Below are 540,090 nucleotides of genomic sequence, written 5' to 3' on the forward strand. Positions count from 1 at the left end.
ATGACCTGTCTCCTCTGCCAACTAAATGACCACCACCACCCAGCACTGCAGATCCCTTGAGGTCTGCTGCCACTCCCATTTGACCCTAGGTTTGAGTGGTCTCCCATGCAGCCCTCCAACATGGGCTCACTTTGGTGACCCTTCTGGCAAACTCACCAAATATCTTCTGAATTCACCACAGAGGAGGAAAGAACTTCAGATTCCTTCCATGTCAGAAACAGATTAAGGAAGGATCAAAAGTACAATCTCGGGCCTACTGTCTACTTACATAGGTCAACCCACCATTTCTACTCAGTAGCCTTAGGCCCATGTCACTCTAGGAGGCTATATTTTCTCAGAGTTCCAAACAGGAGGTATAGGTGGGGATATGATAGGGGTGGAGCAGTCTCCTCACCCTAATCTCAACCCCCTCTATAATCAGCAATGTTCTACGTCCCCTTCCTGTTTGTCATAACCTCCATCATCTTCACCATGGCATAAAATAAAATTATATAATCCGAATCTACCAAGCTTGTCTGTTGATATGAAAAAAGGGTATTTTCAGAATTTAACAAAGTCTTCTTCAGCAAAGCCTGGCTTTCAGAACTGTTGTCTCATTGTGGGGTCTCAAAAATATTCAGAAATCAGGAGCTACATATAAACTCTTTATTTTGGAATTTCATCATAAAATCTTAATCCTTTTTTAGCTGAATAGAAGGAAGTTCATACATAAAGAAGTGTAATACGAAAAATAAAACACTTTAATATATTGCAGGAACACCACTCCTTTTATAGTGGATATTGTGGTGTTCCATTTAGACATCCTCTTCAGGGCCGATAGCCCATCCCCCAACTGGTAGGGATTTGAGGATTTAAGTGGGCCTGCATGGCTCTGCCTCTCACTGCACATTGCTCTGGGCCACAGGGACCTGCCCTACTCAAAGTTGTTGCCTCTCAAGGGATAGCCCTTGGCCAATGACTGCATTATGCAGAGATACAAAGGCCTGTTCCCTTGTCTCAGTGTGGGATGACTCTGAAGGGCTCTTCCAGCTCCACAGTTTCCCAAAGCTCAGGGGAGCCTTGGATGAAACTGTGCTGTAGGTCAGCTTGTCCCCTTGCCCAACTCTGCCTTCCACACTTGCCCAATAAACCTTCTGCCAACAACTGTCCCAACCCTCCCTCTCAGAATCTGCTTCCAGGAAACCCAACCTATGACTCCTTTGAATTTGTAAATCTAGCACAGAGCAGGCTTTGCACAGAACCCCGCAGCTAGCTATGAAGCCCCATAACACGTTTCTTGTTCCTTCTCTCTTTCTTTTTAATTTTTAATTTTTATTGTTTTTTTTAGACAGAGTCTCACTCTATCACCCAGGCTGGAGTGCAGTGGAGTGATCTTGGCTCACTGCAACCTCTGTCTCCCAGGTTCAAGCGATTCTCCTGCCTCAGCCTCCTGAGTAGCTGGGACTACAGGCATGTGCAACCACGCCCAGCTAATCTTTGTATTTTAGTAGAAACAGGGTTTCACCATGTTGGCCAGGCTTGTCTTGAACTCTTGACCTCACATGATCCACCTGCCTTGGCCTCCCAAAGTGCTGGGATTACATGTGTGAGCCACCGTGCCCGGCCCCATACCACATTTCTTAAGCCTCCCATATGAAGCTTATCTTTCCTTATGTTATAGTTATTTATATATTTATTTTATCCCTCCAACTAGAATATAAACTTCTTGAGGAGAGATGCTGTGTTTTATGCATCTCTGTGAACCTTGAGACTTCAAACAGCAAGTCCTATTGTATTCACACGGTCACTCCTTTTTAGAGAAAGAGATGTGGGGTTGCTGTTTGCCTGGGATGGAGGTGGGAGTGAGGGATGTCACCAGAGACCAGTGAAAAAAATGTACCATATTGTTTGGCTTCTAAGCTGAAAGACTACTTATTTTTTAAGGCAAGTTTGCATAGCTGTACAACCAAGACCTGGAAGTAGAATTAGCTGAATCAGCATCCTCTGACCTCAGACTAAAGAGTTAATAGGAGACAGTGTCTCTGTTCTACCCTTAGTTCCAGCTCTTCACACTGGGGGGAAGCTTGTCAGAGAAATGTGGGGTCCTGCTGATGAATGGAGTATGGATGGGAAGTCTGACAATCTCTCAGGAGTATGACTAACCTGAGGGACTTAGATACAACAGAGTCCTGACTAGAGCCCCTGTCCAGGTGACAGCCTTCAAGGACATCAGCAACTGGTCCCAGAACAGGCTTGACCAGATAAATTGATGATCACTGGTCCCTTCCATTGCCACCACCAGTGACCAATCATACATGAAAAAGATCAGCCACTCCCACCCATTCCCCCAAGGACTGACCAATCACATAAGATACACACACACACAGACACAGACACACACACACACACACACACACCCCCAACTGTAACTAATCCAACAATCCTGAACTGACCTGGGAAGTCACTAGATTGGAATGAATTTACCTGATTATATGTAAACTAAATCCACCAGGATCCAGCTCACAGCTATGTAGTAAAGCCAGTTCTAGAAATAAAATTTCATTTTTTTGAGTACTAAAAATCTGGGCACCGTTATAATAGGAATTAAGTTATATGCCCATTACAACTCTATAGGAAAAAAATTCATTAAGGTCATCGTTCAAGTCAGAAACTAGCCCCTGTGCCCAATGACTATTGAAAAACATTCAGAGCTCCCTAGAAGTGTTGACTGCAACATCAAAAAGGCCAAATTAATCTTTGTCAAGGTGGAAATCAATTATACTTTTTTTTCTAATTTTGTACCTCATCAAAGCGAAATCCTGAGGTCTGGATTTTTAAAAATATCTTTTAATGCGTTTCATAATGTTTATTTTTCTGATTATCATAAATGCAAGCAATCTCACAAATTGTAGCTTTCAGTCTACCTTAAAAGATTATTAATTTTAAATATTCTTTAAACATTTTATACATAGTGGAGCTTATTAACAGATTAGGAACAATTTTCTATTAATCTTAAAAATACACACGTCAAGGGTAAGTGATTTTATAAAAGGAAAGTACAAGATTTTCTTGTCCATAATTCACACCCCTCAGGACCTTTGGATTCTTTCTAATTTTTCATCTCTATGAATACAACTACAATGAAAATACATTGAATAAATCATCATCCAGATTTTTAAAATAATTTAACAGCTTCATTGGTATACAGAAATCTGCACGTATTTAGCATATATAATTTGATGAGCACATTATCCACTCCACATTTTAAATCACATTCTTAGAAGTGGAATACAAACATTTATAAGATTCTTACAGTTATTTAGTCATTCAACAAATATATATAAAAATTTTATTCCAGAATCTAAGAATGTTGTAGAGATCAAGAGAGCTGATCCCTTCCCCCAGGGATTACATTTCACTGCGGAAACAAACATTAAATCATTAACTATACAAGTAAGTATTCTATAATACTTGCAGGGAGTGCTAAAAGGAGAACTATACAGTGAGAAAGAGTGTGGGAGAGCGGTGCCTCCCCTGGTGGAGGCGGACAGCAGGGACAAGAAGCAGGGAGGCTTTCCCTAAGCAAGGATCGTTTGTCCTGTAATCTGAAGCCACGGGGGGCCAGGATGAAGGGCAGCCAGAGGATAGCCTTGGAAGGACCTGAAGAAACAAGTATCTGAGGAACTTTGTCACACGTGTTTGGAATGAAGACAGCAAGCAGAAGAGGGTCCTTTGAGCCAGCTGATGAGGGGGGCAGGGCCAGTGTTCCACAAGGTCTTTATCACAGTCTCACAGGGCTGAATGCATGGTTTTTAGGAACCACTGATTTTACCACTTTTCCTTTTATTTTCAAAAATTTCTAGTGAGTTTGAAACTTAAAAATGTTTTAGCCACTCATATTTCTTCTTTTATGAACTTGTCGTATCCTTCATAATTTTTTTTTAACGCTCCCTCAACCCAGCTTTTCCCAACTCCAGGAAGGACCGGGAAGAGAAGGCCAATCTAGTTACTTTATCTTGGTTTTAAATGATAAAACAATACATGAATACTGAAAAAACCTCAAACAGTAAAAAAGTATATTAAAAATGTTTTAATTTTTAATTTTTGTGGGTACAGAGTAGGTGTGTGTATTTATGGGGTACATGAGACATTTGATACGGGGCATGCAATGCATAATAATGACATCATGCTAAATCGGGTATCTATGCCCTCAAGCATTTATCCTTTGTGTTACAGACAATCCAGTTAGACTCTCTTAGTTATTTTTAATTGTACAATTAAATTATCAACTATAGTCACCCTGTTGTGCCATCAAATACTAGGTTTTACTCATTCTATTTTTTGTACCTGTTAACCATCCTCCACTTTCCCCCCTTATCCCCCTACTACCCTTCCCAGCCTCTGGTAACCATCCCTCTACTCTCTACCTCCATGAGTTCAATTGTTTTAATTTTTACATCCCACAAATAAGTGAAAACATGTGAAATTTGTCTTTCTGTGCCTGGCTTATTTCATTTAACATAATGACCTCCAGTTCTTTCCATATTGTTGCAAATGACAGGATCTCATGCTTTTTTATGGCTGAATAGTATTCCATTGTGTATATGTACCACATTTTCTTTACCCATTCATCTGTTAATGGACACTTAGGTCGCTTCCAAATCTTGGTTATTGTGAATAGTGCTGCAATAAACATGGGAGTGCAGATACTTCTTTGATATACTGATTTCCTTTATTTGGAGTATATATGCAGCAGTGTGATTGCTGAATGATATAACTCTGTGTTTACTTTTTTGAGGAACCTCCAAAATATTCTTTGTAGTGGTTGTACTAATCTACATTCCCACCAACAGTGTATGTGAGTTCCCTTTTCTCCACATCCTTACCATCATTTGTTATTGCCTGTCTTTTGGATAAAAGCCATTTTAACTGGGATCAGATGATATCTTACTGTAGTTTTGAGCTGCATTTCCCTGATGATCAATGACGTTGGGCACATTTTCATATACCTGTTTGCCATCTGTACGTCTTCTTTAGAGAAGTGTCTACTCAGATCTTTTGCCCATTTTTTAATCAGATTGTTAGATGTTTTCCTATGACTTGTTTGAGCTCCTTATATATTCTGGTTATGAAACTCTCACCAGATGGGTAGTTTTCTTTTCCTTTTCTTTTTTTTTTTTTTTTTTGAGATGGAGCCTTGCTCTGTCACCCAGGCTGGAGTGCAGTGGCGCGATCTCGGCTCACTGCAAGCTCTGCCTCCCGGGTTCATGCCATTCTCCTGCCTCAGCCTCCCGAATAGCTGGAACTACAGGCGCCTGCCACCACGCCTGGCTAATTTTTTATATTTTTAGTAGAGACAGGGTTTTACCCTGTTAGCCAGGATGGTCTCGATCTCCTGACCTCATGATCTGCCCGCCTCGGCCTCCCAAAGTGCTGGGATTACAGGCGTGAGCCACCGTGCCTGGCCGGGTAGTTTTCTTTTTTCTTTTTTTCTTTTTCTTTTTTTTTTTTTTTTTGAGACAAAGTCTCACTCTGTCGCCCAGGCTGGAGTGCAGTGGTGCAAACTCAGCTCACTGCAACCTCTGCCTCCCGGGTTCAAGCGATTCTCCTGCCTCAGCCTCCCAAGTAGCTGGGATTACAGGCATGCACCACTGTACAGATGGGTGGTTTCCTCCCATTCTGTGGGTTGTCTCTTCAATTTGTTGATTGTTTCCTTTACTATACAGAAGCTTTTTAACTTTATGTTATCTAATTTGTCCATTTTTTCTTTGATTGCCTGCACTTGTGGATTATTACTCAAGAAATCTATGCCCAGACCAGTGTCCTAGAGGGTTTCCCCAATGTTTTCTTGCAGTAGTTTCATAGGTTGAGGTCTTAGATTTACATATTTAATCCATTTTGATTTGATTTTTGCATGTGGTGAGAGTTAGGTGCCTAGTTTCATTCTTTCACTTATGGATATCCAGTTTTCCCAGCACCATTTATTGAAGAGACTGTTCTTTCTCCAATATACGTTCTTGTCACCTTTGTCAAAAAAGAGTTCACTGTAGACATATGGATTTATTTCTGGGTTCTCTTTTCTGTTCCATTGGTCTATGTGTCTGTTTTTATGCCATTCCCATGCTGTGTTCATTACTATAGCTCTGCAGTATAATTTGAAGTTAAGTAATGTGATTCCTCCACTTTTGTTTTTTTTGCTCAGATTACCTTTGGTTATTCTGGGTCTTTTGTGTTGCCACATAAATTTTAGAATTATTTTTCTTATTTCTGTGAAGAACGTAATTGGTATTTTGATAGAGGTTGCATTGAATCTCTAGATCATTTTAGATAGTATGGACATTTTAACAATATTGATCCTTCCAATTCATGAACGTGGAATGTCTTTTTTTTATCATGAAGGCATGTTTTTATTATGAAGGCATGCTGAATTTTATCAAATGCTTTTTCATCATCAATTGAAATGATTACATGGTTTTTGTCCTTCATTCTGTTGATATGATGTATCACATAGATTGATTTGCATATGTTGAACCATCCCTGCATCCCTGGGATAAGTCCCAGGGATGATCATGATGAATGATCTTTTTAATGCATTGTTGAATTATGTTTGCTTACATTTTGTTGAGGATTTTTACATCAATATTCATGAGAGATATTGACCTGAAGTTTTCTTTTTTTGATGTGTCTTTGTCTGGTGTTGGTATCAGGGTAATACTGACTTCTTAGAACAAGTTTGGAAGTATTTCCTCCTCCTCTATTTTTCAGAATAATTTGAGTATAATGGGTATTATTCTTCTTTAAATGTTTGGTAGAATTCAGCATGGTAGAAGCCATCAGGTCAGGGCTTATCTTTGCTGGGGGACTTTTTATTACAGTTTTGATCTCATTACTTGTTATTGGTCTGTTCAGGTTTTGGATCTCTTCATGATTTAGGTAGGGTAGGTGGTATGTGTCTAGGAATTTGTCCATTTCTTCTAGGTTTTCCAATTTATTGGCATATAGTTGCTTATGGTAACCAGTAATGATCCTTTGAATTTCTGTGGTATCAATCATAATGTCTCACTTTTCATCTCTGATTCTATTTATTTGGATTTTCTCTCTTTTTCTCTTAGTCTAGGTAAAGGTTTGTCATTTTTGTTTATCTTTTCAAAAAACCAACTTTTTGTTTCATTTATATTTCCTATTTTTTTCATTTCAATTTCATTTATTTGTGCTCTAATATGTATTATTTCTTTTCATCTACCAATTTTGAGTTTGGTTTGCTCTTCCTTTTCTAGTTCTTTAAGATGTATCATTAGGCTATTTGCTTGGAGTTTTTTTTTTTTCTTTTTTGATGTAGGCACATGTAACTATAAATTTCCCTCTTAGTACTGCTTTTGCTGCATCCCATAAGTTTTGGTATGTTGTGTTTCTATTATCATATGTTTCAAGAAATTTTTCAGTTTCCTTCTTAATTTCTTCATTGATGCACTTTCATTCAGGAGCATTTTGTTTAATTTACCTGTGTTGTATAGTTTGCAAAATTCTTCTTGTTATTGATTTCTTGTTTTATTCTGGAAAATGCTTGATATTATTTCAGCTTTTTTGAACCTTTTAAGACTTGTTTTATGATCTAACATATGGTCTGTCCTTCAGAATGATCCATGTGCTGAGGAGAAAAATGTGTATTCTGCAGCTCTTGGACAAAATGTTCTGTAAATATCTATAAGGTCTATTTGTTCCATGGTGCAAATTAAGTCCAATGTTTCTTTGTTAATATTTTTGTCTGGAAGATCTGTCCAATGGCAAAAGTGGGGTGTTGAAGTCTGTTATTATTGCATTGAGGTTTCTCTCTCTTTGGCACTAATAATATTTGTTTTATCTGGGTGCTCCAGTGTTGAGTGCATATACATTTAAAACTGTCATACCATCTTGCTGAATTGACTCCTTTATCATTATATAATGACCTTCTTTGTCTCTTCTTACAGTTTTTGTCTTGAAATGTATTTTGTCTGAAGTATAGCTACTCTTGCTCTTTTTTGGTTTCCACTGGCATGGAATGTCTTTTTCCATCCCTTTATTGTCAGTCTATATGTATCTTTATAGGTGAAGTGTTTTTCTTGGAGACAACAGATCATTGGGTCTTGTTTTTTATTATTAATTCATCCACTCTGTCTTTTGATTGGAGAGTTTAGTCCATTTACATTCAATGTTATTATTGATAAGTAAGGACTTACTGCTACTATTTTGTTATTTGCTTTCTGGTTGTTTTGTGGTCTTCTCTTTCTTCTTTCCTTCCTTCCAGCCCTTTCAATGAAGGTGATTTTCACTGGCAGTATGATTTAATTTCTTGCTTTTAATTCTTTGTGTATCTGTTGTATTTTTTAATTTAAGGTTACCATGAAGCTGGTAAATACTATCTTATAACCCATCATTTAAAATTGATGACACTTAACACTAATTGCATAAACGAAGAAATAAGCAAAAAGAAGACTGATAAAAAACGATACACTTTGACTTTACCCCCCTGCTATTTAACTTTTTGTTGTTTCTTTATATCTTATTGTATGTACTGTCTATGTCTTGAAAAGTTGTTGAAGTAATTACAACTACAACAAATGTAGTTTGTCATTTTGCATTTCTACTTAGGAGTAGTTTACACACCACAATTACAGCGTTTTTTAAATATTTTATTTTAGGTTTGGGAGTACACGTGAAGGTTTGTTACATAGGTAAACACGTGTCACAGGGGTTTGTTGTACCTATTATTTCATCATGAAGGTATTAAGCCCAGTACCTAATAGTTACTTTTTCTGCTCCTCTCCCTCCTCCCATCCTCCCACCTCAAGTAGATCTCAGTGTCTGTTGTTTCCTTCTTTGTATTCGTAAGTTCTTATCATTTAGCCTCCACTTGTAAGTTATAACATGTAGTGTTTGGTTTTCTGTTCCTGTGTTAGTTTGCTAAGGATAATAACCTCCAACTCTATCCATGTTCCACAAAAGACATGATCTCAGTCTTTTTTATGGCTGCATAGTATTTCATGGTGTATATGTATTACATTTTCTTTATCCAATCTGGCATTGATGAGCATTTAGGTTGATTCCATGCCTTTGCTATTGTGAATAGTGCTGCAATGAACATTCACGTTCATGTGTCTTTATAGTAAAATGATTTATATTCCTCTGGGTATATACCCAATAATGAGATTGCTGGGCCAAATGGCAGTTCCTCTTTTAGCTCTTTGAGGAATTGCCAGACAGTGTTATAATTGTCCATGATTTTCCATGTACCCACTATTACCAGTAAGTCTGTGTCCTGAAAATTTGTTGAAATTATCATGTTTGATAGGTTCATCTTTTAGTCTTTCTATTCAAAATGTGAGTAGTTTACCCACCACAATTACAGTGTCATAGTATTCTATGTTTTTGTGTGTACCTACTATTACCAGTGAGTTTTATATCTTCTGATGATTTCTTATTGCTCATTAACATCCTTTTCTTTCAGATTGAAAAACTCCCTTTAGCATTTCTTCTAGGAAAGGTCTGATGTTGATGAAATCCCTCAGCTTTTGTTTGTCTGGGAAAGTCTTCATTTCTCCTTCATGTTTGAAGGATATTTTCACAGATATACTATTCTTGGGTAAAAGTTATTTTCCTTCAGCACTTTAAATATGTCATGCCACTCTCTCCTAGTCTGTAAGGTTTCCACCGAAAAGTCTGCTGCCAGACTTTTGCCTTTTGTCTCCTCTGACTGCATATTTTCAAATAGCCTGTCTTCAGGCTCACTAATTCTTTCTTCTGCTTGATCAATTCTGCTATTAAGAGACTCTAATGCATTCCTCAGTATGTCACTTGCATTTTTTATTCTAGAATTTCTGCTTGATTGGTGCTTCATTGTAAGTGGCTTCTTTTCTGCTTTTAGGGTCCTTTCTTTATCCGTGATCTTTGGCAGTTTGATTATTAAATGCCTTGAGGTAGCCTTCTTTGGGTTAAATCTGCTCAGCGTTCTACAACCTTCTTGTACTTGAATATTGATATCTTTCCCTTGGTTTGGGAAGTTCTCTGATATTACCATTTTGAATAAACTTTCTACCCCTATTTCTTTCTCTACTGCCTCTTTAAGGCCAATAACACTTAGACTTGCCCTTCTGAGGTTATTTCCTAGTAGGTGTGCCGCATTCTTTTTTATTCTTTTTTCTTTTGCGTCTTCTGACTGTGTATTCTTGAATAGTCTGTCTTCAAGCTGACTAATTCTTTCTTCTCAAGCAATTCAGGAGAATCGCTTGAGCCCAGGAGTTCAAGACCAGCCTGGGCAACACAGCAAGACCCTGTCCCAAAAAGAAATAAAAAATAAAAAGTAGTATGAAAAGCCTTAGAAATCTGCCTGGTGTTCTATTCTATTGTGATTACGCTGGTATTCAAACCATAAGACAAAGTTCTTCCCACTCTTTCCTCCTTTTTCCACAGGCAGGAAAGCCTCTCCCTATGGCCACCACTACCACCAGTCCCAAGGGAGTTCTGCCACACCACCACCCATGTTCACTTAAGGCCCAAGGGCTCTTCAAGCCAGCTTTTAATGAATGCTGCCAGGCCTGGGACTCACCCTTCAGGGCAGAGGTCTCCCCTCTGGCCCAGGGCAAGTTCAAGAATGCCTAGGCCTGGACTTGGGACCCCAAAAGCCTACTTGGTGTCTACCCCACTGTGGCCAAGCTGGTACCTGAAGCCAGCACATCTGAGTCTCACCCAAGGCCCACAGCATACCACCTGTGTATTGCTGTTATTTACTCAAGGCCCAAGAGCTCTTTAGTCAGCAGGTGATGAATCCTGCCAGGACTGGGTCCTTCCCTTCAAGACAGCAGTTTCTCTTCTGACCCAGGGTGTGTCTAGAAATGTTGTCCAGGAACTAGAGCCTGAACTGGGGGCCTCAAAACTCTGCCCAGTGCCCTATTCTGCTGTGGTTGAGCTGGTATCCAAGATGCAGGACAAAGTTCTCTTCACTCTCCTCTCCTCAAGCAGAAGGAAGAAGTCACTTTCATTGTTCTGAGCTGCGCTGCTTGAGGCTGTGGGAGGGGTGGCACAAATACTCCCCAAGCCACCCTGTCTGCTGTCTCACTAGGTCACGCACTGCCCCGGTCCACTGGCTCTGAGACCAGCACAGCATCAGGACTTGCCTAAGAATTGCAGTCCTTATATCCTAGGCTGCCTTCCAAGTTCACTTAGTATCCCACAGCTTGCTGAGAAACTCAAGTTTCTACCACGGGAATGGGTGCTTCCCCTCTGGCTAGGGCTGGTCTAAATGTTCCCTCTGTGGGCAGGTGCTGGCTGAGTTCAGCACAGTTTTGCTTTCCACTGTCACAGGGCAGCACTAAGTTCAGTGCAAATTCCCCCAGTTGCTGTGGTCTCCCTTCCCCAAGTGCACAGATTCTCTCTCTGCACCACACAGCTGCTTTGTGGTGGGGAGGACTGGGGAGGGGTGGTGTCAGCAATCCATGACTGTTTTTCCTACCCTCTTTAGTGCCTCTTTCTGCAATATGAATTTTAAAGTAGGTACTGTGATCACTCACTTGATTTTTGGTTCTTATGAAGGTGCTTTTTTGTGTGCAGATAGCTGTTAAAATGTGGTGTTCCTGCAGGGGGGTGAGAGGGATGATCAGTGGAGCCTTCTATTCATCAGCCATCTTGCTCCATCCTCAGTAAACATTTTAAAAGCTAAAATGCCCTGACTTTATTCCCCTTCACAAATCCCATTCCCCAGAGGAAAGTAACCACTCTTACGGGGCTGATGTACATCCTTCCAGGTGTTTTCTTAACTCACAAAGGTATTCATACGTGGGTTCTTTCTCTTACTTTTTTTCATACTTACCTATCTATCCTCATCTCCTGCTCTCCCCTCTCTCTGTTTCAGTGATCAAGGCCTCCCTGCTGTTTATTGCACATACCAGGCTGGCCCTTCCCTTAGGGCATGTACAATTATGAGTCTTTCCCCCCATCTGCCTGGCTCCCTCACCTCTTTCATATCTTTATTCAAATGTCACTTTCTCATTGAGGCCTACCTTGCCCACTGGGTTGAATTGCAGCTTGCCATCTAGTGCTGGCACATCCAACTTCCTCACCATGCTTTATTTATTTTCATAGTCTTTATTATTTTCTAATATATTATATTCTTCATTTAACATGATTTTGGTTTTTTTTCTGAAAACCCCAATTACATTGTAAACTCCATGATGGCAGAAATTTTCATGTTTTCAGAGTATTTTGTCCACTGAGGTGTCCTAAGTGCCTGGAACAATGCCTGACATTTAGTAGGTGCTTGATAAATATCTGCTGAAAGAATTAACAAATACAGTGGTGGTTTGTTTTCATGTTTTAATTTTATTAATAATGTTTTGTTTTAAAACCTACTGATAATTTCTTTGGGGAATCCTTTCATTATTCTGAAGCTTCAAAAGTTGTGTCTTATCCTGAGAAAATAAGGATAGCCACAATCATGGCAAAAACTCACTTCACTGAGCATTTACTATGTGCCAGGCATGGTGCTAAATTCTTGTACTTGCATTACCTCATTGAATCCTCACAGCAACCCTCTGAGATGATCTATTATTATGCCCAGTCTACAGATAAGTAATTGAAACTTAGATTAAGTAATGACCCAAAGTCACATAGTTACATAGTCACAAAGCTAACAAGTGTGGGAGATGGAATTTGGATCCAGAAATAAACATAAACACCTAAATTATACTAGGGAGCAATGACTAACTTAAAAACTGTTTTTTAAGAGTCCAGACAGAGAGGCAGAGAAAAGATGATAAGATGGCTACTGATTTCACAGCTGCATGGGAACAGCAGGTAGGCACCAATTTAGGCCCCACTCTGATGAGGTGGGGGATAGGGGTAGCACTCAGGGCTGTGTACACAGCCTTCTGTGTGAGAGTGACTATCTGAGTTGCATGCAGTGCCTTGCGTTAGCAGACTCAAGTTTCCATGGGAACATACTATAAGACAAGCTACCCTGGCCACCATCCTGAGTGAAAATGACAGTGTTTTTGGAGACATTGCCATAAATTCTTATGGAAGACACAACTACCATCAGTGGGCAATGCCATTCTAGAATAAGGATGCTCATGGAGTCAGGTTTAAATACCAAATTTGCTCTTATGAGTTGAGTGACTCTAGGCAGGTTTTTACATTCTCTGGGCTTCGTCTGTGAAGTGATGCAATAACACATACATCACAAAGTGATATTCACATCAATGGCATACAGTACATGGTAACTGCATTATCACAGCTATTGGTACATAGCATGATAGTGGCTTTCTCATAGCTATTGACGATAATAAATTATGGTGAAATTCAACAAAAATGTTAAGAGCAATTAATCTGGTCCAGTGATGCTCAACTTTAACATGCATACAAACTACCTGAAGAGCATGTTAAAACTATTTCCTGGATCTCATATTTAGAGATTTGATTCAGTAGGTTGAGATGGGCTCATGAATATGCATTTCTGTCTAGCTTATGGGTGACGCCGATCCCTCTCATTTTATGGATAAAATCTTGAAAAATAAACACTTACCCCAAGTTGCACAGCAAGCTATTGTCAAGGCCTTGATAACAATGCCGGTTTCCTGGCTCCATGTCCAGAGCCCTTTTTGCTGTATGCCACTGCTTCCTAATTCTAATTCTGGCCTTGAGAATCTCAGTTTAGTAAACAAACTTTAAAATATTATTCTTACCTTACCAAATTCACTGTTGTAAATAAAATGAATATGAAAGGTATAGTGTGAAATTCATAGTGGCTGAGTTCTCCACATCCAATCACAATGCCAAAGAAAGCATATATTAAATGTTCATATACAGATGAAAAAATTCTTAAGAACCTAGGATGAATGAAATAGAAATGACATTTTAAGCAATCATCTTAAAAATATATTTTCCTTTTCATATAAAATCATATATCTTATATCTACCATGCTGTCTTAGCAGAGGCCCTTGCCTTCATCTCTGTTATAGTCAACATTTAAAAGAATTTTGTTGGATCTAAAAGCACCCAGTTCCATATTTTTCATTACCTTCATCACACCAATACCCATGGGCTGCTTCTCACAGTAGAATAATAAGAGCAAAGCAGAAAAATGAGGACCTCCCCCAGCTGATGATTTATCAATTTCTCTGGGATTCAGTGGGAGCATGTCAACTCTTGGGCCTGCTACTGCTAAACCCGGAGTTGTAGTTGCTACTAGTAGGTACCTCGGTAACTTTGACTTTGCAATAGCTAATACGATCATCTCAATGCTCTCTGCACAACCTCTCCCTCTGTGACTCACATGTACTCTTCTATTTACTTTGAAAGTCTCTCCTGTCTGCTTTCCTGTCTACTGAATTCCTAAAAGTCTTGTAAGGCTAACTCTAATCCCATGTTGTCCATGAAAGCATCTTAAGCACCCTAGGTGGAGGTGGTCCTGCTCTGAATTCCTACGGTGCTGACTGTCTGCACTAATGTAGTTTTTAAGCAGAAGAAAGCATTAGAATCACCCAGACTGAATTCTAAAAATGGACAGAACCACCCCCAGAGATTCTTGCTGAGTAGACCAGAGCATGTGGGTTAGGGCAGGGGGCTGAGGCCTCAGTAGAGTACATGTTCTGTTCTGTATGGTTCCATGTGGTAGCACGCCTGGGTCAGACCCAAGTGTGACTTCCACAAGCAGATCTCAAGGCCTGCCTCCTCTAGACTCTCTCTCTTGAGACTTTCCCTTTCAGCTGACTGGGTAAGTGCATCTGCCCCACAAACCATTCTCCTTACAGGTGGATCTCAAAATTTATGCTCGGAAAGAAGCATAAGGAAGCCTCGTTTTAGCTGCAGACATAAATCATGTTCTTCGATACACACAGCATTACCCCAATCAAGGAGACAGTTTGGTTCTCCAAGTGATTTCTATCTCTTAATTCAATTGGTTCTGAACCCCTACTGGGGAAGAGTTTGAGTGAGGGGACCTCAAACCCCAGTGCATAGTTTTCAAAAAATTCAGAAGTCATGGAATAACTGACTGAGTTAAGTACTTTTTTTTTTTTTTTTTTTTTTGAGACAGAGTCTTGCTCTGTCACCCAGGCTGGAGTGCAAGTGGTGCGATCTCGGCTCACTGCAAGCTCCACCTCCCAGGTTCACGCCATTCTCCTGCCTCAGACTCCTGAGTAGCTGGGACTACAGGCACCCGCCACCACGCCCGGCTAATTTTTTGTATTTTTAGTAGAGACAGGGTTTCACCATGTTAGCCAGGATGGTCTTGATCTCCTGACCTCGTGATTCGCCCGTCTTGGCCTCCCAAAGTGCTGGGATTACAGGCATGAGCCACCGCACCCGGCCTGAGTTAAATACTTTTAAAAAAATGTCATGTGGGCACAATGGCTCATGCATGTAATCACAACATTTTGGGAGGCTGAGGAGGATAGATTGCTTGAGCCCAGGAGTTTGAGACCAGACTGGGAAACACGGTGAAACCCCATCTCTACAAAAAATACGAAAAATTAGCCAGGTATCCTGGTGCATGCCTGTAGTCCCAGCTACTTGAGAGGCTGAGGTGGGAGGATCGCTTGAGCCCTGGAGGTGGAGGCCATAGTGAGCTTTGATAGTGCCATTGCCCCTCAGCCTGGAAGGCAAAGCAAGATCCTGTCTCAAAAGAAATTTTTTTTCAATTCTCTCTACAGGACCTAAAAAATGCATTATGTATACAGTAGAACCTGAATAAATATGTAATTATTCACACATATTGTTACTTTCTTATATAAACATGTCTGCCACTTAACAAGGAGCACTTCTGAGAAGGGACTTATTTTCGTGGCCCCAGACCTAAGATGCAACATCCAGACCACACCAGACATTAAGAAAGGATTGGTCGAATGGGTGAAAAAATAAACAATTGAGTGAATAGAAAGTAATTTATAATTATGTCAACAGACAGCACCACTGAGCTCAGGAAACGGTCTAAATTGAGCATTACACCAAGTAGATGTTCTATGAACTGGTTATTCCCAAGCTTCTGGATTTAAAAACACAGTAATGTTTCATTCACATACGCACAAAACTGGAATAGTTTTAGGTGCCCATGTTTTTTGTTGTTGTTGTTGTTTGTTTGTTTGTTTTTGTTTTTTGAGACAGAGTCTCGCTCTGTCACTCAGGCTGGAGTGCAGTGGTGCGAACTCGGCTCACTGCAAGCTCCGCCTCCCGGGTTCACGCCATTCTCCTGCCTCAGCCTCCCAAGTAGCTGGGACTACAGGAGCCTGCCACCACGCCCGGCTAATTTTTTCTGTATTTTTAGTAGAGATGTGGCTTCACCATGCTAGCCAGGATGGTCTCGATCTCCTGACCTCGTGATCCGCCTGCCTCGGCCTCCCAAAGTGCTGGGATTACAGGCGTGAGCCACCGTGCCCGGCCGCCCATGTTTTTTCATTTTGCCGAGTAGAAAAGAAAATACCATCTTCTATCATTGGAATGTCATAAAAGAAAGGACATTATAAACAACAAAAAAGTAGAACGGACATAATTTCATAGTAATGCATAGTCCTTATATTAAATAAATTAATTTTCATGGGAAAACTCAGGATTACGGCTTATTTTTCTCAGTTCGACATTTGTTTTCATCTGATGTGGGAATTTCTACATTAGACGATGATTTGGTATTCGATAATTCTGAACCAATTCTCTAATTTATCATAGTCTTTCAGAGAAAGGCTAACTTATTTCTCTGCACAGACAGGCAAATGATTTTCCCCCTATCCAGAGATATTCATATGGCATTTATTACCAGGAGTAAAGGGTAGGTAAGAGTTTTATTGATGTTACATGTTACATCTTTCTGCTACTCGTCTTTTCCAGCTCTTCCCACATTAATATACTGTTATTTAGGTATATTATGAAGGAAACAAAGAAAAAATGTATCTTTAAATCTCCATGGTTCAAAGTAAATTTTTGTCAGGTTACATATAAAAAACACCATGGTTTCTGAGCCACTGATACTTTATTCATAACAGGAGTATCAATTAATGCTGATAATTGTTGGCACCTTAAATTCTTTTCAAATATAACTGATAGCAAAAATAAAATTTTCAAGATAAAGAAAGGTTATGGAAAAAGAGTTTTACTAGTGTCCATGAAGGCGAGACGCCTTATGCACTAAACTGCTATGAGATCCATCGAAGGGCACGATAGGAAACTTACTTAGTAATTACAAGTTCGATCTTCGGTTTAAAAGTTAAAGAATCTAAATTCAGTCCTACAGCGGCTAAGGCAAGAGTGCCTGACATTCCTAAAAATTCCACTGGGGAGAAAAAAAAAACAAATGAATCAAATGCAATGTATTCATATCTGCACACTGAGACACTTTATCTTGAATAAAGAATTGGTGGGAATCTTAAGAGAAGTAGTAGTTCTTAGAAGGTTGCTTCAAGGGATTGACCTAATCCAGTAAACCTGGGGCTGGCAAACTTTTTCTATAAAGGGCCACATAGTAAATATTTAGTGTTTGTGATGCATACAGCCTCTGTTACAATGGTTCAACTCAGCTGTTGTAGTATAAAAGCAGCCATAGATAATATGTAAATGGATGTGTCCAGTAAAACTTGGTTTATAGACACTGAAGTCTGAATTTCACATAATTTTCATATGCCACAAAATATTCTTCTTTTGTGCCATTTTAAAATGTAAAAACCATTTTTAGCTAACAGGCAGATTTGGCCCAAGAGTCGCAGTTTGCCAAGTCCTGCTGGAGACCATCACTGAGGATAGGGCTAATGGAAAATAAGTTCAACAGCCCTCAAGGTGTCCTTTAAGCATCTCAGAAATACTGCACTGCATGTGCTGAGAGTTGTGAGCCAAGCTCAGTGCTTCTGATGACTCCAGTTCCTTACACCTGCTTTTCTTTTGCAGCTATAGACCTCCCTAATTAAACTTGTAATTTGTTGGGCTCTAAACAAATGTGTAAATGTATTAATAGTCTGAGGCAGGAAAACCAACCTGAAGGATATTTGAATACCATAAATACTCTGCAGTCTTAGGCTGCAGAGTCTTCAAATAGCACATTAAAACCGTCAGACAGAAAGGAAGACAAAGAACATGAAAGATAGGATTGGAAGAGCTTTGGGGGAAAGCAGAGCTGGTTGCTTTTGGAATGTGACCTCACCTTCCTCCATTAGTGGCCCCGTAACTATAAAATAGGTGTAAAATAGTTATGACTCATACAGTTGTGAAAATTAAATTAGAAAACATGAAAATGCTTGCCACACTTTTAAAGCAATGAATAAGTGATAATACTATCATGCTGTTAATTGTTTTTATCTACTTTGTTGCTTAGTAAATTAATAGTTTATTAATTTAAAGAGGAGTTTACTATTCTTTTGGTTTATCTAATCCCTTAAGTTCACTTTAGACTTCTTTTTATCTACTTATTTAACTGAATTTACTTTAAATAACCAATGACAATAAAACCAGGAGTGCCGCAAACTGTGATGACAGGGAAACTATCTTTCAATTTCCAATTCTCTATAATTGGTATTTTATAAAGAAGGGACAGTGGAAGTGATAAGCCCCAGTTACAGGCAACAAGGGGATGCATTGTTTGTAGACTTTTAAAACAATTATAAAGATGACAAAAACTCCTTCTACTTTTTATTATCTCCATTCCCCCAAAATTCTAAACACTGTCACTTGATAAAATATCCCTCCTTGCTAGGATGGAGGAGTCCCTCTTGGAATGCCTGTAGCCTACACTTTTCTAGAACCCATGTTCTTTCATGAATTATACATCAACACTCAAAGAGGTGACTCTCCAACCTCAATCAGATGCTTTTTGGACTTAAGCCAATTGATGGTATGTTCATTAGTCAGGGAAAAGAACAAAATTAAACAACATGAAAGAAATGTAATATTAAAGAATGTATAAGTGAGAATTTTATCTGCATTTTCGCTTTCCGGCTATGGAACATCTCCTTATAACACTGCCTTTTTCTGAGTTTGCTTTCAGGAACTTACTAAGTATGAGTAAAGGACTGCCTGAGGTTGTTTTTTAATTCCTGAAGCAGAGGAAAGTGTAACAAAGGAGGGAGGTGTATTGGTTTCCTGGGACTGCCATAATTGAATAGCACAAACTGGGGGGCTTAAACCACAGAAATGTATTGTCTCACAGTTCTGGAGCTAGAAGTCTAAGATCAGCAGGGTTAGTTCCTTCTGAGGGCTGTGATGGAGATTCTGTCCCAGGCCTCTCTCCTAGCTTCTGGTAGTTTCAGGCATTCCTTGGCTTATAGCTGGTATTCTCTCTGTGTCTTCACATAATCTTCCCTCTATGTGTATCTGTCGCTGTGTCCAAATTTCCCCTTTTTATAAGGATACAGTCATACTGGATTAGGACCCACCCTAATGACTGCATCTTAACTTGGTCATCTACAAAGGTCCTCTTTCTAAATAAAGTCACCTTTACAGGTACTGGAATGTAGGACTTCAACGTCTTTTGGGGGGACACAATTCAACCTAAAACAGGAGGCTACCTAGCAAGCTTTCATTCTGAGCAGCGGCACAGCGCTGCCTTGAAGCTACAAAGAATTGTTGGTTGAAATCAGTATATATAGCACACACAAGTGCTGACTCTGGGATGTATTTAAGCCTGAGGGGTTAATGCTAAATTCCTACCTTCTATCATTCATCCACACTCTGCAGTAAGTCTTACCTGAACAAATGCAACCAAAATACAGATATTTCCTCTCTGCTGGTGACAGCTACAATCTCAAAGGCATAATTTCTAGAGAAAATCATCATTCTGTTTAAGGCTGGTTCTTAGAGACCTGGTACCTGCTCAGGAAAGTTGTTAATTTTTTAGTAACTTTGTGAGCAGGTTGCTAACGAAAGCCATCCTTGAAATCAGCCACAGTAGATGTATTTATCCCATGAAAATTGACAAGCACTGCAAATCGGGGCTTTTTCTCTTCCCAGAGAGCCAATTTACCATCCCATCACTGCCTAACTCAGTCTCCCCATTTTACAGGTGAAGGAACTGAGGGTAAAGCTTAAACTAGAACCAAGGTCCTGGCTCAGTTCTCTGCGATCTCCACCTCCTAAAATCTAAATCACAAGTGTCTCAATTGTTTAAGGACCTTTTACTCCACAGCTATGCGACTTATACTCCTTCACAGAAATCAGCTTCAAAGTCTTATGATGCCGTTTAGTTAGCACAAAATAATCAGACTTCATAATGCTCAAATATATTTTTGGTAAACATTTGATTTGAATTGAATTGGGATTGAGCTGAATTGATCAGCTTTTTGGCTATATACCTGAATGAGCATAAGGAATTCATACTGCTTAACCAAACAACCCTATTCCAACTTGAAAAGTTGTATGTCAGAAATGGGAGACTTCTAATGTGGCAATAATGCTAAAAGACTCTAGGGAACCCCATCCTACCTGCCTGCCCTCAATTCATACACATCTGGTTAAGATGATGCCACACATTGACTGGAAGCATCTCCATTTTTTAGAAGGAAAAGGGAATAGGAACTCATATTTATTGACTGCCCTACCTTGAGCCCAGTGATGTGCTGGTAAATGTTTAAAGCCGGCTCTTTTCTGCAATTATACAGGCAGTAAGGGAAAAAAGCTTTTTAAAACCCAGTTCAAGGTTGGGGCGGTAGAGGGAACCCTGAGTTGCAGTGTTGCAGTGTCTTCCAATTTCTATGGTGTAAAGACTCACTGTGGCCAATTTCGAGCTCTCAACATAATGTCACTTGAACAGAGTTTGAAAGACAGGAGGATAATCAGCTCTGGCAAGCCAGCAAGAGCTATCAGCACACCAGCAGGAGTGAGTCACATGACAGATTATCTCATTAATGCCTGCAATACCCTTAATACATTAGGTGATATAACACTTTTTTTTTTTTTTGAGGCAGAGTCTCACTCTGTTGCCCAGGCTGAAGTGCAATGGCATGATCTTGGCTCACTGCAACCTCTGCCTCCCGGGTACAAGGGATTCTTGTGACTTAGCCTCCCCAGTGGCTGGAATTACAGGCGTGCGCCAGCACACCTGGCTAATTTTTTGAACTTTTAGTAGAGACAGGGTTTCACTATATTGGCCAGGCTGGTCTCAAACTCCTGGCCTCAAGTGATCCGCCTGCCTCAGCCTCCCAAAGTGCTGGGATTACAGGCGTGAGCCACTGCACCCAGCCTATCATACCACTTTTAAAGATAAGGAAAGTGAACCGTAGAGAGGTTAAGTAATTTTCCAGGGTCACCAAGCTAATAAATTGCAGAGCTGAGATTTGAACTCAAGTCTGCCTAACTCCAAAGCTCTTCGAGGACTAGTAGCAGTTTATTCAACCAACATGTGTTAAATTACTATCAGGCATATGGCAAGCTCCAAACATAGAAAAGAGAACAAATAAAAAGATGACTAAGAGCCTCCACCTCAAGGAACTCACAGTCTAGTAGAAAAATAGACTAAATTAAATTTTTTTCTTCAAACATTTAAGGCATCTATAAAAAGCAGCACAGGAGAGGGGAAAAATGAAGAAATTTGAAGGAAATGAGCGTTCAATGAATGCTTTCTATAATTTTACTGATTCAGGGCAGTGAGAAACCCTCAGGTGGCAATTAATCTGCAGAAGAAGCAGCGCTTTTAGGTAACTGGAGGTGAAAGAGAAGTAATTAACCTCTTGATACCTGAGGTCTTTGAAGAACCGAAGTTGCTTCACTGTCTGAGATGAGAGCAAAAGTGGAATTTGACAGTTTGGCCACAGTTACTACGTCTCTTAGGGACCGGGCACCTCAGTCAGGCCAGTAAACACTTAAATCTCCATTTCATTGGACTAAACTAGCTGAAGGTCAGCCAGTGCTGAGCACTCTTACTCCTGTGATTATTTCACTCTCCTGCTTCTCTTTCAACAATAAATATACCTCTCCCTTCCTGACTCTTAGCCTAAGTAAGAGCTGCCATTTCTACAGTCTTCTCAATTTGGCATCCATTGAATTAAAGGCTGTTGATCTAGAAAAGCCTCAGGAGCATCTCTCCTAGCCTTCTCAGTTTGCAGATGGTTTGTTCTGAGGGTTAGAGCAGAAATGAGCTCAATGTTGATTCCTCTGCCTGGGGAATGCCAGTGACTATATACAAAGTCAAATGAAGAGTCCAAAAAGAACAAGAGAGTAACCACAGAGAACAGTGCAAGGAAATTGGACATGGAGTTGAAATAAAAAGGATATTAAGAAAGACCAGGAAAGAGCTAGAGGTAAGTAAAATAATATGACAGGACACACAGTGGGGCCACAAAAAGGAGGAGAAGCAACTGGATTCAAGATCAGGAAAAAATAAACATGTATAAAACTTACTTTAAGGACAGTAATTTTTGTATTTATTTCAGCCTTACCAATATAGAAAGTCATGTACACCATTGAAAAGCAGAGAATGATATTAGTCAGCATATTGCTAAAAACGTCAGCCAATATACACTGAATGATTTTTGCACACCAATATCCAAATATTATGCTTCCCAAAATGTCATAGCTGAGTTCAATGCCTACATGTAAATCTAAAAAAAAGAAAGAAAAAATAAGAAATAAAAACTTGAGCTATAACTTTTGTCTCTTTCACTGATGGCATTTGGGTCTTTGCACTTTGGTTTGCTTGTGAGATTTTGAGTGGACACCTTATTTGTCAGCAAATAGGAGTGTCTTGTGAAAGTCTGGTAAAAAAACCTCTCTCAGAATAACCTTCCCTTACAGTCCGCAGCTTAAGGTTTGCTTATCTAGGGATAGAAGATTCAAATGTCCTCAGGAGAAAGGCAAGGAGAATAAATGGGAAAAACTTGTGACAAATGGGTTTAGAGTGAATGTCTAAACAAAAAAAATCTAAATTAAAAATTTTTAGATAAACTATGTCAAGACCAAGCTAACTAGGCCCAGGGTCACTGCTAACCTGCAGTTAGTTTATGACCCCTGCCCCCAGCCCAGGAGACATTGGAAAATGAAGATAAGAAATTTTCATTAGTCACAATAACTGGGGGCACTAGTGGCAGTCAGTGGGTAGCTATCAGGGTAGTCCTAAATGACAAAAATTGTCCCACCCCAATGCCCGGTAGCTCCCTCATTGAGAAGCACTGCAAACCCCTCTTTATTCATTAATATTTATTTCTCCTTTTAGTATCTTCCTCCTCTTGTGACTATCACAAAAGTATATCAGAAAAACACATTTTCTCCATTCATACTGTGATTTTTTCCCCTTTTCATTTCTACTAGTAACACATCTGGAAACCTAGCAAGGCAACAGCTTCATATCCCAGTGGGCTTTAGCTGCAGGAATCTGGCTCTTGTCACTTCTAGGACTGGATTCTCCAGTCCTGCATACAATGTTCTGCTTTCACTCTGAGACCCAAATCCAGAACCAAGCCAATTCTTAGCACTCAGTCACTGAGATCCAGATTGATCCAGTAAAGAAGTAATTCTGAGCGAGCTGACACTATATGTGTCTATTGTGACACTATATGTGTGCACACATGCATTTATGCATATTGAGAAAAACTAAAGCACTTTTTAAATGTTCTTTCCCCCTTAATGTCCAAGAACACACATGCAGTCCTCCTTCGGGTATCCATGGGGCATTGGTTCCAGGAACCCCTTTGGATACCAAAATCTGCAGATTCTCAAAACCTTGGATATAAAATAGCATATTATTTGCATATAACCTACAGCACATACTTCTGTGTACTTTAAATCATCTCTAGATTACTTCTAATACTTAATACAATGCAAATACTCTATGTAAATAGCTATACTGTATTGCATTTTAATTTGCATTTTTATTGTTGTATTGTTATTTTTATTGAGTTTTTCTGAATATTTTTGATCTGCAGTTGGTTGAATCCGTGGATGCAGATGGTCAACTATGATTTTTTTCTTGTTACTTCATATATCATTGTAATCAGCCCAAAAGTAAAGTATAGAGAAGGCAGCAAAGTTAAAACATTTGAATGTATTTTAATTTTAATGAGAATGATTTTAGAAAATATACAGACAAAAAATGCTCCTACCTCTAAAAATAGAAAAGTGGATTCTGTTGCCCCGAAAATTTCCAAAAAAAATTGATGCGATGCTACAAATGATCAATGATTCTCCTCTAATGAGATCAATGTATATTTTAGAAATGCCTGAAAAAGGAAATACAAAATGTAACTCAATATGCTACATGAAAATAATGTTCTTGCACAGGAAGCAGAAACAGAAGAGAAAGAACAGAAAAAGAAAAAAGAGAAAGAACAAGGCAACTATGACTGGGATGGGTCTGTAAGACAATCACAATCACCATTTTTAAATTTCTATATTGTGCCTCCTGCATTTGCAATGGCAAAGAAACATGGCGATAGCACTGCTTGTATTGTTCATTGTCTCAACCATACTTGAGTTTCAGAATGAGACAAATACTTCTCAAGATACCACATTTAGTTTGAATAAACCTGAATCAGATTCCAAAATAACCTCATTTTAGAAATAAGTACAAAATAGGACCCAGCAATTCTACTCCTAGGTATATACCCAAGGTAATTGAAAATGTATGTCCACACAAAGATTTGTACGTAAACATTCATAATAGTATTATTCATAGGAGCTAAAAGGTGGAAACAACTCAATGTCTATCAGCTGATAAATGAATAAATATATGTGATATATCCCTAAAATGAAGTATTATTCCTCCACAAAAATGAATGAAGTACTTACTGATACTATTAAAACCTGAACCTTGAAAACATTATACTAAGTGAAAGAAGCCAGACACAAAAGCCACATATTGTATGATTTGATTTACATGAAATGTCCGTGATAGACAGATACATAGAAACCAAAAATAGATTGGTTGTGATTTCCAGAGGCTTGAGTAGATAAAATTCCACAGCCAAATTTCCATCTAACATCATTTTCTTTCTGCCTAGAAGACTTTTAACAATTTTGTAGTGCAGGCCTGCTGATGATAAATTCTTTCAGTTTTTGTATGTTTAAGAAAGTCTTCATTTTACCTTCTCTTTCAAAAGATATTTTCACTGAGTGTAGAATTCTAAGTCTGTTGTCATTATTTTTGTTCCTCTAAATACAATGTGACTTTTGTCTCTGGCTGCTTTTAAAATTTTCTCTTTATAATTGGTTTTAAGGAATTTGCTTTTTATGTGCTTTTGTGTAGTCTTCTTTATATTTCTTGGGTTGCAGTTTATTGAACTTGTTGAATCTGTAGCTTTCATTATTATCAAATTTAGAAACTTTTTCTCAGGATTTCTTCAAATTTTTTGTTCCTCCCTCTCTTTTCTTTCGGGGACTCATACATTAGGTCATTTGAAGTTGTCCACAGCTCACACTGATGCTCAGTTCATGTTTTCTCGTCCTCTTCTCTCTGTGTTTCATTTTAGACAGTTTCTATTGCTACATCTTCAAGCTCTCTCCACCTTCTCTTTTGGCTTAATGTGGACCTAATTTATATTAGTCCACAATGAATTATATTCATTGTAAAATTTGGAAAAGAAAAGAATAAAACAAATCTTCTATAATTCTATGATGACCCAGATATAACCATTTTAAAGTTGAAGTCCTTTTCTAAGCATATGGTTCTTTTTACTCAATTGAGATCATACTAACACTCTATATTTTATTTCTTTACAAGATCCTCTTCCAGATTTGCTTTAAAATAAAAGTTATTTAAGCGCTTACACTCTTTTAAAACAGGTAATGGATAGACAATTTCCTTTTAACTTACATATGAACGTCTACTACACTTTTGACTGGGCCAGTCCACTTTAGATTTAGGTTGTACAGGTTTACAATGCAGATGGGCACCTCATCAAAAGAAACACTATTAACATTATAGAAATTGTAGTTCTGTATATTATAATTTTAGGCATTTGGCAAAAAATAGTTTTTGCTTAAAAAAATAATGTATTATGACTATTTTATTTAATAGTTTCTTTTATTTAAGAAAACTGTTTTGAAGAAAGAACCATTTATCTAATTCACACAAAGGGACAATATGATGGCCCAGCCAACACCCAAAACAAGTGAGAGTGACTTTCCCCATAAAAATAAGTCAAATTTGTCTTATCAGGAGACAATGCTACTGGATCCAGAATCTATCTAACCTCCTGAGTGTTATTGACATAAAAAAATATAAAAATTAAGAGCCAACCCAATACCTTCACTAGTTTCGTCTTAAAGCAATAGAAGACTTTCAGCCGGGTGCAGTGGCTCATGCCTGTAATCCCAGCACTTTGGGAGGCCAAGGTGGGTGGATCATCTGAGGTCAGGAGTTCGAGATCAGCCTGGCCAACATGGCAAAACCCCCTCTCTACTAAAAAATACAAAAATTATCCAGGCGTAGCAGCACATGGCTGTAATCCCAGCTACTCGGGAGGCTGAGGCAGGAGAATCGCTTAAACCCAGGGGGTGGAGGTTGCCATGAGCCAAGATCATGCCATTGCACTCCAGCCTGGGGTATAGAGCGAAACTCCGTCTCAAAAAATAAAAAAATAAAAAAAAAGAAGACTTTCTACTGTACTCCTTTTTTTGAAAAAAAATTGAATGTTGAAACTGCAATAAATAACATTTATAGTTTATTATAACCATTTACAGTCAAGAGAGTGCAGAAAGGAGAGCAGGAAGCAAAATGAGGTAATGAAACAAGAGGTAAATACAAATGGTTGAAAGAATAAGACAGGTAAGGAAAGACAGAAAAAAATTGTACTTAAGGGAGCAAAGAGAAAAAAGAGAACAGGATCAGAGTCTTTGAGAAATGTATCTACCTTGTAACAATTTAGAACAGAACCTCCAAAAGTGCCTAAAACTCTATGTTTTCCCAGCTAGGAGTATGAAAATAAGAATATCACAAGCTGGAAAGGTTGGAGGTTTTTCACTCCACTCATAAGGTAGTATATTTCCACTAAATACAATTGATACTTTAAAATTGGTTAGGAAAATATTTCCGAGTCAAAAACAGAAACCATAGCATCTAGCCATTCATGTTGATACTGCTGTGTTAATAAAACCTGACCGTTTGACCCAGCAATCCCATTACTGGGTATATACCCAAAGGAATATAAATCATTCTACTATAAAGACACATACACATGTATGTTTATTACAGCACTATTTACAATAGCAAAGACATGGAACCAACCCAAATGCCCATCCATGATAGACTGGATAAAGAAAATGTGGTACATAAACACCATGGAACACTATGCAGCCATAAAAAGGAATGAGATCATGTCCTTTGCAGGGACATGGCTGAAGCTTGAAGCCATCATTCTCAGCAAACTAACACAGGAACAGAAAACCAAACACCACATGTTCTCACTCATAAGTGGGAGTTGAACAATGAGAACATATGGACACAGGGAGGGAAGCAACACACACCGGGGCCTGTTGGGGGGTGGAGGTGAGGGGAGTGAGCTTAGAGTACAGGTCAATAGGTGCAGCAAACTACCATGGCACACATATACCTATGTAACAAATCTGCACATTCTGCACGTGTATCCCATTTTTGTTGTTGTTGTTGTTGTTGTTTTTAGAAGGAACAAAGAAAAAAAAAACCTGACAATAGGGGGATATTTCAGAGTGAAATCATCTTCCACCTTACCAAATAATATGGGAAATAGTGCAGGACTCCAAATCCTCTTGGGAATAAGCTTTTATTGAGTAATACATTTGAGTGCCAAACTATATCCTTACCCCTTTTCTTGAAGATAAACTATAAACCCCTCCACCACCTGCCAAACCTTAGCTATTCCAAATGGAGGCAGTTCTAACAAGAGGTAGCAAGGCCTTGGAATAGTCTCTTTAGGGATCTTTAATGTTTCCCCTTATTGGTAAACAAACTCACCAACTTAGAATATCTACCTTGTGGCTAAGAATTCACTGGAACAGAATAATAATGCCAATTTTTATCACCTTCTAGAAGGTTACTTTTTCTTTGAAAAAAAATGAAAAACTTCCTTGGAGATTATAATTGGCACTACTTATCTCATCTCCTTGGTGGCTGTCTTATTTGCACTGTCTCCTTAAAGTCAATCAGTGCTCTACCTCTCAAGGTGAAAAAAAAAGCACAGAGTCTTATTCTTCTGGGTGCACAATTCATGCAAGAAAAATATAATCAAAAGAAAATAATGTACCCTTATATTTTCAAGATAAGAGAGAGAAATAAATGTGACATACCAATAGTTTTTAGTGAATTCACAGAACGAAGAGGATCTATAATGCCAAGGGTGATGCTAAAGAGTAGGCAAGATTGCAAATCCCATGAATCTTTATTGAATTTTATAACGACATATCCAATTATGATGCTTGCTGTAGAAAAGCTAATTAATCCAGTTAACAAGACCTGTGAACCAATTCATAACACAGTATTAGACTTAACATCTAAAGATGGCATGATGGCATTTACTTATATCCTAAGAGTCAGATCTTGGTTGTAAATGTTATACAATTACCCTGGAAGATAACTTTAAAAGGTATTCTAGTTTAACCACCTGCCACAAAGAAACCGCCCCTTTCAAATAAGCAAGATTCTACCTTATTATTAAAAAGACTGACTCAACTATCTTTCTTGTTGTTATTCTAGTTCAATGGTTCTCAATATGAAAGGTTCTTAAACAGAATGCAAATTTCTCCTGCTTCTATATAAAACATATCCTGATTAGTTTGGAAAGTAAATTGTTAGTGACGTATTGTGTCTGGTACATGACACAAATTTATATACCAAGACTCTAAAATAGTCACAGAAAATGCCCCCCTTTACCTTTTATTAGTTGTAAAATAAGTAGTTCTGCAATAGAGAAAGGGAAGGCCATGAAATGCTTGAGATTAAGTGATTTACAGAGTTTTGTAATTTCTATGCACACATTGTTTATGCCCAAGTATAAGAAAGTATTTATTTTTCAAAGTCATCCTCAGGAAAAAAAATAGTTGTGTTATTCAATCCTTTTCTTATTTTCCATCTCTGTCTTTTGTTTTACTTTCTGTGAGGTTTTCACAATTTGACCATTAGGTCCTTTTATTTCTTTATCTATTGTAACGTCATATGGTTTTTCTTCTTAAATCTCATAAGAGCATGAATTACATTAAGCAATTTTTTAAATGTTAAATTAACCTTGTTCTGAAATAAACACAACTTGATCATGTTTTTATTATTTATATGTTACTAGATATATTTGTGCCAAAATTTGTGTGGAATTGTTCTATGTTTGTGGGTGACATTGACTTATGATTTTTCTTTCTCTTAATATTCCTGTATAGTTTTGGTGTTAAGATTAAACAAGGCTTATAAAATAAGTAAGGGAGGAGGCCAGGTGCAGTGGCTCATGCCCATAATCCCAGCACTTTAGGAGGCAAGGCAGGAGGATATCTTGAGTTCAGTAGTGTAAGACCAGCCTGGGAAACATAGTGAGACTCCCACCTCTACAAAAAAAAAAATTAAAAATTAGCTGAGCATGGTGGTGCACACCTGTAGTACCAGCTACTCAGGAAACTGAGGTGGGAGGATTGCTTAAGCACAGGAGTTTGAGGTTGCAATGAACCATGATATTACCACTGCACTCCAACCTGGCCAACAGAGAAAGACCCTGTCTCTAAAAATAAAATAAGTGCGGGAGGATTTCCTCTTTTACTCTTGTCTGTAAGACATAAGATTGGAGTTATCTTTCATACTGGTTCACATAACTTACATTTAAAATAGTTTGGGTCTCATTTTTTTTGGAACATTTTTATTTGCCAATTCAATTTTTAATGATTATGGGACTATTTGGGTCTTTTTAAATTCTAGAGTAGGCCAGCCACGGTGGCTCATGCCTGTAATCCCAACACTTTGGAAGATTGAGGCAGGAGGATCGCTTGAGGCCAGAAGCCTAGAAAGCAGCCTGGACAAGAGAGCGAGACCTTGCCTTTACTAAAAATAAGAAAAAATTAGCCAGGCATGGTGGCATGTGCCTGTAGCCCCAGCTATTCCAGAAGCTGAGATGGGAGGATCACTTGAGCCCAGGAGGTCGAGGCTGGAGTAAGGGGTAATCATGCCACTGTACTCTATCCTGGGTGACAGAGCTAGACTCTGTCTCAAAAAAAAATAGATATATAAATAAATAAAAAGAATTTCTAGTGTAAGTTTTGGCAAATTACATATTTTTAGGAATTTCCCATTTTGTCCGAATTTTTAAATATTTTTGCTGAATCACAAAGAAAATAAGGCATCAAAAGTAGAGGGATGCAATCAAAGCAGTGTTTAAAGGGAAACTTATAACATTAAATGCATATATTGGAAAAGAATAAAGGTTAAAAATGTTTATGATTCAATTAAGCCTAGCAGTAGGTTACATATTGTTAAAGTAGTAAATGGGAAGCTAAATTTGAGGAAATTACATACAATACAGCACTGAAAGATAAAAGACAGAGAATTTAAAATCATGGAGAATATGATGGAAAATCTACAACTAATGGGAATTTAAGAATGAAATAACAAGGCCTGGCACCGTGGCTCACTCCTACAATCCCAGCACTCTGGGGGGCCCAGGCGAGCAGATCTTCTGAGGTTAGGAGTTCCAGACCAGCCTGGCCAACATGGTGAAACCCCGTCTCTACTAAAAATGCAAAAATTAGCCAGGTGTGGTGGCGGATGCCTGTAATCCTAGCTGCTCAGGAGGCTGAGGCAGGAGAATTGCTTGAACCCAGGAAGCGGAGGTCACAGTGAGCTGAGATTGTGCCATGGCACTCCAGCCTGGGCAACAGAGTGAGACTCCATCTCAAAAAAAAAAAAAAAAGAAATAACAGAGTATAGAAAATATTTAAAAGATAATAGCCGAAATTGTGGCTAGAACTGATGAACTATATTAATTCTCAGATTTAGTAACCATAAGAAGTCTTAATATGTATAAATAAAAAGATACTAACACCCAGAAACATCACAGTGAAACTAAAATAGTCCTCCTTTATCTGCAAGGGATATGCTCCAAGACCCCAGTGGATGCCTAAAACCACGGATAGTACCCAACCCTATATATACTATGGTTTTTTAAAATACATATATATCTATGATAATGTTTAATTTATAAATTAGGCACAGTAAAAGATTAACAACAATAACTAATAATAAAATAGAACAAGTGTAACCATATGACAGCATCACTACTCTTGCACTTTGGAGCTATTATAAAGTAAAATAAGGGTTATATGAACACAAGCACTGTGATACTGTATGTTCTATCTGATAACAGAGATGGCCACTAAGTGACTAACGGGCAGGAGATAATGTATACACAGTGGGTATGCTGGCCAAAGGGATGATTCACTTCCTGGGCAAGACAGAGTAAAATGGCACAAGATTTTATCACACTACTCAGAAAGGCACACAATTTAAAACTCATGAATTTTTCTGGAATTTTTCATTTAATATTTTCTTTTAAAAAAATACTTTTATTTTAGGTTCTGGGGTACATGTGTAGGGTTGTTATACAGGTAAACTTGTGTCATGGGGGTTTGTTGTGCAGATTTTTTCATCACCCAGGTACTAAGCCTAGTATACAATAGTTATTTTTTCTGAACCCTCAAGTAGGCCCCAGTGTCTGTTGTTCCCCTCTTTGTGTCCATGAGTTCTCACCATTTAGCTTCCACTTGTAAGTGAGAGCATGCAGTATTTGGTTTTCTGTTACTGCCTTAGTTTGGTAAGGATAATAGCCTCCAGCTCCATCCATGTTCCCGCAAAAGACATGATCTCATTCTTTTTTATGGCTGCACAGTATTCCATGGCAAATATGTACATTTTCTTTATACAATCTGGCATTGATGGGCGTTAAGTTGATTCCATATCTTTGCTATTGTGACTAGTGCTGCAATGAATATTCATGTGCATGTATCTTCACGGCAGAATGATTTATAGTCCTTTGGGTATATATCCCGTAATGGGATTGCTGGGTTGAATGGTAGTTCTATTTTTAGCTCTTTGAGGAATTGCCACACTGCTTTCCACAGTGGTTGAACTAATTTACACTCCCACCAAGATTGTATAAGTATTCCCTTTTCTCTGGAACCTCGACAGTATCTATTATTTTTTGACTTTTTAATAACAGCCATTCTGACTGGTGTGAGATAGTATCTCATTGTGGTTTTGATTTGCATATCTCTATTATCAGTGATGTTGAGCTTTTTTTCATATGCTCGTTGGCTGCAAGTATGTCTTCTTTTGAAGGGTGTCTGTTTTTATCCTTTGCCCACTTTTTAATGGAGTTGTTTTCTTGTAAATTTGTCTAAATTCCTTATAGATGCTAGATATTAGACCTTTGTCACATGCATAGTTTGCAAATATTTTATCCTATTCTATAGGCTGTTTCCTCTGTTGATAATTTCTTTTGCTGTGCATAAGCCCTTAAGTTTAATTAAATCCTATTTGTTAATTTTTGCTTTTGTTGCAGTTGCCTTTGGCATCTTTCATTATGAAATATTTGCTTGTTCCTATGTCCAGAATGGTATTTCCTAGCTTATCTTCCATGGTTTTTATAGTTTTAGGTTTTATGTTTAAATCTTTAATCCATCTTGAGTTGATTTTTGTATATGATGTAAGAAAGGGGTCCAATTTCAACCTTCTGCATATAGCTAGCCAGCTATCCAAGCACAATTCATTGACTAGGGAGTCCTTTACCCATTGTTTGTTTTTATCAGCTTTGTTGAAGATCAGACGGTTTTAGGTGTGCAGCCTTATTTTTGGGCTCTGTATTCTGTTCCATTGGTCTATGTGTCTGTTTTTGTACCATGCTGTTTTGATTACTGTAGTCCTGTAGTACAGTTTGAAGTTGGATAATGTGATGCCTCCAGCTTTGTTCTTTTTGCTTAGGATTGCTTTAGCTATTTGGGGTCTTTTTTGGTTCCACATGAATTTTAAAATAATTTTTTTCTAGTTCTGTGAAGAACATCTTCGGCAGTTTGATAGAAATAGCACTGAATTGGTAAATTGCTTTGGGTAGCCATTTTAATGATACTGATTCTTTCTATCCATGAGCATGGAATGTTTTTCCATTTGTTTGTGTCTTCTCTGATTACTTTTAGCAGTGTTTTGTAGTTCTCATTGTAGAGATCTTTCACCTCCCTGGTAAGCTGTATTCTAGATATTTTAGTCTTTTATGTCAATCGTGAATGAGATTGCATTCCTAATTTGGCTCTCAGCTTGGCTGTTTTTGGTGTATTGCAATGCTAATGATTTCATACATTGATTTCCTATCCTGCAACTTTGCTGAAGTTATTTATCAGCTGAAGGAGATTTGGGGCTGAGATTATGGGGTTTTCTAGATATAGAATAATGTTGTCTGCAAAGAGGGATAGTTTGACTTCCTCTCTTCCTATTTGGATGCCTCATCTACAAAGGAAACGCCATCAGGCTAACAGTGGACCTCTCAGCACAAACCCTACAAGACAGTGGAGATCAGGAGCCTGTGTTCAACATTCTTAAAGAAAAAAATCTTCAACCAAGAATTTCCTACCCAGCCAAACTAAACTTCCTAAGCAAAGGAAAAATAAGATCCTTTTCAGATAAGCAAATGCTGAGGGAGTTCATTACCACCAGACCCACCTTACAAGAGATCTTGAATGAAGCACTAAATATGGAAAGGAAAGACTGTCACCAGCATATACAAAAACACACTGAAGTACACAGATCAGTGATACTATAAAGCAACCTCACAAACAAGTCAGCATAATAAACAGCTAACAACACAATGACAGGATCAAATCCACACATATCAATAATAACCTTGGCCTGGCGCGGTGGCTTATGCCTGTAATCCCAGCACTTAGGGAGGCCGAGGCAAGTGGATCATGAGGTCAGGAGTTTGAGACCAGCCTGGCCAACATGGTAAAACCCCATCTCTACTAAAAATACAAAAATTAGCCAGGTGTGGTGGTGTGCTCCTGTAATCCCAGCTACTAAGGAGGCTGAGGCAGGAGAATCACTTGAACCTGGGAAGTGGAGATTTCAGTGAGACGAGATTGTGCCACTGCACTCTAGCCTGGGCAGTAGAGTGAGACTCTGTCTCAAAATAATAATAACATTCAATGTAAATGGACTAAATGCCCTATTTAAAAGGCACAGAGTGACAAGCTAGATTAAAAAGCAAGACCCAATGGTATGATGTCTTCAAGAAACCTATCTCACATGGAATGACACCCATAGACTCAAAATAAAGGAGTGGAGGAAAATCTACCAAGCAAATGGAAATCAGAAAAATGCAGGGGCTGTTACCCTAATTTTAGACAAAACAGACTTTAAGCCAACAAAGATCAAAAAAGACAAAGAAGGGCATTACATAATGGTAAAGGGTTCAATTCAACAAGAAGACCTAACTATCCTAAATATATATGTACCCAACACAGGAGCACCTAGATTCATAAAGCAAGTTCTTAGAGACCTACATTTAATATTTTCAAACCATAGTTGACCACAAGTAACTGAAACCTTGGATAACTGAAACTGTGGAAAGTGAAATGGTGGATAAAAGGTAACTACTGTACAGAACACCAAAGAAAAAGAGACAATCTGAAAAGAGAGAAAAGACAGGTACTTACAGAAGAATGACAATTAGATTGATAGCAGTTGTCTCAAAAGCAACAATTAGGCTCAGGTATTATTCAAATTGAGACAAAACAGATACATTTTCAGAGAAACAAAGACCACTAAATGAAAAAAGATGACTACTCATAGACCTTTAATGAAAAGGACACAAAATCACAGCTAGATAGGAGTAAGTTCTAGTGTTCTATAACACTGCAGGATGACTATAGTTAACAGCAATATACTATATAGTTTCACATAGCTAGAAGGAAGACATTGAATGTTCCCTACATGAAGAAATAATGTTTCAGAAGATAAATATGCTAATTACCCTGATCTGATCATTATACATTATATATATTGAAAGATCACTATGTATTCCATAACTATGTACAATTATTAGTCAATTTAAAATTACAATTTTTAAAAAGCTGCTAGAGCAAAAATTCAGGAGAAAGGAAGCTGAATCCAGAAAGATGGAGTTGGATGCAAGAAGGAGCAGTGAGCAAAGAAATGGAAATTGATAAGCATGTAGATGAGTGTAGAGAAGCACTGGTACCTAAAACATTACAATCACAATAATAATGATAATGACTAATTTCAGGGATGGTAGTATTATGTCAATAATGTAATAAAATATAAGATGAGAAAGGATAATTAAAGCATTCTGAAGTTCCTGCCTTATTTGGAGGAAAGTAGAGATATTTAGCTTTAGACTTGTTAAATCAAATATAATTATTAAAATTTAAGATTTTTAAAACGTATGAAACCAGTAAGAATTGTATTTAGGAATATAGAAATTTTGACTGCATTTAACAGAAAAGAGCACTTACAGTGTCAATAAATGGAGATTTTGGTTGTTTTGTTTTTTGTTTTTGTTTTTGAGACAGAGTCTCGCTCTGTTGCCCAGGCTGGAGTGCAATGGCACAATCTTTGCTCACTGCAACCTCTGTCTCCCAGGTTCAAGTGATGCTGCTGCCTCAGCCTCCTGAGTAGCTGGGATTACAGGTGCATGCCACCATGCCTGGCTAATTTTTTGTATTTTTAGTAGAAATGGGGTTTCTACTAAACCTGACCTCGTAATCTGCCTGCCTTGGCCTCCCAAAGTGCTGAGATTACAGGCATGAGCCACTGTACCTCAAGTAATCCTAAATCCAGAATAAACTGCCTTATGTTAGTATGTCGGCTCTCAATGCTCTTAAGGACCCAGGCTCTTTTTTTCTCTTTATGTTCAATCATATGTAGTGCCTGTTCTCATGTTCACCACTTCACAATCTCAAGATGGATATTCATTCTAGCCCACTGGAGGGCTCCAGGCAGAAAGAGAGGTAAAGCAAAGAGCAAAAAGCACATGCCAGCTGATTTGACCCCCTTATTAAGGGCTTTCTAGAAGCCTATTCAGCAAACTTTTGTACACTTTTTATTGGCCAAACTATCTTCTTAGGGTACCAAAGTTGTTAGGGATGCTTGGAAATATGATATTTTACATAAGCCTATTGCCATACCAAACGAAAAATTTTAACTTTCTGTAAGTGAGAAAGAGAGGGAGACTGCATATTGGATAAGCAACCAGAAATGCCTGCCACCAAAAAATAGAACATAAAATTTTTAAATTAGTAGAAGGAACAAAGGGGATAAAGAAAACTGAATTCAATTAATTCAGAAAAGGAAGAATGAGAAAAAGCATGTAAATAAAATGATGAAATAATATGTGAGAAAAAGTCAAAATATATTTCTTTTAAAAACTTTATTTTCAATTTATAAACAGTAAAATCTACTCTTTTGGTGTACAGTTATATGAGTTTTGATAAATGCATACAGTTATGTAATCACACCACAACTAAGAAACAAAACAGATACATCACTCCCAAAAATTTCCTCATGCTATATCTTTGTGGTCAATTCTTTTCCCCAACACCATTCCCTAGCAACCAATGATGTTCTCCAGACCTACAGTTTTGCCATTTTTAGAAGGTCTATGAATGTAATTTTATAATTTGTATGTACCCCTTGGAGGCTGGCTTATTTCTCTTAGCACAATGCATTTTAAATTCTTCCTTGTTGTGCCTATCGATACTCCATTCCTTTTTTATTGCTGAGTAATATTTCATTGAAAGATGTTCCACGATTTGTTTATTCATTCACCAATGGAAGAATGTTTGTTTCCAGACATTTGAGATTATAAATAAAGCTGCTATACAGATTCATATAAAGGTTTTGTAAACATAAGTTTTCATGTCTCTTGGGTAAATACACAGGAGTGAGATTGGTGAGTCATGTGGCAAGTATATATTTAACTTTATAAGAAACTCCCAAACTGTTTCCCAAAGTGGTTGTACCATTTTGCATTCTCACCAACAATGTATGCAAGTTTCATTGTCTTCATATCTTCACCAGCACTTGGCATTAACAGGTTTGTTGTTGCTATTCCAATAGGTACACAGTGGTATCTCATTGTGGTTTTAGTGTGTATTTCTCTAATGACTTAGGATGTTGAGCGTCTTTCCAAGTGCTTTTATTCCATCCATATATCTTCCTTGGTGTCCCAAATCTGTTCAAATCTTTTCTCTTCTAAATCTATTTTTAATTACAATAAATACTAATGGACTAAACTAGTTTTTAAAAAGAAGCAGAAATTATCAACCTGTATAAAATAAAAAAAATCCAACTGTATACTATTAAAAAGATACCAAAATGTTGAAAACAAAAGGATGGAAAAATTATAGCAGGCAAATACCAAAATAAAGCTGATGTAACTATAGTCAATTTTACACATAAAATTGATTTAAGGCAAAAAGCATTATTTGGGATAAAAGGTAACTAAATAATAAGAAAAAAATTAACTGAGAAAAATAGCAATACTTGTAGACACTTAATAACAACCTCTATTTGTATAAAGTAAAAACTGACATAATTGCAAGGAGAAATTCATAAATCCACAGTGATAGTGGAAACTTGTTAAACTGAACTGAAAAATAATATTGGGAAAAACATAGAAGATTGAACTTCATAATAAAACAATCTACTGAACAAATTTAGACCCCTACACTCAATAATTAGAGAACATATATTTTTATAGCACAACATTTAAAAAAAAACATGTACAAGCCTACAAAGCAAATCTTCACAAATCAAAGAATTGACATATAAAACATGTTCTCTGATCACAGTGTGATAAGAGAAATAATAATAAAACATCATATTTGGAAAATTCAAAACAATTTGTAAATAACTAATGGGTCAAAAAGTATAAGAAAATGTAGAACTGGATGGTGATGAGTACACTAAAAACCAAAACATGTGGGATACCACTAAAAAGAAAATTTAAAACCTTAAATGCACACAGAAAACTAAAAAAAGCTAAAAATGAATCAAATATTAATTCAAGATGTTAGAAAGAACAGAATAAAACCAAAATAAAATGTTCTCTGAAAAAAGAAATAAAACAGTACAACAGGCATGATTAAGAAAAAAACATAGAAGGCACAAGTAACAATCTTTGCAGGGAAAATGGGCAAATCTACAGAAACAGTTGAGATTAAGTCAGATGTGGGACTAGAATCCAGATTCTGACATTTATTATCCTTGTTTGTGACCTCTAAGCTTCAGTTTGCTCATATGCAAAATGGAAATGTTATTTACTCTGATATTTGCACTGAGAATGCCTAGTCACAATGGTCACTCAGCAAATACTAATTCCTTTCCTCTCCCTTCAATTCTTTTTAGTTAGTAGTTCTATAGAATGAAGAGGGCAAAACAAATAAAATATGACATTTTGTGAATTATTAATCATCTATATAGGCAGCCATATTCTCTATCAACGTGCATAAGCAAGAATTGATCGTACTTTGTTTTAAATGTGTTCTTACCTGCCAAAACATTTTCTTGAGTGTATAAAATTCTACATCCAAAGCAACCATAAATATAATTAAAGGTGAAAAGTAAGAATAAAGTGAAAAACTTGATGTTCTTAGAAGAGGGTAGACAATTTGGTGCACCTAAAGTAACAAAGGCAAACAAGAAATTAGTTTGCTACCATTTCCAAGTATTAGAAACTAGGTTGATGCTGTCAATCAATATAAATTTTAGAATCTTTCAGTTTACAGCTAACGAGAGAGTATCTACAAGGGCAGTCCTAAGGGTCCTGTGGTAGATTTCTTGATCTAGCCATCCAGATAGGTTACCTATATAGACCTCTATTCACCAGATAATTGAGTGGTTTTGGGCTACACAAACACTGCTTGTGGTGTGCAATCAGTATTTTCAAAAGTGATATCCCTACTATTGGTGATATCAGAAAATATTTTTGGTGATTCACAGGTAAGTATTTTTTAATTTGACTGTTAGATGTTTATTTCAATTTGCTTTAGATGAGGGAAAGAATCTTAAACAGGTACTTGTTTCACAAACATTGGCTTAGGATTTTTAAATCTTTAAGTGAGTCAGTAGAGAAAAATAATTCATAGAAAATAGTAGATTGTATACATAAGACATAAATCATGAAGGTTGTACACAGATTAATGGAAAATACAACAATAATGATTGAAGTGCTATAAATATTCCCTCCTAAAAAGTTTATTTTGTCCCAATCAATAGTTTAACTTTCATTACTTCACCTCCCTATACCTCAGTTTGCTCATCTGTAAAATGGAAATAGAGTATCTGCTTTCAATGGGTTGCTGTGAGAGTGAATAAATTAACTCAAGGGTTAATAAGCTAATAAATTAATAAATACAAAGCACTTAAAAGAGAGCCTGGCACTTAGTAAACACTCTAAAGATGTCAGCTAGTAGTAGTGATGGTATTTCAGAAGATTAGGAAGAAGCGTTTACAATCCTAGATGGGTACAAGCATTATCTCCATTTTTCAAAAATAAAGGAATGAGTGGAGGCAAATTGTTATTGATCACACTGCTATGCAGTTGAAATCAGAAGTTAATACTAGGTTAATGAATGAATGAATGTTTTCTTGTATCTATGGTATATATTATATGAAGCTATGAAGTGTGTTTTACATTGAATCTGGCAGTGACCATGCCTCATGATGAACACAACTGCTGCCTTTTATAAGCAGGTCTTTTATAAGCAGGCCCTTTTTTTTTTGAGACGGAGTCTCGCTCTGTCACCCAGGCTGGAGTGCAGTGGCGAGATCTCAGCTCACTGCAAGCTCCGCTTCCCGGGTTCACGCCATTCTCCTGCCTCAGCCTATAAGCAGGCCTTTTATAAGGCAACAGCAAGGAGGAAGCCAGTGTATGTGCAGGGGAAGGAAGCCAGAGCAAGGCTCCAGAAGCAGATGATGAACCCAAGAGCGCAAACACATTTTCCTTGATTTTTTTTTTTTTTTTTTTTTTTTTTTTTTGAGACGGAGTCTTGCTCTGTCGCCCAGGCCGGAGTGCAGTGGCGCAATCTCGGCTCACTGCAAGCTCCGTCTCCTGGGTTCACGCCATTCTCCCGCCTCAGCCTCCTGAGTAGCTGGGACTACAGGCGCCCGCCACAACACCTGGCTAATTTTTTGTATTTTTTAGTAGAGAAAGAGTTTCACCGTGTTAGCCAGGATGGTCTTTCCTTGCTTTCTTTCCTTCTTTTTTTTTTGACAGTCTTGCTCTGATGCCCAGGCTGGAGTGTGGCGGTGTGATGTCGGCTCACTGCAACCTCCATCTCCTCCGTTCAAGAGATTCTCATGCCTCAGCCTCCTAAGTCACTAGGATTACAGGCATGGGCCACCCCTCCTAGCTAATTTTTGTATTTTTAGTAGAGATGGGATTTTGCCATGTTGGCCAGGCTGGTCTCAAACTCCTGGCCTCAAGTGATCCACCCACCTCAGCCTCGCAAAGTGCTGGGATAACAACCGTCAGCCACCGCACCTGGCCACATTTTCCTCTTATTACTGCTTTTTTGAAGTTTCCCTAATTGATGTGTCCTTTACTGTGTGGTTATTTTCCAAATTTTTTAATACCAGATAAAATTTTTTGAGTAGCTGTTCCCATAAGAAAAAACATTCCATGCATTCAGGGATGAGATGGGAGTGGACTTTATTTTTGGCATTTTTTCCTTTATTCTCTAATTTATTGTACATACAGTACCTCAACAGAATTGTAGGCCATGTGTCCTATCACGAATCCTGATAGAGAAAGAATCGTCAAAACAATGACTTCACAATTCTTTAAACACATCTTCAAAAGCCCTAAATGTGAAAAACAGAATAGTTGCATGAGTACTCGAAGTACAGTTTCTACCAAATGTGTATCACTTTTGCACCATCCCAAAGTAAGTCAAGACCTTCTGTATTCAATTAATATTTAATGATGTGGCTTAACTTTGGGATGGTGCAAAAGTGATACACATTTGGTAGAAACTGTACTTTGAGTACTCGTACAACTATTCTGTTTTTCACGTTTAGTACAATATTTACAAAATTACATGAGATAGTCAACACTTTATTATAAAATAGACTTTGTGTTAGATGATTTTCCCTGACTGTAGGCAAATGTGTTATGAAAGCTTTTAAGGTAGGCTAGGCTCAGTTATGATGTTCAGTAGGTTAGTTGTATTAAATGCATTTCAACTTACAATATTTTAAATTTATGATGGGTTTATTAGGACACAACCTGATAGTCAAGGAGCATCTGTACTTCTTACAGGTAAGACCAGATAAAGATATGTTTTTTACACTCTTTCTGCAATGCTCTTTACTACTGGAGCGTTTGTCTCTATAAAGGATATAGAGCTAGTCCATGGTCATCAGCAACTTGTGATATCAAAAGTGACCAAGGTCATTAGTGAGTATATTAAAGATTCCCAAAGAAAGCAATTTCACTCTTTGATACAATGGGTAAAATTGAAGGAGTTTATACATATTTGCTTCTGTATAGTATTCCTAGTTCCAGAAAGGATTTTAAAGCAGCTATTTTTCCTTTTTCCTAATCCCTAGTGTTGAATTGTGGACTAAAGCATCTGTGTGTTGAATATGTTACTTGATCTGCATGAATATCATTCTCTATACCTGTTGAATTCTTAATCATTGTTTAAGAGGTCCTTATTTGTGAAGCCTTTCCTAATTTCCTTCTTGGGGTTGGGGTGGGTTATTTATCTTCCCTGAAGAGAGATTACACCAAAAGCCATAATAAAATGGACAAAATGAATGACATCAATTATGTAAATCATGAATTGTATGCCTGGGCTCTATTTGTGTGTTTGCTCGCATTGTCCTCCCCTCATCTCAGATATTTTGGTCAGGTTAGGTCTGGCCAGGCAGGCAGTGTACAGCTCTTCCTCCTCCTTGTGAGCAGAGAATCTTGACGACAACTTTATAGTTATACTTAACACACTGCATAGTAATTATGTGTTTGCCAATCTCTCCCATGAGAGGGCTTCTTGAAGTTAAGTTATTCTTCTTACATGTCTACCACACTACCATGCTCAGCAAATGTCACTGAATACAGGAATATAGAATAGACACTACTTATAATTAAATGAAGCGAGATTGACAGTATTCACTCATGTCTTATCGTTTCAATGGGCCCCTTCTTTTGATGTTATGTAGTTGTGATGGCTTTCTGCATTGACAAAAGGTTCACAGGGCAGAGGAAAGATGAGTTTCAAAAACAACCACCTACCTCCCAAAACAACAATGAAGCATACAAGCGTTGTGAAATGTTTCTCTTCAACAAGGTAGTCAGCTGGCTGCCCGCAGAGTAAATCAGGTCTGTTACTTTCATTTTGTGCCCAGAAGTAAGAACTCATTTTTGCTGCTGCTTTTCCCCAGACCTAACTTGATGGAGTGGTTTGGTTATTATTGACACTTTCACTTCTGCATGCTAACCTGTATAGCATGCAAAAAGAACATGAGACCTACCAAGATCCAATTCATCCATACCATTTCTACCTAAGATTGTGCCACACTCAGATCTGAACATGTCTCTTCTTGTCACAGGGCACACATTAATACCTCTTGTCCTACCCCTTGCTCCAAGAACATTTTATAGGAACACTAACAGCAGTGTTAGTGTTTACTCCCTGTACTGTTACATGTATATGGGAGAGGGGGTGCATTGATAGGTGCACTTACCATTGTAATGATATAGTAATGTGCTTGCTTTCCCCATTGGACAGTGAGTTTCTCAAAGGCCAGGGCCCGAACTTTCCTTAAGGCTGTGCACATAGCATGTGGCACGAGATAGGCTGTCCAAAAATATTTGATGGGCTGAACTATTTGAGGGGGAAGGAGCATGGATAAATGTTATGCTCCCCCTTCTCTGTTGGTATAAATCATTCTGGAATTCCATTTTACCACTCCAGCCCTAATATATCTTTTTCTTCTCTCAGCACCCTTCCAATAAAAGATGGCAAATGGGAAACAAAGTCAAAGTTGAGTCACACCAGTTAAGGTTGGGGGTGAGGATAAGGGTGAATAACCTGAAAATAAAGGAAAAGACCAAGGTTTGATCATATGATGCCTTTGAGTGAATTAGAAAAAGGCCCCCTTCCTCAGAGCAATGAAGCCTGTCAACAAGGCACATGGCTTGGCATGTGACTACCAGGCTGGATTTCAGCCCCAGTATCTCACCTCAGCTGGTGCTCTGTGTAGGATGTAACCTGTGCAAATCTATGCAGTGGTCCTGAGAAAGATTTGTTCTGTTTTATTTTTCCTTGCAGCTAGCCTTAATCTAAAAATCCTAGAGGTTCCTCAAGTATCTCCAATAATATTTAAGGCTTACCTTTGGTCCTTTGTTTTGCAGGTCTACAGGTCACAATGATTCTGGTGTGAAGCAGAGGATGGGCCAGAAAGAGATTCAAAATGCTACATCTTCAAATCACTTCACCTGTCCCTCCAGTAGCCCTTCAGGTCCTTGGCATCTTCAACTCCTGCTATCCTCACATGTAATGACCCTCAAATTAAGTTCTACAAATTACCCAGATCAGAGATATGTTCCTTAAAGATTAAGCTGCTTTAAAGTTGAAATTGAGATGAAGGCTCTCAAAATCCCAAAGAACAATGCACAGTTATGCGTCTGTTTGCCAGGGACAGTACTACCAACTGATATCACACCAAAATCCATTTCCATGCCTACTTCTCATTGGTTTCTTGCCAGCCTGCTTTCGTTCTGATTGGCTGCCTACATTATCCCCACCCCCAATCCAGAAGAAGCCAAGTGATCTAGTTCTTGGGAAGCTTTCATTTTTTAACACTCAAGTTACGTAAGTACCCACAACTGTTTTAACTGATTTTTTTTTTTTTTGCTGACATTGTAGAATGAATTCATGAATTTTACAAGTATAATCAAAGACAACCAAAAATTTTTACTTTTCCCTTCAAAAGCTAAGTGTAGTGTAGCTCCCCTGTAGTCTAAGTTAGAGAAGAATACTAACAGCGTGTTTTTCCTTCTGTGCTCAGCAAGCCTTATCTGTACTTGCTAGTTTCACATTCCTTGAGGCTCAGGGAGTTCCTGTTTCACCTCCCTAGCGCAGCTGCAAAGTTACAAGGTTAATACAGAAACATGGTTTCCCAGGGATGTGGAACACGTAGCATAGATAAATGTAAAAGACTGATCAACTGCCTTTGTTCTCGCTCTTGTAAGTACGCTTCCTGCATCACGTAGCTCCTGGCCACTGACTGCTTAAAAGGTGGCTGCTTTCTTTGTCCAGGGCTCAGACTTTCCTGGACGCTAGTCCTACTGAGCCAGGTGATCACCTTTTAATAAAGACCTTTCCTGAACTCACTCTGTTCGGTCTCTCCCATCTTTGATTGTCCCAAAACAACATAATAGCTGAAATAGTCAAAGATATTAATGTAGACAGAATCTCCTTCTATATTTTTGATATATACTCTATATTTCTTATGCCAACACCATCTGGCTCAGCCCTAACCCTCTTCAACACAGTCTTGTCTCCTCTCTAATTCTTTTTCAGTCATACTGTTTCATTTTATTTTTCTACCTCTCCTTCCTTTTCAATGTTTCTCACTCCCATTTTCCTAACTCCTATCCATCATTGGTTTCCAGTCCTCAATTTGAAGAAACAATGTTACCCATTCTTCATGGGAGGACAAATGCATCCCAAATTCCATGATGCCTAACTTATATACTTCTTGCCTCAAATATAATTACTAAAAACAAATACAGTATAAATATTAAACAAATGAACAATAATCATCAATTGGTGGGTTACTTTCAAGGAAGAGTTGTTTTGTGACAAATTCTACTCTCTCATTCCTATACCACATTCACCAAGGTTGCTGCACATCATCTTCTTGAGGGCACCAAGGAGAACATCACAGCAGTAAGATTACACCTTCACTATGTATCAAGAAACCTCTGGCAAGTGAGTCTCAATTCCTACTTCAGACTAAACACAATTCTAATCAACAGCTCTATGACTGTGACAAGCAACATTGGTGCCCACATACTAGCTCCTAAAATATTCTTTATGACTTCCTTTTTTGTACAAACTGATGTGGTTCTTTTAAGCCACTGAGCTCATCCCTACTATAATGCCAAGGACTATGTTAAAAAGTAATTGGCTTATTCACAGGCCCTCTCCTAAGAGACCCATTCCTTACTCTTCCCTCTTCTGCCTTTACTTAACTCACCTCATTACCAAGTTCACTACCCTCCCGTTCGGATCTTCACCTTATCTATACTGGCTGTCACCTTGATTCCTCTCAAAATTAAGTTTGACTCTCTCCTTAGTCAAACTGATCTCAGCACTACTCAGTTTGAGTAATGCCCTTCCAGGTTCTGCCTAGTTCCCATCCTACTGCTGTCCCCTCAGGCTCACTCGGTTCACCTAAGCCCTGCAGCTAAGACTCCTGTAGGTTGAATTTAAGTTTCGAAGTTCAGATTCCCCATGGCCTTTAGAAAAATCCTCATACTTCAGGAAAAGTTGGAGAAAATCCATAAAGTCAGTTAGCTTACACATAGTTCTGAAAGCTAAAGAAAGCAATAACTAAAATATAGAGGTGATCAAATTTTTTATCCTTTCCCATGGAGCTTTTTTTTTAAAAAAAAGCAATAATAAAGTTATATTTCACCATTTTTTATAAATCCAGCTGAAGGAGATTCTGGTCAGTTTGGGGAGTTGAGCGCTGAGAGGCTGCCCAGTGTTTTCTCCCAACTCCATCTTCTGAAAAGAGACAATACTATTTAATTGAGATAGACACAAAACACAGGGGGGTTAGTCAGTTTCCCATCCTCCTAACATTATAATTGGTTCAGGAGTGGGCATGGACTCAGACAACACCAATTAGATGGCTCCCTAGGTTGGTATATTCCATTATTGGGAGACAGCTGTTCTCTCTCCACTTAGGTTTAGTTGTGATGAAGACCCCTCAGAGCAGCTGGAGGCCACCTTCCCAGCTGCATGGAGAAAGCCCACCTAAAGTCTGAAAGGTTCTATGAGGCACCACCTTAGATATTTCTGAATTCTTAACAAATGACTTTATAATTCCACCATGGATTTTATCTTTTTCCCAGAAACCATTCCTTAGGTGGAGAACTTTTTGCCATCTAGAAAGGATAGGATTGAAAAGCAATTTTATTTTCAAAGCCAGTGAGCACTGGCTCTTTTCATATCTTCTAAATCCTAAAATTTATTTGAAAGCTGAAATGCTCCTTCTCAGTTTCTCTCTCTCCTCTCATTTAGTAGAAGCCATACTCAGTCTGGAAATATCCTTAGCAGGGTCATCGAATTCATTCCTTAGACAAAATGTGGCCAAACTTACCCACCAACTCCTAACAAGGGTTTCTCCAGCTTCCAATAACATCTTCCTCTCTTTACTATAAACTCACCAATAGCCTCCTAGAAGGCCCTAGCGCTTCTGCTAATATTGTACTTGAAAGCCTGTAGCTTTCACCCACACCCTCCTCCAGGCCTTTCTGTCCTCTACCATCTAGTCCCAAAGACAATGCCATGTATTTTAGGTTTTGTTATGTCAATTTCTCACTTCCAAGTTATACAATTTGTGAATTATATATTGTTAAGTAACAAATACATAACTGAGTAGCTTAAAACAATAACAATCATTTATTTCGTTCACAAATCTGCAATTTTTTGCATGGCTCAGCACAGAAGGCTTGTCTCCACTCCACACAGCATCAGCTGGGCTGGCTTGACTGGAGGATCTGCTTCTAAGATGGCCCACTCATATGGCTGGCAAGTTGGGGATGACTGCAGGCTGGAGCTCAACCAAGGCTGTGGGCTGGGGCCTCAGTTCCTCCCTGTGGATCTCTCTATAGGCTGGTCAAGAGTGAGCATCTCAAGAGAAAGCATTTCCCCTAGTTAGGCAGAGGCCTCATCACCTTTTATGATCTAGCCTCAGAAATCACATGGAATCACTTCCACTGTAGTGACGAGCCTGCCCAGATTCAAGAGGAAAGAACAGAGACACATCTCTCTACGTGAGGAATGTCATGACCATATTGTAAGAAGAGCATGTGGGAAGGGAGATGTGGCCATCCTGGAAAATACAATCTACCACATATTAGATTGAACATGGGGGCAAGTGTCAGTCCTTTACAATCTGGGGGCATCATGTTAATCTAAATAGCAATCTACTTAGTCCAGAGCAGTAGTTCTCAAAGGCTGGACCACAGGCCAGTTCTGATTCATGACAAAAGTTCCATCATATATGACAAAATAAGAAAAATAAATACAACATAAAGGTCTATAATAAAACTTAATTTATTTAACTTAAAGGGTAGAGCCCTACACTGAGATCTCTTCCCTTTTCTGGTGTTAAAATGTCTTTTGTTAAATGATAGTGATAGTAGATAGTAGTTGTTTTATTAATGATGTCCTATCAATCTCCTCCCCTTTTTTTACATTTTTTCTGTTCAATTAAATACAGAAGTCTAAAGAACTACTGCCTAAAAGTTATCATAACATTGAATTTAGCCTTTGATTGACTACTTCCCAAATAATGTGGAGGCTTCATTGATTTATTAGTATGCACTTTGAATAGTAATTACTTTGTGGATGTTCAGAAAAAGCCATGCAGCTACCTATGTAACAGCTCAAACTCAAAGCCTACGGGCATTTAAAGTTGCCTATGAATAGATCTATAATTCAATGTAACAATATGTAACAAGAGATACTATAACTCTCAAAATGGACTAAAATTGTAAATCTATAGATATAAATAAATGTTCAGATTCTCACATCAAAGGAATCTTTGACATGAGATCCAGGAATCTGTTGTAATCACTTGGTTCACATGCCAGAAAGTAAAATGACATTCAATGTGAAGGCTTAGAAAATAGAAGGTCAGAGGAGAAATTAGGCGTAGAGATGTTGGATGTATGTGTGGCTTATCTGCTAGAGGAGTAGGAGTTAAAATGGGGCAAGATATGGAGATAAGTGTTGGGAGTCATTTTTATAAAGGTGCACAAGCTCTATAAATTAATGAAGAGGTAATGAGTTCTATGTATAAGGTATTACTAAAAGATAATTCATTCAGTTATTTACTAACTTACTGTTTTATGGACTTTTTAGGTATAAAAAAAGAACAAAACAAAATCCCTACCCTCAAAAAGCTTACAATTCACACAGAAGGACAAACCTGTGAACAATTAAGTAGAATACAGTATGAGGCTATTAGCACTATGGGTGCCCTAAAGAGGGAAAGACTCATTCTTCATAATACTGGTGACAGGGAAGGTCATGGAATAGAGAATTACAGATTGCTTTACCAAAGGTTAGGATTGAATTTTGAGAAATTCTCACAACTGGGGGCAAGAGGAAGAAGAGGAACTGGTGAAGGAGTTAGAAAAGCAGTTTTAAGAGAGTAGAGGAATCATAATTGACATAAAAGTACCAACACAAGGAGTTTAAAAATAGCATCAGCAAATATATCAAAAGCTATAAAAAGTTTGAGGATAAGGATTGAAAGATTAATAAAGAGGGAAAATAGGTTTATTTTATACTAAGGGGTCTCCAGAAATGCCTTGGTCTAATTTAGAAATCTTTGAAGTAAGAATCCAGGAATCCCTCCCTAATCTGGAACACACTCCTGGAAAATAATGTTGTATTCAAAATCCAAGCTCAGAAAATGTAGCGTTAGAGTAGAAAGGACAAAAATGGCACCTGGACTTTTCCTAAATTATTGCAGTCCTTAAGGACACCGGTCTTCGCACAATATACTGTATTAAGAAAATGGGCTAGGCATAGTGGTTCACAGCTGTAATCCCAGGACTTTGGGAGGCCAAGTCAGGAGGAATGCTAGAGGCCAGGAACTCAAAGACCAGCCTGGGAAACGTAGCAAGACTCTATCTCTGCAAATTTTTATTTGTTTTTATTATTATTTTTTGAGATGGAGTCTCACTCTGTCACCCAGGCTGGAATGCAGTGGTGCGATCTCGGCTCACTGCAACCTCCACCTCCCGGGCTCAGGTGATTCTCCTGCCTCAGCCTCCCAAGTCACTGGGATTACAGGCACGTGCCACCACATACAGCTAAATTTTTGTATTTTTAGTAGAGACAGGGTTTCACCATGTTGGCCAGGCTTGTCTCAAACCGCTGACCTCAGGTGATCCGCCTGCCTTGGCCTCCCAAAGTTCTTGGATTACAGGTGTGAGCCAGCACCCAGCCTGCAAATGTTTATTTTTTCAATTACCCAAGCATGGTGGGAGGATCACTTGAGTGCAGGAGTTACAGGTTACAGTGAGCTATGATCATGATAACTCCACTGCATTCCAGCCTGGGCAGGAGAGGCAGACCCTGTCAAGAAGGTTGCGGGGGTGGAGAGAGAGAGAGAGATAAGAGAGGAAGAAGAAGGAGTTGGAGAGGGAAGAGGAGGAGGAGAGAGAAGAGGAGGGGGAGGGGAGGGGAGAGGAAGGGAGGGGAGGGGAGAGGAAGGGAGGGGAGGGGAGAGGAAGGGAGAGGAAGGGAGGGGAAGGGAGGGGAAGGGAGGGGAAGGGAGAGGAAGGGAGAGGAAGGAGAAGGGGAAGGGAAGGGAAAAGGGAGAAGGGAGAAGGAGGGTAAAAAAAAAAAAGGAGCAAACACAGGTCTTCTTTGTACTGCTCCATAAACACCCACTGGGTCGGCCAAAAAGGTGGCTGAAAGTTATTGCAGTGTTCTTTTGCTTTAAAAAATTGAAACTGAATTGCTCATACATTAAAAGGATAAAAAACTAAAAACTTTGGGAGACATTTAAAACAGGGTTATCTCAAAACCATGGTTAAATAAATGTCAACTGACAAAGTATTACTGAATTACCCATTCCTTTTCCTTCTCCCCATAAGGGAAAACTAGCTTTCAGAACAGGACAAAGAAGAGAAAGCCATAAGAACGAACAATAAGTGCTTTTTAAAAACCATCTTCTTTTCTATAAAACTTTTCCATAAAGTCACAACGTAAGAGAAGGTTGAGGCGCCTGATTAAATAAATTAGAAAAAAGGCTTTCCAAACCACCAATATGAAACCAACTATCGTACTTAAAACCTAGGAAATATAAAACAGAATGGGAGGGGAAATGGTCTTCAGTCCAGTTACAATATCTGTATTGCCAGCCTTACAGAATAGGAGAACTCTTCTAAGTATAAAACTATACAGATTTGTGTTTATTAATTTACAGATAGAAGGAGGTCAAAGATAAAGAGGGGTTTTACTCAGAGGTATACCCCACCTCACAGGTGAAATTTAATTTTGGACATAAAAAGTGATAGTTGTACCCAGAGGCTCCTAATCCAAGCTGGTCTTAATATTTCCTTGCTCCAAGTGTCATTCCATAAGATTTCCTTTTTAGGCAGGGAGAACAAATTTTTTCTCTGGAAATAGCCAAATATGTCCTTTTATATGGAATGCCTCAATTACACAGAAAATTATTAGATTCTCTGAGTAGTTCTTAAAGCCTCCACATGGTCTTCACGAATGATTTATACCCAAGTGCTTTCCTGAAGGAGCACGTGAAACTCACATGGGGCTGTGCTTGGAGGAGCAGAGGCGAGGCCAGAGTCCGGACATAAGCATGCTGAACAGGTCAAACAAAACAAGGGCGATGTAATGTTGTACTTAAATACTTAAAGAAACCCACATCTGTTTTCTCGATTTCAAATGGCATGAATAGGTTTGCCTTTCAGATACTAAAAGAAAATGTGGCCTTTTACAGAACGTATGTTCAGTTGGAGGTATCATCTTGACTTCTCTTCTGGTCATGGCTTGTTACAGATTTGGCACTTTTCACTTGACCTGAAAGGAAACAGATTTTAAAATTACATTTAATTAGTTTGCAATATGAAACAAAATGAAGCCAGTTTTTAAGACAATAAGAATGGAATAAATTAGATTGTCCCAGGCTGAACCAGCTACTAATTCAACCCTAGTGTTGTTGGTATGTCATTCAAATAGTCTCTCCTGTTCACTATATTTAAAGCTGTGAGGTCACATTTCCCATATAATCAGTATTATTGTCCCTAGTTCTGCCATTGATGAGAGTAACTTTGAATAAACCGCTAAACCTCTGTTGTCTTCACTTTCTTCACTGCAAAGTCAGGGTTCATTTCAGAGGTTCCATCAAGATCTAACATTCTGTGATATGAAGGTGCTTAGAGAACATGTGATATAGGGGGTCGGGGGAGAGAGGCAAATCTTCACAGGTGAGAAGGGAAGGAGGGGGGATTGTTGGGCCAGGTTAATGGTACTGGTGGAGAGGTGGGAATAACCGTATATCCAATAGTCCCAGCTACTTAGGAGGCTGAGGCAGGAGGACTGTTTGAACCCAGGAATTCAAGTTCAGCCTGGGTAACATAGCAAGACCCTGTCTCTAAAAAAAAAATTGTAATTGAAAAACAAATTAAGATATCACAAAATCTTAAAAAATAAAAAATAATTCAGGTCTTAATTATCTCACTCTTAAACTATACTCACTTTCTCTAGTCTCCTCTCCCTCCAATCCATTTTGCAAACAAGCCCAGATTATCCTCCGTACTTAATCTCTCTTCTCTCCCACCCCAAAGCCTTTAAATGACATCCCACTGCCCAAAAAATAAAGCCGAAACTTCTAAGTTTAAAATTTAGTAGTTTTAATAAAATGATCACATGTTAACTTTGCAAAAACTCTATTTTCTACATTTCTACTGTACCTTGACACAGACTCAGCTACAATCAGCCACATGGGTACTGGCCACTTCCTTATTCCCCACATTTCCACTTTTGATCATAATACTGTGCTTTCATTCTGGAATCTCCTTCATACTCCACACTGGCTATCCATCCTCTCAGGAAACTCTTCTTTCTTCATGATGCTTTATCTTTATACTTAGGCTTCTCTGATCATATAGAGCACTTAGATTATCTTTTCAGGTATGTTCTACTCACAAACTAAGTGGTAGGCTCCTAGGAGAGTGCTATGTGTGTGCTCAACAGATCATATGATTCATGTTAGTTCTAGATGGCAAGAAACATTATGTCATACTGTAATATCTGGACTAGGTTAAGTGTCTTAACCTTTAAAAATCCACAACTCCTTTTTGATAAACATAAAAATCTTAGGTACTGATTATCCACATGCAAAAGAATTAAATTGGACCCCTATGGCCTAATACATACATACACACACACACACACACACACACACACACACACACACACACACAATAAAAATATATATCTCAAAATACATCACAGAACTAAACATTAGTGCTAAAACTACAAAACTCTCAGAAGAAAACATAGAATTAAATCTTGGTGACCTTGGATTGGCAATGGTTTCTTAGGTATGACACAGAAAGCAGAAGCAACAAAGGAAAAACAGATAAATTGAACTCAATCCAAATAAAGTTTTTTGTGTTCCAAAACATAATTAAGAAAATGACAAGACAATCCAGAGAATGGGAGGAAATAGAATCATATTTCTGACGAGAGACTTGTATCAAGAATACATAAAGAGCTCATATAACTAAAAAATAAAAAGACAATCCAATCTACAGGTGGCAAGGACAGGTGTGGTGGCTCACACCTGTAATTCCAGCACTTTGGGAGGCCGAGGCAAGTAGATCACTTGAGCCCAGGAGTTTGAGACCAGCCTGGGCAATATGGCAAAACCCTGTCTCTACAAAATGTAGAAAAATTAGCCAGGTGTGGTGGCATACCGCTGTACTCCCAGCTACTTCAGAGGCTGAGGTGGGAGGATTGCTTGGGCCCAGGGAGGTTGAGGCTGCAGTGAGCTGTAACTGTGCCACTGCACTGCAGCCTGGGCAACAGAGTGAGAGCCTGTCTTAAAATGAAAGAAAGAAAAGAAAGAGAGAGAGGGAGGAAGGAAAGAAGGAAAGAAGGAAAGAAGGAAGGAAGGAAAGAAGGAAGGAAGGAAGGAAGGAAGGAAGGAAGGAAGGAAGGAAAAGTTTCTTCCCTTTAATGACCAGGAAAAGAAAAAAATAAAAATGGGCAAGCAATTCAAATAGATATTTCTCCAGAGAAAATACAGAAATGGCCAGTAAGCATGAAAAGATGCTCAGAATTGTTCGTAATTTGGGAAATGCAAATCAGAATACATTAAGATACCACTTCATACCCACTAGGATGGCTAATTTTTTTAAAAAAGACAATGACCCTCTCCCTCTCCCTCTCCCCACGGTCTCCCTCTCCCTCTCCTTCCACAGTCTCCCTCTGATGCTGAGCTGAAGCTGGACTGTACTGCTGCCATCTCGGCTCACTGCAGCCTCCCTGCCTGATTCTTCTGCCTCAGCCTGCCGAGTGCCTGCAATTGCAGGCGCGCGCCGCCACGCCTGACTGGTTTTCGTATTTTTTTGGTGGAGACGGGGTTTCGCTGTGTTGGCCGGGCTGGTCTCCAGCTCCTAACCGCGAGTGATCCGCCAGCCTCGGCCTCCTGAGGTGCCGGGATTGCAGACGGAGTCTCCTTCACTCAGTGCTCAATGTTGCCCAGGCTGGAGTGCAGTGGCATGATCTCGGCTAGCTACAACCTCCACCTCCCAGCCGCCTGCCTTGGCCTCCCAAAATGCCGAGATTGCAGCCTCTGCCCGGCCGCCACCCCGTCTGGGAAGTGAGGAGCGTCTCTGCCTGGCCGCCCATCATCTGGGATGTGAGGAGCCCCTCTGCTCGGCTGCCCAGTCTGGGAAGTGAAGAGCGCCTCTTCCCGGCCGCCATCCTGTCTAGGAAGTGAGGAGCGTCTCTGCCCAGCCGCCCATCGTCTGAGATGCGGGGAGCACCTCTTCCCCGCCACCCCGTCTGGGATGTGAGGAGCACCTCTGCCCGGCCGCGACCCCGTCTGGGAGGTGAGGAGCGTCTCTGCCCGGCCGCCCCGTCTGAGAAGCGAGGAGCCCCTCCGACCAGCAGCCGCCCCGTCTGAGAAGCGAGGAGCCCCTCCGCCCAGCAGCCGCCCCGTCTGAGAAGTGAGGAGCCCCTCCGCCTGGCAGCTGCCCCGTCTGGGAAGTGAGGAGCATCTCCGCCCGGCAGCCGCCCCCTCTGGGAGGGAGGTGGGGGGCAGCCCCCGCCCGGCCAGCCGCCCCGTCCGGGAGGGAGGTGGGGGCTCAGCCCCCGCCCGGCCAGCCGCCCCGTCCGGGAGGGAGGTGGGGGGTCAGCCCCCCCCCCGGCCAGCCGCCCCGTCCGGGAGGGAGGTGGGGGGTCAGCCCACGCCCGGCCAGCTGCCCCGTCCGGGAGGGAGGAGGGGGGTCAGCCCCCGCCTGGCCGCCGCCCCGTCCGGGAGGTTGGGGGGCGCCTCTGCCCGGCCGCCCCTTCTGGGAAGTGAGGATCCCCTCTACCCGGCCACCACCCCGTCTGGGAGGTGTACCCAACAGCTCATTGAGAATGGGCCATGATGACGATGGCGGTTTTGTGGAATAGAAAAGGGGGAAAGGTGGGGAAAAGATAGAGAAATCAGATTGTTGCTGTGTCTGTGTAGAAAGAAGTAGACATGGGAGACTTTTCATTTTGTTCTGTACTAAGAAAAATTCTTCTGCCTTGGGATGCTTTGACCTATGACCTTACCCCCAACCCTGTGCTCTCTGAAACATGTGCTGTGTCCACTCAGGGTTATATGGATTAAGGGCGGTGCAAGATGTGCTTTGTTAAACAGATGCTTGAAGGCAGCAGACTCGCTAAGAGTCATCACCACTCCCTAATCTCAAGTACCCAGGGACACAAACACTGTGGAAGGCTGCAGGGTCCTCTGCCTAGGAAAACCAGAGACCTTTGTTCACTTGTTTATCTGCTGACCTTCCCTGCACTATTGTCCTATGACCCTGCCAAATCCCCCTCTGTGAGAAACACCCAAGAATGATCAATAAAAAAAAAAAAATAAATAAAATAAAATAAAATAAAGAAAGAGCTGAACCTGTTTGTCCCTGGGAAACAGAAACTGTGGAAAAGGGGCTCTACGGCCACTATTTTCCTAAATTTTGTATAACTATCTCTGAAAACATCTATCTGCAGAACTTTGATAAAAACTACAAATTGAAACCAGTTTTAAATTTCAATTTCCAAATAGTTATAGCTTCAGTAAAGTGGAATTCTTACCATCATAAATATGATGGAATTATGCAATATATTCCAACATTTCCATTTAACATATTGGACAGCCACTTTCATAGATTTCGTATGCAAATCTGCCTGCTTGCTAAAATCAATACTCCTGGTACTTTTGCAGTCATTTACAGATATGCACAAAGCAGAGAAAAATCTGAGGTTCCCAACACACATGTTCCCAGCAAAGGCTGAACAAGATGACACTATCTTCTTAAATAAGACAGCTATTATACCATAAACAAGGGTCCTTTTTGAGGTGTAGTGTCCTGTTTTTGGCTTTTTTTTCTTTTTGTTGGGATTTTGTTGTTTTATTTTATTTTATTTTATTTTTGAGACAGAGTGTAGCTGTTGCCCAGGCTGGACTGCAGGGGCATGATATCAGCTCACTGCATCCTCCACCTCCCGGATTCGGGTGATCATCCTGTCTCAGCCTCCTGAGCAGCTGCAATGACAGGTGCACGCCACCGCATCTGGCTAATTTTTTTGTATTTTTAGTAGAGACAAGGTTTCACCAGGTTGGCCAGGCTGGTCATGAACTTCCAACCTCCAGTAATCCACCCGCCTCAGCCTCCCAAAGTGCTGGAATTACAGGCGTAAGCCACCGCACCCGGCCTAGATGTTGTTGTTTAAAAATGCCCCCCCAGACCGGGCGCGGTGGCTCACAAGGTCAGGAGATTGAGACCATTCTGGCCAACATGGCGAAACCCCATCTCTACTAAAAATGCAAAAATTAGCTGGGCGCGGTGGCACGTGCCTGTAATCCCAGCTACTCGGGAGGCTGAGGCAGGAGAATCGCTTGAACCAGGGAGTCAGAAGTTGCAATGAGCTGAGATTGCGCCACTGCACTCCAGCCTGGCGACAGAGTAAGACTCCGTCTCAAAAAAAAAAAAAAAAAAAAATGCCCCCCAAGTGTAGTGCTGAAGTGCGGTCTAGTGCTCCTAAGTGCAAGAACGATTTAATGTGTCTTACAGAGAAAATACTGTGTTAGGTAAGTTTCATTCAGACATGAATTATAATGCTGTTGGTTGTGAGTTCAATGTTAACAAAATTAACAATAAAATTAAATAAGGTGACTTTAAATAGAAAAAAAAGACAATGACAAATACTGACAAAGATGTGGAGAAATTTGAATCTTCATGTACTGCTGGTTGGAATATAAAATGGAAATCAGTTTATAACTCAGCAATATACCAAAGAAAAAGGAAAACATGTGACCACACAAAAATTTTCATACAACAGTTCATTGCAGCATTATCTATAATAGCCAAAAGAGTGGAAACCCAAATGTCCATCAATTGATAAATAGATTAAATTTGGGCCGGGCACGGTGGCTCACACCTGTAATCCCAGCACTTTGGGAGGCAGAGGCAGGCGGATCACAAGGTCAAGAGATCAAGACCATCCTGGCTAACATGGTGAAACCCCGTCTCTACTAAAAATACAAAAAATTAGCCAAGCATGGTGGCGGGCGCCTGTAGTCCCAGCTACTCAGGAGGCTGAGCCAGGAGAATGGCATGAACCCAGGAGGCGGAGCTTGCAGTAAGCCGAGATCATGCCACCGCACTCCAGCCTGGGCAACAGAGTGAGACTCCATCTCAAAAAAAAAAAAATAGATTAAATTTGTACCCACAAAATGGAATATTATTTAGCCATAAAGCAGAATGAAGTACTGATACATGTTACCACATGGATGGACATTAAAAATATTATGCCAAGTGAGAGAGGCCACCACGAAAGGCAACACATACTATATTATTTCATTTATAAATGTTCAGGGGCAGGTCCAGAGGGCAGCCATCCTAACCCAACCTGCCCTGCCCCCAGAAAAAAAAGTTAAAAAAAAAATGTTCAGAGAAGGCAAATCCAGAGACAGAAAGTAGATTAGTGGTTGCCAGGGCTTGAGGGAGGGAAGAATAGGAAGTGACTGCTAATAGCTATAGGGTTTCTTTTCAGAGAGGTAAAACTCGAAAGTTAGATAAGGGTGATAATTACACAACTTTGTGAATATACTGAAAACCACTGAATTGTACTCTTTAAAATGATTAATTTTAAGGTGTGAGAATTATATCTCAATAAAGCTATTATTTTAAAAAAATGTTAGGGGTGTGCCTGCCACCAATATTCTGATACGTTCACCTTTCTGATTCTTAGGATAGTATTCCCACAGTAGGTTTTTCCCGAAATATAGAATTATAATACTGAAACTGCTTTTTAAAATGCTGCCAAGAGGAACTGAGATGGCCGATTAGAAAAAGCTGCAGTCCACAGCTCTCATGGAAAATAAAAACAGTGAGTGAATTCAGCACCTTCAAATGAAATATCCAGGTTCTTCCATTGGGACTGACTAGGCAAATGGCTTGACCCAGAAAGAATGAAGAAAAGTAGAGTGGGGCAATGGCCCACCCAAGAGCAGCACAGAGCCAAAGGAACCCCCACCCCCAGCCAAGGGAAGCAGTGAGTGATTGTGCGACCACTCACAATGTACGTGTGGCTTATCTGCTTGAGGAGTAAGTAAAGTGAGAAACCACACTTCTCACACAGATCTTTGCAACCCACCGATCACGAGATCCCCTCATGAGCCCATGCCACCAGAGCCTTGGGTCTGATACACAGACCTATGTGGAGTCTTGGCAAAGCAGATGCTCAGGCTCACACAGAGACCCAGGAGTTTTACATACTCTGGCCCCAGGAATCCCAGCAAGGCAGGAGATCCATTTATATGCTCCCCTAGGAATAGGGCTGAATCCAGAGAGCCAAGCAGTGTCATTTTGTGGGCCCCACTTCCACGGCACTTCACAAGTTAAGACCCACCACCTTGGAATTCCTGCCAGACAGCGCAACAGGCTGGAGACTGCCTGAGATGGATGAGTTCCCAGAGGGTAGAGGCAGGTGCCATCCATTTCTGCAGTTTGTTCAACTCAGCCCTTCTAGCCTTCCAGCTCTGGGGAGTTCAAGAAGTCCTGATGAGGAGGAGTCCTGCACAATGCAGCACAGCTGCTGTGCCAGATTGTGGCCAGATTGCTTCTTTAAATGGGACCCCAATGCATCCCCCTTCACTGGGTGGGGCCTCCCTGCAGGAATTACAGCAACTCCAGCCAGGGTTATACAGACATAACTCTGATCTCTTTTAAGATGGAGCCACTGTGGGGAGGGATGACCGATGTCTCTGCGGTTCAGTCAACAGCCTTTCGGCCTGCTGGCTCCGGAGAGTCCAGGCAGTCTGGATGAGCAAGGGCTATCCCCAACACAGCACACCTGCTCTACCAAAAAGCAGCCAGACTGCTTCTTTAAGCAGGTCCCTTATCCCATCCCTCCTGACTGAGTGAGACCTCCCAACACGGGTCTTCAGATACCTCCTACAGGAGTGTCCAGGCTGGCAACAGGTCAATACCCCACTGGGACAAAGCTCCCAAAGAAAAGAGCAGGTTGTTGTCCTTGCTGTTTCACAGGCTTTACTTGCTGAAACCTCCAGGTAGAGGAAAAGCCAAGGCAACTTCCAGCTTTCTGGAGCCATCCCCCAGCAAACTGCAGCAGCCCTACAGAAAAGTGGCCTGACTTTTAAAAGAAAAACACACAAACAGAAAGCAACAGCAGCAGCAGCATCAACAAAAAAGGCCTCAAAAAAACTCCATTCAAAGGTCAGCAACCTCAAAACTCAAAGGTAGATAAGCCCACAAAGATGAGAAAGAATCAATGCAAAAATGCTGAAAACTCAAAAAGCCCAAGTGCCTCTTCTTCTACAAGTGACTGCAACACCTCTCCAGCAAGGGCACAGAACTGAGGCCAAGATGGCTGAAATGACAGTAGGCTTTAGAAGGTGGGTAATAATGAACTTCACTGAGCTAAAGGAACACATTGTAACCCAATGCAAAGAAGCTAAGAATCATGATAAAACAATACAGGAGCTGAAAACCAGAATAGCCAGTTTAGAGGGGAGCATAACTGACCTGATGGAGCTGAAAACCATGATGCAAGAAGTTCACAATGCAAACACAAGTATCAATAGAAGAACAGACGAAGAGGAGGAAAAAATGTCAGAGCTTGAAGACTATCTTTTGAAATAGGAAGACAAGAATACAGAAAAAAAGAATGAAAAGGAATGAACAAAACCTCTGAGAAATATGGGACTACGTAAAAAGACCAAACCTATGACTGATTGGGGTACCTGAAAAAGACGGGGAGAATAAAACCAAGTTGGAAAACATACTTCAGGATATTATCCAGGAGAATTTCCCCAACCTAGCAAGACAGGCCAACATTCAAATTCAGGAAATCCAGAGAACCTCAGTAAGATATTCCATGAGAAGATCAACCCCAAGACACATAATCATCAGATTCTCCAAGGTCAAAATGAAAGAAAAAATGTTAAAAGTGGCCAGACTGAGAGGCCACATCACCTACAACGGGTAACCCATCAGACTAACAGTGGACCTCTGCGTGGAAACCCTAAAACCAGAAGAGATTGGGGGCCAATATTCCACATTCTTAAAGAAAAGAATTTCCAACCCAGAATTTCATATCCAGCCAAACTAAGCTTCATAAGCAAAGGAGAAATAAGATCCTTTTCAGACAAGCAAACACTGAGGGAATTTGTCACCACCAGCCCTGCCTTGCAGGAGCTCCTGAAGGGAGCACTAAATATGGGAAGGAAAACCCATTACCAGCCACTACAAAAATAAACTGAAGTACACAGACCAGTGACACTTTGAAGCAACCACATAAACAAGTCTGCAAAAATAACCAGCTAGCATCATGATGACAGGATCAAATTCACACATAACAATATTAAGCTTAAATGTAAATGGGCTAAATGCCCCAATTAAGAGACACAGAATGGCAAGCTGGATAAAGATCCAAGACCCATCAGTATGCTGTCTTCAAGAGACCCATCTCATGTGCAAAGACACACATAGGCTCAAAAAAAAGAGATGAAGGAAAACTTACCAAGCAAATGGAAAACAGGAAAAAAGCAGGGATCACAGTCCTAGTTTCTGACAAAACAGACTTTAAACCAACAAAGGTCAAAAAGGACAAAGAAGGGGCTGGGCATGGTGGCTCATGCCTGTAATCCCAGTACTTTGAGAGGCCAACATGGGTGGATCACCTGAGGTCAGGAGTTCGAGACCAGCCTAGCCAACATAGTGAAACCCAGTCTCTACTAAAAATACAAAAATTAGCCAGGTGTGGAAGTGGGCACCTGTAATCCCAGCCACTCGGGAGGGGGAGGCAGAAGAATCGCTTGAACCCAGGAGACGAAGTTTGCAGTAAGCCGAGATTGCACAATTGTACTCCAGCCTGGGTGACAAAGCAAGACTCCATCTCAAAAAAAAAAAAAAGACAAAGAAGCAAAGAAGGGCATTACATAACAATAAAGGGTTCAATTCAACAAGAAGAGCTAACTATCCTAAATATATATGCACACAATACAGGAGCACCCAGATTCATAAAACAAGTTCTTAGAAACCTACAAAGAGACTTAGACTCATACACAATAATAATGGGAGACTTTAACACCCCACTGACAATATTAAAAAGACCATCCAGACAGAAAATTAACAAAGATATTCAGGACCTGAACTCAGCTTTGGATCAAGCACACTTGATAGATATCTACAAAACTCTTCACCCAAAAACAACAGAATATACGTTCTTCTCATCACCACGTGGCACTTACTCAAAAATTGATCACATATGCAGAAGTAAAACAGTCAGCAAATGCAAAAGAACTGAAATCATAACAAACTGTCTCTCAGACCACAGTGCAATCAAATTAGAATTCGATGCTAAGAAATTCACTCAAAACCACACAACTGCATGGAAATTGAACAACCTGCTCCTGAATGACTCCTGGGTAAATACTGAAATTAAGGCAGAAATCAAGAAGTTCTTTGAAACTAATGAGAACAAAGAGACAATGTACCAGAATCTCTGGGATACAGCTAAAGCAGAGTTAAGAGGGAGATTCACGGCACTAAATGCCCACATCAAAAAGCTGGAAAGACCTCAAATTAACAACCTAACACCACAACTGAAAGAACTAGAGAACCAAGAGCATGGACACAGGAAGGGGAACATCACACTCTGGGGACTGTTGTGGGTTGGGGGGAGGGATAGCATTGGGAGATATACCTAATGCTAGATGACGAGTTAGTGGGTGCAGCGCACCAGCATGGCACATGTATACATATGTAACTAACCTGCACATTGTGCACATGTACCCTAAAACTTAAAGTATAAAAAAAAAAAGAACCAAGAGCAAACAAACCCCAAAGTTAGCAGAAGACAAGAAATAATCAAAATCGGAGCAGAATTGAAGGAGACAGAGACACAAAAAAACCCTTCAAAAAAATCAATGAATCCAGGAGCTGGTTTTTTGGAAAAAAATTAATAAAATAGATAGACCACTAGCCAAATTAATAAATAAGAAAAGCAGAAGAATCAAATAGACACAATCAGAAATGATAAAGTTGATATCACCACTGATTCCACATCAAAACAACCATCAGACAAACTATAAACAATTCTATGAACATAAAGTAGAAAAGCTAGAAGAAATGAATAAATTCCTGGACACATACACCCTCCAAAGACTGAACCAGGAAGAAATTGAATCCCTGAATAGACCAATAATGAGTTCTGAAATTGAGGCAATAATAAATAGCCTACCAACCAAAAAGAAGCCCAGGACCAGATGGATTTACAGCTGAATTCCACCAGAGGTATAAAGAAGAGCTGGTACCATCTCTACTGAAACTATTCCAAAAAATTGAAAAGGAAGGACTCCTTTCTAACTCATTGTATGAGGCCAGCATCATCCTGATACCCAAACCTGGCAGAGATACAACAGAAAAAGAAAACTTTAGGCCAATATCCCTGATGAACATTGATACAAAAATCCTCAATAAAATACTGGCAAATCAAATCCAGCAGCACATCAAAAAGTTTATTCATCATGATCAAGTTGGCTTCATCTCCAGGATGCAAGGTTGGTTCAGCATACACAAATCAATAAATGTAATTCATCACATAAGCAGAACTAAAGACAAAAACCACATGATTATCTCGATAGAGAAAGAAAAGGCCTTTGATAAAATTCAATATCTCTTCATGTTAAAAATTCTCAATAAACTAAGTATTGAAGGAACATACCTCAAAATAATCAGAGCCCTATATGAAAAACCCACAGCCAATATCATAATGAAAGGACAAAAAGTGGAAGCATTCCCCTTGAAAACCAGCACAAGACAAGGATGCCCTCTCCCACCATGCCTATTCGACATAGTATTGGAAATTCTGGCTAGGGAAATCAGGCAAGATAAACAAATAAACAGTATTCAAATAGGGACAGAGGAAGTTAAATTATCTTTGTTTGCAGATGACATGATCCTATATCTAGGAAATCCTATTATCTCAGCCCAAAAGCTTCTTAAACTGATAAGCAACTTCAGCAAACTATCAGGATACAAACTCAATGTGCAAAAATTGCTAGCATTTTTATACACCAACAACAGGCAAGCAGAGAGCCAAATCATGAATGAAATCCACTTCACAATTGCTACAAAAAGAATAAAATACATAAAAATACAGCAGTCAAGGGAAGTGAACAACCTCTTGAAGGAGAACTACAAACCACTGCTCAAGGAAATCAGAAAGGACACAAACAAATGGAAAAACATTCCATGCTCATGGACAGGAAGAACTAATATTATGAAATGACCATACTGCCCAAAGTAATTTAAAAATTCAATGCTATTCCCATTAAACTGTCATTGACATTCTTCACAGAATTAGAATAAACTATTTTAAAATTCATATGGAATAAAAAAAGAGCCTGAATAGCCAAGACAATCCTAAGCAAAAAGAACAAAGCTGGAGGCATCATGCTACCCAACTTTGAACTATACCACAAGGCTACAGTAACAAAAACAGCATGGTATTGGTACAAAAACAGACACATAGACCAATGGAAAAGAATAGAGAACTCAGAAATCAGACCACACACCTACAACCATCTGATCTTCAACAAACCTCACAAAAACAAGTAATGGAGAAAGGATTCCCTATTTAATAAATGGTGTTGGGAAAACTGGTTAGCCATATGCAGAAAATTGAAACTGGACCCCTTCCTTACACCTTATACAAAAATTAACTCAAGATAGATTAAAGACTTAAATGTAAAACCCAAAACTATAAAAACCCTAGAAGAAAATCAAGGCAATACCATTCAGGACATAGGTGCAGGCAACGATTTCATGAGTAAAACACCAAAAGCAATTGCAACAAAAGGAAAAATTGACAAATAGGATCTAATTAAACTAAAGAGCTTCTGCACAGCAAAAGAGACTATCATCAGAGTGAACAGACAACCTACAGAAAATTTTTGCAATCTATTCATCTGACAAAGGTCTAATATCCAGAGTCTACAAGGAACTTATACAAACATACAAGCAAAAAACAAACAACCCCATTAAAAAGTTGGCAAAAGACACGAACAGACACTTCTCAAAAGAAGACATTCAAAAAAAAAAGGCTGGGCATGGTGGCTCATGCCTGTAATCTCAGCAATTTGGGAGACTGAGGTGGGCGGACCACCTGAGGTCAGGAGTTCAAGACCAGCCTGGCCAACATGGTGAAACCGTCTCTACAAAAAAATATAAAAATTAGCTGGGCATGGTGGCACACATGTAATCCCAGCTACTCAGGAGGCTGAGGCAAGAGAATCGCTTGAACCCAGGAGGTGGGGGTTACAGTGGAGGCGGGGGTTGCAGAACCCAGTCTGAGTGACAAGAGTGAGACTCCGCCTCGAAAAAAAAAAAAACACATTCATGTAGTCAGTAAACAAACATGAAAAAAAGCTCAACATCACTGATCATTAGAGAAATGCGAATCAAAAATACAATGACACACCATCTCATGCCAGTCAGAATGGCAATTATTAAAAAGCCCAGAAACAACAGATGCTGGCAAGGTTGTGGATAAAAAGGAATTCTTATACACTGTTGGTAGGAATGTAAATTAATTTAACCATTGTGGAAGACAGTATGGCAATTCCTCAAAGATCTAGAGACAGAAATACCATTTGACCCAGCAATCCCGTTACTGGGTATATACCCAAGGGAATATAAATCATTCTATTATAAAGATATATGCATGTGTATGTTCATTGCAGCACTATCCACAATAGCAAAAACATGGAATCAACCCAAATGCCTATCAATGATAGACTGGGTAAAGAAAATGTGGAACATATATACCATGGAATACTATACAGCCATAAAAAGGAACGAGACCATGTCCATTTAAAAGACATGGATGGAGCTGGAAGCCATTATCCTCAGCAAACTAATGCAGGAACAGAAAACCAAACACTGTATGTTCTCACTTGTAAGTGGGAGCTGAATGATGAGAACACATGGACACATGGAGGGGAACAACATACACTGTGGGGGTGGGGGGAGGGACAGCATCAGGAAGAATAGCTAATGGATGCTGGGCTTAATACCAAGGTGATAGGTTGATCTGAGCAGCAAACCACCATGGCACACGTTTACCTATGTAACAAACCAGCACATCCTGCACATGTACCCTGCAACTTAAAATAAATGTTGAAGGAAAAAAATAAATATAAATATAAATAAAATAAAATGTTGCCACCCTATCTCCCAGGAGGAGATGCCTCCTAGATGAGAATCAAAATCACCGACAGGCCCAGTGTGGTGGCTCACACCTGTAAAGCCAACACTTCAGGAGGCTGAGGCAGGAGGATTACATGAAGCTAGGAGTTCAAGACCAGCCTGAGAAACATAGCAAGACCCTATCTCCATAAAAAATTTAAAAATTGGCCAAGCATGGTAATGCCTGCCTGTGGTCCCAGCTACTCAGGAAGCAGGAGTATCACTTGAGCTCAGGAGGTGGAGGCTGTGGTAAGCTACAATCACACCACTGCACCCCAGCCTGGGTAACAGAGGAAGACTCTGCCTCCGGGGGAAAAAAAAAAAAAAATCAAAACAAAGCTACAGTAATCCCATAAAATTTAATGACTGATGATGGTAATATTAAGATTAGTATTAGACATTTCCTATAGGAAGAATTCAGTTATTATTAGTTATTACTAATATTGCAAATAATGAAACTAGGGAACTATATCATAGATTAGTGCTTGTAACAATGTTAATAACTACTTAATGAAGATTGTTAAAATCAGAATATCTCAAAAATAACAACATTGAACTTAATTTTCATCCCTTCTGACATTCAAACCACCTTTTATCCAAAACTTACATGGTGTAGTCATTTTTGTGAAGATAGGAGTCACAATATCTTCCAGTTGTTGTCTCTGCTCAAAAAGCTCATTAATGGAAGCTTCTGTATGGGTTTCCAACCACTCATTTTTTGCACGGCATGCACTGAGGATGGTATTCTAGGGACAGAAATACAGAGTTTGCTCTCCACTTATTTATTGAAAAATAAAACTCAACAGTATCTCTAAACCAGCACGTCCAACTGAACTTTCTGTGATGATAGAAATATTCTGTACCTGCATTGTCCAATACAGTAGCCATTAGATATAAATAGCTATTGAGCACTAGAAATGTGGCTAGGGTGACTAAGGAACTACATTTTAAATTTTATTTAATTTTAAATAATTCAAATTTGAATAGTCACATGTGGCTAGTATCTATTATATTGGACAGTGCAGCTCTAACATTAGTGGAATATGAGCACAATAAAACTCACCATCGAGAGTCATGAAGCCTGGTACCATTCTACACTTTCTCCCTAATTCTTTATTTTTGTTAAGCCCTGTGACTAAAAGAAGTACTTGCAAAGACCAGAAAAGAATGGGTGGATGGTATGAGTTGCATGCAACTCAAAAGACAATGCTGATATTTTATTCCCTCTCAAATGGTTCACAGAAGGAGGAAGTTCAAGAAATACAAGAAAAGCTCCATCTTACTGAAAATCTCTCAATTTGCACTGTAAAATTATCTCATCGCACATATGCAGCAAATTTCTGATGTCTGATTTAAGATGTTTATTATACTATGGTCTGTAAAAATAAAGATAAATAAATACATTTGTGGTATGTCCTGTCCATACTGTTAAATAATAAGCAGTAGCATATGCAGAAGTATGTAGAAGCAGGTAGACTTAGAGAGGTGTCCATAATATCTTATTGAGAAGGAAAAAAAGTAAAATTAAAGAATAATATATATAAGTGTGATCTCATTTTTATAAAAACAAAATCTTTCATAAAATTCCTATTATGTGTATGGATACATATGATTATATAAGTGAAAGGGAAAACATAACACAAAATTATTTTTGAAACCACATAGTAGGTATTAAGAATAGAAATAGAAAAGGGAAAACTATTATGTTTGCTTTAGACATTCTGATTTTTTCTAATTATTACTATGTATACATAATAATTTCTAGTTCAAATAATCAAATTTTTAAAAATTAAATTAAGAATGTTCTAGTAACTAGTTTGACAAAGCACTATTTCTTTGTGTCAGGAAAATTTTGCTTTGCAGATCTGATAGCTCCAAATGCTATTCTAATAAATTTTGCCTACATTTTGTTTGTTTCACAAGAGATTTTGCAGAGTACTCTACAAGACACAAGTGCAATGTATAACTTATCAAGTGCTAGACTTGGTGATATCTTATACTTTTAGCAATACCTAATTCTTTTTCATCTGAATAATAAGTCACAGGAAATTCACAGAGCATCCTGCACAAAAATAAATGAAATAATTTAAAACCAAAACACATTTCTGATACCTTCAGTATATTTTTTAAATGTACATTCAGAGCACTAAACTATTCCACAGGGAATGCTTAGATCTAGTACTTAGATATGTGGCAAGTGGGCTTTAAAATTACTGTGTTTACAGCTGTGTATCTCTTTTCCCATTCTGGAAAATTTGACACATTAAATAATATGCAATGTATTTGTACATGTACATATATACTAAAATATACAATGTATATCTCAGTTTTGAAGCAAAATAATGAAATGAATATTTCCATTGTATTATTTTGGACCCTACCAGTCCAGAACCAGAACACTACCAGTACTATTAATACAGCTTCTGTCCCTCCCCATCCCACCCCCCGACTGCCTTCAAGAGATAACTATGATCTGTGCTTATCCCTTTGCTTGGCTTTTTAAATAGTTTTACTCCCATATGTAGGCATCCCTAAATTATATAGTTTGATATTGCTTGTTTTTGAGCTTTATAAAAGTCTATGTAGTCTTTGATAATTTTTTTTACTCAATATTACATTTCTAAGATTCAGCCATGTTGCTGGGTTTGATACTTAGTACATCTCTATGTCACTCTTTAATACTATTTATTTTAGTTTTGATCAGACTATCCTCTATTAGAAGTTTATAAAGAAAGGAAGGGAAGGTAGGAGGGAAGAAGGAAAGAAAGAGGGAGGAGGGAGGAAGTAAGGACCACTACCTGCCTTTAGAACATCAGTGCAAAAATTAAAATGTAAGACAAAATTCTCAAAACACTACAGAACAAGCAATAATCACAATACAGTACCTTGTCTTCCTTAAGGAGTTTCCCTGATCCCTTTTCTGTGTCAGTAACAGCTAAAGAGACTTTTGCAATATATTTTTTCAGAGTCAGCCTTGCATCTGAAAGAATGGACAGAAACACACACATGACAAGACAAACACAAGAGGCAAAGCAAGATAGTCAAATGGAAGCCTCCACTGTCCACCCCACCCCACAGAAACACCAAATTGAAAAACTATCCATACAAAAAAGCACCAACATGAGAACCAAAAATCAGGTAAGCAATCACAGTAGCTCCTTTTAACATCATATTAAGGAAAGAGGCACTGAAGAGGGTAGGAAAGACAGTTTTGAACTGCCTACACCACACTTCCCCCATACCCCTGGTAATAGCCACACAGTGCAGACAGAGAATCTATATGCTTGAGGGAGAGCACAGTGACTGTGGGACTTTGCACTACAGCTCAATGCTTCCCTATCATAGAAGAAAGCAACATGGGGCAGAATTCAGCTGACAACCATGGATGCAGCATTTAGACCAGCCCTAGCCAGAGGGGAAGCACACAGCCCAGCAGTTGGAATCTGAGTTCCAGCAGGCCCCACCACTACAGGCTAAAGTGCTATGGGGTCCTAAATAAATTTGAAAGGCCATCTAGGCCACGAGGGCTGCAATTCCTGGGCAAGTCCTAGTGCTGTGCAGGGATCAGAGCCAGTGGACTTGGGGTGCACATCACCTAGTGAGACACCAGCCTGAATGACCATGAGAGTGCTTGCCACCGCTCTGCCAATCCCAGGCAACACAGCTTACAGCTCTGGGAGAGACTCCTTTCTTCTGCTTGAGGAGAAGAGAGGCAAAAGTGAATAAGACTTTGTCTTGCAACTTGGATACCAGCTCAGCCACAGTAGAACACGGCACCAAGCAGAGTCCTGAGGCCCCCATTCCAGGCCCTAACTCCAAAGTGGTATTTCTAGACACATCCTGGGCCAGAAGGGAACCAGCTGCCTTGAAGGGAAGGACCCAGGCCTGGCAGGATTCATCACCTGCTGACTAAAGAGCCCTTGGGTCCTGAATAAGCAGCAATGATACCTAGGCAGTACTCACCACGGACCTTGGGTGAGACTCAGAGCCATGCTGGCTTCAGGGGTGACCCAGAACATTCCCCAGCTGTAGGGACTAAGGGGAGAGACACCTTCTGCTTGACGAAAGGAGAGGGAAGAGTAAATGGGACTTTGTCTTGCAACTTGGGTACCAGCTCAGCCACAGTGGTGTAGCACACCAAGCAGGATCCTAAGGTCCCTGATTCCAAGCCTTGGCTCCTGGAGAGCATTTCTGGGCCTGGCCTGGACCAGAGGAGAGCCCACTGCCCTGAAGGGAGAAACCCATGCTGGGCAGTATTCACCACAGGCTGATTGTAGAGCCCTTGGGCCTCAAGTGAATACCAGCAGTAGCCAGGTGGACTTGCTGTGGGCCTGGGCAGTGGTGGCCACAGGGAGAGACTACTCTGTTAGAAGAAAGGGGAGAGGAAAAGTGGGAAGGACTTTGTCTTATGGCTCGGGTGCCAGCTCAGCTGCAGTAGAATAGAGCACCAGCTAGATTCCTAAGGTTCTTGACTCCAGGACTTGACTCCCAGATGGCATCTCCAGACCCACCCAGAGCCTGGGGGAACTTGTTGCCTTTACGGAAGGACGCATGCCTGGCTGTATTTGCCAACTGCTGATTGTAGACCATTGGGCCTTGAGTGAATATAAGCAATAACTAGGCAGTGGCCACCACAGGCCTTGGGCAAGACCCAGTGCCATGCTGGCTTCAGGTCTGACCCAGGGCAGTCCTAGTGGTGGTGGCCACAGGGGTGCTTGTCTTACCCCTCCCCCAGTTCTAGGCAGCTCAGCACAGAGAGAGAGACTCTGTTTATTGAGGGGAAAGTAAGAAAAGAAAAAAAGAGTTTCTGCCTGATAATCCAGGGCATTTTCCCACATCTTACCCAAGACCATTAAGACAGCATCTCTACAAGTCTGCAAGAGCCACAGCGTTACTGAGCTTGGGGTGCCCCCTAATGCAGATACGGCTAGAGTAACCAAAAACTTAGATCACAACATCCAAGTCCCTTCAAATACGTAGAAAGCCTTCCCAAGAAGGACAGGTACAAACAAGCCCAGACTGCAATACCTACAATAAATACCTAACTCTTCAATGCCCAGATGCCAGTGGACATCCACAAGCAAGAAGGTCAGTCAGAAAAATAGGACCTCATCAAACAAACTAAGTAAGGCCCCAGTGATCAATCCCAGAGTGAAAGAGATATGTGACCTTTCAGAGAGAGAATTCAAAATAGGTATTTTGAGGAAACTCAAAGAAATTCAAGATAACACAGAGAAAGAATTCAGAATCCTATCAGATAAAATTAACAAAGAGTTTGGAACAACTTAAAAGAATCAAGCAGTAATTATGGAGCTGAAAAATGCAATTGACATACCAAACAATGCATGAGAGTCTCTTAACAGTAGAATTGATCAAGCAGAAGAAAGAACTAGTAAGCCTAAAGACAGGTTATTTGAAAATACAGTCAGAGGAGACAAAAGAAAAAAGAATAAAAAACAATGAAGCACTCCTATAAGATCTAGAAAATAGCCTCAAAAGGGCAAATCTAAAAGTTTCTGGCCTTAAAGAGGAGGTAGAGAGAGAGCAGGGTAAAAAATTTATTCAAAGGAATAATATTAATTAAAAAAAGAACTTCCCAAACCTAGAGAAATATATCAATATTCAAGTACTAGAAGATTATAGAACACCAAGCAGTTTTAGCCCAAAGAAGACTACCTCAAGGTATTTAGTAATCAAACTCCCAAAAATCAGGGATAAAGATCCTAAAAGCAGCAAGAGAAAAGAAACCAATAACATATAACGGAACTCCAATACATCTAGCAACAGACTTTTCAGTAGAAACCATATAGGCCAGGAGAGAGTGGCATGACATATTTAAAGTGCTAAAGGAAAATAACTTTTACCCTAGAACAGTGTATCCATGAAAATATCCTTCAAACACATCAGAGAAATATTTTCGCAGGCAAACAAAAGCTGAGGGATTTCATCAACACTAGACTTGTCCTAGAAGAAATGCTAAAGGGAGTTTTTTAATCTGAAAGAAAAGGATGTTAATGAGCCATAAGAAATCATCAGAAGATATAAAACTCACTGGTAATAGTAAGTACACAGAAAACCACAAAATACTATGTATGACACTGTAATTATGGTGGGTAAACTACTCGTATTTTGAATAGAAAGACTAAAAGATTAATCTATCAAACATAATAATTTTCAAGACATAGGCGGTACAATAGGATATAAATAAAAACAACAAAAAGGTAAAAAGTTGGAGGGGAATGAAGTTAAAGTGTAGCTTTTATTTGTTTTTCTCTTTGCTTGTTTGTTTATACAATCTATGTTAAGTTGTCATCAGTCTAAAATAATGAACTATAAGATACTATTTGAAAGTCTCATGGTAATCTCAAATCAAAAAACATACAACAAAGCTGGGCTTGGTGGCTCACATCTATAATCCCAGCACTTTGGGAGGCCAAAGCGGGCGATCACTTGAGGTCAGGAGTTTGAGACCAGCTACTAAAAATACAAAAATTAGCTGGCGTCGTGGTGCATGCCTATAATCCCAACTACTAGGGAGGCTGAGGCAGGAGAATCGCTTGAAGCCAGGAGGCAGAGGTTGCAGTGAGCCAAGATTGTGCCACTGCACTCTAACCTGGGTGACAGAGTAAGACTCTGTCTAAAAAAAAAAAAAAAAAAAAAAAAAAAGAGAGAGAGACACAAAAAATAAAAAGCAAGAAACTAAAAGGAAGACAGGAAGGAAGGAAAGAAGGAAGATAAGACCACAAAACAACCAGAAAACCAATAGCAAAATGGCAGGAATAAGTCCTTACTTATCAATAATAACACTGAATGTAAATGGACTAAACTCTCCAATCAAAAGACATAGAGTGGTTGAAGAGATAAAAATCAAAGATCCAATTATCTGTTACATATAAGAAACACACTTCACCTGTAAAGACACACATAAATGGAAAATAAAAGAATAAAAAAAGATATTCCATGCCAATGGAAACCAATAAAGAGCAGGAGTAGTACACTTACATCAGGCAAAATAGATTTCAAGAAAAAAACTATGAAAGAGACAAAGAAGGTCATATATAATAATAGAGGGGTCACTTCAGCAAGAGGATATAACAGCTGGGAATATACATGCACCCAACGCTGGAGCACCCAGATATTTAAAGCAAATATTACTAGAGCTTAAGAGGGAGCTAGACCCCAATACAATAATAGGTGGAGACTTCAACACCCCACTTTCAGCATTGGACAGATCATCCGGACAGATCATCCAGACAGAACATCAAAAAAGAAACATCGGACTTAATCTACACTACAGACCAAATGGACCTACTAGATATTTACAGAACATTTCATTCAGTGACTGCACAATGCACATTTTTCTACTCAGCACATGGATCATTCTCAAGGACAGACCTTACGTTAGGCCACAAAACAAGTCTTAAAAGTTTCAAAAAAATTAAAATTATATCAAGTATTTTCTCTGACCACAATGGAATAAAGCTAGAAATCAATAACAAGAGGAATTTTGGAAACTATACAGCACATAGAAATTAAACAGTATGCTTCTGAATGAACAGTGTGTCAATGAAGAAATTACTAATAAGAAGGAAATTTTTTAAATTCTTGCAACAAATGAAAATAGAAACACAATATACCAAAAGTATGGAATGCAGTGAAAGCAGTACTAAGAGGAAACTTTATAGTAATAAACACCTACATTAAAAAAATACAAAAACTTCAAATAAACACCTTAACAATACATCTTAAAGAACTAGAAAAGCAAGAGCAAACCAAACCCAAAATTAGTAGAAGAAAATAAATAAAAAAGATCAGAACAAAAATTAATGAAATTGAAATTTTAAAAAAATTCAAAAGATCAATGAAATGAAAAGTTGGTTTTTTGAAAAGATAAACAAAATTGGCAAACCATTAGCCAGACTAAGAAAAAAAGAAAGGCCCAAATTTTAAAAATCAGAAAAAAATGAAAAAGAAGACATTACAACCAATTCCACAGAAATTCAAAAGATCATTAGAGGCTACTATGAGCAAATATATGTCAATAAATTGGAAAACTTAAGATAAATGGATAAAGTTCTAGACACATACAACCTGCAAGTTTAAACCATGAAGAAATCCAAAACCTGAATAAACCAATAACAAGTAATGAGATCAAAGCTGTAATAAAAAGTCTCCAAGCAAAGAAAAGCCCAGGACCCAATAGCTTCATGCCAAGTTTTACCAAACACTTAAAGAACTAGTACCATTCCTACTCAAACTATTCTGAAAAATAGAGAAGGAGGAAATACTTCCAAATACATTTTACAGAGCCATTATTACCCTGATATGAAAACCGGACAAAGACACATCAAAAAAAAAAAAAACAAAACAAAACCCCAAAACTACAAGCCAATCTCCCTGATGAACACTGATGCAAAAATCCTCAACAAAATGCTATCAAACTGAATTCAACCACACATTTAAAAGACCATTCATCATGACTATCATCATGACCAAGTGACATTTATCCCAAGGATGCAAGGATGTTTCAACAAATGCAAATCAATTAATGTGATACATCATATCAACAGAATGAAGGACACAAACCATATGATCATTTTAATTGAGGCTAAAATTTAATATTCCTTCATGTAAAAATCCTCAAAAAACTGGGTATAGTAGGAACATACATCAACACAATCAAAGCCACATATGACAGACCCACAGCTGGTGTCATATAGAACAGGAAAAACTAAAAGCCTTTCCTTTAAGATCTGGAATAAGACAAGAATGCCCACTTTCACCACTGTTATTCAATATAGTGTTGGAAGTCTTACCTAGAGCAATCAGAGAAGAAAATAAAGGGCATCCAAATTGGAAAGGAGGAAGTAAAATTATCCTTGATTCCGGCTGATATAATTTTATATTTGGAAAAGTGTAAAGACTCCACCAAACAATTATTAGAACTGATAAACAAATTCAGTAAAATTACAGGATACAAAATCAACATGCAAAAATCAGTAGTATTTCTACAGGCCAACAGTGAACAATCTGAAAAAAAAATCAAGAAAGTAACTCCATTTACAATACATACAAAGAAAATAAAATACTTTGGGATAAACTTAACCCAAAAAGTGAAAAATCTCTATAATGAAAACTATAAAAGACTGATGCAAGAAACTGAAGAGGACATAAAAAATGGAAAGACATTCCATGTTCATAGATTGGAAGAATCAATATTGTTAAAATGCTCATACTACCCAAAGCAATGTACAGATTCAATGCATTGGTATCAAAATACCAACGACATGCTTCACAGAAATAGAAAAAACAATACTAAAATTTTTATGGAACCACAAAAGCCCCAGAATAGCCAAAGACATCCTGAGCAAAACAAAAACATAAAAACTGAAGGAATCACATTACTTGACTTCAAATTATACTACAGAGCTATAGTAACCAAAACAGCATGGGACTGGCCTAAAAATAGACACATAGACCAATGGAACAGAATGGAGAACCCAGAAATAAATCTATAAATCTCACTTTTGACGAAGGTGCCAAGAACATACATTGGGGAAAGGACAGTCTCTTCAATAAATGGTGCTGGGAAAACTGGATATCCATAAGCAGAAGAATGAAACTCGACCCCATCTCTCACCATATACAAAAATTAAATCAAACTGAATTAAAGACTTAAATATAAGACCTCAAACTATGAAACTACTGTAAGAAAACATTTGGGAAAGTCTCCAGGATATTGGTCTGGGCAAAGATTTTTTCAGTAATACCCTACGAGCAGAGGCAACCAAAGAAAAAATCGACAAATGGGATTATTACGTTAAAAAGCTTCTGCACAGCAAAGGAAACAATCAACGAAGTGAAGAGGCAACCCACAGAATGGAATAAAACTACTCATATGACAAGGGATTAATAACCAGAATATATAAGCAGCTCTAACAACTCAATAGGAAAAAAATCTAATAATCCTATTTTTTTAAATGGGCAAAAGATGTGAATGGACATTTCTCAAAAGACATACAAAATGGCAAACCAGTATATGAAAAGGTGATCAACATCACTGATCATCCAGAGAAATGCAAATCAAAACTACAATGACATATCATATCACCATAGCACTCCACAGATACAGACATATAGATTTAGATAGATACAATTATTTTCTGTATCTCCCTACTAGAAAGTAAACTCCATGAAGGTAATGATTCTGTTTTGGGCTACGTTGTGTATATATTCTCAGCTCCTAGAACAATGTTTAGCACACAGTCAGCACTCAGCAAATATTTGTTATATGAATGCTTACACAAAATGTCTTTGCTTATTATGCTTCCCCAATCTTAGATACCCTCTCTACACTGCCACCTATAAAAATTCTACTCATTCTTCAAAGCCTACTCACATATCTTTTTCTGCAAAATTTCCTAATTCCCCCAAGTGGGACTCATTGCCCTCTCAACAGTTATGTGATTATAATTTTATTTAGTTCTCATTTAGTAAAATCTAAAATTTTTTAGATTTAGTAAAATGAGAACTATTTATTTTTTATAATAAAATCAGAATCATTTTAATTATTATATTACTTTTTGCTTTTACCTCTAGATTGTACACTCCTTAAAGGCAAGGTCTATGTCCCATCTTTTTATCATATACCATGCCACCTTCCTCACCCCTCACCCACTACCTGATAGTACCACATCACCACCACAGGAATATATTATAAGGGACAGGCACTCAATATTTGTTGAACTATTTGAAGGGAAGGACATTCCCAAACAAAAAAATAAAAGCAGATGCTGGGTTATGTGAAGTGGTATACTATTTTTTAAGTAAATGTAAAACTGCAGTGCTTCAGAAGAAATGTTAGAGGTGACATGAGTAAATTGTTTCCATAAGATTCTATTAATATGACTATAGTTGAATTTATTAGCTAGCAAAATATTAGTAAAGTGTTCACTTTTAAGAAAATTGAAGAAGCTCAAACCATTCTGGCAAAACAACAACACAACAACAACAAAAAAGTATCTTTAAGAAACTCAATGTGATTGGTCAGGTGACACCTTTTAGTTCCAATGTGGTTATTTATGATGTCACTGAACTTATCCCTGAGTCACTATGACTGATGATGTTACAATGATCATCACTGTATCCTTTGCTGGGCATATTTTGCTGACTGGCAAGGTTATATGAAGTGCTTTTATTGAAGCACCATTTTAACTAATAGCTCCTGGTATTTTCTGCTTCCCTTCGTAGGGAATTTAGTTATTTTATTTTATTATTTAGCTAATTTAGCTATTTTAAAATAGCTAAATTTTAGCTACTTTTTTTTCAATTGACAAAGAAGGATGTCTAATCAAAGACTACCGCTGATTTTTTCTCTGTTGTTTATCTGCTTCTTCGGGGAGAGTTTCTGCATTTGTGATGGAACTGTCTGGACAAAGGTTGGATGGGAGATTCTTCCAGAAGAAGTACATTATTGGAAAGTTAAGGGTTCTCCATCTCACTGCCTGCCTTATCTTCTGGATAAACTATGCTGCGACTTTGCTAACATGGATATATTTCAGGGTTGTTTATATCTCATTTATAATTTATTACAAGCTGTCTTCTTCGTCTTATTTGTTTTGTCTGTGCATTACCTGTGGAAGAAATGGAAGAAACACCAAAAAAAGGTGAATTCGTGATACAAGTAGTAATAGTTACAAAATCTCTAAGGGTTTAGAACATAATATTACTAGTTTCTTTGAGAGAGGGTACCGTGTTTTATTCCTCATTGTAACCTTCCCCCAACTTCCCATTCATTCCCAGCATCTAGCACAGTATCTTGCTCATACTAGGTGTTCAACAAATGTGTATTGAATTAGAAGGTCCTTAGAATCATCTAGCCCCCTCTACTTCAAGTTACAAAACACACCAAAAAAAGTAGTGTGCTACCATGAGGAGAATGTATGGAAAATCAAGTTATCTGTCTGGGTCCTTAGGTAAGTCATTTGCTCTATCTCAGTTGCCTCATCCACAAAAGGATCTGTAACAAGAGATCTCTTAGAACCCTTTCAGATGTATCTAAGAAATCTAAGTACAAAAGGTGTCATGTAATTTTTATATGGGCTATAAACTAATTGCTAATATTAGAACAACTTTCTGAGAAATGGAGCTTTTAAACTATTACATAATTTCCCACTTTGCCAATAGATGACACCATAGTTTGAGAGGCAACCTTAAAAGCTCTTTGATCAAAAAACAAACAAAACCTCATTGACCTTCAGAAGAATTAGATATTTATAAATGTTTTCTTATTTTTAAAATGACTATTACTTTATGGTGTTATACCTTGAGGTTCTTTCATAAACGAATACATTTTGCTAATCAAATAATTTCTCCCAAGAGAGTACCCTAAACATAGGACACACTAATTGTTTGCTGATGGTGATAAGGATCATACATGTGGCATATAGATAACATTTCCTCTGCACTTATACCTTACTTCTATAGTAACCTTCCTTTAGTATAAATAATTGATGTGTGCTGTTTTAATAAGGTTTGTTTACATATTTAGAACATAAATTTAATTTGAACTATATTATTAACTATACTATAGTATTGAACTCTACTGTTTTATGTAGATAAAATCTGTATTGTTTTTCTCCTTTTAGCTGAAAAAGCAAGCCTCCTTAGAAAAACCTGGTAATGATCTAGAAAGCCCATTGATCAACAACATTGACCAAACACTCCACAGAGTGGCAACCACAGCATCAGTGATATACAAGATCTGGGAGCACAGGTCTCACCATCCTTCCTCTAAGAAAATTAAGCACTGCAAATTAAAGAAGAAGAGTAAAGAAGAAGGAGCCAGAAGATACTAAATAAATGCATATGCAAATGTAGCTTAGTCAATTATAGATATCACAAAAGAAATCTATCATCTAAGGATTAAAAATTGTTCTTTGGAAACCTTTATAAACTTTTTGCCACAATCTTTACTAAAATTTTCCAAAGAAGCCTGGGTTGAAATGTTACTTCCCATTCAATTAAAAAAGAACCCGGACTTACTAAAGTACTAGAGAAGAAATTGTATACTGTAGAAAATGAAATAGAGGTTCCTCTTCAAAGGGACATTCCTCCCAGTCTAATTCAGAATAGATAGTAACCTCTCTTAGAAGCAAAATTTACTCAAAGACCTGTGCTAATATTCTTAAATTCTGCTAGCTGTAATAAAGAAATCAATATACTCTGTTCTTAGCTCCCACATTTTAGCATAGGTATTTGCCCTGGCATGCCTGAATAGGTCCAAGCAAGCATGAGGTCATAGCCTGTTTCTCTTTCCTTATTTGTAAGTGTTTTTGCCTCTCTCAGCATTCCACAGGTTAATTCCTCTCTTCCTTTGTTCTCCTCTGCCTTTGCCTCTTTTGGGAAGTTCTAAGTTGCTAGCCAATCAGGTTGAGTACAGAATGTGAGGTCCCATTCCAGCCAATGGAAACCGGACACAGCAGTAGGGTGGATGCATCAGGTTATAAATTACCCTGTCTCTTTTGTTGGTGTGTGGCAAGACTGCTAGCAAGCAGCACCCTTTCTGCAGAAAGTAAACTAGCCTTGCTGAGAGATCCTTTGTCTCAGTGTTGATTTTTGCAACACTAAGCACCCGTTCCCAACAATTTGGTGGCCCGTAGGGGATTAACATTCCCCTCTGGGACAGTCTTTGGTCCTCTCTCATGGGGAGGTGCCCCACTGCCCATTGTAGCAGCCCCTGGAGGACAGCCAGGACCTACCCGGAGCAAGGAATATAGTTGGATTCTCAGCAACGCAGGGAAAGAGAGAGGCTTGCAGGACCACAGTGACCAGGTGACTCCATGCACGGGCCAAGGTAGGAAAAGCTGCAAGAGGGTGGCAAAGTATTTCCTTGGTGGTCAGCTTTTGGAGGCTGAGTGTGTGTGTGTGTGTGTGTGAACGACTACCAGTCTGTTGCTGGACAGAGTGCATGAACACAAACAGGAAGGGTGTAAGGAACCACCGAAAGGGAAAAGGAGGAAGGTTAACCTCCCAGGGAAAGAGAATCGGCGAGACATCTCTGGTGTGAGAGATTGAGCCTTTCACAAGCCTTTAAGGATGGGACAGCCAAGACATCCCCAGTCTGAAGAATCTGGGGGATTGAGCCTTGCCGGGAAAAGAATAGGCGAGACATCCCTAGCACAAGGGATTGGGCCTATCTAGGATCCAACATGGGAAAAGGCCCTTGGCAAGCCTCCAAAGGAAGGAAGGGCAAGAAGCCTCTAGTAGGAGAGGTTGAGCCACCCCCAGCCCCCTGCCGCTGCCATATCCAGGAGTGCTAGAAACCTCCAGCAAGGAGCAAGGGGGGTTGAAAGCTCCAGGGAAAGGGCCTATCCCAGGCACCACCCCAAAACTTCAAGATAGGAAATGTTTCGAGTAAGACAGGGAAGATAAACACCTGTGGCTACAGCAATATTAGTTGAAGAAAGTAGAAAATTAACCTTTGGGGGGAGATTAACTGTAAGCACGCCCCACCAAGTTAGAGCTATTTTAAATCAAAAAGCAGGAAGGTGGCTTACTGACTCCAGAATCTTGAAATATAAGGCTATTTTGCTAGAAAAAGATGATTTACCCTTGACTACTGATAATTCACTCAACCCAGCGGGTTTCTTGGCAGGAGACCCAAATTTAAAAAACACTCGTGTCTAGATTTGACTGACTACCAAACAAAAGTCAGGCCAGATCTAGGAGAGGCCCCTTTTAAAACAGGACGGCACTGGTTTATAGATGGTTCCCCCAAAATAGTCAAAGGAGAAAAACATAATAGGTATTCAGTAATTGATGGAGAAACTCTTGAAGAAGTAGAGTCAGGAAGACTGCCCAATAATTAGTCTGCCCAAACCTGTGTCCTGTTTGCACTCAACCAAGCTTTGAAACATTTGCAGAACAAAGAAGGAACTGTTTATACTGATTCTAAGTATGCCTTTGGCGTGGCACATACAGTTAGAAAAATTTGGGCTGAGCAAGGTCTTATTAACAGTAAAGGCCAAGATCTAGTCCACAAAGAACTAATTTTTCGTGTCCTAGACAATCTCCAGTTGCCAGAAGAGATAGCTATTGTACATGTCCCAGGGCATAAAGGACTTTTCTTTCACAAGTCAGGGAAATAACCAAATGACCTTGCAGATCAGATAACCAAACAAGCTGCTGTTTCTTCTAAAATGCCTTTCACTTAACTCCTTGCCTTCCTTCCCCTACTGCAGTCCCCATCTTCTCTTCCACTAAAAAAGGAAAAGTTAATAAAAATAGAAGCTAAAGAGAACACAGAAGGAAAATGGATACTACCAGATCAAAGGGAGATGTTATCCAAACCTCTCATAAGGGAGTTCTTAACCATGGTTCTCAGCCTTCATGGGTGTATAGGAATTTATACCCTAGCCAAGCAAGTTACAAATAGTTGTCTAAAATGTTAAGAAAACCAACAAACAAGTCATAAAGAAATCACCTCCAAGGGGGAGGGATCCAGGACTAAGGCCATTCCAAAGTGTTCAAATGAACTGCACTGAAATGACTCCAATCGTTTGCCTCAAGTATTTGTTGGTAATAGTAGATCAGCTCAACTCACTAGATTGAAGCTACCTCCTTTTCAAATGCAACAGCTAATAATGTAGTTAAAGCATTAATTGAGAATATAGTGCCCAAATTTGGGCTAATAGAGAATATTGACTCAGACAATGGAACCTATCTCACAGCCCATGTCATTAAGAAGCTATCCCAGGTTTTAAACATTAGATGGGAGTATCATACCCCTTGGCATCCACCTTCATCAGGGAGGGTAGAAAGGATGAATCAGACTTTAAAGAACCATTTAACCAAATTAGTTCTAGAAACTCATTTACTGTGGACCAAATGTCTTCCCATTGCCTTATTGAGGATCAGGACAGCTCCCTGAAAGGATATAGGCCTGTCTCCATATGAAATGTTATATGGATTGCCTTATTTACATTCCTAAGCTGATGTTCCTGTGTTTAAAACTAAGGATCAGTTCCTGAGCAATTATATACTTGGTCTCTCCTCTACCTTTTCTTCTCTTAAGGTCAAAGGTCTCTTAGCACAGGCCACCACTAGAATTTCCAGCACACCAGCACCAACCCAGGGACCACCTTCTCATCAAAGGGTGGAAGGAAGGGAAACTCGAGCCCACCTGGGAAGGCCCCTATCTGGTGCTGTTAACCACCGAGACTGCCGTCCGCACAGCTGAGAAAGGATGGACCCACCATACTCTAGTTAAGAAAGCAGCTTCCTCGTCAGAATCATGGGTTGCTGTACCAGGATTGAGTCCTACCAAGTTGAAGTTAAAGAAAGCTTAATTTTTATATACCTTCTATATTGCTTCCTTTCCTTTCCTTATTCTGTTACTAGCTCCTTTGTTATTAATGTAACTAAGTCTGACTCACCTCAGACCATTGCCTTTAATGCTTGCTCTGTCACACCTTGTGGAGATGTGAAAGATCAATGACAGCTAGCCTTTTCACACAAATATTTATGCCCCAGCCCTCTAACTGACACAGTTATTCCTAGCTCTCATAGTTGTGATCGCCTGCAGCTGAGACACCAATTGTCTGCTCCTACAGCCTGGCAACCTTGCAGTAGCTGGAACTATGTCCTTTGAACTACTCAGGAGCAAGGTTAGACTTCCACGGAAGAGGTTTGTGCAAATCTAAAATCCCTCACCTATTTCTGTCAGCCTTATCAGTGTAACCCTGTCCTTCTCTCTCTCACCACCTCCACCTTAACTGATTCTAAACTTGCCCTTGTTCACTTCTATGGTATGGGGATTGATGTAAATGGGAAAGACCCCCTAGGCATTTTTGAGATATGCATTATTCCCCAGTCTTCCCCTTCTTCGGTAGCCTCAGTTTTAAATCCCACACCAGTTGCTCCTACACCTAATGATAAAACTAGGGTGTCTATTGTGAAAGTGAAATATCTTAAGACAGACCTTAGCCATTGAGATAGGATATCAAGATGCAAATGCCTGGCTGAAATCGATTAAATATTCCATTCGCACTTTAAATAAAAGCGATTGTTACGCTTGTGCACACGGTAGGCCAGAGGCCCAGACTGTCCCCTTTCCACTTGGATGGGCTCCTCGTTGACCAAGCATGGACTGTATGGTGGCTCTCTTCCAGAATCCCACTGCTTGGGATAATCCATCATGCCAAGCTCTCTCTGCTGTTTCCTGAAGTTCAACACACTGAGGGTCAGGCCCAGAGGGCAATCCAGCTTCCACCTCTAAATGCCAAGTTTACTTCCTGCCTCTCATGGCAAGGGGAGAATTTAGTGTTCCTTGGAAGCATAAAAAGATGCAAGGAGCTCAGGCCTTTCCAGAAGCTTGTTCATCAGTCCCCGAGCTGTATGATGGTACTGTGGAGGACCTTTACTGGACACTCTGCCTTATAATTGGAGTGGTACTTGTGCTCTAATCCAATTGACTATCCCCTTCACCCTGGCATTTCGTCAGTCTGCGAAAGTAAAAACAAGACACTGCAGGCCAAGGGAAACTCCATTTGAGTCCTTTGATCCTCAGGTTTACATAGATGCTATTGGGGTCCCATGAGGAGTGCCAGATAAGTTTAAAGCATGGAATCAAATAGCTACAGGATTTGAATCTACATTGTTCTGGTGGTTAACTACATATCTATAAATAAAAATATAGACTGGATAAACTATATTACAATCAGCAATGATTCATAAATTATACTAGGGACTCCATCGAAGGGATAGCTGAGCAAATAAGACCTACCAGCCAGATGGCCTGGAAAAATAGAATAGCCTTAGATATGATATTAGCAGAAAAAGGAGGTGTTTGCATAATGATTGAAACTCAATGTTGTACCTTTATTCCTAATAATACTACCCCTGATGGAACTATAACAAGAGTGCTACAAGGATTAACAGCCCTATCCAATGAACTTGCCAAAAATTCTGGATTAGATGATCCTTTTTCTAAAAGACAGAACATTGGTTCAGGGGATGGAAAGGGATTTTCACTTCAATTCTCACCTCGTTAGCTCTTGTTATTGGTGTACTTATTCTCATAGGCTGTTGTATTATTACCTGCCTTCAAAGTTTTATACAAAAACTTGTCTCTGCCACTCTTACAAAGTTAATTCCTAACTTTTCTTCACCCTATTCAGAAAGATTACTTCTCTTAAAAGGACAAACAGAGCAACTGAGTCAAGACATGTTAAACAAGTTTAAAGAGGAATTATAAAATAAAAGAGGGGGGAATTGTAGAAAATGAAATAGAGGTTCCTCTTCAAAGGGACATTCCTCCCAGTCTACTTCAGAATAGATAGTAACCTCTCTTAGAAGCAAAATTTACTCAAAGACCTGTGCTAATATTCTTAAATTCTGCTAGCTGTAATAAAGAAATCAATATACTCTGTTCTTAGCTCCACATTTTAGCCTAGATATTTGCCTGGGCATGCCTGAAGAGGTCCAAGCAAGCATGAGGTCATAGCCTGTTTCTCTTTCCTTATTTGTAAGTGTTTTTGCCTCTCTCAGCATTCCACAGGTTAATTCCTCTCTTCCTTTGTTCTCCTCTGCCTTTGCCTCTTTTGGGAAGTTCTAAGTTGCTAGCCAATCAGGTTGAGTACAGAATGTGAGGTCCTATTCCAGCCAATGGAAACCGGACACAGCAGCAGGGTGGATGCATCAGGTTATAAATGACCCTGTCTCTTTTCTTCGTGTGCGCTCTTGTGGCAAGACTGCTAGCGAGCAGCAACCCTTTCTGCAGAAAGTAAACTAGCCTTGCTGAGAGATCCTTTGTCTCAGTGTTGATTTTTGTGACACCAACCACCTGTTCCCAACATATACTATCACTGCTACATGTTTAAGTGTTTTGTTATTTTTAATGTGTTAGATTATATATAGAATAGAAGCTTAATTTAGTGTTTCAATACATCTCTGATAAATAATATCTGTGACTTGTCTTATTTGCCTGAGAATTTTTTTTTTTTTTTTTTTTGAGACAGAGTCTCACTCTGTCACCCAGGCTGGAGTGTAGTGGCTCCATCTTGGCTCACTGCAACCTCTGCCACCCTGGTTCAAGCGATTCTCCTGCCTCAGCCTCCCGAGTAGTTAGGATTACAGGCTCCTGCCACTGTGCCCAGCTAATTTTTGTATTTTTAGTGGAGATGGGGTTTCACCATCTTGGCCAGGCTGTCTTGAACTTCTGACCTCATGATCCACCTGCCTTGGTCTCCCAAAGTCCCGGGATTACAGGTGTGAGCCACTGCACCCAGGCTTCCTGAGAAAATTTTATAACCACAGGAAGACTTTTAATTTCCTACTTCAGATTGCTAAAATAGCATGGAAATATTAAAGAATATATTAATTTTTAAGTATAAATGTTTTCATTTTCAGTATAATAAATGATTATAGATTAATGTTTTTTTAATTTCAGACTTTTGTTGACAAGACAATTCAATTTTTTAAACTATGGTTACCGTATTTTTCAAAGAACAGCTAGGAGATAGGCCTGAGACTGGGACAGAAGATTTGACTTAAAGTATCTTGAAAAATCCCAGAAAAAATATATCTATAACATATCTGCCATCATTATAAGGAGGAAAAAAACTTTTCAAAAATAATACTTGAAACAGTAATAAACTTTACAGTTTTATAAGTAACGGAAAAGAATAGTACCTGGCTTGGGCTATTATGGATTACGAAAGGTTTATTTTGTTCCACTTTCCAGACTCCCTTTACCTCCGTTCCTCCTTAGCACAACCCCACCTTCACATTTCTAGAAATGTTTGTTTCATACTTTCAGAGTTCTGAAATGTTAGCTAATTCCCTCTAAGAGAATATTAATATACATTTATTCTAATGGTGAACTGTTGAAGACTTTAAAAATCCCCAAACCTCTAAAACCCAGAGAAATTTATCTCTAATAATGGAATTTTCAGTAGAATGCAGAAGACTATTTGGGGTAGGGATTTCTGAATCCTTTAAGTCTCCCCAGGTAACTCCTACTGTAATCACTAGAAGAAACAGAAGTGACATACATTCTTGATAAGACTGAATTAAATAGATGTTAAATTTTATGTTATTTATGTTTCTGACATTCCACAGCTACATTACTATGAAACTCCATTCTGAATAAGACTGAATTAAACAAATAGTAAGGCTGAATTAAATAAATGTTAAATTTTATGTTGAGTTATTTATGTTTCTGACATTCCACAGCTACATTACTATGAAACTCCAATATTAATTTAATCATTGATCTGGAAACACAATACTAGTTTGCTTTTTATAGTTTTCATTTCTTTTCACCACTAAGACATATTCGGTATAATTGCTCCAAGAACCTAAGGACTCAAATTAAACAGATGGATATTATGAAGAAGGAAGCCAATAATACCTCACATCCATAAGCCCCAAAAAATTTTTCAGAAAAGTTACAGCAAAATTTGTCCTTGAATTGTGATTTTTAAGTACTATGGGTCATTTTTCAAAAATGGATTTTAAATTATGGAATGTGGGCTGGGCATGGTGGCTCATGCCTGTAATCCCAGCACTTTGGGAGGTTAAGGAGGGCAGATCACGAGATCAGGAGTTCGAGACCAGCCTGACCAACATGGTGAAACCCTGTCTCTACTTAAAATATAAAAATTAGCCAGCCATAGTGGCACATGCCTGTAATACCAGCTACTTGGGAGGCTGAGGCAGGAGAATCACTTGAACCCGGGAGGCATAGGTTGCAGTGAGTCAAGATCACGTCATTGTACTCCAGCTGGGGCAACAAGAGCGAAACTCCATCTCAAAAAAAAAAAAAAAAATTATGGAATGTGAATTTCACCTAAAATTACTATTCATGGGGGGAATCAATTGAATTATTTGCTATTTGTGTTTTCCTTTTACTTACAGATCTAATCATAAAAATAGAAGATATTGACATAAGATTGCTTATAGAAAATATTTAGTTCAAGTGGACAGTTAATTATAAAAATAATCTACAAAGCACAACTCATCTCTTTCTTCCCAAATGTGTTTCCTTCAAGTTCCTTGTTTCTATCAATTATTCTAGTCCCTTTCTCATTTTATTGATGAACATGCATCTTACCACTACCAGCTGAAACTTCCTCAAGTTCACTTTCATCCTCTTCCTCTTCTACATAACAATTTTCAGTGGCTCCCAGAATAAAATAAAAACACCTTAGCCTGGCATTTAAGGGTATGGTGTAATAAAAGCAGCAGCATTTTTCAAGTGCTGACCACATGCCAGGTATTGTGGTAACTGCTTTATATCATCTCATTTAATTTTCACAGCAATCCACAAAAGGTGGGAACTATATTATTTGCCCCTTTTTCAGAGAAGGAAACTGAGGTATAGAGAATTTAAGCACCTTGTCCAAGGTCACATAGGTTTCAAGTAGGGACACCAGTATTTAAACTCAATCTCAAGAAGACATGTATTAACCCTTTTATTATTCTACCTATGTTATAGCCTACCTGTGGAAACTATGACCTACTACTCAATAAGGCAATCTTGTCACCATCCTCCAACATGCCACTTTCACTCACAGCTCTAAGATTTTGCTCATGCCCTTTCCCTCTCTATTGCATATTCAAATCCCATCCATTCTTCAAGGCCCAGCTCAAGCCCAACATGCTCTGACTTCCTATTCTTCCACCACTCTATAGCACAGAATACTTGCTCTGCCAATTTTAACCTTTAATCACAGTCTTTCTGATATTTTTATATAATTGTTGAATGTGTCCATAACTTATAATCTCCCACCTAACAAATATCCAGAGGGTAGGAACAACCAATTGTATCTACAGCAATACTATGCTCACAATGGGAATTCAATAAATGCTTGCTAAAAACAGGAATGCAGATAACCATGCAAAATAAATGCTGTAAACTTCATAAATACTAGCTTAGTTACAAAGGTACATCTTCCTGAAATCTCTTTAAGCTATACTTTACAGGGTTGTGGAAGTATATATGCAAAATATTAGCAAATTCAAAATAGTACTATTTTTTGAACTTCGTATTGAAGTATAACTTACAAACAGAAAAGTACAAAAACCATGCATACAGCTCAATGAATTTTCAAAGAAACATACCCATGTACCAGCAACCAGGTTAAGAAAAAGAACATTACATCCCAGAAGTTCCCCATGCCGTAAGGGTAGCTACTATTCTGACTATTAGCACTATAAATTAATTTAGCCTAAATAAACCTTTCTAAAATTATTGTTACAACCTTTTATATTTGAGGAATCAAATGTATTACTCAAATATGCTATTTTTTAAACATTTAAGAAATGACCCACTTTGCCTGAGTCTCTCAAAAAATGGCCTTGAACATACATATTGAACATACAATAATCTTCTTATAGAAATTATTTTCTCATAGACAATTATTGGTGAGACAGAAGTTGGTAAATCAACTAGCTTCCAATATGTTCAGTTCCTAATAAATACAATGTTTATGGCCAATAGCAAAACAAAGAAAGAGGGGGAAATTTCATGTATTATCACCAACTGTGACTGTGGTTGTATCTACAAACAAAACACTGTGAAAAAAGGTGACATATCCTGTAACTCATAGGAGAAAAACTCATCACATCAGTCAGTTTGCTAACCCCTTGTGAGCTTCCTTACCTGCCCAGTCCAGGAATTCAACACACTCAGTCTGAGAATATCTAGCAGCAACATCTCGAGCCCTTTCTTCCCGGAAGTTCAAAGCTTCTATATCAACATCCAGTTCTACCAGTGCTTTCAAAGTTTCCAAACGACCCCAGGCTGCAGCACAATGTAAGAGTGTGTACCCTAACAAATGGAATGAAGATGGTGAGATCAAACAGACTACATTGTTTTAGGCTAATTTATGTAGTGGAAGATCATAATGGTGATCAAGTATTGAACAATTACTGTGGGCCAGGCACTATTCTAACTGTCTTACATATAGAAAACTCATTTAGTTTTATAAAACCACTATGATGTCAGAACTACTACAGTTCTCATTTTATAGACAAGGAAACTAAAGTCCAGGTGGATTAAGAAACTTGCCCAAGGAAACATCCCTGGCAAACAGTAAATGATGGATGCCAGCATAGACTGTCTGAAGGCTGAGCTCTTCAACATCATGGGAGGAAGATGGCAATCTCCCTAGCAGTCACCTATTCTGAACGCAACTGGACCTGTGATTTTAAAGAATTTTTATCAAACTCTAATTAGCATTATTGTTAGCACAATCATACAAATTACTACAACTGTGTATACCTTAGGTTTGGAAATTCTATTAATTAAAACTAAAATTATGGCCTATCAAATTAGAAAGTCATTTCTTAGACTTTCTCAAGTGACTATCATGAGGTATAATTGTAAACAAGAAGAATATGGAAGGCATCTTTAAATATTTTTCAGATTGATTTTTTAAAAATTAAAGATCACTGTTTGAACTTGCTCACAAGGATATACATACTTCTTTTTACTACAATTCACTTTATTGCACAGAGGGACAATACTCTTAAGCTTTCTAGAGGCTTCCTGGTGTGATAAAGGGACAACCACAGTCAATCCCATAATCTTTTGTGTCTAAATACTCTAAACTGTTTTTTCAGACAGGTCTCACTCTGTTGCCCAGTTTAGAGTGCAGTGGCATGAATAGCTCACTGCAGCCTCGAACTCCTAGGCTCAAGCAATCTTCCCACCTCAGCTTCCTGAGTAGCTGGGACTATAGGCTCATGCCAGCATGCCCAGATATTTTTTTTTTTTTAGATGGAGTCTTTCGCTGTTGCCAGGCTGGAGTGCGGTGGCACGATCTCGGCTCACTGCAACCTCCGTGTCCCGGGTTCAAGCTATTCTGCCTCAGCCTCTGGAGTAGCTGGGACTACAGGCATGCAGCACCACGCCCAGCTTATTTTTGTATTTTTAGTAGAGACAGGGTTTCATCATGTTGGCCAGGATGGTCTTGATCTCTTGACCTCGTGATCCACTTGCCTCAGCCTCCCAAAGTGCTGGTATTATAGGCATAAGCCACCATGCCCAGCCAATAATTTTTTAAATATTTTGCAGAGACAGAGTCTCAGTATATTGCCCAGGCTCGTCTGGAACTCCTGGGCTTAAGCAGTCCTTTCCTGGCCTCCCAAAGTGCTAGGATTACAGGCATGAACCACCACACCCAGCCACTCTGAACTTTTTGATCCAACATGTCAACAGAAGGTTATAGAGTCATATACTCAGTTTTTTCTCGGAAGCATGCTTTTCTGACAGTGAATCTTAATTTTCATGTCTTTGTCATATGGACAGGCTTGGAATTTCCCAAATTATCCTTTTCTCAATTTATTTTTCCCCTGGTATTTTCCTATAAGCAGTGAGAAGAAACCAGGAGCACCTGCAACACTTAGCTTAGGAATCCCCTCTCTAAATAAGGTTTCATGATGACATAGAATCAGAATGAAGAAATAGAATATTTTAGAGTGTATCATCAAGTCCTAAAAGACTATACACCTATTCCCACACATTGGAAAATACCTACAAAAAAGATGGCAATATTCATGTCAACCAGTCACAATACTACCTTCCTTGAATAGTGTTAGGGACACAATGCCAAATATTGATTTGGGTCTCTCCTTTTCCTTTATATAGTATGGTTTTCAGGTATTACTATTATCCTCATTTTTATAGATGAAGAAACCATAGCACAGAAAGGTTATATAATTTGCCCAAGTCACATAGTCAAGTTAGTGGAAAGCTGGGGTTTTAACTCAGGTAGTCTGGCTGTAAAATCCATGCTCTTAACCAATCTATTACAGAATCCTTTTGTAACTTGATTTTTGTCTCAATATTTTTAAGTGTTATCCATTTTAATACCCAAAGAGCTAATTCATTCCTTTTAATTATTGTGTAATATTCCATTGTATGAAAACAATTTATCTACCCTTCTATTGTTTATTTCCAATGATTAACTGTTATAAGCAATATTTGAATAATCATCTTATACTTATGTCTTCTTGTAAGCATGTGTGAGAGTTTCCCAAAGACATATATCTAGAAATGGAAATTAGGATCATCAGGTATGTCCATGAACAACTTGATATAAGTGTTCTCAAAAGGGATTATACCAATTTATACTCCCTCCTCAGAGTGAAGGAATTCCCATTTCCTACATCTTTACCAATGTTTAATCCTGTCAAATATTTAAATTTTTCTGAATCTGATGAGTCATGGTAGCCCATTGTTTACATTTGCTTTTAATAGTGAAGTTAAACATATTTTCATTTATTTACTGGCCATGAGAGTTTCTCTTCCATAAATTGCATGTTCCTATCCTCTGCCTATTTTTCTATTGGGTTGAATTCTAAGCCTGTTGATTAGTAGGCTGTCTTTACATAGATATATCCTTTGTCTGTGGCTTATTTTGTCATTTTGTTTATGATATCTTTTATGCAGAGTTTAAAATTTAGGTAGATAGACAGATCTTTTCCCTTAGTGGTTGGGTTCTTTATATCTCAAGATATTCTGTGATGTCTCAAGAATATAGCAATACTCTATTTTTCAGAAAGTTTAAAATATTTTGCTTTACACATTCATGTCTTACAATCATCTGTAATTGATTTTTATGTATGGTACAAAGTAGGTATATAATTTTATTTTTTTCCAGATGAATAATAAATATTCTCTGGCATCATATATTAAATAGTTCATTTTCCCCACTGAAATTTAGGGTCAGCTTCTCAGTTTGCTTTTAAAAAGATTCTTCTGAGATATTAACTACACTGACAAATTAATTGGGAAGAAATTAAGAGAAACAGCGTTATGATATTTAGTCTCACTATTGAGACATATATACATTTCGTGTGGTCTTTCATATAAATCAATAAAGTTTCATACTTTTTGCCATAAATGTCTTACAATTCTTATTTTATTATTATTACACTTTAAGTTCTAGGGTACATATGCACAACATGCAGGTTTGTTACATAGGTATACATGTGCCATGTTGGTTTGCTGCACCCATTAACTCGTCATTTACATTAGGTATTTCTCCTAATGCTATCTCTCCACCAACCCCCTGCCCTATAATAGACCCCGGTGTGTGATGTTCCCCACCCTGTGTCCAAGCGTTCTCATTGTTCAATTCCCACATATGAGTGAGAACACGGTTTGGTTATCTGTCCTTATGATAGTTTGCTGAGAATGATGGTTTCCAGCTTCATCCATGTCCCTGCACAGGATATGAACTCATCCTTTTTTATGGCTGCAGAGCATTCCGTGGTATATATGTGCCACATTTTCATAATCCAGTCTATCATTGATGGGCACTTGGGTTGGTTCCAAGTCTTTGCTATTGTGAATAGTGCCGCAATAAACATACGTGTGCGTGTGTCTTTATAGTAGCATGATTTATAAACCCTTGGGTATATACCCAGTAATGGGATGGCTGGGTCAAATGGTATTTCTAGTTCTAGATCCTTGAGGAAAATTGTGTTCCACAATGGTTGAACTACTTTACACTCCCACCAACAGTGTAAAAGCATTCCTATTTCTCCACATCCTCTCCAGTACCTGTTGTTTCCTAACTTTTTAATCATCACCATTCTAACTGGTGTGAGATGGTATCTCATTGTGGGTTTGATTTGCATTTCTCTGATGACCAACAATGATGAGTATTTTTTCATGTGTCTTTTGGCTGCAGAAATGTCTTCTTTTCAGAAGTGTCTGTTCATATCCTTTGCCCACTTTTTGATGGGGTTGTTTTTTTCTTTTAAATTTGTTTAAGTTCTTTGCAGATTCTGGATATTAGCCCTTTATCAGATGGGCAGATTGCAAAAATTTTCTCCCATCCTGTAGGTTGTCTGTTCACTCTGATGGTAGTTTCTTTTGCTGAGCAGAAGCTCTTTAGTTTAATTAGATACTGTTTGTCGATTTGGGCTTTTGTTGCCATTGCTTTTGGTGTTTTAGTCATGAAGTCCTTGCCCATGCCTATGTCCTGAATGGTAATGCCTAGGTTTTCTTCTAGGGTTTTTATGGTTTTAGGTCTAACATTTAAATCTTTAATCCATCTTGAATTGACTTTAGCATAAGGTGTAAGGAAGGGATGCAGTTTCAGGTTTCTACATATGGCTAGCCAGTTTTCCCAGCACCATTTATTAAATAGGGAATTCTTTCCCCATTTCTTGTTTTTGTCGGGTTTGTCAAAGATCAGATGATTGTAGATGTGTGGTGTTATTTCTGAGGCCTCTGTTCTGTTCCATTGGTCTATATCTCTGTTTTGGTACCAGTACCATGCTGTTTTGCTTACTGTAGCCTTGTAGTATAGTTTGAAGTTAGGTAGCATGATGCCTTCAGCTTTGTTGGCTTTTTGCTTAGGATTGTCTTGGCAATGCAGGGTCTTTTTTGGTTCCATATGAACTTTAAAGTAGTTTTTTCCAATTGTGTGAAGAAAGTCATTGGTAGCTTGATGGGGATGGCATTGAATCTATAAATCACCTTGAGCAGTATGGCCATTTTCACGATATTGATTCTTCCTATCCATGAGCATGGAATGTTCTTCCATTTCTTTGTGTCCTCCTTTATTTCGTTGAGCAGTGGTTTGTAGTTCTCCTTGAAGAGGTCCTTCACATCCCTTGTAAGTTGGATTCCTACGTATTTTATTCTCTTTGTAGCAATTGTGAATGGGAGTTCATTCATGATTTGGCTCTCTGTTTCTCTGTTATTGGCGTATAGGAATGCTTGTGATTTTTGCACATTGCTTTTGTATCCTGAGACTTTGCTGAAGTTGCTTATCAGCTTAAGGAGATTTGGGGCTGAAACGATGGGGTTTTCTAAATACACAATCATGTCATCTGCAAACAGGGACAATTTGACTTCCTCTTTTCCTAATTGAATACCCTTTATTTCCTTCTCCTGCCTGATTGCCCTGGCCAGAACTTCCAACACTATGTGGAATAGGAGTGGTGAGAGAGGGCATCCCTGTCTTGTGCCAGTTTTCAAAGGGAATGCTTCCAGTTTTTGCCCATTCAGTATGATATTGGCTGTGGGTTTGTCATAAATAGCTCTTATTATTTTGAGATACATTCCATCAATAACTAGTTTATTGAGAGTTTTCAGCATGAAGGTCTGTTGAATTTTGTCAAAGGCCTTTTCTGTATCTGTTGAGATAATCATGTGTTTTTTTGTCATTGGGTCTGTTTATGTGATGGATTATGTTTATTGATTTGTGTATGTTGAACCAGCCTTGCATCCCAGGGATGAAGGCAACTTGATCATGGTGGATAAGCTTTTGATGTGCTGCTGGATTCTATTTGCCAGTATTATATTGAGGATTTTCACATCGATGTTCATCAGGGATATTGGTCTAAAATTCTCTTTTTTGGTTGTGTCTCTGCCAAGCTTTGGTATCAGGATGACGCTGACATCATAAAATGAGTTAGGGAGGATTCCCTCTTTTTCTATTGATTGGAATAGTTTCAGAAGGAATAGTACCAGCTCCTCCTTGTAACTCTGGTAGAATTCGGCTGTCAATCCATCTGCTCCTAGACTTTTTTTGGTTGGTAGGCTATTGATTACTGCCTCAATTTCAGATCCTGTTATTGGTCTATTCAGCAGTTCAACTTCTTCCTGGTTTAGTCTTGGGAGGATGTATGTGTCCAGGAATTTATCCATTTATTCTAGATTTTCTAGTTTATTTGTGTAGAGGTGTTTATAGTATTGACTGATGGTAGTTTGTATTTCTGTGGGATCGGTGGTGACATCCCCTTTATCATTTTTTATTGTGTCTATTTGATTCTTCTCTCTTTTCTTCTTTATTAGTCTTGTTAGCAGTCTATCAATTTTGTGGATCTTTGCAAAAAAACAAGTCCTGTATTCATTGATTTTTTTGAAGGGTTTTTTGTGTCTCTATCTCCTTCAGTTCTGCTCTGACCTTAGTTATTTCTTGCCTTCTGCTAGCTTTTGAATATGTTTGCTCTTGCTTCTCTAGTTCTTTTAATTGTGATGTTAGGGTGTTAATTTTAGATCTTTCCTGCTTTCTCTTGTGGGCATTTAGTGCTATAAATTTTCCTCTACACACTGCTTTAAATGTGTCCCAGAGATTCTGGTATGTTGTGTCTTTGTTCTCACTGGTTTCAAAAAACATCTTTATTTCTGCCTTCATTTCATTACTTATCCAGTAGTCATTCAGGAGCAGATTGTTCAGTTTCCATGTAGTTGTGTGGTTTTGAGTGACTTTCTTAATCCTGAGTTCTAATTTGATTGCACTGTGGTCTGGGAGATAGTTTGCTGTGATTTTAGTTCTTTTACATTTGCTCAGGAGTGCTTTACTTCCAACTATGTGGTCAATTTTAGAATAAGTGTGATATGGTACTGAGAAGAATGTATATTCTGTTGATTCGGGGTGCAGCATTCTGCAGATGTCTATTAGGTCTGCTTGGTGCAGAGCTGAGTTCAAGTCCTGGATATCCTTGTTAACCTTATGTCTCGTTGATCTGTCTAATGTTGACAGTGGGGTGTTAAAGTCTCCCATTATTATTGTTTGGGAGTCTAAATCTCTTTGTAGGTCTCTAAGGACCTGCTTTATGAATCTGGGTGCTCCTGTATTGGGTGTCTATATATTTATGATAGTTAGCTCTTCTTGTTGAATTGATCCCTTTACCATTATGTAATAGCCTTATCTCTTTTGATCTTTGTTGGTTTTAAGTCTGTTTTATAAGAGACTAGGATTGCAACCCTTGCTTTTTTTTTTTTTTTTTTTGCTTTCCATTTGCTTGGTAGATCTTCCTCCATCCCTTTATTTTGAGCATATGTGTGTCTCTGCACATGAGATGGGTCTCCTGAGTACAGCACACTGATGGGTCTTGACTCTTTATCCAATTTGCCAGTCAGTGTCTTTTAATTGCGGCATTTACATTTATGGTTAATATTGTTATGTGTGACTCTGATCCTGACATTATGATGTTAGCTGATTATTTTGCCTGTTAGTTGATGCAGTTTCTTCCTAGTATCAATGATCTTTATAACATGGCATGTTTTTTCAGTGGCTGGTACCAGTTGTTCCTTTCCATGTTTAGTGCTTCCTTCAGGAGCTCTTGTAAGGCAGGCCTGGTGGTGACAAAATCTCTCAGCATTTGCTTGTCTGTAAAGGATTTTATTTCTCCTTTACTTACGAAGCTTAGTTTGGCTGGATATGTAATTCTGGGTTGAAAATTCTTTTCTTTAAGAATGTTGAATATTGGCCCCCACTCTCTACTGGCTTATAGAGTTTCTGCCGAGAGATCAGCTGTTAGTCTGATGGGCTTCCCTTTGTGGGTAACCCAACCTTTCTCTCTGGCTGCACTTAACATTTTTTCCTTCATTTCAACCTTGGTGAATCTGACAATTATGTGTCTTGGGGTTGCCCTTCTTGAGGATTATCTTTGTGGTGTTCTCTGAATTTCCTAAATTTGAATGTTGGCCTGCCTTGCTAGGTTGGGGAAGTTCTCCTGGATAATATCCTGAAGAGTGTTTTCCAACTTGTTTCCATTCTCCCCATCACTTTCGGGTACACCAATCAAATGTAGATTTGGTCTCTCCACATAATCCCATATTTCTTAGAGGCTTTGTTCATTTCTTTTTACTCTTTTTCTCTAATTTTGTCCTCTCACTTTATTTCATTAATTTGATCTTCAATCGCTGATAACCTTTCTTCCACTTGATCGAATTGGCTACTGAAGCTTGTGCATGCATCACATAGTTCTCCTGCCATGATTTTCAGCTCCATCAGGTCATTTAATGTCTTCTCTACACTGTTTATTCTAGTTAGCCATTCGTCTAATCTTCTTTCAAGGTTTTTAGCTTCCTTGCGATGGGTTCAAACATCCTTCTTTAGCTCAGAGAAGTTTGTTTTTACTGACCTTCTGAAGCCAACTTCTGTCAACTCATCAAAGTCATTCTCCGTCCAGCTTTGTTCCGTTGCTGGTGAAGAGCTGTGATCCTTTGGAGAAGAGGTGCTCTTGTTTTTAGAATTTTCAGCTTTTCTGCTCGGTTTCTCCCCATATTTGTGGTTTTATCTACCTTTGGTGTTTGACGTTGGTGACCTACAGATGGGGTTTTGCTGTGGATGTCCTTTTTGTTGATGTTGATACTATTCCTTTCTGTTTGTTAGTTTTCCTTCTAACAGTCAGGTCCCTCAGCTGCAGGTCTGTTGGAGTTTGCTGGAGGTCCACTCCAGACCTGTTTGCTTGGGTATCACCAGCAGAGGCTGCAGAACAGCAAATATTGCAGAACAGCAAATATTGCTGCCTGATCCTTCCTCTGGAAGCTTCGTCCCAGAGGGGCACCCACCTGTATGAGGTGTCAGTCGGCCCCTACTGGGAGGTGTCTCCCAGTTAGGCTACATGGGGATCAGGAGGCAGTGTGTCCGTTCTCAGAGCTCAGACGCCATGCTGGGAGAACCACTGCTCTCTTCAGACCTGTCAGACGGGACATTTAATTCTGCAGAAGTTTCTGCTGCCTTTTGTTCAGCTATGCCCTGACCCCAGAGGTGGAGTCAACAGAGGCAGCAGGCCTTGCTGAGCTGTGGTGGGCTCCACCCAGTTCGAGCTTCCCTGGCTGCTTTGTTTACCTACTCAAGCCTCAGCAATGGCAGATGCCCCTCCCCCTGCCACGCTGCTGCCTCACAGGTCAATCTCAGACTGATGTGCTAGCAGTGAGCAAGGTTCTGTGGGCATGGGACCCGCCAAGCCAGGCACGGGATATAATCTCCTGGTGTGCCATTTGCTAAGACTGTTGTAAAAGCACAGTATTTAGGCAGGAATGTCCCGTTTTTCCAGGTACAGTGTATCATGGCTTCCCTTGGCTAGGAAAGGGAAATCCCCTGACCCCTTGTGCTTCCCATGTGAGGCGATGCCCTGCCCTGCTTTGGCTCACCCTCCACGGGCTGCACCCAATGTCCAACCAGTCCCAATGAGATGAACCAGGTACCTCAGTCGGAAATGCAGAAATCACCCGTCTTCTGCGTCGATCATGCTGGGATCTGCAGACTGGAGCTGTTCCTATTTGGCCATCTTGTAATGGACCCATGTCTTAAACCATTCTTTTGTCAGACTTATTCCTAGTTTCTTTATCATTTTGTTATGAATAAGATCTTTATTTGTATCACATTTTCTTGTTGTTCATGGTATATAGAAAGTTGCTGATTGGGATATTGGTCTTATGTTCATATTCTTCCTAAACTCTCTTAGCACTAATAGTAGATTCCCTTGAATTTAAGTCTATGTACCTATGAATAATCAGAGTTTTGTTTCTTATACTCTAATCTTTATATCCAGTAGTGTGCTGGTAAATGTATAACTAGTTATCTGGAGAAAAAAGCCCTGATTTGTATCATTAGCCAATTACTGTGATGTATGGCCCGACATGGCCAGTTTCAACAGCTATCAACATGACGTCAACCAATTCACAGAAACTCTGAAAATTTAACAATCAGTTCTTCAGAGCTCATAAAAGCTGGCTCTAGCACAATACTGTGTTATTTCTCTTACCCTTCTTACTGCTCTTGCTGGAACCTCTATTATAATGATAAATGGAAGCCATAATAACAAATATCTTAGTCTTATTTCTGATTATAAAGAATGCTTCTGAAAAATCCAATGTTGGGTAAGTTCGCTTTGGGTTTTTGATAGACAGCCTTAAGGAAAGTTTCTTCTATTCCTATTTCCCTAAGAGCTTTCATCACGAGCCAGATGCAGTGGCTCATGCCTGTAATCCCAGCACTTTGGGAGGCCGAAGGAAGAGCATTGCTTGAGCCCAGGAGGTAGGGAGGCTTGTCTCAAACTCCTGGGCTCAAGCTATGCTCCCACCTTGGCCTCCCATAGTGCTGGGATTACAGGTGTGAGCCACCACACCTGGCTCTAATGATTTTTTTTACATCTTAGGTTTTTTTCTGTGTTAATATTCTATGTTTTCAATTCCAAATATTATTTGTGCTGTCTCTCTCTGATTAATAGTATTAAAGCTCGGCTGGGCGCGGTGACTCACACCTATAATCCCAGCACTTTGGAAGGCCAAGGCAGGTGGATCACCTGGGGTCAGGATTTTGAGACCAGCCTGGCCAACGTGGCAAAACCCCCTCTCCACTAAAAAATACGAAAATTAGCCAGGCATGTTGGTGCATGCCTGTAATCCCAGCTACTCGGGAGGCTGAGGCAGGAGAATTGCTTGAACCCAGGAGGTGGAGGCTGTAGTGAGCCAACATTGTGCCACTGCACTCCAGCCTGGGTGACAGAACAAGACTCTGTCTCAAGAAAAAAAAAAAAGAGAACAACAAATATGTGTGTGTCTGTGTATGTGTATGTGTATAATCAAATGTTTTTCAACTCATTTTCAGTGAACCCAATTTTGGTATTATCAATCCTTTCCTTTCCATCTATTCTGTTTTCTATTTTCTTTCTTCTTCTTCTTTTTTTTTTTTTTTTTTTCAGCAACAGGGTCTTATCATGTCACCCAGGCTGTTCTTGAACTCCTGACCTCAAGCAATCCTCTTGCCTCGGCCTCCCAAAGTGCTGAGATTTTAAGTGTGAGCCTCTGCACCTGGCCTCTGGCCTATTTCTTTATTTTCAATGTCATTAATTTATTCAATTATTTTTCTTTTATTTTCTTTGGTTACTCAGTTGTTCTTTTTCTAATTTCTTCAGTCAAATGCTTTGTTTACTAAATTTTTTATGTTTCTTATATTCTAATATATGTATTATACTAGAATTTTAATTTTAGTTGTATCCCATGGGTTCAGACATAGAGTGATGCTGTTGTCACTTAAACATTTCATAATTTTCATTATATCTTCTGTGACCAATAGATGATTTAAAGTGTGTTCTTGGCTGGATGCATAGCTCACACCTGTAATCCCAGCACTTTGGGAGGCCAAGACAGGTGGGTCACTGGAGGTCAGGAGATCGAGACCAGCCTGGCCAACATGGTGAAACCCCGTCTCTACCAAAAAATACAAAAATTAGCCAGGCGTGGTGACCCATGCCTGTAGTCCCAGCTACTCAGGAAGCTAAGGTGTGAGAATCACTTGAACCTGGGAGGCGGAGGTTGCAGTGAGCTGAGATCATGCCATTACACTCCAGCCTGGGCGACAGAGTGAGACCCTGTCTCAAAAAATAAAAATGAAAATAAAAAATAAATGAAGTGTGTTCTTGTTTTCAGTTTTCAGTTACCTTTTTGTTACTACTTTTTAATTTTATTTTGTTGTAGTCACTGATCAAAGACTATATGCTATAGATACTTTGATAGTTGTTAAGACTTCCTTTATGGCTCAACATATGATCAATATTTTTTAAATGTTCCATGTGAGCATGAAGAGAATGTATATCCTTTCTTTGCTGAAGATCATGCTGATGATCTTTTTTTTATTTTCTACCATGACCACGTATTATATTTGCAATCTGAAAAAATAATTACTGAATTTAAAAAGCGACTTAGATAATGATTGCTAAAAAATTAATAAATCTTCAAAGGAAAGAGATAACAGTAAATTATTACACATTTACTATATATCAATTTACGATATGCCAAGCACTAAAATATTTATTTTATCCTATTTAATCCTCATTATACCCTATAAGGAAAATATAATTATTATCCCCATTTTGCAGATGGAAAAACAGATACACAAAAAGATCAGGTAACTTGCCAAGTCACACAGCTAATAAATAGTAAAGTCTATGTTCTAAAATACTATACTATGTAATATCAACATTGATACATTTACATGTATACACATACATACACCCATATAGATGTATATACACATATATGTAAAGTATAAAACAGGCACATCAAATATATCTAACCTTAAAGATATTACATTGCATCTTTAGGTAGTCATAAGTAATACTGATGAGAGAAAAAAGACAAAATACCTCTGGTGGTTTTTTCATTCAGATTCACACCATATTTTGCCAAAGCTCTAATCACGTCACTTTGCCCAGCCATGCAAGCTGCATACAACAAATTTCTCCCAACGATGTCTTCTTCTAAGAGAAGCTGCATGGCCTGTTCATGATGAGGATTCTCAGGATCCTCAAATATCTTCTGCAAACCCTCTACATCCCCTGTGAGAGCAGGTTGTAAAAGGGGGTTCTTAGGGCCTGTTTCCTCTGGTTCTTGGGCTTCTTCTTCTTCATTTTCCTCTTCTTGCTGTGAGAAAAATTCTGAACTCTCTGACTCTGGAGGTCCTTCTGACTCCATTAACTCCAAAAATACCTATGACCAAAAAAATAAAAAAGTGATAAAAATCTACTCAAACACATCAGTATTTGTTTATTTATTTGCTCAGTCAACTGACAATATAGATGGTATAAAAATACTTAACTATTTGAAAATAACTATAAAGTAAGATACTTCAGCAATTCCATCAATAAAGTTTATTGTGTACCTATTATGAGTAGGTACATATAACATAGCTCAAGTATATACTAAAATGTTAAATGTGTGAAATAAATAATAAATTCAATAGAAACAGGAGAAGAAAGAGATCATATGATCTAAATTCATTAGGAAGAGATTGAAAAAGAATGTCTAAGAGACCCACTTGCCTAAATAAGGGTCCTTGTATGAGAGAAGTGAGAAATATAATTGGGTTACTGGAGCCAGATTATGATTAAAAATTAGGCAACGACATTTAAACAGAATTCATTCAGTCAGTAACACATACTGAAAGCACTGTGTAAATTGTGAAAACCAGAATCAAATTTATTTCCTACCTTCAACAAGTTACTATTTCAAAGGAAAAAATATGAAGTGCACAAAATAAGTGTAATAAAAGGTGACAAGTAGTAATAATGCTATGGGAGAAATGCTATGGGAGTTTAGAAGCAATAAGATTAATTCCAGATAAAATTATTCAAGATGTTTCTTTTTTTTTCACAACAGACAGGAAATGTGCCCGTGTTGTAACAAGGTTTGAAGGAGGTACCTCTCACACATGAGCATGAAAACCCAATAATCACACCTATGAATTACAAAAGGATCTAACTAAGGATGTCTTAATGGTGCTTCAGTCTGTCAGAACACAGTATTAAACTGGGAAAGATTCAGAGAAGAGTACCAGAGTCCCTTCATTACGTACAAGAATGTTTGTGGCATCACTGTTCACAACAGCAAAAAACCCAGAAGGGAAAACCAATGTCCAAGAAGATGAGCATAAACTGGTATATTCACACAAAATGGTATATAACTGTTAAAAGAAATAAATTACAATGATATGCCATATGGTAGGCAAGTTCTGACAAGGCTCCCAATGTCCCACCCCTGCCTCCTGGTATTCATACCTTCGTGTAATTTCCTTACCTTGAATGTGGGCTGGACCTAGTGACTGGCTTCTAATGAAGAGAGTACAGCAATAATGAGGGGATGTAAATTCTGTAATTCAGTTACAACAGACTGTGATTTTGTCTTGCTGATATTCTCTCCCTGGCTCTTCTCATGCGCTGTGATGGAGAAGGCCACCTTTCAAGGAACTGAGGGTGATCTCTGTTCAACAGCCAGTAAGAATCAAAGCTCTTAATCCAATTCCATAAGGAACTTAATTCTGCCAGCAACCACTGAGTGAGCTTGGAAGTAGATCTGGCCCAGTTAACCTTGAGGTGACTATGGCCTCAGGCAACACCTTGATTATAGCCTCATGAGAAATCCTGAAGTAGAGGATCCAGCTAACCTGTGCCTAGATTCCTGACCCACAGAAACTGAGATAATGAATGAGTGTTGTTTTTAACCTAACAAGCTTAGGGCTCATTTGTCACACAGCAGTAAGTAAGACACAGAACAATATAAATGAATCTTACCAATATATCACATGAAAAATGTAAATCCAAAAGATTATATATATATATCTCAAGATGTATTTTTGTCAAGTGAAAAGCAATTAAACAGACTTTTTAGGAATACAAGTAGATGCAGTAACACTACACAGAAAAAAAAGACAAAAAGCAACATTGAACACAGATTCAAGATCATGTTTACCAGGGGTGAAGGGTAGTGGGAGAAGACAAGATGTGGGAAATGTGATAAAGGGAATTATATGTTTAGTAAAGAATATTAACATTTAAGCTGAGCCATCAAGAATGGGCAAGACTGTCATTCAGAAGTCAGAAAGAAGGAAATTCCAGATGGAATAACTAAGTTAAAGCACCAAAGCAAAGATCACAGGTATTTTTGGGAATGAGCATGTTGGCCAATTTGGTTAAGTATAGGCCATTCAAAATAAGCAAGAAGTCTGCTCTTAAAAAGAGGCTGGGATTGCATCAGCAAGTCTGAACTTGATTCTGTAGACAACTGGTAGAGCAAGGAGCAATTAAGGACAGTTAGCTGAAGGTTTTAGTGCTAGGAACTAAGTAGGTTTCAAGGAGATTGATCCGACAAGCCTGAGTGACATAGATTAGAGGAGTAAGAGACTAGAGGCAAAAAAGAAAAATCAATTAGACAGTTATTACAGAAATCTAAATTAGTGTGAATTGGGGCTTTAATTATTCACTCATATAATTCAGTGTTTACTGGATTCCTTCCTCTATGCCAGGCACTATGCTAGATCCTGAGGATTCAACAAGGTAGGAAAGATCCCTCCTATCATGAAGCATATATTCTGATTGGAAACAGGCAATAAAAAATAAAAAAAGTGATAATTTTAGATTGTTATAAGTGTTTCCAAGGAAATAAACATGGTGAAACACTAGGAAATAACAGGGAAGTGAAGAGAAAAAACTTGAAAAAGAACATTCAAGGTGATACTGAAGTAGGACTGCAGAGAATGACAAAGACTATGAAGGCCACAGGAAAATGGAACAGCATTCCAAAGCAGGGGTAAAAGGCCAGGGAGCAGATATTTTAGGCTTGTGGACCCTCTGTCTCTATTCTAACGACTCAACTCTGCAGTTGTTGCTTGAAAGTAGTTACAGACAATACACAAATGAATGGGTGTGGCTGTGTTTGAAGAAAACCTTATTTACAAAACAGGTGGTGGTCCACAGGCCATAGTTTTCTGACCCTGTTCTTAAGAAATAACAGTCCTAAAGAGTGCTGAAAGAAAAGAAAATTGTCATTTACTGCTATGGTGAAGTAAAGAAAATAAATAGGATAATAGTCGAAAGATCATTGTGATATGCATTTTAAATTGGTAGAATATTAGAAACTTCTCTATTACTACCCTACATTAATCCCTTCCTTCTGTAAATGTGTATAATGCTTGTAAGCTGTTAGGAATTCTTTGGCTGTAAATAATACAAAAGCCAAGTAAGACTGACTATTTAAAAGTAGGAGATTCTTTTCACACATAATGAGAAATTTAAAGATGGAGATGGTTCAGCAGCTCAAAAATATAGATCCAACCTCTTTCTATCACTCCATCATACTTAGTGTGTAAGACTTTCATCTTCACAACTCTTGCCTCATGTTATAACTCCTGAAATCTCATCTTAATTGATGGCAGGAAGAATGGGGAAATCACCTAGAGGATACCAGTGATATCAATCCTTCCAATCCCTCTTAAGGGGAAAGCAAAACAAAAATCTTTTCTAACAAGTCCCAACAAACTTCCAGTTATATCTCAAAGGCCAGACTGTACAATGCGGTGTGGCTACCCCATCTTTAAGAGGAGAGGGAGGAAAAAAAGCAAGTTTCTTGATTTTCCAGCCTCTGTGATAGAGGCAAGCAAGGTAGACAGGGATTGGAAATGGGAGTTGAGTTACCCAATCAACAATGACTCAACCATAAGATTTGGTGCATGTCTTGTATTTGAGATGGTTTAGTTCAACTCTTTCATTTTACAGAAGAATTACAGTGGAAACTTATAATTCTTCAGTGTCTGACATCCAACTCCCCACCCTTCCAACACACACACACACACACACACACACACACACACACACCTTCTTTAAAGCACTCCTATCTCAGTTTCAGAGAATTCTAATAAAAGATATAGCTAACTTCCCACACCGGAAGACTAAGAAGCAGGATTCTTCTTTTCTCTCTCTCAGCACAAGCCTGGGGGCAGGCACATTATTTAAGCTCAGCCCATCAGGGGATCTATCCTGCGATCTTGAATCTTGAACAAGGGACACAAGGAAATGAGGCTAGTTGAAGGGCACTCATCGCAAGTGACAGAAATAGTATGCTGATCAAACTGCCTGCTATGAGAACATACTGTGGTTCTTGTGGTCTGATCCTCCACAGTTCCCTTGGTTTCCTCATTTTCAGCCTCCCAGTAATTACTAGTTGTCTTCCCCAAAATCTCATCTCCTTTTCTTTTGGAATAGAACCCCACCCTCTCTTCTTTTGGAATAGAACCCCACCCTCTTTTCTTTTAACAAGGCTTTTTTCTAAACTGATCTTTATGGTGGAATAAGACTATTTTCCAATCTCTCTTGTAATATTGGTGTGGCCACATGTCCAAATAGTAAGCGATAAGATGTAATCAGATATATAGACTGCAAATTCCAGGAATGCTTAATTCCTTCCCACTGGATTTCAAGCATAATAGCTGGAGCCTGAAAGGATAATTTAGACCATGAGGTGGTTGTTCTCTTCAAATACGTATATATTATTTTATATCTTGTATAAATTATTTCTGTTATACGTAAATTAGTTTATGACATTTTAATTTTATATGTAAATATATGTAACTACTATCAATAGAGTATCCACATAATTTATTGTTCAGTAACAATGGACAATTTTATCCTGGATACATGGCATATATGGCTATATTTGTACATATATATTTCTTTTTAAAACAAAGCAATGTTTCTCTTTACTACAGGTAACATATCACTGTTTTTTGTCGCATTCTATTTTTTTAAAGCTGGGTGCCACCTACTAAACTGACTGTATGACCCACTAAATGGGATACAACCCACAGTGTGTAAAAACATGAGTCTTGAATAAGCACTATGGAGACTATACCAGGAAATCAACAAGAAGGACTCTAACAGAAGTTAAACAGCTTGTGTTTATGGTTAATAGCTTGGGTGACATATGTCCCAATGTATGCAGGACATTTCCCGTTATAGCTGTTTTCCTGGTATAATTTTTAATAGCATCTACTTTCACTCTCAAAAGTGTCTGTTATTATTAGACAATAATTTTGTCACTCTATTAATAGTAGTTGTAATCTTTTGAAACATTTCTGCTAAAGATATCCATATTCAAACCTTAGAGAATAGAGGCAGGATGTGTTTGGAATGCCTTTCACTGGAACACCAGGGTCCCAGCCATGAGACCTTGAAGATACTGAGAAATTCCTATTTTTGTTTCACAGGTATTCCTGCTATAAGACCTAGAATAGCTTTACATCTCCTACATTCCAACTACCCAAATCCTATTTAGGCCAAGCTATAAGCCCACTTTCTTCCTAAGCCTTTCCCTAATTCCTCTCTTGAGTGTACACTGGCCTTTCAATATTCTGAACTCCAAAGGTCATTATGTATAGTCTATACAATACAACTTACCAAATATGATATTATATTATTTCCTAATTGTTTCAAGTACGTAATCTATCCAATTAGGTTGTAAACTTGCTGGGTGCAGGAATCAAGCCTTACATTTCTTTGTGTTACTTTCAGACTTACCACAATTCTTAACAAGTCATATATATTCAATAACTCTTAAAGTCAAGCTTGCAATTCCCAGTGCTTTTTTTCATAGCCAAGAGCAATGGGTTTTGGAGTCAGAGAGACTTGGGTTCACAATCCAATCCCTCAATTTATTAGCTGCATAATACTGGGCAATTTACATACTCTTTTGTAGGAATAACACTAGAGCCTAGTCTATGATTGTTCTAAGAATTAAAATAAATTAGGTGATGTACATGCCAAGCACATGGGGAACATTTAGTAAATAGAAGCTACCATCATCATTATTAGGTCATCATCAAACCTCCAGCAAAATCATCCATGAAGCAAAAGAAAAGATGGTAATGCTACTTATTTTCTTTTTTAAAAAAATAAACAACAACAACAACAACAAAAAACTAGGTCTTGCTACATTGCACAGGCTGGTCTTGAACTCCTGGGCTCAAGCTATCCTCCTGCCCTGGATCCTAAGTAGCTGGGCTCACAATCCTCCTGCCTCCACCTCCCAAGTAGCTAGGACTATAGGCCCATGCCACCACACCCAGCTCTTCTTCTTTTTTAATATGCCATAGTTTATTCCTATGCAAGGTATGAATAAATAATTTTCTACCCTACCACCACCAGACACTTGATTACCAACATATTATTCCACATTTAGAGATCAGTCTGATCCCAGGTTAATTCAAAGATATGAAGACAAACTAGATCAAATCTTGAACTATGATTTGGTCCAGAATATTCAAAGCTACTCTTGTTATACCCTTGAATGGAGCTTAATTTCTATATCAGCCCAGAACCAACATAATTAGGGCAGTGGTTCTCAAATTCTTTGATCTCAGGGCTCTTTACAGTCTTAAAAATTGAGAACCCCAGGGAATTTTTGTTTATATGAGTTATATCTAAATTAATATTTATATTGGAAATTAAAACTGAGGCCAGGTACAGTGGCTCACACCTGTAATCCCAGCAGTTTGGGGGACTGAGGTGAGTGGATCACTTGAGTTCAGGAGTTCGAGACCAGCTTGGGCAACACAGCGAAACCCCATCTCTACAAAAAATACAGAAAAAAAAATAGCTGAGCATGGGGGCACATGCCTGTGGTCCCAGCTACTTGGGAGGTGGAGGTGAGAGAATCGCTTGAGCTCAGGAGGCAGAGGTTGCAGTGAGCTATGATCACGCCACTGCACTCCAGCCTGGATGACTGAGCAAGACCCTGTCTCCAAAAAACAACAACAAAAAAACCACAAATAAAGTACGTATTAATTCATCTTAAACACATTACTTGTTAACGAAAAAATAGTTTATGAAAAATAACTAGGCCTGAATACAACAAAAGATTAAGTAAGGGAGAATTCACTCTGCCTAATTTCAAGCTGGGCATCTACCTTCAGGCTCAGGCTGGGACTAGAACTTATACTATCAGCTTTCCTGTTTCTCAGGCCCTCAGACCTGGATTGGAACTACACAAATGGCTCTCCTGGATCTCCAGCTTGCTGAATGCAGATCTTGACATTTCTCAGCCTCCATAATCACATGAACCAATTCCTTATAATAAATTATTCTATATTTATTCATATATACAGTTGTCCCTCAGTATTCATGGGGGGATTGATTCAGGAACCCTCCACCCCTGTAGATACCAAAATCCATGGATGTTCAAGTGCCTTATATAAAATGGTGTAGTATTTGCATATAACCTACACACATCTTCCCATATATGTTAAATCTAGATTACTTATAATACCTAATACGATGTAAATGCTATGTAAATAGTTGTTATACTGTATTGCTTAGGGAATAATGACAAGAGAAAAAGTCTGTATACGTTTAGTACAAACACAACCATCCATGTTTTTTCAAAAAATTTTAGATCCAAGGCTGGTTTAATCCGCAGATACAGAGGACTATATATATTGTATTGATTCTGTTTCTCTGAAGAACTCTAACACAAATAGCATTTAAAAAAAATTTTTTTTTTAGACAAGATCTCACTCTGTCACCCAAGCTGAAGTGCAGTGATGCCATCACGACTCACTACAGCCTGAACTCCTGGGCTCAAGCAATCCTCCCAACTCAGCCTTCTGAGTAGCTGTGACTATAGATGTGTGCCATCACACCAGGCTAATTTTTTAATTTTTCTGTAGAGACAGGGGGTCTGGCTATGTTGCCCATGCTGGTCTCAACCTCAAGTGATCCTCCCACCTCAGCCTCCCAAAATGCTGAGATTACAAGTGTGAGCCACCGTGCCCAGCTGCAATTTGCATTTTAGAAAACTCATACTGGCCATGTGTTGGCCAACGACTTCCCAATACTTTTATGATGAGATCAGAGATGATATTAATGAAAGTGGGCTTTTAAAAATATTACAGCATGAAACATGTTAACATTTGGAAAACTGGTATAACTAAATGAAGCAACATTTTGCTTGATTTGAATGACTGCTTTTCTTCTTTACAAAATCAGCTTCACTCCCCCTGCCATTTTCCATTATGTTACAATATCAAGCATGGGTAAAAGATCCAAAGTATAAGACAGATCAATAGATTTTAATGTAACACAGTATGAAACGTTCATTGACATGGCTTCAGATTCCACACTGCAACCAGCCTTTAAGAAACTACCACTTGTGGCCAGGAGCAGTGGCTCACACCTGTAATCACAGCATACTGGGAGGCTGAGGTGGGCGGATCACAAGGTCAGGAGTTCAAGACCAGCCTGGCCAATATGGTGAAACCCCGTCTCTACTAAAAACACACAAAAAAATTAGTCGGGCATAGTGGCAGGCGCCTGTAGTCCCAGCCACTCAGGAGGCTGAGGCAGGAGAATCACTGGAACCCAGGAGGCAGAGGTTGCAGTGAGCTAAGATCACCCCACTGCACTCCAGCCTGGCACAACAGAATGAGACCCCATCTTAAAAAAAAAAAGAAAGAAAAAGAAACTACCACTTGCAGAGTTTTGGTGCAGTCACAAAAATGTGCACAATTATCTGAAAAAGCTATTAAAATACTCTTCCCTTTTCCAACTATATATCTATGTAAGGAGGAATTTTCTTTACATATTTCAAAACAACATATTGCAACGGATAGACTGCAGAAGCAGACATAAGAATCTGTCTCCCATTAAGCCAGAAATTAAAGACATTTGCAGAAATGTAAAATAATGCCACTTTCTAACTAATTCTTTTGTTCTGGAAAATATTTTTATGAGAAATATATAATTATGTTACATGTGAATTTATTTTTTAAGGAATTAATAAACATTTTTTAAATCCTCAGTTTAATTTCTAATTCTTACAACATATGTAATACTATATTAAAAGACATAACTCACATAAAGGAAAGCTCTTCGGGATCATTTCTTAAGAGTAAAATGGAGTCCTGAGACAACAAAGTTTGAGAGCACTGCCTTAGGATATACATGAGACCTAGAAATAGGAAAGTCTTGCAGGATGCTTGCCCTACTCAATTGCTATAGCAGGGCAAGGAGGCTTTGCAGGGAGGGAGGGCTGTGGTGCAAACCACTCCAGTCAGGGCTGAAGGGAAGTCACAGCAGGAACTCAGCGCAATTGAGTGAGCCAGGGAGCTCAACCGAGTCCTGACAAAACCAGGAGATACCTGTTCACAAGGTATATAAGCCAAAGGTTAAAACCAAGAAAGCCATAGGGCAGGGAGCACTCGGTATACCAGGAACATCACCCCCCAGAGCCAAGGGAAGGCAAAGGGACCCTGACCCGTCCCCATAACTGATTCCGTGAGCCATCCACATAGCCAGGGCACCATCTCAAGGAAAGAATCCAAGAAGATACCTGATAACCTAAATATTTGTATATAAGAGAAATTAAACACTAGCCAAAGAAATCAATTCTAGATTGAGCTAAACTTTAAAACCAATCGGACATTTAGATTCTTTCCTAATAATCAATAAGTAAATGCTCATGAAAGGAACCAGATCAGTCATATACAAAAATAAATTACATTTTCTTTGCCCACAAAAGTAATAACATACATCAAAATTGTAACCTTGCTACATATAACTGAAGTTTCACAGAGAATATGAGCATTGGAGGGAAGAGGGAAGGCTGGAACTATGAAGGCAGAATGGCATTGCTTTAGTCTTGATTCTGTTACTAATTATGTGACTTTTCTGAAATGAGGATAGCACCTGGTCTGCCTTACTAAATAAGTGTAGAAAAATCTATAAACTTTTCTTTTTAACTATAGAATGTGATTGCTTTCGAGCCACCCACAATAGAAAATCACATAGGTCATAGCACCTACCCCATAGGCTCTCACATTTTGGTAGGGAAGACACAAGTAAATCAGCAATGACAGAGTGAGATCAGGGATTCAATGGAGGTAGGTAGAGTGCTTTGAAAGTAAAACCGTGGACATCTACATTCAATTCTGGGTGGCGGTCTCAGAAAGTTTTCCCAGAAGAGGTGAAACCTCGATAGTGAAGAGTAGGAGTCTTAAAAGGAGGAAAAAAGGACAATCCAGGTAACGGGAAGAGCATAAACAAAGGGCAAGGAGGCAGGCGACGCAGCCTGAAGTTGTGATAGAGGAGTAGATCCTAATGTGCCTTTTAAGCCAACTGATTTTTTTCTTCAAAAAAAAAAAAAAAGTAGTCGCTTAATCAAGTCCCAGCTCAAGGAGAAGGACCCCAAGGGCAACCCTGGGCACACAGAGTTAAACAAAGAGAAGGCCTGAGGAACAGGATACAGAAAGTGGCAGCGCCGCCAGGTGATCCAGGAGGTCCCGCGAGGGGGCAACGGACACTTCAGGGCACCAGAGTTTGCTCTTCGGCCTGAATTCCCTAGGGACCTTCTGCGATCCCTTGCGGCTGCCGGCGGGGTAGGAGACCGGTGCGCAAAGCTCTGGACAGAAGCAGTGTGAGGACGCTGAGATTGAAGCCCACTCCCCTCCAGCCCTGCCCGAGCAGCCTGGAGGGAAGATGTCCGTCTACCCCATCGCACTCCTCCCCAAGTGCCCACCCCGGCCCACAGCGCCAGGACCCCTAGACTCACCACACCCGGGCCCCGGCCTCCTCGGTTACCATAGCAACGGCGCAACACGCGAGGCAGCGCCTCCTCCTGCGCCGCGGTTCCGGCAGCGCGGGAAGGTTATTCTTGGTTGCAAAGGCGCAGGAAGCCAGAGTGGAAAACAGCCAGGAATTATCTATAATTTCAGTCTCTGGGTGGCGTGTCGGTTTTTTCTTTGTTTTGTAAATTTTCTGTAATAAGGTATTTGTTTTACAGTTTAAAAATAAGTTGTGCATATTGGTTGTTGGCCTGTCTTTGGCTTTTAAACGAAAGAATTTTCTGGAAATATGAGGTTGCATTCTAAAAACTACAAAAGATTGTATGAATAACCCCTTGCTTAATTTTCTAGTTATTGGATATCTTTCTCCCATGGTTTATGGTCATTGTCACCAGCAAGGAGTGTTTCAGGCGACCTCACAAGTGCCAACTACCTTAGGAGCAGAAGAAACTTGGAGACTATATCCCTCTTGATTCAGAAATTCAAGATGCAAAACACAACTTTAAAAGGGGGGAAGCGATGGAGGTGGAGGGACAAGGGGTTCGAAAGAAACCAGCAGGGAAGGGCCAGGCATACCTAGCAATTATATCAATGTTCACATGAATCACACAGTGAAAACAGGGAAGTTTTTGTGCTGAAGGCAGGTGTGAAGGAAAATATTCATTTCTTTACTGTTTCTACCAAGAGTCCACTAAGGAGTAAGTGAATGTTTTAGAGGGGCTCTGAACATCTGTGCTGAAGTTCGAATAGCCTAGTTCTGAAATGAATATTTGACCTAAGGCCCAAGCAAAATTTCACCATTGTTACAGTAGGTAGTCAGGCATGAGCAGAGCAGGCTCCCCTATCCCCCACCAGGAATGTCAGGCGACCATCAGGTGATAGGCAGTTGTTAACTGTCTCTCTAAAATAATAATTGGTTGCAGCCAATGCCAGGAAAAGGCACTCTCCGAATAGATAGAAAACATCTGAAACTGGTTATCAGCAGCTTCCCCATAAGAGCTCAGGAGTTAGGTGATGTGAGAAACACACTCACCTGTCCAAACCCAAAGAATGGACTTAGAGGCATGAAGAACAGCAAAAGAGACACTTTTTAATAACGGTCTTGCAAGATCGGGTGTCTGGTGAGCAGGAACACCCAGTGCAGTTTCAACAAGGAATTTATCACCTAGTGTGCAAGTCCCTACCCTGGTTCCTCATAGGCTGAGTACTATGGGGTTACAGTCTTCCCCAACGTTGCCTAAGTTTCATTATCCCCTTATAAGGTTACATCTTGTCTCCTTCCCCACTTTAAGTTTTGATTTCCCAATGACAAAACTTTCTTTCCTTTTATGGATTAGCCACCCCACCCCCTATTTTTTTTTCTCCCTCCCCTCTGACTTCTGTGAGTCTTATCACTCTTCCCAGATGTCTGTAGCATGCGGCTTGTCACATCTGCAAGGGAGCTGCCTGGATTTGCCGGGGCCTGTTTTCTGAAAAATGGACCACTTAAAAAGTACTTCTTACAGGTGAGTGGGCTCAAGGATACACATTAAGAGTCAAAATGGTGGAGTTTAACTGGTATATGACCTTCTTGGGTACATTCAATTGGTAAGAGAAGAATGCCTCAAGTGTCATGCATAGAACTGCAGTAAACACACTGCACGTGCTCCTCTCCCAAGTGCTAGCAGGCCACTGCACATGTGGATAGCCCATCCCAAGAGAAGAATCAGGGGAGAAGGGACGCAAGACCCTAGAAGTATGCCACCATATAAAACCCTAAGGCCGGGCACGGTGGCTCATGCCTGTAATCCCAGCATTTTGGGAGGCCAAGGCGGGCGGATCATGAAGTCAGGAGACCAAGACCATCCTGGCTAACACAGTGAAACCCCGTCTCTACTAAAAAATACCAAAAAAAAAAAAAAAATTAGCCAGGCGTGGTGGTATGCGCCTGTAGTCCCAGCTCCTTGGGAGGATGAGGCAGGAGAATCACGTAAACCCGGGAGGCGGAGGTTACAGTGAGCCGAGATCGCACCACTGCCCTCCAGCATGGGTGACAGAGCAAGACTCCGTCTCAAAAAAAAAAAAAAAAGAAACCCTAAGTCAAAAGTCAAACTGGACTTGATCTCTCAAAGTCACCCACTTGGCCCTTTCCAAGTGTACATTACTTCCTTTCATTCCTGCCCAAAAGCTTTTTAATAAACTTACACTCCTGCTCTAAAACTTGCCTCGGTCTCTTCTTCTGCCTAATGCCCCTCAGATTCTTTCTTCTGAGGCAAGAATTAAGGCGGCTGCAGACCCATACAGATTCACCACCAGTAACACCATCATAAATCTGAACTTTTGAAATACAAGAATAAATTTGAATTTTTTCAAATGTAATTATTAATTTTTCATGTTCAAATAAGTTGTGGTAATCAAAATTTTAGAGTTTTACATTATAGAGAGGAACAATAATCTGTCAGTTGGAAGCTTGCTCCTGCAGTCACTATACAACACATTTGCTCTACTCAACAATCATTTCTTACTGAAGGTGATGAAGAGCAAGGCTAATTTTAGGCATTTCAGTTTTAACATGCTATTTTTCATAGTCTTTGTTTTTTAATATCTGGATGGAAGATGACTTATGATGCATAACTGTACAAAACTGTACATGATTCTGTTTTTCATTAATCTTCAGGGGATATGAAGAATTCCCAAATAGAACTGTTTCTTGAATGTCTGAAGTGGAATTAAACAACTAAAAATTAAATAGAACTTTTAAAGATTATTTTTTAGTGCTCTGAATGCTAATATTAGAAAGGTAGTAAGACACAATAGGTTTGAGACCTAAAAGCAAAGATGCCGTGAGCTCCACTTGAACTCCAGGTCAGAAACAGCTGCGTGATGCACCTAGGCAGACCAGGTTAGAAACAGACAGGAGATTCATGGCAAGAGTGTGGCCTAGATGCAGCAGAAAGACTCCCATGACACCCTCTCTTAGCCACACCCCCTGCAAGCTTGACCTGAGAGTATTGGAAAGAGCCACTGGATTTGAAGGGGCCGAGTGCCCATGTGTAAGACACATCTCAGCAATAACCTGTGGGTATTAATGATGGAGGTCCAGATAAGACAGTGAAGGCCTGGTGAACAGACAGCTTAAGCAGCAAATGATTAAGCACTATTCAAACCCCCCAGAAATTAGATCCCCTCCAGAAAATTATGGTAGGTGAGAGGTTTCCAAAACTATTGAAACTAGTTTTTTCCAACATAAGAGAATAGGCCCTCAGAATAGAAATTATTGTATAAAAAACTACATTTCTATACTTTTTTTTTTTTTTTTTGAGATGGAGTCTTCTTCTGTCACCCAGGCTGGAGTGCAGTGGTGTCATCTCGGCTCACTGCAACCTCCGCCTCTTGGGTTCAAGTGATTCTCCGGCCTCAGCCTCCCAAGTAGCTGGGATTACAGGCACACATCACCACGCCTTGCTAATTTTTGTAATTTTTTAGTAGAGATGGGGTTACACCATGTTGGGCAGGCTGGTCTCGAACTCATGATATCAGGTGATCCACCCGCCTTGGCTTCCCAAAGTGCTAGGATTACAGGCATGAACCACCACACCCTGCCATATTTCTATACTTCATAGACTGAGTCATGTCCGTTGTACAATGTCAATTTCTGATGAAAAACCTGGATCAACTAGTTGAAAAATTTACTCCAAGGTAACTTAATGTGCTACATCTTGTTGTTTGAAAGCCTATTATATGCTGAGTACTGTGTTAAGTGATTCATATAAATTATCTCTAATCCTTATAGCAACTCTATAAGTTGCTATAAGAAAGTGATATTATTCTTGAAACCGACACTTCAGAAGGTTGAGTCACCTACCTAAGACCACACAGCTAATAGGGCCAAACCAGGATTTGTACCTAGGTCAGTCTGGTTTAAAACACCAGAGGACTGCTACTTGTTAGCTATATGCTAATTAAATATTAGAGAAAATCTGCCAAAAATAACAACTTTATTTCAAAATAATTTGCCTTGAGTCTTTCTGGCAATAATTAGATAATATTAAAGCCACTCCCCTGGTGTGTAACTAAAGAATTATTTCTCCATGTAGCTAATCTCTACAGTTGAGGAGAATGAAATAGTGAACACCCATGGTTTTCACCTGCTGGTCCCTCCTTTTCTGGTTAGTGAACTCCCATTTTCTGTGAGGGAACCTTTCTTTTCTTTTTCTAGATATAGCATCTTACTCTGTCACCCAGGCTGGAGTGCAGTGGTGTGATCACGGCCCACTGTAGCCTCATTCTCCCCAGGCTTAGGTGATCCTGCCACCTCAGCCTCCCAAATAGCTGGGACTACAGGCACCCACCACCATGCCCAGCTAATTTTTTTTTGTATTTTTTGTAGAGACAGGGTTTTGCCATGTTGCCCAGGCTGGTTTCCAACTCTTAGCCTTAAGTGATCCTCCTGCCTCAGCCTCCCAAAGGGCTGGGATTACAGGCACGAGCCACTGCACTCGGCCCACCTTCATGGTTCTTTTGGGATGGGGATATTTTTGGCTTTTTTTTTTTCCACATTCACCATGCTTTTGTGAACCTCAAAAATCTGAGACAGGTATCAGTTGATTTGGAAAGTTTATTTTGCCAAAGTTGAGGATGCACGCCCATGACACAGCCTCAGGAGGTCCTGATAACATGTGCCCAAGGTGGTTAGAGCAGTCCCCAAGGTGGTTAGAGCAGTTTGGTTTTATACGTTTTAAGAAGACATGAGACATTAATCAGCATATGTGAGATGAACATTGGTTCAGTCTGGAAAGGTGGGACAACTCGAAGCAGGGGGGTTAGAAGTAGGGGGTGCTTCCAGGTCACAGATACATAAGAGACAAATGGTTGCATTCTGATTAGTCTCTCCAAAGGAGGCAATCAGATATGCATTTATCTCAGTGAGCAGAGGGGTGACTTTGAATAGAATGGGAGGCAGATTTGCCCTAAGCAGTTCCCAGCTTGACTTTTCCCTTTAGCTTAGTGATTTTAGGGACCCAAGACATTTTCTTTTCACATTTCCCCACTTTTTAAAAATTTTTTGGAGAAAGCATATTAAAAGAAATGAGTCTCTGGTCTCAGGTTTTGTCTGATCTCTTATGGCTAGGATGGTTTATTCCTAGACTGGTAGGTCCCAAGTTATTAGGAAAGCTCATTTTTAGAAGGTTGTAAAGTCTTATGTCCTATGAAGAGAAAATAAGGGAAGGAAGGAGGAAAAACAACAACAAACAAAAGAACGATCCTGGAAAATCAATATAGGCCATATTGCTCTGAAGTCCATATATTAGTAGGCAGGTATGAAAGTGGCTTATGTACGTAAATAGGTTGCTATTATTTTCCTCTAAAGTTTAAGTTATTTAGCTTCAGTTCGCAGGGCTTTAAAAAAAAGTATAGCTTAGTTTTCAGTGACTCCAAATTAGGAAAAATGGAGAAAAAAGAAGGAAAAAAAATTGAAAACATTATTTTGCAGGCATGTAGCCAAGAAAAATTAGAATTCAGGCCAGTCACGGTGGCTCATGTCTGTAATCCCAGCACTTTGGGAGGCCGAGGCAGGTGGATCACCTGAGGTCAGGAGTCTGAGACCAGCTTGGCCAACATGGCAAAACCCCGTATCTACTAAACATACAAAAAACTAGCTAGGCATGCTGGCAGGTGCCTGTAATCCCAGCTACTTAGGAGGCTGAGGCAGGAGAATTGCTTGAACCCAGGGGGTAGAGGTTGCTGTGAGCCAAGATCATGTGACTACACTCCAGCCTGGGGAACAGAGGGAGACTCTGTCTCAAAAAGAAAAAAGAAAAAATAGAATTAGAATTCAGTCCAAACTGTAGAAAATAATAAAAATTGAAAAACAATAGGCAAGACTAGAATCTAACAACGGGTGTACTATAGTTTTTTAAACATAATTTTTCTTTATCCAGTTTCCCATTTTTATTAAAGACAAATCATGGTAAGACTGATTTGCTTTATTACACTTCACCTGATTATTTGTATACAATGTATCAAGAATAATTTTATTTTACATAGGCATTTAAATTGGCTTTGATGGAACTTTAGTCCATAGAAGGAATCTCAGATATGACTTTTTTAAAGCCAAGCCCAGCCATGGATTTGTACCATCAAATACCTATGAGTTGTGAATTCCTCTCCTCTCAATGTTCCAAGATAAACTTGGGGCTCTTGGGTCTGTCAGAAAGTGACATTCTTTACCTACCACAGGTCAGGAACCCTGTAAAGGGACTGTGTAGAAAAAGGTACGAGGCCAATTTTTCCAAGGGGCTTTTATTGGCTCCATAAGTCAAGTTTGATTCCTTAAATGAAAGCACACCATTTTAGTCAAAGCCTTGGTAAAATAACCAGTTTCTCCAATTGTGTCCTGTTAAAAATGAAGAAAGATTCTTATTGCACTTATGCAAATAATTGTATTGTCATAAGAATACTCACAAATAGTTTCCAAATTCTGTAGAAATCAGGTAGACAGAAACACATATGCTCCAACTTTTGTTCATAGGAGTACACTTAACTGTTAAAAGCTGTAAATAGCTTAAAAGTTTTCTTGACTCTGAAAAACAAAGGATCAGCAACGTTTTAAACAAAAAGTTAAAAAGATTACTTTAAACTTCTATTAGTTTAGTCCCTGCGGTTAATTCCTGTTCTGCTTGATAGTCATAAACATTTCAGCTCTTCATGAGTCCTGAAAGTTTTTCCTCTGTTCAAATGTTACAATCTCCAAAGTAATCAGAAACCTGCATTCAAGGGCACCTGTTAGAGTTTATAGCTGATTATAAAACCACCTTTTAAAGAGGACCAAAATAAGACAACAATCATTCATGGATGACAAAAAGTTTTAGGGCAGCCATAAAGATACAATTGACAAGGAAATTTGTTACCTTATGGCACACAATAATTTACCATAAAAATTATAATTATTACTGATAACATACACTAATTCATATTAGAATTATAGGAGTTTTCCACCTGGGTGACAGGGTGAGACTCCATCTCAAAAAAAAAAAAAAAAAAAGAATTATAGGAGTTTCCCATAATTTTTGAACACATGCCAATAACATCTTTATACAAATACAGCCCAAAGAAAACCAAACACCATTTCATGTTTGACAATGCTTCCTATATAATTTTTATACCAAATAAGCCAAATATGTCATTTTTGGACTTTAAGGAACCGGGAATATCTTAAAGGATTAATTAGGTCAGAAAAAGACATAATTTATAATTTGATTTTGGAAAGTTTGTCAAATATCAAAACTTTAAAACACTTGATATTACAAAATAGGATCACAGGTCATTGTAAAATAAGTCATTCATTTAACCAAAGTGATAACTGAAGGATTTTAAAAAAAAAAAGGTGCAAAACTTTTATTTTGAGAGAGGAAACAATTTTCCAAACAATAAACCCTAATAAAAACAACATGAAGTCAATTAAATTTGTTTTTCAAATTTTTATAAATATATAAAATTTTAATCTTGATCATAAGCTATAACTTCCATAAGCCTTTTATAATCTTTATTAATGTTTTGGTTAATGCTTAAAAAACAAACCATATTAATCTGACACAGGGGCTCATATGCTGGTCTTGCATCAGTGTGCCATTGATATTAATGGTTAATTTATAGAGAAACTGTACTTATTTTATGTCTTAAAATGGGCCCTTACAATCTCACACACCCACCTCTTCCTCAATAGTCCCTGGACCTTGAGGAGTTGAATGGTGTTAATTTCTGGCCCTCTGTCTCAGGAATGCAGTTTATTTTGATTGGCATCCTCTATGGGGCCTGAAGATGAGGATTTAACTGCTGTCAGTGTTTAAGACTTAGCAGGGCTTTGTGTCCATTTTAGACCCAGGAGTCAAATCCCTGTAACTTAGTGTTACAAGTACTTTAAAAGCACATACAGAAAGATACACGGATGTAATAACCTTAATTTTAAAAAAAAACAATTATCAGGTTTTTTTCCTAAGCAAAGTAAAACTTAATAATAATGGCATAGGAATTATTTCAATAAGACGTAAAATCTGTGAGGCCAGTTACCAAAAGGCAAAAGAAAAGACCTTCTGCAGTGTACAGGATATTATGTTGGAAGAAAACATTTCCTTTAGACCTTTAAGAAAATATTGTTAGCACCAGGCCACAACAAACAGAACTGTGGGGAAAAATAACTTAACTGAGCTGAACATGAGTTGAAAGAGAGCTTTATTATTTCATACCTTTTAAAGGGGGAGAAAAAAACAAAAATGGTGAAACCAAAAAAAGTCCAGGACAACACAGATTCACAGTCAAATACTACCAGACGTACAAAGAGGAACTGGTACCATTCCTTCTGAAACTATTCCAAACAATAGAAAATAGAATCCTCCCTAACTCATTTTATGAGCATCATCCTGATACAAAAACCTGGCAGAGACAAAACAAAAAAAGAAAATTTTAGGCCAATATCCCTGATGAACATCGATGCAAAAATCCTCAATAAAGTACTGGCAAAGCGAATGAAGCAGCACATCAGAAAGCTTATCTACCATGATCAAGTCAGCTTTATCCCTGGGATGCAAGCCTGGTTCAACATACGCAAATCATTAAACAGAATCCATCACATAAACAGAACCAATGACAAAACCCACATGATTATCTCAATAGAGATAAAAATGGCATGCAACAAAATTCAACAGCACTTTATGCTAAAAACTCTCAATAAACTAGGTGTTGATGGAAGGTATCTCAAAATAATAAGAGCTATTTATGACAAACCTACAGCCAATATCATACTGAATGGTCAAAAACTGGAAGCATTCCCTTTGAAAACTGGTGCAAGACAAAACTGGCACACACCATTTCAACATAGTATTGGAAGTTCTGGCCAGGGCAATCAGGCAAGAGAAAGAAATAAAGTGTATTCAATTAGAAAAAGAGGGAGTCAAATTGTCTCTGTTTGCAGATGACATGATTGTATATTTAGAAAACCCAACTATATCAGCCCCAAATCTCCTTAACCTGATAAGCAACTTCAGCAAAGTCTCAGGATACAAAGTCAATGTGCAAAAATCACAAGCATTTCTATACATCAATAACAGAGAGCCAAATCATGAGTGAACTTGCATTCACTATTGCTACAAAGAAAATAAAATACGTAGGAATCAAAATTACAACAGGTGTGAAGGACCTCTTCAAGGAGAACTACAAACCACTGCTCAACAAAATAAGAGGACACAAACAAATGGAAAAACATTCCATGCTCATAGATAGAAAGAATCAATATCGTGAAAATGGCCATACTGCCCAAAGTAATTTATAGATTCAATGCTATCCCCATCAAGCTACCATTGACTTTCTTCACAGAATTGGAAAAAACTACTTTAAAGTTCATATGGAACCAAAAAACAGCCCACATAGCCAAGACAGTCCTAAGCAAAAAGAACAAAGCTGGAAGCATCATGCTACCTGACTTCAAACTATACTACAAGGCTACAGTAAGCAAAACAGCATGGTACTGGTACCAGAACAGATATATAGACCAATGGAACAGAACAGAGGCCTCAGAAATAACACCACACATCTACAACCATCTGATCTTTGACAAACCTGACAAAAACAAGAAATGGGGAAAGGATCCCTTATTTAATAAACGGTGTTGGGAAAACTGGCTAGCCATATGCAGAAAGCTGAAACTGGATCCCTTCCTTACACCTTATGCAAAAATTAACTCAAGATGGATTAAGACTTAAATGTAAGACTAAAACCATAAAAACCCTAGAAGAAAACCTAGGCAATACCATTCAGGACATGGGCATGGACAAAGACTTCATGACTAAAACACCAAAAGCAATGGCAACGAAAGCCAAAATAGACAAATGGGATCTAATTAAACTAAAGAGCTTCTGCACAGCAAAAGAAACTATCATCAGAGTGAACAGGCAACTTACAGAATGGGAGAAAATTTTTGCAATCTGTCCATCTGACAAAGGGCTGATATCCAGAACCTACAAAGAACTTAAATTTACAAGAAAAAAGCAAAACAACCCCATCAGTGGGTGAAGGATATGAACAGACACTTTTCAAAAGAAGACATTTATGCAGCCAGCAAACATATGAAAAAATGCTCATCATCACTGGTCATTAGGGAACTGCAAATCAAAACCAAAAGGAGATACTGTCTCGCACCAGTTAGAATGGCGATCATTAAAAAGTCAGGAAGCAACAGATGCTGGAGAGGATGTGGAGAAATAAGAATGCTTTTACACTGTTGGTGGGAGTGCAAATTAGTTCAACCATTGCGGAAGACAGTGTGGCAATTCCTCAAGGATCTAGAACTAGAAATGTCATTTGACCCAGCAATCCCATTACTGGGTATACAACCAAAGGATTATAAATCATTCTACTATAAAGACACATGCACACGTGTGTTTATTGTGGCACTATTCACAATAGCAAAGACTTGGAACCAACTCCAACGTCCATCACTGATAGACTGGATAAAGAAAATGTGGCTCACATACACCATGGAATACTATGCAGTCATAAAAAAGGATGAGTCCACGTCCTTGGCAGGGACATGGATGAAGCTGGAAACCATCATTCTCAGCAAACTAACACAAGAACAGAAAACCAAACACCGCGTGCTCTCACTCATAAGTGGGAGTTGAACAATGAGAACACATGGACACAGAGAGGGGAACATCATACACTGGGGCTTGTTTGGGGGTGACAGGTTGATGGGTGCAGCAAACCACTATGGCATGTGTATAACTATGTAATGAAACTGCACATTCTGCACATGTACCCCAGAACTTGAAATATAATAAATAAAAAATAAAGGCACATGCATATGTATGTTTACTACAGCACTGTTCACAATAACAAAGGCTTGAAACCAACCCAAATGCCCACCACTAATAGACTGGAAAAGAAAATACGGCACATATACACCATGGAATACTATGCAGCCATAAAAAAAGGATGAATTCACGTTCTTTGCAGGGACATGCATGAAGCTGGAAACCATCATTCTCAGCTAACACAAAAACAGAAAACCAAACACCTCATGTTCTCATTCATAAGTGAGAGTTGAACAATGAGAACACATGGACACAGGGAGGGCAACATCACACACCAGGGCCTGATGGTGGGTGGGGGGGAGGCGGGGTGGGGGAGATAGGGAAGGGATAGCATTAGGAGAAATACCTAATGTAGATGACGGGTTGATGGGTACAGCAAACCACCATGGCACATATATACCTATGTAACAAACCTCCACATTCTGCACGTGTACCCCAGAAGTTAAAGTATAATTTTTTTAAAAAAAAGGTGAGATGTGATAAAAGTTGAACTTTGGGTTTTAAAAAAATTAGAATATCATATAATTTATTAAATCAATCCCTTAAGAAAATTTTACTGTTCTATTCAGTTATTTAGTGTATGTGTGTTTTTTATATCAAACTCAATCTCTAGAAAAACCATTATAATTTCCCTTAGACAACATGATAGACATTTCTAATATTACTTTATGAATAATTTTAAAGCTAGCTTATTTAAGATTTTACTGAAGTTATGTAACTTAAAGCATTTGACTAGTCTTTTCTTTTTTCTTGATAAAGTATTTTATTTAACTGCTTTTATTTTCTTAAGCCGATTAGAGCTCTTTTGTATATTTTCAGTAGTGAAACATTGTGTACACGACACATAAATACATAGACGTATTAGGCATGCCGATAGAAGTACATCTTATAGATTCATAAAAACCTTTTGTTTTTCCTGTCTTTCTCAGATTCTTGATAACCTGTTTCACAATCCTAGGCAGTTGTCAGCTACATAGCCTTAAATTTGCATACTAAAGGAAATAAAGGTGAAAATCAAATAGAAAAATTTACATCAGAAGGTAAGGAGAGGAAAAGTCTGGTATGCTAATGGAAGATTAAAGATGGATGTCAAGGCCAGGCATGGTGGCTCATACCTGTAATCCTAGCACTTTGGGAGGCTGAGGTGGGAGGATCACGAGGTCAAGAGATCAAGACCATCCTGGCCAACATGGTGAAACCCCGTCTCTACTAAAAATACAAAAATTAGCTGGGCATGGTGGCACGCACCTATAGTCCCAGCTACTTGGGAGGCTGAGGCAGGAGAATCACTTGAACCCAGGAAGCAGAGATAGTAGTGAGCCAAGATCGTACCACTGCACTCCAGCCTGGCAACAGAGTGAGACTCTGTCTCAAAAAAAAAAAAAAAATGGCTATGTCAAATCAAACATAAAATTATAAAAACCTATCATAGATTGTATAAGGAGACCAATTTTATTTAAATAGGGACTACTTATCTTTTAACTGCATCTCTGAGCTCTGGGCTGAGCCTACACTGAATCCTGGGTTTCCAAAAAGGGAGAATTATTATGAGGCTAGACCACATGATCTTTTTACAGTGTACTTAAAAAAATTTTTTTTAAACAAAGACATTTCTAAATGTCTAAACTACATTCTTCTTTAAAAACCCAAGAGTAAACTCTGTTGCAATAACTACTTAAGTCAGCAAATCAGGTAACATAATACAAAAGCAAGCAGTTTAAGGGTTGAGACAAACTTGTCTGTTTACACTCTTGGAGTTCCATAAGGAAAAACAGGTTTCTCCCCCAAAAGGAGTCTGGCACCTTCATTTTCTTTAAGGAACTCCAGGCTATCATAAACTATTTTAGGTCTCTTATGCAGCAGAGGGTGCAAGAGAAAGGAGAGGCAGCAGAAGTAAATGAAGAAAAAAGAATTTAGCCAACTGAGAAGAAAAAAAAGCTTTTGCTCAAATAAAAAGAAAAAGGACGAGGTTCTAGGAGAGGGAAAAAACCACGAAGGCCTTTTAAATACACACACACACACACACACACACACACACACACACACATCTTGGATGTTAGCTTCTAATTAAGCTGACTTTAACTATTGAGCTCCTTTTAAAAAAAGTCTTTTTAAATCTCGTTACCATATTTCAACTAGGACAAATTGCTGCTATTTCAGAAGTACAGCCATTGCTCTTTCAGTTTGGCCTGGCTAGCAAAAAGGTAGGCTTGTTATGTAAATAAGGCCCTTTTAGTAGTCAAAATAAAAAATCTTGCCTCTCTCTTTTTTTTTCTTTTTCGGGCCATTTTTCTCCCCTCACCACACCAGCTTTTTTTGTGTGGGAATTTAGCCACTACAGAGGCCTTGTTCCCCATAATTTGGAACTTCCCTTCGGATTTGATCAAGTTCAGATGGAGTTGATCAAACCCAATGAGAAAAAGACCAAAACAACAAAAACAGAAACAAACAACAAAAAACAGTTAGGCAAAACAAATGATCACACAACTTATATGATTACTGAGCACTCTAATGGTAAGGTGAAATTAAGACCAGCTGGTTGTTAATCTTAACTTTAGCCAAGTTACTTACAGTTACTTACCTAAAGATGGGTCTCAGGCTGAAGGCTGCTCTCTACCATCCTAACAGCAGGAAAAAAAAATTCATCTTCCCTGTTGGAAGTGAGCTCAAACTCCATAAAGGAGTTACCTATCTCCATCATCATGGAAGCAGAAAAAAACTTGCCTTCCTTGTGCTGAAAGCAAGTAAAACTCCAAAACAACAACAACAACAACAACAAAAAGAGTTGTATAGCAAAATAAACTTTAGATCTCGAACAAATTTGGGGAGATCAGAGATTCTCTGGAGGGGGTGTTTCCAGGCCTCAGCAAATTGTCCTATCCATTTGAACCATTAAGATAGCTCATGCTGGTACCAAGCATTGATTTGTCAAAGGTCAGCAGCACCTCCAGTCAGAATCCCTTTGTGGTTACCAAGATGTGAACCCCAAAAATCTGAGACAGGTCTCAGTTAATTTAGAAAGTTTATTTTGAAAAGGTTGAGGATGCACCTGTGACACAGCCTCAGGAGGTCCTGATGACACGTGCCCAGGGCGGTGTTATATATAAAGTTTCAGTGCTGCAGAAGAAACAGCACTCAAATATAAAATTTTCTTTTGAATTCTCAGCAAGACCAGGTACTTCTATAGAAGGGTGTGCCCTTACAGATGGAGCAATGGTGAGCGCACACTTGAACAAGGGAGGGGAAGGGTTCTTATCCCTGACACATGTGGCCCTTCCTGCTGTGTCATTCCCCTATTGGCTAGGGTTAGACCGCATGGGCTAAACTAATTCCAATTGGCTAATTTAAAGAGAATGATGGGGTGAGTGCTTTGGCAGAAGTCAGGGCAGAGCAGGTAGCAGGTAATCAGAATGAGTTAGGGTGGAGCAGCTGATCGGAATGAGTTAGGGTGGAGCAGCTGATCCGAATGAGTTAGGGTGGAGTAGGTAATCAGAATGAGACAGGGTGGAGTAGGTAATCAAAAAAGGTTGCTTTATGAGGAAGTTAAATTTAAAAGTAGAAGGCAAAGGATTGAACATACTGACATATTAATTATTTGAAAAGAAATTTAGAACTCATACCTAACAACCCCTCCCCTTGTATTTCCTTACAGCTGTCTTTTCAAACTTTTTTTTAACATGTCTTGCCTTAGTTGCTTTGCTTGATTTTCCAAAAGAAGAAGCTTCTCTGGGTAAGGTAGAGGATAGTTAAGGGATATTTTAATTAAGTGCTGTTTCAATGAGCCTCTGCACCAACCCACAGATGCATGGTGTGACATAGCACCTGACAAGAATAAGTACACCCATTACAGCTGTGAGGGAAGTAAGAATTGAGGCTATTATTCTTTTCCATTTACCAAACCACTTTTCTAGCCATTCTGTAAAAGTGATCATTTACCCCTGAGTTGTTGGCTAACTCATTGGACAGAGAAGTTAGACCTTGCAATGCCTTTGTTATACTTCCATTAAGGGTGATGTTGTTTGGGATGAAGGTGCAACATTGAGTTTTAATCATGAGGCAAACTCCTCCGCTTTCTGCTAATATCATGTTTAAGGCTATCCTATTTTCCCAAGCCATCTGGCTAGTAGCCCCTAATTGTTCAGGTATTCCTTTAACAGCATCTCTAGTGTAGTTAATAGATCACCGTTGGTTGTAGATGTAGTTTATCCAATCTACATTTTTATTAATTGTCACCTACCAAAATATTGACTTGAATCCTGCAGCTATTTGATTTTGGGCTTTAAATTGATCTGGTATTCCCTGTGGGACTTTAATTGTGTCTAAATAGATGTGAGAGTCAAAAGACCTATAAGAGGCTTCTCTTGCTTTACGATGTTTTATTTTTCCTTCCTCTGGTTGATAAAATGCCAGAGTGAAAGGGATAGCCAATTGGACTAAAGCACAAGTGCCACTCCAGTTATTTGGGAGAGTGTCCAGTAAAGATCCACCACAATACCACCACACATCCACTCGGGGATGAACAAGGGCTGACTGATTGATAAGCTCTTGAAAATTCTTAAGCTCACTGCATCCCTTCAGGTCTCCAAGGAATACTAAGTTTCCTCCCTGTCATGAGAGACACAAAGTGAACTTTGTATTGGGAGATGGAAGCTGGATGCCCTCGGGGGCTGACCCACAGGGTGCCGGACTTCAGGATATAGCAGAGAGAGAGCTTGGCATGACTTATTACTCCAGGCTGTAGAATCCTGGAAAAGAGCTACCATAAAGCCCATGCCTGGTCAACTGGAGGACCACCCTAGTGGTAAGGGGACAATCTGGGCCTCTGGCCTACCATGCACACAAGCATAACAATTGCTTTTGTTTAATGTGTGGAGGGAATATTTGATCCATTCCAACCAGGCATTTGCATCTTGGTATCCTAATTGCCAAAGTTTGTTTTAAGTCTAACTCCTATGATAGCTATAGCTATCTTGGTCTTGTTGTTAGATGGAGGAGGAGCAATTTTTCCATTGTGAGAGGTTTTGGAAGAAGGCTTAGAGGAAGTTGCAGGGGGTGGGGGATCAAATAAATGCATTTCAAAGAATCTAATAGGGTTTGTCCCTGAAACCTCAGCCCCCATACCATAAAACCAGCTTAAAGAAGGGAACCGGCTTAGAAAAGGGGAAGAACTTTGAGGATTTCAGATAATGACCTGTATAGAATTACACTGGTTTAGCTGACAGTTAGCGGGGGAGGGCTGTTCCTTTAATAAAATGAATGTATGGTTTTAGGAAATTACAAAAACCGGTTGGGGCAGTCCATTCTTGCTCTTTAGTGGTCCACAGAATGTTGGACCAACTACAGCATAAAAGCTCTACATCAGGGAGCAAGACTCCTGATTGACACTGGGGTCTTTATTGAAATCTCCCCGGATTAAATGGTCCCAATTCACTAATGTCCAGCCTGAGGAGAGTCAGGAGGGACAGAGGTACTTTTCTGAAGTAGGGAGCCATCTTTGACTTGGCAAATCCCTACAGGGCATAACAAGGCAAACATTAAATGCAATAGTTCGAGGCAAAATTGACTTGGTTATGTTAATAACTAGATGGTCAGCAATAGAATGAGATAAGAAGAAAGAGTAATAGGATAGATGAAAATTTAAAGTTAAATTTTTCTTAGCTTTAGTTTGGTAGGGTTTTCCCCTGGGACTATGGCCCACGACTCTAGAGGGGATGGTGCTTTCTTGACTTGGGTGTGATGAGTCCATCCCCTTCCTGCTGTACGAACAGCAGTCTTGGTGGTTAGCAGCACAAGTTAGAGTCATTCCTATGCTGGTTTGAGTTTTCCTTCTTTCCACCCTTTGATGAGAACATGATCCTCAGGCTGGTGCTGGTTTACCAAAAAATCTTGGGGTGGTACCTGTGCTAAAAGACTTAGTTTTGAGGGAAAGGAAAGTGAAGGATAAACCAAGTATATAATTTCTAAGAAATTGACCTTTTGTTTTAAATGTGGAGACATCAGCAGTGGACTTTATAGTCCTTGGTGCCTTCTTACTGAGAAATTTCCTTTAGCACCTATTTTTATTAGTTTTTAGACCAAAGAAAGCCAAATGCCATTTTATATTTGACAATGCTTCCTGTATGATTTTTATACCAGATAAGCTAAATTTCACCTTTATATTAGTGTGTTATTAATGTTAAACTTAATTTTAATACAACCTTGTAGACATATTTATCCAATTTTTAATGTCTGACCAGAAGGTAAGATTTTTATAGACTTTTTTTAACCTTTTATAATTTTTGTTACAGAGCAGGTTAGTGCTTTAAGAAAAACCTGTTGTGCTTTTAATGTCCAGTTCACAGAAAAACTGGATGACACCCCCTTAACTTTAGCCAATATGTTTACACACAGAATTTCCTTTACAATTAATGTTTTAAAACTTGCTTAAACCTTTAAAACAAAATATATACTTTTTAACCTTTTAATGTAGGTAAAAATCCACATTCTTATGCATCCTTATAATCCTTTTACCAAAAGTATATTTTACTTTCCTTACACACCTTGCACATAAACTGTTTCTTCAATAGTTTTACATTCAGGAGGCCTAATTACTTTTAAATTATACAACATTTCTTGCATAAATTCCCTTTTATAATTTTTTTTCCTGACTTTCACAGACAATTCTTTGACACGCCTCAACTTTCTGACTTGTCACAAACATCCCTTTTATTTAAACAACCAGTTAATTTATTTTAGGACAAGAATTTACCATATAACATCCCTTTTTATATAAATTCTACCCCCCCCCCACCCCTTTTTTCTTCTCTGAAGATAACTATTCTTTTCCAAAGCAAACTTCCTTCATGTCTGTGGACTAGACTGTCTAAGGCCACAAGATTAGAAGTTAGGATAATACATGTTAACTTTTAGCAAACTTTACTTTTGCTGAAAACCTTGTAAGTTTGGGATTTCAATTATTCTTTATTATTAATACGACCTTGTTTTTAGTCCAAATTAACTTAGAATTTGTACAGATGGTTCCTTCCTGGTTCTGTATTTTGAGGCTTGGCTGAGTGCAAACAGCTCGCACATTTGAGCAGACCAATTATTAGGTAATTTTCCTAACTCTGCTTCTACAAGAGTTTCCTTATCACTTACTGAATACCGATTGTGTCTTCTTCCCTCAATCACCTGGGAGGAAACATCTATCATCCTGTCCTGAAGGGAGTTCCTCCTAGGTCTGGTCGGACCTTTGTGTAGTAATTAAGATTTAGATCCCCTGCTAGGAAACCTGCTGGGTTAAGGGAATTTTTAGTGGTTAATGTTGAATCTTTTTTTTTTTTTTTTTTTAACAGAATTGCCTCATACTTTCTTCTGTTAGCAAAGCAGTTGTCGCTACAGATTGAATGTATTTGGGCCATCTACGGGTTATTGGGTTAAGGATTTTTGATAGGAAGGGTACGGGTTGTCAGTGTCCTCAGTGCTTTCGGGCTATGCCCTTGTTTACACTGACAACAAGGTGGTATTGGAGTGTTACAGGGTCACAGAGAAGACCTTCAATTACCAATTATGGGTTTTTAATTTACCCTGGTTTTTAAAGGAATAGGGTACACTGTTTTTTCTTTACTACATCTTTCTTTCTCTCTGACTTTCTGTCTCTCTTTCTCTCTCTGACTCCCTCTTTCTCTCTCTGACTCCCTCTCTCTCTCTCTGCCTCTTCCTCTCTCTCTCTGCCTCTTCCTCTCTCTGCCTCTTCCTCTCTCTCTGCCTCTTCCTCTCTCTCTCTGCCTCTTCCTCTACCTCTTCCTCTCTCTACCTCTTCCTCTCTCTCTCTGCCTCTTCCTCTCTCTGCCTCTTCCTCTTTGCCTCTTCCTCTCTCTCCCTCTCTCTCCCTCTCTGCCTCTTCCTCTCTCTCTCTCTGCCGCTTCCTCTCTCTCTCTCTGCCTCTTCCTCTCTCTCTCTCTCCGCCTCTTCCTCTTTCTGCCTCTTTCCTCTCTCTCTTTCTGCCTCTTTCCTCTCTCTCTTTCTGCCTCTTTCCTCTCTCTCTTTCTGCCTCTTTCCTCTCTCTCTTTCTGCCTCTTTCCTCTCTCTCTTTCTGCCTCTTTCCTCTCTCTCTTTCTGCCTCTTTCCTCTCTGTCTCTCTCTCTCTTTCTGCCTCTTTCCTCTCTGTCTCTCTCTCTCTCCCCTTTCTGCTGGTCTTTCCCTGCCTGTGCCAGCTGCTTATGCTGTTCTCCCCTCTCCTTCCCCTTTTACCTCGGAAACTAAAAGTTCCTCTGAGGAGGAGACAACATTAGACGGGGGGTTGGGGGGAACAAACAGAGGAGCAAGCAGCGCCTGAATCGACTAAAAAGGTGATAAGCTCATGTTTAGGGCCCACCTCCAAATTTATCAAGGGCTCCTGCTGGGACTCAATATAAAAAAGACAGAGCCCCTGACCCCCCTACTCTTCCTCTAAAGTCATGAGTGGAAGGGCTTCTTTCTCCTTTCTTAGTTCAGGACATCCTCTCTTGAAGTGGCCTGTTTTTCCACATCTATAGCACCTATCTTGTCCTTCCTCCCTCTTAGTTCTGGGATTCTTTAACCCTGCTCCCCCATACTCTTTAGGGGGCCTGGTAGATGAGGACCTTGGTCCTCCAGATAGAGGCTGGGGTCATTTAAAAGAGGGTTCGGACCCTTTATAGTTTCTGGCTCCCTGGAAGCTCTGTCTAGACGTACCTGGGTTTGGAGCCATCTGTTGGAAGGTGGAAAACATAAGTTTTGTCTTTTTTTTTCTCTTTTTCTTCATCCCTTTTCATGTATACTTTCTGAGCTTCCCTGAGAAGCTCACTTAGAGGACGGTCTTCCCAATTGTCTATTTTTGTAACTTTTTTGAAATATCTGGCCAACTTTTAGTGACAAATTGGAGTTTCAACATTCCTTGCCCAAGGGGATCATCCAAATTGAGGCCTGCACATTGCCTCATTTGCTCCCTCAGTCTGTCTAGGAATCTCATAGGCCCTTCGTCCTTTTCCTGTTGTATATCAAGTGCTTTAGAAAGATTTCGAGTTCAGGGTACTTATTCCCAAATTCCTTTTATTATTATCTCCCTTACATTCTGCATATTTTCCCGGTGATCTGCGTTGTTATTGTCCCACTGGGGGTCTCGGGTGGAGAATTTCTGGCCTGTGGTAGGAATGTTTTCATCAGGAGGGTGCTCACATTCCTGAACTACCATAGCAGCCCTACAAATCATACTCCTTTCTTCCTCTGAAAAGAGGATGCCCAAGATGGACAGTAACTCGACCCAAGTGTATAACTGAGGTCCTAAGAATTGGTCAATTTGGTCTGCCACTCCATAAGGGTCATCTAGTGGCAGTTTAAGCTCCTTTTTAAAATTTCAGACTTACAAAGCCAATGCCTGCCCCCCGCCCCCCCCCCCCCCGACCTCCCTTGTGGTACCTCTTTCAAAGGGAAGAGGGTCGGGGCTGACCTCTTAGGTACAGAAGGAACTGGGAAATTCTAAATATCTTTTTTACATTGTTCTACCTCATGCTGGAGTCCTTTTAGAGAGGGGTCTTTAGGTTGGGAGGGAACAGGCTGGTGGCACAGTAATTCCCAAGAGTCAGGGTTATAAGGAGGAGGGATAATGTGAGTAGAGGGGGAATTTGGAATGGGATCTGAGGCAGCAGTGGCTGTTTGAGGGGAAAGATCGGGGACACTGAGTGGGGGAAGATACTCTAGGGGATCCCACGTGCTGGAATCTTTAGGCATGAGAGCTGGCTCCTCTGACTTTTCATTTTGAGGTGCCAGATTTGGTTCTTCCCTATTTGTTTTTAAGGGAAAAAGGAGGGCAGGTCCTTGCCTCCAACAAAGGGCATAGCCTAGTTCTTCTTGAGATACTGGACTTTTATCATTAACATATCAGATTAGAAACTGACACATTACATACTCATTCTACCCAAACTTTGGCCAGAAGATTGAGGTATTGAGGATGGGTCCCTGAGTCCAAATAAAACAGCAATATTTTAACATTTGTTGCTTTTTCCTATGTTTAGTCCTCTCATTATCTTTCCAGTGTTTTCGCATGAGACCTAGGGGGCTATACAGTGGAATATCTTCGTTACCATCTTTATCCCCCTTACTCCCTGTCTTGCTTGGGGTATTTCCCATCTTGATGGTTTTGGGGTAAGGTTCAAGGTTCAATTTCCCCTACTGGAAATTTCTCACCTTTTGGGGTAAGCCTCAATTTCCCCACTGGGATTTTTGCCTTTTGGGGTGGGGCTCAATTTCCCCACTGGAAATTTCTTGCCTTTTGGGGTGAGGCTCAATTTCCTCCATGGGAAATTTCTCACCTTTTCTACTATGGAGGTTTGTGTGAGGTTCAATCCCCCCCAGTGGGGATGTCTCACCTCTTTTTAACCTCTAAGCCACCCCAACCAAGGAGTACTTCACTGCCCCACCCCCCACGGCTTTCTTACCTTGGTCCTGACCACCAGGGAAATACTTTACTGGCTCCCACGGCTTCTCCTTCCTTGGTCCATGCCCAGAGTCATTGCTGCAGTATGTGAGGATCCTTTAAGCTAGGTTGCTGGCCAGTTTTTTGTTTTGGTTTGGTTTTTTCTGTGTTGCTGAGAGCTCAGGTTATTCCTCGCACTGGGTGGGTCTTGATTTCTCACCCCTGAGGCCGCCAGAAGGGGGCGGGGCACACCTCCTCACGAGAGTGAACCAGAGACCGTCCCCAGAGGGAAATGTAATCACAGGCGAGCCCCCAAATTGTTACATATAAAGTTTCAGTGCTGCAAAAGAAATAGCACTCAAATATAAAATTTTATTTTTAACTCTCAGCAAGGCCAGGTACTTCTGTAGAAAGATGTGCCCTGGTGGCTCACGCCTGTAATCCCAGCACTTTGGGAGGCCAAGATGGGTGGATCACGAGGTCAGGAGATCGAGACCATCCTGGCTAACACGGTGAAACCCCGTCTCTACTAAAAATACAAAAAAATTAGCCAGGCTTGGTGGTGGGTGCCTTGTAGTCCCAGCTACTTGGGAGGCTGAGGCAGGAGAATGGCAAGAACCCGGAAGACAGAGCTTGCAGTGAGCTGAGATCACGCCACTGCACTCCAGCCTGGGCGACAGAGAGAGACTCCGTCTCAAAAAACAAAACAAAACAAAAATGAAGTGTGCACCCTTACAGATGGAGCAATGGTGAGCGCACACTTGGACAAGGGAGGGGAAGGAGTTCTTATCCTTGACGCACATGGCCCCTGCTGCTGTGTTATTCCCCTATTGGCGAGGATTAGACTGCATGGGCTAAACTAATACTGATTGGCTAATTTAAAGAGAATGATGGGGTGAGTGCTTTGGCAGAAGTCAGGGTCGAGCAGGTAGCAGGTAATCAGAATGAGTTAGTGTGGAGCAGCTGATTGGAATGAGTTAGGGTGGAGCAGATGATCAGAATGAGTTAGGGTGGAGTAGGTAGTCGAAAAAAGTTGCTTTACAAGGAAGTGAAGTTTAAAAGTAGAAAGTTTAAAAGGAAGTTTAAAAGTAGAAGGCAAAGAATTGAACATACTGACATATTAATTCTTTGAAAATAAATTTAGAATTCATATCTAACAGTGGTCAGAGCACAGTTTGGTTTTATACATTTTAGGGAGACATGAGACATTAATCAACATATGTAAGATGAACATTGGTTCCGTCTGGAAAGGTGGGACAACTCAAAGTGGGGAGGGAGCTTCCAGGTCATAGGTAGGTAAGAGACAAATTGTTGCATTCTTTTGAGTTTCTGATTAATCTCTCCAAAGGAGGCAATGAGATATGCATTTATCTCAGTGAGCAGAGGGGTGACTTTGAATAGAATGGGAGGCAGATTTGCCCTAAGCAGTTCCCAGCTTGACTTTTCCCTTTAGCTTAGTGATTTTGGGGGCCCAAGATATTTTCCTTTCACACTTTGACACAGGGAAGATGATGCTGACAATCAGAAGGCTGTGTTTCTGAGAACTGATGCTGCTTCATTTCAAAAACATAAACAGTGAGAAGCAATGCTTTTACTAAAACATGAATAAAAAATCATTACCACTATATCTGAGTGTTTAACATGTGCTTCTAGTGAAAGTTAAGAAGTGGCAAATGAGTCAGGGCCTGGAACATGAGGGTTAAACAGGGCATTACCCACCTGAGCTCTTTCTCTCAGGTTTTCTGGGGAATCAGTGATTATTTCACCAGGCAGCATCACTCTTCTCCTTGTTCATCTGTGTGAAACCACGTTCACCCTAATCCAACCCAGGCAAGACAATACAACATGATAGTGACAGCCCTGGCTTTGTGGTTCTGTTCTTATATTTTAACGTTAAAAATATGAATTTCTTGGCCGGTCATGGTGGCTCACACCTGTAATCCCAGTACTTTGGGAGGCCAAGGGATGGGGGGCCGGGGGGGTGGATCAACAGAGGTCAGGAGCTTGACACCAGCCTGGCCAACAATGGTGAAACTCCATCTCTACTAAAAATACAAAAATTAGCCAGGCATGGTGGCAAGTGCCTGTAATCTCAGCTACTTGGGAGGCTGAGGCAGGAGAATAGCTGGAACCTGAGAGGTTGCAGTGAGCTGAGATCATGCCATTGCACTTCAGCCCAGGTGACAACAGCAAGACTCCACCTCAAAAAAAAAAAGAATTTCTTGTTAATTTCCCCATTTGTAGCACTATTCTATTTTGTTATGTTATTCTTTGTTATTCTTTCTATCTCTCTATCCATCTATCTCCCTATTCATCCAGATGGAAAACAAGCACTGGTTATAGACATGGATAAATATGCATGCATATTCATGCTGGCAAATGCATAACCACTTGCATTTAATCCAGAACACAGCTTTAAAGCCAGATTAAATCATGGCTTCAATGCTCATTAGTTGTGAGACCATCAACCATCAACATCTCATTTTCACCTATGTAATGATATACTTTCTTCTATCTAAAGGATGTGGACAACATAGAATAAAAACATATCCAAGAAAATAGAACTACCAAATGCAGTTCAAATAAAGAGAGAGTGAAGTAGGACCAATTATATGGATATAAAGAGATGTCACAGAATTCCAAAATAAGAGGTTAAGTGCACCCAGTCCTCAGAAGGACTCTGTTCTCTAGCTTTTTCTTTGCTCATTGATTTCTTCTGATTACTGGTCTGCTAGGCATAAATTTCCTTAGCCCCCACATCTATAAAACCTCACAGTCCACTGCCCATCAGTAACTTTTATTTTTAATACCAAATTACTGGAAGAGCAATCTGGCTGGTTTAACTTATCTGCTTTGAGTGAAGGCATCTATGCCATAGGTTGCTGGCTAGAAAAGGGCTGCCACTGGGTTAGATTTCTGCCCATTGGCAAATAAGTTATGGTTGGAGCGGGAAAGGAGGAGTATCCCAGGGAAATAGCACTGTCTAAGGCACTATTTCTCAGAGGTAGCTATGTATAGCAGACAATAATTTCAAGGGCCAAGTGTAGACTAGGTGCTCAATACGTAGGATTTCAATTTTTTTTTTCTTTTTGAGACAGAGTCTCACTCTGTCACCCAGGCTGGAGTGCAGTGGCATGATCTTGGCTCACTGCAACCTCCGCCTCCCGGGTTCAAGCAATTCTCCTGCCTCAGCCTCCCAAGTAGCTGGGACTACAGGTGCATGCCACGGACACCAAGCTAACTTTTGTAGTTTTAGTAGAGACAGGGTTTCACCATATTGGTCAGTTGGTCTCAAATTCCTGACCTCAGATGATCCACCCGCCTCAGTCTCCCAAAGTGCTGGGATTACAAGCGTGAATCACTGTGCCTGGCCAGAATTTCAATTTTTATAAACCAGATGGAAGGTAGTGTTTTCTTGACTTTTAACCATGAAACTTAAGAAGTTTATTATTATTATTATTATTATTATTATTATTATTATTATTTCAATAGCTTTAGAGGTATGTGTGGTTTTTGGTTACATGGATGAATTGTATAGTGGTGAATCTGGAATTTTAGGATACTTGTCACTTGAATAGTGTACATTGTACCCAATACACAGTTTTGCATCCCTCACCTCCTACCCACTCTTCCCCCTTCAGGGTCTCCAATGTCCATTATACCATTTTGTATGCCTTTGTGTACCCACAGCTTAGCTCCCACTTACAAGTGCGAACCTGCAGTATTTGGTTTTCCATAACCATGGAATTTAAGGAGGGAGTTCTAGATGTCCAATGAATTGTCTACTTCTCTTGTATTATTTTTATTAGGAAATTTTTCAATTACACAGAAAACAACAGATTCTAATATAACTGAACATCTGAATTTAAAAGACATTTATTAGTTGTAATATTTTTCAAATCATTTTAATAATATGAATGAAATATTACTGGTAAAATTGAGAAATTTTATTGTCATTTTCAGTTCTCTGGCCCTTCCTACCTATGTTAACAAAATCACTATCATCCTTATATCATGTGTATATTCTTCAATCATGCTATTATAATTTTGTCACGTTAATGTGTATTCCTAAGCAATGTATGGTATTTTAAATGCTTTCTTTTTTAAGTATATTTTAATTTTTATTTTAGATTCAGGAGTACATGTGCAGGTTTGTTAGGTGGGTATATAACATGATGCTGAGGCTTGGTGTATGAGTGATCCTGTCACCCAGGTAGTGAACACAGTACCCAATAGGTAGTTTTTCAGCCCTTGCTCCCATCCCTCCTTCCCTCCTCTAGTATTCCCCAGTGTTTATTGTTGCCATCTTTATGTCCATGTGTATTCAATGTTCAGCTCCCCCTTATAAGTGAGAACATGCAGTATTTGGTTTTCTGTTCCTGTGTTAATTCACTTAGGATATTGGCTTGGACCGCATCCACGTTGCTGCAAAGGACATGATATCACTCTTTCTTATGGTGCCATAGTATTCCGTGGTGTATATGTACTATATTTTCTTCATCCAATCCATCAATGATGGGCACCTATGTTGATTCCATGTCTCTGCTATTGTGACTAGTGCTGCGATAAGCATATGAGTGTGTGTGTCTTTTTGGCAGAATGTTTTATGATCCTTTGGGTATATACCCAGTAGTAGGATTGCTGGGTTGAATGGCAGTTCTGTTTTAGGTCCTTTGAGAAGTCTCCAACTTCTTTCCACACTGGCTGAACTAGTTGACATTCCCACCAACAGCGTATAAGCCCCAGTCTTCCATAGCACTCCCAGGCCTATTAGGACAAGGAAATTCCCACCCAGTAAATTTTAGCCAGACCGGTTATCTGCTCTTAAACCCTGTCTCCTGATAAGATGTTATCCATGACAATGCATGCCCAAAACTTCATTACCAATTTTAATTTCACCCTGGTACTCTGCCCCCATTTGCCTTGTGATATTTTATTGCCTTGTGAAGCATGTGATCTCTGTGACCCACACCCTATTCGTACACTCCCTCCCCTTTGAAAATCAGTAATAAAAACTTGCTGGTTTTATGGCTCAGGGGGCATGAAGGAAACTGCCAACATGTGATGTCTCCCCCGGACACCCAGCTTTAAAATTTCTCTCTTTTGTACTCTTTCCCTGTATTTCTCAGACTGGCTGATACTTAGGGAAACAGAAAAGAACCGACGTGAAATATTGGGGGTGGTTCCCCTGATAGGTCCCACATGTCAATTTTTGTTCTTGTTACAATTGCTTTTGAGGACTTAGTCATAAATTATTTGCCAAGGCCAGTGTCCAGAATGACATTTCCTTTCTTCTAGGATTTTTATAGTTTTAGGTCTCACATTTAAGCCTTTAATCCATCTTGAGTAAATTTTTGTCTATGGTGAAACATAGGATTCCAGATTCAATCATCTGCTTAGGGCTAGCCAGTTATCCCAGTACCATTTACTGAATAGGGAGCCCTTTTCTCATTGTTTGTTTTTGCTGATTTTGTCAAAGATCAGGTGGTTGTAGGTGTGTGGCTTTATTTCTGGGTTCTCTATTCTGTTCCATTGGTCTATGGGTCTGTTTTTGACCAATACCATGCTGTTTCGGTTACTGTAGCCTTGTAGTATAGTTTGAAGTTGAGTAATGTGATGCATCCAGCTTTGTTCTTTTTGCTTAGGATTGCTTTTGCTATTAGGGCTCTTTTTTGGTTTCATATGAATTTAAGAATAGTTTTTTCTATTCAAATAGAGGATGACTTTGATGAGTTGACAGAACTAGGCTTCAGAAGGTCGGTAATAATAAACTTCTCTAAGCTAAAGGAGCATGTTCAAACCCACAACAAGGAAGCTAAAAACCTTGAAAAAAGATTAGATGAATGGCTAACTAGAATAAACAGTGTAGAGAAGATCTTAAATGACCTGATAGAGCTGAAAACCATGGCAGGAGAACTATGTGATGCATGCATAAGCTTCAGTAGCCAATTCGATCAAGTGGAAGAAAGGGTTTCAGCAATTGAAGATCAAATTAATGAAATGAAGCAAGAAGAGAAGTTTAGAGAAAAAAGAGTAAAAACAATGAACAAAGCCTCCAAGAAATATGGGACTATGTGAAAAGACCAAATCTACATTTGATTGGTGTACCTGAAAGTGACAGGAGAATGGAACCAAGCTAGAAAACATTCTTCAGGATATTATCCAGGAGAACTTCACCAACCTAGCAAGGCAGGCCAACATTCAAATTCAGGAAATTCAGAGAACACCACAAAGGTACTCCTCGAGAAGGGCAACCCCAAGACACATAATTGTCAGATTCACCAAGGTTGAAATGAAGGAAAAAATGTTAAGGGCAGCCAGAGAGAAAGGTTGGGTTACCCACAAAGGGAAGCCCATCAGGCTAACAGCGGCTCTCTCAGCAGAAACTCTATAAGCCAGAAGAGAGTGGGGGCCAATATTCAACATTCTTAAAGAAAAGAATGTTCAACCCAGAATTTCACATCCAGCCAAACTAAGCTTCATAAGTGAAGGAGAAATAAAATCCTTTACAGACAAGCAAATGCTGAGAGATTTTGTCACCACCAGGCCTGCCTTACAAGAGCTCCTGAAGGAAGCACTAAACATGGAAAGGAACAACCGGTATCAGCTACTGCAAAAATACGCAAAATGGTAAAGACCATCGATGCTAGGAAGACACTGCATCAACTAACGGGCAAAATAACCAGCTAACGTCATAATGACAGGATCAAATTCACACATAACAATATTAACCTTAAATGTAAATGGGCTAAATGCCCCAATTAAAAGACACAGACTAGCAAATTGGATAAAGAGTCAAGACCCATCAGTGTGCTGTACTCAGGAGACCCATCTCAAGTACAGACACACATATAGGCTCAAAATAAAGGGATGGAGGAAAATTTACCAAGAAAATGGAAAGAAAAAAAAAAAGCAGGAGTTGCAATCCTAGTCTCCGATAAAATAGACTTAAAACCAATAAAGATCAAAAGAGACAAGGCCATTACATAATGGTAAAGGGATCAATTCAACAAGAAGAGCTAACTATTCTATACATATATATCTGCACCCAATACAGGAGCACCCAGATTCATAAAGCAAGTCTTTAGAGACCTACAAAGAGACTTAGATTCCCACACAATAATAATGGGAGACATTAACACCCCACTGTCAATATTAGACAGATCAACATGACAGGAGGTTAGACACAAGGATATCCAGGACTTGAACTCAGCTCTGCACCAATCAGACCTAATAGACATCTACAGAACTCTCCACCCCAAATCAACAGAATATACATTCTTCTCAGCACCACATTGTACTTATTCCAAAATTGACCACATAGTTGGAAGTAAAGCACTCCTCAGCAAATGTAAAAGAACACAAATCACAACAAACTGTCTCTCAGACCACAGCGCAATTAAATTAGAATGCAGGATTAAGAGTCACTCAAAACCACACAACTACATGGAAACTGAACAATCTGCTCCTGAATGACTACTGGGTAAATAACGAAATGAAGGCAGAAATAAAGATGTTCTTTGAAACCAATGAGAACAAAGACACAATGTACCAGAATCTCCAGGACACATTTAAAGCAGTGTGTAAAGGGAAATTTATAGCAATAAATGCCCACAAGAGAAAGCAGGAATGATCTGAAATCAACACCCTAACATCAAAATTAAAAGAACTAGAGAAGCAAGAGCAAACAGATTCCAAAGCTAGCAGAAGGCAAGAAATAACTAAGGTCAGAGCAGAACTGAAGAAGATAGAGACACAAAAAACCCTTCAAAAAAATCAATGAATCCAGGAGCTGTTTTTTTTTTAAAGATCAACAAAATTGATAGAGTGATAGCAAGACTAATAAAGAAGAAAAGAAAGAACAATCAAATAGATGCAATAAAAAATGATAAAAAGGATATCACCACCGATCCCACAGAAATACAAACTACCATCAGAGAATACTATAAACACCTCTACACAAATAAACTAGAAAATCTAGAAGAAATGGATAAATTCCTGGACACATACACCCTCCCTACACTAAACCAGGAGGAAGTTGAATCACTGAATAGAACAATAACAGGATCTGAAATTGTGGCAATAATTAATAGCCTACCAACCAAAAAAAGTCCAGGACCACATGGATTCACAGCTGAATTCTACCAGAGGTACAAAGAGGAACTGGTACAATTCCTTCTGAAACTATTCCAATCAATAGAAAAAGAGAGAATCCTCCCTAACTCATTTTATGAGGCCAGCATCATCTTGATACCAAAGTCTGGCAGAGATACAACAAAAAAAGAGAATTTTAGACCAATATCCCTGATGAACATCAAAGCAAAAATCCTCAATAAAATACTGGCAAACTGAATCCAGCAGCACATCAAAAACCTTATCCACCAAGATCAAGTTGGCTTCAACCCTGGGATGCAAGGCTGGTTCCACATACACAAATCAATAAATGTAATCCATCACATAAACAGAACCAAAGACAAAAACCACATGATTATCTCAATAGATGCAGAAAAGGCCTGACAAAATTCAACAACCCTTCATGCTAAAAACTCTCAATAAATTAGGTATTGATGGGATGTATCTCAAAATAATAAGAGCTATTTATGACAAACGCACAGCCAATATCATACTGAATGGGCAAAAACTGGAAGCATTCCCTTTGAAAACTGGCATAAGACAGGGACGCCCTCTCTCACCCCTCCTATTCCACATAGTGTTGGAAGTTCTGACCAGGGCAATCAGGCAAGAGAAAGAAATAAAGGGTATTCAATTAGGAAAAGAGGAAGTCAAATTGTCCCTGTTTGCAGATGACATGATTGTATATTTAGAAAACCGCATCATCTCAGCCCAAAATCTCCTTAAGCTGATAAGCAACTTCAGCAAAGTCTCAGGATACAAAATCAATGTGTAAAAATCACAAGCATTCCTATACACCAATAACAGAGAAACAGAGAGCCAAATCACGTGTGACTTCCCATTCACAATTGCTACAAAGAGAATAAAATGCCTAGGAATCTAACTTACAAGGAATGTGAAGGACCTCTTCAAGGAGAACTACAAACCACTGCTCAACAAAATAAAAGAGGACACAAACAAATGGAAGAACATTCCATGCTCATGGGTAGGAAGAATCAATATTGTGAAAATGGCCATACTGCCCAAGGTAATTTATAGACTCAATGCCATCCCCATCAAGTTACCAATGACTTTCTTCACAGAATTGGAAAAAACTACTTTAAAGTTCATATGGAATCAAAAAAGAGCTTGCATTGCCAAGACAGTCCTAAGCCAAAAGAACAAAGCTGGAGGCATCATGCTACCTGACTTCAAACTATTCTACAAGGCTACAGTAACCAAAACAGCATGGGACTGGTACCAAAACAGAGATATAGACCAATGGAACAGAACAGAGGCATCAGAAATAATGCCACATATCTACAACCATCTGATCTTTGGACAACCTGACAAAAACAAGAAATGGGGAAAGGAGTCCCTATTTAATAAATGGTGCTGGGAAAACTGGCTAGCCATATGTAGAAACCTGAAACTGGATCCCTTCCTTACACCTTATACAAAAATTAATTCAAGATGGATTTAAGACTTAAATGTTAGACCTAAAACCACAAAAACCCAAGAAGAAAACCTAGGCAATACCATTCAGGACATAGGCATGGGTAAGGACTTCATGACTAAAACACCAAAAGCAATGGCAACAAAAGCCAAAATAGACAAATAGGATCTAATTAAACTAAAGAGCTTCTGCACAGCAAAAGAAACTACCATCAGAGTGAACAGGCAACCTACAGGATGGGAGAAAATTTTTGCAATCTACCCATCTGACAAAGGGCTAATATCCAGAATCTACAAAGAACTTATACAAATTTACAAGAAAAAAGCAACCCCATCAAAAAGTGGGCAAAGGATATGAGCAGACACTTTTCAAAAGAAGACATTTCTGCAGCCAGCAGACACATGAAAAAATGCTCATCATCACTGGCCATCAGAGAAATGCAAATCAAACCCACAATGAGATACCATCTCACACCAGTTAGAATGGCAATCATTAAAAAGTCAGGAAACAACAGATGCTGGAGAGGGTGTGGAGAAATTGGAACACTTTTACACTGTTGGTGGGAGTATAAACTAGTTCAACCATTGTGGAAGACAGTGTGGCAATTCCTCAAGGATCTAGAACTAGAAATACCATTTGACCCAGGGATCCCATTACTGGGTATACACCCAAAGGAGTATAAATCATGCTACTATAAAGACACATGTATACGTATGTTTACTGCGGCACTATTCACAATAGTAAAGACTTGGAACCAACCCAAATGTCCACCAATGATAGACTGGATTAAGAAAATGTGGCACATATATACCATGGAATACTATGCAGCCATAAAAAAGGATGAGTTCATATCCTTTATAGGGACACGGATGAAGCTGGAAACCATCATTCTCAGCAAACTATCACAAGGACAGAAAACCAAACATGACATGTTCTCACTCATAGTTAGGAATTGAACAATAAGAACACCTGGACACAGGGCAGGGTACACCACACACCGGGGCCTGTCGTGAGGTCGGGAGATGGGGGAGGGATAGCATTAGGAGAAATACCTAATGTAAATGACAAGTTAATGGGTGCAGCAAACCAACATGGCACATGCCTATGTAACAAACCTGCACATTGTGCACATGTACCCTAGAACTTAGAGTATAATAAATAAATAAATAAAAATTTAAAAATTAGAATTAAATTAAAAATTTTAATTTTTGTTAGTGACTTAAAAATCATCATTTTATGATTCGAAGCTCACAATAATAATATAAGATAGAGTGAAAATTAAAAATCAAAGATAACTAGAAATTCAACAGGCAAAGGAGTGGTAATGGCATTCAAAAGAAACATAAAAGGGCATGAAGGCACAAAATAAGTTACAAAGTACACTGGTGAACACGTAAGTGTTTGAAATAGCAGAAAAGTGTATGGTTGGGGCAGAGGCAAGAGATGTGGTTACCTGGATTGGAAAAGATCAGACAGCAACATGATCTTGGAGGGGGATGAGACAGCAGGCACAGAGAGAAGCCAAGAGTGGCTCTCTGGCTTCTATCTTGGGTGACTAGGTAGCCTATGATTTTCTAATTAGAAGATTTTGAAGATCAGGGTTAAAATCAGGATGATGAATGCAGGCTTAGACAACTAGAGGTAGAAGTATCAATGTACCTCCAGCCAACATATATTTGAATTCAAAGTTCAGCAGATATGACTGAGATATAAAAATAGATTTCAGAGTATCATCATATAGGGGGTAGCTAAAACCTTCAAAGAGGATGGGCTCCAAAGCCACCCAAGGTGAGTGTTTATAAGGAGAAGAAAAGAGGGCTAAAGGCAGAGCCTTGGGGAACAACTACATTTAGGGAGAAGGCAAAGGAAGATAGGGAAAAATCATTAGAGAATAAACAGCTTTAGGTGAATGTGGCAACATAGAAGCCAAGGAAGAAGGAGAAGGAGGAAGGAGGAAGGTAGGGGGTAAGTGCCATGATGTCAGGGGCTCTGCACTGATCTTTATTGCTGGCAGTCTGCTGGCTTGCTGGCAGTCTGCTGGCTGTCATTCTGTGTCCTCTTTTTTTTTTTTTTTTTTTTTTGAGATAGGGTCTCACTTTCTTGCCGAGGCTGAAATGCAGTGGTGCAATCACAGCTCACTATAACCTTGAACTTCTGGGCTCATGTGATCTTCCCACTTCAGCCTCCTGAAGTCATTAGGACAATAGACATGCACCACCACCATGCCTGGCTAATTTTTTTATTTCTTTTACAGACAGGATCTTGCTATGCTGCCCAGGCTTGTCTGGAATTCCTGGCCTCAAGTGATCCTCCCAACCTGGACTCCCAAAGCACTGGGATTACAAGCATGAACCACCATGCCCCTCTGTGTCCATTCTTCTTATTTCATTTTTTTGAGATGAAGTCTCATTCTGTTGTCCAGGCTAGAGTACAGTAGCATGATCTTGGCTACCTGCAACCTCCACCTCCTGGGTTCAAGCGATTCTCATGCCTCAGCCTCCCAAGTAGCTGGGGTTACAGGCGCATACCACTCCACTATACCCAGCTAATTTTTTTTTTTTTTGAGACGGAGTCTTGCTCTGTCGCCCAGGCTGGAGTGCAGTGACACGATCTCGGGTCACTGCAAGCTCCACCTCCCGGGTTCACACCATTCTCCTGCCTCAGCCTCCCGAGTAGCTGGGACTACAGGCGCCTGCCACCACACCTGGCTAATTTTTTTGTATTTTTAGAAGAGACAGGGTTTCACCGTGTTGGCCAGGCTGGTCTCGAACTCCTGACCTCAGGTGATCCACCCACCTCAGCCTCCCAAAGTGCTGGGCTTACAGGTGTCAATCACCGCGCCCGATATCTGTGTCCATTCTTATACATCCATTCACATGCCTCTACCTCAGGTCTCCTTTTCCCCTGTCCCCAAATATTTCACCTTCCAGCCAAGCCATTCATTGCAGTTTGTGTGTCTATGTAAATTCTAACCTTGAACCATTTTTCTTTCCACACAAACGTAGGTTTCCCAATGTTCTTGCCCATTTGGAGAATTTCCTCTCACCTCTGCAGTGCAGCTACTGTCCATTTTATGGCTTGCACCAGTGTCCTGATCCAACCCAGTCATGAACCAAGCTCAAGCTTTTTCCCACTCTTTCAGTTGGTCATAAGGCAAGCCCACGCAACCACAGGTGTGAGAGAAGGGAAAGTACTTATGTAACAGTGATGGTCTGATGATGCTGACACTTTGATCTCAGACTTCTAGCCTCCAGAACTGCAAGAAAATAGATTTCAGTTGTTAAAGCCACTTAGCACAGCTGCCCTACAAACTAATGCAGTCCTTTTCCTCCATTATGGGTCAAGCATGTCCCTAGCAGGGTTATGTTGTAACTTAATCTGGTTATTGCCTTAGTGGCAAGGCAGGAAAGTGGGGCTGATCTTGAAAGGGCTCATGTCCCGCGGTGGGGAGGCCTTTTCAACTTCAAGCAAGGAAGGAGCACTAGCCCTAGGGAGGAGAGGGCCACTTCTCTAGGCTCAGAGGGTTCAGGGAAATTTGGGAATTAAAGATTTGGGGGTGCATGAACATAGATGTCCCCATCCCATGTGTCAAGATCCCACTCTTTCCCAACTAGCACCCTGTTCTAGGCAGAGCCAACTTGCCAGTAGTAAGAATTTAATCTTCCTTGAGGTCCTGCAACTCTTACAATTAAGTCCTGGACCTAGCCCTCAGCTTTTCCTGCTTTCCAGTTGCAGATAAGAGCCTCTTTATTTCTTAATGAGGAGGCCCTTTGGCTTTCATGCTTAGTTTTTAATTGTCAAATTAATCACTTTCAACCTTTCATTACATTTCTTCAAAATATCAAATAAGCTTAACATCAGCCCACTCATATTTCCCCCATACATCTCAAACATCTGATCCACTGAACCTACTAGGGTGTTTCCATCCACCAGAAGATACAGTTCAGCAGCAGTGAAGTTTGAACAATTGCACTTCAGTTGTGCCAAGGACTGTCTGTGCTTCTTTCTACCACAAGTGTTGATATTCTCATTGCTAGCCTGGAAGCAGGTGGTCCAATACCAAAATCCCATTATAGTGACTGCTTTCTTGAACCACTCCTGACACTAACTGTTGCAGTTGGACTCCTCTGGAAGCATATTCTGAGATGGAGTTTAGTATGTAATTTATTAGAGAGTGCTTTTGGGACCAATACTTGTGAAAAGAAAGGGACAGAAGCAGGGCAGAGGGAGAAGCTGGGCTGTACTGTAGTTTCAACAAAGGCCTCTGCAGCCCCTCTGGGAAGCTCTGACGCTGGGATGATCCTTCAGAGTTATCCCAAGTAGGGGCAACAGAGCTGTGCCTTTACATCCCAGCATTGACCAGTGATTGAATGCAGGCTGTCCCAGAGAGGGAGTGAGACCTTGGTCAGGCCACTCTTTTTCAGTCAAAGTGCCTCCCAAAAAGGACTGACAGCAGAGCTCTCTCTGTCAACAGCACTTCTAGCATCCGGTGGATTGTGTCCCTCATTCCTGAAGGATGTCTGGGTGGTACATTACAGCATTAACTATGTGCCACCAACTTGACATAGTTAGGTCCATTTATTCTTCAATATTTAGGGATGGCTTTTTTCTCTTTTGATTAAATTTTCTTTAAAAATTTTAAAGATATTAAAATAAATGCCTTTTAGTAAAATAAAAATAAATATTAAGTAAATAATAAAATTTTATTTAAATAAAAATAGACGGCCGAGCATGGTGGCTCATACCTGCAATCCCAGCACTTTGGGAGCCTAGGCAGGTGGATTGCTTGAGCTCAGGAGATCGAGACCAGCCTGGGTACCACGGTGAAACTCTGTCTCTATAGAAAAAAAAAAAAAAAATTAGCCAGGTGTGGTGGCATGCGCCCGTAGTCCCAACTATTTGTGGGGCTGAGGCAGGAGAACTCCTTGAGCCCAGGAGGCTGAGGCAGCAGTGCGCTGTGTTTGCACCACTGCACTGTAGCCTGGGTGATAAAGTGAGACTCTGTGTTAAAAAAAATTAAATAAATAAAAATAGATTTTGCTTAAGTGAATTTTTTAATTATTAAGAACATTTAATAAATAAAAATATAAAGCCTAATACTTTCAAAATCTGGCTGCCATCCCTAACCTTTCCTACCCTGGTCTCTCCTTTCCCCTGTAGGTAACCATTTTTATTAATTATCCATTTATCTTTCAATTTATATATATATGTAAAATTTTAAACTATAAATACATATACACTTATATACACTCACACTATATTTCTACCCATTTCTTAATCAAAGTTAGCATGCTATAAACACTGTTCACTTGGTTTTCATTACTTAACAACATGCCTGAAGAGTATGCCATTAAGAGATCTTCCGGCTGGGCGCAGTGGCTCACGCCTGTAATCCCAGCACTTTGGGAGGCCGAGGCGGGTGGATCACAAGGTCAGGAGTTCGAGACCAGCCTGACCAATATGGTGAAACCCTATCTCTACTAAAAATACAAAAATTAGCTGGCATGGTGGCGTGCGCCTGTAATCCCAGCTACTCAGGAGGCTGAGGTAGGAGAATTGCTTGAACCTGGGTGGTGGAGGTTGCGATGAGCTGAGATTGTGCTACTGTACTCCAGCCTGGACAACAGAGCAAGATTCCGTCTCAAAAAAAAAAAAAAAAAAGATCCTCCTTGTTTTGTTTTGCTTTTAATTTTTTTTTGAGACCAAGTCTCACTCTGTCACCCAGGCTGGAGAGCAGTGGCACGATCTCAGCTCACTGCAACCTCCGCCTCCCAGGTTCAAGCAATTCTCCTGCCTCAGCCTCCCAAGTAGCTGGGATTACAGGTGCCCACGACCATGCATGGCTAATTTTTGTATTTTTAGTAGAGACGGGGTTTCACCATATTGGCCAGGCTGGTCTCGAACTCCTGACCTCAGGTGATCTGCCCACCTCGGCCTCCCAAAGTGCTGGGATTATAGGCATGAGCCACCCCACCCAGCCCTTTGTCATTTCTTTTTATAACTGCATAGTCCTCATTATGTAGATATCCCATTGTTTATTTAATCAGCCCCCTAATAAGAGTCTTTTAGATTCTTTCTAATTTTTGTTATTACAAAGTATCCTGCAGTGAATAACCTTGTGCATAACTTATTTTATTTTTGCAAGTGTTTCCTCAGGATAATGGAAAAAGGTCAATGCAAATGTCATTTTGCTAGATCTTGCCAAATCCCCCTCCATAGAAGTTTTATCATTTTGCACACACTGGTCACAAATGAGTGCATTCTTCCCCACAGTTGTGTCAGAAAAACAGGTTGTGCCATTTCAGATTTTTGCCTACTTTATAGGTGGTAAATGGGTCTCAAAATAGACACAATTTGCATTTATCTTATTATGAGCAAGATTGCTCATGATATATTCATAATATATTTAAATGATTAAGGGCATTTTCTTTTTCTGTAAACTGGCTGTTCATATATTTTGCCCATTTATGTTATTTGTTTTTTTCTCTATTTTTAGGAGTCATTTATATATTACATTATGAACGCTTTATGATATATTAATATATTGCAAATGTGTTTTTCCTAATTGTCATTTTTTTTTACTACATTTATCTTTGTCCCATGGAAATTTTTTTTATGCAGTCAAATTAATCAATCTTTTTGCTTCTAGATTTTGAGTCATATTCAGGGAAGTGTTTCTCCTTTTTTTTTTTTAGACAAAGCCTTGCTCTATCACCCAGGCTGAAGTGCAGTGGTGCGATCTCAGCTCACCATAACATCCACCTTCCAGGTTCAAGTGATTCTCCTGCCTCAGCCTTCCAAGTAGCTGGGATTACAGGTGCCCGCCACCATGCCCAGCTAATTTTTGCATTTTTAGTAGAGACAGGGTTTCACCATGCTGGCCAGCCTGGTCTTGAACTGCTGACCTCAAGTGATCAGCCCACCTTGGCCTTCCAAAGTGCTGGGATTACAGGCATGAGCCACCACGCCCAGGCTCTCCACTCTTAATAAGGAAATTCACCCATATTTTCTTATATTATTTTTACGCTTTCATTATTACCTTAAGCTTTCAAATACATTTGATTGATGTGGGGTATAAAGAACCAGCCTTCTAACTCCAACTCGTGACAAATATAAAGGACCATCCCAGGCTCAGATCTTCCCATAGGGTCTTCAGAGGACTTTGTTGAGACTGCAGTGAAGTCTAACTCATTATATAAGGAAATAAATCCAATTTCTTACGTTTCCATAGTTGTACCAGCATCATTTATTAAACAGTGCCTATTGCCCCACTGATTTGAGATCACATACTAAATTTCCTTATGTTCTAAGGTCTATTTCTGGATTTCTTACCCTGCTGCATTTATCTGTTTATATGCCCAAACCACAGTTTTAATTATAGAGGTTTTAGAACATGTTTTAATAATATCTCTTAGGGTTAACCCTTCTCTCAGCTATTTCTATTTTTAGAGTAAGAGTATTTCTGGTTATTCTCATTTGTCTTTTCTTCCATATTAACTTTATAATCAACTTATCTAGTTCTGTAAAAACTCTGATGTTGATTTTATTTGGTGCTATGGTTTGACTTATGGATGGTGTACTCTCCAAATTTCATGTTGAAATGTAATCCTAAATGTGACATTATTAAGACATATGGCTTTTGGGAGGTGATTAAGCCATGAGGGCTCCACACTCACGAATGGGATTAGCTCCCTTATGGCTCAGGTTTGAAGGAACATTCTCTTGCCTTTCTGCCATGTGTGGAAACAGCATTCATCCCCTCCAGAGGAGGTAGCAGCAGGACAACATCTTGGAAGCAGACAGCAGCCCTTGTCAGACATTGACAATGCTGGTGCCTTGATCTGGGGCCTCCCAGCCTCCAGAACTATGGGAAAATAAATTCTGTTCTTTGTAAATTACCCAGTCTAAGGTATTTTGCTACAGAAGCACAAACAAACAAAGACACTGGATTGCATTAAATTTATAAATTACTTTATGGGGCACTGTTATCTTTATGAAATTGAGTCAACTTATCCAATAATGTGGAATGACTTTCTATCTGCTCAAATCTACTTTTGCTTATTTCAGGAATGTTTTATAGTTTTCCCCATATAGGTTTCACATAACTAATAACTCTAGACTGAGAAATTGTAAAGGATTTAGATTCCATCTTATAGATGAGAAAACTGAGAACAAGAATGACCAAGTGATGGCTTCAGATTACAGGATTAGCACTGGGACCCCGGTCTTCTAGCTCCCATCGTAGTGCTCTCTGCTGTACCACCCTGTAAGCACCCTAGAATTCTATAGCAGCATCAAGAAAACTAGGAAAATGCTTTGTCATTGTCTTACTTGTGCATATTCTTCCTGCTCTGTTCCTGAACTTTCCAAAATACTTTCTAATTTCACCAGCTTTGTGTCATGCCACTCTCCCAAGTGCACCCTGGCCAACCTGTCCTTGCCTCTCTGGCTTTAGTGTCTTTCCCTGGAACATTCCTCCTTCCCTTTCAACTCATGGGGTTTTAGTCAAGTTGTCAGCAAAGTCTGCAGTTTTATCTAGAGGTTCAACTGGGAAAAGATTCACTTCCAAGCTCACTCATGTTGCTAATGGCAGGATTCAGCTTTTCATGGGCTATCGGACTGAGACCTTCAGTTCCTCTCTGATGGCCAGAAGCCTCTCTCAGTTCCTTGCCATACAAGGCTTCTCACAGGGCAGCTCACAATATGGTAGCTTACTTCCCTCAGAAAAAGCTAGGGAGAGATGACATCTGAGACAGAAGCCACAGTCCTTTAATAACCTAATATTAGAAGTACAATTCCATGACTTTTGATATATTCCATTTGTTAGTCACTAGGTTCAGCCCACACTCAAAGGAGGGGATTACATGAGGGCATGAACACCAAGAGGCATAGAAGACTTAGGGCCATCTTAAAGGCTGCACACCACACTTTCTGTTACCCTCTAGACCATATCTGGGCACCCTACTAGATGTTTTCTTTTTTTTTTTCTTTTAGACAGGGCCTTACTCTGTTGCCCAGGCTGAAGTGTAATGGCACAATCACAGCTCACTGCAGCTTCAACCTCCTGAGCTCAAGTGATCCTCCCACCTCAGCCTCCCCAGTAGCTGGGACTAGAGGCATGTGACACCATGCCCAGCTAATTTTTAATTTGTTTGTAGAGACAAAGTCTGCCTATGTTGCCCAAGCTGGTTTCAAACTTCTGGGCTCAAGCAATACTTCTGCCTGGGTCTCCCAAAGAGCTGGGATTATAGGCATAAGCCACCCTACTAGGTGTTTTCTTAGCACCCAGTAGATCACTTTCAATTACCGCAATCGTAATTAAACAACTAATTATGTAATTCATGGTTCAATTTTATACTGTCTGTCTCCTCAAGAATAAAAATTCGCTGGGTGTGGTGGCTTATGTCTCTAATCCCAGCACTTTGGGAGGCCAAGGTGAGAGGATCACTTGAGCCCAAGAGTTCAAGACCAGCCTGGGCTACATAGTGAGAACTCGTCTCTACAAAACAAACAAACAAACAAAATAGCTGGGCATTGTGGAACACTCCTGTGGTCCCAGCTACTGAAGAGGCTGAGGTTGTTACCGGTGGTGAATCCATATGGGTCTGCAGCAGCCTCAATTCTTGCCTCCTCAGAAGAAAGAATTTGACTGAGGGGCATGAAGCAGAAGAGATGGAGGCAAGTTTTAGAGCAGGAGTCAAAGGAAGGAAAGTACATGTGGAACAGGTCCAAGCAGGCAACTTGAAAACAAGTGTGAAGTTTGACCTTCTGACTTAGCATTTTATATGCTGGCATGCTTCTGGGGTCTTGCATCCCTTCTGCCCTGATTCTTCCCTTGGGGTGGGTTGTCCGCATGTGCAATGGCCTGCTAGTGCCTGGGAGGGGAGCATGCAGAGTGTGTTTACTGGAGTTGTACACATGCTCACTTGAGGCGTTCTTCCCATTCTGGTGGAATGCCCCTGGAAGGTCATATACCAGCTAAACTCTGCCATTTTGCCCTTTAATGCACATGCTGGAGCCCACTCACCCAATTCCTGAGATCTTATTGAGACGCTGCCACCAGTTTCAGGTGTTTTTATCTACTGGGAAACTGCCTTTCCCTGGTGCTGTTTGCAACCAATTATTATATTAGAGAGGCAGCGTGACAACTGCCTGACCATCACCCGATGGTCACCTGACATTCCTGGTGAGGTGCGGGAGAAGCCCTCTCCTGCCTTGCACATGCCTGGCTAGCCACCTACTGTAACAAGGGGAGAGGATCACTTGAGCCCAGGAAGCAGAGGCAACAGTGAGCTGTGATTGCACTACTGCACTCCAGCCTGGGTAACAGATTGAGACCCTACTTAAAAAGAAAAAAAAAGAAGAAGAATGAAAATTCCACAAACAATGGGCCCTGTGGGTCTCACCTACAACTAAACCTTAGGTCCAACCACTGTATTTTATACATTGGAAACAAGATATAATTTTTGATTGAAAAACTATAAGGTAAGCTCAGCAACCCCTGAAAAGAATTATTTGGCTGTTGTCACTACCTCATACCTGTGAACCCCGAAAATCTGAGACAGGTCTCAGTTAATTTAGAAAGTTTATTTTGCCAAGGTTGAGGATGCACCTGTGACACAGCCTCAGGAGATCCTGATGACATGTGCCCAAGGTGATCAGACCACAGTTTGGTTTTACACATTTTAGGGAGACATGAAACATCAATCAACATATGTAAGATGAACTTTGGTTCCGTTTGGAAAGGTGGGACAACTCAAAGCAGGGAGAAGGCTTCCAGGTCATAGGTAGATAAGAGACAAATTGTTGCATTCTTTTAAGTTTCTGTTAGTCTTTCCAAAGGAGGCAATCAGATATGCATTTATCTCAGTGAGCAGAGGGGTGACTTTGAATAGAATGGGAGGCAAGTTTGCCCTAAGCAGTTCCCAGCTTGACTTTTCCCTTTAGCTTAGTGATTTTGGGGGCCCAAGATATTTTCCTTTCACACACCCAATCTAAATAAAATCTATTTCATGTGTATTTTCCACTAGAAATTCAGGCTCCCGAAGGGCATAGTCTTACTCAGGTGGCAGAAAAACTGTAATTACTGCAAATGCCAGGTTTACCATAAACACATCTCTAAATGGAGTTCTCTAGGTCTTGACATAAATAAAAAGGGTTGATTCACACTGAACTTCTCCACTTCAAAAAGAAACAGAGTAGCAGAAGCACAAACCAGATTGCAGTGGGTTGGGGAGTGAATCACAGATATACAAAAATAGGAGGGACTGCTCTTATCCTGGACAGGAGTTTTAAAATCAGTCTTTGGTTAGCAGCATTTTTAGTAACATTTTTATACCATATAGTAACATTTTCATACCTATACTATGAATTATAAAAATAGTTTAATTCATATTACGGAAAAAATAGGAGTCACTTTGAAGGTATCTTTTACAATAAGCAATTCACAGAAGGGAAATCTGAATGCCACTTTCACATATGAAAAATGTTTGAACAGTAATGAGAGAAATAAACATTTAAACCACAGTGAATTACCATTTTATACCCAACCAATTGGCAAAAACAAATTTAAAGTTGGAAAACACCAACTGTGATGATAATATAGACCAACAAAAACCCTCAAACACTTGTAATGGAGAGACAACACAGCACTGTAGCTGAAAGCACAGACTCTAGAGCCATTGTGTATGGTTTCAAGTTATTGCTCTACTTCATAACTAGCTGTGTGACTTTGGGCAACTTACATAACATCTTGGTGCCATCTGTGAAACTGGAATGATGATAATAGATCCTACCTCGAGAGGACTAGTGTGAGTATTGATGAGTTACTATAACATGCTACATAAGTATTTGCTAGTATTATTATTACTGAAATAGAATAATGACTTTAGAGAGCAATTTGACTAGTGCTAATACAGTTGAAGCTGTGCATAGCATACAACCCAGCAATTTTGCTTCTGCGTGCACACCCCAAAGAAACACCTACAGGTGTACACAAGGAGGTATATGCAAGAATTTACATTGTAGCACTGTTTGTAATGGAGAAAACTGGAAATAGTCAAAATATCCATCTGCAGAAAAAAATGTTTTAAAAAATCTATGGTATATTCATATAATAGAATACTATAAAGCAGTGAAAATAAATAAATTAGTGCAGTAGTTCTCAAATTTTACCATGCACTATAATCACCTGGAGAACTTGTTAGAACACAGATTACTGGGGCCCACCTTCAGTTTTTGATTCAATAGGTCTGTAATGGGGCTCAAGGGTTAGCATTTTCCAAGTGATGTTGATGCTGCTGGTCCAGGACAACACTTTGAGAATCACTGAATTGGACCTTCATTGATCAACATGGACAAATCTTACAAACAGAATGTTGAGTGGAAAATGGAAGTTGCAAAAGAATACATATGCTTTGATACCATTTATGAAAAGTTTTAAAATATGGAAAAGAAATCATTTTACTGCATATGTATATATATCACATATACACATGCAGTAAAAATTTTCAATAAGATCACAAAGCTAGTCAGTTACAGGTCTAGGATTTGTACCTATGTGTATCCGTGAAATCGCCTTTGCAAACTGAAACCCCCTTTGCAAAAATTCTATCAGTGAGAAAATTATAGCAGTGGAGGAGATCTGATCTAGCCAAACCCCATCTTGCCTTTAGCTTTCAGTCTGTCCTTAATTATTCCTGGGCTTAAGCCAAGATAACTTTGGGAGACATTTAGTTTAATAGTTTAAATAATTACAGTCCTTCCCCAAAACTCAATTGCCTTTGTAAAGCTAATGAGAGACCACCAGACAACGGGGATAGATGAGCCTGAATTCTGTTAAGTGTAGACATAAGTGATTGCCAGCCATTATTCCAGAGGTCACAAGATATGCAACTTCCCCAATTACTCCTACAGATAACATCACTATTGTAGAATCTAGGATTGGCCTTTTTGGGTATATTTTTAAGTTTTTTGCATGTTTGACTACTGATGGCTCCACCTGGACCCACCAACTGTTCCTGTGGCTCCACCCAGAAACAACTCAGTAGGCAGGAGGACCATCTCCCATACCCCTATGACTGCACCAGTCAGCAGCAAGCACCCATTGCCTAGCCACCCCTACCCCTTTCCCCAGACTACCTTTGAAAAGAAACCTAGCCCCCAAATGCTCCAGGAGGCCGATTTGAGTAATAATATAACTGATTTGAGTAATAATAAAACTTCTTCCATTTTTCCACTCGATGTTGTGTAAAACTCTTTCTCCATTGCAATCCCTATACCTTGATAAATCATCTGTATCTGGGCAGCAGGCAAGAAGAATCCACTGGGCCACTATATCTGGATCTAAAGGCCATGTATTTTCCACTACAAGCTAATTAACAAGAGGTATCCTTTCCCCTCAGAAACAACTGGACACACCTGTGTAGATTCTACATAAAGAACAGCTAAAGAAAATCTGGTTAATACTTAGCCTAGTATACTTACCAGGAAATCAGCAACAGTCTTTCTCTGATATTCCTGAAATTGTAATCCCCACCTTACACTTGTATCACTTGTTTTCTAAATATTAATATACGGTAAAAATCAGGTGGCTGTGTGCTATGGGAAAATCTGGAGGAAAAGATAATTTTAAAAATATACTTTTTTGGCTCTGCTTGCTACTGAAAAAAAATTTTTTTAAGAAAATATACTCTTCCCTCCTTAACATTAAAGTGAATCCACAGAAGATGTGTTTGGTGAAGTGTCTGGTGGTGAATACTAAGTAGAAAGGGCAGACTAACACAGCCTTAGAGCCTGGATAAAATCCTGGTGTCCTGAAAGTTTGACCGTGGGAAATCTGGAGGATAAGGTCTATCTCTGGTCTGTCTATCTAACTTCTGCACCTTGCACATAGTAGAGGCCTGACAGATACATGCCAACCCATGTGTGCATGCAATAATTCAATCCACAATTAGGAACATTGTGCCAAAAGGAGACCCACCAACTAAAAAGAAATACAAATTCTTAGCTTTCTGTGACTACCCTTTACTGCCTTTGCTGGCGAAAACAAAGAAGAAAAGAGGAGGCTTCAGTATTCAAATACTGCCAGTTCCGCAGTGAATTCTAAAAATGGTTACTCTTGGGATACAAGGAACCCCCACGAGGATAAACAACCTCTGAGGTTACCTGAATGCCCCAGCAAAGGGCACGACTACTTCCGGAGCCGCACCGGAACCCCTTGGCGGATTATGTGGGTTCCTGCGGGAACGATTTAAGAATAGGACTACTTCCTGCTTCTGGATATGGGCCGGTGAAGGGAAAGGAAATAGCTCTACGAGCGGCATCCTGCCTGCGTTAGCGGCGGTGGAGGAGGAGGCAGAGAGGAGTGGAGGGCGGAGTAGACGGAGGAGGCTGCTGCAGAGAAGAAAGTGTCAGAGCCGGTAAGTGAGCCAGTCACCTTAGAGCAGGGGACAGCGGACAGCGCCCCAGGGCTCGCTTCGCAGATATGTGGTCCCAAGTTGCTGAGCTGCCCCATGGGGTCAGGTCGGTCGCCTGTCAGTCGGCGCCGAGAAGAGACTGTTGGGGCGCTGGGGCCGGGCCTCGCGGAGCGCCAGAGTGCGCTCTCGCTGGCTGACAGCCTATCTCGGGAGCCAGAGGAGGCCCCGGGCTTTGTCCTGCCTGGTGGTGCTGGGGTTTCGCATCCTGGACAGCTTCCCCAGACAGTGTTTGGAATTCAGGGAAGGAAGAAAGTACGTGCGCCCCCATTTAACCCTCGGGACCTGGCGAAATCCTGCTACGTGGGTAGTGAACATTGTATCGGGGACTGAAGGAAATGCTTGTAAAGAGTGTTAGTCTGGAGCCATACTTTCCCTGCCCTGTTCAAGCTCCCTGGACTGTCGGAAGCGGAGTTGTTTGTAAAGGCAAATGCAGACGCCTCCTCCTCCTGTCACTTCGGGACAAGTTAACAATCTTCAGATTCGTTATTAAAGCCTCGTGTACCCTATGTGATCTATCAGGTTAGTACTGCTGTGGGTATCTGGTGCTTGTTCTGTAAATATACTTGATGTCGAGATCACAGTTAAATATCTCCAAGCACTTTTTGAAGAGAAACAAGACTGACCTAACAGTCGGGACTATTTAGCATACTTTCCCTCACCTTTACTTTAATCGTTTTAGCATGCAGAGTAAGGATGGTAATCTTAAATGTACTAGATTAAGTTATTGTGCATCTGCAGAAGGCCTGTGGTATAATAGGATATGAAACTCTTGATAACTGACGAAATGAGTGAAATGATTATATAAAGATTGTTACTGTAAAGATCAGAAATAGCTTTTATTAAGTTCCTGCTTTTCTGTTGTCTTAGGTTCGGCTTTAGAGTGTGGTGAAGGGTACTTTTCATGGTGCATGGAAGGAAAGCCAATGCGCAGGTAGGCATTTAGGAAGAAAACCTTTGGTTTCACTGATTAAAATTCAGCATGTAATAATTTAAATTTTTAAAAAAGAGTTTCAATCTTACTAAATTCTGCTTGGAACTAATGAGTCTTGTTCTACAATAAATCAAAAGTAATATTAAGAATTAATAGCTTTTTAATAGAATAAAATACAGAAGTTGTTTCTGAAAAGTGCTGTGGATTGTATGTAGTGCTAAACACTTAAATTTTCCTTTTTTCATGTTTTTTACAGTAAATAATCATTAAGTTCATTATGATACTATATGGATTTATTATAATCTTCAGTTCCCTATAAAATGTAGAGGATTCTGTTCCCATGTAAGAATCATAATTATTTATAATATACTGTACTGCATGCCTAATTATGGTTTTGGTTATTTCCTTGATGTTCAATCATACATTTGTTCTGTTAATTAAAATAGCTGCATTGTAGGGAAGATTGTATAAGGACTAAAATAGGTATTAGACATAATAACTTAGTCCATAGAAAAATAGAACAATGTCTGGGAAAATATAGACAATAAATAGGCCCTCCCAACCCTAGAATTTAATAATGTTTTTTCTCATTTTGTTCTAACAAATGAGACTAGAATCTTTATGATACAAAATCATCCCAGTTCTATTTCTTTGGTTTTTACATTTGTTTTCTATTTATTGAACTCTATTTAATCATTTGTTATTTAACATCAAAGATAAACAACTTCTGCAGTTCTTTTAAGAGAAGAAACATTTTATAATGGGAATATGACTTATAACTCAGAACTTGGAGCAAGAACCAGAATGTATATCTTTATCCAAATCTGTTATTGGTTTATCAATTGACCTTGAGCTGTTCACCTTCTCTGTACCCCAGTTTACTTCTTTAGTGTATCTGATCAGGATATTGGGGATTAATGAACATTTGCAAATGCTTTAAGATCTCCAGATGAAAAGATGTTATCAAGATGAAAAATACCATTATCTTATTTATATTTTACTCTGTAGTAGGAATAATATTTTACCACAATGTACATGAAAAAATTAACAACATAATATTAAATACTTCATCCCTTTACTTCTAACATTATTGCAAAACCCACTGATTGTGTCTCATCTCCAGCTACCATAAAATGTCATATCTTATATAATTGCTAAAATAAGAGCTTATTATTTTTTAAAAGAATAGCAGAGTGTGGGAATGTTTTTGGTTTATCAGTAGTCTATATAAAATATTTGCTTAATCACTCATACCTGCTCCTTTTTTCTTGCTTTATTACATAATACTGTCAGCTATTCAGAATCATGCTGGATAATTCTAGTGCTGTTAATCGTTAAGCTACGGCTCTTTCTTCATCACTGTCACTTGGCCAGAGCCTAGCCTACTCACATTGGTCTCTGGTCTTACTTTCACCTGCTTCCTACATTCAATCATGGTCACACTTCCCTATCCTTTTCTTATTGGGCTGTCATTTTTGCTGATTTAACCCAGAAGGCAGTCTCTGTAATGCTGGGTTTATACTCAGTTGCTATTAAAGAAGCTTTGAGAAGTAACTTTTTATATTGAGACTATTTGAATACATGTTCATTCTGTCTACTAGATTGTGAGCTCTTTTAGTCTCATGTCTTCCTATATTTGCATCACTAGCACCTAACGATTACTGAATAATTGTTTGAATAGGACTGAACAGTTTCTGCAGACTTTCCCCCTCCAAAAAACAAAAAAAATCTATGAACAAGACTGAAAATTATTGTTAAAGGTATTCTAATTTTTGATTATAAAGTTTTATGAAATCAATTGGCATTTTATTAGTAAAGTTTCATTACCTCATTTATTTATGTACTATCATTTGCATAGCACAATGCAAAATTTAAAAGATACAATAGGATATTCAGTGAAAAGTTAACTCTCCCATTGCTGACCCCAGTTCCCAAAGGCAACCACTGTAAGCAGTTTCTTATGCATTCTTTTAGAGGCATTGTAGTTCATACACAAATGTATATAAGATGTCTTCTCTTTTCACTTTTTTAATTTCTATTTTGTAGATACAGGGTTTTGCCATGTTGCCCAGGTTGGTCTCAAACTCCTGGGCTCAAGCAGTCCCCCTGCCTAGGCCTCCCAAAGTGTTGGGATTACAGGCGTGAGCCACCACACCTGGCTAACATTAGTAGCTTTTAAAAAGAAAAGATGGCTAGGCACAGTGGCTCACACCTGTAATCCCAGCACTTTGGGAGGCTGAGGTGGGCTGATCCCTTGAGCCCAAGAGTTCAAGACCAGCCTGGGCAACATGACAAAACCCCATCTCTACAAAAAGGAAACAAGAAAAATTTAGCCAAGTGTTGTGGCAGATGCCTGAAGTTCTAGCTACTCAGGAGGCTGAGGTGAGAGGATCACTTGAGTCTGGGAGGCAGAGATTGCAGTTAAGCCGTGATCATACCATTGAACCCCAACCTGGGCAACAGAGCAAGACAGTGTCTCAAAAAAAAAAAAAAAAGACACAAATGTTGTAGGGCATAGTGGTTCACACTTGTATTCCCAGCTACCCAGCTACTTAGGAGGCTGAAGCAGGAGGATTGCTTGAGCCCAGGAGTTCGAGGCTGTGGTGATCATGCCACTGCACTCCTGCCCGTGTAACAGAGAGAGACCCCATCTCTTTAAATAAATAAATAAAAATAAGAAAATGCATTTGAAAGGACACTGTCAGTATATCATGCACATTCTTCTGTATCTTTATTCACTTGAAAAATTATTTTGTGGCTGGGTGCGGTGGCTCACGCCTGTAATCCCAGCACTTTGGGAGGCCGAGGCAGGCGGATCACAAGGTCAGGAGATCGAGACCATCTTGGCTAACACGGTGAAACCCCGTCTCTACTAAAAAATACAAAAAATTAGCCGGGTGCGGTGGCGGGCACCTGTAGTCCCAGCTACTCGGGAGGCTGAGGCAGGAGAATGGCGTGAACCTGGGAGGCGGAGCTTGCAGTGAGCCGAGATTGCGCCACTGCAATCCGGCCTGGGCTAAACAGCGGGACTCCGTCTCAAAAAAAAAAAGAAAAATTATTTTGTAAATTGTAACAAATGCATATAGACTTACCTTATTCCTTTTAATAGTTATGTAGTATTCCATTGTCTATATGCACCTTAGTTAACCAGTCCCATTTGAGAGAGATTTATTTCAACTGTTTTGCTGTTACAACCAGTTCTGTCTGCAATGAATATCCTTGTAGGTGGTTTTTGCCCAGATGTGTAAGTATAGAATAAGTTCTGGCTGGGCGCAGTGGCTCACACCTGTAATCCCAGCACTTTGGGAGGCTGAGGCGGGCAGATCACAAGGTCAAGAGATCGAGACCATCCTGGCCAAGATGGTGAAACCCCTTCTCTACTAAAAATACAAAAATTAGCTGGGCATGGTGGTGCGTGCCTGTAGTCCCAGCTACAGTGCCAGTCAGGAGGCTGAGGCAGGAGAATCACTTGAACCCAGCAGGTGGAGGTTGCAGTGAGCCAAAATCGTGCCACTGCACTCCAGCCTGATGAAAGCATAAGAATCCGTCTCAAAAAAAAAAAAGAATAAATTCTTAGATTTAGAATTGCCTAAAGATTATGTACATTTTTTTAATTTTGGTGGACATTGACAAATTTTTGCCCTTAGAGTTACACAAATGCATAGTCTTTACCAACAATATGTTTGTTTCCCAAGATATTAATTTTCAATCATTCATTTTATTAAGAGATACCAAATATTTTGTAATTAATTCTTCCAACTTTCCTTAAATATATAAATAGAAAACTGAGCTTGATTGTAGAAATTGGTTTATTCATATATCAAACCTTTATATAGTACCACTCTATTCCTGTATATTGTGTGATACAGATCAAGTGATGAGAACAGATATAATGATACAGTATTGGCGTGGTACAGTGACTCATACCTGTAATCCCAGCACTTTGGGAGATGGAGGAGGAAGGAAGATCACTTGAGCCTAGGTGTTCAAGGCTGCAGTGAGCTGTGACTGTGCCACTGCACTCCAGCCCGGATGACAGGGCGAGACTTCATCTCTAAAATATAATTAATTAATTAATTAACAAACAATGTTAACAGAATTTTAATAGAGATGTAAACTTAAGAGGAGGGAACTGCTCTGTGGAGATGAGGAAGCATCACAGAGATGGTAACATTTGAGCTAGATCTTCTAGGAAGAATAAGAATTTACTTCTAAAGAAGGGAGTTAATTAAGGACACCATAAAAGGAAGGAACAGCTTGTGCAAAAAAAAAAAAGATAAGAGAGAGTACCAAGACCCAGAATTGTCTGACATGCATGGAACAGTGAGTATATGTGGAGTATAGGGTATTTTGAGGAAGAAGGGGAAGTAGAAAACATGGAAATTGAGGCTACAACAGTGGGAAAGAATTCAAACTTTATCCTTTAGGTATTTAAGAGCCAATGGACATTATTATATACATCGTTTGTTCTTTGAACTGATTTCTAGGCACATAGGGGATGGATTGGAAAGAGGGAAGAAATTATGGCAAGGAAATGAATTTAAAGTAGTTGTGGTAGTTTAGATGAAAGATGATGAGAACCTGAAGTATATCTATGGCAGTGAGGGTTGAGAGAAGTAGATGGAATTGAGAGCTTGTATAATAGTAAAATCAAAAGGATTTGGTGAACATGGAGTGAGGAAGAGATAGTGTTATAAATGACTCCAAACTTAGGAAACCAGATGCCGCCATGATAAGATTAAAAAGAAAAATACAGGAAGAGGAACAGGTTTCAGTAAGCCAAGAATAGATTCTGTTTCATATACTTTAAGATTATTGTGTTTAGGAAACAGCCAGGTGGAGATATCCAGCATGTGATTGGAATATGACTCTGGGGCAGAAGAGAGATTTGGGCTAGAAATTTAAAAAAAAAAATGTGAGTCATCAATACTAAGAAGGTTCTTCAAGCTGTAGGCATAAGTGATGGTAGAACAGAAAAGGAGAATGCTGAGGACAGAACTGTAGTGAGTACCAGGGGTGTTTACGATGGGGCCTAGCAGGAAGGCCCCATAAAGTCTCTAAAATGAGTAAGAAGCTTTACATGCTTTGGGTCTTATTTTATTTAACAGTATCTAGAGTTTTTATTGATAGTTTTTTACTCACATTGAAGGATAGCTGAGCTACTCCTTCAGTTCAATTTCAGAAGACAAAATTTCCAATCTCGTATCTTTGAAATTTTCAATTTGTTCTACTCAGTCTAAAGTGTATGCTTAAAAATAGTGTAAAACATACTTGCTTGATTTGACTATTCCCTAGTGTGGCATGCACTGTAGGTTAGCTTGCACATCTCTTCTTTTCTTCCGTCTACTATAGACACTAGAAAATTAAATACTCTGAGTTCTTAGTTGTCTCTGCATATGGGAAGGGCTGTGTGACACAGTGCTACCAATGAGATGTCAGCAGTAGTTGTTGAGGGGTATTCTAGGAAGGCTTTTGCTATCCTGATATAAAGGGAAACTAGCATGCTTGCATGAGGATTTACCCTTCCTGCTCCATCTTGGTCTCGATCACTGGACCAAGGCACCCAAGGCTTATGCTCATTTTATCCAATAAGCCGTGATGAGATGTCTTGGGACTAAAACATTCACAACCAAGTTTCAAATAAAGAGGTTAATAGCTTGGCCTTCTGGTGTGGAATCAGGTGTGGAATATAGTGCCTATTGGGACCCCTTCTACTAAGTAGAAGTGACACTTTGAGATGTTATTTCTGTTTTGAGGGTTTATACACTCAAATCTCCAGCTGTCTCTATTCAAGTATATTTAGGACTATAAATGAGGGTCAGTGCAACTGAATCTTTTTTAAGGTCAAGTTGTTAATTTTCAAAGTAAAACAAAATTTTTGAAGTAGGAAAGGTGAAATGTTCATTTAGATAGCGTATTAGTCCATTTTGCATTGCAATAAAGAAGTACCTGAGACTTGGTAATTTATAAAGAAAAGAAGTTTATCTTGGCTTGTGGTTCTGCAAGCTTTTCAAGAAGCACTTGTCACACATGTCACCACACCTGGATAATTTTTAAATTTTTTCGTAGAGATGGAATCTCATTTTGTTGCCCAAGCTGGTCTCAAACTCCTGAGCTCAAACGATCCTCCTGCCTCAACCTGCCAAAGTGCTGGGATTACAGCTGTGAGCCACCATGCCCAGCTAGCTTTTACATTCTTAAATGGTTGAGGAAAAAAGGCAAAAGATGAATGATATTTCCTGAAGTGAAAATTATATGGATGGACACCAATGGCTGGGGGCACAGTGGCCTACACTTGTGATCCCAGCACTTTGGGAGGCTGAGGCAGGAGGATCACTTGAGGCCAGGAGTTCTAGACCAGCCTGGGAAACAGAGAGAGTCTTTGTCTCTACCAAAAAATTAAAATTAAGCCAGGCGTGGTAGCATGCACCTGAGAGCCTCCTCAGGAGGCTGAGGTGAGAGGATCGCTTCAACCAGGAGTTTGAGGCTGCAGTGAGCTGTGATCATACCACTGCACTTCATCCTCAGTGACAGAGCAATACCTTATTTCTAAAAAAAAGAAAAAAAGATTCTACTATACTGATGCAGTAATAAGAGCATTATTTTTTTTTGCTATGGTAATTTTTTTTTTTTTTTTGACATAGAGTTTCGCTTTTGTTTCCCAGGCTGGAGTAGTGCAGTGGCACAATCTTGGTTCACCGCAACCTCTGCCTCCCAGGTTCAAGCAATTCTCCTGCCTCAGCCTCCCAAGTAGCTGGGATTACAGGCATGCGCCACCACATCCAGCTAATTTTTGTATTTTTAGTAGAGATGGAGCCTCACCATGTTGGCCAGGCTGGTCTCAAACTTCTGACCTCAGGTGATCCAGCCACCTCTGCCTCCCAAAGTGCTGGGATTACAGGTGTGAGCCACCGCGCCTGGCACTATGGTATGTTTAAAAGAAAAACGGAGACATTAGCTTAGTTTACCCACATTGTACTTAGGTGAAATAAAAAATTGTTTATATCTCAGTTCAACAGTAGCATCTTTATGTATGTAACTAAGGTTGTGACAATAACACTTTACTTTCAGCATGCAGTGTCAGTATTCCAGGAATTTTTGGTCTTCTGTCTTTAATTGTTACTTTTTTAAAAAAGAAGCTTGATTGTACCACTGTTAATCATGTGATTTATTCTTTCAGCATCTACTGTGTACAAGGCACCATTTTAGCTCTGTGGTTAAAAGCATTCTTGATTGTTTATATGGATGGTAAAAATTATTCTTTAACTGCTCAGCTTTATGTTTTAGTCTTTAAAATTGCCAAGCGTAAACAGTGATGTTTTTACCAGATGTATAAGTGTTTTGGAAAAATTGGTTGTTGTTGGAGAAAAGAAGAACCATGTTTTTTATTTTTGTGCTATATCTTTGCAATGCACATGCAATTTCTTCTCCCTAGAATGTCCTTATAGATTTTTCTGTCCTTCTCAGGAGACTCCTTTTACACTTTAGTGTTTTATTATACTGTAGTTCCCGTCAGTGCTACAGCTTTGGAAGTAGCAGACTGATAGGGATGCTGTCCTTTGCAGGCTAGATATTAGACTCTCTCAGTAGTTGTAGATAATTAGCATCTGAGAGAGACTCACATGAGGCTGACCTAAAACTCAGTGATCAGAATGCTTGAGTCATCCCCCTTTTAAGTAGCATGGTACTTTTGGAAGAATTTTCCATCAGAGGACTGCTTAATGAGTTTAGAATCAGAAACAGAAATATAACGATCTGGAGCATGGATGTGAGATATTTCACTTAAGCTCTGGGAAAACCCAGTGTAATATTCCTACTTTACAACAACAACCTTTGTAGTAACCTGATAGGCTATACCTGTGAGATCCAGAATCTTTCTGAATGATGTTAAACATATACTTCATAGATTTTGCCTTTCTGAATGACTTTTAAGCTTTATTGAGGTATAATTGAGGTACATATTTTATGTATACATTTTGATGAGTTTGGGCATATGTATATACCCATGATATCACCGCAATCAAGGTTCTAAACATATGTATCACCTCCAAAAATTCTTTTATATATATATACACATACACATACATGATATATATGTTTTGGGGATTTTTTTTTTTTTTTTTAGAGATGGGGCCTCACTATGTTGCCTAGGCATGGCAAACTCCTGGGCTTAAGGGATCCCCCCGCCTCAACCTCCCAAAGTACTGGGATTACAGGCATGAGCCACTAGGCTCAGCCTCCTCCGAAAATTCTTATGTTTGAACCACATCTTTTGTCCTGGTTGCCCTCTTACTAGTTATTCATGTATCTCCTCCTCTAGAGATTGCTTCTTTATATTACTTAGAATTTTCCACAGTCTATAGCAAAATGCTTTGTGTACATTAAAAGCAATTAGTAAATATTTGTTAAAAGAATAATTATTTTAATTAAGAGGCATAGATTGTCTTTTCTCTGCATGTTTATATAATGTGATCATACAAAAATCCAAATATCTTATTTCTAATTATTTGTCAGTAATTTGTGACTTTTACCTAGTAATTTAGCACCTGAATTTCTACATATGAAATATGAATATAAGATACAAATTTTCAAGCCAGGCATGGTGACTCACACCTGTAGTCCCAGCTACTTAGGGGGCTGAGGTGGGAGGATCAGTTGAGCCTAGGAGGTCGAGGCTGTAGTAAGCCGTGATCAAACCGCTGTATTCCAGCCTGGGTGACAGAGCAAGACCCTGTCGCAAAGAAAAGATACAAATTTGTATCTTATATATTATCTGGAATGACTTTTTAAACATAATAAAAGTATTTTAGGTATTTTATAAGTACTTAAAGGTAATTCTGAAAATTTCTTAGACCATCCCCGTTAATTTCAGCTAGAAAAGTGATGATATAAGTTCACTTTGTTATGCTCATTCCCTTAAATATGAAATGCATTTTATAGGCTTCTTTTACCAAGTTATTTGACTCTTCTTCTTGATATTTCACTGGTGAAGTTTTTCATGATGACTGAATCTAAAAAAAAAAAAATCTGTATTTGGTGAGTTTCTTGGGCTTTTAAAAATAGTTGTACAGAAATTTGGATAATACATAAGAAAAAACAAAACAAAACCTCATTTTGAATTGCTAAATCATCCTAGAAACTCTTCCCTCTCCTTGCCTCCCAGCATTCACATGAATTACAGTTATTAAATATTCACAGTACCTCAGGAGATGCGTGGTTTACCCTAAAGCATCCAGAGGCCTGCTCTGCTACTGAAAGCTTCTTGATTTTGAGTAAGTCACGTAACCAAACTAGTTTCTTCATCTGTAAAAGGAGGGCATTATGCTAGATGATCCAGTGATCCATTCTATTCCATATCTAGATCTCCACACAAGCAAGAATGGGCTGTTTTCATATTTAAGGACTTGTGAAGAACACCAACTTGTAAAACTTATAGACACATACATATATACTGTGATCCTGTAAGGCAGTGTTCATCAAATTTGAGCAATTTACAGATACCCCACCACCTTTTTGTCCAGAACCCATTTTAGAGGAAAATAATTATTGCAGCTTCTAAAGAATATGTCCTTTAACACAAGTTTAGACAACACCTACTTAAATGTACAGGAAATGCCCAACTTACAGACTTCTACAGTTTATGTATACTAGCTCCAGCCATCATGCTTCTCTAAAGCCTCTGTTTAAAAACCAAAAACGAGGAGCCAAGATGGCCGAATAGGAACAGCTCCAGTCTACAGCTTCCAGCATGAGCGATGCAGAAGACGAATGATTTCTGCATTTCCAACTGAGGTACTGGGTTCATCTCACTGGGGATTGTCAGACAGTAGGTGCAGGACAGTGGGTGCAGCACACCGAGCGTGAGCCAAAGCAGGGCGAGGCATCACCTCACCCAGGAAGTGCAAGGGGTCAGGGAATTCCCTTTCCTAGCCAAGGAAAGAGGTGACAGATGGCACCTGGAAAATCGGGTCACTCCTACCTTAATACTGCGCTTTTCCAACAGTCTTAGCAAACGGCACGCCAGGAGATTATATCCCGCGCCTGGCTCAGAGGGTCCTACGCCCACAGAGCCTCACTCATTGCTAGCACAGCAGTCTGAGATCACACTGTAAAGCAGCAGCGAGGCTGGGGGAGGGGCACCCACCATTGTCCAGGCTTGAGTAGGTAAATAAAGCGGCTGGGAAGCTCGAACGTGGTGGAGCCCACTGCAGTTCAAGGAGGCCTGCCTGCCTCAGTAGACTCCACCTCTGGGGGCAGGGCATAGCCAAAAAAAAAAAGGCAGCAGAAACCTCTGCACACTTAAATGTCCCTGTCTGACAGCTTTGAAGAGAGTAGTGGTTCTCCCAGCACGCAGCTTGAGATCTGAAAACGGACAGACTGCCTCCTCAAGTGGGTCCCTGACCCCCAAGTAGCTTAACTGGGAGGCACCCCCCAGTAGGGGCAGACTGACACCTCCAACGGACGGGTACTCCTCTGAGGCAAAACTTCCAGAGGAACGATCAGGCAGCAACATTTGTTGTTCACCAATATCCGCTGTTCTGCAGCCTCCGCAGCTGATACCCTGGCAAACAGCCTCTGGAGTGGACCTCCAGCAAACTCCAACAGACCTGCAGCTGAGGGTCCTGAGTGTTAGAAGGAAAACTAACAAACAGAAAATACATCCACACCAAAACCCCATCTGTACGTCACCATCATCAAAGACCAAAGGTAGATAAAACCACAAAGATGGGGAAAAAACAGAGCAGAAAACTGAAAATTCTAAAAATCAGAGCACCTCTCCTCCTCCAAAGGAACACAGCTCCTCACCAGCAACGGAACAAAGCTGGACGGAGAATGACTTTGACGAGTTGAGAGAAGAAGGCTTCAGACTATCAAACTTCTCTGAGCTAAAGGAGGAAGTTCGAACCCATGGCAAAGAAGTTAAAAACCTTGAAAAAAGATTAGACGGATGGCTAACTACAATAACCACGCAGAGAAGTCCTTAAAGGACCTGATGGAGCTGAAAACCACCGCACGAGAACTACGTGACAAATGCAGAAGCCTCAGTAGCTGATTCAATCAACTAGAAGAAAGGGTATCAGTGATGGAAGATCAAATGAATGAAATGAAGCAAGAAGAGAAGTTTAGAGAAAAAAGAATGAAAAAAAAAAACGAGCAAAGCCTCCAAGAAATATCGGAGTATGTGAAAAGACCAAATCTACGTCTGATTGGTGTACCTGAAAGTGACGGGGAGAATGGAACCAAGTTGGAAAACACTCTGCAGGATATTATCCACGAGAACTTCCCCAATCGAGCAAGGCAGACCAACATTCAAATTCAGGAAATACAGAGAACGCCACAAAGATACTCCTTGAGAAGAGCAACTCCAAGACACATAATTGTCAGATTCACCAAGGTTGAAATGAAGGAAAAAATGTTAAGGGCAGCCAGAGAGAAAGGTCAGGTAACCCACAAAGGGAAGCCCATCAGACTAACAGCTGATCTCTCGGCAGAAACTCTACAAGCCAGAAGACAGTGGGGGCCAATATTCAACATTCTTAAAGAAAAGAATTTTCAACCCAGAATTTCATATCCAGCCAAACTAAGCTTCATAAGTGAAGGAGAAATAAGATCCTTTACAGACAAGCAAATGCTGAGAGATTTTGTCACCACCAGACCTGCCCGAAAAGAGCTCCTGAAGGAGGCACTAAACAGGGAAAGGAACAACCGGTACCAGCCACTGCAAAAACATGCCAAATTGTAAATACCATCAAGGCTAGGAAGAAACTGCATCAACTAACGAGCAAAATAACCAGCTAACATCATAATGACAGGATCAAATCCACACATAACAATATTAACCTTAAATATAAATGGACTACATGCTTCAATTAAAAGACACAGACTGGCAAATTGGATAAAGAGTCAAGACCTATCAGTGTGCTGTATTCAGGAAACCCATCTCACGTGCAGAGACACACATAGGTTCAAAATAAAGGGATGGAGGAAGATCTACCAAGCAAATGGAAAACAAAGGCAGGGGTTGCAATCCTAGTCTCTGATAAAACAGACTTTAAACCAACAAAGATCAAAAGAGACAAGGCCATTGCATAATGGTAAAGGGATCAATTCAACAAGAAGAGCTAACTATCCTAAATATATATGCACCCAATACAGGAGCATCCAGATTCATAAAGCAAGTCCTTAGAGACCTAGAAAGAGACTTAGACTCCCACACAATAATAATGGGAGACTTTAACACCCCACTGTCAACATTAGACAGATCAACGAGACAGAAAGTTAACAAGGATATCCAGGATTTGAACTCAGCTCTGCACCAAGTGGACCTAATAGACATCTACATAACTCTCCACCCCAAATCAACAGAATGTACATTCTTTTCAGCACCACACCACACCCATTCCAAAACTGACCACATAGTTGGAAGTAAAGCTCTCCTCAGCAAATGTAAAAGAACAGAAATTATAACAAACTGTCTCTCAGACCACAGTGCAATCAAACTAGAACTCAGGATTAAGAAACTCAACTCAAAACTGCTCAACTACATGGAAACTGAATAACCTGCTCCTGAATGACTACTGAGCATAACGAAATGTAGGCAGAAATAAAGATGTTCTTTGAAACCAACGAGAACAAAGACACAACATACCAGAATCTCTGGGACACATTCAAAGCAGTGTGTAGAGGGAAATTTATAGCACTAAATGCCCAGAAGAGAAAGCAGGAAAGACTAACATCACAATTAAAAGAACTAGAGAAGCAAGAGCAAACACATTCAAAAGCTAGCAGAAGGCAAGAAATAACTAAGATCAGAGCAGAACTGAAGGAAATAGAGATGCAAAAACCCCTTCAAAAAATCAATGAATCCAGGAGCTGGTTTTTTGAAAAGATCAACAAAATTGATAGACCGCTAGCAAGACTAATAAAGAAGAAAAGAGAAGAATCAAATAGACGCAATAAAAAATGATAAAGGGGATATCACCACCGATCCCACAGAAATACAAACTACCATCAGAGAATACTATAAACACCTCTGTGCAAATAAACTAGAAAATCTAGAAATGGATAAATTCCTGGACACATACACCCTCCCTAGACTAAACCAGGAAGAAGTTGAATCTCTGAATAGACCAATAACAGGCTCTGAAATTGAGGCAATAATTAATAGCTTACCAACCAAAAAAAGTCCAGGACCAGATGGATTCACAGCCGAATTCTACCAGAGGTACAAGGAGGAGCTGGTTCCGTTCCTTCTGAAACTATTCCAATCAATAGAAAAAGAAGGAATCCTCCCTAACTCATTTCACGAGGCCAGCATCATCCTGATACCAAAGCTTGGCAGAGACACAACCAAAAAAGAGAATTTTAGACCAATATCCCTGATGAACATCAAAGCAAAACTTCTCAATAAAATACTGGCAAACCGAATCCAGCAGCACATCAAGAAGCTTATCCACCATGATCAAGTGGGCTTCATGCCTGGGATGCAAGGCTGGTTCAACATACACAAATCAATAAACATAATCAGTTACATAAACAGAACCAACGACAAAAACCACATGATTATCTCAATAGATGCAGAAAAGGCCTGTGACAAAATTCAACAACCTTCATGCTAAAAACTCTCAATAAATTAGGTATTGATGGGACGTATCTCAAAATAATAAGATCTATGACAAACCCACAGCCAATATCATACTGAATGGGCAAAAACTGGAAGCACTCCCTTTGAAAACTGGCACAAGACAGGGATGCCCTCTCTCACCACTCCTATTCAACATAGTGTTGGAAGTTCTGGCCAAGACAATCAGGCAGGAGAAGGAAATAAAGAATATTCAGTTAGGAAAAGAGGAAGTCAAATTGTCCCTGTTTGCACATGACATGATTGTATGTCTAGAAAACCCCATCATCTCAGCCCCAAATCTCCTTAAGCTGATAAGCAACTTCAGCAAAGTCTCAGGATACAAAATCAGTGTGCAAAAATCACAAGGATTCTTATACACCAATAACAGACAAACAGAGAGCCAAATCATGAGTGAACTCCCATTCACAATTGCTACAAAGAGAATAAAATACCTAGGAATCCAACTTACAAGGGATGTGAAGGATCTCTTCAAGGAGAACTACAAACCACTGCTCAATGAAATAAAAGAGGACACAAACAAATGGAAGAACATTCCATGCTCATGGGTAGGAAGAATCAATATCATGAAAATGGCCATACTGCCCAAGGTAATTTATAGATTCAGTGCCATCCCCATCAAGCTACCAATGACTTTCTTCACAGAATTGGAAAAAACTACTTTAAAGTTCATATGGAACCAAAAAAGAGCCCGCATTGCCAAGTCAATCCTAAGCCAAAAGAACAAAGCTGGAGGCATCATGCTACCTGACTTCAAACTATACTACAAGGCTACAGTAACCAAAACAGCATGGTACTGGTACCAAAACAGAGATGTAGACCAATGGAACAGAACAGAGCCCTCAGAAATAATGCCACATATCTACAACTATCTGATCTTTGACAAACCTGAGAAAAACAAGCAATGGGGAAAGGATTCCCTATTTAATAAATGGTGCTGGGAAAACTGGCTAGCTGTATGTAGAAACCTGAAACTGGATCCCTTCATTACACCTTATACAAAAATTAATTCAAGATGGATTAAAGACTTAAATATTTGACCTAAAACCATAAAAACCCTAGAAGAAAACCTAGGCAATACCATTCAGGACATAGGCATGGGCAAGGACTTCATGTCTAAAACACCAACAGCAATGGCAGCAAAAGCCAAAATTGACAAATGGGATCTAATTAAACTAAAGAGCTTCTGCACAGCAAAAGAAACTACCATCAGAGTAAACAGGCAACCTACAGAATGGGAGAAAATTTTTGCAATCTACTCATCTGACAAAGGGCTAATATCCAGAATCTACAATGAACTCGAACAAATTTACAAGAAAAAAACAACCCCATCAAAAAGTGGGCAGAGGATATGAACAGACACTTCTCAAAAGAAGACATTTATGCAGCCAAAAGACACATGAAAAAATGCTCATCATCACTGGCCATCAGAGAAATGCAAATCAAAACCACAGTGAGATATCATCTCACACCAGTTAGAATGGCAATCATTAAAAAGTCAGGAAACAACAGGTGCTGGAGAGGATGTGGAGAAATAGAAACACTTTTACACTGTTGGTAGGACTGTAAACTAGTTCAACCATTGTGGAAGTCAGTGTGGCAATTCCTCAGGGATCTAGAACTAGAAATACCATTTGACCCAGCCATCCCAATACTGGGTATATACCCAAAGGATTATAAATCATGCTGCTATAAAGACACATGCACACGTATGTTCATTGTGGCACTATTCACAATAGCAAAGACTTGGAACCAACCCAAATGTCCAACAGTGATAGCCTGAATTAAGGAAATGTGGCACATATACACCATGGAATACTATGCAGCCATAAAAAATGATGATTTCATGTCCTTTGTATGGACATGGATGAAGCTGGAAACCATCATTCTCAGTAAACTATCACAAGGACAAAAAACCAAACACCACATGTTCTCACTTATAGGTGGGAATTGAACAATGAGAATACATGAATACAGGAAGGGGAACATCACACACCAGGGCCTGTTGTGTTGGGGGAGGGGGGAGGGATAGCATTAGGAGATATACCTAATGTTAAATGATGAGTTAATGGGTGCAGCACACCAACATGGCACATGTATACATATGTAACAAACCTGCACGTTGTGCACATGTACCCTAAAACTTAAAGTATAATTAAAAAAACATTTAAAAAATTAAAAATATAATAAAAATAAAAACCAATAACGGCTGGGCACAGTGGCTCATACCTGTAATCCCAGCACTTTGGGAGGCTGAGGCAGGCGGATCACGAGGTCAGGAGATCAAGACCATCCTGGCTAACTCGGTGAAACCCCGTCTCTACTAAAAATACGAAAAATTAGCCAGACATGGTGGCACATGCCTGTAGTCCCAGCTACTTGGGAGGCTGAGGCAGGAGAATCACTTGAACCCAGGAGGCGGAAGTTGCAGTGAGCCGAGATTGCGCCACTGCAGCCCAGCCTCCGTGACAGAGCCAGACTCTGTCTCAAAAAAAAAAAAAACCAGTGTGATGGCATGTGCCTTTAATCCCAGCTACTCAGGAGGACTGCTTGAGCCTAGGAGTTCAAGACCAGCGTGGGCAACTTAGTGAGACCCTCATCTCAAAAATTAAAAAAAATCAATAAGTAAAAAAACCCAGCAACAACAAATGGTAGAATAATCTGAAAAAGAGAGAGATTCTTTTCCTTCTCCCTTCTTGTACCTATTGTTCCTTTTGTCTTGGGATTTCAAAACTCAGGCCAGTGGCATTTAAGCTTTTTTGATATAACCTGCAGTTTACGAGGGGAAGCAGTGATGCGTATCTATACAAATTTGTGTGTGTACATACACACAATTGAACATGCTTAACTAAATGAAATGTATGCTGTTACTTTCTATTTCATTTTTTAATGCTTCTTATGAGGCACTGAATTTTACAACTAAACCTAGTCCCCATTTACAGCACTCTTACCATAGAAAAATGCAAACCTCCAAATAAACTTTTAGATTCAACTTTTAAATACTACTTATTTATAAATTGAAGAATGTCTGTTTATGAACTTATTCACTTATTTTATAATCATACCGAAACCTCAGTGATTCAGACCAATTTGACAGGAGCAATTCAACATATGTAGTACTTTTAAATGAAGCTTATCATATTTAATATCTCTAGATATGAAATTAGACCCAAATTAATCTAACAAAATCTTGACCTGGAGGCTCTTTGGAGTCCTGCTAAATCATCATTTAGCTTGCCATTTTCTTTACTATTTTAATTTTAATAAACTTTGAAGAAAAGATTTCTATATAAAGATAAACTTCAATCCAGACTTTTTTTTTTTTTTTTTTTTGAGACAGAGTCTCTGTCACCCAGACTGGAGTGCAGTGATGCAATCTCGGCTTACTGCAGCCTCTGCCTCCAGGGTTCAAGTGATTCTCATGCTTCAGCCACCCAAGCAGCTGGGATTACAGGCATGTGCCACCACACACGGCTAATTTTTCTGTAATTTTAGTAGAGACAGGGTTTTGCCACATTCACCAGGCTGGTTTCGAACTCCTGGCCTCAAGTGATAAGCTTACCTCAGTCTCCCAGGGATTACAGACATGAGCCACCACACCAGGCCGTCAGTCCAAACTTTTTATATTGTCTTTAATTTGAAATTTAACTATTAATTGAAGCGTGTTAACTTGGGCTTAATTTTTAAAATGGATAAGCATAACCACCTGATCTAAAAGTTTTATTGCTATAGTAGCTCAATTTAAATGGTTTATGTAGACCAGGCATGTTGGCTTATGCCTACAATCCCAGCACTTTGGGAGGTGGAGGCAACAGGATCACTTGAGCCCAAGAGTTTGAGACCAATCTGGGCAACACAGTGAGACATCATCTCTACAAAAAATTTAAAAAAAAAATCACCAAGCTAATTACATTTCCTTATCGCTTGAATTACAAACATTTAAGGGGAGAAAAGAGCTTATAATAATACTGCCATCTTCTCTCTCTCCCCCATCATTCCTATAGGTGTACCAACATTCGACCAGGAGAGACTGGAATGGATGTAACAAGCCGCTGCACCCTTGGAGACCCCAACAAACTGCCAGAAGGGGTTCCCCAACCTGCCCGCATGCCCTATATCTCAGACAAGCACCCTCGACAAACCTTGGAAGTGATTAACCTTCTGAGAAAGCACCGGGAGCTATGTGATGTGGTGCTAGTTGTGGGCGCCAAGAAGATATATGCCCATCGAGTCATTTTGTCAGCCTGTAGTCCCTACTTCCGAGCTATGTTTACAGGAGAATTGGCAGAGAGCCGTCAGACAGAAGTAGTGATCCGAGACATTGACGAGAGGGCTATGGAATTACTGATTGACTTTGCGTATACCTCCCAGATAACAGTAGAAGAGGGCAATGTTCAGACTCTTCTGCCAGCTGCTTGCCTCCTCCAGCTGGCAGAAATACAGGAAGCCTGCTGTGAATTCTTAAAGAGACAATTAGATCCTTCTAACTGCCTGGGCATTCGGGCTTTTGCTGACACACATTCATGTCGTGAGTTGCTAAGGATAGCAGACAAGTTCACCCAACATAACTTTCAAGAGGTGAGTTGCACTTGGTGTTCCAATGCACCCATTTGTTGGAGAGCAATATGGGTTCACATTCTGCTAAATAACACTTGCCTGGGTATTTCCTGCTGATTCTAACTCATAATAGCAAATAAATAAGTTATTATAAATCCTAAACCTGGCTTTTATTTTAGAGGGCAATTTTGTGTTCTACCAGCAAGTTAAGATTTAGGGATTTATTCTCCCTAACTGTATTCATAAAAGTATTTAAAAAAAAATTTTTAAAAAGGTTTATTTATAAGCCAAAATAGAGTAATTCACAAGAGGATCTATGCCTGATAGGATACCTGGTATCATGATTTATATAAGATATTTCCTTCCTGATTATGTGGATTATTCAGAATAAATTATAGATTATAGGTTGTTTGGTAAACTAATAATCTGAAAAGATGAGTTTAGATGTTATCAAAATAATTTTCATTAAACCTATCTTTCCCTTATTTATTTAACAAATATTTGTAAAGCTACTATGTTTCAGCCACTGTGCTTGGGAGCATAGGGTACAATAGTGAACAAGAAATCTAGAGTCTCTGTATTCATGGAGTTTATAATCTAGCAGGGAAGATAATCATTAAATGCTTAATTATACAAATAATTAACTACAGTTAATGGGTGTTACAAAGAAGCAGTCCTGGATGATTTAAGAGTGTATTACAGAGAAATTTAACTTTGGTGCTGGAACAACTTGTGCAAAATCCCAAGACATTAAAAAGCATCACTAGTTTGAAGACCTGAAAAAAACCCAGTGAGACCCAGAGACCAAGGGGGGTAGAGGATGTTACATAGTGATTACACAGAAAGAAGAGGGCTAAATCACACTGAGGTTGATAGACTATGTTAAGAATTTGAGATTGGCCTGGTGCAGTGGCACATGCCTGTGATCCCAGCACTTTGGGAGGCTGAGGCGGGCAGATTGCATGAGCTCAGGAGTTCAACACTAGCCTGGGCAACATGGCGAAACCCTGTCTCTACAAAAAATACAAAAATTAGTCGGGCATGGTGGCGTGCACCCTTAGTCCCAGCTACTTAGGAGGCTGAGGTGGGAGGATGGCTTGAGCCCAGGAGGTAGAGGTTGCAGTGAGCCAAGATCGTGCCACTGCACTCCAGCCTGGGTGAGAGAGCCAGACCAGACCCTATCTCAAAAAAAAAAAAAAAGAATTTGAGATTGATCCTAAGAGTGCTAGAAAACCATTAAAGGGTTTTAAGCAAAGACAAAACATGGTCTGTTTTACAACTTTTTAAAAAATCATATTTTTATTTATTTTGCAGTAAAGTGGTCAGCTCAGGACCATAGTTTTTTTCCCCCTAATAGTTTTTGGAGAACAGGTGGTGTTTGATTATATGAATAAGTTCTTCATTGATGATTTCTGAGATTTTGGTGCATCCACCACCCGAGCAGTGTACACCGTACCCAATGTGTAGTCTTTTATCTCTCACCCACCTCCCACACTTCCCCCTGAATCCCCAAAGTCCATTGTGTCATTCTTACGACTTTGCATCCTCATAGCTTAGCTCCCACTTATAAGTGAGAACATATCATTTTTGGTTTTCCATTCCTGAGTTACATCACTTAGAATAATGGTCTCCAACCAACTCCATCCAGATTGCTGCAAATGCCATTCTATCTTTTTTTTTTTTTTTTTTTTTTGAGATGGAGTCTCACTTGCTCTGTTGCCCACGCTGGAGTGCAACGGGGCTCAATCTCAGCTCACTGCAACTTCTGCCTCCTGGGTTCAAGTGATTCTCCTGCCTCAGCCTCCCAAGTAGCTGGGACTATAGGTACATGCCACCATGTCCAGCTAATTTTTGTATTTTTATTAGAGATGGGGTTTCACCATGTTGGCCAGGCTGGTCTCAAATTCCTGACCTCAAGTGATCTGTGATCTGCTTGCCTCAGCCTACCAAAGTGCTGGGATTACAGGCGTGAGTCACTGTTCCTGGCCAATATATTGTTCCTTTTTATGGCTGAGTAGTATTCTGTGGTATATATACATACCACATTTTCTTTATCCACTTGTTGATTGATGGGCATTTGGGCTGGTTCCGTATTTTTGCAGTTGTGAATTGTGCTGCTATAAACATGCACATGCAAGTGTCTTTTTCATATAATGACTTCTTTTCCTCTGGGCAGTAACCAGTAGTGGGATTGCTGGAACAAATGGTAGATATACTTTTGGTTCTTTAAGAAATCTCCATATACTGTTTTCCATAGTGGTTGCACTAGTCCACATTCCCACCAGCAATGTAAAAGTGTTCCCTTTTCACCACATCCATGCCAACATCTTTTTTTTTTTTTTAATTTTGAAACAGAGTCTCACTGTGTTGCCCAGGCTGGAGTGCAGTGGCATGATCTCGGCTCACTGCAACCTCCGCCTCCCGGGTTCAAGCGATTCTCCCACCTCAGCCTCCCGAGTAGCTGGGATTACAGGGATTTGCCACCACACCAAGCTAATTTTTGTATTTTTAGTAGAGATGGGGTTTCACCATGTTGGCCAGGCTGGTCTCAAACTCCTGACCTCAGGTGATCTGCCCGCCTTGGCCTCCCAAAGTGCTGGGATTACAGGCATGAGCCACCGCACCCGGCCTATGTTTTTATTTTTTAAATTATGGCCATTCTTGCAGGAGTAAAGTGGTATCACATTGTGGTTTTGATTTGCTGATCATTAGTGATGTTGAGCATTTTTTCATATGTTTGTTGGCCATTTGTATATCTTCTTTTGAGAATTGTCTATTGGTCTTTAGCCCACTTTTTGATGGAATTATTTGTTTTTTTCCTTGGTGATTTGTTTGAATTCCTTGTAGATTCTGGATATTAGTCTGTGGTTGGATCTGTAGTTTGCAAACATTCTCTCCCACTCCGTGGGTTGTCTATTTACTCTGCTGATTATTTCTTTTGCTGTGCAGAAGCTTTTTAGTTTAAGTTCCATCTATTTATCTTTGTTTTTGTTGCATTTGCTTTTGGTTCTTGATCATGAACTCTTTGCCTGAGCCAATGTCTAGAAGGGTTTCTCCAATGTTATCTTCTAGAATTTTTATGGTTTCATGTCTTAGATTTAAGTCTTTGATCCATCTTGAGTTGGTTTTTGTATAAGGTGAGAGATGAAGATTCAGTTTCATTCTTCTACATGTGGCTTGCCAATTATCCCAGCACTGTTTGCTGAATAGGGTGTCCTTTCCCCACATTATGTTTTTGTTTGCTTTGTCAAAGATCAGTTGGCTTTAACTATTTGGCTTTATTTCTGGGTTCTCTATTCTTTCCATTGGTCTATGTACCTATTTTTATGCCAGTATCATGCTGTTTTGGTGACTATAGCCTTGTAAAATAGTTTGAAATTAGGTAATGTGATGCCTCCAGATTTGCTTAGCCTTCCTTTGGGTATGTGGGCTCATTTTTGGTTCCATATGAATTTTAGGATTGTTTTTTCTAGTTCTGTGAAGAATGATGGTGGTATTTTTATGGGAATTGCATTGAATTTATAGATTCTCTTGGCTGTATAGACATTTTCACAATATTGATTCTACCCATTCATGAGCATGAGATGTGTTTCCATTTGTTTGTGTCATCTATGATTTCTTTCAGCAGTGTTTTGGTAGAGACCTTTCACTTCTGTAGTGAGATATATTCCTAAGTATTTTATCTTTTTTTTTTTTTTTGCAGCTATTATAAAAGGGGTTGGGTTCTTGATTTGATTCTCAGCTTGGTTGCTCTTCGTGTATAGCAGTACTACTGGTTTGTGTACATTAATTTTGTACCCTGAAACTTTACTGAATTCATTTACCAGTTCTTGGAGCTTTTTGGATGAGTCTTTAGGGTTTTCTAGGTATACAATCATATTGTCGGCAAACAGCGACAGTTTGACTTTCTCTTTAACAATTTGGATGCTCTTTATTTCATTTGTTTGTTTGTTATAAGAGATGAGGTCTTGCTTTGTCCCCCAGCTTTGACCTCCAGGGCACAAGCGATCCTCCCGCCTCAGCCCCCCACGTAGCTGGGACTACAGATGCGCACCATCATGCCCGGCTAATTTTTGTATTTTTCTGTAGAGACACGGTTTTGCCATGTTGCCCAGGCTGGTCTCAAACTCCTGAGCTCAGGCAATCCACCTGCCTCGGTGTCCCAAAGTGTTGGGAGTACAGGCATGAGCCACTGCACCTGGTCCTGGATGCCCTTTATTTCTTTCTCTTGTGTGATTGCTTTGCCTAGGACTTAAAGTACTATGTTGAATAGAAGTGGTGAAAGTGGGCATCTTTGTCTTGTTCCAGTTCTCAGGGGGAATGCTTTCAACTTTTCCTGTTCAGTATAATATTGGCTGCAGGTTTGTCATAGATGGTTTTTATTACCTTAAGGTATGTCCCTTCTATGCCGATTTTCCTGAGCATTTCAATCATAAATTGATGCTAGATTTTGTCAAATGCTTTTTATGTATCTAATGAAATGATCATATGATTTTTATTTTTAATTCTGTTTATGTGGTATATCACAATTATTGACTTGCATATGTTAAACTATCCCTTCATCCCTGGTATGAAACCCACTTGATCATGGTGGATTATCTTTTTGATATGCTGTTGGATTCAGTTAGCTATTATTTTGTGGAGGATTTTTGCATCTATGTTCATCAGGGATACTGGTCTGTAGTTTTGTTTCTTTGTTATGTTCTTTCCTGGTTTTGGTATTAGGGTGATACTGGCTTCATAGAATGATTTAGGGAGGATTCCCTCTTTCTCTGTCTTTTGGAATAGTGTCCATAGGATTGGTACCAAGTCTTGTTTTTTTTTGGAGATGGAGTCTTGCTCTGTCGACCAGGCTGGAGTACAGTGGCACGATCTCAGCTCACTGCAACCTCCACCTCCCACATTCAAGCGATTCTCCTGCCTTAGCCTCCCGAGTATCTGGAACTACAGGCACCCACCACCACGCCCAGCTAATTTTTTGTATGTTAGTGGAGATGGGGCTTCACCGTTTTGCCCAGACTGGTCTTGAACTCCTGAGCTCAGGCAATCTGCCACCTCAGCCTCCCAAAGTGCTGGGATTACAGGCACGAGCCATCACGCCTGGCCCAATTCTTCTTTAAATGTCTGATAGACTTCAGCTGTGAATCCATCTGGTCCTGGACTTTTTTTTTGTTAGCAATTTTTTTTATTGTCATTTCAATCTCACTGTTGTTATTGGTCTGTTCAGAGTTTCTGTTTCTTCCTGGTTTAATTTAGGAGGGTTGTATATTTTCAGGAACTTATCCATCTCCTCCAGGTTTTCTAGTTTGTGCACATAAGGATGTTCATAGTAGCCTTGAGTTATCTTTTGTATTTCTGTGGTATCGGTTGTAATATCTCCCTTTTTTTTTTTTTTTTTTTTTTGAGATGGAGTTTCACACTTGTCGCCCAGGCTGGAGTGCAGTGGTGCAATCTCAGCTCACTGCAACCTCTGCCTCCCGGGTTCAAGCAATTGTTCTGCCTCAGCTGGGATTACAGGCACCTGCCACCACGCCCAGCTAATTTTTTGTATTTTTAGTAGAGACAGGGTTTCACCATGTTGGGCAGGCTAGTCTCGAACTCCTGACCTCAGGTGATCTGCCCACCTTGGCGTCCCAAAGTGTTGGGATTACAGGCGTGAGCCACCACGCCCAGCCCCATTTTGTTTCTAATTGAGCTTATTTGGATCTTCTCTCTTCTTTTCTTGGTTAATCTTGATAATGGTCTATCCATTTTGTATATCTTTTCAAAGAACCAGCTTTTCTTTCATTTCTCTTTTGTACTATTTTTTCTGTTTTATTTCATTTAGTTCTGCTCTGATCTTTATCATTTCTTTTTTCTTTTTTTTTTTTTTTAATGATGGAGTCTCGCTCTGTTGCCCAGGCTGGAGTGCAGTGGCGCGATTTCGGCTCACTGCAAGCTCCGCCTTCTGGGTTCACGCCATTCTCCTGCCTCAGCCTCTCCAAGTAGCTGGGACTACAGGCACCTGCCACCACGCCCGGCCAATTTTTTGTATTTTTAGTAAAGATGGGGTTTCACCGTGGTCTTGATCTCCTGACCTCGTGATCCACCCGCCTCGGCCTCCCAAAGTGCTGGGATTACAAGTGTGAGCCACCATGCCCGGCCTATCATTTCTTTTCTTCTGCTGGGTTTGGGTTTGGTTTGTTCTTGTTTATCTAGTTCCTTGAGGTTTTACCTTAGATTGTCTATTTGTACTCTTTCAGAATTTTGATGTAGGCATTTAATGCTATGAACTTTCCTCTTAGCACCGCTTTTGCTGTATCCCACAGGTTTTGATAGGTTGTATCACTATTATTGTCAGTTTAAAGAATTTTTTAATTTTCATCTTGATTTCATTGTTGACCCAAAGATCATTTCAGGAGCAGGTTATTTAATTTCCATGTATTTGCGTGGTTTTGAGATTCCTTCTGGAGTTGATTTCTCCCCGCCGAGAAAGCAGGCAGGACTTTCAGGCCTTGCCCCTCCCTGTCTGCCGTGGCTTTGGCTTCCGTGTCGTATCTGCACTTCTCATTTGCCCCCCCGGATTCTGCCCAGGAAAATTTGCACTCAGTCAAATTATTACACAGTTTACCTGGAAATCTCCTTCTTTCTATGGCCCTTCCCCAGTTCCACTGGCTGTTCTCCCCAAGGACCCCTGTGAGATAAAGTCAGAAATGGCTTCCCTAGGGACCAGGACTGCCTACAGGGCTTTTCCTACTGTTGCTTCTACTTTTATATGTCAGTAAATTCACTTCAGCTGTAGGTAAGATTATATCCTTCTCCCATAATCTGGATTTTCAGGTTCACCAGTGAGGATGTGTGTTCAGAGGTGGGCTTTGCCCTTCTCATACTTTTGGGCACTCACAGTTTTTTGGCTTTCAGATTTTGCAGCTGCAAGCCACTTCTATCAAAGGATCTGTGAATTATTTTCAGTTTTCCTGGTATGTTCCTGTGGTGGTTCTTGGAGTAAAAGTTCACAGTGTGAATCTCCACACACTGTTCTGTCTGTCCAATTGGGGGCTGCAAGTTAGTCCTGCCTCCTATCTGCCATTTTTTACATATTTTCTATTTTATACTTTAATACCACCCTTCTGTCCACCAGGATGACCTCCAATGGATCAAACGTTTAAACATACAAAATAAAACCATGAAAATATTACACAATGATATGGAGCAATTTCTTTATAATCTTGAAGTGAAAAAGGTCTTTCTAATTGACTAACCCAGAAAAGACAGAAGATAAAATTGATAGATTTGACTACATACAATTCAAAATTTTCTGCATGGTAAAACAAAGCAAAATAAAAATTACAAGACAAAAGTCAAAGCCAAGCTGGGGAAAAATATCTGTAAATCGTCCTTTCTGGTGGTGATGACCTTCCCACAAGAACATGCCTCTTGCAAAGGATCTCCTTCATCCCTCTCCAGAAGAGGAGAAGAGGAAACACAAGAAGAAATGCCTGGTTCAGAGCCCCAATTCCTACTTCATGGATGTGGAATGCCCAGGATGCTATAAAATCACCATGGTCTTTAGCCATGCACAAACTGTAGTTTTGTGTGTTGGCTGCTCCACTGTCCTCTGCCAGCCTACAGGAGGAAAAGCAAGGCTTACAAGAAGGATGTTCCTTCAGATGAAAGCAGCACTAAAAGCACTCTGAATCAAGATAAGTGGGAAACCATCTCGATAAACACATTTTGGATAAAAAAAATTGTAACTTGTATCATAGACGACATTAATCTCCTTATGTCAAGAGCTTCTGTTGGTCAATAACACAAACCGATGACCTAACAGAAAAATGGGCCATAAACAGAAAAGAAATTCAGATTCCCCTTAAACATATGAAATATGCTTGTTTAAAATAACTAAAACACAAAACTACATCAAAGTAACATTTTTTATCTATCAGATTACAAATATCCAGAAGTTTTGTACACCCTGTTGGCAAGGCTGTGGGAAATAAGATCATTGCTAGTGTGAGTATAAATTAGTACAACCCTTTTGAAAGGAACTACGGCGGTATCTATCAAAGTTACATACTTTTTACACACACTATTTTGACTCAGCTTCCTACTTCTGGAAATTTGTACTACAGGTGTACTGGAGAATGGAACAGTTTGGCACCATAAACAAGGTCAACAAATCAATACCAATGAGATCATCTGAGAAAGGGAGAGAGAAGAAAAAAGCCCTAAAATTTTTCCAATATTGAGGGATAAGTGACTGGCAATGGTAACAGGGAATATTTAGAGAGGATAGAAGAAAAGAGCAAGCATGGGTTGTGAGATGCAAAGGAAGAGATTATTTTAAGAAGGATATATACGTATATATACGTGCAGATATATACACATACGTGTATATACGTGTATGTATATACACGTATGTGTATATATATGCATATATCGTATGTATATGTGTACATATACATATGTACACATGTATGTATATACATGTGTGTATATATGTAAATATGTATATATACACGTATATTTCAGCATATATATATGCTGAAGTAAAAGTTATTAATAGTATTAGGCCCATTGGCCTTAAGAAACATTAAAACATTATAAACATTTTGGTACTACAGAAGAATCTACGCAGGATGCAATCCAGACACCATAAAAAGATTGGTTTGATTGCATAAAAGTTAAAATTTTTTGTTCTTTCCAACATAAAAAGCATCATGAACTAAAAAATCAATGTCAAACTCAGAAAATCTATTTGGAACATACATGACAGAAAAATGGTAATTCCCATGAGCTCATCCAAATTTAATCAGAAAAAAAAACATGAAAAATACAATGGAAAAATAAGCATAGGGTATAATAAGGAATGTGTAAAAAAAAAAAAAAAGGTGGTCAAATGGAAAATAAACATGAAAGGATGCTCAACCTCACCTATAATTAAAGAAACATATTTCAAAACAAAATACCACTTTTTTAGCCTTATATTGGAAAAATACTATTTAAACTTTATTTGAAAAATATTCAAATTTATAGGAAATCACAGGAATAAGACAAAACTTTTATGTACGCTTTGTCCAGATTCACCAGTTGTTAACATTTTGCCTCATTTACCTTGTCATTCTTTCCTTGCTCTATGAATATTTTTATCTGGGTAATTGGAGAGTATATTGCCAATATCATATTCCTTTACTCCTGAATTCTCCTATACTCCTTTTATATTCCTTTACTCCTTTACTTTCATATTCCTTTATTCCTGAACACTTACTATGATGGTTGCAAAGTGGTGATTTTAAAAAAAAAAAAACTCCATTTTCTGTCTACATTCTGCTATAAGAAAGAATTTTTCTTAACCCGTATTCATTGATTAGCACTGTGGACTCATGGCTTATTCTATTCAGTAGATTAGTGTCCTTTGTTGCTATTTATTATTTTGATGCATGGTAGGTTCTGGTTTATCCGTCTTGTGTTTCCTTTTGGAAAATTAAATACATGTATGTTTTCCTATTTCTATGTCTTTCTTGCATGCTATATATTTTGTTGCACCTTGCCTTTTAATATTTTCTGGAATTCATTCCATATTAGTTGTTTTAGATGGTCCTTGTTTTTCATAGCTGCATTGTACTCCTTGTGTGGATGTACCACTGTTGGTTCAATCAGTCTCCAATGTTTGAGCATTTAGGTAGCTTTAAATATTTTGCCATCACAAATAATGCTGCAATGAATAACATCTTATATGAACATGTCAATATTGTTGGAAGTTTATCTTTAGAATAAATTCCTAGAAATAGGATTGCAAGGCCTAAGTTTAACTTCATTTAAGTATCACCAATTTCTCTTCCATGGGGATTGAATCATTCTAACCAGTAATATATGAGGATAAATGTTTGTCCACAGCCTCACCAACAGATTGTATTGCCAGCCTTTGGAATTTTTGCTAATTTAACAGATAAGAAGGGAATTTCAGTATCATTTTAATGTATACTTCTCTGAAAATAACTAAAGTTGAACATCTTTACTATTTTTAAGGGCCATATGTATAATTTTTGTGAATTGTGTTTTAATGTATTTTGCCCATTTTGCTATTAAGATTTTTGGTTTTTTCTTCAATTTTTTAAAGTTCTCTATATATTAACAGTGTTAGCCTTTTATCCATGATACATGTCACAAATATTTTTTTCCAGTTTGCATTTGTCTTTCAAGTTTGCTTATTGTATTTTTGATAATACAAAAGTTTTTGGTTTTTTTAAAGTCAAATGTATCAGTCTTTTCTTTTATGGTATCTGGATTTTGAGGCAGAGTTTGAAAGGTGTCCCCAAACCCAGGTTACAGAGAAATTTACACATATTTTTTCTAGCATGTAAATGGTCTTAGTTTATCTTTGTGTATGGTGTGAAATATGGACCTAATTTTATCTTTTTCCAAATGGCCATCTAGTCTAAATACCGTTTATTTAAAAGCCTTTCTTTGCCCCACTGATTTCAGATAGCATCTTTATTATACACTAAATTTCTGTATGTACTTGGTTTTGGACCTTCTGTTCTAGGCCATATACCAGTATGATACTGTTTTCTATTTATTATGGCTTAATTACTAAAGTTTTATAATGAATTTTAGTATGTATGCGGTAGGACTAGTAAACCCCTCCCCATCATGTAACTCTTTTGTTTTTCATTGTTTTCCAAGCTTTCTTGCTATTTATTTTTCCAGATGAACTTTAATGTCACCTTATCTAGTTCCAATAAAATAACTTGTTGGCATATTTATTGGGATCATATTAATTTATAAGTAAACTTAAGAACAGTCATTTTATGATGTTGAGTTGTCCTATCCAATAACAAGATTTTATTTCTTCAATTGTATTTTTGTATCTCTTGGGAACGTTTTATGGTTTTATTCATCTAACTTTTATACATTTCTTTTTTCTTTTTTTTTTTTTTTTTTTGAGACGGAGTCTGGCTGTGTCACCCAGGGTGGAGTGCAATGACGTGACCTCCACTCACTGCAACCTCCGTTCAAGCAATTCTCCTGCCTCAGCTTCCCGGGAAGCTGAGATTACAGGCGTGCACCACCAGGCCTGGCTAATTTTTGTATTTTTAGTAGAGACAAGGTTTCACCATGTTGGCCAGGCTGGTCTCGAATGCCTGACCTCAAATGATCCGCCCTCCTTGGCCTCCCAAAGTGCTAAGATTACAGGTGTGAGCCACCCCACCCAGCCTACATTTCCTTTTAAATTCACTTCTTAGTATTTTTTGTTGCTATCAAAAATAGGTTTTTCTCCTCCATTATATCTTCTAACTGGTAATCATTAATGTATATGAAAGCTGCCTCACTGAATTTTTTAATTATTTGTGTTACATTTACCATTGATTCTTTAGAGTTTTTTTGGAATCCTATTATATCACCTGCATATCAGTAGTTTTATTTCTTCCTTTCCAATTGTTCATGCTTCTAATTGTTTTCTTTTGTCTAGTTGCTTGATAACTCTAGTAAAATGTTAAATGGTAATGGAAATATTGTACATACTTATTTGTTTCTGACATTAGTAGGAATGCCTCTGGTGTTTTCCCATTAAGTAATATACTGGCTTTAGGATTGAGGTATAGATATTTTATCATGTTTAGAAAGTATTTGCTTGAACCCAGGAGGCGGAGGTTGCAGTGAGCTGAGACTGCGCCACTGCACTCCAGCCTGGGCAACAGAGTGAGACTTTGTCTCCAAAAAAAAAAAGTATTCATGTCCAACAATTCCTATTCTCTTGAATACTTTTTATTAGGAGCAGTGTTGAATTTTGTCAAAGACTTTTTCAGTTTTTATGGAGATAATCATATGAACTTTCTCCTTAAACCCATTAATGTAACTTACATTAATGGAATCCTACAAGTGAAAACATCTTTGAATTATTGGCATACACCTTTTGATTATGGTGGTGTTAGAATCTATTCGCTAATATTCAGTATTTTTACATCAATATTCATAAATGATATTAGTCTTTAATTTCCTTGTACTGTCTTTGTCAAGTTAAGTATGAATATTATACTTCATGAAAATGAGTTGGAAGTTTTCTTCATGTTCTGTGCTCTGAAACAAATGTACTATGCAGACTATGGTCTGTAAAAGTTTGATAGAATTTCCCTCTGAAATCATCTAGGCTTCGTGCTTTTTTGTAAAGTAATTTATTGTTAAGTTTTTCTGTTTCTTCTATGAAATTTTCTTTCTTTTCAGGCATCAATTTGGGTAAACTGTATTTCCCTAGAAAATTACCAATTTCATCTAGGTTTTCAAATTTATCTGTATAGAGGTATACAAAGTAATCTCTTTAATTTTTAAATTTCTGTAGCAGTGGTTATTTACCCTTAATACTTTGATTTTGTATGTGTGTTTTTAATGTTTCTTTCCTGAATAAGTTAACTAATAATCCATTTTAACTTTTTTCAAACAAAGAGGATTTTTTACTTATTAATTAGATCTACCTTTTTGCTTGATTGTATTTCATTCTGGTTTTACCTTTATTATCTTCTTGCTTGTACTTTCTTTTGGCTTATTCTTTTTCTAGCTGTTTGAGTTGAGACTTAATTTATTTTCATTCTTTTGTATTAACTACTATAAGTATTTAAAGCTATTCTTCTCGGATCACTAGTTTTAATATATTTAATTGATTCTAGTCTTTAGTGCTTCATTATCATTGTTTTATAGAAATTCTGTTTATATTTCTGTAACTCAAAAGCTATTAATAGTTTTTTTTAATTTCTAGATGGAAGGGTTTTTTGTGTTTTTTAATTTCATTTTTAATTGCTAGTTTTAGTGCACTTTGATCAGTGTTTGCAGTAATTCTACTCTATGAAATTTGCTTTCTTGGTAACCTAATATATGATCAATTTTTCTATTTTATGTGTGCTTGAGAAAAATGTGTATTTTCTAGTTTCTGTTCTCATAATATAGTATTTGATATGTATGCATAAGATATACCTTATTGATTATGTCGCTTGGCTCTTCTATATTCCTTTTTTGTCCTTGGACCTGTGTGTTAAAGTCTCTTATTATCAGTGTGTCTATTTCTCTTTATATCATCTATAGGTAGTTACTGTGTTGCCTTATGCATAATCATAACTTTATGTCTTGATGATAAATTGTGACTTTGAGCTTTGTAAAGTGTTCTCCCTTGTCAGATTTAATTCATTTGTTGTCTAAGTTCTAGTTTGTCTGATATCTGGATTTCAACTCGTTTTCTTATTGTTTCCATTTGACTGTATATATTTGTTCTTCCCATTACTTTTAGCCTGTTCAAAATATGATGTTTTAAGTAATTTTCTTGAATTAGTGTGGAACTGAGTTTTGCTTTATGAGCAGATTTGAAATCCTTTCCTTTAAATAGGCAATTTAAGCCCATTTGCATTTATTGCTCTGACTGATATGTTTGTTTTCAACTCTATCATATTTTTATAAATAGTACCTGATTCAGTTATATTTACTGTATTTCTTTTTCTATGTGGAATCTTCTTTGCTTTTTATTTTAATTTCTTTTGGTATATAGGAAAGTTTATATTTTTGTTCCACTGGTTACTTTTACAAACTAGAAAAGAGCAAATTAAACCCACAGTAGAAGGAAGAAAATAATAAAGATTAGAATAAAAACCAAGAGCTCTTTAAAAAAAAAAAAATGATGAAACTCCATCTCCATACTGATCAAGAAAAAAAAGGAAAGAAGACACAAGTTACCAGTAACAGAAATGAAAGAGAAGATATCACTACAAATTCTTTATACATAAGAAGGATGATGAGGAAATATTATGAACAACATTTTACCTATAAATTCAGAGATGAAATAGGCAAATTCTCTGAAGAAAACACAAATTACAAAAACTAAGAAGAAACAGAAAAACAGAATAACCCTATATCTATGAAATAAATTGAATTAATAATTTAAAAACCTTCTCACAAAGAAAATGCCAGTCCCAGATGGTGAATTTATCAAAAATGTAAAGAAGAAATAACACTAATCCTATGCAAAGTCTTTCAGAAAAGGAGAATGAAGTTACCAACTCATTTTATAAGGCCAGAATTGCCCTGATTGAAACCACAGACACTAAAAGAAAACTACAGATCAGTATCTCTCATGATCTTAGATACAAAAATTCTTAACTATTAGTAAATTAATTCCAACAAAGTATAAAAGGGGAAATACTATGACTTAAGTGTGGTTTATATTATTAATTAATGTTGATAGAATCATTATCTTATACTCACATTTAATTTCTCATTGAAAATAATCTAACTTCTTTAGATGCCTTGATAACAGACTTGTCTCTTCATTTCTTCCCACTGTTTTCAAATACCAAATCCACTTTCCAAAAATAAAGATTTGCCATCACTGAGGAGCTCCAAAACAATATGCTAAATTAGGCTTTGGACCCCACTGGGTGCAGCACACCAACATGGCATGTGTATACATATGTAACTAACCTGCACATTGTGCACATGTACCCTAAAACTTAAAGTATAATTTAAAAAATCAGAAAAAAAAAAGAATTCTCTGCTTCAGAACGTTCTTGGATTATGGTAATATTCTGTATCTTGATTGTGGTCATGTTTACATGAGTATATAATTTATCAGAACTCATTGAGCTATACACTTAAAATTTTTTTTAATGTCTTGCTCTAACTATAAGTTGCGTTTCAGATCTAAGATATTCACAAATATCTGAAGAATATTCTTGATAGTAGAGAAAGTTCTGAAATCCCTTCTAGTTCTAATCCTTCCTCCAAAGTGAACCTGATACATACCATATTGAAATCCCAGTAAGGAAATCTTACCCTTGTTTATCGGACTAGCATGGCTCCATGTAGGTGCAAAAAAAGTCATTTGGAGCTTAACATTTGTGACTCATTTAAATTATTTTTGAACTTAATCAAATCTGTATTTAATTTTCTCCTACTTCATTAGACCTAGCTTAATTCATACAGTGTTGCTCTGCTCATAAACATACATTTTTAAATTGTCTAAACTCAACAATTAAGTTCACCATATACTTGTTAGAACAATTCCAGATGACTTTGCTTAGTCATTCGTGTTTGTTTTCAGCTTTATTCATTCTTCAAATAGCATCTACATTCATCTGAAGAAACTAAAAGTAAACTGATTACCATAATCGTGTGGGGCTTAGAGTTCAGATCGCCTCTAAACTCTTATTTAAGAGTAGATATTGTGAAGCATTATTTTCTTAACTTGGTTATTTGATTCAAGGATAGACTTTAGTGCTAGATCTGCCCAAATGGCATATCATTAATATCGTTTTACTGGTGGGGGAAAAGGAGAGGTAGCATTTTAGCCAGGCATGTCTATCAAAAGTATTATTTTTACTCTCTGCTCTTAGTGCCAAATATTTTCTCACCCAAATTTTCATATCTTCATGTCATCTTGCGTTTCCATTAAATGAGTTAACACCTTAGTAGATTATTCATAAACTTCAAACTTGGTGATCATTGATATTTATATAACATTTGGTTTATACTCTGATGAAATTTAAAAAAATGTTTAGGCACTTCACAAAGATACACAATACCATACTTAAGTGAAGAAATCACAGAGAAAAATAAGAGGAAAGCAAGATGCAGTCATGACTAAACTTTTGCATGCTGTGAAGACCAATGCACTTACTAGAGCTAAGCCCCAAATTTAGCGCTGGACTTTATAGTCCCTCAACACAAGGTTAACAGATAAAATACAGGGCACCCAATTAAATTTAAATTCCAGATAAACAAGTAATTTATAGTATAAGTATGTCTTGTATTTTTGCTTGCCAAACTAAGCCGCCCTACCACAGAGAAAAAAATGCAACCATTCTAATTACTAAATTACCTAAGCAACCTCAGCTAAAATTTAAAGGGTAACTATTTAATTTCCTGAACCTCAGAAAGTCTCTCACTCAGATGGTTTGCAGATTTATGCCATAAAAATTGAAGCATTCATTATTATTTCTGCTATAAATATAACTGGCCTTATGGCCCTTTACTGTTTTGAGATTTGTATTTTTTCCTAATGCACTCGAGAATATTTATTTATTTATTTATTTTCTTGGTGATATGGCCTCACCTGTCTCTCAGGCCAGAGTGCTGTGATGGTGGTACACCTACGGCGTACTGCAGCCTTGACCTCCTGGGCTCAAGTGATCCATTCACCTCAGCCACTGGAGTAGAAGGGACTACAGGCACGCACCACCATGTCCGGCTAATTTTTCTTTTTCTTTTTTTTTTTTTTTGAGATGGAGCCTCACTCTGTTGCCCAGGCTGAAGTGAAATGGCGCAATCTTGGCTTACTGCAACCTCTGTCTCCCGCGTTCAAGTGATTCTCCTGCCTCAGGGTTTCACCATGTTGGCCAGGCTAGTCTCAAACTCCTGACCTCAAGTGATCTGCCTGCCTCAGCCTCCTAAAGTGCTGGGGTTACAGGCATGAGCCACCACACCAAGCCTTAGCTAATTTTTTTATTTTTTATTTTTGTAGAAATAAGTTCTCACTATGTTGCCCAGGCTGGTCTCGAATTCCTGAGCTCAAATAGTTCTCCTGCCTCAGCCTCCCAAATTGCTAGGATTACAGGCATGAGCCACCACACTTGGCTAAGGAAAACATTCTTAATAAAATATTTAAATTATTTTTATGACCTATTGCATATTCTGCTAAATATTCTGACTTTTTGATGAGCATGATTATAACCCTGTCCCAAGAGAATCCATCAACTTCATTAGAGGTACTGCCTGCACTAATAGACATCACATGTAGTACAGTCTCGTGAGTAATAATATAACAAACCACGTGAAGGGTAGGAGTGACTGTTTCTTTCCTCTGCGTTGCACCCTGTCCCTTTTACTCTACATTCTGATGAATGGAATTACAAGGCCTTGGAATAGGTGGCTGGCCTGTACAACAAGGTAATATCCTTGTTGCCGTTTCATCTCCATTCTGACAGTTGCCTAGCCTTGGGTAAAGATAAATTATTGGTGTTTGTAGATTCTCACTAGCATATATATTAGAGAGTTTGATCGTCAGAGTTTTTTCACTGGTCTAATACTCTCCTCATTATATTCATTCTTGTTTACAGAATTGCTGACACTCTTATTCTTTTTTGAAACTGACCCCTTGGTTTTTCTGCCCTAGACACTGCCTATTCAGCAACTAATCTTCTGCAAGCTTTTTCTGACTTTTTATATGCCTTATATATCTGGAGTTATAGTTTGATATAGTTAATTTGTCTTATTTTGAATATAAATTTTTATTTTGATCTTTTATTTTTTAAGTCATTTTTCTTAAATTGCTTGACTCACAAATGATTATTTTTACTAAATTTTAATGGTGTCTTCTGTACCTTCCTTTGTTCTCTTTTCAAATTTTTCCTTTCCTCTGGTATCGTTTGAAACTTCAGCGCATTGTAGAATACAGCTTTGTCCCATAACCCTGAAGAAAAACACTGAGACAATAAATGTGATCACAGGATTTTTTTTTCTTCTTACCTAACTTTGAACAGGTAATGGAGAGTGAAGAGTTCATGTTGCTTCCAGCCAATCAACTCATTGATATAATATCCAGTGATGAGCTAAACGTTCGCAGTGAAGAACAAGTGTTCAATGCAGTGATGGCCTGGGTCAAATACAGTATTCAGGAAAGACGTCCTCAATTACCCCAGGTAATGATAGAAATTCTTCTCTAAGAAACTGCTGACCGGGCATGGTGGCTCATGACTGTAATCCCAGCACTTTGGGAGGCCAAGGCAGGTGGATCACAAGGTCAAGAGATCGAGACCATCCTGGCCAACATGGTGAAACCCTGTCTCTACTAAAAATACAAAAATTAGCTAGGCATTGTGGCGGGCGCCTGTAGTCCCAGCTACTTGGGAGCGTGAGGCAGGAGAATCACTTGAAACCAGGAGGCGAAGATTGCAGTGAGCCGAGATCGTGCCACTGTATTCCAGCCTGGCGACAGAGCGAGACTCCATCTCAAAAAAAAAAAAAACTGCTTAGTACTAGATGAGATAATACGTATTTGTCTTGCAAACATAAAACAGTTATCACTCCACATTCGTCTGTAAGAAAGTCCATCTGTTTCCAAATAATCAAGGAAATAAGTATTTAGAAGCATTTTGGTTGCTTATTAATGTGGGCTTTTTGCTCCTTTGCTTTCCCCGTATTTTGGATCAATTCTACTTTTGAATGATAGCACAATTCAAAACTTAAATTGTATAAAATGAACAAAAGAAAGCAAGGATGCTTCTTTTCCTATAGCTTGGAAATCCTACCAGTTTTCCTTCAATATGACTTGGAAATACTACCACACTTTCAAGAGTAAAGACATGATGCATCAGTCATCACTGAGTGATCAGTAGTTCACTTAAGACCCATTCTTGTTATTGTGATTATAGTCTTTAGCAATTCAACAAGATATTCTTCTGGATTGTGAATTAATTTGAGTCCAGCTATAGAAGAGCTTATAATGTCTTGCTGAACGTTTTTAGTAGTTATGCCTTCCTTCCTTCCTTATTTATGGTATTCGGTGAGATCCCAAAACAATTGGAAGCACAGTAGGGTACCATGGGTCATGTATTCTCTTAAATAGCTTATAGATGAGAGCTCATGCCTTTAATAGTGTTTATTGGCTGGGTGCAGTGGTACAAGCCCATAATCCCAGCACTTGGGAGGATAAGGCAGGCAGATCACTTGAGCTCAGGTGTTTGAGACCAGCCTGGGCAGCGTGGTGATTCCCCGTTTCTACAAAAAAAAAAATACAAAAATTTGTTGGGCATGGTGGCATGCACTTGTAGTTGCAGCTACTCTGGAGGCTGAGGTAGGCACATCACTTGAGCCCAGGAGATTGAGGCTGCAGTGACCTACGATCATGCCACTGTACTCCAGCCTAGGCAACAGAGTAAGACCTATCTCAAAATTAATTAATTAAAATAATGGTGTTTATTTTCTCATAGGTGCTGCAGCATGTTCGTTTGCCTTTGCTTAGTCCCAAGTTCCTGGTCGGCACAGTAGGCTCTGATCCCCTCATCAAAAGTGATGAAGAATGCAGGTATGAGTGACCCTGGATGGGAAAAATCAACAACTAAGCATTCCTATTTTTTCCTAATTTCCTTATTTGTATTGCTTCCTAAATATTGTATTTTGCAGAGCTGAAACCAGGGCTTTAATTTAACAAGGTTTTCTTCTGGGCTAGAGTCAAGAGGAGGAAAAGAAGAAGAGAGAACTGAACTTCCAGTGTTTCATTCCATTAGGTTTTTATGTGTGGTGCTTACTGGTGTAGAAGTGGCAATAAAAAGGTAGATTTCCAAGATTTTAATGCAGGCTTGAATTTAAAGAGTCAATTCTCTGCTAATATTTTTTTTTTCCTTGAGATAATTAAATAATGCTGTTGACTCTGTCAATGAACATTTTTTCCTTCCATCACATATGTCTGGTTGGGGAATAGAATCAGCCTTGCTTTCTAAATTGTGGACAGAGTTGAAGATCTGCCACTTTCTAAAACAGCTGTAGAAAGATTTTCACTAAAACTAGGTGAAGCAGTTTCCAGAGGTTTTTTGACGAAAGAAACTCTTAACTACTTTTTCAAAGGGGGGGAAAAAAGCAACCTATTTTACTAGGCTGTCTTTAAAGTATATACAAAATGTAATAAATTACATTCCCAATTTGACAGATTGTAAGATTTAGGTTCAAATCTGAAATCATCTGGGATTGTTAACCATTTTTCCCCAGCATGTCCCAAATATAAAAGTGAAAGAGAAAATCCATACTCAGAACTTTGTAAACTACACTGACCTTTGAACCTCCCTTGGTGATTAAAGACATTTAGAATGATCCCTGATTCTAGAATGGTGGTAGGACATGTAGATTCACTTGCATTTCTTCTATAAACTAAAGCCTGTTCTTTTAACAGGAGAGGCTGGAGGGGATTTTAGATGTTTCTATTTTATTTTATTGTATCTTTTTTATATTAATCATTCTTCATTTTTCAGTTTACCATAGACTAGAGTTAAACTAGATTTTTGTATTCTATATTTAAAACACAGACAGGCCGGGCGCAGTGGCTCACGCCTGTAATCCCAGCACTTTGGGAGGCCGAGGTGGGTGTATCACCTGAGGTCAGGAGTTCGAGACCAGCCTCAACATGGAGAAACTGCATCTGTACTAAAAATACAAAAATTAGCTGGACATGGTGGTGCATGCCTGTAATCCCAGCTATTCAGGAGGCTGAGGCAGGAGAATTGCTTGAACCTGGGAGGTGGAGGTTGCGGTGAGCCAAGATCACACCATTGCTCTCCAGCCTGGGCAACAAAAGTGAAACTCAGTCTCAAAAAAAAAAAAAAAAAACACACAGACAAATGGCAATTAATTCTCCTAAATATTTGCAGTAGCAAAAAGGAAAACCATGTACATTATACATGCTGAAATCTGAAGAAATAATACATAGATGCCCTCCTCCATTAAAAGTAAATCAGATTGTATTGTACTGATTCTGATGCAGAAAGTAAAAGTACTTATGAAGTCATATTTAAAAGAAGACCCTTCCTGATATCCTAACTTCTTTTTGCTGCAGTTTCTTCCTCTATAAAGTGAGGATGATAATAGTGCCTATTCCATAAGGCTGTTGTGAAGATTAAATGAGTTTATATCTATTAAGCACTTAAAACCAGGACTAGCACATAGCTGTAAGTGTTGTTACTACCATTAATTTTGTGTTGGTTTGCTCAATATTATAGCTCTATAGTATTATTTGTAGGAACCCTCAAATGACCTAACAAGCTATTAGGAGATCAAAGTCTTTGTCTTTTTTTTTTTTTTTTTTGAGACGGAGTCTCGCTCTGTTGCCAGGCTGGAGTGCAGTGGTGCAATCTCGACTCACTGCAACCTCTGCCTCCCAAGTTCAACCGATTCTCCTGCTTCAGCCTCCTGAGTAGCTGGGACTACAGGCGCGTACCACCACACCCAGCTACTTTTTGTATTTTTAGTAGAGACGGGGTTTCACCATATTGGCCAGGATGGTCTCAATCTCTTGACCTCATGATCCACCGCCCCTCAGCCTCCCAAAGTGCTGGGATTACAGGCGTGAGCCACTGCAAAGTCATTACATGTGTAATTACTAGACTCTTCTCTTAAAGTGTCTTAACAAGACAGGAAATATGTCTCGGTAGACTTGTTGAGAGTAAACCATTCATATGTTACCAGATAGCAAATTTGTGGCAGTACAGTGTTTCTTTTCAGCAATCCGATTTTTGACCCAGTTTTATTACTTTAATCTAGCAAATAACTATTGCCCTGGCTGATGTGCTACCTTGCTAATATCTTGCAGAATCTAATAAAATTTATTAAAAAGTAGTAACTCTGCAGTGTGGTAATCAAATTGTAATTTTTACTTTTCTATAAGTTATTGTTGGCTGTAAGCATGTTGAGCTTTAGGCTAAATTTGCAGTGAGACATGAGTCATGATGGAAATACCAATCAATTCACAACTCAGTTTGACTGGCATTATTGGTTTCATGTTTGTGCCAATTTTAATATTGGCTGGCATTCATGATTTGGTTTGATTTATGCTTGCTTCCCTTTGCCAACCTATATATTCCTAAACTACATTGGGACTTAACTAACAATGTAATTTAGATATTTGGAATAAAGGCAGAATTTTTTCTACAGAGACTTGGTAGATGAGGCTAAAAACTACCTCCTATTGCCGCAAGAACGACCACTAATGCAAGGACCAAGGACGAGACCACGGAAACCTATCCGATGTGGGGAAGTACTCTTTGCAGGTTTGGATCTTAATATACTGTTAGTAAATTGAGTATTTTCCCAGGTGAGAAACTGTCATTTGAAAAATCCTTTGGACAATTATGATATTTACTGTCATAAGACACAAATAATAAGTCAGCATATAGCTTGACTCATAACCCATGATTCCACACTGATATACTCCAAAAGAGTGCTCTATTCTTTTTTCTCATTCAACACCTTTAATATCTATTTTTATATAAATCCAAAAATGTTGGCTGGTCACAGTGGCTCATGCCTATACAGCTTTCTGGAGGCCAGGCGTTTGAGACCAGCCTGGGCAATATAGGGAGGCCCCATCTTTACAAAAAATAAGAAAAACAATTGGCTGAGTGTGGTAGTGCATGTCTGTAGTCCCAGCTACTTGGGAGGCTGAGACAGGAGGATGGCTTGAGCCTAGGAGGTCAAGGCTGCAGTGAGCTGTGATTGCACCACTGTACTCCAGCCTGGGGAACAGAACAAGATCCTGTCTCAAAAAATAAAAAATAAAAATGTCGTGCAGTAGATGTTTTGTTGAAATGAGTCACATGCATTAATTTATATATCAATGTGCAGCTCATCCCATAATCACATGGAATTGTGAAAAAACATTAAACAATTATAATTTATTTCTCCATTCTATGCATATCCATCTATAATTTCTCCATTCTATCCATATATACATATTATCTCATAATCCTATGTGAATTGGTATCATTGCCTTCCTTTGTAAAATAGACGTAATACTAACTTATTTACAGAATTGATTAAAGATTATAGCAATCCCAGTGGAATGAGTTGAAGTCATAACTTGCATTTTGACCTACTACTAGAGACATTTGGTGAGTCTAAGCATTAGGTCACAGTGAAGTTAGTAGTGAGTGTTACATTTTATGCTTCAGGATAGGATTCTCTTGACCATTTCTGTTACTTCCCCAGTTGGTGGTTGGTGCAGTGGAGATGCCATTTCCAGTGTTGAACGATATGATCCACAGACCAATGAATGGAGAATGGTGGCTTCAATGAGCAAAAGGAGATGCGGAGTTGGGGTCAGTGTTCTTGATGATCTGTTATATGCAGTAGGAGGCCATGATGGATCCTCTTATCTCAATAGTGTTGAAAGGTGAGTAAGGTCAATCTGTAATTTTCTCTCTACTATTCATATAGTTTTATTTGAGATGTTAATTAGGAAACAAATTGATTTAATGCTTTAGTATTGCATCTGTGGCACTAGTTGGCAACCTAAACAAGTTAGTATGATACACAAATTCTTTATGATCTGGTCTCCGCCTATTTTTCTAGTCTGTCTCCCATGACACACTACCACTCCCTAAGCATGCTACTACAGACACATCAAATTGCCTGCAGTTCCTTGGACATGCTGCATGTCCATTCCAAGTCATACCTCTCTCCTTACATATATGCATGCTGTTCTTTTTTCCCTGGGATACTTCTGCCACTTTAAGACTTACATTTCCTTTGGCCAGGTGCAGTGGCTCATGCCTGTAATCCCAGCTACTCGGGAGGCTGAGGCAGGAGAATGGCCAGAACCTGGGAGGCAGAGCTTGCAGTGAGCCGAGATCACGCCACTGCACTCCAGCCTAGGCAAAAGAGCGAGACTCCTTCTCAAAAAAAAAAAAAAAAGAAAAAAAAGACTTACATTTTCTTCAAGACACAAATGTTACTTAATACATACAACTTTCTATGATACCATACAGATGAGTTAGTTACTAGTTACTTGTTCCTTTGCCCTTCCATAAGTATTTTGAACATGTTTGTACATATCCATCACATTGTACTATACGTGTTGAAATGTGTTTCACCATAATATCTATCGCAGTGACTGGGCACATTGGGAATCTCTAGTAACTGATGTTTCAATAGCTTCTTGCTCTCAAGAAGCTGTGTTGATTAACAGTGACTCTTTGTTTCCATAACACATCTATGAAACGCTGCCGCATATCAAGTTCTAAAGATATAGATTGTGCAGCTGGGGAAAAATCTTAAAAAGCAGAGGGATCAGTCCCATAGAAGTAAAACAACTGCAACATGGAGAAACCTCATCTCTACAAAAAATACAAAAATTTACTAGTTGTAGTGGTGCACGCCTGTGAGTCCCAGCTACTCAGGAGACTGAGGCAGGAGGCCCGCTTGAGCCTGGGAGGTAAAGGTTGCCATGAGATGAGATTGCGCCATTGCACTCTAGTCTGGGTGACAGAGCAAGACTCTCTCAAAAAAAAAAAGAAAAAGAAAACAACACACACACTTAAAAATAAATTGATGACATCACAGAAGGGAAAAAATAAATTGATGGCATCACAGAAGGGATCATGGCAGACGGGAGGCAGGACTAGACTGAAGCTCCAGACCGGGCAACATGCGGAGGCTTGATTGCAAATGTTAGCTCCAGACTGACTGCAAGAAAAAATCAGCAATCTCAAGAGGACCCACAGACCCTCTGAAGAAAGCGGACTGCTCCTGCAGCACCCGGGAGAAACCCCAAATATTGGGAGTGCCCCAACTGCAGAAATGGGAAAGGGAGACCCTCCTCTCCCAAACACACACCCCCACTGGAGAAGCTGAAGGTCTGTTTGCAGGAGAAGTTTCCAACTTTACCTGGAGCTGAGTCAAGTTAGAGAGGCAAGCGAAATAACAGGGGTAGAGGAAGCAGCAGAAAGGCCCTGGGAGTTTGCTGGGTCCCCAAGCAGGCCATTCCTGCCTGGCACCACAGGGATCCATTGGGAGGGTGGCCAGAGGAGCAGGGGATAAAACTCCCCAGGGAGAAGGAATTCTCTAGCTGAACTTTGTAACAATTTGAACAGGGTGAGAAGCCTCCTGACCAGAACTCAAGGTAGGGTGCAAATCCTGCATGCAGACTTCACCGGCAGGGGGAAAACTAAAGCCCTTTTCTCTTGCAGCTGGGAGGCGGATAGCCTGGGGCAAGCCTGCTGCCCGCCTGTGGCCTGGAAACAGACTCAGAGTTGTGAGAGGGGCACGGTGGGAGTGAGACCATGGGAGTGAGACCAGCCCTTCAGTTTGTGTGGGAGCTGAGTGAGGCCTGTGACTGCCGGCTTTCCCCCACTTTACTGACAACCTGCATGACTCAGCAGAGGCAGTCATAATCTTCCTAGGTACACAACTCAAGTGACCTAGGAATCTCTTCCCCCATCCCCAACAGCAGTCGCAACAAGACCCGCCCAAGGAGAGTCTGAGCTCAGACATGCCTAATCCTGCCCCCACCTGATGGTCCTTCCCTGTCCACCCTGGTAGTGGAAGACAAAGGGCATATAATCTTGGGAGTTCTAGGACCCCACCTACCACCAGTCTCTCTCCACACTACTACAGCTGATGTTTTCTGGAAAGCACCACCTCCTGGCAGGAGGCCAACCAACACAAAAATAGGGTATTAAACCACCAAAACTAAGGATCCTCACGGAGTCCATTGCACCCTCCACCAGAACAGGTGCTGGTATCCACAGCTGAGAGACCCATAGATGGTTCACATCACAGGACTCTGTGCAGACATCCCCTACTACCAGCCCAGAGCTGAGTAGACTTGCTGGGTGGCTAGACCCAGAAGAGAGACAGCAATCACTGCAATTTGGTTCACAGGAAGCCACATCCATAGGAAAAGAGAGAGAATACTACATCAAGGGAACACTTCGTGGAACAAAAGAATCTGAACGATAGCCTTCATCCCTAGACCTTCCCTCTGACAGAGCCTACCCCAATGAGAAGGAACCAGAAAACCAACCCTGGTAACATGATAAAACAAGGCTCTTCAACACCCCCAAAAAATCATACTAATTCACCAGCAATGGATCCAAACCAAGAAGATTCCCTGATTTACCTGAAAAAGAATTCAGGAGGTTAGTTATTAAGCTAATCAGGGAGGGACCAGAGAAAGGCAAAGCCCAAGGCAAGGAAATCCAAAAATGATACAAGAAGTGAAGGGAGAAACACTCAAGAAAATAGATAGCTTAATGAAAAAACAAAAATTCAGGAAACTTTGGACACACTTTTAGAAATGCAAAATGCTCTAGAAAGTCTCAGTAATAGATATGAACAAGTAGAAGAAAGAAATTCAGAGCTCAAAGACAAGGTCTTTGAATTAACCCAATCCAACAAAGACAAAGAAAAAAGAATAAGAAAATATGAACAAGCCTCCAAAAAGTCTGGGATTATGTTAAACAACCAAACCTGAGAATAATCGGTATATCCGAGGAAGAAGAGAATTCTAAAAGCCTGGAAAACATACTCGGGAGAGTAATCAAGGAAAATATCCCCAGCCTTGTGAGAGACCTAAACATCCAAATACAGGAAGCACAAAGAACACCTGTGAAATTCATCACAAAAAGATCTTTCCCTAGGCACGTTGTCATCAGGTTATCCAAACTCAAGATGAAGGAAAGAATCAAGAGCCATGAGACAGAAGCACAGGGTAACTTATAAAGGAAAACCTACCATATTAACAGCAGACTTCTCAGCAGAAACCCTATAAGCTAGAAGGAATTGGGGACCTATCTTCAGCCTCCTCAAACAAAACAATTATCAGCCAAGAATTTCGTATCCAGTGAAACTAAGCATCGTATGTGAACGAAAGATAAGCCGTTTTCAGACAAAGAAATGCTGAGATAATTCGCCATTACCAAATCACCACTACAAGAACTTCTAAAAGGAGCTGTAAATCTTGAAAGAAATCCTGGAAACACATCAAAACAGAACCTCTTTAAAGCATAAATCACACAGTACCCATAATGCAAAAATACAAGTTAAAAAGCAAAAACACAAAACAAAACCAAAGTACATAGGCAAGAAAGAGCACTACGAAAGTAAAGTAACGGTACCTCACATTTCAATACTAACATTGAATGTAAATGACCTAAATGCTCCACTTAAAAGGTACAGAACCGCAGAATGGATAAGAACTCACCAACCATCTGCTGCCTTTGGGAGACTCACCTAACACATAAGGACTCACATAAACTTAAAGCAGTGGAAAAAGGCATTTAATGCAAATGGACACCAAAAGCGAGCAGGGGTAGCTCTTCTTATATCAGACAAAACAAACTTTAAAGCAACAGTGGTTAAAAGAGACAAAGAGGGACAGTATATAATGGTAAAAGGCTTTGTCCGACAGAAAAATATCATAGTCTTAAACATACATGCACCTAACACTGGAGCTCCCAAACTTATAAAACAATTACTAATAGACCCAAGAAATGAGATAGACAGCAACACAATAATAGTGGGAGACTTCAATATTCCACTGACAGCACTAGACAGGTCATCAAGAGGGAAATTCAACAAAGAAACAATGGATTTAAACTATACCTTGGAAAAAATGGACTTAACAGATATATACAGAACATTTCATCCAAAACCCACAGGATACACATTCTATTCAACAGCTCATGGAACTTTCTCCAAGATAGACCATAAGATAGGTCATAAAATGAGCCCCAATAAACTTAAGAAAATTGAAATTATATCAAGCACTCACTCAGACCACTGTGGAATAAAACTGGAAATCAACTCCAAAAGGAACCTTCAAAACCATGCAAATACATGGAAATTAAATAACCTGCTCCTGCATGAGCATTGGGTCAAAAACGAAATCAAGATGGAAATTTAAAAATTCTTCAAACTTAATGACAGTAATGACACAACCTATCAAAACCTCTGGGATACACAGCAAAGGCGGTGCTAAGAGGAAAGTTCATAGCCCTAAATGCCTACATCAAAAAGTCTGAAAGAGCACAAACAGGTCACACCTCAAGGAACTAGGGAAACAAGAACCAATCAAACCCAAACCCAAAGGAAATAACCAAGATCAGAGCAGAGCAAAATGAAATTGAAACAAACAAACAAAAGACCAAAAGATAAATGAAACAAAAAGCTGGTTCTTTGAAAAGATAAATAAAATTGATAGACCATTACCAAGATTAACCAAGAAAAGGAGAGAAAATCCAAATAACCTCACTAGAAAATGAAACAGGAGCTATTACAACTGACACCACTGAAATACAAAAGATCATTCAAGGCTACTATGAACACCTTTACACATATAAACTAGAAAACCTAGAAGAGATGAATAAATTACTGGAAAAATGCAACCCTCCTATCTTAAATCAGGAAGAATTAGATACCCTGAACAGACCAATAACAAGCAGCAAGATTGAAGTGGTAATTTAAAAATTACAACAAAAAAAAAGTCCAGGACCAGACGGATTCACAGCAGAATTCTACCAGACATTCAAAGAAAAATTGGTACCAATCCTTTTGACACTATTCCACAAGATAGGGAAAGAAGGAACCCTCCCTAATAATTCATAATTCATTCTGTGAAGCCAGCATCACCCTAATACCAAAACCAGGAAAGGACATAACTAAAAAAGAAAACTACAGACCAATATCCTTGATGAATGTAGATGCTAAAATCCTCAACAAAATACTAGCTAACCAAATCCAACATCATATCAAAAAGATAATCCACCATGATCAAGTGTGTTTCACACCAGGGATGCAGGGATGGTTTAACATATAGAAGTCAATAAATGTGATACACCACATAAACAGAATTAAAAACAAAAATCACATGGTCATGTCAATAGATGCAGAAAAAGCATTCGACAAAACCCAGCATCACTTTATGATTAAAACTCTCAGCAAAATTGGCATACAAGGGACATACTTTAATAAAAGCCATCTATAACAAACCCACAGCCAACATACTGAATGGGGAAAAGTTGAAAGCATTCCCTGTGAGCATGGGGTAAAAGACAAGGATGCCCACTCTCACCACTCCTCTTCAACATAGTACTGGAAGTCCTAGCCAGAGCAATCAGACAAGAGAAAGAAATAAAGGGCATCCAAATCAGTAAAGAGGAAGTCATACTGTCACTGTTTGCTGATGATATGATTGTTTACCTTGAAAATCCTAAGGACTCCTCTAGAAAGCTCCTAGAACTGATAAAAGAATTCAGCATAGTTTCCGGATACAAGATTAATGTACACAAATCAGTAGCTCTTCTATACACCAACAGCAACCAAGCGGAGAATCAAATCAAGAACTCAACTTTTTTTTACAATAGCTGCAAAAAAAAATAAAATACTTAGGAATATACCTAACAAAGGAGTCAAAAGACCTCAAGACCTCTACAAGGAGAACTACAAAATAGTGCAGAAAGAAATCATAGACACCACAAACAAATGGAAACACTTCCCATGCTCATGGATGGGTAGAATCAATATTGTGAAAATGACCATATTGCCAAAGCAATCTACAAATTCAATGCAATCACCATCAGAATACCACCATCATTCTTCACAGAATTAGAAAAAAACAATTATAAAGTTCATATGGAACCAAAAAAGAGCCCACATAGCCAAAGCAATACTAAGCAAAAAGAACAAATCTGGAGGCATCACACTACCTGATTTCAGACTATATTATAGAGCCATAGTCACCAAAACAGTGTGGTACTGGTATAAAAACAGGCACATAGACCAATGGAACAGAATAGAGAACCCAGAAATAAACCCAAACACTTACAGCCAACTGATCTTCAACAAAGCAAACAAAAACATAAAGGGGGGCAAGAACACTCTTTTCAACAAATGTTGCTGGGATAATTAGCTAGCCACATGTAAGAAAACGAAACTGGATCCTCAGCTCTCACCTTATACAAAAATCAACTCAAGATGTATTAAGGACTTAAACCTAAGACCTGAAACTGTAAAAATTCTAGAAGATAACATTGGAAAAACCCCTCTTGACATTGGCTTAGGCAAGGATTTCATGACCAAGAACCCAAAAGCAAATGCAATAAAAAAAAAAAAAAAACAGCTGGGACCTAATTAAACTAAAGAGCTGTTGCATGGCAAAAGTAACAGTCAGCAAAGTAAACAGACAATCCACAGAGTGTGAGAAAATCTTCACAATCTACATCTGACAACTAATATCCAGAATCTACAGTGAATTCAAGTCAGTGAGAAAAAAACAATCCTATCAAAAAGTGGGCTAAGGACGTGAATAAACAATTCTCAAAAGAAGATGTACAAATTGCCAACAAACATATGAAAAAATGCTCAACATCACAATGATCAGGGAAATGCAAATGAAAACCACAATGCGATACCACCTTACTCCTGCAAGGATGGCCATAATAAAAAAATCAAAAACCAGTAGATGTTGGTGTGGATGCTGTGAACAGGGAACACTTCTACACCACTGGTGGCAATGTAAACTAGTACAGCCACTATGGAAAACAGTGCAGAGATTCCTTAAAGAACTAAAAGTAGAACTACCATTTGATCCAGTAATCCCACTACTGGGTATCTACTCAGAGGAAAAGAAGTCATTAATCGAAAAAGATACTTGTACACACATGTTTCTAGCAGCACAATTCACAATTGCAAAATCGTGGAAGCAAACCAAATGTCCGTCAATCAATGAGTGGATAAAGAAACTGTGGTGTATATAGACGATGGAATACTATGCAGCCATAAAAAAGGAATGAATTAACAGCATTTGCAGTGACCTGGATGAGATTAGAGACTATTATTCTAAGCGATGTAACTCAGGAATGGAAAACCAAACATCGTATGTTCTCACTGATAATGTGGGAGCTAAGCTATGAGGACTCAAAGGCATAAGAATGATACAGTGGACTTTGGGGACTTGGGGGGAAGAGTGGAAGGGGGTCAAGGGATAAAAGACTACAAATATGGTGCCATGTATACTGATGCATGCACCAAAGTCTCATAAATAACCACTAAAGAACTTACTCATGTAACCAAATACCACCTGTACCCCAATACCCCAATAACTTATGGAAAAATAAAGAACACATCCCAGTTTAAAAAAAATTGATGGGTTAAAGAAGTGTAGAAATAGCTAAATATTTATGCCTTAACAATTTAGCCTATATATGTCAAAATGGATAGAATGCAACTAAGGTGGTACCCAGGGGCAAATTTACATGAATTTTAGCTTAGATACATTAATATAACTTATATGCATTTGGAAATAAGGAAGATGCAAAATAAATGAATCATGCTTTTAAGTCATCACTGAAAAGGCAATAAAACCCAACAAACAAACAAAAATCAACGAAATTTAAAAAAAAGATATGTCTACAAAAAGAGCAATTTGATAGGATTTTTAAAAATTAAGCATACTCGGCCGGACATGGTGGCTCATGCCTGTAATCCCAGCTCTTTGGGAGGCCGAGGCGGGTGGATCACGAGGTCAGGAGATTGAGACAATCCTGGCTCACACGGTGAAACCCCGTCTCTACTAAAAATACAAAAAAAGAGACGGGTGTGGTGGCGGGCGCCTGTAGTCCCAGCTACTTGGGAGGCTGACGCAGGAGAATGGCGTGAACCCGGGAGGCGGAGCTTGCAGTGAGCCAAGATCGTGCCACTGTACTCCAGCCTGCGCAACAGAGCGAGACTCCGTCTCAAAAAAAAAAAAAATTAAGCATACTGTTTGCTACAGTAATTCTACCTATCACCCATTTGCACAAAGAGAAATATATAAGGATGAACATTGTTTTTAATAGGAAAATATCAGAAACAGCCTAAGGGGTATATCAGTAGGAATATAATTAAATAATGTATAACACATATAATAGTAAAATAATTCAAAAGAAAAATCTAGAGCTATATTAGCATAAATAGATCTCAAAAAACGTTGAGGGAAAAAGCAGTGCCTACTGTGGTATTATTTATGCAAAGAAAACATGCTTGCATATAAAGAAATATATATATGTGGATACATATATACCTATATGAAAGCATTTTACTGAAAAGTCTTGAAGGATATATGCCAAATCAAAATGGGAAGAGACAAGAATTCAGGTGGAACTCAAGGAGGGCTTTAACTTTATCAATAATATTCTGATTTTTTTAAAGAAAATATATTCATACATAAATTTCAAAAAATAAAAACACAAACCAGATTTTCAAATGTTTTGGTTATTATTAATCAGCCCATACTTAGGGGAAATAATATATATCATATAAATCCATGGATTTAGAATATGTAAACATAGCCAAGCTTCCTTTGTGTAATACAAACTCTCCTCTTGGTATGTTCTTTTCAGGTATGACCCCAAAACAAACCAGTGGAGCAGTGATGTGGCCCCTACAAGCACCTGCAGGACAAGTGTTGGTGTAGCAGTACTTGGAGGCTTTCTTTATGCTGTGGGTGGCCAGGATGGTGTGTCTTGCCTCAACATTGTTGAGAGGTGATCTTTTTTTTAAGTCATTTTCCGTATTTTTATTTTAAAGAACATAGAGCTCTTTAAAAGAAAAACTACAGGTTGGGCGTGGTGGCTCACACCTGTAATCCTAGCACTTTGGAAGGCCAAGGCAGGTGGATTGCTTGAACTCAGGAGTTCGAGACCAGCCTGGGCAACATGGTGAGATAAAAAATACAAAAAAAAAAAAAAAAATTAGCCGGGCGTGGTGGTGCATGTAGTTCCAGCTACTTGTGGGGCTGAGGTGGGAGGATCACTTGAGCCCAGGAGGTTGAGGCTGCAGTGAGCTGAGATCACGCCACTGTACTCCAGCCTGGGTGCAAAGTGAGACCCTGTATCAAGGGGGAAAAAAAAAAAAAAAAGAAACAAGTAGAGCTGAATTTAGGACATTGGAGGATCCACTATTCAGTGGATTTCCCATAGGCTTTCAGCAAAAAGTCTTCAGTTGATCTTAAAGTCTAGGAAAATGAAAGATCTAAAAAAAGTTTTTTTTAATTAACAAAAATTATATATATTCACAGTGTACAGCATGATGTTTTGAAATATGTATAGGTTGCGGAATGGCTAAATCAAGCTAACTAACATATTATCTCACATACTTATGATTTATTTGTGGTGAGAACACTTAAAATCTACTCTCAAGTGTATAATACGTTGTTATTAACTATAGTTACTATGTTGTACATTAGAGCTCTTGAATTTATTCCTCCTCTCTAACTGAAATTTTGTACTCATTTACCAAGATTTCCTCACTGCCCCTCACCTTGCCAGCCCCTGGTAACCACCATTCTACTCTCTACTTCTGAGTTCAACTTTTTTAGATTCCTCATATAAGTGAGATCATGCAATATTTGTCTTTCTGTGTTTAGCTTGTTTCACTTAATGTCCTCCAGGTTTATCCATGCCGTCGAAAATGTCAGGATTTCCTTCTTTTTTAAGACTGAATAGTATTCTATTCATATATGCCACATTTTCTGTATCCATTCATCTGTTGAGGTACATTTAGCTTAACTTCATATCTGGTCTATTATAAATAATGCTGCAATGAATATGAGAGTACAGGTATCTCTTCAACATACTTATTTCCATTGAATATATACTTAGTAGTGGGATTACTGGATCATATGATAGTTCTATTTTTAATTTTTCGAGGAACCTCCATACTGTTTTCCGTAATGGCTATACTAGTTTACATTCTCATCAATGGTATGCAGGGGTTTCCTTTTCTCCATATTCTTGCCAACATTTGTTATCTATCTTTTTTAATATAGTAGCCATTCTAACAGGTGTGACATGGTATTTCATTGTGATTTTAATTTGCATTTCCCTGATGATAAGTGATATTGAGCATTTTCTCATATACTGAGCCATTTTTATGTGTTCTTTTGAGAAATATCTATTCAGGTCCTTTGCCCATTTTTAAATCAGATTATTTGTTTTCTTGCTGTTGAATTGTTTAAGTTCCTTATATATTTTCAGTATTAACCTTTTATGAGATGTATGGCTTGCAGATATGTTCTCCCACTCTGTAGATTGTCTCTTCACTCTGTTGATTGTTTCCTTTGCCATGCAGAAGCCTTTTTGTTTGATGTAATCTTACTTTTTTTGCTTTTGTTGCCTATGCTTTGGGGCACATAACCTGATTTTTTCAACTGTCACACTGATTGTACCTAACATTGAAATGTTAGAAATGTATTTCAGATTATATTCTATATATATCAAGCATACCACTTGTGAAATCTGTTCTGATTTTTTTCCTGAATCTACCTGGAGTGTACTTAATGAATGACTCTACTTAGACTTCCCCCAGAGAAATGATTACATAATAATACTTTGTATAGGACATCTTATAAAAAGCTTAAAGTATTTTGTATATAGACTCATTAATCATTGAAGTATACTTAGGGAAATCTAGGTGGGCTGCCATAGTCACTTTATACTGGTGTACAAATAGTTAATTTTGGTAGAACAGATTTTGTTCTTAATTTCTTCTGTCAGCTTTTCGTCATTAGATTTTAGAGTCTCATGTGCTATGATTACTGATAAGAACATATATTTCATCCTCACATCTTAAAAAGAAATGAGTCATGACTCTAAAATTTTTGAGGTAGCATTTACTAGTTTACCATGTATATGTTGAAACGTTTAACTGTTGTAAGTAGAGATAAAATAGAAGGTAACTCTTGAAAGCTATGCCAGTTCCCTTTTATCTCTCTGTCAAGAAATCTATTTTTTCACTTTCAAAACTCAGTACAGGAGGTTAGCAGCAGTGATGGCATAGTTTTTTAATATCTCCAAATGCCCACATAAAAACAGATAGAGTAATAGATAGCAAAGCTAAAAACCTATGTACTAGTTCTGGAGATTGGAGTTACACAACAATGTGAATATACTTAACACTACTAAACAGTTAAAACATGGTTAAGATGGTAAATTTTATGTTATGTGTGTTTTACCACAATTTAAAAATCAGAACCTGTGAACAAAATTTAACACAAAACTAAGGGAAAGAATATCCTCACAAACTCCAAAACACAAACGGGCAAAGACAAACTACCATTAGCCACAAGACCTGCATGATATTAGTATCTTCAGGAGAAATCAGAAAGAAGCAATTGGATGTCTGACAGATCTAAGAACAAAAGAACCTCAAACTAGCTAACACGTAGTAAATAGAAAGCACAAGGGGAAAATTTATCAGCAACTGAAACTAGAAACAGTTTTGTCCACTGCCATAGAGTGTAAGTGCAAGACCCTCAATAAGATCTAAAGGGCTTAGAAGAGGGTTTCTCAACCTCAACACTACTGGCGTTTTGGGTCAGACAATTCTTTGTTGTGGGGGACTGTCCTGTGCATTGTAGGATGTTTAACAGCATCCATAGCCTCTACCAACTAAGTGCCAGAAGCATGTGCCTGGTTGTGACAACCAAAAACAGTCTCTAAACATTGCCAGATGTTACTTAGGGGATGAGAAAGGGGGGATGAAGGGGAATAAAATAACACCTGGTTGGGAACCAGCTGAGTTAGAGCCATCTAGTCCCTGGGAACTCTCAAAACTGACCAGCCAGGATAATCTTCCAGGTCAGGACCCTACACTGAGGAGAATCAAAATTAAGCAGGACGAGGGCAACAGATGCCCTTGTTTTCCTTGAAAAGAGAAAGCCAAGACAAAAGTAAGGCAGTGAATAAAGTCAATAAATCTCTGGACTAGGCGCTGTGGCTCACACCCATAATCCCAACACTTTGGGAGGCCTAGGTGGGAGGATTGCTTGAGTCCAGGATTTCAAACCAGCCTGGGCAACATAGCGAGACGTTGTCTCTCCAAAAAATAAAAAAATTAGCCAGGCTTGGTGGCATACACCTGTGGTCCCAGTTACTCAGGAGGCTGAGGTGAGAGGATTGCTGGGAGGTCAAGGCTGCAGTGAGCCATGATTGCTCCACTGCACTCTAGCCAGGGTAATAGAGTGAGACCCTGTCTCAAAAAAAAAAAAAAAAAAAAATTTAAGGATACCCCATTCTTTATGATGTGATTATTTCACATTGCATGCCTATATCAAAACATCTCACATACCCCATAAATATATGCCCAAAAGTTAAAAATACAAAAAAATTTAAGTAATAATCTCTGAAGGCAAGGCACTATGTTTTTTAATACTACATAAAAAAAAGAAGGAGCTCCACAAAGTTAGAAAAACTGTCACAAACCACTCACTCCTATTTCTAAAAGTTCAGGAAAACTCATTTCATGTAAAAATGAAATAGCAAAGTATTGAGATTAGATTCCATACAAAGTTAATATAAGAAGAGAGAATAAGCAGCAGAATAACATCTCTACAGACAATAAAAGCACACTAGAAAGACACACCTACAGATCAAAACCTTAACTGTTTCAAAATGTGATAAAAGACATTAAGAAAATGATAACAGATATGAAACTACATAAATCAGAAGTAGAAAAATTCAGAAATGAAGTGACAGAACTCAGAAATGTATTAGAAATGAAAGGAAAAATCATTTCAGAATGAAGATTAAAGGATAATAAGCAAAACAGATAATGCCATAAGACAAATAGAAGGCGAAAAGAGGAAATATTTTAAGGTCAAAAAGAAATGAAGGCCGGGCACAGTGGCTCACGCCTGTAATCCCAGCACTTCTGGAGGCCGAGGCGGGTGGAGCATCTGAGGTCAGGAGTTCAAGACCAGCCTGACTAACATGGTGAAACCCCATCTCTACTAAAAATACAAAATTAGCCGGATGTGGTGGCAGGCACCTGTAATCCCAGCTACTTGGGAGACTTGAACCCGAGAGGTGAAGGTTGCAGTGAGCCGAGGTCGCACCATTGAGCTCCACCCTGGGCATCAAGAGCAAAACTCTCTCTCAAAAAAAAAAAAGAGAGAGGAAAAAAAAAAACAAGAGATACCATTTGAGAGATAGTAACAAATATTGAAAATAGGTAAAAATCTATTATACAGGTGATAGCAGTCCTTAAAGAAGAAAACCAAAGGGAGGAAACAGAATGAATACTAAGAACTATAATCCAAAGTTACTTTCCTATAATTAAAAAAAGAAACTTTTTTGAAAGAATACGCTATATCCTTCGAATATTGACCCAGAACACCAAGACATATGCTAATAACATGACTGTACCTTGAAGAAAAAGAAAAAATTCCTTAGACATCTACAAAAAAGTACATGTTACTTGTAAGGAAAAGAAACTTAGATTATCATCTGGCTTTTTAAAAGTAGTAGTTCATGCCAGAAGAAAATAGAATTGCATGTTTTAGATATTCAAGAAAAACGTGAGCCAAGGATTTTATACCTTGAGAAACTGACTTTGAAGTACAAAGGGCACAGACAACTATTAACAACATGTAAGAAATTAGGGAATCTTGTTCCCTTGAGCCCTCTAGGAGAACAAACTTCAGACAAAATTACTAGAAAGACATTGACAGAAGGGCTAGACCATGTGGTTCACACCTGTAATCCCAGCACTTTGGTAAGCCAAGGTGGGAGGATCGCTTGAGACTAGGAGTTCAAGGCTGCAGTGAGCTATGATCATACCACTGCACTTTAGCCTGAGTGACAGAGCAAGACCGTGTCTCTTAAAAATAAATACATAGATACATACAGTTAACTGTAGAACTATGACTAAATGAAGATTAAAAGGGGGAGGGCTGGGTGTGGTAGCTCTGACCTATAATCCCAGCACTTTGGGAACCCAAGGTAGAAGTACGACTTGAGGCCAGGAGTTTGAGACCAGCCTAGGCAACATAGTAAGACCCTATATGTTAAAAATGTATATATGTATATTTTTTAATTAGCCAGGCATGGTGGTGCACACCTGTATTCTCAGCGACTCAGAAGGCTAAGACAGGAGATTGCCCTGAGCCCAGGAGTTCAAGATTATAATGAGCTATGATTGCACCACTCTACCCCACCCTGGGTGACAGACTGACCCTGTCTCTAAAAATAAAAATAAAAGGGAGAGAGTGTAGCATGCTCTAGCTATGTACTCAATCCATGTAAATGTAGTACAAAGAAGAGGTATGCAAAAATGAATTTTAATTGTTCTCAGGGATATTGGAGTGATAATATTGCTATTCTGTTATGTGTATAAATGTAGAATAAAGGAAATGAGTATGCATTATTCTAATTCTGCTCTCTCCTTTGTCCTTGAAAACCAGAGTGTGGAGGTAGAAGAAGAAAAGGTTGCAAAATAGAAGTTAAATAAAGTATCTTGTAGTCCTGAGTATGAATTTGAACTAAATTCCTCTTTTGAAAAAATTTCTATATATTCTAGCTTGTCAACTGAGAAAGCCTCGAAATAAAGTGTCAGTGAACATCTCTACTCCCAGATTGTATCTTGAAATTTTATTTCCCACTTAAAGAAACCAGAGCTTATTGGAAAATGTCTGATTCCAGGTTTAGAACAGGAAATGTGCAGATGAGTCTGTACCCTTTTGTCATACCAAATAGCAAGCAAGCTGTCAAAGACCGCTAAGAGTCAAAAAGACTCAGGAGCCAACTTGAAGATGTTCCCACTGACCAAAGATAACATAATTTCAGCTTTAAAAGGGATAATTGCAATAGATTGAAATCCAATAAATACACTTAAATATATGAGTTCTTAATGATAAACTTTTTAAGACTAATTGGTTGCCTTTGGAAGATCATATGGAACAAATTTATTATCTCAAAACATAAAATGAAGTGAACATATATCCTGCTTTTCTTATAAGAACTGTATTATTATATTGATTAACCAAATAGTTAATATTATTATATTGATTAACCAAACCATATTATTATATTGATTAACCAAATAAAAGGATTGTTTCTTTATAAAATTATCCCAATAAAAGAAAATAAGTGATTATCATTTTGCAACACTCAGTAAATTAGTGTATCTAGACATTGATAAACAGCTGCTAACATACCACCTTCTTTAGTCTTGTTAAAGGAACCAAACATGGTCTGATCAAATTTCTGGATCCAACTACCAATTTGCCCAACATAAAAAGGACAGAGCAACAGATTGGACTGCACTATGAACGTACAGTCAACCAAATCCATATTATGGGGAAAATTGTCATACACTCTGGGTTCTAAAACAGATGAATTGCAGGGAAGAAAAGGAATGGAGAGAAAACCTGTAGACAATAAGAGACTTTTTAATTTAATCTGATTTTTTTAGAGACAGGGTCTCACTCTGTCACCCAGGCTGGAGTGCAGTGGTGCAATAATAGCTCACAACTGTCTCAAGCAATCCCTGCCTCATCCTCCCAAGTAGCTGGGACTGCAGATGAATGCCGCTATGCCTGGCTAATTTTTTTTCCAATTTTTTTATAGAGATAAGGTCTCTCTGTGTTGACGAGGCTGGTCTTGAACTCGAACTTGTGGCCTCAAGCAGTCCTCCAGCCTCAGCCTTCCAGAGTGCTGGGATTACAGGCATGAGCCACCACACACAGCCTTTTTTTTTTTTATCTTTTTTTTAAGTCTCAGCCAGACACAGTGGCTCACCTGTAATCCCAGCACTTTGGGGGGCCAAGGTGAGAGGATTGCTTGAGGCCAGGAGTTTGAGACTAGCCTGGTTAACACAGCAAGACCCCTATTTTTAAATAAATAAATATTAATTAAATAAATAAATATTAATTAAAATTTTTTTAAATGTAATGTTAAGTAAGATTGAAGTGTCTAGGGATGGCACTTTCTGTATTTGAGTTTTATAATAAAAAGGTTGTCTCAAAGAACTATGCAAAAGACTTCTACTTTCTAATAGGATGTAGTAGAGAGTAACAGCCATCACCCCCACTACAACGACTAGGAAAAAAAGACAAATTACAAAAATCATATTTTAAAATACATCAGAGGCATTTCAAAGTAATGACCAAATGAACTAAAATTCCATTGAAGAAAGAGCCTGTGTTGCCAGCCGGGCACGGTCACTCACGCCTGTAATCCCAGCACTTTGGGAGGCCAAGGCTGGCAGATCACGAGGTCAGGAGATCGAGACCCTCCTGGCTAACATGGCGAAACCCCATCTCTACTAAAAATACAAAAAATTAGCCAGGCGTGGTGGCAGGCACCTGTAGTCCCAGCTGCTCAGGAGGCTGAGGCAGGAGAATGGCGTGAACCCAGGAGGCGGAGCTTGCAGTGAGCTGAGATCACGCCACTTGCACTCCAGCCTGGGCGACAGACCAAGACTCCATCTCAAAAAAAAAAAAAAAAAAGAGAAAGAGCCTGTGTTATGTGAGCTGAAGTCATAGGTTGTTTTCTTTCCTTGGGACATTTTCCAAGTATGAGTGTAGAAAATAGCTTAATAGCTGGCACAGATATAAATTCTAAGACGTTTTTCTAATGACTAAGTAAAATGTTAGATTTTCATTGCACATTTGACTATAGCAAGTCCGTGTACTCAGTATATCGTTAGTGTGATTTCAGATCTTATGAAAAAGGCTTCACTTAATAAGAACAAGCATACAGTCTGGTTTCCCTCACTGCAGGTATGATCCGAAGGAGAACAAGTGGACTCGGGTAGCTTCTATGAGTACCAGAAGACTAGGTGTGGCTGTGGCTGTGTTAGGAGGGTTCTTATATGCTGTAGGTGGCTCTGACGGGACATCTCCTCTCAACACAGGTTAGTCCCTCCCAAAGGCAATCAGGTTCCCCAAAAGCAGAACATTTTCCTGGAGAGTCCTCCTACAAAACGTGTAGAAACTCCAGGTTATCCTATAATTTACTAGGAAAATGCCTGATTTTTCCCTCCAGCAGAGTGCAGCTCTCAGCTCTTCCTCAGCTCCCACTGTAGTCATATTCTAAGTACGTTCCCCAAATATTTATTTCTTCCCCTGCTTTCCAAGCTGCTGGAAATTTATAATGAATTTTAAAAACTACTTTCTTATATAATTAGTTCCTTTTCCTCCATCACAACTTCTCCTCAAAACCACAACGTACTCTAATCCAAGAATAAATAAAAACTTAGAACTACAAATTCGTTTATTTGGGTTTTGTTTTTGTTTGTGTTTTTATGACAGGGTCTCGCTCTGTCACCCAGGCTGGAGTCCAGTGCCACAATCTTGGCTCACTGCAACCTCTACCTCCCGGACTCAAGCAATCCTCCCACCTCAGCCTCCCGAGTAGCTGGGATTATACGTGTATGCCACCACACTTGGCTGATTTTTGTATTTTTAGTAGAGATGGGGTTTCGCTGTGTTGCCCAGGTTGGTCTCAAACTCCTGAGCTCCAGTGATCTGCCCACCTCAGCCTCCTAAAGTGCTGGAATTATAAGTGTGAGCCACTGCACCTGGCCTGGTTTGTTATTCCTTTCTATTTAGATAGTATGGGTATTTTTGCCTAAGGATATTGTCAATGTGACAGTCACACCAGATTCGTCACGTCTTGTCTTCTCTTCAGAAGCTTAAAATGCACTGTGCTATAGGGGAGGGAATACAGGAGTACAGAAGTTGTCTGATTATGATGATAAATTGTTAGTACTGAATGGTGCTTATTGATCATGTAGTCAGGCTCCCCATTTAACGATAAGGAGAGTGAGGCTGAGAGTCATGTAGCTAATTAGTCATTTAGATAAAACTAGAACCAGAGTATCTGGATCCCAACACGTGCCCTTTCCACTGTACCATACCTAGAAGAAACCAGTCCCTGATGAGAGTATATGTAGTATTGTCCAGAGGTATACAAATCCTTCTCAGAAGCAAAAATCAGATCATGTGTTGAAAATATGTGTTATCACAAAGTATCAGTGGCTATAAAGAAAACTGGAGGTGAGAGGAAATGGTTGAATGCTCACTTACTGGTTTTTCTTTTCCCTACAGTGGAACGTTACAATCCTCAGGAAAACAGATGGCACACTATAGCCCCTATGGGGACCCGGAGGAAACACCTAGGCTGTGCAGTATATCAGGACATGATCTATGCTGTAGGAGGTAGAGATGACACTACAGAGCTGAGCAGTGCTGAGAGATACAACCCCAGAACCAACCAGTGGTCTCCAGTGGTGGCCATGACATCACGCCGTAGTGGAGTAAGTGGTTATGGACACTTAGGTTGCTTCCAAATCTTGGCTATTAATAGTGCTGCAATAAACATGGGAGTGCAGATATCTCTTCATTATACTGGTTTCCTTTCTTTGGGGTATATACCTAGCAGTAAGATTGCTGGATCATATGATATTTCTATTTTTAGTTTTTTGAGGAACCTCCAAACTGTTGTACTAATTTATATTCCCACCAGCAGTGTAGGAGGGTTCCCTTTTCTCTGCATCCTTATCAGCAATCGTTATGGCCTGACTTTTGGATAAAAGCCATTTTAACTGGGGTGAGATGACATCTCATTGTAATTTTCATTTCCATTTCTCTAATGATCAGATGTTGAGCACCTTTTCATATACCTGTTTGCTATTTTTATGTCTTCTTTGGAGAAAGGTCTATTCAGATCTTTTGCCCACTTTTTAATTGGATTATTAGTTTTTTTCTATTGAGTTGTTTGAGCCCTTATATATTCTAGTTATTAATCCCTTGTCAGAAGAGTAGTTTTCTCCCATTCTGTGGGTTGTCTCTTCACTTTGTTGGTTGTTTCCTTTGCTGTGCAGAAGCTTTTTGACTTAATGTGATCCCATTTGTCTATTTTTTCTTTGGTTGCCTGTGCTTGTGGAGTATTACTGAAAAAAATCTTTGCCCAGACCAATGTCCTGGAGAGTTTCCCCAGTGTTTTCTTTTAGCAGTTTCATTGTTTGAGGCCTTAGATTTAAGTCTTTAATTCATTTTAATTTGATTTTTGTATATGGCAAAAAATGGGGTCTAGTTTCATTCTGCATATAGTTACCTGGTTTTCCCAGCACTGTTAATTGAAGAGATTGTCCTTTCCCCAATATACGTTCCTAGCACCTTTGTCAAAAAAACAGTTCGCTGTAGATGTATAGGTTTATTTCTGGGTTCTCCATTCTGTTCCATTGGTCTATGTGTCTGTTTTTATTCTAGTCTCATACCGTTTTAGTTACTGTAGCTCTTTAGTATAATTTGAAGTCAGATAATGTGATTCCTCCAGTTTTGGTCTTGTTGCTCAAGATAGCTTTGGCTATTCTGGGTCTTTGTGGTTGCATATCAATTTTAGGATTATTTTTTCTATTTCTGTGAAGACTGTCATTGGTATTTTGGTAGGGATTGCATTGAATCTGTAGATTGTTTTGGATAGCATGGACATTTTAACAATATTGATTCTTCCAATCCATGAACATGGAATGTCTTTTCATTTTTGTGTGTCCTCTTCAATTTCTTGCATCAATGTTTTCTAGTTTTCATTGTATTTTTCACTTCTTTGGTTCAGTTTATTCGTAGGTATTTTATTTATAGCTGTTGTAAATAGGATTACTTTCTTGATTTCTTTTTCAGATTGTTTGCTGTTGGCATATAGAAATGCTACTGATTTTTATATCTTGATTGTGTATCCTGCAGCTCTGCTGAATTTGTTTATCTGTTCTAATAGCTTTTTGGTGGAGTCTTTAGGTTTTTCCAAATACAAAATCATACTGTAGGCAAAGAAGGATAATTTGACTTCTTCCTTTCCAATTTGGATGCCCTTTCTTTCTTTCTTTTGTCCCATTGCTCTACCTAGGACTTCCAGTACTATACTGAATAACAGTGGTGAAAGTGCGCATCCCTGTCTTGTTCTAGATCTTAGAGGAAAGGCTTTCAGTTTTTCCCCATTCTAAATGATGCTATCTGTGGGTCTGTCATATATGGCTTTTATTGTGTTGAGGTATGTTCCCTCTGTACCCAGTTTTTTAAGGGTTTTTATCATGAAGGGATGCTTACTTTTATCAAATGCTTTTTCAGCATCAATTGAAATGATTATTTGGTTTTTGTCCTTCATTCTGTTGATATGATGTACCACACTGATTGATTTGCATATGTTGAACCATTCTTGCATCCCTGGGATAATTTCTACCTGGTCATGATGAATTATCTTTCTAATGTGTCATTGAATTCAGTTTGCTGGGATTTTGTTGAAGATTTTTGCATCATTGTTCATTGAGGATATTGGACTGTAGCTTTCTTTTTTTGATGTGTCTTTGTCTGGTTTTGGTATCAGGGTAATACTAGCCTCCTAAAGTGAGTTTGGAAGTGTTACCTCTTCCTCTATGTTTGGAGTAGTTTGATAGGATTAGTATTAATTCTTCTTTAAATATTTGATAAGATTCAGCAGTGAGGCCATTGGGTCCTGGGCTTTTCTTTGCCGGAAGATTTTTTTTTCTTTTTTTTATTATACTTTAAGTTCTAGGGTACATGTGCACAAAGTGCAGGTTTGATACATAGGTCTACATGTGCCTACATGTGCCATGTTTGCTGCACCCATCAACTCGTCATTTACATTAGGTATTTCTCCTAACGCTATCACTCCCTCAGCCCCCCACCCCCCGACAGGCCCTGGTGTGTGTTCCCCGCCCTGTGTCTAAGTGATGTCATTGTTCAATTCCGCTGGGAGATTTTTTATTACAGCTTTGATCTCATTACTTTTTTGTTTTGTTTTGAGACAGGGTCTGGCTCTGTCACCAAGGTTGGAGTGCAATGATACAATGTCGGCTCATTGCATCCTCCACCTCCCAGGCTCAAGCCTTCCTTCCACCTCAGTCTCCCCATTAGCTGGGACTACATGTGCACACCATCATGCCCAGCTAATTTTTGTTTTTTGTTTTTTTTTTGGTAGAGTTGGGGTTTTGCCATGTTGCCCAGCCTGGTCTCAAACTCCTGAGCTCAAGTGATCTATTCGCCTCAGCCTCCCAAAGTGCTGAGATTACAGGCATGAGCCACCACACTTAGCCTTATTACTTGCTATTGGTCCGTTCAAGTTTTAGATTTCTTCATGGTTCAATCTTGGTAGGTTGTATGTGTCTAGGAATTTATCTGTTTCTTCTAGATTTTCTAATGTATTGGCATATATTTGTTCATAATAGCCTCTAATTATCCTTTGAATGTCTACGGTATCAGTTGTAATGTCTCCTTTTTCATCTCTGATTTTATTTATTTGGGCCTTCTTTTTTCTTAATCTGCCTAAAGGTTTGTTGATTTTGTTTATCTTTCAAAAGTCAACTTTTCATTTAATTGATCTTTTGTGTTTTTTTCACTTAAATTTCATTAATTTCTGCTCTGATCTTTATTGTTTCTTCTCATTTTGGATTTGGTTTGTTCTTTTCTAGTTCTTTAAGATGCATTGTTATGTTATTTGAAGTTTTTGTACTTTTTTGATGTAGGCTCTTATTGCTATAAACTTTCCTCTTACTTTCACTTTATGTCCAAAACCGCTTTATAGGTTTTGGTATGTTGTTTTTCCATTTTCATTTGTTTCAAGAAACTTTTAATTTCTTCATTTCTTCATTGACCCACTGGTCATTCAGGATGCTTTTAGGTAAATCAAGCCCTGCTAATTTGACACTAGAAAATAATGAATTTCTTTTGATTATTTTTATCTCATGTAGTTGAAAAATTTTATGTCGTCATATCTTTAATTAGAGAATAATTTTTTAGGATTTCTCCTTTTTTTTTTTTTTTTTTGAGAAGGAGTCTCACTCTGTCACCCAAACTGGAGTGCAGTGGTGCAATCTCAGCTCACTGCAACTTTCACCTCCCAGGTTCAAGCAATTCTCCTGCTTCAGCCTCCCGAGTAGCTGGGAGTACAGGCGCGTGCCACCATGTCCAGCTAACTTTTGTATTTTTAGTAGAGATGGGGTTTTGCCATGTTGGCCAGGCTGGTCTCAAACTCCTGACCTCAGGTGATCCACCCCCCTCAGCCTCCCAAAGTGCTGGGATTATAGACATAAGCCACTGCACCTGGCTTTTAGGATTTATCCTGTATCCATTGCTTTTCTGAAACAATCTCCCCAAATTATCTACTACCTTATCTAAATTAATATTAGATCTATATATTGCAACTTAATGTTTCTAGCTAATAGTCTTAAGTAGTTGGCATACTAATACAAATGTTTAGGCAAAAATACATCTGGCTCCACCCCTAGTCCCCACAAACTAGTTTGAGTCTATCCTATCTATAGTATAGACCAGATCAGACTGCCCTGGGACATGTTCTAGACCATGGATGGCCTGTAACTCAAGAGACTTCTGGGCGAAGTATAGAATTTATCCATCTTGGGATGTTTGCTGAGAGCAAAATATAACCCATTAACCACTGATCATGTCAGGAGTTCATCGAGACATCCACAACAGGAAGGAGAAGCAAGCAGTAGCTAAGCACTCCACAATCTGAGGATAAAAGAGAGTGAATTCTGGTTTGCGTAAATCAAGGAACACCACTGGAAGGTGTCAGCAAGTCAAAGCCTTCACATATCTGTGGCTTTTTATTACTGACAACTAACAACATCTTAGTCACATTCCTGTTAAGTGTTCGCTGTGTGTTGGGAAAGCAAAAATGAGTATGGCATGATTCCTCTCCTTAAGTAGCTCCCAATTTAGTGAAGGAAATTGAAATGTTTACAGCTAACTATAATAAATAAACCCTACAGTAGTGTTATATATTTTATAGAAGAACATAGGAGAATGCGCTTACTGCTTTGGGGAAGTAAGAATGAGTTGGGGCAGTGAAGAGACTACCAAAGACAGTCACATGTAAGCTAGCTCATGAAGGAAGAATAAGCTTTTCTAAAAGACAGACAGAAAACAGTAGCCAGGGCCAGGTGCGGTGGCTCATGCCTGTAATCCCAGCACTTTGAAAGGCAGAGACAGGATTACTTGAGCCCAGGAATTTGAGACCCGCGTGGGCAACATGTGGGACCCCATCTATACAAAAAATTTAAAAATTATCCAGATGTAGTGGTGCATCCCTGTAGTCCCAGCAACTTAAGAAGCTGAGGTGGGAGGATCACTTGAACCTAAGAGGTGGAAGCTACGGTGAACTGTTTTTTTGTTTTATTTTGTTTTGAGATGGAGTCTTGCTCTGTCATCTAGGCTGGAGTGCAGTGTGCGATCTTGGCTCACTGCAACCTCCACCTCCCGGGCTCAAGTGATTCTCCTGCCTCAGCCTCCCGAGTAGCTAGGACTACAGGTGCGTGCCACCATGCCCAGCTGTTTTTTTGTATTTTTAATAGAGATGGGGTTTCACTATGGTGATCTGTGATCCTGCCACTGCACTGCAGCCTGAGTGACAGAGCGAGACCCTGTGAGTGAGAGAGAGAGAGGGAAAGAGGGAGAGGGAGAGAGAGAGAGGAGGGAGGAGGGAGGGAGGTGGGGGAGGGGAGGGGAGAAGAAAACACCAGCCAGGGAACATGTGCAAAAGTGTGGAGGTGTGAAAAATGTATGTTATCTTCAGGGACTAGCAGTTAATCCAGTTTTACTGCAGCAATAGGATTCATTAGTTAGGAGTAAAGGGAAACTATAAGAGGTGAGGCTTAAATAGTGGGCTAAGATAGATTTCTGGAGGGCCTGAGTAACATAATAAGGACTTTAAAACTTACCCTTAAATAGTAGGGAGGCTTAGAAAGTTGTTTTGGTTTTAGGAGATTTTTTTGAGAGGGTCCCACTCTGCTGCCCAGGCTGGAGTGCAGTGTACACAATCTCAGCTCACTGCAACCTCGACCTTTCAGGCTCAAGCAGTCCTCCTGCCTCAGCCTTCCAAGTAGCCGGGACTACAGGTATGCCCCACCACACCCAGCTAATTTTTGTATTTTTTGTAAAGACAGGGTCTCACTGTGTTGCCCAGGCCTGTCTCGAACTCCTGGGCTCAAGCGATCCACCGACCTCAGCCTCCCAAAGTGAGAAAGTTTTTAGAGGAAAGTGACAATATGATTAGATTTATATTTTTCTGTTTTACTTTATTTTTGTAGAGATAGGGGTCTCACTGTGTTGCCCAAGCTGGTCTTGAACTCCAGGCTTCAAGTGATGCTCCCACCTGGGCCTTCCCAAAGTGCTGGGATTACAGGCATGAGGTACCATGCCTGGCCTAGATTTGTATTTTTAAAAGAGAATTTTACTAGCAATTAGAAAGATTAGAGCAGGCAAATACCAGAGGAAGTGAGAGCAGTTTGGAGGTTGTTTGCTCACTTCTAGTGAACAGTTTTTCTAAAATTTAAGAAATACATGTTTTGGATTCTGTGTGAATATTCTAATTGAATATATAATTTTATAGTTCCCATAATTTGATAGACTTTTGTTGTTACATTTTCCCTGTGTTTCAGTAAACCAGAATGTAAGGCCATAAAGAATTATCTTTTGTAAATAGATTTATCTAGAAACCAGTCTATAATTTCCTTACGATTGTCTAGTTTCTTCAGCAGCTTACTGTATTTTGGTTTTGTAGGTTGGCCTGGCAGTGGTCAATGGACAGCTCATGGCAGTAGGAGGTTTTGATGGCACAACATACTTGAAGACCATAGAAGTTTTTGATCCTGATGCCAATACATGGAGGTAACTTTTAAGCTGTGTAGCAAATCACCTCACTACTGATTTGGAAATCATGGGCTTGAAATAGCCTATGACCATCAGAACTGGGATGGTCAGTACATTGGAGTACTTTGAAGAGGGCTGAAGTTACACATATTTATGGCTCATTTTGACTTGATTGCTCTAAAGTGGCTGATATATTACAAAATTCTCCTTTTCAGTAACTGTCCAGTTTTATAATTAGAGATGGGTAAAATAGGGAAAAAAAATCTTCCTAGTCCCATCATGTTCAGCTGAGGAAACAAAAGCACCGAGAAATAAAATGACCTGCCTAAGTGAGTTAGTGACAGAGTTAGAATTAGAACCTAGGTCTTTGGCTCCAAATCTGTCCATGCCATTTTTTGGTGTTCTTGTGGGAAACCTATGCCTAGGAGAAACAAATTGCAATTACTTTTGAAAAATTAATATTTGAAAAATAATATTTCATTTTTAAAGCCATTTTAACTTTTAGGGAGGAGGCTACATCTTATTTAAGAGAGCTTAACTTAAACTTCATTTCTAGGTTTAATTTTACTTTGCTTTTAAATCCTCAATTGTCTAATAAAGCTTTCTTAAGTAGTTAAGTAGTTTTTATAATTTCACATAAATTAGGTGACTTTTGCATTTATTTTAAATATTCAAGAACCTTTACAAACTTAGCAAAATTCTCTTAAACCTTTAAACTTAAAATAATTAAGTCTAAATCTTTACTCAATCATATTTTATACTTGAATCACAAGAGTAATCTTATAGATGCCCTAAAAAGCCAAATTCTCTTAAACACTACAGGAACTTAAAATGCAAAACACATAGTTTATTCTCAAACTTTAAAAATAACAATACTATGGGTTTGATGTATGGCATATCTGTACTTAATTCTAAATACTAGTCTTCTAAGAAAACAGTTTTGCCTTCCAAGCAATTTGGGGTTTCCTTCTCAATAAAATGGGCTTACTTGCCTAAGCAAGTTTAGGGTTACCATCTCAGTGGTTAAGGTTGCACATCAACCAGAAATATCAGGCTGGACATGTGAGCTGAGGCAGCAGACATTCTGGGAAATTTTTCTTATGACCATGAAGGATAAGCTGAGCTCTGTTTTATTGTTACTATTCTAAAAGAGGCAGTCTTGTAGTCCTTTCTTACTGTATTCTAATAGTCTATCTCTAGGAAAGCCACAACTCTCACAGAGATTTAAGTGACATGCTTTGGATCCTACATATGTCTCACAGCTCCATATGACTCAGTGGTCACAAAACTAAAGTCAGGCTAATAACAGCGTGTACGTTTTGCTCCTACATCACATTTTTACAGTCCTGTTCATTAAGTAAAGATTTATTGATGGCCAGGCACGGTGGCTCATGCCTGTAATCTCAGCACTTTGGGAGACCAAGGTGGGCGGATCACCTGAGGTCAGGAGTTCGAGACCAGCCTGGCCAACATGATGAAACCTCGTCTCTACTAAAAATACAAAAACTAGCCAGGCATTGGGGTGGGCACCTGTAATCCCAGCTACTTGGGAGGCTGAGGCAGGAGAATCACTTGAACCTGGGGTCAGAGGTTGCAGTGAGCAGAGATTGGGCCATTGCACTGCAGCCTGGGTGACAGAGCAAGACTCCGTCTCAAAAAAAAAAAAAGATTTACTAAGTGCTCCGAGCCCTGGGGATACAAAACTGAACAACAACAACAAAAATTCCTGCCAAGCGCACGCCTGTAATCCCAGCTACTAGGGAGGCTGAGGCATGAGAATCTCTTGAACCCAGAAGGTGGAGGTTGCAGTGAGCCGAGATCACACCACTGCACTCTAGCCTGAGTGGAAGAGCAAGACTCCGTCTCAAAACAAAACAAAACAACAAAAAAGTTCCTTGCCCTGCTGGAGCTAACCAATTGTATTGAGGGAGACAAACAGTACCATACCAGTAGATGGAAGTGCTGTGGCAAATATCAAAGCAGGGGAGGGGGCTAGGGAGTACAGGGAGGGGAATCTGTTTTTAAAGGTGTTCAGGGAAGGCCTCATTGGAAAGGTAGCATTTTAGCAAAACCTAAATACGGTAAAGGATAGGTAATGGCAGCTTTGGGCCTCTCACTGGCAGGATATTTTCTTCCATATACAGCTTTCTATTTTTACTAGGAATTTTGATTAAGCATAATTTCTGAAGACAGCCAAATTTACTGTCACTTAATCACTATAATCTTATCTGAGGACTTGTTTCTTAGTAACTGTCACTAAATAGAATTAGTAATAGATGACAAAGTAATAGTCATGAAATTATTGAGGATCATCTGTTGAAAGATTAATAACTAAATATTTGCAGTTACATATCCAAGACTTAAAAACCAACTCTACCTCATAGCTGATAAGGGTCTAGTATTCTTCTCCATGGAAAGTCCTTAATTTTGAAGATGATCTTGTCACAAACTAGATGCTGACTTTACTCAAATCTGGTTTTGTTCTATAAAGGACTTGAAGAGGCTTACAGAGTACATATAAGACAAAGGGATAAAAATAAATAATTGAAGAATTTTAGGCAAAGGGAAAACATAGGTGGGACAATAATATAGCCAGGGGCAAAATTTTGAAAATGTAGAATATATAATTCTGTGTAACCGTTAGAAGTCAGTGAGGTATACAGTTGTAAAGTTCTGATGCCAAACGTGAATATGATGCTCTCTTATTCTTCACACAGCCTCCTATGAGTGAGAGCATGTCAGTCAATCTCTGAAACAGTCCTGCTACTCAACAGTGCTCAATTGCAGCTTCTAATCTTTAGAATGAAGACAATATTAGTGTGAAGCTGAAAATATTAGTTGTAATATAAAACATAGAAACGTGTTAATAACATCTTAGTCGTAGTTAATAACATCTTAGTTGTAACATATTTTCCAGTTAGAAAATATGATTATGTTTCTTTCTTTGCAGGTTATATGGCGGGATGAATTACCGTCGGCTAGGGGGTGGCGTAGGAGTTATTAAAATGACACATTGTGAATCCCATATTTGGTGAACACAGAGAAGACAGTCTTGTATATATTCCTCTGTATTCTGGGGAGCTTTGACCTTGGAGCTTTGTACAGCTTGAGAAAACATTAGAACAAATTTTATTATTTGCCGGTGCCTCAACAAATGGAAATACAATCCAATGAAAGTACTTCACCTGCAAGATGCACAATAATTTTCAACTCTGTGCAGAAGAATATTTATTTTTGGTTTTAATTTATCATGGTTTTTTGTTGTTTTCGTTTTGAACTTATCCTTCCTCCCACAAAAAAAGAAAAGAAGAAAAAATTCCAAGCAGCAAAACTTACTTTGTTTGTAAGGTATTCATTTAGGTTTGAAAATACTATTTAATAAGGGCAGAAGGGCTATATATGATTTGGCTATTATTTCTAGACACTCCATCCACATGATTCCACTAACAAGGATTACCAGGAATAAAGGTAGGTATGCAAAATGTATTAGCTACCCATTATTCTCGCACTAACCACCAGAAGACTTGAAAATCTTAAAAAAAAAAAACAAAAAAACAAGAAAAGGCAACATCTCATTTTAAATAGTACAATTCAGAAGGGATACTAAATCAATAAAAACCAGGACTCAGACACTACAGTTTTCATCAGTGTAATTTTATGTCTTGTTTCTTTCTATATGAACTTGTTTATTTAGTCTTTTTTTCATAATATTCTCATAGAGTTTCTGCTAGATCTAGAGCTCTGCTCAGTGCCTCTTATAAAAACAATATATAAGTCTCATATGCTGTCTTGAGAATCCAAGAGAATCACATGCAGCTCTGCAACAGTTTTTGCTCAAAAATGTTACTGACTAAAGCAACTGTCCTTCCTGTTTCCTTATTGCTACCAAGGACCAGCAGGGAGAAATGTCTTCTCCCAGCAGTGAATTCTGTTATGCAATTTATTCTTGATGCTCAGGCCTGGTTAAGCTGAGGCTTACCTTTAATAACAGCCTCCAAGGGAATGAATTATTCAGTTAATGTAATAGCACACATTAAAGAGTGTAAAATCAATTGAGGCATTTTATTAATATCTTGGTTCTTTTATACAAACAATGTATCATTATCTTCATTCTATAAGGTCATTGTTACTACTTCTCTCAAATTGCACTTTCTGGTAAAAAGTTAAAAATTTTTAAGGAAAAAATAATTTCAATGGTTAAAGTTTTTTTTCCTCATTGTATTCATAGACAAATTTTTTTCAATATATTTTGCAAGAAAAATCTTTGAATAAGACTAACTGCATTTAAAAGGAATAACCTCCTTCTCCCTTTCCCCAACTACAAAAATGTTTGGCAACTTTGTGTTTACATTTAAAGATCATTTGCACCTTTTTCAAGGAAAAAAAGTATTGAGTAAACAATTGTTTACATATATCATTTATGCTTTTTTCTAGCATGTATAACTTTTTTAAATAAAGGTAGTATTTACCATTAAAAAAATTTTAGCTAATGCTTTTTATCCTTGTACTTTTGTTATTTAATTTGGAATTTCTGTTTCTATATAATTTATTTTATCTGTATGTAAAGTTACAAGTGCTTTCAACTTGAATAAAAGGATTGCCAGCTAGAATTAATAGGAATTTTCATTATATATTTTTATATGTTATATTACCTAACCTATAAACTTATTTTCTAGGTAGGACTTAGACTCATACAATTTTGAGCTGGAAGGACTCTTTAACAATCATCTAGTCCAAACCCACTTATTACACTGATCCAAGTCTGAAAACCACAAAGTCTGCCTAAGAATAAATAGTCAATTAATGATAGAACCAACATTAGAAATCAGCTTCCTCAATTCCCAGTCCATTCCTCTTTCTATGCCACACTGCCACTATAGGTTTACCTGAAACTAAATATAATAAAAGACCTTAAGTATTTTAATTAAGTCTGGTATTAACATGTAAAAAGTATAAAAACTTTTATGAGATCCTCACTGTAGTACATCATTAACAATCAGTCTTCAAGACAAAATCATGTATTTCCCAAGACTCTACTACTTCATACATCTGAGGCAAAAGAGAGTGATGATAGCATTATCACTGATAGCAAGAACAAAACTAGGGATTAGACTCTCCATTAGTCAGGAAGTCCCCAGTGGGAGCAATTCACAGGGCATTGATTCAAGAGTAGAGACCCAGGAATTAACAGCACTGGCCAGTCTTCATTGGAGCCTGTTAGGGGTTTGTTTTTCCCCCTCCACTGAAGGCACTCCAGTTTTATTATTGATTGAAATGTATTGTATTAAAGGTGTTGCTGTAAAATAGAATGTTTATTAATTTGTGTGCATAGTTTTTTCCACAACTCAAGTTTGGAATGGGGGTTGGATTGGCAGTCATTTTCATTTCATAAATAAGTCCACTGAAGCTTAGAAAAGTTAAAATGACATGGTAGGAGCTGAACCTTAAATCTATAGCCCCTGATTGTAAATCCTTTGTGCTCTATACACATTCCCCCATTCCTGTTTTTGATTGCTTCCCAGCTTTGTTCCATGTTTTACCTCCAGATATTCACACTGCAGATAATACTTCTTGACCACTGTGTAAAAGGGGTCTTTCCTGAACAAGATGTGACGGAGTAGGGGACGAACCTTTCAAACTTTATGTTAACTGAGGAAACAGATGGGCAAAGAAAAAAATGCAAGAAGGAAAGAAATACAGAAGAGGAGAGAAAGAAGCAGCAGGAGGCAAAAATGACCCACTAAACCTGAGTATGTCTGCCCAATTGTGAGAAATGGCTCTGTAAATTGCTTTGAGGGCCCTGCTGGAAATGACTGAAAAGAATGGTCCCAAGAAATGACAAAACTCTTCAACTAAGTTGTCTTACATGTCCTTAATATTGATCTTTCAATTATTTAGCTGTGTAAGGTTAGGAACTTAGATTATTTTAAATGTAAAAAAGAAAGGATGGTTATTCACTGAACTATCATAAAATATTTGGGATTATTCCAATAACAGTAACCTACTAATACCCCTATCCTAGAAAGACTGTTTAAGCCTGAATTCCTAGGAAAAAAGGACACATATCTTCAGGGTGAATTTAGATCAGTGAACCCTTGGACTTCTAAACAGGAACAGCCCCTGCTTTCAAAAAGCTTAGTTTTAAGCCTTTTTCATCAAGCCTCTGTATGAGTGGTTCTCAAAGTATGGTCTGTGGACCCCTGAGGTCTCCAGTATCTTTCTTTCTTTCTTTTTTCTTTTTTTTTTTTTTTTTGAGACGGAGTTTCGCTCTTGTTGCCCAGGCTTGCGTGCAATGGTGCGATCTCGGCTCACCGCAACCTCCGCCTCCCAGATTCAAGCGATTCTCCTGCCTCAGCCTCCCGAGTAGCTGGGATTACAGGCATGTGCCACCAGGCCCAGCTAATTTTTTTGTATTTTTAGTAGAGACGGGGTTTCGCCATGTTGGTCAGGCTGGTCTCAAACTCCAGACCTCAGGTGATCCGCCCGCCTTGGCCTCCCAAGTGCTGGGATTACAGGCGTGAGCCACTGCACCGCACCCAGCCAAGTCCCCAATATCTTTCTAAGTATCCATGAGTCGAAACTATTTTTTTTTTTTCTTTGAGACATTGTCTCCCTCTGTCGCCTAGGCTGGAGCGCAGTGGCGCGATCTCGGCTCACTGCAAGCTCCGCCTCCTGGGTTCAGGCCATTCTCCTGCCTCAGCCTCCCCAGTAGCTGGGACTACTAGCGCCTGCCACCACGCCCGGCTAATTTTTTTTTTTTTATTTTTAGTAGAGACGGGGTTTCACCGTGTTAGCCAGGATGGTCTCGATCTCCTGACCTCGTGATCTGCCCGCCTTGGCCTCCCAAAGTGCTGGGATTACAGGCGTGAGCCACCGCGCCCGGCTGAAACTATTTTCTTAGTAAAACTAAGTTTTCTGCCTTTTATACTGTAGTAGCATTTGTGCTAATGGTGCAAAAGCTATGGTGGGTAATACTGCCGGTGTCTTAGCATAAATCAAGGCATAAATCAAAGCATAAATCAAATTGTACAACTAGACATAGTATTCACCACCATAGACTTGCAGGACTTTTTGTTGTTGTTGTTGTTTTTACATGTTTTTGTTTTTGAGACAGAGTCTCGCTCTGTCACCCAGGCTGGAGTGCAGTGGTGAGATCTCTGCTCACTGCAGCCTCCACCTCCTGGGTTCAGGCGATTCTCCAACCTCAGCCTCCCAAGTAGCTGGGAATACAGGCGCCCACTAGCACCCCCGGCTAATTTTTTTATTTTTCATAGAGACGAGGTTTTGCCATGCTGGCCAGGCTTGTCTGGAACTCCTAACCTCAAGTGATACGCCCACCTTGGCCTCCCAAAGTGCTGGGATTACAGGCATGAGCCACCGTGCCTGGCCTGGAGTTTTGTAAATTTGCTTAAGCATGCCCTTGATGAAGCAACAAAAATTATTAGTTTACTAAATCTCAACCTGTGGACATATGTCTTTTTCAATATTTTATGACAAAATGGGAAGTATACATAAAACACTGCTGCAAACCAAAATACAGTGGTCATCCCAAGAAAATCTTCTGAGATTGTTTTAAGATGCAAGCTGAACTACCTACTTTTTGAAAGAATGATGGACACAGAAATTAAGGTCATTCAGACTGGGGTGTTGAGCAGACATTTTCTCTCAAATGAACAAAATGAGGCTACCATTTCAAGGAACACAACCGACAGTACTTATTGTCAACCATATTCAAGAGAAAAATTACAATTTTGAGAAAGCTGTGTCGACTATGAACTTGACAGCTACTTAAAAACTTTTATGATGAAATTGCTGATGACATTGATGAATGCCTTTTTAATTGTATAGTGAAGTGTGTCAACATGTGGAAGATCTGCATAATTCATGGAATCAGTTTTTCTAAATGATTAATGCACAGGTTAAGATGTATCCAAAGCAGAAGATAGACCAACAGATCTAATGGGAACAATATGAAAGGTCTATTGATATGGTTTTAGATTTCAGCAGTCACTTGTCAAGTTTTGATGTAATATCAAGAAGAATATCCATAATTATCAGAAAAGCTATTAAAATCCTCCTCCCCCTTCCAATTTCATATTTGTGTAAGCCATATTTTCTTGACATACTTCAACCAAAATAACATTGCAAAAGATTGAATGCAGAAGCAGGTAAGAACTCAATTGCCTTCTAATATAGCCAGATATTGAAGAATCATACAAAAATGTAATTTTTTTGCTTTTGAAATAAAAAAATTTGTTTTAAAAATGATAGTCTGGGCCAGGCACGGTGGCTGATGTCTGTAATCCCAGCACCTTGGGAGGCCAAGGTGGGCAGATGTACTTGAGGTCAGGAGTTTGAGACCAGCCTGGCCAAAATGGCAAAACCCTGTCTCTACTAAATATACAAAAATTAGCTGGGCGTGGTGGTGCACGCCTGTTAGCTCCTTGGGAAGCTGAGGCAGAAGAATCCCTTGAACCTGGGACACGGAGGCTGCAGTGAGACGAAATCATGCCACTGCACTCCAACCTGGGTGACAGAGTGAGACTCAGTCTCAAAAAAAAAAAAAAAGCACATAAATAGGTTTATTTTTGATGCACTAATTTTTTTAAATTTCTCAATTTTAATTTCTAATATGGTAAATCACTAGATGTAATGCATGTAAACAGAAGCTCTTTGTGTCCTCAAGTTTTTGAGACTTTAAAGGGATCTCAAGGCAAAAATGTTTGAGAACTGCTGCTCTAAATCTTCCAGTTTACAGGAAATACAAAGGAACAGAGGAATGTGTTAACTTCATAGCAATTCAATGAGCAGAGTTCAAAAGTGCGAAACTTTACAAGACAAATAACTTTGCTTCTCCAAAAATTGAATTGCAAGGAAAGAAAGTGGAGAGGGAGAAACTGACAGAGTAAAAGGAATTTAAGACTCATATCATCAGCCTAGAGCGGTGGCTCATACCTATTAATAAAATCCCCCAGCACTTTGAGAGGGCAAGGCGGGAGAATCGCTTTAACCCAGGAATTCAAGACCAATTTAGGCAAATAAGAGAGACCGTCTTTACAAAAAACTACATATATATATAAAATTTATATATATAAAATATAAAATGTATATACTATATAATTATATATTAAAATTATATATTATATATAAATTATGTTATATATAAATTTTAATTATATATATATATATATAAAAGCTGGGTGTGTTGGCACATGCCTCTGGTCCCAGATACTTGGGAGATTGAGGTGGGAGGATTACTTGGGCCAGTGCATGATCACACCACTGCACTACAGCCTCATTGACAGAGCAAGACCCTGTCTCGAAAAAAGCCAGCCAGATATGAGGGCGATCTGACTGTGACATCTGTCACTCTATTGATCGCCAGGGTTGATTCGGCTGATCTGGCTAGCTAGGCAGGAGTCCCCTTCCTCCCTCACCACTCCATGTGCTTCCCTCTTGAAGCTGTGCACACTCAGTGGAAGAGGACAGCCATCCCCAATAGAGGAAGGCCAGTCTGCAGTCAAGGGTATACAAGTAGCTGCATTCCCCTACTAGAACCTCCAAACAAGCTCTCAAGGTTCATTTGTAAGAGAACGTAGGGTTCTTTGAAGTCAAGCTTCCAAGACTCCAGACACATCCAAGTGAGTTGCTGCATGTGGCAGTCTGCCTTTCTTTAAAACAAACAAACAAAACCACCAAACTTCAGGTAATAAGGCAGGTAATGTTTTACATAATGCATCTCAGTATAAAACATGCAACAATTGAATTATTTACATAGCCCAGCAGAAGCGATTCAATAGTCTGCCCTGATGTGGACTGTAAGAATGATTAGAAAAGAAGTTAAGCCTGAGAAAGGTTTGAAAGAGAGTAATAGTTTTGCTAAGTGGACAAGAGTGGAAAGGACATTCCAGGCAGAGCAGCATGTGTAAGATATACAGAAGGAAGGCAGTGAGACAGCATGGGCTGTTCAGGGAAATCAAAGCAGTCTGCTTTCAGGAGAATAAAGTAAAAAAAGCCTGTGTCCAGAAATAAGACAGGAGAACCAGGTATCATCATAAGGGCCTCATATCCCAGTACTTTTCTCTCAGCTTTCTTTTCTGATGTTAATTCTAGTAAGTTCTGTGAGGGTGTACACGGTCAGGCTCTAAGAGGCCCCCAGTGATCCCTGCATTCTGGTATTCACACCCTTGTGTAATCCTCTCCCAAAATGCACCAGGGTTGGTCTGGTCTGTGTGCCTAATAGCGATGCTAGGAACTCTGGTGGGGAATGTTGATAATGGGTGAGGCTATGCATTTGTAGAGAAAAAGGGTATATGGGAAATCTCTGTAAACATCCACTGAATTTTGTTGTGAACCTAAAACTGCTCTAAAAAATAAACTCTATTAAAAAGTATAGGGGGGTGGTATGTCACTTCCAAAATTAGGCTTAAAAAGAATCTAGCTTTTGTCTTGAGTGTTTTTCTCTCATCTTTCACACTCTGGGAAATGCAAATACATAAAAGAATATAAGAAACCCATGAACCTCCATATACCAACCATCCAGCTTCAAAAATTAACAGATTTTGTAAATTTTGTTTTATCTGTCTCCTCCCACTCTTACTTCTCCTCTCCATCACCACTGAAGTATTTTAAAGCAGATCCCAGCCATCACCTTAAAGTCATGCACTTCATTCATAACAACGTTTTGGTCATTGACAGACCACATATATGACAGTGGTCTCATAAGATTATAATACTGTGTTTTTACAGTGCCTTTTCTATGTTTAGATATGTTTAGATACACAAATCCTTACCATTGTGTTGCCTACAGTATTCAGTACAGTAAGTAATACATTGTACAAGTTTGTAGCCTAGGAGCAACAGGCTATCCCATATAGCCTAGGTATATGGTAGGCTATACCATCTAGATTTATGTAAGTACACTCCGTGATGTTTATACAAAGATGAAATCACCTAAAGACATATTTCTCAGAACATACCCCTGTCGTTAAGTGATGCATGACTGTATTTCACCCACATTTGAGTATTTAACAGATAAGGTCTAACTATAACAACATTATCACACTTGATAAAATAAACATTCCTTAATATCATCTAATACCCAATCAATGTTAAAATTCCCCTAGTTACCACTTAATTTGTTTACTATTATACTTTGAAGTTTTCTTTTTTTCCTGTCCCTTCTTTTGCTCACTTGGTCAAATTTCTATTTCGTTCCTTTGCCCTTTAATTTTAGAAATTCTTCTATAGTTTCTATTCTATTTGGTGTGTGTATCTGCACTGCAACAGATATAGTTAAACGTATTTCTCTACGAAGATACTCACATTAAGAGGCTGTTATCCATCCTGGCTACCACGGTGAAACCCCGTCTCTACTAAAAATACAAAAAAAAAAAATTAGCCGGACATAGTGGCGGGCGCCTGTAGTCCCAGCTACTCAGGAGGCTGAGGCAGGAGAATGGCGTGAATCCAGGAGGTAGAGCTCGCAGTGAGCCAAGATCACGCCACTGCACTCCAGCCTGGGCGACAGAGGAAGACTCCGTCTCAAAAAAAAAAAAAAAAAAAAAGAGGCTGTTAGAAATACTTCATAGGTGCTCTATAGCACCCAGTCATAACATACGTGATACCTAGACAGCCCGTGTTTAGAGATACTAACAGTGGGTAGTGGCCTCGGGTGTTATCAGCTAGCTCCATTATAAAATACTCCATCAATCTTTCACCTAAGGGTTTAAGCAGATACTAATGATTGATGCTTACATCTATTATTTCACTGAGAGTTATAAATGATGCCTTCTCATTCCTTTGCATTTATCAGCTGAAATATATCTAAAAAACTTACCTTGATCAGCTATTTGATTATCTTGAAATATAATTTATACTAGAAAGTAGAAAATGTTTGCTTCTCCCCTTTACCAATTTTCAGAACTTGATTCTGCAGCAACCTCCAAAAGTAACACCAATTTCTAAAATTTTGTTTAGTATTAGTATGAGCTCATAAATTATTTTTACTTTAATATTGATATAAATAAATTTTTATATATTCAATCAATTACACTTTTTCCTTTTGATATGTGAATTGTCTCACCTTTGGCAAGTAGGGTCCCCCTTCATTTTGGCTCCTAGCCTTTTGACACAACTGTTGATAGCTATCTTGCTTTTCTGATATATGAAAGGTTATTTTTATACATTTCTTGTCCCAAACCTGAAATCAGCCCTTCCTCAAGAAGTTTTAGCTCCTTTTAGTGGGAAATACTTATAGAACATAATCTGTGTGTTAGTAATGTTCATTGTTAATGGCTTTTTACTGCTTCCGGGCCTCTCCAGTAAACAAAGCTATGTGTTTTTTAGCAAATCATGAATAACCTCAGTAGATGCCGAAAAAAAATTTTGACAAAGTGCAACACCTATTCATAATAAAACCCCTCAACAAACTAGGAATAGAAAGGATCATTCTTAACTTGATAAATGACATCTATGAAAAAACCTACAGCCAACATCATATTTAATTGTAAAAGACATGATGCTTTCCTACTAAAAACAAGACGAAAATGTATATTCTTACCAGTTCTATTCACCATTGTACTGGAGATTCTAGCCAAGGCAATTCAGCAAGAAAAAGAAACAAAAGATTAAAAATTAAGAAATAAAACTGTCTTTATTCACAGATGATATGAATTTTTTATGTAGAAAATCCTAAAGAATTCAGTGAAAAAAAACTACTAAAATAAGCTCAGCAAAGTCACAGGATACAAGAGCAATATACAAAATCACTTGTATTTCTATATGCTAGCAACAAACAATTTGAAAATGAAATTAAGAAAACAATTCCATTCTCAATAGATCTAAAATAATAAAATATTTAAAGATTAAATAAATGGAAAAACATCCTGCTCATAGATTAGAAGATTTACTATCATTATGGCAACACTCCCCAAACTGCCCTATGAATTCAACACAATCATTATCAAAATCCCAGGAAGTTTTTTTTTTTTTTGGCAACAATTGACAAGCTGATCCTAAAATTCTTATGGAAATACAAAAGACGCAGCCAAATAACCTTGGGAAAAAAACAAAGTTGAAGGTCTCACACTTCCTGATTTCAAAACTCACTACAAAGCTATAGTAATTGAGACAGTGTCGTACTGGCATAAGAAGTGACAAGTAGATCAATGAAATAGAAAGTCCAGAAATAAACCCAAACATCCATGAAATACTGATTTTTGAAAAAAAGTGACAAGACACTTCAATAGGAAAAAAAGTCTGTTCAACAAGTGGTGCTGAAGCAAATGAATATCCATGTGCAAAAGGATGAATTTGGACCCCTACCTCACACCATACACAAAATTTAACTCAAAATGACAGACCTAATTTTCTAATTAGAAAATCCTGAGAAGAAAACAAAAGTAAACCTTTAGGACCTGAGGTTAATCAATGATTTATTAGATTCAACACCAAAAGTACAAGCAATAAAAGAACAAAAATTGGTCAGACTTAATGAAAATTTAAAACTTTTGCACTTTAAAAATAAGAGTTAATTCTGATATTCCCAATTAAATGTAATATTAGAGTTTTTACTTACTTGATTTTATAATTGTGTATCTTTTACACTGATGATCTCTCTTTTTTTTTTTAATGTCACCCAGGCTGGAATGCAGTGGCACAATCTTGGTTCACTGCAATCTCCACCTCCCAGGCTCAAGTGATCCTCCCACCCCAGCCTCCTGAGTAGATGGCACTACAGGCATGTGCCACCATGCCTGGCTAATTTTTTGTATTTTTATAGAGACAGGGTTTCACCATGTTGCCCAGGCTGGTCTCGAACTTCCAACCTCAGATGATCCACCCACCTCGGCCTCCCAAAGTGCTGGAATTACAGGCATGAGCCACCATGCCCAGCCTACACTGAAAATCTGAATTCTTACACACGTTACCATATTATAAATAGGCCGAAATAATAATAGCTACATTATTAAGACAACTGAATGTGATTTAAAATTTATTTGCTGCTCTTCTTTTTCTAGGATGGAGCCTGCTAGAATATACAACCAAAATACCACAAATTTAAAGATACTAAAAATTTAAAGATACACAAATTTAATGATACTCCAGGCTGGGTGCAGTGGCTCCTGCCTGCAATCCCAGCACTTTGGGAGGCCAAGAGGGGAGGATCACTTGAGCCCAGGAGTTCAAGACTAGCCTGGGCAACACAGCAAGACCCCAACTCTAAAAAAAAAAAAATTATCAAAAAAAAGAAAAAAGGCCAGACATGGTGTTACACACCTGTAGTCCAGCTACTCAGGAAGCTGGGGCAAGAAGACCACTTTAGCCCAAGAGTTTGAGCCCAGCCTAAGCAACACAGCAAGATCCCATCTCTAAAATAAAAATATAAAGGCCAAGTGTGGTGGCTCACGTCCATAATCCTAGCATTTGGGGAGGCCAAGGCAGGAGGATTGTTTGAGCCTCGGCTCAGGTGGGAAGGGTTAAAGACCAGCCTGGGCAATATACTGAAACCCCATCTCTACCAAAAATACAAAAAATTAGCTGGGCATTATTGCATGCACCTGTAGTCCGAGCTACTTGGGAGGCTGAGGAGGGAGGATGGTTTGAGCCCAGGAGGCAGAGGCTACAGTGAGCTGAGATCATGCCACTGCACTCCAGCCTGGGCAACAGAGCCAGACCCTGTCTCAAAATAAAATAAAAGTAAATTAAATTAAAATAGATACTGAAAAAAATTTGTGTGGGCTGGGAACAGTGGCTCATGCCTGTAATACCAGCACTTTGGGAGGCCAATGCAGGAGGATCGCTTGAGCCCAGGAGAACAGCTTGAACAACATAGGGAGACCTCATCTCTACAAAAATTAAAAAATTAGCCAGGCTTGGTGGCAATATGCCTGTGGTCTCAGCTACTTGGAAGGCTGAGTTTGGAGGATTGTTTGGGCCAGGGAGGTCAAGGCTGCAGTGAACTGTGATTGTGCCACTGCACTCTAGCCTGGACAACAGAGCAAGACCGTGTCTCAAAAAAGAATAAAAAAACTTGTGTGATTATGCCATGAACTTAATACAGTTAGGCTCATTTTTTTTTAATTGCTAAGGATTGCTTTGTTTTTTCCTTTTGTTCTAATTTTCTTTCATAATTATACAAAACACTTACATGGTTCTAAACTATTAAAAAGGAACATTCAGGTAAATCTTAACTTTCATTCCTGTCCCCTCTACTCTGTTCCTTCCTTCTCCCTATAAGTAAATACAGTTATAAGTTTGTGGTTTATCCTTTCATTGTTTTTTGAAAGCATAAGGAAATACACTCATATCTCCCTCATTCCTTACATAAAAAGTACAATACTCTACATTCTGTCCACATACATTGCTCTTTCACATAACAGTACATCTTGGAGATCACTCCATGGGAGTAAAGAGATATCTTCCCCAATCCTTTTTATAGCTGCATAGTAGTAATTCATTTTGCAGCTATACCAGGCCTGATGAGCATCTGAGTTGTTTTTAGTCTTGCTATTACAAATACTATTGTAATAAGTAACCTTGTACATGCTTCATTTCATATTTTTTTGCCAGTGAATTTTTGGGACAGAATCCTAGAAGTGGAATTGCTAATCAAAGGGTGACTGCACACATAGTTTTGTTTAATATTGCTAACTTCTTCTCCATTAGGGTTTTATCATTTGCAATAACCTTTTAACTGTTTCCCTTCTTCCACTCTTGTCTACCTACACCCATTCTCCCTCATATCTTATAAAATCCTATAAAATACTAATTGAATCATATTACTCTCTTACTTAAAATCTTTCAGTGGCTTCCCATTGCATTTAGAATAAAATCCAATCTCTTCACACTATAAAAACTTAGATGATAGAGCTCCTGCCTCTGTATCAAGTTAGGATTAAGTTTGACTATGAGCAAGAAAGACCCAAAATGACAACAGCTAAAACAAGAGAGAAGTTTACTTCTCTGACAAGTAAGTCTAGAGGAAGACTGCCCAAGGCTGGCACTGGAGTTCACCTTCAAGAAAACCTCAGGGCACAAGCTCCTCCCAGGCCATGCTCTGTCATCCCTAGGACTTGTTCCTCAACCCCAAGACCTAAGAGAATAGCTATAGTACTAGTCATAATATCAATGTTCCAGGCAGCAAAGTTGGAAGAAGGGAAAAGTAAGAAAAGGGGGAAGGGGTACATGCCAGTTGTTTTTTATTATAGGTAAGATTTCTGGAAGCTCTATATGACACTTCAATTTGTATCCCAAATCAGAACATATTCATATGACTATACCTACCTACGAGGAAGGCTGGAAAATATCATCTTTATTCTGGGCAGCCAGGTGCCCTAGCCAAAAATTGGGACATTTTATGCCATGGAAGAAGTCTTTGCTGCACAACCTATTCAGTTTCAGCTCATAATAGGCCATACACCCTTATTCACTATGCTCTAGCCAAAAAACTTCCTTTGTTCTTCAAAGCAGCCAAACTCTTACCTATCTCAAGGTTTCTCCTGCCTAGCACACCCTTCCTCAGATCTTCACATGGCTGGTTCCAACTCATCATTCAGGACTCAGTTCAAAAGGTCACTTCCTCAGACAGACCTTCTTTGACTACTGTATGAAAGGTAGGCCCCACCCCAGTCACCCTTTTTCATATTGCACTGCCTTATTTTCTTCATAGCATTTGTCTCCATCTGAAATTATTAACCTTTTGCCTTATTTCACTAAAATATAATTTCCTCAGAACAAAGACCTTTTTTCACTTCTTCACTGCTATATTCCTATTATGCAGTACAATTCTAAGCACATGGTAGGAGTTTAAGATTAGTTGAATGGATGAATGTCTGACTCCAAAGCCCATGCTTTTCCCATTACATCTACTGCTCCTAGTACATCTGAAATAATATCCCATTCCAGTAGTCAATCTTTGTTTTTTTGAGAATGACAGCCTAATAATTTTCTTTCAATCAAGATTTTTAAAAAATTATTCCTAAAGTAAAAGAAAATCTTATGCTCAGTAAGTAAAAAGAAGAGATTTGGATAAAACATCATGGGCAAGACTCTTAAGTTCCTCGATCTCACAGTTTTCATCTGTAAAAAGAAAGAGTTGATTAAAATTGATTTAATCTATAGATATTTACCAAGCATTATGCTAAACTGGGACATGAAGGTTAAATAAGATAATTTCTGACCTCAAAAGGGGCTCACAGGTGCCTTTCAACTCTACAATTTGTAAGATTCTATATAATTGTTAGTCTGTACCCTCTGTGTTAACAGAAAAAGCCTACCAATTTCCACTACTGAGATATTAATTAAAAGATGTCGAGACATTGATAAACACATTGCTTCATTTTAAAATAAACATTTAATTCAACATTGCAACAGGAGTTGAACTGTATTTAAAACAGAAGCATATTAATGACTAAAAAAATGTGTATATTAATCTTTAGTTCCCTTTTGAGGGGATTTTGATTGCCAGTTCTCCGCAGTGAAATGCTAGGAAAATGTCTTTAGAAGACAGAATTCTTTCTGAATGCAAGTCTAAAATGCTTAAAAGAGATTAAAGGTTTTAAAGACCCAAATCAGAAATATCCATTAGATACATCTCATTTGAATCCTAAGAGTTTAAACATAATAAACGCTGTATTTATTTATTTTATTTCTTTTTTATTTTTTGAGGCAGAGTCTCACTTTGTTGCCCAGGCTGGAGTGCAGTGGTGCAGTCTTGGCTCACTGCAGCCTGTCTTCTGGGTTAAAACGATTCTCCTGCCTCAGCCTCCCCAGTAGCTGGGATCATAGGCATGTGCCACCACGCCCAGCTAATTATTGTATTTTCAGTAGAGAAGGGGTTTCACCATGTTGGCCAGGCTGGTCTTGAATTCCTGGCCTCAAATGATCCACCCACCTCAGCCTCCCAAAGTGCTGGAATTACAGGTGTGAGCCACCAAGCCCAGCCTATATATATATATTTAAAGATGACAAGAAATTAACAACTCAGCATTTTGAGAATGGCATGTCAGGTTATCATGATTAGTACATGGGCACCTGGCTGTGGCTCATCTACTACCATATTCTTTGTTCTTCTAGATCCTTCTTGGCTTCCATCTTGGCAACTCCAAAGGCATGGTGGGGAAAACAGATGCAGAGATAGATGCCTATTTCTCCTGCAGTCTCTTTCAGCATAGCAATTAGGCAAGTTATCAATAAGAGTATATAATCTATAACTTATAGTCCACATAAGGCTTCACTCAATTTGAAAAATTGCCAGTTCTGTCAAATATGCTAACACTCCAATAAGGTATTTATGACACAGAATCTGCAAAAAGAAAAAGAAGGAGACATTTAAAATTAGAATAGTATTAATTATAACAAAGCAGATTGATATTTGAATAATCAATGTTATATTGGTTTAACTTCTAGATTTAATTCATGAAGCTTACCACATGCAATACACTCATTTTTGGCCAGGCACAGTGATTTATCCCTATAATCCCAGCACTTTGAGAGGCCGAGGCAGGAGGATCACTTGAGCCCAGCAGTTCAAGACCAGCCTGGGCAACAAAGGGAGACCTCATCTCTACAAAAAAATTTTAAAATGTAAAAAACAGCCAGGTGTAATGGTATACACCTATAGTCCCAGCTACTCACAAGGCTGAGGCAGGAGGATCACTTGAGCCCAAGAGTTAAAGGTTATAGTGAGCTATAATCACACTACTGCATTCCAGCCTGGGTGAAAGAATGAGACTCTCTCTAAAACAAAAAACCCCTCATTTTTACATTTTCTATTTCTTTCCCTTTTTGTTTTTTAATGCTGGTCTCATCAAAATTATTTCCCAACCTACTGTTGCACTGTGACCTCCAGTTTGAAAAACATGAATATAGTGCTTATAGAGTATTGACTTATTGGATCTACGAGGTAAGAGTTCAAATCTTGATTCTTCCTCTTGATAATCTATCTTGCTTGTCATTTAAACCTATCTTGGCCTCAGTTTCCTTGTTTTAAAATAAAATGTGGATAAAAACACCTAACTGTCCAGGCACGGTGGCTCATGCCTATAATCCCAGCACTTTGGGAGGCCGAGGTGGGTGGATCACTAGGTCAGGAGTTTGAGACCAGCCTGGCCAACATGGTGAAACCCCATCTCTACTAAAAATACAAAAATTAGCCAAGTATGGTGGTGGAGCCTGTAATCCCAGCTACTCGGGAGGCTGAGGCAGGAGAATTGCTTGAACCCAGGAGGCGGAGGCTGCAGTAAGCCAAGATCACACCACTGCACACCAGTCTAGGCAACAAAACAAGACTCCATCTCGAAGGAAAAAAAAAAAAATCTAACTAGCCAGGCATGGTGGCTCATGCCTGTAATCCCAACACTTTAGGAGGCCAAGGCAAGTGGATCATTTGAGGTCAGGAGTTCAAGACCAGCCTGGCCAACATGGTGAAACCTCATCTCTACTAAAAATACAAAAATAGCTGGGCATGGTGGCAGGCACCTGTAGTCCCAGCTACTCGGGAGACTGAGGCAGGAGAATCACTTAAACCCAGGAGGCGGAAGTTGCAGTGAGTTGAGATTGCACCACTGCACCCCAGCCTGGGTGACAGAGTAAGACTCCGTCTCAAAATAAATAAATAAATAAAGATAAAAATAGTAAAAAAAGTAAAATTACAAAAATTAGCCAGGTGTAGTGGCTCATGCTTGTAGTCCCAGCTACTCAGGAGGCTGAGGCACGAGAATCGCTTGAGCCTAGGAGGCAGAGGTTGTAGTTAGCTGAGATAGCACCACTGCACTCCAGCCTGGGTGATGGGGTGAGATTCTGTCTCAAAAAAAAAAACAAAAAGCACACACAGAAAAAACACCTAACTACAGGGTTGCTCTAAAGATTAGAATTTAAGTCTGTTAAACTCTTAGCACAGTAACAAGATCACAGGAAACATTTACTGAATGTACATTGTGGCTGTGTATTTTAATATATTTTAGGAGCCAATTCTCAGTTTATTTCTGATACTTTTTTTTTTTCTTTTGAGACGGAGTCTCGCTCTGTCACCCAGGCTGGAGTGCAGTGGCGCGATCTCGGCTCACTACAAGCTCCGCCTCTCGGGTTCACACCATTCTCCTGCCTCAGCCTCCCCCAGTAGCTGGGACTACAGATGCCCACCACCACGCCTGGCTAATTTTTTGTATTTTTAGTGGAGACGGGGTTTCACCGTGTTAGCCAGCATGGTCTCAATCTCCTGACCTCATGATCCGCCCGCCTCGGCCTCCCAAAGTGCTGGGATTACAGGCGTGAGCCACCATGCCTGGCCTATTTCTGATACTTCTTATCAGAAATCACTCTGTAGAGAATAAAACAATGTCTCTATTATTTCTTTCCCAATGAGGACAGAAAAGCCTGGAACATAAAGATGACATCTTAGTTCTGTGTTTCTGGCTATAATTTTGTCTAACACAAAATTCTCTATTACTCTGATAATTATTTCAAAATTTCACAAGGAACAATTCTGAAAGTTTCAAAGTTACTACAAAATAATAATTCACATTATTACCAAAAGCTGAAGCACACAGCATATAGTGTCCTTCCATTATAAGGCTATATCTAGAAGGCTAAAGACTGCAATAAACCATAAACCATAAAATAAAAGCTCTCTATTGTCTTGAATACATTCAAGTGTGTTTCTTCAATTGAGTGGACAATACAATCATCATACATTTTTAAAACCATAAAACAAGGAAAAATTACTTAACTAGATTGTTCAAACTAACCTTTATTTTTCCATCAGTATGTGCTGAAGCTACAGATGTTGAAACACGAACTAATCTTGTGGCTGATAAATGAATTTTGAAATGTCTATGGAAATGTGAATAAAGGCAATCCATGAATAGGTCAACTTCTTCCTGGGTAACCTCCCCAGGTGTTTTGTGGACACTGTCCCATAGAGCTTTTGCATCCTCTGGATGTATTGCGAAAGAAATGTCCAGACTTTGAGGGCTACAGGGTACAGACCAAAGAAATTCAGTAGTAGCCACATAATGGTCCATTTTGCATGCAGTCCACATGGCAGCCATCCAGGAAAGATTAAATGCATTGATTGCTAAAGGACTGAAATAACAGTCAAAGGTTTTCTGAAACCAAGTTCCAATTATTGCTGTGTTAGACTCTGCTCCATTTGCAAGGAATAAGGGCAGACAGGTGAAATCTTCTGAAACAGTCTCCAGAAGACTGTCTCCAAATACACAGCAGAACCAGCCAGTCCACAGCACTTTACCTTCTCTATTCTCAGATGGCAATTGAGATTTTGACACAATCTACAAAGAAAGTAAACAGGCTCCTTAAATTCAAAAGTACATTTACTTCTAAATTCCATCTTCTCAAAATTAGTTCATTAAAAATAAGACGAGCCAATGTAATACTTGCAAAAAAAAACATAGAGGGAATAGTCTCCCTAATGATTAACAGGGCTTATCAAAATAATTGGCCTTTTTTTTTTTTGAGATGGAGTCTCACTCTGTCGCCCAGGCTGGAGTGCGGTGGCGTGATCTCAGCTCACTGCAACCTCCACCTCCTGGGTTCAAGTGATTCTCCGGCCTCAGCCTCCCAAGTAGCTGGGATTACAGGCATGCACCACCATGCCCAGCTAATTTTTGTATTTTTAGTAGGGATGGGGTTTCACTGTATTGGTCAGGCTGGTCTCCAACCTCTGACCTCAGGTGATCTGCCCACCTCGGCCACCCAAAGTACTAGGATTATAGGCGTGAGCTACCAGGCCCGGCCCCCAATATTCTTATACAGTGGAAACATGATATATGGCAAAATCTTGGTGTAACCAAACTGCAAAATAAGAGCTACCAATATGGCATAACCAGGTGTAGTACCCTGAAACAAACAAACAAAAAAAACCCCTCAACTTTAGAAAGAACTGTGAAAGGTCACAAAATCTAACATGTTTGAATTCTTTCATTGAGGAAGGCTTCAATATTTCCTAAGGCAGCACTATCAACTTAAAATGTTCTTTTATATGTTAGACCCTACAGTTTCTACCCACTGGTCCTGCTTTCTTCCTTTTGGGCATGCAGAATATAATCACATCTGATCTCTCTTCTACAGGAAAAGTCCTTCAAATATTTGATGGTCCCCATCATACATAGTACTAAGTTCAATATTTCCAGTTTCTTCAACCATTCACCTATGACATACATTCACATTCTCTCACTATTCTAGTCACTCTTCCCTGAAATTATTCTGCATAGGAATCATTCATAAGTGAATATAATTACTTTAAAAAGCTCTGATTCGGGGAAGGAAGGGGGAAAAAGGTCTCATTGCAAGACTAACCACCACCTTTAACTAGATTATACTCCTATTAATGTAATCTCAGATTGCAGTTTTCTGGTTTTTAGTTGACAGCTTTATATAAACTAGCCCTGTATATTCATGTTTGCTTTATAGGTAAATCTCTCCCAACTTATACTGAGGCTGTAAATTTATTCCTACTAACATTTTAATCTCTTTTGATTTGGCTCATTGGACAATCCATTCAGAACATTTAGGATATTTTATTATATTTTTAGCTGATTGCCTAACCCCTCAAACTAAATTTTAAGTTACATGACAAACATGCCTTCCGGATACTCAAAGAACTCTGTTAAAGCATTAAGCAGACCAAGGTTAATATCATAGCTTTGTATCATACCCCTTCAGAAATGATCATTTACACAGTTCTTTTAACATATTTCTCCTTGTTCAAGAAATTATGAAAGACTCTCAAATAGCTGGAAGCTTAGATATATTAACTTTATCACACTTTCATGACCTAAGAGTCTTGTAACCCTATCAAGAAACGAAATTTAATTTGAAAACTATTAGAACACTATACCAGGAATTCAAGAGGTCATTTCTAATCCTCACAAGGGTAGATGCTTGACTGATAATATGCAAGTCACAAAACTTCTCTGTGCATCAAGTGCTTCACTTGACAAAAACTGCTAATTGTCTCTTGAGTATCCATTTTTCCTCCCACAATAAAACAGTCCCTTTATGGCTGGGCGAGATGGCTCATGCCTGCAATCTCAGGACTTTGGGAGGCCAATGCGGGTGGATCACGAGCTCAGGAGTTTGAGACCAGCCTGGGCAACACGGTGAAACCCTGTCTCTATAAAAATATAAAACTAGCCTGGCACGGTGGCACATGCCTATAGTCCTAGCTACTTGGGGGGCTGAGGAGGGAGGACTACTTGAACCCAGGAGGTAGAGGTTGCAGTGAGCCAAGACAGTACCACTGCACTCCAACCTGGTGACAGAGAAGCTGTCTCAAAAAAAAAAAAAAAAAGTCTCTTTAGTTAAGTTGGCAGAGTACTCACTGAAAAAAAAGTCTTTTCTAGCCTCCCTTCCAACTAAGATGTAAAGAGAAGTTACTGGGTCTCAGCAAGATTTACTCTGCATCAGGTTCTGTTTGTCCTTCCCATCTTCTTCCTACTTCCTGCCTGGAACTTGAATATAATGTTTAGAGCTGCTGGAGACATCTTATGTTAGACAATAAGGTAACTTCTAAGATGAAAACCATGCACTAAGGAGAAGAAAGAGCCTAGATTATTAATGATTTCATCAAGCATCATACCAGCCTCGGACAGCTTACATCCATGCACTTTTTTTTTAAAAAAAGACAGTATACCACTATCTTGTTTAATTCACTGTTATTTAGGCTAACCCTAATCCCAGAACATCTTGAGATCTTTGCCAATACCATGACCTATATCAGGGGTCAGCAAATTTTTTCTGTAAAGGGCCAGTTAGTAAGCATTTCAGACTTTGCTGGCAATATGGGCTCTGTTGCAACTTCTCAACTCTGCTGTTGCAGCACAAAAGCAGCCACAGACAATATATAAGCAAATAAAAGGGGCTATGTTCCAATAAAACCTTATTTACAAAAACAAGCAGCAGATCAGATTTGGCCTATGGGCCATGGTTTACTGACTCTAATCTATACAAACAAAAAGTCAGTCCTTTTCAACTGCTTGAGAACTTAATTTCCTTATCCATTATTAAGATTAGTTAGCTCAAAAGAAACAGAAGCAGCAGGCATGAATAATAAACAAAATAAATCTGAGGCTGAGTGTGGTGGTTCATGCCTGTAATCCCAGCACTTTGGGAGGCCAAGGTGGGTGGATCACTTGAGCCCAGGAGTTCAAGACCAACCTGGGCAACATGGCGAGACCCTGTCTACAAAAAATACAAAATTTACCCGAGTGTGGTGGCATGCACCTGCAGTCCCAGCTACTTGGAAGGCTAAGGTGGAAGGATCACTTGAGCCCAGGAGACAGAGGTTGCAGTCAACCAAGATCGTGCCACTGTACTCCAGCCTGGGTGACAAAATGAGACCCTGTCTCAAAAAAATAAAATAAAATAAAATAAACGCAACATTTTATATTCCTTCCTGTAAGTAGTATATAAGAGCAACAGAACTATCTTAAGAAACCAGATTTATTTATTTATTTATTGTATTTTTTGTAGAAATGGCATCTTGTCATGTTGCCCAGGATGGTCTCAAACTCCTAGGCTCAGGTGATCTGCCCGCCGTAGCCTCCCAAAGTGCTGGGATTACAGGCATGAGCCACTGCACCCAGCCTTAAAATGTTACATTTCTGAGAGTAACCTGGCATGAAGTATCACAAAATTTAATGATATATATTTTTATACTAAAATTCTACTTATAGAAATTTAATCCCAGTAAAAACCACAAAAATACAGAATTCCTAATGATATAAGTAATTGTCTACAATATTAGTAAAAATATCATAATGTAAAAGTATGGGCAATATGATCCCAATTTCAAGACTATATAGATACAGATAACCAAACATATATACCAAAATGTTAAACTATAATTTTTAACTTTTTTGGTATTTTTATGTATTTCCTCAGTTTTTAAAAATAAACATGATTTTGTACACAAACTACCTATATATATAGGAAAAAATTTTTTAAGTTGATTATATCTAATTATTATAGTTTAGTCAAACAAGACATAATACTTTTCCCCTAGGAAGCAAGAACTGTTTATGTATTATACCTGGACAAGAAATGCTTCCGGGTCCCTTTGTGTTCCTTTCATTCCTAGGAGAGTAGAAAAAATCACTTTGATGTTGAAGTCTTCTCCCACTTCCACAGCAAGTCCTTTTTGCTTTTCAGCAACAATAAAAGCATTGAGAAGTCTAGAATACTCTTTGAGATTACTATAGGAGAATTTATATAAGGGAGTTAAACTATATAAAGTCCACTGTTTATGCAGAAGGAATGCAACCTTTTGAGGGTCAACATCTTCCTATAAAAAAAAATCAAGACAAAAGAAGTTTAAGAATTAGGAAACAATAAGAATTTAATCATAGCATTTAAAACATCTAATACAAATATATTATTGAGTACCTGATTTTTGCACTCCAACCAAATGAGTTTGCAGGACTTTTTGCAGATCCTTGAACAGACCTTTACCTTTGCTGTACCTTCTCTTTAGAATGCTCTTCTCCCAAGTGTTCACATGGCAAGTTCCTTCACTTCATCAGTTCTCTACCCAAATGTAATCCAAGAGGCCACTCGATCTAAAGTAGCACCTGCACCCACTCCAACTTTGTATCACCTCATCTGGCTTTACTTTTCTTCACAGCACTTATTACTACCCAACATTATATTCTTGTCTGCAATTTTTTTGTATTTTTATTATCTGTCTTCCCTACTGGTGTATAAGCTGGATGACAGCAGTGATTTTGTCTATTTAGTTCTCTCTAGAACAATGCTATCTAGAATAAGTGTTCAATAAATATTTAACATAAAATTTATGTTTCACTTTTAGAAACCTCAAACTATAGATTTCAAAAGTAGTAACCATTCCTAAAGTATCTAATTTGATTAGTCTTAATTTAAAAAATTGTTTGGGCCAGGCACAGTGGCTGACGACTGTAATCCCAGCACTTTGGGAGGCTGAGGCAGGCGGATCACAAGGTCAGGAGTTTGAGACCAGCCTAGCCAACATGGTAAAACCCCATCTCTACTAAAAATACAAAAATAAATAAGCCAGGCATGGTGGTGTGCACCTGTAATCCCAGCTACTCAGGAGGCTGAGGCAGGAAAATTGCTTGAATCTGGAAGGCAGAGGTTGCAGTGAGCCGAGATCACGCCACTGCACTCCAGCCTGGGTGGCAGAGCGAGACTCTGCCTTAAAAAAAAAAAAAATTGGCAGCAAATCTACTTTATGAAACCATGCCCAATTCAATAGATTAAATAAAAAGATACTTGGGGGCTGGTCCAAAGGTAGTGAGTTATCTCAGTTGATTGTTCACAATCAGTTATAGATCAAACTCCTTGTTTCCAACTCCCTGTTCTACTCTTTCCCCCTTCCCCCTTTGTCACTACTGTGCTAGACTAGTCTTAAAAAAAAAAAAAAAAAGATATTTGGGAATATTTTTTGCCATGCTCTATTAGAACCACAGGTACGATTAAAAACAAAAACACTTCATTTATACCATATACTATATATAAAAATTAACTCAAGGTGGATTAAAGACTTAAATGTAAAACACAAAACTATAAAAACCCTGGACGACAACCTAGGCAATACCATTCAGGACATAGGTACAGGCAAAGATTTCATGACAAAGACGCCAAAAGCAATTGCAATGAAAGCAAAAATTAACAAATGGGATCTAATTAAACTAAAGGGCTTCTGCACAGCAAAAGAAACTATCAACAGAGTAAACAGAAAACCTACAGAATGGGAGAAAATTTTTGCAAACCATGCATCTGACAAAGGTCTACTATCCAGCACCAATAAGGAACTTAAACAAATTTACAAGAAAAAAAATGGGCCAGGTCAGGCGTGGTGGCTCACACCTGTAATCCCAACACTTTGGGAGGCCGAGGCGGGTGGATCACCTGAGGTCAGGAGTTCGAGACCAGCCTGGCCAACATGGTGAAACCCGGTCTCTACTAACAATACAAAAAAATTAGCTGGGCGTGGTGGCGGGCACCTGTAGTGCCAGCTACTCCGGAGGCTGAGGCAGGAGAATCGCTTGAACCCAGGAGGCGGAGGTTGCAGTGAGCCAAGATCGTACCATTGCACTCCAGCCTGGGTGATAGAGCAAGACTCCCAGCACTTTGAGAGGGTGGGGAGGGTTGATCACCTGAGGTCAAGAGTTCCAGACCAGCCTGGACAACAGGGTGAACCACTGTCTCTACTAAAAATACAAAAAAAATTAGCCAGGCATGGTGGTGGATGCCTGTAATCCCAGCTACTCAGGAGGCTGAGGCAGAAGAATCGCTTGAATCTGGAAGGCAGAAGTTGCAGTTAGCCAAGATCATGCCACTGCACTCCAGCCTGGCTGGGTGACAGAGTGAGACACTCTCTAAAAAAAAAAAACAAAACAACAACAAAAAAAAAACAACCCCATTAAAAAGTCAGCAAAGGACATAAGCAGACACTTCTCAAAAGAAGACATACATGAGGCCAACAATCATATGAAGAAAAGTTCAACATCACTGATCATTAGAGAAATGCAAATCAAAACCACAATGAGATGCTATCTCACATCAGTCAGAATGGCTATTATTACAAAGTAAAAAAACAACAGATGCTGGTGAGGTTGTGGAGAAAAATAAAAAGTCAAAAAAAAACAGATGCTGGTGAGGTTGTGGAGAAAAAGGAATGCTTATACATTGTTGGTAGGAGTGTGAATTAGTTCAACCATTGTGGAAGACTGTGTGGCAATTCCTCAAAGACCTAGAGACAGAAATATTATTTGACACACCAATCTCCTTACTGGGTATATACCCAAAGGAATATAAATCAGTCTACCATAAAGACACATGCATGCATACACTCACTGCAGCACTATTCACAATAGCAAAGACATGGAATCAACCTAAATGCCCATCAATGACAGACTGGATAAAGAAAATGTGGTACATATACACCATGGAATATTATGCAGCCATAAAAATGAATGAGATCATATCCTTTGCAGGGACATGGATGGAGCTGGAGGCCATTATCCTTAGCCAACAAGCAAAGGAACAGAAAACCAAATACCACATGTTCTCACTTATAAGTGGGAGCTAAATGATGAGAACACATGGAAACATAGAGGGGAACAACACACGCTTAGGCCTGTCGGGGGTGGAGGGTGGGAGGAAGGAGAGAAGCAGGAAAAATAACTAATGGATATTAGGCTTAACATCTGGGTGATGAAATAATCTGTACAACCAACCCCCATGACGCACGTTTACCTAGAAAACAAACCTGCACATCCTGCACATATACCCCTTAACTTAAAATAAAAGTTAAAAAAAAAATACCGTGGACATGATTCAGATTAAAGGAGGTTAAAATACATAAAAACTCCTCGTATATATGGGTTGCATGTTTGAAAATTACTTTAAAAATAAATAAACAGGCCGGGCGCGGTGACTCATGCCTGTAATCCCAACACTTGGGGAGGCTGAGGCGGGCAGATCACAAGGTCAGGAGATCGAGACCATCCTGGCTAACATGGTGAAACCCCGTCTCTACTAAAAAATACAAAAGATTAGCTGGGCATGGTAGCGGGCGCCTGTAGTCCCAGCTACTGGGGAGGCTGAGGCAGGAGAATGGCCGCCAGGAGGCAGAGCTTGCAGTGAGCCAAGATCGCGCCACTGCACTCCAGCCTAGGTGACAGAGCAAGACTCTGTCTCAAAATAAATAAATAAATACATAAATACAAATATAAAAAACAAATAAAAGACATAAAGAGGTAGCACTGATCGTTATGAAATTGTTTCTTTCTCATTTATTTTATTAGCTGAGGGGTTAAGAAGATACTAAGAATACTATAGTTACAAAAATTGAAATGTTTTGTTCACAGATATTCTCAATTATTGACTAACACAAAGGGACACAAAAAGCATACCTGCAACTGCGAACACTGGGGAATTTTCCTTCGAGGTGGAGTCAGGATAAATGAACTCTGCTTCCTGACCGATTCTAATCGTTTCTGCAGAGGAGTGGCACCTATAAAGTAATCTTCAGGTCTTGAGGATGCACTAGGAGTTGACTCTGGTGCACTGTAAGAATCCATGGTCTGTCTGCATAAGAAGAAACAAAACCAGAATTCTAAGCACTAAAAAGTTAATTCATGCTTACAGTTTCACTGATTCCTCACTCTAAAGGAATCCTTTCTCTTTCTGTCTTTTCCCCTCCCTATCCCCAGTTTTGACTTTTAAACCAAGTCCTATATTCCTCATTGGCTATAGCCCACTTTTATGTATATCTTACAGATACCTCAAAAACAGTATATGTTCAAAACTAAATTCAACTTCTTTTCCTCCTTCAAAAAGCTAACTGATCCATTTTCAAATTCCTGTCAATTTGCTAAGTTAACTTAAATTCATGTAGTCCCCCACCTTCATTCTTTAACACATAGTCATTAAGCACATTCTACTGAATTTTTCTGTCAAGAATCTGTCTAATCCAGTTCCAAGATGGCTGAATAGGAACAGCTCCGGTCTGCAGCTCCCAGCATGATCGATGCAGAAGACAGGTGATTTCTGCATTTCCAACTGAGGTAACTGGTTCATCTCACTGGGACTGGCTGGACAGTGGGTGCAGCCCATGGAGGGTGAGCCAAAACAGGGTGGGGCATTGCCCCACCTGGGAAGCGCAAGGGGTCCAGGGATTTCCCTTTCCTAGCCAAGGGAAGCCATGACAGACTGTACCTGGGAAAATGGGACACTCCCACCCAAATATTGCACTTTTCCATATGGCCCTGGCAACCGGCAGACTAGGAGATTCTCTCCCGTGCCTGGCTTGGTGGGTCCCACACCCATAGAGCCTTGCTCACTGCTAGCCCAGCAGCCTGAGATTGACCTGCGAGACAGCAGCCTCGTGGTGGGGAGGGGCGTCCGCCATTGCTGAGGCTTGAGTAGGTAAACAAAGTGGCCATGAAGCTCAAACTGGGCGAAGCCCACCACAGCTCAGCAAGGCCTACTGCCTCTATAGACTCCACCTCTGTGGGCAGGGCATAGCTGAACAAAAGGCAGCAGAAACGTCTGCAGACTTAAACATCCCTGTCTGACAGCTCTGAAGAGAGCAGTGGTTCTCCCAGCATGGCATTTGAGCACTAAGAACAGACAGACTGCCTCCTCAAGTGGGTCCCTGACCCCCGTGTAGCCTAATTGGGAGACACCTCCCAGTAGGGGCCGACTGACACCTCACACAGGCAGGTGCCACTATGGGACGAAGCTTCCAGAGGAAGGATCAGGCAGCAATGTTTGCTGTTCTGCAGCCTCTGCTGGTGATACCCAGGCAAACAGAGTCTGGAGTGGACCTCCAGCAAACTCCAACAGACCTGTAGTCTAGGGACCTGACTGACAGAAGGAAAACTAACAAACAGAAAGGAATAGCATCAACATCAACAAAAAGGACATCCACACCAAAACCCCATCTGTAGGTCACCAACATCAAACACCAAAGGTAGATAAAACCACAAAAATGGGGAGAAACCAGAGCAGAAAAGCTGATAATTCTAAAAACCAGAGGGCCTCTTCTCCAAAGGATCACAGCCCCTCGCCAGCAACGGAACAAAGCTGGATGGAGAATGGCTTTGATGAGTTGACAGAAGTAGGCTTCAGAAGGTCGGTAATAACAAACTTCTCAGAGCTAAAGGAGCATGTTGTAACCCATCGCAAGGAAGCTAAAAATCTTGAAAAAAGGTTAGATGAATGGCTAACTAGAATAAACAGTGTAGAGAAGAACTTAAATGACCTGATGGAGCTGAAAACCATGGCACAAGAACTTCATGATGCATGCACAAGCTTCAATAGCCAATTCAATCAAGTGGAAGAAAGGATATCAGTGACTGAAGATCAAATTAACGAAATAAAGCGAGAAGACAAAGTTAGAGAAAAAAGAGTAAAAAGAAACGAACAAAGGCTCCAAGAAATATGGGACTATGTGAAAATACCAAATGTACGTTTGATTGGTGTACCTGAAAGTGACGGGGAGAATGGAACCAAGTTGGAAAACACTCTGCAGGATATTATCCAGGAGAACTTCCCCAACCTAGCAAGGCAGGCCAACATTCAAATTCAGGAAATACACAGAACACCACAAAGATACTCCTCAAGAAGAGCAACCCCAAGACACGTAATTGTCAGATTCACCAAGGTTGAAATGAAGGAAAAAATGTTAAGGGCAGCCAGAGAGAAAGGTCGGGTTACCCACAAAGGGAAGCCCATCAGGCTAACAGCGGATCTCTCGGCAGAAACTCTACAAGCCAGAAGACAGTGGGGGCCAATATTCAACATTCTTAAAGAAAAGAATTTTCAACCCAGAATTTCATATCCAGCCAAACTAAGCTTCATAAGTGAAGGAGAAATAAAATCCTTTACAGACAAGCAAATGCTAAGAGATTTTGTCACCACGAGGCCTGCCTTACAAGAGCTCCTGAAGGAAGCACTAAACATGGAAAGGAACAATCAGTACCAGCCACTGCAAAAACACGCGAAATTGTAAAGATCATCAATGCTAGGAAGAAACTGCATCAACTAACGGGCAAAATAACCAGCTAACATCATAATGTCAGGATCAGAGTCACACCTAACAATATTAACCTTAAATGTAAATGGACTAAATACCCCCATTAAAAGACACAGACCGGCAAATTGGATAAACAGTCAAGACCCATCAGTGTGCTGTATTCAGGAGACCCATCTCACATGCAGAGACACACATACGCTCAAAATAAGGGAGATAGAGGAAGATCTACCAAGCAAATGGAAAGCAAAAAAAAGCAGGGGTTGCAATCCTAATCTCTGATAAAACAGACTTTAAACCAACAAAGATCAAAAGAGATAAGGAAGGCCACTACATAACGGTAAAGAGATCAATTCAACAAGAAGAGCTAACTACCATATATATGTATATATATGCACCCAATACAGGAGCACCCAGATTCATAAAGCAGGTCCTTAGAGACCTAGAAAGAGACTTAGACTCCCACACAATAATAATGGGAGACTTTCACACCCCACTGTCAATATTAGACAGATCAACGAGACAGAAGGTTAACAAGGATATCCAGGACTTAAACTCAGCTCTGCACCAAGTGGACCTAATAGACATCTACATAACTCTCCACCCCAAATCAACAGAATATACATTCTTCTCACCACCACATCCCACTTATTCTAAAATTGACCACATAATTGGAAGCAAAGCACTCTTCAGCAAATGTAAAAGAACAGATATCACAACAAACTGTCTCTCAGACCACAGTACAATCAAATTAGAACTCAGGATTAAGAAACTCATTCAAAACCGCCCAACTACATGGAAACTGAACAACCTGCTCCTGAATGACTACTGGTTAAATAATAAAATGAAGGCAGAAATAAAGACGTTCTTTGAAACCAATGAGAACAAAGACACAATGTACCAGAATCTCTGGGACACATTTAAAGCAGTGTGTAGAGGAAAATTTATAGCACTAAATGCCCACAAGAGAAAGCAGGAAAGATATACAACTGACACCCTAACATCACAATTAAAAGAACTAGAGAAGCAAGAGCAAACAAATTCAAAAGCTAGCAGAAGGCAAGAAATAACAAAGATCAGAGCAAAACTGAAGGAGATAGAAACACAAAAAAACTCTTCAAAAAAATCAATGAATCCAGGAGCTGGTTTTTTGAAAAGATCAATAAAGTTGATAGACCGTTAGCAAGACTAATAAAGAAGAAAAGAGAGAAGAAGCACATAGATGCAATAAAAAATGCTAAAGGGAATATCACCAGTGATCCCACAGAAATACAAACTACCATCAGAGAATACTATAAACACCTCTATGCAAATAAACTAGAAAATCTAGAAGAAATGGATAAATTCCTGGACACATACACCCTCCCAAGACTAAACCAGGAAGAAGTCGAATCACTGAATAGAACAATAACAGGCTCTGAAACTGAGGCAATAATTAATAGCCTACCAACCAAAAAAAGGCTACGACCAGATGGATTCACAGCCAAATTCTACCAGATGTACAAAGAGGAGCTGGTACCATTCCTTCTGAAACTATTCCAATCAACAGAAAAAGAGAGAATCCTCCCTAACTCATTTTATGAGGCCAGCATCATCCTGATGCCAAAGCCTGGCAGAGACACAACAAAAAAAGAGAATTTTGGACCAATATCCCTGATGAACATGGATGCAAAAATCCTCAATAAAATACTGGCAAACTGAATCCAGCAGCACATCAAAAAGCTTATCCACCATGACCAAGTCAGCTTCGTTCCTAGGATGCGAGGCTGGTTCAACATACGCAAATCAATAAATGTAATTCATCACATAAACAGAAACAACAACAAAAACCACATGATTATCTCAATAGATGCAGAAAAGGCCTTCAACAAAATTCAATAGGCCTTCATGCTAAAAACTCTCCATAAACTAGATATTGATGGAACATATCTCAAAATAATAAAAGCTATTTATGACAAACCCACCGCCAATATCATACTGAATGGGCAAAAACTGGAAGCATTCCCTTTGAAAACTGGCACAAGACAGGGATGCCCTCTCTCACCACTCCTATTCAATATACTGTTGGAAGTTCTGGCCAGGGCAATCAGGCAAGAGAAAGAAATAAAGGGTATTCAATTAGGAAAAGAGGAAGTCAAATTGTCCCTGTTTGCAGATGACATGACTGTATATTTAGAAAACCCCATTGTCTCAGCCCAAAATCTCCTTAAGCTGTTAAGCAACTTCAGCAAAGTCTCAGGATACAAAATCAATGTGCAAAAATCACAAGCATTCCTATACACCAATAACAGACAGAGAGCAAAATCATGAGTGAACTCCCACTCACAATTGCTACAAAGAGAATAAAATACCTAGCAATCCAACTTACAAGGGATGTGAAGGATCTCTTCAAGGAGAACTACAAACCACTGCTCAACAAAATAAAAGAGGACACAAACAAATGGAAGAACATTCCATGCTCATGGATAGGAAGAATCAATATCGTGAAAATGGCCATACTGCCCAAGGTAATTTATAGATTCAGTGCCATCCCCATCAAGCTACCAATGACTTTCTTCACAGAATTGGAAAAAACTACTTTAAAGTTCATACGGAAACAAAAAAGAGCCCACATTGCCAAGACAATCCTAAGCAAAAAGAACAAAGCTGGAGGCATCATGCCACCTCGCTTTAAACTATACTACAAGGCCACAGTAACCAAAACAGCATGGTACTGGTACCAAAACAGAGATATAGACCAATGGAACAGAACAGAGGCCTCAGAAATAACACCACACATCTACAACCATCTGATCTTTGACAAACCTGACAAAAACAAGAAACGGGACAAAGATTCCCTATTTAATAAATGGTGCTGGGAAAACTGGCTAGCCTTATGTAGAAAGCTGAAACTGGATCCCTTCCTTACACCTTATACAAAAATTAATTCAAGATGGATTAAAGATGTAAATGTTAGACCTAAAACCATAAAAACCCTAGAAGAAAACCGAGGCACTATCAATCAGGACACAGGCATGGGCAAGGACTTCATGACTAAAACACCAAAAGCAATGGCAACAAAAGCCAAAATAGACAAATGGGATCTAATTAAACTGAAGACCAGGCCGGGCGCAGTGGCTCACGCCTGTAATCTCAGCACTTTGGGATGCTGAGGCGGGTGGATCACAAGGTCAGGAGTTCGAGCCCAGCCTGGCCAATATGGTGAAACACCATTTCTACTAAAAATACAAAAATTAGCCAGGCATGGTGATGTGCGCCTATACTCTCAGCCACTTGGGAGGCTGAGGCAGGAGAATCGCTGAACCCAAGGAGGCAGAGGTTGCAGTGAGCCAAAATCGTGCCCCTGCACTCTAGCCTGGGTGACAGAGCGAGACTCCGTCTCAGAAAAAAAAGAAAGCAAAAAAATAAATAAATAAATACTGTCTGCACAGCAAAAGAAACTACCATCAGAGTGAACAGGCAATCTACAGAATGGGAGAAAATTTTTGCAATCTACCCATCAGACAAAGGGATAATATCCAGAATCTAAAAAGGACTTAAACAAATTTACAAGAAAAAAACAAACAACCCCATCAAAAAGTGGGCAAAGGATATGAACAGACACTTTTCAAAAGAAGACATTTATGAAGCCAACAAACACATGAAAAAATGCTCTTCATCACTGGTCATCAGAGAAATGCAAATCAAAACCACAATGAGATACCATCTCACACCAGTTAGAATGGCGATCATTAAAAAGTCAGGAAACAACAGATGCTGGAGAGGATGTGGAGAAATAGGAATGCTTTTACACTGTTGGTGGGAGTGTAAACTAGTTCAACCATTGTGGAAGACAGTGTGGCAATTCCTCAAGGATCTAGAACTAGAAATACCATTTGACCCAGCGATCCCGTTACTGGGTATATACCCAAAGGATTATAAATCATGCTATTATAAAGACACATGCACACATATGTTTATTGCGGCACTATTCACAATAGCAAAGACTTGGAACCAACCCAAATGTCCACAATGATAGACTGGATTAAGAAAATGTGGCACATATATACCATGGAATGCCATGCAGCCATAAAAAAGAATAAGTTCATATCCTTTGCAGGGACATGGATGAAGCTGGAAACCATCATTCTCAGCAAACTATCACAAGGACAGAACACCAAACGCCGCATGTTCTCACTCATAGGTGGGAATTGATCAATGAGAACAATTGGACACAGGGCGGGGAATATCACATACCGGGGCCTGTCGAGGGGTCAGTGGCTGGGGGAGGGATAGCATTAGGAGAAATACCTAATGTAAATGATGAGTTGATGGCTGCAGCAAACCAACATGGCACATGTATACCTATGTAACAAACCTGCACATTTTGCACATGTACCCTAGAACTTAAAGTATAATTTAAAAAATAAAATAAATTTTTTAAAAATGTTAAAAAAAAAATCTGTCATCCCTTCACAAAGCTAATTCCTTAGCCACAACTAAGAGTTCTCCGTATCCAGAGTAATCCATTCTTCCAAAAATAGCACTTTATTTTATCTATGCAAAAACCTTTACAGTAACAAGACAAATCCTAAACTCTTCTGCTGGGTTTAAGGTCTTTCTAATTCAGCTTCTCTTTATTTTCCTAATTCTCCTCTCCAACCTGGGACATAAACATATTCTTATCTTCATGTGTTTGCTTCTCAACTGCATTTCCTATCTTAAGCGTCCTTTTCCCATCTCACCTCCTTTAAGACCATGCTAGAAATTTGATCTCCTTTCAAACTAGGGTGTTTTTAACCTTTTGGTCCTGAAATACCTATGGCATACATTTTTATCTGTTATCTGTTATCAGTGGCTCATTCCTGGAAGCAGAGTATGCATGTGTGTGTGTGTGCTGAATGAGCTCTCATCTCTAAATAAGTCTGAAAAAATCCCTCAAGAATGTTCTACAAAATCCTTGGAGATATACCAGCACACATAGCTTTCCTCAATCACCCAGTCTGTACCACTCATTTTAGCCCCTGTTCATATACTTCCTTGTACCATTTTTCAGTGTGTATTTCTTGTACCCTCAGTAAAACTAAGCTACTGTCACTGAAACCATGCTTTATATTTCTCTTGTATAATTACCCAAATACAAGGCTGAGTGTCCTTTAATTGTTAAACAAGTATTGGTTCAATTAAACGGAAGTATTTCATAGAACTTCCAAATTAGGGCCGGGCATGGTAGCTCATGACTGTAATCCCAACACTTTGGGAGGCTGAAGCAGGTGGATCACTTGAGCTCAGATGTCTGAGACCAGCCTGGGCAACGCTGTGAGACTCCATCTCTACAAAAAATAAAAAATAACTAGCCAGGTGTGGTAGTGCACACCTGTGGTCCCAGCTACTCAGGAGGCTGAAGTAGGACTGCATGAGCCCAGGAGGTCAAGGCTGCAGTGAGATGTGATCATGCCACCGAATTCCAGCCTGGGTGACACAGCAAGACCCTCTCAAGAAAAAAAGAAACACAAAATTAAAATACAATTTTCATTAAAAGGAATTATCATTTCAAAGTTATGATTAGTCTCAGCTGGGCGTAGTGGCTCACGCCTGTAATCCCAGCACTTTGGGAGGCCGAGGAAAAGTGGATCACCTGCAGTCAGAAGTTTGAGACCAGCCTGACCAACATGGTGAAACTCCGTCTCTACTAGAAAAACAAAAATTAGCTGGGTATGGTGGCACACACCTGTAGTCCCAGCTACTCAGGAGGCTGAGAGGAGAATCGCTTGAACCCGGGAGGTGGAGGCTTCAGTGAGCCAAGAGCACACCACTGCACTCCAGCCTGGGTGAGACAGAGCAAGACTCCATCTCAACAACAACAACAAAAGTTATTAGTCTCAACTACTACACAATTACCCTTTTGAAAAGTTTTTTACGAATAAAAAGTTATATTACTATATTTACTTATTTTATTTTATTTTATTTTTTGAGATGGAGTCTCACTGTTGTTGGCCTGGGCTGGAGTGCAATGGCGCGATCTCGGCTCACTGCAACCTCTGCCTCCTGGGCTCCAGCAATTCTCTTGACTCAGTCTCCTGAGTAGCTGAGATTACAGCTGCCCGCTACCATGCCTGGCTAATTTTTTGTTTGTTTTTTTTTTTGTATTTTTAGTAGAGACAGTGTTTCACCATGTTGGCCAGGCTGGTCTTGAACTCCTGACCTCAGGTGATCCACCAGCCTCCCAAAGTGTTGGGATTACAGGTGTGAGCCACCGCACTCGGCCCATATTTAAATAGTATTATATTTAAAATAGCACAGGTTGAGCATCCCTTACCCAAAATGCTTGGGATCAAAAGTGTTTTTGAATTTCAGATTTTCTCAAATTTGGGAATATTTGTATCACACTGGTCAAGCATCCTTAATCCAAAAATCTGAAATCCAAAATGCTCCAGTGAACATTTCCTTCCAGCATCATGTCAGTGCTCAAAAAGATTCACGTTATGGGGCATTTCAGACTTCAGATTTAACCTGTAACTTCTATTTCAATATGTTAGACTAGGACACCATTTATATCTTGCACAAAACTCCACAAATTAAACATGTAGTCCTAGCATGGACAACACAGCAAGACCCCATCTTTCAAAAAAAAAAAAGGAATTAGCCTGGCATGATGGTAGTCGTAGCCACTCCAGAGGCTGAGGCAGGAGGAGTGCTTGAGCCCAGGAGTTTGAGGCTGCAGTGAGCTATGATCACACCACTGCACTTTAGTCTGAGCAAGAGTGAGACCCTCTCTAATTAATAAATAAATAAATACATAAACTAAACATGTAGCATTATTTGTCCTTAAAGCTCAAATAATGTCCAGAGCAAGTTCATATACCACACAATTTATTTATTTATTTTTAGAAATGTTCATAGTAGCTTTATTCATAATAGCCAAAAATTGAAAACAACTCAGTGGGTGAATGATAAATAAACTGTGGTACATCCACACCATGTAATAGTACTCAGCAATGAAAAGAAACAAATTATTGATACATGCAACAACTTGGATGTTAAAGCCAATCCAAAAAGGTCACATATAAAATTTCATACATTTAACATTTTTAAAATGACAAAGTTAAAGGAATGAAAACAGATGAGTGGCTGACAGAGATCAGGGAAAGGGAAGAGGGTGGGAGGGACATAAATGTGACTATAAAAAGGCAACACAAGAATTCCTTGTGGTGATGGAACTGTATCTTGACTGTAGTGAATACATGACTCTACACCAGACACCACACAATTTAAATAGCAGCTATTCTAAAGCATCCTAGCTTTAAATGCATATTGAATTACCTATTTCAAAGGGAATTTTAATCAATCCTACTTAGACAGAATGTTTCCTTCAAATTTGTTACTTGGTACAATAATTGCTAACACTTATTGAGCATTCATCATGTTTCAGGTACTCTTCTAAGCCCTTTATAAATATTTTCTCATTTAATCTTCAAACAACCCCATGAAGTAGATCATGCTCCCAGCTAACAAATAGGAAATCAGACAAGTTAAGTAACTTGCCAAAGTCAACAAGTTAGAGTGGAAGAGTCAGGATTTGAATCCAGACAGTCTAACTCTGCAATGAGTGCACTTAGCTACTTCTTTCACGTTGCCTTTTAAACAGGGATCAATTATGAGGCAACATAAGCCCTGCTGAATTTGACTCCTTAAAAGAGAAATGCTATGAATCCCAAAAAGATTTTAAAGTCTAGGTGACTTTAAAAAGTCTAGCAATAAATGTAGGTGAGAAAAAGACTATCAGCACTAAGAGGGATGGTTTTGAAAAAACATGTCAATTGTGTATTTAATGTTAACGTAAAATAGCCCAATCCACGAATTAAAGATTAGCAAATGATTTATACTTATTTTACCTTCTCATCTCACACTCAAGAATGTGTAATTTTTGCCCAGCACAATAATCCAGAGGTTATTAATATACCTTGGCTCAATATATTACTGTCCCAATACTCTTCCTTCCAATCGGAAGCAAAGAGGTCCTCTTACTTGTATCTCCCCTGGACACCATCTCCTTTGTGTACTTCAGCCTTTTTTTTTTTTTTTTTTTTTTTTGAGACAGGGTCTCACTCTGTTGTCCAGGCTGGAGTGCAGTGGCCTGATATCACTGCAGCCTCCACCTGCTGGGCTCAGGCGATCCTCCCACCTCAGCCTCTCGAGTAGCTAGGACTACAAGCGTGCACCACCACAACCAGGCTGTACTTCACATCTCTATCATCTTTAATCACTCCTATACAGGATCCTTTTCTTTCACTGCCAAGCATATTCTAGTATTTCTAACATTAAAAATTTGTGTTTAAATCCAATTCGTCTCATTCCTTCTGAGACCAATCTCCTGGAAACGTCGTCTACACCTATTGCCTCCAGTTACTAATAAATATTTTACTAGAAATCTTCAGCAATCTCTTTCTTCCATCTATCACTACAAAGAAACTGTACTTTCGAAGATCATTGTTTTTGCCAAAACCATGGCCAAATACTTTGTTCATCAAGTTTGTTCATCCTTACTCCTCTAAACTTTCTGGGACCTTGTTTCCTCTGACATTCCATTTTTTAGGGGCTTTTCTCCTCCTTACTTTTTATAGTTCCAATTTATTTACTGATTCTTTTTTTTTCCTCATGTTCCAATAGTAGGTGGCCCCAGATTCTGAAAATCATTCATTCTACATAGGAAAATAATCATTCTATATGACTCCTAAATCTCTGTCTTCAGACCATTACAGCTGCAACCCAGTCCTGCATTTCCAACCTCCGTCAAACTCATTAAGTTCAAAACTAATCATCGCTTCACATCTTATTCAATCTTTCTTTGCCAACTACTGTACTCTGTTTTGCTCAGTAATAATTCCATTCTTCCTTTTCATTTTCTTTCCCCACTAAAAAAACTTTCATCATCTTTTACTCTTCCTTCAACATCACCTTTACATCTAAAAAGTTAACTTTGTTAACTTTATCATCAAATTCTCACATATTTCTTTTTTGAAGACAGAGTCTCACTCTGTCTCCCAGGCTGGAGTGCAGTGGTGCAATCTTGGCTCACTGCAACCTCCACCTCCCAGGTTCAAGTGATTCTCCTGCCTCAGCCTCCCCAGTAGCTGGGACTACAGGTATGCACCAACACGCCTGGCTAATTTTTGTATTTTTTGGTAGAGATGGGGTTTCTCCATGTTGGCCAGGCTGGTCTTGAACTCCTGACCTCAGGTGATCCGCCTGCCTTGGCCTCCCAAAGTGCTGGATTACAGGCATAAGCCACCACACCTGGCCTCTGACATATTTCTTAAAAAGATATACACTTGTCCTCTTAGATGTGGGCTTCACTTTCATTCTCAATTATAGCTACTTATCTTGTTCCCAATCTTAGCCCCTTTCCCTAATCCATCATCAGTCTTTCATTGTCACCACTTTTATCATTACCTTGCTTGAGATCCCATAACAGTTCCCACACATCTATATGAAGTCAAATCAGAATTCCTGTCTGGCTTTCAAGGCACTACTGTATTTGATCTTATTATCTGATCCTATCCAGGTTCATTTTCTACTACTTCAGTTCTTCCCCAAGATCCATCGACATTAGCCTTTCCAAAATCCAACATTCTGCATACACTTCCTCTAAGGTTTTGTATACAACATTGGGGGGTGGGGGGATGGGAGTGAAGAAAGTTCCAGTAGACAATTCTTTAAGAGGTTAAATGACAGCCCTATACCCAAACATGCACCCCCTACTCTAGACAGATGATCACTCTACTGTTCTCCCTGCCTTTTTATTCACCTTATCGCCAATTAAAAACACTTCTCTACTCCCGTTTGTCTCAGTAAATCTTATCCATTTTCCATGTGCCATCTCCTCAGAAGTTTTCCTGAGCTTGGCAGGGCTAGTTCTCTTGACAATTCCACTTGCAGTTGTGGTTCACAGCACACAAGTAAAGCTTTGTTGTTTCTCTTGTGATTAGTCCGTGAAGGGGCTCTGACTTGATCACTTTTCTACATTGCCACCAATACCTAAATCCAACCGCCCCAATGCCAATACTTAGCCAGTGTTAAGCACGTAGTGTTTAAACACACCTCAACACGCAAGTATTGTAAGATAATGACCACACAACAGGGCAAATACAAAGTTAAAGCAGGTCCGGGACCAATACAAAGCATCTTTACCAATAAAATGCCGTGATGACGCTGTCACCCATTCCGGATTCACGAATCATTCTTCAAAAGTCCGGCTCCAAAACTATGTGGAGACTGAAATCCCCTGAAGAAAAAAAAAAAAAACCGCCAAAATGACAGCTAAGACAGAGGCCAGACTAACCCCTGGCCCTCCCAAATTCCCTCTCGCTCCACAAGTGGGTTCACAAGAGACACAAACGCACCCAGGAAGACCTCCGCTCCCTCAGACGCGGGGCGGGCCCTGCGACTTCACTCTGGGAGGGACATTTCCGCTCACCCAGCTCTGCGACCCTCGCTCCTGCGGAGTCAGCTTCTGCTCGCGGAGGGGGAAGGGCAAAAGGACAGTGCGTCCCAACCCGTCCCTCTCCAGCTGAGCCTGTCAGAGACCAGCCCAGCTCTGAAATCAAGCCGTTGAGAAAAGGGAATTCGGCCCTCCGCCGCCTCTTCAGTTTAAAATCGTTTCCCGACTCGCTCTGCGGCCCCACGCAGGAAGCCTCCTTGGCGCCTCGCCGATTCCGTATCAGTGAAGCAACTAAAATTGCCATTTTAACTGAGGGCAAGGCCGAGCCACTTAACCACTATCGTCAACCTTTCCAATCGTGCTCGGTTGCTCCTCAGTTTTCCTACCGGTGCGAAGCTTTCTCTCAAATTTCCGCCCGTAGTAGGCATGGCGGCGGCACCTCACCACTGATTCGTTGAATTCCTTCCCGGTAATCTTGGGCACTAGCGGGCGGAGTTGAAGGGCGCTTGGACCCCAGCGGCGATCTGTGTTTGGGTTCGCGCTCTGGGAGAATTTTGGCTTTGCTCGCCTTCCTCTTTCAGAAGACTCGAAATCGGCCAGCAGGTCTGCGAGATTTGAAACGCGACTGTTACTCCTTGTTTTCCGGTTCTGGCCGCGGGAGCCTCTCGAGAAGCGTGGAAAGAGGAGAAGGGCGTATACCTTGTGACCGCCTCTGGTTGTCTTGGGCTCGCGCCTGGCGCCGCTACGTGGAGTCGCTCTCTCGTCGTCACTTTTGGCTGCCGACTTGTTGAGTAGAAGTGCAGACTGATGCTTTAAGACTCAGGGAGAGGTCTTTCCCTTATCTCCACCCCAGCAAGCACCCCAGAGACCTTGGAGATTTGTCTTGTTTCTAGACACGTGTACTCCAATGTTGTGCGGAGGAGGCCTTAAATATTCGAGAAGAGAGTGGGAACTCCTGGAATTTTAAGGGATTTCTGTGTATTTCCAAAACTGACTTTTAACTACCGGCAGCGTGGGATTTCGTGATTGTTTTTCGCCATCGTGTGGCTCCAACATGTACTTCCCTTCTTGGTTAAGTCAGCTGTACAGGGGTTTATCCAGACCCATCAGAAGGACCACCCAACCGATCTGGGGTTCTCTCTACAGAAGTCTGTTGCAGAGTTCACAGAGGAGAATTCCAGGTGAAAATAGCGAAGAGATCTATCCTATGAACAGTACTTCAGCCTGTTATCTACGGCCGGAGAGCTTTTATTCCATTTTTCATTTTTTCCCCCATTATTATTATTATTATTATTATTATTATTATTATTTGAGACGGAGTCTCGCTCTGCTGCCCAGGCTAGAGTGAAGTGGCGCGATCTCCGCTCACTGCAAGCTCCGCCTCCCGGGTTCACGCCATTCTCCTGCCTCAGCCTCCCGAGTAGCTGGGACTACAGGCGCCCGCGACCACGCCCGGCTAATTTTTCTGTATTTTTGGTAGAGCCGGGGTTTCACTGTGTTAGCCAGGATGGTCTCGATCTCCTGACCTCGTGATCCACCCGCCTCCGCCTCCCATAGTGCTGGGATTACAGGCGTGAGCCACCGCGCCCGGCTTTTCCCCTGTTCTTAACTGGATAGCCTTATGTGTAGAAGCGAAATTCACTCTCATTATATTCATTATACGGCAGTTTTTTTTCCCTGAGTTTTTAGAAAGACCACAAAAAGGTAACCACGTAATATATAGAATACTCTGCTTTTGGTTGATGCCTTAAAAAAATCCTTCTTCGGCCGGGCGCGGTGGCTCACGTCGTTAATCCCAGCACTTTGGGAGGTCGAGGAGGGCGGATCACGAGGTCAGGAGATCGAGACCATCCTGGCTAACACGGTGAAACCCCGTCTCTACTAAAAATAAAAAAAAAATTAGCCGGGCGTGGTGGCGGGCGCCTGTAGTCCCCGCTGCTGGGGAGGCCGAGGCAGGAGAATGGCGTGAACCTCGGAGGCGGAGCTTGCAGTGAGCCGAGATCGCGCCACTGCACTCCAGCCTGGGCGACAGAGCGAGACTCCATCTCAAAAAAAAAAAAAAATCATTTTTCACAGAATTATAATAGTGTTTTCTAGTGTACAAGTGGCTGTTAAACACTAGATTCATACTAAAGCTAAATAGTTCCTACACCGTCCATTTCTGCAGTTTCTAAAATCCTATTTCATTTGAGGAAGAAATGTGCAATATTAAGAATTGGGTAATTAGGATTTTAGGTCAATGCAAATGCTAGAAGATCAAAAAAATTTTGATTTCCTAACACAAGACAGAAATTTACATTCAGTTATTCACTTGGCTTTTGACACATTTGCAGGTAAATTTAATAGTGAATGAATTAAATTACATACTCTGACTTATTTTATTTTATAAATTTCCCCTGTAGCCCTGACATACCTAAGATATATTTTGAGAATTTTCATTTTTAAGCAACCTGCAAGTGATGTATTTTTAATCTTGCCTTTTAAAGTTTCTTTTTTTTTTTTTTTTTAAAGAATTCAGTAGCTTTGTTGTCCGGACCAACACATGTGGAGAGTTGCGTTCGTCTCACTTAGGCCAAGAAGTCACCTTGTGTGGATGGATTCAGTACCGAAGGTAAATTGAGAAAGACAGTCTAAGAATGCATGGTGGTGGTTTTCCCAGGGCAATTCCAAACCTTTACTAATTTACAACCAGTCCGAAGAATAAAACGTTTTGCAACTCCTGCAGGATTAAGAACTTACTGAATTTTCAACTTTGTTTTAGTTTTGAAAGACCCAAGTGTCATTCTCAGTAGACATTTTGAAAGACCCAAATGTCATTCTCAGTAGGTACATCTCAGTAACATCTGTTGAAGGGTATAACAACGAAGCTTGATCCACCAGTGGACTGAAATGATACTGGGCTTACTAAGACTGAAGAGTTCCTATAACCAGTAATTAAAAATGGGCCAGCCTCCTATAAACCAGCTGTTAAACTCCAATAGCATGGGGGAAAAGCTCATCTTATTCCATGTAGGTAGAGAAGAAGCCTAGAAACATAAACAGTGATTCCTTAAGATCAGAGCCCATTTTTTGTTGTTGTTCATCTCTCTATTCCAGAACATGCCTGAATAGAACATTAATTCACATGGAAGAGATTCAAAATACATAGGTTATATGACCTTCTTAAAGAATATGTCCCAGCCTGGCGTGTAAGCCTGTAATCCCAGCACTTTGGGAGGCCGAGGCGGGCGGATCACGAGGTTAGGAGTTCGAGACCAGCCCAGCCAATATGATGAAACCCCGTCTCTACTAAAAATACAAAAAAAGTTCGCCAGGCGGGGTGATGCTCGTCTGTAATTCTAGCTACTCAGGAGGCTGAGGAAGGAGAATTGCTTGAACCCAGAAGGCAGAGGTTGCAGTGAGCTGAGATTGCGCCACTGCACTCCACTCTGGGCAACAGAACGAGACTCCGTCTCAGGAAAAAAAAAAAAGTTTGTCCCAAGTAGGTGGATATTTTTCCCATAAGTTTAGTGACTGTTTCCTGAACCCAAATCTGAAGAGGGTTTCTGTACCTGTTCCTGATGCTGAGGATAGTATGAGAAATAGAGGTTGGATGTTAAAATGTTGGCATTTCTGGGACCTTTTGATGATTCATAGAGGTATTAAATTAGTAGTTGGAACTCTTCCAGAAAATGTTAGATTGTATCTTTTTTTAGAAAAAGACTATATTGCTATATTTCAAAAATGATCCATCAGATGTTTCTATTATGCTAAAATACTATCTTTGGATTTTACTATATGCAAAGTTTCCAAATTTAATAAAATTTTCTTAAAAGGACTTAAGCCAATGAAATTTCTTTTAATTGTTCATCTATAATAATTTTTCATTAATAAGCCATCTGTATAAGATTAATATACCAGGTAAGTAGACAATAAAAATTGAAACTGAAATAAAAAACAATCTTTTTTTTGGCAATGAGCTACATAGATAACAATTGCATGAATGTAACTAATGAAGGTACATAATTATCATAAAAAACATGAAAAATTATAATTATCATAAAAAAGAAACATGAAAAATTGCATGGATTTTTGTTTGCTTTTTATTTTGTATGCTTCAACTTTGGACTTAGAGATTTTATCTTAAAATGTTTCTTTTCCCCCCCCCCATTAATCAGGCAAAACACATTCTTGGTCCTAAGAGATTTCGATGGGCTTGTTCAAGTTATCATTCCCCAGGATGAGGTAATAGAAAATTTCCTGTTATTATCTAAAAGCTTCTTTGATGCTATTGCTGGGGTAAGCTAAGTAGTTAGATGAATATGTTAGAGGTTTTAAATTCAGAAGTTTATTGTTAATGAAAACTGAAAAATATAAGCAATGTTAAGACATAGCAAAAAGACCAGTGACCCAGTAGAATTAGGAACCCAGGATACGAACAAAAAATTTAGAGGAAAAAAATATATAAATGGCTTGTAGACATAATGAAAGTATGCCCAGCCTCACTCATAGGTAGAGAAATGTGAATTGAAACTGCATGTAATTGTCATTTTTAACACATTAGATTGACAACACACTGTGTTTGGGAAAGCAGGTGCTCAATACCTGGAGGGAGTACAAATTGGCACTAGCTGAAGGGAGAGCAATTTGGCAATATCAAAACTATAAATGCATATATCCTTTGAGCCATTAATTTCACTTCTGGTAAATTATCTTATATCTAGACTTATACAGATATAAAATGACATATGTACAAGGATATTCATTTCAGGATTCTTTTTAACGGAAAAAAATTGGGAACCACCCAGATGTCCTCCAATAAGAGACTGGCTTAAAAAATAATGTATATTCTTACAATACAATACTCTACTCAGCCGTACAAAAAAGAATGAAGAAGTTCTATTCTAATAGGGAAAAAAAAATCCAAGGAATACTGTTAAGTGAAGAACCCTGTATTCTTGAGTATACAAAAGAGCAGCTGTTAAACTCCAGCACTCTAAGTGCTGTCATCTGTATAAAAACTGGGGGAAGGATGCAGAATATACATTCAGTGTGTGTGTGTGTGTGTGTGTGTGTATTTGCTTGTATATATGTTAGGAAATGTCTCTGGAAGGATACCTAAGTATCTGGTAACATTAGGTGCTGCTGGGGGAAGGAACTGAGGGCGTTGAAAACAAGGATAGGAGGGAAGCTTTTTACTATATCTTTTTGTACCCCTTGAATTTGAAGCCATGTGACGGTATTACTGCTCAAAAAAGTATTTAATTTAATTACCATTGAAATTAGATAAAATATGACAGAGTGATATTCTGAAAAAAAAATTTTTTTAATTAAAAAATTCAAGGCCAGGCATGGTGGCTCACACCTGTAATCCCAGCACTCTGGGAGGCCGAGGCCAGCAGATTGAGTACAGGAGTTTGAGACCAGCCTGGGCAACAGTGAAACCTCGTCTCTACTAAAATACAAAAAATTGGCCAGGTGCGGTGGCTCACTCCTGTAATCCCAGCACTTTTGGGAGGCTGAGGCAGGTGGATCTCGAGGTCAGGAGTTTAAGACCAGCCTGACCAACATGGTGAAACCCCGTCTCTACTAAAAATACAAAAATTTAGCCGGGTGTGGTGGCGGGCTCCTGTAACCCCAACTACTCAGGAGGCTGAGGCAAAAGAATCACTTGAACCCAGAGGCAGAGGTTGCAGTGGGCCGAGATCACGCCACTGTACTCCAGCCTAGGCAACAGAGCAAGACTCTATCTCAAAAAAATAATAATAATACAAAAAATTAGCTGGGTGTGGTGGCATGTGCCTGTAGTCCCAGCTACTTGGGAGGCTGAGTTGGGAGAATCACCTGAGCCCAGGAGGTTCAGGCTGAAGTGAGCCAAAATTGCACCACTGCACTCCAGAGTGCACACCAGAGTGATACCCTGTGTCAAAAAAAAAAATTAAAATTAAAGAATTAGATAAAATAAAGAACTTCCATCATACTTACTGGGCAAAGTTGGTTTCTATTGCAATTTTTACTAACGCTTGTATGCCTAAGAAAAATATTATTTATTCAGCTCTTAAGTTTTGAAATAAATAAAGAGCAATGAATTATCTTTTAGGGATCAACATCCAGAGATGAGTATAGCTAACCCTGGAGAACTCCTTTGACTCTGACCCATTATTGCTATGGGATTTAACTGCCCCTAAGACTAACCCTGGAGACAATTGCTTTTCAAGTATGTGGGACTTGTTTGCACTAATAATAGTCATTCTTACCCTTATTTTCCTTTAAGGAAAGTTTTTTTAAAGCTCTTAACTAATAGTTTTACTTGCTGTATTATATAGAGTCAAAATGGGGATGCAGTTTTTACTAAATTTGGTAATAAAGTCATTAAGGAGCAGCCCCAGCCTTTATGGTAATTAAGCTGTGACTATTAACGTTTTTTAAACCATCTACTTATAATTACTGAAGATTCCTGTAAGTTCATTTGTTTCTCAGAACTCTTTTCCCCCTTGTTCTGTAGTCGGCAGCCTCTGTGAAGAAGATTTTATGTGAAGCCCCTGTGGAATCTGTGGTGCAAGTGTCTGGTACAGTCATTTCCCGTCCTGCAGGACAAGAGAATCCAGTAGGTAGTTTCGAAGATATCTGTGTAATTTTTGCTTGTATGCATTTGCACCATCTGTGTACACATTCTGGCAACACATGACTGGACATTAGGCACTAAAGTTGAATAAATTCTACAAATGAACTGACAGATTTCAAAATCTTGACTATAAACAAACACATCTATGTAAATATGCATGCTAAGTCTCACTCTGTCACCAGGCTGGAGTACGGTGGCGTGATCTTGGCTCACTGCAACCTCTGCCTCCTGGGTTCAAGTGATTCTCCTGCCTCAGCCTCCCGAGTAGCTGGGACTACAGGTGCATGCCACCACGCCCAGCTAATTTTTATATTTTTAGCAGAGAGAGGGTTTCACCATGTTGGCCAGGATGGTCACCATCTCTTGACCTCATGATCTGCCCATCTCAGCCTCCCAAAGTGCCAGGATTACAGGCGTGAGCCACCGTGCCTGGCCCTTTTTTTTTTTTTTTCAGGACGGGTCTTGCAGTATTACCCAGGCTGGTCTTGAACTCCTGGGCTTAAGTGATCCTCCTGTCTCAGCCTCCCAAGTATCAGACTGCAAGGATATGCCATGACATTTGTTGATATCTGAACACATCAGCCACATATGCATAAGAATGTCAAAATCATGCACAGACATGTATGTTTTATACTATACACTATAAGGACTTTGCACATTTTACATATGTAAATAAATGCATAGATTCTACAAATGTGTATTTTGTGTATATCCTGATGAGTAATTTTTAAAACCCTTCCTTCTCACTCTCCAAGAAAATGCCAACAGGTGAGATTGAAATCAAAGTTAAAACAGCTGAGCTTCTGAATGCCTGCAAGAAGCTGCCCTTTGAAATTAAGAACTTCGTGAAGGTACCAACCTCTGTTATTAATAAAATAGAGTATCTAGAAAATGTTGATGACTAGTCAAGTATTTTCAGAGTTTTTTAAAGAAAAGTTTAACTTCTACAAAATTAAGCATTTTATTGTAGACACATCATGAAGTGTTCTCTTAGTTCTACAACTTCTTGGCACACTGTCCTGAAATAATGACAGTTCAGTAAACTGTTGCAGTCCCTAAATACCTAGACTGTTTTTTCAGACAGATTAAAATGTGATTCTCTCTTTAAAACTTGAGGTGTTATATTATTCAAGTTTTTCGTTGCTATTGTTTAACATTTGAAAGGAAATTTATGTCTAGCTTAGAAATGGCCAGATGGGACAGGGGATCCTGTATCTATTAAGTGATAAAATGTGTGCTTAGAGCAACGCTTGACCTCCCAAGCATATAAATATAAATAGGATTACCATAATTTAGAATGTTCTTTGCCAAAGTTTAAGGGCTTGATGGAGCTGTACACTCATATGATTTTCAGCTTTGTCACAGTTTATAGACTTATATATTCCTAATTTTTAAACTGATCTATTAACAGATTTTTAATTAGTCTTAATTAATTAGTCTTACATTTAAGTTCATGGCCAATTAGTCTTACATTTAAGTTCTCAATACTTACGTTTAAGTTCATGGCCAATTGGTCTTACATTTAAGTTCTCAATACTTAATTATCTAATTAGAAAGAGCAATGTAATTATAGAGTTGACCTTATTTTGAAAAAGAAAATATATAGTTTTCCCCAGATGAGCATTCAAAAAGAGAAGTTATAGACATTTCCTAAGTTTTCAGCACAAAGAGGGATGCAGAGATTTGTAGCCTTGAAAATAAGCAAACTAGGCTGGGCATGGTGGCTCACACCTGTAATCCCAGCACTTTGGGAGGCCAAGGCAGACAGATCACAAGGTCAGGAGTTCGAGACCAGCCTGGCCAATGTGGTGAAACCCCGTCTCTACTAAAAATACAAAAATTAGCCAGGCGTGGTGGCAGGCACTTGTAGTCCCAGCCGCTCGGGAGGCTGAGGCAGGAGAATCGCTTGAACCCGGGAGGCAGAGGTTGCAGTGAGCCGAGATCATGCCACTGCACTCCAGCCTGGGTGACACAGCAAGACTCCATCTCAAAAAAAAAAAAAAAAAAGAGAGAGAAAATAAGCAAACTATTTCTACTAGTACAGCCATGGAGATTCCATCCACTGTCCCTTTGCATTCTTTACACTTGTAGTCAGCGTCCCATTCAGGTGAATCTTCTACTCTGATGTATCTTTTTTTAGGAGATGGGGTCTTGCTATATTGCCCAGGCTGGCCTCAAACTCCTGTGCTCAAGTGATCCTCCCACCTCAGCATCCCAAGTAGCTGGGATTATAGGCACATGCCACCATGCCCAGATACAGCATAATGGTGCTGTGTATTTTTCTAAGAGACCTTTGAAATCTTTAAATTTTTTTCAAGATTCAACTATGGGCTTAAATTAATGGATAAATGTTTAGTAAAGTAGGCAAATTTCAGTCAGTGAAGAGTGATATTATTAATAATGAATAGTAAAAAAATGTAAAATCTGCACTGATGACAAACTTAGAAGTTGTAGGAATTAACAGCATACAGTGGGCTACTTAATGATAGAAACTAAAGACAGAGCTAAAATTTTTGAAAATTCAAACTCTTTCTAAAGATAATACCTTTCTAATATTGAAAAATATTTAAATATAAAAATCTTTCAATTTCTTTAGAAAACAGAGGCTCTTCGGTTGCAGTATCGCTACTTAGACTTGCGTAGTTTCCAAATGCAGTATAACCTGCGACTGAGGTCCCAGATGGTCATGAAAATGCGGGAATATCTCTGTAATCTGCATGGTAAGAGAAATGCCTGGATGCTCTTTGGAGCTTTGTAGCATCTCTTCTATTTTATTCAGCAGTTTTATTGTATCCTTTCCTTAGCATGAGGTCAAGATGTTGCCAGAAGTCTGGAATTCACTCAATGTGTAATGTAGTTTTTGAAGAAAAGTTAACATTATTTTAAAGATGATAAAGATGATAGTCGCTATTACATTGATTAATGTATTATAGTATTTCCCATCATCATCAAAGGCAGGACAGCCCTTTGGCTTTTTCTATAAGATTTCTTTTCTTTTTTTTTTTTGAGACGGAGTTTTGCTCTGGCTAGAATGCAGTGGCATTACCACAACTCACTGCAGCCTCAACCTTTTAGGCTTAACCGATCCTCCCACCACACCTTCCCAAGTAGCTAGGACCACAGACATGCACCACCACACCCAGCCAATTTTTAAAAATTTTTTGTAGAGACAGGGTCTCATTATGTTGCCCAGGCTGGTCTCAAACTTCTGGGTTTAAGCAATCCTCCCACCTAACCATCCCAAAGTGCTGGGATTACAGGCATGAACCACGATACCCAGCCAGTTTTCTTAATTCTTTATCATGTGCATACATCACTTATTGGGAGCTCAAAAATGTCATGTGAATTAAACTAGACATCTCATTCAGTCCTGGACTTTTTCTGCTATATTTGTGTTATTTCTACACTAACAGAACATTTAAAAAATCAGAATAGTTCAGTAGACAAGAATCCATTAAATATTTAGAATTATTTTATGTGAACAGTATGCTTTATGAACAGAATAGTATTTATGAAAATCTTCAGCTTCCTTCTTAGATTTGTAGAAACCAGCACCAGTAGGCTTGGTAGCTTATTTCAGCTAAAATTCTTAATTAAAGGGAAGCCTCAGATTTGTTGTACTATATTGTGGACATCATATATGACAAATTTCACATTCCTATCTACTAAGTGATAATGTTTCTCTCTTTTTAGGGTTTGTGGATATAGAAACCCCCACATTGTTTAAGAGGACCCCAGGGGTATGTATATTCCTTCAATCAGTCTATTAATAATGTCCTATTAGTTATAAAGCTAGACTACTTTGCTTTTATATTCACTTGGTCCACTTTTATTTACTGCCTCAGGATGGTCATATTAACTAGGTTTTTCTGAAGAATTGAGAAAATTATTTGGGTATTTTGAGTCAGAATCATTTTATTCCACATAAATTTTCTTTCCTTTGAGTTTTTTTGTTTTTTTTTTTTTTTTTTTTTTTTTGGTTTGTTTTGGGTTTTTTTTTTTGTTTTTTTTTTTTTTTTGAGACAGTCTCACTCCATCACCCAGGCTGGAGTGCAGTGGCATGATCTCAGCTAATTGCAACCTCTGCCTACTGGATCCAAGCGATTCTCATGGCTCAGCCTCCTGAGTAGCTGGGATTACAGGCATGCACCACCATGCCCGGCTAACTTTTGTATTTACTTTAGTAGAGACGGAGTTTCACCGTTTTGGCCAGGCTGGTCTCGAACACCTGACCTGAAATGATCCGCACACCTTGGCCTCCCAAAGTGCTGGGATTACAGGTGTGAGCCACCTTACTCAGTCTCATTTGAGTTTTATAGATGTAATCATTAATAAATTGGTATTTTTTGTTTTTGTTTTTGTTTTTTTAGACAGTCTCGTTCTGTCACCTGAATCCGCCTACTGGATTCAAGTGATTCTTCTGCCTCAGCCTCCCAAGTAGCTGGGACTACAGGTGCGCACCACCACACCTGGCTAATTTTTGTATTTTTTTAGTAGAGACGGGGTTTCGCATGTTGGCCCAGCTGGTCTCGAAATCCTGACCTCAGGTGATCCACCCGCCTCAGCCTCCCAAAGTGCTGGGATTACAGGCGTGAGCCACCGCGCCCAGCCAATGAATTGGTTCTTTAAGAACAAATCTATTGGCCGGGCGCGGTGGCTCACACATGTAGTCTTAGTACTTTGGGAGGCTGAAGCAAGGAGGATGACTTGATCCCAGGAGTTCAAGACCAGCTTGGGCAACAAGACCGTATCTCTTGTCTTAAAGACCCTAAAGAAAAAAAAATGGAAAAGAAAAAAAATTATTTTAAAGAACAAATCTCTTATATATTAAAAATTGACATTTTTCGGCCAGGCACAGTGGCTCACACCTGTAATCTCAGCACTCTGGGAGGCCAAGGTGGGCAGATCACCTGAGGTCAGGAGTTAGAGACCAGCCTGACCAACCATGGCCAACATGGTGAAACCTTGTCTCTACTAAAAGTACAAAAATTAGGCCAGGCACGGTGGTTCACGCCTGTAATCCCAGTACTTTGGGAGGCCGAAGCAGATGGATCACCTGAGGTCAGGAGTTTAAGACCCGCCTGACCAATATGGTGAAACCCCGTCTCTACTAAAAATACAAAAAAAATTAGCTGGGCATGGTGGCAGGCACCTGTAGTCCCAGCTACTCAGGAGGCTGAGACAGGAGAATTGCTTGAACCCAGGAGGCAGAGGTTGTAATGAGCCAAGATCACGCCATTGCACTCCAGCCTGGGCAACAGAGCAAGACTCCGTCTCAAAAAAAAAAAATATTAGCCAGGTGCAGTGGCGGGAACCCATAATCCCAGCTACTTGAGAGGCTGAGGCAGGAGAACCGCTTGAATCCAGAAGGCAGAGTTTGCAGTGAGTCCAGATTGTACCATTGCACTCCAACCTGGGTGACAGACCAAGACTCTGTCTCAAAAAGAAATTTTTTTTAATAAATAAAAATGGACATTTCTGGCCGGGCGCAGTGGCTCACACCTGTAATCCCAGCACTTTGGGAGGCCAAGGCGGGCAGATCACGAGGTCAGGAGTTCAAGACCAGCCTGGCCAACATGGCGAAACCCCGTCTCTACTAAAAATACAAAAATTAGCGGGGCATGGTGGTGGCAGGCACCTGTAATCCCAGCTACTCGGGAGGCTGAGGCAGGAGAATCACTTCAACCTGGGAGGAGGAGGTTGCAGTGAGCCGAGATTGTGCCATCGCACTCCAGCCTGGGTGACAAGAGCAAGATTCTGTCTCAAAAAAAAAAAAAAGACATTTCTAAACATTAATAGTTACTCGATTTATACAGTCTATGAAATTATAAAACTACAGTTTAATTTGGAAATGCAATTAAGAATTACTTGGATAGGAAATGATACACAAAATTCATTCATCTAGTAACAAAATTGGAAATTCAATTCCGCAAGCATAAACTTAACACCTACCGTATACAATGGTGTTTAAAGTCTACTATGTCCAAGTCTTTTTAGGGACTCAAAGATAAGCAGGAAATTGTCTCTGTCATTGTAGGAACTTTGTTCTTTAGTCATTCATTGATAAACTGAAGTAACAACTTCTACTAGTTAGTTATACTTTGGGTTTGTTTTTGTTTTTTAATAATCTGTCTTCTCTCTCTTTCTCTCTCTTTGAAAGGGTGCCAAAGAGTTTTTAGTACCATCCAGGGAACCTGGAAAGTTTTATTCTCTCCCTCAGAGTCCTCAACAGTTTAAGCAACTTCTGATGGTTGGCGGTTTAGACAGGTGAGCTTTTTTTATGCTAGCAGTTGTCAGAAAAGGAAAAGAGAAAAACAAAGGGAAAAAAGGAAACACAAAATCCTCTCTGTTCTCAAGAGAAGGATAGAAAATTTATGAGAGTTTGGAGAATACTTATAAAATGCCCTCATAATTTATAGTCATCCTTTATTAAAGGTTTATTGGGTGGCCACTATGTACAAAGCTCTATGGTAGTAGATGTGAGAGGGGATTTAAAAAAAAAAAAAAAAGAATAGGTTCTACTCTCAAGGTGTTAAGGCTAGTAAGCCAGAATAGGATAATGAATAAAACCAACTGTGATATAAACCAAATGTAAATGTATTGAGATTTGCAAGTTAGGTGTTAAGAGCTTTAAAATTATACTTTTTGAGGAAATATAGAAAACTTTGTGAGCTAGATCGTTGAGGACAGAGCTACATTTCAGCAGGTGAAGATGAGAGTTGGAATGGCATAGCACAGAAAGTCTCAAGTGTATCCATGGCACAGTAAAGATTTCACTTTGGCCAAAGCAAAAGAGTATATATGAAGAAGCATGGGCTAAAAAAAATGTTTTAATAAAAAGAGCTGGCATGGACTGATTTGCATGCTAGTCTAAATACATGAATATCCAGAGGTGCCAGTGTTTATTTTGAAAACAATATATAGAATAGTTAACTTCTCATAGGTCAGCTGTATGTCTAATTCGATTAAAGCATCATAAAAAATAAAAGTATTTCTTACTTTTTTTTTTTTGAGACAGAGTCTTTGCTCTGTCACCCAAGCTGGAGTGCAATGGCGCAATCTCGGCTCACTGCAACCTCCGCCTCCCTGGTTGAAGTGATTCTCCTGCCCTTGCCTCCCGAGTAGCTGGGATTACAGGCGCACGCCACCCACGCCCAGCTAATTTTCGTATTTTTAGTAGAGACAGGGTTTCACCATGTTGGCCAGGCTGGTCTTGAACGCCTGACCTCATGATCTGCCCGCCTTGGCCTCCCAAAGTGCTGGGATTATAGGTATGAGCCGCCATGCCCGGCCCTTCTTACGTTTTTTAAGTATCATTGTTTTATAGCTTGCATTGCTTTAAACTTTTGGGGAAAAGTGTGTATGTCTTCCTAGAATCATAACTCAATTAATGCTATTTCTCAATTGTAGATATTTTCAGGTTGCCCGATGTTATCGAGATGAAGGTTCAAGACCAGACAGACAGCCTGAGTTTACTCAGGTACAAAGTTATATTCACTTGTTTCTTAAAATTCAGGCTTACTATTTTGAAATAGTATTTTCAAGACCAGTGCAGTATTAATACTTTACTTCTCATTACATTTTATCCATCAGATATTTAATTAAACTCACCTGCAGTTGAGAAACTAATTATTCTTTTTTTTTTATTCATTTCATGTGTCCTTTTTTAAATTTTTTTCTTTCCTTGGATAGCACAGGGGCCACACTGTCATTCAAATTTTAGTATGTGTGCTGCCAAAACGAGCATGTGTCCTTTTCATAAAGAATGTGGTCAGCAACTAAGGAATGCCAGAAGTTCCTAAAGTGTTCTAATGTTCATGATAAAGTCCTTAAAACAAATCTCTTATATATTATGAATAATTTTATATATTGATATTTTAATCTAATATGTGGACTTACCAAAGCTGTTACGATTTGCTTTCTGTATGATAGCATTTTATTTTACTTTATATTATTTTATTTATTTTATTTTTTGAGACAGAGTCTCGCTCTGTCTCCCAGGCTGGAGTGCAGTGGCGCGGTCTCAGCTCATTGCTGCCTCTGCCTCTCAGGTTCAAGCAATTCAGCTGCCTCAGCCTCCGAAGTAGTTGGGACTACAGATGCGTGCCACCATGCCCAGCTGATTTTTTGTGTTTTTATTAGAGATGGGGTTTGACCATGTTGGCCAGGATGGTCTGGATCTCCTGACCTCGTGATCCACCCGCCTCGGCCTCCCAAAGTGCTAGGTTTACAGGCGTGAGCCACCACGCCTGGCCAATAGCATTTTAATCATGTGTTGAAGTGAAAAAATTATGAGCTTTGGAGTTGGACAGACCTGGGATCAGATGTAGCTTCGCTGCTTACTAATTGCACATACGCAAATAAGTAACTTAGTTCTCTGAGCCTTCATGAAATGGTTGTGGGAACTAAGCAAGTTAATGTATGTAAGGCCATTAGCACAGTGTCTGACATAAAAGAGATGTACAATAATATTTATACCCTCTGCATGTATTATGTGCAAAATTCTATAGTAACTTGAAAGCAGAAAAATATATAAATGTGTATATATTGTGGCTAAATTAGTTTCCATATGGTACTTTGGTTTCAGATTGACATAGAGATGTCATTTGTAGACCAGACTGGGATCCAGAGTTTAATTGAGGGTTTGCTCCAGTATTCCTGGCCCAATGACAAAGATCCTGTGGTTGTTCCTTTTCCTACTATGACTTTTGCTGAGGTGCTGGCCACCTATGGAACTGATAAACCTGACACTCGCTTTGGAATGAAGGTACTTATCTTCACTTTTCTAGGACTCTGTCCCCAAATAATCCTGCAGTCTTTTTAAACCACTTTGAAATTGACAAGTGTTACACACTGTTAGATGATATTTTTGTTGTTACCTTGTTACCTTCGTTGTTACAGAGCTAGAGCAAGAGAGAATAATAGCATGTTAGCAATACAGTGCTTTCTATCTTTCATGTTCCAAGATCCATTTCCAAGAGCGAGATTCTTGCTATAAAGTTTTTATTACTTGCAAGTTATTGATTATATGGATATGAATGGTAACTTGAAAGAAAAAATAACTATTCTTTCCTTTTCAGTTTTTTTTTTAATCCAAGGAGTTACTAAGTTTCCTTGGTCCATAAAAAGCTCAAACATATGACAATGTTTATTCAAATTATTACTATCTGTAAGTATTTAAAGCAGGGGTAGAATTTATATAGAACAGTTTCATTACCAGGCCTCTACTTGTTTGCTCTTAAAGAGCAATATCCCTTGATCCCTGTAATGCTAGTGACATTTCTATATCTCAGTTCTCAGTGCACATTCTTTAGAAATTGGTCCTGCCTGGTCTGTGAATAGTCAGTGGTCAATTCTTAGAATGAAAAAAATACAATACACAAAAAGTCATAACTACCAACTTACAGCTGCCAACTCAACTACTTCTTGTTTCTTCGTTTGTAATATGGAATAGTGGTTCTTTTTTTGTATTTTTTTGAGACGTAGTCTCGCCCTGTTGCCCAGGCTGGAGTGCAGTGGTAAGATCTTGGCTCACTGCAACTTCGGCCTCCTGGGTTCAAGCGATTCTCCTGCCTCAGCCTCCCGAGTAGCTGGGATTACAGGCGCATACCACCACACCGGCTAATTTTTGTATTTTTAGTAGAGATGGAATTTTGCCATGTTGGCCAGGCTGACCTCCTGACCTCAGGTGATCTGCCCACCTCAGCCTCCCAAAGTTCTGAGATAATAGGCATGAGCCTCTGCGCCGAGCCTGGAATCTTAATCTGGTTCTTAAGTCAGACTGCTTGTGTTAAATTCTGGCTCTGCCACTTACTAGCTATGCCATCTTGGGCAAGTTCCTTATTTCTGTGTCTTGGTTTCATCTATGAAATAGGGATAATAAAGAGTGCTAACCTCATATGAAATGAATGAGTATATGTAAAACACTGGTCATATTGCTTAACCCATGGTAAACACTCTTTGAATGTATTCTATAAATGTTAAATTATCAAGATCTATTCTCTTCTTTAAAATCTTGTTTGTAAAATGTTTTCAGATAAAAATTACTTCATATTTAGTTATCTCTTTTTGTTACCCATTTTCCAGATTATAGATATCAGTGATGTGTTTAGAAACACAGAGATTGGATTTCTTCAAGATGCACTTAGTAAGCCCCATGGAACTGTGAAAGCCATATGTATCCCTGAAGGAGCAGTAAGTGAAGTACAGTTCTATGTTTCTCTAGAATGTATGCTTTGGAAGTAACTTTGTCCAATACTGTCATATTTAAACTTCAGAAAGAACAATTCTTTTTAAATAAAAATAGGGATTTTTGCTGGGCATGGTGGCTCACACCTGTAATCCTAGCACTTTGGGAGGCCGAGGCGTGTGGATCACTTGAGGTCAGGAGTTCAAGACCAGCCTGGCTAACATGGTGAAACCCCATCTCTACTAAAAAATACAAAAAATTAGTCAGGCGTGGTGGCATGTGCCTGTAATCCCAACTACTTGGGAGGCTGGGGCAGGAGAATCGCTTGAACCTGGGAGGCAGAGGTTGCAGTGAGCTGAGATCATACCATTGCACTCCAGCCTGGGCAATAAGAGCAAAACTGTGTTTGAAAAAAAAAAAAGTAGGTATTTTTATACAGAATCTAAAGTATTTCTAAAACCATAAGTAGAGAACAATAAAATTTTATGAATGTGAGTTTACATTCCAGATCCGGGGTGTTTTTCTTTTTTCTTTTTTTTCCCCCCTTTTAAACAATGCTATCAGCCAGGCATAGTAGCTCATACCTATAATGCCAACACTGTGGGAGGTCAAGGCAGGAGAATTGCTTAAGCTCAGGAGTTCGAGACCAGCCTGGGGAACATAGACCTCATCTCTACAAAAATTACCTGGCGTGGTGGCTCACACCTGTAGTCCCAGCTATTCTGGAGGTTGAGGTCCAAGGATCACTTGAGGCAAAGTGTTCAAGGCTGCAGTAAGCCATGATTGTGCCACGGCATTCTAACCTGGATAACATAGCAAGACCGTGTCTCAAAAATAAATACATAAATAAATGATGCTATGAAGTACTCCTGTACTTCATTGTGGATAATATGTGAGCATAAAATAATACGTAGTATTCTGTCTGCAGCCTCAGTTGTCTGTCTATCTCTTAGCCCTGTATCAGCACCAGCATGGCCATTGCATGTTGATTCTTTATCTTCTGAGAGTTCTCATCTCAGTTGCACTAATAACAGGGAAATAAAAGGAGATGGAGCTAAAAAAGCAAAAAGGAAGGGGAAGAAGTGGGAGTAGAAGAGAGAGAGAGAATGGTTGGGCTGAGCAAGTGCTGACTCTAAAGCAACGGTACACGTCTCTTTTCTGTAGGTAGTACATCTGCTTTAAAAAATAATTTCATAAGAAGTATTCCAGTTATATTTTAAATAAGATTATGATTTTGAAAGTCTATACTCATTTGGATACATAAGCATTATATTCAGAATGGAGTAAGAACTCAGGAACTCAGTCTCATTACTTTCTTTTTTTTTTTTTTTTTTTTTTTTTTTTTTTTTAGAGTGAGTCTTGCTCTGTCGCCCAGGCTGGAGTGCAGTGGCGCGATCTTGGCTTACTGCAACCTCCGCCTCCCAGGTTCGAGCGATTTTCCTGCCTTAGCCTCCTGAGTAGCTGGGACTACAGGCGTATGCCACCATGCCCAGCTAAGTTTTTTTTGTATTTTTAGTAGAGATGGAGTTTCACCATGTTAGCCAGGATGGTCTCAAACTCCTGACCTCAGGTGATCCACCCGCCTCGGCCTCCCAAAGTGCTGGGATTACAGGCGTAAGCCACCATGCCTGGCCCCTCATTACTTTTTATTTACTTCATATATTCAGTAAAAAGTAATTTATTGTCATGCGGGGCACGGTAGCCCACGCCTGTAATCCCAGCACTTTGGGAGGCCAAGGCGGGTGGATTACTTGCGGTCAGGAGTTTGAGACCAGCCTGGCCAACATGGCGAAACCCTGTCTCTACTAAAAATTTAAAAATTAGCTGGGCATTGTGGTGGGTGCCTGTAATCTCAGCTACCTGGGAGACTGAGGCAGGAGAATCACTTGAGCCCAGTAGGCAGAGGTTGCAGTGAGCATGAGATCATACCACTGCACTCCAGCCTGAGCAACAGAGCAACACTCCATCTTAAAAAAAAAAAAAAAAAAAGTAATTTATTGTCCATACTCTAGTCCAGACATAAGAAATATGTTCAGGTAAGCTCAGTATGATATTTTGCCTATCATTATTTACACCATTTCAAGTTTGTTCTTTCTCAAGTAGATATAAGAACTGCAGGAGTGTGGATCATGTTTTCATCTTTTTATACCTTCCGTACCTAGTTAAATGCCACATTAATATAGTTAATGATATGTGGCATATGGGAGAAATAAGATGGTTAAAGTATGATTTCACAAATCACATGGTTTATTGCCATACAAAGAAAATTTTTTCTTAGGTTCACAATGCTTAAAAGAGAGAGAGAATAAGGGCCAAGCGTGGTGGCTCATGCCTGTAATCCTAGCACTTTGGGAGGCTGAGGCGGGCGGATCACGAGGTCAGGAGTTCAAGACCAGCCTGGCCAATATGGTGAAACCACGTCTGTACTAAAAATGTAAAAAATTAGCCAGGTGTGGTTGTGCGCACCTGTAGTCCCAGCTACTCGGGAGGCTGAGGCAGAAGAATCGCTTGAACCCCGGAGGCGGAGGTTGCCGTGATCTGAGATTGCCTCACTGCACTCCAGCCTGGGCAACAGAGTGAGACTCCCTCTCAAAAAAAAAGAAAGAATAACATGAACAATCCTCACAGGGAAAACACTCAGTAGCTGAGGTGCATTAATCACATAGCGAGTGAGTTCCAAAATTATTAAAGTCCACTTGCTCTATTAGGATGGAAGTAGTCCTCTGGGGAAGGTAAAGTCTAATTAAAGTTTGAGGTGTACTCTTATATGAGCTGTTCTTGGGAGAAGCTGGTTTGACCACCACAGTACACACTGTATCTAAGGTCCCTCGATGCTAGAGGGCAGTGCCAGTGTGGGTGGGTGAGGCTTCAGAGATTAGCTCCAAGACTAACAGGGTATCACCCATCTCTTGGCTGTAGGAGAAGCAGTTGACAGAGTATAGCCAGTCACAGCATGTGCTATCAAAGTGTCTGTCGAACTCTTAAGTTTATATGTATTTTTGAAGTCCAGTAGTTGAGGTCAGTAATTCACACATGGGAGTTATGATAAGGTTTGAGGTAACATTCCTGGGGGGAAGAGGGAGTTCACTCGAAGTTCTCACATAGGGGATCTGATAAAACATCATGCTCTCGAAAGGAGGGGGAATACACCCCAAAACATCAAACCATGTTAAGTGTTTGGATCATTTCAAAGTTATGTAACATGATAACCATAATGTCTCACTTGAAAGACACTGAGATAATTTCAAAAGAAAGATTTTAAGAAACCTCAAATAATCAAATTCTGAATCCTTTTATTGATCTGAAAGTTTTCTTTCACAATTCAGTTGTAGACATTCATGTTGAACATTTATCCTGCATATTAGATATAGAGGGTCTCCTGTGGAATACATTCACAGCTATTTCCAATAAGAGCTGCATGCCCAGCGTGGTGGCTCACACCTGTAATCCCAGCACTTTGGGAGGCCGAGGCTGGCCAATCACATGAGGTCAGGAGTTCAAGACCAGCCTGGCCAATATGGTGAAACCCCATCCCTACTAAAAATACAAAAATTAGCCAGGTGTGGTGGTGGGCACCTGTAATCCCAGCTACTTGGGAGGCTGAAGCAGGAGAATCACTTGAACCTGGGAGGTGGAGGTTTTAGTGAGCTGAGATCACGCCACTGTACTCCAGCCTGGGTGACAGAGCTAGACTCCATCGCAAAAAAAAAAAAAAAAAAAAAAAAAAAAAAAAAAAAAAATCTGCATAACTGGAAAAAATAAGCACTGTAACAAGCTTTAAAAATGTGTCATTTGGTAGCAGAAATTGGATTTTTTTTTTTTTTTTTTTTTTTTTTTTTTTTTGAGACAGAATCTCACTTTGTTACCCAGGCTGGAGTACAGTGGCACAATCTCGGCTCACTGTAGCCTCTGCCTCCTGGTTTCATGTGATTCTCCTGCCTCAACCTCCCGAGTAGCTGGGATTTCAGGCACCTGCCACCATACCAGACTAATTTTTGTATTTTTAGTAGAGACGGGGTTTCACCATGTTGGTCGGGCTGGTTTTGAACTCCCAACTTTCAAGCAGTCCACCCGCCTCAGCCTCCCAAAGTGCTGGGATTACAGGCATGAGCCACCGCGCCCAGCCCAGACATTGAATTTTTATTAAATCTTACTATTGTAATAGAAAGACACAAAATATATTTGTCATTTGATCGCATAACCATGTTTATGAAGCTAAGTGTCATACTGACAAGTTTACTTTGATTTTTCTTTCATCAGAAATACTTAAAAAGGAAAGACATTGAATCCATTAGAAACTTTGCAGCTGACCATTTTAATCAGGTAAGGAGTTAATTAGAGCAGTTTTTTTCCTTATACAGATTCAATATTTTTAACTATTATTAACTAAACTATCATTATCATTAGTTTTGAGCATCTTGTTATTTCAGATCATTCTTCTGCTTTTATTTACTTTTTATTTTATTTATATATTTATTTTGAAGATGTAGTCTTATTCTGTCGCCCAGGCTAGAGTGCAGTGTTGCCATAACAGCTCACTGCTGCCTTGATTTCTTAGGCTCAAGCAATGCTCCTGCCTCTTTCTCTCAAGTAGCTAGGACTACAGGCTCAGGCCACCATGCTGCCCAGTTGCACCCCTAGTCCCAGCTACTTAGGAGGCTGAGGTGGGAGAATCACCTGAGCCTGGGGGTCGAGGCTACAGTGAGCTGAGATCGCACCACCGCACTCCAGCCTAGGCATCAGAGCAAGATTCCATCTCGAAAAAAAATTGGGCTGGGCACGGTGGCTCACACCTGTAATCCCAGCACTTTAGGAGGCCAAGGCAGGCGGATCACTTGAGGTCAGGAGTTTGAGACCAATCTGGCCAATATGGCGAAACCCCATCTCTACTAAAAATAAAAAAAATTGGCCGGGCGCGTTGGCTCACGCCTGTAATCCCAGCACTTTGGGAGGGCAAGACAGGCGGATCACGAAGTCAGGAGATTGAGACCATCCTGGCTAACATGGTGAAACCCCGTCTCTACTAAAAATACAAAAAAATTAGCTGGGCGTGGTGGCGCGGGCCTGTAGTCCCAGCTACTCTGGAGGCTGAGGCAGGAGAATGGCGTGAACGCAGGAGGCGGAGCTTGCAGTGAGCCGAGATTGTGCCACTGCACTCCAGCCTGGACGACAGAGCAAGACTCTGTCTCAAAAAAAAAAAAAAATGCAAAAATGTGCCGGGTGTGTTGGTGCTCACTTGTAATCCCAGCTACTTTGAGAGGCTGATGCAGGAGAATCGCTTGAACACAGGAGGTGGAGGTTGCAGTGAGCTGAGATCACGCCACTGCACTACTGCCTGGGCCACAGAGCAAGACTCAGTCTCTAAATAAATAAATATTAGCTGGGCATAGTGGCACATGTCTGTAGTCCCAGCTGCTTGGGAGACTGAGGCAGGAGAATCACAAGCCCAGGAGTTCAAGGCTGCAGTGAGCTATGATTATGCCACTGCATTCTTGCCTGGGTGACAGAGTGAGACCCTGTCTCTAAAAAAAATAAAGGATCCAGCCAGGCACGGAAGCGCATACCTGTAATCCCAGCACTTTGGGAGCCCAAGGTGGGAGTATCACTGGAGCCCAGAAGTTTGAGACCAGCCTGGGCAACATAGTGAGACCTCGTCTCTACAAAAAACAGAAAAAAAATTAGCTGGGCATGGTGGCACACACCTGTCATCCCAACTACTTGAGAGGCTGAGGTGGGAGGATCACTTGAGCCCAGGAGATCGAGGCTGCAGTGAGCTGTGTTCACCCCACCGCACTCCAGCCTGGGTGACACAGTGAGACCCTGTCTCAAAAAAAAAGGAAAGAATCTTAGGTATGATAACAGGAATAAAATGAAACCATATAGGAGTAATTAAATTATGCTATAATCAAAGGAATTAATATTAAAGTTCCTATTTAAAATCTTGTTTTCTAAGACTTAATAGAGGAAAAATGCTCTTATAATGATATGTAAGAAAAGGAGGCTATAGGACTATATTTATACTGATTATAACCATGTAAAAACACTATATTTGTATATTGAAAATGGACTACCTACCTCTACTACCACTATTTCCCAAGCCTCATACCTCAAGCACAACGAACAATAAGTAGATTTTTATATAAGAAAAAAAGATCAGGTTAGTGGTTCCCAAAATGGGTTGAGACAAAATCAGAAAAGTCAGGGCAATATAACAAGCTTTTCATAAAGTTAAACAAATTTAAAGAACTATCCTTTTTTTCTCTGTCGGCGGTGGGGATGGCGGGGGGATGAAATATGTCTTTTCTTTATAAAATTAAAAATTGGCAACCCTTTATCTTCCAATTTTGTTTATTTTTATTTTATTAGTATATAAAATCTGCATCTAAGAACCATAGGACCAGGAAATAAGCCTGAAGGTTAACTTTGGCAGCTTTCAGTTGATGGGACTATTATTACATTTTCTTCTTTCATTCTTCTCTCTCTTCTCCTGTTTTCTTTTTCTTTCCTAATTTCCTGAACTTTTATATAAGAAATGGGTATTACTACTACTATTTTTTATGAGTGTTTTAACTTGATTTGGCTTCTAATTGCTTTCAGAAGATCTTATGTGTTTTTAGCAACATATGGCATACACATGGTTCAAAAAATAAAGAACCATTAATGATGAAATGCAATAATCATTTGCTCTAGCCTGCCCCATCCATCCTAGTATTCTGCCAGAGTATCTCTGTTTTTGGAAATATCTCTACATACTTTTTTTTTCTTTTTACTTAATTCATTTAAACCTTGTTAACTTCCTGTCATGAGAGATGAGGCTCACATATACAGACCTCACCTAGTTACTCTGTACCTTCTGCACAGCTGTCTTTCTGAACCTTTTTTTTTTTTTTTTTTTTTTTTTGAGACGGGAGTCTCACTCTGTCGCCCAGGCTGGAGTGCAGTGGTGCCATCTCGGCTCACTGCAAGCTCCGCCTCCCAGGTTCACGCCGTTCTTCTGCCTCAGCCTCCTGACTAGCTGGGACTACAGGCGCCCGCGACCACGCCCGGCTAATTTTTTTGTATTTTTACTAGAGATGGGGTTTCGCTGTGTTAGCCAGGATGGTCTCCATCTCCTGACCTCGTGATCCGCCCACCTCGGCCTCCCAAAGTGGTGGGATTACAGGCGTGAGCCACCGTGCCCGGCCCTTTTCTTCATTCTTTTCTGAGTTGAAGCCACCCATCCTGGATCCCAGGTTTTCCTCTTTCTTTTTTGTGTTGGAGTATGTAATCAAGTAACTTCCTAAGAAAGCATGTGAGAGATCAACTTACTGAGTTCTTACAAAATGTCTTTATGTTTAAAACCTCACACTTGATCAATAATAATTTGGCTTAGTACAAAATTTTGAATTGACAGCCATATCATCTTAGAAGAGTGCTGTCCAATAAAACTTTCTGTAATGATGGAAACGTTTTATGTCTGCATTGTTCGGTGTAGTTGTTGCTAGCCAATGTCGCTAGTGAACACTTGAAATAGGATAGTACAACTAAAGGGCTGAACTTTTTACTTTATTTCATTTTAATTAATTTAAATGTAAATAGCAACAGTGCATTGCTAGACAGCACAGCTTTAGAACATTTAAGGCATTGCTTTACTTTCTTCTCCCATCTGTTGTTACTGATGAGAAGTCTGATGCTTTGATGCTTGTGTGAATTTATTCCATTATAGCAGAGCTGGTTTTTTCTCATTGGAAGCTTTTTGCCTTCTGATTCTTTATGTTCTGAAATTTCAGAGTTTGTTTGCCTTTTGATCATTTTTCATTTAATGTGTTACACACTTGAAGAGCCCTTTCAATACGAAGGTTTATGTCTTTTTATGTGTAGAAAATTATTTTATTATCTAATGATTTTGACCTCATCATTTTTTCTAGTCTCTCTTTGGAATTTCTACTAGTTGTATGTCAAACCAATTTAACCTCTTTTCTTTTGCATGTCATTTTTCACCATTTTCTTTGTCTTGTTCTATTTTCCTGGGGATTTCTTCAACTCTTCTGTTGAATTTTTTTTTATTTCCCAGTAGCTTTTTTCACTGCATCTTATTCTGGTTTTATTCATAAAATATATTTTTGAGTACCTTTGAGGATTCAAGTTCTCTTTTGGTCCATAACTTATGTTTTCTCTGGGGCTAATTTTTTGGGTTTATCTTGGTCTTTTTTTTTTTTTTAATGCTGCAGAGTTTCTTCAATGTACAGTGATTGTTGGTTATCTGTACATATTCAAGAAAGGGGCATTTTAAAAGCTGGTTGGGGCCGGGTGCAGTGACTCACGCCTGTAATCCCAGCACTTTGGGAGGCCAAGGCGGGCAGATCGCTTGAAGTCAGGAGTTTGAGACCAGCCTGGCCAACATAGTGAAACCCCGTCTCTACTAAAAATACAAAAATTAGCCAGGCATGTTGACACACATCTGTAATCCCAGCGACTAGGGAGGCTGAGGCAGGAGAATTGCTTGAACCCGAGAGGCAGACTGCAGTGAGCCAAGATCAGGCCACTGCACTCCAGCATGGGTGACAGAGCGAGACTCCATCTCAAAAAAAAAAAAAAAAAGCTGGTTGGAAGCTCAAGAGAGAGGCTTTGTAAATGGTTAGGTTTAGTTTAGCATGAGCAGCAAGGCTGCTCTAGGCACTCAAGGCTTAAGAGTCCTGAGCCTCTCCAGAATTCTGCAGGGTAAAATCAGTTCCTTCTTGTGCTGAGGCTGCCTCCATTGTTCTTTATGCCAGACCTTCCTGCACCTTGCTTCTTTAATCATTCCTACTCAGTTCACTTGCAGTCTGCCAAAAATTCGCAGAAATCTCTCATCTGCTGATATTATTCTCCATTCTTCATCCCCTCCCCCTTTTTTTCATTATGTTGAAATGACTTTTTTTTTTTTTTTTTTTTGAGTCTCACTCTGTCACCCAGGCTGGAGTGCAATGGCCCAGTCTCAGCTCACTGCATCCTCTACCTTCCAGGCTCAAATGATTCTCATGCCTCAGCCTCCTGAGTAGCTAGGATTACAGGTGCACAGAACTGGCACAGCTACTTTTTGTATTTTTAGTAGAGATGGGGTTTCACCATGTTGGCCAAGCTGGTGTTGAACTCCTGAGGTGATCCACCCACCTCAGCCTCCCAAAGTGCTGGGATTACAGGTATAAGCCACCGTGCCAAGCCTACTTTATAAAATTCCCTTAGTATCATTTTGAATGGGTTCATGGAGATAATAGAGACAATCTCTTTTAAATTCTCTTCTATTGGGAACCGGAAATCTTTGTATTATAAGAAGATAAATTAATCCCACTGTTCAAAAAAAAAAAAAAACGTGAATAAGTCTTTTTCTTTTACACAGGAAATCTTACCTGTATTCCTTAACGCCAATAGAAACTGGAATTCTCCAGTTGCTAATTTCATAATGGAGTCACAAAGACTGGAATTAATCAGACTAATGGAGACCCAAGAGGAAGATGTGGTCCTACTAACTGCTGGAGAGCACAATAAAGCAGTAAGAAAAATTACTTCCAAGCATCAGTGCTGTTGATGCTGAACAATGCCTTACTCTCCTATGTATATAGTATACGTTTGAACTGTAGACTGTTAATTCATAAAATGGAGCTGCTCTGCATAAATCTTTTTTTTTTTTTTTTAAGAGACGGAGTTTTGCTCTGTTGCCCAGGTTGGAGTGCAGTGGTGCAATCTTGGCTCACTGCAACCTCCGCCTCCCGGGTTCTAGAGATTCTCCTGCCTCAGCCTCCTGAGTAGCTGGGATTACAGGCGCACGCTGCCATACCCGACTAATTTTTGTATTTTAGTAGAGACAGGGTTTCACCATGTTGCCCAGACTGGTCTCAAACTCCTCAGCTTAGGCAGTCCACCCGCCGCAGCCTCCTGAAGTGCTAGGATTACAGGCGTGAGCCACCGTGCCCAGCCTGCATAAATCTTATAGTGCTTTATAATGCACTGTATAAAAACTTAAGGGTTGGCCGGGCATGGTGGCTAACGCCTGTAATCCCAGCACTTTGGGAGGCCGAGGTGGGTGGATCGCCTGAGGTCAGGAGTTTGAGACCAGCCTGTTCAACGTGGTGAAACATCATCTCTACTAAAAATACAAAAATTAGCTGGGTGTGGTGGCGGGCTAATTTTTGTATTTTGTAGTCCCAGTTCCTCGGGAGGCTGAGGCAGGAGAATCACTTCAACCTGGGAGGGGGAGGTTGCAGTGAGCCGAGATTGTGCCACTGCACTCCAGCCTGGCTGACAGAGCCAGACTCCGTCTCAAAAAAAAAAAAAAAAGGGTTTTTTTTCATAGCTACCAGCCTCCATTGGCATTACTTAAATAGATTAGACCTGACCCTAATTAGAAAAGCCACTTAGATTAAGGGGTAGTGAAATTAGTCATATAACCATGAAAAAATATTTTCAGTGTCAAGATTTCACAAATGAAGAAAATTAGGAGTCTCAAATTTTTATACATCATGCATTCGTAAATTGTGGAGGGACGGATCAGACCACTGGCGAGCTGGAGGGCTGGCAGACACCCCTGGACCAACTTGGTCAAAGTGGGACCCTTTTTCCTCAAGAACAGCAGCTGTAGGTGATGAGTGCCATCATGCACTGGCTGAGTCATGATTCTTCAGGGGATATGGAAGACTGAATTAGCTTTAGGGATCTTTGTAAAATATAGAAAAGTATAGTACAAAGTCAAATATGAATATTAAAAATGTACTGTAAAGATCAAGCATGATATAAATTTATTTTTTCACTTTAGTATATAGTTTTTTCAAAATGATAGTGTGTCTAACTAGTACTTCATCAAGTTCTTTCTTCTAATCTATATTTTCATTTGTCATTGTTTCTTCCACAGAAAAAGTTTCAGAGTTCAGCTTCAAAGCTAAATGTAATCCCCCGTCTCCCCTTCCCCTACAATAGTAAAATGAAGAAAGCTATTTATTTCCAAATTTTATTATGAATGCATTTCTTAAAAAAGAACATGGGATTTTGTTCCTAACTAATTTGGCTATTAAACCTTCTCTTGGTATGAACTAAACATGCTGGTGTTTCATTCTCAGGAAGTTATAGGTCTGATTCCTACAAGGCCTTCCTTGAAAGAGAGCTAGAAACCAGACTTTCGAGGAATAACATTAACATTCTGAAAATGTCACAATGAAGGTCCGTTATGTAGACGTAAATGTAAGATAGAATGGGCTGCAAAATAATACCCTATCATGTCTCTAGGCATATGTCACTGTTCTAACCAGCTGTCCTTTCTCAGGGAAGTCCTGCATACCATAGGTAGCACTTATTAAGCACTTAGTATTTGCCAAGCCCGTTCTAAGCACTTTGTATACATTAACTCATTTAATCCTCATGCCAACCCTATGAAAGAAGTTCTGATACTGTTGCTATTTTAAAAATAAGAAAAGTGAGTCACAGAGCTTAAAATTTTGCTCACAGTCACACAGCTAGGAAGTGGAGGAGCCGGATTTCTAACCCATGAAGTTGGGTTCCAAAATTCACACTCTTATTTTTTTTTATTTTTTATTTTTTTTTGAGATGGTCTCACTCTGTTGCCCAGGCTGGAGTACAGTGGTGTGATCTCAGCTCACTGCAACCTCTGCCTCCTCCCGGGTTCAAGCGATTTTCCTGCCTCAGCCTCCCGAGTAGCTAGGATTACAAGTGCATGCCACCACGCCCGGCTAATTTTTGTATTTTTAGTAGTGACGGGGTTTCACCATGTTGGTCAGGCTGATCTAGAACCCCTGACCTTGTGATCCGCCCGCCTCGGCCTCCCAAAGTGCTGGGATTACAGGTGTGAGCCACTGCACCCCTCCGCACTCTTAAATGGACCTCTAATCTGCATTACCTATAGTGATAGCCAGCCTTCACTGAACATTAACAGTGTGCCAGGCACTTACCAAATCCTCACCACAACCCTTCAAGAGAAGTGAGGAAATAATCAGAACGACTACCACTCACATACTTTGTCAGGTCCTGCACCTTATGTATATTATCTTAAGCTTCACAGCAGTCTTTTGGAGTTGATATTTTTATCCCAATTTTACAATGAAAAAGGGTACAGAGAAGTTCGTAATTAGCCACACTGAGATTCAGACCCAGGTCTATGAAGTGCTGATCCCTGTGTTCTTAATCACCGAGTTATCAGTACTCACCCAGTTGGTTGAGTGTGATGATTGTTCTCAACCTTGTTGCAATTAGACTTATCCTCAGATCTTTGTGTCCTGAGAAGCAAAGGGCATCCTATCTGTTAATTGGCTAATCCTTTCCTAGAGAATGGCCTGGCTTCGGAATCCAGGCTGTGTCATTTCCTGCCTGCTCTGTCAAGAAGTTAACTCAATGTTTACGTCTTCTGTTTGCAGTGCTCTTTGTTAGGAAAATTACGACTGGAATGTGCTGACCTTCTAGAAACAAGAGGAGTGGTGCTCCGTGACCCCACTCTGTTCTCTTTCCTTTGGGTGGTAGATTTCCCACTCTTCCTGCCCAAGGAGGAAAATCCCAGAGAGCTGGAATCGGCCCACCACCCATTTACTGCTCCCCACCCCAGTGACATACATCTCCTGTACACTGAGCCCAAAAAGGTACCGTATCTATACTTCCAAATCAAAAGGAAATGTGTATATAAAGGCAAAGAACTTCAGACTTCAAGGTCTGATGAAAGATAGGACCCAGTTCTGGAAGCCCCAGAAGAAATTGTGGAGTTTGAGTTAGTAGTAATACATTGTCTTTAAAAATCTACAGGGTCTTCAACCCGTAGAACAGAAAACCAGACATTTTCTCTAACATAAAGTATCTGTGAATCTTCTAGGCCCGTAGCCAACACTATGACTTGGTTTTAAATGGCAATGAAATAGGAGGTGGTTCAATTCGAATTCACAATGCAGAGCTGCAGCGTTATATCCTGGCAACCTTACTAAAGGTAACAAACATCATCTGCTATCCTGGGCTTATTTTTTTACCAGAATATTTTTCAGTTTTGTGTTGTTGTTGTTGTTTGCTTGTTTGTTTTGTTTTTGAGACATTCTGTCACCCAGGCAGGTGTCTACTGGTGCATTCATAGCTCACTGCAATCTCAGTCTCCTGTGCTTAAGCCATCCTCCCACCTCAGCCTCCCAAGTAGCTGTGACTACAGGCACATGCCACCATGCCCGGCAAATTTTTTTATTTTTTTGAAGAGATAAGATTTCCCTATGTTGCTCACACTGCTCTCAAACTCCTGCCCTCAAGCACTCCTCCTGCCTCGGCCTCCCAAAGTGCTGGGATTATAGGCATGAACCACTGCATCTGACTTAAATCAGCCTATTTTATTAAACATTTGTTATGATTGGAGGATTCACAAGATACAAAATAGCATCAGCTATCTCTCTACCTTTAATGTAGGACTTGGAAAAGTAAATAATAATATTAAAAGTAAATAATAATATTAAATGCTTAAATAGTATCTGGCACATAGCACTATTAAACAGTACTATTTAAATACTAATTAATAGTGCATATTAAATACCCTTATTATAATAGTGCAGATAAATATCCTTATTCTGCCCACTCTAAAGATGAGATTTACTGAGGCAACTTACTTAACTTGCCAAAGTGACAGTACAAAAGTAAGCAGAGTCAGGATTTGAATCCAGGTGAGGTGGCTCTTAAGCCCATGCTCCTAACCACTACCCTGCTTAAAAAAACCATGCAGCTTGAAAAAATAAAAATCAAATCAAATGAAAACCATGCAGTCTGAAGTGACTAAAAATGTTGATAATGTTAGAGAAAGAGAGAGAAGTTTGAAAAGATTTTATATCACTTATTAGATACTACTTTAGCTATATTTAAGGCAGGGATATATTTTAGTGATAGTGGAGTAATCAGGATTTTTTAAAAGTAAAAGAAGAGTCTGTACAGGTGCAGACCTAAGAATTTGAAGTTTGTTGGTGATGCTGTAGAAGGCTTGGGTAGGTTTCAGAAAGGAAAAGGTCTGAGAGAGTCTGGTCCTAAAAGATCGTTTTGTGGGATTAACTGACAAGTGTGAGGTAGGATGGAAGGAGAACTCAGACCATGAGATGACTCCTTTAGCTTTAAGCCTTCAGAGTCCTTAAAGTTTAAGGGCATTGTGAAATCTGTTAACTTTTTTTTTTTTTTTTGAGACAGAGTCTTGCTCTGTCGCCCAGGCTGGAGTGCAGTGGCTCAATCTTGGCTCACTGCAACCTCCGCCGCCTGGGTTCAAGCAATTCTTCTGCCTCAGCCTCCTGAGTAGCTGGGATTACACGTGCGCACTAACACACCCGGCTATTTTGTATTTTTAGTAGAGACAGAGTTTCACCATGTTGGCCGGGCTGGTCTCGAACTCCTGACCTCAAGAGATCCACCCGCCTTGGCCTCCCAAAGTCCTGGGATTACAGGCGTGAGCCACCGCACCCAGCCGAAATCTGTTAACTTTTCTCCTGCCAATTCAAAGCCTCCAATCACCCATTGGGTTTTGTGTGTTTGTTTGTTTGTTTGATTTTAAAAAGATGGAGTCTCACTCTGTCACCCAGGCTAGAGTGCAATGGCATGATCATAACTTAGGGCAGCCTCAAACTCCTGGGATCAAGCGATCCTCCTGCCCAGCCCAGCTTCCAGTCAGCAGTTTTCAGCCTTTTTCATTCCTCTCATTGTCAAACTTTTCAAGAGTCACTAAGAATACATTACTTTTTTCTTTTTCTCGCTTTGTCACCCAGACTGGAGTGCAGTGGCGTGATCTTGGTTCACTGCAACCTCCGCCTCCCAGGTTGAAGTGATTCTCCTGCCTTAGCCTCCCGAGTGGCTGGGACCACAGGCACACACCATCACGCCCAGCATTTTTTTTTTTTTTTGTATTTTTAGTAGATACAGCATTTTGCCATGTTGGCCAGGCTAGTCTTGAACCCCCAATCTCAGGTGATCTGCCTGCATCGGCCTCCCAAAGTGCTGGGATTACAGGTGTGAGCCACCACACCTGGCCTAGAATACATTACTTCTGTTGCTTCCCTAAATAGTGGTTCTCAGCCCTGCTGCACCTTACAATCAAATCACCTGGAAAGCATTAAAAAAAACACTGGTGCCTTGGCTACACATCAGACCAACTGAATAAAAGAGTTCTAAGCATAAGGCTTTGGCCTCTGTTTGTTTGAAGCTTCCCACTTGATCCTGATTTGTAGCCTGGTTGGAGAACCATTTCCAAACACACTTTCAACATTTCTACATGTACTGCCCCACAAAAGTTACTCACAAGATCACTAAATCCAGTGGCCTGTTCTTGGCCCTTAAGTTCTCCTTCCTCCCGGCAGCATTTGACAATGTTGCCCACTTAGTAATGCTCTCTTCCCTTGGTCTCTGTGACAGGAGAGTTTCCTGCTTTTTATCCCCACCTCCTCATTTGGTCTCACTCTGTTTGCATTGTGAATACAGTAAAAGCTGCATTTACTGAACACCAGGCATTTTTGTACATGTTATAATCATCTATGACTTGTCTTTTTCCCTTACTAACCTGCAAATCACTTAAGGTAATTTTTTCTTTACACTTTTCCAATAAACTTTTATTATTGGTTAAGTCAGTTTTAGCTGTTTTAAAACTCAACTTTGTTTCCCCTTTATCATCTAAGCCTAGATGGTGGCACTTAGTGGACCTTCAAAATATATTTAAACTGAATTATCTTTTGAATTTCAGGAGGATGTGAAAATGCTCTCCCATCTGCTCCAGGCTTTAGATTATGGGGCACCCCCTCATGGAGGAATTGCCTTAGGTAAACAACTTTTCCTTTTATAAGATAAACTGAATTCCATTGCACTGTCTCAAATTCAGGTTCTCAGTTTGTGTTGGTAGAGGTGGAAGGATGAGTCCAAGAGTTCCATGAGAATGTAAGTTTCTGTTGAAATTTCAGTAATATATTTTTTAAATATATCTTAACAGTTATAAAGATATAACTTAACTGATAATTTGCATTTGAAAGATCATTAATAGCTTAAAACTGCAGATCTTAAGTCAATATTGTTCAAATCCCCATGGCCTCACATACGCACTCATTGGAGTCTGGAAAGCACTGCTCCATAATGTTCAGCTTGTATGAAAACAGGAAGATGCCAGTGTCCTTCTGATTGCCATGGTTACTCACTTTGCTTGTTTTGTCAAAGCAAGGAAGAGTAAGAAATTCTAGGAAGCTCACCTAGATTGTAGGCCCCAACAACAGGGACTTCCTTCTGTGTTTATGGAGTTCCCTGCCAAGCACCAAATACACTGTTGAATCTGTTTTAGGGCCTTTAGTAAGCCTTTACTAGGAACACTAATCGCTGTGACAATCCAAGTAGCATGTGAACATTAGTCCTGAATACTTTTCCAGAATGAGATAGAAAAGAACCTCTCAAACAAACAAAAGTTCTCTAAAAAGGTAGGGAACGATGGTTGGCTACAGTTTGTTAAAGATTCTTATTTAAAAGTTTTCTACAACTTTTATAGAAAAACTAAGTTATTTCCAACATTAGATTACATTTCTCATCTGTTATCTTTGTATTTTACTCACAGGGTTAGACAGACTGATATGCCTTGTCACTGGATCTCCAAGCATCAGAGATGTCATAGCCTTCCCAAAGTCCTTCCGGGGACATGACCTCATGAGCAATACCCCAGATTCTGTCCCTCCTGAGGAACTGAAGCCCTATCATATCCGAGTCTCCAAGCCAACAGACTCCAAAGCAGAAAGAGCTCATTGAATCATGCATACCATGCAGAAAGTTGAGCTTTTAGGTTTTGTCCTCTTTGCTTCCCCAAGGCTAAAGTCAGATCTAGAGTTCTGCCACAGGTCTAACAATCAAGTCTTTAGATGGAAGGAATCCAGGCAACATTCTTCACCACAACGAAGAAACAGATAAAAGATACCCAATTTTGACTTGATTTCATGCATCATTTGGATTTTTTTTGGTTAGGACTTTTTTTGAAGTTCCTTTTTACTTAGGTGTGAAAGATGGTTCTTTGTTGAAATAATATAGTGGTTTAGTGTTTTCAAATCATGTTTCTCATACCCAGATAGTAGATTATTCACTTAGGACAGAGGTAATCAAATTATGTGTGAAATGTAGGAAAATGCTTGCCCCTGTAAACTAGTGAGTTGATGGAGCATTTGCTTCATCATCCTCATCAAGAGAATCATATAAATTAAGCTTTATAATGACATTTCAACCATCAACATAATATAGTGAGGAGTAGCATAATATTTTTTAATAATGCAGAAAACATCACTGAAATGAGAGTCACAAATTTTTCTTCAGTGTTTCAGCCTGAGTAAGTTACATAAACCTCGCTTAGCCTCCCTTCCTGCTAATGTGTAAAATACATACTTGCCCTGGCTACCTCACCGGGCTGTTATTGCTGGAATCAGAGGAGATAACATATATGGAAGATAAAGTGAATAAAAGTACTTTGAAAAACTATAAAGCATTCCACAAATATGAGATGATGGTATTATCCATCCATAAATAGGTAGATATATCTCTATTTTATAGTTTCAGATTAAACAAAACTGATATCAATAGTAAAAGTCATTTTACTTATCAATTTTCTGTTTTTTTTTTTAGTTTTAAAGATATTATTGGCCGGGAGTGGTGGCTCACACCTGTAATCCCAGCACTTTGGGAGATTGAGGTGGGTGGATCACTTGAGGTCAGGAGTTCAACACCAGCCTGGCCAACATAGTGAAACCGTCTCTACTAAAAACACAAAAATTAGCCAGGCATGGTGGCGCATGCCTGTAATCGCAGCCACTCGGGAGGCTGAGGCATGAGGTTTGCTTGAACCTGGGAGATGGAGGTTGCAGTGAGCCAAGATGGTGCCATTACACTCCAGCCTGGGTGACAGAGCAAGACTCCATCTCAAAAAAAAAAAGACAACAAAGATATTATTAATCACTGAACACTATTTTCTCTCAATTATAAGTAATTGAAAATTCTAATCAACCTTAGATTAACCTCAAATGTGCGAAAAAGTGAACACCAAAACTCATTGTGATTTTAAGTTCTAATCATACACATAAAAGTTTTAATAAACTAATAATTATAAAATGAGGCCGGGTACAGTGGCTCACGCCTATAATCCCAGCACTTTGGGAGGCTGAGGCAGACAGATCACAAGGTCAAGAGACTGAGACCATCCTGGCCAACATGGTGAAACCCCATCTCTACTAAAAATACAAAAATTAGCTGGGTGTGGTGGCACATACCTGTAGTCCCAGCTACTCAGGAGGCTGAGGCAGGAGAATCACTTGAACCCAGGAGGTGGAGATTGCAGTGAGCCGAGGTTACACCACTGCACTCCAGCCTGGCAACAGAACAAGACTCCATTTCAAAAAAAGACAAAATGAGAACAAGGTCTTGATCAGTGATTTTGAAATTGTTTTCTTCTACTCAGTCTTCACTTCTGCCTTGAAATTCTTTTGATTTATACCTTTTTTTTTTTTGAGACAGAGTCTCGCTCTTTTGCCCAGGTTAGAGTGCAGTGGCACCATCTTGGCTCACTGCAACCTCCACCTCCTGGGTTCAAGTGATTCTCCTGCCTCAGCCTCCTATTTAATTAATTAATAATTGATTTAATGATTTAGTTTAAAATGTTAAATTCATTTTAAAATAACCCATTACATGTTAACACAAATAGCATGTTTTTATTTTATTTTATTTTGAGACAGAGTCTCACTCTGTTGCCCAGGCTGGAGTGCAATGGTGCGATCTTGGCTCACTTCATCCTCCACCTCCCGGGTTCAGGCAGTTTTCCTGCCTCAGCCTCCTGAGTAGTTGGGACCACAGGTGCCCTCCACCACACCTGGTTAATTTTTGTATTTTTAGTAGAGACGAGGTTTTGCCATGTTGACCAGGCTGGTCTCAAGCTCCTGGCCTCAGGTGATCCGCCTGCCTCAGCCTCCCAAAGTTCTGGGATTACAAAGGCGTGAGCCACCACACTCAGCCATGTTTTTATTTTAAAAATAATTATTTTCAAAAAAAAAATAGAAGAGTAACATTGTTTTATATTTCTGCAAATATTTTTTATTTCTGGCTTAATAGAAGACACTAGATTCTGATATCTGCTTCTGTATCCTATCTGTTGTTATATGCTGTTTTGGTTGAAGTCTGTGAAGAAAATCTGACCCCACTCATATATAAAGTTGGAAAAGGGAGGAGTATTTTAATAGCTTTGTCTGATAATTATGGATACTCTCTTTGATACCACACCAAAATATGACAAGTAGTAGAGTTCCTTAAAGGCTAGTTGCAATGTGGATTCTGAAATCGTATTGATGAGCTTTTCTAAAGTCCATTGGTGTACCTTGTATTTAAATAGAACTTTTACCTATGTGTGATATTTGTAACACCAGTCCAGTGATTGATCATTTGGAAAATATTGGTTCACTGAGTTATGCAAATCTTCCAAATGTTGACACATTTTGATATACAATATCTAAAACAAAATACCATTAATTAATATTACCACCAATCCCATTACAAAAGTCTAAGTCTGAGGAAGCTATAAGGGCACAGAAGTGTATACAAGCCTTCCAAAATTTTAGGTTTCATTTGGAAGCTTGAGTTTTATCATTGGCAACAAATGCCATCAGTTTTTTCCAAGCTGACTTGTTCTTTTTTGAGCAAATCTCTGCCAAAATTACCCCTAAAATATGAATAATCAATTTGTCAGGTTTTTTCAAACTAAAAATGTTCTGTGAAAACAAGCAGCTAGTTCAGCTTGTATCTCAAACAATTGTAACTACTTTTTCTAGGGAAAAAAAAATCTAGACATCCATACTTTATGGCAGATGTGCTTCATGCATACTTCCCATTTTGTCACACAGAATATCAAAATAACGTGTACTCAAGGTCAAGATTTACTAACAACTAAAATTCCAAAACTGCTAAACAACAGAATGCTGAATAAGGTGATCCAATTTTTAATATTTTATTTGAGACAACATCTCACCCTGTCACCCAGGCTGGAATCCAGTGGTGTGACACAGCTCACTGCATCCTCAACCTCCTGGGCTCAAGCGATCGTCCCACCTCAGTCTCATGAGTGGTTGGGACTACAGGCATGCACCATCATGCCCGGCTCACTTTTTTTTTCTTTTTTTTTTTAATTGTAGACACAGGGTCTCACTATGTTGCCCAGGCCGGTCTTGAACTCCTGGACTCAAGCAATCCCCCCACCTTGGTTTCCCAAAGTGTTGGGATTACAGGCATGAGCTACTACATACAACTGAAATCTTTTAATATGCTTGTCAAAAAGTTTTCTGATTCAGCAAATGGCACTTATATATAAAAGAGAGAACAAGAAGCTGGATGCGGTGGCTCACGCCTGTAATCCCAGCACTTTGGGAGGCTAGGTGGGCAGATCACGAGGTCAGGAGTTCGAGACCAGCCTGGCCAACGTGGTGAAACCCCCTCTCTACTAAAAATACAAAAATAGCCAGGCATGGTGGCCCACGCCTGTAATCCCAGCTACTTGGAAGGCTGAGGCAGGAGAATCGCTTGAACCTGGGAGGTGGAGGTTGCAGTGAGCCAAGATTGCGCCGCTACATTCCAGCCTGGGCAACACGAGCGAAACTCCGTCTCAAAAAAAAAAAAAAAAAGAATAGAACTTGGCTGGATGCAGTGGCTCACACCTGTAATCCCAGCACTTTGGGAGGGCAGGGCAGTTGGATCACTTGAGGCCAGGAGTTCAAGACTAGCCTGGCTGACATGGTGAAACTCCATCTCTACTAAAAATACAGAAAAAAAAATTAGCTGGGAGTGGTGGCACACACCTGTCATCCCAGCTACTCAGGTAGTTGAGGCACAACAATCACTTGAGCCTAGGAGGCCCAGGCTGGAGTGAGGTGGCACGATCTTGGTTCACTGCAACCTCCACCTCCAGGGTTCAGAGTAGCTGGGACTACAGGCCCACACTACCACACCCGGCTAATTTTCGCTTTTTTTCAGTAGAGACCGGGTTTTGCCATGTTGGCCAGGCTGGTCTCGAAGCCTGAGCCATAACCTGGCGAAAAGATACTTTGAAATGTAACATCGTTTTTCACTTCAAAATCAAGGTATTTTACCAACTTGTCTTTGGTACCTCCCCAAAAACTGATCTACTACATTTGCAGTTTCATTCATTTTTCCAACATTAAGGAATAAACTTGAAGCGCTTACATTCTTGTGGGGGAAGTAAGAACAAAACACATAATAGGTCATGGTGGTCACATGAAAAGTAAAGGGTAACCGATTGGGGTAGGTGGTGGTAGTTTTGTGTGTGTGTTTTTTTTTGAGACCAAGTCTCGCCGTTGCCCAGGCTGGAGTGCGGTGGCATGATCTCAGTTCACTGCAACCTCCACTTCCTAGGTTCAAGCAATTCTCCTGCCTCAGCCTCCTGAGTAGCTGGGATTACAGGTGCACGCCACACCTGGCTAACTTTTGTATTTTTAGTAGAGATGGGGGTTTCACTATGTTGGTCAGGCTGGTCTCAAACTCCTGACCGTGTGATCCACCCGCCTCGGCCTCCCAAAGTGGTGGGATTACAGGCATGAACCACCACGCCCAGCCTTCTTTTTTCCTTTGAGAAAGTCTCACCCTGGCACCCAGGCTGGAGTGCAGTGGCAGGATCACGGGTCACTGCAACCTCAGCCTCCCAGGTTCAGTTCCCCTGCCTCAGCCTCCCGAATAGCTGGGACTACAATAGCCCACCACTACACCCGGCTAGATTTTTGTATTTTTAGTAGAGATGGGGTTTCACCATATTGGCCAGGTTGGTCTTGAAATCCTGACCTCAGGTAATCTGCCCACCTCAGCACCCAGCCAGGTGGTGGTAGTTGTTTTACAGCCTGTGTGAGACATTCGGGTGAGCCCCAGGAAATGAAAGAATGTGCTTATTTGGGGGAGGGGGAGGCCTTTTTTCTTAGACAAAATTGGGCATTCCCAACTTACACGCATTTAGTGCATAAGCTGACATTTCAATGAGATTGTGAAATGACAATGGGAAGGGCCCTGAAAAAAACATCAAGCATAAAAGGCCTGGGAGGCCGGGCACTGCGGCTCAGGCCTGTGAAATCCCAGCACTTTGGGAGGATGGGGTTTCGTCTCTACTAAAAATACCAAAATGAGTTGGTTGTGATGGTAGGTGCCTATAGTCCTAGCTACAAGAGGCTGAAGAGAATCGCTTGAACCCGGGAGGTAGAGGTTGCAGTGAGCAGCGGTTGAGATCATGCCATTGCACTCCAGCCTGGGCAACAGGATTCAGTCTCAAAAAAAGGAAAATTCAGAGAGTAACTGAAGTTTTATCATTAATGGGACTAAAGTGCTTTAGCCCAGAAACAGATTTGTAAAACCATTACTGCTAACAAAGACATCATTATAAGCACAGCTGTACTGACACTGAAATTAAAATTTGACCCATCTTGGAATTTTGGCCCCTTGGTCCTGTTTCCCTGGGACAGATTGCCTTAAACCAGTTGTGCCCTTTATACCCACTTTTGGCATCCCTAAACACTTAGTGCTTGCCAAAAACCTATCACCATGGCTATGGATTGTAGATTTTCCCAATTCCATTAATGCCTATCACTAGTTGGGCATTTCTATAGTATTTTCTATAACTTATTTTCCCAGCCTCAGACTCAACATGACTTTCTCCAAGTAGCTCCATCAATACTTTAAGCTCAAAACCAATTAGCACAGGGGCCTATGAAACCTGACAATTTGCTCATATGGAGAATTAGGAAATATTGCACTTTAATGCATAAGACACCTTGTAAAATACCCATAAAATTTTAACTGGCTGCAGTGTTAATGAAGCAAATACCATGGAGTTATAATAGCTTTTGAATGTGATTTATGCTTACAGCTAATGAACAGATGAAAAGCACTGTCCTTTTTTAAGTAAACACTACACACTCCAGATGGATTGCAAAAATTTATTAAAATTGGAGACACTGTTTTAATCTTCTTGTGCCATGAGACTCCATCAGGCAGTCTACAAAGACCACTGGGAGGCTGAGGATCACTTGAGCCCAGAAGTTTGAGGCTGTAGTAAGCTTCAAAGGCCACTGCACTCTAGCTTGGGTGAGGCAAGACCCTGTCTCAAAAAATAAGACAAGACTTTTAGCCACATTTACAGACTTCAATTAAAATGCTACATGGGAATGCAGAATATCAGATATTTTATTGTCATCAAGTAATCAGTGAGAGAGTTCAAGTTGGATTGAGATCATCATGTATTCTGCAATTATAATAGTCCCAACATTTCCAATCCTCACCTTTCAAGCAGTAAGCTGCATGCTTGCTTGTTGTGGTCATTAAAAACCCTGAAAGCGAAGCCAACATATTAATCAGGGCAAAATACAAATGTGTGATGCTTGTTAGTAGAGTAACCTCAGAATCAAAATGGAACGGTTTTACAGTGATATCATTATATTTCATTTGGCAGAATCATTACATCATTGGTTACACTGAAAATCATCACATGTACCAAAAGCTGACTCACCTAGTTTAGGATAACAGGTCTGCCTGTTTGAAGATGAAAAATAATACCCATTTAAAATTTGCCCTACTCAATTTCCTTCTCAGTCACATTTTAACTTTTAAACAGCTAATCACTCCCATCTACAGATTAAGGTGTATATGCCACCAAAACCTTTTGCCACCTTAAAAATTTCCTTCAAAGTTTAAACTAACCTGCATTTCTTCAATCATGAATTCTGAGTCCTGAAATTAAGGGACAATACACAGTAAGACAACTTGCATACAATTAGGAGTAATCCAAAATCTCCAAACATTATAGAATGGCTATATTCCCCTTTTCGGGGCATAAACTAGAATGTTACCGCCAGATACATCAGATAGGAGCGAAAGACTTAATATTGCTCATCAGCGTTAGTCTGCTGAACTATGTTATCATCATTGTATCGGCTTTACAACACTTAAAAACCAGACTTGAGGCGGGGCATGGTGGCTCACGCCTGTAATCCCAGCACTTTGGGAGGTCAGTGCGGGCAGTATCACTTGAGGTCAAGAGTTCGAGACCAGCCTGGACAACATAGCTGTACAAAATTAGCCAGGCATGGTGTCACATGCCTGTAATCCCAGCTACTCAAGAGGCTGAGGCAGGAGAATTCCTTGAACCTGGGAGGCAGAGGTTGCAGTGAACTGATAGTGCCGCTGCACTCCATTCTGGGCAAGAGCTAGACTCTTGTCTAAAAAAAAAAAAAAAATACTTGGAACTGCTATACCTTTGCTTCTTTAAAACTTGCTCCACACAGTGTAGTCAAGCCGACTCTCCATACCTGTAGAAATTTAATCTCCTTTACCAATAGGTAGTAATAGGTGGATTTCTAAAAGATTTCCCAACTACTGTTTCAGTTTAAGATTAATCTCCATTTTCTTTCTCAGAGAGATTCCCATCTGCTTTAATTTTAAAATCATCACTAACAGTAGCTCAATCAATTAACGTTAACATCAATAAAACATGTACCTTTAAAAGGTATGACAGGAACTGTCTTCATGTCCTTACCCAAGCAAGTCATCCATGGATAAAAACGTTACCAGGAGCTGGAATACAAATGAGGACTTCCATTAAAATGCTAAACATCATTAAACTCTTTTCAAAGTTGTCTGTCACAGGGTTCTTCAGTGTTACCTTTGTCTACATGCTCATTTCAGGTCAGACATTTGATCAACATCATTACACAAACCCCGTTCCAAACATGCTCAAGGAAAACACATAAACACTGTTCCAGACATGCTCAAGGAAAATACAGTCAGTATTCATCAGCCAAGCCTTAAGCCATTAGCTCAGCAGTAAGCATATCACCATCAGCATTTTCATTAAGTCTATCTACTGTTTTCATTAATACTTACCAGAACCATTAAGCTGGTCCAGGCAAGTTGGACTCCACCTAAGAAATAAGAGTGGTCTTAGAATAGCCACAGATGAGTGTTCACCCCCTGCCAAAACTAACAAATGCCTTTAGTCAGTTAGAGCTAATTAAGACCTTCATGTTCAGTCAGCATTTGCTTATCATCATCCAGGCTGCATTTACAAACTTTCTTATTAATCATAACAAGACAAGAATCCGCCATTTATTTAATGCATTCAGCACTAGGAGGTAACTAAAAAGCCATTTGTGCCGTAGGAAGTTTGCCCAGTTACCTGCTTACTTGGATACAGTTTCACTTACCATTTCAACTTCCAGCTTTCTGTCTAATGCCTGTAATTTTAATACAAAATTGTCAGCAAAAAATATTTTAATGGTAGATTGGTGGTACACTGCTTAACCATTAACAGCAAACCACAACTACCCCAGATACATCAGACAGATAGTACATCTCTTCATGATTAAATCTGCTGAACTATGCAACCATCATAGTATCTGTTTTCACATTTTCTTCAGTATTAAACTTAGTATCAATATGAGAGCAAAATTCTCATTTGAAAAGAGGGGAGAGAAGCACTAACATAGATAATCATCATTGCTTTGGCTATTTTCTAATCCCTTAAAAGTGAGAAGTACAAAATAGAGGTGTCTCACCTGTGTGCCAATGGCTTGAGTTAGGCTTGCTCTTTAGGACCTGGGAAGAAACAACTTCATGTGAACTTAGGTGTACTCTCTATGTTCCCCAACTCACCATTTTGGGTGCCTCAGTTAAGATAATGGTGGTTAAGATCCTCATCATTCTAGCACTCAAGAGTAGCAAATAAACTGTCATCATTGTGGCACATCCAATGGCTTTAAACCTTTTTGAGAGGGAATTTTCAACTTACTTCAGTAGCTATTCTCATCCTTCCTTGGGGACACAACTAGAAAACAAAAAGATGCAAGCAAAACAGTGAGAATGAACCTCACAGCAGTCACGTTAAATATAAATGCTGTTAACATTAAAGCCTCAGAATAGAATTTCAGAAATCCCTTCTGTCCACTACTCTTAAAGCATCACAGGCTGAGACCACCTCTTAGATTTCATTCTTCCCACCATACTTTCCCCAATTCTTACCTGTCCATAAGGTGCTATCCAGAGCCACACTGCATCTGCACCCAGCACCATACCTAAAGAGATCAGGTACAGATTTTAATTCATTGTTCCACGGTTCTTTTTTTTAAAGAGTGTTCTTTAAAAAAACGGTTCGTCTTTTTAAACCAATGATGCAGGTAACATACCATTCATTATCTAGCGACAGGTAAAGGATACACTTAATGTTACAAAGAAGCACTGCACCCGCAGTTAAGAACCACCGATGGCGGCCGGGCGCGGTGGCTCACGGCTTGTAATCCCAGTATGTTGGGGGACCACGGCTGGTGGATCACCTGAGGTCAGGAGTTCAAGACCAGTCTCGCCAACATGGTGAAACCCCGTCTCTACTAAAAATATAAAAGCCTAGCATGGTGGCGCGCGCCTGTAGTCCCAGTTACTTGGGAGGCTGAGGCAGAACTGCTTAACTCGGGACGCGGAGGTTGCCATTAACCGATGTCGAGCCACTGCATTCCAGCCTGGGTGACAGAACGAGGCTCGGTCTCAAAAAAGAAAAAAGAAACACTAATGGAAATATTGGTGACACTGCGGAATGCAGGCACTTAAGCACGTGGACTACCACCGACAGCCTTTCATGAGAGCGGACGGCTGATGGAGGCTCGGGTCACGGCCCTTAACAATAGCTTACTCGGGTGACTCGGCATGTGCCACCATCAGAGCGGTTGGCATTCATCATTACTCTCAGATGTCCCTACCAACACAGGCTTCATCAGAGGCAGGGCACGAGAGCCGAGGCTTCTCCGCAGTTCTACTCTAACATAGTCGCAGCTTAGGTCACGCATGCACCATATGTGCAATCCCCCACCATCCTCAACTTGTAGGCCCTGCAAAGGCGCGCGACTGGCTTAGAAGTCCCAGTCAATTCAGGGTGACCTTAGCAGACAAAGGCTGGAGCGCCCCAAAACCCGCAACATTCGCAAAGATAAAACATACCTCACAGGAGTCGACTCCTACCTCGAAAAGACAGTATGGTGCCTGGGCTCCTGTATATAAGAGTTCTTTTGATGACGTCACGACGCACGCTCCCGGCAGCGTCCGCTTCGGCTCCTCCCCCTAACCTCCCTCAATCTTCCTCTCATCCAGTATCACCTTCTTCCCACCCCTTAAGTCCGCCCCTTTTCCCCGCCCTTCCTCGCCATTGTGGGCAGAGACATGACCGTCCACGTGATGCCGTGCTCCCGCCCTCCTCCCGACTGAGGAGGAAGAGCAGAGAGGGGAGGGGGCGCGAGGCAAGGAAAGCTCTGGGGATGGGGGAAGGGGGGGCGGTGTAAGGCTGAGTGATTTCCTTCCGGCACGTCGCCCGCTCCGTGGGAGGGGGTGGGGGATTTCACTTCCGGGACGGTGTTCCGGCCCATTCCGGCCCATTTCCACCCCCGGAGGTAGGTGCTGCTCCTTGACTGGACTCGGGCCCCACACCCCAGTGCCACTTCCCTGCACCGGGGTCACCTCGCCCGCCCTCCGCCGCAGCGCGCTCCTGGGGCGCTCAGCTACTTTCCTTCACCCCGCCTCCAGGCACCGGGCGACCTTCCACCCCCTTGGCCCCCGGCCGGGCTGATCTGCCGGACCCGCCCCCTCGCGGGGCCCCTCCCTCAGGACCCCGGGAAGGGCGGCCCCCTCCCCCACCGCAGCCGGGACACACCCAGATACGCACACCCACCTCCTGGCAGCTCCCCGCCCGCCGCCGCCTGGAGCCGGTCCCTGGGCGCCGCCCCCTTCCTAGTTCTCACCTGAGCGCTGGCTCCCCCGCCCGACGCCTTGTCCCCATCTTCTCCGAAGTTCCTCAGTGACATTTTGCCCTTTAGCCAGTTCCCCTCTCCCCAGGCTTCCTAACGCAGAAGAAAGCTGCTCAAGTGCTGGAGTGGCCAACCCCATGCCGTTCCCAATTCTCCCTTTTACAGCTCTCACCCCTCCAGTGCCGACGGTAGCGAAAGACTTTCCTCCAGGGGCTTCCTCACTGGGGAATTGCCGGAAAGAGCAAACAAAAAAGGCGCTGGTGTAGGCTCCAAAATAAACACATCTGAATTCATGATGGCATCGACAGAGGCTCTTATTGGATTAAAAGTTTCAAAACAAACAATAACGCTTTGGAAAAAGGTCAGATTGGCTAAAGTTGATTGTTGAAAACAGTGTATACACTTCCCTATTTAATAAGTGTGTTGTTAATGCGGGGCAGTACTGTGAGCTTGGCAGAGTAAGTTCCTGAAGTTTCAGGTGTGGTGTAACTATGTAATATATAGATAAGTGAACGCACATTGGGCTTAAGTAAATGTCTTCCTGTTCGGATTTATACAAACTATTTTCAGTAGTTGAAACTGTACTTTCAACTATCTTGTATACAGCTTCAGGTTTAGTGTTTCAGCCATTTTTTAAAAATATTTTAATGGAAAAATGTTGGCATACTTGGTAAATGCTGTATTTTTTCATCGGATCTGGAGAACTAAGTTTCAGGATGGAAGTATTCATCACCACCTCGGAATTGCCAACTTCGAATTTGGCAGATTTACCCAGCTTTCCTAATTTTGACAACTGAACTTCACATTCTCTGCATCTTGGTTGAATCCTGGCACAGCTGTGGGATTTTTCCTAGAGTTTGCTTCACAGCCCTATAACCAAAGTCTTTTTGTGGGGGGGGCTCTGATTCTTAAGCTTAGAAATATTAGCCTACATTCATGTGGGATATTAGTCCTTTTATAAAATAATAAACATAATTCTTGCAGCAGGTAGTAAAATACTAAGAAGAGGGATATCAAGCTATGTAGAATTGCATTTATTCAGAAAGCTTTCCTCCTCCAGAGAAAAGTTGTAAAGTTATGAGATGTTATATTCAGTCTGCAAGTACCTTATAGTTAACACTTAAAAGTCCTTCCCCCTACCTTCTGTTGAACTTCTGTTTTGATGTTATATAACTTATTAGTAAGGAAAGCATGGTCATAACATGAATTTTTAGGAGTCTAAAGATCACTTTTTAGTTTTAACTATGTCCTCCTGTGAAACTTAAACTGAAAAACCTGTTGGTGATTCTGTTTCCACATCTAAATATAAGGAAGGTATTTCTTTTATCTGGAGATTTTGAAACTTTACCAGATAACTATGTTTAAATACTTTTGAAATGGAAACCATCCGGGAAGTAAAATTATAATTATTAATGAGAATATGGTTTCTTTTTTCAGCAGGGTTGAATGCACCCTCAGGCACGACCATGGAGAAAGGTGGGAACATACAATTGGAGATTCCTGACTTCAGCAACTCTGTCCTGAGCCATCTAAACCAGTTGCGCATGCAGGGCCGTCTCTGTGATATTGTGGTCAATGTGCAAGGACAAGCTTTTCGGGCTCACAAAGTGGTGCTGGCTGCCAGCTCCCCCTATTTCCGGGATCACATGTCCTTGAATGAGATGAGTACAGTCTCCATTTCAGTCATCAAGAACCCTACTGTTTTTGAACAGCTCCTTTCTTTCTGTTACACAGGGCGGATATGCCTGCAACTGGCAGATATCATCAGCTACCTAACAGCTGCCAGTTTTCTGCAAATGCAGCATATTATAGACAAATGTACACAGATCCTGGAGGGCATTCATTTCAAAATTAATGTGGCTGAGGTTGAAGCAGAATTAAGTCAAACAAGGACAAAGCATCAAGAGAGACCTCCAGAGTCTCACAGGGTTACACCAAATCTCAACCGCTCCCTTAGCCCACGACATAATACCCCAAAGGGAAACCGGCGAGGTCAGGTTAGTGCTGTGCTGGATATCAGAGAGCTAAGTCCTCCTGAGGAGTCCACCAGCCCTCAGATCATTGAACCAAGTTCTGATGTAGAGAGCCGGGAGCCCATTCTTCGGATCAACCGAGCAGGACAGTGGTATGTGGAGACAGGAGTGGCGGACCGTGGGGGTCGGAGTGATGATGAAGTTAGAGTTCTTGGAGCAGTACACATCAAAACTGAAAATCTGGAGGAGTGGCTTGGGCCTGAGAATCAGCCTTCTGGAGAAGATGGGAGTAGTGCAGAGGAAGTAACAGCCATGGTGATTGATACCACAGGCCATGGTTCTGTAGGACAGGAAAATTATACTTTAGGGTCTTCAGGAGCCAAGGTGGCTCGGCCAACAAGCAGTGAAGTTGACAGGTAGGTTTGGTTTGGTTTGGTTTTCCCATGTAATGGCTATTGTGTAGACATCACTAAAGTGTCCTCTGTAGTACAGAGAGCATTTTCCTTACCTGATTTTCTTGGTCAAAATAAGTTGATGATGGGGAAACTGGAGGTGTGCCAAAAGACTTGCATTCTTATTTTTTTAAACCAGGAAGCTCCATTCCTGAAGTATTCACAATGTTGTGAGAACTGTGGTAAAGTTAGACACTTCCGTGAATCAGAATAGCATCTGCAGCCACACTAGGATAGGATCAGTAATTGCCAGGGCTTCCTCGGGATTCGAGGCAGGGAGCCGATCATCAGCTGGGAACCTAGCAGCATTGCCCTTCCTTGGTGTGTTATCACACAGGTAGGTGGCCTCCAGGAGTCTCACTTTCCTTTGTAGCACTGCTTGCTTTTCTTTGCCCCCAACTACCAAATTAGAGGAAGTATGGTACCAGCAGTAATTGTTCTTTTCAAATTAGTAAAATAGTAATTCTGAAGAAAAGCGTTATGGATATTTTTCATCTCTTTTTTCCCTTGTCACGTGATGGTATCTTCCCTGTTTTCTTTCATGGATGACTGCTGCTACCACAGGCCTGACAATCTCCCTTTTTTTCACCAGTGCTGCTATGCCCCATGCCTCACTTTTCTCTTTTAATACATTGTATTTATTAGACATTTCTTTTTGGTGGAAATACCATGGGTTTCAGTCAATTGAGAGAAAGTCTCAATTGAAAGAAATATTACTAATTTAGATTGGTAATATTTGTTCTTTTTCCCTCTTAAAAATAAATTTAAATTGACTATATGAGCAAAGAAAACTAAAAAACTATTACTTTGGTCTTGAGAAACAAATGTATCACAGAGATTCAGTTAGTGTATACTGTATCCACTTCAGGTGGTCTTTTTATTTTATTTTATTTATTTTATTTGAGACGGAGTCTCGCTGTGTCGTCCAGGCTGGAGTGCAGTGGTGCGATCTCGGCTCACTGCAAGCTCTGCCTCCCAGGTTCACACCATTCTTCTGCCTCAGCCTCCCGAGTAGCTGGGACTACAGGTCCCTGCCCCCATGCTCAGCTAATTTTTGTGTGTGTGTTTTTAGTAGAGATGGGGTTTTACCATGCTAGCCAGGATGGTCTCGATCTCCTGACCTCGTGACCCACCTGCCTCAGCCTCCCAGAGTGCTGGGATTACAGGTGTGAGCCACTGCGCCCGGCCTTATTTTATTTTATTTTTGAGATGAAGTCTCACTCTGTTGCCCAGGTTAGAGTGCAGTGGTGCAATCTTGGCTCACTGCAGCCTCTACCTCTTGGGTTCAGGCGTTTCTCCTGCCACTGTGCCTGGCTTCAGGTGATCTTGATTTGAGTATTGTCTTCCTGTGTCCTTATTAAAATAATCTTGAGCATAGAACTTGTCCTCCTATGTTAGAACTGTATCAGAAGTTCTCGGGTGATGGGTGCACCAAAATCTCACAAATCACCAAAGAACTTACTTATGTAACCAGATACCACCTGTTCCATGATAACTTATGGAAATAAAATTTTAAAAAAAACTATCAGAAGTAATATCAGGGCCAGGTGTGGTGGCTCACACCTGTGATCCCAGCACTTTGGGAGGCTGAGGCAGGTGGATCACTTGAGGCCAGGACTTTGAGACCAGCCTGGCCAACATGGTGAATCCCATCTCTACTAAAAATACAAAAATTAGCTGAGCGTGGTGGCACGCACCTGTAGTCTCAGCTACTGGGCCAGCTGAGGCAGGAGAATCGCTTGAACCCAGGAAGTGGAGGTTGCAGTTAGCTGGGATCACGCCACTGTACTCCAGCCTGGGCAACAGAGCAAGACTCTGTCTCAAAAAAAAAAAAAAAGTAATATCAATTTCAATGCAAAGATTTTTTAATCTCCATGATCTATATCAATAGTCTAAAATACAGATTATTATGGGACCTTGGGGAAGAAACAGCCAAAAACCTGGTAATTACGTAGAAGAAACAAAATTATAGGCCCCGTTTTAATTTATTCTTTTATGGTCTCCCAGTATTTATATAAGGAAGAAAGCTTATATTTAGCTTTAGCTTCACCAGCTCATATGTTCTATCTGTTATGTCATTTTGTGTTTATTAAATTTACTAGGGCTAACCTATTATTTCAAATCAGATTATGTATTAACTCCACAAAACTATTCCTCAGTTATTTGTTGCTTGGTTTGTTCCCCCTTCCTCAGCCATAGAATAAAGAGGGGCGACATCACCATTTTTCAGGTTCTTTGATGCTGCTTTTGTATTAGTCCCCTTTATGTTCCTCTTCCAACAGATTTAGCCCCTCCGGCAGTGTTGTTCCCTTGACAGAGAGACACAGAGCCAGAAGTGAGTCTCCTGGGAGAATGGATGAGCCTAAGCAACCCAGCTCCCAGGTATGGAGTTGTGGATTTAGAACTGCTTTGGTGGTTGGAGGAATTGCTACTGTGTATGAATAGAAAATAATGAAAAAGAAAAGATGTAGGAGAGGTAACAATGGCCCTGTTAAAGAAATACTGTATTTTTTTTCCCTGAGGGTAGCAGAAGTTTAATATTAAAATTATACAGAGACATCACCAGAAAGGAAAATTGCAGACTGGTATTTCTACCAAGCATAGATGCAAATATTTTGAAAAGAACATTAACAAATTAACACTGATAGCTGGTTTAACATTTTAAAATTAATCATTGTAATCTGTTTCATTAATAAGGAAAAAGTGATAAATTACATGTGGCAATTTTGATAAATACAGAAAAGAACAATTGGCTAAAACTCTTAGCAAACTAGAAATACAAGGGAACTGGCCGGGCGCAGTGGCTCGCGCCTGTAATCCCAGCACTTTGGGAGGCCGAGGCAGGTGGATCACCTGAGGTCCGGAGTTCGAGACCAGCTTGACCAACATGGAGAAAACCCGTCTCTACTAAAAATACAAAATTACCCAGGCATGGTGGCACGTGCCCGTGATCCCAACTACTCCAGAGGCTGAGGCAGGACAATGGCTTGAACCCGGGAGGCGGAGGTTGCTGTGAGCCGAGATCACACCATTGCACTCCAGCCTGGGCCACAAGAGTGAAACTCCGTCTCAAAAAAAAAAAAAAAAAAGAAATACAAGGGAACTTTCTTAATCTGATTGAAAGTATCTATCTAAAAAATCTATAGAAAACATCTTTTTTTTTTTTTTGAGACGGAGTCTCGAGTCTCACCCTGTCGCCCAGGCTGGAGTGCATGGAGTGCAGTGGTGCAATCTCGGCTCACTGCAAGCTCCACCTCCCGGGTTCACGCCATTCTCCTGCCTCAGCCTCCCAAGTAGCTGGGACTACAGGCACCTGCCACCACGCCCGGCTAATTATTTGTATTTTTGAGTAGAGACGGGGTTTCACCGTGTTAGCCAGGGTGGTTTCGATCTCCTGACCTCATGATCCGCCTGCCTCGGCCTCCCAAAATGCTGGGATTACAGGTGTGAGCCACTGCACCCAGCCACTGCACCCAGCCCAGAAAACATCTTAATAGTAAATTATTGAAAGCTTCCTTCGTGTGATTGGGAATGAGACAGAATGTCTGCTACCACCACTTCTACCCAGCTTTTTATTTGTAGTCCTAGTCAATGCAATAAAGCAAGAAATACAAATTTATAGCATAAGGATGACAAAGCAAGAAATAGAACTTTTGTTATTAGTAGACAGCCTGACTTGTTATGTAAAAAATGCAAAGTTAAATACTGTATTTGATTACTTTTTTTTTAAAATTCTTGCTTGTGGGCGTGCAGGAAAATACACTTTCGATGTCAGCAGAGTTTGGGAAATATAAAAAAGTAAGATTGTGGAACTCTTTCCTGATTATAATAACCACACTGTAGACCTGATAGTAATAAAAAATAATCCCAGAAAACCACATACAGGTAATTTGCAGGTAATTTAGGACCTGGAATCGAAAGTCTGATTATTATGTGTGTGTGTGTGTGTGTGTGTGTGTGTGTGTGTGTGTGTGTGCACGTGTGTACTGTATATACTATATGTAGTATACACACACTATGTATACTATAGTATGCACACACTATATATACTATATATACTATGCGTAGTATACACACACACACAGTTATGAAGTTACTAATTTGTAGCATTTTATTTATATATATATGTGTGCATATATATATATATTTTTTTTTTTTTTTGAGGCAGTCTTGCTCTGTCACCCAGGCTGGAGTGCAGTGGTGTGATCTCGGCTCGCTGCAATCTCTGCCTCCTGGGTTCAAACGGTTCTCCTGCCTCAACCTCCTGAGTAGCTGGGATTACAGGCGCCCGCCAGCACACCTAGCTAATTTTTGTATTTTTAGTAGATAGCAGGGTTTCACCATGTGGGCCAGGCTGGTCTTGAACTCCTGAACTCAGGTGATCCACCCACCTCAGCCTCCGAAAGTGCTGGGATTGCAGATGTGAGCCACCGCGCCCGGCCTGCATTATATATTTGTAAACAAATTGCTTATGCTTTTTTTTTTCTGAGACAGGGTCTCACTCTGGTTGACCAGGTTGCATTGCACTGGTGCGATCTCAACTCACTTTAGCCTCAACCTCCTAGGTTCAGGTGATTCTCTCCCCTCAGCCTCCTGAGTAGCTGGAACCACAGATGCGCACTACCATGCCCAGCTGATTTTTTTGTGTGTTTTTAGTGGAAATGGCGTTGCACCAGTTTGCCCAGGCTGGTCTCAAACTCTTGGACTCAAGCAATCTGCCTGCCTCAGCCTCCCAATTTGCTGGGATTACAGGCGTGAGCCACTGTGCCCAGCTGCTTACACATTTTTATGTGTGTTTGCTATTTCATGTACTGTATCTTGTCATTTATTTTCTTCCTGAATATTTTGTTAGACTAACACATTCTAGAAAGGATAGGAATGATGGGTTTTTTTCTATTTTCTTTGCAACTCTCCTTAGCAACTAGTATGAGTTTGCTCATTTTTTTTTTCTCACAGGTCTGATTGAATGATTTTTTTTAAAGCTCATGAACTCACCAAGTAGAAGACAATAAATTGTGAACATTTTTGCCTTTAAAAAGTAAACACTGTTGAATTAAGATTACATAGCTCATGTTTCTAGCCTCTGCATTACACTGATAGTATCTTGTCTAATTTTTAACTAAACCACTGAATTATTATTACTTTTTTTTTTAGATGGAGTCTGGCTCTGTCATCCAGGCTGGAGTGCAGTGGCGCAGCCTTGGCTCACTGCAACCTCCACCTCTCTGGTTCGAGCAATTCTCCTGTCTCAGCTTCCCGAGTAGCTGGGACTACAGGTGCATGCTACCACGCCCAGCTAATTTTTGTATTTTTAGTAGAGACAGGGTTTCACCATATTGGTCAGGCTGGTCTCAAACTCCTGACCTCAGGTAATCCAACCGCCTCAGCCTCCCGAAGTGCTGGGATTACAGACATGAGCCACCGTACCCAGCCTAAACCACTGAATATTTATTGTGTGCATGGTATAGTAATAGCCGTAAGACATTGTTACAAACTGTGTTTTTTAGTTTTGATAAGATGTTAGAGAAAATATTAGGAGCTTGGAGGAAAGGTAATTTGGCTCATATTATTAGGGCCCTTTTTCTCCTCATCTCTCAAATATGGTATGATAGCAATGCAGAGGAGGCTGTTGAGCAGATATAGGCGTGTGTCACTAATTGACAGTATATTCTGAGAAATGCTAGACCATTTTGTCATTGTGCAAATATAGAGTATATTTACACAAATTTAGATGGTATAACCTACTGCACACCTAGTTCATATGATATATCCCGTTCCTCCTAGGCTGCAAACCTGTATAGCATGTTACTGTACTGAATACTGTAGGCAGTTACAAAGTAAATATTTGTGTATCTAAACATAAATTACTGAATATAGTAAATATTTGTGTATCTAAACATAGAAACGATAGTGTAAAAATATTGTATTATAATCGTATGGAAGCACGGTTACATATGTGGTCCATCACTGACCAAAATGTTATGTGGTACATAACTGTAAATTCAGTAATGAGTCAGACGTTACAACTTAATGGGGGCATAAGACAGACTAACAAATACACACAAAAAAACTGTAAGACTCTACAGTATAAACTTGAGTAATAGTGTTGTGGGACTAGGATTGTTTAAAAGGCAATGGAATAATGAAATCAGTGTCCACTTAAGGAAAGTGTTGTCAAGATTTTCTTTCTTTTTTTTTTTTTTTTTTTTTTTTCCGAGACAGGATCTCACTTTGTCGTCCAGGCTAGAGTGCAGTGGTATGATCATGTCTCACTGCAGCCTTGCCTTCCCTGGCTCAAGCAGTCCCCTCACCTCAGCTCCTGAGTAGCTGGGACCACTGGCATGTGCCACCACACCCGGTTAATTTTTTTGTTTTTTGTAGACACAGGGTTTCACTGTGTTGCCCAGGCTGATCTCGAATTCCTGAGCTCAGTAGTGGCTCACGCCTGTAATCCCATCACTTGGAAGACCAAGGTGCAGTCCTCCCACCTTGGTCTCCCAAGGGGTGAGACTACAGATGTGAGCCACCACATACAGCCTCAAGGATAGGGTAATATATATGCCTTAATGGATATGAAAGTTTAATATGGTAAGTCTACTCACCAGTTTTTTTCCTCTACTACAGAGAACTAAAACAGGGCAAGGACTTACAGTAAGAATGAATATTGATAGATTTGAAGAACTTCCTGATTATGGGGGTGATTAAACTGGAACACACTAATAAAGTTACTCTTTTACTTGAAAACATTCTGTAGCTTTTTCTATGACATGAAGGTTAATATACTTGGCCTAATTTTTCAAGTGATTTACAGTCTTTTTAACCCAACTTTTCCCACCACTCATCAGCATTCACTGTCTCAAACAGATAGACTCTCCCTGTGTCAGAACCACATTAAACTATTTCTCTTTCTGCATCTAAAGTCTGAATGCCTCATTTCTTTTCAGGTGTCTGGGTTCAGCCAAGGTCCAGCTCCTAGTTTTATCTGTCCTAACTGCTCCAGTCCTCTTTGATTTTTCCTTTTTAGGCTACTATTATAGCATGGTACAATACAATTTTTCCTAATTCTCTAGACTCAATATATGTTGTTCCTTTTTTATTTGCATTAGTTTTGTGTCTCCTGTTAAACTGAAATCTCCTTGAGAGCAGAGACCACATTTTCTTTCCTCTTTTTGTTTTTGTCTTTTGACAGTTTTAGTACCAATAAGTCTTTGTTTATGCATTCTATTTTCCCAGGGAAAGGAGAAGGGAAGGAAGGGGAAAGAGTCAGCCTATGTTACAGAATGATTAGAAAATGGGCAAGGAAGTACCCAGTACAGCACAATCAACCATCAAATAAACACACCCCAGTGATGGGGTCACCAATGCCCAAAGAGGCTCTGTCTCCTGCAGTTCAGGAATAAGGGGAAGAGACCAGGAAAAGAACAGATAGGTACAGACTTTCCTACCCTCCCTTCCACCTCATAAATTCAAGATTTCACATAAAGCTTTAGCTTCTAGTGGTAAACATTAAGTTACATTTGTTCATCTCCTGTTAAGCAATCTTGTGGCTACTTTGACATAAATTTCTTACACCTGTATAAAAGTTCTTGAGTGACTTGGATATAAATTCAACATTTAGGCTGGGCGCAGTGGCTCATGCCTATAATCCCAGCACTTTGGGAGGCTGAGATGGGCGGATCACTTGACATCAGGAGTGAGGTTCAAGACAAGCCTGGCTAACATGGTGAAACCCCTTCTCTAATAAAAATACAAAAACATTAGCCAGGCATGGTGGCGGGTGCCTGTAATCCCAGATACTTGGGAGGCTGAGACAGGAGAATCGTTTGAACCCGGGAGGTGGAGGTTGCAGTGAGCCGAGACCATGCCATTGCCCTCCAGCCCGGGGAACAAGAGCAAAACTCCATCTCAAAAAAAAAAAAAAAAAATCAGCATTTATTCTCTTTCTTGGCTTCCTGACCCCACTTTCTACATGGAAAGCCCCCAGTTGCTTCTCTCTACTTTAGGATTAAAGATGAGGTAGGTTTAATCCATCCAGAATCCAGCAGTGTCTTAAGGGTTTAGCATGAATCACATCAAGAAAAATGGTCTTGACTCAGGAGATTGGAAACAAGGGATGGGGGTTTCCTAGCTTCTTCAGGATTTTTGCATCAATCATTTCAGAGTTGTGTAGTTGCCCTAAAAATTAAATATGTATATGCGTGGGTGTGTAGGTTTTCTTTTGGGGGTCGATGGAAAAGAGGGAGAAGGGTAGGAGACAAATTTTTAGGACAGAAGATCTGGCCCAATAGGTAATAGGGAAAGGAGAAAACTAAAGAAAGGATGGTTCAAGATCCCCACTTTTAAGAAGAGGGCTCCGCAGTCTAATGTTTCAGATTTTTTGCCAGGTACAGAACCTTCTGTCAAAGATGTTTTGGCTATTTTTCTCTCAATACAAAAAGAAGTTTGTAAACCCCAAAAGAACACGGAGAAGTAGTTTGCAACTATCGGCTGGGCGAGGTGGCTCACACTTGTAATCCCAGCACTTTGGGAGGCCCAGGTATGTGGATCACCTGAGGTCATGAGTTCAAGACCAGCCTGGCCAACATGGTGAAACCCCATCTCTACTAAATATAAAACATTAGCCAGGCATGGTGGTGGGCACCTGTAATCTCAGCTACTCGGGAGGCTGCAACAGGAGAATCACTTGAACCTGGGAGGCAGAGGTTGCAGTGAGCCGAGATGATGCTACTGCACTCCAGCCTGGGCGACAAAGCGAGACTGTCTCAAAAAAGAACATGGAGAAAGACCAGCACATTATATTTACACAAACTAGGCCACCTAGCAATCACCAACTCTGAAGTCCTACAAAGCCCAGACAAATACAATAACTAATGGGGTGTGGGGGAAAGCATTTAGGGGAAACAGGAACACAGGATCAGGCACACACTACCCAAGTGCATTTTATTGCATTTGAGAGACCACGTTTTCTTATCTTCTTTGTATCTCTGACATTATCTTCTTAGTGCCTGATTAATAGTTGTTGTTTTATCTCTAAGTAATTCTAAGTAACTAAGTTTACTTAGTAGTTGCCCAATAAATAGGCACCTACTAAATAGGGAGTTATTTAGTTACTTGTAAAATCCTTAATTTTGGAGATCTTTCAAAAACATTAATACACCAAACCAGATGACTTTTTAAGGCCCTTCAGTTAACTTTGGGTCTGCGGTTAGTAACTGAAAATTAGAATGGTAGAAGGCTTTGAAGTCCATGTCAAGAATCTAGACTGATGTTTGTTTTAGAAAATATGGAAACCTTTCATTTATATGGAGTTTTCATATAAATTATATGGAGTAATTCATTAAGAAATAGCTATTGAACCAAGCACTGATCAAATTCCTAGATATTTGGCAGTGCAGAATGTCCCTGTGCTTACAACAGAGTTTACAGTCTAATAGGTAATTGTCAAGTGAGAGGAATGAAATAATCCACCTCTTGACAACAGAGAGAACCATGAGGCTAGCCGTTTTTGCCTTTGCTTCTTTTTAAGTTTAAAACAATAAAACTACAAAAAGTATATTGCTGCCATTGACAAGGACCCAATCTGCATTTTGTGGTGTTTGTTCTTCTATTGCAACTTCACTGCAGTAATTTTTTGGATGAGACTGATCATAATGTGTGATGTTTGTGCTCACAGTTTATCACTGATTACTAAAATGCATTTACTTTCTGCATGTGGATAATACTGGTATGATATTACCTTCCTTAGAGTTGGGGAGATTTCTTTTTTTCTCTTTTTTTTTTTTAATTATGCTTTAAGTTCTAGGGTACATGTGCACAACGTGCAGGTTTGTTACATATGTATACATGTGCCATGTTGGTGTGCTGCACCCGTTAACTTGTCATTTACATTAGGTATATCTCCTAATGCTATCCCTCCCCCCTCCTCCCACCCCACGACAGGCCCCAGTGTGTGATGTTCCCCACCCTGTGTCCAAGTGTTCTCATTGTTCAATTCCCACCTATGAGTGAGAACATGAGGTGTTTGGTTTTCCGTCCTTGTGATAGTTTGCTCAGAATGATGGTTTCCACCTTCATCCATGTCCCTACAAAGGACATGAACTCATCCTTTTTTATGGCTGCATAGTATTCCATGGTGTATATGTGCCACATTTTCTTAATCCAGTCTATCATTGTGGACATTTGGATTGGTTCCAAGTCTTTGCTATTGTGAACAGTGTCGCAATAAACATAACGTGTGCATGTGTCTTTATAGCAGCATGATTTATAATCCTTTGGGTATATACCCAGTAATGGGATTGCTGAGTCAAATGGTATTTCTAGTTCTGGATCCTTGAGGAATTGCCACACTGTCTTCCACAATGGTTGAACTAGTTTACAGTCCCACCAACAGTGCAAAAGTGTTCCTATTTCTCCACATCCTCTCCAGCACCTGTTGTTTCCTGACTTTTCAATGATCGCCATTCTAACTGGTGTGAGATGGTATCTCATTGTGGTTTTGATTTGCATTTCTCTGATGGCCAGTGATGGTGAGCATTTTTTCATGTGTCTGTTGGCTTCATAAATGTCTTCTTTTGAGAAGTGTCTGTTCGGCCGGGCGTGGTGGCTCACACCTGCAATCCCAGCACTTTGGGAGGCCGAGGCGGGCGGATCACAAGGTCAGGAGATCAAGACCATCCTGGCTAACACGGTGAAACCCTGTCTCTACTAAAAACACAAAATATTAGCCGGGTGTGGTGGCAAGCGCCTGTAGTCCCAGCTACTCAGGAGGCTAAGGCAGGAGAATGGCGTGAACCCGGGAGGCAGAGCTTGCAGTGAGCTGACATCACACCACCGCACTCCAGCCTGGGTGACAGAGGAAGACTCTGTCTCAAAAAAAAAAAGAGAAGTATCTATTCATATCCTTTGCCCACTTTTTGCTGGGGTTGTTTGATTTTTTCTTGTAAATTTGTTTAAGTTCTTTGTAAATTCTGGATATTAGCCCTTTGTCGGATGGGTAGATTGTAAAAATTTTCTCCCATTCTATAGGTTGCCTATTCACTCTGATGGTAGTTTCTTTTTTTTTTTTTTTTTTTTTTGAGACAGAGTCTGGCTCTGTCGTCCAGGCTGGAGTGCAGTGGCGCAATCTCTGCTCACTGCAAGCTCTGCCTCCCAGGTTCACGCCATTCTCTTGCCTCAGCCTCCCGAGTAGCTGGGACTACAGGCACCCGCCACCACGCCCAGCTAATTTTTGTATTTTTAGTAGAGACAGGGTTTCACCATATTAGCCAGGATGGTCTCGATCTGCTGACCTCATGATTCGCCCACCTCGGCCTCCCAAAGTGCTAGGATTACAGGCATGAGCCACTGTGCCCAGCCCTGATGGTAGTTTCTTTTGCTGTGCAGAAGCTCTTTAGTTTAATTAGATCCCGTTTGTCTATTTTGGCTTTTGTTGCCATTGCTTTTGGTGTTTTAGTCATGATGTCCTTGCCCATGCCCATGCCCTGAATGGTATTGCCTAGGTTTTCTTCTAGGGTTTTTATGGTTTTAGGTCTAACATTTAAGTCTTTAATCCATCTTGAATTAATTTTTGTATAAGGTGTAAGGAAGGGATCCAGTTTCAGCTTTCTACATAAGGCTAGCCAGTTTTCCCAGCACCATTTATTAAATAGGAAATCCTTTCAGAGTTAGGGAGATTTCTTAGGGTATTGTTACCCTCAAGATTATAAATAATATGAATTTGTAATGTTTAATAATAGCTAACATTTATTCAGTACTTTAGTGTATTAACTCATTCAATGCTCAAAGCAACTAGTGAGGCAAATGCTATTACTATATTCACTTTACAGGTGAGGAAACTGAGGAATAGAAGTGTTAACTAACCTGCTCCAAGTCACACAATAAATAGAACTCAGATTTGAACACAGGTTCCAGCATCTTTAATTGCTATGTAATATTATGCATTCATCGCATAATATTTTGGGACCATTGAAGGTCCTAAAAGTTACCATTGTATTTAGAAAAAAGAGTACTGTTGGCTGGGCCTGGTGGCTCAAGCCTGTAATCCCAGCACTTTGGGAGGCCAAGGCGGGCAGATCACCTGAGGTCGGGAGTTCGAGATCAGCCTGACCAACACAGAGAAACGCCATCTCTACTGAAAATACAAAAAATTAGCCAGGCATGGTGGTGCGTTCTGTAATTCCGGCTACTCAGGAGGCTGAGGCAGGAGAATTGCTTGAACCCGGGAGGCGGAGGTTGTGATGAGCCGAGATTGCACTCCAGCCTGGGCAAAAAGAGCGAAACTCCGTCTCAAAAAAAAGAAAAGTGTACTGTTATCATGTTCAATTCTCGTGAGAATCCTCTAAAGCTGGCAAATCATGTGATAACCTTTGTACCTTATGGATGAGAAGACAGCCTTAGAGAAGTTATTCTGTTTTGTCCCTGGTCACCCAAGACCTTTAGTGGGATGATTCCTCATTCTTTATGTGAACTCAGTTTTTTTTATCCAGGGAAATGAAGCAGAAAGAAATATTAATATGAAACAAATAAAATAATCTTAAAACCTCAGTCTTAGTATTCAACCCTTGACTTTACATACTGCTTCCCAAACCTGTTGAGAACTGCCTCTATTGGAAAGGCTGAATAGCACCATCAGCATAGGAAGGGACAAAACACATTTTTAGAAATTAAAAGGGCACAAGATCTTCTATAGTGTCTATCTTAGGGGAAAAAGTACCGGCACAATATTAATTGCTAACTAGATGAATCTTGCTCCAGTTACTCCAGAGTCAACTTTGACATTTTCTTCTCTTTGCATTGGTACTTTATTCTTTGTTAAACATATAATTCCCTCCTACATATTTAAAAAGGTTTTTATTCCTCTAATATAATGACTTCAGAAGTCAGTCATTATTAACTCAGGTTAAAAAAATAATTTCTGATTGATTTTTTTAATACAGAATTTTGAACAAAAAGCATTTCTAAATCCAAAGATTTTTTTTTTTTTTTTGAGGTGGGGTCTTGCTTTGTCACCCAGCCTGGAGTGCAGTGGCCTGATGACAGCTTATTGCAGCCTTGGCTTCCCAGGCTCAAATGATCCTCACACCTCAGCCTTCCCAAGGAGCTGGGACTACATGTGCGCACCTCCACACCCAGCTAATTTTTTATTGTTATTTTTTGTACAGGTGGGGTCTTGCTATATTGCCCAGGCTGGTCTCAAACTCCTAGGCTCAAGTTATTCTCCCACCTCAGCCTCCCAAAGTGCTGGGATTATAGGCATAAGCCACCACATCTGGCCTTAAATCCAAGATTTTTAAGTAATTTATTGAAAGGAATATGTTCATACTGCCTCCCAGTTTTCGGATAAAAGAAACCCATGCCCTCAGACAATTTACTCTGAAGTCAGTTAAACTTTAGTAGTCTTTAGAGTGAAAATAATATGTTCATATGATACTGAAATATTTTACATAAAAAGGAATATTGTCACCTACAAATTGTATACATTTTTATAAAGCTAGCTACTGCTAGATTAAAATGTGGTATTAATGATAATGTCACAATTTATAATATGTTGCCATTATATATTCTATACTATCTGATATAGTAAATGGTAGCCATTAGCCACTTGTCACATGTGGCTATTTAAATTTAAATTGTAATTAACTGAAAGCACTTAAAATTGTAAAAATTACTCAGTTGTATTAGCCATATTACAAATACTCAATAGCAACAGGTGGCTAGTGGCTACTGTAATGAATGGGGTAGAGCATTTTCATCATCATTGATAGTTCTGGCTGGGCGTCGTGGCTTACACGTGTAATCCTGGCACTTTGGGAGATCGAGGTGGGTAGATTGCCAAAGTCCAGGAATTCAGAACCAGCCTGGGCAACATGGCAAAGCCTCGTCTCTGCAAAAAGTACAAAAATTATCTGGGAGTGGTGGTGCGTGCTGGTGGTCCCAGCTACTCAGGAGGCTGAGGTGGGAGGATCATCTGATCCTGAGGAGGTCTAGGCTGTAGTGAGCCGTGATCACACCACTGCACTCCAGCCTGAGTGAGAGACCCTGTCTCAAAACAAAAACAAAAACAGATAGTTCTGTTAGACCAGCACTGCCTAAGTATTTGATTGTCTAGAATATAATTGTAAGATTAGGATCCAGGGTATAGTATAAGTGGGCTCAGTTTCTCCTCACATTACTGTAAAATAGTACATTCAGCAGGGGTTTAATAAGCATCCAGTTTGTCAGCCAGAAAGTAACTTTACTGTGTTGTTCTTTTATAGTAATGGAATAGAGTAGTCTCAATTTTTTAAAAATTATTATGGTAATATCTTTACTTTTTGGTAATAATTTTCTGTTTGATCCGCCACTAAAAAGGTACATATATCTTAGTAACAAGTAAAAATAGATTTGATTGCTTTTAATATGTATGCTTAATAATATTTGTTCTTTCTTGGTTATTTTCCTTACCTGGTACAGGTAGAAGAGTCAGCAATGATGGGAGTAAGTGGCTATGTGGAGTATCTCCGAGAGCAGGAAGTATCTGAGCGGTGGTTCCGGTACAACCCTCGTCTCACCTGCATCTATTGCGCCAAATCTTTCAACCAGAAGGGAAGCCTGGACCGCCACATGCGCCTACACATGGGGATCACACCATTCGTCTGCCGCATGTGTGGCAAGAAGTATACCCGGAAAGATCAGCTGGAGTATCATATCCGCAAGCACACAGGCAACAAGCCCTTTCACTGTCATGTCTGTGGCAAAAGTTTCCCCTTCCAGGCCATCTTGAATCAGCACTTTCGCAAAAACCACCCTGGCTGTATACCCCTGGAGGGGCCTCACAGCATCTCCCCTGAAACAACTGTCACATCTCGAGGACAAGCTGAGGAAGAGTCACCTTCACAGGAAGAGACAGTTGCTCCTGGGGAAGCTGTCCAGGGCTCTGTGTCCACCACTGGGCCAGACTGAAACATCCAGGGGGAGGGGGCTGACCCTCTTCCCCTATGAGCCATAAGCAGCCAGCATCAGAGCCATGGGCTGATACTTAGATTCACAAAATGCCACATCACTAGGCCAGAAGATGCTCCCAAGATGTTGCCAAACTGGAGGATCAGCAACTTACACAAAAGCACTAAAGGCTCCTCCCTTCTTATTGCCCGCCTCACACTTTGGAAAATAATCAAGCAAATCAACTTTCTAATTCAGGGATCAACAGCCTTGGTTTGTTAACTTTATAAGAAAAAAGGTTTTTTAACAAAACGATGATGATAAATGGTCATTTATCTATCAGTCATGTTTGAACACTGTACTTTGGTCCATATCATCTTGGTGGCTATAATTGCCCGGATCTAAAAAATGCAGCAGGAGCCTCAACCATCCGAAGCAGCCAACCGCAAGAGAGGAGGTAGTCATGATGGTGATGAGGAGGAGAAATTTCTCCTCTTCCTTCCCTGGCATAACATGCATTTTTGTGTTTCAAGAAAAAAATGAATACTGGTGGTTCTTATTTTGAAAGGTTAGGCTTTATCTTTCCCCTGACTAGGCATCTAATACTTTGCCTGGTTATTTCATATAATCAGCCATCTTGAAGCAGTATTCTAGTGGACAACATCACCTGAAGCACTTGGCAACTGGGAGTGAAATGAGCAGCAAAGTGTATGCAATAGGTACTGCTACATTTGGGGGGCTTGAGTGTTGTGTTGAGGAAGAGGAGAGCAGGGAGGGAAGTGTTTTTATGTTTTGCAAATATCAAACAGCACAGAGCCGTTCTGCAACTTCCTGACTGGTATTTGTAAACCATAGTGCTACACATCCTTGGGTAATGGCTCTAGTTCAGGTGAATTAATGTGTTAGGCTGACTACCAAAGTTTCATCTAGTCTCTTTGGCTCCTATTTTCACGTTCAGCAATATTGTAATCAAAAATGTCACTTTCCAGTGAAATGAGCCTGGATTGTATTTTTAAATCCACAGGTCTCCATATTTGATAACTTTTATATGAAGTTTTAAACATGTTTTTTCTGCAGTATTGTGGTTGAAGAAATTCAACACTATGGTTCTTACTGCAACCACAATTTCATTTCCTTATACATATGTAATAGTTTATATTTTCAGGCATATAGAAGGACCTCACTTAAAACTATGTCTCGGGTCTGCAAACCTAGTAATTCATAAACCAACCATCAGCAAACCATAGCTGGTGACTCCAAGAGCTTTGCTTTTTAATAATATACTACAGGGCACTTATCAGAAAACATCATGCAGAATCATGTTGCAATAAATGATCAAAGGATCAATTTTGGTCAGGTTTGGTTACTTAGTCATTCCTAAGATTTTTAAAACTTCAAGGGACCCTTTTAGTAATTCTGGGTATTTCTAAGATTCTTAATCCAGCACTGAGAGAAAGAACTTAGCAAACATGTAGAGCTTTGGATACCCCGTCTTTCATGAAGTGAGAGAAGGAGGAATATTAAGGGATGCCGGCAAATAGATGCTTATAACTTACAGTGCAAGTTGAAAAATCTCTAGCTTCTGTTGACGGAGCACTAGTTGTTGGGGTTCTTTTAAGTATGTAATGGTTTAAGAAATTGTTTCAGTGCAGAGGCATAGATGACTGTAAAAGAGATTTGGCAGAGGGACAGGTTGTACCTGCACTGGTGAACCATCTGTGAGAATGTTAGTCATGTGCTCCTTTCCTGAGATTGCTTTGTGGTATGTGAAAAGGTGGGTAGAAAAGAAAGAAATCTCTTTGAGATAAGAAATTAGAATGCAAAGGGTAGATCTTAAGCAATCTGAGAATTGTACATGTACATAAAGCTGCACCCTCTCACAAGAGAAAGGTTATTTTATCTTCTGAAAAAGCATAGAAATGCATCTTTTATGGGAAGATAATGATGCTACCATTTAATAAGAGCCTACCCTTAAAGGCAGCATTGAAACTGTATTTTGTCTTTAGAAGACATAGACTGGTGCATCCTCCGCTTTAGTTAGACAACAGCATGATAAGGAAAAAACTGTCTTCTAAAGCCATCTTTAGGGACTGGCTGTGCTCTGTGGCATAGAAAAGGTAAAGTTGAATTAGCCAAAAATCCTTAGGGAAACAACTGGTAATAAGGTTTTCAGTGGACAGATTTTGTCATTACTAAATAGGCAGTGAGGTGAGAAGTACAGATTATGCTGCTTTGGATGGAGCCTTTAAGCCTACCAAAAAACTTTTAAGTCCATCCTACTTTTGAGAAATAGTATGCTAGAAAGTTCTGTTTTTCTTTTTCTTCTTTTTTATATTTTTTAGAGACTGTGTCTTCCTCTTGTCACCCAAACCAGAGTGCAGTGGTGCAATCATAGCTCACTGTAATCTTGAACTCCTAGGCTCAAGTGATTGACCTGCCTCAGCCTCCAGGTAGCTAGGACTATAGGCATGCACCACCATGTCTAGCTAATTTTTAAATTTTTTTGTAGAGACGGTGTCTCTACAAAATTTGCCTAGGTTGGTCTTGAACTCCTGGCCTCAAGTAATCCTACCACCTTGACCTCCCGAAGTGCTAGGATTACAGGCATGAGCCAGTGAACTTGGCCTGGAGAAAGAATTCTTTGTTGCTTTGTTAGTTTCTTAGATTATATGTGAGAAAATGGAGCTTTTTAAACTATTACCAAATTTTAAAGGTGAAGTGCAGTAATTTCTGTAAAGAGAAACTTTGCAGCATTTGTCAATTCTCCTTCCAGGGTTAGCAACAAACAAATGAGGTAGGGACTATCTCATTCATGTGGAAATGCTATGAATGTTTGGTGGGTTTCCCCTCCCTTTTCTTTTCATTCACTTTAAATAGCCTTTTCCTATATTGATACTGTGAATAGGGTGCTTCCTGGTCATCTAGGACCACTTTAGCACAATCATGTTTGCTGGTTCTCTCAATTGGCCTAGCCAGAGCCACAAAATTCATGAAAATTTAAGGCAGGCTAGCTTTTAAACAAATTAAAACTTCTGAAAACAATTTCAGCTTTTTCGTTAAAAGAGATGTTGTTATTCTAAATAACTGTCCAAGACTCTTACCCACATACACTGTGACATTGTCCTAGTTCTTAGCTAACAACACATTGGTCATAGGAGTTACTGATGTTCTATCTACATTAATGAACAGCTATTGGTGTATGCACAGAGGATACCTCTTAAGGATGTACTAAATGGACTTTGTTTGGTTGATGCTGAAAATTAATTACCAAATCTTAACTTGCACGTGTTACCTTGTGAAGGGAACTGCATTAGCAATGAGAGCTACATCATCATGAAGTACTTTAATGCCATGAAATTGCAAACACTGGGACTGTTTTCATTTATTGAGTGGCACTTAGTAGCAAAGGAGCTATCCAGTATTCTCAGCAAAGAAGAGAGACGGAAGTATATTAATCTATTTTCATACTAAGATGTTCCTTTATTCTGTCTGAACTCTAATACCAGTATAAAATATAGCATTGGCATGAACAGTTAATGCTGTACTTAGGCAGAAAGGCTCCTTCTAATGACTTGTTCTCTCTTTACTCAGAACCGTATTTACCTCTGAACCAAGTTGAATTTTATTTTATCCAAGTTGCAAACTACCCCATGCCATTTTTATTATAATAGAGGGTTAAATCTAATCTCAAATACATAAAGGTAAATTAGTTCATAGAGGATAAAGTTTGGGAATGAAGAGAGCAGTTAAGGAAAATTTTATTTTTTGTCATTTTTTAAATGTTTCCAGTTCCCTCTACATCAGTGAAACAGGGTTTTCCAAAGATGGTTTGAAGATAGAAAAAACTTTTTCCCCCCGACTTCATAGTTGACATCTGGTATTGGTTGGAATTGGTCTGGTGGCAGAGTGAAGTAGGGAACTTCATTTTTTTCTTTTTTTTCTTAAAGGCAGGGTCTCACTATGTTGCCCAGGCTGGTCTCAAACTCCTGGGCTCAAGTGGTCCTCCTTCCTCAGCCTCCTGAGGAGCTGGGACTACAGGCGTGTGACCACACCTGGCTGTAAATGTCATTCTTAATAGCTGAATAATCTTTGGTCAAGAAGTAACTTTTCCAGAGTTTTAGCTGTTACTTGACATTAATTGGGTTTCTTTTAACTGGTGAAAACTGTATTTATTTTGTTTGACCAGACTGTCTAACTTAAATGAAAGCAATGGATAATGGAAAGGAAACTGAACAAAGACAAAAGTCTTCTTCATCATAGTGAAAGGCATTTAATCAGGAAGAGTTGGAATCCTGGAAGTTTTTCTTTTTTTCAGGTACAAGAGGCATGATTTTTTTCTCTTCCTAAAATGTCCTTCCCCTTATCTGTGTACTTATTAGTTCAAGGAATAACAAATGAGTCTTAATTGAACTTAGTCTTTGGAAATTGAGCTCTTTATTTAGGTTATATGTGAAAGAGTTTAAAATATTGAAATACTTTGGTTGCTAAGCAGATTTAGAAAAGCAACAAGCAATTGTCGGGCAAATCCCTAGGTTTGAGAAGATGTCCTCAGCAAAATATACCCTTAGGACTTACGGAATTAGATCAGGGTTCAGCAAACAGTAGTTTCCAGGCCAAATGCTGAGGCTACTTGCTTGTGTAAAGAAAATTATAATGGAATAGGGCCACACTTACTTGTTTAGGTATTGTTTATGCCTTCTTTCTACTACAATGGCAAAGTTGAGTACTTGTGACAAAGATCACGTGGCTACAAAGCTTGAAAATATTTACTGTCTGGTACTTGTTAGAAAAAATTTGCCAACTCCAAGAAAGAATTACCTCCTAAAGTTGTTACTCATGACATTTTGCCTTTATAATAGTTTGGTTGAAGTTTTAAATTCATGTTGTCACATATACATGTTTTCTTGAAAGAGTTTGCCAACTTTTTCTAGATCCTCTTATCATAACTCTTTTTGTGCTCCTTCATGATTTTTTTGTGCTCCTTCATGATTCCCATTACTTTAAAAGCATTTAGAATTGGCCTGTTGTTTGTCCTTGTCTTAATGGTGCCGGTATTTTAAAGTTTAGTTGTAAGTAAGTTTTGCCATTCCTCTGAGTTAACTTGAACTGGTTTGCATAATGGTGACAAGAATGAATTTTTTCCCAAGTGGATTAAAAACTAATTTCATTATGAAGAAGTATTTTGATTCATATCCAAAGTACTGTTTTTCTGGATTAGAACCCCTACCTTTTCCCTTTGCAATGTATCTTAATTTTAACTTCTTTAAACTTACTCTGTTCCATGTAGAGCAGTAAAAAGCCAAGTTTTTCTTCCTTTTTTCCTGGATGTTTTGAAACATAATGAAACATCTGAGGATTTCAAATTCTTTTTAGACCTATCTTCCCATTTCTGTTATTGTCTATAATTCTTCTAAATACATATTGGACCATTAACATGTTTGCTTTGTGAATGTTCATTCTTAGTGTTCAGATAGCCTACTTATACTCGATGTGGGAAAAATGGGAAATGTTAGGGGGTTCATAAACAGAAATCCTTGCAGGAAGCCGGGTGTGACAGCAGACACCTATAATCCCAGCTACTTGGGAGACTGAGCTGAGAGGCCCACTTGAGGCCAGGAATTTAAGGACCAGCCTGGGCAACATAGACCTTATCTCTAAAACAAAAAAAAATCCTTGCAAGAAGAGAGAATAATTGCTTCCCATTTGGAAATGATATAGGGACTTTTGAATTAGATCTATCTTGACAAAGTTTTCTAGGCCATGCTGATACAGTATAGGGAGTTTGAATCTGTTGTGAGCGCTGTCAACATAGACAAAGTTCAAGTGAGTAACTAGCTTTCTATAATAGGGACTCTCTTCACTAGGTATTTTAAAGTTGCTGCTTTCTAATTGGATATTAGGAAGTTTTATATGATATACCCTCTGAGTAATAGATAATCCTCATCTATAAAGTTCCAGAATATTTGCCTAGGTTAGATCTCCCCTGGCTTAGAGCAGTTATACCTATAGTAACAGTAGGTTTTTGAGATTTTGGAGTATTACTTTTCTGATTAACCTAGGATTCTGATTAACCTGGAAGGTGGGACTTGTGAAAGAAATTGGATTTTGTTAGCCCAGTGAATCATCTGCATCCCACTCTATTTGAGGTCTTGGTAATAGATGTCAATTTAAATATGCATCTATTGAAAGCAATGGAGTTTTCCAAGCATTATGACTTCCTTGATAATTTTCAGTCTTATCTTTTTTCGTATTTTCTAGTCTCTTTCCCTGTCTTTAGTCTTCTTCCTCTTAAATGGTGCTTTTCCCAGGGCCAGTCTTTCTACTTTCTAAGCAAGCAGGCTTTTTTGTTCAGGATAAGCCAGAGTTAGATATTATGAATACTTTGAAACATCTGAATATGTTACATTCCAAAGTATGTAATTATTGATAGTAGTATCAAAACCTGGAAGATATTGGTGCAGATTATTCAGTTTTGCTGTGTAGGCAGGCTGTCTTTCTCCTCAACTGTGACACAGCAGTGACTTGAGAAGGCAAATATTACTTGAAACCCCCATTATCTTTATAGAGGGTACGTATATAAATTTTCTTACCTGACATTTTTACCATTATCAATATATCAGTAGCTCACATCTTAACATAGAAGAAGCCCATTAGCTCAAATACTGGAAACTTCAAACAAGGAAATAAATTACAAAAGCAAAGCAGTTAATGAAAAAAACTTGTCTATTGCCTGCGTCTTTCATGTCTACTCAATAGGTCCTGTTGAGGAGGCTAGAATACACCATCCGGTTAAGAAAGGGGTTGTTTTGTTTTGTTTAAGACAGAGTCTTGGTCTGTCTTCCAGGCTGGAGTGCAGTGGCTCAATCTTGGCTCACTGCAATCTCCACCTCCTTGGTTCAAGCAATTCTTGTGCCTCAGCCTCCCAAATAGCTGAGATTACAGGCGTGTGCCACCATGCCCAGCTAATTTTTGTATTTTTAGTAGAGATGGGGTTTCACCATGTTGGCCAGGCTGGTCGTGAACTCCTGGCCTCAATTGATCCTCCTGCTTCGGCCTCCCAAAGTGCTGGACTTAGAGGCATGAACCACTGCACCCAGCCCCATTTAAGAGAGTTTTATATTCAGCATCTCATATGGCCTACACCATGATTTTAATATACTGTGAATCTTAGGATTTCAGTTAATCCATAATGCCAGGAGTTAAGGTATTTCATGGGAACATGTTTCCTCTTCTATGAAATCACCTGTCTGCAGTGATAGGTAATGTATAAGAGAATGTTTCATTAAGTAAATATTAAGTACTTTTTGATACCAGACAACATGCTTGGGATTTGTATAATAAAACTGGTTTTAGACATAGTTTAGACATGATGTGTCTTCCTATACTTGAGAGTCCTAAGCCCACTTGGTTGGCGTCTGGGATGTATTGCTTTTGAAAAGCCTGCACTTTTTACTGTAGAGATAAAAGATCAAAAAGGGGACAGAATTAGCTTTATTAAGTGCTTTATCGTCATAACTGTGGTTAAGACAATAATACTATGAGGTAATAACAGTAATGTTAAAAATAACTAACTTTTTTTGAATGCTTACTATGTGCCAGGCACAGTTCTATGTGCTTCACATTGATTAACTCATCTAATCCTTATGACAATCCCATGAGGGTAGATAACATCCTCATTTTAGATGGGAAGAAACAGACACAACTGACTCAGGCTAACACTAGAGTTGCCTCTAGTAGGTGTAATTATATCATATTTTATAGATGAGGAAACTGATGAACCCAAGGTTACATAACTGGTAAATTACAGAGCCAATATTTACCAATCTTGATTCCAAAGCCCAGACTATCTGCATGATGTCATATTGACTCCATTTACTTATCAAGAGTTGAAGTTGACTGGAATATACAGTAGCCAGGAACAGTACTGCTTTTTGTGAATGTGTAATTCAAGAGTAAGTGATTAGAAGGTTCTTCAAAAGCTGATGCAGTTGATCTCTGAGCAGAGTTGAATAGTGAATATTTTCAGTGGATATTGCCCACTGATTCAAGGGAGTCACCCGTGTGGTTAGGTCTAATAGTGAGTGAGGTACTATCAAGGCAAAAATTGAAAGAGTTCCAGTTACCTATTGCTGTGTAACAAACTTAATTAAAATTAAGTAATTTTAATTACTTAAAATCAACCATTTCCTATATCATGGTTTTGTGAATCAGAAAATCCAGGAAGGGCTTGTCTGGGCAATTCTCCTCCCTGTGACAACGACTCAGGTCACCTGGTGGTATTCAGCAGGTGGTTAGACAAGTCTGGAAGGAGTGTCCAAGATGATCGATCTTACATACCTGACACTTTGGTGGGGAGACTAGAAGGATGGACTCAGCAGGTCTCCTCTTTCTCTCCATGAAGTCTAAGGACTCTCCATGTGTTCTCTTCATCAAGGTAGTCAGATTTACTACGAGGACAGCTAAGGCCTCTGAAAGGCTGGGCAGAAGAATCTAGTCAACTTAAAGGCCAGGCCTAGAATTATCATACAGCCACCACTGTACTCTTGGTCGAAGAACTTAATGGTAAGATGACAGCAAGAATGAAGGGGGAAAAAAGAACTCAATGGTCAGCCCAAATTTAAGGAGAGAAGAAATACCCTACCACTTTATGGAAGGCATGTCCAGGACTTGGGGCTATTTTTAATGTGTTAATGTTTTTTTTGTTTTGTTTTGTTTTTTGTCTTGACTCTTTGGTGTTTATTCATCAGTTGTTTGTGCTGTAGAAACCATTTATTATGTCTACCATGGGTCACTAAAGGAGCTAGAAGGAGAATGAGACAAATATCTGGAGCATACTTCATTTGCTGCCCTCTCCCTCCAAGTTTCATTTATCTTATAGCAAAATTTTCATTTTGTACTGTGTTCCAAGTTGTGAACATTTGCCTGGTTTTGCTCTGAAGCCACGGTAACTGCATGCGGAGCTAGAAATACTCTAGAGGGAGTAAAAAGCTTACATTTTTTTTGTTTGTTTTTTGTTTTAGGACAGAGTTTCACTCTGTCACCCAGGCTGGAGTGCAGTGGTGCAATCACAGCTCACTGCAGCCTCAACCTCCTGGACTCAAGCAATCCTCCTACCTCATCCTCCCAAGTAGCTGGGACTCCAGACGTGTGCCACTACACCTGGCTAATTTTTGTGTATTTTTAGAGACGGGATCTCACCATGTTGCCTGGGCTGGTCTTGAACTCCTGGACTCAAGAGATCCACCTTCCTCGGCCTCCTGAAGTGCTGGGATTACAGGCATGAGCCAACGTGCCTGGCCCGGAAAGCTTACTATTAAATAATTTGATTTCTTGGAGATATCAGTTGTATTTTAAGTTTACAAATAGGTGAATACTCTTGTGGTATGGAAACATTGCATGGCTGCTGAATCTCTTTCAACAGGAGTTTCTATTGGGTGGCTACATGGATCATATTCTTGAGATAGTGAAAAGTTTTACCTACTTATCTTAATCCCATTCTACCTCTACACCTCCAGCATGATTTTGTGCTCGAAGATGAATCAATTCCTTTCATTCTTGTTACCTTTCATACAGGAAAATTCATCGCCCAATTTTATATGTTGTTAATCTTTTAAAATTGGCAGTTGTTACCAGCCTCTCTCATTTAAAATAACAGATCATTGAAGTTTTTTGATTTTTGGTTAGATGTGTCAGATTTAGGATGCCTTATTTAAACTCGTGCTGTCTTACTAGACTGTTCCTGCTCTGAGAAGAAATATGGACAGAGAATGAATTTCATTGTCCATATTGATGAACCCCAAATCAATACACTTCTTAAGAAAGGTTTGAGATTATCCAGTCCATGTGCAATGAATCCTTGGAGCATTAGCTGTGTGGCCTTCCTACTGATAATCTGCAGTTATCACAGTAAAGAGATCTCTGTTCCTAGGTCAGGCCTTAGCAATTACAAATACAGGAAATAAAGGGGTACTCAATGCTGAAGACTTAATTTTGGGTACCTACAAAGTCCTGGGAAGGGAAAAAGAAGACCTTGGCATTTGTATTTGCATAACCAGAGATGGAATGTTTGAGGCTTTTAGGCATAAAGATTAATTAGATTTTATCATATAAAGATTAGGGCAAATTATTTTTTTTTCCAGTTCATTCTTAACATGTTAAGGGACAAATTTTAATGAATAAAAATTTAAAGGCCTTAAAACTTTCTTTTGGATTCACATTTCCACTCTGGTATAATCCACTCTGGTGTAGTCTGCCCTTTATGACAGAGAAAGCCTTTGAAAATATTGTCCCAGGGAATGAAAAATCTTAATGATGATCTATGGAAATGTCTCTCATTCTCTATTACAGCCCTTTGGGCCCTCCTATAGATTCTCTGTGAATTTAAGTTTGAAATCATTTGGTGTTTGCATGAAAAATAATTCTTACTATTCATTTAAATAATTCTTAAATGTGGTCTTAAATTGCAAGAGAGAACAAAGCCAGAAAAAGGGGAACCTTGTAGATTGACCAAATATTTATTCTTTATTTTCAGCATCACAAATCTAAACCATTTCAAGCTAATACAACAACCTGAGTGAGTAGAAATTCCTTAAGGTTTAGATTTCTGCTTTTAGTCACATCTTGAAGCAGATGTTTATGACATATTTGAAGATGATCCACTGAGTTTCCTATAAAGTAATAGAATCCTAACTATAGTGGTTCTTTAAGAACCACTGAAAAAACAGAATTGCAGTGCAGGGAACAAAGCTTAAAATGTGTTTCCTCTGGAAGCCAAGATGCTAAAAAAGGGGTCACTAATAGTGTGACTGAAGTCCGTCTCTAGAATGGCTATCTGTTAGATAGCAGAAATATTTAGAATGTATATGGCATTTCTAATATTTTTACAAAAATAATTTTAAATCATGTAACTCGAATTTTTTTTAAAAAGTCTGTTTTCTTTTTGGAAAACTGGCACAATAAAAATAACACTAATATAATTCCATTGTATATGCATGTGCATTGAACCCAGAGTGGGTATACTAAAGATAGTTCATGCAAATAACTTATGGGAAGTTTGGCTATTTTTTCATGTATGTTTATAAATATATTTAGTCATCTACTGTGACCTTGGTAGCACAGAAGCATTTTGTTAGCTGTATCATTAATTCTAAAAATCAAATTCTTGGCATAGTAGGCTATGAGAGCTTTTTGTTACTTGGTATTTTGGCTAAGAAAATTATTTCTTGCACTTTCTATTTGTAAAGATGTTATAACACAATGCACCCACTTAATGCAGCTTTTCTTTAGAGAAAAAAGATGTAGGTGTAAAAGTGAAATGTATGTTTTCAAACCTGGCAAAAGGAGGGACCTCAAAAAAATAAATTTGGCTTGCCATCTACCTGAGTAGGGTTGGGGATTAATATAAAACTTAGGTTGAAAGTGGCTGTTGGGATAGGTATACTGTTGCTGTGAATTGCAATATTGCTGTGAGTTGCCAGCTATGTATGTGTAAGTTTATGTGTGTATGTGAGAAAAAGGTATTTCGTGAAGGCATAAAAGTCAGTGTAGAATATCCTACCTCCCACTAGAGACTGAGCATATTCAAGATTGCTCTGTAGTCCCTTGGGCAGGAAGCTGGATTCCTCAGCCACTGTCTACCCCATTCTTCTCTATACTCACTTCAGCTCCTCTACCTCTGAGCACTTGGCTGAAGAAAGAGTATAGCTTTCTGTAGCAAGCAAAGGAAAGCCAGACCCAAAATAGAGAGGCTGCAGTATCTGAAATTCTTATCATGTTCAGATATCAATATTTAATTTTGTTGCCCAAATCAAACAATGTCAGAACACTTGAGTTTAGTGCTTTTTTTTCTCTCTCTGTCTCCTACAGACTTCTCCCGGTTTACTGCTTTTATCCACTGGCTTCTGTTTGGCAGGAGTAGCCAGTGGAGGTCAAGTCTGTTTTTAAAGACTAAAACACCTAATTCCTTTTAATGATGTGTAACATTTGTTTGAATCCCCAACTTCTTTTTTTTTGGGGGGCAGGGGTAGAGATGGAGTCTCCCTATGTTGCCCAGTCTCGTCTTAAACATCTAGGTTTGGTTGGATGCAGTGGCTCACACCTGTAATCCCAGCACTTTGGGAAGCTGAGGTAGGCGGATCACCTGATGTCAGGAGTTCGAGACCAGCCTGGCCAACATTGTGAAACCCCGTCTCTACTAAAAATACAAAAAATTAGCTGGGTGTGGTGGCGGCATCTGTAATCCCAGCTACTCGGGAGGCTGAGGCAGGAGAATCGCTTGAACTCGGGAGGTGGAAATTGCAGTGAGCCGAGATCACACGGTTGCACTCCAGCCTGAGCAACAAGAGCGAGACTCCATCTCAAAAAAAAAAAAAAAAAGTCTGGGCTCAAGCGATCCTACCACCTCAGCCTCCCCAAAGTGATAGGATTACAGGTGCCAGTCACCACACCTGGCCCATGATGGATTTTCAGATGACCTCTTTTACTTCTAATCTCTCCAAAGAGAGATATTCTTGTTTTTAAGGTCAATATTGTCATAATAGTCATGATGTCCTCACCTGAATGTTGTAGGTGTCAGAAAGTTGTTTCAATAGTAATATGCCACCAGGCAGACCACCTAATCTTTAAATCCAGTTGTAGCACTCAATTTATTTTCTGTTTGGGGCACTAGTGCACTGAGCCAAGTCAACTTGTCCACTTTTCTAATATTTCTTACAGCTAAGGAGGAACTGTTGGTCCTTTGATATCCTAGAATGCTTTCTACTTGTGGAAATGCTTTTTACCCTAATACACTGATTATATTGTCTAAATGTCTAAACAGGGATTCTCTGGTTAGAAGTGAAATGAGAGAGTGACCCATTTTCAGATTTTTAGAGATTGGCTCCCGTATTTTAGGAACTAGCTGATAAGTATTTAGTTTCCTGGTGACTTTGGATACGGCAAGTGGAGATGCAGAGAATGTGAAATTCCAAATAATAAGACAAGCATTACTCACAAATAACAACTGATACAGTAATTTCTGCCCAAATGCAGTAAGAATCTTGTAGGGAGATGAAGTGGTAAAATTAAATTATATGAATCTTTTTACCACGACTATTTTTTTTTTTCTACCTGTAGCATAGTTCTCTGCCTATAAGCCATGCTAATATCCTAGACCCAGGAATTAATTCCTGCTTAGGAAAATTTTTCCTTCTGGCTTATCTTTTGTTTGTGCCCAGAGTTTTGTCCTAGGCCTGTCCCCTGATCTTTTGCTATAACACATACTTAAGGTGCAGCCTTCTTACCTAAATCAGTACTTTACTGTTGCTGTTGCTGCCTATTACAGCCAGTTATTTATTTAAAAAGTAGTGAAAAAATGCCTAGGTAGTTTGATTGCAGCATGTTAAATCCATAAATCTGGACAGAAGCCATGGAGTCTTACCTTTTCTCTCTCTAGCTTGGATGAACACCGGCCTTATGCTTTCTATTACAGGACTAGTTGACCCAGTTCTTCATATTGGTTGCACATTAGAATTGCATAGGACCCCCTCTAGACATTTACATTTTATTGGTCTGTTGTGCAACCTGGGCTTTAGGTGATTCTAATGTGCAGCCAAGGTTGAGAATCACTCCCTATGTAATCCCTAGTGGTCATGGCAGGATAACCTCAATCCAGTCCTCTTTGACCTGAAAATATCTTTATTGATATTCCATGCATGGCTCTCAATTCAAAGTGTACAGTGGGTCAAGGCTTAGGTAGTAAAATGGATCATCCATTTGTCCTCAGAATAATTCTGGAGGGAGATATTGTCATCCATCCAGTTTCCTCTCTATACCAAATACAAAGTACACATAAATAAGCAAAACAAATTTTCAAAGTTCCTTCTCTAGAATCCTCTTTCTTTTGCATATGTAGTTTCAGTGGAGATTTCTCAACTAGCTGAAATGGAGCACTTGAATATATTAAAAGAGCCCAAACTGCTTACAGCAATTTCTATTTGTAAAATAAACAGGTGGCATTGTTAATGGAGAAAAGGAAGGATCCTGCCTGTGGTGATGGTAATATGTTTGATTATTTATCTCTTAGCCTGTCTTCTAAGTGGGATTTCAGTGTCAGTTAACTTTCACTTTTCTTGGATTGTTTTTTTGTGAATGAAATGAACTAGTTAAGGCTTAAGTATTTCTGAATAATATATGAAATGTGAAATGAGTCATTTTAGGATCTTTCTTCTGGGATGTCAAAGACCTAACCAAGTAACTCCCAAATGAGGTTCCAGATTCATTTTTCTCATCCCAGGTAGTAAACGTGTTTTAATGGGTTTGTTTCTTGCCCATGGCAACCTCAACACAGAGGGGAGAACTGTTTTATTACCCTAAAATAGTGAGAACCACTGTTCAAACTAACTAGCTACCAAGTGACTTCTAACTCATGAAGAAAATTTGTATTTAAGAGCAAGTTCAAATGTAGCAGGCTCTCTTCTGAGAGTATTCTGGATACCACGGAAAGTTTCATTTATATATTGCTTACAAGTACGTGGTAATTTGAACTTCAGTAGGTGATATGTGCAAGGAGAAAAAGTAGGTCAAGGAGAAAGTTGGTTAGTGCAGAGGACTGACTTAGCATCAGTCTGTGAAATTTCATTAAAGTAGCACTAAGGCCTGGCTGTTTGCTTAGCATGTAAATGCTGCAGTGTCCAAGAAAATGCCTCCTATGCCTTAGAAAATTTGCTGAAGGCTTCCTGTTACTGGTGGAGTAGAAAAGCAATAGCCTTTGAGACTCCAAAGAGAGTAGCCCCCTTAGGGTTTTCATACTGAAGAACCTTGTGGAGTACTGTGAAACATTGTTGAACTTTATGCAAATTATACTGCACTGGATTTTAAGATTTTATGGGGAGAGAGTAGAGCAGAGTGGGGAAGTAATGATAAAAGATAAATACGTAAACTTGTACTATATTTTAAGCAAGGAATGAAACAAATTCCCTAACAGGAATTCCCTGTCAGCACTGTGAAGTTTGGTCAAGTTCTGCCTAATGGGTTGGCTTGCTGATTCCTCTTAAACCTCTAGGAAATCCTTTCTAAGACAGCAAAACAAACGTTAGTTTGAGTACTACTATTTCACCACCCTGCTCCATCCCCCTACTCTCAACGAAAGAAAAGCATTCCCAAACTATAGGCAAAAGAAATGTGTTCTCAGTCCATTAATTTTTCATCTGCTATGATCTCTGTTCACAGTTTTAGCACATTGCATTATTTTGTAATCTGATAGCAGAACATCAGGAACTAATGGCTTCCTTCCCTTTAAGAAATCTTAAAGTTAGAACTTTTTTTTTTTTTTTTTTTTTTGAGACAGGGTCTTGATCTGTCACCCAGGCTGGAGTACAGTGGTGCAATTATAGCTCACTGCAGCCTCCACCTCCTGGACTCTATCCTCCTGCCTCAGCCTCCCAAGTAGCTGGAACTACAGGCATGTGCCACCACGCCCAGCTAAATTTTCTATTTTCTTTTAGAGACAGAGTCTCACTATGTTGCCCAGGCTGGTCTCAAACTCCTGGGCTCAAGCGATCCTCCCACCTAGGACTCCTAAAGTTACAGGTGTGAGCCACTGTGCTTGGCCTAGAACTCTGTTTTTGGCATTTCTTTCTAAATGAGTACATTGGAAGAACATTTAGGTTTCCAGGCTCCTCATAATTTCTGAATGGGACCCGCTCTGCTCTGCCTCTGAAAGGAGGAGAAAAGGCTGAGGGTTCAAAGACAGAAAAGTCAATGTAGCAGAAATTTGATTTCCTTCAGATGGACATAGTCTGAAAGAAATCTATCCAGCTGTTCTCTATGGTGCTTATATGATGGGTGACAGCTGTCCCCATCTACCTGTCCCTGGCACTGTGCCTTCACACTGGTCACTGTGAAAAGCAGATCACACTGGACTCAGAGGCCAGAATCCAGGACAAGATCCCCCTTCTCATCTTGAGCCCATCACATCTTTGTATAGCTGTTAATGTAGCATTTACTTCTCTATGGGAAACTCTTGGGTTTTTAACCCAAGAAGAAATTGTAAAGCATTTAAACTAGTCAGAAAATAAGATTCTGATGGTAGCGATCAAATAAAGGAAAATTTCACTTCCTCTCAGTTGATATTGATTGATAGCAAGGATCAACTATGCCCACCTCTTCCTAAGTTTCTAAAGGCTACCATAATATTTGTAAACAACAAATTTATCTAATATTTTTTACAACTTGCTAATCAAGGAGGATTCATATTAAAACAGACAATCAGTTTCTAAAATGTTATCCCTGAAAGGGAATGGAATAGAGTATTTTTAGCTGTAAGAACCTACCAGTCTGTTTTTTCCCTTTGAAAAAAACTAATGTTTGAGATTTGTGTCTTTTCATCTGAAGCAGTTACTCCATTAATAGTAAAGATGCCTCGGGAAAGTCAGTGAACCAGAATAGTGCTCTTGCACCACTGAGGGTGCTAGACTGGCTTTGTGCATCTTATTTCCTAAGAATATCAGTTTTTATTATGACCTTAATTATAAATACCTATATATAGGAGTAGGATTTTCTCTCACCCAACCCTACTTTAATCATTATCACTTAAGTGTAAACCTCCACCTCCCCCTCTTTCCCTTTACCGAAAAAAAATGCACTTTAATTCCTAAGGAGAGTGGCTGTTCCTGGCCCTGAAACCAGATTACTTCAGGAGGAGAGTTAAGGAGGGAGAGCTCTTACCAGACCCTGTGAAATGAACCAAATTTCTTAATGTAAACACACAAGTAATAACATCCACTTTTAAGTGGCCCCCACTCCATGCCAAAGGGAAAAAGAACCGCCAAATTGAAAAAGGGTTCTAAATACCTGTCCTGATTTTGGAAGTTTCACTGGGGAAAAACTACCTAAGATTATTTTCACAGCTACCAATTTGTCAGAAACTTTGGTGGTGTTTTGTGGGAGGCTGAGATTTTTTAAATTAAAAATCAAGTGAAAACACAAAGACTCTAAGACACGATCCTGATTTGTGTCATTTCTAAGTATCAGATTTGTTCTCCCTTCATTTGACAGGTGTTCTCAGTCTCTCCTCCTGTAAGATTCTGTCCTTCCCCTGATGACAAGCCAATAGTTCTTGGTGGGGTTGCATGTCTCCTAGAGCCCCAGGACCCCTGTCGTGTCGGGGAAGGGGGGAGGGCAGGAGGGTGGGCAGAGACTCGGGTTGGGGGAGGGAGTTCAAAGAAAGAGTGAAAATATGGGTTTATATAAACATATTTAAAGCAGTTTAGCAAAAGCTTTCTCGTTGAACAGCTTTAAGAACAATGTGAATGAAATCTTAGCAACTTGGTTAGTAATCTGAAAAGTCTATTAATGTATACTTGAAATTCTGTTTGTATAAAAATGCATTTTCCCCTTTATTTTAACACTGTGTAAAAGAACATTATGCATGTGAGTGGTTTGAGAATTAAATGGTTTAATACTCAGATTTGAATCTGTCTTTTCTGTATATAGAAACTAATCTGTTTAAATTTTTGATATGTTTTAGTGTGATGGAAATACTGAGAATTCACTCTCCCTTCCCTTTCTGGCTGTCTACCATCTTTTATCGCTCTCTCCCTCATTTTCTTGATCCAGATGTGGTTACTGGGTAAAGAACAACTTGAAGGCATCATTTTACCATGTGCCCCAATAGCATGTTTCCCCTTTCCTTGTCTTCATTTCAAATGCAGAGTCCATTTATAATGTGAGATGGAAGTAGTTTGTATTTATTTTTACTTCTGTTCACAAACCAAAAATAGGAAGAGGTGCAAAGAATAAGAACATTTTACTTAACACAAGGGTTGGCTACTCTGCCCATGAAGATAATAGTGTTCAGAGGAACTTCTCTTATAAAAACCAGGAAAGGCCTGTTGGCCTTGAAAGTCACCCTGTTGGGGTTTAGCGAACGGCCAGCAATCACAACAGCGGTACTTGCAGCTGCTTCACTGCCTTCTTCATTTACCTGCAGGTCACATGGGAAATAAAACTAAATTAGCCACTCTGCCGTTCATTTTTGGCAGGTAAATCATCCACAGACACAGCAATTCCTCAAATGCTTTTGTTTTCCAGTAAAAAGTACATTTGGGTCAGGTTGGATTCCCTCCAGAATCCTACTTCTACTCATTCTTTCATGCAGAGAATGTAAGGTACTTGTGTTTGTCCAAGCCTTGTGCTAGGTAATAAGTGTAAGAGTTCCATTCAGGTAACCCAGAAATCTGAATGTACACAGGTTATCACATTTCTGGCTGGTACCATTGTAAATGGTTTTACAGCGGATTTTTTTTGTACCAGCCGCTGAAAGATTTTTGGCTCAAGATCTGAACTCCATAGTTGAAAGAAACAGTTTCACTCTTGGAGCATCAAGATCCAAGATACAGCTACTCCAAAGAGCCACTCAGGACCTAGGGCCTATGAAAAGAGGTGGGTTCTCTGGCTGGACGAGATGCCATTTTCTTGGAGTAATAGACTGAAACAATGGTATTTGAACATGGCTGATAAGCAGATCTAGAGGGAAACACCTTCAGAAAATTTTGCCTCAGGACCCAGAATATCACTAAAACTCTGTTTCTGCTCTTAATGAAAGCACATGATTAACCGGCTCCCTGGGTTTTGTGGAGCTGGTTGATGATGTCTTCTCCTTCCTTCTCACTCTTCCTTCCCCTTCCTTTGTTCCTCCCTTCCTTACCCGCTATCTCCCCATATTACCTATTTCATGCTCATTCCAGCACTAAATTATTAGCTTATTAGCAGACTAGAGTGTTTGCATGACCAGGATCCTTTTATTCAAATCAGATTCTGGTTTTTAATGGCTTCTCAGGTCTACAATTAGTTGGGGTCCTGTTTATTAAGGATTCCCAAGGTTTTCAAAGAAAACGGCTTTGTTGTAAGAACCATGGAAAAATCTTACATATTGTGTACTGGGCTCAGGTGGATAAAATGAATCCAGACCTCTGCTTCTTCCTAATAGTAACTCAGACCCCTCAAGGAGGTCTGAGTTGACCACTTCTAACTGGAGTCCTTACCAGAGGATATTCAATGAGAGTTAAAACCCTGAGGACTCAATTTCCCTTGCAGTCTTCCTAAGTGTTCTTTCTTCCAAAAATCCATGTGAAAGAGGGTGTGAGCAGTGTCATCTTAACTTCCAAAACCATTAATACAGCACTCTTGTAAAATCCCTTGTTCTGACCTCAATACCTCTACTCTTGCTATTGTCTTAAAGGTCATTGACATTCATTGTCCTATAGATTATATCCCCACACTGATGATTTTTGCACTTAGCCTTTCTGTCCACTCCAACTCCTGCTATCATTTGAGGCAATTAAAATATCTCAGTAGGCCGGGCACGGTGGCTCATGCCTGTAATCCCAGCACTTTGGGAGGCCGAGTCAGGTGGATCACTTAAGGTCAGGAGTTTGAGACCAGCCTGGCCAACATGGTGAAACCCCGTCTCTACTAAAAATACAAAAATTTAGTCGGGCGTGGTGGCGGGCACCTGTAGTCCCAGCTACTTGGGAGGCTGAGGCGAGAGGATCGCTTGAACCCAGGAGGCGGAGGTTGCAGTGAACTGAGATCATACCACTGCATTCCAGCCTAGGCGAGAGAGCAAGACTCCATTTCAATGAAAAAAAAAAATCTCATTAGGAGACCCGTTCAACACCCTAGTCTCCCATTTCTTTCATCAAACCTAATGAGCATTGCCTTCATTCCACTTAAGCAAACCTGTCCATGGCTACACCTTGGACTTGCCATCTCAGAACTACTCTACCTTTGAAATTATATTAATAGCATCCTTTTCTCAGATTATAACCTTGTGTTCTTTCAAGCTATCACATTTCCTCGCTCCCGTTAAAATTCCACTTTCCTCTGAGTTTGATCCCTGGATCTATATTTACTTAGCACCATCCTCTGAAACCTTTCTCTTTGACTACAACCTTCATTCTTTTCGATTTCTTTGATTCTAGGAACATCTCTACCATTGTCCAATCTCCTATCCCTCACAGCCTGGCTCCCGCAAAAAATAGTCTATACCAGTGGTTCCCAAATCTCATTGTGCATAAGAATCCCCTGAGGAGTTTAGTACATACAGAGATTCTCAGGGCCCATCCCAGAATCTCCAAAGATAAAGCTCCCCAGATAACTACTGCTGTTGGTCCATAGTTTAGTGTTTACTTGAGAACCAGAAGTTCCACAGGCTGTACACGGCTATTACTCTAACACAGGGTTCCATGCACATCTCATTTGGGGGAACACGTTAAGTGATATTCAACCGTCTTCTTTACTGTGGGACTTGTCAGACCTCAGCATGTCAGTGTGTACTGTTCATCTCCCATGAGAGGATATGCATTTATTTGACCACCTTTTCGTTTCCTCCAGTGTAGTCTAGTGCTCTAGTTGGAGCACACTTTAAGACACTGATGCACACTCACCAGCTTCCCTTTCTTACCTTCCATTTGCTCTTCATCCATTACAATTAGGCATGTGGCCACACTATTCTGTCCTCAGGGAAAGGTAAACTATGGGCAGTCTCCAAACTTTTTTTTTTTTTTTTAAGATTTTTTTGGTAGAGACAGGGTCTCACTATGTTGCTCAGGCTGGTTGCAAACTCCTGGGCTCAAGTGATTCTTCCATCTCAGCCTCCCAAGGTGCTGGGGTTACAGGTGTGAACCACCATGCCCAGCCCAGGAGTCTTCTTACTAGATGCTATCCATTTTCTTAAAACTTCTCCCTAGGTTGGCCGGGTGCAGTGGCTCATGCCTGTAATCCCAGCACTTTGGGGGTGCCAAGGAGGTGGATCACCTGAGATCGGGAGTTCAAGACCTGCCTGACCAACATGGAGAAACCCTGTTTCTACTAAAAATACAAAAATTAGCCGGGCGTGATGGCACATGCCTGTCATCCCAGCTACCCAGGAGGCTGAGGCAGGAGAATCGCTTGAACGCGGGAGGCAGAAGTTGTAGTGAGCTGTCGCACCATTGCACTCTAGCCTGGGCAACGAGCGAACGAAGCTCTGTCTCAAAAAAAAAAAAAAATTCTCCCTGGGTTTCTGCGACCCCATACTCTTCTGGTTCTCCTCATGCTGTAAATTTCTTCTTGATGGCCTTTGCTGGCTTCTTTTCCTATATCACCCTCCCTAAATGTTTGTGTTCCCGCTTGACCTGCTACAGAAGAGGTAGTGGGAGGGAAGGCAGAACAATCACACCATGAAGGTTTTGGAGAGGGCTGTATTATAGCAGGCCTGTGGAGGCCTTTTGCATGCCTTAACACTGGAAACAGGCCTTTTCCACGTGTTCCTGCTGTTCATGCATCTCCTTTCTGTACCCTAAGAGAGTGGGGAAGGTGTACTCACCTCAAGAAATGCCTTATGGAATGCATCTGAGACATAGAGGTCATCTCGGCCTTCTGCAACAATACCTGGAAGGAAGACCGGAGAAGTCTTTGTGAGATGGGAGAAAGTTGGCTTCAACCCACAGATGGGAATTCAGTTTGGATTAAGAGATCCTTTGGGGCTTTTTGAAACATAAGAAGAAATCCTAAATCTTCACCTAATCATACTCTCACAATGAATATGTGTTAAAAATAATAAAGTACTTTGGGGGCTGGGTGCAGTGGCTCACACCTGTAATCCCAGCACTTCGGGAGGCCAAGGTGTACAGATCACCTGAGGTCAGGAGTTGGAGACACTCTAACTAATATGGTGAAACCTTGTCTCTATCGTGAAAATACAAAAATTAGCCAGGTGTGGTGGCGCATGCCTGTAATCCCAGCTACTTGGAAGACTGAGGCAGGAGAATCGCTTGAACTCGGGAGGTGGAGGTTGCAGTGAGCCAAGATCACGCCACTGCACTCCAGCCTGGGCAACAAGAGCAAAACTGCATCTCAAAAATAATAATAATAATAATAATAATAATAATAATAATAATAATAAAAGTACTTTGGGCTTGTTCAGCATGGCTCCTGATAATTCATTCTCAGGCTTCAGCTTTTTGTGGGAGAGAGAAACGGCAAGACTCTGTTCTTACAGAAAAAACTCACTCCATCCAGAAGGAACATCTTTCTTTCCAGTCTGGCAACATTTTTAGTTTTCAAAACTAGCTTAAAGACAGCCCAATAGCACAGTGGCTCACGCCTGTAATCCCAGCACTTTGGGAGGCCAAGGCAGGTAGATCGCCTGAGGTCAGGAGTTCAAGACCAGCCTGGCCAACATAGTGAAACCCCGTTTCTACTAAAAATGCAAAAATTAGCCGGGCGTGGTGGCAGGCGCCTGTAATCCTAGCTCCTTGGGAGGCTGAGGCAGGAGAATCACTTGAATCTGGGGGGTGGAGGTTGCAGTGAGCCAAGATTGCACCACTGCACTCCAGCCTGGGGGACAAGAGCAAGACTTCGTCTCAAAAAAAAAAAAAAAAAAAAAAGGTCAATAAAGATAAATCTAATTACTTAACATCGTAAACTTATTTTATTATTTATTTATTTATTTAGTGATAGGACCTCACTCTGTTGCTCAGGCTGGAGTGCAGTGGTGTGATCACAGTACACCACAGCGTTGACCTCCCGGACTCAGGCAATCCTCCCAGCTCTGCCTCCCAAGAAGCTAGGACTACAGGTGTGCGTCACCATGCCTGGCTAATTTTTTTTATTTTTTGTAGAGACCATCTCACTATGTTGTCCAGGCTGGTCTCGAACTCATGGGCTTAGACGATCCTCCCACCTCAGCCTCCCAAAGTGCTGGTATTACAGGCGTGAGCCACCCTGGCCAGCCAACTTCTTTAAAAGATATTTTAATGTGCCAGGTGCGGTGGCTGACGCCTGTAATCCCAGCACTTTGGGAAGCCAAGGCAGGCGGATCACAAGGTCAAGAGTTCAAGACCATCCTGGCCAACATGGTGAAACCCATCTCTACTAAGAATACAGAAATTACCAGGTATGGTGACGTGTGCCTGTAATCCCAGCTACTCAGGAGGCTGAGGCATGAGAATCGCTTGAACCCGGGAGGCAGAGGTTGCAGTGAGCCGAGATCGCACCGCTGCACTCCAGCCTGGGCAACAGAGTAAGACTCTGTCTCAAGTAATAATAATAATAATAATAAATGTCAGTGAGGCCTGTGTAATGGGAACCACATTTCCCCAGCTCTTAATATCTGTCTCTTTGCTCTGAATTCCAATGCCCTTTCAAATTCCTCTCCACCTGGTCCCATCTCCTCTACCTGATACAGACTCACAGGGCACCAGTGCTAGCTGGGCCCATGGAGATCCAAGAACAAACTTCCCTTTTACAGAAGAGGAAACTGAGGTCTCAAAAGGAAAAGAGATTTCCACAAATTAGCAGTAGAAACTAGGATCAGTATCCAGGAGTCCTGACTTGTTGCTCCTTTCTATTCTTTCTCCAACTCTTCCACTTTTGGTCAGACTACCTTGCGGGTGGAGAAGGGAGGAAACTCCTTCCTAGACAAACCTGGGAGTTTGGACTTTTCAGGGCTGAACAGATCGACAAGGCCCATGTCTTGCAGCTGCTCCTTCAAACTGAAGCCGTCCTCAATGCGGAAGCGGGGCATGTGGACCACCAGCATCATCTCCTCCAATTCATCCAGCCACTCTTGCAGCACCTCTGGGGTGAGTTCCTTCTCTACCTTGGCCAGGCTCTTCTCAGGCTTGGGCAAGATGAGGACCATGGTGATGTCATCACCTTTGAAGGGCAACTCAAGCACCTGGGTGCCTTCAGCCACGCGCCGATAACGGAACTTGCCTTCCTGGTACATCATAGATGCTGAACACGACTCTCCATCAGCCTTGTAGAACAGTTCCTTCCTTGTGTTCTCAGGGCTGAACTTTGACTTCCACAGGCCCTGGAAGAGAATCACAAAGTAAGAACACAAACATTCATAGGAGGATAGTTATTGACACAAGACATATCCATATTATAGTGTTACATTAATATATAATTATTCGGAAAAAAGACTGGCGGGATATGCACAAAAAGGTTAACAATGGCTGTGTCAGAATGATGGAATTATGAGTAGGTTTATTCATAACTGTCAAACCTTGGAAGCAGCCAAAATGTCCTTCAGTAGATGAATAGACAGACTGTGGTACATCCAGACCAAATGTAATGCTATTCCATGCTAAGAAGAAATGAGTGACAAAGCCACGAAAACACAAAGGAACAGTAAATGCATTTTACTAGGTGAAAGAAGCCAATCTGCCGGGCGCGGTGGCTCATGCCTGTAATCCCAGCACTTTGGGAGGCCGAGGTGGGCAGATCACGAGGTCAGGAGATCAAGACTATCCTGGCTAACACGGTGAAACCCCGTCTTTACTAAAAAAAAACCAAAAAATTAGCCAGGCATGGTGGTGGGTGCCTGTATTCCCAGCTACTTGGGAGGCTGAGGCAGGAGAATGCCGTGAACCCAGGAGGCGAAGCTTGCAGTGAGCCGAGATCACGCCACTGCACTCCAGCCTGGGCGACAGAGCGAGACTCTGTCAAAAATAAATAAATAAATAAATAATAGATTGACCTGCCCTGCTGACCTGTACCTGTGTAGCTTTCGGCAGTCCATTTGCCCTCTCAGGGCTTCGGTCTCGCCATTTAAAAAAAAAGGGGGTAAGCTGAAGAGCAAGAGGAAGTCCCTGGGGTCTCTCCAGGGCCATTCTGAGTACCTTGAAGTAAATGGTGTTAACCAGCACCAGAACAGTGAGCTCATTGATGGCTTCCGAGGGAATGACATCGGTGATTCGGCCTTCGGTCTTATTGGACACCCATTTGTTGATGGCCGCTCTGGATTGCTCTGCATTTTCCTGAGGAGAACAGAAAATAAACCTACTCACCTGTGCTATTCAATTGGCTTCTCCATTTTCCCAGGCAGCATTTTATTTTTCTCACCATCCCTCTGTCCTTTCCCACCATTTGATTAAGAAGCCATTGCTCTAACCCAAATTGGGGAAGCCTCACATATCTAATATAGTTCCATGAATCTTTCCTGTAGTTAATAAATATTATCAGAAGAAAAAGAACAAAAAGAAATAGGAAGAAATAAATGAAAAGAAGGAAGGCGAAAATAGTCTGGGAAAAAGAAGATAAAATATTATTTTCTCTGACTTTGGAAAACCTTAACTCACAAAAGTAGAATTTCCAAGGCATGTGCCAGGGGAAGCAATGAATGATTGCAGGTTATATGGGGTTGGCAGGTTATATGGGGTTGGCAGGTTATATGGAGGAGAGAAATGCCCATGCAGTCAAATACATTTGAGGAATGCCGATTGAATAAAGCCAACAGATTTCTTTGTTGCAGAGTTTCTCAGAACCTTCATAGGCCCATGTGCTTCATGAATCTCCAAGAGGAGAATGTAACATGCATCATGTACCAACTTTATTTGACCATGATAACAGTTCAAATTAAGTAAGATATCTTGTAGAACTGGCATCTTCAAAACACCCTTTGGTATATATTTGAAGTTGGTGGATGGAATGAAGAATTGATTATTAATTCATGTTTTCTGGGCAGTCACTACAATCCAAGCATGGATACCTTTGATTTCTCAGGTTTCAAGTAAGAATAACTATTGCAGGGGTTCTAACTTTTAGTCAGCCCTCCAGCAGTCTTCAGCAGCAAAGCAGTGTGAATTTGGATGCTGTTTCTCCACCTCCTCAATCTCTGAGTGGAGAGGAAGAACTCGGAGGTCAGGGGTAACATCTGCAACTCACCTTGAAGTCCAGGGGCTGGAGCTTGGCTCCATATACCAACTCACTGATGTCCTGGTAGGTCTCATTGAAGGTAAGGGATTTGTCTCCAAAAAGGCGATTGGCTGATACTAACTTGGAGGATTTGTTGGCTTTTCGATAGAGTCGGCAGTTCAGTTTGGCAAAGAAGAAGTGGATCTGATCAGATGTTTTCTCAGATATGGTGTCAAACTTAAATACCTATAGAAGTCAAAAAAAAATGGTGGTGGGTTTGGTGGGCTGCCTAGTTAACATGGGTGGTGAGCACATGCTGGTCAGTCTCTGACTAATAGCCACCTCAGTTGTTAACTCCTTCAAGCACAGTACCTGGGACAGCATAAATGCTCAACTCTTGTGTTCTGATGAATAAAAGGATAAAAGAAGAATGAAGGGTAGGAAGGATAAAGGGAAAAAGAGAGACTAGGTTGCCACCTAAAGTCTCTAAACGCCTCTAGATCAACACACAGACGTTTTCTTGCTGGAATGGGAAAAGTCCTCTTGGTGATTCTGGACAGAGAAGAGAATCAGGACGGTGTCCTTCTCGTAACAAACACTTTTGTGGCATCTACTGGGGCCAGCTGCTCATGGAGGCTCTGGGATACTGGTGGTAGGGGTGAAAAAGGAAGAGTGAATCTATCAGCAAGGGATTAAACAGGCTCAGAATCTAAGAGCTCAGGGCTGAAAAGGACTTAGAAGTCATCCATGCTTTGAAGTTGGAATCCCCCAATGCCCACCTTCACCATCCCCAAGGCAAAATGGGTGAGGCTGTTCCCCTCCTGCCCTTTCCATGCTCTCTCCTCAGGCTACAAAAGGCCTTTTGGTTTTATCTGTTCTCTGCCTTTGGTTTTCCTGATTTTGCTCCAATAGGCACTTTTTTTAGGGGGGGATTATGCTTTTGATCAAAAGCTTGGTGCTGAATCTCTCTTTTCTCCAGAGAGATTCAGTCTCACCCTGCTTTCCCAACACATGGCGTTTGTGTAGAGGGGAGGACCAAAGGAACATGTGTGGTTTGGAAGCAGTGTTCTGTTCTGTTCTTCTTGTAGGAAGGGTTACATTTAAGATCTTACCTGGGGACAGAGACATGAGTGATATGGAAGTACTTTGAGACCAGTACCAATGTATACAAAAATGACTGAAGGGCCCAGAGAAGGCAGTATTATGTGTCTTCAGAGTTTTTAAATCTACAATTTCTTTCAAAGAGTGAAGACTTGGGTTAACTCACCCCAGAGCCCTGAGCAAAGGTGATGAAGTTCCATGGAAATTGACCACTAGAATAGAAGGAACCCTCCTAAGACCCACAGACTTTAGTGTCCAAGTTTCAAATAAGCACCGTATACCATCTTGAAGGGACTCATGCCTCCCTATTGATGAACTCTGCTTCCAAAGTGTGATCCAACTTGAAGAAAGACTGTCATGCAGCCAAGCCAAGGACAGATTAAAGATCTAGTGTTTCCATCCATGACTTGTCATAGCCCCAGAGGCCAACAGTGATCAATCAATCTATGACATTTCATCTTATCATGCCCTACTTCCCTCCCACAAAAGGCAGTGGGGGGAAGGGGGTGGGAACTAAGTCACTGAGCTGAAATGATCCATACTTCCCAGAGCCAGAAAACACTCTCACGTCCTTGAGGCTTCTCTTGGCTTTCCTGGGCCCCTGGTCTCAATATACCATCCTAGGCCCCGTGCAGTGGCTCATGCTTGTAATCCCAGCACTTTGGGAAGCCAAGTCAGGCCGATCCCTTGAAGTCAAGAGTTTGAGGCCAGGCGCGGTGGCTTACGCCTGTAATCACAGCACTTTGGGAGGCCAAGGCAGGTGGATCACGAGGTCAGGAGTTCAAGACTAGCCTGGCCAACATGGTGAAACCCCATCTCTACTAAGAAGAAAAAAAATTAGCCAGGCATGGTGCCGGGGGCCTGTAATCCCAGCTACTCGGGAGGCTGAGGCTGAGAATTGCTTGAACCCGGGAGGTAGAGGTTGCAGTGAGCTGAGATCGTGCCACTGCGCTCCAGCCTGGATGACAGAGCGAGACTCCGTCTCAAAAAAAAAAAAAAAAAAGTTTGAGACCAGTCTGGCCACGTGGTGAAACCCCATCTCTACTAAAAATATAGAAATTAGCTGGGCGTGATGGCGTGTGCCTGTAATCCCATCTACTCAGGAGGCTGAGGTGGGAGAATTGCTTGAACCTGGGAGGCAGAGTTTGGAGTGAGCCGAGACTGCACCACTGCACTCCAGCCTGGGCAATAGAGCGAGATTCCATCTCAAAAAAAAAAAAATACTATCCTAGAATTTTTTTCCACGAGAGCCTATATGCCTGATGTCACCATATGGTAAAGCTACTCTTCTTCCACCAGAGGAGGGACTGGCACTACACATTGCCTGGCACAGAGGAAGTGCTGAATGAATAAATAAATAAATGATCAAATTAATGAGTAAACATATAGATGAAAGAATTACTGAAAAGAAGTTGAGAGAAGATACAAGCCTTCCCCCATTTTAAGGTGCTCAAAAGAGGAAACCAGGATTTAAAAAGTAGATAGCCAAGATTCCTTGGCTAATTTTTTAAAAAATGATTTTCAAAGGGAATTATAACACAGTGATGTTCAAAGGGAATCGTAATGCATAATGAGCGCCCCTAGTGGCCTGCAGTGTTGGTTGAGGAATCATTGGACTTGGGCCTATGGAAGCCCCAAAGGTGCTCCTAACAAGGTGGCTGGGCAGAAGACCTTTGGTCGTACCTCCATCAGTTGCTGGAGGGTGTCATTACAGGCACCCAGCTTGGTCATAGCAAAAGCCGTGGAGATACTCAGGGGTGACAGGAAAATGTTATCATTGTCATTCTTGGAATCTGCCAGGTGCTGATAGAAAGTGGTAGCAAAGCGGGAATTGGCCTTGGACAGTTCCCAGACACGCCGGTTGGTGGCCTCCGGGATCTTCTGTTCTGAGCCCTCATCCTCAGTTGCCTTCTTCTCCGGGGAGCGGTAAATGCACATGGGATTCATGGGAATGTCCCGCGGCTTGGCTGTGCAGATGTCCACAGGGCTCCCGTGACAGGTCACGCAGTCCCAGAAGCCAATGAGCAGCAAGGACAAAAGATAAACCTTCCTGCAAGGAGACAAAATGCCAAGTTAAGCTAGGCTGCAACCCCTAGCCCCACTGCCCACCACAGGGTTGCCCCAGTAAAGCAGAGGATTCCAGCCCACCTGGTGTGGCCAAGAGAAAGGCTAAATCCTTTGAACCAAGTACAGGGGCCCGGGACAGGTTCAGTCCTAGACTTCTTGCCAGGGGACAGTTCAGTTGCCTGGACGTGGTCATGTTGGAATTAGAATCATCTGATGGTTATTTGGAGTATTATGTGCTCAATTCCCCACGCTGGGAGAAAAAAGAATGAGAAGCTTCCTGTTTGTGACATGGAATGTGCATGCCTAAAAAATCGGCTTTAGTGCCCAGTGAAGAGTCAGGGTGGTAGGGGGAGCCATCTACAGAAACTGTTTGGGGAAGGACTCTGATAGATGCAGCAGAGAGATTTCAGCAACACAAGAGAAGTAAGAAGAAATGGATGGAGCAAAGGCAATATCTGGCCGGGTGCGGTGGCTCACGCCTGTAATCCCAGCACTTTGGGAGGCTGAGGCATGCAGATCACTTGAGGTTGGGTGTTCGAGATCAGCCTGGACAACATGGTGAAACCCTGTCTCTACTAAAAATACAAAAATTAGCTGGGTGTGGTGGCGCACACCTGTAGTCCCAAGCTACTAGGGAGGCTGAGGCAGAAGAATCACTTGAACCCAGGAGGCGAAGGTTGCAGTGAGCTGAGATTGTGCCACTGCACTCCAACCTGGGTGACAAAGTGAGACTGTGTCTCAAAACAGCAACAACAAACAAACAAACAAACAAAAACAATGGCAATATCTGTGTGCTGAAGATTCCTACATCTCTAGCTCCAGCCCTAACCCTTCCACTGAGCTCCAGACTGACTATTTGCTGGACAGTTCCACCAGGAACTCCTACAAGTTCTTCAGGGAAACAGGACCAAACTGAACTGGTAATTAATTCTCCCCCACAGGCCTGCTCCTGTGAGTGGGCTCAGTGAATCCCGTACAGAAACCTGAGAATCACCCTGGATTCCTCCCTCTCTCCTCCTCATTTAGTCAAACCCCAGAGTCAATCAGTTCACCCCAGAGTCAATCAGTTCTGTTTTTTTACTCTTTCACCAGTTATTGCCACTGCTTTAGTTCAGGCTCTCATCCCTTTTTATTGCCTGGAATTTTTAATAGTCGCCAACATGGATTCAATGAAGGTAAATGAAGCTAATTTCACATTTTAAAAAAATGAGGTAGTTGGGACACTCGATGAAGCAAATCAAGAGATAAAGTCTCTTGTAATATTTTTTGTAGATAAGACAGGGTGGGGCAGGGGCTGCCTCCAGCTGGTTTATGGTTCCTGCGTGTACACAAGGGGGTCTGTGTGTGGGTACTGGATCTTCCCATCTTCTCCTGGGAGAGAAAGACAGGCACCCAGTGCAGATTCACGGACGTGGTCCGTTGGGCAAGCCTGGGGCTGGCTGGAAGCTGGGGCAGCTGAGGGGGACTTGCCTTCTTGCGTGGTCTGAGTCCAGTTCTGCAGCCCTTTCAAGAACAGAGGTGCAAAGCCGGAGAGAAGCAGCGGCACCAAGGGAGATGTGGAAGGCAGGCTGAAGAAGCAGAGAGAGAGAGGAGAGGACCCTGCCATTCATCTTCCCATCTCCACTGCCTTCGGTTGCCCACTCTGTCCTTCAACTACATTTGGAAATGCAATTTGAGGCTGAGAGGACCCTGGGAGGGCTATGAAGCACAAATTAAAACCAAGACAGTTGTGCCACCACCCCGTTTCTAGCCTCCTGTGACAACTCAGATGAAGAAGGGAGTGTGTGTGGCATTGAGGGAGGGACAACTCTCATTGTGAGAAAAGGAAGCAGTTTTGGCCCTTTAGTCAAAGGTCACTGGGATTTGGGTGGGGGTGGAGTGGGGTGGATCTGAGTGGAAGAAAGAGCAAAAAGGGAGTGAGGAGGTCCTCATGGGTAGCATTTGCTCTCTTCCCGGATGGATGGCAGGCCCTGGGGATTCCCCTTGGAGCGTCCCCTGGATCCCGTGAGTGCTGACTTCCTGCACAGCATCTTTACACCAGGGATGACATCCCCCTTGTTTCTTAGGCTAGGGACCCAAGGGGTAGCTTAGGAAAGGCCTTACCCCAAGAGGTGGGGTGGGAGGGAGAGCACTTGAAATGACGTCTTCCAAACAGGTCTTTGACTGTAACTACCAGGGAGAGGGCCTGGTCTTCTCAAAGGTGTTGGAGGTCATTCCTGTGAGTCCTTTGGAGGTCACAAAACCCAGTAGGGGCAGGCAAGGGGAAAGCTCACCCCTCTTACCTTTTTCCAGAGGTTACAGTTCCTATCACATTGGAATACATGGCCGCTAATCTTCCACAGGGCTGGGCAAGTGGAGATAGTGTGATCTGAGGCAATCCGCCTGAAAACTGGTTCTTTCCTCTAAATCTCGCAGAGGTTCCAGAGGACAGGGTGGGGCAGAGAGCTGGTCAGGAGGGGGAACTGAGGTCAAAGGCTGATGACCAGTTCCCAGGGTTAAGCAAAGTGTAGAGCCCAGTGTTGTTTAATTAGTAGAGAAGTTTTAAAGTTCAATCAGGCCCAGGGAAAGCCTGAGCCACCTCTCTTGCCCACACTCCCTCACTCTTCTCCTCAGCTTTATAGAAAAGGAAAAGGAGAGTATGTTCATACCCTCAAACTTGGTTAGGAAACTAACCAAGGAAACAAACTTGGTTCATACCCACCCTCTCTCATAGTTTTCTTTATGGAGAGAGGGAGAGAGAGAGAGAAATATCTAATTAGAGAAGGCAAAGAGGGACAAGCTGCTACCTTCAGGCATCTGAGTGCCAAGGTGTCCCTGGCACAGACAAGGAAAACACAATGGTTACACCTGTGGCCCACAGAGAGACCCATTCCCCAGCAGCCCTGAAGTGGTGGGACAGGGAGAGAAGAGCAGGGCCTCGGGGTGCATGCCAAGCGCGTTTCTAAGGGGTGTGAGCAGCTGGGAAATACTTAGCAAAACTCTACTGGGGGATCAGGAGACAGAATGCGGGGCAGGTGAAAAACCCACGTACAACTGCTGAAATAAAAACAAACTAAATTATATTTATGTGTATCGTTATTTTTATTAGTTATTGGGGAGATTGGGTAAATTCAAACTAGTGGAGATAAAGGGCAGGTTTGTTTACATTTCCCTCTTCTGAAATAGCCAAAAGCACCATCACAAGGACTGCAGCCACCAAGTTCACAGGGCGCATGTGCCTCCTGCTGTGTGATCAAGGACTCCTTGTAGTTGTTGTTGCAGTCATAGGCATTTTCGAGAGCTCTTCGTTCATGAGAGAGGACATCTCTCCTGAACTGAAGCTGTGTCTAAGTTCTTGGCTGATTCAGACCCTGGATCCTTTGAAGCCCTCCATGTGCAGTGTGAACAGTAGCCGAGAACTGTCCCAAAGGGCCCCAGAATGCCCAGAGGCTCATCTGTCACCCTAGATTAAAGACTATTGAAAAGTCTCCTGTTCAACCACTTGAGTTCAACAAATACACGAGTGCTGCTTGTGCCAGCAGACACTGTTCTTGGGGCTGGGATTCCATTCGGGGGAGACATACAGCAATCACATAAAGAATCAGTATTTTAGGCCAAGCGTGGTGGCTCACACCTGTAATCCCAGCACTTTGGTAGGCTGAGGCAGGTGGATCACCTGAGGTCAGGAGTTCGAGACCGGCCTAGCCAACCTGGTGAAACCCCATCTCTACTAAAAATACAAAAAATAGCTGGGCATGGTGGTGGGCACCTGTAATTCCAGCTACTCAGGAGGCTGAGGCAGGAGAATCACTTGACCCCAGGAGGCAGAGGTTGCAGTGAGCCGAGATCGTGCTATTGCACTCCAGCCTGGGTGACAGAGCAAGACTCCATCTCAAAAAAAAAAAATCAGTATTTAAAAAATAAATATGTAACGTGCCAGTCAGATGTTAATAAGGTCCATAGAGAAAACTATAGCAGGGCAAGGATATAGGAAGCAGTGGGAGGAAGTGGGGAGGGCACCATCTGAGAACACTTGGTAGGAAAGGCCTCCCTTAGGAATCATTGTTAGGAAACCAGAATGAAATGATGGAGGGGGCCATATGAATATCTTTAGGAAGAGCTGTCCAAAGAGAAATCAGAAATACAAAGACCTTGAGGTTTCAGGAACATGCTGTTGAGACCTATTGTTCCAGCTTATAGGAGTTATGAGGTTTGTGTCTTGCCAAGAAGGTCCTTGGGGGAGGGCAGATGAGGGGCCCTGCAAAAATATAGGTGATTTGGTGAACATCGCTGGAAAAGATTAGGATGCAGATACTACCAGGTCAAGGAATTAAGAACTATAACATCAGGGTTTGTGTTTAATTTGTTCATCCAGGCTGGATGCAGTGGCTCACATCTGTAATCCTAGCACTTTGGAAGGCCAAGGCTTGAGGCCAGGAGTTCAAGACCAACTGTGAGACCCCACACACGGTGAGACCCCCATCTCCAGAAAATAATAATAATAAGCTGGGCATGGTGGCATGAGCCTGTAGTCCCAGCTACTCAGGAGGCTGAGGTGGGAGGATCACTTGAGCCCAGGAATTCAGACTGCAGTGAGCTGTGATCACACCACTGCACTCCAGCCTTGGTGACAGAGTGAGCCCCTGTCTCAAATGTTAAAAATTAAATTATATATATATTTTAAAAGTGTTCTGCCAGGCGTGGTGGCTCACGCCTGTAATCCCAGCAGTTTGGGAGGCTGAGGTGGGCAGATCACTTGAGGTCAGGGGTTTGAGACCAGCCTGGCCAAGACAGTGAAACCCTGTCTCTACTAAAAAATAAAAAAAAAATTAGCTGGGCATGGTGGTATGCACCTGTAATCTCAGCTACTCAGGAGGCTGAGGCAGGAGAATCACTTGAACCCGGGAGGTGGAGGCTGCAGTGAGTCGAGATTACGCCACTGCACTCTAGCCTGGATGACAGAGCGAGACTCCATACAGGTGTAAGCCACTCTGCCTGGTGCATATTCTTTTCTTCTTCTTCTTCTTTTTTTTGTTTGAGACGGAGTCTCACTCTGTCGCCCAGGCTGGAGTGCAGTGGCCTGATCTCAGCCCACCTCCAACCTCTGCCTCCCAGGTTCTAGAGATTCTCGTGACTCAACCTCCCAAGTAGCTGGGATTACAGGCCCCTTCCACCATGCTTGGCAATTTTTTTTGTATTTTTAGTAGAGACGGGTTTTCACCATGTTGGCCAGGCTGGTCTCAAACTCCTGACCTCAAGTGATCCGTCTGCCTTGGCCTCCCAAAGTGCTAGGATTACAGGCATGAACCACAGCGCCCAGCATTATTTTCAAATATAGTACTATTTAAAAATCTCTAAACCTTATTCTAATTTTGCCAATCATCCAATTAATGTTTTTAGAGACTGGTTGTCACTCTGTTGCCATTAGAGATGGGGGTCTTGCTCTGCTGCCCACACTGGTCTCAAACTCCTGGCCTCAAGCAATCCTCCTGCCTCAGCCTCCCCACTAGCTGGAATTACAGGCAGGAGTCACCACACCTGGTTTTCAAAGCAATGGTTTTCACCTTCTTTGTTTCAGAATCCTTTTATAGTCTTGCCAAAGAACATCTAAATATTATTATTAAAATAGTTACATATTAAAATAGTTTTGGCCAGGCTGAGTGGCTCACACTAGTAATCCCAGCATTTTGGGAGGCCGAGGCAGGAGGATTGCTTGAGCCCAGGAGTTCAAGACCAGCCTGGGCAACATGCGAAACTCCATCTCTATAAAAAAATGCAAAAACTTAGCTGGGCATGGAGGTATGCGCTGGTAATCTCAGCTACCCAGGAGGCTGAGGTGGGAGAATCACTTGAGCCTGGAAGGTTGAGGCTGCAGTGAGCCATGATGGCACCACCGCACTCCAGCTTGGGTGATGGAGTAAGATCCTGTCTCAAAACATAAATAAATAAAGTGAAATCGTTTCGACTTCATATACCTACTGAAAGGTTTTCTGAATCTCCTAGGGTCCCTGGACCATGCTTTGGGAAGCACTGATTTATAGCCAATAAAAAAAAAAGAAAAGAATTTTTTTTCTCCTTTCCCTGGGGCAGGAGCACACATTGCATTTAGTTGTCATGTCTCTTTAGTCTTCTGCAGCTTGGAACAGTTCCTCTCGTCTATGGTCATACTACCCTGAAAGTGCTTGATCTTAGAAGCTAAGCAGGGTCGGCCCCGGTTAGTACTTGGATGGGAACAGTTCCTCTCTTTTTCTTTCATGATTTTGGCTTGTTTGAAGCATATAGGCCAGTTAATTTTGAAGACTGTCTCTCAATTTGGTATGTCTAAAATTTCTTCAGGATTAGATTCAAGTTATCCTTTTCGGGGCAGGAATACAACAGAGGTAATACTGTGTCCTTCTCAGTGTATCGCATCAGGAGGTACAGATGTTAATTTATCCCATCACTGGTGATTAACTTGGATTACAAGATTGTGTCTGCCAAGTTTCTCTGCTGTAAAATTACAATGTTTCCCCTTTTGTTAAATGTCTTGTGGGGATACTTCACATACTTGAGAGTATGCAAATATATTGTTTTCCATCAAATTTTCACCTGCTAATTTAAGCTTCCCTCAATGATCCTTTTGCAAGACTTACAAAAATTTTTTTAATTAATCTTTTTTTCTGAGACATGGTCTCACTATTGCCCAGGCTGGAGTACAGTGACACCATCTTAGCTCACCGCAGCCCTAGACAACTTGGGCTCAAGCAATCCTCCCATCTTAGTCTCCCAAGTAGCTGGGACTACAGGTGTGTGCTACTGTGTCTGGCTATTTATTTATTTATTTTGAGAGGGAATTTCACTCTTGTTACCCAGGCTAGAGTGCAATGGCGCAGTCTTGGCTCACTGCAACCTCCACCTCCTGGGCTCAAGCGATTCTTCTGCCTCAGCCTCCCAAGTAGCTGGGATTACAGGCATGCACCGCCATGCCCTGCTAATTTTTGTATTTTTAGTAGAAACGGAATTTCACCATGTTGGCCAGGCTGGTTTTGAACTCCTGACTTCGGATGATCCGCCTGCCTTGGCCTCCCAAAGTGCTGGGATTATAGGCATGAGCCACCGCACCTGGCTTTATTTATGTATTTTTAAAAACTTTTTGTACAGATGGGTTTTCGCCATGTTGCCCAGGCTGGCCTCTAACTCCTGAGCTCAAGTGATCTGCCTGCCTTGGCTTCCCAAATTGTTGGGATTACTGGTGTTAGCCACCACATCCAGCCCCTGCAAGACTTTTAAAGCACTCCTCCCTCCCTGTTATTTCCATGTTTCTCTAAAAAGGATTATCACAAAAACCATTAGAATTAAAAGAGATTAAGTTAGACAAGACACTAGGCTGTGAGGAAACAAGCTGTTTCATCCTTTGCTCTTCGGGGTACAAAGTGCCATAAGTCTTTGTAGGTGCTTTGTAGGGAAACATGGAAACACCAAAATTACAAATGCATGTACCCTGTGAATCAGACATTCCACTTCAGGAAATTCATCCTACAGCTACACCTGCATGGGTTTCAGCAAGGTTAGCTGCCATGACCTGATTCATAATAACAAAAAGTTGGACACCACTTCCATCTGTAGGAGACTGGTTAAATAAACCAAGGCACATCCCCACAATGGAAAACTGTGCCATTGTGTAAAAGAATGAGGATGCTCTATATGGATGTACTGATATGGAAGGGTCCTTAGGATAATTATGTGGGGAAAAAGCAAGCTGCAGAAAGTGTTTATAGTATGCTGTGCTTTTTGTAACACAAAGTGAGGATGATGGGGTGAGGGGTGGCTAGAGACAAGGGTAGGAGTAGACTTATCAATATGTACCATCTTATTTAGTTTTCTAATGTTGAACATGTCAATGTATCACCTATTCAATATGTCTTGACTTTATGACACAAGGGTGTCAGTGTTGTATTCACACAGAGGCTTGGGGAGAGAAGAGGAGCAGGGCAGGATGAGGGCAGTGGCAGCACCAAAGAGGAACCTGAGGCAGGCTGAGTGCCTGGCTGGTGACAGGGGAGAAAAGGAGAACGGGTCTGCAGGTGGAAAGAGGTGTTTAGGTGTGCCCTGCCTGTGAAAGTAGTTTCTAATGGCTGTATAATATTCAGTAGTCTAGAACTTAACCATTACTTTAGTGTTAGACATTAGCCTAGGTCAGACTCTTTAAAAGTTTGAATATGATTTATGATCATATAGGTGCCATCTTAATAGGTGCTATTTAAAAACACTATATATCAGGGTCTATACTAAATGCTTCCCAGGCATTAGCTTATATAATTCTCTCATCAGCTCTACCAGAAAGATACTAATTATGCCCAGTTTACAGATGAGAACACTACTATTTACAAGAGTTATTTGCCCCAAATTGCAAAGCTAGCAGAGCTGAGATTCAAACCTCCCTCTGCTTCTCTCAAAGCCCTTGTGTCCCAGCACGATAGATATGAAAGAAATGCCCAGGACTTCCCATGTTACAACCCACAGTGTCCAACTGCTTTTCATCTGGTTCTCCTCTGGATAGTCTCTGTCAAACTTGTTCACAATTCCCTCCAAATCCAGTGCCCAGAAATGAACCCAGGGACTACCACATTTTCCTTTGCCTCTATCTCTCTCTCTCCCCCACCCCTCTCTCTCTATATATAATATCTATATATAATATAGATATAATATATATACAGCCTCCACAGCTGGGACTACAGTATGCTCCACCACACATGGCTAATTTGTTTTTTGTAGAATCGAAATCACTATGTTGCCCAGGCTGCTCTCGAACTCCTGGTCTCAAGCGATCTTCCTGCCTTAGCCTCCTAAAGTGCTGGGATTAAAAGCATGAGCCACCACAGTCGGCCTGTCTATCCATATTTTATTTGATGCACATCCCAAATGAGCATACTCACAACTCAGCCTGGGCATTCAGCACACTAGCTCTTTCTTTTTCCACAGGTCGGTCTATAAGCCACATGATGAAGATGAGACTGATCCTAAGCCCTGGAAGTTATCAGCCCAGGTATTCCCTGCCTCTCACCTCTTGGACCCAGCACATTTGGGAAACTGAGATCCCATGCCCTGGAATGAAAGAAACGGATCTATAATCATGTTTCCGGACCGAGAAGCCATGTGCCTCATTCTGTCCTATCCAACATTGCCATCAGTGGTTTGGAGGAAGACACAGTCAGGAAACAGTCAAGGGATAGTGGGTGCAGTGATCATCTGCTGGATCCCGGGCTGCCTCGCCCTCTCCACTATGCTTCTCCTGCAGGTCTCCCAAGAGTTCTCATTGGTCTCTGGGAGACTTTACCACCAGCCTAGTCTCTGGTACTCACTGCACACAGCTCCCCTTGGCTTTTATTATACTATCAAGGTTTGGATGATCCCAGATCCATTTCCTCTTGGTTCATCTTAGACTGTTTAGACTGGGAAAGAAAAAAAGAGCTTGTATGCTGGGCAAACTAATTTGTGACTGTGTGTGTGTTTACACACACATAGGTATTCTGAAAAGTATTTTTTGTGTATATTTAAATATAATAAAGATATTTTAGGTTGGGCATGGTGGCTCATGCTTGTAATGATTTGGGAGGCTGAGGCTAGAAGATGGCTTGAGGCCAGGAGTTAAGAATAGCCTGGGCAGCATAGCGAGATCCCATCTTTACAAACCATGAAAAAATTAGCCGGGTGTGGTGGCGTGCACCTGTAGCCATAGCCACTTCTTTTTTTTTTTTTTTTTTTTTTTTTTTGAGATGCAGTCTCGCTGTTGCTCAGGCTGGAGTGCAGTGGGGCCATCTCGGCTCACTGCAGGCTCCGCCCCCCCAGGTTCACGCCATTCTCCTGCCTCAGCCTCCCGAGTAGCTGGGACTACAGGCGCCCGCCACCTCGCCCGGCTAATTTTTTGTTTTTTCAGTAGAGACGGGGTTTCACCGTGTTCGCCAGGATGGCCTCGATCTCCTGACCTTGTGATCCGCCCGCCTTGGCCTCCCAAAGTGCTGGGATTACAGGCGTGAGCCACCATGCCTGGCCAGCCATAGCTACTTCTTAAGTCCAGGATTTTGAGTCTGCAGTGAGCTATGATCACACTACTGCACGCCAGCCTTGGCAATAGAGCAAGGCCCTGTCTCTAAAAAAGAAAGAAAAATAATTTTTCTTTAAATTAACGTTTTCATGGAAATTTCTAATATTTCTAGAACTGGAAATATTAGAAAGAGATAGACATCTTAAGAACTTTTATCACAAAAAAATCAGTTTTTGAAAAGGACTCCCTACTTCTGTGTGGCACTGTTTTTCTCAATTCTGAGTGAAAAGATTGGAAGGCTTGTGCTTTGCTGTGTTAGGAGTAGGTTCAAGGAACCATGAAGAGGAGAGAACATAGCAGTTGATTACCCTCTCTTTTTTTAGTACTTCCTTCAAGATCAGTGATAAAATTCCTCTTTCCCTAGCCCTGCTTCCAGTTCAGTAGTAACTTCCATGAGCAGGTAATTCAGCAGGTCCATGTCCATTGCCTCATACCCTGGGCTGTTCTGTTCTTTCCTTTGGACTCAAGAATAAGACCTTGGCAGGGAAGAGATAGGACCCAGCTTCTGCTGTGGTTACTGAATAACTCAAAGCTTAACCCTTCCATGGAAATTTGGCAAAACATTTAGCACAAAAAGCAGTCTCCAACTCCCTTGGGTTCCCAGTTTACTAGGTGAACATGACATTTTAATTAAGGTGAAATTAAACTTACCAAAATAAATCCTACATTATCATTTAGCAGCATTTAGCTGAGGCTCTCAAGGCATCTCACTGGAATTTGCCCAAATCCTCCTGTTAGAAAGTTCAGTTTTGGCTTCAGGGAAACCAAATCAAAACAGCAAATATTTATTGAACATGTCCTGTTGAATGTACCAAGTACTTGATAAACATTCATGTTTGAAAAAATCCAGGTCCAGAGTAGTTCTGCTAACTTAATAACAGGAAATATAGCACTTTAAATTCCTCCCAAATAGAAAGTTTAGATTATCAAGTAAGGTGAAAAATGCTTACTCATCCAGAAGAATTGACACCTTGTATGAACAGAAACATTGGACAAGGCTATTCTTTGGAGGCTGAGCAAGAGAGAGTTGTGTGGGGTCAAAGCTTGTTGCTTTTATATTAGTTTGGGAAGTTGTAGGTGGTGAAAGAGAAACAGCAAAGGGAGGCTGGGTGCGGTGGCTCACGCCTGTAATCCCAGCGCTTTGGGTGGCCGAGGCAGTCGGATCACTTGAGCTCAGGAGTTCGAGACCAGCCTGGCCAACATGGCCAAACACCGTCACTGTGAACAAAAAAGTAGCCAGGCGGGTGGCGCATGCCTGTAGTCCCAGCTACTTCAGGAGGCTGAGGTAGGAGGATTACTTGAGCCTGGGAGGTTGAGGCTGCAGGAAATTAAGTATGGGTTAAGGAGATGCATCACTGGTGCCAGGCTGACAATAGGTAGACTTGTGGACTTAATTTAGGTATCACCTTGACTGGATAAAGGGATACCTAGAAACCTGATAAAGCATTATTTTGGATGTGTCTGGGAGGGTGTTTCCCAAGGACATTTGTGTGTGAGTCTGAGTGGACTAGGTGGAGAAATCTCTGAGAGCCGTGACAGACTTTTCTTCTGCTGCCTTGGACATTAGAACTTCAAGCTCAGTGGGGCACGGTGGCTCACACCTGTAATCCCAGCACTTTGGGAGGCCGAGGGGGGCGGATCACAGTATCAAGAGATTTAGACTATCCTGGCCAACATGCTGAAACCCCATCTCTGCTAAAAAAAAAAAAAAATACAAAAATTAGCTGGGCGTGGTGGTGTGCGCCTCTCGTCCCAGCTACTCAGAAGGCTGAAGCAGGAGAATTGCTTGACCCCAGGAGTCCGAGGTTGCAGTGAGCCGAGATCGCACCACTGCAGTCCAGCCTGGTGACAGACCGAGATTCCGTCTCAAAAAAAAAAAAAAAAAAAAAAAAAAGAACTTCAAGCTCACAGGCCTTTGGACTCCAGGACTTAAACCAGAGACTCGCCAGGTCTTGAGGCTGTCACTTCCCTGGTTCTCAATGTAAAAATGTTTAAACTTCTTCAATAAATGAAGGGGTTTTTTTGTATGTCTGTATTTATGAAAGGTAAAATTTCTCAAGATCTCAGGTTTTGGGACGACTGTATATGCAGTGGTGACCCATTGTGTGTGTGTGTGTGTTTGAAGCAGGGTCTCACTCTGTCATCCAGACTGGAGTGCAGTGGCAAAATCATGGCTCACTGTAGCCTCAACCTCCTGGGCTTAAGCAATCCTCCTGTGTCAGCCTCCCCAGTAGCTGGGACTATAGGCACAAATCATCATGACCAGCTAATTTTTCTATTTTTTGTAGAGACGAGGTCTCCTTATGTTGCCACACTGGTCTCTAACTCCTAGGCTCAAGTGATCCAGCTGCCTCAGCTTCTCAAAGTGCTGGAATTACTGATGTAATTCTGCACTCAGCAGTGTAAAACTGCACTCAGCTCATTGTAGTTTTTGATTGATTTCATCAACTCTTGGAGTTGTCTGCCACTATATTTCATATGACTGCGATTATAATGCTGGGTACAATAACCAACCACAGTAATATGCATTTATACATTTTGCTTTTTGACCTACTTATAAATATGGTTTGTCTGCTCTTAACTGTTACATCCATGTGACTGTTATTATATCCGTGTTTGTTAAATACAAATGTATCATTGCCTATTTTATTATGTAAATTGGCCTATGAAGTATTGTCTTTTTTTTTTTTTTTCTTTTTGAGACAGGGTCTCAGTCTGTCGCCCAGGCTGGTGTGCAGTGGTGTGACGATGTGATCATAGCTCACTGCAGTTTCTATTTCCTGGGCTCAAGTGATCCTCTCGCCTCAGCCACCTGAGTGGCTGGGACTACAGGGATGCACCACACTATGGTTTAGTAGACACAGGTCTTATTGTTGCCCAGGCTGTCGTGTTTTCCTGTTTCTCAAATAAATCTTTTATTATTTTTTTTTTTGAGATGGAGTCTCGCTCTGTCGCCCAGGCTGGAGTGCAATGGCAAGATCTCGGCTCACTGCAACCTCTGCCTCCCGAGTCAAGCGATTCTCCTGCCTCAGCCTCCTGAGTAGCCAGGACTACAGGAATGTGCCACTATGCCCGGCTAATTTTGTATTTTTAGTAGAGATGGGGTTTCGCCAAGTTGGCCAGGCTGGTCTCAAACTCCTGACCTCAGGTGATCCGCCCGCCTCAGCCTCCCAAGGTGCTGGGATTTTAGGCGTGCGCCACCGCGCCTGGCCCTAAATCTCCTTTTAAAAATTTAAATAGGGCCAGGTGCGGTGGCTCACGCCTGTAATCCCAGCACGTTGGGAGGCCGAGGCGGGCGGATCACGAGGTCAAGAGATTGAGAGCATCCTGGCCAACATGGTGAAACCCCGTCTCTACTAAAAATACAAAAATTAGCCGGGGGTGATGGCACGTGCTCCGGGAGGCTGAGGCAGGAAAACTGCTTGAACCCGGGAGGTGGAGGTTGCAGTGAGCCGAGATCACAATACTGCACTCCAGCCTGGGTGAAAGAGCCAAGCTCCGTCTCGAGGAAAAAAAAAAAAAAGTAAATGCCTTTTAAAGAATTTACATTTTTTTCCCCAAAATTATAACTTTGGAACTTTTGTCTTTCAGAATTTCAATATTTGGGGTTGTCTTTTGGGATTATGATCAGCTCCCAAGAAGCACAAATCTGGTCCCTTCATTCCACTGCTTACTACCCTTCTTTGCATTCCGTTTACTTTCAGAATAAAATCCAAACACTTAAGCACGGTCCACAGGCTTCCATGATCTATCCGGCTGTGCATCTCAAGCCACTGTGTCACTCCTTTTCCTCTAGTCTTAATGAACTCCTTCCAGTTTCCACACCTCAGGCTCTTTCTTCCCTTAGAGAATTCACACGTTCTATTTTCTCTGACCAAGCCTCTTGTCTCCCACACACCTTTCTCCCGCTCCCCCATGATTTTTCAAGTTTTATCTTCAATGCAACTTCCTCAGGAAAGCCTGACCAGCCAGGCAAGGTTAAGTCTTCCTTGGATACCATCTCACTGCTCCTTGCTCTTCTGAGGACAAGTATGGTTGAAAAATTCTTTGGTAATTCTGTTTAGTGTTTTGTCAAGTTCCAGAATTAAAGTTCATTGCGGGTGGAGGCAGTATTTTCTAACTCTTTGTCCTCTACCGGGCTGTGCATATGGGAAGTACTCAATACATTTCTTTAGTAAATACTCAATGGGTATTCAGTGGGTATTTGACAAGTCCACTTTTTATATGGTAGGTGTTCCAAATAAGGGTGGCAGCCATTTACTGAATGAGTCATCTTGCTGGAGGGCAAAGGGGTTTACTAATTGATCACTGAAGATTAGCTGGTTATTGGGATTGAAGCACTAATGGGCATAAAAACCAAATTTCTATTGGTATTTTTGTTTCAGCCCAAGAGGTCAGAATGTACCCTATTGCTTGTGAGCAGGGTAGGCCTAGGTAGGTGATTAAGATGACAGGGCTAGTTTTGTAATTCCCAGTCCAGAATTTATAATCATTCAGGGATGGCTGCAGCAGTTACCACTCCTCATACCCTAAGCTTTCTTTACTATGGTCCCTTCCCTTGAGGTCAGATATACCAATGGACACCTAATCGCTAATTGTTGGTAGGAGAAGTAAATAACCTTCACTGGTAATGTGCATTATTGATTTTTTTTTTTTTTGGAGACGGAGTTTCACTCTTTGTTGCCCAGGCTGGGGTGCAGTGGTGTTAGCTCACCGCAACTTCTACCTCCCGAGTTCAAGCGATTTTCCTGCCTCAGCCTCCCGAGCAGCTGGGATTACAGGTGGCCACCACCATGCCCGGCTAATTTTTTTTTTTTTTTTTTTTTTTTTTTAGTAGAGATGGGGTTTCATCATGTTGGCCAGGCTGGTCTCAAACTCCTGGCCTCAGGTGATCTGCCTGCCTCGGCCTCCCAAAGTGCTGGGATTACAAGGTGTGAGCCACCGTGCGTGGCTGCATTATTTACTTTTTAAAAATATTTAGTTCCTACTTTAAAGGAAATTGCAGCTATTGTGTTATCCATCTTTATTAAAAAAATGGATTTTTTACATAATCATGTTTCACAATGAACGAAAATGCCATTCCTTGGTATCATCTAATGCCCAATACTTAATCAAATTTTCCTGTATACAAAAGTCTTTTGTGTATTTGGTTTGCTAAAATCACCTATGCTGCATTTGATTTTTGTACTTCTTACATTTCTTTTAATCTAGAATAATAGAGTCTCATTCCATTGCCCAGGCTGGTGTAGTGGTGCGATCAAGCATCATAGCTCATTGTAGCTTTGATCTCCTGGACTTTAGCAATCCTCCCGCCTCAGCCTCCTGAGTAGCTGGGACTACACACACGAGCCACCACACCCAACCTCCTCCCTTTTCTTCTTCATGCCATTGAGGTGTTGACTAACGTATGGTCTCTATTAGACAAACTTACTTATATCCACTAACTTCGAGGAATGACTAATGGGTGGGGATTTCAGGACAATCAGAAGTCAGCAAGAATGGGAAGACAAGGCTGGGCATAGTGGCTCATGCCTGTAATCCCAGCACTTTGGGAGGCTGAGGCGGGCAGATCGCTTGACATCAGGAGTTTGAGACCAGCCTGGCCAACATGGTGAAACCCCATCTCTACTAAAAATGTAAAAATTAGCTGGGCATGGTGGCGCAGGCCTATATTCTCAGCTACTTGGGAGGCTGAGGCAAGAGAATTGCTTGAACTGGGGAGGCAGAGGCTGCAGTGAGCTGAGATTGTGCCCCTGCACTCCAGCCTGGACAACAGAGCAAGACACCATCTCAAAAAAAAAAAAAAAAAATGGAAAGACAAAAAAACATTTTGCATCAGGAAGTTACCATGACAAGTCCTTTTCACTTAAGCATAAAGATGGTCCTAATTTTCAGAAGCGCCATAAAAACCGAGACACTGGATGTTAGCCATTGAATCTCATTGAATTGATGCTAGTATCTCAGAACCACTACCCTCACTCCTAATGTGCAATCACTGTGTGACAAATGAAGGAATATGACTGTAGCTTATTTAAGATTGGACTAATTCCTGTGATGTCCACACAAAATTGGCTACTCCAAGTATGTGTTTGCTCATGCAGATTAGCCATTTCTTTATTTTTCACCTAAAAAAGCCCCCTCCATTAAAAACGTGTAAGAAAGTAATCTCAAGATTAGAATAAGATGGCACACACTCATTTACAAAATACACACGTTCCTCATTAATTTATCATTTAATATAAATGCTGACAGAAAGCAGATAAAGACCTTGTAGACATTTTCATATATTTACAATCCAAAAGGTGAATCACCTCCTTCTACTTGTTAAAATAAATCATTTTATCTGCAACTCATGGGAGCCTTAAACACTAATTAGGAGCAACATGAGGCTGAGTCAGTTTCCAAGGTAATAAAGGAAATAGCATTTTAACAAAATGGGCATCTTTGATATAAACATGCACACAAATAATACAAAATTGAGAAAGATGGCCCTAGTACTCTCAAAAATCGGCAACAAGTGGGAACATGTACTTATTTAGACCCAGAGTTCTGCTGCCCTAAACATCTTCCTACTACTATTTCTTTTTTTCCACCACACTTGTTTTGAAAGCTGCTTAAAAATCAGAAATATTAAACAGATTAAAAACAAGAGAAAAACGGTCTATTTCAAATAGGGTTCTTTTTCCTACTCCAAAAGAACTCTCAGGAGATAAGGTCTTCAAATAAGACTTCACGGTTTGCCAGATCCTAAGGAATTATTCACAGCCTGTGAAATTCCAATCCATTTGTCTTCACCATTCCAACCTATTTGTCTTCACTTCTCTTTTTAAAGTTGGAAACACTTGGAAAAAGTAAAATTTCACAAAATTCAGCAATTAAAAAATCAGCTGTCACTTTAAGGCTCAATTTTTTTTTTTCCTGAACAGGGGGGTGGAGGCAGGCAAGAAAGAATAGGGAGCTGTGGCAATAAAAAAACAAAAAAATGCAAGAAAACTTTAAAAAATGGTAAGTCTACCACTGATTTATAAGAGCAGGAGTATAAATTCTATCCAAAAGTGTAAGTGATTTCACTTACAACCTGACTCAAATCTCATGGGCTCCTTTATTAACCAAGATTATTTTTGTCTTGTTAAATATACCTCTGCAGGGCACAATCACTTACAATCAATACGATTGGTAAATTACACAAGCTCTATCCCAAGCAAATATGCACCAATGTTAAAAAGTTATTTTTTTAAAAAAAACAAAATAAAACAAAATAAAATCCACCCAAAAAGGTGATAATGACTGCAGAATGTCTCGGGGAGACTGATATGAGCCTAAAGACCAAATTACCATAGTCAGAGAAAAAGGGCAGAAGGGGTAACAAGGGGAAGACACCACAAACACGAAGAGGAATCTCAAAACTGGAAAATGTTTAAGTGGGTGAAAGGTTTTGTTCATTACCTTAATTCACTTTTTCCATTGTTCTTGTACCAAAAAGTCATAGATTAATCATAAAGAAAGATAATGAGACCTGTGGACTAATTAATTTTTTTAAAAAAGTTCCTTTTATTCCCAGGAAGCAGGGAAGAGGAAAAAGGATGAACAGGGGAGAAGTGTGAAAATTTAGGCCAACGATCCATCTGGAAAAAATAACTCTCAAGACAGTGTCTTAGTTGAATAGAGGATGTAAAAACGATAAGCAAAAGCTAAATGCCTTTAAGTCAGAGAATTATTTTATGGGGTAGTTCAGATATTATAAGAATGACAGCCAATCAATGGAGAAAGATTACACAAATAAATGGTGATTAAAAAAAGGCAAATAATAATAATAATAATAATAGAGCAACCAATTATTCACCCAATAGTTTGTTTCCAATCTTTTTCTTGACTCTTTCATACACTCACTGGGGTGGGGGACCACCTGACAGTTTCCAGTTATAAGATGACTCTGAGTGTACAACCTAAAATGGATGCCAAAGACTTGTGAGCTCTGTCTGCTTAGAGTTAGAACAGAAACAAAAACAAATCTGAAACAGTAAGACCTCAATACAAGAAAACAAGTCACCTTATCTAGTATAAAATAAACATTAGGATAACAAACTCCACAGGATTTTATTTTTCTAAATACACATTTTTGGACACGATATTATGTTGAGGTTTAAGTTCTTCCCCCTTATTGTGCCTTATTTTCTTGTGAAAATAAAGTTCGTTCTCTAGGGATGTTTCAGGGATAAAGTTTAGGAGAAATTCAGTGTTTGGCTGAAAATCCAGAGGCTCTGAAAACAAGGATTCCAGTGGTGAGGTAAGTCCCTTTATTACAATAAGATTTCAAAGGGCTCTTTACCCACTTTGTTCAGTGCAGTATTGAAAACATACCTATTAGGAATAGATTTATTATTAAAAGGTGTTACTTATTCCTGGTGGTGATAGTCTTACTCTTTATTAACACTATAGCTAGTATTACTTATCAATTATAATCTATTACTTGTGGAAAGATCTTTAGTGAACACAGAAATAAAATCTTAAAAATTCAAATCTTAAGATTTACTTGCTACAATTAATAGTACCTTTTGACAAAAACAGCTTTCTTCTTGAAGTGGCTCAGAAAAGCTAAATTGAGAAAATGTTTAATAGTAACTATAATCAACCTACAACTCCCAATAAGTCATTTCAGCAGGAAAATTTCATAAACCTGAGCTGAAGCAACAAATAAATATAAAAATCATAGCTGTCCAAGGTAGAAAGGTATGAATGTGGATCAGCAAAATGGGCACTCAGGTAAAATGATGACAGTAGTAGACTGCTTGCTTGTTTAGGTGCTAATGATGAAAGTAAAATTTGCTTTAGTTTAGTAGGTCTAATTTTTCTTAAAAGGATAGGCAGATTTTTCAGGGGAAGAGATCACCTTGCAACACTGTAACCATATCATCAGTTAAAAATTTAACACACTTAGACTCTTATTAGGGGGAAAAAATCTAAGTAAACACTGCAGTTAATTTCCAGGTAGGTTATTAATCTCTCCTAAAAAGTAACTGGGCCATTCCTTTCAATGACATATAAATCGTTACAGGTGCTTTTTACAGATAGATTTTACAAATAAAACCTTTACTCAATTATTTAAAACGAGCAAAAAGAGAGTAGAAAAATGGTGAGACTGCTACCCACCACCATTTGTATGTAAGTGACAGCAACTGAATACTTCTTTACTGAGACGAATCCTTTTTTTTAGTGAAAGTATTTTGTCTTGAATTTTAACAATCTGTACATGTACTGACTATAGTTAGTTATTTCTCACCAGTCACATACTCAAGAATTCTTTTACTCAGACCCATGACTTGACCACAGTGATAGCAGAAGCTGGGGTGGGCACAAATGCTTATACACAATATTACAAAAGACGACATTCACTGGCTTAGAGAAACTGATGAATTTTCATTACTTTTACATTTTATAAGGCTAGCTAACTTTAACAGTTAACTTTAGATAAATCTACTTACACAGTACAATCAACTCACAAATACTAAAAGGTTTCATGATCAAAATGGCTACTACTTCCCCCAAAACCAAAACAGAGTAAAGCACAAGTCTTTGGCTCTCCTTTAAAGAAAACAGCAGGTTACCATTCTTAACCAGACCTTTGTTTGCCTACCAGTAGGGCAAATACCACATTTGTGCATCACTGAGTAATAACACCATTAGAAAAGGCAACTTCACAGAAGTTATTGGCTAAGCGAATTCATTTGAATGCTCTGTTTTGAGGCAGCAAACTGTCACTGTTGCAGATTGGGGAGGGCAGTGGGTAAGTCAAGGGGAAATTACAGGGTGGAAAAAGGTCAAGAAAAAAAAAGACATATATGGAAAAATGTAAACTTTGAGCTCCATCCCTGAAGAACTCTGGAAAGTCTGATGGAGTTATATACTCAAAGTAGCAAATGAGAATCATACCAATATTCTTTTAGGCAAAAGAAATACATGGGAAAGAATAGAAGGGAAGGGAAATAAGATGGGAGAAAGGAATCACCAACATTAATGCTGTACCAAACAATTTTTTAAATACATTCTGAGTAGTTGAATATTTGTAGTTGGCATTAGGAATAATGTCTTATCAATATCTAGAATACTACTACTAGAAATCTAGCTAACTCTTCTTTTAATTAGAAAAGTAATAAGGAATGGATCTTTGGTCACTTCAGCCTCTGTACGTTATCTAAGACAGGACAGTTACTGGACTTATCTTATGACAAAATTATATATAAATTAGGCAAAAGAGCTACATATAAACCAGAAATGGAATCTAGATGTCTTATTCTCAGTTCTTCTACCCTTTCCTAGCGACTCCTTGAAAAAAGAGTAAGTCAAAATACTTTTATATTTCTCGCTATAAATAAAATTCCCTCACCTATGTATGAGTGAACACAATGCTTATTACTCCTACCTTAACCCATTCAAAATTGTTCATCTCAGATATCTGATTTTTGCTTTGGAATTTAGTGAAATACAAATAAAGTAATATTTAGAAGAAACTAATATTTTAGTAAGTAGAAAACATAAAAACTGTATTTCCTATCTGGTTTCATCTTTGTCTCTAAAAAAAAAAATTAAAAAGCCAGAAGCAATTAATACCTTTTCAATTTTGATTTTAAAAAAGTAGTTACAGAGTCAAGCAGTTATGCCCAAATATGCCATTTGTCCTTACAGGCTCATGATATCACAGAGAAAAGGAAAAGGAAAAAAAGCAAAAAACAAAAAACAAATTTTGGGGGTGTTAGTGAATTCCTAAAACCGCTGATGAGCACTAGGAAAGCTGCAAGAATTTCCATTAGGTAAGGTGGAATGACCAATTTAAAATACATTATAGGCACAATGGGACAATATACCATCCTTCTGCCTTTCTGCCCAACCAGATTAGCTCTAGAGTGTAGGACCATGGAGGGGTACAGCTTGAATTCAGGTTACAATTAAAGAGATTTTTTTTCCCCCAAATGAAAATACATGAAAAGAGAAAGATACTATTTTAAGTCAAGTTTATACAGTGACTTTTCTGGTTTTGTTCAGAACAGGAATACTGTATAAATTAATCCCTGCTCCTGCCTACTTCACAGAATCAAAATGGCAAAAGCCAAGAACAAGTGTATTTAAAGGAAATGAGAACAAGAATAACAGAAACTGAGTTACTAAGGGGTTTCAACTGATATCCAAAATGAATCTTTACTTTTATTTTAAACTTAAACAAAAATTAATACCCACAAATTATCTTCTAATACAAGAATCATTCTGAATTCCAAAGTGAATCAACTGCTTCTAAAATTTAGGATGATCTGACATACCCAAAGGAGAAGATCAGTCCAAATCTGCTTATAAGAAGGTTGTAGTACAAAAATTAGCTGGACGTGGTGGCGCGTGCCTGTAGTCCCAGCTACTCAGGAGGCTGAGGCAGGAGAATCGCTTGAACCCGGGAGGTGGAGGTTGTAGCGAGCCGAGATCAACCCACTGCACTCCAGCCTGGGCAACAGAAGCAGACTCCCTCTCCAAAAAAAAAAAAAAAAAAAAAAAAAGAAGGTTGGAGGCCAATAATGTTGCCTTTTACTGTTATGCAGAGAAATGAAAAATCTTGGGACTCTGTCAGACATACAAAAGTTTCTTTCCTTCTCCCAATAAACAATAGGCATTTAAAGTGGAAATGTAAAAGGGTTTTAAGTAAAAGTCAAAAAGCAAACAAAAGCCAAAAAAAAAAGAAAAAGCATACATATATATATATATATATATATATATATATATTTTTTTTTTTTTTTTTAAAAAAAGAAGACAAATGTATAAGAAAACTGGAAAAAAAAAAAGCCTCACCTTCATTCAGTGCTTCTACCACCTCCCAATCGGTCAATTTATCGCAACAGCTGCGCTCATGCGAAAAAATCCTTAAAACATACCCAATATATATACAGATATAGCTATGTATATATGTATATATATAATATATATATAAATTTTTATTTAAATAAAAAAGAAAGCTCGAATCCCAAGCCAATATGTGTATATCAAATCCTTGACCAGCCAGGTCTGTAGGGCATAATCAAATTCAATGTGAAATAGTATATAAACACGGTGCCTTGACTGGGCAAATTAAATAATTGCTACTCAAAAGAGTGTTCTGTTTGGACTCTCCTACTGGTAGGCAATGGCAGGACTGTATTACCCTTCCCACCCCCACCACCCATTTGTTTAAGTTAACAGTATGATGGACACAGAGCTTAGACTGAGGTTGTTATGACCTCAGCAGGAGTTAAGGGTTAAGAAAATAAGAAACAAGAAAAATATAAACTCTTGTTTTTACTCAACCAAAGCAATGTAGTAACTTATTACATAACCAGTGCTTTCTAATTTAGTAGTAAAATACAGAAAGGGAAACTGAAAAAAATCAGGCAAATAGAGGAATGGAGAGGGCAACTATATCAAACAGTCCCCACTAAACACGTTTTATAGGGTCTTAGTTAATTAAGCACAGACACATGGCATCAGAATATGTGCAGCAGAATTAAAAAAAAAAAAAACCTTACTCTTTTCAATATTTTCATGAAGAAACATTTGCAACATTGGACAGTTAAGTCTATGAAAAATGACTTCAAACTATTTCCTACCTACTTATACTAATGATTCTGAGCAACAAGTGATCAATTCATAAACTATCCTTAAGACTCAATCAGTTCACAAGTAAAACAAAACATCCATTAAAATAATGTGGCTCTATTCATTTTAAGTTCAAATCAAATGTTGCAGTTTTAAAACATAGTTGATTGTCCTTGTTTTTTAGCATCCTATGATGTCAGCAAAAGTTTAATTTGAAAAGCACTGCTTCAAATTTCCAACCATGAGCTGAACGCAGGCGAAACACCAAACATGTATTTTCAGTGCTAGTAAGTTACAGTTAATTCTTGATCAACATTTAAATCTAATTAAACACTGAATCAGCTTTCTGATTATATTAAGAGAATGCAAATGATCCTTAATATGAAAATGAGGACTTCAAAATTGGTAATTCTATTTGAAAAGTTGAAAATAAAAACAAGAAATAAAACCCTCCCAAACAAACAAAAAGCTTCAATGTCAAGAAAAATATACGTATCCAATGAAGCTAGTGATCTAGAAAGGGATAAAGAATTCCAAATAACAGCTCTGGGAAAAGTTGGTTTGCTGCACATTTTCTAATAACTCAGTCTAGTACTGTCTGTTTCTCAAGCACCACAGAATTCTCTGAAAGCTGACATTTTTGGTCTGTTTTAAGTTTATGGGGTGGTGAGAATTGATAAGGATTGGGGGTGAGGAATTATACAAATTATACACTGGGTATGTAATACCAAAATACAAGAAAACCTACTTCATTAAGATCATACAATTAATCAAACAGAGTGTATATATAATATCTTTTTTTTTTAAAGCCCTGGATCCAAGGCGTCCAAAGTTATTAAAATAAAGTTCATTCACAGAACAAAAACAAATTTAATCTGAATTGCTTGCAGATACTGCTAATTTTCTTTTTCTTTAAATTAAAAAAATGCATTAATGTGAACTATGTGCAGGGTTTGTTTTTAGTAGTGGTGTTTGTGCACATTGCCTCTGGTGAATTTCCTGGATTTCTCTGACCGCTCTTAAGAGAAAAAGTTTAGAAGTTATGCGTTCTCCTACCCCTATGCCCGACAAACTGATTAGGAGCAGAAGATAAAAGTAGGACTCCTCATATTTTAAGGAGCAGAACTGGGAGTAACTCCTGATCTCTGGGAGTCATTATTATCCCCTCCTCCCTCAGGGTCCTCTGACAGGTTCAGAGAGCTGGTCTTGTTTGATAGGAGGCTGATATTCTCTTGTGTCAAGGCTGATCCATTTGGTACATCACTGCTGACATTTTAAAATTTTGAAAAAGGAGAGAGAGAAAAATGATTACTACAATAAAATCAACAGGGGATATAATTTAGCATGATTGAAAATATATAAATGGCTTCCACATTTTAATCTACAGCCCCTTATCCATGTTTTAGCACACAGTTGGCAAACTAAAGCTAGCCAGGTGCGTATTTTTTTTTTCAGGTGCATATTTTTGTAACTAAAGTTTTATTGGAATATAGCCTGGTCATTTGTTTAACGTATTATCCACTGCTTTCAAACCACAGAGCAGAGTTGAGAATTGCGACAAAAACTGTAAGGCCCGTATCTTAAAATACTTACTACCTGGCCTTTAAGAAGAGTACTTATCCCTGATTTAGCAGGTTTGCTACTACAAGAAATAATTTTGAGCTCATGCCTATAATCCCAGCACTTTCGGAGGCCAAGGCAGGTGGATCACTTGAGCTCAGGAGTTGGAGATCAGCCTGGCCAACATGGTGAAACCCTGTCTCTACTAAAAATACAAAAATTAGCCTGGTGGTGTGTGCCTGTAAAAACCTACTAGGGAGGCAGAGGCACAAGAATCACTTGAACCTGAGAGGCAGAGGTTTCACTGAGCCAAGATCGCACCACTACACTCCAGCCTGGGTGACAGAATGAGATTTTATCAAAAAAAAAAAAAAAAAAAAAAAAAAAGCCAGGCATGGTGGCTCATGCCTGTAATCCCAGCACTTTGGGAGGCCGAGGCGGGTGGATCATGAGGTCAGGAGTTTGAAACCAGCCTGGCTAAGACACTGAAACCCCGTCTCTATTAAAAATGCAAAAACTAGCCGGGTGTGGTGGCACGCGCCTGTAGTCCCAGCTACTCGGGAGGCTGAGGCAGGAGAATCACTTAAATCCAGGAGGCGGAAGTTGCAGTGAGCCGAGATCATGCCATTGCACTCCAGCCTGGGTGACGGAGTGAGACTCCATCTCAAAAAAAAAATAAAAAAGAATCCAAGATAGTGCATGAATTAAAAAAACAGTCAAAATCCAAGTCTGAAAGCATTAGAAATTTTTGTTATATATCATCAGGGGGGCAACTTAGGACTATGCATTCAAAAGCCTCAAAATAGCCTTAGAAAATAATTTAAGATATGCAAACAAAGCATTAATTGTAATACTGTTTATTGTAGGGTTGTTCATGGTAGTTGATATGTATCTTTCCGTATCTACAGAATAATACTGGATGATATAGGATAGACTGAATTAAAAACCAGGGAGATGGAGTGCTGGGTTTGTAAAACTAGCAAGAGGCTAAATGCCCACACACTTTAAAAAGACTGGAAAGAGCCGGGTGCGGTGGCTCATACCTGTAATCCCAGCACTTTGGGAGGCCGAGGCAGGTGGATCACCTGAGGTCGGGAGTTTCAGACCAGCCTGACCAACATGGAGAAACCCTGTCTCTACTAAAAATACAAAATTAGCCAGGCATGGTGGTGCATGCCTATAATCCCAGCTACTCGAGAGGCTAAGGCAGGAGAATCGCTTGAACCCAGGAGGCGGAGGTTGCCGTGAGCCGAGATCGTGCCATTGCACTCCAGCCTGGGCAACAAGAGTGAAGCTCCGTCTCAAAAAAAAAACTGGAAAGATAATATAATACACCAAAATGTTAACAAGAGTTATCTCTGAATATTGGAATTACAGGCAATTTTAAAATTTGCCCTTTTCTAAAATTTTCCATTTCCTAAAGCTAATTTTTTATAATATATTTAAGATGGGGGAGTGACTTTATTTTTTGTTTTTTCTTTTTTTTTACATTGAGCATATAGTATTTTTATAATGTAAAGATATAAGGCTGTATTCGAAATAAATTTAAAAACAAGGGGAAGATGGAAACATAACCAGAAATTTTCCTTTGTTAGGTATTAACAGATAATTCAACCTTGGATCTAAGTTTTGTAACTCCAGATTTATGCAAAAATATTCTTTTTTTTTTTTTGAGACCGTGTCTCACTCTGCTGCCAGGCTGGAGTACAGTGGCACGATCTTGGCTCACTGCAACCTCCTCCTCCCAGGTTCAAGTGATCCTCCTGCCTCAGCCTCCCGAGTAGCTGGGACTACAGGCACATGCCACCACACCAAACTAATCTTTGTATTTTTAGTAGAGACGGGGTTTCACCATGCTGGCCAGGATGGTCTCCATCTCTTGACCTCGTGATCTGCCCACCTCGGCTTCCCAAAATGCTGGATTACAGGCGTGAGCCACTGCGCCCGGCCGCAAAAATATTCTTTATGTACACAGAATAATGATATTTTAAGAATCAAATTATATTTATGAGGGTATTTCTGATATGACTGGATAATATATTAGTTTCTCTTTTGTGTGTAATTTAATATGGCTACGACAATCTCCTTTTCTTTACCTGAATGTCAATGTAAGGTCCTCAGCCGGAACCTTGTTTTGTGGTTCTGGTTGTCCATTTTCTGCTTGTTTACTTGTATTCAGTTTGCTTTTCATGTCCAGAGAACACTGGTTTTCCTTTGAAAGAGAAGGAAATAAAATCAGTTATCATCTATTTAATGGTGTTAATGGGAGAGACCAAATTACAGATAATACAAAGTGATGATCCAGAAATCATATTCAATTTTGTAAAATAACCAAAGAAACTGGCAGACTAAAAGAGTGACATACATAAAAACATAACAGAATACAATCCACTTGCTCACTAACCAAGCTGGACAATAAGACAGACAATGCCTCAAGCTAACATGAAAAAAAATTTCTCAGAAAAAAACAATGACCTAGAAAGGCGGCCAGGCATGGCGGCTCACGCCTGTAATACCAGCAGTTTAGGGGGCTGAGGCAGGTGGACTGCTGAGGTCAGTTTGAGACCAGCCTGGCCAACATGGCGAAACCCCGTCTCTACTAAAAATACAAAAATCAGCTGGGCGTGGTGGCACACGCCTGTAATCCCAGCTACTCAAGAGGCTGAGGGGGAGAATCACTTGAACCCAGAAGACGGAGGTTGCAGTGAGCTGAGATTGCACCACTGCACTCCCCACCTGGGTGACAGAGTGAGACTCCCTCTCAAAAAAAGGAAAAAAAAAAAAAAAAGGCTAGGCATGGTGGCTCACACCAGTAATCCCAGCACTTTGGGAGGCTGAGGTGGGCGTATCACCCGAGGTCAGGAGTTTGAGATCAGCCTGGCCAACAAGGCGAAACCCCGTCTCTACTAAAAATATAAAAAAAATTGGCTGGGTGTGGTGGCAGGTGCCTGTAATCCTGGCTACTTGGGAGGCTGAGGCAGAAGAATCACTTGAACCCAGGAGGCAGAGGTTGCAGCGAGCTGAGATCGTGCCACTGCACACCAGCCTGGGCAATAGTGCGAGACTCCGCCTCAAAAAAAAAAAACTAAAAAAAAAATAAAATACAAAACAAAAACTACCCTGGTGTGGTGGCAGGCACCTGTAATCCCAGCTACTCGGGAGACTGAGGCAGGAGAATCACTGGAACATGGGAGGCGGAGGTTGCAGTGAGCTGAGGTTGGGCCACTGCCCTCCACCCTGGGTGACAGAGACTCAGTCTCAAAAAAAAAAAAAAAAAAAAAAGAAAAGAAAACCAAAGTACAATAAATATCTTTAACATACTTACTGAAAGCAAAAAAAACCTGCATGCTCAATTTATTTGCTTAGAAAGATTATGAAAACTGGCTGGGCGTGGTGGCTCACACCTGTAATCCCAGCACTTTGGGAGGCTGAGGCGGGCGGATCACGAGGTCAGGAGATCGAGACCATCCTGGCTAACACGGTGAAACCCCGTCTCTACTAAAAATACAAAAAATTAGCCAGGCGAGGTGGCAGGCGCCTAGTCCCAGCTACTTGGGAGGCTGAGGTAGGAGAATGGCGTGAACCCGGGAGGCAGAGCTTGCAATGAGCCGAGATCGCACCACTGCACTCCAGCCTGGGCGACAGAGACTCCGCCTCAAAAAAAAAAAGAAAGATTATGAAAACTAAGCAACAAAAAAAATCATATCATGCAACCTGAGGAAGCCCCTAAGATTCAAAATTTACTAAAATGAATGTCTGTGCACTATGAAGCAAATCCTAAGCATATTAATGGATATAGTTTTTCCTAAGCATACATAATGGATACAGGAAACAATGTGCAGATTGCATATCACTCATAGCAAAAATAGGTCATCATTATAAAGGCTATGAAACTAGAATGTTATTTGGTGAATACATCTTTATATAACATGTTGTCATTGCAAAATAGTAAACACCATCCTATTTGCTTCCCTAATCAGTATGCTAAACAGAAATTTAAGACTTCCATTAAGTTCTTAAATTACAGAAGCATTAAAACCTTGTTTTCCCTAAAAGTTAACGAAGAATTATAAGACAAAGAACACACCCAAACCAAGAGAATGAGGAAGGGAATGATAAAATCGGAAGGTAGCCCACCTGCATGAGAATTATTTTAAATATTAACCACTCATCAGAGTGCCTTGAAGTGATGATTCTGTGCCTCTAGATAATTCTAGAGCCACATGAAAGATTTCATTTCACCTTCCCTCTCTTTCCCCACCATAACACTCACCATACTCAGTTCCCGTGTTCTCTTCCCGATTTCCCTTTCCACCTGGTGCAGTTCCAAGCTCAACTGCTCACTTGAGATCATCCCAGGCCATTTTGGAGGTGGCGGTGGTGGGGGCTGTGACTGGCCTGCCAGGGTGTTTGCCTCCCTCTGCAACACCAGCCTGTTACTAACAGCCTAGTGCATAAAGCCAAGCACACAGAAAACTCAACACACTTCACACCATGCACAGAATAACCAGGCTCAATTCCAGACCACAGCCTTGAGTAGCTTATCACCCAGCCATTTGCAACAAAATAATGCAACTGTAAGGTGCTGTTCTCTTTGAGTACCATTCAAACAAAAAAATAACAAAATAGGGACATTTAAATTTAGTAAACAGTAATTTCATCTTATGTATAAATTGCTCCTTGTATTTTCTGATTTGAAAGAGAAGTTGGCTACGCATGGTGGCTTGTGCCTTTAATTCTAGCACTTTGGGAAGCTGAGGTGGGAGGATCACTTGAGGCCAGGAATTTGAGATCCACCTGGGCAATATATCAAGACCTCGCCTCTACAAAAAATAAAAAATAAAAAAACCAAAAAATTAGCCTGGGATGGTGGTGTGGGCCCGTAGTCCTAGCTACTAGGGAGGATCACTTGAGCCCAGGAGTTTAAGATTACAGCGAGCTGCTATGATCATGCCACTGCACTCCATGCACTCCAGCCTGGGCAACAGAGTGAGACTTTGTCTCTCAAAAAAAAAAAAAAAAAAGGAAATGGAAGAAAAACAAGTCAACTACAGATGTGCATCTTTCCCCCTCTGTTTTTAATGGTAATTTTCTCTGAAGTAAATCCTATAACTTATTTCAATGAAACCTCAGTAATGGCAAGGACTTTTAACTGTACTGAGTTAAATATGTGGCAAGTTTCTAAATAATACTGATAGTCTTTTTGGACAGAAAATGCTCCTGGAAACTTTAAAACAAAAAATCATGCATGTGGTGGGGGGAAAGCGGAGGGATAGCATTAGGAGATATACCTAATGTAAATGACGAGTTAATGGGTGCAGCACACCAACATGGCACATGTATACCACATGTAACAAACCTGCACGTTGTGCACATGTACCCTAGAACTTAAAGTATATAAAACAAACAAACAAACAAACAAAAAACCATGCATTTGAAGATATGGAGTAATGCCTTATTGGGTTGAAGGTCTGAATCTTTAAAAAGTTAATGAACGAAAGATTGCCATAAGCAAACATGGCATTCTGTTTCTATGACAGGAATCGGCAAGACGTTCTGAATCAATGTAAATAAGCAATGGCGAAAGCAGACAAAATCTAAGTATTACATAGATTTTTAAAATTCCTAAATCTAATTGCGTACATAGGGGCACAAGCCAGCTATATGTTCCAAAAACAATCTCCTACTGGTCTTCCTAAAAAGAAAGTCTACTAAGAAAGTCTGTCTTATAACTTTTTTTCCCCCCTAAAGTGATGGCTTACTTATTATTAAAGATTATGGTAGAAAGACAGACTAATGTTCTAACAGTACCATTTTTTCCTCCAGAAAGGACAATATATTTATCATTAGAATGTCTTCAGTTTTCCATATTCAAAGAATATGTTCCAACGTAAAGGATGATGTATAAACAAAACCTAGTCTTCCTTATGTGGCACTTAAAAGATTTTAAAAATTCCTTTTTTTTTTTTTTTTGAGACAGAGTCTCACTCTGTCACTCAGGCTGGAGTGCAGTGGCACCATCAGGGCTCACTGCAGCCTCAACCTCCCTGGGCTCAGGTGATCCTCCTGCCTTCAGCCTCCTGAGTAGCTGAGACTACAGGCGTGCACTACCATGCCTGGCCAATTTTTGCACTTTTTGTAGTGAAGGGATTTTGCCATGTTGCCCAGGCTGGTCTCAAACTCCTGAGCTCAAGCAATCCATCTGCTCTGGCCTCCCAAAGTGCTGGGATTACAAGCATGAACCACCACGTCCAGCCAGATTTTAAAAATTCTTTAGTTTTGTTTTTCTAAGTGTCAGGCAGCATGATGGAAAGAACACTGAATCTGGAGTATGAAGACTTGGGTTCGTGTTTCAACTTCTGAGAAACTCATATACTTCAATCAAAAAAGGAGGACAATACCACCTGCCTAAAATATCAGGGATATTCTAAGGGTCAAATAAGATAAGTGGTAGTGATTTTTAAATGGTACAGAACTACGTAAATGAAAAGTGTTATTATTCTTATTACACCGGAACTATGTTTTACTTTTTAAGTCAAAGTTCTGTTTTTTTTTTTGAGACGGAGTCTCACACTGTAGCCTGGGCTGGAGTGCAATGGCGCAATCTTGGCTCACTGCAACCTCTGCTTCCTGGGTTCACACGATTCTCCTGCCTCAGCCTCCTGATTAGCTGGGATTACAGGTGCACACCACCATGCCCGGCTAATTTTTTGTATTTTTAGTAGACACGGGGTTTCACTATGTTGGCCAGACTGTTCTCAAACTCCTGATCTTGTGATCCACTTGCCTCGGCCTCCCAAAGTGCTGGGATTACAGGGGTGAAACCCTATCTCTACTAAAAATACAAAAAATTCGCTGAGTATGGTGGTGTACATCTATAACCCCAACCACTCAGGAGGCTGAGGCAGGAGAATTGCATGAACCCAGGAGGTGGAGGTTGCAGTGAGTTGAGATCACGCCACCTCACTCCAGCCTGGGCAACAGAGCAATACTGTCTCAAAAAAAGAAAACCAAAACAAACAAACAAACAAACAAACAAAAAAAACCTTAAATGTGCCATCAGGGAATATAAGCTCCTGTTGGGAAATTTTACGTAATCTGTTTTCTATTTTTAGGTAGCAGAAATTTTACGTTTTCTGTTGTCCCAGAGCTAAATCCAGTATTGAATTCTTTGAAGAATAGAAACCTATACTAACTCCTAAGAAATAGACCTTAAAGTTTTTTGTTCACAGTGCCTCAAAAGTTCCTATTTAAAATCTCTGAGAACCCTTCAAAAATTGGAATAAAATGGCTCTCTAGGCTGGTACCTCTAGTCCACGTAGCTGGGTCTGCTGGCTAATCTGATGGTTCAATTGCTGCAATTCTAGTCGTAGCTGTTCTCTCTCAGCAGATGGAAGGGGTTTTCCATGACTGGCCACTTCTGACATAGATATTCTCTCCCTTTGGTTAGAAAGAAAGTGTGAATCAAATTTTAACATTTCATTTTGTTAACATATTACTGACCAGAAAAACAAAAAGAAGTTGCCTAATTTTAAAGGTTTCTACATGTTTGTTCAAGTAAAAAGAATGACTCATACCTCTCACTGAAGTGTCCCTGAGAAGGTATGTTTTGATGAGGTGAATATGGAGAAGCTCCCCAGCCACCGTGGGTTCCATATGGACTATAATCTGTAAGAGAATGATTTATTATGGTATAATTCACAGATTTGATTCTTCTTTTAAGGTATTCATAATCTGAAAGACATCAGCGTATTGCATACACAGGTATCTGGTATCTACCCTAAATGTCCAGATTTTTAAAATTCTTTAACTTTGTTTTTCTAAATATCAGGCAGCATGATGCTGGGTGCTGATATATGTTTGTTTCTTCCCCAATGAACTTTCAGTCTTTGTAGTTTTTCTTCCAAATTACTGTATAATGAGAATGTTATTCCCCCAAATAACAATTAAGCTATTTGGGGTGGGGGTGGAGTGGGGAAGAAACATTAGGAAAGCTTCACATATAGACATTTAATTTCAGTTTATATACCTAAAATTCTCTGGGTTATATTACCTTTCTTACAGGGATGATTCCATGGAAAGTTTGAAAATTACTGCCTTGCAAGATTACTAAAAACACTGATAGTAAATGGAGAGCAGGGGTAATGCTGAAAGTCAAGATTATGAACCCTTTAGGTCAGCTTACCTCTGAGATTCTTACCTGAAATGTTAATAGATTTTGTAGGAGCTCCCTGAGGTGCCATAGCCTGCATTGGACCAGCACCCTGATATATAGTTTTGGAAGTTCGTGAGATGGCACCAAACCGAGACACTGTTGGTCGGTCTCCAAATGGGATGAGGTCATCATCACTGGTTTCTGCTGCTCTTCTCTGAAGATCTAATCGCTGGTCCCTCATTCCTTTACTCTCCACATTCTGATAAAAAAGCAAAATGAGAAATTACCCCACACTCAGATCGCTCTGTAACCTAATTTTTTCTAGATCTGTAATAAGGTTAAAGAAGAGTACAGCACTCTTACTGGTAAGACTAAAATCATTAGTTACCTTTGGTTGTTTTTATGTAACACTGGTTTTTAAACCTCTGAGGTGAGGGGCGACAGGGTCTCACACCGTGGCCCAGGCTGGAACGTAGGGGCACTCTCATGGCTCACTGCATCCTCAACCTCCTGGGCTCCAGTGATCCTCCCACCTCAGCCTCCTAGGTAGCTGGGACTACAGGCATGTACCAGCACACCCAGCTAATTTTTTTTGATTATTTATAGAGATGAGGTCTCCCTATGTTGACCAGGCTGGTCTCAAACTCCTGGGCTTAGCTTGCCTCAAGCTCAGCCTCCCAAAGTGCTGGGATTACAGGTATAAGCCACTGCACCTGGCCTAAGAAATATATTTTTAAAATTTATGGGAGGCCACTGTTTTGGACTAAGCTCCCGCACTAAGCCCCAAGACACCAGATCAAAGCAGAATGTAATCACTTATGCTAGATGCCACAAAATCAAACTGAACTTGAAAATGGGCCAGTTTTCCAAAAAACAGGAGATTCACAGCAATCAATCATAAGAGGACCACTCAATTTGAACTGGTAAGTCCCTTCTGCTTTAGTCCTATAAGGAAAATAACTTTGAAACAACTAATCTGAGTTTTGTTCCTTTTCTCTGTTTAGCTCATTAGAGCATCTTTCTATTTCACAGATGAAATGCTTCCTGATTAATCAATCACTAATAAAAGCCAATTCAATCTTGAAGAAATATATATATATATATAATGACCTAGTATATATATATGCATACAAATATATATTTATCCCTATATAATGTTACACATATATATAGACACACAAATATATAGTTTGTATGCACATTAACATTTGAGAAATACTAGGTTAGACTTCTTTCACCTATTTGGGAGGTTTTCAATTACCTCTAGATTGGATTGCAACTTTTTGTTTGTTTGTTTTTGAGACAGGGTTCTGCTGTCACCAGGTTGGACTGCAGTGATGTGTGAGCCTCAACCTCCTGGGCTCAAGCGATCCTCCTGCCTCAGCTTCTCAAGTAGCTGGGACCGGCGTGCACCACCACACCTGGCTAATTAAAAAAATTTTTGAAGAGATGGGGTCTTGCTATGTTGCCCAGGCTGGTCTTGAACTCCTGGGCTCAAACAATCCTCCCACCTTGGCCTCCCAAAGTGCTGGGGTTACAGGTTTGAGTCACCATGCCTGGCCCAAACTTTTTAATTCTTTACTGATTTAAGAAAATGAGTTTTATTTTGCTAATACTCGTGTTACTTTAATATAATAACCCTTTCCTTTTGAAAGCCAAGTACAAGGCAAAGATTCCTGCCTAATTTCCCCTCATTTCGTTCCAATAAGAGCCTTACTACAGCCTAAAAACAATGCTTCTGTAATTCTACTGCAAAAAAAAAAATTTTATTTTGCTTTTTCTTCCTCTAAAACTCTCTATTTTTTTGGGGGGGGGGGTGGGGCTGGCATATAATTGTATTTATGCTATTAGATATCACTTCACTCATTTACAGTGGTTATCAGCATCCAAATCTTTTTTTATTGCAAATATTGGTCTTTTCTTAACCACCTGGAAAAGTATTTATCTATGAAAATCTATATAATAACCTAGGAAACCTCTGTTAGAGTTAATAAGGACAAATGGGTTAAGAATAATAGTGAAGGCATACCTTTCAGCAATACCATTTCTTTTTTTTTTTTTCTGAGATGGAGTCTCACTCTGTTGTCTAGGCTGGAGTGCAGTGGCGCAATCTCGGTTCACTGCAACCTCTGCCTCCCAGGTTCAAGCAATTCTCCTGCCTCAACCTCCCAAGTACCTGGGATTACAGGCTCCTGCTACCATGCCCAGCTAATTTTTGTGTATTTAGTAGAGATGAGGTTTCGCCATGTTGCCCAGGCTGGTCTCAAACTCCTGACCTCAAGTGATCCGCCTGCCTTGGCCTCTGAAAGTGCTGGGATTATAGGTATGAGCCACAGTACCCAGCCAGCAATACCATTTCTAAGTGTAACTTTCACACACGTGAAGACATACATAAGAATGTTTGAAGAATGTTTGTTGGAGTACCATACCTAACAGTGAAAGATCAGAAATAGCCTAAATGTCCACCAATACAAAAAATAATCATTGTATGGTATCAGTTACACAGAATATCTCGTAAAAGCAGCTAAAATCAATAATCCTGAGCTACAGATATAAATACAGACTGGGCGTGGTGGCTCACACCTGTAATCCCAGCACTTTGGGAGGCCGAGGAGGGCAGAGCACCTGAAGTCAGGAGTTCGAGACGAGCCTGACCAATATGGTGAAACTCCATCTCTACTAAAAATACAAAAAAATTAGCCGGGCATGGTGGTATGTGCCTGTAGTCCCAGCTCCTCGGGAGGCTGAGGCAGGAGAATCACTTGAACCCAGAATGCAGAGGTTGTAGTGAGCTGAGATCATGCCACTGCACTCCAGCCTGGGTACAGAGTGGAACTCCGTCTCAAAAAAAAAGTACACATCTTAAAAGCAATGCTAAGTGAAAACATGAAAATGCAAGCTGAAGTGTACAATTTACATAAGGTCTATAAACATATAAAACAATATTGTTTAGGAATAGTATAAAATTATCCATGGCCAGGCATACTGGCACACATCTGTAACTACAGCACTTTCAGAAGCAGGAGAATCGCTTGAGCCCAGGAGTTCAGGACCAGCCTGTCCTACCCAGGCAACATAGCAAGACCTCATCTCTACCAAAAAAAAAAAAAAAAAAAAAGAGCTGAGCATAGTATCACACATCTGTGTCCCAGCTACTTGGGAGGGTGAGGTGGGAGGATCACTTGAGTCCAGGAGTGTGAGGCTGCAGTGAGCTGTGATTGTGACACTGTACTCCAGCATGAGGGAGATCCTGTCTTAGGGGAAATAAAATTATCCATGAAAATGATAAATACTAAACTCAGGATAGAGATTACTTAGAGGGAATGAAACAGGGAGAAAAATGAGACTTGGGGGATTTATACAGGGGGATATAACTACTTCTTGAAAATTTTATTTCTTTAAAAAATAAAAAGGGAATTAAGATACTATCCAGGTAGGGTAGCTCATGCCTGTAATCCCAGCATTTTGGGAGGGAGAGGCGGGAGGATCACTTGAGGCCAGGAGTTTAAGATCAGTCTGGAAACATAGCAAGACCCCATCTCTACAACATTTTTTTAAAAAAATTAGCTGGGTGTGGTAGCAAGCACCTGTAGTCTTAGGTACTCAGGAGGATCACCTGAGTTCAGGAGTTTGAGGTTACAGTGAACCATAATCATGTTACTGCACTACACCCTGGGTGACAAAGATCGATCCTATCTCTATAAAAAGAGATAAGATGAAGCCAGGCACGGTGGCTCACGCCTGTAATCCCAGCACTTTGGAAGGCCGAGGCGGGTGGATCACTTGAGGTCGGGAGTTCAAGACCAGCCTGACCAACATGGAGAAACCCCATCTCTACTAAAAAATATAAAATTAGCTGGCCGTGGTGGCGCATGCCTCTAATCCCAGCTACTCGGGAGGCTGAGGCAGGAGTATCACTTGAACCTGGGAAGTGGAGGTTGTGGTGAGCCGAGATCGCGCCATTGAACTCCAGCCTGGGCAACAAGAGTGAAACTCCATCCCCCCCCCAAAAAAAGAGATAAGATTTTGATAATATTTTCAACTTGGTTATTAGAAACACTGGTGTTACATGATTTTTCACTAAAGAATAAAATAACCCAAGTATTAAATTTCAGTATCTCAGCATTCACTTGAAGCTGAGCAGCTATAATTCTGACTCAAATACTACTTTTGTTCACTAGATTCAACTTTGTTATTTAAACTTCAGAGCTGTGAAAAAAAAATTTTTTTTTTTTGAGACGGAGTCTCGCTTTGTCACCCAGGCTGGAGTGCAGTGGCACGATCTTGGCTCACTGCACGCTCTGGCCTCCCGGGTTCATGCCATTCTCCGTGACAAAGAATTTTAACTTATTTGGTGAAGAAGTCCAAGATCTTAATTAATTATGTAAAATAATTTAATCTGGGTTATAAACAATTGTTGAGAAATTGCTATTTGCACAGAAATATAATAAATGCTCTGTCTCGGTAAGTATTAAAATATTTTTATTTACACCTAAATGAATCAAAAACCTATACTGTTTAAAGATAACTCAACTGCAGAGTATAGAATATGGTCTGAAACTCTTAAGCAAAGCTGAATTATTTGTGCCTAAATGGTAATGGGTAAAAATTTATTTGGTTTATCTTAATTTGTATTAATTATTGCTTAGCTATTACACATACCATCATTTCCACACTCCCTGCTGCCACAACATCTTTGGGTTTTGCATCTTTGGTTCCAATGTAGGAGCCGATGGTGTCACATGACCAGGGAGAGTATTGGCTATAATCATTTCCTTTGTATTTCCCAGCTACCTTCAAGTCTTCATCCAAAAACTACAGATGGAGAAAGAAAAAAAACAAAAAAAAAAAAAAGAGAAAGAAACAAAACAGGAAATGGGTCTATGAGTAACAAGACAGAGAAAGCAGGGAATTTCTTAGAACATCGTGCTGAAGCAACATAATGATGATTATTTGATTTTTAAGTGCCACAATAGAAGATTTTTGTAAACTACTATGAAAAATATAAAATAAGTGAAGAGTGATTTTTAGCTTTCAGGTTTTTTTTTTTTGTTTTTTTTTTTTACCTTAGCAGAAGGTAAAAAAAAAAAAAAAAAAAAGGTATTTCAATATCCTTCCAGGAATCAAACTAGGATTTTATGGGTTTGCTCATCCTTTTCTTCATTAGATCAGTAAACATTTAAGCATATATGTACCAAGCCATAGTTTTGCTAGACCCTCCTCAACGTTTCTTTCAATAAAATCAAGGTAAACAAGAACATTAAAAATTTTGATTTTTATAGTACATGATGATGTAGTAACTTTTTACTGAAATCTCTTTAATAGCAATAATTCATATCTTGAATAAATTCTGTTCCTTAGGTTGATTCAATGAGATGAAAAGGATGTCTAATTTTTATCTTCTCAAGGTAAGTTCTCCAGTCTAATAACAGAATAGCTATTCTAAGGCTAATGTATTTTCACTAAAATTGCAACATTCACATTTATAAAATGTTTTACATTTTCAAAGTGTTTTCATGTATACTACCTAATAAGCTCCTAAATCCATGATAGACAACACAGATGATATGACCAAGGCTATACCAGTATAGGGCAGTGCTAGGACTATAACTTTAATGTTTCTTTCATTTTATCACAAGACATACATACACTGATATCTAGGGGTATCAGTGTTCATTTGTATTGGTTCATTTAAGTGGATCTATGCCTCCCGCTATACTAAAAACATCTCTTTTCTGAGTCATCATTATTGGCCTTCTGCATTGACATAGGGTCTGCTGCTCACTAATATCACTCATTGTCAATCACTCTTCTGTCTCTATTATTCATAACCTCTTCCCTTTTCTTTGTCCTACTACTATTTAAAAAATTTTTATCCTTTTTTATTTTTCTTCTACTTACTAACTTTAGATAGAACAGCCAACTTTTAAACCACATGACCTACCAATTACAGTGCTCCTTTTTTTTGAGATGGTGTCTCGCTCTGTCACCCAGGCTGAAGTGCAGTGGCATGATCTCTGCTCACGCAACCTCTGCCTCCCAGGTTCAAGCCATTCTCCTGACTCAGCCTCCCAGGTATCTGGGATTACAGGTGCATACCTCTACACCCAGCTAATTTTGTATTTTTAGTAGAGAAGGGGTTTCACCATGTTGGCCAGGCTGGTCTGGAACACCTGACCTCAGGTGATCCACCCACCTCAGCCTCCCAAAGTGCTGGGATTACTGGCGTGAGCTACCATGCCTGGCCAAGAGTGCTCCTTTTTTAAATCTCTGTAGTGTATTATATGTAGCTATTTAAATGAATGAGATAAATTTATATACTGACATACAAAGACGGCCAGGAGAATGGATTAGGTAAAAACAAAAACAAAGGCAAGACAGACATAAAACCAAGATGTATTTACTAAATGATCCTATTAAAAAATAATAATGAGGCTGGGCAAGGTGGCTCACGCCTGCAATCCCAGCACTTTGGGAGGTCGAGGCGGGCAGACCACCTGAGGTCGGGAGTTCAAGACCAGCCTGGCCAAGGTGGTGAAACCCTATCTCTACTAAAAATACAAAAATTAGCTGGGCGTGTTGGTGCATGACTGTAGTCCCAGCTACTCGAGAGGTTGAGGCAGGAAAATTGCTTGAACCTGGGAGGCGGAGGTTGCAGGGAGCCAAGTTCATGCCACTGCACTCCAGCCTGGGCAACAGAGTGAGACTCCATCTCAAATAATAATAATAATAATAATACAGAGATCCAACAATCCCACTACTGGGCATTCATTCAAAGGAAAAGAAATCAGTATATGAAGGGATATCTGCACTCTCATGTTTTATTCCCAATAGCCAAGATATGGAATCAACCTAGGTATCCAGCAACAGATGAATTGATAAAGAAAATGTGGTATATATACAATGAAATACTATTCAGACATAAAAAAATAAATCCTGTCATTTGCAGCAACATAGATGAGCCTAGAGGACATCACATTAAGTGAAATTGGTCAGGCACAGAAAGACAAATATTTCATGTTCTCACTCAATGTGGGAGCTAAAAAGTTGAGTCACAGAAGTAGAGAGTGGAACTGTGGTTATGAGAGACTAGAAAGGGAATGGGGGGAGGGAAGGGGAGAGAGCTTGGTTAACAGATACAAAATTATAGCTACACAGGAGGAATTACTTCTAGCATTCTATAGCACTGCAGGGTGAGTACAGTTAATAATTTACTATATATTTTCTAAAAACTAGAAGAGAGGATTGTTTTTCCTGATTTGAAAAAATTATGTTTTTTTGAAGAAAACTTTTAACATCATAAACTGATCTTTATATACAATTTTATCCATTATTTCTATAGACCAATTCCATCCAGGTTTATTTACTTATTTACAAATGACATAAAAAATTTGGACGGGGCATGGTGGGTGGATTGCTTGAGCCCACGAGTTTGAGACCACCAGCCTGGGCAACACAGCAAGACCCTGTCTCTTTTTTAAGAAAACAGAAACATTTAAAATTTTCTACTTAGGATCTTGAAAGTCAAAATAAAATGGAAAGTATCTAGGATAGATTGACAAAAGAAAGGAATATCAACAAAATGATTTTCGATTTGAGGAAGAAAGAAACCACAATCTTAGGCTGGGTGTGGTGGCTCACACCTATAATCCCAGCACTTTGGGAGGCTGAGGCGGGCAGATCACGAGGTCAGGAGATCGAGACCATCCTGGCTAACACGGTGAAACCCTGTTCCTACTAAAAATACAAAAAATTAGCCAAGCGTGGTGGCGGGCGCCTGTAATCCCAGCTACTCGGGAGGCTGAGGCGGGAGAATCGCTTGAACCTGGGAGGCGGAGGTTGCAGTGAGCCGAGATCACGCCATTGCACTCCAGCCCAGACGACAGTGTGAAACTCTGTCACAAAAAAAAAAAAAAAAAAAGAGAAACCACAATCTTCATACAACAACAACAACAACAACAACAACAACATCACGTTTGCAGTAAGAGATGTTGGCTTTTTTTTTTTTTTTTGAGAAGGAGTCTTGCTCTGTCACCTAGGTTGGAGTGCAGTGGCGCGATCTCGGCTCACTGCAAGCTCTGCCTCCCAGGTTCACGTCATTCTCTCACCTCAGCCTCCCGAGGAGCTGGGACCGCAGATGCCCACCACCACGCCCGGCTAGTTTTGTTTTCGTATTTTTCGTAGAGACAGGGTTTCACTGTTAGCCAGGATGGTCTTGATCTCCTGACCTCATGATCTGCCCACTGTAGCCTCCCAAAGTGCTGGGATTACAGGTGTGAGCCACCGCGCCCGGCCAATTTATAAAGGAATCTTGAGATAAACACTATGTCAACAATGTTGTAGATACAAAAAGCAAGGACAACAGTAGATCTACCCAGCATTTTTCCTTGAAATAAAATCTGAAAATCATAAGGAGATATTTATTTAGCCCACAGGAAGAATGTTATTCCTACAATGTTACATAATACAAAAATTTACAATTAAATGTAACACTGCTCTCTTCTTCAAAGAAAAGTTGGATGACTGGCCAGGCGCAGTGGCTCATGCCTATAATCGCAACACTTTGGGAGGCCGAGGTGGCTAGATCATCTGAGGTTAGGAGATCAAGACCAGCCTGGCCAACATGGTGAAACCCTGCCTCTACTAAAAATACAAAAATTAGCCTGGCATGGTGGTGCATGCCTGTAATCCCAGCTACTCAGGAGGCTGAAGCAGGAGAATCACTTGAACCTGGGAGGTGGAGGTTGCAGTGAGCCGAGATCGTGCCACTGCACTCTAGCCTGGGCAACAGAGCAAGAGTCTGTCTCAAAAAAAAAAAAAAAGAAAAAAAAAAGAAAAGAAAATTTGGATGACTGTTCTGAATGACTTAAATGCTACCTACCTACCAGTCAAAGGGTGACCTGAAACTCTCTGGAAGCATCCTGCATTTCTGTAACCTTGACCTTCCAGCAGTGAGTATCACATACACAATTGTCCAAGGAAGAGAGGATTTTGAATGTTCCCAAAATAAATAAAAGATAAATGTTTGAGATGATATGCTAATTACCCTGCTTTCATCATTGCATATTGTATATATGTATTGAAATATCACTTTGGGAGGCCAAGGCAGGCGGATCACCTGAGGTCGGGAGTTTGAGACCAGCCTGATCAACATGGAGAAACCCCATCTCTACTAAAAATACAAAATTAGCTGGGCGTGGTGGTGCATGCCTATAATCCCAGCTCCTCGGGTGGCTGAGGCAGAAGAATCACTTGAACCCAGGAGGCGGAGTTTGCGGTGAGCCGAGATCGCGCCATTGCACTCCAGCCCGGGCAACAAGAGTGAAACTCCACCTCAAAAAATTAAAAAAAAAAAAAAAAAAAGAAAGAAAGAAATATCACTCTGTATCCCATAAACTTGTACAATTATAATGTGTCTACTAAAAAGATGTTAGTTCATGCACAGAAAGAAGGTGAAATATATATAAGAAGTTTAAATACATAATAAATGGTTATAGAAAATGAGATTTTCGAGAAACTTCTCTTTCTATATCATGTATTTCTATAATGTATGAATTTAGTACAACTATACACAGGTTGTTTTATTTATTTATTTTTAAATTTTTGTTGAGAACGAGTCTTGTTCTGTCATCCAGGCTGGAGTGCAGTGGTGCGATCTCGGCTCACTGCAACCTCCGCCTGCTGGGTTCAAGCAATTCTCCTGCCTCAGTCTCCCGAGTAGCTGGGATTACAGGCGCCCACCATCATGCCCGGCTAATTTTTGTATTCAGGTTGTTTATAATCAGAACTGAGGTTTAAATATATGTCTTTGCATCTCAGTAACTAAAATGATTCTAGATAATGTTCCTTAATACTCAGACATTATTATAATTTTTATTAGGAGTAAAAATAACAATAATAAATATGAATTATTTACTGAATGCCTGCTACATACCAGATGCCTTATGTTTCATCTTCACCACACCACTATGAGGTAGGCTTTATTATGTTTGATTTATAAATGAAGAAACGTGCACCTCAGGATTCAGGGAGGCTAAGTAATTTTAAAAAGATCACACAGTGAAGGACACAACTGAACCTCAAAGTTTAGAATGTTTGATACCAAAAACTGCTCAGTTTTTACAATGTCATATTGTTTTCCATATTTCTTATAAAACAATATGGCATAACAAAGTTCCAGGGTGTACTCTAATAAAGAATTTTTGAAAAAATATCACACCTGTTTTCTTCCCCCCCTCTAATTTTTCTGAGACAGGGTCTTTGTTACCCAGGCTGGAGTGCAGTAGCACAATCATAGCTCACTATAGCACGGACCTCCCAGGTTCAAGCGATCCTCTCGATCTTCCCACCTCAGCCTCCCAAGTAGCTGGGACTGTAGGCGTGTCCCACCACACCTAGCTCATTTTTATTTTTAAATCTGTAGGGATGGGGTCTCACTATGTTGCTCAGACTGGTCTTGAACTCCTGGGCTCAAGCAATCTTCCCACCTCAGCCTCCCAAAGTGTGGGATTACAGGTGTGAGCTAATGCACACCTGGCTGTTTTTACTTTACAAATAAAACTACATTAATAGAAGATGTTGTGACTTTACTAATAACCTACATTTTTGTGGAAAACTCATCCAAAGTGTTTAGATGAGAAAACTAGATATTGTGAACAACTTCTATTTAGTAGACTTCCTTCATATACCCAACAAGATACTATTTACTATGTGTGATGTACTTCTCAATTTTCATTTATTATTCATGATTTGTCAGTTAGCAATGTTTAGAATCATAATTCTATACATAAAGGATGCAAGACAAGTTCCTTACATAGTATCAACTGTAATCCTGAGAAACCTTACTTGATTATTAAAAAAAAAAATACAAACTATAAGCTAAAGCAGTATGTACAATCAACAAAACAAATACGATTACTTTAAAGTTGGATTTTTTGGGCAGGGCACAGTAGCTCACGCCTGTAATCCCAGCACTTTGGAAGGCCAAGACGGGCAGATCATTTGAGGTCAGGAGTTTGAGACCAGCCTGGCCAACATGGTGAAACCCCATCTTTACTAAAAATACAAAAAAATTAGCTGGGTGTGGTGGCACATGCCTATAATACCAGTTACTGGGGGAGGCTGAGGCAGGAGAATCGCTTGAACCCAGAAGGCAGAGGTTGCAGTGAGCCGAGATCGCACCACTGCACTCCAGCCTGGGCGACAGAGCAAGACTCTGTCTCACAAAACAAAAAAAAAAAAGTTGGCTTTTTGAAAGACAAATAAAATTGATAAATCCCTAGCAGGACTGACAAAAAAAAATTACCAATATAGAAATAGAAAAACGAACATCACTGTAGACCATCTAGACATTAAGATAATAAGACAACACTTATTCACTATAACTACTAGCATTGTCATACAGAAATACAAAGAAGTTGACTCCCCAAATTATGGTTATTGCCCTGTGATACATTAACCAGTTTTTTTTTTGAGCAATCTTATTTGACTGTTTTTTTTTTCTGATTTTCACTATCTATATTTACCTGTTTTTTCCTATTCATTAAACCAACTTTTCTGGCTGGTTTCCTCATTACTGAGTTAAATAAATCTTTGATATTCTTTCTTATTTAAAATAAATCTGAAACTAGGATTAGAGAAAACCTTCATAAATATGATAAAGATTTTCTACCAAGAAGCCTACAGCAAACATGATAATGGTAAATTATTATTAAAAGCTCCATTTACTCAAAGATTAGAAAGGAGTCAAGAATATGTGTTATCATCACTTCTATTCAGTATTATGCTGGAGTCCAAAATAATAAGACAAAGACAAAACAAAAGGATTAAAAAGGGGAAAAAGATTATTCAGAGGACATAATTGTGTGCACAGAAAATTCAAAAGAATCTACTAACATTATTATGATTAATAAAGAAATTTAGCAAGCCTGCTGAATAGAAGGGTCAATACATAAAAATCTATTTAATTTCTCTATATTAATAATAGAAAATAAAAATTTCCAAACAATTCTATTTAAAATAGTTTCAAAAAACATTGGTTATCGAGGAATAAAATTCAATGTAAGACGCGCAAGACACTGAAGTATGAAGTATAAAGAAAATCCAAATAAATGAAGGGGTATATCATGTTCATAGAGACTTGATATTAGAAAGATGTCACTTCTCAGCCAGGCGCGGTGGCTCATGCCTGTAATCCCAGCACTTTGGGAGGCCAAGACGGGCAGATCACCTGAGGTCAAGAGATCAAGACCATCTTGGCCAACATGGTGAAACCCCGTCTCTACTAAAATACAAAAAATTAGCCGGGCATGGTGGCTCATGCCTGTAGTCCCAGCTACTTGGGAGGCTGAGATAGGAGAATCACTTGAACCCAGGAGGCGGTGGTTGCAGTGAGCTGAGATCGCACCACTGCACTCCAGCCTGGCGAAAGAGCAACACTCTGTCTCAGAAAAAAGAAAGCTGTCACTTCTCATCATATTGATCTAAGACAACACTGTCTAGGCCCGGCGTGGTGTCTCATGCCTGTAATCCCAACACTTTGGGAAGCTGAGGTGGGAGGATCACCTGAGGTTAGCAGTTTGAGACCAGCCTGGCCAACATGGTGAAACCGTGTCTCTACTAAAAATACAAAAATTATAGTCGGGCGTGGTGGTGCGTGCCTGTAATCTCAGTTACTCAGGAGGCTGGGGCAGGAGAATCATTTGAACCCAGGAGGTGGAGGTTGCAGTGAGTTGAGATTGCACCACTGTACTCTGGCCTGGGCAACAGAATGAGACTCCGACTCAAAAAAAAAAAAAAAAAAAAAAAGATACAAAAATTAGCTAGGAATGGTGGTGTGCACCTGCAGTCCCAGCTACTTGGGAGGCTGAGGCATGAGAATTGCTTGAACCTGGGAAGCAGAGGCTGCAGTGAACCAAAAATGCGCCATTGCACTCCAGCCTGGGTGACAGAGTGAGACTCTGTCTCAAAAAAATAAATAAATAAAAATAAAGCAACACTGTCTAATAGAAATATGTGATCCACATATAAAATTAAAACATTTTGGTGGCCACATTAACAACAAAAACAGGTGAAATTAATTTTAATAATTTTATTTAATCCAATGTATCAAAAATATTAATGAATTTTACATTTTTGGTATGAAATCCTTGAATTCAGTGTGTATTTGATGACTATAGTACATCTGAACTTAAACTGGCCACATATTACATGTTCAACAGCCACATGTGGCTAGTGGCTACCATACTGGACAGCACAGATTTACAGATCTGATGTAATCCTAATCAAAATTGAAGCAGATATTTTTGTGGAAATCAACGTGCTGATTCTTGAAAAATAACAATACTAGAAAATATAACCACCACATATTGAGACTTATTATAAAACTATACGAAGAGAATGTGGCATCGGTTCAAGGATAGAAATAGACTGACGGAAAAGAATAGGGTCAGGAAACACATGTGTGGTCACCTGATTATGATAAAGCAGGACACCAGGGAAAGCATGCTGATTTCATTAAATTGTGCCGAGTCAGTGCCTTACAGGAACAAAAAAAAAGATCTTGACTCCTAATGCATTACATTACATACATACAAAAATCAGTTCTAGATGGATTGTAGAGTTAAATGATAAAAAACCTTTCAGAGGAAAACAGGAAAAAAAATCTTCACACCATTGGGAATAGGCAAAGATGACTTAAACCGGACACACACAAAAAAACACGGATAAATGAGACTAAAAATGATTTGCTTACTTCTTCCGGATGAAAGGTAGGAGGCAAGGTTGGTGAAGGTGCAAAAGGAGGTGGAGAGATAACCTTTCTTTCCTCTAGCTGGGCCATTATTTCCTTTCGTCGGCGATGTAGTTCATCTAGACTAGGATGAGGCTGGGGAGGAGGAGGAAGCCGGCTATAAGGAGGTTCCTAAAAATAGAAAGATTAGTTAAAATTGAAAGAGAATTTCAGGACAGATTAATTCATTTAATATACTCAGCGTATATTTTAAGTTATGAAACAGCTTGTATACCCTTCTTAACATTTGGAAACACCAACACTTAACAGAACAAAGTAAAACAAAACCCCCCAAACTCTCAAGATCTTCCAAATAGCTAAATTTAGGTTTCTTTTATTTGGTCATAATTACCAAGTAGATCTAGAATTGTTAATTAAACCATCTAAAGTTCAGAAACTAAGAAAGGTTAATTGTGGGGAGGAGGCAGATTTTTTTCTCATTATATAGTTTAAAAAAAAAAAATACCCAAATTATGAAAAGATTTAAAAAAAAAAGAAGCTCTCTTATAAAAAAGAATTCATCAAAGGGTTATTGTCATTGCATAAAAAGTAAGGAATCACAGCAAGCAACAGTCAAATTAAGTCTATGTAATAAAAAAAAATACAGCATACTCTGAGGTACGAAGGTCTGATCTGAGTTGGATGAGGAGCCACTGGATAGTAACTCTCGATCTGTTGGTATCTTTCTCTGGATTCTGGTACATACGATGGTACTGCTGCAGGTGGAATCTCAATGGGTATAGGGCTTTCTCGGAATATCTCTTCTCTTGTGTAAGACGGAGCAGGGTACACTCGACGGCCATCATAGTGAGATGGGTATATAGGTGGGTACTGCTGTGGCTGTGTGCCATACTGAGAGTTTACAACACGTTCTTGGAGGTAGGGTGGATAATGATCCAAGTAGGGAGGAGCAGGTTCAGGAGCAGATGGTGGAGGTCGGACAAAGCGGGACACACATTGTGGTGGTGGAGTATAATACATACCTGCACAATACAAAAGAGGACCCAAAAGCAAATAATGAGCCAATTTAGTTTTCTATGTAAGATTTTACCTTTTAAAATACTGAAACACTAAAGTATTGATAATCTACTTATTTCTTTACGAGTTTTCCATCTGCTTATATAATCAGGTTAGCTTTTTAAAAAATAAGCAAAAATTATCTGTAAAAGTCATTGAAAAAACTACCCTACTTATAATCTATAATAGTAGATTGGCTCTCATTGTTTGACCCTCTTTCTGGTGTGTCTTAATGCAATGAAGACACTGGAAAACAAAAAAACTACATTTCCCAGATATCCTTGAAGTCAGGTTCCACAAATCAATCACTTGCATGAGTTTTGAATTTGAAACTGAAATAACTGGGAGGAGACATGGAACACAAAAGGCCAATTTTGCTGGCGCAGATTAGTAGCTACTGCTTGGCTCTACAGTTCTTGAGACAACAGTTGTGGCAATAGTTTCTCAGTTTTCCAACTTTTGCCTCAAATGACGTGATCTTGGAATTAAGCAGTTAGGACAGAAGTTTCTACTTCTACTGCTTCTTCATTGTAACAAGTTCTCTTGGCAGCTAACTCTGGAGCACTGTTTGCTTCTTTAGTACCTCCACCAATATGGCAGGCACCTAACTCCTGCACTAAATCTCTTTCTGCTTAATATAGCTAAAATAATTTACCTAAAATTGAAAACAGGCTACAAAAAGAGTTGCATTTTTTCCTATAATGGATGGTCAAAGGAAGATACAAATCACGTTTTATCATATTTTGCATGAATTAGTAATGCCATATCAATTAAAAAACATTCTCATGAATGAATGTAGAGAAGACAACATGATTCAAAATTAAATGACAGACTCGGAAAAAGAAGACAGCACTTTTAATCTATTCCCATTTTAAAAATTATAGTACTATACTGCTTCTGACAGAGAGATCCAACACTTAAAATCATTCAGTGTTTATTTTACATATAAACTATATATGTAAAACGTTAGTTTATTTTCTTTCCTTCATTCTCCATACCTGGTATTATCATTAAAGCTGGCTAATTTTCAAATTTGTCTATTTTTGAAATCCCTTCTTCTCCTTTCCCACCACACTAATTCGTCAGTACTCACACCAGGATTAACAGCCTCCTAACTCAACTCTCATTTTTCCAATCCATTCATAACTTTTTTTTTTCTATTCCAAATACCTCTAGGGCATTTCTTCCATTAAGTCTTTTTGATTCCTCAAGTTCTCAATGATCTCCCTTGAGTCTTTCAGTCAATCTCTATCAAGCTAATATTAACCACAACAGATCACTTAATTTTTAACACATACATAAACACCACACACATGCATCTACTACTCATGCATATAGTTTTCTATTCTTTACCATTATTTATTCTATTCTGTAAACTCTCTAAAGGTGTGTATGCTGCATTTTTTCATATATATTACAGGGCCCAGAAAAATAATAATTAAAAGAAGAAAAATGTACTGTGGGTGTTTAATTTACACACACTATAATATTAATTCTTTTTTCATGCTTGAAGAAAATTTTGGTCAGGAGAATATATGCTGCCTTACTCAGCAAATTTCCATTGCCTACTTGTGTAACTTGTTATTTCCATAAATATTATATATGAACACATGTATTATGCAACTGCTTTTAGTAGATATGGCGGTTTGATTTTTATTACTTTGTTTCATTTATTTCATAGTATTTAGTTAATCATAAAATCTCAATTTTTCCAAAGTATTAAAAAATGCATTTATACATTTACTTATCTTAAAGAGGCTACTGTGTAAATGATCACTCTGACCTGAAGAACAGTTCTGATAATTCCTAAGAAAAGTTAGCAATATAAATTTAAAATCGTTACCCTGCTGATAAGGTGCTGGTTCAAATGGCGGAGCTGCTCCTCGAGGATCCTGATAATAAACATCCGTCTGTTGTGCTGGATATAACTGAGAACCTCGAGGTACCATCTGAAGTGGTTTGGTAACAGGCATTGGAGGCAGATCTGCTGGCCCCCTTGGAGGTATAGAATGTGGATTCACAGGTAAGGCAGAAATACTCTTAGGAACAGATTCTAGCCTAAGGGAATAATATTATGGAAGTTGTTTAAAAAATACTTCTCATGTGCATAAATTGTTACAAGTAAAAAAGATTGCTACAATTTGGGAAACTCACTTATTCTAATAGTCCTCCCTTCTACAAAATTTGCAATTTTTAAATCTTATTTCCCCTATGTTAATTGTTTCTTTTCTTTTTTTTTTGAGACAGAGTCTCGCTCTGTTGCTCTGTCGCTCTGTCACCCAGGCTGGAGTGCAGTGGTGCAATCTCGGCTTACTGCAACCTCCGCCTCCTGGGTTCAAGCGATTCTCATGCTTCAGCCTCCCAAGTAGCTGGGATTACAGGCATGTGCCACCATGCCTGGCTAATTTTTGTATTTTTAGTAGAAATGGGTTTCATCATGTTGGCCAGGCTGGTCTCGAACTTCTGGCCTCAAGTGACCCGTCCACCTCAGCCTCCCAAAGTGCTGGGATTATAGGCATGTGCCACCATGCCTGGCTATGCTAATTGTTTCTTAAAAAACACTAGCATGGGAAATAAAAAAGCAACAAAATAAAGGCCAAAAAAAATAATCAGGGTTTTTTTTTTTTAAATCCCAAACATTAATTATTCTATCTTCCTTCGACTTTATGAAGAAGAAATTTTGAAATAAGAGTTAGAAAAATGACGTACAGGTCAGGAGGGGATCCAGGAGCACTACTGCTCAGATGATCTATTTTTCCTGGTTTCAGACTAGAATCATAGCTGGGGTCTGTCCCTCGCGGAATAAGCTGTGTTACTGTATTCCCTGTTGATACAATTCCATTTGGCAGAGCAGGAGGTTTTCTGCTAGGGAGATCCACTGCACCTTCATCTGGAAGGATAGCTGCTGAAGGCAGGCCCACCTCATTAAGTTGACCCAAAGAGGCACTCAAGGGTCTTCTCGGAACCAGGCGCTTATTCATTTTACGAAATCTATATAAAAAGCATAGGCACATATCAAAAAGCAAATATAAAAGCAAAACCAAGAACTAAAATGTACTTAATATTATTTTCTAGAAATATTCTCTCTTGAAACATTAACTCTATCAGTGTGTATATTTTGCATAAAATCTCTAGCAGCAAGACATATTAAGTATAAAATTCCTCATAAAAATGTGTAACATAGGCCGGGTGCTGTGGCTCATGCCTGTAATCCCAGCACTTTGGGAGGCCGAGGCAGGCGGATCACGAGGTTAAGATCGAGACCAGTCTGGCCAACATGGTGAAGCTCCGTCTCTAATAAAAATACAAAAATTAGCTGGGTGTGGTGGCGTGTGCCTGTGGTCCCAACTACTAGGGAGACTAAGGCAGGAGAATCACTTGAGCCTGGGAGACAGCGGTTGCAGTGAGCCGAGATCACACCACTGAACTCCAGCCTGGCGACAGAGCGAGATTCTGTCTCAAAAAAAAGAGTAACATTTGTCATATTATAAATTATGCTATTAATATTTTTGCTATAATATATTTCTGTGGACATTTGTATTTCTAAAACTTATTGGAGAAGCTAGTAGAAAAATCTTTAGAAGATAGTTTCTGAAATATTTTACTTCAGCTCTCCCTCAAATGCCTTGGGATACAATGAGCCAATGTTAAAAAATTAGGAATAAAAGAAAAACAAAGCCAGTATGCACTGTGAAACATTTGTCATTTACTCTGTTAAAAAATTTAAGCAGCCAGGCACTGTGGCTCACACCAGTAATCCCAGCACTCTGGGAGGCTGAAGCGGGCGAATCACTTGAGCTCAGGAGTTTGAGACTAGCCTGAGCAACATGGTGAAACCTTGTCTTTACCAAAAATATAAAAACTTAACCGGGTGTGGTGGTGCATGCCTGTGGTCCCAGCTACTCGGGAGGTTGAGGCGGGAGGATCACTTGAGCCTGAGGCAGAGGTTGCAGTGAGCCAAGATTGCACCACTGTACTCCAGCCTGGGCAACACAGTGAGACCCTGTTTCAAAAAAAAATTTAAGCAATTAAGGATAGTGACTTTTATTAGAACTGCTTCAGAGATGCTGATGTTATGTATGCCAATACAAAATTAAAGTTATTTTAAAAGTAGGTTAATGGAACCAATACAGAATAATTGCCTGGGTTTAAAGAGATGCTGTGGTACAACAAGCACATCGATTCTGAAATCTAACCAAAGGAAAAAATATAAGCCATCAGACTCCAGGATCTTTGTTCCTCAACAATGAAAGCAAGTCCATTTACAACTGCTAATGCATTTTTATTTTGAAAAATAAAACCTCGGCTTGGCGCGGTGGCTCATACCTGTAATCCCAGCACTTTGGGAGGCCGAGGCGGGCAGATCACCTGAGGTCAGGAGTCAAGACCAGCCTGACCAATATGGTGAAACCCCATCTCTACTAAAAATACAAAAATTAGCTGGGTGTGGTGGCAGGCACCTGTAGTCCCAGCTACTCAGGAGGCTGAGACAGGAGAATTGCTTGAGCCCGGGAGGCGGAGGTTGCAGTGAGCCGAGATTGTGCCACTGCACTCCAGCCTGGGCGACAGAGCGAGACCCTGTCTCAAAAAACAAAAAAAAAAAGTAAATAAAAAAATAAATAAAACCCCATCAGAGTAATAATGCTATTTTTCCACGTTTCCCAAAACTGACAAATTTCTGAGGTTGGGGAGAAAACTACCCCTCAGGGGTAATTATTGTTGAAAGTCTAGTGTATCATTATATGGAATTGTTCCTTTATACATTAGCTTTATATTCATATAAGATTATTATTTGCAGCAGTTGAGTCATATATTACTGCTAATTTTTCCCTCCACTTAATAATCTTAGACATCCCTTTATGTCAGTTCATTTTAGGCTGGTTGGGTTTTTTTTGGCTATTAAAATAATGTGCTGGGCACAATGGCTCACGCCTGTAATCCCAGCACTTTGGGAGGCTGAGGTGGGTGGATTCACTTGAGCTCAGGTATTCAAGAACAGCCTGGGAAACATGGGAAAACTGTCTCTACCAAAAATACAAAAATTAGCTGGGCATGGTGGCATGCACCTGTGGTCCCAGCTTCTCGGGAGGCTGAGGTGAGAGGATCATTGGAGCCTGGAAGTCGAGGCTGCAGTGGGCCATGATTGCATCACTGCACTCCAGCCTGGGAGACAGAGTAAGACCCTGTCTCAAAAAAAAAGTAACAGATAATTATGAACATGTACTTGCACCCTGTGTGAATAACCAAATAAGCAAAGGCAGAATGAGGTCAAAGAGCACGCAAATTAGAAATTTTTATGTCATACTGCTCTCTAAAACTATTTTAAGTCCTACTGATCATGAAGAAAAACGTCTTTCAAAACCTCATCAAATACTGGGTAGCACTGGTCTTGTTAATTTGGTAGTCCAAAAATACTAAGTTGCTTTAATTTGCATTTCTTTAACAACTAGTGAGATTGAACATAGTTTCACAGGATAATTGGCCATTAGTATTTCTTCCGTAAACTATGTTTATGATCCATAAATCTATTGGTTCCTCTCCTTCCTACAGACTTGTAAGAGCTCATTTTATGTTAGGATATCAGCCCTCTGTGTGTCATTTCCTCACCAAGCTTTTTATAAAAAACTGTATTTGTACCATATCTTAGTTTTATAATTTTTATGTAATCAAATTTATCAATCTTTTCCTTTATGGATGCTGGGTTGCAGTTCTTAAAAAAATCTTTTCCTTCTTTCCTTATTTAACAACTAAAAACAAACAAACAAAAATCCTCTTAACTACTCTGTGGTTTCTTGCCTTCCTAAATATTTAAATCTCTTATACATCTAGAGTTCATTTTAGTATAAAGATTGTGGTAAGAATCCAGCTCTATTTTTCAAATAGGTGACAGTTATTTTCCATCATTCATTTGGTCACTGATGTGAAATGCCACCTTTAGCACATATGCTAAGCTCCTATATGCATCTCAAACTCCTCCTAGATTCTCTATTGCATTTCATTAATCTATCTATTCCTACGCAAAAGACTAAAGTCTTTTATTCACTGTAGTCCATAATACAGGTAAATAGTTATTAGTCTAGTTCCTGTCTAAAACTTCCAGAATTTTCAGAATTTTCCTTGCTATTTGTACCTATTTATTCTTTACAAATGAATTTTTGATAGGATCTTAACATCATCATGGTGAGATTTAAATTCGGATTTCTTGGAATTTGTTGTTTATGGGAAAATGAAACTTTTATAGCATCAAACCTTATCCAAGAACACAGTATATTTACTCAATATTTCTCTTATGTTCCTAGGTAATTTATTGGTTCAATTTATATACACCCTGGAAGAGATCCTTAATTTTAACTTATTTTTAAACTGGTTATGTTTCTCTTTTTAGTTTACACGAGGGCAATTCATGTTTGTGATTTTTAAAATTTGCCATCTTACTAAATTCTCATTTCTTTTGTTTCTAGTACTAAAGTTTTTCCCAATAATTTTATGGCTATGTTATTCTTTCTTACATACATTAGCTACTACTTCCACAATGTTAAATAACAGTGGTAGAAAATTTTACTACTAATTACTAGCAGAAAATTTTGCTTTATCCTTGACTTTAATGAGAGTGAATCGAATATTTTACTAATTAAGCATCATACTATTATGTTGGCTTCTGATTTATAATATAATTTATTACCATGCTGAGAAAGTATGGCATTTCTGTTGTATTAAGGAATTTTGATTTTTTTTTTTTTTTTTTTGGAGACAGAGTCTCGCACTGTCGTTCAGGCTGGAGTGCTACGGTGCAATCTCGGCTCACTGCAACCTCCACCTCCCGGGTTCAAGCGATTCTCCTGCCTCAGCCTCCCGAGTAGCTTGGTCTACAGGCGCATGCCACCACACCCAGCTAATTTTTGTGTTTTTAGTAGAGACGGGGTTTCACAATGTTGGCCAGGATGGTCTCAATCTCTTGACCTTGTGATCCGCCCGCTTCAGCCTCCCAAAGTGCTGGGAGCCACCGGCGCCTGGCTGGAATTTGATTTTTAATTGACATTCAATTTTATTCAAAGGCCTTTGGCATTTTTTGGATATTATCATGTTATTTTCTAAGTTGTGATAATTATATTGTACTACTTTTGCAGAGTCATGGCATCTATTTTCTTTTCTTTAAAAAAAAATTATATTATTTATATTAAAAAAAAAAACCTACAGCACCCAATATTCCCAGGTAGTCTCCCATCCAAGTACTAACTGGGCCTGACCATGCTTAGCTTCCGAGATCAGATGAGCTCAGGTGGATTCAGGGTGTTATGCCCTTAGACATGGCATCTATTGTAATGTATTACTGAATTATATTTAAATTTTTGAGATTTTTAATATTAATACTTGCAGTAGATTTGCAGTTTTAATTGTGTTATCTTTGTCAAATTTAATGAAAGTGTTACATTGGATTTATAAATAAATTAAGAGGCGGTGGGTGTGGTGGCTCCTGCCTGTAATCCTAGCACTTTGGGAGGCCAAGGCAGGAGGCTCCCTTAAGCCCAGGAGTTTGAGACCAGCCTGGGCAACATAGGGAGACCCTGTCTCTATTTTTAAAAAATAAAATAAAATAAAATAAAAATAAAAAAAATTAAGAGGTTTTTCCTTTCTTTCTTCAATGAGCTGAAAAATTTAACATCCCTGAAATTATCTTGTCCTTGAAGTTTAAAAGAATCTGTTAAACTGAGCCAAGGGCAAAATTTTCCACTGGAAATACATCATGCAATTAGTTAAATTAAGTTAAAATTGATTAAAATTATTATAATTTTAATTTTTTTTGTAGTGAAAATGACCCACTTTTAGATTTAGCTAATCATAAAATAGTTTCCTATCTATAGGCATGATGCAATAAAAGCTGAAGAAACTGCTTTTCATTTTTAAAAATTATGTACAGGTTGAATATCTCTTACCCGAAATGCTTGAGACCAGAAGTGTTTCAAGATTTGGATTTGTCTTGGATTTTGGAATATTTGCATATACATAAGGAGATGTCTTGGGGATAAGACCCAAATATATAACATGAAATTCATTTATATTTCATATACATCTTTTACACATAGTCTGAAAGTAATTTTATACATTATTTTAAATAATTTTGTGCATGAAGTTTTGACTGCTATCCATCACAAGGTCAAGTGTGGAATTTTCAACTTGTGGTGTCAAGTTGGCTTTCAAGCATTTTTGGATTTTGAAGCATTTCAGATTTTCAGAATAGGAATGTTCAAGCTGTGTTACATTCTAAAAATGTCCTATTCATTTAAGATAAAGCAGCTACTCTTTCTGTATTTCTGTATGTCAGCGAATTATTCCACTTACACCTTATTCCAAAGTCTCCTGACTTTCACACTTACTTTTCCAGTTCCTCCTGTGAGTGTGCAAATGTACAGCTGGCCCCACGAGGGCATCCTCCTCTCTGCTTCATATCTCGACACATGTATGTTTTGTATTTGCTATGCTGTGGAGGCTAAAACCAAAATCAAAACATTAGATGTGTAATAACCCCCCACAAAAAAACATAAATTTTGTGTTGTCATTTTAGGATCTTGATAATCTAGATAAGTAATTCACATATTTATTTAGATTACCAAGAGCAAAAGTGCTGGAAAGTCATTCTGTCTGAAGTTTCAAAGTCCAAATATAAATAAAGCAAAAACAAAGAAGGTAGTCCTAATTTTTCTGATATGTTGATATTAATTCTCAAACAAGTAGCATAATATAAATTCTTGAATAAATCTCATGGGCATTCTTATACTTGTATTATATGGAAAAAGAAAAAGCTCATGGGGACACTATGATCTCATTTCCACTTTTTTTTTTTTTTTTTTTGAGAAGGAGTCTTACTCTGTTGCCCGGGCTGGAGGGCAGCGGCGCAATCTTGGCTCACTGCAACTTCCACCTCCCCGGCTCAAGCGATTCTCCTGCCTCAGCCTCCTGAGTAGCTGGGATTACAGGTGTCCACCACCGCACCTGGCTAATTTTTGTATTTTTAGTAGAGACAGGGTTTCATCATGTTAGCCAGGCTGGTCTCAAACTCCTGACCTCAAATGATCCGCCTGCCTCAGCCTCCCAAAGTGCTTGGGATTACAGGTGTGAGCCACTGTGCCCAGCCCATTTCCACATTTTATAATGAAAAAACAAACCACTGTAGTTTAAGACTTTCAAATATATAAATTATCTTCTAATATTTGTTTTGTACAATGTTCAATATAGCTATATGTATGTTTCCATACAACATACCACAAAAACTACAAAAGGCCCTATAATCAAAGAATATTCTGTAACTAATTCTTCTTGACATGCAGAATAATATATGAAGAACTTAAAATAGTTCCAAAAGTACAAATGACACTTATTATTTATAACTCAAGGATAAGGCAGGAGGATGGATTTGAAAGTTAATGAAATATGAGACACAACACTAAACTGGACAAAATTTAGTGTATTTTATCACTATATGGCAGACTTTAAAGGTTAGTCTCATTACTCTTGTTATTTTCTTCAAGATGTCTAATGAAACAGAGAGTTAAAAACTGTAGGTTCTCCTTTCTTTTATGCCTATTCATAAATAAAGCTTTGACCTGTGTTAGATAGGTTAGGAAAATCATATCCAGATTATTTTACTTAGCAGGATAATTTTTATATTTCTTGCCTCTTAAGCAAAAAGGAATACTGAGTAACCTATTTATATTTACCTGAACCAGGTAAATTAAGAGTTTTACGTTCACAGGCTTACTACTGCAAAATAAAAGATCTAATGAACCTAATATAAATCCTGAGAGCAAAATAAAATTACTGGGAATAAAATTTAAAACTCTAGCTATAAGAAGTTATTATATTCTACCATCGTATTTTCATCTAAAAACTTTGAGGGAGATTTGGCCCAATGGCATAAGACATTATGAATGAAAAAAATCTTAAAATATTAATAAGAAAATCTATAGAAATTTGAACAGTATTGGAAAGACACAGTATTAGCACTAAAAAGTGATACTTATTGTCAAACCAAAATGTTAAACAAACTAAAGAGAATAATAATCTTATATAAATGGAATAAACTTCAGCACTGAATCCATTTTCTCCATCAAATGCTGCCATATCCAATGTGAAGACTGACCCCAGCATGACATCAGATCAATAAGGATTATTTAATGTCAATATTGTCAGATAAAGTTATCAGCCTAATGCAGTAAACTGTTAACCATGCCAAGGTAATTTACAGTTTCTATACTCAGAGTCTCAAAATGTTCATGTTATCTTTTTGGCTTTGTATCTGTAGGTATACCCACAGTGGTTTACCTATAGTTTTAAGGCATATCCACAGTGGGTTAACTCTAAGTTTTAAACAGCTTCCTTACCTGCTGCTGATCTGCTCCTTTTTTGCTGTGGTTCTGGATATAATCAACCAGCCCATGTACCACTGTACGCACAGCAACCAGCCCATTTTCCAGCTGTTCCCAAGTAGGAGGAGGAGCATCTATACAACCAATGATAATGTTTTAAACTCTAATGTTACTCAAAATTTTCCCTAATATCAAATTAATAAAAGAGTTACTTGAAAACATTTCAGTGAAATCAAGCTTCACACCTTAGCTTTTTAGATAATAGCTTATTCACCTAACCATCATTTTAAAGGAATGGACATATTCTTTCAAAGCTGGGGTTGCAAACTGAAATAACCATAGGAACAAGAAAGGTAACATGAAAGAGGTAAATAGGCCACACAATAGTGGTAACTGTCATTAGACTCTCAGTGTTGAGGAGACAACAACGAGTGACAGGGACTGCTGAACTGGGGAGCATGTCCCTCATCTAAGAGTATGGTTATAACTCAGCTTTAGATGATTGTTGTTATGTGATGATGCAAGGCTGGCACTGCCAGATACATTCACTGTTTCCCAGGGAAACCTGAAACTTGAGATTTTTAAGTAAAAATTTCCCAGTTTTAAAATATTGGCATCTAAGAAATTTAGACCATTGCTCAGACCAACACTGTGTGGATTAAACAAAACTGAGGACTGTCTACAGTTAGTCAATTTGCATGTTTATTTTGAACTTTTATATAAATAAAGTTTTGGTAAACAAAAAGCTTAAAAAGTTTAATAAGCCGGGCACAGTGGCTCAGGCCTGTAATCTCAGCACTTTCGCAGGCCGAGGTGGGCAGATCACAAGATCAAGAGATGGAGACCATCCTGGCCAGCATTGTGAAACCCCGTCTCCACTAAAAATACAAAAATTACCCAGGCATGGTGGCACGCGCCTATAGTCCCAGCAACTTAGGAGGCTGAGGCAGGAGAATCGCTTGAACCCGGGAGGCGGAGGTTGCAGTGAGCCGAGATTGCACCACTGCACTCCATCCTGGTGACAGAGAGAAACTCCATCTCAAAAAAAAAAAAAAAAAGTTTAATAGAAGAACTATCATATAAAGTAACTCTGCTACATGTTTTCTTCATTTAGTAGGTATTTGCCCAGTGCCAGCACTATGATTTATAAAAGAAAAATTAACTATAAGGCTAAATATATTCTTTAAAAGAAATATGTAAAATGAAACAAGAAGAGAGATGTAGAGATAACTTCTTGCTCAGACACCCTGAAAGAATTCTAGGGGATGGCATTTGAACTGGGCTTTGAAGGACACATGGAATCTGAAAAGGAAAAAAGGTGAAGAAAACAAGTATTCAAAAAAGTAGTTTTTGGAACACTTGCTAAATCTGAGTTATTGTTCTAGTTGTTGGGTAAGCAATAGTGATTAAAACAAAAATCCCCATTATATTCAAGGAGAAGAGCCAGATAATAACCAAGACAAATAAGCAAAATATACAGTAGTATTTAGATAATGTTGAATTCAAAAAATAGAGCTAAGAAGAGAAGTGGGGCCAATGTGTAAAATTTTAGACAGAGGCAATCCACCCATCTTGGCCTTCCAAAGTGCTGGGATTACAGGCATGAGCCACTGCGCTCTACTAAAAATACAAAAAAATTAGCTGGGCATGGTGGCACACGCCTGTAGTCCCAGCTACTCCGGAAGCCAAGGTAGGAGAATCACTTCAACCTGGGAGGCGGAGGTTGCAGTGAGCTGAGATTGCACCACTGCACTCCAGCCTGGTCAATAGAGGGAGACTGTCTCAAAAAAAAAAAAAAAAAAAAAAAAAAAAATTTAGACAGAGGCCAGAAAAGTCCTCCTTGAGAAGGTTACATTTGATTAAAGACCTGAAAGAAGGGTTTAAGTGTGCCTACTGGAGACTTTCAAATATATAAATTATCTTCTAATATTTGTTTTGTACAATGTTCAATACAGCTATATGTATGTTTCCATACAACACACCACAAAAACTACAAAAGGCCCTATAATCAAAGAATATTCTGTAACTAATTCTTCTTGACATGCAGAATAATATACCAAGGGAAAAACATCCAAGTTAGAGGGAAGAATAAGTGCAAAGTCCTTGATGTAAGAAGTGTGCCTGGCATGTTGCATGGAGGTGGAATCAGAGAGGAGGGAATTAAGTGGAAAAAAAGGGTAGGAAATGAGGTTTGAGAGAGGTAGTAGAAGACCAGATCACATGAGGCCCTATAGATCATGGGAAGGATACTGGGTTTTACTCTGAGTTGATAGAAAGCCACAGGAGAATTTATGAGCAGAGGGTGACAGGGTCGCTCCGGCTCTTTTGTTAAAATCAGACAGACAACAGGAGGCTATTCCATAATCCCCTGAGAGATGGGGATGGTAGCAGTGAAGGTAAATGGATTCTGGATGGATTTTAAAGGTAGGGCCTACAGAATTTGCTAATGGATCAGATATACATTATGAGAGAAAGAAGAGGTTTTTGGACTAAGCAACTGGAATGACAGAGTTGCCACAAACAGGATGGCAGGGGAGAGCTCATTTTTAGATAGATTCAGTTTGAAATGCTTATCAGATATAAGATGATAGATGCTGAGAAAGCAGTTTTGTTTTGTTTTTTTGATGGAGTCTCGCTCTGTCATCAGGCTGGAGTGCAGTGGCATGATCTCTGCTCACTGCAACCTCCATCTTCCGGGTTCAAGCAATTCTCCTGTCTCAGCCTCCCAAGTAGCTGGGACTACAGGTGCCTGCCACCACGCCCAGCTAGTTTTTGTATTTTTAGTAGAGACGGGGTTTCACCATGTTGGCCAGGATGGTCTTGATCTCTTGACCTTGTGATCCGCCCGCCTTGGCCTCCCAAAGTGCTGGGATTACAGGCGTGAGCCACTGCACCCGGCCGAGAAAGCAGTTTTATATACAAGTTCAGGAAAAAGGCATGGGCTGGATATATATTTCAAATTCTAAAAGACTATCAATTGTAATACGTACTACTTTATGTGCCAACAAAGAAAAAAAAGGTTGTTAATTATAATATGTCTTCATACAAATGCATTCCAATTTCAGAAATGCTAAGATCTGAAATAATTATGAACCTCAGAACTGATAAAAATACAGTAAATTTGGCCGGGCGCGGTGGCTCACGCCTGTAATCCCAGCACTTTGGGAGGCCGAGGCGGGCGGATCACGAGGTCAGGAGATCGAGACCATCCTGGCTAACAAGGTGAAACCCCGTCTCTACTAAAAATACAAAAAATTAGCCGGGCGTAGTGGCGGGCGCCTGTAGTCCCAGCTACTTGGGAGGCTGAGGCAGGAGAATGGCGTGAACCCGGGAGGCGGAGCTTGCAGTGAGCCGAGATCCCGCCACTGCACTCCAGCCTGGGCGACAGAGCGAGACTCCGTCTCAAAAAAAAAAAAAAAAAAAAAAAAAAAAAAAAAAAAATACAGTAAATTTGTGAGTTACATAAATTATATTTGAAGCTATGGGATAGATAAGATTATCTAGGAAACAGATATAGGATTAAACTCTGAGAACACTCCAAAGAGTACAGGATATGAAGATGAGAAAGCAGAGGATGCTGAGGAGAGTCCAATAAAGAAGAGAATTAGTAGCCTAGAAGCCAAGAAAAAAGCATTTCAAGGAAGAGAGAGTACAGAACAATGGCCAGGCATGGTGGCTCATGCCTGTAATCCTAGCACTTTGGGAGGCTGAGGCAGGCGGGTCACCTGAGTTCAGGAGTTTGAGAACAGCCTGGCCAAGATGGTGAAACCCTGTTTCTACTAAAGATACTAAAAATAAATAATAAGAATAATAAGAATAATAAATTAGCTGGATGTGGTGGTACAAGCCTGTAATCCTAGCTACTCGGGACAAGAATTGCTTGAACCAGGCAGAGGTTGCAGTGAACCGAGATCTTGCCATTGCCTCCAGCCTGGGGGACAGAGTGAAACTGTATCTCCAAAAAAAAAAAAAAAGTTAAATGCTGCTAAATCAAGTACAGTAAGAACTGAGAACTGACTTTTGGAATTAGCTACATGGAAGTAATTTATGACCTTGACAAAATAAGTTTGGATAGAGCAGTGGAGATAAATGCCTGACTGGAGTTGAGTTCAAGAGTGTGCCAAAAAAAGAAATGAAGTGGTAGGTAGATGAGAAATGGGGTCAAAAATGGTTTAGGAACTTGTGAAAGTTCTCTTTTGACTGCTCAGGATGATCAAAGGACAGCAGTCAGGGAAAAAAATCACTATATATTCTAGTAACATTGATCTGGTTTACTAAGCAATTTTGGGAGCAAATCTATAAAAGTAGGCTGATAAAAAACTAAGAGGGCTCTGAATGCCATAGTCAAGAGTGTCAAACCTTATTCCGTAAGCAATTCTACAAACAATGAAAGTTTATGAGTGTGGAAGGAAGATCAGGGATGTGATTTCTTTTTTTTTTTTTTTTTGAGACGGAGTCTCGCTCTGTTGCCCAGGCTGGAGTGCAGTGGTGCAGTCTCGGCTCACTGCAAACTCTGCCGCCCGGGTTCACACCACTCTCCTGCCTCAGCCTCCCGAGTAGCTGGGACTACAGGCGCCCGCCACCATGCCCAGCTAATTTTTTTTGTATTTTTAGTAGAGACGGGGTTTCATCGTGCTGGCCAGGATGGTCTCGATCTCCTGACCTCGTGATCCGCCCGCCTCGGCCTCCCAAAGTGCTGGGATTACAGGCGTAAGCCACTGTGTCAGGCCAGGGATGTGATTTCTTTTACAGCAGTAAGTAGACTGGATTGGAGGAACTCATAGTAGAGGAACTTGGAAGACATTCAGTCTCAGGAAAAAGGAGGCTCTCAAAGGAATTAATTATAAGCAGGGGATATAGGGGTATTGTGAAAGAAGAACAGATAAATCCCATTGTATGAAACAGTATGTAGAACAAGTGAAAGGAAAAGATGAGACAAGACAAAACATTAAGGTTTTAAACTTACATACCTCAGAGAATGAGGTCATTATCAGAAAGAGGAAACATTAAAGGAAGAGCAAGTATCAAGAAATGATGAGCTTGCTTTGAAGCACTCAGAGGACACGATGGGGAATCTCAGCAAGCACTGGGAGATGTATCTGGAGTGATGCAGAGATAATAGTGATAGAGATATTTGGGAGTCTGTATTCTACACTAAGGTAATACCTGATGCTAAGAATGAATAACCACCATCAGAGCATGTAGAGAAAACAAAATTCCAAGAGCATAACCTGCCTACTCTTTAGTGGGCAGGAGGGGAAGGCATGGTACAAATAAGACAGAAGTAGCACTCAGGTCAGAAGAGAACTATGAGATCACAGAAAGATATCAAAAAAGTGCTCAACAACATTATCGAAATGCTGAAAACAAATGGGAGTGATTTAAAGACTAAGACAAAGCTTTTGGAATCAGAGACTGGGAATCTACTAGTGAATATTAAGAGAGCTTCAGATCAGTAGTAGGAATAAACACAGAGAAGCTAAAATAACTTAGATGTAAGTGCAAGTTGAAAAATGAAGGTTGGGTATATTTTCAGGTTACGGAGAAGGAGCAGAAAAAGCCTAAGTAAAGATATACAAGACAGGATACTTGAAGGAACAAGATATCATGGAGAGGGCAAAAACAGGATCAAGGAAATGCAACTAAGGATACATAATACAGAAAAAAATGAGAAAAACGAGATTTGGAAGAGGTAAGAATGGTAAAATACAACACAATTTTGTGACGGGAGAAAGAAGAAACATAAAGAAGCCCAGAGAAATCTATTTTCCTGATGAAATGAGCAACAGTATAAAAAGTATTAAATAAATATTAAAGTGAACTAACCTGAGATAAAGAGGGAAAAGATTTAAAATGGAAACTTAAAATACTGTAAAAAAGATCTGGAGTAACTACTTTGGGAAACCCTAGAGGAACAACAAAAGATAATTAAAGAATCATTGAGCAGCACGAAAGGCACATATAAGATAGTCCATTAATTTCCCGTGGGTTTACCTGGACTAGGGTCAATGTTTGCTAACAGCTCCAAATGGGGTCTTAGTCGGTTCAAGTTTGCTGGGTCTCCAGTTCGCTGGAGAGCAATTGTTAGTTCCTGAACACTCTGTGCAAAAGAGGCTGGAGTCTGCAACTTAAAAAAGATAAATGTTAACTTTCCCAAAGGTCAGATAATCCTTTAAATATAAAGATTATTTATATCACAATCATTTTTGCGATTTATTAAATTTAATTTTTATCTTCCCATATACCCTACACTTTGGCCAGAGTAGATTACTTGCTACCCAAATAAATTCTGTACTTCTCTGCATCCAGAGCTTGGCACATTGTGTACTGTATTGCCTCTGCTGTCACATTCTTCAAATGTGAGACCTCTCTCAATTCAGCCTACCATCAATTAGATATACTGATGAGTCTTCTTTGTGAATTGTTAATTCCTGTTTCTCTCCCCATTAATTTACTAGAATTAGTGCTTTCCTCATCGCTTTTAATAAATTCTCTTTTCTATTATCCAATATGGTGACCTTGGCAATATGTGGCTATTTAAATTTAAGTTAATTAAATGAAATAAAAATTTCAGTTCATCCGTTGCAAAAGTCACATTTCAAATGCTTAATGGCCGTGTGTGACTAGTGATCACCATATTGGACAGTGCATACACAGAACATTTTCATGATTACAGAAAGTTCTATTGCTCTATAAAATATCACACACACTGCAAAGTTTACCAGTTTGTTGTGCAAAGGTCTCTGGATATTAAATTTAAAGCACTGCGTGTGATATGAGAAAATTACTGTAGGATATACACCTAGTTACACAGTTCAGTTCAGACAAGATTAACCACCTTGTAGAATCTTTATAAAAGACAAGCCAAGCCAGGCCAGGCACAGTGGCTCACGCCTGTAATCCTAGCACTTTGGGAGGCTGTGGTGGGCAGATGACGATGTCAGGAGTTCGAAACCAGCCTGGCCAACATGGTGAAACCCCGTCTCTACTAAAGATACAAAAAATTTGGGCGTGGTACAGGGTGTGGTAGTGCGTGCCTGTAATCCCAGCTACTTGGGAGGCTGAGGCAGGAGAATCGCTTGAACCTGGGAGACAGAGATTGCAGTGAGCCGAGATAGTGCCATTGCACTCCAGCCTGGGTGACAGGGTGAGACTCTGTCTCAAACAAACAAACAAACAAAAAAAGCCAAGTTTCTCTTCAGAGGTAGAAAGGTACTCCTCTAATAGATCATTACTAAGCGTTAAGCGTTTCCGTAAATTATAAATGAGTTGCAAAACTTCCGATACAAGCTCCTGTCCAAACCTAAGAGTTGCAGGTAAAGTCTGGTTAAAGGTATCCAGGGAAGACTTATAGAGCAGAGCAAACAACCTACATTGTAACTGAAAATTATGTACCGCCTTTTTATCCCCCCTAAAGAGACAGGGTCTCACTCTGTTGCCGAGGTGCTAACATAGCTCACTGCACCCTCAAACTCCTGAGCTCAAGGGATTCTCCCACCATAGCCTCCCAGGTAGCTGAGACTATAGGCGCCTACCACCACACCTGGCTATTTTTTTTTTTTTTTGGTAGAGATGAGTGTCCCAATGTTTCCCAGGCTGTGACTGAACTCCTGGCCTCAAGCAATCCCCCCACCTTGGCCTCTCAAAGTGCTGAGATTACAGGCATCAGCCACTGTGCCCACCCTACACCAAGCATTTAAAAAACATATTTCCCAATTCTCACTGTATTACCCATTCAAGGAATTCTATCTTTAGAAATAGGAAAAAAAAAAAAAAAAAAAAGGTGGGGGGGAATAGTCTGGTAAAAGGTTAGTGTACTCTACACTGAGAATGGTCAAGTTCAAATCCACTTCTGTCATTTATTATCTATGTGATGCTGGAAAAACATATTAACTTCCCTTTGTCTTTGTCTAAAATGGATAATACAGGGCTGTTGAGAGGATTAAATGAATTATTTAAAACCACTAGATACATATTAAGATTTTAGTAAATGTTCATTATTTTTTTTTTAGGTTACTCTTACTATTTGACTCTATTTCTCTAAATTAAATGTAGAGTGGTCTCTAGAGTTGGCCTTCATCTCTGTGATTCTAGTAAAAATACAATAAAATATAAAATAAGTAAAATAAAAAATATAAACTAATCAAATCTTTAAATGAACAAAGTGGTATTATAACGTGATTGGTTATGACATGACACTGGCTATAAATACAATTTACAAAAGCTATACAGTATTCACTTTAATATACATTTGTTAAATGAATTACCAAAATGCCAAGATTAGTCTAAGAAGTAAGGAACAAAAAAGGTCCTACCTTGTCAATAATGGACTGCATATGAGATTTGTGAGACTGGTCTCCATAAAGCAAAGAGGACCACTGGTCCGGTGCAATTCGTAAGCCTGCTTCCATAGCAATCTGCACTATCTGGGAGTCATGTTCTCGCCGCAGAGCTTCATAGGTTCTAAATTCTTCTTTCAGCTGCATCAAAGAAGAGTCTTCATCACGTTTGGTGACCTAATAAGACACAAATAATCTCATAATGAAGTCAAAAAAATGAGTTTATGCTTTATATGAACATATAATTTTTAATGTAACAAATTTAGCATCAACAGCAAGATTAAATGAATATACCATTTGCCTGCAAAATATTTTCTCCTTAACTTGTTGAGGTAGGTATATTGCTATCATCCCATTCTGAGTCAAGTTGGATTTAGGCCAACATTTTCTGGATAGGTCTTTCAGAAAGAATAAATACAGGCTGAGAATCTCTTACCCAAAATGCTTGGGCCAGAAGTGTTATCAGATTTCAGATTTTTTCAAATTTTAGAATATCTGCATTAAACCACTTGAGCATCCTTACTCTGAAAATCTGAAATGCCCCAATGAGCATGTGAGCATCATGTTGGTGTTCAAAAAGTTTTGGATTTTGGATTTTTGTATAGTCAATCTGTATGTGCTGGAATGAAATCCAAAGATTTGACATACTTTAACATATACATTCAGTTTAAGGTGTATGTGTGTGTATATGTATTTTTGAAAAGAAAAAAATACTAATACAATTCTATATTCTGAAAAACAATATGTTTCTTCTCCATAAATGTGGATTATGACTCTTGGGATTGCCTGACAATGAGCTAGGTGGGACTGATGACTGTAGAGCTTCAGATGCTGGTGTAATTCTAAAAATGATTTAATTTGTACTTGGCTTAATTCTTCATGGAGTTTTGTGGGATGGGCTACTACCAGAAAGTGTAAAGTGTGAGATGCTAGACTAGAATAATCATAATGATTATGATTAGAAGGCTGGAGGCAGGAGAATTGCTTGACCCAGAAGGCAGAGGATGCAGTGAGCCAAGACTACACCACTGCACTCCAGCCTGGGCGACAGAGCAAGACTGCATCTCAAAAAAAAAAGTCAGAAAAATAATACTGGATGTACAATAAATGATACATAGTGAGTAGCAATGTTTGAGGCGGTGCTTATTCAATTTGGGATAAGAGACTATGTCCAGCATTACCATATAAACTGAAATGGCAAATGGAACTTCATTATTGTATATGTGGAATTACACTAGGAGAAAATCTCTGAATAAAATTTATTTGGCTGGGCGCGGTGGCTCACGCTTGTAATCCCAGCACTTTGGGAGGCTGAGGCGGGCAGATCACCTGAGGTCAGGAGTTCGAGACCAGCCTGGCCAACATGGCGAAACCCCGTCTCTACCAAAAATACAAAAAGTAGCCAGGTGCAGTGGCCCTGCCTATAATCCCAGCTACTCGGGAGGCTGAGACAGGAGAATCGCTTGAACGCAGGAGGTGGAGGTTGCAGTGAGCCGAGATCATGCACTGCACTCCAGCCTGGGCGACAGCAAGACTTTGTCTCAAAAAAATAAAAATAAATAAATAAAATTTATTTGTGCTTCAATAACTCTCTCTTCAGACCAATTCTGCACAGTCTTGGTAAGAAATTGATATAGTTTCTTAGTCTCTTCAAATACAAAAATCTATAAACCTTGACTTGATCTATGTTGTTCAATATTGAACATACAAAAATTCAATATAATAGTATTTAACTATAATAAGACCCCATCTACATTCTTTAAAAGAATAAAGAAAAATTGCTGAGATTTTCTGAAAAGATACAGGCAACTTTATTAAACTCAAAGTTTTACTACTTAACTTTGGGGAAAGAACAATATTTCCTTTCAAGCTGAGCTTTAATGTAGGTTCATACCTTGAAACAGGAGGCTCTATAAAGGAGCTGAACAACATGCCCAATGCTAGTTTTAGAGGCTTGAGGAAACCGTGGCTCCAATCTTTGCACCACAAACAGAACCAATACTTTTCTTGACAAAGCAGAACCATCTTCTAAGGCCAGCAGAACCAACTTTAAAGCTTCCTCCTGCATTGCTAGGGAAAGTTGGGCAAAACCAAAATTTATCAAGTACATAGATAAGATAAATCCATTTATTAGAAGGGGAATATTTAATCATTTCTGCAGCTATTCAATTAACTGGCAATACAGTTAAGATTAACCAGCAACACACTTTTACACCATTTTTGTGAGCAATTTTGTATTACATTCTATATATTTTATAAAGAAAACAGATAAAGTGATTAATAAATTTAAGAAAAACTTCTATCAAAATGAATGAACTTCCTGCTACAGGTGTGAAAAAAAGGAAAAATCAAAAAATTAAAAAAAGAAACAACTTTTGGCATTAAGAGAAAAGTTTTAAGTTCACTAAGTTCACCTAGTAAGTCCACTAAGTTACATGGAATTGCCCAAGCCATGAACATCAAACAAGATATTAGTTGGTAACAATAAAATACTGCAAAGAACTAGGCTTTGTACATCACTTATAATTCCTACATCATACTTTTAGAATTACCAGCAGAATAAATACCTAAAGTTAATTATGTACCTGGTCCAAGGAACTGGCATCCCCTAGCCCTTACTGCTGCCCAAAGATTGGAAGAGAGTTGCTGAGGATTCTGGTGCTGGAGAATGAGCTCTGTAACTGTTCGTTCACCTAAAGATCGAGCTGCCCTCATGGCACGAATCCTGCCTTCTTCTTCTACTAGTTGACAGTGGACTAGAGTCACAAGCTTCCTCTGCATTGGGCGACTCAGAACACTCTGAGTAGTGCTGTTCAGACCCACTCCTTTAAAAGAGTAAAGAAGTTATTCCTAGGTTCACAATGCAATTTTACAGTCCAGGAGCAATTCTTCTGTTGGGTTAACTTGTGGGTATGTGACTAGTTCTGGGACTACTAGAGTATTTAAAATAAGCAACAAATAAAACCACACATGTAAAGCTTACTTAAGTATACATTTTTAAAGTATACAAATGTATACATGAGTTATCTCATGTGCACTTAGCATTCATTATGACATTAAATATACCATTACTCATTTTAATCATAGAGGAAGAAAGAAAAAAGGACTAGACAACATTGATAATTAGTTTATAATGTAAATCTTGAAGTCCTAAGAGTTCTGGTATATTATTTGACAGTGGTTAACCTTATTTTCCTAATTAAATAGCAAGCCCTTTCTGTGCAGTAATGGCAACTTCCGTATTCATTATACCGCCTATAGCATAGCATATAAAACTGGATAGAAGGCAAACCATTCAGAATTGTCAAATGATGGAAAGCACTGCTGAAGTAAGTAGTTATATTTGCTATTATCATCATTCGAATAATGTTTCCATCATCACATAAACTAAAAATTCACTATTTTATTTGATGTGGTTTGTGTCATGATATTTAGCACAAAATGAGTTTAGTTTACAATAGATAAATTTCATTAACATTTGCTTAATAGCTCACAATTTTTATGGTAACAAGTCTCTTTAGTAGACATTTACTTAGTATGGATAATTGCATCAAATTTACCTCTAGTTAGGTTTTTTGGGAATTCCTCAGGACTTATATAGGATTATGTACTGAGTATTTAAAAAAGCAGTTTTACTCTTTAAATAAGAAACAAAAACAAACTTACCTCTAGCACTGCTGAGCGGTTTTAAGTACAATGCTAATTCTTCTACACATTTCTTGGCTTCCTCATAATGCTTTGTGTCTTCAACCCCACTACACAAAGTAATAGGCTGCTGCTCAGGGACCTGGAGGCCAAAAGAAAAGATCTGTATGAGTGCTCAATTCATTAATTGTTTTATTTAGTATAGTTTATGCACTCATAATGCTGACACTGGTAACATCAAAACGCCCACTAAATTTACTGAATTCTTTCAAAAGATCTTTCCTATTAACATGTATCTTTGCATTCCTTTGTTTTGTTTCTCTAACAGCCTAATTAAGATATAATCGACATACCATACAACTGACTGGTTTAAAGTACATACAATTCCCTGGTTTTCAGTATATTCACAGTTGTCCAAACATAACCACAATCAACTTTAGAACCTTTTCATTACCCCAAAAAGAAACACAGTACCCTTTTAACAATTACCCCTTATTTCTTCCCAACCATCCACCAACCTTTGGAAAGACGAATCTATTTTCTATGGATTTGCCTATTCTGGACATTTCATATAAGCAAAATCAATACAATAAATAGTCTTTTCTGACTTACTTCTTTCACTTAACAATGTGTTCAAGGGTCTTCCAGGTTGTATCAGTACTTCATTCATTTTCATCACTGAATAAAATTCCATTGTATAAATATATCACACTTTATTTACACAATCATCATTGACAGACATATAGGTTGTTTCTATTTTTGACTACTACGAATAATGCTGCTATGAACATCTGTGTACAAGTTTTTGTGTAGACAAAAGTTTTTGTTTCTCTTTGGTATATACCTAGGAGTCTGTATTTAACCTTTTGAAAAACTGCCAAACTATTTTCCAAAAGCAGAGTAGCATTTTATATATCTACCAGGAGTGTATAAGGGTTCCAATTCTTCTACATTTTATGTAGAAAGATAATTCTTCTACTCATTATCTTTTTTTATTATAGCTATCCTGTTGGGTGAAAAGTAGTAATTCATTGTGGTTTGTCTAAATTTTATTTTAAATTAATAATAATTGCATATACTTATGGGGTACAATGTGACGATGTGAGATGACTAAATCAGGTTAATTAACAAATCCATCACCTCACTTTTTTTTTGTAGATTTTAAATAAAATCTACTCTTTTAGCAATTTTGAAACATACAATGTATTACTATTTATAGTCACTGTTCTGTGCAATAGATCACTAAAGGCATTCCTCCAGTCTAACTGAAGCTTTGTATTCTTTGATAATTATCTCTTCTTCCCATCTACCTTCCTCCCACTTCCCTGTGGTTTTGATTTGTATTTCCCTGATAGCTAATGATGTTGACCATCCTTTCATATGCTTATTATCCATTTGTATATCTTCTCTGGAAGAATATCTATTCAGATCCTTTGCCCATTTTGCCTAGTAAACTTTATTTTGTAGAACAGTTTTAGATTTACAGAAAAATGGCAAAGATAGTACACAGAATTCTCATTATCCTGTATTCAGTTTCCCCTATTATTATTATTATTATTTTTGAGACGGAGTCTCCCTCTGTCACCCAGGCTGGAGTGCAGTGGCACCATCTCGGCTCACTGCAACCTCCGCCTCCTGGGTTCCAGCGATTCTTCTGCCTCAGCCTCCCAAGTAGCTGGGACTACAGGAGCAAGCCACCACACTCGACTAACAATTTCCCCTATTATTAACATCTTACACTGGTATGGTACATTTGTTAAAATTAATGAGCCAATATCAACATATTCATAATTAACAACTAAAATCCATGTTAATCAGATATTAGTTTTCACCTAATGTTCTTTCTCAGTTTCAGGATCCCATCCAGGATACCATATTACACTTAGTCTTCAGAGAAAGAGTCTCGCTCTGTCACTCAGGCTGGAGTGCCGTGGCAGCATCTGGGCTCACGCCACCACACCCAGCTAATTTTGTATTTTATTGTAGAGATGGAGGTCCCACTACATTGCCCAGACTGGCCTCGAATTCCTGGGCTCAAGCCATCCACCCACCTTGGCCTCCCTCTCTCCCTCCATGTCTCTCCCTCTTTTTTTTTTCAAAGTTGAGACAAAGTCTCACTCTGTCGCCCAGATTGGAGTACAGTGGCACAATCTCGGCTCACTGCAACTTCCACCTCCCAGGTTCAAGAGATTCTCATGCCTCAGCCTCCTGAGTAGCTGGGATTACAGGCATGCGCCACCACGCCTGGCTGATTCTGTGTATTTTTAGTAGAGACAGGATTTCACTGTGTTGGCCAGGCTGGTCTCCAACTCCTGGCCTCAAGTGATCTGCCTGCCTTGGCCTCTCAAAGCGCTGGGATTACAGGTGTGAGCCACTGCGCTAGCCCTTCAATATCTCTTTAAGCTCCTCTTGGCTTGGACACTTTCTCAGACTTTCCTTGTTTTAATGACCTTGACAGTTTTGAGGAGCACTGGTCTGGTATGTTGTAGAATGCCCCTAAACTGGGATCTAGGATCTGTCATTTTTCTCATGAGTATATTGGGGTTATGGATTTTTGGAAGATCATAGGGGAAAAGTGCCATTTTTTATCACATCATATCAAAGCTACACACCACCAACACAACTTATTATTGCTGATGTTAAATTTGAACAGCTGGTTTAGTCAGTGTTTACCAGGTTTCTCCACTATAAAGTTACATAATCTCCACAAACTGTACTTTTTGGAAGGAGTCACTATGCGTAGCCCACACACATTCTACATCCTTGAGAGCAGAATATCTATGTAATTAATTTGGAATTCTGCACGGGAGATTTGTTTCTTTCTTCCATCTATTTATTCAATCATTTAATTGTATCGTGTAGACTCAAGGATATTTATCTTATACCTGGGTTATGATCCAATTCCATTTATTTTGTTGTTCAAACTGTTTTAGCTTTGGCCATTGAGAGCTCTTTCAGTTGGCTCCTGTGTGCCTTTGATATAGCCCCCATTACTCTGTGTATGTGTCTGTGTGTGTTTTGAATACTTCTCTATACTTTCCAGTGCTACAAGCTACTCCAGACTCATTTCGTGTATTTCCTGTCCCAGTCTTAGAATTAGCCATTTCTCCAAGGAACTCTGGTTCCTTTTATTGGAGAATGGTATTAGAAACCAAGATATGAATGCTATGTATGCACATTACTATTGGGGTGTTGTTCCTTCTAGGCCATCTTAGATGACAGACCAAGGAAATATGTCACTGTAATAACCCGAGATATACATTGTAATAACCCGAGATACACACGAGATATCTCGTATATCTATTTCTGTATATAACCATCTGTATCCATATCAAGCTAAAAATGAGTTCATACTGATGCCTCCAACTCCAATCCATTATCACATGAATCACTCTAACCTCTTCCTCCTTGTTTATCTGTTAACTGGCTCCAATCATTTCCCATTCACTTACTTAACTGTTCAATTCTAATATGTATTATACATACAGCAGTATCAGAATTAATTCGTACCCCCATGGGAAAAGACTAGAGTACACTGCTTATAGATAATATCTTTCTCTATCTTTAATCTTACACAATCTACCTTTCTCCTACACCCCTTTAGTGAAATTGTTTCATATACTTCAGATTGTCTTCCATAATCTTTGTAAAGTTCTACAGTTTTTGACAAATTCAGAGTGTCATATAGCCACAATTACAGAATCATAAAGAACTGTTTTACTGCCCTAAGAAATACTGTTTCACCAATTCTATCCTCCCTCCCTACTCCTGAATCCATGGCAACCACTGATACTTTTATTGTTGCTATGGTTTTACCTTTTACAGATATCACATAATTGGAATCATACAGTATGTGGCCTTTTCATACTGGTATCTTTCACTTAGCAATGGTATACATTGAGATATATCTATGTCTTTTTGTGACTTGACAGCTATGTCTTTTCATTATTTCATTTTATACAATGTGCCATTGTATGGATATACCACTGTTTATCCATTCACCTATTAAAAGATATCTCAACTGCTTCCATTTTTTGGCAATCATGAATAAAGCTGTTATAAATAGTCATGTGAGGGTTTCTGTGTAGACATAAATTTTCAAGTTAACTGGGTAAATACCTACTATGTTAAGCTTATAAAGAAACTGCCAAACTGTCTTCCAAAGTAGCTATACCATTTTTCATTTCCAAAAAGATGAGAGTTTTTGTTGCTCCATATCCTCACCAGCATTTGGTGTTGCTAATGTTTTGGATTTTGGCCATTTTAATTTGTGTGTAGTGGTATCTCACTTGTTTTAATTTGCAATTACTTAAAGACAAACTGCTGAGCTACTTTTCATTTTGCCAATTTTCCAACTGTATAATCTACTTGACGAGGTGATTGTTCAGCTCTTTGTCCATTTTAAAAACTGGGTTGTCTTTTTATCACTGAGTTGTAAGAGTTCCTTATATATTCTACATATAAGTCTTTATCAGAAATAGGATTTTACAATTGTTTTCTCACATTCTGTAGGTTGTTCTTTTTGCTTTCTTGTTGGTATCTTTGTTTTTTGTTGTTGCTATTGTTTTTGAGATAGGGTCTCATTCTGTTGCCCAAGCTACAGCGTAGTGCTGCGATCGAGGCTCACTGCAGCCTCCATCAGGTGATCAGGCTCAGATGATGCTGCCACCTCAGCCTCACAGATAGGTGGGAATACAGGCATGTGCCATCACACCCAGCAATTTTTTGTTGTTGTTGTTATTTTCTGTAGAGATGGGGTTTTGCCATGTTGCTTAGGCTGGTCTCAAATGATCCATCCATCTTGGCCTCCTGGGCTCAGGTGATGCTCCCACCTCAGCCTCACAGACAGGTGGGACTACAAGCATGTGCCACCACACCCAGCAAAAAATTTTTTTTTGTATTTTCTGTAGAGATGGGGTTTTGCCATGTTGCCTAGGCTGGTCTCAAATGATCCATCCATCTTGGCCTCCCACAGTGCTGGGATTACAGACGTGAGCCACTGTGAACAGCCAATTGTTCGTATCTTTGAAATATAGTTTTTAATTTTGATGTTCAACTTATCTTTTTCTTTTGTTCCTTGTGCTTTTTGGTGTCACATCTTGAAAAAAACCCACTGCCTACTCCATGGTCAGAAAGACTTATGTCTATATTTTCTTCTAAGAGTTTTGTAGTTTTAGTTCTTATATTTAGCCTTTGATCCATTTTGAGTTAATAGAGTAAATGTTTATTCAAGTTTTTTTTTTTTTTTTTTTTTTTTTTTGAGACGGAGTCTCGCTCTGTCGCCCAGGCCGGATTGCGGACTGCAGTGGCGCAATCTCGGCTCACTGCAAGCTCCGCTTCCCGGGTTCACGCCATTCTCCTGCCTCAGCCTCCCGAGTAGCTGGGACTACAGGCGCCCGCCACCGCGCCCGGCTAATTTTTTGTATTTTTAGTAGAGACGGGGTTTCACCTTGTTAGCCAGGATGGTCTCGATCTCCTGACCTCGTGATCCACCCGCCTCGGCCTCCCAAAGTGCTGGGATTACAGGCGTGAGCCACCGCGCCCGGCCTATTCAAGTTTTAAGCTACTTTTAAACAACGATTTGTAGTCTTCAAAATATAGTTTTACATTTTTTTTTTTTTTGACAGAGTCGCTCTGTCACCCAGGTTGGAGTGCAGTGGTGTGATTTTAGCTCACTGCAACCTCCCTCTCCTGGGTTCAAGCGAGTCTCATGCCTCAGCCCCGAGTAGCTGGGATTACAGGTGGGCACCTTCACACCTGGCTAATTTTTCTATTTTTTTGGTAGAGACGGGGTTTCACCATGTTGGCCAGGCTGGTCTTGGAACTCCTGGCCTCAAGAGATCTGCTAGCCTCGGCCTCCCAAACTATTGGGATTATAGGCATGAGCCACTGCACCCGGTCTAATTTTACATTTCTTTTGTTAAATATATTCTTAATTTTTTTTATGCTCTTGTAGATGAAATTGATCTATTTTCAGATTGTCCATTGCCAGCGTATAGAAATACAACATATATATTACTTATTTAACAGTCTTTATTAAGGGCCTATGTACCAGACAGTCTTTCTTACGTGTGTAAGAAAAGTATTATTATTATTATTTATTTTTTTTTTTTGAGACAGAGTGTCACTCTGTTGCCCAGGCTGGAGTGCAGTGGTGCGATCTCGGCTCACTGCAAGCTCCGCCTCCCGGGTTCACACCATTCTCCTGCCTCGGCCTCCCAAGTAGCTGGGACTCCTGCCTCGGCCTCCCAAGTAGCTGGGACTACAGGCGCCTGCAACCACGCCCAGCTAACTTTTTGTATTTTTAGTAGAGACAGGGTTTCACTGTGTTAGCCGGGATGGTCTTGATCTCCTGACCTCGTGATCCACCCGCCTCGGCCTCCCAAAGTGCTGGGATTACAGGCGTGAACCACTGTGCCTGGCCTAAGAAAACTGTTATTAACATACTGTGGATGAAAGTATGCAACACTAGCTGGGTACGGTGGCTCATGCCTGTATTCCCAGTACTCTGGGAGGTCGAGACAGGTGGATCACTTGAGGTCAGGAGCTTGAGACCAGCATAGCCAACATGGCGAAACCCTGTCTCGACTAAAAATACAAAAATTAGCTGGGTATGGTAGTGCACACCTGTAATCCCAGCTACTTGGGAGGCTAAGGCATGAGAATCACTTGAACTTGAGAGGCAGAGATTGCAGTGAGCCAAGATCACACCACTGTACTCCAGCCTGGGTGACAGAGCAAGAAAAAAAGAAAGAAAGAAATTATGAAACACTGTAAACACATTTTTACACCTTAGAAAGACTTTTGCTTTTTCAGACAACTGATACTTATATACTCATCTTATATCCTGCAACTCTGCCTAGTTTTTTGTTTCTAATAGCTTTTCCTTTGCAGATTCCTTAACATTTTCTATATATAAGACCATGTCATCTGTGAATGAGATTGTTTTTATTTTTTACTTCTTATCTGAATGTCACCGGTTTCATTTACTTGCCTAATTGCCCTAGCTAGAAGGTCCTGTATGATGTTGAACAGAAATAGTTAAGAGTGGAGATCCTTGACTTGTTCCTGATCTTACAGAAAAAGCATCTAGTCTTTCACCATTCAGTATGTTAGCTGTGGGTTTTTCATCCATGTCCTTTGGGTTGAAGAAGTTTTTCTCCTAGTTGTTTCAGTGCTTTTATTATGAAAAGGTATTGGATTTTGCCAAATGCTTTTTCTGTGTCTATTGAGATGATCATATGTGTGCAATTTTGCAACTTTTACTGATATAGTGAATTACATTAATTGATTTGCAGATGTTAAGTCAAACTTACATTCCTAGGAGAAATTGGTGATTATATATTTTAAAGTCTAATTTATTTTTTCTTTTTCCTTTTAGATGAAAGGAAAATTTGGGAAAATTTTATTTTTTTTATTGTGATAATATATACATAACACAAAATTTACCATCCCAACCATTTTTAGGTTTATAAAGCATTAAGTGTGTTCTAATGGTTCCCAAATGTTGTGCTATAGTTTTTGTCACCTTTCTCATCTTTCATTTCAGTTAATGTCTACTGAGTAAAACTGCCTGAAGCAGCTGCACCTTCTCTACTGAGTAAAGTGCAGTGGTTTTATGAACAATAGTTTTCTCAATGTTAAAAAAGGTCCTTATGACTTACCTCTTAGGTTTCTTTTCTTTTTTTGAGACAGGGTCTCACTCTGTCACCCAGGCTGGAGTGCAGCACGATCTCGGCTCACTGCAACCTCTGCCTCCTAGGTTCAAGCAATTCTCGTGTCTCAGCCTCCCAAGTAGCTGGGATTACAGGCACACACCACCACACCCAGCTCATTTTTTTGTATTTGTAGTAGAGACAGGATTTCACCATGTTGGCCAGGCCGGTCTCAAACACCTGACCTCAAATGATCCACCCGCCTTGGCCCTCCCAAAGTGCTGGGATTACAGGCATGAGCCACCACACCCGGCCTTAGGTTTCTCTAGCGATCTGCATAGCTAGGTTTATTGAATATCTGACAAGATTAAATGGATGTTACTGTACTATGACTAAAAAGCACTGGACTACCACAATAAATCTAACATGCTGAAATAAAGGATTTACAGTACCAAACAGAATTATACCTATTTAAATAGAAGGCAATGTTACCCAATTTTAATTCAACAGGTTTCTCTCAGGAGAAAAACACGCACAACACACACACACACACACACACACACACACAGAGAGAGAGAGAGAGAGAGGGAGAAATTTAAAAGTATTAAGTCACCCATCCTACCTGAGCACCCACGAGCTGCAGCAATGCTGAGTTCACAGGGAGGAGCTCAATGTCTGTATTGATAGTGGTCTGGTCAAATGGGCAAGCCTTGCGGTGGAGTTTATTCAGGCACATCTTGCAGACAGTATGGCCACAACCCAAACTGATGGGCTTTCGAATTGTTTCGTCGAAAGTCTGAGTGCAAATTGGGCAGGAGAGGAAATCCGTCCATTGTGGAGCTTGTACAGGCATTGCTTCTGGAGTTACAATTCACGAACACAAACACACACACAAATCTAAAGCAAAGATTCCACTGGAATCAAAATCTTTGAAAAAAAGTTTATCTTTTTTTTTTTTAAATATCTTCTGTAGATACAGTCAGCACATAGTGTGAAATATAACCTGAAAATAAAGAAAAAGGAAAAAAATTGAGTGTCTTTCTTTTCAATTAAACTGTTGAAAAAGAACCACAAGTCCAGTCTTATTCCACAACTTTTTATACCACATTTGTATCACTGTAATCCATCTTTTTACACTTTTACAGAATTAGAGCCATGATAGAACATCTATTTCCATTCCCTCATTTTAGAGATGGGAAGTAGTCCCCTGCCTAAGAGGAAACTTGAAGTTAATAATAAAGTTCCATCCAGGACCCTAGTCTCTTAAGTTTATCTAAGTCTTTTTTTTTTTTTTGAGACGGAATTTCGCTCCTGTTGCCCAGGCTGGAGTGCAATGGTGCAACCTCCGTCTCCTGGGTTCAAGCGATTGTCCTGCCTCAGCTTCCCAAGTAGCTGAGATTACAGGCATGCACCACCACACCTGACTAATTTTGTATTTTTAGTAGAGACGGGATTTCTCCATGTTGGTCAGGCTGGTCTTGAACTCCTGACCTCAGATGATCCTCCCGCCTTGGCATCCCAAAGTGCTGGGATTACAGGTGTGAGCCACCATGCCCAGCTAAATCTCTAATTTTTAAAAAATAAATATATCTAAAAAATAATCTTGGCTGGGTATGGTGGCTCACGCCTGTAATCCCAGCAATTTGGGAGGCCAAGGCAGGCAGATTCCTTGAGGTCAGGAGTTCGAGACCAGCCTGGCCAACATGGTGAAACCCCATGTCCACTAAAAATACAAAAATTAGCCAGGCGTGGTGGCAGGCGCCTGTAACCCCAGCTACTCAGGAGGCTGAGGCGGGAGAATCGCTTAAACCCGGGAGGCGGAGGTTGTGGTGAGCCAAGATCGCGCCATTGCACTCCACTCTGGGGAACAAGAGTGAAACTCCATCTCAGAAAAAAAAAAAAAAAAAAAAAAGCTTTGTTGGGGAAGGGGGTAGAGGGAGGGAAGAATTACTGAACAAGACATAAATAACTTTTGACAGCCAGGCGCGGTGTCTCAGGTTTGTAATCCCAGCGCTTTGGGAGGCTGAGGCGGGTGGGTCACTTGAGGTTGGGAGTTCAAGACCAGACTGGCCAACATGGTGAAACCCCGTCTCTACCAAAAATATAAAAAATTAGCCAGGTGTGGTGGTGCATGGCTGTAATCCCAGGAACTCGGGAAGCTGAGTAAGGAGAATTGCTTGAACCCAGGAGGTGGAGGTTGCGGTGAGCCGAGATCCGCCACTGTACTCCTGCCTGGGCGACACAGTGAGACTCCATCTCAAAACAAACAAACAAACAAAACTTTTGACAACATAAGAATATTTTAAAAGTAGAAACAATTTATATAAACATATGTTTCCTCTGTATTTATACCACAATCTTGACAGACTCATACAAATTTTTCAGGCTGGGTGTGATGGCTCATGCCTATAATTCCAGCACTTTCAGAGGCTGAGATGGGAAGACTGCTTGAGCCCAGGAGTTTGAGACCAGCCTAGGTAACATAGGGAGACCCTGTCTCTACAAAAATTAGCCAGGCGTGGTGGCATGCACCTGTGGTCCCAGCAACCCAGGAAGCTAAGGGCTAAGGTAGGAGGATCGCTTGAGCCCAGGAGTTTGAGGCTGCAGTGAGCTACGAACATGTGACTGCACTCCAGCCTGGGTGACAGAGCAAGACCCCATCTCAAAAAAAAAAAAAAAAAAGAAAAAAGAAACCTTATTCCATTCCCAGGAAAAATTTAATTTAGTTAAATGACAAAAAAATGTTTTATTGGTCTTTACTATGTGTTCAGTACTAACGATAAAAAAAAGATAAGTCATTCTAAGTCCACATGGAGCTTGCACTGTTTCTTTCACTAAACATATAAACAGCAATCACATAACTAAATATATAATTGCAAGTTATGGTAAGTGATATGTAGGTAAAGTACAGGGAGATACAAGCATATATAACAGAGGCAACCTGACCAAATTAGGGTGGAGCTGATGTACAGGTAAGTGATATTTATGGTAAGATTTTAAAGATGACTGCTGAACGAAAGTTAAGGGAAGAATAATGTTTAATATGTGTGGTATAGATTCTAGGTAAAGAAACAGCATAACCATAGATTCTGAGACTAGATAGAATATAGTAGAGATGAGGCCAGGCATGGTGGCCCACACCTGTAATCCCAGCACTTTGGGAGGACGAGACAGGTGGATCACCTGAGGTCAGGAGTTTGAGACCAGCCTGACCAACATGGAGAAACCCCGTCTCTACTAAAAACACAAAATTAGCCAGGCATGGGGGCACAATGCATGTAATCTCAGCTACTTGGGAGGCTGAGGCAGGAGAATGGTGTGAACCTGGGAGGCAGAACTTGAAGTGAGCCAAGATTGTGCCACTGCATTCCAGCCTGGGTGACAGAGCAAGACTCCATCTCAAAAAAAAAAAAAAAGAAAAAGAAAAAAAGAATTAGCAAGGACCAAAGAACACAGGATCTTCTAACTTATATGATGGTATTTGGTTACTATATGAAGAGTAGTGTAAAGCCACTGAAGGGGCAGGAGGTGACTCACTTTATTGTTTTCAATGTTCTCCTGTGATATTATTCTCACCAATCACACACAGTCCACTATGATCTCCTTCAAGGCTCAACTAGGAAGAGTAACAACTATATGTCTTTTCTCACTCTTGGGCCCTAAAGCACTCATATGCTGCTACACCAGCATGATGCTTACTTTAAGAAAACCTGATATGTAAAAATATGGAAAACAGATTGATTACAGTGATTGTCCATATTACAGAAAGATAATAAACTTTACCAAGGTATTTATAATAAGATTTAAAAGACCAGAAATCGATGCAATTGAAAAAATTGGGCTGGGTGTGGCGGCTCACGCCTGTAATCCCAGCACTTTGGGAGGTCGAGTTGGGCAAATCACCTGAGGTCAGGAGTTTGAGACCAGCCTGGCCAACATGGTGAAACCCTATCTCTACTAAAATTACAAAAATTAGCCAGGTGTGGTGATGGGCGCCTGTAATCCCAGCTACTCGGGAGGCTGAGGCAGTTGGACTGCTTGAACCCGGGAGGGGGAGGTTGCAGTGAGCCGAAATCACGCCGTTGCACTCTAGATAAACAGAGACATACCAGTGCTATGAAAATGTATGGAAAGAGACTCAAAATACATTAAGTAAAAAAAAAAGCCTTGAAGACCAATATATATGACATCATTTGTGCTGAGGGAAAAGAACCCTTACATATTAGTCTACGTATTAATATATGTAAATGAATGGAAGAAAAAGGTCTGAAAAGACACTCAACAAGCTGTAAGCAGACAGCAAGGTCTTCATGGACTATAGGAATTAATCAACTTGAACAATCAGCCTGTTTTATAGCCTCCTGCCTTGCAGCCTATTTTTGCCTAAACCCTGTGTAGAATGCAGTCACCTAGACAGCTGGAACCAGTTCCTCACAGACCCTGGCCACTCACAGATAAACCTGAGTGAACTTTCCTCGTTACCATGCTAAAGTCTCCATCCTGGGAGAAGCTATAGCTTCACTACCATAGCATGTGACCTACGTCCGGGCATAAAGACTCACTATATGTGCACCACTGGGACCCCTCCTCTACATGCAGTGACATACCCTCTCTTCCCTCTCCATCGCCCCATAAAACCCTCCTCTCACTTTCCCTCAGAGACCCACTGCTTTGGAGAATACTCCCAGTGCTCTCCTTACTTGTGACAAGTAATAAAACTTCCATTGATCAAAATCTGTGTTCTTGTGGAGTCATTTTTTACTTGAAAGGCAAAGGAATTCTGTTTTTTTTTTGGGTAACAAAACTTAACGGCACTGCCAGGCATGGTGGTTCACGCCTGTAACCCCAGCACTCTGGGAGGTGGAGACAGGTGGATCTCTTGAGCCCAGGAGTTTGAGACCAGCCTGAGCAATCAAGTGAGACCCCGTCTCTACAGAAATATAAAAAATTTAGCTGGACATGGGCACCTGTAGTCCCAGCTATATGGGAGGCTGAGGCAAGAGGATTGCCTGAGCCCAGGAGGTCGGAGCTGTAGTGAGTCATGTTTGCTCCACTGCACTCCAGCCTGGGCAACGGAGCGAGACCTGTCTAAAACAAAACAAGACAAAAAAACTTAATGGCAGTTACACAGTTGGGCAACTTACAAAAGTATGTAATCATGAATTACTTATATAAGTACAAATAAATTGAAAGAGTAACACAAAGCTAGAGTACACTTAGAGTACAATTTAAGCTTCTTAAGATAATCACTCTAAAACGATTCAAAACATTTGTCCTAATATTATTAATCTTCTTTTACACATTTAGATAGCCAAATATCAAAACTTATTAGTTCTTTTCAAAATTTAAGAACCTTAAAATAGTTTGTAACTTATCCCTTCAAAGAATTAGCATTCCTTTATTAATTTTGTTTATCACCTCCATCTCTATTAACTTTGTAAAGTAAGGTATGTAGTTGTTAATCTCTTAAATTTTCTAGTAAAATAGTTCTTTGACACAACTATAAACAACTTGATAGAATAAAAATACAAAAATCAGCAATCAGTTCTTCATTAAAAATAAAAGCATTATTTTGACCATAAATACAGGTTTGAGAGACCAAGGGGAAAATAATATTAAACCTTGACTTTTTCTGGGAAATTTGATGATTAATAACAGAAAGTCACTCTTAGATGACCCTATTTCAGGACTTAAAAAATCACAAGGCAAAGATTTTTTTGAGACTCAAAGTGTCAGTTAATTGTAGATCATAGATCTAAGAAGAATTTCCATTTCCTCATTCTTTAAGTATCTTTCTCTAAACGCATTCTTCCAAACATTCTCCAAGCTTCTCAAAGACAGTTTATATACTCTTCAACCACAACATGTATCTAAACCACAAAAGACATGATTTACTAAATACAATAAGCATTCTTTCAGTCAAAAGTAAACATATGAAATAAAATTATTAATATACCAACATCCAGATTTTTTGAACTTCCTCAGAAAAAGGTATGTCAGCAAACTAAAAAAGGGCCACAAAACAAAAACAGCTGTAAATAATTCTACTAATCAAAGCACATGCATTCAAGGCCTGCAGATAAACTGTTGGGGGTCAGGCCAAATCTAGTTCATTAGGAGTATTTCTATTGGAACCTTCCAATTGAAACAGAAGACAAATGATGAGCCCTCTTTATTTCCAAAAAGATTCAAAAGAGTGACACTGCTGCTCAAGTATGAAAGCAATGATTAGTTTCCCCACCAGTTTAAATAAGGACACCTCTCCTACAAAAATGACGAGATTTTACTGTTGATAATTGCTAATACAGAATATACATGATAATTAAATAGCAATCAGTTCAAGGGTCTGACCTAAGACCCAAGTTCAAAAATACCATATAATTTCCCCAATTATATATACACATTTTTACACCACTAAAGAGTGCTCACAGAAAACACTGAAAAGACTGCTTTATTCAGTTATATGCCTTGTTCATGGCATTGACTGAAGCTACAGTACAGAATATCACATCTGACATTTCACTATTAATTTATCCCAATGTCTAAATTCTGGTTAAGAACCACCACTTTCTTAAATCTCTAAACTTTTATCACTAATATTACCATTTGACTTTACTCAGGTTTTTTTTCTTAACAAAGAAATAAAGATCTTATTATCAAAATAAAAAAATTATTTCAGCTAGGTGCTGTGGTTCACGCCTGCAATCTCAGCACTTTTGGGTGGCTGAGGTGGGAGGATCACTTGAGACCAGGAGTTTGAGATCAACCTGGCCAAAAAGGCAAGACCTTGTCTCTATAAGCAAAATAAAAAATGAGCAGAGTGTGGTGGCACGTACTTGTAGTCCCAGCTACTCAGGAGGCTGAGGTGGGAGGTATGCTTGATCCCAGGAGTTCAAGGTTTCAGTGAGCTATGACCACACCACTGCACTGCAGCCTGGGCAACACAGAGAAACCCCATCTCTAAAAAAAAAAACTGTTGGGCGTGGTGGCTCACACCTGTAATCCCAGGACTTTGGGAGGCTGAGGTTGGCAGATCACCTGAGGTCAGGAGTTTGAGACCAGCTTGACCAACATAGAGAAACCCTGTCTCTACTAAAAATACAAAAATTAGCAGGCACATGCCTGTAATCCCAGCTACTCGCGAGGCCAAGGCAGGAGAATCACTTGAACCTGGGAGGCAGAGGTTGCGGTGAGCCGAGATCGTGCCATTGCACTCCAGCCTGGGCAATGAGAGCAAAACTCCACCAAAAAAAAAAAAAAGAGAGAGAGAGAAAGAAAGATATGAATTATAAACAACAAGGCTACTTGCTTGGGTCCACCAGCTAAGTAACTAGTTTGTAGATACCAAACTCCAAGTCTTACAGCTCCCTTAGCTGTTAAATTCAAATGTATGCCTCTGCAAAATAACAAATAACTACATATTGTGAGCATCGATGTTTAAGTATGATTAAAACATTGTCAATGAGCAACTACAGACAAAATTGTGATGACATGATGCATCTGGAAAGACGTAGAACAGCTTTGTTTTCTGAAAATCAATCATGTGTCAGTCACTGTGCTAGGTGTTTTCAGATGTTTCTCTTATTTAAATATCCACAATGTGGACTACCACCAATAACCAACATTTGTGAAGCAAAAACTAGGATATTATACTTTCAGTGCTCTATATACAGTATCTAATTAATGTTCACAGTAACACTGTAATGTAGTTATTATGCCCATTTTAAAGATAAGGAAACCAAAGTACCCAAGTCACAAAGCTAGAAAGTGGCACGACTAAGACTCAAACTCAGGACAGCCAAACTCCCAGGCTGGTACTTTGAAACTCTATAATTTGTGCCACCACACGAATAAAAGTTTATAGTAATTATGGCAAGGGAGCTCTTGGGAGTGACAGAAATGCCTTAAAATTGTATGGTAGTAATGGTTGCACAACTCTGTAAATTTACTAAAAATCATTTGTGTATTTAAAATAAGTGAATTCTATGGTATGTAAATTATACTTCAATAAAGCTGTTAAAATAGTCATTAAGGGCTTTTTAATAGTCTTAGTTTTCAAAAATGTTAAGTAATAATGTAGAAACATAGAAACTATTCGAATCTGTTCTATGAGCACAGCAATAGCCCTATTAAATAGCTAAATTACATTGCTGTGAAGATTTCATTTAAACATATGACACATTTATTACCATCTCCTTTATTATAGGTTCATTTTATATGTTCCTGATTTAGAGAGAGAAAAATGGAAATTAAAATTCAACTATCTACTCTGAGCCAGGCACTCCTCTGAGGCATTACTATGCCCATTTTACAGAAGATAACTTGAGGTTTGGCGGCATTAAGTAACGGCCCCAAATCAATAAACTGTTGAGCTGGGATTAACACCAGGTCTTACATATCTGAAATATAAGTTGGCCTGTGAAAAATGTTTTTATCAAACAAAACCACACTGTCTGTAAGAAGAAAATCTTGGCTCTCTTCCCACTATGCCCGATGAGATGAGATTTTAACTCATTATTCTTGACCTTAACTTAATTTTTCATTTCTCTGGAACATTTCCATAGCAACCAGCATGTAGGGCCACATCAGAGAAGAGAAAATGTTTCACTGCCTTGAAAAATGAAGCTAGAAGCAGGAGATAAAAACACAAAGAAGAAAACTAATGAAGGCCTATTATAACACTTAATTTTTTAATCCTCAGCAGAGCATCAACTAATTTACAGTGGAAATAGAGTCTAAAATTTGAGGCTCAAGGTTTTTCCAGCAATAATATCTTGTGAACAAAGACCCAGTTTTGATTGTAAAAATACATCTTCCCAAAATGTATGGACTGAATTGTAACCCTATATATACAAAATCCTGGATGTAAATAATTTAATATGATTATGTTAGTACAAATGGATAAATACTTGGGACAGGCATAAAGAGAAGGGCTTCTGAGTTAGAGGGAAAAAATAGCTTGAAAAATAGAACTTGATAAAGAAAGGTGGAGGAAAGTTCAAGGGGTTAATTCAGGTTGCTTACTTTTTCAGCGTTCAGAGGCAAAAAGAAAAATTTCTATCTCCAACCTAATACCAGATTGAGGAGAAGTAGTAAGAAAGGACAAAATCATTCATGGAGAAGCCGCCTGACCTGAGTTTGAAACAGAGTGCCTGAGAAAGTAAGACAGTCTTTAACTTTACGTATGTAGTTTGAATCTCCAGGTTCAAGTTATGCATTATATACAAATGTGCTACACTAAAGAGGGCATTAGCCCTCATTAATTATCAAAGAGGTGGCAGAATGATGTGACCAGACTCAAAGGCATCATCTTTTTTTGTTTTTGTGTTTTTGACACAGATTCTCATTCTGTTGCCCAGGCTGGAGTACAGTGGCACGATTTTGGCTCACTGCAACCTCCACCTCCTAGGTTCAAGCCATTCTCATGCAGAGTAGCTGGGATTACAGATGTGCAACACCATGCCTGGCTAATTTTTGCATTTTTAGTAGAGATGGGGTTTCACCACGTAGGCCAGGTCTCAAACTCCTGGTCTCAAGTGATCAGCCTCAGCCTCCCAAAGTGCAGGGATTATATAGGCATGAGCCACCACGCCCAGCCAAAAGCACCATCTTTAAAGGTAGTAGAAAGGAAAATTTACCGATTAAGCAAAAAAGCAAAATGTTTTAATTTTTTCAGTTTTTGCATTAACACTCTGTTGAATATTACATATACTATACTATCAAGTAAATAAATTTATAATCACCAATTTAGTGTTAGTACAAACACTAAGGATGTAATAAAAACTGGTTACTAAGATCAGGAGTATTTTTAGTATACATTGAGCATTCCAGTTTACTCATTACCCTCAAAAAATTTTACAAAATTGTTTGCTTTATTATCTTAACTGCTTTTAAATTAATCATAAATTTCTGAAACTGTTTTTTTGTTGGGGGCGGGGGAGGTAAAAGTTGACATCTCCTTCTTAATCAAGCTTCTTTTCTAAATCAGAAAGATATTTCAATCCCAAAATGAAAGATTCATGTATACATTTTGAAGATGAGGCCAAATATTTTAACAAGACTAAACAGTTTTCCAGGTCATCTTTTGAAATCAGTCCTCTTGCTGCAATAATGGTTCATTTTTATAAAGGAAGTTTACTCCTCTTGTCCAGTTATTTTGAGACACACAAATCTGACTGGCAAATAATCATGTGGGATGCAGGGACAAATAATCACAATGGAAAGAAAATCTAACCTGTGCCTGATAAATTTATGTTTCAGGTTGTTAAATACTATCCTATAGAATCCTCAGGAATATGATGAAATTAAGACATTTTAGAGGGTGGCACTAATATTCTGTTTCTTCAACTTGTCCTTCATTATTAGTTCTTTCCCCACTGGCATGCTTAAATCTTTGTTCAGGAGCTGAAAGAAATTTGTCTCCAACTTGTCTCATCTAAAAAAGTCATTCAATCCTTGTCCCTGTTTCCATCCACCACTATTGTGGAATAATTCTTAACAAGCACATTAAGAACCTTATGAAATTCAAGAGTCATATCTCAATTCTTATTTTACTTCTTTCTATATAGCATTTAATAATATTAAAGTTACTCCTACAAAAGCTGCCCTTTTCTAGGTTCTATACAACATACTGTCCAATGATTGGCAAGCCACTCCTTGCCCATATCTATTGAGGGCTTCTTCTTCTCTATTCATCCTTGGAATAGTGTTGGTTCTTAGAATTCCTTCCCCAGTTCTCTTCCCTAGAAAGTTTCCCTGAGTAATTTCATCTGTTTTTATGTTTTCAACTACCAACTAGATCCTGCTGACTTCCAAATCTCTCTCTCAAGTTCAGACTTCTCTTCTGAGTGCCAGGGCCATATAACCAGTTGACTACTAAGTCATCCATGTTCATCTCCTCCCCACCAAACCTTTTGTTCTCTTTGTCAGTGACTGAGTGACATACCAATTACTGTGATAAAAGCATGGGGAACTGCCAGGCGTGGTGGCTTATGCCTGTAATCCCAACACTTTGGGAGGCTGAAGTGGAGGATTACCTGAGGTCAGGAGTTCGAGACCAGCCTGGCCAACGTGGTGAAACCCCGTCTCTACTAAAAATGCAAAAATTAGCCAGACATGGTGGTGGGCGCTTGTAATCCCAGCTACTCAGGAAGCTGAGGCAGGAGAATTCCTTGAACCCAGGAGGTGGAAGTTGCAGTGAGCCGAGATTGAGCCACTGCACTCCAGCCTGGGCAACAAGAGCAAGACTCCTATCACACACACACACACACACACACACACACACACACGTACGGGGAATCATCCTTGACTACTCTCTTTTCTCACACCCCTACCCATCAACTCATCAATCGCCATGTACATATTATTTCTTTAATGTTTCTTAAAACCTTCTTATCCATTCCCAATACCAACATCTCTGACCTGGATCACTGTGACAATTTCTTAACTGGTATCCCTGGTAACAAACATCCCTAATACAGCAAAGCTAGGCTATAATAACTAGACTGTAAGTTCCTGAAAAATCAGAGAATTTTTTTTTTTTTTTTGAGACGGAGTCTCTCTGTGTCCCCTAGGCTGGAGTGTAGTGGCACAATCTCAGCTCACTGCAAGCTCCACCTCGCGGGTTTCACGCCATTCTCCTGCCTCTGCCTCCCAAGTAGCTGGGTCTACAGGCGCCCGCCACCACGCCCTACTAATTTTTTGTATTTTTAGTAGAGACGGGGTTTCACCGTGTTAGCCAGGATGGTCTTGATCTCCTGACCTTGTGATCCGCCCACCTCGGCCTCCCAAAGTGCTGAGATTACAGGCATAAGCCACTGCGCCCGGCAATTCCCCATGCTTTTATCACAGTAACTGGTATGTCACTCAGTCACTGAAGTTTTTTTAATCTTTCTTTTAAAATTATTTTATATATATGATATATTATTATATATCATATATAATTATATATTATTAATTATATATTATTTATTTTTATTTTTATTATTTTTTGAGACAGGGTCTTGCTCTGTCATCCAGACTGGAGTCAGCAGCACAATCACTGCTCACTACAGCCTCAAGTCTCACCCTTCTGGGCTTAAGTGATCCTCTTACCTCAGCCTCCCAAGTAGCCAGGACTATAGGTGTGCACCAACACACCTGGTTAGTTTTTTAAAAATTTTTAGTAGAAATGAGATCTCACAATGTTGCCCAGGCTAGTCTCAAACTCCTGGGCTCAAGTGTTCTCCCATCTCAGCCTCCAAAATTGTTGAAGTTACAGGCGTGAGCCACTGTGCCTGGCCCTATTTTCTCTATGGTTTTAATACACAAATACGTATGTTATCCTATATAGGTTAGCAAATCAATCAAGCTGGAGTATTTATGTGTTCTCTAAGAGAATGTCACTTGGCAGGGCCAGGGGCAGTGGCTCATGCCTATAATCCAGGCACTCCAGGAGGCCAAGGCAGGTGGATCACCTGAGGTCAGGGGTTCGAGACCAGCCTGACCAACATGGTGGAACCCCATCTCTACTAAAAATACAAAAAAAAAAAAAAAAATTAGCTGGGCATAGTGGCAGGTGCCTGTAATCCCAGCTACTAGGGAGGCTGAGGCAGGAGAATTGCTTGAACCCAGGAGGCGGAAGTTGCAGTGAGCCAAGATCACAAAAGAGAGAAAAGAAAAAAGTCTATCGGGCTAATGGGAAGCTGCCAGGGAAGATAGGGTCTTACCATTCAGAGTAACATGCAAAGGCCCTAGGTTTCTTCCCCAACAGTTTCCCACTAGCCCAAAAGCTTTTTTTTAGAGGGGGGTGGGCAGGGGGACAGGAGTCAGTTGACTTTCTATTAGAGAATACGTGAATACTCCAGCTTGATGGATTTGCTAACATATATAGGACAGCTTCCTAAGTATTAAAAACCATAGAGAAAATAGTGACATGGGGTTTATTTCCCCCATCCTTCAACCTGGGTGGCCCTGACTTACTTTCAACAGTTGCATGCAACAGAAGTGATGCTGGGAGAGTTTCAGAGCCTAGGTCTCAAGAGACTTTGCAGGAAGCTTGAACTAGCTTGTCTGAGGACAAGAGTACATGAAACAAAGAAGAGCTGTTTTATAATAGCTCAGATCCCTAAAACCAGTCCTAATTTGAGCTGTCAGATGATTGTAGCTACACAAGTGGCCTCAGGGGAGACTAGCAGAACTACCAAACTAAACTCAGTCCAAATTGCTGACTCACAGAATTGTAAGCGAATAAAACGGTTGTTTTAAGCAGCTAAATTTTAGAGTGGTTTGTTATTTAATAATAGATTATCTGGTGATTATATAATTAAGATAGTTTTACATATATAAATTTCATTATAGTCTTTTGAGAAAACATATAATATTGATGTAGGAATTTGAAAGATTGTCTCAATTGAATCATAACCTTTTTGACAGAACATATTTATCTTTTTTTAGGCTCTAAAAATCACAAAGATACTGACGGACCTTCACAAACACAACATGCCTAAATTTGGCTCCTCAATCCTGCATCATAAATTATCAGTAACAGAAAAGCAAAAGGATACATTTTCAAAGCACAACATGGGCAATGAACCCCTCTTGACTTAAAAATATTTACCATTTGTGCTTAATTTAAACCTATCTAAAATGTATCATAATCCAGCTCAACATACTTAAGCTGTGATCCATGCAACAGTCCTCTATGTTGATGAGCCAAAGTAGCATTACTAACTCTTAATACTGATAATGTTTCATGTGTTTCCAAGTTAGATGTTGTTAGTCCTTACTGGTGACAATCTGAAGACCATTCCTGGCCGGGCGCGGTGGCTCATGCCTGTAATCCCAGCACTTTGGAAGGCCAAGGCAGGTGGATCACCTGAGGTCAGGAGTTCAAGACCAACCTGGCCAACATGACAAAACCCCGTCTCTACTAAAAATACAGTAAGTTAGCCAGACATGGTAGTGGGTGCCTGTAATCCCTGCTACTTGGGAGGCTGAGGCAGGAGAATTGCTTGAACCTAGGAGGTGGAGGTTGCAGTGACCTTAGATCACGCCACTGCACTCCAGCCTGGGAACAAGAGCGAAACTCCATCTCAAAATAAATAAATAAGTAAATAAATAAATAAAGACTGTTCTTTACCATCATTAGCTAAGGTTGGTCATCTTCAGCAAGTTATACTTTTTTACCTACCTACAACTATCTTCATATACTCCCCAAATATTTTCTCTATCTTGAAACTGTAGGAGGAAAAGAAGGGCGTTTGACTGCCAATCACTATCTCATTTAACCTTTCCAACAACCTTCTGACATAGATATTATTACCTCTACTTTACTGATGAAGGAAGGAAAGAAAACTCAGTTACTCAGCTAACTTAGTGATTTAGTCATAATTTGAACCCACATCTATCTGACTCCAAAACCTGTATTTTTTCCACTATAACACCATGCCTTCCAACTTTGAGCACTTGTAACTTTTTATTATACTTTTTAATAATCATTAGTCAGCCATAATTAAAGATATAAATTAAATGATGCCTGTTTTGGGTTTAATCTGAGCATGACTGGTTTTAAGTAGGAACTCTGGAACTGTTTAAACCTACTTGTTTATTAAAAAGAAAAAATTAGGTTGTAGCAGCAACTACTGTATTCCTTTTGAACAGAACCAAAAGGATAACTCTGTCTTGAAGATTTTATTAAAATATTTCACTGAGAAATGAGAAGGGAACTAAAATAAAATGAATCATATATCTTAAGACGCCTTACTGATATTTTAAGATGAAGTATAACATACATACAGATCAAGAGTGTTCAGTTCAACGAATTATCACAAAGTGAGCATACCTGCATACTTAAGACATACATTATCAGCATCTCAAAAGGCCCCCCCTCACTATCCCTCCCAATGATTACTCCTTTATTCTTCCCCAAATATCACTACTATCCCAACTCCTAACACAATAGGTTAGTTTTGCCCGGTTTAAAATTCTATATAACAGGCCAGGCGCAGTGGCTCACGCCTGTAATCCCAGCACTTTGGGAGGCCAAGGCAGGCAGATCACGAGGTCAGGAAATTGAGACCATCCTGGCTAACACGGGGAAACACCATCTCTACTAAAAATACAAAAAAATTAGCCGGGCGTGGTGGCGGGCGCCTGTAGTCCCAGCTACTCGGGAGGCTGAGGCAGGAGAATGGCGTGAACCCGGGAGGCGGAGCTTGCAGTGAGCCGAGATCACTCCACTGCACTCCAGCCTGGGCGACAGAGCGAGACTCCATCTCAAAAAAAAAAAAAATCTATATAACGGAATCATCAGTATGTATTCTTTTGTACTTGGCTTCTTTCATGCAATGTTTTGTTGTTGTTGTTATTTGAGTCAGGGTCTTGCTTTATCACCGAGGCTGGAGTGCAGTGGCATGATCATGGCTCACTGCAGCCTCAAACCCCTGGGTTCAAACGACCCTCCCACCTCAGCCTCCTGAGGAGCTGGGACTATGAGCATGGGCCACCATGCCGGGCAACTTTTTACAATTTTTGTAGACATGGGCTATATTGCCCAGGCTGGTCTTAAACTCCTGACCTCAAGTGATCCTCCTACCTCAGCCTCCCAGATCAGTAGGATGTCAGGTGTGAGCCACCGCGTCCGGCCCACACAACATTATTTTTGTTAGATTTTTTTTCCCAGCATTTACTACATTTTAAACTGTTACAAAGCACTCCAGTTAAAATGATCACAGTTAGGAAGCTACCCTTTGTGAACTTATTTTTGGAGCAATGATGACTTGTAGATTTTGAATGCAGCAGATTTCTCATGTTGAACTGGAAGGAACAAAAATGAGTGTCAATAAAAAAAGTAGACAAAAATCTCCTCTTTACTCAAGAAAACAGTGTATGCATCACACAGCATATGTGTCACACACTAATAGTCTCCTATTACTTGCTTCTATTTCTTTTTCCCTATGATCCTGTGCTTTAGACTTCCTTGTGGCATTTGGTGGCTGCCATCATGTTCTGACTAATTCTAGAAACATGTAGATGTATTCACAACAGGTACATATCTAATTATATATTCTGACCTAGAAATTTTATTTGCATTAAAAACCTAGTATATTTAATAATAGCAATAACATCAATATTTTTAAAATGTATTTCCCCATAATCTCTTAGGTCTTAAGGACATTTCATTACTTTGTTTTGTTTTGAAATATGCCTCCTAGAATTCAAACTATTTCCAGAAAACAATGTCACAGAGACTTTTAATTGCAGATACTTGAAAAACAGTGCTTAGAAAAGAAGAAAGAAGGAAGCAGAAGCAGCAGCAGAGGAAGAAGCAGAAGAGGGGAAGGGAGGAGGAGGGAGAAGGAGGAAGAGGAGGAGCTGATTCATTTTCCATTTTAGAATTATTTCTCAACTACTATTGCAAGCAAAATTCCATTTTGAAGGGTTTAAAAGAACGAAAAAATTGCTACATGAACTCCAAACACAGAATCCTATAGCCACAATGTATCTTGTTTATACTGTATTATTATTTTATCTTTATATAAAGCGGTTTGAAACAGAAATTAAATTGTAAAAGGGGATGTTCTGGCCAGGTGTGGTGACTCACACCTGTAATCCCAGCACTCTGGGAGGCCAAGGCCAGCAGATCACCTGAGGTCAGGAGTTTGAGACCAGCCTGACCAACATGGCGAAACGCCATCTCTACTAAATACACAAAAATTAGCCAGGCGTGGTGGCGGGCACCGGTAATCCCAGCTACTTGGGAGGCTGAGGCAGGAGAATCACTCAAACCCAGGAGGCGGAGGTTGCAGTGAGCCAAGATCGTACCACTGCACTCCAGCCTAGGCAACAGAGTGAGACTTTGTCTGAAAAAAAAAAAAAAAAAAAAAAGAGATGTTTTGCTGATTCCCAAGTAGCTGCTAATGTTAGAGAACCTACTGACTGGCTGCTGCTGTATCAGAATCAAATATGACACTTCCTCCAAAATATGTAATGATGATCTTTCAGGGATTAAATTCACGCTTAGGTTTGTATAGTGTGCATGTTATAGGGAAGAGGAAATGAAAGGTTGAGATAAGTCTAACCACTGTGGATTGCACAATAAACAGATAAGTCTATTTATTGCTTGGTAAAAACAGGGACCCTGGTTAAGAACATAGTTTGTCCTACTCTTCCTCCAACCCTGAACCTTCTCCCCACTTCTGTATAGGCATTAATATATGAATTCCTTCAGAGAAGGCCTTCCCTGATCACCTTATTTCAAATAGATGCCCCAATCTCAATCCCTCCCCAGCCCTCTGCTATCCAACCACATGTTAAACTGCATGCTTCCCATCTCTTTCCTGATTAATTTTTCTCAATAATACTTCTCATCCAACATCTGTGTTTCATATTTATTTTGTTACAGTGTATACCCATCGATACTGAAATATTAGCTCCTTAAAAGTGGGCCAGGCATGGTGGCTCATGTCTGTAATCCCGGCATTTTGGGAGGCCAAGGTGGGCAGATCACTTGAGGTTAGGAGTTCAAGACCAGCCCGGCCAACATGGTGAACCCGTCACTACCAAAAACACAAAAAATTAGCTGGGTATGGTGGCACGCGTCTGTAGTCTCAGCTACTTGGAAGGCTGAGGCACGAGAATCACTTGAACCCGGGAGGCAGAGGTTGCAGTGAGCCGAGATCGTGCCACTGCACTATAGCCTGGGCCACAGAGCAAGACTCAGTCTCAAAAACAAACAGATTTTTGTTTCTATCTTTAACTATTTTTGAGTACACTCTATGTGCCAGGAAGTCTTTTATGCGGATCACATGCAAACACTTCGTCCTCGCAATGAGCCTATTTGGTCTCATTATTAATTTTAGGGCCAAGAACACTGTAACAGAGATGTTAGGTAATATGATGGTCACTTGGCAACTAAATTTATTCTTATTTTTGAGCTGGTGATTCCTTCTGTAATCTTTCTTTAGTGATACCACTAGACAATGCACATTTCTGGTAATCATGCCTGATGTCCTCACTTTTATCTTCCATTAAAAAAAAAATCTTCCATAAATATACATACCTACTGTGTACCCACAAAAATTAAAAATAAGTAAAATGATAATAATAAATTACCTCTTGTATCTATAATTTCCTTTTCATCTCCACTTTCTTGATTGAGGCCCTTAGTCATTCATTCAAAAACTACTTATTGAGCATCTACTACGTGCCAGTGTCCCAGAAACTGATATAGTCCTGAATGAAATAAAGTCCTTGCTCTCATACAGAATACAGTCTTATCACCTAGATCACAAAGCAACCTTTTTTCTTTTTTTAATTTTTGAGACAAGGTCTCACTCTGTCACCCAGGCTAGAATGCAGTAGCATGATCAGAGCTCACTGCAGCCTCGACCTCCCAGGCTCAAGCAATCCTCCCACCTCAGTCTCCCCAGTAGCTGGACTACAGGCATGCGCCATCATGCCTGGCTGTTTTTTTAATTTTTTTTATAGACGAGGTCTCACAATATTGCCCAGGCTGGTTGCAAACTCCTAGACTCAAGCGATCCTCCTGCCTCGGCCTCCCAGTGAGCCATCACACCTGACCACACAGCAACGGTTTAACTGATCTCTGTCCTCAGGATAGTTCTTGCCTTCCTCTACCTTCCTCACAGCTGATAGTCACTTACCTACATCAAATTCTTCCATGACAACTCAATTTTTAAAAAGGATGATACACTTGAACAGAAAAGGATATTCAAATGGCAATAAGCATATAGTATGTTCACTGAGGAGTGATTACTCATGAGGGGAAGAAGGTACTTAAAGCTTTTCATCTTAAAACTCTGGGTACAATGGATTAATTAATGAATGTCAATCATGGGGGAATAGGTGCTACCACTTCACTATTTATGGATGCCTTTGTAAGAATATTATCTGTACTAGCCTTATGATATTCTAATTACTCATATGCATTTAAAGATTTACCATCCTATTTTCTATTCTAAGAATTTTCTTACTTCGAAATCCATCAAATTCTATTTTATAGTGATAGAATAAACTGGAAGAGTCTTTTGTGCCCTCATGAACAGGTTTTCATCAACCACAGACCTACAAAATAAGAAGACATTTCTGAAAAAACTAACTCAGATAATGAATAAATCCAAAGAATCCATAACTCAATTAAAAAAAAAACACTATATGAAGAGTCTTACATTTACTTTTTAAAGTTTTTGATAAACTTAATGAGAGGCTAGATTCAAGCAAAGAAGATTGACAGTTTTAACTAAAACCATTCAAAAACTGCTATCAATGGGGTAATTAATGTAAAAATTGACATATAAAATATGGGTTTTAAAAGTAGTAATTACAGGGAAAGCATTTCTAAATGAAAGCTGAAATCCAGGTTTTTTTTTTTCAAGTACAGTACTTGAATGTGGAAGACTACTACTTTTTAAGAGTCTCCACAAAAATGGACTTTTGAGCCAGTGTAACCAGTATACAGAAAAGTCAAATCAAGACCATAAGCAGTACGATTATTTTTAGTCAAGGACTAAGCACAGAGGGACAGCTTACCTCAAAAGAAAATCAAGAGACTGATATGAGGACCTCCATTTTTCAAGCTGTGAAAATTTTTAACATGATGAGTTTAGGAAGATGCAAGTTCATATAGTAACCAATTTGGGTTCTACAGATCAAAGTGTAGTTTGAATAGAATCCAAAGGTAAATTATGGCCAATAAAGGATTTAGGATGCCAATAATGTTCAGTTTAATTATATTCACCTTTAACAACCAATTCGTATTAGCATTGAAAATTAGTTTTTGTCATCTAAAATGGGTCACAGCCAGGCACGGTGGCTCATGACTAATCCCAGCAGTTTGGGAGACTGAGGCAGATAGATAGCTTGAGCCGAGAAGTTCGAGACCAGCCTGGGCAACACGGCAAGACGCCGTCTCTACAAAAAATACAAAAATTAGCAGGGTGTGCTGGCACGCACCTGTAGTCCCAGCTACCAGGTGGGGATGAGGTGGCAGGGGTGGCCTGAGGTGAGTGGATCACTTGAGCCTGGGAGGTCAAGGCTGCAGTGAGCCCTGATCCCTCTACTGCACTCTAGCCTGGGCAACAGAGTGAGACTCTGTCTCAAAAAAAAAAATAGGTAACATATGAAGGGACAAATATTTTTGCATCGAGAGAATCAGCTATTTAGCTGATTAGGATAAATTTCCTCATTTTAGTTTCTAATTGTTTAAAGAATTATAAATAATATGTTTATGAAATCTATAGCTATAGCTTCTATAGATTTAACTTATAAAGATATTTTAAATCACATAATACATAATCAGTCTCCAATACCCTCTTCAAAATAACTTCTAAAAGTAGCCCCAAATAGTGGTGATCCCAAGAAAGAACTAGAGCCGGGCACAGTGGCTCACACCTGTAATCCCAGCACTTTGGGAGGCCGGGGCAGGCGGATCATGAGGTCAGGAGATCGAGACCATCCTGGCTAACATGATGAAACACTGTCTCTACTAAAACTACAAAAAAATTAGCCGGGTGTGGTGGCGGGCGCCTGTAGTCCCAGCTACTCGGGAGGCTGAGGCAGGAGAATGGCGTGGACCCAGGAGGCAGAGCTTGCAGTGAGCCAAGATCACGCGACTGCACTCCAGCCTGGGCGACAAGAGTGAGACTCTGTCTCAAAAAAAAAAAAAGAAAAGAAAAGAAAAGAAAGAACTAGAATAAGGAGATCTAGATTCTAATACCAACTCTGCCATTTATTAGTGCTGAGATCTGCACACCTCTGCTAAATATTCAAAAGGTTTAGAGGAAAATAAAAAACAAAAAGATGATTCCAGAGTTTAAGGACAAAAAGGATCAGACTATTATAGAATGCTGCAACATAAATTCTTTAAAAAAAGAAGGATCAAAAACAAAATAAAATTTTAGAAAATTAAAAAAAAGAAGAGCAGACTAAAAAGAGATGATGCTGTGATGGAAAACCTAGGAAACCATACTATAATGGACAACATTTGAAAATAATGGTTCTTTGGGGGAGTAAAGGATTTTAAATAACCAATTGAGGGTTGCTGATAGTACAAGCAACAAAACAAAATAGATAATGCATTGAAAATGTAGGCTTGAGGAAAAACTGAGATCATATAAACAGGAAAGTTCTCCATGAGAGTGAATGGAAGTGGAGAATTGAACCTTGGGGGAATCATATATATCAGTGCTTTCCAATATGGTAGCCACTAGGTACATGTGGCTATTGAGCCCTTGAAATGTGCTGGTGAGACGGAGGAATTAAATTTTAAATAAAATTTAAATGTATCCATACAATGGAATATTATTATTATTATATATATATATTTTTTGAGACACGGTCTCACTCTGTCGCCAGGCTGGAGTGTAGTGGCGCGATCTCAGCTCACTGCAACCTCCGCCGCCTGGGTTCAAGCGATTCTCCTGCCTCAGCCTCCCAAGCAGCTGGGACTATAGGTTCACACCACCACGTGTGGCTAATTTTTGTATTTTTAGTAGAGACAGGGTTTCACCATGTTGGCCAGTATGGTCTTGATCGCCTGACCTCGTGATCCTTGGCCTCCCAAAGTGCTGGGATTACAGGCGTGAGCCACCATGCTCAGCCACAATGGAATATTATTAAGCAGTAAAATAAATAAACTGTGAAGCCATGAAAAGACATGAAGAGGGCCAGGCACAGTGGCTCACGCCTATAATCCCAGCACTTTTGGGAGGCCAAGGCAGGAGCACTGCCTGAGCCCAGGAGTTCAAGACCAATCTCTATTTTAAACAAAAACAAAAGAAGAAGATACTGACGAAGAGACCTAAATGCATATTGTTAAGTGAAGATGCCAGTCTGAAAGGACTATATACTATGATTCCAACCACATGACATTCTGGAAAGGTAAAACTATGACTGTAAAAAGATCAGTGGTAGCCAGAGGTTCAGAGGGATGAGGCAGAGATGAGTAAGTGGAACATGGGACATTTTTAGGTCAATGAAACCATTCTGCACGATTCTAGAATAGTGGATGTATAATGTTATGCATTTGGCAAAACCCATAGAACTGTCCAACACAAAGGGTGAATCCTAATGTGAACTATGGACTTTAGTTAATAATGTATCAACACTGGTTCCTCAGTGATAACCAACACACCACACTAATGCAAGATACTAACAGAGGAAACCGTGGGGGACAGTATAAATGGGAACTGTGTATTTTTTTGAGCAATTTTTCTGTAAATCCAAAACTGTTCTAAAAAAAAAAATCTTTCAAAAAACTCAAATTTACATAGCCACATATAGTTAGTGGCCAGTATTGAACAGCATAGGCCCATATAAATAGACTGATGTGGGAAGAAAATGAGAATGGCATATGAAGAATTACTTCATTTCTGACTACCACTCCCAAAAGTACACATACAGTTAACCCTAAACTATATAAGGTTTTATATGTAGCTTCTATATTAACATTTTACAGTAGAACTTGATCAAAAATATTCTGGATGAATATCTTTCTAATTTTTGTTAAACAGAATTTAAGGAGGAAAATAACATTCATTAAAGGTGTCAGGTACTATACTAAAGATATTATTATTTACATTTCCAAACAACCTTTAGATAAAAGTATTACCATTTCTGTTTTTAGAGATGAGGAATTATAATGCTTAAGTCATAGAAGATGAGAACCTAGATATACTGGACTCCAAAGTGTATGTTCTATTTTTTTTAGCGAGGTCTATATTCTAATATACACCACTCTACTGTATATATGTTTATGATTCCCAAAATTACAAACATAATTTTCCCACAATGAATTTTCCATCAGGAGCAATACTTTATATATAGCACAATATAACAGTTAATGATATACTCAGAGTCTAATGAGGTGTTGTATAGGTAACTGCTGTCCCTATTTTAAACAGCCTCAGGCTAATGTGACTTTTTTCCTGCCACCCAGCTGGCCCTCCATCCTACCTATATGGCTCTACTCCAACATCTAATTTGCACCTTTTAATCTGCTGTGGGACGAGAAAATAGATAATCAAATTCCTTGAATTATGTACAAAGCAAGAGAACTTCTAAACCAATATGTTAGTGCAGATGATTTAGTTCATTAATTTTTCTGATAATTATAGGCCTTTTTTTTTTTTTTGGCCTACTTCTTAATCTAAACTGAGACCTGGACAAATTAAATACTGTTCTATAATAAAGCTAAGAATTTAGTGATTCTGTTTCATTCAAAAGTTTTCCACTACACTTTTTTTTTTTTTGAGACAAGTCTCGCTCTGTCGCCCAGGCTGGAGTGCAGTGGCATGATTTCAGCTCACTGCAACCTCCTCCGCCTCCTGGGTTCAAGCAATTCTCTGCCTCAGCCTCCTGAGTTGCTGGGATTACAGGTGCCTGCCACCATGCCCGGCTAATTTTTTTGTATTTTTAGTAGAGATGGGGTTTCACCATCTTGGCCAGGCTGGTCTTCGACTCCTGACCTTGTGACCTACCCGCCTCAGCCTCCCGAAGTTCTGGGATTACAGGCGTGAGCCACTGCACCTGGCCTCATATTTTATATATATATATATATGTTTTAATACAGATGGGGTCTCACTATGTTAGCCAGGCTGGTCTGGAACTCTTGGCCTCAAGTGATCCTGCCACCTCGGCCTCCCAAAGTGGTGGGATTATAGGTATGAGTCACCGCCTCCTAGCCTATCCCATATTTTTCATGGATATAGCTCTAAACATCACCTCATTTAAAGACATTATTTTTATTTTTGTATTTGTTGACACTATCTACTTCAAGATAAAAGTTCGGCCGGGTGCAGTGGCTCATGTCTGTAATCCCAGCACTCTGGAAGGCCGTGGCAGGTAGATCACCTGAGATCAGGAGTTCAAGACCAGCCTGGCTAACGTGGTGAAATCCCATCTCTACTGAAAATACAAAATTTGGCCGGGCATGGTGGCATGAGTCTGTGATCCCAGCTACTTGGGAGGCTGAGACACAAGAATTGCTTGAACCCAGGAGGCAGAGGTTGTAGTGAGCCGAGATCATGCCATTGCACTCCAGCCTGGGTGACAGAGCAAGACTCCGTCTCAAAAAAAAAGTTATTTTTATAATTTAAATGTATTAATTGAGTACATTAGCTTTCCACTAAATGTTAGTCTAAAAAATTAATGAGGCATATATAAAAACACAGAAACATGTATTTACAAAAAGTTGACATTTTCCTGAAAAAAATTACAGAAAACCAGAAATTTTACTGCAGAGTTCTAAATATTCTGACATAATCCTTTTCCTTATCATTTTTTAAGTTTCCTTTTTTTTTTTTTTTTTTTTGAGGTGGGGTTTCACTCTATTGCCCAGGCTGGTCTGGAACTCCTGGCTTCATGAGATCCTCCTGCCTTGGCCTCCTAAAGTGCTAGGATTACAGGCTTGAGCCACTGTACTCAACTTAAGTTGTTCTTATAACTAAATTATAATTATGTATATTAATAAAATTTTCCTTAAGGAGGGGAGATTAATAACAAAATTTTAAATTTTTTTTGTACTTAGATCTCCTATAACCCCATTAGAAATATTTACTAAGAACATAAAGTGACTTTTGTTTCTCATAAATTTTAAGATTTCAATTCAATTAGATAAAGTACCATTTTGAATTTAAGATAACAATATATTTCTAAAGCCCCAAATGGAAATGTCAATCTTAGCAGTAACTCTAAAGTCCAAGTTTATTACCCTTTATTCTAGAAAGAAAAAAAAAAACTAATTTTGTCTCCCTCAGTCAGCCAATTAAAACAATCCAAAAAAGCTTACTAAACAACTGCCTTTGTAACACTGTTCATGTTTTTAGAGGTGATCAGGTATAGGGCCAAGATCAAGGTTTCTAACACTTATTCAACAAGGGATTAAAAGCAGAGTGCCACGCAAATCAAAACTCTAAATATTCTCAAAGATTAGCTGAATAAAATAGTCATAAAGTTAGATTCACAGGGATCAAAGAGCTTCAAATTCTAAAAATCGTTTCCCAGTGTAACTTCAAATAAATCCTTTGTGAATATTCCTAGTTTCTTCTATACATTAAGAAAACCTAAAAGGCAAACAAGTTCTAGATAGGAGACCAAGTATTAGTTGTTCACATTTGTATAGAACATTAAATTTTAGTTCTTATAACCCAATGAAGAAATACAAATGAGTCTAAGAGTTTGAGCAAAACCCTCTGGGGTGATCAAAACAAAACTGCAAACTTCTATGAGTCTCAACTTTTCTTCCATAAAGAGTCCCTGGCAGCATGTCTACTGTACTTAGAGAAGCATGCAAAGAATTAGGTGGTTTTTTATTCCTAACAATCACATCCCAAAGTTTTTTCTGCAATTTCAATTGTACAGAGTACTCTTCCTCGATGTTGGCTCAAATTAGAGACAGAAAGCAGAATGGCGTTTGCTAGGGATTAGGGAAGAGGGGAATACAGAGTAACTGCTTAATGGGTACAGTGTTTCCTTTTGGGGTAATGAACACATTCTGGAATTAGAGCTGGTGGTTGAACAACATTGTGAATGTATAAAGTGCCACCTAAACTGTTTACTTTAAAATGGTTAATGTTATGTGACTTAACCTCAATAAAAAAAATTATGTTAATCTGTAGATAAAACTGACCCCTTTAGAACTCTTTTCTTGCTCAAAAAAAAAAAAAAAAAAAAAAAAAAACTGCTACCATGTTCAAATGCTATTTAGATCTTGGAAATTTTTTAGATAAAATGCACTTATAAGTTAAATTATTACCACATGTGCACAGTAATAATCAGTGAAGGTATACCAGTGTCAGTTTAAAACATTGTTATGCCTGTAATCTCAGCACTTTGGGAGGCAGAAGTGGGAGGATCACCTTGCTCCCAGGAGTTTGAGACCACCCTGGGCAACACAGCAAAATGCTATCTCTATAAAAATAATAAAAATTAAAAAAAGTAGCCAGGTAAGGCGGGAATAACACTTAAACCAAGGAGTTTGAGGCTGAAGTGAGCTATGATAATGCCACTGCACTCCAGCCTGGGTGACAGACCATGAGTGACTCTGTCATTCATTCATAATATATACATACAGCATTGCTAAAATGCTTGATAACTGTCAAAAGAATATTGCTCTGACATACATCTGCAAATAAGTAAGGTGACTTTAAATTTGAGGAAAATTCTTTCCCCAAGCCTCAATCAGGAAAACAATATAAACTAATAAGAAGTATCTAATAAACAAAAAGTAAACAAGAATATTATATAAGTAAACAGGCACAATCCTGACCAAAAATGGACAGAAATAAATATGCTAAAGTTAAGTGTCTGGGGGATGTAGGGCAACATTACTTCAGATTGGTAAATGTCACACTTCAAAAATAGAAGGAATCTACCTTAAGAAACTCTGTAGTAAGAAAACCTCCTTTGTATAAATGCCTGACAAAATTAATCTTTTATCATAACCTCTAAAGCTAGTCCAAATCCAGCCTAGATTCCAGAATTACACAAAAGAAAAAATCTTGGAGACGGTTCTGGGAAAAGGCTGACCAAAATCTGTGACTGTTTTGATACAGGCCAATCTGAGAATTTTAATCCCTCTGAACCCAATCCTGCAGAATACCTGAACCCTGAGCACAGACGGGGCCAAAGCTAAACCAGGTCAGAATACCCTGCCAAGGAACATCCTGATCTGAGGTGTTCACCAAACAGGGATCATTTATCAGTTTATTCTTCACTTTGTTGGATGCTGACCATTTTCAAGATATATGCAAGAGTGGACTGATTAGACCCATCAGAATCCATTTCAAGCCCTAAGATCTGGAGATGAAAAATACTGCAGAATTCTAAATTATCTATGGCTTAAAGAAAAAAAATTATAAATTAAGAACTTCAAATATTAGCTGACCCAACTTTAACATCATTGAATATCTTTAATTATTTAAAAAAATTTATAAAGTATTTCAAAGGCACAATTTAGTAATTGCCTATGTAACAAATTAACCATGAAAACAATTACAGCAGTATGATAAATCTGTCCTATGTAAACAGTATGAGTTTTTATATTTTATAGCATTCAGATATGCTAAAAACAAAAATTTAAGTGTTTCTTTTGTGATTCACATGAACAAATACTTTCTTGGTCTTACAAGTAGATATCTGACAGGATACAAATAATGATAATAGGGTAAGTTCACAGGCAAAAAAAGGAATCTGTCAACACAGAAGATGCTTCAAAGTTTAACTGTGACACATGTGGTAGTGGCAAAGAATCTAATTTGTGTCACAAGATCTGAGTCTGAGTAAGCTCTTTTACCTATTAATTATGTGATCTTTTTGCTGGTTACATAGCTACTCTTAGCTTCACATTCTTCATATGAAAAAATGAGGACAACAGAACTAATACTGCAGCATAATGAGGAAGCTTAAATATTTTTATTCATTCAACAAATATGTTCTGAAAGGCGTTGTGTACAAATTACCCTTTTTTATTTCTTCAAATAAATCAAGCATATATTAACTTTTAATATTACCAAGAAAATATAAATCTAATTCTTAAGCTCTGGTTCCAAAACTTCTTAGAAGTAAATTTTTATTACCTGAGAAAATGTGAACTTAAGTAATAAGTATTGATACTGAAGAAGGGACAGTTGAGTTTGTGTCAAAACTTAAAACTGTTTTGACACAAAATAAATAAAAACAATTCCCTAAATTTTTTTCCTATTGAACAGAAATACGGACCCAGACTAAGCCCATAAATTGCTGGGTCAATAACCAATCTGAAATACAAAACCTTACCACTTAAAAATATTTATTTTCAGGAAAATGATATTAAATATGAGGTAAATCTGCCCTTGACATAACACGGTGAGATTGTTTTCATAACACAGCACATGAACCACTTAAAACTTACAACCTATAAATTACTACAATTGTTCTAATAGGTTTAGGGCCATACATAAATTTAAGTATCATTATAACACAGACTTTACTTGGAATCTGTGCTGACCTAACAAAATTAGCACAGAAAAAAAAAAAAAATCACAGATTTGAGCACCTGAAAAACGGTGTCCTTTCTGAAATATCTGCAAAAAAGTCACAACATCAGGAGCCATAGAAAGTTGTTATTTCTCCATCATTCAAAAAATCAAAACATCTCCAACATTATTTATGCTAAGCATAAAATGAAGGTCAGTATTGATATTCATTCACTATACTTCAAATCCTAAACAAGAAAATTCAACCTTTATGTTTATTCAATTGCTAATCTATTCAGTGTCAATTGTTGTGGAAGAACTAAGAACTAGACTAGTGCTGCTTATAATGTTTTTAATTAGAACAGACTTGGACCAATTCTACTTAGAAATTTACCCTTAGAAGAGGTGAAAGATATTAACTGGCATCTTTTCAGCACAGGTCAGTGCTGAAAAGAACACAACCTATAACCCTTAGGCCTTGCAGTTGAATGTTAACAAGTGAAAAGCAATCTCCTTGGATGTATCCAAGCGATTTTAATATAAATTTCTGCATACCTAGGTAGAAAGTACTTTAGAAATAAATCTACCTTTTCCCTCACTTGTAAGAAAATGTGGTAGAAGCCTTGAAAAATTAAGTTTAAGGCTGAGCGAGGTGGCTCACGCCTGTAATCCAAGCACTTTGGGAGGCGGAGGAGGGCAGATGACTTGAGGTCAGGAGTTCCAGACCAGCCTGGCCAACATGGTGAAACCCCGTCTCTACTAAAAATACAAAAATCAGCCGGGCATGGTGGCGGGCGCCTGTAATCCCAGCTACTCCGGATGGTGAGGCAGGAGAATCGCTTGAATCCGGGAGGTGGAGGCTGTAGTGAGCCGAGATTGTGCCACTGCAATCCAGCCTGGGTGACAGAGCAAGACTCCGTCGCAAAACAAAACAAAAACGAAATCAAATTTCAAACTCAGAGAAAAGACTGGTCTTGAACAATTTCAGGAAAAATTACTGAAACACGAGACAAGGCACAAGAAGCTCTATGGCCGGAGATGAACCACCTGTCTCCTTTCGAAGTGCTTCCTGAGGTCCACTTTATGCTAGTTAATGTTGCTTCTTATACTGCATGTTAGTAATTCAAAACGCCTAGCTGGAATAAAAGTCCTCTTTAAACATTACAGTTTGTCTCCGCGTTGCCAGTGTTTGTTTCCAGTTTCATAGGCTATTCTGGTATGTCAAGAGTTGTGTTATTACTGTTCCAAAAGAGCCCTTGTTTCAATCCACTCTCACCTGGGATGCGGGCATAACTGATGTTTATAGAACTGATACTTAGAGATGTTTAGAGAGGCGCATCCCTTACCACTCCATCCTTTACCGATAACCACATTTTATATGTTTTTGTTGCATTTAAGTTTTTTGTTTTTTTTTTTTAAAGACACCTGCACACACACAATTTTCCCATCGCCAGCAGGGAGAAGACTACCAGGCTAGATCTCCAGGGACTTCAGGGAAACAGACACCGTGAAATCCACTTGGCCAAAGAAGGGGAGCGCTTCAGGGGCTGGGGGAGGAAGCAGCCCTGAGGTGCTGGGAGGCCGAGGCGGCGCCTGTTTACAGACGCCTTCGCCCTCCCCCACCCCCACAGACTAGGGGTCCAAAAAGCAGTTCCCGTGCGCATTCCCCGCCTGGCCCAGGCCCTGGGAGTACCACAGGAGCCAGGTAGCCCTTTCGCCCCCTCCCTCTCGTCCGAGCCTCCCTTCGTCCTCCTCTCGGCCTACCTACCCCGACAGGCCCTACAGGCGGCATGCAGAGGCCTGAGGCCTAAAGGACGCCGGCCACTGACAAGCCCCAGAACAGCCGGCGGGGGCCCTGAGGAGCCTGGGGCCGGCCGGGCTGCCGCTGCCGCGGAGGAGCAGAGGGCGGGCGAGGACAAACCCTTCCCGACCACAGCTGCCTATTGTTCCCGACTGAGGCCCCGGCCGCGGCAGCCCCGCTCCCCAAGTCGCCGCCCGCCGCTCGCTCACCGCGCTGGTCCGAGCAGCAGCTCCTCTCAGCTCCGAGTCCCCGCGGCCGTCGCCACCGCCGCGGCAGCCGCCGCCGCCGCCGAGGCCACCGTTGACTCTGATTCTGTCCCAGGCCGCCGGGCCACGGCTGCCGCCGCCACCGCCAGCACCGCCTCCGGCCTCCCACCTGCTGCTGCTGAGGCTGCTCCTGCAGCAGGGGCCATCTTGTTGCTCGGCCTCCTCTTCCTCCTCCTCGTCCTCCGCCGCCCAGTCGCTCGTTGTCCTCGTCCCCTTCCTCTTCCTCAGGCTCCGGCCCGCCCCGGAGACTGGGGCGGAGACGAGGGCGAGGATCCTCCCTCAGGAGGCGGGGCGGGCGGAGGGGAGGGGCGGGCGCGGGAGCAAAGCTCTGAGTCACCGGCCACCAACGCCCGGAGGGAGACCGGCGACGCTCTCCGCCGCGACCGAAAGTCTCACACGCCCTGAGCAGATGAACCGGTCCCTCGGTCCGGTCTGCCCTCCCGCACCGGCGCCTTTGGGCTCAGCGGGCCAGTGGCCAGATGGCGAGAGTAAATTGGGGGAATTTCTTTCGTTTCCATCGAACCCCACACTACGTCTACTCTTTCGGCTTTCTCAGCCGTTGTCCCCCAACTCTTGTTTCTTTTTCACGTCTTGTCCCCCACCCCATTTTTCTTCTTCCATATTATCCAGGTTCTGGATCTCATCAGCTTTGTCCTCGTCACCCCTCTGGGAGTTCAGCCTCCTAAGGCTGTGAAACAGCCCAAAAGGCCCGGACACGCTACTCCAAAACGTCTCTCCTGGGCTGTGTGAACAATAAGAGCTATTTGGGGACGACAGGAAAAGATATGGCCCATAGAAGGGCTCCTGAAATCTAACCTTGCGACTCTTTAAAAGTTTCTTGTCCCTTGTGGAAAAGGTGCCGTTTTGGTTTTGGGGAATGGGAGGTCCCTTCAGACAATTCATTTTAGCCAAACCCTCGCTTTTGAGAAGGGGAAGAAATGGGATTATTGTAACACCATACAGTACTAATTTCAAAATAAATCATCTAGAATAGAGGAGAGAGAGAGTCCCCAAATAAACAACCATTTAATACCTCTACTCGGCGCTATCACCTTTTTTGCTTCAGGATTTGACCAAGAGAGCAGAGATTATGTTTTTCTGTCCTTTCTTCACTGTTTACATCACAGTACCCCAAGAGAAGCACTTCTGCCTTTAACTTGATACATTGGAATCGCTATCACAGATAGTGTTTTTGTATTATTTTTAAGAAATATCACACACCTTCCTAAACTCTTGGCAGAGAAGAATTCTTTTTAGTTGTTAGCACCCTCCTGCTACTGAGATCTCAGCTTCTGTTTAGAAGACCTATTGTTGTCTTTCCACTGATTGGAATTTGCTGCCTCTGAACTGGGTTTAATCTGTAATCGTCTTTTCAGCCTACTAAATAGTAACCCCAGTCCTACAGAGAGTGAATTTCTAGCTACCACAGGGGGATTTAGGTTAGCATGTGCCAATCTAAAGGGATCTCTTAAAGCCTTTCCCTTCTCAGACCAGGCCTCTGTACCCTGCTAGGAAAAACAGATTAATCTGCTCCTCCTGCTTTTCCTCCTCCTCCCTTCTTCTCACTCCTAGGGAACCTTCCACAACAGAAGGTTTTAGCGACTGTTGCTAGGCAAACATGCCAACTTCCTTGTTTAGGTGAAGCGAGTAACTCAACTTCCATTGCAAGTAACCTAGATAATGTAATTTCTTTGAACTATTAATAGTTATACCACAGTTGGTAAGGCTCCTTAAAGGTTCCCTTAAGCAGTATGATTTTTACGTTGTTTATTTTTATCTCGTCAATATTTCAATTAAAAATACGTTAAAGGACAGATAGATGCAGTGGCTCACGCCTGTAATCCCAACATTTTAGGAGGCTGAGGGGGGCGGATCACCTGAGGTCCGGAGCCTGACCAACGTGGAGAAACCCCATCTCTACTAAAAATACAAAAATTAGCCAGGTGTGGTGGCGTGCACCTATAGTCCTAGCTACTCGGGAGGCTGAGGCAGGAGAATCACTTGAACCTGGGAGGTGGAGGTTGTAGTGAGCCGAGATCACGCCATTGCACTCCAGTCTGGGCAAAAAGAGCTAAACTCTGTCTCAAAAAAAAAAAAAAAAAAAAAAAAAAAGTTAAAAATGGCGGCGCTTCCCCAAACCCAAATTCATTTTAGTGATATAAAGATGCATTTGACAGAAAAAGAAGAGCAGCTTTGAAGAAAACACTTATGCTTACAATAAAAAATAAAAAACTAATCTGTGAGAAGTCATATGTTTTCAACTCCCCAGTCAGACTAGAAGTGTAAGATACAGGGGATAAGGCCGGGAGCGGTGGCTCACGCTTGTAATCCCAGCACTTTGGGAGGCCGAGGCAGGCAGATCACGAGGTCAGGAGATGCAGACTATTCTGGCCAACATGGTGAAACCCCGTCTCTACCAAAAATACAAAAAGCCCGGCGTGGTGGCGCGCGCCTATAGTCCCAGCTACTCAGGAGACAGAGGCAGGAGAATCACTTGAACCTGAGAGGCAGAGGCTGCAGTGAGCCAAGATTGTACCACTGCACTCCAGCCTGGATGACAGCAAGACTCGGTCTTGGCAGAGCATTGTGGCCCACGCCTGTAATCCCAGCACTTTGGGAGGCTGAGGAGGGTGGCTCTCCTAAGGTCAGGAGTTCAAGACCAGCTTGGCCAACATGGTGAAACCCCGTCTCTACTAAAAATACAAAAAAATTAGCTGGGCGTGGTGGCAGGCACCTGTAATCCCATCTACTAGGGAGGCTGAGGCAGGAGAATCCTTTGAACCTGGGAGGCGGAGGTTGCAGTGAGCCGAGATCGTGCCATTGCACTCCAGCCTGGGCAACAAGAATGAAACTCCGTCTCAAAAAAAACACCAAAAATTAGCTGGGCATGGTGGTGCACGCTTGTAATCCCAGCTACTTGGGAGGCTGAGACAGGAGAATCGCTTGAACCTGGTAGGTGGAGGTTACAGTGAGCCGAGATCACGCCACTGCACTCCAGCCTGGCGACAGAGCAAGACTCCATCTCAAAAAAGAAAAAAAGAAAAAAAAAAGATACAGAGGATAATTTATCTCTTGAAATTGAGTCTATTTAAAATAAAGATAATATGAATATTCAGCAAGGGGGAAAAAAGATATTCTGGGTTTTATTCCTAAATTAACAATTATTTGAAAATTTAGCTAGGGAAATAAGCTTTTTTTAAAAATTTTATTTAAAATGTTTTTACTCTTGTTAGAGTATTGAGATTTGTTGTGAATTAATACAAATAAGATTAAATGAGGCTGAGCATGGCAGCTCATGCCTGTAATCCTAGCATTTTAGGAGGCTGAGGCAGGAGGATTGCTTGAGGCCAAGAGTTCAAGACCACCTGGCCAACATAGAAGACCTTGTCTCCATTTAATTAAAAAAAAATTTTTATAAAAGATTAATGACGCCAGGCAAGGTGGCTCACATCTGTAATCCCAGAACTTTGGGAGGCCGAGGCAGGCGGATCACCTGAGGCCAGGAGTTCGAGCCCAGCCTGGCCAACATGGCAAAGCCCCATCTCTACTAAAAATACAAAAATTGGCTGGATATGGTGGTACATGCCTGTAATCTCAGCTACTCAGGAGGCTGAGGCAGGAGAATTGCTTGAACCCGGGAGACGGAGGTTGCAGTGAGCCGAGATCACGCCACTGCACTCCAGCCTGGGTGACAGAGCAAGACTCTGTCTCAAAAAAAAAAAGATTAATGAGACACTATGTTGAAATTTAAATTATATAGATTTAAACTTCAGAACTCTTAAAATTTGTTTTAATCCACTGAAACTCATATTAATACACTGAAATAGTGTTTGAGAAGTGTCTTGAGCTTAGATTATATGTTAATTAAGAGTATATTACTTAAGATAAACAGCTTATATGTTTCATAGCCATTTGTGCTCAGAAATCACTATTTTGCTCACACCTGTAATCTCAGCACTTTGGGAGGCTGAGGTGGGCGGATCGCTTTGAGCTCAGTTGTTCCAGACCAGCCTGAGCAACACGGCAAAACCCCATCTCTACAAAAAGTACAAAAATTACCTGGGTATTGGTGGCTCATGCCTGTAGTCCCAGCTACTCAGCTACTCAGAAGGTTGAGGTGGAAAAATCAATTGAGCCTGGGAAGCAGAGGTTATAGCAAATGGAAATCATGCCACTGCGCTCCAGCCTGGGCTACGGAGTGGGAGCCTGTCTCACAAAAAAAAAAAAAAAAAAAAAAAAAATCACTATTTTGTAGCTTCAAGACAACTTAAACAAATTGTTTTATCTCATATTTTGTTAATAATTCTGATGTGCAATACCCATAAATTTAGACTCTGCCCTGGCTTCCACTACTGATACACTATGAAAATCAAATGAGTCATTTCATATAAAATATCAGCACATGGCATATAGTAAGTACTCAATTTTTTTCAAATTCATTTTGTGCATATGTTATTATAGTCTTCTGTTTCTTAATCAGTCAGATAAGAATGACAAGTCATCAAATACGTTTTTGCTCTTTGCATGACCCCTAAAAAAAGATTAATGCATCTTTTCAGATCATACACAAATCAGTTAAAATAATGCCTTATGTTTTCAATATATATTCTAATATGCCTGTACTGTATTTTCTGATATGCCTGTACTATATTGTTTGTTCCTCTGATTTTTTTTTTTTTTTTTTGAGATGGAGTCTCGCTCTGTCTCCAGGCTGAAGTGCAGTGGCACAATCTCAGCTCACTGCAACCTCTGCCTCCCAGGTTCAAGAGATTCCCTTGCCTCAGCCTCCCGAGTAGCTGGGAGTACAGGTGCGTGCCACCATGCCCGGCTAATTTTTTGTATTTTAGCGGAGACAGGGTTTCACCATGTTGGCCAGGATGGTCTCAATCTCCTGACCTTGTGATCCTCCCACCTCGGCCTCCCAAAGTGCTGTGATCACAAGCGTGAGCCACTGCACCTGGCCTCCTCTGATTTTTTTTTTTTTAGAATAACTTAATGCTTTTTAGGTTATGCTGCATGACTTTTTAACCTATTACATGCTTTAAAATTGTTCTAGAATGTGTAAATGTCAGCCTAACACACTGTTTGTCATATTAAGGCTAGAAATGACCTTAGATACTCATTTATTTCAACAGTCGAAGCTGAGAGTAAGAAAGACTGGATAGATCACTTACCTACCCAACTACTTCTTTATAGATAAACACCATGTAATTGAGGAGGGGGTTAGGGAGCAAAGAGGGCTGGGAAAAGAGGAGAAAAGATGAATGAGGTATGTATCCCTGCCTTAGAGAAATTGAATAACCTAGTAGGAACAATGCAATAAGATATTCATGTAAACTAGAATATAAAGTACCTTAGTGATTAGTGCATAGAAAGTAAAAAGTCAGGCCGGGTGCGGTGGCTCATGCCAATAATCCCAGCACTCTGGGAGGCCAAGGCAGGTGGATCACTTGAGGTCAGGAGTTCGAGACCAGCCTGGCCAACATGGTGAAACCCTGTCTCTACTAAAAATACAAAAATTAGCCAGGCATGGTGGCTGGTGCGTATAATCCCAGCTACTCAGGAGGCTGAGGCAAGAGAATCACCTGAACCCAGGAGGTAGAGGTTGCAGTGAGCCAAGATTGCACCATTGCACTTCAGCCTGGGCAATAAGAATGAAACTCCATCTCAAAAAAAGAAAGAAAGTAAGTACAAAGTCCTCTGAGAGTTAAAATCATTCTAATGTCATGGAACCTACCTTCTGACAGGTGGCAATTCTGTGGTATCAGATGTGTACCCGGGGCATAGAAATCCTATCAGCTCTTGATTTGGGACACTAGGGGGATGAAGAAGGATAAGGAAGGAGAAATTGAAAGGTATGAGAGTAGAGTCTGGATTAACTAAAAAACCTGGTTTAAAGTACAGCTGGGACCTGAGACCTCTCCAGTCTAAATAGTTTATGTAAGGGGAGGGAATGACATCCTCAAACACACACACACAAAATAGCGGGTACTGGAGCTGAGCCACTTGGGTTTTCTGAACTGCTTTAGGTAAAGTAAGAGTGGGAAGTTAATTGTCTTCTCCATCCTTACTATCATCTCTTATTCTTATACAAAGATTCTCCATGACCTCCTACTTCCTCCCCAGTCCACAATATTGTACCCCTCCTATTAAAATTTCATTAAAAATAAAACTCTAAAAAATAAGAAGCAGAGGAAGATGTCCCATGCAATACACTATAGAAATATGAGGAAACCGATGGTGTCTGACCTACCCTACACCTTTGGAGTCAAGTCCAAAATCAGACCCAAATCATCATCTGCAAATTAAGCCTAACGGATTGCTGTAGATTCAGGGTGTTAATCACATGGCAAATATAGCCCAATTTAGTTCTGAGATTTCAAGAGCTAGGTTCCTGCAGACTTGAGATTCCAAAAGAGTTAAGTAAAATGATGTTTCTGAGTCTTACATGAAATTGCTTCTAAATTGGCCTGCCTTCCATAAAGGCCTCCAGCCCAACATTGAGCTGTCTGAACTTCAGCTGACCCTTAGAGACTTATCTGAAGCCAATGATAAACAGAATGCCTTTACAAAAGAGATATCAAACAACTTTCAGCAAAGTGGTCCACTCTAGGCAGTTAGGTTAAGAGAAAGTAGCTCCACTTTTCCAGTGGCAAAACTCACTGGAATATTGTTGTTTTCACTATTAGTTTGCTAGGGCTATCACACCAAATGCCACAGTCTGGGTGGCTTTTTGTTTTTTAAACGTAATCCCACATGGCAGCATGTTATTATTGGTGTAAAATGGATAAGTATAAGATTTTTGTTTTGTTTTTGAGATGGAATCTCGCTCTGTTGCCCAGGCTGGAGTGCAGCTGGAGCTCACTGCAACCTCTGCCTCCCTAGTTCAAGCAATTCTCCTACCTCAGCCCCCTGAGTAGCTGGGATTATAGGCATGAACCACCACGCCTGGCCGGGATAAGTATAAGATGTTTTATGTAAGCCTCAGGGTAACCATAAAGCAAAAGCCCATAATAGGTATGCAGGCCAGGCACAGTGACTCACGCCTGTAATCCCAGCACTTTGGGAGGCTGAGGCTGGCGGATCATGAGGTCAGGAGTTCAAGACCAGCCTGGACAACATAGTGAAACTCTGTCTCTACTAAAAATACAAAAATTAGCCAGGCATGGTGGCGCACGCCCGTAGTCCCAGCTACTCGGGAGGCTGAGGCTGGAGAATCGCTTGAATCTGGGAGGTGGAGGTTGCGGTGAGCCAAGATCATGCCACTGCACTCCAGGCTGAGCAACAGAATGAGACTTAGTCTAAAAATAAACCAAAATACATATATATATATATATATATACACATATATATATGCATGCAAAGGATAAGAAAAAATTTAAATCATACCATTATAGAAAATCATCAAACCACAAAGGAAGAAAACGAGAGGGGAAGAAAGGAACAAGGAACTTCAAATCAACCAGAATAACAAAACAATAATTTTAAAAAAACCCAGTTTATTGGAAATCATCATTCTCAGTAAACTATCGCAAGAACAAAAAACCAAACACCACATATTCTCACTCATAGGTGGGAACTGAACAATGAGAACACATAGACACAGGAAGGGGAACATCACACTCTGGGGACTGTTGTGGGGTGGGGGGAGGGGGGAGGGATAGCACTGGGAGATATACCTAATGCTAGATGACGAGTTAATGGGTGCAGCGCACCAGCATGGCACATGTATACATATGTAACTAACCTGCACATTGTGCACATGTACCCTAAAACTTAAAGTATAATAAGTAAAAAAAAAAAAACATAGAAAAAAGAAAAGAAAAAAAAACCCAGCAAACAATTTTTCAAATGGCACTTATAAGTCCTTACCTATACGTAATTACTTTGAATGTAAATGGATTAAATTATCTAATCAAAAGGCATAGAGTGGCTGAAAAGATTAAAAAAAAACAACAACAACAAGACCCTTAGAGGCCAGGTGTGTAATCCCAGCACTTTGGGAGGCCAAGGCATGCAGATCACCTGAGGTCAGGAGTTCGAGACCAGCCTGGTAAACTTGGCAAAACCTTGTCTGTACTAAAAATACAAAAATTAGCCGGGCATGGTGGCAGGCGCCTGTAATCCTAGCTACTTAGGAGGCTGAGACAGGAGAATTGCTTAAACCCAGGAGGCAGAGGTTACAGTGAGCCGAGATCACACCATTGCACTCCAGCCTGGGCAACAAGAGTGAAACTCCATCTCAAAAAAAAAAAAAAAAAAAAACTTAGCTAGGCATGGTGGTGGGCACCTGTAATCCCAGCTACTCAGAAGGCTGAGGCAGGAGAATGACTTGAACCCAGGAGGCGGAGGTTGTAGTGAGCCGAGATCGTGCATTGCACTTTAGCCTGGGTGACAAGAGTGAAACTTCATCTCAAAAAAAAAAAAGACCCTTGGAGCTGGCACAGTGGCTCACCCCTGTAATCCCAGTGACTCAGCAAGCTGAGGTGGGAGGATCACTTGAGCCCAGGAGTTGGAGGCTGCAGTGAGCTATGACTGTGCTGCCATACTCCAGCCTGGGCAACAGAATGAGACCCTATCTCTAAAAACAAACAAAAAACAAGACCAAAGTATATGCTGCCTACATAAGACTCACTTCACCTTAAAGCAGGGGTCCCTAACGTCTGGTCCATGGACCAGTACAGGTCTGTACCCTGTTAGGAACCTGGACACACAGCAGGAAATGAGCAGCTAGCAAGAGAGCATCACCGCCTCAGCTCTGCCTCCTGTCAGATCAGTGGCAGCATTAGATTCTCATAGGAGCATGAACCCTACTGTGAAATGCACATGCAAGAATCTAATGCCTGATGATCTGAGGTGGAACAGTTTCATCTTGAAGCCATCCCTCACGCCTGGCCTGTCCATGGAAAAATTGTCTTCAAAGAAACTGTTCCCTGGTGCCAAAAAGTTTGGGGATCATTGCCTTAAAGGACTCTTGTAGACTGAAAGTGAAGGGAAAGATGACTGTTTGTTTATATAACTAATTATTGGAACCTCGTGTGGGGCTCTGTCTATCTAAACATACAATTCTAGATATACTGAGTTCAATATACTTTGTAACCAAATGATGTCCTCTAGCACAAATGTATATTCAATATCTATTGGGCAATATTAGGTTTATCCGATCATGAATATCAGTTAAGAAAAAGTTGGACATTCATATGTAAATCATTCAGGAAACTAGAATTTGAAACATAATGCTTTAAGCAATATGGAGGAGAAACTTCCTTTTGCTCCATACTTCACTTTGTATGATCTGGACTTGGGGGAGTCTTTAGAGTTTTTTGTTTTTCTAAGAGGTTAGGGATCAAAGATTATCCCTATCACTTGGAGGCAGTTCATGAACCATGCAGTAAAATGTCTGTATAGTAGGCTCCTCATTGAAGATGAATATTCAGCTTCATGTTACTCCATGAGTTTATTTTCTTTTTGTTATCCTCTAAGTTTGAATAAAGTGTTTGAGTGCTGTAGTCTTTTCTCAGTGCTAATCTTCTATTAATGGGATAGTTCTGCAACCATACTTGGGCCAGTATAGCACCAGTGATGGGAAATACCTAGAGCTCCACCAGAGGAAAAGCAAATCACTCGGGTTAAGAGTCAGAGTCCTTCTCCATCTTGATATTTTTCTTCAGTTGTCAAACTGGGACAGGCAGAAAGATCTAGTTCAAGCCCTTGTTCCACTGCTTACTAGCTGTGTGATCTTGTACAAGTTAACCTTAGAAATGTTCACTTTCCTTTAGTGTAAGATTTGTCAAATGTATCTAATGTAAAATACAAGGATAGTGAAATTTATTTTATGGAGATTACAATGAGAAAATATATGTAGAACATCTAGTACAATGCCTGACATCTATTAGGCACTTGATGAATGAGAGTTATTAAAATTATACTAGGTACTGTACATTGCATTAGGCTGGTGGTTCTCAATTTTGCTGTGAACTTTTAAAAACTATGGTCCAGGCATGGTGGCTCACACCTGTGATCCAGCACTTTGGGAAGCTGAGGCAGGTGGATCACTTGAACTCAGGAGTTCAAGACCAGCTTGGACAACATAGCAAAACCTTGTCTCTACAAAAAATACAAAAATTCGTTAGGTGTGGTGGCACACACCTGTAGTCCCAACTATTTGGTGGGCTGAGGTGGGAGGTTTACTTGAGCCTGGGGAAGTTGAGGCTGCAGTGAGCCGTGTTTGTACCACTGCACTCCAGCCTGGGACACAAAGTGAGACCCTGTCACAAAAACAAAACAACAACAACAACAAAAAACTATGTATCTCCAGCTCTGACCCTAGAAATTCTGATTTGGAGTGTTGGTTTGGGGCCAGGCATCTTTATGTTTTTTGGATTTTACAGGTGATTTTATCCTGTCTTCTTGGGTGATAACCACTGACATAGGGCAATGGTCAGCAAACCTTTTTGGTAAATGGCCAGATAGTAAATATTTTAGGCTTTACATGGCATATGGTCTCTGTCACAGCTATTTGACTCTGTTATTGTAGTGTTAGAGCAGCTGTAGACAATATATAAACAAATAAGAATGAGTGTTTCTAATACAACTTTATTTATAAAAACAGACAAAAGGAAGTGGCAGGCCAGATTTGGTGCCCAGACAATTGCTTGCCAAAACTTTATTATGTGGAGGGAGATTTTTTTTTATTTGCTATAGCCAGGGAAAGTATATTATTATTATATTCAATGGCGGCATTAAAAGCCTTACAGTGTTTGGTGCAATACACAGTTAATTAAATAGACAATGCTCCTGCCTTCCAAGGAATTAGTCATTCAAAACAACAACACAGACATAATATTTATAAGTAATCCTGCATGAGTAATTATCACATAAACAAATGACTATACAAGACTACATGTGAAACTGAGTTCAGGAATGGCCAGATTCTCCTAATGCTTCCATTTACAAATATCAGATAAAATAAAAGGAACATAAGGACTCATTCAGGAACCAATGTAAAGAGGAGAATGATGCCCCAGAGTAGCTCCCTTTTTTCAGCAACAGGCTGTAAGGGAGCATCTTTTAAAAAGGGATCCTTTAAATAGTACTTCATGGCTTTCCACATGGCTGAATTTACCTTCTCTCAACACTGATTTCTTCATCAAAATACATTTTTGTCTGATTTATCCTCTGAGTTTAGGGGCTATATTATGGTTAAATTTAATGATACCAGTGCTCATTACCTTTAATCTGGAACAAAGAAAAATATCTTCTGTCTCAATAGGAATAGAACTTAAAGGAAAAGTCAGTGGATCAGTTTGTGTGGATGTGTGCGCAAGTGTGTATAGGTATGTTTAAATAAAGTTATTGGTAATTTAGTAACCTACTGCCTACAATGGTAGAAAGGATGCAGTAGTAGCTGTTGGATAGGGCAAGGTTCTTATATAGCCCTGAGGGATGTGTAAGTGTTGTAAACATTAGTAATTTTGGCTGCCCAGCATCTGACTCTCTCCTCCTCCCTCTCTTTGGGAATTCTCCATTTGGGAGTTTTAGTGGATGGCAGGGTCTCTTCTCCCACTATAAGGACTGGAAAGGTCAGATACTTGCCTAAATGCCCTCCCTCAATCTGCCAAACACAAAATACACACCCAACTAGGCTGAAGGAAAGTGATCTAAGCTTGGACGACTATAGATGCTGTTAGTTGGGACTGTGAATCTGCAGTAAGTTACACAGAATTAAGTAGAATTCATCCCACTAGCAGCGCTGGTACCAAGAGTCTGGTGGGACATCAGAGTCTGATGGCAGCAATCCCTGAGGTGATGGCCAGCATCCACTGGCAGTGGCAGTGGTACTCTTATCAGGGCATTTCAAGGCTGACATTAGCTGTGATTCTGGCTATCTAGGTTCTCTCAATTCCTGTTCTTCATAACTGTGAACTGCCTGGGCGCGGTGGCTCAGGCCTGTAATCCCAACACGTTAGGAGGCTTGAACTCAGGAGTTCAAGACCAGTCAGGGCAGAACAGCGAAACCCCTTCTCTACCAAAAATATATATAAAAAAAAAAATAGCTAGGCATGGTGGTACATGCCTGTGGGCCCAGCTACTCAGGAGGCTGAGGTGGGAGGATCACTTGAGCCTGGGAGGCAGTGGCTGCAGTGAGCCAAGATCAGGCTACTGCACTCCAACCTGGGTGACAGAGTGAGACCCCATCTCAAAAAAACAAAACAAAACAAAAAAACTTTGAGCTACTCAGTTTGCTCCTAGTAAATTCCTATTCTGCCTAAGTTAGCCACTGAGATAGTTTCACCTATAAGGAAGAGTGTAGAAATCAAGGGACTGCAGAAATAATCTATTTTTCTATTTCCCATATAGACACCCTTTACTCAGTTTAAAGGACTTATCCATGTTTTTTCTTTTTCTGTGCCCTGATTTTTATGATTGCAGTTGTCAGAGTCTCAAAACTTCAAGGTACATCTATATCCATTTCACTTAAATTGAAGTGAAGGTATCCTAAATGACATGTTTCCTTCTGTTAACTCAGTTCATTTATTATTCCCAAATAATAAGCCCTCCTGTCAAGCTTTTGATTTGGACTTTTTACCCATCTGTCAAGAATGTTCAGTGTCTACTTTAAAACTAATATTGCACTAATTTCTCAAGGGGAAAGTGTCCATATCAATTTCTCTCTTAGTCAGGATTTATATCCTAGGGGAGAAAAAGAAGAATAAAATAATCTCTTCCTTGGCTAAAAACTATTACAAAAAATAAATGTTTTTTTCTTGAATTCCTAACAAGAATTTTTCTTTTTTTCTTTTTCTTTCTTTTTTGAGACGGAGTCTTGCTCTGTCACCCAGGCTGGAGTGCAGTGGCGTGATCTCGGAAGAATTTTTCTAATCAAGCATTTCATCTGGGGCAATCAAGCAATCAAAGCCTTCCTTGCTGAAATTACATGGAAAAAGAATTATTTTCTACATTTTTGCAAAAATATTTTAACTACCAAAATTGAAATGTTCATTTATGGTTTTTTTTTCTGCAAAGATACTTAACCTTGTTTCTGCAACATCTAATTGAGTCACAAATGTTCTCAAGTGATGATATAAAAGTCACAGAACAAAATTAATTCGTATTCACTTTATTACAACCACAACAAATATTTGGTAACCTCCTATGTGCCACATAACACCACAGACATCGTGCTATTTTTTTTGTTTTTTTTTTCCTGTCACCCAGGCTGGAGTGCAGTGGCACCATCTTGGCTCACTGCAACCTCTGTCTCCCGAGTTCAAATGATTCTCATGCCTCAGCCTCCCAAGTAGCTGGGATTACAGGCGCCTGCCACCACAACTGGCTAATTTTTGTATTTTTAGTAGAGACAGGGTTTCACCATGTTGGCCAGGCTGGTCTTGAACTCCTGACCTTAGGTGATCCGCCCACCTCAACCTCCCAAAGTGCTGGGATTACAGGCATGAGCCACTGCGTCTGGCCGTGCTATGTTGATATAACAGTAAACAAAACAGACAGGGTCTCTCCCTCAGAGGCTTATAGTTTAGTGTGGGAGATAGAAGACTTATAATTAAATAACCACAAGTATGTTAAGTGTCCTGAAGGCCAAAGTACATGGGGATGTTTAGCAGTAAGAATTGACCTAATCTGATGAACAGAGAAGGTTCCTCAAGAAAGTGATGTTTAAGCTGAAGTGAAAAGATGAGTAGGAATTAGCTAGGCAAACGAGGGGTAAAATGTTTCAGGGCAGAGGATAGCATGTGCAGTATCTCTGAGGTAGGAAAAAGTGTGGTATATTTAAGGAACTAACAGAAATCCAGTTTGGCTGAAGAAAGTATACAGATTCAGAGGGAGCCTAGCAAACAAAGAAGATGCCACAGAGGCCAGCAGGTAGACCTTGGAAGCCAAAGTAGGAATTTCAAGCTTTATTTAATTTATTTTTTCAATATCTTCAAATCATTTGAGCTTTATTTTAAGATAAGTTTGCTAGATAGTGTACAGGATGTTAAACTAATTTATATTTTAAATAAACAATAGTATTCTAGTATATGTCCCAAATATTGCATGGAACATAAATTGAAAAAATTATCCATTATTTTTATTTATCTATTTATTTAGGAGATACAGGGTCTCACTCTGTCTCACTCCAGGTTGGAGTGCAGTGGCACGATCATAGCTCACTGTAACCTCAAACTCTTGGGCTTAAGTGATCCTCTTGTCTCAACCTCTTCAGTAGCTAGGACTACAGGCAAGCTCCACCTCACTGGGCTATTCTCTATTTTAAGAGCAAAGTCTGAAAGGCTGAAGAGGGACATGGCAAGATTTCCCTGTTGGCCAGGCGCAGTGGCTCATGCCTGTAATCCTAGGATTTTGAGAGGCTGAGGAGGACAGATCTCTTGAGCCCAGGTATTTAAGACCACCATCATAAAAAGAAAGCATCCCCCACATCTAGAAGCTTTATACTCATTATATTGAATCTTTACAATACTAGAAGATGGATATTATTACTGCCGTTTTACAGAATAAGAAACTGAGGTTTGGGATGGTTCAATAACTCACTCCAAATAAAACAGAGTAAATAGCAGAACTAGGATTCAAAGCCAGTTATACTCATTCCAATGTACTCAGTCTATATTATAACAGTACTGACTCTCTTAGATATCTCAAGTAAATTTAGCCAATCCAAAGCTTGAATGGCTTTCTCTTTTTAATGATAGTAATAACCAATTTGACTCAGTTAATCATGAGATACAGGGCTGGTCCTGAGACTGTTTACCTCCAGATCCATTTCTTGCTTTACTTGATCCCTGATTCACAGTAAGGACTGGCCTTCCTGTGTCAGCTGCCTTCCTGGTGTGTTTGGCTAAGAAGGAGGAAAAAGAAGCCAAGTTACTTCTTGCTGATTCTCTTCCTCTTGCTTCAGGTGGAATCCTGGGCAACAGCTGTTTCCTTCATGGCCCCACCTGAGGCTGAGCAGGCTTCCACCAGGAAACCCTAGTCCCTGGGCCCCAGTAAAACATTTTCCTCTCTTTGTCCCTTTAAACTAGTGTTGTTGGTGGCTAATCTCTGGATTGCCCCTCCTAACACCTATGTAACTAATTCCGTACATCAAACATTGTCTGTTTTAAATATTTAGAGTATCTTCCACAAGCCTGATAGGACCCTGGTATGGACATTGTCTTGGCCAGTGTCATGGATAGGATATTGCTAGTTTGGACTGAAAGACCTCTCTTCTCATTCTGATAATCTCTAATCTTACTGGTGAGAGCCTAAAAATATTATTATTATTTTTATTTTTAGCTTAAAGCTTTGAATTCTGTCATTGATAATACCACCAAACATTTTTACATGCTTCAAATATAATCAAAGAACAGGGCTGGGCATGGTAGCTCATGCCTATAATCCTAGCCCTTTGGGAGGCCGAGGAGGGTGGATTGCTTGAGCTCAGGAGTTCAAGACCAGTCTGAGCAACATGGTGAAACACCATCTCTACAAAAAAACACAAAAATTAGCCAGGCATGTTGGCGTACGCCTGTAGTACCAGCTACTTATGGGGCTGAGGCAGGAGGATTGCTTGAAATCTGGGAGGTCAAGACTGCAGTTAGCCAAGATGGCGCCACTGCACTCCAGCTTGGGTGATCAAGTGAGACCCTGTTTTGATATATATACATATACATATATTTATGTATATATATTCAAAGAACAGTCTGTTTCACTGGAAGGGCTAATTGTACCCACAGCCTCTTTCTAGGGAAATCTTTAACAATGCGATATCCTTGGGTATCAGAATAAGTGGATGTGTTTGTTCCTCTTGACTGGACCAGGTGAGTGCCATTGGCCCAAGAACAGCAAACGATTGACTGGCTGGCTTCCTATGAAAGAACTTGGAGTGAGAGCTTTGTCATCAGGTCCTTAGCAACAATCTATCTGGTATTTGATCTATAGATTTAGGGGGTCAATTAGTTGGTATTAGGAGCAAGGGCAGAAAGTCACCCTGAGAGAAACAGAATCGTAGAGAAAAGATACGATGTCAATAGCTGAGCACTCAGGAAATGTCAGCAAGTTCTTGCAGCAGAGGGGATGCTTTATTTGTGCTGAATCCTGAAGAAGTTTTTAGTTCAGAAACCACAGTATTGACTCTGTCTAGTTCAGCTGTATTCAGATTCACATTATTCCTGTGTGATCCAGTGATCTTGCCATTTCCTATTTTCCTGGTTGGCTGAGATTTGTGGCTAAGATTCGTCTTTATTTTCTTTTTAAAATTTCCCTGAATATCTTTTTAGTAAACCGTCTACTACTTGATATAATCTGAGTGTGCTTATGTTTCCTGCAACTGATATAAAAACCTAAAACAGTTTTTAAGGCATCTTTAGATTTTTTCCATCCTTTTTTTTTCTTTCTTTTTTTTTTTTTTTGAGATTGAGTCTTGCTCTGTCACCCAGGCTGGAGTGTAGTGGCGTGATCTCGGCTCATTGCAACCTCCACCTCCTGGGTTCCAGCGATTCTCCTGCCTCAGCTTCCTGAGTAGCTGTGATTACAGGTGAATGCCACCACGCCCTGCTAATTTTTGCATTTTTAGTATAGATGGGGTTTCACCATGTTGGTCGGGCTTGAACTCCTGACCTCATGATCCACCTGCCTCGGCCTCCCACAGGGCTGGGATTAAAGGCGTGAGCCACCGCACCCAGCCACGACCGACTAATTTTTAGTAGAGATGGGGTTTCATCATGTTGGCCAGGCTGTTCTCGAACTCCTGACCTCAAGTGATACGCCCACCTCAGCCTCCCAAAGTGTTAGGATCACTGGCGTGAGCCACAATGCCCAGCTAGCAGCTAATCTTAATTGAGTGCTGAGGTTGTGTCAGGCATTGTTCTGAATGTAATAACTCATTTAAATTCTTAAACAGCTTTATAAATTGGTATTATTATTATCACCATTTTACAAATGAGGAAATGTAGGAAAGAGAAAGGTTAAGTTATCGCCCAGCAGTCACTCATCAAAACTGTGGTAGAGCTGGAAATTGAGCTTGGCAATCTGCTGCAGGATCTGGACTGTGAAGTCATCCTGCTAAAGAGTAGGAGGAAAAACTGCCCAATATTGTTGAATATGCAAAAACATATTTTCCAGTATACTCAGTGGAGATTTTGGAATCAATCCAAGAGATCAGTTTGGTTTTGACCTTCATAAGAGGTTGAAGACTCAGAAATATTTACTGGGCTGAGTGCAGTGGCTCATGCCTATAATCCCAGCAATTTGAGAGGCTGAGGCCAGAGGATTGCTTGAGGCCAGGAGTTTGAGACCAGCTTGGACAACATAGTGAGATCCCTGTCTCTACAAAAAATAAAAAAAAAATTAGCCAGGCGTGGTGGTGTATACCTGTAATCCTAGCTACTCGGGAGGCTAAGGCAAGAGGATCACTTGAACCCAGGAACTGAGGCTTCAGTGAGCTATGATCGTGCCACTGCACTGCAGCTTAGGTGACAGAGTGAGACTCTGTCTCTAAAAACTAAATAAAATATAGAAATTTATTGAAGGTTAGAGCGAATTAAAAAATTCATCGGTGTTCTAAATCACCCAAAGAATATATGGGATACAATGTATTTCGATACCCTAGGAAAATAGCCACCAAAAAAAGCACATCCTTGGGTATTAACCAAGAGTTTACTTGTATTACAAACAACTTTATCTACTGAACAATTGGAGACTGTCTTTTTGTAGGCTGAGAGTAAGCATTGGGCCAAGCTTAAATCAGCTCTTGTTCATAAGGAGATAATGAAGGCTGGGTGTGATGCTGGCTCACACCTGTAATCCCAACACTTTGAGAGACCAAGGTGGGAGGATCACTGGAGCCCAGGAGTTCAAGACCAGCCTGGGCAATGTGGCGAGATCCTGTCTCTAAAAAAAAAACAGATCTTGAGATCCAGCAACACCTTTGGACACTTATTTCTTCCCTCAGGGGTTTATGTAATTTGTCCTGCATTCCTTTGTTCTACACAGTTGCCACCACACCATCTATGTTTCTCCTCACAAGGCTGTCTGAGAAACCATCTCTTCAGCCTTCTCTAACCCTCCTTGATTACCTTAGAAAAAAAGCCTAGAGGCCCTTTTCCTTTTTAAGGAATCACTGTTAATAGCTATGGGGAAACAAATTTGTAGGCAAAAGAAATAGATGAAAATGGGGAAGCAACAAATAATCACAAAATGTAAACAAGTTCTACAATTTTTTCCTAATATTTTACCAAAATGAGTTAATAGACTGGGCCTAAACTAGTTTTATCATAGTCCTACCCGGAACTTGCTTTTTGCATAATTGCTATTTTTTGAGCACTTATACACTGGGCACTGTCTGAACCATTTTACTCATCCTAGCTCCTCATAACATCCTTGTGAGGTAGGCACAGTTAGCATCCTATTTCATATGAGGAAACAGGCACAGAAGGGTTGGCTACTTGCCCAAGGTGACAATGAATAATAACAGAGTCATGATTCAAACTGCAGCTGCCTAGCTCTGAAGTCTACTCTCTTGACTACTGCACTATATGGCTTCTCTAGTATGGTCACATCAGGACAGATGGTTGTCAAGTGGAAGCGTGTAACAATTTGGGGCACTGAGTGGAAGTATGGCTTAAGGGTTGACTGTTCTGGCAGGCTCTCCTTAGCAGAATACTTGGCAAGATCACCACTGCCTGGTGACTGCTCCTCAGCTTTGGAGATTTGTAAACTGGATTTTCTCCATTACCCAGATGTGAATAGTGTCTTGAAGGCAATTCGCACTGACCAAACTCAGGACACTTATATACTGGTCATAATATCATAAGGCATTTCTCTTTTCATCATCTGGAAACTCTTACTGCTCTCTGGGGCTCTCTCTTCCTGCCATCAGGGGCCCTGGAAAACCAGAGTTTACTAGTGAGAATGGAATTGTAGCAAAGGAAGTAGAAAATTTGAGAGGTAATACACGTTGAGCATCCCTAATCTGAAAATCCAAAATCGAAAATCCTCCAAAATCTGAAACATTTTCAGTACTGACATGATGCCACAAGTGAACAATCCTACACCTGATCTCATGTAATGGATTGTAGTCAAAATGCAGATGCACAACACAGTTTATTCAGCATCCTCAAAGGAAACAAGACCCTCCCACTTGTGTGTGAATTCACTTTTGTGTAAATAAGTGTCAGAAAATTATTGTTTATCAATAGCACATAAATTTTGAGTCAGGAATGATGGTGATGCCGAACAAACACATATTGTCCACATGGGTAACCAAGACAGTGACACATTTGCTTTCTGACAGTTCAATGTACACAAACTTTGTTTCATGCACAAAATTATTTAAAATGCTGTATAGAATTAACTTCAGGCTCTGTGTATAAAGTATGTATGAAACATAAATGAGCTGAGCACCATGGCTAGCTCCTATAATCCCAGTTACTCAGGAGGCAGAGATGGGAAAATTGCTTGAGGCCAGGAGTTCAAGGTCAGCCTGGGTAATGTAGCAAGACCTCATCTGTAAAAAATTTTTTAAATTAGCTAGGTGTGGCAGCTTGTACCTGTAGTTCTAGCTACTGGGAGGCTAAGGCAGAAGGATCATTTGAGCCCAAGAGCCTATTAAGACTGCAGTGAGCAATGATCAAGCCATTACACTCCAGCCTGGTTGACAGGGTATTTTTTTTTTCTCTAAAAAAAGAAGAAGAAAGAAAAGAAACATAAATGAATTTCATATTTAGTCTTAGGTCTTATCCCTGAGAGATCTCATTATGTATACACAATTTTTTTTTTTTTTTGAGACAGAGTCTCACTCTGTTGCCCAGGCTGGAGTGCAGTGGCACAATCTCGGCTCACTACAACCTCTGCCTCCCAGGTTCAAGCAATCCTCTGTCTCAGCCTCCCAAGTAGCTGAGATTACAGGCATCCACCACCATGCCTGGCTAATTTTTTGTATTTTAGGTAGAGACGGATTTCACCATCTTGGCCAAGTTGGTCTTGAACTCCTGACCTCGTGATCCACGCACATCAGCTTCCCAAAGTGCTAGGTTTACAAGTGTGAGCCACCGTGCCTGATCTTAATTTTTTGTATTTTTAGTAGAGACGGGGTTTCACCATATTGGTCAGTCTGGTCTCGAACTCCTGACCTCAGGTGATCTGCCCGCCTCGGCCTCCCAAAGTGTTGGGATTAAAGGCGTGAGCCACTGTGCCTGGCCCAAATATTTTAAAATCCAGAAAAAATCCAAAGTCTAATCTCAACCATTTTGGTCTCCAGTTTTTTGTTTGTTTGTTTTTGAGACGGAGTCTCACTGTGTCGCCCAGGCTGGAGTGCAGTGGTGCAATCTCAGTTCACTGCAGTCTCCGCCTCTTGGGTTCAAGCGATTCTCCTGTCTCAGTCTCCCGAGTAGCTGGGATTACAGGCATATGCCACCACACCCAGCTAATTTTTTTTGTATTTTTAGTAGAGATGGGGTTTCACCATGTTGGCCAGGCTGGTCTGGAACTCCTGACCTCAAGTGATTCACTCCCCTCAGTCTCCAAAGTGCTGAGATCACAGGCATGAGCCACCGTGCTGGCCATGTTGACCCAATTCTCTCTTCCTCCCCTCTCATTGAACTGTCTTCCCTCAACTCGTATGTAAAACTTTCAGCAGTGAAATCAGATCAAATATTTCTTTTTTTTTTTTTTTGAGGCAGTGCCTCACTCTGTCACGCAGGCTGGAGTACAGTGGCATGATCATGGCTCACAGCAGCCTCCTGGGCTCCTGGGCTAAAATGATCCTCCTACCTAAGGTGCCCAAGTAAGGACTACAGTCGCATGCCACGCCTGGCTAAGTTTTTGTTTTTGTTTTTGTTTGTTTGTTTGTTTGTTTGAAATGGAGTTTTGCTCTTGTTGCTCAGGCTGGAGAGCAATGGTGTGATCTCGGCTCTCCACAGCCTCCACCTCCCAGGTTCAAGTGATTCTCCTGCCTCAGCCTCCTGAGTAGCTGGGATTACAGGCATGCACCACCATGCCTGGCTAATTTTGTAATTGTAGTAGAGACAGAGTTTCTCCATGTTGGTCAGGCTGGTCTCGAACTCCCGACCTCAGGTGATCTGCCCCACTTGGCCTCCCAAAGTTCTGGGATTACAGGCATGAACCACCATGCTTGGTGTTAATTTTTTATTATTTGTAGAGAGGGGTCTTGCTATGTTGCCCAGGCTAGTCTTGAACTCTTGGCCTCAAACAATCCTCCCACCTCAGCCTTCAAAGCACTGGGATTACAGACATTAGCTACCGTGTCTGGCTCAAATACTTCCTATAAACTCTTTTTGACTAGTTAATAAATGCATATCTCAATAGGAAAAAATCTCAAGAATCAAGAATCTTCGTTATTGTTTTTAGGCTGCATTCTTTGAACATTGAGCATATACTTCTTTTTTCACTTCTTTCTTTTTTTCTTTTTGATATTTAGGTGTCCAAAAGCAAAAAGGATGTATTTTATTAGTCTATAAGAGAATTATTGGATACTACCTTTTTTTTTTTTTCAGAGACCTGGTCTTGCTCTGTTGCCCAGGCTGGTGCTGGAGTACAGTAGCACAATCATAGCTCACTGCAGCCTTGACCTCTTGAACTCCTGGGCTCAAACAATCCTCCCACCTCAGCTTCTTAAGTAGCTGATACTACAGGTGCACACCACCACACCCGGCTAATTAAAAAAATTTTTTTCTTGGCCGGGAGCAGTGGCTCACACCTGTAATCCCAGCACTTTGGGAGGCTGAGGAGGGCGGATCATGAGGTCAGGAGATCGAGACCACCCTGGCTAACATGGTGAAACCCAGTCTCTACTAAAAATACAAAAAAATTAGCAGGGCATGGTGGCGGGAGCCTGTAGTCTCGGGTACTTGGGAGGCTGAGGCAGGAGAATGGCATGAACCCAGGAGGCGGAGCTTGCAGTGAGCCAAGATTGTGCCACTGCACTCCAGCCTGGGCAACAGAGCAAGACTCCGTCTCAAAGATATATATATATATGTGTATATATACACATTAAGTGTGTGTGTATATATATATGTGTGTGTGTATATATATATATACACATATATACACACATATATGTGTATATATACACACACATATATATTTTTTTCTTTTGTAGAGACAGGGTCTCACTGTGTTGACCAGGCTGGTTTTGAACCTCTGGCCTTAAGCAATCCTCCAGCCTCCCAAAGTGCTGGGATTACAGACATGAGCCACTGTGGATACTACTTTTTTTTTTTTTTGCTAGTTACCTATACACCTGAAAATCTCTTGAGTTTCATTATATTCCTCCAAATATTGTTTGATTCTTCTGCAAACACTAACAAAGATAACTTTAGAATTATCTAGAGTTACTTAGATTTAATGCTGTACCTTTCAGAAAGATCCCAGCGTTCTCTATAATATATACTGGTCTTATTATTTTATGTAGACACACTGCACTTCCTTAGTGCCTTTCATCTGAGGATCATAAACTGCACAGCAAACATTAATTAATTCTTACAACAACTTTGTGAACTATAATTTTTATGTGCATATAGTAAATGAATCACCCAAAGACCAGCAAAGCACAGCCTTTGTGAGGGAAGACTAGGCTTAGCACAACTTAATATATAAACAACCTATTCAAATAGTTTAGGTCAGGAAAGAAGACATCATTTTTCATTTAACTGAAACCACAAATGGAGTTTCAATAAGAAAATGATTATCCAAATTATGACTTATCTAAGTGTCCACAAGCAAAACTTGGAGTTTTGAAACAAACATTATCAGAAAAAGAAAGAGGCGTTAGAGTCTATTAATAGCTACACCTTCAATCTTATTGTTACTCCTAGAACAAGCACTTCGGCAAAAAGGAAGCAGGCCTAGTCATTAACTGCAGCTTTGATTTAGTATCAGTCAAAGAAAGTGTGCCACAGGCTGATTCATCAACACTCTGCTTCCTACCTAGATTCCCCTGAGTTTCTCTCACTCAGGTGCGTAGCAGGCCAAGCCCTATTTAGCAGAAAAGAGATGAAATCATTATTGTGTTTTAGGCCACTCTCTTTAACAAAAACAAAATTAGAAATATAATTTATAAAGGAAAATATTTACAAGAAAATGGTTTCCTTCTTTTCTAAGTTGACTCACTGAAACATCAAGAATATGTACCAACAAATGCTTTGCTCAGGGAAACTGATTTAACACCTTTTCTTTTATTGGGAGCTCATCTTTATTCTAGCCTTTTATTTAGAAATTTTCAAGTACACATAAAGTAGATAGAATTATATAATAAAAACCTCAGAGCCGGACACAGTGGCTCACGCCTGTAATCCCAGCACTTTGGGAGGCCAAGGCGGGCAGATCACCTGAAGTCAGGAGTTCAAGACCAGCCTGGTCAACATGGAGAAACCCCATCTCTACTAAACATAGAAAAATTAGACAGGTGTGGTGACGCACGCCTGCAATCCCAGCTACTCAGGAGGCTGAGGCACGAGAATTGCTTGAACCCGAGAGGCAGAGGTTGCAGTGAGCTGATTTTGCACCACTGCACTCTACCTGGGCAATAGAATAAGACTCTGTCTCAAAAAAAAAAAAAAAAAAAGAATTAATAAAAACCTCAAGTACCCACCACCCACCTCTAGCAGTTATCTCAGCTCCTCTTACTCAAACATTGTCATGTAATGTACACTGCAGAAATTCCCAGTCCCTTGGTTTGACAACAGCACAGTTATCTCAAAGGGTCACATGGAATCCTGAAAGCTAAATTTTATTTTTATTTATTATTATTTTTTCAGACAGAGTCTTGCTCTGTCACCCAGGCTGGAGTGCAGTGGTGCAGTCTCAACTCACTGCAACCTCCCCCTCAGGAGTTCAAGTGATTCTTGTGCTTCAGCCACCTGAGTAGCTGGGATTACAGGTGTGCAACACCACACTGGCTAACTTTTGTATTTTTAGTAGAGATGGGGTTTTACCATGTTGGCCAGGCTGGTCTGGAACTCCTGACCTCAAGTGATCCACCTGCTTCAACTTCCCAAAGTACTGGGATTATTGGTGTGAGCCACTCCACCTGGTCAACAAACAATAATTTGTTGACCTATTCCTCCAAATTACTTTCCAATATTTGTCCTAGAAACAATCTCCCCTCTTTTTTTTTTCCATTTTACCTGTTTCTTTATGACTTATGCCCATATTCTTGATAATATCTTTATAAAACTGCCTCTTGGTTTATCACTTTTAGAAATTATCAGTTGACTTCCTGGCATAGTAGAAAGAGTTTACTTGTTCAACAAATATTAATTGAACAACTACTATATGACAAATTCTGCTCTATGTGCTGGGGGTGCCAGAGGCACAAAACAGACAATGCCTTGATTTTGTGGAACTTGCAGTCAAGTGGATTAGACCCTTTTACAATCCTTCCATCCATTTCCCATAGTTCTGTTATAATTATATAATAATTTTAGTTAAATTAATCATCTGTGTTTGTTTGTGTAGATATTGTTCACTGTGGTGCTCTAAACTGTACTATAATCATATTTCTTCTTTCTGCAACTCTTGAATACCTTAGACCATTTGTGCTGCTATAACAAAATACCACAGCCTGAGTAATTTATGAACAGTAGATATTTCTCTCTCACAGTTCTGGAGGCTGGAAGATCAAGATCAAGGCATTCAGCATCTTGTGAAGGCCTTCTTGCTGCATCCTCACATGGCGGAAGGAAGGCAGAAGGGCAAAAAGAGCTGAACTCTGTGTGAAACTTCTTTTTTATAAGACCCTAATCCCATTCACAAAGGAGGGCCTTCAAGACCTAATTGCCTCCCAAAGGCCCCACCTCTTAATATTATCGCGTTGGAAATTAAGTTTCAACATGAATTTTGGGCAACACATTCAGACTATAGCAGGTTATTAACAACCTAATTAGAATCCCAATCCATTTTTTCACTAGTTTACCCCCAAATGTTCATACATCTCAGAAAAAGTAGTCTTTTTTTTTTTCTTTTTTTTGAGGTGGGTTCTTGCTATGTTGCCTAGGCTGGAGTGCACTGGCTATTCATAGGAGCATTCATAGCTCACTGCAGCCTCTAACTACTCCTATCCTTCTGCCTCCACCTCCTTAATTGCTAGGACTATAGGCACATGCCACCGCACCTGGCTGCAGTCAATTTTCTTATTTTCCTAGAGCCTCATATGTGGAAACTGCTGTTTTGTTTCTGTCTGTATTGATTGCTCTCTAGGCCTGCTTCTTTGCTATTGCATTGTACTATTTCCTAGATTCTATGTTTTTCTCTGTCTTGATCTATATCCCATTTTTATTGAAGTGTATTTTTAATGAAAGTCAGAGAAAGATAGAAATAAATTTTCTGGGTCCTCGAATACATGAAAATGTCTTTAAATCTATCTTCCAGTTTGAAAGGTATTTTTTTTTTCTCAGAATTCTGAAAGCATTGCTTCAATTACCTTCTAGCATTCAGTATTGACGACAGAATTCTGATACTGTTCTCTTTCAAATAGGATCCATTTTTCCTTTCTGGAAGCTTTAGAATCTTCTCTTTATCTATGGAGTTTTAAAATTTCACAATGACAAATCCTTGTGTGAATTACTTTTTTCAGTCATTGCTCAAGGTATTTGGGTTTTTTTTTTTCCCCATTTGTAGACTACTGTCTTGTGGGTCAGGGCAATTTCTAGTATTATTTCTTTGATAGTTCCTCTCTATTTACTCTTTACTTTTTCAGAAATTTATAGCTTGGATGTTGGCCTTTCTAGATTGATCCTTTACATCTCTTTTATTTTCTATTCTCTACTATTTGTTTTCTGAGAGATTTCACTTTCTCTTTTAACCCTTCTAACCATATTATTCTTTACAAGGGTCCCCAAGCCCCAGGCCATGGACTGGTACTGGTCTGTGGCCTGCTGGGAACCAGGCTGCACAGCAGGAGGTGAGTGGCTGGCAAGCAAGCATTACTGCCTGAGCTCAGATCAGTGGCAGCATTCGATTCTCATAGAAGCGTGAACCCTATTGTGAACTGCGCATGTGAGGGATCTAGGTTGTGTGCTCCTTATGAGAATCTAATGCCTGATGATCTGAGGTGGAACAGTTTCATCCCCAAACCATTCCCCCAACCCCTCAACCGCCGTCCATGGAAAAACTCTTCCACAAAACCAGTCCCTGGTGACTGCTACTTTAAGGGATCACATTTTTAATTTCTAAGATATCTTTTGTGCTCTCTGCTTATTTTTTTAACAGCATCCTGTTTTTGTTTTAAAATGGGTATCATATAATCTCTTACTTCTCAGAAAATTTTAGAGTTTTAAAAAGAGTTTCTTCTTTCTATGTTACTGCTGTCTTCCCTGGGTCCTTTTGTTCTGTTTATTTAGTTTAGGATGATTAGGTGGGAACCAGCTGTTTCACTTGAGGGCCATCTTTTTTCAGGGGTTCTTCAGTTTTTGCTCTGTGGAATAAGTTATCTTTTAATTTTAGTGGGGTCTTAGGTGGGAGAGGAGATAATTTCATGTGATCAACTGCCATCTTCAACCAGAATCTACGAGAGAAATAGAAAGGCTTTCACATATACAATATTTAGATTCCTCTTGATGATTGTCATTAGTAGGAGTAGCAAGGTTTATAGAAATAATCTTTAAATTTCACTTTTTAATAAGCTTTCTATCTAAGCCTATTAGCCCAGTTGGACAGAGGATGGCAAAATAATGTCAAGGTTATGAGTTTGCTCTCCATGGAGTTTAATTAAACTTACTTAATTTCATGGACTCCATCTTCTCCCCTAACTCACAGAGAAGGTCAAGAATGCTATTTTGGGAAGCTATAAATGTTATTTTGGGTAGCTATCAGCAGCTGTAAAATGAAAGCTGGATTATTTCTTGTCAATTTTATAGGCAAAAAATAATCCAGCTTTCATTTTATTGCTGCTATTAGGACCCTATGTCCTAATGAAATTCTACGTGTTACTACAGGAACATAAAAGGAACAAAAAATACTGGCAAATTAAAGGAAAAGAGAGAGAAAAATAGTACAGACATATCACCATACATCAATTTATTTCTGCTGGGAGAGAAAATCAGCCCATTTATCTTACTTAGGTCATTTCCCCAGAATCTGACTTTTAGATGGAGATTGGTAAGAGAAAGTCTTTTTGTTGATGTTGTTTTGAGACAGAGTCTCACTCTGTTGCCCAGGCTGGAGTGCAGTGGCACAATCTTGGCTCACTGCAACCTCCACCTCCCAGGTTCAAGCAATTCTCTGCCTCAGCCTCCCCGGTAGCTGGGACTATGCGTGTGCCACCACACCAGGATAATTTTTGTATTTTTAGTAGAGACAGGTTTCACCATGTTGGCCAGGTTGGTCTTGAACTGCTGGCCTCAAATGATCTGCCCTCCTCAGCCTCCCAAAGTACTTGGATTATAGGCATAAGTCACCACACCTGGTTTGTAAGAGAAAGGTTTATTGGGGAGTGCTCTGAAGGACAACACCCGCAAGGGAGTAAGGGCAGGGGGAGAAGTTGACCTGTGACACAATCACAACAGAGGCCTCAGCTGATCCCACAAGAAGCTCTGGAACTAGGAATTCCTTCAGAGTTGTCTCACTTTGAGGCAAGAGGCCAGAACTTTCTAACCTCACATTGACCAGTTGTTGGATAAGAGCTATCCCCAAGAAAGGACATGACCTTCTGGGGTCAGGACTTCAGTGAAGCGCCTCTCTTCAGCTGACAGCAGTCTCCAGAGTTTTGCAGCTGTGATCCAGCAATCAATACACCTGGCAGCTGGGGTGCCAGACCACAGCATCCACTAGACCAGGGGTCCCCAACCCCCAGGCCACAGACTGGTACTGGTCCATGGCCTGTTAGGAACTGGGCCACACAGCAGGAGGTGAGTGGTGGGCAAGCGAGTGAAGCTTCATCTGTATTTATAGCCACTCCCCATTACTCCAATTACTGCCTGAGCTCTGCCTCCTGTTAGATCAGTGGCAGCATTAGATTCTCTTAAGAGCGTGAACCCTATTGTGAACTGCACATGCGAGGGATCGAGGTTGTGCACTTATTATGAGAATCTAATGCCTGATGATCTGTCACTGACCACTGACCATCACCCCCAGATGGCACCATCACCCCCAGATGGGAACACCCCCAGATGGGACTTCTCCCATCACTCTCAGATGGGAAAAGAGGCTCAGGGCTCCCACTGATTCTACTTTATGGTGCGTTGTATAATCATTTCATTATATATTACAATGTAATACTAATAGAAATAAGGTGCACAATTAATATAATGTGCTTGAATCATCCCTCCTGCTACTGGTTCATGGAAAAATTGCCTTCATGAAACTGGTCCCTGGTGCCAGAAAGGTTGGGGACTGCAGCACTAGACTACATAAAGTAGTACCTGATCTCTTGAAAGTTCATGAGCTGAAATATTGTATTTTCTTTCATTTCTTCTAGATACCTACAGGAGAAGAAAACAAACTATGTTTGAACTGAGAAGGAACAAAAGACCTGTTTACTCTGCAAACTAGATAATTAGCATCCAAGAAACAGAATGAATGGAATAAGCTTTTGAAGAGTTTAACTATTTTATTTCATGCTATTTTTGCATCTTGGGCGTATTCCCTTTGTTTAGCAATCACTCTTAAGTTTTAAATATGAAGCCAAAGTCATTATGTTTAGGTTTATAGTACTAAGTTGGGGGAAGTTCAAATTTTTCTCAATATTTACAGGAGAAAGAAACACTCGGCATGTATTTTAACTTCAGTTAACAGGTATGGAAAAGTAATAGTCAAAAATTCTAATTTTTTGCTTTGTATTTAAGGAGAAAGAGAAAAATAGTGATGTAAGTATACTAAAATAGTTAAGTCTTTAAAGATATAGAGAAGTTTGGGCACGAACTTCCTGTAATCCCAGCACTTTGGAAGGATTGCTTGAGTCCAGGAGTTCAAGACCAGCCTGGATAACATAATGAAACCCCTATCTATAAAAAAAAAAAAAAGAAAAGAAAAAAAAATTAGCCAGGCATGGTGGCACACACCTGTAGTCCTAACTATTCAGGGGGGTGAGGTGGGAGGATCTCTTGAGCCCTAGAAGGTTGAGGCTGCAGTGAGCCACTGCACTCCAGCCTGAGAGATAGCAAGACCCTGTCTCAAAAATAAATAAATAAACAAACGTGAAGAACAAAACTTTTTTTAGTATATTAAAGTGTTTCCACCTTCAACCTGACCCACAGTTTTTTTTCTCTCTCTCTCTCTCTGTCTTTTATTCTCCCCCTCTCTCCAATTTAGGGTTTATGTATGTTATTTTATCTCTAAAATTACATTGTATTTCTTGGAAAAGGTAGGGAAATTTAGTAACATCTTTTTTTTTTTTTTTTTTCAGATGGGGTGTCTTGCTCTGTTGCCCAGGCTGGAGTGCAGTGGCACAATCTCAGCTCACTACAACCTCCACCTCCCAGGTTCAAACAATTCTCCTGCCTCAGCCTCCCAAGTAGCTGGGATTACAAGCATGTGCCACCACACCTGCTATTTTTTTTTTTTTTTTGTATTTTCAGTAGAGACGAGGTTTCACCACGTTGGCCAGGCTGGTCTTGAACTCCTGATCTCAGGTGAGCCGCCAGCCTTGGCCCCCTAACGTGCTGGGATTACAGGCATGAGACACTGCGCCCGGCAGTAACATCTTTTAATATCTTTTGTTGTTGATAAAAAGTCAGCAATTTAATATTTTCTAAGCAAAGATATATAAAAGTCATTCAAGACAAAAAGCTAAGGGAAGCAATGATTTGAAACTTTAATTCTGCTCTCTTAAGCTTAAAATCTGTGGAAAACAGAAGGTAAAAGAAGAGAGAGGAACTTCACAGCCTAAGAATCAATTTTCCATTGTTGGGAAACTGAAGAACATTCATCAAATAACCCAAGACGTTTAAAGAGGGAGGGAACAAGTTTTCGTTTGGTGGTGACTTAATTGGGTTCAGTATGACAAGACGCATTGTGAAGCCAAGCAGTGGCTGCGTCATGTATTGGAACAACTGAGCTTCACTTCCAAGAGGCAGCTGGATTCAGTGTCATGTGGGAATTGAGAACAAAGGCAACTGGTTTCTCTGTGTCATAATAAAGGCTCCAAAATGGTGTGGGAAGCGGGGTGGCTTCAGCATCATCTCAGAGAATCTTCAGAAAACTTTTCCTGGAGATTAGGCTCATTCAGTTGAATTCCATTCCGTATGCTCAGTTGTTCCTGTCTTTGTATCAAAGAGAGATCCATCAACTGTGAAATCTTGGACCGATAAAATTCAAAAGGTACTTTCGGATAGGCAATGAAAAACAAGCCTTCCTCCTCTGTCCTCCAACTTCCCCGTTCCTTTCCCAAAGGAAAACGTTTTTTCCAGTTTCTGGAGTATTTATTTGCCTCTAAAATATTCTAATGTGTAGGCTTTTAAAATATACACTTTATATTTTTGCTGCCACAACCTTCTAAGAATCAATATATATATAATAGCTTTGTTTTAGAAAACGAATTTAGTCTTATGAGTTTATAATAAACCTCTGCTGATGCTTAACAATTGATTACTACTTCTTTTTAAAGTGATTCTAAACAATGTGTGTGTCCTCAAATTTCTCCTGGGACAGAATTCTGTAGTTTTTAGGGCTTATACATTGCAGTTTCTCTGAAGGCCAGGCAGAAAATTGAAACGTAAAATGTCTGGAAGAAGACAACTGGAAGTGGTGAGTCATATACAAACTGAAGTTCCTAGTCTAAAGGTATTTCAAATGCCAAGATTGTTATAGACATGGTACAACTAAACTACATAGTTGTATGGCCCCTTATTATACAGTTCATTCTTCTTAAAAATCACAAATACGTGTATCTATCACCAGCCTTCTACTACCTAGCCCATTTTTCCCAATTTTTAAAAAATTACAGAGATCACTTCAATAATTTCAGGATCTGGTAGATAATTTGGTTTGTTCTCAAGAGATTTAAATGTAGTGTGGAAATATTGTTTTAATTTCATGAAGTGGCCAGGCACAGTGGCTCACCCCTGTAATCCCAGCACTTTGGTAGGCCAAGACAGGAGGATTGCTTGAGCCCAGGAGTTCAAGACCAGCCTGGGCAACATAGTGAGACCTTGTCTCTACCAAAAAAAAAAATTAGCCAGGCGTGGTGTTGTGTACCTGTAGTTCGGCTACTCAGGAGGCTGAGGCAGGAGGATCACTTGAGCCTGGGCGGTCAAGGCTGCAATGAGCTGTGATTGAGCCACCACACTTCAGCCTGGGTGGCACAGCAAGACTCTGTCTCACAAAAAAAAAAAAATTATGAGGTCAAATCACAGAGTGCTTAAGGACACAGGCCCTGAGTTCTGAGACCTGAATTTGAACTTTAGGTTAGACATTGGCCAGATTGGGCAAGTTCTCCAACTTTTTGGGAACTTAGCTTTTTTTTTTTTTTTTTTTTTTTTTACAAAATAGGGATTAATAATTGTTGTTTCAAATGTTACATTAGGTAAGTCAGGTTAAGTGCTTCACACAGTACCTGATACCGACTTGGTAACTCAATAAATGAGAGCAATGATTATTACTTAGAAAATCTTTGTATAATATTATACTCCTTGGACTCGAATTCCCTGATAACTAGCTTTTTCCCACTTATTTTAATTTGAAGATCATTAAAATTTTTTTCTATCACATTAAATATTTGTCTCTTCTTTATGCTAGAACCATTCCAATTCTTCTCTTCTGGCTATTTTGAAATATACTATAGTCACCATACTGATCTATATAACAATAGGTCCTATTTGTTCTATCAGAATGTATGTTTGTACTCATTATTATCAACTTCTTTCTCTTCATTCCCTTTTCTCATTATCCTTCCCAGCCACTAGTAACCATGAATCTACTCTTTGTCTTTATGAGATCCACTTCTTTAGCTCTCATATGTAAGTGAGAACATGTGATATTTGTCTTTCTATGCCTGGCTTATTTCACTTAACATAATGGCCTCTAGTTCCATCCATGTTGCTGCAAATGACAAGATTGCATTCTTTTTATGGCTGAATAATATTCCATTGTGTGTGTGTGTGTATATATATATCTATATCACATTTTCTTTATTCATCTATTGATGGCGCTTAGGTTGATTTCATACTATGACTATTGTAAATAGTGCTGCAATAAACATGAGAGTGCAGATATCTTTTCCACATGTTGATTTCCTTTCTTTTGGATAGACATACCTAGTAGTGGAATTGCTGGATCTTATGGTAGTTCTAATTTCATTTTTTTTGGGGAAACTCCATGCTGTTCTCCATAGTGACTATACTAATTTATATTCCCAACAACAGTGTATGATGGTTTCCATACCTCCACATCCTCACCAGCACCTGTTACTGCCTTTTTTTTTTTTTTTTTAACTGAGTCTCACTCTGTCCCCCAGGCTGGGGTGCAATGGTGCAACCTCAGCTCACCACAACCTCCACCTCCGGGGTTCTAGCGATTCTCCTGCCTCAGCCTCCTGAGTAGCTGGGATTACATGCACCTGCCACCACGTCTGACTAATTTTTATATTTTTAGTAGAGACTGGGTTTCACTATGTTAGTCAGGCTGGTCTTGAACCCCTGACCTCAGGTGATCCACCCGCCTCAGCCTCCCAAAGTGCTGGTATTACAGGCGTGAGCCATCATGCCTGGTTGCCTTTTTGATAGAAACCATTTTAACTGGAGTGAGATGATATCTCAATGAAATTTTGATTTGCATTTCTCTGATGATTAGTGACACTGAGCATTTTTTCATATACCTATTAGCTGTTTGTATGTCTTCTTTTGAGAAATGTCTATTTAGATCTTTTTTTTTTCTTTTGAGACAAGGTCTCACTCTATTGCCCAAGCTGGAGTGCAGTGGCATGACCTCAGCTTACTGCAACCTCCACCTCCTGGGTTCAAGTGATTTTCCCACTTCAGCCTCCTGAGAAGCTGGGACTGCAGGCGCACCACGACGCCTAGCTAATTTTTGTATTTTTTGGTAGAGACAGGGTTTTATCATGTTGGTCAGGCTGGTCTTGAACTCTCAACCTCAAGCGATCCGCCCACCTTGTCTTCCCAAAGTGCTGGGATTACAAATGTAAGTCACCGCGCCCGAACTATTCAGATTTTTTTTTTTTTTGAGATGGAGTTTCAATCTTGTTGCCCACGCTGGAGTGCAATGGTGGATCTCAGCTCACCGCAACCTCTGCCTCCTGGGTTCAAGCGACTCTCCTGCCTCAGCCTCCAAAGTAGCTGGGATTACAGGCATGCGCCAACACTCCTGGCTAATTTTGTATTTTTGGTAGCGATGGGATTTCTCCATGTTGGTCAGGCTGGTCTTCAACTCCTGACCTCAGGTTATCCACTCGCCTCAGCCTCCCAAAGTGCTAGTGTGTCCAGAACTGGTGGGTTCTTGGTCTCACTGACTTCAAGAATGAAGCCGCGGACGCTCGCGGTGAGTGTTACAATTCTTAAAGGTGGCGTGTCTGGAGTTTGTTCCTTCTGATGTTCGGATGCGTTTGGAGTTTCTTCCTTCTGGTGGATTCATGGTCTCCCTGGCTCAGGAGTGAAGCTGCAGACCTTCGCAGTGAGTGTTAACAACTCTTAAGGCGGCGGGTCTGGAATTGTTCCTTCCTCTCGGTGGGTTCGTGGTCCCGCTGGCTTCAGGAATGAAGCTGCAGACCTTCACGGTGAGTGTTAACAGCTCATAAAGGCAGTGTAGACCCAAAGAGTGAGCAGCAGCAAGACTTACTGCAAAGAGTGAAAGAACAAAGCTTCCACAGGGTAGAAGGGTACCAGATCAGATTGCCACTGCTGGCTCCGGCAGCCTGCTTTTGTTCTCTTGTCTGGCCCCACCCACATCCTGCTGATTGGTCCATTTTACAGAGAGCTGAGTGGTCTGTTTTGACAGGGTGCTGATTGGTGCGTTTACAATCCCTGAGCTAGACTCAAAGGTTCTCCACCTCCCCACTAGATTAGCTAGATAGAGTGTCAACATAAAGGTTCTCCAAGTCCCCACCAGAGAAGCTAGATACAGAGTGTCGATTGGTGCATTCTCAAACCCTGAGCTAGACACAGGGTGCTGATTGGTGTGTTTACAAACCTTGAGCTAGATACAGAGTGCTGATTGGTGTATTTACAATCCCCTAGCTAGACATAAAGGTTCTCCAAGTCCCCACCAGACTCAGGAGCCCAGGGGGCTTCACCCAGTGGATCCCGCACTGGGGCTGTAGGTGGAGCTGCCTGCCAGTCCTGCGCCCTGCGCCCACACTCCTCAGCCCTTGGGTGGTCGATGGGACTGGGTGCCGTGGAGCAGGGGGCGGCTCTGGTCGGGGAGGCTCCGGGCCCCACAGGAATGGGAGGGAGGGTGGGCGGGAGAGGCTCAGGCATGGCGGGCTGCAGGTCCCGAGCTCTGCCCGGCTGGAAGGCAGCTAAGGCCCGGCGAGAAATTGAGCACAGCAGCTGCTGGCCCCGGTGCTAAGCCCCTCACTGCCCAGGGCCGGCGGGGCCCGCTGGCCGCTCCGAGTGTGGGGCCCGCCGAGCCCACGCCCACCCAGAACTCGCGCTGGCCCCCGAGCACCGCGCGCAGCCCGGGTTCCCGCCTGCGCCTCTCCCTCCACACCTCCCGGCAAGCTGAGGGAGCCGGCTCAGGCCAGCCCAGGAAGAGGCTCCCACAGTGCAGCGGCGGGCTGAAGGGCTCCTCAAGTGCCGCCAAAGTGGGAGCCCAGGCAGAGCAGGCGCCAAGAGCGAGGGAGGGCTGTGAGGACTGCCAGCACGCTGTCACCTCTCACTAGGATTACAGGCCTGAGCCACCGAGTCCCGCCAACTTATTCAGGTCTGTTAACCACTTTTTAATCAGATTATTTCTTCTTTTGCTATTGAGTTATTAAAGCTCCTTATATATTCTGGTTATTAGACTATTGTCAGATGGGTAGTTTGCAAATATATTTTCTCCCATTCTGTAGGTTATCTTTCCACTTTATTGGTTGTTTCCTTTGCTGTACAGAAGCTTTTAAACTTGAGGCAATCCCATTTATCTATTTTTGCTTTGGTTGCCTGTGCCTTTGCGGTCTTATCCTAAAAATCTTTGCCCTTGCCGGGTGCAGTGGCTCATGCCTATAATCCCAGCACTTGGGGAGGCAGAGGCAGGTGGATCGCCTGAAGTCAGGAGTTCAAGACCAGCCTGGCCAACATGGTGAAACCTTGTCTCTACTACAAATACAAAAACTAGCTGGGCATGGTGGCAGGCACCTGTAACCCCAGCTACTTGGGAGGCTGAGTCAGGAAGAATTGCATGAAACCTGGAGATGGAGGTTGCAGTGAGCCAAGATTGCACCACCGCACTCCAGCCTAGGCAACGGAGTGAGACTCCATCTCAAAAAAAAAAAAAAAAAAAAAAATCTTTGCCCATACCAATGTCCTGGAGTTTTTCCCCAAAGTTTCCTTCTAGTAGCTTCATAGTTTCAGGTCTTACATTTAGGTCTTTCATTCATTTTGATTTGATTTTGTATATGGTACGAGGCAGGGGTCTAGTTTCAGTCTTCTGCATATGGTTATCTAGTTTTCTCAGCACCATTTATTGAAGAGACTGTCCTTTCGCAATTGTATATTCTTGGCACTTTTGTCAGAGTTGCCTGTAAATGCATGGATTTGTATCTGGGTTCTCTATACATTCCATTGGTCCATGTGTCTGTTTTTATGCCACTCCAATGCTGATTTGGTTGCTATAGCTTTGTAGTAAATTTTGAAGTCAAGGTAATATGGTGCCTGCACCTTTGTTCTTTTTGCTCAGGATTGCTTTGGCTATTCAGGGTCTTTTGTGGTTCCACATAAATTTTAAGATTTTTTTTTCTATTTCTGTGAAGAATGTCATTGATATTTTGATAGCAATTGCATTTGTTTGTTTGTTTGTTTCAAGACAAGGTCTCACTCTGTCACCCAGGCTGGAGTGCCATGGTGCAATCTCAGCTCACTGCAACCTCAGCTTCCTCAGCTCAAGCGATCCTCCCACCTCCAGCCTCCTGAGTAGCTGGGACTACAGGCACATGCCACCACGCCTGGCTAATTTTTGTATTTTCTGTAGACACAGGGTTTCACCATGTTGCCCAGTTTGGTCTCGAACTCCTGAGCTCAATTAATGCGCCCACCTCAGCCTCCCAAAGTGCTGGGATTACAGGCTTGAGCCACCGTGCTCGGCCTGTTATTGTCTTTATTTGGAAATTAAATATATTTAAGGAGATTTGTATGGGTTCCAAGTTGACAAGGGGTAAACTTTTGGATTTGATTTTAGGTGTCCACTTGTCTAGATTAAAGAATACTTAGAAACCTGGTAATGTATTATTTTGGGTGTGTCTGGAAGGGTGTTTGCAGAGGAGACTGTAGTGTGAGTTGGAGTGGATTAGGTGGGAAAGATCTGCCTTCAGTGTTGGTGGGCACCACCCAATCCACTGACGGCCTGTAGAGAACAAACACAGAAGGTGAATTGGTCTCTCTCTTAGAACTGGGACAAGCTTTTTTTTTTTTTTTCTTTTTTCTTTTTCTTTTTCCTGCTGCCTTGAACATCAGAACTCCAGGCTCACCAGCCTTTGGGCTCCAGATTTACATCATCAGGCCGCTGAGCCCTGAGGCCTTTGGCCTCAGACTGAGAGTTACACCCTCGGCTTCTCTGGTTCTGAGGCCTTCAGACTTGGTCTGAGCCATGCTAATGGCATCCCAGGGTCTCCAGCTTACAGATGTCGTGGGGCTTCTCAGCCTCCATAACTGCGTGAGTCAATTCCCCTAATATTTTCTCCTATATGTATATACATATCCTATTGGTTCTGTCTCTCTGGAAAACCCTGACTAATACAGACTCAGTATTGGGGAAGCTGAGTATGATTCCCCCTTACTGACTTTCTCACAACATAATGAAAAGATCTGTGAAATTGTTTCCTCACAAAAAGGCTGTGATAATTGTATGAGTTTGCTTAATGATGAAATATAAAAGTCTAAAAGCTAATTATTATTGATGCTGTGAAAGCAGAAAATCGCTTCATTGCAATGGCTGAGCAATAACCAGAGTTTCAAATGGACAGCATATACTTTAGAAATTTGTAGGCCGGGTGCGGTGGCTCACGCCTGTAATCCCAGCACTTTGGGAGGCTGAGGCAGGCGGATCATTTGAGGTCAGGAGTTCGAGACCAGCCTGACCAATATGGTAAAACCCTGTTTCTACCAAAAATACAAAAAAATTAGCCAGGCATGGTGGTGCATGCCTGTAGTCCCAGCTACTCAGAAGGCTGAGGCAGGAGAATCACTTGAACTCAGGAGGCGGCGGTTGCAGTGAGCCCGAGGTGGTGCCACTGCACTCCAGCCTGGGTAACAGAGCAAGACTACATCTCAAAAAAAAAAAAAAAATTTATACCACAACAGCTCTTTAAATACAAGTGCAGTGAGTATTTTGAAGATTACAGAAGAAGTGAAAACACAGGCAAAAAATCCACAAGTCTCCCCTGCCAAATTATTCAATCATGTACAACTTTTGCCCCTTCATACATAACAACATTCTTACCTTTAAAGAATGTCCTTTGTCAGAGAATAAAAATAATTCAACAAGCTCAGCAACCTTCTGAATCAAAGTTATTTGCTGATATTGAATAGCGAACTATCCTGAATTCGGGATTTGACTGTTGCAGAAGATAGACTTCTTTTATTTTCCAGTAAATCTAACAGAAAAATCAGCACATGCTTATCTTTGGCTAATGGATGGCACTTTCAGAACTGTCCCCACTGTTTTTTCTTTTTTAATGAATTATATGCAATTTATGCCCCTGTTAAATCCAAAAGTTCTAGAATTTGTTTGCTTGTTTATGTATTAATGACTGAAAAAAGTGAGGCACTTTATAAAACAGTACTTGTAGATTTGGTGGACTTGGTAGAAGAAAATGGATTTCAACTGAATCCTCAAACCATAATGACAGGTTTGGAATTAAGACTAATCAATCCTTCTAAAAGTGAATTTCAAGGTATTACTAATAAAATTTTTTTTTCCATTCAGCCCAATGCATTTGGTGGGAAATTCAATGAGTGGATTAGCCAGGCAATAAGAGAACAATGAAAACCTCAGTTTAAAAAATGTGTCATTTGCCTGCATTGACATTCCTTCCAGATGATGACATTCCAGGAGCTTTTGATAAATTAAAGCTACATGTGCCTGAAGAAGCCAGTGAAGTTACTGACTAGTTAAAAAATAATTACGTATGTGGTAGGATGAGAAGACACTCAACGGTATTGCTGAGGTTTTTTTGTTTTTTGTTTTGAGACAGAGTCTTGCTCTGTTGCTCAGGCTGGAGCACAGTGGCGCGATCTCAGCTCACTGTAGTCTTTGGCTCCTGGGTTCAAGCAATTCTTGTTTTGCAGCCTCTCGAATAGCTGGGATTACAGGTGCGTGCCACCATTCCTGGCTAATTTTTGTATTTTTTAGTAGAGATGGGGTTTTACCATATTGGCCAGGCTGGTCTTGAGCTCCTGACCTCAAGTGATCCACCCGCCTCGGCCTCCCAAAGTGCTGGGATTATAGGTGTGAGCCATCTCGCTGGCCTGATATTGCTGTTTGATCACCAGTATTGTTTTCACCAAATCTGTGGTCTGTATATGAGTGCAAGTGAAATGGATTTCCACATGACCAAAACAACACAGAAGCATGGCATGGGAAAAAATAATAGGGAATGCTGATGTCTATGTATAGAGAATCATAGAAAAATTTCAAAAAGAGCAGTGTCACATAGAAAATGAATGTAAACGTATTTTTCAAGGAGACCTATGCCCTAAAAGAAAAAAAAGCAGGTATTCATTGAGATGTAAGACTTCAAAACATAGTCAATGATTGCTAAAGTTGTTCAGCTCTTATGGACTACCTCTGTGCAATTACCCATAGTCTATCTCTGTAATGCACTTTTTTGTATGTCAGGTTTTCTTTTTGGCTTTTGGTTTGGTTTAGTTTAGTTTAGTTTTTTTTTTTCCTGCTATTTTAAATTGCTGGCATTATTTTTTAGAAGTCTCTATGGTATGTATCTCATCTTTGTATCATTTCCAATACTGGCGGCATAAATTGTACAAAGACTTTCAGAGTTCTAATTCATTTTTTTTTTTTAATGGAGTTTTGCTCTGTCGCCCAAGCTGGAGTGCAATAGCGCAATCTCCGCTCACTGCAACCTCCACCTCCCAGGTTCAAGCGATTCTCCTGTCTCAGCCTCCTGAGTTTTTCATGCATTTTTTTGCAAATTTGTCTCCACAAAGGTACATTTGTGTATAAGCACGTACATGTACATAAAAACATTGAAATGTCCTCAAAAAATGAAGAGATGTTCATTTTGTGCATTTTCATTAGTGAAAGATAAAATTTCTCGAGAGTTCAGCTCTTTGGATGACTGCATTTGCAGTGGTGAACCATCATGGTTTTTGATCAACCTCATCAGAAGACTTGGGTTGCCCGTCACGAGATGTCAGATTATTGAAGTTATTTAAGCTCGCTTTCTTTCTTCCTCTTTCTCTTTCTCTTTCTTTCTTTTTCTTTCCTTCCTTCCTTCCTTCTTTCTTCTTTTTAGACAGATTCTTGCTCTATCATGAGATACCAGATTATTGAAGTTATATAAGCTCTCTTTATTCTTTTTTCCTTCCTTCCTTCCTTCCTTCCTTCCTTCCTTCCTTCCTTCCTTCCTTCCTTCCTTCCCTCCCTCCCTCCCTCCCTCCCTCCCTCCCTCTCTCTCTCTCTCTGTCTTTCTTTCTTTTCTTCTTTTGAGAAAGGTTCTTGCTCGTCACCCAGGCTGGAGTGCAGTAGTGCAATCTCCACTTGCTGCAACCTCCGCCTCCTGGGCTCAAGCAATTCTCCTGCCTCAGCCTCCTGAGTAGCTGGGACTACAGGCATGCACCTAATTTTAGCTCATGCACCTAAAATTAGCTCAGCTAATTTTTGTGTGTTTAGTAGAGATGGGGTTTCTCCATGTTGCCCAGGCTGGTCTCAAACTCCTGACCTCAAATGATCTGCCTGCCTCAGCCTCCCAAAGTGCTGGGATTACAGGCATGAGCCACTGCACCTGGCCATAGTTCTTAATGAATATGGTTCATCTGCTCATAAATGTTACACCCAGGTGACTGTTTTTAGAATATCTGAGTGTTTATGCTTGCAAAAATATGTATCTTAATGTCTCATCTATTGTGTAAAGTGGTCTATAAAGTGTTCTGCTTGTTGTTGTTGTTGTTTGAGTCAGGGCCTCACTCTGTGACCCACGTTGGAGTGCAGTGGCGTGGTCATACCTCACTACAACTCCACCTCCCAGGGTCAGGCCTCCCACTTCAGCCTCCCAGGTAGCTGAGACTATAGGTGCTACCACACCTGGCTAATTTTTCATATTTTTAGTGGAGATGGGGTTTTGCTATGTTGCCCAGGCTGGTCTAGAACTTCTGGGCTCAAGTGATCCACTTGCCTCAGCTGTGAATGCTGGGATGACTTGGGTGAGCCACCACGCCTGGCCTACTTCTGTTGTTTTTATGTTTCTCTAATAAGTCCCTGTTTAAATATGTAAATAAATATCTTTAAAATTTTTACAATTATGTTTCCAGAATTATTCCAGAATTATATTTTCATAATTTTGCTCTTTTGAGATTTCAACATTCAGGATTATGGTGTTCAGGATTGTGTCTTTCAGGGTTATGATTGGCTCCTACCGCAGTGACCTCTTTGGGTGCTGTTCTGTTTTGGTCTTTGCCAGAGGCATTTGCAAATGTTTCCCTAACACTGTGCTAGCTATACCTATAGTCATGTAGCCATCCTTCCCTGGCTCATGTTGGACTTCTCCCTGTAAAAACCTCAAGACACAATTTATCTTTTTGTCACATTTCCCCTACCTCCCACCCACAACTCTGCTCCACAAAATACTGAGAAGAAGAGCCAGTTTTTACTAACGATTTTATGGAAAGAAAAAGGCGAAGAATTTACAAGGCACACCACACACAAATGACTTAAAGTTCCCAGTTGAACATTTTTTGTCCTCTCCCCAGAATGCTACCAGCCAGTCTCTCGCTCTCGCCTAATCCTTCATACACCCTCTCTTAGAGTAATTTAGCACTTTTTGACTTCTCTATCATTGCCAACCTTCCCATGACTTTTGAAGGCTGGTCTCTCTAAATGGGTTTAATCAAAGCAGGTCTGTACCCAGGGAAGGATTCTCCTGCTTCTTCTCCCCTCATCGTCTTATTCATATTGTTACATTCCTGATTCTCTCCTTTCAGGCCAAATCCCTTATGAACTTTTTCATATCTAGTTGTCACCCGTCTTCTCTGCCTGAATGTCACATAGCTACTTTGTTTGATGATGTCTCAAATCCAACTTGCATTCTTTCCTGTCTTTCCAATTCTATTTCTCTTATTTCAGAAAAGGGTACCGCAATCCACCCAAGTATTCCAAGGCAGAAACCTGGGAACCATCCTTGACTCTTCCCTCCTTCCTCACACCCATGTTATCACTCCTTCCATCCATCTAGCAATCAATCACCAGGTCCTATTGAATCTGATATTTCAAAAAAAATTTTTAATCTACTCCTTTCCATCCCCACTTGCCATAATGAATGAATCTCTTCTGCTCAGAAATTTATAACAGACTGGGTACAGTGGCTTATGCCTGCAACACCAGCGTTTTAGGAGGCTGAAGTAAGAGGATAGCTTGAGCCCCAGAGCTGGAGGCCAGCCTGGGCAACATAGTGAGACTCTGTCTCTATAAAAAATAGAAAAAAAGTAGCCAGGCATGATGGTGTGCCCCTGTAGTCCCAGCTACTGTGGTGGCTGAGGTGGGAAGATGGCTTGAGCTCAGGAGGTTGAGGGTGAAGTAAGCCATGACTGTGCTAGTCTTGGCAACAGAGCAAGACCTTGTCTCATTAAAAAAAAAAATAATAATAAATTACAACAATGCTCCATTGTTTGACACATAAAATAAAAACCTCTTTGCCTTTTAAAATGGATGCTAACATGAAAACACTTCATTATGATCACAGGGTTGTCTGTTTTCCTCCCAAGAAAGCTATTTGCAACTGATTAAATTGTAGAGGTCCCTTTCACTATCTCCCCTTATTGATTGATTGATTGATTGAAACGGAGTCTCCCTCTGTTGCCCAGGCTGGAGTGCAGTGGCACAATTCAGCTCGCTGCAACCTCTGCCTCCTGGGTTCAAGCGATTATCCAGCCTCAGCTTCCCGAGTGGCTGGGATTATAGGCGCCCACCACCACGCCTGGCTAATTTTTGTATTTGTAGTAGAGACGGGGTTTCACCATGTTGCCCAGGCTGGTCTCGAACTCCTGAGCTTAGGTGATCTGCCCGCCCTGGCCTCCCAAAGTGCTGGGATTACAGGCGTGAGCCACCGCGCCTGGACTCCTCACGCTTCTATAAAACATATTCCTCTTTCTTGTTTTACGTTTCCCCCTAATTTGGGTGAAGCACACACCAGTAGCTTCCTAAGAAAGAGTACATGAGAGGTAAATTTTTTGAGACCTTGTATGTCTGAAAATTTCCTTAATTTACTCTCACAGCTAATTGGTAGTTTGATCAGATATATAATTCTAGGTTAGAAATAACTTTTCTAAAAGAAAACATTGGGCAAACACTCTAGGACCTTGGACTGGGCAAAGATTTCTTGAGTAATACCCCCAAAGCACAGGCAACCAAAGCAAATTTGGACAAATGGGATCACATTAAGTTAAAAAGCTTCTGCGCAGCAAAGGAAATAACCAACAAAGTAAAGAGACAACCCACAGAATGGGAGAAAACTACCCATCTGACAAGGTATTAATAACGAGAATATATAAGGAGCTCAAACAACTCTATAGGAAAAATTTAATAATCTGATAAAAATGAGCAAAAGATTTGAATAGACATTTCTCAAAAGAAGACATACAAATGGGCTGGGTGTGGTGGCTCACGCCTGTTATCTCAGCACTTTGGAAAAAGGTTAAGGTGGGCAGATCACCTGAGGTCAGGAGTTTCAGACCAGCCTGGCCAACGTGGCGAAACCCTGTCTCTACTAAAAATACAAAAATTAGTGGGCGTGGTGGCACCCACCTGTAATCCTAGCTACTCAGGAAGCTGAGGCACAAGAATTGCTTGAACCTGGGAGGTGGAGGCTGCAGTGAGCCATCATCATGCCACTGCACTCCAGGCTGGGTGACAGAGTGAGATTCTGTCTCAAAACAAAACAAAAAAACGAGTGAGAAAACCAGACATTATATGCTGTCAGATGTTAGGCAGTATCAGGTGTACAACACCATTATTTAAAGAAGAAGAAGAAGAAGAAGAAGAAGAAGGCATACAAATGACAAAGAGGTGTTTGAAAAGGTGTTCAACATCATTGATCATCGGAGAAATGCAAATCAAAATTCCGGTGAGATATCATCTCAGCCCAGTTAAAATGACTTATATATAAAAGATGGGAAATAACAAATGCTGGCAAGGATGTGGAAAAAAGGGAACCCTGGTACACTGTTGCTGGGAATGTAGATTAGTACAGTTGCTATGGAGAATAGTTTGGAGGTTCCTCAAAAAACTAAAAATTGAGCTACCATATGATTCAGCAATCCCACCACTAGGTATGTACTCCAAAGAAAGAAAATCAGTATATCAAAGAGATATCTGCACTCCCATGTTTGTTGCAGCACTATACACAGTAGCCAAGATTTGGAAGCAACCTAAGTGTCCATCAACAGGTGAATGGATAAAGAAAGTTTGTTACATGTACACAATAGAGTGCTATGCAGCCATAGAAATGAATGAGATCCTGTCATTTGCAACAACATGAATGGAACTGAGGGTCATTATGTTAAGTGAAATAAGCCAGGCACAGAAAGACAAACTGCATGTTCTTATTTGTGGGAGCTAAAAGTTAAAACAAACTCATGGAGATAGGAGAATGATGGTTATCAGAGGAAGGGTAGTTGGGGCGAGGAGGGCGGGCGGATGGTTAATGGGACAAAAAATAGATGGAATAAATAAGATCTAGTATTTGATAGCACAACAAGGTGACTATAGTTAACAATAATTCATTGTACATTTTAAGGTAACTAAAAGAGTGGAATTGGATCGTTTTATAACACAAAGAAAGGATAAATGCTTGAGGTGATGGATACTCCATTTACCCTGATTTGATTATTATGCATCGTATGCCTTTATCAAAATATCTCTGCCCCATAAATATATACACTACTATGTACCCACAAAAAAGTAAAAATTTTTATTTAAGAATATGTAACTTTTCTTCAGAATTTTGAGTGTCATGGTTGTTGTCCAGCTTCTGTTGTTGCTGTTGAGAAGCTGTATTAGTTTTCTATTGCTGTTAATAAATCACCACAAATTTAGCAGCTTAAAAAAATACCCATGTATTAGTTTACAGTTCCATAGGTCAGAAATCTGAGCAGAGCATGACTGGATTCTCTGTTCAGGGTATCCTAAGGCTGAAATTGAGGTGTTAGCTGGATTGAATGCTTGTCTGGAGACTCTGGGGAAAAATTTGCCTCCAGGTTCACTCAAGGTGTTGGCAGAATTCTGTGCTTTGTGGTTGTAAGACCAAGATCAGCATTTTTCATGAGGGCTATCAGCCAGGGACCACTCTCAGCTCCTACAGGCCTCTGCATTCTTTGCACTGAGGCCTGCTCATCTTCAGAGCCAGCTATGGAGAATCTCCTTTGCCAGGAAGAGTCCTCTCAGCCCCTCATAAGGCTAATTAGGTCATGCCTTTCTCAAAGTCAACTGTGCCATGATAACAACCTAATTATGGTCATGAAATCCATGACATTTCTGGTACCAGAGACATGTCCACAGGGGGTGGGGACTCTTGCGGGCCATCTTAGAATTCTGCCTACCACAGAAGTCTAAAATTATTCTAATTTATGATTTATATGTCCTATTTTTACCTCTGGATGCTTATAAAATTTCCCATTGTCCTCGGGTTTCTGAAATTTCATGATATGCCTTTGTATGAACTTATTTTTAACTATTGTGCTGTACACTATATAAACCACTTCAGTATGGAGACTCACATTCTTCAATTTAATTTGAATATTTTCATTAACTATTTTCTCCCTTTCATTTTTCTGTTCTTGTTTCTGGAACGTAATTATTTGCATGTTGGTCTGTCTGGATTAATCCTCTAATCTCCACTGGCTATTTCATCCTTCATTTCTAACTTTACTTATTTTTTCTCAACATTATCTTCCAGATACTGAATTTTTCATGTAGGTTCTCAAAGTTTTAGTTTACAAGAGCTAATTTTTTTGGTTTTATTTTGTTTATTTGTATCATAAATGTTCCTGTTGTATGGCATCATGGTCTGTTTAATGGATGCAACATTTTGTCTTATTTCTCTGAGGATATTTATTTATTTATTTACTTTCTTTTGAGACAGAGTTTTGCTCTGTCACCCAGACTGGAGTGCAGTGGCGTTATCTCAGCTCACTGCAACTTCGGTTTCTCAGGTTCAAGCGATTCTCCTTTCTCAGCCTCCCAAGTAGCTGGGATTACAGGTGAGTGTCATCACACCCGGCTAATTTTTGTATTTTCAGTAGAGAGGGGATTTCATCATGTTGTCTAGGCTGGTCTCAAATTCCCAACCTCAGGTGATCCACCCGCCTCGGCCTCCCAAAGTGTTGGGATTACAGGCATGAGCCACCATACCCGGCATCTCTGAGGATATTTAATGAGGATTTTCTTTAGGGAGTATTCTTCTCCCCACAGTCTTCGTTTCCTCCAAGCTACTTTTATATATTTGTTAGAGGCTTTCCTTAGATAACTGCGATCTTTGCTCATCTGTTTCAAACCACTAAAAGGCTGATAGGAAGCTCTGCGCCCATGAGTATGGTTTGTTAACTGTGAAATTTACTGTAGAGTAAGCTGCTTTGGCCACTATGCTAAGGAATTCCCAATGCTGTTATCTTCAACTCTTGAACAACTCAGATAGTCCTGAATAGACATCCTAAAGCCTTTCACATCTCCTGCCTAGAGGTTGTTGGCCTATTTCTCAGCTTCTTAGAGCTGAGTAGAAGATAAAAACTTAGGGTGTATATTTCTGGCAGTGTGCCTGGAATTCAAAATCCTCTGTGAGGCATCAACATTAATACATCCTGTGGTTTTCTGCCTCCACACCTGCTAGAGTACTTAGAATGCACTCTTTGCTTCTCTTTTTTGTCTGTTGAATTTCTACCATTCTTCATAGCTAAGTTCTATTGACCTGCCTAGAAGTCATCCTTCCCACCTTTGTAATTGCTTAAAATATGTTTTATATCACCATAACACTTTATTATACCTGCCTTGTTTACTTATTCTGCAATTCCCGAGCATCCTGATGCTTTTCTTCAACAAAGAGACTCTCAAAAACCTGGAAAAGCCATTTTCTCAATATTAACAATGTAGGCAAGTGGCTGGATTATCGGAATATATTTTTTCTCTTTCTAGCTCCATATTAATTCTGGTGGACATGTTACTTTTTTTCTCATGATATCAGTTTCATTTTGTAAAAATGGCAAATAAAATGTCCTAAATGTCAGTCATCAAATATTTTTTTCAAAAACATCTTGGAAGGTGCAACTTCTAGAAGCTAGATTATCTCCTGCTTTCTGATTCACTATAGAGATTGTGGTAGCTAATTTTAAACCTCCTCCCATGTACTTTTCTTGTAATTCTCACTTAATTTCTCTTCATCCTTTAAACCTCAGCACAAATTATACCCTCTTTACTAAATAATCCATGTTAAGTACAAAAAGTTTTGGAAATATAAAACAGACCAAGAAGAAGATTGAAATTTTTAATCCTACTATTCAGGGAAATTGATTTATTAATATTTTGGAATCTCTTCCTTTTTTTCTGGGTAAAAGTATATACATAATTTATTTTTAAAAATTATATATGAAATTCTATTAATATATTGCATTTTTTGACTTAAAACTATATTATGGATATTTTTCCATATAGGAATGTTTCTCAGGGAATTGCGGAGTTAAGAGCACGGTTTCTAAAGTTAAACTCTTCTCTGGATTAAAATCTCACTTCTCCTACTTATTAGCTATACGATTATGGGTGAGTTACTTAGCCTCTCCATGCAATAGATTCCTTATGTATACAACGGAGATGATAATGAAATACCTACTTCAGGATTTTTGTGTTTATTAAATGAGTAATTATATGAGTTACTGGATATAAAACACAACAATACCTCGCACACAGTAAGCACTTAATGGACATTAGCCATTACTATTTTAAAATATTTTAAGTTATAACATAGCACACCATTATTTGGATATACTATAATTTATGTAATTGATTCCTTATTATTGGACACTTAGATTGTTTCCAATTTTTTTTTTTTTTTTTTTTTTTGAGATGGAGTGTTGCCCAGGCTGGAGTGCAGTGGCTCAATCTCGGCTCATTGCAGCCTCCGCCTCCCAGGTTACAAGTGATTCTCTTGCCTCAGCCTCCCAAGTAGCTAGGATTATAGGCTCCTGACACCATGCCTGGCTAATTTTTGTATTTTTGTAGAAACGGGGTTTCGCCATGTTATCCAGACTGGTTTTGAACTCCTGACCTCAGGTGATCCGCCCACCTCGGCCTCCCAAAGTGCTGCGATGAGCCAAAGCGCCTGGCTGGTTGTTTCCTTTTTTTTTTGAGACTGAGTTTCACTCTTGTTGCCCAGGCTGGAGTGCAATGGTGCGATTTTGGCTCACTGCAACCTCCATCTCCCAGGTTCAAGCAATTCACCTGCTCAGCCTCCCAGGTAGCTGGGATTACAGGTGCCCACCACCATGCCTGGCTAGTTTTTGTATTTTGTTTGTTTGTTTGTTTTTTGTTTTGAGAGGGAGTCTCGCTCTGTCGCCCAGGCTGGAGTGCAGTGGCACTATCTCGGCTCACTGCAAGCCCCGCCTCCCGGGTTGACGCCATTCTCCTGCCTCAGCCTCCCTAGTAGCTGGGATTACAGGCGCCTGCCACCACGCCCGGCTAATTTTTTTTGTATTTTTAGTAGAGACGGGGTTTCACCGTGGTAGCCAGGATGGTCTCGATCTCCTGACCTCGTGATCCACCTGCCTCGGCCTTCCAAAGTGCTGGGATTACAGGCGTGAGCCACCACGCCCAGCCTAGTTTTTGTATTTTCAGTAGAGACGGGGTTTCACCATGTTGGCCAGGCTGGTCTTGAACTCCTGACCTCAGGTGATCCACCGGCCTCAGCCTCCTAAAGTGCTGGGATTATAGGCGTAAGCCACCGCGCCTGGCCTCCAATTTTTAAAACTTATAAGTAACGTTATAATGTGTCAACATGTTTGTGCCTACATCTGTGTATATTTATCTGATTGTTTACCTTGTCAAATTCCTAGAAATTATGGGCAATCTTGTAATTAATTTATTATTTCTTCCCCCCTCCCTGTAAGTTCCACAGGGCAGAGAATTTACCTTTCTTGTTTAGTACTTTATTTCCACTACCTAGACATGCACGTGATATACACTAAGGACTTGAGAAATCCTTGTTTCTTGAAAGAAGTACTATAGCCATTTAAAGAATCTTAATAGATATTGCCAAATTAATCTTCAGAATTAACACTTTCACCTGAAAGTATGAGTCCCTAATTTGTGACTGCTTTTCCTGTCTGATGATGTCATTTACATTCTTTGCCTGAAGAATCTTTGATATCAGTATCCATGAGGTGTCATTGTAATTCTGGTATGCTGTTTATCTTACTCCACTAAATGTATGTTTGTTAAAGATGGTGCCTAGTGTTATATTTTTTCTCAATATTTTGTGCATAGAATGATATTCTGTTACAGTTAGTCCTATCTGTTCATCATGCTTATTCTTATTTTTATGACTACTGGACTTGGATAAGGTACATTGGTTCTGAATAACAGCAACTAGCACAAAGTGATTTAAGCAAAAAGGGAAATTATGTTAAGGATACGGTGTTTTCTCACAGAACTCAAGGACAAGAGTGTAGTAAGAGACTCTGGAAGCATCTAGTAGGTTCTAGAACCAAGGAATCAGGATTTTTTTTCTCTCTCTTTTTATCTCTGCAGATTAGCTTTCCCCACTTCTGTACCCATCTATGGCTTCTGATTTTATGTGGTACAGTTCCAGCCATGCTTAGGGAACTACCTCCCTATTTTGAACCTCAATTCAGAATTTCTGAGATAGAATTTGATTGGCTTCACTTGGTTTGGGTCAAGCATCCAGTGCAATTACTTCTCTTGTGGCAAGATTGATTAGACTGCACTGGATGTCTACCAGGTGCCCATTCCTGTGGAGGGAGAGCCAGTTCTGAGAGAAAAAGGAGAAATTATTCTGAGATGAGCAGAAACCCTCAAGTATCTACCACAATGATCTTGCTCAAATCCTTTCCCTAACTGAACTTGTTGGTTTACTTAAACTTCATCCCTCCTTAAAAGCCCAGGAAGAATCTCCAATTTGGAGACCATAAAAATTCCTTGATAGTCCAAATTATTTTTTAATCTCTATCCTTTCTGAGTGCTTATTTTCTGCCCTGTACAGTTTAGTTTTATGTTAAACAATAGGTCATTTTCCAATTGGTTTATTCAGGAAGCTTTTGATTTCCAAACTGATAAGCATTTTAAGGAAGAAGGATATCTCTTAAATTTCATTTCTTTTTTCTTTTCTTTTTTTTTTTTTTGCTCTGTCACCCAGGCTGGAGTGTAGTGGCATAATCTCGGCTCACTGCAACCTCCGTCTCCCGGGTTCAAGCGATTCTCTTGCCTCAGCCTCCCAAGTAGCTGGGATTACAGGCTCCTGACACCACAACTGGCTAATTTTTGCATTTTTCGTGGAGACAGGTTTTTGGCATGCTGGCGAGGGTGGTCTTGAACTCCTGGCCTCAGGTGATCCACCCGCCTCAGCCTCCCAAAGTACTGGGATTAGAGGCATGAGCCACCACCCCTGGCCTCAAATTTCATTTCTGTACACTCCAAAGATGTTCAATTAATATAATGAAGTGATTAAAGTGCTTGATAACAGCTTTGAGTTCATTAAAAGTTAACAGAACTCATTATGTGAAATGAAATTATTATATTTTGAGTTATTTTCCAATATATATTTTGCATAGAAACACTTTACTAATAACCAGTAGAACGATCCATATCTCTTAAAATACATTTCAAATTTATGAACAACTTTACGTCTCCGTCAACACATTTATTGAGTTCATTGTCATCTATCTCAGGGAAAATTGCATTAGAGTTTTACTTTATCTCCCTGTTGCTATTTGTTTCTTTCCAACCCATTCTTCTCAAAGTAGCAAGAATCTTCTTAAAATACAAATCCAATTATTTCTCTGTTTAAAATCTTTCAGTGACTTTATATTTTCCTTAGAATGAAATCCAAACTCCTACCATAGCCCACAAAACCTGGTATCTGACCCGGACTTAACTCTTCAACCTCGTTTTTTAAAGGCTCTCTTCCCCTTGCTTGCTATGCTGTGAGCATCTGGTTTTTGTTCAGTTCAGTTCTGTTTTATTTTGTTTTGTTTTGTTTGCAGTTTGTCAGGCACATCAGGATCTTTCTCTTCTCAGGGCTTTTGCGCATGCTATTTATTGCCTCTGTTGGGAGAGCGGCAACCCCTGAAATGCTGCCTCTCCTCAGCTTTCAGCTGAAATGTCAGCATCTTTTCTTGACCTGACTTCTTGAACAGCCTGCCTTTGATCATTTTCCTCTGTTCTTTATTATTTCACCCTCATGTTTACTTTCTTTACAAAATATTCACAACTCACAACTATTTTCCTTCTCTCCTCATTTTTTGGTCTGCTCCTCCCCCTCACATAAGCTCCACAAATATGCAGGGACTGAGCTGGTTTTGTATTTTTGTTTTTTCCCTAATGTATCTCTAGCATCTCTCACAGGGCCTCGCATGTAGTTAACTGTTCAAAATATATTTGATTATGTAAACAGAAGAGTAATATGATAGAATGCTAATTTTCTTTTTCTTTTTTTTTTTGAGACAGTCTCGCTCTGTCGCCTAGGCTGGAGTGCAGTGTCATGATCTCAGCTCACAGTAATCTCTGCCTCCCAGGTTCAAGCAATCCTCCTGCCTCAGCCTCCCTAGTACCTGGGACTACAGGCGCGTGCCACCACGCCTGGCTAATTTTTGTATTTTTAGTAGAGACGGGGTTTCACCGTGTTGGCCAGGCTGGTCTCAAACTCCTGAGCTCAAGTGATCCACCTGCCTCGACTTCCCAGAGTGTTGGGATTACAGGCATGAGCCACCTCCCTGGCAGAATGCTAATTTTCTAGTAACTTTAAGTGGTTCCAGTGGTTTCTGGTGGTTCTATGATTGTCAGAAGGCGTAATCTCCCTCCTCCCTCTTTCACTCTCCAGTGGGTCCCAGTGTCTTTTGTTCCCTTCTTTGTGTCTATATGTACTAAATGTTTAGCTCCCACTTACACATTTGATCCTTTTGTTCTTTAGTTTCCCACACATAAGTAACATATAATCATACCCTATTCATTGGTTTACGGAAACATTGCTCATAAAGGCAATTTGGAAGTGTTGATGAGTGGCTATACTTCTAGTCAGGCATGCAAACTGTGTGAGTACATTTAAGAAAATGAAAAGCATACAGCCGGATGTGCCTTCCCCCTGAAAACTGAGAAATCTCTCTGTGCAAACCAGTGGCAGTTTGTCTGAGGACAGTGCATGATCATATGATGAAAAGATCTTTTAGCAAATCTTTATGAATTAATTTGTATTTCTTCTTTGATGTGCAAAAGGGACTAGTAGTTGGGGCGGGGTGGCTGACGCCTGTAATCCCAGAACTTTGGAAGGCCTAGGCAGGCGGATCACTTGTGCTCAACATGATGAAAGCCCGTCTTTACTAAAAATACAAAAATTAGCCGGGCATGGTGGCATAGGCTGTAGTCCCAGCTACTTGGAGGGCTGAGGCAGGAGGATTGCTTGAACCTGGGGGGTCAAGACTGTAGTGAGGTGAGATTGCGCCACTGCACTACAGCCTGGGTGACAAAGTGAGACCCTGTATAAAAAAAGAAAAAAATGGACTTGTAAAATCTTAAGGGGCTGGAGAAAATAATCTTAAAATCGTGACTATAGGTTGCTGCTTTTTGTCTCTGTTTGGACTAATAAGATATACACTACTACCAGAAGATTCCAAAGCCAATTGTTACAGGCCTGGAATCAAAAGGATATTATGTAGGATTGCATTTTGTTTCTAGAATTTCTTTTTCTAGCAGCTTGACATTTTGTATGTTAATAATACCTTATGCATTTACAACATTTTGCAACACATTTTCACATTCATAAGCAAGGGAGACATTATCACTATTGTAGAGGTGTAGAAACAACAGCTCTAAAGTATCAAGTATTTTGCTCCGGGTCACAGAATTAGTAAAAGGCAATGTGAGTGGAGAGAGGTGCTCTCAAACTCCAGATTTTTTGCTTCTGGCCCAGGGTTTATTCCACTACCCTAAGCCATCTCTCTCATAAGTGCTAAATGATAAACTGACATTTCCTGGTAGCACTAATAGAGGCTTGCAGATAAATAATCGAAATCATTTTACAAGCAGCAGAAACACTAAAAAAAAAATCTATAATTGTGTAAGCATCTCGAATATTGACCTGAGTGATCTTGCCAATATTCATATTTCAAGCCTCCTTTCTTTGGTTCATGGCTTATTCCAGTTTTGAAACATTTGATATGCTTTTAAAAATCATGACTCTGTTTTTAGATACAGTTCAGAAAGATACTTTTATTAACTATTTTGCCACATGAAGTTCAAAACTATCTTGGTTACCTAGTGCCCTCTGCTGAAACAGTCATAGTATAACAAATTAGTAATAGAGGAACGAATTTCTTCTAAGAAACTGAATATTGATATTATGTCTCAGGATAGTAAAAACCCCCTAATTTTATAGTAATTTCTTCAAGAAACTCCTCATATCTAAGTGTATTAGATTATATAAATGAAGAATTTATATTACTAGTCCCTAACTCAGTGGCCAACTCACAGGACATTTAATAAATATTTGGTGAATTAATGTACATATACTTCAGTTTATTCTAGTGGTGCTCATGTGACAATCTACTGTGGCATTCCTTTGTGAAGCAGGATCATTCTTTTACAGTTTCAATTAGTCTTGAGTAATTTTCTCTTGTACTCCTATAGCCCCGTGTTGAGACTTGGCAGCCATAGTGATTCCTCATATCTCCCCACCCCCACCCCCCAGATTGTTATTTTGGTTTTGCTCAAAATACACTGGAAGTTTCCAAGAGCTTAGACTTTTGAGTAAAACCGATCTGAGTTTAAATCCAGGCTCTGCCACTTTCTTTGACAAATTACTCATCCTTTAAAAGGTTTCTATCTGTAGAATGGGGAAAATAGCCTAACTTATAGGATCATTGTGAGGATTTAAATGATGTAATGCAAAGAAAGGGCCCAGCACAACATGTGCCACTTAGCAACTGGTCAGTAATTGCCAGCTTTTATCTATAATTATTTTTCATATCTCACATTCTAACAATTTTCAGCCAAAAAGACTTGCCCTAGACTCCTTATCCTTTCAGGCCTCTTTACACTTATCAACCATTTTTATTAGTTCTTCCTCCTTCCTTGTGAAGATGGTAAAATGGTTTTCCTTTAATACAATGTGAGGAACCTGGAGCACAGAGGAAAAACTTGGGAATCATTGAAATGGAACAAGACAGGAACAAACAAGTTTTTATTGTTTATTTCACTACACTAGTTTAAAGGAGTCGGTCACATTTTAATATAATTTAATTTTAACAAAGGAAACATCTTGGGTTTGTTGTGTTTTCTAAATTTACTTTAAATTTTTGTCACATTAATGTATGCAGATAGTTTTAAAAGCCAAAAAGGATGATAAGGCTTGTAAAAAATGGAGTTCCTGGTCCCATCCCTCCCCCGAAATGGCCCCCTCCCTCCATTCCCCAGCAATCACTCTTTCAAGCCATTTAGCTGGTGTATTAGTGTTCTCCTGAGAAACAGAATATATATATATATATTATATATATATAATATATATAAGATATGATATGCATGTATTATCTATCATAGATAGATATCTAAATTATCTATATATGCCTGGCCATAATGGTCTTTTCAAAAATAGTTTTATTGACCGGGTGCAGTGGCTCACGCCTGTAATCCCAGCACTTTGGGAGGCTGAGGCGGGTGGATCACTTGAGCTCAGGAGTTTGAGACCAGCCTGGCCAACATGGTGAAACCTCGTCTCTACTAAAAATGCAGAAATTAGTTGGGCATGGCGGTGCACACCTGTAGTCCCAGCTACTTGGGAGGCAGGGGCAAGAGAATCGCTTGAACCCGGGAGGCCGAGGCTGCAGTGAGCCAAAATCGTGCCACTGCACTCCAGCCTGAGCGAGAGAGGGAGGCCCTATCTCAAAAAAAAAAAAAAAAAAAAAATAGGCTGGGGTGCAGTGGCTCACGCTTGTAATCCCAGCACTTTGGGAGCTAGAGACGGGTGGATCTCCTGAGGTCAGGAGTTCGAGACTAGCCTGGCCATGATGGCAAAGCCCCATCTCTACTAAAAATACAAAAATTAACCAGGCATGGTGGCGCACACCTGTAGTCCCAGCTACTTGGGAGGCTGAGGCAGGAGAATTGCTGGAACCTGGGAGGCAGAGGTTGCAGTGAGCAGAGATGATGCCACTGCACTCCAGCCTAGACAACAGAGCAAGACTCTGTCTCCAAAAAAAAAAAAAAAAACCATAAAAATAAAAATAGCTTTATCATCTAGCATAGGGATGCTATCTCTCCTTTTATCTCTTTGAAGATGTTAAAGTATGGGTTTTTTTTTTTAACTGTAATTTTTTTTTTCTGTTACTACTTGTCTCAGTTTTCTCCAAGTTCCTTTTGACCATTTCTTTTGGTTTCTTCCATATTAGACTTTCTTCAAATGTCTGATGATTCTTGGCTGTTCATTTATAGTTAAGAGTTAGAGATAAAAATGCTCACTTAAATCTTAGTGTGTTTGAAGCTTTTCAAAACTAGTGGGTTTCACTGTAGGGATATCAGACACAGTTCAGATTGCTAGTTAATTTCCTCAGAGAGAAGTTCTCTAATTAAAAAAAGTAAGCCAAACCACACAGTGCACTTAGTGACATAGTAGATTTACATTCTTGCACAAATTCCATATCTTGTTGTAGACCAATAATGAATACCAGTTTGTGAACCAAACATTGGGTAGCAACGTGTTAATCGCGCTCTAAGGAATGAAACCCTGGATGTCAACATCATGGAGCTCAATTGGGGTTTAAATATATTACTTGGAATAGGTAGATTTTCATTTGCTGCACATTTACTAATTTCAGTAAATTACTCATACCTTCAGATATTCCTGGTGTCTCTGAGTCTACCTTTTCTCTGCTTCAGACTTTCCAGATAATAAACCTCCAATCTAATGGTGTGATTCTCAAATTCTAACTGTACTAGAGTCCCATGGAGGGCTTGGTAAAACACAGGTGGCTGGATCCCATTGAGGCAGGAGAATAGGGTCTGGAGGCAGGGAACGTAAGGCTGTTTCACTCTGACTTCCTAGAACTAAATTGAAAGGAAAACCCTAACTTTGCACACCTAAGTAACAAAAAGAGCAGAGGCTACTCCCTTGGATCTTTTCTGCGTGGCAGATGGGAAATTTGCTGTCTACAACAAATCATGCTGAGTGCGGGTGGAGTCTTTGTTTGCAACTTTGTAACTTCACTCCAGCGTCTGAATGGTTGCTTTCTGCAACCAGTCAGACTGAGCGGGGGATACCACTTCATTTACATGAGGTTAGCATGAAGTGGCCAATGGGAAGCTTCTAGGGGGCCCAGGAAGATTCTGTATCTGGGCCCTTGAGCCACTGCTTGGGTCTGCTCCCACACCGTGGAGTGTACTTTCTTTTTCAATAAATCCTTGCTTTAGTTCTTTTGTTGCTTCGTTCTTTCTTTGCCTTGCTGGGTGTTTCTTCCAATTCTTTGTTCAAAACACCAAGAACCTGGACAACTTGCAGTCATGACTCTCTACCGGTGACACCATCTCTAGAGTTTCTCATTCAGGAGGTCAGGGGTGAAGCATGAGAATTTGTATTTGTAATTTTCTATTGCTGCTGGTACAGAGACATCACTTTGAGACTACTGATTGACAGCCTATGTGGGTTGAAAGAAGGCATCTACAAATGACCTTCCCTCCTTATAGTTCAACCAGTTCTTCTATTTTCAATACCATACTTACCCCTCCTCTGGAGATACCTGTGCCTTCAATTTAAGAACCATTCCAGGGTGCTGCAACAAAATTAAGCTTACTACTTTCTGGATTCACACTCCCACCTCCAACGTACACACACACACACACACACACACACACACAACTGTAGGCTTAAATTTTGGCTTTTTCAGTTCTCTGAAGTCAGTTCTCTCTAGTCGATCCACTTTTCAGCTTCTAAAATTTTACTGACACATCTTAGCCACTATAGTCTCCTCTCCTGGGCTTTTAGTGCTTTTGAGCTTATGCCTTTTTTTAAAAAAAATTGTGACATTTTGGTATAAGCAATGAAATGAACACTTGCTTCAAAGTGGCATGTTTAATAGGAAGTCAATGCAGGAAGCTATAAAGGAGAAACTAATAGTTACCTTCAAATTTCACCGTTCAGAAATAATCATCATTGACATTAGGTAAACATCTTTCCCTGAATATATACATGTAAAAAACAGAAGGCTGAGAGTAGTGGCTCACGCTGGCAATCCCAGCACTTTGGGAGGCCAAGGCAGGCGGATCACGAGGTCAAGAGATCGAGACCATCCTGGCCAACAGGGTGAAACACCGTCCCTACTAAAAATACAAAAATTAGCTGGGAGTGGTGGCATGCCTGTAGTCTCAGCTACTCAGGAGGCTGAGGCAGAAGAATCACTTGAACCTGTGAGGCGGAGCTTGCAGTGAGCCAATATTGTGCCACTGCATTCCAGCCTGGTGACAGAGCAAGACTCAGTCTCAAAAAAAAAAAAAAAAAAAAAAAAGAAAAACTCTTTATTTTTATATGTGATTATATTATATGTGTTTGTTAAAATTTATTTAATTTACTTAAAAGGAAAATTTTAAAAGTGAAAAAAATTACTGAATTACAAATAAATATTTTTTCTCCAAAGTGATATTAGTCCTCACTGGGGGCATCGCATCATCTGACTTTAAAATCTGCTACAAAGCTATAGTAAGCAAAACAGCATGGTAGTGGCATAAAAACAGACACATAGACCAATGGAACAGAATAGAGAACTCAGAAATAAATCCATACATTTATAGCCAATTCATTTTCGACAAAGGCACCAGAAACATACATTAGGGAAAAGACAGTCTCTTCAATAAATAGTACTGGGAAAACTAGATAACCATATGCAGAATAGTGAAACTAGACCCCTATCTCTTTTGACCATATACAAAAATCTAATCAAAATGAATCAAAGACTTCAATGTAAGACCTGAAACTATGAAACTACTAGAAGAAAACATTGGGGAAATACTCCAGGTCATTGGTCTGGGCAAAGATTTTTTGAGTAAGATTTCAAAAACACAGGCAACCAAAGCAAAAATACACAAACGAGATTACATCAAGCTAAAAAACAAACAAACAAAAAACCCTTCTAAACAGCAAAGGAAATAACAGAGTGAAGAGACAACCTACAGAATGGGAGAAAATTTGCAAACTATCTATCTGATGACACATTAATAACCAGAATATGTAAGGAACTCAAACAACTCAATAGCAAAAACAACAACAATGAAACCAAATATCTGATTTGAAAATGGGCAAATAAGCTGAATAGACATTTCACAAAAGAAGACATACAAATAGCCAACAGGTAAATGGAAAAATGCTCAACATCACTAGTCATCAGAGAAATGCAAATCAAAACCACAATGAAATATCATCTCACTCCAGTTAAAATAGGTATTGTCAAAAAGACCATTTGTTGGCAAGAATGTGGAGAAAGGGGAATGTTCACATACTGTTGGTGGAAATGTAAATTAATATGGCTACTATTACAGTGGCTGTACACTATTACACTACGTAAAGGAAAACAGTATGGAGATTCCTCAAAAACTAAAAATAGATCTTCCATATGATCTAGCAATCCCACTGCTGGGTATACATCCAAAAGAAAGGAAATCAATATCAAAGAGATATCTGCACTCTCATGTCTACTGCAGCAGTATTCACAATAGCCAAGATTGTAAACAACCTGTCCACCAACAGATGTAAGGGTACTTCTCTGTACAGTTTAAGAAAAAGAAAAAGAAAAAACAAAAACAAACAAAAAACAAAAACCAAAAAAATTCACAGACCCTTTGAAAGAAGCAACTTGCTGCTCTAAACTCCATGAGACGGTAAAAAAACTGTGAGTGGCCAATATGTGAGAGGGGAAAGTCTGCCTCTGAACACACATCCTCAGTGGGGAACCTGAAAATCCAGATCACGGGAGAAGGATTTGACCTAACCTAGAGCTGAAACAAATTTAGAGAGTTGAGTGAAATATGAAGGTAGAAGAAGCAGTGGGAAAAGCCCTATAGGCACTCCTGGTCCCCAGGAAGGCCAGGAAAGCCATTTCTGACTTTTTCTCACAGGGGTCTTTGTTGGGGGGCTGCCAGTGGAACTGGGAAAGGACCACAGGGGGAAAGAAACTTCAAGCTGAACTTTGTAATAATTTTGATGGAGTGTGAATTTTCCTGGGCAAAATGGAGAAGGGGGTGAACAAGGAGTGCAGATAAGAGCATGGAAGACACAGCAGGCAGGGAGGGGCAGGGCCTGAAAGCCCTGCTTGCTTTCTCAGCAGGGAAGCTTGTAGCCTGGGGCAAGATCTCAGTCCTGCTCACCTGGATATAAACTCCATGCTGTTGGTGGGGCATGGTGGGAGTGAGACTGGCTTTGCTGGCTGCATGGGAGCTGGATGAGACCTGTCACTGCCATCAGGTGTTCCTGAGGAAGAAGAGAAATCTGAAAGTCTGGAAAACTTATTTGAGGGAATAATCGAGGAAAACTTCTCTGGCCTTCCTAGAGATCTAGACATCCAAATACAAGAAGCTCAAAGAACACCCAGTACATTCATCACAAAAAGATAATCACCTAGATACACAGTCATCAGGTTATCTAAAGTCGAGGCAAAAGAAAGAATCTTAAGGATGGTGAGGGCAAAAGCATCTGGTAACCTATAAAGGAAAACCTATCAGAATAACAGTAGATTTCTCAGCAGAAACCCTACAAGCTAGAAGGGATTGGGGTCCTATCTTTAGCATCCTTAAACAAAACAATTATTAGCCAAGAATCTTGTATCCAGCAAACCTAAACTTCATTAAGTGAAGAAAAGATAAAGTCTTTTTCAGACAAACAAATGCTGAGAGAATTCGCCGCTACCATGCCAGCGCTACAAGAAATGCTAAAAGGAGTTCTAAATCTTGAATCAAAACCTCGAAATACACCAAAATAGAACCACTTTAAAGGATAAATCCCACAGGGCTTCTAAAACAATAACAACAACAACAACAAACATAAGGTATTCAGGCAACAACTAGCAGGATGAACAGAATAGTATCTCACATCTCAATATTGACGTTGAATGTAAATGGCCTAAATGATCCACTTAAAAGACATAGAATGGCAGAATGGATAAGAATTCACCAATCAAGTGTCTGCTGTCTTCAAGAAACTCAGCTAACACATAAGGACTCACATAAACTTAAGGTAAAGGGGTGGAAAAAGATATTCCATGCAAATGAACATCAAAAGCATGCAGGAATATCTATTTTTATGTCAGACAAAAAAAAAAAAAGACCTTAAAGTAACAACAGGTAAAAAAGACAAAGAGGGACATTATGTAATGATTAAAGGAGTAGTCCAACAGGAAAATATCACAATCTTAAACATATATGCACCTAATTCTAGAGCTCCCAAATTCACAAAACAATTACTACTAGACCTAAGAAATGAGATAGACGGCAACACAATAATAGTGGGGGACCTCAATACTCCACTGACAGCACTAGACAGATCATCAAGACAGAAAGCCTAAAAAGGAACAATGGACTTATACTATACCCTAGAACAAATGAACTTAACAGATATTTACAGAACATTCTACCCAACAACTGCAGAATATACATTCTATTCATCTGTAAATTCAATGCAATTCCCATCAAAATACCACTGTCATTCTTCACAGAACTAGAAAAAGCAATCCTAAAATTCATATGGAACAAAAAAAAGAGCCCGCATAGCCAAAACAATACTAAGCAAAAAGAACTAATCTGGCTGGGCGTGGTGGCTCACACCTGTAATCCCAGCACTTTGGGAGGCCAAGGTGGGTGGATCACCTGAGGGCAGGAGTTCGAGACCATTCTGGCCAACATAGTGAAACTCCATCTCTACTAAAAATACAAAAAATTAGCTGGGTGTGGTGGCACGCGGCTCTAATCCCAGCTACTAGGGAGGCTGAGGCAGGAGAATTGCTGGAACCAGGAGGTGGAGGTTGCAGTAATCGCATCACTGCACCTCCAGCCTGGGCAACAAGAGCAAAACTCCATCTCAAAAAAAAAAAAAAAAGAACAAATCCAGAGGCATCACATTACCTGATTTCAAACTATACTACAAGGGGATAGTCACCAAAACATCATAGTACTGGCATAAAAATAGGCACATAGACCAATGGAACAAAATAGAGAACCCAGAAATAAAGCCAACTACTTATAGCCAACTGATCTTCAACAAAGCAAACAAAAACATAAGTGGGGAAAGGACACCCTATTCAACAAATGATGCTGGGATAATTGGCAAGCCACATACGGAAGAATGAATCTGGAGCAAAACTCCATCTCAAAAAATAAATAAATAAAAATAAATAAAAAAGCTGCCAGGTGTGGTGCCTCACGCCTATAATCCCAGCATTTGGGAGGTGAAGGTGGGAGGATCACTTCAGCCCAGGAGTTCGAGACCATCCTAGGCAACATGGCGAAACTCCATCTCTACAAAAAATTGCAAAATTAGCAGGGCATGGTGGCATGCGTCTGTAGTCCCACCTACTGGAGTGCAGTGGCATGATCTGGGCTCACTGCAACCTCCACCTCCCGGGCTCAAGCAATTCTGTCTCAGCCTCCCGAGTAGTTGGGAATACAGGCGCATGCCACCATGCCTGGCTAATTTTTGTATTTTTAGTAGAGATGGGGTTTCACCATGATGGTCAGGCTGGTCTCAAACTCTTGACCTCAGGTGATCCACCCGCCTTGGCCTCCCAAAGTGCGGGGATTACAGGTGTGAGCCACCGCGCCCAGCCAGTCTTTCATGTCTTTTAGTGCTATTGTGAATGTTGGGCCTTACAATTTTCAATTCTGACTTTTTTTTCCTAGTATTTAGAAATACAATTAATTTTTGAAATTGATCTTGTAACATTCAACTGTGCTGAACTCATTTATTAGTTCCAGCAGCTTTTTTGTACATTCTGTAGAATTTTCTACTTAAAATTATGTCATCTGCAAGTAAAGGCAATTTAATGTCTCCTTTTCCAATCTGGATATATTTTATTTATTTTTCTTGCCTTAATATACTGGCTTTCTTTAGTACAATGTTGAATACAAGTGGTGAGAACTTACATGCTTCCCTTACTCCTTATGTTAGGGAGCAACATTCAGTCTTTCACCATTAAGTATCAAATTAGCTTCAGATTTTGAGGGGTAACTTTTATAAAGTTGAGGAAATGTTATTCCTTTTAGTTAGATAACATTCTATTTATTTATTTGGTTGTTTGTTTGTTTACTTATTTGAGGCAGTCTTGCTCTGTTACCCAGGCTGGAGTACAGTGATGCAATCATGGCTCACTTCAGCCTCAACTTCCCTGGCTCAAACAATCCTCTCACCTCAGTCTTCTGAGTAGCTGGGACTACAGATGCATGCCACGACGCCCTGCTAATTTTGGAATTTTTTGTAGAGATGGAGTTTTGCCATGTTGCCTAGGATGCTCTCGAACTCCCGGGCTCAAGTGATCCTCTCACCTTGACCTCCCAAATTTTGGGATTATAGGCATGAGCCACCACACCTGGCAGATTTTTTATTTATTTTTATTTACTTATTTATTTTTTAAGATGGAGTTTTGCTCTTGTTGCCCAGGCTGGAGTGCAATGGTGCAATCTTGGCTCCCTGCAACCTCCCTCTCCCAGGTTCAAGTGATTCTCCTGCCTCAGCCTCCCAAGTAGCTGGGATTACAGGCATGTGCCACCATTCGTGGCTAATTTTGAATTTTTAGTAGAGATGGGGCTTCACGATGTTGGCCAGGCTGGTTTCAAACTCCTGACCTCAGGTGATCCACCCGCCTGTGCCTCCCAAAGTGCTGGGATTACAGGTGTAAGCCACCACACCTGGCCCTGGCAGATTTAAAAAAAAAAATCAGGAACAGATATTGGATTTTTGTGAAATCTTTTTTCTGCATCTACTGAGATGAACATATAGTAGGTTCGTTTTTTGTTTGGTTTGGTTTTGGTTTTCTTCTATGGTAAATTCCATTGATTTTCAAATGTTAAACCAAACTTGCATTTCTGAGGGGAAATTCCAGTTAGGCATAATGTATTACCATTTTTGGACATTGATTCAACTCAGTAAAATTTTGTTAAGGCTCTTTTTGCATTTATGTTCATGAGGTATGTTGGTCCTTAGTTTTTGTTTGTTTGTATGTTTGTTTGAGTCTTGTAATTGTTGTATTTTGGTGTGAGAGTAATGCTAGCCTCTAGTCTCATAGGATGAGTTGGTATTTTATTCTTCTCAAATTTTTGGAAGAATTTGCATAGCATTGGTCTTATTTCCTAAATGGTAGAATTCACCAAATAACTTAATTGTTAAAATTTGTTTAATTTTTATGTTTTAACTTTTATTTTAAGTTCAGGGTTATATATGCAGGTTTGTTATATAGGTAAACTTATGTCATGGGGGTTTGTTATACAGATTACTTCATTACCCAGGTATTAAGCCTAGTATCCATTAGTTATTATTCCTGATCCTCTCCCTCCTTCCAACCTTCACCCTCTGATAGACCCCAGTGCCTCTTGTTCCCCTGTATGTGTCCATGTGTTATCATTTAGCTCCCACTTATAAGTGAGAACATGCAGTATTTGGTTTTCTGTTCCTTTGCTAGTTTGCTAAGGATAATGGCCTCCAGCTCCATCCATGTTCCTCCGAAGGACATGATCTCATTCTTTGTTATGGCTGCATAGTATTCCATGGTGTATATTTACCACATTTTCTTTATCCAGTCTACCATTCCTGGGCATTTAGGTTGATTCCATGTCTTTACTATTGTGAATAGTGCTGCAATAAACATATGCATGCATGTATCTTTATAACAGAACAATTCATATTCCTCTGGGCGTATACCAGGTAATGGAATTGCTAAATCAAATGGTATTTCTGTTTTTAGGTCTCACCAAATAATTTATATGAGCCCGGAGTAGTTTTATTTTAATAGGAAGATTTTAACTACAGGTGCAAGTTCTTTAATAGAAATGGTGCTATTTGGGATTCTCTTTCTTTTGTGTATGCTTAGGTAGCTTGTATCTCTCAATGAATTTGTCCATTTCATCTAAATTGTTGAATTTATTGGCATTACATTGCTCCTAATTTCCTTTGTTTTGCTTTTAATACCTGTGGATTCTGTATTGATATCACGTCCTTATTCCTGACATAGGCAATTTGTATCCTCTCTATTTTTCTTTTAATTCCTTCCTTCCTTCCTTTTTTCCTTTTCTTTTTCCTTCTCTTCCTCCTCCTTTTACATCCAGAATACACACTGCAGTTCCTTTCTTCCTTTTACTGATCAGCCTGGCTAGAAGATTATCAATTTAGTTGATCACAAAGTAACAGCTTTTGGTCTCATTAATTTCCCCCATTACTTTTCTGCTTCTGTTTATGCTCTTTATTCTTCTTATTTATTTTTGCTTACTTTGGGTTTCATTTACTCTTTTCATTTCTAGTTTATTAAGGAGGAAGCTGATGACACTGATTCAGTTCTTTTTTTCTAATATAGGCATTTAGTGCAATAAATTTCCCTCTGAGTACTGCTTTAGCTACATTTCACAAATATCAATATGTTGTCATTTTGTTTTGACTCAACTGAAATTGTTTTCTGATTTCCCTTTCTGATTTCTTCTTTGACCCTATGGGTTGTTTAGAAGTGTGTTATTTCATTTACAACTATTTTGAAGGTTTTTTTCAGATATTTCTATTTTTGATTTTTAATTTGATTCCACTTTGGTCAGAAAACATACTTTATATGATTTGAATCCTTTAAATTTATTGAGATTTTGGGGGGGCTCACAATATCATCTGTCTTAGTAAATGTTCCATGTGCACTTAAAAAATATGTATTCTGTTGTCATTGAATGGAGTGTTTTATAAATTTCAATTTTGTCAAATTATTCGATAGTGTTGTTCAACTCTGTGTCTTTGCTAATTTTCTGTTCACTTGTTCTATCACATATGGAGAGATGGATATCAAAATCTCTGACTATAATTGAGGATTACATCTATTTATTCTCAGTTCTATCAGTTTTGCTCCTTGTATTGTGAAAATGTGTTATTAGGTCCATAATTTAGGGTTATTATTTCCTCTTCATGAATTGACTACTGTATCATTAAAAATCATCTTCTTTATCTCTGGTAGTACTTTCTAAGTACTGAAATATTTGCCTATAACTACTCCAGTTTTCTTTTGATTAGTGTAAGCATATTATATATTATTCTATTCTTTTACTTTTAATGTATTTGTATTTTTATATTTAATGTGGGCTTCTTGCAGGTAGGATATAATTGAAATCTTACTCTTTGCCTTTTTTTTTTTTTTTTTTTTTTGAGATGGAGTCTCGCTCTGTCACCCAGGCTGGAGTGCAGTGGCACAATCTCGGCTCACTGCAAGCTCCACCTCCCGGGTTCACGCCATTCTCCTGCCTCAGCCTCCTGGGTAGCTGGGACCACAGGCACCCACCACCACGCCCAGCTAATTTTTTGTATTTTTAGTAGAGATGAGGTTTCACTGTTAGCCAGGATGGTCTCAATCTCCTGACCTCGTGATCCGCCCACCTTGGCCTCCCAAAGTGCTGGGATTAGAAGCCTGAGCCACCACACCCGGCCTACTCTGCCTTTTAATGGAGTATGTTTAGACCATTTATATTTAATGTAATTATCATTATTATTTTTATTAGAGATAGTCTTTCACTTTCACCCAGACTGGAGTGTAGTGGTGTTATCGTTGCCATTGCAGTCTTAAACTGTTGGACTCAAGCAGTTCTCCTGCCCTGGCCTCCCACAGTGTTGGGATTACAGGAGTGAGCCACCATGCCTGGTCTACATTTCATGTAATTTTTTTTTTTTATGTTTTGCATTTCTGTGTTTCTTTTCTATGTCTTTTTTTTTAAGTTCAGGGGTACATGTGCAAGATGTACAGGTTTGTTACATAGGTAAAAATGTGCCATGATGATTTGCTGCACAGATCATACCATCACCTAGGTATTAAGCCCAGCATCCATCAGCTATTCTTTCTGATGCTCTCCTTCCTCCCTTCTCCTCCCACCCTCAACAGGCCTCAGTGTGTGTTGTTCCCCGCCATGTGTCCATGTGTTCTCATCATTCAGCTCCCACTTATAAGTGAGAAAATGCAGTATTTGGTTTTCTGTTCCTGCATTAGTTTGTTGAGGATAATGGCCTCCAGCTCCATCCATGTCCCTGCAAAGGACATGATCTCATTCCTTTTTTATGACTGCATAGTATTCCATGGTGTATATGTACCACATTTTCTTTATCCAGTCTATCATTGCTGGGCATCTCTATGTCTCTGCTATTGTAAATAGTGGTGCAATGAACATACACATACATGTATCTATAATAGAATGAGGGCTGGGCACAGTGGCTCATGCCTGTAATCCCAGCACTTTGGGAGGCCAAGGCAGGTGGATCACCTGAGGTCAGGAGTTTGAGACCAGCCGGGCTGACATAGTGAAACCCTGTCTCTACTAAAAATACAAAAATTAGCCAGGCATGGTGGCATGCACCTGTAGTCCCAGCTACTTGGGAGGCTGAGGTACAAGAATTGCTTAACCTGGGAGGCGGAGGTTGCAGTAAGCCCAGTTCACACCACTGCACTCCAGCCTGGGTGACAGAGTGAGACTCCATCTCAAAAAAAAAAAAAAAAAAAGAATGACTTATATTCCTTTGGGTATATACCCAGTAATTGGATTGCTGGGTCAAACGGTATTTCTGCTGCTTCTAGGTCTTTGAGGAATTGCCACACCGTCTGTCACAATGGTTGAACTAATTTACACTCCCACCAACAGTGTAAAAGTGTTCCTTTTTCTCCATAACCTTGCCAACATCAGTTTTTTTTTTTTACTTTAACAATAGCCATTCTGACTGGTGTGAGATGGTATCTCATTGTGGTTTTGTTTTGCATTTCTCTAATGATCAGTAATGTTGAACCCTTTTTTATATGTTTTTTGGCCACATGTATGTATTCTTTTGAGAAGTGTCTGTTCTTGTCCTTTTCCCACTTTTTAATGGGGTTGTTTTCTTTTCTTGTAAATTTGTTTACATTCCTTGTAAATGCTGGATATTAGACCTTTGTCAGATGGATAGATTATAAAAATTTTCTCCCATTCTGTAGGTTGTCTGTTCATTCTGATCTTTTCTTTTGCTGTGCAGAAGTGCTTTAGTTTAATTAGATCCTATTTGTCAATTTTTGATTTTGTTGCAATTGCTTTTGGCATCTTCATCATAAAATCTTTGCCTGTGCCTGTGCCTTAATGGTATTGCCTAGATTTTCTTCTTGGGTATTTATGATTTTGGGTTTTACATTGAAGTCTTTAATCCACCTCAAGTTGATTTTTTTATATGATATAAGGAAAGGGTCCAGTTTCAATTTTCTGCATATGACTAGCCAGTTCTCCCAGCACCACCATTTATTAAATAGGGAATCCTTTTCCCATTGCTTGTTTCTGTCAGGCTTGTCAAAGATCAGATGGTTGTAGGTGTGTGGTTTTATTTCTGGGTTGTCTATTCTGTTCCATTGGCTTATGTGTCTGTTCTTGTACCAGCACCGTGTTCTTTTTGTTACTGTAGGCTTGTAGTATAGTTTGAAGTCAGGTAGCATGATGCCTCCAGCTTTGTTCTTTTTGCTTAGGATTGTCTTGGCTATTTGGGCTCTTTTTTGGTTCCATATTAATTTTAAAATAGTTCTTTTTAAATTCTGTGAAGAATGTCAATGATAGTTTATTGGGAATAACATTGAAGCTATAAATTGCTTTGGGTGGTATGGCCATTTTCATGATATTGATTCGTACTATCCATGAGCATGAAATGTTTTTCCATTTGTTTTTGTGTCATCTTCCTTTCTTTTTGAGTTTTTATTGTTTTTGCACTGATTCTTTCTTTTCTTTGTGGGCTTATCCACCTTCAATCTTCAAGGTTGCTGACCTTTGGTGGGATTTTTGTGTTGTTTTCTTTGTTGTTGTTGTTTTCTGTTTATTTGTTTGTTTTTCTTTTAACCATCTGGCCACTCTTCCACAGGGCTGCTGCGGTTTTCTGGGGGTCTGCTCCAGACCCTAGTCACCTTTGTTTTTCCTGTACCTGAAGGTATCACTGATGAAGGCTGTGAAACATCAAAAATGGCAGCCTGCCCCTTCCTCTGGAAGCTGCATCGCAGGGAGGGTACTAATCTATTGTCAGCCTGAATGCACCTGTAGGAGATGGCTGGAGTCCCTGGTTGGGAGGTCTCACCCAGTTAGGAGGAACGGGATCACAGACCCACTTAAAGAAGCAGTCTGGCTGCTTTTTGGTAGAGCAGCTGTGCTGTGTTGGAGAACCTTTCAGCCCCTGATCAGTTTGGGCTCTCCAAGGCCCACAGGCTGGACTGGCTGAGAAGCCTGAATGGTCAAGGTGGTGGCCTGTCTGTTCTGGCACGCTTCTAACGATATCAGAATCGTCTGGATCAATGATAGACAACATGCATACTCTGCAGTATTTACCACATGCTATGCCCAATTCAAAATTATTGTCACTGTAGTGATGGACACCAGTTTTGGTCAACATGGTATAGTACTCTATTTTGGATTTCCTCAAAGCTGGACAGTTTTCAGTGTGGATAGCCAATTTTGCTTTGCCTTGCCTGATCATCTTTGGAGTCTGCTTGTACGCCAGTATGTACTTTCCACTTTTTATAACAAGTAGAAGCCTAGAGTTGATCCATTCCACTGACTTTTTAATCTTCTTTGCAAGCACCATCTTCCTGCATTAGGTGTGGGATGGCCCCCAAACAAAAGCAGCTGCCAAGGTAACTGGGAGGCAAGAAGGGAAGACCTAGAATTTTTCTAAAGCAAAACTTTGATGGGCTGCCCACCTGTTTCATTCCCAGGAACCTTGTAATTAATTATTGCCACAAATCTCTTGGGTTAAAGTACTTGATTAACATTTCCTCTCTGCAGCTTAATGTGGTAATTGCATCTATCCTGTCTCTGATGATTAAATGCTGCCACCTGGCCTTCTACACACCAGGATTCTATTATTCCATTGCAATCAGGGATTCCTAATTTCATGGCAACATTTCCGACCGTCATCACTGACCTACGGAATACAGCCAACACAGAGCTTTAAAAGGATACTGAAGCTCCCAACCCAGGCATTTATTAAATGATTAATTTTTCATATTTATTAATTTATTAATGGCTTGGTGAAGAGAATACCCTCTAGGCCTCCAGGAGGTATGGTTGGTATGTGGATGATCATATCTGCTCTAACATACTCATTTCCCTAAGCCTGAGGTTTAATTCCTAGAGCATACCAAAGAAGTACTGGCATCTCAATTTCTTTCTTTTTTTTTTTTTGAGACGGAGTCTCACTCTGTCACCCATGCTGGAGTGCAGTGGCGCGATCTCGGCTCACTGCAAGCTCCACCGCCCGGGTTCAAGCGATTCTTCTGCCTCAGCCTCCTGAGTAGCTGGGATTAGGCTACTCGGTGGTGTGCCTGACGTGCACCACCACATCCAGCTAATTTTTGTATTTTTGGTGGAGACGGGGTTTCAGCATCTTGGCCAGGCTGGTCTTGAACTCCTCATCTCATGATCCACCCGCCTCGGCCTCCCAAAGTGCTGGGATGGCATCTCAATTTCATTCACTATAGGCCACTATTGAAGTCAGTCCTGCTAACCAACCAAGCAAATTGTTAGTTACACCCAGGCAGTTAAACATATTAAATCTCCATATTTATATTAATAAATTTAGCCAGATCCAACCTTATATTTTTTTCTCTGTGGACTAATACCTTTAGAATATACTGTCAATATGCTCCCCAAATTTCTGACAATACAAGTTATCCTTCAACTGCTGCATTTTCTGTGTATATAGTATTTTCTCTCACTCAGTAGAGCTTGTAATTTTCCCTCTGAGCTATACTGGGAATTAATTATTATTGTGAGTTTGGGGTTGATGCAGGTCTTGAGGAGAGAATTGTTTTTTTTTTAATTGGATATTGTCAGAATATAGATTGTATTTAAGCCACAAGATTGGATGTGACCATCAAGACAGTGAGCATAGATAGGAAAGAAAAGAGTTGCAAGGGCCAAACCCAATATTTAGGGATCGGGTTGAGGGAAATGGATCAGCAAAGGAAGAATGGCCAGTGAGGTAAGAGGAAAACAAACCCTGAAGCAAGTGTAGAATGTATTTAGCGGAGAAAAGAAAGATCAATGGTCTGAGAGTTAACCATTTGATTTGGCCACAAAAAGGTTATTGGTGACCTTGGCAGGCAGTTTGAGTTGTGACGAGGGCAAAACCCTAACTGGAGTAGGTTTAAGAGAAGACACGGAAGGAACTTGTAGACAGAAAATACAGGCAACACTTATGAAGAATTTTGTTGTATCAAAAGTAGAGAAATGGAATGTAAGCTGCAGGAGGATGTCAGGTCAAAGGAGGACATCTCTCTCTTTTTAGAATGGGGGATTTTTCAGCATGTTTCTGTGCTCATGTGAATGATCCAGTAGAGACAGAAAAACTGATGCAGGAGGGTGAAGGGAGAATTACCAGAGTAATGTCATCAATGAGGTGAGATGAGAAGGAATGGGATATAGTGTTGCAATGGAAGAGTGGCTTTAGGAGAAAAGACAGTTCATTTTTATAAACAGGAGGAAAGGCAGTACCTGGGCACAGATATAGGATGGGTAGATATGATGATGGTAGGAACCTGTGGAAATTCTCTCCTGGGTGCTTTTTATTTATTTTTCACTAATTAATTTTACTGAGATATAATTTGCATACAGTAACATGCACAGATCTTTTGTATATAATCTGATGAGTTAAGACAAATATACCCTTCTGTGTAAAAAACACCCCAGTCAAGACAAACCCAGAACATTTCTGTCAACACAGCAAGTTCCCTCCAGCCCTTTTCCAGTTAATCCCCTCATCCTCCTCCTTGCCACCAACACCCCCTCCTACTGCCCAAAAACTCCAGGCAACAACTATTTTGATTTTTATCACTATAGACTAGTTTTACTAGTCTTAATCTTCACACAAATAGAATAATAAAATATGTAGTGTTTTCTGGCTTTTTTTCCTTAATATGATGTTGTTTTGAAGTCACCTATTGTATTATATATATATATCAATAGTTTATTATTTTATTACAGAGTAGTATTCCATAATACAAATGTACCACAGTATGTATATTCATTCTCCCATTGAACATTTGGATTGTTTCCAGTTTTTGGTTTTTGTGAATAAAGCTTCTATGAACATTCTTAGGCTAATCTTTTTGACAATTGTTTTTAACTCCAAGACCTGTATACTGAGAAAGATATTGTCCCTTAGCTTCAGATTCATATAACTAGTTGTCTACTTGAATGATTCCTAGCTTCCTCAAACTCAAAATATTCCAAACTTAGCCCTTCCCTTAAACCTGGTCCTCCTGCAAGATATCCCTTCTCAGTAACAGCACCATTATCCACCTCACAGCCCCTGCTAGAAACTTAGAAGTTGCTCTTAACTTCTCCTCTCCCTTACCTGCTGTTTCCAGTCACTCACCATATCCTGTTGATTTGATTTCCTATCTTTTTTTGCAAACATCTTATGAATCCACCCACTTATCTACTACAGTCTAATCCATTTCCTATATAGAAAAAATATGGTTGGGCATGATGGCTCATGCTTGTAATCCCAGCACTTTGGGAGGCCCAGGCAGCTGGCTCACTTGAGCCCAGGAGTTTGAGACCAGCCTAGGCAACATGGCGAAACTCTTGTCTCTACAAAAAACAAACAAACAAACAAACAAACAAACAAAAACTAGCTGGGCATGGTGGTGCAAGTCTGTGGTCCCAGATACTCAGGAGGCTGAGGTGGGAGGATTGCTTGAGCCTGGGGGGGGTTCGAGGCTGCAGTGAGCCGTGATGGTGCCACTGCACTCCAGCCTGGGTGACCAAAAGGAGACCCTGTCTCAAAAAAAAAAAAAAAAAAGTATTTTCTGAAGCTCAGATCTGATCATCTTTTTCCTGATCAACTCTTCCATAATATCTATCCCTTGCCTTACCTTTATGATAAAAACCAAAGCCCTTAGTATGGCTTACAGTCATGATCCAGCCCCTGACGACCTTGGTAGCCTGATCTCAAAGCTCCAGGCCCACTGAACACATTTCCATTTTTCAAATGCTCTCTCTTTTGAGGCTCCTCACTTTGTCTAGAATATTCTCTTCCCTGCTCTTGTTTGCCTGGCTAATTTCTAGCCTCGTTTTAACATTGCACTTCCTCTGGGTGGCCCTCGACCTCCACTATATGCTTCATAGCACACACTTGATCATAATTACTTTTTTTTTTTTTTTTTTTTGAGAGACAGAGTCTCATTCTGTCACCCAGGCTGGAGTGCAGTGGCACCATCTCGGCTCACTGCAACCTTCACCTCCCAGGTTCAAGTGATTTTCCTGCCTCAGCTTCCCGAGTAGCTGGGATTACAGGCACTTGCCACCACGCCTGGCTAATTTTTGTATTTTTAGTAGAGATGGGGTTTCACCATGTTGGACAGGCTGATCTCAAACTCCTGACCTCAGGTGATCCGCTTGCCTCAGCCTCCCGAAGTACTGGAATTACAGGAGTGAGCCACCGCACCCGACCCATAATTACTTATTGAATTGTCTTTATTTCCCTCGAGTGGAATAAACAGTCTTGTTCACTGTTGCATTTCCATTGCTTAGTACATAGTAAAAATACTTAATAAGTATCTGTTAATTGAATAAATAACACTTAATAGGCTTTAATGTCCATTGTGCATATTTTATAGCACAACTTACTCATTTGGAATTCCTTTTTTTTTTTTTTGAAATGGAGTCTCGTTCTGTCTCCCAGGTTGGAGTGCAATAGCGTGATCTCAGCTTACTGCATCCTCTGCCTCCCAGGTTCAAGTGATTCTCCTGCCTCAGCCTCCTAAGTAGCTGGGATTACAGGTGCCTGCCACCACGCCTGGCTAATTTTTGTATTTTTAGTACAGACAGGGTTTTGCCAAGTTGGCCAGGCTGGTCTCGAACTCCTGACCTCAGGTGATCTGCCTGCCTCAGCCTCCCAAAGTGCTGGGTTTACAGGCATGAGCACTGCACCTGGCCTTCATTTGGAATTCTTATTCTGATTTCTTAGTTGAAGATACTCAAGATTTATTTATTTATTTATTTAGAGATGGGGTCTCACTCCAGTTGCCTGGGTTGGAGTGCAGTGGCATAATCTTGGCTCACTGCATCCTCGACCTCTCTGCCCCAAGCGATCCTTCCACCTCAGCACCCTGAGTAGCTGGGATGACAGGTGTGGGCCACCACGCCCAGTTAGGTTTTTTTTTTTTGTACTTTTATTAGAGACGAGGTTTCACCATGTTGCCTAGACTGGTCTTGAACTCGTGAGCTCAAGTGATCCTCCCACCTTGGTCTTCCAAAGTGCTGGGATTACAGGCATGAGCCACCGCTCCCAGCCAAGATTTATTTCTTAAAATTTATTTTTCTTACAAAAATTTTTTTTCATTGTCGGGGACTTTCTGGTAAAGACCAGAAAACCTGCTAGACAAATTTTAAAAGAGCTTTAATGTGATTTATTTTTTATTAAAAAAAAGTTTTTAGACATGGGTTTCTCAATGTTGCCAAGACTGACCTTGAACTCCTGGGCTCAAGCAATCCTCCCACCTCAGCCTCCAGAGTCCTGAGTAGTTGGGACTACAGGTAAAAGCCACTGTGCTCGGCTATGCTCAAGACTTTTTTAAAGAAGAAAATATGGGTATTATTTTATTCTGAAACTTCTCATGTTTTATCTTGCCATCGTACATAAACACATTAGTTTGCACTTAAACAGTAGCTTAAATTGTAAATTTTATCCATCCAAATTTTGTTACAAACTTTGTTATAATGGAAGCTCTAAATGAGGGTTATCTGATTTTTAGTTATTTATAAGTAATCTGTTTTAGTCTACTGGAATGCTTGCAAACTCCTTGTTATCTTCTCTGCCCCCTAGGATATGTCTAGATATGGATCTTTGACCATTAATCTCATGTCACCTTTTTCTTTACTTTTAGGTCTTCTTTTAAGTCTAGATATTTTTATTCAATTTGCCTTTGAGTTACTATTACTTCTGTTTAAATTAGTCCAGATTACTCCTCAAACATACTTGTAATTCTCAGATTGGGTTTTATCTCATCTCTTTTGTCTTTCTGCTTCTGTTTCATACAAGCCTCATCTTCTTGCTTTCTTCTTGAGAATGCAAATTTTCTAAAAGAGGTATCTATTTCCTTAGAAAATCACTTTCAGAGATAAGCGAATCTTCTGAATCTTCTGTATTATGATCCTTTCCCTTTTGTATATTATTTTTTATGCTTCTCTTGGGACAAGAAGAGGGCTTGGGAGTGTGATATGGACCAAGGTTCCAAGGATTTGGGACAGGTCATGTGCAAGTAAGCAGAGCTGACCACTAGCTGTGGATAGGGAACAAAGGAGAGTTGAAGTCTAAGAGCCTTGCCAAGCAGCCTTGAGAAGCAAACAATAATCTGAAACTTGAAATCTGTGAGGGAAGATGAACTCAAGAACTGGATCTTTTTCAAAGGTTGTCAGGCAAGATGGACCTTAACTAGTAGAATCTGGAGACAGCCAGGAATGTTAACTTGAGGAAATAAAATACACAAGAATGTGATAGCTTTTCATACTGCTAAATCTGGAGAGAATTAAGATCTTAGGTCAGTTTGGACAGGTTTTTCCCTTCTTTATTTTCTCATCTATGTCCAGTATATCAGTCATCTATTCAGATAGGAAGTGTGGATTTCCTTTGGCTCCACTCTTAGATCTCTAAGTAGAGTCCAGATCGATATGCCTACGTGAGAGTAATTCCCAGGGCCTTTTGTTATTCCACTGTCTTAAACCAATGGAATCCATGATCAGCTATCATTTCAGCAAGCACTGCAGCCAGCACTCTCCCCGTACACTGTATTCATAGGGACAAATGTGACAGGGCAAATGGACAATTACCTGTCTCTCCATCCACCCCATCTTTCGCCACTGAATTCCGGAAGTTGCAGTCCCCAGTTACATGCATAAAGATGATAGTCTCTAACAGTATTATAATCACGTCTCAAAGCAGGATTTTAGATTCGAGAGGCTGATATTGTTTGGATCTGTGTCTCTGCCCAAATCTCATGTCGAATTATAATCCTCAGTGTTGGAGGTGGGGCCTGGTGGGAGGTGATTGAATCACAGGGGTGGATTTCTCAGGAACGGTTACCACCATCCCCTTCACGCTATGCCTCATGATAGTGAGTTCTCGTGAGAGCTGGTTGTTTAAAAGTGTGTATCACCTCCTCCCTTACTTTCTCTCTTGCTCCTGCTCCTGCCATGTAAGATGCCTGCTCCCCCTTTGCCTTTTGCCATGATTGGAAGCTTCTCGAGGCCTCCCCAAAAGCAGAAGCCACAATGCTTCCTGTATAGCCTTCAGAACTATGAGCCAATTAAACCTCTTTTCTTTATAAATTACCCAGTGTCAGGTAATTTTTTTTTTACAGCAATTCAAGAACAGGCTAATACAGAGGCCGAAGAGGGCCAGCTGCTTAGTTTGCAGCTCTGATGGACACTGGCTCTCTAATTCAGTGAGCAGACAGTGGGAAAGGGATGCTCAGATGCCAAACTTTCTTTCAGATGGGTGGATCTGTTCTGTACCATGAAGTAGAGTATGGATAAGCCAACAACTGTTTTTCTGAATCCACCTCCATTAGCCTCATAAATTAGGGCAATTCCTCCTGGTAATGAGCAAGCAGCTTGTCATTCTTTATGCTCTGTGTTAGGATTAATTTTGTCATTTTTCTTTACCTTTTTATGGGTTTTAGGCAGCAGTTGAGAGACCCTGAGGCAGGGCTGCTAGCCAAATACTATTTAAAGCTAGAAATGCCTCACTGATTTTTATCGTAGATTGTTTCAACCTGTGTTCATTTCTTCAGCCTCTGACTATAGGATTTCCCAGGTTGCAGTCTTTGGCTGGCTGCTCAGTCTGCACTCTCCTTCAGAGGACTAATTTACTCTTACACCTTCACATCGGACACCTGAAGACTCTCAAACTGTTACCTCTAGTCTTGTCTTCTCATTTAAATTGTGACCCTGTATTTTCTGACTAAAAGACATTTCTACTTGTCTATCCCACAAAATTATTGTATCCCTGGTGTGTGTACTCTTAATTATTAAAACTGCTAAATTATCAAAGACCAAAGTCATGAGGACAGGAAACAAACATTTTATGCAAGGGCTACTGATAAAACTTTTGGAGGCACAACCCCATTTATACTCCTTTGGTTCCTGGAGAAGAGAAACTGCACTATGTATTATTCAAAGGTTCTGAGCATTTACCTCATCCTGCAGGATCACATCCCAGCTTCACACCCCAATATAGCATGGCCTGAGAGCTGGCAATGTAACTGGGTTTTCAATAGCCATGTCACTATTCTATAAGATCAACATCAACTGCTTCTGGCTGATGGGGTGCAAGATAAGACCTGTAAATCTAATGGGTATCAGAATATTGACTCACAGAGTTCATTTGTTGAAGCAATGAAGCAATGTTGCATGGAAAATTCACATCACATAGGATGTTTTCATTTGCAAGGAGCAGACTACCCAGTGAGTTACAGTTCTTGAAGTTTCTCCCACAGGGAAGATATCCCTTTCCCACCATCCTTCAGGGTCTACCTAGATGGAACTGAATGTTACAGAAATCCATTTAGGGCAAGAGCTATCATACCATGCAGAGATTTCTATAAATTTGGTTAGGTTTTTTTTTTCCTTCCCAGGCAAGTGATCATAAGGAAGTATCCGTGATTCCACAGGAGTGGAATATGGAAAGTGTGGCAGTGTAATCAGAAAAGGCATGCTGCAGTGTGAGCCATCTGCATGTGCAACTTTCTTGTGACTTTGGACCTGTTGGGTCTAGTCCTGTTTACATTGTTTCCACTTGATGATGGTGGAAACCATCCTCAGATATAACGTGGTTTTGGTTCTAGACCACTACAATAAAGTGGATATGGCAATAAACCAAGTCACACAATTTTTTTTGTTTCTTAATGCATATAAAAGTTATTATTTACAATACACCATAGTCCATTGCTAGTGTGCAATAGCATTATGTTAAAAAAACACGTATATACCTTAATTAAAAATACTTTATGGCTAAAAGTTGCTAACAATCATCTGAGCCTTCAGCAAGTCCTAATATTTTTGCTGATAGAGAGTCTTGCTTCCATGTTGACAGCTGCTGACTGATCAGGGTGGTGGTTGCTGAAAGTTGGAGTGGCTGCAGCAATTTCTTAAAATAAGACAACAATGAAGTTTGGCACATTGACTGACTCTTCCTTTCATGAAAGATTTCTCTGTAATGCTGTTTGATAACATTTTACCCACAGTAGAACTTCTTTCAAAATTGGAGATAATCATCTCAAAACCTCCCACCATTGCTTTATTAACTAAGCTTATGTAATATTTTTGATCCTTTGTTGCCGTTTCAACAATGTTCACAGCATCTTCACCAGAAGTAGATTCTATCTCAAGAAACTACTTTCTTTGTTCATCCATAAAAAGCAACTTTTCATCTGTTCAAGTTTTATTGTGAGATTGCAGCATTGCAGTTAATCTTCAGGCTCCATCAATCACAAATGTTTTTAATGCCATTAGAATGGTGAATCCTTTCCATAAGGTTTTCCATTGACTTTGCCCAGATCTACCAGAGGAATCACTATCTATGGCAGCTACAGCCTTACGAAATGTGCTTCTTAGGTAATAAGACTTGAAAGTTGAAATTACCCCTTAATCCATGGGCTACAGAATAGATGGATGTTGTGTTAGCAGG

General features: G+C 39.9%; 9 protein-coding genes, 5 long non-coding RNA genes, 12 other non-coding genes and 6 pseudogenes across 161 annotated transcripts in view, besides 29 other annotated features; 11 read left to right on the forward strand and 21 right to left on the reverse strand.

Annotated features, from left to right (window-relative positions):
• Nucleotides 1-43,582, reverse strand: part of SLC9C2 (solute carrier family 9 member C2 (putative)) — a 102,613-nt gene extending 59,031 nt beyond the window's left edge. For 2 of the 14 annotated variants that reach the window (NM_178527.4, XM_011509426.3), the window contains exons 1-9: nucleotides 43,261-43,582; nucleotides 42,160-42,365; nucleotides 40,627-40,727; nucleotides 38,414-38,542; nucleotides 28,175-28,340; nucleotides 24,016-24,132; nucleotides 22,357-22,518; nucleotides 17,171-17,270; nucleotides 13,692-13,835 (exon numbers count right to left, since the gene is read on the reverse strand). In NM_178527.4, coding sequence (NP_848622.2) covers nucleotides 13,692-13,835; nucleotides 17,171-17,270; nucleotides 22,357-22,518; nucleotides 24,016-24,132; nucleotides 28,175-28,340; nucleotides 38,414-38,542; nucleotides 40,627-40,727; nucleotides 42,160-42,286 — 1,046 coding nt within the window. In that variant the 5' untranslated portion in view covers nucleotides 42,287-42,365; nucleotides 43,261-43,582. Of the gene's footprint in view, nucleotides 1-13,691; nucleotides 13,836-17,170; nucleotides 17,271-22,356; nucleotides 22,519-24,015; nucleotides 24,133-28,174; nucleotides 28,341-38,413; nucleotides 38,543-40,626; nucleotides 40,728-42,159; nucleotides 42,366-43,260 lie in introns of those variants that run through there. The other 12 variants (XM_017001071.2, XM_017001066.2, XM_017001065.3 and 9 more) reach the window with 12 other exon arrangements.
• Nucleotides 43,583-48,845: 5,263 nt separating this feature from the next.
• ANKRD45 (ankyrin repeat domain 45) lies at nucleotides 48,846-155,695 on the reverse strand. Of its 8 annotated transcripts, XM_017001123.2 has the most exons (9): nucleotides 155,606-155,688; nucleotides 145,914-146,005; nucleotides 144,215-144,424; nucleotides 116,784-116,901; nucleotides 99,601-99,943; nucleotides 87,356-87,523; nucleotides 67,575-67,669; nucleotides 65,297-65,435; nucleotides 48,846-50,725 (listed from the first exon to the last, which is right to left on the reverse strand). In XM_017001123.2, the coding sequence occupies exons 4-9, from the start codon at nucleotides 116,826-116,828 to the stop codon at nucleotides 50,655-50,657; spliced, it is 861 nt and encodes a 286-aa protein (XP_016856612.1). In that variant the 5' UTR covers nucleotides 116,829-116,901; nucleotides 144,215-144,424; nucleotides 145,914-146,005; nucleotides 155,606-155,688; the 3' UTR covers nucleotides 48,846-50,654. The 8 variants fall into 8 exon arrangements, 7 of the variants coding, with proteins under 7 accessions (XP_016856612.1, XP_024302395.1, XP_047275151.1 ...); XM_024446627.2 differs by lacking the exons at nucleotides 116,784-116,901; nucleotides 144,215-144,424; nucleotides 145,914-146,005; nucleotides 155,606-155,688 and adding exons at nucleotides 101,030-101,061; nucleotides 108,634-108,917; nucleotides 109,581-110,361; XM_047419195.1 differs by lacking the exons at nucleotides 145,914-146,005; nucleotides 155,606-155,688 and having other exon boundaries at nucleotides 144,215-145,281.
• On the forward strand, nucleotides 75,848-77,640 carry TEX50 (testis expressed 50). The gene is made up of 2 exons (NM_001195190.3): nucleotides 75,848-76,355; nucleotides 77,337-77,640. The coding sequence occupies exons 1-2, from the start codon at nucleotides 76,032-76,034 to the stop codon at nucleotides 77,544-77,546; spliced, it is 534 nt and encodes a 177-aa protein (NP_001182119.1). The 5' UTR covers nucleotides 75,848-76,031; the 3' UTR covers nucleotides 77,547-77,640.
• Nucleotides 78,215-122,219, forward strand: LOC105371619 (uncharacterized). 4 transcript variants are annotated; one of them, XR_007066737.1, is made up of 4 exons: nucleotides 78,215-78,544; nucleotides 80,765-81,376; nucleotides 111,744-111,844; nucleotides 122,116-122,219. It is a non-coding gene; the product is annotated as an uncharacterized LOC105371619 (long non-coding RNA). The 4 variants fall into 4 exon arrangements; XR_922291.4 differs by lacking the exon at nucleotides 80,765-81,376; XR_007066736.1 differs by lacking the exons at nucleotides 111,744-111,844; nucleotides 122,116-122,219 and adding an exon at nucleotides 100,613-102,824 and having other exon boundaries at nucleotides 78,215-81,376.
• Nucleotides 82,200-83,399: an enhancer, noted in NCBI's record as "BRD4-independent group 4 enhancer chr1:173610829-173612028 (GRCh37/hg19 assembly coordinates)". NCBI's record gives its function as "activates an origin of replication core promoter dependent on BRD2, P300/CBP, MED14 and CDK7 cofactors, and independent of BRD4, by STARR-seq in HCT116 cells {active_cell/tissue: HCT116}" and the evidence as "EXISTENCE:reporter gene assay evidence [ECO:0000049][PMID:35650434]".
• LOC124904822 (small nucleolar RNA U13) lies at nucleotides 100,607-100,710 on the reverse strand. Its single transcript, XR_007067418.1, has one exon. It is a non-coding gene; the product is annotated as a small nucleolar RNA U13 (small nucleolar RNA).
• Nucleotides 111,406-111,989: a transcriptional cis regulatory region, noted in NCBI's record as "candidate enhancer chr1.9913 targeted for multiplex CRISPR interference". NCBI's record gives its function as "positively regulates ANKRD45 gene expression in K562 cells {active_cell/tissue: K562}" and the evidence as "EXISTENCE:mutant phenotype evidence [ECO:0000015][PMID:30612741]".
• Nucleotides 155,395-155,584: an enhancer, noted in NCBI's record as "active region_2114". NCBI's record gives its function as "activates an Ori minimal core promoter by ATAC-STARR-seq in GM12878 lymphoblastoid cells {active_cell/tissue: GM12878}" and the evidence as "EXISTENCE:reporter gene assay evidence [ECO:0000049][PMID:35858748]".
• Nucleotides 155,491-227,202, forward strand: KLHL20 (kelch like family member 20). Of its 8 annotated transcripts, XM_005245093.5 has the most exons (13): nucleotides 155,491-155,588; nucleotides 156,033-156,164; nucleotides 156,513-156,576; nucleotides 174,223-174,796; nucleotides 192,274-192,432; nucleotides 193,723-193,817; nucleotides 196,433-196,548; nucleotides 197,486-197,669; nucleotides 206,656-206,799; nucleotides 214,815-214,948; nucleotides 216,144-216,352; nucleotides 222,634-222,740; nucleotides 225,673-227,202. In XM_005245093.5, exons 3-13 carry the CDS (start codon nucleotides 156,554-156,556, stop codon nucleotides 225,755-225,757), a joined length of 1,830 nt encoding a protein of 609 aa, XP_005245150.1. In that variant the 5' UTR covers nucleotides 155,491-155,588; nucleotides 156,033-156,164; nucleotides 156,513-156,553; the 3' UTR covers nucleotides 225,758-227,202. The 8 variants fall into 8 exon arrangements, with proteins under 8 accessions (XP_005245150.1, XP_016856541.1, XP_024302236.1 ...); XM_017001052.2 differs by having other exon boundaries at nucleotides 155,491-156,164; XM_024446468.2 differs by lacking the exon at nucleotides 174,223-174,796.
• Nucleotides 155,665-156,034: an enhancer, noted in NCBI's record as "active region_2115". NCBI's record gives its function as "activates an Ori minimal core promoter by ATAC-STARR-seq in GM12878 lymphoblastoid cells {active_cell/tissue: GM12878}" and the evidence as "EXISTENCE:reporter gene assay evidence [ECO:0000049][PMID:35858748]".
• RPS27P7 (ribosomal protein S27 pseudogene 7) lies at nucleotides 182,152-182,497 on the forward strand (annotated as a pseudogene).
• Nucleotides 199,444-199,944: an enhancer, noted in NCBI's record as "H3K4me1 hESC enhancer chr1:173728073-173728573 (GRCh37/hg19 assembly coordinates)". NCBI's record gives its function as "activates a minimal SCP1, AML or CMV promoter by ChIP-STARR-seq in primed H9 embryonic stem cells {active_cell/tissue: H9 hESC(primed)}" and the evidence as "EXISTENCE:reporter gene assay evidence [ECO:0000049][PMID:30033119]".
• RN7SKP160 (RN7SK pseudogene 160) lies at nucleotides 232,059-232,397 on the forward strand (annotated as a pseudogene).
• Nucleotides 239,067-239,267: a silencer, noted in NCBI's record as "peak463 fragment used in MPRA reporter construct". NCBI's record gives its function as "represses an SCP1 promoter by STARR-seq MPRAs in K562 erythroleukemia cells {active_cell/tissue: K562}" and the evidence as "EXISTENCE:reporter gene assay evidence [ECO:0000049][PMID:32103011]".
• Nucleotides 240,060-265,393, reverse strand: CENPL (centromere protein L). Of its 17 annotated transcripts, NM_001387284.1 has the most exons (8): nucleotides 264,648-265,393; nucleotides 264,436-264,529; nucleotides 259,622-259,738; nucleotides 251,642-251,816; nucleotides 247,777-248,028; nucleotides 246,949-247,086; nucleotides 243,473-244,015; nucleotides 240,060-241,029 (listed from the first exon to the last, which is right to left on the reverse strand). In NM_001387284.1, exons 4-8 carry the CDS (start codon nucleotides 251,807-251,809, stop codon nucleotides 240,958-240,960), a joined length of 1,173 nt encoding a protein of 390 aa, NP_001374213.1. In that variant the 5' UTR covers nucleotides 251,810-251,816; nucleotides 259,622-259,738; nucleotides 264,436-264,529; nucleotides 264,648-265,393; the 3' UTR covers nucleotides 240,060-240,957. The 17 variants fall into 17 exon arrangements, 13 of the variants coding, with proteins under 13 accessions (NP_001374213.1, NP_001374215.1, NP_001374217.1 ...); NR_170629.1 differs by lacking the exon at nucleotides 259,622-259,738 and having other exon boundaries at nucleotides 246,949-247,066; nucleotides 264,722-265,393; NR_170627.1 differs by lacking the exon at nucleotides 259,622-259,738 and having other exon boundaries at nucleotides 246,969-247,086; nucleotides 264,722-265,393.
• Nucleotides 264,670-264,909: an enhancer, noted in NCBI's record as "active region_2116". NCBI's record gives its function as "activates an Ori minimal core promoter by ATAC-STARR-seq in GM12878 lymphoblastoid cells {active_cell/tissue: GM12878}" and the evidence as "EXISTENCE:reporter gene assay evidence [ECO:0000049][PMID:35858748]".
• Nucleotides 264,887-265,405: an enhancer, noted in NCBI's record as "H3K27ac hESC enhancer chr1:173793515-173794033 (GRCh37/hg19 assembly coordinates)". NCBI's record gives its function as "activates a minimal SCP1, AML or CMV promoter by ChIP-STARR-seq in naive H9 embryonic stem cells {active_cell/tissue: H9 hESC(naive)}" and the evidence as "EXISTENCE:reporter gene assay evidence [ECO:0000049][PMID:30033119]".
• Nucleotides 264,887-265,923: a biological region, named in NCBI's record as "H3K27ac hESC enhancers GRCh37_chr1:173793515-173794033 and GRCh37_chr1:173794034-173794551".
• Nucleotides 265,140-265,699: an enhancer, noted in NCBI's record as "active region_2117". NCBI's record gives its function as "activates an Ori minimal core promoter by ATAC-STARR-seq in GM12878 lymphoblastoid cells {active_cell/tissue: GM12878}" and the evidence as "EXISTENCE:reporter gene assay evidence [ECO:0000049][PMID:35858748]".
• Nucleotides 265,183-299,056, forward strand: DARS2 (aspartyl-tRNA synthetase 2, mitochondrial). Of its 3 annotated transcripts, NM_018122.5 has the most exons (17): nucleotides 265,183-265,866; nucleotides 267,197-267,296; nucleotides 268,843-268,909; nucleotides 271,170-271,271; nucleotides 272,045-272,140; nucleotides 273,886-274,009; nucleotides 274,983-275,029; nucleotides 277,450-277,556; nucleotides 278,700-278,769; nucleotides 279,877-280,056; nucleotides 281,376-281,483; nucleotides 285,739-285,801; nucleotides 290,837-290,989; nucleotides 293,859-294,077; nucleotides 294,305-294,415; nucleotides 297,176-297,251; nucleotides 298,028-299,056. In NM_018122.5, exons 1-17 carry the CDS (start codon nucleotides 265,740-265,742, stop codon nucleotides 298,213-298,215), a joined length of 1,938 nt encoding a protein of 645 aa, NP_060592.2. In that variant the 5' UTR covers nucleotides 265,183-265,739; the 3' UTR covers nucleotides 298,216-299,056. The 3 variants fall into 3 exon arrangements, with proteins under 3 accessions (NP_060592.2, NP_001352141.1, NP_001352142.1); NM_001365212.1 differs by lacking the exon at nucleotides 290,837-290,989; NM_001365213.2 differs by lacking the exons at nucleotides 293,859-294,077; nucleotides 294,305-294,415; nucleotides 297,176-297,251; nucleotides 298,028-299,056 and adding an exon at nucleotides 292,346-292,528.
• Nucleotides 265,406-265,923: an enhancer, noted in NCBI's record as "H3K27ac hESC enhancer chr1:173794034-173794551 (GRCh37/hg19 assembly coordinates)". NCBI's record gives its function as "activates a minimal SCP1, AML or CMV promoter by ChIP-STARR-seq in naive H9 embryonic stem cells {active_cell/tissue: H9 hESC(naive)}" and the evidence as "EXISTENCE:reporter gene assay evidence [ECO:0000049][PMID:30033119]".
• Nucleotides 266,565-267,078: an enhancer, noted in NCBI's record as "H3K27ac-H3K4me1 hESC enhancer chr1:173795193-173795706 (GRCh37/hg19 assembly coordinates)". NCBI's record gives its function as "activates a minimal SCP1, AML or CMV promoter by ChIP-STARR-seq in naive H9 embryonic stem cells {active_cell/tissue: H9 hESC(naive)}" and the evidence as "EXISTENCE:reporter gene assay evidence [ECO:0000049][PMID:30033119]".
• Nucleotides 292,652-293,554: an enhancer, noted in NCBI's record as "OCT4-NANOG-H3K27ac hESC enhancer chr1:173821280-173822182 (GRCh37/hg19 assembly coordinates)". NCBI's record gives its function as "activates a minimal SCP1, AML or CMV promoter by ChIP-STARR-seq in naive H9 embryonic stem cells {active_cell/tissue: H9 hESC(naive)}" and the evidence as "EXISTENCE:reporter gene assay evidence [ECO:0000049][PMID:30033119]".
• Nucleotides 301,424-302,140: an enhancer, noted in NCBI's record as "H3K27ac hESC enhancer chr1:173830052-173830768 (GRCh37/hg19 assembly coordinates)". NCBI's record gives its function as "activates a minimal SCP1, AML or CMV promoter by ChIP-STARR-seq in naive H9 embryonic stem cells {active_cell/tissue: H9 hESC(naive)}" and the evidence as "EXISTENCE:reporter gene assay evidence [ECO:0000049][PMID:30033119]".
• Nucleotides 301,911-302,061: a silencer, noted in NCBI's record as "fragment chr1:173830539-173830689 (GRCh37/hg19 assembly coordinates)". NCBI's record gives its function as "represses an EF-1alpha promoter that drives an FKBP-Casp9 reporter gene in an ReSE screen in K562 erythroleukemia cells {active_cell/tissue: K562}" and the evidence as "EXISTENCE:reporter gene assay evidence [ECO:0000049][PMID:32094911]".
• Nucleotides 302,141-302,857: an enhancer, noted in NCBI's record as "H3K27ac hESC enhancer chr1:173830769-173831485 (GRCh37/hg19 assembly coordinates)". NCBI's record gives its function as "activates a minimal SCP1, AML or CMV promoter by ChIP-STARR-seq in primed H9 embryonic stem cells {active_cell/tissue: H9 hESC(primed)}" and the evidence as "EXISTENCE:reporter gene assay evidence [ECO:0000049][PMID:30033119]".
• Nucleotides 303,109-303,238: a silencer, noted in NCBI's record as "silent region_1556". NCBI's record gives its function as "represses an Ori minimal core promoter by ATAC-STARR-seq in GM12878 lymphoblastoid cells {active_cell/tissue: GM12878}" and the evidence as "EXISTENCE:reporter gene assay evidence [ECO:0000049][PMID:35858748]".
• GAS5-AS1 (GAS5 antisense RNA 1) lies at nucleotides 303,758-304,451 on the forward strand. The gene has a single exon (NR_037605.1). It is a non-coding gene; the product is annotated as a GAS5 antisense RNA 1 (long non-coding RNA).
• On the reverse strand, nucleotides 304,411-309,555 carry GAS5 (growth arrest specific 5). 50 transcript variants are annotated; one of them, NR_186289.1, is made up of 14 exons: nucleotides 309,442-309,555; nucleotides 309,264-309,362; nucleotides 308,491-308,519; nucleotides 307,501-307,553; nucleotides 307,271-307,306; nucleotides 307,038-307,077; nucleotides 306,687-306,716; nucleotides 306,367-306,404; nucleotides 305,981-306,057; nucleotides 305,739-305,792; nucleotides 305,185-305,214; nucleotides 304,994-305,016; nucleotides 304,767-304,814; nucleotides 304,411-304,585 (listed from the first exon to the last, which is right to left on the reverse strand). It is a non-coding gene; the product is annotated as a growth arrest specific 5 (long non-coding RNA). The 50 variants fall into 50 exon arrangements; NR_152521.2 differs by having other exon boundaries at nucleotides 306,020-306,057; nucleotides 309,264-309,555; NR_186290.1 differs by having other exon boundaries at nucleotides 306,020-306,057; nucleotides 308,470-308,519; nucleotides 309,264-309,555.
• SNORD81 (small nucleolar RNA, C/D box 81) lies at nucleotides 304,656-304,732 on the reverse strand. Its single transcript, NR_003938.2, has one exon. It is a non-coding gene; the product is annotated as a small nucleolar RNA, C/D box 81 (small nucleolar RNA).
• SNORD47 (small nucleolar RNA, C/D box 47) lies at nucleotides 304,879-304,955 on the reverse strand. Its single transcript, NR_002746.1, has one exon. It is a non-coding gene; the product is annotated as a small nucleolar RNA, C/D box 47 (small nucleolar RNA).
• Nucleotides 305,343-305,413, reverse strand: SNORD80 (small nucleolar RNA, C/D box 80). The gene has a single exon (NR_003940.1). It is a non-coding gene; the product is annotated as a small nucleolar RNA, C/D box 80 (small nucleolar RNA).
• Nucleotides 305,860-305,940, reverse strand: SNORD79 (small nucleolar RNA, C/D box 79). The gene is given in 1 exon segment (NR_003939.1): nucleotides 305,860-305,940. It is a non-coding gene; the product is annotated as a small nucleolar RNA, C/D box 79 (small nucleolar RNA).
• Nucleotides 306,132-306,196, reverse strand: SNORD78 (small nucleolar RNA, C/D box 78). The gene has a single exon (NR_003944.2). It is a non-coding gene; the product is annotated as a small nucleolar RNA, C/D box 78 (small nucleolar RNA).
• Nucleotides 306,478-306,538, reverse strand: SNORD44 (small nucleolar RNA, C/D box 44). The gene has a single exon (NR_002750.2). It is a non-coding gene; the product is annotated as a small nucleolar RNA, C/D box 44 (small nucleolar RNA).
• SNORA103 (small nucleolar RNA, H/ACA box 103) lies at nucleotides 306,715-306,800 on the reverse strand. Its single transcript, NR_132783.1, has one exon. It is a non-coding gene; the product is annotated as a small nucleolar RNA, H/ACA box 103 (small nucleolar RNA).
• Nucleotides 306,811-306,880, reverse strand: SNORD77 (small nucleolar RNA, C/D box 77). Its single transcript, NR_003943.2, has one exon. It is a non-coding gene; the product is annotated as a small nucleolar RNA, C/D box 77 (small nucleolar RNA).
• Nucleotides 307,145-307,225, reverse strand: SNORD76 (small nucleolar RNA, C/D box 76). The gene has a single exon (NR_003942.1). It is a non-coding gene; the product is annotated as a small nucleolar RNA, C/D box 76 (small nucleolar RNA).
• On the reverse strand, nucleotides 307,389-307,448 carry SNORD75 (small nucleolar RNA, C/D box 75). The gene has a single exon (NR_003941.1). It is a non-coding gene; the product is annotated as a small nucleolar RNA, C/D box 75 (small nucleolar RNA).
• On the reverse strand, nucleotides 308,184-308,255 carry SNORD74 (small nucleolar RNA, C/D box 74). Its single transcript, NR_002579.1, is given in 1 exon segment — nucleotides 308,184-308,255. It is a non-coding gene; the product is annotated as a small nucleolar RNA, C/D box 74 (small nucleolar RNA).
• Nucleotides 308,592-344,057, forward strand: ZBTB37 (zinc finger and BTB domain containing 37). Of its 13 annotated transcripts, none has more exons than NM_001395200.1 (5): nucleotides 308,592-308,765; nucleotides 309,435-309,630; nucleotides 310,707-311,658; nucleotides 313,977-314,076; nucleotides 316,849-318,607. In NM_001395200.1, the coding sequence occupies exons 3-5, from the start codon at nucleotides 310,736-310,738 to the stop codon at nucleotides 317,065-317,067; spliced, it is 1,242 nt and encodes a 413-aa protein (NP_001382129.1). In that variant the 5' UTR covers nucleotides 308,592-308,765; nucleotides 309,435-309,630; nucleotides 310,707-310,735; the 3' UTR covers nucleotides 317,068-318,607. The 13 variants fall into 13 exon arrangements, with proteins under 13 accessions (NP_001382129.1, NP_001356775.1, NP_001333044.1 ...); NM_001395199.1 differs by lacking the exons at nucleotides 308,592-308,765; nucleotides 316,849-318,607 and adding exons at nucleotides 308,890-308,915; nucleotides 326,146-344,057; NM_001122770.3 differs by lacking the exons at nucleotides 308,592-308,765; nucleotides 316,849-318,607 and adding exons at nucleotides 308,890-308,915; nucleotides 326,146-344,057 and having other exon boundaries at nucleotides 310,710-311,658.
• Nucleotides 308,925-309,334: a silencer, noted in NCBI's record as "silent region_1557". NCBI's record gives its function as "represses an Ori minimal core promoter by ATAC-STARR-seq in GM12878 lymphoblastoid cells {active_cell/tissue: GM12878}" and the evidence as "EXISTENCE:reporter gene assay evidence [ECO:0000049][PMID:35858748]".
• Nucleotides 308,925-310,168: a biological region, named in NCBI's record as "BRD4-independent group 4 enhancer GRCh37_chr1:173837597-173838796".
• Nucleotides 308,969-310,168: an enhancer, noted in NCBI's record as "BRD4-independent group 4 enhancer chr1:173837597-173838796 (GRCh37/hg19 assembly coordinates)". NCBI's record gives its function as "activates an origin of replication core promoter dependent on BRD2, P300/CBP, MED14 and CDK7 cofactors, and independent of BRD4, by STARR-seq in HCT116 cells {active_cell/tissue: HCT116}" and the evidence as "EXISTENCE:reporter gene assay evidence [ECO:0000049][PMID:35650434]".
• Nucleotides 310,683-310,782: an enhancer, noted in NCBI's record as "active region_2118". NCBI's record gives its function as "activates an Ori minimal core promoter by ATAC-STARR-seq in GM12878 lymphoblastoid cells {active_cell/tissue: GM12878}" and the evidence as "EXISTENCE:reporter gene assay evidence [ECO:0000049][PMID:35858748]".
• Nucleotides 334,565-335,764: an enhancer, noted in NCBI's record as "BRD4-independent group 4 enhancer chr1:173863193-173864392 (GRCh37/hg19 assembly coordinates)". NCBI's record gives its function as "activates an origin of replication core promoter dependent on BRD2, P300/CBP, MED14 and CDK7 cofactors, and independent of BRD4, by STARR-seq in HCT116 cells {active_cell/tissue: HCT116}" and the evidence as "EXISTENCE:reporter gene assay evidence [ECO:0000049][PMID:35650434]".
• Nucleotides 344,310-357,837, reverse strand: SERPINC1 (serpin family C member 1). 7 transcript variants are annotated; one of them, NM_001386303.1, is made up of 8 exons: nucleotides 357,746-357,837; nucleotides 356,917-357,014; nucleotides 355,063-355,429; nucleotides 352,309-352,524; nucleotides 351,264-351,401; nucleotides 350,062-350,452; nucleotides 347,960-348,024; nucleotides 344,310-344,575 (listed from the first exon to the last, which is right to left on the reverse strand). In NM_001386303.1, exons 1-8 carry the CDS (start codon nucleotides 357,767-357,769, stop codon nucleotides 344,399-344,401), a joined length of 1,476 nt encoding a protein of 491 aa, NP_001373232.1. In that variant the 5' UTR covers nucleotides 357,770-357,837; the 3' UTR covers nucleotides 344,310-344,398. The 7 variants fall into 7 exon arrangements, with proteins under 7 accessions (NP_001373232.1, NP_001351981.1, NP_001373233.1 ...); NM_001365052.2 differs by lacking the exon at nucleotides 356,917-357,014 and adding an exon at nucleotides 355,528-355,696 and having other exon boundaries at nucleotides 357,729-357,837; NM_001386304.1 differs by lacking the exon at nucleotides 356,917-357,014 and having other exon boundaries at nucleotides 351,285-351,401; nucleotides 357,729-357,837.
• On the forward strand, nucleotides 357,010-364,988 carry LOC124904457 (uncharacterized). Of its 2 annotated transcripts, none has more exons than XR_007066739.1 (2): nucleotides 357,010-357,450; nucleotides 364,387-364,988. It is a non-coding gene; the product is annotated as an uncharacterized LOC124904457 (long non-coding RNA). The 2 variants fall into 2 exon arrangements; XR_007066740.1 differs by lacking the exon at nucleotides 357,010-357,450 and adding an exon at nucleotides 359,776-359,895.
• RNA5SP67 (RNA, 5S ribosomal pseudogene 67) lies at nucleotides 361,580-361,710 on the forward strand (annotated as a pseudogene).
• Nucleotides 364,989-371,593: 6,605 nt separating the features above from the next.
• On the reverse strand, nucleotides 371,594-462,867 carry RC3H1 (ring finger and CCCH-type domains 1). 20 transcript variants are annotated; one of them, XM_047447096.1, is made up of 20 exons: nucleotides 462,772-462,867; nucleotides 433,265-433,645; nucleotides 425,009-425,129; nucleotides 423,928-424,167; nucleotides 423,237-423,412; nucleotides 421,319-421,519; nucleotides 418,998-419,130; nucleotides 413,019-413,137; nucleotides 411,015-411,127; nucleotides 405,349-405,630; nucleotides 404,483-404,634; nucleotides 402,235-402,605; nucleotides 401,587-401,754; nucleotides 392,496-392,648; nucleotides 387,879-388,092; nucleotides 387,256-387,346; nucleotides 386,986-387,118; nucleotides 383,952-384,125; nucleotides 381,775-381,890; nucleotides 371,594-379,384 (listed from the first exon to the last, which is right to left on the reverse strand). In XM_047447096.1, exons 2-20 carry the CDS (start codon nucleotides 433,493-433,495, stop codon nucleotides 379,231-379,233), a joined length of 3,342 nt encoding a protein of 1,113 aa, XP_047303052.1. In that variant the 5' UTR covers nucleotides 433,496-433,645; nucleotides 462,772-462,867; the 3' UTR covers nucleotides 371,594-379,230. The 20 variants fall into 20 exon arrangements, with proteins under 20 accessions (XP_047303052.1, XP_047303051.1, XP_047303049.1 ...); XM_047447095.1 differs by having other exon boundaries at nucleotides 371,594-379,381; nucleotides 383,952-384,098; nucleotides 404,483-404,697; XM_047447093.1 differs by having other exon boundaries at nucleotides 383,952-384,098; nucleotides 404,483-404,697.
• Nucleotides 387,273-388,472: an enhancer, noted in NCBI's record as "MED14-independent group 3 enhancer chr1:173915901-173917100 (GRCh37/hg19 assembly coordinates)". NCBI's record gives its function as "activates an origin of replication core promoter dependent on BRD2, BRD4, P300/CBP and CDK7 cofactors, and independent of MED14, by STARR-seq in HCT116 cells {active_cell/tissue: HCT116}" and the evidence as "EXISTENCE:reporter gene assay evidence [ECO:0000049][PMID:35650434]".
• Nucleotides 409,828-409,946, reverse strand: RNA5SP68 (RNA, 5S ribosomal pseudogene 68; annotated as a pseudogene).
• Nucleotides 443,447-443,647: a silencer, noted in NCBI's record as "peak465 fragment used in MPRA reporter construct". NCBI's record gives its function as "represses an SCP1 promoter by STARR-seq MPRAs in K562 erythroleukemia cells {active_cell/tissue: K562}" and the evidence as "EXISTENCE:reporter gene assay evidence [ECO:0000049][PMID:32103011]".
• Nucleotides 455,467-455,667: a silencer, noted in NCBI's record as "peak466 fragment used in MPRA reporter construct". NCBI's record gives its function as "represses an SCP1 promoter by STARR-seq MPRAs in K562 erythroleukemia cells {active_cell/tissue: K562}" and the evidence as "EXISTENCE:reporter gene assay evidence [ECO:0000049][PMID:32103011]".
• Nucleotides 461,493-461,612: an enhancer, noted in NCBI's record as "active region_2119". NCBI's record gives its function as "activates an Ori minimal core promoter by ATAC-STARR-seq in GM12878 lymphoblastoid cells {active_cell/tissue: GM12878}" and the evidence as "EXISTENCE:reporter gene assay evidence [ECO:0000049][PMID:35858748]".
• Nucleotides 461,677-462,216: an enhancer, noted in NCBI's record as "NANOG-H3K27ac-H3K4me1 hESC enhancer chr1:173990305-173990844 (GRCh37/hg19 assembly coordinates)". NCBI's record gives its function as "activates a minimal SCP1, AML or CMV promoter by ChIP-STARR-seq in primed H9 embryonic stem cells {active_cell/tissue: H9 hESC(primed)}" and the evidence as "EXISTENCE:reporter gene assay evidence [ECO:0000049][PMID:30033119]".
• Nucleotides 462,423-462,742: a silencer, noted in NCBI's record as "silent region_1558". NCBI's record gives its function as "represses an Ori minimal core promoter by ATAC-STARR-seq in GM12878 lymphoblastoid cells {active_cell/tissue: GM12878}" and the evidence as "EXISTENCE:reporter gene assay evidence [ECO:0000049][PMID:35858748]".
• Nucleotides 462,853-463,102: a silencer, noted in NCBI's record as "silent region_1559". NCBI's record gives its function as "represses an Ori minimal core promoter by ATAC-STARR-seq in GM12878 lymphoblastoid cells {active_cell/tissue: GM12878}" and the evidence as "EXISTENCE:reporter gene assay evidence [ECO:0000049][PMID:35858748]".
• On the forward strand, nucleotides 462,993-463,700 carry RC3H1-DT (RC3H1 divergent transcript). The gene is made up of 2 exons (NR_187284.1): nucleotides 462,993-463,150; nucleotides 463,293-463,700. It is a non-coding gene; the product is annotated as an RC3H1 divergent transcript (long non-coding RNA).
• Nucleotides 530,644-530,982, reverse strand: RPL30P1 (ribosomal protein L30 pseudogene 1; annotated as a pseudogene).
• RNU7-78P (RNA, U7 small nuclear 78 pseudogene) lies at nucleotides 535,753-535,808 on the reverse strand (annotated as a pseudogene).

Source organism: Homo sapiens, chromosome 1 (genome assembly GCF_000001405.40).
Source record: "Homo sapiens chromosome 1, GRCh38.p14 Primary Assembly".
NCBI lineage: Eukaryota > Metazoa > Chordata > Mammalia > Primates > Hominidae > Homo > Homo sapiens.

What these genes read in the sequence shown, in the direction of transcription:
- ANKRD45 (XM_017001123.2), bottom strand. Translation starts at nt 116,828, where the DNA reads ATGTGTTTCTGTCTACCTGATTTCTACAGAATTTGGAAACTATTT. An exon ending in TGAATTCCTGGACTGGGCAG is followed by an intron (nt 67,670 to 87,355) that starts GTAAGGAAGCTC and finishes CCATTCTTTCAG; the next exon opens with ATGCAAGGCTGACTCTGAAA. An exon ending in CACAAAAATGACTACACCAT is followed by an intron (nt 50,726 to 65,296) that starts GTAAGTTTTGGA and finishes GTTTCCTTTCAG; the next exon opens with GTCAAGTGAAAAGTGCCAAA.
- SERPINC1 (NM_001386302.1), bottom strand. Translation starts at nt 357,769, where the DNA reads ATGTATTCCAATGTGATAGGAACTGTAACCTCTGGAAAAAG. An exon ending in ACTGTAACCTCTGGAAAAAG is followed by an intron (nt 355,430 to 357,728) that starts GTAAGAGGGGTG and finishes GTCTCCTTGCAG; the next exon opens with GAAGGTTTATCTTTTGTCCT. An exon ending in TCCAGCCCCTGGACTTCAAG is followed by an intron (nt 351,402 to 352,308) that starts GTGAGTTGCAGA and finishes TGTTCTCCTCAG; the next exon opens with GAAAATGCAGAGCAATCCAG.
- CENPL (NM_001387286.1), bottom strand. Translation starts at nt 251,809, where the DNA reads ATGGATTCTTACAGTGCACCAGAGTCAACTCCTAGTGCATCCTCAAGA. An exon ending in CCCAGTGTTCGCAGTTGCAG is followed by an intron (nt 248,029 to 251,641) that starts GTATGCTTTTTG and finishes TTTTTTTTATAG; the next exon opens with GAAGATGTTGACCCTCAAAA. An exon ending in GTGCATGCCACCACACTCGG is followed by an intron (nt 244,016 to 246,948) that starts GTAAATTTTGTA and finishes CTTTCTTTGTAG; the next exon opens with ATTGTGTCAAAATCTCAATT.
- DARS2 (NM_018122.5), top strand. Translation starts at nt 265,740, where the DNA reads ATGTACTTCCCTTCTTGGTTAAGTCAGCTGTACAGGGGTTTATCCAGA. An exon ending in TTATCATTCCCCAGGATGAG is followed by an intron (nt 268,910 to 271,169) that starts GTAATAGAAAAT and finishes CTTGTTCTGTAG; the next exon opens with TCGGCAGCCTCTGTGAAGAA. An exon ending in CAGCTGACCATTTTAATCAG is followed by an intron (nt 285,802 to 290,836) that starts GTAAGGAGTTAA and finishes TCTTTTACACAG; the next exon opens with GAAATCTTACCTGTATTCCT.
- TEX50 (NM_001195190.3), top strand. Translation starts at nt 76,032, where the DNA reads ATGTCTAATCAAAGACTACCGCTGATTTTTTCTCTGTTGTTTATCTGC. An exon ending in GGAAGAAACACCAAAAAAAG is followed by an intron (nt 76,356 to 77,336) that starts GTGAATTCGTGA and finishes TTCTCCTTTTAG; the next exon opens with CTGAAAAAGCAAGCCTCCTT.
- ZBTB37 (NM_001395199.1), top strand. Translation starts at nt 310,736, where the DNA reads ATGGAGAAAGGTGGGAACATACAATTGGAGATTCCTGACTTCAGCAAC. An exon ending in ACAAGCAGTGAAGTTGACAG is followed by an intron (nt 311,659 to 313,976) that starts GTAGGTTTGGTT and finishes CTCTTCCAACAG; the next exon opens with ATTTAGCCCCTCCGGCAGTG. An exon ending in CTAAGCAACCCAGCTCCCAG is followed by an intron (nt 314,077 to 326,145) that starts GTATGGAGTTGT and finishes TACCTGGTACAG; the next exon opens with GTAGAAGAGTCAGCAATGAT.
- RC3H1 (XM_047447090.1), bottom strand. Translation starts at nt 433,495, where the DNA reads ATGCCTGTACAAGCTCCACAATGGACGGATTTCCTCTCCTGCCCAATT. An exon ending in ACCGCTCAGCAGTGCTAGAG is followed by an intron (nt 424,168 to 425,008) that starts GTAAGTTTGTTT and finishes ACTCTTTTAAAG; the next exon opens with GAGTGGGTCTGAACAGCACT. An exon ending in ATAGAGCCTCCTGTTTCAAG is followed by an intron (nt 421,520 to 423,236) that starts GTATGAACCTAC and finishes GTGTCTTATTAG; the next exon opens with GTCACCAAACGTGATGAAGA.
- KLHL20 (XM_017001052.2), top strand. Translation starts at nt 155,981, where the DNA reads ATGCTTGTAAAGAGTGTTAGTCTGGAGCCATACTTTCCCTGCCCTGTT. An exon ending in TACCCTATGTGATCTATCAG is followed by an intron (nt 156,165 to 156,512) that starts GTTAGTACTGCT and finishes CTGTTGTCTTAG; the next exon opens with GTTCGGCTTTAGAGTGTGGT. An exon ending in CCTGATGCCAATACATGGAG is followed by an intron (nt 222,741 to 225,672) that starts GTAACTTTTAAG and finishes CTTTCTTTGCAG; the next exon opens with GTTATATGGCGGGATGAATT.